The sequence below is a fragment of the Leptosomus discolor genome, chromosome 6 (assembly GCF_034619465.1).
Source record: "Leptosomus discolor isolate bLepDis1 chromosome 6, bLepDis1.hap2, whole genome shotgun sequence".
Lineage (NCBI taxonomy): Eukaryota > Metazoa > Chordata > Aves > Leptosomiformes > Leptosomidae > Leptosomus > Leptosomus discolor.
Window position 1 is genome coordinate 73,489 of NC_141396.1, and position 576,716 is coordinate 650,204.

The following is a 576,716-nucleotide window of genomic DNA, read 5'->3' on the forward strand; positions in this document are numbered from 1 at the left end:
TCATTTCTAAATTACAAGAATCATAAAATCATCAGATTGGAAAGACTTTCAAGATCATCGAGTCCAACCACAAAACCCAGAACTGCCAAGTCCCACTAAACCACATCCCTCAGTGCCACATTTACACGTCTGCTAAATACCTCCAGGGATGGTGACTCCACCACTTCCCTGGGCAGACTATTCCAATGCTTGAGAGCCCTTTCAGTGAAGAAATTGTTTCTCATGTCCAATCTAAACCTCCCCTGGTGCAACTTGAGGCCGTTTCCTCTCATCCTATCACTTGTTCGTTGGGAGAAGAGACCAACACCCAACTCACTACAGTCTCCTTTTGGGTAGTTGTAGAGAGGTGTATTTTAGGGTTTGTGTTGGAAGTATTCAGAATTTCAGCTGAAGAAAACTTCGTGTTATAGTGAATTCACTTTTGGCAGTTGCAAGGTAGAACACAGCTACAATTTGTTACTGTTTAAAGAATTAGGAGGCTTTTTGATGAGTCTCATACGAGGCACAGTTTCTTAAAGTACTTGCTTTTGATCAGTCTTCCATAATTACTCGTGCTGAATAGTGCCACACTTTTCCTGTGATCCTGTTGGTTACCAGGCTATTCAAGATGACTAGAGGTGGTATCGAAAGGTTTTTACCCTGTATTTTCAAAACAGTGAGTTGTAGTCTTCCCTGTTTGATTACCACAACTATCATTTGTAACTCCTGTAAAGAGCTTTCTTAAAGGACTATGATGTACTTCCCCATTTAGCTTGGCACAACTTGAGGCCATTTAGTCTCGTCCTGTCACTTGTTCCTTGGGAGCAAAGATTGACCCCACCTCACTCCAACCCCCTCTCAGGCAGCTGCAGAGAGCGATGAGGTCTCCCCTCAGCCTCCTCTTCTCCAGACTGAACACCCCAGTTCCCTCAGCCGCTCCTCACCAGACCTGTGCTCCAGACCCTTCACCAGCTTCGCTGCCCTTCTCTGGACACGCTCAAGCGCCTCAATGTCCTTCTTGCAGTGAGGGGCCCAAAACTGCACCCAGCATTCGAGGTGTGGCCTCACCAGTGCCAAGCACAGGGGCACAATCACCTCCCTGCTCCTGCTGGCCACACCATGGCTGACACAGGCCAGGATGCTGTTGGCCTTCTTGCCCACCTGGACACATTGCTGGCTCACGTTCAACCGGCTGTCGACCAGCACCCCCAGGGCTTTTCCCGCCGGGCACTTTCCAGCCACTCCTCCCCAAGCCTGTAGCGCTGCGGGGGGTTGGTGTGACCCAAGGGCAGGACCCGGCGCTTGGCCTTGTTGACCCTCATGGCATTGGCCCCAGCCCATCGATCCAGCCTGTCCAGATCCCTCTGTAGAGCCGTCCTGCCCTCCAGCAGATCAACACTCCCACCCAACTTGGTGTCGTCTGCAAGCACTCTTATCACTGCAATTAGTAGAAAGCATAAATCTACAGTTTCTCATCTCCAAAGACACTACAAAATTCATAGTAGTTCCTCAGTTCAACTCAGATACTAGTTAAACTGTCTTTCGTCTATACCTATTTTACCATTGTTATATTCCTGTATTCCTATTAGAATTCAAACAAATTCCAACAGCACTAACTTTCATGTTGTTACAAGACAGTATTTGGGGTTTTGTTTCATTTGCAGGATACTTTTGTTTGTTTGGGGGTTTGCTTATTTTGTGGTTTTGTTTCAGTTTTGGTTGGTTGTTTGTTGGGGTTTTTTTAATCTTTAATGCATCACCTTCTGGGATCAGGAAACAATCTCCTCTGAAAGTCTCACGACCATGGAGAAAACCTCATGAAGAGTGAACAATATTCAAGTGGTGGCAGTAGAGTTCAAGACACTTGCAAAAACCTCCATGTCTCAAGAATTAATAGAAGACCCATGTCACAATTATCTGACATTAAGATTTCACTGTCTTCACATAGGGGAAAACAAACCAACACCCCAAAAAACCCAAAATAAACATAAGGTCATCACTTTCTTAGAAGACTATCTGGAGATCTCCAGCAGAAGTGGAATTTGTTTTAATCATCATAGCACACGTAAGCCCTGCTCTCCCCTCTTCCCCACTCCAATCATTAGCACAGACAAACCTGGTGTGTGTAATTGCAGACTAAAGACAACATCAACACTAGAATGTTGGTCATTCACTCACAAAAAAAAGACAGAACAGTGATTAAAGATCACAACAGCTGATTTTTTATGCTAAGCCAAGCCTTCATTTTGATTTTTAAACAGCTAACAAGAAACAGGAATGCCCCTACTTTAGGCTCACCTGGCCAATTTTTAGCAATTGCAACTTCTTTGAACTGTGCTTCCAAATAAAAAGCAACATGTTCCCTTCAAGCTGTGCAGACACTGATGATCTGCTTTTCTTTTTCAGACACTGAAATAGAGGAAGAATTGGTAAGAGAAAATAAACAGAAACTAAATCAGTACTGTCATTTGCCACAGGAAACCAGTAGTTTTTATGGAAGGATGCTTGTTAGTGGCAAGGAATCCTAGATTTCCTACCTTGTCAGCAGTTATTTACCTCAGTGTCCAACAAGCATAGTAGGAACTGAGCAATGGAGAACTGTGGTTTCAGATAGTTATGGGTAGTGAACATCTTGAGTAATCTTAAAGAGTTCCATCTTTGAGAAAAACAGATGGAACCATCCTGACGGTATTAACAATCTCTGTAGGCAGACATGCTACAGCCCACCTTCAGTCCCAGACACAATGGCAACAAACACAGGTGTATTTCTATGCAAAGACTTTTTTCCTCACCTAATTAAAAAAAAGAATTCAAAAAAATAAATCACACAGAGTAGCTGCTTTAATCAAGCTTATTAAGTGAGGAACATAACGACACAGGTTAATTTAAGTACTAGTCCTCACTAAGAAACCTCAGGATAGGGTTAATTAATATCTTTCAAGCATTTCCATCCTCCTAACATCCTAACATCAATCTCTCTACTCCTGCCTGGATCAAATCCGGCTGCTTTCTCCTACTACCTGTTTTCAGCACTGAGCAGCAAAACATCAGGTTCCACCAGCTGTCAAGGATAAAGATGATAGAACTATCATTCCAGTTCTGTTCCAGTTTCCCTACAGCCATGATGGTTGTACAAGTGCCAAAGATCATTCAGGAAAAGCAATGAAGTCTGAATTTTGTAATAAGTAGGGTTAGTAGAGTGACAATAGTACCGCTAAGAGACAAGATGCAGATCAAGTACCCAGACGCATGTTCGTATCCAGGAGAAACTGCAGCCAGAGAAATGCAATGATAGATTGAAAAGGAGTCTGAAAAATGCAGACTGCAGTCAGCACTCTTGTTTAATATTTCAGGAGAAAGACTGACTTCTGCATTTAGTAGCCTGGGTGTCAGCCTCTCTTCCAGAACCTTCAGTTGCATTTTTTCACCCTACTAATTTTTTTTTATTCATACCTTCCATATCCAAAACCCCGTTGTGGAACCTCTTCAACAACTGCCTTCTGGCAATGGTTAAGCCAGCCAGCCACAACTTCCTAAGGAAAACTAGGGAATATTCAGCAAGTGTAGGATTTATTTCTAAGCCCCTGTCTTATCATTTCTCCAAGAAGAGCACCACTCAAAACAGCATTCATTAGCATCTCAACCTTGGAACTGTGCATACTCAGCTCAGCATTCCTTCCAGTTCCTTACTTTTTAGCCATTTCCCTTTACCTACCTTTCCTTTTTTATTCTCTGCCCTGACAATGCATTTCCCTCTTCTTTTGGGGCTGGGAAGAAAGAAGATGACATTCAGTTTCTATAAAGGATAAGCTGACATCCAAATCCTAATGGGGAAAATAAGAAAGAAAATAAGAAAAAACCCAAAACATACACAGGCAGGACAAGAAAGCAATTAAAACTACCTCAATACTCCCCTGCTCTCCAGCTTTGTGTGGCTCTGGAGCTATCCATCTTCTCCACACCACTCATGATTTTACAGACTTGTAGTGCACCCACCCTCTCGCCCCTTCTTCTGCTATGATGCTCAAGTTGTCCCTAAACAATTCTAGCACCAGAAGAACACCGGTATTGCCACCCCCCTGCTCAAAGCTGCAGTTCCTTCCCAACCCCCCTCCAAAAAACAGCTTGATCATGGTAATATTCTGGTCAGAGACCAACTGATCCACCTGTCTGTACAATCACGTGAGTATTAGCACCAGCAAGAGAGCAGCACAGCAACTCCTTAGACTACACTGCCACTAATAAATCACTATAGGATGCTCTCCTTATATTAAGGCTATTTCATATATACAATCATCTCCATTGCTCTTCCTCCACCTCCCCAATTATCCTAAACAGAGTACAGCATACTGCCCAGAGGACAGTCCAGAACTACACTCAAGCTTGGGCAAAGCAAGAATTTATACAGTGGCTTGATATGGTCTTTTATTCTGCACTTTGTTCCTTACCTGATAATTTCTACCATTCTATTTACTTTTTGACTTTCGCTACACCTTGAACTGACTTTTCAGAGTATCATCCACAGTGACTCCCAGATGTTGTCTTCCCTGGATGCTGCAGAAAAACATAAAAATATCGCTGCTTTCATATCCCTACTGATAAAACATGCAACAAGAGCAGCTGAAGCTGAGCATGAAAGATGCTCACTCTGCTATTGAACACACTTATAACAACCCTGGCAAAGGGTGTCTTAGAAGAAGGTAGTACAGCAAACAAACAAATAAACCAGTAAAGCAGTTAACACGACAAAAATTCTCTGACACAAATAGAGAAGAGGTAATGTACTTTCAAAAGTGACTAAATATGAATACTTTACTATGGAACAGGGAAGAAGAAAACTTTAACCCTTCATAAATGGCTTCTCAGTATCATCAAGAGAAAAATCTAAGAAAGAAGGTAAACACTTCCAAGTATCCATCTTTTTTTTTAGGGTAGAGAGTCAGCACAGGTATAAGCCTTTATGGAAGCATTTCAGTTATTTTTCATTTGAGAAAATAAAACTGTTCTTGACTTCCTAGTAGATAACACTTGCCAAAGGCTTTTGGAAAACTCTGTAAGCTTTGCTCATTAAGTCTCCTTTATCTACAGTTTTATTACTTCTTTCAGAGAGCTATCAGGTTTCTTAAAAAAGCCTCTGGTCTGGTCCTGTTACATCTCCTGTGAAGAAACACTAAGTGAACAACACAGGCTTATCACCAAGAGTCAGGTCAAAACCCAGGTAATCTTTTTTGTGTCACGCAAGTGTCAAGAAGGTTTAAATGTTTTCTTTGGGCATGGGGAAATCTTGTAAGTAGACACAAGAGACAAACAAGGAAAAGAAATCTCGAGAGGGGCAACAGCTCAGCTCTCACAAAGCTCCAGAAGAATGAGGCTAATGCAGCTCTTGTCAATTAGTCTGGTGCTTCCAGGGGCCCAAACTGTAGTTTCACTCTGCCAGTAACTCCAAGCAGGAGCATCGCTCTGTAGCCGTCAAGCAAACTTGAACCAAAGCCGACAAAGGCCCTGGAAAGCTTGGGAGGGCCAAAAGAACAGGGAGCATCCGGACGCAGGCAGCATTGCAGCGACTGTGCACGCAGCACCGCCACTTTCACGGCTTCGCTCACTTTTTTTTTTTCCTCCCCGCGGAGTCCTCGTTCCTCCGCTGCAAACAGCACAGCAACCGCCCCGACCCCCTGCCGCCGGAGGGGACGGGCAGCAGCCGCTGACTTACGGCGGAGCGCCGGCGGAGGCACAGCCCAGCGCTGCCGCACCGCGGGTCGCCCCTCCGCGAAGGGGCCGTCCGGCGCAGCCACGGGCGGGCGCGGCAGCACGCCCCGCCTCTGCGACCTCCCCAGGCGGCAGGACCGGTCGCGACCCCACGGGCGCAGACCCGGCCGCTCACCCGCCCCGGCCGCAGATCGCCACGGCGGGGAGCGGTTGCCCCACCTGCGGCCGCGGCCGCAGCCACCCGCCGCGTCACATTACTTCCGGCGTCGCCCCAGCGCTGGTAGCGCGGAGCACGTGAACTTCGCCGGGGCGGGCGGCGTTACCGGCGCTTCCGCGGTCGCCCGGCGGCGGAGAGGTGTTCGGGCGAGCGGGCGAGCTGTGGGCCGCGCCGGCAGGGCGGTGGCTTAGGGAGCGTTCCGGTACGACAGGGCGCGATCGCGGGACGCCAGGTCCGCCAGCGGCGACCTCTGCCGAGTTCCGGCTCCGGGCAGGGCCGGGCGGTGGCTTATCTTGTGGTCGAGCTGCTGCAGCGGGCTCGGGGCAGCGCGCCCGCCCGCTCCCCGCCGCCCCCGGCCGGGGCTGCCGCTCGCTCCCCCTTTCCCCTCAGCGGCAGTCGCCCTTTTTCAGCTGAGGGCGCAGTTACCTTTTTTTGTTCCCCTGTGGACCGTTTCGCTGTTCGCTTTGCTGAAGTGAGTGTTCAGGGATTCTCCTGCATTAGCTGTTTTTTCCCGTTACCGCCGGCCTGCGCCCTCGCAGTGCGAGCGCTGCCGCAGCGGCCTCTCCCCTTTCCCCCCCGCGCAGCCGGCCGCGCTCGGTGCTGGCGGCGTTACCCCGCGGCCGGCTGTGGCGGCCTGGCGCTGAAACCGGTGGGGCTCCTCGGGCTCTGCCTGCTGGAGGTGAAGCCGCGCTGGAGGGAAATACGCTGTCGAGGGAAACGTGCAGGTGCGAGGCTGCTCGGGTGTGAGGCGTTAGTGACGCTGCGTGCTGTGCCACGTGGGTCCCGTACGTCAGCTTGTAGAGAAGACTGGAAATGTGTTGCAGGATCACGTTTATGCGTTCTTACAACAATTGATTCTTAAGGTACATGGGCACGCAGTGGCACACTGGAAAAGTAAGTTGAGCCAGGCGAAAAAGGCAAATATTGGGAGCACAGCATGTGTCTCACGACTAACCATACAGTGGTAAACAGTGTCTGAAACTTGGCAAACAAATTCAGCAGTGGCTCATGTTAGTGCCTGAAGAAAATAGAATCACACTAAGGAGCTTATAGTCATTTTTAAGATTTCTCCTAAAGCTTTTTCTTTGCATTTTGTGCGTATTCTTACACTATAGAAGGGGAGAATGATCTTGGAATATTTCATTTCAGAAACTCACATTCTCACTGTTTCTCTTTGGTGGAGGTGGGGAATCTAATCTTGAAAGCAAGTACCAAAGTGGTACTCTTCGAAGACAGCAAGAAGGCAAACATTCACTGCCATTCACTTCCAGCATGCCAACAATCTGACAACCCCACAGAGCGACCTTAAGAGCTGGGTGGGCAGCCTGATTCGCATCACTGCTAACAATGCACTTTATAAGCCTTTTGTAAGTCTGCTCCTACATTGTAATCCAGAATCGCATCTTTCGCTCCGATGATAGTGTAAAAAAGAATTACTGCCTCAAAACAAGACACATTGGAAAGATGGTTCTAGATAGGATGCTGGCAGCAGAGGAATTATGCAGCATTTTCTCAGCCCTTTGACATGGGTATAAATACCCTGTTCTGGCATATGAGTCTCTCTCGTGTGTGATGTTGTCACACTGTAGCCCAATGCTCAATTGCAACAGAAACCATTTAAGTTCAGACAGTGAGGAAAAACATGACATGACGAAGTAGACACTGAAATAAACTGTCATAGGAAACTGCAGACTCTAAACCCACATCCACGTGGACTGGTATGGCTAGAATTGAACATGCGTTGGGTCAGGCCAGACCAAGTCATGGACAAGGCTCTTTCCAGCTCCTCTTCCTGCAATGAGGAAATATAAGAGGAGCCAAATGTGTGCTAGAAAATATGACATGTTGGAGGTTGGGGATATGACAAAGAATTACAATAGTAAGGTGATGAATTACAGCACTTCCGTGGATTTGCAGCTCATAGAATAAAAGGAATCTGTTGAATTACCTCAATAACGTGGAAAACAGAGATGCCGGGTCCTTTTCGTTCAAGCTGTATCCTGACACACTTGGCAACATGACATCCAGCAAGTTTCTCCAGCTAACCCGTTGTTCAATCCAGTTACTGTCACCTCTAAATTAATCTCCTGGATTCCACAAATTAGGAGCATGACAGAACATGTGACATACGCTACAACTGTGTTTTGCTGAGAAGCCATGTCTATCTAAAATCAAAGGTTGTTGCTGGCCTGGCACCACCAGCCCTATGTAACACTAGAGCGCACGTGTTCAGACTGGCTTTCGTGGGCTGCCCCAGAATTGGAAGCAACGGAAGTAGCAAACACTTGCATGGAATTCTTTCCAAGCTAATAAACCATGCAAACAGACAGAGAGTTAAATGTGAAGTTGCCTCATCATCTGCATGTTACAGATGAACCATGGTTTTATTTTATTCAGGTTCTCGCCTTTGATATCCTAATTACAAGTTTTTCAGTTTATTTTTGCACTGTTCTCTGTAAGTTTGTAATGAGGAAGAGCAACAATGTTGCTATAACACAGTATACGTACAAAAGCAACAACTAGATTCTGCTAAAGGTAGGCCAGATTTCCCTGATTTTCTTGCCCATTATTGATTCCATTTGAGTATTGCTGTTAGACAGGGCAGATTTTTCAATCATCTGAAGAATTTAAAATAAATAATAAATCCTCTGCTATAAAAATATACTGCCATGCATCAGCTTCATGGAATGATTTAGCAGTGGCCAGCAGGTGGAGGGAGGTGATTCTGCCCCTCTTGTCTGCCCTCGTGAGACCCCACCTGGAATACTGCCTCCAGCTCTGGAGCCCCCAACACAAGACAGACATGGAGCTGCTGGAGAGTCCAGAGGGCTACTAAGATGGTCAGAGGGTTGGAATACCTTTCCTACGAGGACAGGCTGAGAGAGCTGGGCTTGTTCAGCCTGGAAAAGAGAAGGCTCTGCGGAGACCTTATAGTGGCCTTCCAGTCCCTGAAGGGGGCTACTAGAAGGCTGGGAGGAAATTTTTTCAAGGGCCTGCAGTGACAGGACATGGGGTAATGGCTGGGAGCTGGGAGGGCAGGTTTAGACTAAACACAAGGAAGTAGTCCTTCACCCTGGGGGTGGTGAGACACTGGAACAGGTTGCCTAAGGAAGCTGTGGATGCTCCATCCCTGGAAGTGTTCAAGACCAGGATGGATGGAGCCTTGAGCAACCTGGTCTGGTGGGAGGTGGCCCTGCCATGCCAGGGGGATTGGAACTAGATGGATCTTTGAGGTCCCTTCCAACCCAAACCATTTTATGATTCTATGATTTCCTTAGCCTGTGTGATGCAGTGGAGCAGACTAGTTAATCAGAAGATCACCTTCAACTTCAAAAACAACAAACTTTTATTATTGTGGTGGGTTGACCCTGGCTGGACACCAGCTGCCCACCAAAGCCATTCTATCACCCCCCTCCTCAGCTGGGCAGGGGAAAGAAAGTACAATGAAAGGCTCATGGGTTGAGATAAGGACAAAGCAATCACTCAGCAGGTACTGTCATGGGCAAAACAGGCTCAACTTGGGGAAATTAATTTAGTTTATTACCAATCAAATCAGAGAAGGGTAATAAATAAACCCAAATCTTAAAACCACCTTGCCCCTCCAACCCTCCCTTTTTCCCGGGCTCAGCTCTGCTCCCAATTTCTCTACCTGCTCCCCGCACTGAGCGGCGCAGAGGGATGGGGAATGGGGGTTGGGGTCAGTTCATCACACTGTTGGTTCTGCTGCTCCTCCCTCCTCAGGGGGAGGACTCCTCACACTGTTCCCCTGCTCCAGCGTGGGTCCCTTCTACGGGGTGCAGCCCCTCAGGAACAGACTGCTCCAGCGTGGGTCCCCCACTGGGTCACAAGTCCCGCCAGCAAACCTGCTCCAGCTGGGGCTCCTCTCTCCACGGGGCCACAGGTCCTGCCAGGAGCCTGCTCTAGCGTGGGCTTCCCGTGGGGTCACAGCCTCCTTTGGGTGCATCCACCTGCTGCAGCGTGGGGTCCTCCATGGGCTGCAGGGGTACAGCCTGCCTCACCGTGGTCTTCAGTAGGGGCTGCAGGGGAATCTCTGCTCTGGTGCCTGGAGCACCTCCTGCCCCTGCTCCTTCACTGACCTTGGTGTCTGCAGGGCTGTTCCTCTCACAGATTCTCACTCCTCTCTGGCTGCTATTTCTCCTGCGCAGGAAATTATTCCCCCTCTTAAATCTGTTATCCCAGAGGCGCTGCTGCCGTCGCTGGTGGGCTCAGCCTTGGCCAGCGGCGGGTCCGTCCAGGAGCCAGCTGCATTGGCTGTATCAGACATAGGGGAAACTTCCAGCAGCTTCTCACAGAACCCACCCCTGTAGCCCCTCCAGCTACCAAAACCTTGCCATGCAAATGCATTACAATTATGGTCCCAGAGACTGAGCCAGAGGTAAGGTATTGCAGTAAGCTTCAGTCTCATAATACATCTACAAATTCTTCCTAAAATAATTGAATTTTTTTCTTTAGGACTGTTCACAACTGCCTCTGATCTGCCACCTAGAATTTTAGTGGCTATTGTTATCAGTCTAATTCCTATGGAGCCACAAGAGAATGTTTCTTATCTAGGAAAAACCATATTCAGGCCTGTTTCTTCAAGGAAAAAAAAAAGAAAAAAAAAAATCAGTAAGGAAGCTGTCTTGACAAACAACTAAAATTCAATTATATTTCAGAGGATGGGACATTTACAATTACTTTTCTTTGTGTAACACTATTACTAATGTAAACAGTGATTAAAACACAAAAATTTCAACTGAATATCTGTATTTGAAAAGACAGAAAAATATGAGTCAAAAACTGTCACAGAGGCATGGCTGTCATGTAACAAGGACAGGTTAAAGGTGGCTGTCAGACCTGCCTACTCAAAAAAATAATTCAGGCCACCTGGGAGGACTCCTGTATTTTATATGTTCAGTTAGTCCCATGTAAAAAAAAAAAAAAAAAAAATCAGGTGCTTCTCCGACAGGGAGATGACTAAATGCAGCTCCAAAATGCTTGGACTGAACTTTGCTCCTCTCTCTGTACTCCCTGGTTTAGAAAGCACTCCTGGTTTCTGGAAATATGGAACATTCATTTTAACGTCCTCCTTGCTCCTCAATGCAGCGTGTCTTGATCCCTCCATCTCTCAAGTGTTTCGGTGCACTGAGGTTCACAGATGGTGCATATGGAGAATAGGGGCATGAGAGGACACAGGACAGAAGTTATTCCTGTGGCTTAATCCCAGAAGGCACATAGATATCACAGGCACAGTATAAGAACCCGAGGAGAAAAGTCTATGATCTGGATCATATTCTGAATGTATCAATTCACTTACCAAACTTTTAAGTACAGGCCCCGTCTATTTGACTGTTCAAAAGCAGAGAATACTAGTCATGATTAGAATCAGCAGAAAACAGCCAGCCAGATCACCTCTATAACTTCTTTCCAAATTCAGTGCCGCCTTGAATGGGAAAAAAATGTCAAATGGGAGTTTCCAGTGCATTTGGGGCTGGCCTCGTGGAGGTTCTGGCCATTCCGTCAAGTCAGTGAAGGTAACGACAGTTGTCAAAGGTACCGTGCTCGTGCTTGGAAACTGCAACAAGAAGGAAAGCACAGAGTTTAGCAAGCTTAGTCCAGAAGATTCATCCCTCCTTGATTTGCAAGTGGAGAACCACTGTAGATGACTGGCAAGCAAGAGGTCTTTAGGATGGCAGGAGTTAAGTGTTCCAGATATATTTTTCAGTGGAGTAACTCCTCTTTCACAAAATTGATACTTACCAGGTAAATATAGGGCACAGCTCTCCGGAAAGATCAGTAGCTACTGTGTGTCGTATGTTACAGACCTCCAGAATGGAAGCAGTGACTCAAGCTTACTCTCTTAGAGTAAGCCTTCTATTCAGAGGAAAGACATACCAACTAATTGGTCATAAGGACAGAAGCAAAGCTAGCTTTATTTTTTATAAAATTATGTGTTTTATGTAAGGTAAGATCACCTGGCCCTTAGAACAGGTGATTGCTGGCAGAAACTGAGGACTGCCACAAGATTCGATCCTTTCAATAAAATATCAACAAAATAAAGGAGGGACCAAATACAACAATTAATTTATTTCTCACATTTTAGGATATTGTTTCAGAAAGGAGACATTGGTAGGTCAGTTGGTAAAGATGGAACTGGGGACTGAAGGCCCCAGTTCCTTTCTGTTTCAACAGAGTGCTGTAAGACAACTTGCCCCTTGGGCTACGTGGTGTTTCACGGCTAGCTTAGGCTGATTTAAGACCACGGTGCTGCCAAAAGAACAACCTCACTCCCTGCCCTGGCTTCCCAGCTCTGCATGTTAATCTCAAGAGAGGGAAGCTACTGGCAGCATCCCTTCTGTGCTTGCACTGGCTTAAGCCAATCTGTGAAATCACCACCTCATTCACTTCCCTGGAAACACTTTGAAAGATTGCCTTTAGAGCAAAGTTGTGCAGGAAGCATTTGAAAAAGCTCCAAGACAGAATTCATGACTCTTGAGAGAAAAGTACCGAGACTCTTCTTGGGGAATTTTTGTGGTACCTCTCGAGGCAAATTAAAAACACTTTTGTGCTTAAATATAAAAGAAAACTGTAATGAACGATGCACTGGGCAGAGTCCTACCACAATACACAGTTCTACACAGAGCCTGCAAAGATGCAGTCATGCGCAGATTCCTTATACACACTTGCACCAGCACCAATCCCGAGCGAGCATGGGGCACCTCAGCCCAGCTGTGGGTCCATCCCCCAGCCCAGTTCTGCTGCCCAAAGGTGGCCCCTGAGCTTGGGCACTTGAGCGTTCCCATTCCAGGATGGCTACAAGACAATGCTGAGGCTGTTTCTTATCACCAATGGAAACTTCACTGCCTTGCAAGGAGTCTGTCTCTGCCATTCCTGCTTCCAGCCAGTTTAACCCCTCCTTGCAATTAGGCCCTCCACACCATATCATTCCCCAGTCACAAAATACCACTGCTGAGCAGTTACAATTAGAACTTCCCCTTCACTCCTGATGGATATAAGTTCTCCTATCAATGAGCAAACACACAGTAGGCACAATCACCTTAGTCAACATGAAGCCTCAAAATGATTCTGGCTTTGTGTCTGGACCTTCAAAATCTGCCTTAAAATCAGAGATCAGTGGGGAAAAAACCCCATACACAACCCCTCCTCAACAGCTGAGAGAAGGCAGCCACAAGCAACTTCCAGCATGCTCCTGTATAGCTCTACATCATTTAAGACTGTCTTGTATTTTCAGGACGTCCAAATACTGTGGATGAGTGTAGAAAATGGCACGTCTTTCCCAGGTTGTATGTTTTCTGGTTAGTCACTAAGCAGCTCTCCAGTGACACAGTGTGGTCTAAAGGAAAAGGTTTTCTCTAAAGAATGCATAGGTCTCAGATAGAGAATCTGCAGGTTAGAACTGGGAGGTGACATAATTTAAAAGTAAAGCAGTATACAGCACGCATTGGTGATGCCACTGCTATGCTTATGAACGGCTGCAATTCTTAACTGCTGGATATGGTACCGACTGGCACCTTTGCTAAAATGTCTTTACTAACCCTGATTTGTGGATTGCCACTGATGAAGTTGGCGCTGATTTTAATGGTGTGGTTTTTTCCTTGCTGCCAGGAACTTGCTTTCTTATAATTTGCTTTGCAATGTACCTTACAGCTCCAAAGGAATTAGCATCGGTTGCTCAAGCAGATGAAATCTGAATCTCATAGTCCTTGACTGGCTAGTCCTTAGTGAGGTATATGCGCCCTATGCTTTTACTGGTAATGCAAGTCTCCCTCCTCAGACAGAAGTTTTGTTAATGGAGCCGCATTTACATGGTTCAGATTCAGAAAGTACCTTCATCGGGCAGGAGTGTCAGTTTGCCTCAGGGCAACACGTGTTTTACAAGGTATTTTCCTGGCATGTTCTGTTCATGTATGTTGCAAGGAGGGGTACCATGAGACACATCCAAACATGTGATATAAAATCTCACTTAGACTGAGTCTGAAGTTTAAAGAGTAGTAACAGGTAAGACAGACACTTGCCATGTCACACTCCACCGCCATAAGAACACCATGGGCAGGTGTCAGCTGCTCCTCATAAAGCCCTTGCAGAGAAGTATAAGCCTTGAAATATATGTGCTGCCCAAAAGACTTTGTGATGTCAGGAATCCAGCCTTGCACCAAAACGGAATCCACTGATGCACATTTAAAAAAAAAAGACTATTCTCCTTTGCAGACCTGTTAGGTCTGCCTTCCTGCTGGCGTCAGAATCATAGAACAGTTTGGGTTGGAAGGGACCTTTACAGGCCATCTAGTCCAACCCCCCTGCTGTAAGCAGGGACATCTTCAACTAGATCAGGTTGCTAGGAGCCCCGTCCAACCTGAGCTTGAATGTTTCCATTATGTAACCTTCTCTTAGAAACCTGCTTTCTGGCTTACAACCTTTCCCCCTAATTCTTCAAATCTGCTACCGTCAGCATTAGCCTCTTCCTCAGCTACCTGTTGGTGATTTCAGAACTCCTAGAGGAAGAGAAATACCTTCTTGCACAGATTATCAGCATGTTGTGGAGCCTGTGAAATATAAATCAACTCAAATTCCATATCAAGGCTTTAAGAGACAACTAGATAAACATGTCGTTATTGAATGTTTGTAACTACAACTTTATACTGAGCATGATCAAAAGTTTAAAGTTTGAGTCCTTAAGTGGTAGAAAGTGGTATATGGTCGGAAAAAAGGTACCTTTTCAGTTGTACAACTGATTGAGGACAGTACAGATAAGACCATAAAACCACCTTCCTCTATGGAGCTGTTAAATACAAACTCTTGCCATTGCAGCAGACCACTGCTAAAGTTCAGTAAATGTCAACTCAGTAATATCAAGATCATTTGATCCCTTGGTTCTTAAATAACCTGTAAATCCCATTTAATTACCTCTGTGTGTGAGGGAGGGGTTTTAAATTCCATACCTTCAGAGGGTGACACTGATAAAAGTACCGTGCGCTCAGTATTTGAGCTTGCGGGTTGGACAGGAGGCCCACCTTAGTCCACAATATCTGTATCTCCAGTGTCACAGGAACCATGCAACAGGAAGTGCAATTCGCAGCCTGAAAATAAAATATATCCCAAACATCTTAATATAGTATTTTAAAGGTGAAAAAGGACCATTATGGTCAAAAGTCTAATATTTTGGATAGCATAGGTCACAGAACCTCAATCAGTCACTTCAGCACTAACCCCATAACTTCTGGTCAGGTCAAACCACCTGTTTTACAGCTATATCCATCTCGTTGTCATCTCATTTCCAAATAGAATTTGTCTCAGCTCTACCACTTTGACTTTGCATTCTATGAGGCCACCTCCTGACAGATTAATAATTATTAAAATAGAATTTCCCTCCTCCTCAAGTACTTGGATCACAAACTTTTACCCTTACTAGGTAATATATGAATATCCCTAGGAAATGGAAAATCAGAAAGGATGATAATAATAAAAACACCAAATTAATAGGAAGTAACCAGGTAGTATAAGTTCTAAAAGGCTGTCAGAAAACTGGGTAATACAACATTGGATTCAGTATTAAACTCTTTTTGCCCATTTAAATGGCATGAACAGGATTCAAGAGATATTAAATCTGTCAGGGTTTTTTGTTTGTTTGTTTAATAATATGAACCATAATAAGAATAACTGCTTATAGGTATTAAGACTCCTGAGAGTCAGTGAATCATCACACAAAGAAAGTAAGCCCAGATGAACAAGCTGGTTCTTTTTTTCCCATGCCCACACTTCCCCAGTGCGATACAAAGATATGAAAGGAAAAATATTCACAGCTGGTCTTTTTGCATTCATATTACCTGCACACTGCAGTTCTGAACCAGAATGGTCATCCACTCTTCTGCCTGGGTTGAACGAGCACTGCCAGTTATAGCAAGGTTCTCTACTCCATTCATCCCCTGAAGAGCCCTGTACAACTTCCGCTGGATGTCACTACAGTTACTTTCTTCCAGTATTGGGGACAGGCTGGAAATGAGAAAATAACAGCTTTGACAAAGTGATTTCCAGGACAGAAAAAAATGCAAAACAAACCTATCAACATCCTTCCTTTGTAATGAGTATTCTGCTCTTGTAACGAGCCAACAGAATCATTACGGAAGTAACGGTGTTAAACGGATGCAGTTTCAATCCTCTCCGCAATGCGAAGGAAGAAGAACATGTCAGAGTAACGCACGATAAGGAAAAGACAGCTTTAGCCACCTTATCACATCAGTGGTTGTATACCTGCCCTGTCAGCAACAAAAAATTATCTGAATCATCAAAACAAACACTTTTTAAGGTTCCATTATAATTCACTCCTCAAATACAAACTCTACTCTTGCTCAAGACATGTTGCCAAACTACAGACTCAAAATGTCCCAGAAGACCTTCACAATGTTCAGATTGTTCTAGAGGTCCACCATCTCTCTAACATTCAAGCCCTCTTAGGAGCATATGAAAGATCTGTAGAGACCCATTGGTGACTTCAGGGAAGGACCTAGGCTCCGCAGCAGTGCGTGATAGACTATGGAAAAATGTGCTAAGTGACACCTTCCAAATAAGTCAGGAAGGGTGACTGCAGAGTGTGTTGTAACCTGAGGTTGCAGCCCGTCCTCATATTTCTTCCAAATTGTACTGTGTGTCTGAGGAACTGTGAGCAACTTCCATCACCTTCGCTCCGTAAAATGCTCATCTGACAGACTGCACGTCAAGAAGCCAAACAAAAGCATAAACAGACAATGTAGGACACCCAACTTCTATTTAACAATCCTCTTGCCAAAAGGCCTGCTGGTGGCTGCAATGTAATACTGAGGTATGCCCTCACAGGTAAAGGCAGACTCTCAAAAGGCCAGAGAGTACAAGTCAATAAACGCAGCGATAAATAAAACTTGATAGCAGAAAAAGGATACATGCTGCACAGCACCACTGTTTGCAATCAACAGTGGTGCTCCGGTGATATAGCCAGGGTTTCCACTTCTAGGCAACACATGAGAAAGAGTCTTGGTCTACAAAGAGGCAAAGCGAAGGAAGGAAGGCAGAGGAAAACATTAGCACCAATGAGATCCATTCATCTCAGAAGATCAAATTCACATTCTCAAAAATGTAAATGTAACCCATTTTTCCAATGACTGAATATTATGCACTCCTAAAACCTCCATTATTTGTTTCCAAATCCTCTTTCTTACCTGGCAAGTTCATCTGCAGTCTACAAGGTAAAAAACTAAATGTCAGTACCCTGAAATGCAGATACTACCAGGGCAGTTCTTGAGACAATGAATTCCTATTGCTCAGCACTTGTCTCTAAGGAAGTGAACATATCAGTCTGGGCAATTCTACAGATGATCTGCAGAACAAACCCTGCCTTGACCCTGATTCTGAGTGGCAGATTCCACTTCTAAATTGTTTTATGGGGAAAGCCTCGGTGGATAACTTCAGCAAGGTTGCACTGCACACTTATCAACCCCTGAGGTCACCACTTACCCCACTTCATATTGCCTCTATAGGACAAGGTTTATACTAACTTCCAAGACACTAGTATTTCCCAGATTTCCACCCTCTCCAAAGTAACTGTTTTTCCAGCTGCACAGGCAAAGCTAAGTACGTACCTGGAATACATTTAGCAACTTTGTTCACGAGCACTGAACACCTCAGACACACCACCTGCTCCAACCCTTTCCTTCACAAGACCATGCTGGTGACCCTGATCTCATCCTCTCTCCTTCTCCCCCCACCGAAAAAAAAAATCCCCAAATCAAAACAACAGCAGAACACAGTCAGATAAAAATAATCAGCCCCTTCAAACTTGTGCAGTGCAAGACTGCATGCTTGTACTGAGCCTGAATTTTTCTACTAATATGGTTTACTTGACACCAGAGCAGCATACTCTCCCTCCTTCAACCATCAGCTGTGCCAGGGTTCTGGTACTACCGTACCACAGTGACACCGCTCTAATCTTTTCACATCTCATCTGTACAAAACTGGGTCACAAGCTACAGACTTGGTAAGAGCCTAGGGAGAATGGGGGCACTGACCCAGAAGTGCAAAGTGAAGTGCTGCTGCAGAGAGGATCCTGAGTTCACAGAGATGTTGCTCACTTTGAACCGGACAGAAACACTCTGAATCCCACGTGTGCCACTGCATTCTATCTCATAGATCACCTGAAAGTCCAATTCAGAGAAGAATCAGAGGTTACAGGGCAATGACTTTAAGCTGATGTTGAACTGCCTAAAGGAAAAAAAAAAAAATCAGATACCTCAGAAACAACATTGTTACATGTGTTCTCTTTCATGTGGGGAGCTTCAGGTGGTGCCACTGCAGTGACCCTTACCTGGAGACAGTAAGCATATAACAATTAGCAATTGTTTAAAAGGAGTAGGCCTTTTTTACTATTTTCCAATGCTTTTCCATCCAAGCGCAATTTACCTTCCTCTTGTATCTGTGATCTGTGGGCACATCACCCTGCTCCAGACCCCAAATTTTTTCTAAGAAAACAAGCTACCTCCCCGACTCCAGCCCTATCTCTATGCCCATTCATTTAAGAGTACATCTTCCTTTATATGTCTATTTTTTTCCATGTTGCATTTTTGTCCAAAAAATCTTGTGTCAGAACATTCCCAGTCTCCCACGTTCCCAACCCACAGACACTACTGTGAATGCCTAAGATTCCAGATACGTTTTATTTCAGAAGCAGAAATCATTCCCATTGGCAATAGAGACTGACCTTCATGGACTGCACAACGGCGTCACTAATTGGGACCTGGGGAAAACAAACAAACCAACATACAGCACCAAAAACCCAACTGATTTTCTGGGTTCGCAAGTGCCGAAAGTCATGAAACCATCACTAAATAAAGCCTACATATTACATTGACAAAAATTACTTTGTTTATTCCGGATGTGTAAGACTTAACATCAATTTGTGATCTCGAAATCATAGACATGATCCACAGAAAGTATTTTTCGAACATCAGAAGGTAAGTTTTATTCTTGGCCCTGCTAACAACCTGCAGAATGCAGATAATTTAAAATACCAGCATCTTTGACCGTTCCTGGAGCTCCCCCTTCTGGAATAAAGTAATTACTTCAGCTTCCATTTAAGGAAAAATTACATTTTGGTCACAGTGACAAAGAAAGCCCTGAAAACATGAGTTAAATTTGATCAACAGAAGGCTCTCTGCTACACTTATGTAGCTTTAGATTTCCAATATAAAGGTAAACCGAGTCATTAGCCCTAATACGTTGTTAATATTTACACTGCCATTTTGTCTTGGGAGCACCAGAGAAACTAGAAGGCGAGCGGAGATATTTTCATGTTAACATTCAATAAGACCAGCATGATGAACCCAGAACAATAAAGCGGTTATTTTTAAATTATTGTCAGGATAAACAATGGAGAAATTGATATGGAATTCAACCTATGAATGTAAATAAAGCTAATGTTGATAACTGGCCTTCAGTATCGTTTTAGAGATAACATGGTGCAAAACAAATCCTTATTCTTTACTAAGAACATGCATTGCTTGGTTGATCAAGTTGATGGAACAGATCAAAATGCTTTGATAAACACTGTTTAAAATGCGAGAGAGTTCTAGTTAAACCATTAAAACTATGAAGTATCAATGAAGCATCTGTTAAATGCATGAAGAATTTGCTAATAAATATAATTTATTGGAAAGTAGTTTGAATTGAGGGATTATCACCAACCATGACATTCTTAACAGGATTTCCAGCAAGAAGGCCTTAACAATCGGGAGATCAGGCATGACATACCAGATGACCTTTAGTTTTCCAGTTAGCTGACGTTGCAATAGAAGGCAACAGACAGCCAAGCAAATAAGACGTTGAGCAAAAGGAAGAAATATGACACACACCTTTAGCACAGTGAAGTCACGGTAGTAGGAGGCCGCATCTAGGGAAGGGTCAGTAGTGCAGCTCTTGCTCAAGTTGGCAAAAATACGAGTACAGCTTGTGCTTTTACTGTCCAGGAAGCCTGAGTTAAGACACGACAACAGATAAAACAGAAGCAAACCACCCTAAGAAATTCTTCCCCCTTTACTAACCAGCAGGATTTCCATCAACACAAAGTCCATTGGCTCCCATTTTTACTGGCTGTCTAAGCGTGCTCAGTGCAGATGATGAATCAAAGTAGATTAGGATTGGATCACCAGCCTGAAAAGATAATTTGGAAAAATCACAGACAAAGTGATTGTGGAATACTAAGGCCAAGTGCAAGGTTATGATGTCATCAGGGCAGAGGGGCAAATTTATACTTCTTACCGTACATCCATTTTTTCCTAAAGGGTTCCAAGCTTTTAAATACAGGAAAGCTAACCAGAAACTTTTTACACAATAAGGAATGAAAAGAACTGAGAGATAATATGGATTATAGGTAAAAAAATAAGAATCTTTCAAATTGTTCTCATTAGATCTCATTACAGACAGCTTTAGTAAAAGTGTATCTGTAAACTGATGGCCATTTTCTTTCAACTCACCCTGTAAAAGGCAGAGAATGATGGCTGGACTTGTGACGGTGCTAAGAAAGAGTATCTGCCATACTTCTCTACGAACTTCAAAAAATCAGATTCTTTGATGTCCTGTGGCTGTTGGAAATAGTTCAGCTTTGCTAAAGGTTGAAAAGAGAAAAAAAAATTCCACAAGATGTCAAATTACTAGAAGAGACAGATCTAAGAAACAGTAAATATTGTGCCAATATTTTTAAAGGAACAACTTCAGTAATTATAAGCTAGATAGTGCCTTATATTAATTAATCCATAGTAACACTGCTAACAGGCCAATATAAGCTATGAACAGGATGATATCCTGAGTGCTAGTTTGTACTGGTTCATGGGAAACAGGTGTTAACACACAAACGTGACTTTCTAAAGGCAGACAACTTTCTTCATATGTACTCTGATTTCTGTAAGATGCTCAAATTAGACACATGTGACACTTTAATGACAAAACACTACCAATATGTGAGTTCACTAAAAGCAACATTAAATGGATTCAAAATAATTAAGGTTGTAAAACCCAAAGTAAGTGTGAATAAAGAATAGGTATCCTAAAAACCCCAGACTGTCTATCCGTACCCCACAGGGACACCCTCCTGACCCAGTATTCAGTACGGTTACAGTCTTATATCGTATTGAATTATTACTGCTAAAACACTAAGTCATAAAATGGCAAATTATTAAGGACATACTATGTAGACTTATCCTAATAGACCTGTTTGAACAATAAATTTTTCCATACATCCAAACAAAAGGTTTTACAAGGTTCGAGGACTACAGACCATGCTGACAACAGGAGTGAGTGGCAGTATCCTCGATTACAGGAGCACCAAAAATCATTCAGATAGTCGGGGTGGCAGGAAGAGCTTAAGCTCCTAACGTAATTTTGCTATTTGAGGGCAGAGCAGATCCTCAAAGGTACAGAGCAGCAAGAAAATAAAAGCTTTTTTATGTCCACCTACAGCATTAGTCAAGGAGTCAACTAAATCTTTTAAGGAGATAAAGGCTGAAGGAGTATTATAAGCTCCTACAAGGTTCACAAAAATAGGTGCAGCTCTCTAATTCACTTGAGGGTATAATCATTTCATTGAAAAAGAAAAACCTTGGTAGTTGTGCTACTCAACCATTTCTTTTCTTTGGGATGCAGTTCTTTATGCACTCTTCTACGATCAAAGCTGAACACTTGCTAACACAGATTAGCAACATTACACAGTGCAAACTGAAGGAAAAGCCTTGTGCAGCAAAATTTAAGATATTCAAATTGCTTAAGTTTTCAGAGAAAAGACATATATTACATGTTCATAGGGTATTTTGCTCAAGAAAGCACACGAGCCAGTAAAGGCTATTTAATCCTGTAGAAAAAGGCAAAAAAGAATTTCAGACAATTTAATGTGTCTCAAACCAGACAAACTTTAAAGAAAAACAAAACAAAACAAACAGGAGTCAGACTTGTGAATAATGGTTCTTGTAACTTTAAAATGCACTCATATTAGTTCTTCTACTGATTTAGAAGTGGAAATAGCAGCAATGTTCTCCTAACACCTGCAAAGACTAAAGACAACGTTGTTATCTTGAGGAGCTAGTATGTGAAACAGGAATGCTTTTAAAAGTACTTTAAGTATTTTGAAAATATCCAGTACTTCCAACTGTCCCCGAGAACTGATCTCTTCTGCTTAATGAATGAATTGTCAATTGGATCAACAAGACTGCCTGACTCAGCCAGCTACATGATCATTAGGCAGAAGGAACTGTTAGGGATGTGGTAAGCAGTCACACTGCTCATTTAGTATCTAAAATCACTTTTAAGACATATGTGAAACTCCGCCCTTAGCATGACACAGCGAAAAGGCAGTACCGGGAAAAATTGCAACAGGAAGAAAAGGCCACAAGGCACAAAAGAAAGAGAAGATTGGGTGCGATGAGCTGTCAGGGTTAGCGGAGTGCCAGAGTTGTGAACAGCTGTCAGAGAACAACAGTACCAAAAAGTAGGAAAATAAAGCAATTAAAGGATGGCAATAGTCGGAAAAACAGGCAAGAAAGATGACTCGTGAGACGAAGGATGTTTTACACTTCTGGAAAGACAACTGAAATAGAGTACTGCAGTCAAGAAAGAATGAGAGTCATGGAAAGAGCCATTAGTGACAAGCAGAGGAAGAAAAACCATGCGTCTTTCAGAAATATCGTAAAGAAGTACTAGTAAAACCTGAGCACTACTCTGGTATCTGCTAGCAATGGTTTCCATGAGGTGAAGTCAACTTGTGCATGACAATCCCATTGTTACTGACCATGATAATTCATTAGGTTCACAGCCTGTTCCCAGTTGCCCTTTTCCAGGAGGCCCTCTGGAGCAGGCTTGATTATATTCCTGGCAGCGGTAGCTCATGTCACCATCCAGCCTGGAAAGGCTTCTTCCACATTCAGTTGATGAGAACGTATGTGTTTCTGTATTTCCTTGGCAAAGGCCAAAAGGGAGAAGGCTGTTTCTACCTGAAAACTTTATCATCCTTCAGGTGATCCCAAATAAAATCTTTCCCAGGTGTTCTTCCAACAACAAGCACAGAAAAGGAAAAAGCCATGTGAGCAGTGTATTCTGCTGTTCCCAGGTGTGCTACACCTAACACATACATGCAATCAAGTGTCTAGGGCTTGTTCAGTGAGCCTAATCATGTGCTTGATATAGGGCCCAAATACTAAATGGCCAGAAAAATCTGGTGCCATCAGTCTGGACACAGATGATCCCTCCTTTGGATGAGATTACAAATTCAGAATCCTTCTAATCCTACTTTTCTGATACTACAGGCACTCTGGGAAAGGGATAAAATTTAGCTGCTTCCAAGTTACAGGCTGGAACACCTACGAGCCTGATGGCACTTTCAGCTGTGGTTAAACCCTCAAAGTTCATCTTTACTCTGAGATCTACTGAAAATTGGAATGGGTGAAGTTCTAGCACTACTAGCCATCATACTATGTACTGTGAGGCTCTCGCTGTTTCTTTAGTCTTCCCTGAATGTATGCAAAACATTCAGGCAACATCTGTGAAGAGCTGAAAGCAGGACTAGATAACAGGAAGCTAACCCTGTTTTGACTAGTTGTTGGACCAGTTAACCTCCTGAGCCCCTTCCAACCTAAAATACTCTATGATTTAGGTCAGAAGTAGATGGGGCTGTGTTTCAAAATCCCCAGGCAAAAGACTCAGAAAACGGTAAGTGTTCAAATCTGAGACCCCAGTGAATTGCAATGAATGCCAGAGAGTTGGACATGAAATCAGTCAAATAAAGTACAATATGGAAATCAGAAAGAGAAACAGGTGTTAACAGCACACCTGCAAGGATATATGATCACCAGAGAAAATTCATTGCCAGCAGAGCAGGAAGTATGAAAATAACCACATGAAACAAAGAATCCAAGATATAAGGAATCACATTCTGAAAAGGAGGCCAGTAGTCTATTTCAAACATCAACCCTTATTTGCTGCCAACGAAGTAAGATACCTCAGATACAGAAACAATTGATAAAGGCTGAACCTACCCTTAAACTGAGTGCAATGATCCTTTTTTTTGTTTGTCTTTGGTGACTGGACCCTGATTCACTATAGTCTCTCTGGAACTACAACGGCCCAAATAATTAGTAACAATTATAGCATGTAGGTTTTAAAAAAGATACTCGAAGCAGAGGCAATCTACGAGTTAAAAGTGTGGAAAGAAACGTTACTTACAGTCATCCAGCTGCACACAGAACAGTAGATCATGTCCACCAGGGACAGCAATGGTATCAGTAGGATAAGGGGTGTTACTTCTGAACATGAGTGATTTTTCCACACACACTTGACTTACATACCTGCAAAGACAAGCCCCCCGCCCGTAAACTGTTAAAGAGGCTATTCTTGCATAATTTTGTATTTTATGTTACTAAATGCCATCCACACAACACAGTATCACTCTTCATCAGCATACACGAGTTACTGTACAATTTGCACTGATAATCAAATACAGACAGCCTCTCTTGTTATCGTAGTAACTTTCTGGATACTCTTATCTATTTGTATATTGAGAAATCACTCTGAAATTCCCTGGAACAAAAAGTGCCTGCGTGTTACAGCTCCTCTCGGTCCTCCTCACAAGGGCAATCTGCAAAGACAGGGTTCACCCACAGGTTTTACTCTCCAAGTAGCTGAAACCGTCTTCCTCATTGACGGCCTATCGCAGTCTGTAATCGCTTTACTGTCTCCCAGTTGCACATTAAGGCTCTTTTTTCCCGAGATAAGACTTCCTCGCTCCCACCGCCAATAGCCTCACCGTCGAGTAACCAAGCCGCGCTTTACCTCGGCCGGTAAAGTGTCGGCCACGGGAAGCCTTTCCAGGCCCTCGACTCCGGATTAAGCTGTGGCCCGGAGGCGCGGCGAGCACGACAGCGAAACTAGCGCGGCCGAACCGTGGTTCCTGCCGGGTTCCCGGTGCCCGCCCCCGGCGGCGCCAACAGCGCTGGAGCCCGGCCCCTGCCCACCTGCTGCCGCCGGAGCGGCGGGACGAGCCGGCGGCCCCGGGGTCGTGCAGGCCGCAGGCGCCGGAGGGCGAGTGGCGGGCGGAGAAGCCGCCGCCGGCGGAGCGGTGGCGCGCGGCGCGGGCTGCCCGAGGGGCGCGGCGGTGGAGCGGAGGGGCAGAGCCGCCACGGCCGGGCCCGACGGCCGCGGTCTGGACGCCGTCCCGGGCCGCGCGGGCAGCGGCGGCTCGGTGGGAGGCCGCTTCCTCGCTTCGGGGAGCAGCCCGGTGCGCGGGCCCTGCGGCGAGCTCGGCGGCGGCTCCAGGCACGGCGCCGCGGCCCCGGGCGACCAGCCACGCCAGCAGCAGCGCCAGCAGGAACGGCCGCGCCGCGTGCATGGCGCCGCCGGGTCGCTAGGAAACGCGGGCTGCCGCCCCTCCACACGAGTGGGGAGGCGAGGCGCGTGCGCGGCCGGCGTCTGTGCCCGCCTCCAGGCCAGCGGCGTCCGGCGGGGCGAGCTGCGGGGCGGGGCGAGCTGCGGGGCGGGGCGGGGCGAGCTGCGGGGCGGGGCGGCCCCCCCCTCTCGTGCTACGCGCTGCTGCTTCCGCCTGGCGCTCCGCGGGCCTCGGGGGAGGGGCTCGGGGCCGGGCGGTCTCTACTACGGGGATCCCGCGGGAGAGGGGCGTGCGCGGCGGGGCCGCTGGGAGGCGGTGTTCCTCTGGCGGGCGAACGGCGCTCCCTCCCACAGGTGGGACGGACTGGCCCCGGGCTGGGGGAGGGCGCGGGGTTCGCGCCGCTGGTCGAGGCCGTTTGGCGGTTGGACTCGACGATCGCGGCGGCCTTCCCCAGCCTTAACGGCTCCACGTTCCGTAGTCCGCGCTCTTGCGGGTGACTTCTGCCTCGAGTTTCCTGGCGGCTCCGGGTGCTGCGCCCGCCTCCCGACGCGCCGTGATCGGCAGCGGGCGCGGTGTCGTCGCCCCCGGCTGGCAGGGCCGTGCCGTGGGGCTGGCGCTCTGCAGGCGGGGCCGGCAGCGGGTGTAGGGAAGCGGGTCCGGAGGGGTCTGTTAGGCGGTGGGCGAGCGGTGGTGCAGCCTTGCGGTGCCAGCCGCGTGCACGCGCAGCTTCGGGCGTTAAATGGCGTGCTTGCTGTACGCTTCGTGTTTTAAAGGGGCTGTTTCATAGCAGATCTTGGTACGTTATTTCTCTGCTAGAATTAAATATTCTGTCATGGTTATACAGTGCTTAATTTGTTGGGTTTTGTTTTTCTAAAGCAGCGTGTTTAAAAGAGTTAATTTCAGATAACTGTAGGTACTATATGTTAAAAGAGACTACAAATTGTCACCTGTTACTGTATTCATGTGGTGGCATAATGATTGTCTTAGAGCAGTTGTGTGTAACGTTCAGCTGAGAGATCCTATTCTGCTATCGTTCACACAATATAAATTGAGTCACTAGGTAATTTTTTTTTTACACTGTGTTACAGTGCATCATTCGGTTTGCAGACCTGTCTAGAGAGAGACATAGTATTTCAGTAATTCTAGACTTTTCCTGACAAGTATTTCCATATGGTGGTTCAGACAGAAGATTCTTAATTTCAACATCGTGAAAATTCTTCTCAAACAAATGCCAGAGCTTAGTTAAAACCACACAGCTGATTCCTGGCAGAGTTTGGCTTGTAAAGCTACATTTTTTGATAGAAAATATTTTTGGAGGTACGTTTTGTGGGGTCCTTTGTCACACAATATTCAGTTAAAGACTGAAACTCGCTAGCACAACATAATACAGATAATGAAAGTCTGCGTATGTTTGAGGAGTCAAATAAGGCAAGTTCATGACAGAAGGCACGTCAAAGATGTTTTAAAACGCAGGTCCTGTAACAGGGCCAGGTGCTCGCGGTTGCTGGTCATGAGCTGTTGGAAGCTTGGGGGATTCCTTGCTGAGGAAATACTGTAATAGCCTGTTCTAAATTCTTCTTTAGCCTTGCACTGTTCATCTCTGTCAAAGGAAAGCTAACTGGCTAGACTTTTGGTCTGATCTAGTTGCATTCTCATGCTGTTTAGTGAGTACGAGACTTTCATCAGAAGCAGAGATGGAGAAGAGATATGTAGCCATCATTTTTGCTTTTTTAATCCAAGCTATCTGTTCATGATTAAATTGTAAACTAGAAGAATAAGGTGTGTAGTGTCTATAGACAACACTCCCAGTTTGTCTAAATCTCTTTGCTGCCTAGAAATGTCGTTTCTCCCCGTTGTTGCTACTCTTGGTATGTCAGTAGGCGGCTGGGGAATGAATGGAAGGGTGTGTCGGGTCTCCTGAGGGTCACACGTGAATTCCCGGTGCCTCACGAGACGGGCCAGCCTCCGCGGTACCGGCAGAGCAGTTGGCCTCGAGCTCCCCTGAGGCACTCGGCTGCCTCGGCCGTTCCCCGAGGGCACGGGCCCCGGCCGCTGCGGCAGCCCCGCTCCCCGCCCCGCGGACTCCGAGCCGGCCCTTCCCCCCCGCGGGGGGCCGGGCCGGGCCGTCGCGTCGTTGTGGCGGCGCTGCCGGGAGACGCGCGGCGGCGGGGTAACGGCAGCGACGGGCGGCGGCGGAGGGCCCAGGCCGGGGCCCGGGGCGGCGGCGGCAGCAGCGGCAGCAGCTCCTCCAGCTCGCGTCTCGAGGCGGGCGGCGCCACGGCGCAGCCGGTTCCCTCGGCTGGCTGTTCGGGGAACTTTTCGGAGGCCTCCGCGGAAAGAGCCGCCCGGGAAAGGGCCTGCCCGAAGCCCCCTGCTCGTTCCGCAGAGCTGCCCCGTCTCTGGGGCGGGGCCGGCATGGACGTGGCGGTCGGGGCGCTGCTGCTGGCGGCGGAGAGCCGCCGAGGTGAGGGGGTGGCGAGAGCAACCACGCGGGAAAACCGCGCTTTACACACGAAAACTGGCCGATCTGAATTGCTTCGTTTCTAAATACATAGAAAACGTGTTCTTCCTCAGGATGGTGCTTTAAACGTGCTTCTTAGTTACGGAAAGAAGTCACTTGTGCAATGTTCTTAGTTTAATCTAGTTTTCTTCCAGTCCAGTTCATGTCACATAGCAGCTTTGGGGCTCTAACCTCTTATTTTTGAGTCGGCAGGAGTGCTGTCGAGTTCAGGGAACTGCGAATGAGTGGGGCCTTCACAATAGTTCACCTTCTTGGGCGCTGACGTTAGTGAGTCTAAAATGCACGAGAGTTGCTAATACTTCATCTTAGAACCGTGTCTGGCTCTGAACAACATTTGTTTGACATTATTTTCCTTAAACATTCATAATTTATTTCTGTAAAGGAGAAACAGGATGCTCTATAGTTAAATTGAAATAATGCAGTCGTGTCTGTCAGTCTGCCTTGAAGCATAAATTATCTTGTACATTCTTTATTCCTTTTTTATTTCAGATGTTCAGGCCTTGAAGAGTGCTTATGAGTTGATCAAATCATCCAGTCAAGGAAAGTCTGCACTTGACTCATCAGATAACTTCAGCACTGACTTATATGTTTTGTGCGCTGAACAAGCATTTCAGGTTTGTAATTTAGGCAGTTTATCTGTATTGAATAAAAACATTTATATGACATATGGTATTTACAGTTGTTAAAGTTACTACTTAAAAATATTCCCGGAAGCACTTGTGAAAAATATTACACTCTTGTGGTTTTGGAGAACAATTGTTTAAACGTGCATTTTCAGTTAAAACTTGGTCTCTAAATTATGCCTTCTTTATAATCGGTCAGCGTACTGTGGTTTGTGAAGTTTGTAATTAGACCAAAATGTGCAAGCTATACCATAGAACTGTAAAATAGTTTGCCGTGCCAGTTTTTTCTTGTCACAGAAATTGCGTTAGCAATTTGGTTATGACTGAAGAAAATGTGTTTGTGAACAGTCCCTACTGGGCAGAAGAAGAAAAGGTGACATTCTAGTCATGAAAGATCTGATTGATCTGACTTCTATAAAATGTGATAGAGGTTCTTCATTTTGAAGCATTTTTAAATTATCAGTCCATGGGTATAAGTGATTGATTGGATTTCAAGCAGACAGAGTTTCTAATAAAACGCTGTTTTTTTTTTTCAAAGCTGCAGGCTAATCAGATTCTGTCATCTGAAAATAGAGGTGCAGCACTGACATGCATACAAAATCCTGTGGGCTAAATCCATCCTTTAAAAAAAAAAATCTACTAAGAATTTTGCCTTTATCTTAACGATTCTGTTAATGACTTTTAAAAAAGGAAACATTTTCTGTGTACTGTAAGAGCTTCTTCTCTACTAAATAAAGGAGCTATTTTTCTATACCTTTGGAATGACAAAAGTCCAGCTATAAATTTTAATAAATCTTAATGGGTTCGTACCAGATCTGCTATGCAGCTTTATAGAATAGTGTTTGCATACTGGTATGCAGTTAGATGTCACACTTTGAGTAGGCATGCGTTTTTAAAAACTAACAATTCTTAATTAAGTATTTATTGCATTTTTTAAATATTAAAATGCTTTTTTGGTCTTAGCTGGGATATCTGGAAATGAGCAGTGACTGTCTACAGATGTATTTTAAAGGAAGATACCCTGTGAACCAGTTTCTTGGCAGAGCATATCTGTGCCAAGGCCAGTTGCACACTCCACTCTCTACAGATAATTTGGTGAGAAATTACAAAGGTTGCATTATATTAAGCCTTTTTTTTTTTTTTTTCTTCCTAGGCTTTTACATATTGCTTTCAGTCATTTAAAATACAAGGGTAATCAAGACTGTGGGAAAAATCAAAGGAAAAGATAGTAATGGGTAGTTTGGGGGTAAACAAAGCTTACCAGCTGAATTAGACTAATATTGCAGACACTTGGGGGAGGAAAAAAAAAAGAATGCTTGCAAAATTTTTCAGGCAGTCGATTGTTTTAAAGTCAACATTTTCACTTTTTACATAAATGTGATACTTTCAGACCAACTTTAGCTGTAACTGGCAAAACAACTACCATTTTTACTCAGGATCACACTAAACTTTTCATAGAATCATGGGGAATGGAGGAATAAAGGGGCCCTCAGAGAGGTTGTACAGTTAATTTCTGTGGTAGTTGTTTCCACCACTGATCAGTAACCTTTCCATGTAGTACTTTGGATGTGGCTTTATGAAATGAGAGATAAAGCTTTCTGGTAGCAACTCAGCAGAATACTACTGCTTCTAAAAGCTTCTGTGTGTTACTATTTGGTGATACTGTGTCTGTACATGATGAACAGTTTTTACCTCCTGCTGAGTTTAAAGTAGAGTGGAATCTGTTTTCTGTCCTTAGTATTTCGCTTGTCCTCGTCTGTAGTCAGTCAGCTTTGACAATTTATCAATGATATCTGACCCCTTAAAATGGCCTTAACAGATGTTTGTGTTATTTGTGTTCACAGATTTCCCTGACAGATGTTGCTGTAGTTTCTTTGGATAAACTTTCAAGCTACAATCTTTGCCCTATTACATTATCTGTACTTTCTCTGCCTTCTCTGGTCGCACGTGTGTAACCACTGATCATTTGACCTTTAAAACTTCATACATATTTGAAAACTATTTTCTAACGTCCAGTTAGCCTTTTGTGTTTCTAAACTACAATTTGTTTATATTCTGTTTTCTAAATCTCAGCCAAATTTTGCTGTTTTCTTCTTGACTCTTGCTAACTTCTTAAAAGTAACTGTCCCAATATGTGCAATCCTAAAGTGGTTTCTTGTGCTGTGTGTCATAATGTGCTTTTAAGATACATTTTTGTATCAGTTGTAAAATTTTTTCACTGCTGTGTTCCTAGATCATTTATGAAAAGAGGAGTGGCACATCTCATGCTGTAGGACTGGTAATCATCATTCACTTAGAACAGAAAAATTTGTCCTTATTTTGGTTTCCATCCTAAGGAATCCTTGTTAGCTGGTTAAGCTACTTATGTTCTGAAGGGCCGAGTGCAACTTTTCAACTTTAGTATCTAATACTTCTCAGGCTCTTAGTCCTGGTTTTCTCTTTATCTAGGCAGTTCCTGTTCATTGCTCAGTAGCTGCCTTATGCCAGTCCCAGAGTCCAGTAAATCAGTCCCAACTCTCTTGGCGTTTTTAGTTATTCTGTTCTGTCTCACTATAGAGAGCCCTCTGGTGTCATACCCTTCCTGCCCGTCCAGTTCCACCTCCACTTTGCCATTTCTACTGCATCTTTCTCTTAGGCTTTCAAAAAACCCTTTTTATGATCCCATGCATCGTCTTTACACCCTTCCTTCAGGTATTTGTACATACTGATGAGGTTCCCCGCCCCCCCCCCCGAGCCTTCTTCTCCAGGCTAAACATTCCCAGCTCTGTCAGCCTTTCCTCATAGGAGAGATGCTTCAGTCCTTCGTCATCTTTGTGATCTTGCGCTGGGCTCTCTTCAGTATGTCCATGTCTCTCTTGTACTGGGGAGCCCAGAACTGGGCACAGCTCTCCAGGTGTGGCCTCAGCAGTGCTGAGCAGAGGGGAGGGATCACCTCCCTTGACCTGCTGGCAGTGCTTCTCCTGAGGCAGCCTGGGCCACTGTTGGCTGCCTTTGCAGCAAGGGCGTGCTGCTGGCTAGCGTTCAGCTTGGTGTCCACCAGGACCCCCGGGTCTTCCTCTGAAAAGCTGCTTCCCAGCTGGTTTGATGATAAAAAGAGCATGCCTGACACACCATTCAGTTGGCAAATTCTTGTTGGAGCTTTTCTGAAGAAAATAATACCTGAAGTTTTTTAATGGGACAAACCAACATTTTTTTGTTGTTGGTTTGTTTTTTTTGTTGTTGTTTTTTTTTTTTCCCTGTCTTTGCTCTTGGATGTTTATTTGCTTTCTTTGCTGAAAGCTTAAAAAGTACTCAGCTTTACGGTTTTGGAAAATTTCAGTCCTGATAATTAAAGTTTGGCAGAAATGAAAGAAACTGAAAATATAATCTTAAAATTTAACATCAGGAAAACATAGTGATAGGCAATGCTACCAGTTTTCAGTTATTTTGTTTCTGTGGCAGCAACTTCTTATGGCAGCATGTTTTATTTCAGATTGGTCTGAAAATAAAAATTATGAGATGTGAACATATTGAAATAGGAAAATAATGTACTGATTTGTAAAAGCCATATTCAAATTGCATTAACACTTTTTTTTTTTGTTCTGTTTCAGGAAGAGTTTGAGAAGTTTGTGCTGTTTTTTATGAAGGCAGTAGATTTTGCCACCCATGATCGAAGGTAGGCCCTACTGAGGATTAACTCTGTAATCTCAGGAAATGTTACTGAGCTATGTTTTCATAGTTGTTTGTCTCAGATTTTCACTAGGTAGTCTGGAGTTGTGTTGTTTGGCTTTTTTTTGCTTTTGTGGATTTTCCTTCCGTTTTGTTACTGCGCTTCTGTAACTGCTGTGTATGCTGCAACAATATAAGAGCACTGAACAGTCTTAAATAGGAGGGATGAATTAGCCTGTTTGAGGCTGGTAGATATCTCTGAGCATTTCTTCCCTTTTTATATTTATGCTTTGTGGGAGGAGAGCACCATGTTAGCTAATTGTAAGTGGTTAATTACTGGGTAGAGTGTAGTTGCAAGAGTTACCGTATTCTTCTTGTGCTGTACTTGTGCTCTCAGTTCTTAGTCGGGATTGATTCTTATCTAAACACATAGGAAAAGTTAACGCTTTTTGCTTCTTAGGGGTGCCTTAAAATACTTTGTAAGTTTATGTTTATCAAAGTCCATGAAATACTAAATTATTGATTCTTGTTTTTCAGATACTATTTTTTGATATATAATGCCTCAGTTCTTTATTGGCAACTTGTGAGGCCATATCTTAAGCCTGGGTTCCGCTACTGTCTTATTCCCAGCCTTTCTCAGATTGTTAAAGCGTTAAACCAAACTGAAGAGCGAGACAATGAATGGAGAGCAGAACTCATGATGTGAGTTTAATTGTATTTTTTCGTGTGGGCATTCTGTAGTCCTCTTGTACATGTGGCTGCCACCTCAGGTAGTCTTCAATAATGTATATTTCGTTGGTAACATTGCAGATACATTTGTTGTGGAAAGCTTAATTCATAACTTTTTAAAGATACATGAATGTACACTTAACATAAAAGGTGCTTCATTTTAATATTTGCTTTGAGGTTAAAATTTTAGTGGCAGAGGCAGTTAGGCCCTGGGTCCTATCTGAAGTATCGCAGTTGTTTTGGGTGTAGTGTTTGAATCATTGCTTATGTGCAGTCCTTTTAAGCAAGGACAAAGACGAACTCCTGTTTTCTTTAAGAACTATTTCCTTCAGGTAAAGAAACATAACCTTTAAGTAGATAAACAAAGATCTCTTCTGCCCTCTGATCCCTGAAGAGAAAGAAACAGCCTAGTAAGGTTGTGAGTACGTCTTCAGGATACCTTCTGATTTCCTTACAGAATGGTAGGGGTTGGAAGGGACCTGGAGATCATCTAGTCCAACCCCCCTGCTAAAGCAGGTTCACCTAGACCAGGTTGCACAGGACCGTGTCCAGGTGGGTTTTGAATATCTCCAGGGAAGGAGACTCCACAACCTCCTTGGGCAGTCTGTTCCAGTGCTCTGCCACCCTCAATGTAAAGTTTTTCCTCATATTGAGGCGGAACTTCCTGTGCTCCAGTTTGTGCCCATTGCCCCTTGTCCTGGCACTGGGCACCACTGAAAAGAGCGTGGCCCCATCCTCTTGACACCGGCCCTTTAGATATTTATGAGCGTTGAGAAGGTCCCCTGTCAGCCTTCTCGATGCTAAAGAGCCTCAGGTCTCTCAGCCTTTCCTCATAAGAGAGATGCTGCAGTCCCCTCATCATCTTTTAGCTCTCCCTTGGACTCTCTCCCGTAGTTCCATGTCTCTCTTGAACTGGTGAGCCCAGAACTGGACACAGTGCTCCAGATGTGGCCTCACCAGGGCAGAGTACAGGGGGACGGTTGCTTCCCTAGTTCTGCTGGCCACACTGTTTCTGTTTTGTATGTTAAGTTTCTTTGGTCTATGACTGATGGTTTATTGCTATGCAGCATTTTCTTCATAAGCTGAAACCGGAGGGAAATAAAAAGTTAACAAAACATTCCAAAGGGTATGCTAAAGGTTGTCTAGAATACCGTGGATGCAGGTTTTCTGTACCAAACATACTCTTGCTGAGGTATGACGAGAACTATCAAGTGCACACAATGTGTTTGTGTCATAAAACTAATGGTAGTGTTTATTTTTTCTTACATGCGTATTTTTAAAATATTTTTTATTATTAATGTTGTTGTTGTTAGTTTATTTTATGGAATCCCAGGCTCTTTTTCAGTTAAATCAGATAAAGCATTGAAAAGGCAGTGGATGTGTTGCAGTTCCTAACATGAGTAGTCTTCTATTGCTAGATGGCTTTGAAATACTAGCCTTTCCAGTAGTTAAGGGAGTATCTTACAATACATCTCCTAGAAATGTTTTTCTTATATGACTTTAACTAATTAATTGTTTTAATTCCAGGTGTCCTGTTGAGAAAAATTTTCACAAAAATCTCCTTTTCCAGGATTATTTTTGTGATCTGTAATAAATGCATGTTGACAGCTGTTTATCTCCAGAAGAAAGATGCACAAGTTAGAGGATCTCTTTCATGTTGAGTCAATGCTTTATGGCACTGATCACTTGTACTGCATTTAGGAGTGTTACCTTGAATATAGAAAGTCTCTTGAAAAAATATAAATAAGAATTATTTCAGAAGGCGTTAATATGTATTTAATACAAATATTTATTTGATCTGCAGAAATTTACTTGAGTGCTTCCTCGATGCTTCAAAACTGAAAGAAGCAAAAGAATTTTCATCTACTGCAGCAGTCTTTATTAAGGAACGTGTTCCAGATAAATACTCTCAAATATTTTCTCTGATGGTAATTCTGTAAAATATTTTAAACTGTCAGTAAGACGGGAGCGTTCTCTATGTTATTCATAAGATCGTAGTTAAAATTGTTGGATATGTTGTTTCCTTCATTTAAATTTTGTGAGCTACCAAACGATAGAGTCAGTATCCAGAGGTTTTTACAGTTTGTATATTTTTGATACTAGAAGCTAAAGAGCTCCCTACTGCTCCATGTTATTTTAATACAACATAATATCATCAGAATAACTATTACTGACCCTAAAGATTCTGTTTGGGAATAATTACTATTAATGCAGAAGGGTAATGGGTGCAACTTAACCTGCCTTATGCTATTGAGGGCATATTTAGCATCTGTTGACTTTTCCCATGCTGATAAATACTTAAATGACCCAACTTGAACCCTGTAAATAGTTCTGGGAATTGGGGTGTATGACAATAGTTCGCATTTCTTGCATGCCCTTAATTTGGGAAATAAGAGAGTGAAGACAAATGAGGCAAAAGCAGAAATAGGCAAACAAAATTGGAAGTTGCATGCAGTCATATTTTCTTTCATTCTGCTACACTTTCTGTTGTCTTTTTCTGTCCACTCCTAGTCACTGCGTTTCAAGAGCGTATATTTATAATACGAAGTTCTTTAACATTTGAATTAGGGAAACCAATATATAACCTTCTGGAGGTGTCATATTAGTGAAGCGATAACGTTTAGGCAACCTCGAAATGAGTTTTGTATTTTTTAGAGGCAGTGTTGAGTGAAGCTATTTGACAGTGGCCTTAAACGGAAGAATAAAGTAGTTCTAAAATTGTACTTGTGCTATGTGTCTCAGCAGCTCTATAGACATATGACCCACACAATTGAGTGCTTCAGTAGCGGCATACCTAAGTCCTATAAAACTTACCATGCTAGTACAGCTTAAGTAATCAGCATGGATTGCTATGGGCAGTCCGTGTGAGAAAGTCAGAAGAAATGATGTTCATGTGTTTAATGTGTAACTCTACAGTTAAAGCAAACTACAGGTTATTGCCATTTCTTCGTAATATTTTTTGTTATATATAATTTATAATTACAGATAAATTTGAATAGGGCTTATTTCTCGTAGCTGGATGAGTTGATTTCAGAATGTGTGCTATCAAAATTGTTATTAAAAATGCATTGGTTAGAATTCTAACTCAGATGTTAATTCTACATTTAGATTTCTGCTAATACTTCTGACCCTCACTATGTGAAGATTAGTACAGCTCTGCTAGGTTCATCTTTGTGGTATCTATGTAGAATAAGATAGGTTATCGTAGTAGCCTCACTGCCCTTAAAGTCCACGAAAAAGCCTACAGGCAACACACCTGAATTATTTTAGCCCTGTTGAATGTCTGCCCTTTGTTTGCTTATCTAGTCAATTAATAATTAAATTGATATTTTATAGGTGTATCACAAACTAATGGATATTTCCCAGGTGGAGAAGGAAATAGAGAATTCCATCCATTTTTCAATTATTTATAAAATGCAGATGTTAAAATTGTAAGTATGAAAATGTATCCTTCTACTTGTACTTTGATGCTTGATATTAATTTCTCAAAAGGAAATCTGTAATGGCAGTTTGGGTGGTAACTGTCAGACCTGTCTAGGGAACAGCCTCAGCCAAAAAGTGAGATAGTTCTTTGGGAATGGAGGGAAGGATGTGTTGTACAGATATTCTCAGGTGAAAGAATTTAAGAGATTGAAAGTCATTTTTGTACTCAACAGGTTGCAGTTCAGTACACAAGTCACATATGAGAGAGTAAAGATGAATCACGCTTAAACTAAAATGTGTGAATCGCAATGATGGGAAGCATAAGACTTTTTAAACTAATTAAATTTAAAAGGCATAAAACAATTTTGAAAATTAGATTTCATAACAAAATCTCTTCCTCTTTTTTTTTTTTTCCCCCAATGTCTCAATACTTCCCCATTTTAAAAGCATACGTTCTTTTCTTAGTAACAGTGGATTAATTTATGTTGACATTATAGGAAAGGAGTTTTGCACACCATTTTTCTTTGCTTCTGGAATAAAATTTACTGTCTGAAATACTAAGTTTTATGCTGTAATGTTCTTTGTGCTTTGTATCTGACTGTCTCCGAGTAGCTTACCTGGGATACTGAAGTAGGTTTTGTTGACTTGATTTAAAAATTTATTTTCTTTGATGTTTCAAAATCCAAGAATCCCACTCATACATCGGACCAAGAGCCATCCATTCTAAAGTTGGTAGATTTATTTCAAATTTTTAATGCAATAGTATTTCTTGTGAAAAATTATGATAAATTTCTAATATATTGCAGGCAGTGGGACACAAATGAATTTCCCAGTGATGCCACCGCAAATCTGAATTCTTTATATGAACTTCTGAAACAATACGATGTACCTCCAGCATCTGTTCTCAGTGTGAAGTGAGTTTTACTTATCATAGGCTGGTGACAGTTGATGCTGAAGCTGATCCTACTTCCACTGAAGTCTGTCAAAATTCCTGTTGATCTTGAAGAGGGTGAACTCGTACTTGGTTATCATAGTTTGTGTTGTGTTAACACTTAGGTCATCTTAAAAAAAGAGAAGGTCCTTTTGGGCTTTATTGAAGAACCAAAGATTAAATATCTTCTTCTGTATAGCTGTTTGTCTAATGTGATTGAATCTTTCCATAACCATTTCTTGTTGATAAAATGAGATTTTGAAAAGGTCTTAGAATTGACAAGTGCTTCCAGACTTTAGTTCATTTTTAGCTTTTCTTGGGGTCCTTCCAGATTCTTCCGGCATAATTTTGAAATGCAGACTAAACTGAATTCTCTGCTCCAGTAGTTGTATCACAGCTGTTAGATATGGAAGTAATACTATATTTTTACTTGTTAAGGTCAACCTTCTTTGATGATACTTACGTGTATCATTACTTCTCCTATCCCCAGACAGCACACTATGCTGATTCGGTTATTCACGGAGATACAAACATTCAGAACACAGTCTCCTACTGGGTGTGTTCTGTGTTCTTAGGTCCTAAATAATTGACCCATGGATTTGACTGTTTTAAGTTGTGTGCCAGTTGACTGCCTTGTATTTACAGAATTACCTGCAATCTTAAATTTGCTCTTTTACAATCTTTGTGCTGCATACATTCAATTCTATATTTTTTATTTTCTTCAGGAACAGTTTATGCAAGACTACAGTAGAAGTATACCAATTATTTTCCATGAACAGATGAACTTTTGTATTTTTCGTGTAGCCAACTTTGTTATTTTATTTTTTGCTTGTTAACTGTGAGCATTACTAGTATAATCATGTGTCCTCTAATATTCAGATGACTTCAGCGTTTTCAGATACGTTGCACAAAGTTACTTTCATATAGTGTTTTTCTAGTTCTGTAAAAGAGCAATATCAGATTCTCTGAAGGGACATTTTTCTGTTTTTGAAGGATTCCTTTGATTCTGGAATTAGCTCGCTTTTCTATGAAAGTAAACTGCATTAAGCTTGCCTGTGATTGTATTCTTGATTTGAAGACAGCTGGGATTACTGTAAGTATTAATTATGGTTGATTTCCACACCCCCCCCCCCCCCCCCACTTCCTCATCACCTTGTGATTATACTTTAAAAATAATACTGATGGTTCTAGGATCTTCTTTCCATCTCTGTATTGTTTACAAATTCATTCATATAAATAGTTACTTGGATAAGCGATCTATTCTTAAACTAGAGGGAAGATGTAAGGTCAGAAGGTGGGATAGGGCGGTAAGCAGTGCAGTTAGTTTTGGCAAATAAACTTTAACTGTAAATTTTTGCCTATTTTTTAAAATGTTATCTGTGGAACAGTTTGATTGGAAGTTAAATACTGCCTGCAGGTTCTGAAGATTTAACCAATTTACCTTTTGAGATTGAAATTGGTCACCAAGATGTAAGCTCTAAAAGCAATTAATGTTGCATACGTTCACTTTAGTCTTTATGAGTACAATATCAGCCTTGCAGAACAGCATATGAATTCTAATTTTGATGAGGAGAAAACAGCATTTGTCTGGAGCATGATTAGGGGACTGATGGAAGGAGGAGTTCAAAAAAGCTTGGAAAAAAAAAAAAGGCCCCAAAGTTGTTACCTTTTCTGGAAAGTAGGATTTAAGCAGCATAGTTCTGTGGTTGGAGCAAGAAATCCAGAGACATTGTGCCACAAACTGCACTCCCTAATCCTTTCCTTTGGGTGGAACTTTTCTGACGGTGTTTGTTCCTATACATTTCCCAATTTCCTTTAGTAGGACTGATTCATTTTCCAGCAAACTCTTATTGGATTTGTTGACATTTAATTTTTACTCTTCTGTAGTACTTTTATTATAATGTTACTGTAGGGCTATTCTTAGATCAAATTTTTGAGTGATCTCCCTAATAACTTGTCTTTCAATATGTATGCCCTTTTTGATTCTCATGTCCAGCTGGCTCTGCGATTTGTTTTTTCTGTTCCTTCCTCATTGTTCCGTTCCCCCCTGGTGGGATGGGGGAGAGAATTGGAAGGGTAAAAGTGAGAAAACTCATGGGTTGAGATAAAAACAGTTTAATAATTAAAAAATTATTATTATTAATAAATTGTAAGGAAAATATGAGGGGAAAAATAACAGAGAGAAAAATAAAACGCAAGAAGAGACAAGTGATGCAAATGAAAACATCTGCTCGCCACCAACTGACTGATGCCCAGCCAGTCCCTGAGCAGTGGTCCCCCTGCTAACCTCCTCCCCCTGTTTTATTACTAAGCGTAACGTCATATGGTCTGGAATATCCCTTTGGCCCATTGGGGTCAGCTGTCCTGGCTGTGTCCCCTCCCAGCTCCTTGTGCACCTCCAGCCTGCTCGCTGGTGGGGCGGGGTGAGGAGCAGAGCAGCCCTGATGCTGTGCAAGCACTGCTCAGCACTAACAGATCCGTCTCTTATCAATGCTGTTTTCAGCACAAATCCCAACCCTAGTCCTGTACAAGCTACTGTGAAGACAGCTGACTATATCCCAGGCAAAACAAGTACATCCCTTGAGAAACAGACCTGTTCATCACTGTATTCAGACAATCAGTACGTTTTTCAGACACAAAAATGTGTGAAAAAGTGCCTTGTTGTGTTGTGATCCCCATAAGTTTCTAGTTACAAGAAATATGCATATAAGGAAATAAAAGTGGCAAATACTGCCAAACGGATTTCAAAACTTACTTCCAAATTTCTATTATAATGATCCTACTTTGAGTTACTTGTAATGTAAATTTTACTTTTCCTCACTGAAATTTTTTTTATTCCAGGTGTCTGCTCCAGGCCCATTTTTTCTGAAAATGTCCCGCAAGTCTAAAATCTTACACAATTCCATATAATTCCACTGGAAGATCTGTTTAAATACTCTAGGTCAAAGATTCACAAGGATTTAGTTTGAGTATTTGTATAGATAGTGATAGCAAGTACCTATACGGCAGCGGTAGAGAAGCCTTGCTTCTATCTCAACCTTCTCTTCTCCTGTAGGGTTAGTGAGTGTTTAAGTGACCATCTTCAGATTGCCCGACATCATTTTGATAGTGAGCTCTTTATGGTGGAGTGCCAGAAGTCTGTATCAAGTTCCAGTTCTTTGGCTTTTTCCAAATACTGACAAATTTCTCAGCCATTACATGAATTCTATCTCTCTGTGTATTTGTCATTGCATGATAGTGGCAGGTTTACATTCATCTAAGTTTCTCAAGATCTTATCTGTTTTCCAGACATGAGGATGTTAAATTAACAAAGGCTATGCTGAGGGGTTTGATAATAGTTCATAATAAACGATGAATGGAGAAGCTATCTGGCTTTCCTCCTGTACCATATGAAACCAAATACAAAATATGTTAGGTGATCTGTACTTATAATTTGTTTGATTTAATAGCCAGATGTTTCCTGAGTTGTTAAAAATCTAACCTTTTCTTTCACTTAAAAGTTGCACTTCCCATCAAGATGAATCCTTTCTGTCTTGACTAGCTCATGTTCATTCCAAGCATGTAACATTTTAGTAACATTAGTCAGCAAGAATCTATTGGAACTGAAATCAAATTATGGTACAGGAAACATCAAGTGTACACTGGTTTTCTTATTGCAAAGTCTAGCAATGAACAGCTTTAAAAATCCTGGTAACGTTATTCTGCAGCTTCAGCTTAGTAAGAAGTGACTGCTGTTCAAACAACAAATTCTACTCCCTTTACGTTGCTTCAGTTAATTGGCTAGTGTAGTGGGGTTTTCAGTAAGAAAGTACAGTGCTGTATTAGTGTAATTGCATGGGTTTAATCTTCATTGTGTTCCTTTTAAATTATTAAAATTAGCATTTTGTGTATTAATAATTCATAGGAGCAAGGGAAACTTATTGAAATAGAATGCCTGGAATGTGAATATGAAATTAAAAAAAATGGCACTAAAATTGTGACTTATACCAAAGGAGTTGTTGAGGTATGTTCTTTAATAGTAACTTTGAGAGAAAAGTAAAAGTTTTAATTTGTGAAATGTGGAAAATTGCATTGGATTTGTGTGTCTTACTTACATTACACTGATCAGAAGTTCTTTTAAACTTTCTGTTCTTTCTAATTGGGCTGCCAAGAGGAAAACAGGGAAAAATAATACTTCTGTATTCCTCCCTTAAGTCTTCTGTCTGACTATAAAGGTTCATAATATATTACTTTCCAAGAGTAAAGATAGTAGCATTGAGGCATGCAAAGGCAACAGTTGTCACAACTTTGTTGTCTCGTTTTTGTATTTTAGTTTATGGGAGGTATTTCCATAGACTATCTCAAGTTGGAAGGGACCCATAAGGATCATTGAGTCCAACTCAACTATTATTGCATGTTATGGGTGATCTCATACAAATTCTTATGTCAGAGAAATGCAGATTATTCCTGATAAAATTGTCACACTGGGGAGGATTTTCTTAGACTTCTGTAGTCAGTTGACTCAGTTGTAGTTCAGACCATCAAAAGTAAAAGCCTAAATTAACAGTATTATCAATGGGATTAGACAGATGCTTACAATGAGCAATTTAGAACAGCTATTAAGAGGCACCTAAGGTTCCTAAAATGGAAAGTATGGGTACGTCATGGAAATCAATAGTGTTAGTGCGTAAACTTACTCCTATCTGTGACTGTTCTCATTTTGAAGTTCAGAAATTCCATTCACTTTTTGAAAGAAAATTTTCAGTAATTCCTCATCATATGAAACACTACTAATACTGCTTAAATAAAGTATAGGGTATTTAGAGATTTAGGAATTCCTAAATATTCCTACCAAAGTGTATGCAGTTGGAGACGATTTTTGTTTGATTTTTTTTTCTTTTTTTATTGCATAACCTCTAAAAAGAACGTAATCATTAGCAAGTGTCTGTTACTGAAGGTAAGGATTTGCTTTTAGATTTAATAGGAACCGAGTTTAATTGACAGTATGGAAAATCCCATTCATAATATTTTATTTTTTCCTCTCATACACTTCATTTGCGGCTTAGTGGAAAAAAAAAAAAAAAAAAGTTAAGCATTCTGAATTCACAAATATTTCACAATTATCAAATTCTGTTTATCATAAGAAAGGGAAATAGCCGACAGACTTCTGCCTGAAATATGTAGTAGCAGCATGGAGTACCTGAAAGAAATACTCCTTAATTATCAATGCGTATTAAAAAAAAAGTTATTATTAAAGAAATTATTTTTTTAAAAAATATTTTTAAAAAAGTTTCCAAAGTCTGCTGGCTGAAGGAATGCTTTCTGTTGGAAACAATCCTGAGATTAAAATTTGGAGTAACATGTAAGAAGTTGTGTTCATTTAATGCAATATATGCTAATTAATTTTTTATTTGTGTAGGCTCAGCTGGAATTGATAAAAAACCTTGATTTAACCTTAAAACATGCAGTTCAGTTGGGAGATCCGGATGTGATTCAGGTTGTTTGTACAACCCAGTGGAATCTGTGCTTACCGCTACTACAACACAATTTGCATCAACATGTGCAAAAGCCGTTGATAGCAGTTGCTGATGTCCTTGAAGAGATTGACAGGTAACTTTCTATGCTGTGTGCTTTTTTTATTGGTTACATTGAAAGTGAGCAATGATCATTGATGACTAAGCATCACACTCATTTAAAAGCTCAAGCTCTAGGATGTGTGTCTTTGACAATTTTCCTCTAGCTTGTAATAAGTTAATGTCTCTGTATTGCTTACATTTCGTCATTAATCATTTAAATATATGTTTCTTTCAGGCAAAATCTCACACTTGTTAATGGCCTATAGCAAATATTTAATTTTGTTAGGATCTGAAAAATACTATAGTTAATCAAAATTATGTGGGAAAATTTCTAAGCTGCAGTATGAGTGAATGTGTTGGAATGTGGTTTAGAATCGTGTATTAACATCACTTTTGTTGGTTAAAAATGTACAATTAAAAATATTTTTAAAAAACATTATGGCTTTTGTATTACATATCAATTAAGACACTTCTTGCAAGATACTATTTTTGTATCTTCGGTGATACTTTTTAATTGAAAAACCTGCTGTATTAAGAAAATTTAATTTTTTTTTTTTAAGATTTATTCTTCTGTTTGCTGTTGCACTGTACTTAACTTTAAGCACCTAAATAGATGCACCGTTTTCGTTAATTTGAGTGGAACAAGTAAACCTTAGTGTGTGGTACTTAGTTAAGTTTGGACCTATACATAGGCTGGCTACTAAGAACAAAGATCGTAACTTTTGCAGTAGAGCTAGTTACAATCGACATAATCTGTCACTTGAGCAGAACAGTAGCTGGTTTCTGATAAAAGTATTACAGAGGAAGGTGAGGAGTACGTTTTCAGTGGTTTTAAAATGTAATTTTTTAGTTGCATAAAGAGGAAATGGAAGCCTGAAGAAGCAGATATACACATGTATAAAAACACTACATTGTATTACTATACTGTTATTCAGGCATTTCGTATGCTTTCCATATAAAGAGTGCAATTATCAGCATATGTGTCCTTGATATATATACTAAATGTCAGTAATGACAATTTTTCTCTAAAAGCTTGCAGGTTAGGGTTTTTGGGGATTAGGGTTTTGGCTTTTATTATCCGTATATTCCTAACAGTCTGGTAGACTGAAATCCAGTAGACTCAACCTCAGCTCTGAGGTGGTACCATCACTAGAGATTGAATGAAGTCGCTTGTCCCTATTAATTTACCTGTCTTCGTTTTTGTTTTGATTGTAGCATTAATTGTAGCTACTTTGGCCTGCAGGAAAAAGGCGACGTTTGCTCAGTCAGGTTATTTGGTTTTCTTCCTGGAAATAATCTAAAGTAGCATGCAGAGCTCACAGCTACCATGAGCAGCATCCTGGGGCAGGTGATGGATAGGGAGCATAGTGTACCTGAGACTGGAGGATGTGCAGTCTTCACTGAAAACATGCTGACTTCATAGAGTGGTTTCAGCAACATTGGGACAAAGACACTGCCTGCAGTGAGTGTGTATGCCTGTGGTGAGCCAGATCTTTAAAGGTGGTGAGCTCGTACAATCAGGCTACATATTTAGAAGTATTGCCTTCTACTTAAATGTTATGAAGACAGTGAACTTCTATCAAAAGTGGCCGTTATACAGTACATCATGCTGTCTTTGAGAGTTAATAAATACTTTTGAAAATCTGTTCACTTGATTTGTGTACCTAAGTGGTATCTTCAGTGTGGTAGGGAAAAAGAGTTCTGCTAATACACTAAGATCAGTTAGTCTACAAGATAGATTGCTTCCTCATGGCTGTGTCTTCTTACTTAGTGTTAATGGAAGTAAAATGCAGTTAAATTTTCTAAGTAATTTCATTAAAGAGGCATGATAGTGAAAATGAGAGGCAAGTAAATTAAAAAAGGAATATCTGTTTTCATACTGGGGTCACTTTTAATTATTGAGTTTAACTTTTGGGTGGTAGTATTTAGGTCTAAGTATTTTAGTTTGCCACACTTTAACAGTTTACATCTAAATTCATATTCCTTAGCATGTTGGTTTTGTTGCGTTGCCAAGTTCATATGGAAATAGCTCGTATTGAAGAAGATGGAGATAGAATAGAGGCTGCTGTGGAACATTTGCAAAAAGCTATACGTCTAAACAACAGTGGGCAGTATCAAGAACATCTAAGACTGACTTTTAACCGTCTTCGTTTGTGCACTACGCTGTATAAGTCACCTAAGCGTCTAGAGGATCAGGCAGTAATGATGATTGAACAGGTAATCATGAAGAATAAGGTCAGTAGCTGAAATAGGTTTGCTTATTAAATTCTGGCAGAGGAAAGCCAGCTGTTTAGTAGAACTGCCTAGTAGAAGAGCCAGCATCAGCTTGCTTTCAGCAAATTGACAGTGGTTGGTTGCCTTGAAAAACTCTGAATTCTCTCTGTGGTGGTCATGCTGCTTCAGACTGTGAAGATTGTGATAGAGGATTTTTTTCCAGTTATGTTCAAAGCTTACTTCATGGGGAGTAGGGTAAGTTATTCATTAGCAAAAACATCAGCAAAAAAGAAGCCTATTCATAGTTGTCAACAATTAAGATTTTGTTGCATGGAAGAGTGTTTTAATTAATGAGGGAAGCAGTGGCCAAATAGGTAAAGCAGCTTGAGAAGTGGGCCTGTGTGAACATCATGAGGTTCAAGGCCAAGTGCAGGATCTTGCACCTGGGTCAGAGCAACCTCTGGTATCAGTACTGGCTGGGGGATGAGAGCAGCCCTGCTAAGAAGGACTTGGGGGTGCTGGTGGGTGAAAGACTGGACACGACCCAACAATGTGCGCTCACAGCCCAGAAAGCCAATCGCATCCTGGGCTGCACCAAGAGCAGCGTGGCAGCAGGTCGAGGGAGGGGATTCTGCCCCTCTGCTCTGCCCTGGTGAGACCCCCCCTGCAGGGCTGCGTCCAGCTCTGGGGACCCCAGCACAAGACAGACATGGACCTGCTCGAGCGGGTCCAGAGGAGGGACATGAAGATGCTCAGGGGCTGGAGCAGCTCCCCTGTGAGGACAGGCTGAGAGAGGTGGAGGTGTTCAGCCTGGAGAAGAGAAGGCTCCAGGGAGACCTTAGAGCGGCCTTCAGTGCTGAAAGGGGGCTACAGGAAAGGTGGGGAGTGACTCTTGATCAGGGGGTGTAGCGATAGGATGAGGGGCAATGGTTTTAAACTAAAAGAGTGTAAATTTAGACTAGATATATGGAAAAAAAGTTTTACAATGAGCTACTGGCATAGGTTGCCCAGAGAGGTGATAGATGCCCCATCCCTGGAAAGATTCAAGGTCAGGTTCGATGAGGGGCCCTCAGCAACCTGATCCAGCTAAAGATGTCCTTGCTTACTGCGGGAGGGTTGGACTTGATGGCCTTTAGAGGTCCCTTCCAACCTAAAGTATTCTATGATTCTAAACATCATAGCTGACTTTGAGATAAATCACTATTGAGTCACACTTATAAATGACACTAAAGTCACATCACACTAAAATGACATCTAAAGTCATAGTGTAGTCATTGACAAGAGTTACTGCATCTAATTCTGGTGTGGTGCCTCAGCACTTGAAGAAAAATCTTATTGGCAGCTGATTGTTATTGGCTAAAAGAAATTTCAGCTGTACACTGTTCTGGGATATTCACAGAAATGAAGATGTATTCACTCAACCTAGAATCAGTACTGGAAAGCTGCTAGTGAGTGAAAGAAGAATGAAGATTTTTTTTTTTTGTCTAGTTTTAATGCTTTTCCATGCAAGCTTACTCTGTTTAAATATTATTTTTAAAAAGCACTTACACCTCCTCTGACTTTGGCTAATTCTGAGTGGACTAGGATTTTTTTTATACTTTGTAGCAATTCCTAGTTATTGCACAAAGGTCGGTTTCTAAATAGTGTTCTTTGTTTAAGAAAGTGTAACAATGACAGGTTATACACTGAGGAATATAATGTAGAGATCCATGAGGACCATGAGTAGTACTTGGTATTGTTATCTTTGATGTATTCATGTCAAGATCAACCAAAGTTCTATAGTCACTTTCAACAACAGTAATACTCCAGAATAATGTGTAACATACATGAAGAAACACAATTCCTATAGGTATTTTGTTGGTGGTACCAAGTTAGATGATCGGTGTTCTGTTCTGTTTAGTAAAAAAAAGATGTATAAATAGGAATATAATAAAAATGAAACTTATAATAATTAGTTCTTTTCTTTACTTAGGCTAAAAGGGGAAAGCAGAAGGATAATGTGAGGAAAATGAGGTCCTTTCTGGTAAATGCAGGTCTTGCACTAGCTCCTGGTTCATTTCAAGTGGTCCTTGACAGTGAAAATGACGCTAAAGGTAATGTACATATGGGTGACTAAAAGTCACTACGCTTGACTTTGACTGCTTTGCACAGTCCTAAGGGCTGGACATAACATCTAGTGGCAACACGTAGAGAATATTGCAATACAGGTGAAATGACAGTTCTGCTGAATTCTGTGGCAAAACTCCTGTTGATTTCGTTAGGGATCTAATATTTATCTTGTGATACTGGAAGAAGAAATGTTGTTGTTTTCCTTTCTGGATTCATCTGAATCTTGTTGTTTTGCTGTAGCGTGCTGTAAGTTGTGCTGTAGTTTTATTTTCACTGTGTGCAACTCCTGAATGTACTTATCCAAGATCAATTTTAAGTGGTATTTTCAGAAGTTTCTGCATTATGATAGGGATCATCACTTAGATTTGAGTGAATGTACAAACTCATCAGTTTTCCTAGTCACATCAAGTTGTATTCCAATGCAAAGCATCACTTCTATGTCATTACACTGCAAAAAAAAATATCTCTTTTTGATGCATCTGTATCACTGAAGTAATTTTCTGCCTCAGGGGGCCAGCTTGTCCCTTGCATCCTTTTTCTGTGTTGGTTATTTCTTTGTTTAATATTTTTGCCCAATATCTGGTTGACTAAATAAACCAAAAGTCAGTATTCTCAAATTAAAACAAAACAATAGAACTTTAATATTGATTGAAAATCTGTTTGGTTAGATAAGTGTTCTTAAAATTCAGCACAAATCTGAAATTTACATATTACTTCATCCATTTACTTTTGAGTGAGGCTAATTAGAGCAGTGCATGTCCTGCCAGAAAAGAGGTGTACTGAGCTATTTGGGGGCCAAACAATCATAGATCAGGTTTTGGGACAACTATATCTGAACATAGAGGAAAGCCAGAATAGTTTCTGGTGGGGTGTGGGTTTTTTCATGTTGGTTAGTTGGTTTGGAGAAAGCTTGAGGAACTGAAAAAAAGGGCTGTATTTCAAGTGTTTCAGAAAATAGTTATGAATCAAATTATGTATCCTTCATGTGGATTTTTTCATCTGTAATACTTAAAAATTACCTTAAATTCTTTTTTCTTTGCTAAGTTGCCTCAGGTAAAGGTAGGAGTCAAATAAGCTACCTCTGTGCAAAAGCACAACATCATATTAAAAGCATGGAGAAAGCTGATGAACATTTGAAACACTTAAGAAATGAAGATGACAGAGAGAGGTAATTACTATAGACAGGAAGCATCTGTTTCATCCTGTGTGGAAGTCTCTAATGGGGAAGTTTCTTATTGCAGCTGCTAAGTTACTTGATGGTACCTTGGAAGAGGCTGAATACTTCAGTCAGACCTGGCAGAGCATTTAAGCATGTGTTTAACTTTGTCTGAAAAGTTCCATTTCACATGCTATGCATAAGTGTACTCTTTTGCTGTTCCTAGTCTGCTCGCTCACATGCACACATAAGCTAACCCATTCTTTTGATATGAACTGGACACACGGAAGAATGAGTAGATTAAGGCTGGAAGACTGAAAAACTTGATGTACTATTGAAACGTTGTTGAAGTGTCTTTTTAGGTCCTTGTACCACATTGCATACTACAACTTTTTTGATAAAGACGTGAGGTAGTCCATTCAGAGGGTCAGAAAGATTAATCTGTAGGAAAATCACAGGTTTTGTTTTGACTGTTTATATTTCATTTTGTCATACTTTATTTAAAAGGAGGTGTTTCCTTTTTTTTGCTGCACTAAAAACTCCTGTGATGAAATTTGAACTAAATCGTTTTCTAAAAATTCTAAATCCAAACTTGTTTTCAAGACCTATTTTGAAATCCTCAACATCAGTTTTGAAATATTTATCTTAGTTTATTTTATAAGATAGATAATTAGGGGTGTCTCACACATTTTGAAATTTCTGTATAGTTACTATCCAAACCAAGAATTTTGTATGCTGAGGGGATATTTTTTTAAAATTAATAAGTAATAGTGCTATCTTTGCTACTGATAATTCTTCCATTTATTAATTTTTATTAGTTTTAAAATTTCCTTTATGGTGGCCATCATTATTGATGTGATTTTTTTTTGTTGTTGATCCTGAAGATAATCCTGCTTATGAAGTGATTTTTACATATGCTTTTTCTTTGGTAGGATTATACTTTGGGCAGATTTGGCAAAAGTTGCACGTAAACGAGAAGTGTGGGATGTCTGCCGTGCAGCATGCAGATTTTGTCTCTTGTATGATGATACTTTGTTTAGGAAGGTAAAAAAACCTAACAAAAGTAAGTGAACAATTTATTTTGAATGTTGTAAGAGGAACTTTTCCCTCATTTATTAGAGTTACTTGAAGAGTCAACCAATATTATTATTTTCTTCCCTCCGATTCCCAAAGTTTCCTGAGACTCTTGTGTGTCGCTGCTTGTTGACGTACATGGAATATTCTTTCTACCTCTGATTCTAGAAATCAGTCAATACTTTTTTCTGTGGAAACATACTCTGCCTTCAGAAGTGTTTCATGAGTGGTAAAGAAAAGTACTTAATGAAATGTATCTACCCATCTAAGAAAATAGGTTCATTCCCTGATGGTAATCTAGGCCCATATTATCCATCTCTGTCATACTTGATTACCTGAGGAAGCTGAAGAAAAATAGATTATCAGTCACTTTGTGTGAGGCTCGTATGGTAACATTTTTTTACCCTTTTTTCCCTTATTACTGGTTCCTCTGAGATATCCAACATTGTGCTTTGTTCCTTGAGGGTCTGCTGAAAACCCACCACACATGTTAAACGAGTTTTCAACTCAGGGAAAGAGCACTTTCAAACCACTGGCTGCTTGCTGATTTTTACGTATATCTGTTACAGGTTTTTTTTCTCTGGGATTTCATAAAACTCATCTTTAAGAATAGATTAAATTCTAGTACACACTCTGTTGTCTGTTGTGTTTTTTTTTTTTTCTCTAGCCAATGTTAAATGAACCTATTCCACTTTTTTCTCTACATTGTTTCCATGGTCCACTTAAAATGGCACAATAATTTACCTGTTTTCTTTCACAAGTTGGGCATCTCCAGACTAGCCGTGTTTCATCTTTCATGTCTTTTCCAAACTAAAGGGAAAAAAGAAGTATTTGGCAGAAACTTAGGGCAACCATGCGCTAAAAGGATCATTAATAGGAACTGGTGTATTCTTTTCTTCTTTCACAAGTTTTGTATCTCCAAGGTCAAGGTGTCTTTCTTATACTCTGAATGTTTACAGGGCTTTATAATTCTGTCTGTGTCAGTCTAAACACTGTTTCTGGTTAGGCAGGAGATCAAGACACTTCTCATCTCTGTTCAGAAGTGTTTAAAATGGTTCGATCAAAGTTTGTTACGAGGTTGCTGAAGTTGGTCAATGCTTTCAGAGGTAGATCTTCACTAGGAATTAAACAATAACTATGACCTCACTGAAGGTCTTCACTCTCAAGAACTGTAAAGTGGCCTCCTGGAAACCCTTCATTGAGCGCTGCATGTTTCTGCAATGCAAAGGAAACAATGCTGTGTTTGGCAGAGCAGTTGAGGTAATCTATTCCAGGCAGTTTCTAACTGGAAATACTACTTGTAGTTAGATGAAATGTGAATAAGCTTGTAGATACTCAAGGCAGGATGAGAAATTTATGTTCGAGTGGAGTTCTCTGAGAATTGTTGGCCCCATTCATTTTCATGTTCCGCTTCGTATTTTTTTGCTGCTACTAATTCTAGGATTAGTAGGTGAGAAAAATGAAAGGTTACCTTTAATATATATCATATTGAGGATAGGGCAAAGATAATTGTTGTGGTGTGAAGACCATCTGCAGAGGCTTGCTGAGTTGTCAGGACTGATTAAAGGCAAATAATCGAAGATGTTCTAGAGTTACAGAAAAAGAACATACCAGTTCTTATTAATGATGCTTTTGGTGCATAGTTGCCCTGAGTTTCTGGTAAGTGTTTCTTTTTCCCTTTAGTTTGGAAGAGAGATGAAAGATGAAACACGCCTAGTCTGGAGAAAGTAGATACACGCGATTGGTCTAGGAACCAGGAGCAATCCAGTCAAATTATCAGACTGTAGGTTTTAAGAAAACAAAAACATTACTTTTAACAGAAATTAAAAGGTTATTTTGGAATATCATAGAATCATTTAGGTTGGAAAAGACCTTTAAGATAATAGAGTCCAACTATTAACCCAGCACTGCCAAGTCCACCGCTAAACCGTGTCCCTCAGTGCCACATCTGCACATCTTTTAAGTACCTCCAGGGATGGAGACACCACTACTGCCATGGGCAGCCTGTATAGTTTAAAAAAAATTAGATGAAGACTAATAAGTTAGATTTGTCAAAGAGTATTGAACTTGATGGATTGAACAGAATGTCTCGTTCAGGAGGTTGCTTGGATGCAGATTCTGAAAAACTGTGAAGATAGGCCAGGTAGAAAAGTGGCTTTGTGTATCCTACTTTTTATGCCTTCCCTCAAACAATTGGCCAACAATGTAGAGGGAACCCATTCTGACAGCTTTTATGCTCTTACTTTGTGTTTGTATTAAAATAATCTTGGTCCTTCATTATTAAACCAGAGAAAAACAATGCTGTTTTCCTCTTCGTTGATGTGTATGTTGCTGCGAAGTCAAACCCATTCACGATTTAAATGCACTGAGATTTTAGCTACTACATAGTGTCCAGCGCTCCGCTTCCATTGAAGCAATAAAACTGAACTACAGGCTTTGGGTTATATTCATATTAATATAATTTCAGTATGCATGTTATGACTGGAGCAAGTTATTTGCTGCAAATATTGAAGTTTATGCACAAATGCAGCAAAATCACGGGTAACCAATACTTAAGCAGTGCTTGAGAAGAACAGGTTTTGAGTGCAATAAATTGTACTGATGAAAAAAAGTTAAGTGAAATAATTTTAAATCTGTCCTTGCTAACTCTTTCTTGTGGAGTTAAGAATATGTAGGGATTTTTAAATTTTAAAATGAAGGTGATTTTTTTTCTAATTTGCATGGTAATAATGAAGGATTTATTTAGTTATTTATATATTTATTTTTAGCACAGAAGAACAAAGATAGTACAACTACAGTGGATGATGATCAAGGTGACAGCGTATCAGGAGAATCATTACTGCCTGCTAAGTCCTCTTTTGAAAGGGATTTACTCAGAATATTAGCAGAAATAAGGTTCATTAATGCAGAGGTAAATAAATTACACAGCTGTCATTCATATTTGTTTCCTTTAGCATTGTTTTATGTATAACTTTATGGATAAATCTTAAAGCACTGGAATTTTTAGTTTAATTATTGTCTATCTCCACAGGAACTAAAGGAAGAAGTAGTTTCATGAAGCATCTTTATCAAAATACTGTATGAAAGTTACTATAGCAATAGTTTAACTGCAGGTCGTGATAGCACTTTTTTTACAAGGGATTGCACTGTAGATGTTTGACTGACATGTGACATTATGTTTCTGGATCCTTAAAGTTCCAGCATGATTTTTTTTTTTTAAAATATATATTTAGAGAGAGAGGTATGTGTATATATAAAAAATTTCTTTGTTGTTTTCTTCTCAATGAAATTATTTAGTAAAACTAGCTGTAGAAATTTGGAAGATGAAGTGTTTTGCGTTGTTATGTATAGTTGTAATGCCTGTACAACGTCTGGAAAAGCATTTTGTATTTTTAAATTTTTGAGGAGGTAACAACACTGAGTCACAGTCTATTTTCACAATGATAACCTGGGTAGAAAATTTATTTCTTTCTATCCTTCCAGGCAACTGTTCATTTATTAAGATTGCAGGGAATTGAACTGAATGATCATGCTGTACCTCCAGAAGATAGAAGCCAGTATTGTCCAGGATATGCTTCATGTCTTCCTGAAAGTGATCCAGAATGGAAAACATACAGGTGCTTTCTTTAACGTACAGCAAGGCCTTGGCACTCTAACAGATTGGTATTATCACACACAGATGATAATTGGAAAAGTTATTTCTTAGTAAAATTCATTGTCACCAGATGCTTCATATTCATAGGTAGTCATGGTAATGGGAAAATAATCTAAAAAAATAGTTTGAAATAATTTTTCTTTAGTTTGCTTTCATTCTGAACTGTGCATTTTATTTTTCATTTAACATTTATTTCTCTGAAACTAGAAGCTAGTAGCCCAGTCTTAAAAACTATTAAATCTGTGTTATATTGACATTTAGACCATGAAATTCTATATTTAAAAATGTATTTCCCCAAATCAAAAAACTCTTTGTCTTGCTTTATACTCCTGTGACTATAATGTAGTCTGAGTACCCGAATACATACAATTGATTACTTCAGTTTGCAAAACTAATCCGTTCCATCAAATCAACTTAAATGAATAAGGGAGAGTAGAACACAGCAAGTATTGTTTTTTCTCTGGCTTCACACGATTATTTCTTGTGAAGGAGGAGAGCGGGGAGAATTCTGAAGGTCATATTTATACTCTCTTCTGTTCACATTCATACTAATATTAGCCTTACTGTGATAGTGGTCATCTCCTGGAAGAGCAGTATGTCAGAGTTGTGTCCCTAAGTCTGTTCATTAAGTCTGAAGATTAAGTAAAGTTTCTCACACTGCCTGCTTGCAAATGTTCAGTAAAACAGGGAAAAGTATAAACTGATCAGAACCAAGGGACAAAGATGAGGATTCTGTTCCAAAATTTGCTACTAAACTGTTTTTGAGTTCACCCAATTGGATTAAAGACTCATAGGAAAAAATACTTTGGTCTACTGTGTCCTGTACCGTTGTTGACACAGTAATACCCTGTGTCAGTTTGTGCTTTTGGTGTGTGACTTAACCATGGCCATTCTGTATGGTCATTCCAGACTGTATTTTTAATATTGCTTTTTCTAAGTAATGGTACATCTCGACAATTAAGAAAAAAAGAAGAAAAGAAACAAAGTTATTGAAAGAAAGTTATTGCATAGACTATGAAAGAGATGTTATTCTATCAAAAATGAATTTAGCATTTCAGAACATCTAAAGATATCTTTGAGTGCAAGAACACGTGCAGTTTTTAAGTGAAAAAGCCTCCTTAGCACTTGAGTGGAATGCCTTACTTGTATCTGTGTTCAAGTAGAGCCCTGCCATGAATACTTAATGATTTCTAGCACTGAGTGTGGATTCACACATGCATTTTAAAAAGCCATGTGGATGAACCATGAGCTATAGCCACTATTTTTTAAGCTAATAGCATTTGCGTGTCAGAGACTTCATTTTGTGTTGATACTAATTCCTTTCCTGAGTCGTCTTCTCATCCAAGTAAAATGTAAGTTAATGAATGAAGACTTAATAAATGCAACTGAAAAATAATTTTTTGTTGTCATTGACTGAGATGTACCACTGCATATTTAACCTTACAATGTAATTCCTTCTAGTGTTAAAGTTTTGGAATAACAGCTTCTTTATACTAATTTTCTAGTTTGTGGATAGACTACTTATCTCAGTATGCTATGGAAAACTTTCAACGTGCAGCCGAAATAGGAGAAGAATTGAATGAAGCCTGGATTGTTCACAATGCCGTGGTGTATGTCTTAAACTACAATAGACATCTTATCTCTTCAGGAAGACAGAGGAAAATTATTAAGTATCTGCAGACTCTTCTTGGAGCCATCAAGACTGTTGGGCACAATGGGTAATTTTAGATGTTTGATTATGAACGTGGTCTTTTTTTCTAAAACTGAAAAAACATTTTTACAAACATTGTAAATCACTTTGTGCTGTGAAAGACTCTTACTGCTGGCTTTCATTTGTAGTAGAAAGACTTTGATGTATACAGAGTAGTTCAGAAGATAAATTTGGGTTTGTGGTGTGAAAATTACTTTTTATTCCTTTCTGTTTGTTCTTTGTTACTATTCTCTGTAAGCCGTATTAACTTTAGACTAGGCAACATTAATGTCTTGTCATTGTGGGATAGAAGCACACACATGTGAAATAGCATTTTGTTAAGCTAGTCAGAAAGAATTGTGAAAATTTTCTTAGCCTGTGAGTTTGCAGGACAGCTTGAAGTGTGTTTGCTTGCTGTCAGTTACTCTGAAGTTGAATTATATTGTAAATATCATATTGTAAATACAATTCATTGGAAGTATTTCTAATCAGAGTAAGGTGGTTACTACTGGTTCTGAAACATAAGAGAAAAGAAAAAAAAAAAAAAGGGATTGTGCACATTAATAGACCATGAAAACAGGAAAGTAGATTCCACGGTGGTTTAGAGAAATTCTGTTCTGTAGTAAATGCAATGGGAGAATGATTGACTATGACAGAGGAGATGCTCAAGTCAAAGTCAGACTGTGGGACAAAATCCTAGAATTTTTAGCACATTATTGACAGTGTTCTCGGCACTAGGCAAACTGATAGGACCAGCAGCAAAGAAGGGTCTTTTAACACTATCGGAGAACAAAGCCTAAAGTACGGTTTGTGCAGAGATTCAGATTGGTAATACTTGGTTATGAATTCTGATATTTATATTAGCACATATCAGCAATAATCTCTTAGTCATACTTCAGTTTGTGTTTTCTCAAAAAAAAAAAAAAAAGGCGATTCCAGCTCAGCAGTTGATTGGCATGAAGAGTAATACAGTGTAATAAAGAAATAAATGGTGAGGGGCTTGGCTTAGGTTAATTTTCTGGGAAGTAGTTTCTATTTTCATGCATAGCAGCCCACTAATAAAAAAATTTTATTTTAAATGTGTTCATCTGACATAATTTTTTTCTTTTTTTTTTGTCCTATGAGGAAGTAGACGCTTCAATTATAGAAATTATAGAAACCATATGATGTGAACTATGAAAGTTGGTTGTAGTTTTTTGTACATTTAACCATTTTAACTTTCTAAGAAAAATCTAGATTTTCAAGTAATGTTTATTACTTGAAAGTGATAAAATGTATTACTTCCTCTTACTTTGATCTGATGCAGTATGCACTTCTGATTTTTGTTTTCTGCTACAGAAGTACTGTGATTTTATTGATGTTATGTAATGCTTTGGCTCGGGGCTTAATTCTTTGTTGGATTCCAAAGCCAAAACTGGCTGAGAAGAAAAAAAAAGATGCAGCAACAGACAGAAGCAGAAAACCTGCAGCAAAGAAACACAAAAAAGCGAATGTCATCGAGTCTCTTTCAGTAGATCCCAGTGGACTTCCTGATATTAAAGCTGCCTTAGAGGTACAAAGCCCACGGGTTTTTTTGTAGTCTTTTTTGGTCTGCTGTCATGTATTACAATTCATATAAATTAAATTGTAGACATTTTTGCAAAAAATAAGCTACCATCTTTTAAAATTCCTGCCGCTGCAGGTCCTCCCCAAATGCACACCGAAGTTCCTTACCAACAGGGGCTGAGGACCATAACTTCGTATTTGCTAGATGGGTTGACTTAATGGAGATATTGTTAGGCTTAGAGATGCATGTGCACTAATTTTAAAATAACTGAAGGATGGCATGTTCCGTACAAAGAGCTTTCCCCCATGTTGTAGTCTTTGTTGTTTTTTTTTCTTCTTGGTGTTTAGATTTGTGAATTTGCCTTCCGTGCAACAGCTGGAACCATCCCTAGTGAAACAGTACCTATTGCTGCACTGCAACAGATCATTGCTACGTGGGTGAAGGCAAAACAGTTAAATCAGCAGCAGATCAGACATAAAGTTGGGACTGAGGAGGAGGTATTATTTATCTGAAATCCTGCGTGATGTTGAAACTTTTCTTTGAAAAATTAAATAGTGTTTACTTGCAAAAAAATAAAATCTCTTAATCTGGATTTTTTTATTTCTGTTTAGAATAACGATGAAGCACAAAATCCTATGACAAGAATTCTCGTTGGTCTGGAGATGTATTCATGTAATGGCTTGGGTCTCGTGGATTTCACTCTTCCTAGCTTATCTCAGGTATTTAGTTTTGTTTTATTAGCTCTCGTGTTTTAAGAAATTGCATAGTATAAATGTGATTTCACTTTCAGTTTTGGATGGAGGCAAAATTAATTTTGAAACTTTTATTGTACCATTGTTTCCTTTAAAACTTTCCAAGAGATGGAATAGTTGTGACAGGTAGACAATTTTTGTAACTGAATATTTTTGTTTATCCAAAAAACAGATAGCATTAGAATACTGGTATTAATAGAATTAGAATAATCAGCATTATTCCCATGTTGCTCTAACTGATTATTTCCGTAACCATCAGATGAGTATAATGGGTTCATATGAATTCTGTACAGACCCATACCTCTGACCTTTCATTTTTTGTGGAGAAAACTTTATAGAATCATAGAATCATTTAGGTTCCTTTTAAGATCATGGAGTCCAAGTGTAAACCTAACATGCCAAGTCCACCACTAAACCATGTCTCTCAGTGCCACATCTACACGTCTTCTAAATACCTCCAGGGATGGTGACTCCACCACTTCCCTGGGCAGACTATTCCAATGCTTGAGAGCCCTTTCAGTGAAGAAATTGTTTCTCATGTCCAATCTAAACCTCCCCTGGTGCAACTTGAGGCCGTTTCCTCTCATCCTATCGCTTGTTCGTTGGGAGAAGAGACCAACACCCACCTCACTACAGTCTCCTTTTGGGTAGTTGTAGAAAGTTGTATTTTAGGGTTTGTATTGGAAGTATTCAGAATTTCAGCTGAAGAAAACTTCATGTTATAGTGAATTCACTTTTGGCGGTTGCAAGGTAGAACACAACTACTATTTGTTACTGTTTAAAGAATTAGGAGGCTTTTTGATGAGTCTCATACAAGGCACAGTTTCTTAAAGTACTTGCTTTTGATCAGTCTTCCATAATTACTCGTGCTGAATAGTGCCACACTTTTCCTGTGATCCTGTTGGTTACCAGACTATTCAAGACGACTAGAGGTGGTATCAAAAGACTTTTACCCTGTATTTTCAAAACAGTGAGTTGTAGTCTTCCCTGTTTGATTACCACAACTATCATTTGTAACTCCTGTAAAGAGCTTTCTTAAAAGACTATGATGTACTTCCCCATTTAGCTAGGAATCATTGTCTTAACACTTTTGTAGAAGTCCTTCTTTCTAAAGACTAGGATCTGAGTCCTTATAAATATACAGGTATCTAATTCCAGATTGTCTACAGATTTATGCAAATTATTATGAGTTAGCTTTAGCTATTACTTCAGTGGCTTCGTTTTGGAGAGCAGTATTGTAGTATCCTTATTTTGACCAATTCATTAGCAATTCCCAGTATCTTAGAGATAGAACTTCCTGACTGATGCGTGCAAAAGCAAGGAAGACATTTAGATCCTATAATGAATCTATATATGAAACACTGTTGCTGTAAAAACAGTTCTCTCTCCCATTCTTACCTTTGGCTTAACTAAAATGGGCTCTGAAATTTGGAAGCCCTGTTCCACTGATTTTCAGACAAGGACAGAGAATGTCTAAGTCCTGGCAGATACTGCTGGTCAAAAGGGATGTGCACTTACAGCTGGATTTACATACACTATTACAATACTTACTACAAGGTGTATGATGCTTCTCTGTTCTGTATCTTGATGGTTCTTGTAACTCTTTGGGTTTCTAGATTGTTTCATCACGTGCTTGTTCCATGTCCAGGTACAGCTGTAAGCATGTAAGTGCTATAGAAGAGAGCATGATAAAAACCTGAGATTTAAACTCTCTTAACTCTCTTTTATTTCCTGGTATTTTTGTTTGTTTGTATGTTTGTTTGGTTTTTTCCAGTTAGTGAAATTGGCTTTAGAATGCAGTTGGTCAGATTCCTTAGTGGAATTGCAGACACTGACACGACTTACATATTTTGCATATGTATCAAATGACTATGAAACAGTGATGACTTGCTCCAAAAGGATCTTGCAATCAGCTGAGAATTTTTTCCACAATAGAGATACTAAGAAATATGAAATGTAAGTACATGGAATTTTGCATGATACTGTGGTATAACCAAACTAAGTCTTGAAGAAAGAGTATATAGGGTAAATGCATCTGATCACATAACCAAAAGTGAAACAATCTTTTTTTACAGTTAGAGGTGAAAGTGAAGTTTTCCTCCTTCTGCTGACTCTGTCATTGCCAGTTACTTAAGTGCTGCAGATGATGTTTAACTCTGTGGTGTAGCCTGAGTAAAAGGCAGTGTGAGATCCTGATTGTGGTTCTGGACCCAGTTCTGGAAGATACATGAATTTTGTTATCCAAGTGAGTCAACAGGTCATACATACATGCATTTGAGTGTCTTTCTGGGGAGCATTGCTTTCCTGAAATGGTCTCTGGCAATCATAGTCTTTTCACAGTTTTATAATTTTCAAGCAGAAAGTAGCTTATTCTACTTCTTTTGCTGATACAAATTGCTTCCAATGCTGAGCTGGCTCTAGTACACAAAGGGTCTACAGAGTTCATGGTAGACCTGACACCAGAGCTGTGATCACCTGTTAGCACTCATACCTCCATCTTATTCTGTGAACTGTGTCAGGTCGTCTATATGGTCTTTATTACCACCTATGCATATGGGTGCAATAGGAATGTAACTAATTTCTTTAAAAGCCCAGTGTCTTACTTAACTGGTAATTTAAAACTTTAATCTCAAAGGAAAAAAAAAGAAAAAAAGTTACGTATACAAATGGATCTGTTGGTGGAGTCCTTTATTATAAAAAGGTGATATCCTTCAGTCCTTCTATTTTTTTTATATTATTTCCTCCAAAAACAGAACGTAATTTTATCAAAAGAGGAATGAATTGACTCCATTTAGTAAAAATTTGTTAGAATGTAGTAAGTTTGAAATGAACATGTGAAACACTTCAGATGTAATTTATTGTTCATTTTTCTCACTGAAAATAATTTCTCTTTTAAAAAAAAAATCTGCTCTTTGAAATTCATGGTTGTTTGCTACATGGAGAATAACACATAAAATCAAATTAAGGTATCTTAGTATGAAATATATAGTTTCAGAACATTACAGAAATTGAGAAAATATTTGTTGTATATCTAGCAATCTGCAAACTAGCGAATGATAAAATGTTAGATTCTTTGACAAAGAAATGTAGTCATGTATTGCCAGTGCTGTTTCCAGAGAAACAGAAGATAAACTTAGTCTTCTCCTGATAAAGCACAGCTTAAGGACAAAGAAGGGTTAAATATTTATTTTTAACTTCTTGTTGTTGTTGTTGTTGTTGTTAACTTGTGCTGTAGAGCACTGGTGTCCTCTGGTGGACACAATCCATAACTGCATGATAGCTCTCACCACAGGGTAGGAACTAGGTTAACTAGTACGTCTACGTTTCAGTGTATGGTTTTACATTGTAATAAGATGTTAAAAAAAATCTTGCAAATTATATTACTTCTTTTCTTATAAAATCACGATTAAGCAAAGGTATCAAGTTTGTTTACTTATTTATTTTTAACTGTTTAACTGCTGGAATAGAAATCTACGTTCTTCTCTTTTAAATGTGGTAGATACGATCCAAATCAATTTCTCCAGAGCCCTGTACATACTTTACCAGACATAACTGAGATCAATTCTGAAAGAATCAAAAATTGTCTGATTTTCCCTATTTCTGTTTTTAATTGCTTGCCATGTAGTTTTGACTTTGGGCTAATATTTTGATGTACAATAGTGAATAATGGGGAGAAAATGCCAAATTTATTTTCTCCCCTTGCTAAATGTAGATAATAATTTTTTAAATCTGATTTCAGTTATTTTCATCAGGGCTGTGGAAAATATGTTTTATTTCTGGTATCTTTTCACAAAATGGTTAATTTTTCGAAGATTTCCTGATTTCAAAAGAAAAGTCAGTAGAAGCATTTGTAACTTCCAAAGCTAGGGACGTTTGTTTAGTAAAAACTTGAAAGCAGCATTAATAAAAACTGATACGTTCTTAGACTGTAAGACTAGCACTTCTTGAATTATTTGCCTTTATTCAGGCCTGGTAACGGAGTGAGACAAGAAATGTTAAGTGTTACTGCCTGTATACAAGGAAAGAGTATAATGGAAAATTTGTCTGGAAGAAAACATTTGCGTGTAGCAGCATCAAAGGCCTTTGTTCAGGGTGCCAGGTATGTTTTATTTTGAGAGAAGACTAATATAAAACAGACATAAAATTTGATTTATAGATTTGGGGATCAACATATTCTCTCCTAAGACTGATAAAAATCAAAATAGTTGTGAACTGAAATGCCTGACAGAGGATTTGACAGATTTTTACAGTTTAGTAAGTTTATGAAGTACCTTCCACATAGCTGATCTTGTAATGTTGTAGGATCATAGAAAAATCTGATCAGAAAGGACCTCAGAAGGGCTGTAGTCCAAACTCCTGGTCAAAGCAGGGCCAGGCCAGGGCTTTATCCAGGCTGGTCTTGAAAACCTCCGGGAATGGAGGCTGCACAACCTCTGTGAGTAACCTGCTCTGCTGCTTGGCTGTACTCATGGGGGAAATGTTTCTGCTTATATCCACTCTGAACCTTTCTTATTTCTACTTACGCCCGTGCTTGCTTGTCCTGCCATCCACTGTGAAGAGCCTGGCTGCAGCTTCTTGGTAACATTGTTAGGTTATTAAGAAACTTCTTGTTAGGTTCCCCCAAAGCCAACTCTTTTCTATGCTGAACTAGCCCTGTACTCTCAGCCTCTGTTCTCAAGGCAAGTGCTTCAGTCCCTGGGTCATCTTGGTGGCCCTCCACTGAGCTAGTTGCAGTTTGTCCATGTCAGGCATGTGTTGAGTGGCCTGGAACTGGATGCAGTAGTCTACATGTGGTCTAAAGAGTGCTGACTAGAGGGTGATAATTCCCTCAATCTGTTGTCTGTTCCTGTTAATACAGCCAGGATGTGGTCGGCTGTTGTTGCCAGAGCACACCGCTGGCTGGTTTTCAGCTTGCTGTCTGCCAAGACCCCCACGTCCTTTTCAGCAGAACTACTCCCTAGCCAGTCAGTCCTCAGCCTCTGCTGTGGCAGATCATCGTATTGTGAACTGTATGTCATGAACTCAAAGTGGAAAGGTTGCTTTAAATAATGAATAGGCAGGTGAAGGTGGTACATGGGTGATGCATGACTTTGGTATGAATTCTCTGCTATTTGGAAGAAATAAATTAATGAGCAAAAGTAGGTAATTAGAACTCTTAGAAGATGAACATATGATGGCTGATGTGAGGCTGTTAACGTGGTAATACTTTCATCTTTCCATTGATACTTAGAGAGTGATGAATGAAGCTAGACTAGCCAGTGTAACAGAACTCTAACATGAAGTCATGTTGCAGATGAATCTGCATGTTTTTTAAATTTGCGTGTTACGGTAAGCACTTTTTCAGGAAGGACTGAGCATATATATGTAGCTCAACACATTCCAAAAGGGAGGCAAAACCTGGTGAGCAAAAACTAGGCCTTAATAAGTCTAGTGTTGAAACATAAGGTATGTGAGCATATGGACTCTAAAAATCATGAAACTGCGGGAGAAAATACAAAGATCACCAGATTCAAAAACTATTTTTTTGAAAATAGCAAAACTGTACAATGAGTGATTGTTTAATACCAACCTGTAATTTTTAGCTAAATTCTAAAGCTTTTGCTCACTCATACAAATACTGTGTTGTATCACAATCTGGAAAATTCTTAGATTTTATTAATTCAAAGTAACATTTGCATGGAATATGCTCAAAACAATTTAAATGCAGCTAGAGGCATTCAGGGTATGTTGTGTTACGGTGGTACTGTACTATGCAAAATCCATAGCATTTCCATAATTGTTTTGTTCTATTTTTTAGTGTTTTTAGAATGAGAAATAGGAAGCCAAAAAAGTAGATTATTCCAGTGAGTACGTCTCAAGTAGATGTCTACTATTTTTTTAATGAAGGCTCTTGAACTAAGATTACGTATAAATACAGTTAAATCATCAATATGGTACTTGTTTATTGCTACTTCTGCTGAATGCATGAAGGTGTTTTGTATACAAAAATGGAAAATGTCTTTTGTATGAAGGTCATATGCTAACCCCTCATTGCTGAGATTATATATGGTGGTGCCTAGATCAGGTAAACCTGGATGTTTATACAAGTAAAATCCTTTATTTTGGCTAGACTGTGATTGTTTTCCTTCATTAAGCTGTACTTCACTTTCTTCAGGTATGCAGGTGAAGCCGGAAATTACTCCCTTGTAATGCTTGCAGCTAGACACTTTTGGAATACATGTTTACCTTTGCTAGGTTCGCCACAAGACAGAGAAGAGTTTAAAGAACCTACTGAAATAATTCTTAAGAACATAATTAAAGCAGAATCTAAAAGTAAACAGGTAAGAATATCTAGGAGGTATTGTTAATTGTGTTTGTGTTTAGTGATTGTTACTGATGATTAAGAAAAATTTTGGTTTACTCTGAAACTCTGGCTTAATGCGCCAAGATACCTTTCCTAAGAGGGGAAAGTGACTTATTTTCATAAACACATTCTTACCTGCATTCACATAGCACACATTCACACGTATAGGAAATTACGTACTTTTTTTTTTTCCCCCCATTTGGTGGCGGTTCTGGTTTTAGGCAATTGGCAAACTTGCAACAGTTTTCTCCAAAATAATTTGCTGTCTGAAGGGCTGTAGTGTTTCACTTGGTGAAGCTTACAAAAAGGAATGTTTAGAAAATATGCAACAGAAAATCTAGAAAAAAATCTTTCACTTCCAGAAGGGATGAGAATAGATCTTAAAACACAAACTCAGGGGAAAAAGAAAAGGTAACTAAATTAAGGTTCTCCACACGTGCAGATTCAAACTTCTCTTCTACCTGCAAAAAGGAATTTTTACTTTGCATATCTTCAGTTTTTTAACAGACTATTTAGCACTTTGGTAGTAGGAAGGAGTTATAATTTAAACTGTACTGGGAGTCAGTGAAGAAATTAAACACTTGTTGATTATGGAGAACATGTGTAAACTGAAGACATCATGCCTTTGAAACAATATGTAGGTGATGTGTATCGTATGCCACATCTTGCCATATGAAATTTCTTCTGCACACTGAAACGTCTGCACACATTTACAATTTTTCTTACTTCAAAATTGCCTGGAGCCAATCCATTTCTCTTTCTGGATTTCATTCAAATGCTAGTGAAGATGATGTGAGTTTTCCCGTGCTTCTCCATGGGCACAATTTCAGTTAGAGCTCAAAGGGTTTATCAATAACTCTTGCACTCAAGTTCAGTGGTACCAATGTGAGTCTGTACCTCAAATCATCAAGCAGTGTACTACAGGAATAGAAAACTTAATTTTGGTTTCTCCTCCAGCCATGTATAAATCATAATCAGCGATGGTAACTGGTCTGCTTGATTCTGGGTGTGTAGGAGATAGAACTGATGAGTACACTGTGTAACATGGAAGCACAGTGAAGACTGTAAATTTAATGGAACTTTGACAGTGTTTGGATATATAACAGTAATTGCCCATTGGCACAGTTCCAAAGGTTTAGTTGTTTGCAGAGATGGTACATTTAAAGCCAATAAAAAGGAATACTTCATTATATATATATATATAGTTAACTCACTACCACAGCCTGTTTTCAGAGTGAACCGTTAATAAGTTGTATTACAAAGCAAGATGCTAATGTAGATAATGAAAGTATTCAGTTATACATAGCATAGACTTTTATGTCTGAAATTGTTAGTAGTTCTTGTGGGTTAGACTACATAGTTAAACTTCTGATACTAGTTATAAACAGAGCATTCTGTATTTGATTGTTTCTGAAGATACTGATTAATTTTTTTTGTATACTGTAGTAACCGTTCTAAGAGGCAGGAACTGGTCTCCAGTGACCCTTGATCAGGCTAACTCTAGACAATTTTTAAATGCAATCACATCTGGAGAAGCATATACCAGAAGATAATTTTAGTTTAGTTCAGCAAGGCAATGATTCACTTACTTGAGATACGTACAGCTGAAAACTAAAAATGGGTTTAAAAAAATTAAATAAAAGCAAGTACTACAAAAGCTTTACTGCTGCTATTACTAGCTTTCTTAGAACAAGATTAGAGGTTGGTTTTTCTCTGTTTGCTGTGCTCAGTACTGAAGCTGTTCTTACCCTCATGTTACTGCCACAGAAGCCTAAACTCATAGAATGGTTTGGGTTGGAAGGGACCTTTAAAAATATCTAGTCAAACACCACCACCACCACCCACCACACCCTCCGCCATGAGCAGGGGCATCTTTTAAAAATGATTTGAAAATACTCTGAAAAAATGAGCTGTTACTCGTTTTTCACCAGAGCGGTTGTGGAGTGCCTGCTTGGAGTACTCAAAAGATGACTGAACAAGGCCCAGAGCAACCTGCTGTATTTCAGCCTGCTTTGAGCAGGGGTGTGGACAAGAGAGCTCCATAGGGTCCTGCCATCCTCAACTGTTCTGTGATTACCTGACAGAGTACTTTCAGGTTTCATGTTATTTAATCAGTGTAACTGATTGAATATTACTGAGTCTGGTTATTGCTGTATTGGTTTAGTATTATAGAACTCGTTCTGGAGAAATGGCTGTGGTTTTCACCTCCTGCACAAGTAGCTATTTAAGTTACAGGTTAATAGTTCATCTTAACTGTATTAATTGGTTTAGAAATGAAACAGAAGTACACTAAGACATATGTTAACCGAAAGATAAAGAGCTTTTTTTTTGCCCCCCCCTTTTTTTTTTTTGGTCTTTTCAGGAGAAGAAAGATACGTTGCCTTTGCATCAGTGGGTTACAAAGGATTTTCAAAATATCGGGGTATCAGCTGGATGCTTCCTTCCAGGCATGTTCTTCCTTCTTTTGATCTGATAATAATAAAAACCCCAGTATTTTGTAATATCATTATTCCAATTCTGCAGTATATTAATAAATCATTTGAATATACTTCAAAGGTGCTGAGGAAGATCTGACTTTAAGAACCTCCTTATGTGGGTTATTATTCCACATATATGCTGATAAAGCCGATTGGGAGACAGCACTGAAAGTCCTGGATGAAGCTATTCAAGTGTTGCCTCAGACAAGACACAGGCTGTAAGTTGGTTGACTTACTTTTATTAAAATAAGCATCCTGATTCTTGACAAGTATAAAACTCTGAGTATTTTTTTTATTTTTCATTGGGTAAGTGTTATGATTACTTTTTGTGAGCTGTCTGTTCTTGTAACAGAAAGTGTGTCTTTTTGATGAAAAAGACATATGTTGGCAGTGCTTCTTATAATTAATCTGTTCATAATATTTGTAAAATTTGTTTTTTGAGAACTTGTATATAAGTAGTATCTTACTTTCCAAGAAAATAGGTGCATGGAATGTGGCTATATAGCAGAAACTTTAATTTTCCTAGCTGTAAACACATTTGCATTAAATGGAAACTAAATTATCTAGGGTATTGTTTACAAACGTAGTCTTACCAGAGTTCAAAGGTTTGTGCCCTTTGTGTCAGTTTATAAACTTTACGTCTCTATGCTATACTGATACAAACTAGTATACCTATCCTACTCACAAAGTTACTTTACAGGTACAGAGGCAAATAATTTGCAATTTGTTTTGTCTTTTTCTAGCCTGATTTTTAAACATATGGCTACAGTGAAGGCAGGATTGGGGTGCAATTTTATGATGGACATTCAGAAATTCAGAGATGAAAGTGAAGATTATTTGTCACATATGTGGCATCATTTGGTAACAGTCTCCAGAAGTATTGTTGGACAGTTAAGCTGTTTTCAAAATGCAATCGTTGCTTTACAGGTTTGTCAGTTTTTGCTATATGTTCAGAAGCTGATAGAATGAAGTTTCTCAAGTGATTCATGGGATTGCAGGTTCTATGAAGTATATAACTGAAGTGGTGGGAAGGCCATATATACTTGACCATTACTTTTTACAACTTTGAAATTTCTTTTGCAAAACTGTGTATGGTTGAATCTTAGTATCCAGTAAAAGTTCAACTGAGTCCTGCCAAAGAAAAATGTCGTAAGCCAATTGCAAGAAGTTTTGGTAAAGCAGAGTTAACTGGTAGAGTTTTCTGTTACATTCCATTTAGCATAACTCTGATTATGTGATGCAAATAAAACTGCTCACTGTCAAATTACTATTCTTTGTTTCTGTTAAGACTATATTGAACTTCTAAATAATGTTTAGATGGTTTACATCACCAAATATAAAAAAACTCTTCCTTTATTACATTTATAGAAAAAAGAAAATGAATGGCAGAAAGCTGATTATCTGATGGAATTTGCTGTATGGTTATATTGTAACCAGTTCCCCCTCAATGATGTTACTAAACCTCTGGACTGGGTGGTAGATATCTTGCTACGTATGAAATTTTCTATGCAATCCTCACAAGAAGAAGGTATGTAAAAGTTGTATATCCTTCACAGGGTTTTTCTCAGCAGCAAATGCAAGGGGCATTTTTAATTTACAACTTAGTTACCACAAAGAATGGCACCAGCTTGGCGGTATTTTCTGCAATATTCACTGTCATTTGTTCAATGCTAGCTTAAATATGTCTGTGAATTCTGTGTCATGCTGTGGAGACCTAACTTCAGTCTTTTGATATAGTAAGCTACACCTCCTATCTGATGTAGGGGTTCCTGAGTTGTGAGATGCTGCCAGAAGGCAGTGCTAGGCAGTTTGTTTCAAGTTCATCCTCATGGAGGGCTGAATGGGACTGTAGGAAATGGTTTCTGTGTCAGGGTTTGGTACCTGTGTCCATTGCTTTTTCCTTGGCTTTATCTGTTGTTTTAGGATTGGATTTTCAAAAATGACTTTCAAAGGGATGTACACTTTCAAGTACTTAGGTAACTGTAAAAATTCTTTGGTCCTTTAACTTTGTGTCTGCTTGCATTGATATGGACTTGGTGACCTATTTTGATAGGATACCCCATTATTTAATTGGAAAAAAAAAAGTATCTGATTTCTGGAACAATACTGTGTGGCATTAACCAACATCTGCTCTGCTCTTTTTTTCATGTGGATAGATGAGATAGGTCAGACAAGTACTTCTGGTACTTGCATTGAAAAAGATTAATGTTCAGTGTCTCTAGTATCACGCATTTGGTTAAAGTCACAGCAGCAATATGCTGTTTGAATTTTTATTAGTGCTTTTGTTGGGGTTTTTTACATCCCTATGGCAATTTAAAGTTTGTACTTGTTCTTTAATGATCCTCCCACACAGTTTCACATGGTTGCTTATGATTACTGGACTTCTTACACCACCTATATTTCAAGAGATTTTTTACAAAACTTTTAATGGAAACTGAAAAATAAAAAAAATTAGATTCAAATATAAAGCAGCCCAGGTTGGAGGGGACCTCAAAAGATCAACTGGTCCCACCTGTTGTGGAAAAGAGAGCCTCGATGAGATTTTCTATCACCCTGTCAAGCGGTGTCTTGAAAACCTCCAGTCATGGGGACCCCACCACGTCCCTGGGGAGGTTGTTCCACTGATAGGTTGTTCTCGCTGTAAAAAATTTCTTTCTTATATTAGGATGAAACCTCTCCTGGTGCAACTTGTACCTGTGTGGCTTCTTGTGAAGAGAGAGCCTCTGTTGTCTTTGTAGCTGCCCTTTTACTGGAAAAATGTTATGATGTCTCCATGAGCCTTCTCTTCTCTGTGGTGAAAAGACCTTAGCTCCTTAAGACTTTCTTCATAGGGCAGGTTCTCCAGCGCTTTGATCATCTTTGTGGCCCTCCTTTGAGCCCTCTCTGGTCTGTCTATGTCTTTTTTGATTTGTGCGGACCAGAACTGGACACAGTACTCCAGGTGTGGCCCTACAAGCACTGAGCACAGTGGGTGGGATGGTCACATCTCCGTCTCTCCTAGTAATGCCCGGCTGATGCAGACCATGATCTGATGATGCAGACCATGATCTGACTTTGTCTTCATTGCTGTAGCAGCACACTGCTGACTCATGTTCAGCTAGTTGTCCACCAGGACCCAGGTCCTTTTCAGCAAGGCTGCTCCCCAGCCACACAGATCCTAGTCTGTACTGCGCTCTTTGGTTACGTTGTCCCAGGTGCAGGACCTTGCCCTTGCCTTTGTTAAATCTCATACAGTTCTTTCTAGCCCACTTCTCCAGCCTGTCCTGGTCTCTCTATAAGAAGGCACTCCCTTCTGACGTGTCCACCTCATCACCCAGTTTGGTATCATCAGCAAACTTGGTGAGGGTGGTTTCAATCCCATTGTCCAGATCATTTATGGAGATGTTGGACAGCATGGGTAGTGATCGCTGGGGGACCCCACTTTTGACAGGCTGGCAGCCTGAGCAAAAAGCATTGATCACCACCATCTGAGTGCAGCCTTAAGCCAATTCCTACACATCTTGCAGACCGCCTACCCTATCTGTATCTTGCCATCTGTATCTTTTATTATGAAAGAATAAAATTAATCTGCTGAACTGTACCCTTCCCTGACTTTATACTGTGCTAGTCATGCTCAGAATCCTCTCAGTTCGCCTGTTACTTTAATAACTTGGTCTGTGACAGTCATTGAATTATGTGGTAGGTGCTTTGGTACTGCACTTTGCTTTATGTTGTGGAGCATCAATTTGACGTTGAAAGAGAACTGTGTCTTTATGGTACTTCACTTTAAGCTGAAAATCTGCTGAATGACTTGGTTTTGAGCTGAATTTCAAGCAGAGTTGGAATTTCTATAAAACATTAGTGTTTACTGAAAAATTACTAGAATTACATATCACGAAATAGGATTGAGTAGCAAAGTATCTTCTGTAGTTGCCATCAGGAGCCATTAAGACATCTCATTACAGACACAGGGATGAGCTTTAAGCTATGTTCTAGACTTAGTTGACATTGATCCATCTGTAATTGGTTTATTGCCCATTTCTGTTTTGGAAATGAATGCTGGACAAATACACTTCTTGCCTCCTAGGCTACTGGTAGTTAGAACATGGTCTTTGGTCACCATAGAAACCACTATGTCAGGATGAAGAGGATTTTTGATTTGACTGCAACACTACTTAAGTGGCTGAAATAGATAAGTTAGACCATCTTTCCCACAGATTTATTTTTCAAGAAGACATAGTTAAAGTAAGTTTGCAATGGATTTCATTTCTGTCAGGCTTACGTCATTTGATGTACATAACTGTTATGTTGTTCATTGAAAACATGGTGCAAGTAGCATTGCATCACCATAAGAACAACATCTTCAGTAGATGGATTTCCATTTTTCTGATTTTTTTTTTTCCATAAATATTTTCGTTTTCAATTCAGCAATTTTAACTTCTGAATACATTTTTTAAAATAGTGTCACTGTCAGCATGTTGTTTGTTTTTTAACAGAAAAAAGTACTCTACCAAAATTTTCGCCTACAGAAAATTTGAAGATAGACATTGGAGCAAATGATACTATGCCCCAAATTAATTTGGAAGATTTGAGTAATATTAAACAATTGGAAGCTTTGTTTAGAGCACAGACATTAATGGCTTTAACTTCTGGTCATAGTTCTCCTTTTCATCAGCAGCATTGTTTGATGGCGTATGGTTGTATCATCCGTATCTGGCAGGTAAGGTTGTATGAGATTATCGTATAGTGTAGTATAGTATAGTGTATTGTGGCCAGTATATTTCAACTTATCTTGTGTAATTATGGTGCTGACTATTCATTTGATCTTTTATCTATGTCTTTAGAATTTCCAGTGTTGTAGTATAGTTCATATATTTTCTCAGGTTTAATGATTAAACAAGAAAATTGTTTCTCTCAGGAAAAGAGAGAAGAGATATTAAGGATAAAAGCAGTGACCTGTTGTTTCTCTGGAGTATGTTCATGTATTTCATGCAAAAGATTCTAAAATATGGTATTTTTAGTTTGTTAAGAGTCTTAGTAGTGGCAGAATACATGCTGAAGAATTGCTGACAGTTTTGAGGAACAGTGATTACAGGTGGACCTTCACTTAGATTGGATCGAAGGGGCTGTGATTTGACTAAAATTAATTGTTTGACATAGTTAAATTAAATTCAGATGTTGAGTCATTTGTTAGGTTTTCAGAAAAAGTATAGACAGGCAGTATTCACCAATTATTATTCTCTAATCGCTTTTTCATTGTTACAGCATTTCAAATCAAACAAATCTTTATTTCTCATTGATATGAATGCCTAATTTAAAAGAGTTGATGCAGCTGACAGTGCCAGTTGTAGGACAATGACAGTAATTGTAAGAACTCATTTACAGCTGAACAGTACTGTAAGAAAAAGAATAACCATTGGCATTAAAGGAATGAAAGTATTACAGGGCAGCTGAACCTTGTTTTGGAGTACAAAGTAAAGCAGACTTGACTGCAGATATCCTTTTCTAAAGCAGACTCTCAAATGATAGGACTCCATAAATAACTCAGTAGAAGATGTTAAAATGGTCTCTGAAAACCAAGATAGCTGGCCAATATTCAAGGATGAACCTTCTCCAAGCTCAGGAATGTTGCATCCCAATGAAGAGGAAGTCGGTCAAAAATGCCAGAGGGTCTGCATGGATGAATAAGGAGCTCCTGGACAAAGAAAAAAAGGAAGCCTACAGAGGGTGGAAACAAGGACAGGTAACCTGGGAGGAATACAGAGAAATTGTCCGAGTAGCCAGGGATCAGGTTAGGAAAACCAAAGCCCTGAGAGAATTAAATCTGCCCGGAGTCATCAAGGGCACAAGAAAAACTGCTATAGAAACGCTGGTGACGAAAATAAGACTAGGGAAAATGTGGGCCCTCTACAGAATGAAACAGGAGACCCGGTTACCCAGGACATGGAGGAAGCTCAGGTGCTCAGCAACTTCTTTGCCTCAGTCTTCACCGGCAAGTGATCCTGCCACGCCGCCCAAGATGCAGAAGGCCAAGGTAGGGACTGACAGAAGGAAGAACCTCTCATTGTAGGAGATCAGGTTTGAGACCAAATGAACAAGTCCATGGGACCTGATGAGATGCATCTGCAGATCCTGAGGTAACTGACAGATGAAGTTGCTAAGCCACTATCTGTCATATTTGAGAAGTCATGGCAGTTCAATGAAGTTCCCACTGACTGGAAGAGGGGAAATGTGACCCCCATTTTTAAAAAGGGAAAAAAGGAAGACTGTGGAACTACAGGCCAGTCAGTCTCACCTCTGTGCCTGGCAAGATCATGGAGTAGATCCTCCTGGAAAATATGCTAATGCACATGGAAAATAAGGAGGTGATTGGTGACAGCTGACATGGCTTCACTAAGGGCAAACCGTGCCTGGCAAATTTGATGACCACCTGCAATGGGGTTACAGCATTGGTGGATAAGGGAAGAACATCTGACATCATCTACCTGGACTTGTGCAAAGCATTCAACGCTGTCCTGCATGACATACTTGTCTCTAAATTGGAGACACGTGGATTTGACGGATGGCCCACTCAGTGGATAAGAAATTGGCTGGATGGTTGCACTGAAAGAGTCGTGGTCAATGGCTCGATGTCAGAGTGGAGGCCAGTGATGAGTGGCACTCCTCAAGAGTTGCTATTTGGATTTGTGCTCTTTGACAGCTTTGTTGGCAATATGAACAGTGGGAGTGAGTGCCCCCTTGGAAAGTTTGCAAATGACACCCAGCTGTGTGGTGCAGCTGACACGCTGGAAGGAAGGGAGGCCATCCAGAGGGATCTTGACAGGCTTGAGAGGTGGGCCCGTGCAAACATCATGAAGTTCAAGGAGGCCAGGTGCAAGGTCTTGCACCTGGGTTGGGGCAATCCCAAGCACAGATACGGACTGGGCGATGAGTGCATTGACAGCAGCCCTGCAGAGAAGGACTGGGGGGTGTTGGTGGATGAAAAACTGAATGTGAGCTAGCAATGTGCGCTCGCAGGCAAGAAATCCTGGGCTGCAGCAAAATCAGTGTGGCTAGCAGGTCGAGGGAGGTGATTCTCCCCCTCTACTCTGCTCTTGTGAGACTCTACCTGCAGTACTGTGTCCAGCTGTGGAGTCCTCAGTGTAAGAAAGACCTGAATCTGCTCGAGTGCGTCTAGAGGAGGGTCACGTAGATGATCAGGGGCCTGGAGCACCTCCCCTGTGAGGACAGGCTGAGAGAGTTGGGGTTATTTAGCCTGGAGAAGAGAAGGCTCTGGGGAGACCTTAGAGCAGCCTTCAGTACTGAAAGGGGGCTACAGGAAAGGTGGGGAGGGACTCTTGATCAGGGAGGATAGTGATAGGGTGAGGGGCAATGGTTTCAAACCCAGAGAGGATAGATTTAGATTAGATACTGGGAAGAAATTCTCACCAGTGAGGGTGGTGAGAAACTGGAACAGGCTGCCCAGAGAAGCTGTGGCTGCCCCCTCCCTGGCAGTGCTCAAGGCCAGGCTGGATGGGGCTGGGAGCAGCCTGGTCTGGTGGAAGGTGTCCCTGCCCCTGGCAGGGGGGTTGGAACTGGATGATCCAACCCAACCCATTCTATGATTCTATGAAACCTGAATAATCCAAACCAAATCAGCTGCCTCTGACTTTTAAAAATATATGTATTACCTTTAATTTGAATTTTTCACAAGTTGTGCAGCATCCAGGGTTATTTTTTGTTCATATTTTGTATTTAATCTTGATCTCTCCAGCAATACATATTCGTCTTCTCAAATTACTGGGGTTTGTTTTTTTTGTTGTAGGTAATATCAGAAACTATGCTATTGCATGCGCAGAGAAATTTTCAATGGATGCTTTCATATGCTTAAATATTTGGAAATTTCTTTTATATAACATTCATTAGTAGCATTATAGAAAACTAATGTAGGAGAACAGAGCGGCTCTTTGCAATCTTCCAGATTACTTTGATGTGAAATGCGTGCCTTGTAGAAGATTAAGCAGCCTAGACTAGTGGAATTTGCAACCATATAGGTTAAAAAATAGCAATATAGTATTTATCACAGGGGTAATGTCATCTTTTGGCAGTTCAGCTCCTTAACTGCATTGTCATGCTCATCCTCAATGCTTGTCAAACAATGCAAGCATCTAGAAGTCTTTGAAATTTTAGTTTTCTGAGGAAAGCTCTTACACAAGCATAACATGGTATGTGACAACTGTTAACAGCTGTAGATAGCAGCTTACAGAGAACAATCATTATTACTAGAAATTGACATTATTGTTGAAAATTAAAAAGAATTAACTGTAATTATTTGATTATATAGGTATCTTTGTCAGCATCAGGACCTATTAGAAAAGTATTATCAAAGTCTTCACAACGTACAGCTCCTCAAAAGGTACAGTCAGTAATTACTTCTAAAAAAGAGAAGGACAAAAAAACCTGTGTAAGAACCCCTGTCCTGTGGAATTAGAACAATCATCTCTTTCTGAGAAATGTTTCTCTGGGATCATTTGTTAAATAGTTTACATGCTTTCCTGTAAAGACTCTCATAACATGTGAAGAATTTCTCTGTGAGTCTGTATATCTTACCTTCACTCCTGATCATGTGGACTTGACAGGTCAAAAATTTACAGATCCTTTTTTTCCCTCCTCTTTTTTTCCCTCCTCTTTTTTTCCCTCCTCTTTTTTTCCCTCCTCTTTTTTCCCTCCTCTTTTTTTCCCTCCTCTTTTTTCCCTCCTCTTTTTTCCCTCCTCTTTTCTCCCTCCTCTTTTCTCCCTCCTCTTTTCTCCCTCCTCTTTTCTCCCTCCTCTTTTCTCCCTCCTCTTTTCTCCCTCCTCTTTTCTCCCTCCTCTTTTCTCCCTCCTCTTTTCTCCCTCCTCTTTTCTCCCTCCTCTTTTCTCCCTCCTCTTTTCTCCCTCCTCTTTTCTCCCTCCTCTTTTCTCCCTCCTCTTTTCTCCCTCCTCTTTTCTCCCTCCTCTTTTCTCCCTCCTCTTTTCTCCCTCCTCTTTTCTCCCTCCTCTTTTCTCCCTCCTCTTTTCTCCCTCCTCTTTTCTCCCTCCTCTTTTCTCCCTCCTCTTTTCTCCCTCCTCTTTTCTCCCTCCTCTTTTCTCCCTCCTCTTTTCTCCCTCCTCTTTTCTCCCTCCTCTTTTCTCCCTCCTCTTTTCTCCCTCCTCTTTTCTCCCTCCTCTTTTCTCCCTCCTCTTTTCTCCCTCCTCTTTTCTCCCTCCTCTTTTCTCCCTCCTCTTTTCTCCCTCCTCTTTTCTCCCTCCTCTTTTCTCCCTCCTCTTTTCTCCCTCCTCTTTTCTCCCTCCTCTTTTCTCCCTCCTCTTTTCTCCCTCCTCTTTTCTCCCTCCTCTTTTCTCCCTCCTCTTTTCTCCCTCCTCTTTTCTCCCTCCTCTTTTCTCCCTCCTCTTTTCTCCCTCCTCTTTTCTCCCTCCTCTTTTCTCCCTCCTCTTTTCTCCCTCCTCTTTTCTCCCTCCTCTTTTCTCCCTCCTCTTTTCTCCCTCCTCTTTTCTCCCTCCTCTTTTCTCCCTCCTCTTTTCTCCCTCCTCTTTTCTCCCTCCTCTTTTCTCCCTCCTCTTTTCTCCCTCCTCTTTTCTCCCTCCTCTTCTTTTCTCCCTCCTCTTTTCTCCCTCCTCTTTTCTCCCTCCTCTTTTCTCCCTCCTCTTTTCTCCCTCCTCTCTTTTCTCCCTCTTCTTTTCTCCCTCCTCTTTTCTCCCTCCTCTTTTCTCCCTCCTCTTTTCTCCCTCCTCTTTTCTCCCTCCTCTTTTCTCCCTCCTCTTTTCTCCCTCCTCTTTTCTCCCTCCTCTTTTCTCCCTCCTCTTTTCTCCCTCCTCTTTTCTCCCTCCTCTTTTCTCCCTCCTCTTTTCTCCCTCCTCTTTTCTCCCTCCTCTTTTCTCCCTCCTCTTTTCTCCCTCCTCTTTTCTCCCTCCTCTTTTCTCCCTCCTCTTTTCTCCCTCCTCTTTTCTCCCTCCTCTTTTCTCCCTCCTCTTTTCTCCCTCCTCTTTTCTCCCTCCTCTTTTCTCCCTCCTCTTTTCTCCCTCCTCTTTTCTCCCTCCTCTTTTCTCCCTCCTCTTTTCTCCCTCCTCTTTTCTCCCTCCTCTTTTCTCCCTCCTCTTTTCTCCCTCCTCTTTTCTCCCTCCTCTTTTCTCCCTCCTCTTTTCTCCCTCCTCTTTTCTCCCTCCTCTTTTCTCCCTCCTCTTTTCTCCCTCCTCTTTTCTCCCTCCTCTTTTCTCCCTCCTCTTTTCTCCCTCCTCTTTTCTCCCTCCTCTTTTCTCCCTCCTCTTTTCTCCCTCCTCTTTTCTCCCTCCTCTTTTCTCCCTCCTCTTTTCTCCCTCCTCTTTTCTCCCTCCTCTTTTCTCCCTCCTCTTTTCTCCCTCCTCTTTTCTCCCTCCTCTTTTCTCCCTCCTCTTTTCTCCCTCCTCTTTTCTCCCTCCTCTTTTCTCCCTCCTCTTTTCTCCCTCCTCTTTTCTCCCTCCTCTTTTCTCCCTCCTCTTCTTTTCTCCCTCCTCTTCTTTTCTCCCTCCTCTTCTTTTCTCCCTCCTCTTTTCTCCCTCCTCTTTTCTCCCTCCTCTTCTTTTCTCCCTCCTCTTCTTTTCTCCCTCCTCTTCTTTTCTCCCTCCTCTTCTTTTCTCCCTCCTCTTCTTTTCTCCCTCCTCTTCTTTTCTCCCTCCTCTTCTTTTCTCCCTCCTCTTTTCTCCCTCCTCTTTTCTCCCTCCTCTTTTCTCCCTCCTCTTTTCTCCCTCCTCTTTTCTCCCTCCTCTTTTCTCCCTCCTCTTTTCTCCCTCCTCTTTTCTCCCTTTGTCAAAATACTGCTGTTTTGTAAAACCCACAGTCTGAAGGTCAAAAAAAAAAAAAAAGACAGAACTTCAAAGGATGTTAAGCAGATACATTTGGGGTTTTTTTTTCTGATGTTAGCTAAATATTTGTTACCAACGGGAATGTCAATTTAAACTCATAAATGTCTGTATTTTTTATCATAGGTTGAAGTTCCTGTTGTGAAAGAGAAGCCTAAAGGGAAAGGATCAGTTGATACCTTACCAGCAAATGTGGAAGAATGGGCTCATTATGACTGTCCCAATGAAATCAGAGATACTTTTAAACAGAAGACAAATAGTTACGGTATTAACTGGGATAATTTCCCAAAACCTGTAAGTATAATCCTCAAAATTCTAAAGCATTTATTATTTAGGGAAAAAGTGAGCAGCAGAGAACTAGGTTGCGTTTTAGTTTTCCTGTCTGTGCAATAAAAGAGTATGTTCAGACAGATGTCAGAAATACTTCCTTGTCATAGTATTCATTAATACTTCAGAAAGCGCTAGTCTATCCTCTGCATTCTGAAATGAACTTAACTTACAGGATAAATGTACTAGCGTTTTGTGTACCTAGCTGCTTTTTCAACTTGAAAGTTTGTTTACTTTATTTTTTTTTTAGTAAAGTTTGGAACTGAAGTTGTAATCGTTAATTTAAAATGTATTCTCTGCAAAACGATATTTATACTAATTAAATTTAAAAATATTCTTTTCAGACTTGCACTTTGTATTTTATGGACCTTTTATCTAAAGAACTACAGAAAATTTTTTGCTCCCACTTGATTCTTCCCATCTTTCAGCTAGCTGAAGTTATTGCTAATGAAGTTCTGGAATGTAGAAGTCTGTCTGATCTCTATCACCTTCGGTTTGTATCCTTTATTTATTTTAGACAGAAGAGAAAATGAATAGAGTGGAGCATCCATTAATATTTTGCTAAATAGTAACAAGGCTTTTTGTGACTTACTGTTTTATATTTGTAATGTTTTTTCTTTCTTTTCATTCCTATTTTATACATTTTAGTAGAATTCGGATGAGTTGGTTTGCTTGTGGAATTAAAGCCACTAAGTTTATCTGTTACTAAGCATGATCTCCACAAGTAAAAGTGTACAACGTTACGAACTCAAGCCACTTCCATTGAATAGATTTTGAAATACCTTATTGTTACCTAACTGAAAAGAGCAAAGTACCAAAAAATTTCAATAAAAGTATTAACTTTTAAGTATTCAAAAGGCAGACTCCTATCTTGCATCAAAAATGTATTGTCTTTAGCTTAAGAACCCGAATAAGTATCCCAAATAAGCACATTCTCTTTTACATTTGTGACCAATATTCTGATATTTTTATGGATGATTAGCCCTAAAAGTTTCGATTCAAAAATATTTAATATGCGTGTAATGGCAAATTACTGCTGTTTTAGTTAAAACGTTTCATCATGCTTTTTTGAAATGTATTGCATAGTGTTTGCTTAGTAATTAACAGTTATAAGCAATAATTGTTTGCTTAATTCCTGATAGTTTGTGAAATGCCACATAAGGTATCCTTAAAATGCCTGGAACTGATCCTACATGACAGAACAGATAGTCGTGTATACAAATGTATGTGTGTTTATCTGGATTGCCAATTGATTACTGAGTTACTGTCTTACAAGACTAAAAGTGATTTACTAATAGGAAATTGATCGGCAGCCAAGCTTTGTCAGGCAAATTTTTTCGTTGACTGCTCAAGATTGGTTTTTATTTCATGGTATTTTGTTTATATCTGTGACTGATTTTTATATATAATCAGATAGGTATACATGAATATATTCCTCTCTGCTCAATACAGAAAAGTAGGTTAGCACATACATATTTATGGCATGTTTTGCATGCTGTAGCGAGACCATATTATAAATATTTTTGTACTTTTACCACATCATTTTTGCTGCTAAATTGGAGAGATATGGGTAATGGATGGACTGGAGATACTGATGGATGCCTCATCATTGGAAGTGTTCAAGGTCGGTTGGACAGGGCTTTGGGCAACCTGATCTAATGAAAAATGGCTCTGCCCATGGTAGGGGGGTTGGGCTGGATGATCTCCAAAATGTGCCTTCCAACCCAACCCATTCAGTTATTCTATGACCTCTATCAATGGGTAATTTCAGCTACCACATTTCCCGCTTTTTTATTTAAAATTTTTGTTATTGCCAATATTAATTAAGACATAAGAAAGTAGGATTGACAAATTTGGTATGTATGATCTTTATCTATAATCTGTTTATATGAAGCAACATATGAAAGATTCTGATTGTTTCTTAAACATTTCTTTTTATTTTTAGAATTGCCCTGATATGTTCAGACCTGAAACTGAGTCAGGCATCTTTGTATCATGAGAAAGCTGCTGGAGATACATACATTAGTGAACTGGAACAAGCGATGTATGTATGTTCACTACAGATGCTGTATTTAGTTGTGATTTTTTCCCTACGGTTGATAAGTGTTGTTGGGGGAAAAAGTATTAAAACCATGATCTCTTAACACAAATTTGGTATATTAGCTGTGCCCTAAAATTCTGTGCGTGATTGTTTTGTGTCTGTCCACAGAGTGAGTGTATAGTGAAGGTGCCTAACACACTAACACTTTTAAAATATAAAAATATAAAATACTTTAAAAATATACTTGAATTTACTTTTCCTTTCTTGTGATCTAGGTGTAGGCAAGAGATTGCACTGAAAAAGGAACAAAAAGTACATACTAAGACAGAAGAAAGAAAAACATTTTTTGAAAATGCGCAGTTGAATGGTGTTAGGGATGAGAATATCCTTACTTCAAGTGAAAAGGTTTTATTTCTATTCCAGTTTATTTAATAAATTACTCATCACTTTTTATTTTAGTATACTTGCTAGTTTCTTTTTAGATATTTTTATACTTGAGAAATACATGAACACAAAAAATTGTTAAAAGTGCCTACTACTTAATTTCAGCTGAATGTGAGCTGAGTTTGCCTGGCATTTTGTTCGTATTGTGGAAGAACAAGAACCGAATCTGTATTGTGGGAGAAGAAGAATAGAATCTGGTTTTGTATGGAGTAAAACTACTTTTCTACAAATGGAATTTGGGACTAGTGCAAATCGGTGGAAAAGACTGAGAAGCAAAAAAACCATTGTATTCATTCTTGGGCCCAGTTTTCTCTTCTTCCTCCCTCCATCACATCACTGCATGTTGTTTTGCTCCCTCTCATACATTGTTTTAAAGGCATGCAAATATTTGAGCTCTGTCCTTTCTGTCTCTTTTTAGGAAGATAATTGGCTTACTGATACTGTTAAAGCTTACCTCCACTTACCTCTTCATTATGGCAGTTCTGTCCTTGTTTTCATTAATTCATTTTACTGTCTTTGTATACTTTTCTGTTCTTGTGCATGTAAAATTCCTTTTTTCTAATTATTAATCCCTCTCAAGTCACCTCTTTTAGCTCTTGCAAATAGTTTGTCTCTTTAATTGTTTTAGTTACAACGAAGAATCAATTGCTTCACAACAGAGGCAGATCTGAAGTAGTTAATCTGTTCTGAAATTAGTTTTAGTACTATATACTTATTAGTTGAGTGCCTTTTGAGGATTATAAAATCCAGATCTCACAGTGAACCTCTGTTTCCTGTAATAAAATTTGAAGTTAGAAAATAAAGCTGGACTGTGGGATGTATCAAGAATTGCATATGATAGTTATTAACAGTTCATTTTGAAATTTATGAAGGTGTAATACCTTGCTATTTTTCAGGTTTTTAAGTTAAATGCGGTAACAGGAAGAGGACTGAGTGCACTTTCTTTCCCTTACTTGTGGATAGAAAAAGCTGAAGTACTAATTCAGCTAGGTTTGTATCAGCCAGCAAGACTTCTGCTTTCGGAGGCCCATGCTGCAACTCAGGTACATCAGAAATAAAATAGAAAAAGAAACAATAAAATGTGTAGGAAAAATGTTCTTTTTGATGCAGTTGTTCCTCGTATTAATAGTCAAATTGCAAAACCAAACCTTTCCCCCCACCCCGCCCCAAACCTGTATTGTTTGAGTTTCAACATATATAAGGCGTACATTTAAATATATAACGCTGTAGTCCAGTTTTATGGGAATTGTCTGAAGATCATTTCAACTTGTGAAGTAGTGTTGGCATCTCTGTCTGCTTTGCAATGACCTTGGAAGATGTATGTATATCCAAACCTTGTTTGTTAAAATACTTTAGGGACATTCAAGGTTTGTTCATAGAAGAGAGAGAGCATATAGGTTCATCCTCTTCGTCATTTGAAAGTCTAGTTATATGGTTTTTAATGCTGTAATGGTTTTACTGCTAACTGTATTTTGATAAACAGCCACCTACACTGAAGTTATGAATTAGAATTCTGGCAGATCTGAAATAGTTGTCCATATGTTCCACCAAACAAATCCACATCGTCTCATTTTTATGAAGAGTTCACATTGAAGATATTCTTCCTATATCTACCGTTCTCCACTGTAGCTCTTTTGTTGGTTATACGGGTTACTGAAACATTATTATTGCAATAAATCCTTTACTTCTTAAAAAGTGTAGTTATTATCCTGTTATTCCACATAATATTTTTTTCTCATGTAAGTAAAAACTGCCTATGTATATTCAGCATGAATCATTAACTCTTTGAATAATAATATATTCATTAATCAGTATATATTTCTTACTAAAGCATTAATTTAGTATTGTACATTGAGAGAAGTTCAGAAGACATTAGGGAGGACAATATTTTTAGTGATATAATTTCTTACTAGTATCCTGTATGTCTGTATGCTAGCATACTATCTATACTGTACACTATATTTGTCTCATGTATTACTCATATAACTAGCATAAAGTAGCACTGTAAATTTGCTGGAGCTCTAGTGTATCTAGATCCCAATTCACTAAAAAATTATTTATCACCACATTTCTTCATCAGATGCTGACAAATGACAGCAGATATATGCATACTAAATAATAGCAGAAAAATAGCTTATTTGACTTGTGGGGCCGAAGATATGGGAACATAAAGAAATACAAAGTATATTTGAAGATTTGAAGTTCTTGATACAAAGTAGACACTTCATGTTTTTGAAAAAAAATGAATATAGGGAGTAACTAAGAAATTCTACAGCTACTTGAGGAAATACCATTTGCTTCTTATTTCTGTGCCTGTTCATAAGTACAGTCTAAAATACAAGTAGAAGAAGTAAATACGGATAGCAGTAGTGGATCTCTTGTACATAGGTCACATCTTTCTTCCTAGGAATTGAGGGCCCCGTATGATGTGTCAAGGTGCTTGTACTTACTTGCCGTATTGGCTAACCTGGAAAGAAACCATGTACAAGCTAAAGCACTCCTTGAGAAAGCACAGTTTCTAGGAGGAAATGAACAGTTTTGGTACAGCAGTACTCTTACTCTAATAGAAGCAATTCTGGAGGAAGAGGGGGAAGGAAAACAAACCATGGTAAGGAAGTTTGTTGGTTTTGGTGTTTTGGAGGGTTTTTTTTCAGCAATGGTGCCTTTCTTGCAGTGCCTTTGCATGTCAATGAAAGCAAAAGTAGGTGTTAAATGCAGTTAGTGTTGTTTTTTCTGTTATGCATTCAACAAATATTAATTACAGATTCCAAACACATGCAGCCCAGTAGGAATAAGTTTTACCCACGTTTAGGGGGTTTTATGATAAACTGTATATCCTTCTATTGAAATAAGAGCAATTGTACCTAGTAGGTGTAACTAAATCCCAGAGATCTGATTCTCTTGCTTAGAATGCTTTTGTACTCAGACAGTTCTGTTAACATTGATCTGTTTATTTTCCATAATTACTAAAGAATATAACTTTCAATATGATTTCCTAGTACACACTTACTCTTCAAATATTTCAAATAGTTTTACAAATATTATTTCTAGATTCTGAAAGATACTACTAGAAATATGATGTATATATTTATTGAAAACCTTTTCCTATTTGACCCTTAATATTAAAATATCCATTTACTCTTCAACCCATAGCTTTTATGAGTTACAGTGTAAATATAATCTTGTCTGTGATGATCTGTTCTTTACTGATAATCTGTGTGAATCTGTTTTGTATGGAGGGATTATTTTGATTTGGGCTGGACTCACATTCGCAGTCACTGAAGAACAAAATACCTAGTTACCAGTGAGAGCATTTACTGAGGTTTTACCAGTATAGCTGTTAATGAAATGTGTGAGGTGATTTGATTTTTTTTTTTTTTTTCCCCTCCATGTGTCTGACCAACATGACTGCAGCAGCAAAATTTTTTAGTAAGGACAAATCTGTAGATGAGGTTTTGAGCATCATCTAAGGCCTTTTTCATTCAAAACTATTTGTTTGGGACTTCTTTTACATTCCCAGGTGGCAAAACTATGGTAGTGTAAGGTTTACTTGTGGATTAATACGCTAGTCAGTGTAAGTAAGGATGCAGGAATCTGTCCCTAAGAGGATGCCTGTGGAATATAGAATGAAATGACTAGGTTAGAGGTCATCTGGTCTAACCCCAGGCAAAGCAGGGGCAATTTTGACGGGAAATCTGACCTTATACTTGAATCAAGTTGCTCTGGGCCATATGTGGCCACTTTTCAAATATCTCCAGGAATGGAGTTTCCACAACCTTTCTGGGCCCTTGTTACCCCCCACACCCCAAAAGTGACTATGAAGGTGGCCAAACACTGGAATATCTGCTTAGAATTCCCCTTTTTCCAAGTTAGGTCTGTTGCCCATCATTCTTTTGCTATGTACCTCTAAGATGAGTCTGGTTCCATCGTCTCTCCTTGTGTCTGTGTGCTCCATGGACTTAATCATATCAACATGTGTAAATATGATCATAACTCATACTTTCTAGAGTTATATAGAGTTGTCAAGAATCAGTCATCTCGGGGAATATTAGGAAAAGATACTTAACATGTTCTGCACAAAATTTAAACTTTCTAAATGAATGTTTAGTATTATACACAGGCATTTAAAATAGAATTATGACATTTCTGATGTTACCTGCAGGCTTGTGAGATACTGGAACACACTGTAAATGTGCTTAGGTCTATTTTACCGAAGAGACCTAACAGACAATCAGAGTTGGGTTTTATAATTGCATCCCTTGAAGCCAGGTAACTGTCTTTTCATTAAAATACGCCCAGTATCTACTATGCAGTTATATTGCAAATGTATGATGATTTTTACTGGTTGTCTTTATTTTAGTATGGTGCAATCTGTGGATTCTCAAATATTTTTCTTCTAAGTAATTTATGGTGTTGGTTTTTTTCTCTTTAAATTTAAATTTCTTTCCAATTTCTTCCTTCTTGGATGTAGCCCTACTACGTGTTAAGTTAGTAAGCTAGTTCAGATACCACAAGCTATTGTGCATAGTTTGTAGAGTAGGTTACCCAAAGGAGCAAGATGCATCGGTCTATGCAGAGGTATCTGTTTGAGCACGGACATTCTGACAACACTATTGCAGTCTGCAGTATTGACCTACTTCTCTCCTCACCATGATCCAGGAGGTCTTTTTACAGTGAAACTAAACAGTGATTTTGGTTACGTTGAAATCCAAGCACAGAGAGCTTAAAATGTGTTGGTAAAAGGAGAGAAGTGTATGACATTTACACTTCCTTCTCTTTCCAGAAATGTGGAACTTCTGAATTAGGAAGGGAAGACTAATAGTCTCAGTTCAGCTGTATTTAGATGACTGATTAGGCCTAGGCAGTTTGAATGATTAGATACATGAAACAAGTGACACTTCAATTCTAATCTGAAAATATAATACTTTCATTTTTTTCAGAACCTACTATAGTTTGTAGACCACAGATTTAAAGAATGAAGAGGCTTTTTCTAGATTTTCTATAATTTAAAGGAGAGCAGAGAGAAGTATGTCAGTTTTCAAATACAGCCTGTACTTTCTGACTGCTATCTTGTACTTAATTTTTATTCCTAGGAAAATACTCATTCAGATAAATTTTGTGCAAGATTGTATGACAATTAATGCTGAGTCTTATCGGTTGCCGCATATGCTGCAGGAATCTTACAATACATTAGTTCAAATTGAGAAGGACTTCTTTCGTTATGGGCATAAAAACTGCAGTGCTGAGATACTGCTAGAATGTGCAAGTATTCACAGGTAAGATTATACCTCTGATGAAAAATTTTATTTAACTAGTCCACGAAGTGTATAGTTTCCATTTTTATAGTCTAATTAAAGATGGAAAAGAGCAGATAATATTGTCAGGTTTTAGTCAGGTTTTATATCTTGGTGTTACACATCTATTTGTATTCTTAATGTGTCCTGTATTCAGAACAATACAAATTAGTCTAATTGTTTTATTGTATATGTTCGATAGTGTTGATAACCATAAAAATAAACACTTTCTTATGTTAGTTCCTTGGGGTTTTTATTGTGATGGTGTTTTTTTTTTTTTTTTCCAGGATGATTGCAAAGCAGGAAAGAAACAAAGAAGAAAAACATAGTCACTATCTAGATGCTTATAAGTTAGCTCAGAGGGCAGTATCCGAAACAGAGGAATTGTTTTGTAATGTTTGTAGCTTATTTGCAGTTAATGAGGTATGGATGGGGTTTTTTTTCCTACTCGTGGAGAAGAAATTAATTTAGTTGTACTATTCACTCTTCTTGGATAATTCCTGGAAATGCCAAATGAGATTATCTTCCTGTAATGATAGGCATTGTTTGAATATAGAAGGAAACATTCTATGCCAAAAGAATTTACAGTTTAAAAAGGGAAGAGGAGAAGCAGAAATGAGAGGACTTGATTGGTCTTTGTCAATTTTATTTAATTCTAAAATTTATCTAATAGCTACGGAAGAAAAAGTCTAAATGTGGGGATCTTTCTCATTCTCTAAATACCTCACAAGTTTAAAATTCTCCACAATAAAGTGTTTATTTCTCAGGAGAAAAAATAAGGTTACACAGAACATTATGTAAAGAAAGCCTGTCTTCAAAATAGTGTATTTTGGGTAATGAAAGCCTGCAGCCTAGTTCGCTGGTGTGTACCATGACTATACTCGAGCATCCACTTTTTTTTCTGGTTTGCCTTTTTTAAAGAGCAAGTATTTTTGTGCAGCTACCAAAACCATCAATATTAAAATTCTGGTTTTATGTACACATTTGTAACTCCTTTGGAATTAGATATTTGTACCAGGTGTATAAAATGTAAAAAGCAAAAACCCAGCTGCTCTTTTACAATGCAGCTGCTTTGATTGCTTTGTAATATATTTGACATCAAAGTTTATCTTTTAAATTACCTAAATATCTTCACTGCAATATCTCTGACCTGTTGAGTTAAATTGATACTTGATCTATTTAACAAATCTTGTTAAAATATTTGCTTCTTTAGTTAAAAGAAATACAACATTCTCACTTCATATCAGGTAAAATTGCAAAAATATTTGAAATTAGAATTCTACTTTCCTATCTTTTGTATTTCAGACCACAAATGTTAGTACCCCATTAATGAGGCAACTAGCTAACAGGAAAATAAAGCTTATAGAAATACTTTTAGATATTTTTCATCTTGTTATTACTGAGAAAAAGCTTAAAAAAGTAGGAGAAGCATCAGCTCATAAAATTGTGGAGGCATTCATCAGGGGAGCTATTGAAGATGATGCAACAGAACAGGTAATATAAAATATTTAGTCCTATGATTTGCATATAAAAGGTATAACAAAGTTTCCCAGGTGTGTTTTTCATAGCAGAACTGCTTCCAGTGCTGAGGAAAGGGGTCCCTAGACCATTCATGTAGTTTTGCAGCAAAGTTCAAGTGTGTGATTTTTGACTTGGGGATGGTTGATTGTTTTGTTTTGTTTTGTTTTCTTGGAAAGATTTTGTTTCTCAAGTGCAGAGACTTAAAAACTACTAAGAGTAGTAGGGAAATTACTTGAGGCTTTATAATTGATGGGGGGGTGTTTTGCATTATTGCCTCTTCTTTTTAAAACAGTTGGTTTTAAGCAGAACTGCCTAACTGAATGAGAACATAAGACGTGCCCCACTGGAACAGAGCAGTAGTTCTTGCCCGTTGTTCTGTCTCTGACAATGACAATAGGAAACTGTTACAGGAAAGCACAGTGTCCCTACCAATCTCCACGGTACCCTCCCTTTAATCTCATGTTTTCCTCAGCACTGATTGTTGTCTGCTTATGGATGTTACACTGTACTTTTTTAATCAGCTGTTAATGAATTTGTATATCTATTAAAGACAGCTCGTTTGTAGTTGAAAGTATAGTCACATTTAACAAATGTGTTTGTATGTAAATACACGTTACATTTTTTTTAAATTTTAAATAGAAATGTTACATTTTTTTTAAAAAGTGCATTTCTGTATGTGTGGGTATATATGAGCAAATAAGCATAAATATGTGTTTTACCAGGATTGGAAGCATATGGAATGCACTGTCAGTCATATTATGCTGGCTCAGTTAGCAAATGTACAGAATCTTTGTAAAGGCTGTCCTGACATCAAATCCAAATGCCTGTATCTCACTGGAAAAACTCTTCATTTACTTGCCATTAACGTAGATCCTGTGCATTCAGATATTTACTGGAAGCCAAATGTTATGGTATGCATTCTTTTCTGTGTTTAAATTAGTTCCTATATGTAAAGTTTGTCTGTCACATATTTTTTTCTGTATACACTTGTATAACACTACTCTTTGCCTAGAGGTTTTACATATTGCATGCAAGCCATAACAAAAATGTATACCGAACCAAGTAATTTCAGAATGATTCTGCCTACGTGCCATCCTCATGTAGATATTTTTTTAATTATTCATTGCTGAGATATGCTAATTACAGTGTTTTCGAAAGACAGAGGGAAAAAAATCCTTGAATGCCATAAAGGGCTAGGTAGGTTGGTCTCTGAATCCATGCACACAAGAAGTAACAACTTGTACATTAAAACTCAGGTTCCTAAGTTCCTTTTGGGTTGTAGTAAGCATACCATGTAAGAAAAGGGAAGTTGATTGAGTCATTATAAATTCAGTGATGAACTAACGTGTTCAGAAGAAATTAACTGAGGACAAATATCAGAAAATAAAAATCTTAGAGGTTGTATGGAGGGCCTTTTTAGTTTCTATTAGTCGTATTGTCATCATAACATATGAAGAAATTTTGATGCCTCTTAATATTGCAAAATCTCTCACCATCAAGGGATACATGTAGTTAGATGATTTCCTTTAAGATGAGTTCCATTTTCACCTAGACTTGCACAAAAGAAAATAAGCCAGCCATACTTAATGGAATGATTAATTATTCTTTTTTTATACCGTGATGAGTAGGAAGAAGCTAAATCAGATATCGCAAAAACTTTCCTGACTTCAACAGAATACAGTGAACAGGAAGTGACAGACAGCAGTTTACCAACTAATAAATGTCAATATGAAAAATATAGGAGGAAAATACAGGAATTAAAGGTATATTAGCATATGTGCTTGCATTAGAATTTGAGTGCTTCCTTTTATGGAATAATAGTCACCTTGCCTTATCAGTTCTGTTTGAACTGCTAATGGAAATGTTTGCAACTTAAATTTGATCTTACAAAAGAAAAAATATCCACAACACCCCCAAAAAGCCAGCTTTCTGTCACTACTCTGCTGTGTATCTCCTTCCTCAGTACACGCTGTGGGAGCTCCTGATGGAGCTTTCCCAGTGTCCCACTGATCGAGCATGTCGCATCGAGGACAAGATGAACAGGCAGCTTTCTCTCTGCTTCACAGACGTGCCTTTCTAAGGGACTGTAACATTTTGCAGACTAGGAACCAAAACAGAAATATCTTCTATCACAAAACATTTGTAAAATTCTTACAAAATGTAAGTTGTATTGTATGGTGAGCTGTTAACTACTGCAGTTCAAAGCACACTGAGAACTGGGAATGTACAGTTTGTGTTGCTAGGATAATCAATAAATACCTGAGATAAGAGATTTGTGGGTTTATTTGTATTAAGTGTAGTTAACTGTCAGTGGAAACAGCTGTACTGAGAATTGACACAGAATTCCTTTGTTCTGAATGGATCATATTGCCTGGAGTTTAAATACTGTTCTGCTAGGTAGACATATTAAAAAAAGTATCTTCTTAAAACATTTGTCTTTTAATGTTATATGACAGATGCTGGTGTCTGCTAAATAATCTGTATTTGCATATTTTGATTGTACATTAAATAAATGCCTTAAAAAGGAGAAAAAGCATTGAAATTGGTCTTGGAAAAGTGATACTTATCTTAACACACTAGCAATCTGTATAACAAATATTTAATATTAATACATATTTTAATATAAACATTTTTATCTTCTAGAAGGAACATCGGTTGGCTCAGGAGTATCTTTCTCAATCCAGTGAAGCTTTGCTACAGTGTATGGGTATTGCATTCAGTCACGATATTACTGATGTACTGTCTCCTGCTAGTTTTGAGATGGTTGAATGCTTTCAACAATTTGATCCAGTTTCAACTAGCCAGTTTTTGGCACTTCATCAGGTAATGCAGCTGATGTATTGTGCTTCCTTCCAGTATAAAAAGGATGGTTTAAATTAGATAAGCAAAAGTATCTATTCATATAGCCTGAAGAATTGTTATACAGAAAACAATGTGTGGATACGTATAAGAACTAGTGAGTAATACAGGTAATCAAATATATGATGTGTTTGCCGAGTTCAAAATGTTTGATCAGTGGCTTTTTAACAATTCTAGTATCTGTTGTGTTTGACTTGATGTTTTCATGGATGATTGCATACATGAAAAGATTTTAATATGAATAGATTACTATAATATGATAACTAAGATAAGATATTACCACAAAACAGTTTCATCCTTCCCTAACATATAATTTTAGAAAGTTTTCTCTGGACTTGTTCATTCATTATTTTGAAGTAGATGGGAAAGGTTAGGGTAGGATAGGAAAGGCTACATTCAGTTTGTCAAATCAACACCTACATAGCATGCTCGCATGGATAACTCGAAGGTGTATGAATCATTCTTGTGAGTATGTGCCTTCATCACAGAGAAGATGAGGAGTGGCTGTGAGGCTTAATTCCCTACATCAGGAACAAACACTACGTTCTTCCTACACCATCATCTCCCTTGTAGAAATACAGAAATGCACCTTCTATTAATTTCCTTCCTGCTACATCAAGACAACCGCAGGAAATTGTGACAGACAGTAAGCACTGGACTCTGTGTCAACACTTAGATTTGCAAATATCTCCACCCATGGGGCAATGGACTAGGTAGGTCTTTTGATAAATAGGAAGACAGATAATGCTGGGTTTTGTGGTTCAGTCCGTTATTCACGTACTCCTGCAGCGCACCATATTATTTATGGTTTGCTGTCATACTTGTTAGTGAACAAGCTAAGCAGAATGCATACCAGGGCACCAAACCCATAAGTAGTCATGTCTTTCACTGCACAAAAAATTCTGCTAATTCAGTTACTATCCTGCCCAGAAAGATTTGTATTTTTGTAAAAAAAAAAAGTTTAAAATGTTGCTCCATGTCAACATTAAGCCTCCCCTTGGAATTTTTTATTAGGTCAACCTGAATTACTTTTTTTTTTTTTTTTTTTGTGTAACAGCTACTTTAAAAGAAATAAAAAATGCTTTAGCTCTTAGCAAGCATTGGTTCAAAGGGCAGCATTGCTGTGTTTGATGAAAGAAAAGGATATAAGTTCTTATGTTTTATATTGCTCTTCGTAGGAAGTCTGTTAAAATGTGTGATGTGATGGATATACAGTAGAAGGCACAGAAACACAGAAAAGACTCAGCTTACTTGAAAGGCTAAGTTCAGAACACAGGTGTTTACCTTTCTATGTAGACCTTAGATGACTAAATGAAGGAGCACAGATGATAAATGTGGACAAAGAAGTTAGTTCTAGCTATTCATATTTAAGAAATCTTCGCAAGTTAGTGCCAGACTGTTTACATTAGATTGTAAACACAAATAGCAGACAGGCTTTTGATAATCCATCTCACCTTTCAAGCAAGAGACCTTTTCTTTGACATATATATCTTATAACAAACATAGAGTATATATGTATTTATATTAGTTTTGGGAGGGGAAAATAAATAGATATAAAAATTTTACAGAGCTGTTCAGCATCTATGATGATGAAGAGTATCCTTCTAACAGCTACATCTAACACCAGCAGCTCTCAGCTGGCAGCATTACTGCATCTTCAGAAGAGTTTAAAACAAAACAGAAACACAAGTGATCTTCTAAAAAATGTGGAACAGCAACTGGCTGCTGCTTCAATGGTAACTTTTTGAGATGTGCTACTTCTTAGGGGTTTATATGTGTGTTATATAAATACACACAGAGACATGTATTTGTACATATACGTACATACAAACACACATACACAGATATATAGTGTTTCAGTTATTCCTGCAATTAAATAATATTTCATCTGTTTTCTTTAAACTCTATTAAACTTTTTTGTTTTCTTAATTTGAGTCATGGGTTGACTTGGTCATGAATCGAAATACACTTTTATTAGTATGGTATGTACTTTCCTGTGGTTTTGTTTATGCTAGGCTATCTGTGTGGCATGAGCTGGGTAATTTGAGTCAGAAGTGAGATTTTAAGGGTTCAATTCCGATTTGTCATATAGTTACAATTTGGTGGGGCAATGGATGTCAGAGTTGTGCTGTCTGCACACTTAAATCATTAATTCCATGTGAGTCATGTTGTTGTGAAGACTAGAATAAAGTTATGGTATTTGTAATTTGCTTTAAATAATATTTGTAAGTTGTTCTGTACTGCACAAAAATCACGCAATCACAGAATGGTTGAGGTTAGACGAGACCTTTGAACGTCCAGCCCCTTGCTCGAGTAGAGTCATCTAGAGCCAGTTGCCCATGGCCCGATGACTTATGAATATCTCCAAGAATGAAAACTCCACAACATCCCTCGGCAACCTGTGCCAGTGCTCGATCGTTCTCCCAGTGAAAAAGTGTTTCCTGTTGTTTGGACAGAGCCTCCTGTTCTGGCACATCTGTTGAATGTTTGTTTTGGCTTTTTTTTTTTTTTTTTTTTTATATTAGCACCTTCTTTCCTAAAATTATTATCAATTTTCTGATGAAAGACCTGAGATTGGGGTTTATAAAATCTGTTAAAATAATGCTACTTTTGAATTATTGTACAGGCATGGAGAAATCTCTGTATTCCTGTTGAACATTTTAATATAATAGATGAATTGCCATCTAATTTCTACATAATTATTCTCCAGCATTCAGAAGACAGGTATAAGATTTCATCATTTTGGTTTAGCATTCTGTTTGTTACAAATGTCATCTTTCTTTACCTGTAAATAATCACTATTTTGGTTGTTTATTGCCTCTTACTTCTAATTTTGCTCGACTTGAATTTTAGTATAATGAACAAATTAATACAGAAATAAAGCTGCCTGCAGCTCAAAGCTGTACGTTTCTGTGTTCTTTTGATTTCCCTAATTACCTCTTAAATCTCTAGAGGTCCCTTGAAAGGTTTCAGGCCATTCTTGGTATCCTCCTAAATTCTGTTACTAGTTTCCAGCTGTTATTGCTTATGCTCTTGAAAATGTTAGGAGGAGTCATATTTAGCTTTATAAAGCCACAAATGATCTCATTACTGCAGCCGAATTAGCAGCTACTCATAAATTGAGCTATAGCAACTGGCTATGAGTACCTTCACCAATTGTGAAGTCTTAAACAATTGTCATGGAACAAATAGAAGTCTACTAGATATATGTCAATGAAAGAACTTTCCTTACAGCTCAGTTTGTTCCAGTCAGATTTTGCAGATTTTTGCACCCCAAGGTGGGGGTGAATACTGCATCTAGAGAATATTTGTGAGTACATTAAATTAGAGGGTAATAATTACTCATCTAATGAATTTGCTTTGTATAAGCAAGGCTGAACAGTCAAATAATCTACTCAGCAGTTTTCTGTTTTCCATAGATCAAATTTGTACAGTTCATTGATTAAGATACCAATCTCAAAAGTGAGTACTGCACAGCAAAAAGGAAAACCTGCTCGGCCAATGGGTAAATGCCTCTTACATTTAAGAGATAAAAATCATTGCACTGATGTTACGAGAAGGCTTGTATCTTTCACTGTTGCAGTCAGTAAAATTTTAAAAGAATTTAAAAAATAATCGTAACTCTTATTAATACCAGAGGAAGATAAATACCTAAATCCATGTGTTTCATTATCAGCTGTAATGTGTCTAGTCACAATTTACAGAGTTTTTGTTTCTGTTTGAAGGCTAAACTTGTTATAGATAAGTAATGGTAGAGATCACAGAAAACTGTGGTACATTTCTGTATATACTTTGTGATAAATATATTTAAACAGTTACTACATTTTCGAAGAATACCATGGCTTTAGAAACTGATTATCTCTGTACAATCATTTCTTGAAGTGCAAATATGTTGTCTCAAAGAGTCTTAAGATGGTGTTATCCTTTTTTTAATAGTGCAAGCTAAAGTTTCTCGTTTTCCTGTGGATCCTGATACATTTTGTGTTTTGTTGGAAAAAGTGCATCTTTACAAGCAGGAAAAGATGAAGGGTCATCTTAAACAGACTGCCATTCAAAACTCCCAAGAGTGTGTCTCCAGAACAGATGTGGTAATACATTTGATTACCTTCTATTTAAAACAGGGTGGAAAACATGTACTAAAAAGCTATTACAAACACTTTTCATGCAGAATTTTCAGTTTATTCCAAGTGTAACATCCCTAGTCTTCAAAGTTGCTAAATGCTTTGTGCTCTGCTTCAAAATTTGATCTTACTATGTTGTTCTGTTACTGTTTTCAATGTCATTCAGCAGCTTTGAAATGTTCGGTAGTTTGTCAGAATAGAAAATTGATGCAATTGAGATCAATTTACTTGAAAATGTGCTGTACCTCCAAGATTTGTATTTGCAAATGTGCATTGCCTTTCATATCACATGGAAGCCCCAGGTGTCCCAAGAAAAATAACGGGGTCATAGATCTCAACGCATTAATCAAAATAAAGCTATCTTAGCTGGGGATGTATTACTGATTTCCAACACAGGAAAGTTTCTTTCTAGGGCACACGATATATTTTGGACTATAGCTGTTTATTTGGATCCAAGTTGATCTAAGTCTCTTAGTCACAACATTTTACTTCAGGGACACATCTCATTGGAATTCCAAGTTTGTAGCTATGAACACTCTTAAATTCTAGGTGATAAAAGTTTTCTGTTACTGCAGTAAGGCTTAGTTCTATAAGGACATTGTTTTTCATAGTCAGTGAACACAAGTTGTATAGGTACACTGGAAAAGCCTGCAAATTTCACATAAGCTTTTAAGCTGCAAGGTGACGAAGTTTTCTTCACGACTCTGCATCTTGGCATTCTAATTTACTTTTATTTTGGCTCCATTAGATAAAATCCTGGTTTTTCAATATCAATCAAAATTCTCTGTTAAATATAGAGTATTAAGAAAAGCTAGTATAGACCTATTTCCACCATTAATACAAAGGTAAAAAATATAAATCATACTGAATTTCCTGTACAAGTTTTCATTGTTTTAATCACACAACTTTGACACATCTGGTTCTTGAATTATAATTCTGTTTTATTCATCGTATTAGCTTCTTCCAGTTAAAATACCGATTATTGCAGATGGCCAGCTGTTCTTGTAATGGCAAATTATGTAAAGATTGCTGTAGTTGCATAAGTAAAGAAAAAGGTGATAAGATGTTGGGTAGAACAGGAAAGAAAAAAAAAATGGCTTGGGTTTTCAAAATGCATGTGCTTACACATGTCAGTGATTATGCATGCAACCTGCGCAGAGCCACACAAACAGAGCCTTGGGTGAAAAGTCCGTTCGTTAACACCAACACTCTTTGCTGTTTAGCTGAGCTCGTTTTTCCAGTTAGTGTTTTTATGTCCATCTATATTGGCCTTTAGAAGCTTCAGTTTTTAGTGTCATCTTCTCCTACATGATTCTATTCTCTACTTATCTATTTTCTTCATTCTGATTAGTTTTTTTCCTAAGTTGGCTCCACTGATGTCTCCATAGACTTCCATTTGCTGCTTCTACACTCACCTTGCAGTTTCTATTTACTTCTTAAAGTTGTCCTTTCACAATTTCTTCGTGTTATTGGGAGCACCACTTTATTTTTTCTTTCTGCTGGACTTACGTGCCATTCCCCATTGAAATTGCAGAAGTATATTAATCGCTTAAATAACAAATATTGACATTTTGTACTGGTTGCTATGTCAGAATATTTTGCAAAATGCTGATAGGAGTCCTGTTTTGAAATAAAGTAGTTTTGAAACTGACTTTCTAGATTTATATTTTTCATTTTATGATTTTTGAAATGATTTGATTTAGCCTCTGATTTCACATATTACACCCTCCATCCTTGTTAAATAGCGTTTTGTAAGTATTCTGTTTTTTGTTGCAATGTGTGTGACAGACTCCAACAGAGATAATAGATGATACTGGACATGATTTGACATCAGATTTCTCTGAAATATTAGAAATTATGGAAGAATATCTGAAACCAGTGCTGTCACAGTTTGATTTTTCTGATACTAGGTAAGACATTTAGACTTGTTTTATCATCATTTGTGAAAAGAGAATGGTGACTCAAGTCCTACAAATACAGTAATGGTTTTAGCAAGAATAGACCCTGCTGAATGTACTTTTTACATCTTGAAAGACAGTACATGCAGGATATGCAAGGCTGAGAGGATTGAACCTCAGGATAGACTAATGGCCATTTTGAACAACCACTCTTCTCTAGCTTAATTTATACACTATTGAGTTCAGGATGAAACATTATAATCTAACTAGTTAAGGATGGGATTTCAAAGGCCAGGAACTCCAAAGGGAGTAATACCTTTGTAAAATTTCATTGAGATTGAAGCAGTTTTGTCTTTGTGTTTCCTGTGAAAACTTTTACTTATGTAAGTATTAGTGCTGGTAATATTTACACTGTAATTCCTTTTCCCAGGGAACAGAGCACATCGGTTTCAGCAGCTGAATCAGAAAAAATAAAAGTGAAAGATAAGGACACCAAGCACACTAGAATGTGGGGTATGTGCTCTCATCTCTGTGTGTGTGTGTATATAGACAGATATCAAAATCCTGTCATTTTAGTTTCAGGTTTTTTTGAAGATACGGAGAAGAAAAAGGCTTTAGCAATGGTTTTGTCTGTTTATTTTCTGTATCAAGTCAAGTATTTTAGTCTAATTCCAAAGAGATTATTTACATGCTGGATGGAGCTATCCTTCTGCGTGTCTTTACAGTTTTCCAACCTATATGGGCTTTAGACAGCTAAATAGAATGGCTTTATTACAAACCAATCTCTTCAGGAGAAAGGCCAAAAGAAAGAACTTTCTTAGGTCTGTTGGTCTCTCTTTGTTTTATCTTTTCCTGCTTTTTACTATAGGGACTCTCACAGGTTGTTTGCTTTAATGCAAGCCTAACGCTGGAATGTGTCCCTAAACACATTCCAAGAGGCGAGGCGATCAAGTCCATGGCCTGCTTTGGGGATGAGTTTTTTGCTTTATGGTGGGGAGCAGTGATTTATTTCTCAATTAAAAATTACTAAAAAAATATATACATTTCCCTTTGCTTTTACCTGCAAGAGTGTCTTTCTGCTGTCTGGCAGCTGGCTGCTTCTGTCATTCTCCAAAGACTGAATAACTTGTCTTCTATCTATTTGTGGTTTCTGTGTAGAACAGGAAAATGTTGTCATAATGATATGCAGTACTTTTTTTTTTTTCCTAAATAACATAAACAAAAAGTTTCCTACACAAAGACGCAGTTATTATTGGATAAGAGCTCCTTCTGTTTTTTTAGCCAAACAGTGCTAAGGCAATTTTGCATTTCCAAACATAATTTTCTTGAATACATTGCATACACCTGGACTTCAATCTGATGTGGCTGGCTATTAATACAGAGATATTTTTCCTCTGAAGAATCAGTGCTCACAAGTGCATATGCATAGAAGTTTGACAACACTTTAGGAGTAAAGGTACCAAAAGAAATATTTTTGCATAATGCGCTTAATCCACAGTAAAATGGAGTTTGGGTGTCATACAATAGGGGAAATTTAGGGGTTTACATCTAACTTCAATTATTTATATACATGCTGAGAACTACTAAATCTCAGTTATGTTCTATCACATTTCTTCAGGTACGCCTATGGACTTAGGATTGTGTGTGGTATTACTAGCAGATGCGTTGTTTATGGAATTGCCTTTGGAAGCTCTGACTGTCTTTAAAGAAGAAGGAATAAGTTCTGTATCCAGAGATTTTTCGCTGCAGATTCTCTACAATCGAGTACATCTGGCTAAGTCAGGTGCTATTAAATAAACATTCTTTGTATTAGCATAATGATGAAGCTAACAAGATACTTAAAACTTGAATAATATGAATGATGTCTTATATTTTACTGGAAGACTGCCACATACAATAGGTTTCCAGTATTTTAGGTGGAATGGATAGTACAGTAGACTTATTTCAGTAATGTACAGGCTAATTATAGTTGCAGTGCTAGCTAATTTAAAATAACTTCTACATATTAAAGACTTATGTAAAACTCAGTGCAGTCTAAAATGACTTGCAAAGTTTCAGTGATACGAGTATGGTCTTAAACTCTTTAAAGGTGTTTTAAGCCACCCTGAAAAAAAATGAAGAAAGAATTCAGACTTCTGTTAATTTTCTTTAACTTTAGTGTAAGACATTGTTCAAAATACCAAATGTAAAAAGCTTTCAATCATTAAGCGTTTTTCTCCGTATAGGTAAGATCACATGAAGGGCTCAGGTTAATCCAGCAATTCTTGTGCTATGCATGAACAAAATCAGATCCCACAGGCTGTATGGGCTTCTTGCATTACTGCTGACACTTGCACCCTATGTAAACTGTTCAGTGAAATCAGTTTGTTAAGTGAGGTAGCTGGAGAGTTGGTAGACTTGTCCTTATGGCATCTTAAAAGTCGTTTCTTATTTATTCTAAAAGTGAGTAATAAATGCAGGCACTAAGCCGTTTTTTGTATAAATCAAAGATACCTTCTATTACTGAAGTTAGAATTTGAAGTCACATTTTGCTCATACATAGATAAAAACATGTTTTAACTCAAATTAAATTATTAAAACTACCAGGCCTCAGATAAAAAAATAGGCTAAGTTTAGAAAAATCTCACTCTGTAGCATGAAAGAATTCTGTTCCAGAGAGGTAGTTGCAGCAGACTCCAGTGATAACTGGTTGCGACATGTAATTTGGGTCATAGTCATATATACAGTGAGAAATGGAAGTCAGTTTTCTGTGCTTTTTAAAAATCCCTTGAAGACATAAAAAATCAAATTAAAATATGAAACTTTCTTTTTCCTTTCGATCTCTGCATGTCCCACAGAAGCTTCGGTTATTCCAGTAACATCAACAATGAACAGATACAGCAATAGGCTTAGAAAGTGCTTTGGTAATCACTCTTCAACTCTGTCCTAAATCTGCAATGTAATGAAGCATTTACATGTCTAAGGGATCACATCTCATGCTTGTTTTCCACATTCAAGCCATTATTTTTAGGCAAAAGGGTTTGGGGAATATCCTTGCCTTGCTGTGGTGAGAAATTAATTTTTATCTTTCTAGTTTATTAGGACAGGCTGAGAGCGTTGAGGTTGCTCAGCCTGGAGAAGAGAAGGCTCGGGGAGACCTTAGAGCAGCCTTCAGTGCTGAAAGGGGGCTACAGGAAAGGTGGGGAGGGGCTCTTGATCAGGGAGGGGAGTGATAGGATGAGGGGTAACAATTTCAAAATGAAAGAGGGGAGATTTAGACTAGATATTGGGAAGAAATTCTTTACTGTGAGGGCAGTGAGGCACTGGCATAGATTGCCCAGAGCAATCTTTTCTAAAGCTGCCTGTATCTTAAAAAAAAAAAAAAAATCTGTTCTTTTCAATTCCACAGAGACTGAAATTAAAACAGATGTTGAAATATCTAAGAAAACAAAACTGAAAGCTCATCCAAAGAAGAACATCAAAATGGTGAACTTTCCACATTTTAAAAATAATCTCAGTAGGAGTAGCTCTACTTTTTGTGTGAAAAATGAACTAAAAGTGAAAAGAACTAAAAGTGGTTTGCATAGAAGCTCATTATGTATGCTAGAATTCTGACTTAGAATAAATATCACATAAGTCTGTAAGAAGTTTGCTTCTTGTTGATTTTGCAATAATGACGAGAGTTGTTTCTTCAAAAAATCATGCTCTCTGTGTAAATGTGACATATTTAACAACCCACCAAGGGAGTGCATAAAGTTACTAAAACACTTCCCCAAAAATACAGTGTATTTTATATAGTGTATGCACTAATTTTTATAAATACATAGGTGTGTATGCATATATATCTATGTGCACATGTGTGTATATATATAATGTATGTGTATGCATTGTAGATAATGCAGAATAGCTTATGCTTTTAATTTCCATTGATAATTGAGTATTATGCTGCTTTTAATCCTAGCTTCAAAACTTTAGAACATCTTTTTGTTAGTTGTTTGACATAAAGAATGCAATACTGTTGGTACTTGATTGAGACTTCTGCATGTAATAGAATATGTATTCTTTCTAATTATAGGCACCAGTTAATTGTGATTTACCCTCTAATTGCTTGCCTGTTGATACTCATAATTTTAAATGTATCCTTTCACAAACTATTAGCTGAGTGTATTTTTTGTTGTTTACATTGCATTGTTTACACTTAACTGTTTATTAGATATTGTGGACCCCTATAATGAAGGAAGAGGGGCAGGTAATATATATTAAATAATATTTTCTCCTCAAACTATCTATGGAATTTAGAAATTTTTGTAACATAAAATGAAGTCATTGAAGCAAGATGTTGACAAAAACACTTAGCTTTCATCAGGACAGTACTGCCTGTCAAATGGTGCATCAGTGAAAACATAACCTGTTTCGGGTTGAGGAAAGAAATGAGATTGTCTTATTATTTCTTTCACATCACCAAATATTGACCAAATACTGCTAAGAAAATAATTACTTGAGTAATATTTCGTACTGTATAATCCAATTAAAAAGACACGATTACTTTCAAGAACTTTTTACAGCATTTTTAATTTTTCAAATGTGTGCCGTTAAGATACAGTATCAGTAGTGCGGGGAAGGATATAGGTTGATTGAAAGGATATGGTGCTTTCTATGGTCTTCTTTGTTATACAAGAAATTTGCTTGAAAGCCATGAATGGGCTTGGAACAAACAGTACTGAGTGGAAATGAACTGGGACAGGAGCAGTTGGACTCACCGCACCTATGCAGCAGTTCTCAAGCTAAAGACTAAAAATAAAGCGTGTGTAATACATAGAGTTTTTGCAGTCCTTTGAAAGGTGGAGAGTACTATGATAGACACAAATAGTCCTATATTTGAGATGGTCATTAGTTCCTTTTGGAATGTATATATCAAGGTAGTAGGCATGTACTGTATTAGGATAGAACCAAATAGAAAATAGAACAGAACAGAATAGAATAGAATATTTTCAGTTGGAAGGGACCTACAATGATCATCTAGTCCAACTGCCTGGCCACTCCAGGGCTGGCCAAAAGTTAAAGCGTGTTATTAAGGGCATTGTCCAAAAGCCTCTCAAACCCTGACAGGCTCGAGGCATCGACCACCCCTCCAGGAAGCCTGTTCCGGTGTTTGAACACCCTCTCGGTAAAGAAATGCTTCCCAATGTCCAACCTGAACCTCCCCTGACAGAGCTTTGAGCCATTCCCAGGCATCCTGTCCCTGGATCCCAGGGAGAAGAGACCAGCACCTCCCTCTCCGCATCCCCTCCTTGGGAAGCTGTAGAGAGCAATAAGGTCGCCCCTCAGCCTCCTTCTCTCCAGACTAGACAAACCCCAAGTTCTTCGCTGCTCCCAGGACGACATGCCTCCCAGCCCTGCCAACCAGCTTTGTTGCCCTTCTCTGGACGTACTAATTCAGTCTGACATAAGCAGTTGAAGAATACAATTTTACCTCACTTCTCCCAGTGTGTGCAATAGTTCAACTGATTCACGTTCATTAACCAACTCACATGTATATCAAATGCCAAAAAATGATTTTATGGAGGTTTTTGATTGAGATAGTTAGTAAACCTAAACTCCACACAAAAGAAGCTACTGAACAATCATAATAGACTATACCTCCATACATTTGCAGTTTCACCTTCACAGTTTACCACGTGCTCAGTATTTGTCTCTAGAGTGTATCTTTAATTTACAGTAGTATGAAAATGTAGTCAAAAAAGAGAAGATGAATTATCATTAAATATGCAATGTCCTTGGAGAGCAGAGGTGGGTTTGGAGTCTTGCTTTTGGAAATCAGGGGTCTGAAAACTCATTTTCTCCATCTACATAAGTCCTCTCTGAGCTTCTGGAAGAGAACTGTATGAGCAGTGCTGGTGTTTTCAACTGAGTGTATGCTTTATGCTTTCCTCAGGGTATCTAGAATTTTTTCTATGTGCTTTTAAAGCCTTTAACCTGTGTACCAAATAATCCTTGTCAGTTATAAAATATACCTTTCAAATGGGAATTATGAAGAATTTTACTTCAAAAATGTCACAGTTGCTACAGTTTAAAAAGCCAGATTTAGGTTTCAGAAAACTTAAAATGTGATGACGGCCTAACCCCCCATAAATATTATGTTTTCATTTTCAAATGATTGAAATTAAGATTGCCTACTGTTGTTTGTAGCATGTGAAGCTCACAATGGTGAAATTCTATTGTTACAGAAGCTTTAAGTCCTTCCCAAAAACTAAAGGAAATCCTAGAAAAATACCGTGACCTATTTACTCTACAGTGGGAAGGAGTTATTTGCGACATGCATGTTCCAAGGTTTGTAATGTTCTGTCTGCTTTCATGTTTTATCTGTATTTCTTTTTTTAAATTTTGCCTATTCCTTGAGGCTTCAGTCATAAAATAGGGTCATGTTTTGCTGAGCTGGTAAACACATAGCTAACCATTGTCTTTGTTTCAAATGCACATTTAGATTTGTAGACAGAATATTTTAGGGATCTGAAATACAGTACCACAAAGCAATTTAGATAGGTTGGTTGCATCAGAGTTGCTGTATATGTAGATAATCCAATTTTGACAAAAAGTCTCCTGGTAACTCCAAGTATTAAAAACTATAGCATCTCCATGCACATTGAGTCATCTGTGAAATTTGTGCACAGATTTCAGAAGCAAAGTAGTGAAGGTACATCTCACAGTTTACAATTTCAAATGTCTGATCATGAAACTAATACCATTTTATGGAGTGTATTCATAAACACACTTTGTTCTTTATAGAAGTACTTTACTTTTAGATCATAGCAATAGAGGGCCAAAAGGGATCTCATGAGTTTAAGCATGGCAAGTCCTATAAGTGAGTCAACACAGTCATCACTGGACCTTCCTTTATAACTGATAGTTTCATTGGTCCTTTGAAATCTTCTCTACTTGGGTAAAATCACTGTGTAGGCAGTCTAGTGTGTCTTCGTAACAATTACAAAGATTGTTACCTGTTAGCAAATTGCATAGTTTTTGCTGCCAGCTAGGCTGATTATTCGCCTCTCTTTTCAAAATCTTAATTTCTTTGTATCCTGATGGGTGCATGCATGCACCCTCCCATTGAATGTTAGACTAAATACTGTTATTTTGAAGCTGTACAATGCATACATTGACGGGTTTTTTTGGGTTTTGTTTGTTTTTTTGGTAGGAGAGCCTGATATTTATCGAAAAATACACTATGATGTTGTTTACTATGAGATGTTACTAAACTAAGTATACCTTTGTATTAAAATAGTAATTATTAATAGTCCATATGAGTTATTACACTTTCCATAGAATTCTGCAGTCTTTCTTGTCTCCTTGCTTTGTCTGCTGACTTTTCTTGTAAATATTTTTGAAGTAAATAACACTGAAGCATCTGCTATGCATAATTCCTGAAAAATATTCTTGTAAAATACTAAACCAAAAGTAACTCACTTCCTTTCTTCTTCATTCCTTTCAGCCAAGCTGAATGGGAGCAGCTGCTGACAAACTGCAGTGCATTTCTGTTCTATGGGATGGAGAGATTCATGTCTCATATTTTACTCAACAGACTGGTTGCTATGAATATACCAAGTGAGATAAGCAAACTGATTTTTTTTTTTTTTTAATTACACCACCTTTTGTTCCCAGTTGTGTTTGTTTATACTGTATCATTAGCACAGTATCAATGTTAGCAGTTAAGGGCTTTTTTCAAGATCCAGAGTTTTAATAGGAAAAAACTTTGCATTGTGTAGATTTTTATTCTGTTGCACAGCTTTCTTGTTATTTCTCACAAATAAGTGTAGTCCTTCTCCACTTCCAAATGTTGGAATTTCTTAAGTTCCAAAAATGGAGTCATTGTGGGATGGGTTTCCCGGTAACTCGTCTCCTTTTCTATGGAATTTAGTGTTTGATAGCAAAGTATTTTTTGTTGTTAAGAACAACCTCTGCAGTACCACTTCTCCAAATTTCTCAGTCTCCACTCAGGCAAAGCAGAATTGTCTTTCAAGGCTGGATTAATGCTGAATGATTACTCTGGTATTATGGAACATTTGTAGACTCTGAGAAGGTGGGGGTTTTTCTCTGCTTCTGCACAACTAATTAGTCTTCCTGGTGTTGTAGTGTAAGGCTTAGGTTCAGGTCTGGTTTTTTTGGATTCACAATCTTCCTTTCTTCTCCTGTTCCTCTTGCACATCTGGCAGAAGCTCAGCTTTGGAGTGGTGCTGAATTTGTCAGGGTAGCTGAACTGCTATATTGCTATATTGTGTTGAGATGTAAAATTGAGAAGGAAGTACACATCAGATTGTGAAGTCCTGAAAAGCAACAGGAAGCTTCTTCAGGAGTTGGGAGGTGATCGTTCCCCTGTCTCTGCATTGGTGAGGCCACACCTTGAGTGCTGTGTTCGGTTTTGGGCACCTCAATACAAGAAAGACATCGAGGTGCTGAAGAGAGTGCAGGGAAGGGCAAGAAAGCTGGTGAAAGGCCTAGAGAATAAATCTTATGAAGAGAGATTGAGGGAACTGGGGCTATTTAGTCTTAAGAAAAGGAGGCTGAGGGGAGATCTTATTGCTCTCTACAGCTACCTGAGAGGAATTGCAGAGGGGTAGGTGCTGGGCTCTTCTCACAGATAATTAATGATAGAGCAAGAGGGAACGGACTCAAGCTGCACCACAGTAGGTTTCGGCTAGACATTAGGAAAAATTTGTTCACTGGAAGAGTTGTCAGGCATTGGAATAGGCTGCCCAGGGAGGTGGTTGTGTCACCATCCCTTAATGTGTGTAAAGGTCGTTCACATGTGGTGCTTGGCGATATGGTTTAGGGGTGTATGTGGTAGAGAAGGTTTGATGGTTGGACTTGATGATCTCGGAGGTCTTTTCCGACCTGAGTGATTCTGTGATTCTATGAAGCGTTGATTTTCAAAGTGATTTAAACATATATATGTAAATATTACTGAAAATGAGGAAAATATGTCTTCCTATATACATTGGTCACTCTTGAATATGAGGTTTCAGATGTCCGTATGCCAGATATTTACAGGTCTGGCAACTGTTGGAAAGTTACTGAGCACCTCGTTAACCCTTACCCTGTCTGTGTCCTGCTCATAAAATATGCCAGGATTAGTTCTCCAGTGCATCTTCTTTCCTTTAATGGAGAACAGACTAATTTCAAATGTATTGATTTTAGTCCTCAAAGGATTGTTCTGTTTTCTGACCACCTACACAACTTTTACTTGTTAGCTGGTAAAATTACTGTTGTCTTGCAGACTGAGTTTAAATCTATTGTAGAGCCAATCTTCATGTTAAGAGTACTTTTATTAATAACTATTAACTATGAGGTTTCTAAGGGCTCTAACCTGGACCAAATATTATTAAATATTGTTGTTGATCATTTACATGATGAAATAGAATATATCATTGCTGAACCTAGGTATGAGACCAGGCTGAGAAAGACAATGAGGTGGTTCAGCAGCTCCTGAAATGCAGGATTAGAATGCAAATTAACCTTGCTTTATAGGGATAATTAATAGGGGGTAAATCAGGAGAGGCTAGAGGGAGGAGTTCTGCTTAAGCAGAGATAATCAGTTAAATGTAAGAGGCAGAACTACAGAACAGAGTCAAGAGGTGGTTCACAAATTAAATGTCATCTTGCTAGGGGGAAAAAAAACTAAGTTCAGTATAGGTGTAATTATAGAGGAGTGTCATTCACAAGGTATATACAATAATTCCCCACACTACTTAGTTTGCGAAGGTCTCTACTGAAGAAGAATAGTGAGAACATTAAGAGTGGTCAGACGGCCATACCACAGATTTGTGTGCAGTTTTATTAATAAACATGTATGTGCATTCACACGTATATACACATATGAAACATACTTTAGGAGGAAAGATTGACAGATCGAGGGGAGACATGACAATAGTTCTCAAGTATGTCAAAAGCTTTCCGAGCAGAAAGGTGATTTACTTCTCATCTGCTTGGGTTAGAAGAAGCAGCAACAGATTTAAGCAGCAAACCAAACAGTAGGGAAAGCTTTTTAATTCTAAAAATAATCTTATTTCACTGGAGGCCTTTAAGGAAAATAAGCAATGTTTGAGATGTAACTTGGTCCTAACTTGTGGACAGGAGCTGCAGTAGATAACATTTCCATACCCCCGTCTTAGAAGAATTTATGACTGCGGAATTGAGTCATACAGATCATTAGCCTGTAATGAGATGATATGTGGACTTCATTATTAGTTATACTAAGGTGGCACAAGAGAAAAACCTGCAAAATACTGTGGAAAAGTTATATCAAATAGTGTTAGGATGACTTTATTAATCTTCTATTACTTAATACTTGACAATTTTGGCTGAAATACATAAAATTAATATTAGTTGTTCTGTGTTCAAGAAAGTCAATGATTTAAGAAAGGCCTGATTTACATATATTTATTATGTTGGGCATTATTATTAGTGCAAATACCATTGCTGTAATATACTTTTTTCCAGAGTGCCATTTGATGATACTTCTAGATCTGGTGCGATCAAAGCAAAGTTATCAAAGAATTACAAGCTCTGATACCCACAAAAGGTAGGATAAAGTTTATTTCAGTAAAGTCCACAAGAAGACAGAGTATTTTTATTTCAGAGCAAAGTTAAAATTTTGGGTTATAAATATTCTCATTTACTTCTGCAAGTAGAAGGGCTCATATCTACACTTAAGGGAGAAGTTAGTCTCTTTATCTTGTAGATTCGTTCTTTACATAGGGCTAAATGGGATAAAAGCTCTGTTACAAGGCAATGATCAAGAAAATACGACACGGAAACATTGCTATATTACACATACCTCCCAATTCTGAGTTCAAGATTCTCGAAATGTTCTAATTAAATATATAAAACTTTAACAGAGTCCATCTGAGGTTTCATACACTGAACAGTTTAACAACTAAACAGTTTTTTATTTAAATAAATTATTGTGGCATGTTAAATAACCAGTTCAGAATCTTTAATATTTTTAATTAGAGCTTTTTTAGCCCTAAAAAGGTCTCAGTATTTTCCTTGCTTTCAAGTTGACAGGTGGCAGAGGTTATATACTTTTATTGTATGTCCATTATGAATTCTTGGCAGATGGCATGCGACAAATAAATAACTTTTAAGGCATTAAAAGCAAGAAGAATAGTTTCAATGTCCTAATTTTATTAATGAGTTATTTAGATAGATAACCCAGTTATACTCTCAAGGGACAAAAGACCTTGCAGAGAGATGTAGGTAGATTGGAGCGCTGGGCATGAAATTTTAACAATTTAACAATTCCTAATGCCTGATTCTGCACCGGGGACAGAGTAACAGTGGGCACAAGTATAAATTGGGACACGAGTGGCTGCAGAGCAGCCCCGCGGAAAGGGACCTGGGGGTACTGGTTGGCAGCAGCTCAGTAGGAGCCAGTAGCGTGCCCTGGCACCAAGAGGGCAAACGGCATCCTGGAGCGTGTCAAACACAGCATGACCAGATGGCTGAAAGACTTGATTGTCCCGATGTATTTATCGTTGGTGTGGCCTCACCTGGAATACTGTGTGCAGCGCTGGGCCCCACCATTTCAGAAGGATGTTAAGGTCCTTGAATGCGTCCAGAGGAGGGCAACAAAGCTGGTGACAGGGCTGGGAGGCATGTCATCCTGGGAGCAGCTAAGAACTCAGGGTTTGTCTAGTCTGGAGAGAAGGAGGCTGAGGGGCGACCTGATTGCTCTCTACAGCTTCCCAAGGAGGGGATGCGGAGAGGGAGGTGCTGGTCTCTTCTCCCTGGGATCCAGGGACAGGATGCCTGGGAATGGCTCAAAGCTCTGTCAGGGGAGGTTCAGGCTGGACATTGGGAAGCATTTCTTTACCGAGAGGGTGTTCAAACACCGGAACAGGCTTCCTGGAGGGGTGGTCGATGCCTCGAGCCTGTCAGGGTTTGAGAGGCTTTTGGACAATGCCCTTAATAACACGCTTTAACTTTTGGCCAGCCCTGGAGTGGTCTAGATGATCATTGTAGGTCCCTTCCAACTGAAAATACTCTGTTCGGTTCTTTTCTCTTAACACAGACTATATCAAAATGTATGTACTTTTATTATGTCATTTTTGGGGCTGCTGTAGTTCTGCAGCCAACTGAATTTTATATCCAATCCTGTTAGGGCTGTATAAATACCTCTCAACTTTTTTGATTATTTGTTCCATGAAAAAGAAATAGAAAAAAGTCTTCTCTTCTGTTTAATCAAAGCAACAATATGTAAGTTAAAATGAATTGTGTGTAAGATAGGTTATACACACGTCTACATATGTAAATATGCAGATTTCTGAGTGTTTAATCAACCTCCTGGTGTTTTCATTTTTAATATCCTTTTTCACCTCCCCCAAACAGCCATGTCTTAAAACAAAACAAAAGAGGATTCCTTAAGCTAGATTTCCAACCCTGAACTTCTGAGGTCTCACTTTAATGGACTGGTGAATTTATCAATAGGACTTATATGTTTAAGCCTGACAGCTTCAAGAAAGTTAAGAACAACATTCAGTTAGAACTAAATCAGAGAACTCCATAGACAATAGAGCATTTCCCCAAAAGATTACAGAAAACTTTAATTATCATCTTCTGATAAAGTTACCATGAAAAGCAGAGGCTAATAAAAACAAAATTTAGCCTTCAATTTACTGCAGTTCTAACCCTACAGAGTGTCACTCCCCTCCCCTAACTAAAACAATAATACCAAAGATACTCAGTTAAATACGCAGCAATTAAAAAATCTAATCACACTTCACAGGTGATTTGCTTTTAAGCCTCCAAATTAATGCCACATTTATGGCAGAGTGAGCTTTCAGTTCCTACAAAATTTTGTGTTTCCTTTAGCAGCTTAAGCAGAACTAAACAAGTTTTTTCACCTGATTGCCAACATTTTGACTATCTTATAAAGGGTATTCTGCAGTATTTTGTAAAAGTTAGTGTGTTACTCCTCCTTTCACATTTCCAGAGATGCCCAGAACAATAATATGACAGGGAGCAATCCGCATGGTAAAATTACCTCATGAAAAGATGTAGAAAGTAAGTTACCTAAATTTTTTGTATTCAAGTTAAGGTGCTGTGTGAATCTTAGAAAACACTTTATGCTCAGCATACAAGAAAATGCAGTCTGTCATTCTCTTTCCCCTTCTGTTAAGAAGCGTTGTATATTTAGTTATATTTTTTGATTTATTGTGTGCATTTTTAGATTATTGATCTCATACTTTTGATTTTCTTTAGTTGTCTACATATTGCTATAGAGAGACCAACAGAGACAGCAATGCTTCTAAGCCTTACTGGTGTTCGTTCTATAATAGCCAACCAGTGGTACACTACCTCGCACGAGAATGCAGAAAGACTAGATATTTTGTGCGAGAGTAAGTATTTGTATTCGTCTTCGTTTGCATGTATTTCGGATGTTTGTATGGAGTGTGTGTATCTACTTGTCTCCCATCTCTCCTCTTTCTTTGCTCCTCACCAAATTTTGCCTGGAGTTTCCATAGGAGGTAAACTGCATTCAGGAGCCACTGTGTTGTTGATGGGTTGATCTTTCAAACAGAACAGTAAACTACTAAAATCACTTTTAGTGGGGGAGTTGTTTATCATCACATGGTAAGAGCAGGATTTCTGTGTTGAGGAGCAGAGCCCCAGGACTTGGCAGTCTGTCGTTACATAAACTATGGGGAGAGCAAAAGCTGGAGATAATTCACATCTTCAGAGACAGAAAACTAAATCTGTGAAGATATCCTTTTTCATTCAGTTTTAAATGTGAAGACACCAGGCTGTATGTTTGATAATTCCTTGTTTTTCTAAACTTTCTTTAAAAACTCACAGAAACTAACATTTCTTTCCAGATTTGTTGAACATTGGTAGAACAGCTGGGCAGACAGTCCGTGTTCTTCAAAAGAGTAAGATTCACAGGGAAAAGGATTCCACTGAAAGTAAGAATTAAAAAGCTTAGTGCAAAAGCTGGCAGTGCATGTTGACTAGAACCTGGTAGACCTATGGGTAGTTCACAGGTGTAAGTGAAATCTTTCAGATGAGCTATGACAAATTTTTGTGACACTTCTTACAAGAATTGAGAGTGGGAAGACCACTGATACAATATTATAATTGGAGTAGCTGTATTTTGCATATGTAAAATTTGGGGGGAGACTTTGTCATAGCTGTCCAAAAGCTAAAATTTACGCTCCACTGAACCATTACAAAATGAAGTAGTGTGACTGAAAAATGACATCAGGGGCATGACACGAACAATATAAATGGTATGGATTATAGACTGCAAAAAAGTAAGTTGAACCTGCAGTGATTAGACAGTCTGCATTGTAAAGGGCACACTATATAGATGAAATTCCACCTGGCATCTTGTTGGAGAGCGGAGGAGGATATTTGAGTAAAAACTTTTAATAAAGTGTTTATAAAATTATATAGATATTTTTCGTTGTATGGGACTTACGTCTTAAAATGAGTAAATAAAATAAATTTTTATTATAACTTACACTGTCAGAGAATTGAAGAGGGAGAAAGAGTTCAGATCATAAATGTTGCCTAGTAGCCTGTTTTTTCAGAAAACGCTTCTTGGATATAGTGGCAGTTATTAATATTATAAAAAGAATGTAAAAGAACCACAAATATTCATCAAAGAGAAGGTGTGATAAAATACTGCACTTAAAGCATTCTTATATTCAGTCGTGTTCAGAAATAATACTGTTTTTAAAATATTTTTATAGTGGAAGAGGATTCTCACAGCAATCCTGGAGACAGAGCAGAAGAACAGACCATTCACACTTCCTCAAATCTTTCTGCAACTCATCCATCGTTTTTTAATTGTGTGCTATATGGTTTACCCAACATAATTATGATGTAATTTGCGTCAGACTTTTTATGCTAGGAATGCCACTGCACTGTGCATAAGGCACACTTTGCATTTAAAGGTGTGGCAGATACTCACTTCTGTATGGCCCAAGGAGAGGTGAGTTTTTTGTATGTTTTGCTGACAGACTGATTTCTGTTTCAGATGTAAACAGTTTCCTATTAGAGTAAGTGTCAGGAAAATATCGAAGAGCATTTATTTTAGAGATTTCAGTTAGTACTCTAAGGTTTTCTGAACTCAGTGAATCCCTTAAATGAATTTGGTGAATATCAACACATCTTAAAGGAAATTAGGCTAGTATTTTGGGGCGTTTATGCATGAGTAGAATTGGAATGTGTAATTGTCAATACTTCCATTTGGAAAATGGAGGGTTTTCCTTGATGTATTTTATTTTTACATGGAAGATTTATCAGGAGCATAGCTGAAAAATTTGCCAAGTCACCTTTTTCTGAGTGAATTGATTTTTAACTTTTTATATAGCAGTAGTTGTAGTTTAATTAGAAAACAAGGTAGTATTAAATAAAATGTTTAATAAGTTTTGCTTTCTTTATTTCCCTGTAGTTTTCCTGAATAACATATGAAGATACATTGAATTATTCCAAAATCCCAAATAGGATTATTATATGTATAGATTTTGTAAAATGCTCTGTTAATCAGCAATGCATTTTTAAAATACATACTTTAAAACTTCTTTTTTTTCGTGATAACAGTAGAAATAAATATAAAATAATTTAGCACTTATGGAAAATACAAAGCTTTGATCATTGTTGCAACTAAAACCATTTTAAGAGTCTCTTTTTTTTCCCAATAAAATAGTGATGTTTGTTTCCTGTGATACAGTTGTTTTGTGTTCCTATAGAGCACTAAAATGGCACTGAAAAGATACTGTTCTTGGCTACCTGCTGTGCTGTAGTTAATTAGAACCTGGTAAGAGTTACAGGGCTATACACAAAATCATGACGTGCAAAATACTTTTTTAGGCACACAACAGAATATAAATTTGTGCTTCCTTCGCCCTTGCTCTCACAATTTAATTAGAGGACCTTATATGAACTGCAGCTTCACTGTCAAAATGTGTTCCAGAACATGCGTAATTTTCTCTTTATTTAGACATAGAACACACTTTTTTTTTTTATGATATGTATCTGGACATTTGGTAATAACGCAAGTTAAGTAAAGAAGAGATCATAGACTGTACTTAAGTTATCCAGCCTGAAAACTAAGGATTCAGTGTAAGGTATTCTCAAGTCTCTGAACATGTTTCACCACATACTGGTGTGAGTCCCTTTCCCTGGGGTTCTAGCATTTATTTGTTTGTTTATTTTTAGGTCTTACCAGGTACCTTTTCATTTGATCACTATTATGCAGCTGCTTTTTTAAAATCCTGTGCATGGTATTTGGGAAGCTCAAGTATTTCTGAGTTTGAAGAAGCAATTTCTCTTGAATGAAGAAGCAAATAGCCACACTTATTCAGTATAGTGAATGTTCACTATATTGTTATTTCTTTAGTTATTTTCTACATTAATTTGAACATTATTCTCCTACACATTCATTGCTATGAAATTGTATTTCCCTATCGCTAATGGAAGTTTTTACCTTGAATGCCATCTTTCTAGTGCTGTCTCTTTATCTGTAACATAAAAGGCTTTGAAAAAGAAGTGTTTTCAGTGGGGAATCATGAAGCTTTGTCTGCCTTGCTACATAAGTTTTCATTAATTTGTTTTAACTTCCACCTTCTTGAAACAAGAAATTTCACAGATAGTGAAGTCCAGAAAAGTTTCAGTGCTTCAGAAATGACAGTGTTTTTCTTTGGGAATAATCCAGGACAAAAACTGCAAGATTGCAAAGGCTGGAAACAAACATTGATATCCAGGTACAGTGGGCTTATTCAATAGTTTACTACTGTGGTTTTACTTATGAAATAATGGAAATAATCTACCAGAGTGGTTTTCTCCAAAAATATTCCCACTAGTATTTGATACTTTAGCCCTAACTACATTGCAAGAACCTCTGTCAGAAAGATGAGTGAGTACGACCAAAAATTCCTTTACAGTCTGACAGCACTACTTTATCAGAAAGCATTGATAAAGAGTAATGGCCTTATCCAGGAAACTTCAGACCTGTAAGCTTTACTTGTTGATAGAAAGATATTGGAAATACCCATCAGAGAAACTGTGGCAGAATACCTACAAATGGGCAGTGTATGCTGGGTAAGCGCACTGCAAGTGGATGACATGCATAATTACATAATATGTCTGATTGGCATTTCTAAGGCATTAAAAAATAATTGACTTGGGGCCATGAAGTGTAGTCATAACCAAATTGCCTGGGGTATTAGGAGAGTATTCACTGTATTACTGTGCTAAATACCAGCCAGTAAAGTCATTAATAGTAGTAAGACTACATTAGCAGACAATAAACTGTACTTTAAGTGATAGTAGATATGCATTCAGTGACATGAGGAGACGCCTAGATCTATTCCTTCAGGAATTAGGACTGGAAATAATACGTCTTCTTTTCCATTATGTGGTTTGTAGCAATGTTCAGTGACATGATTGTACAAAAGTAAAGAGTCACTTCAGGAAAAGATACATAGTAGAATTTGGAATTATTCAAAAGAAAAAGAGCACAGATGAATTAACATCCTTTATTTTTCTTTTAAATTTACAATAGCAATTTAACAAAGGAGAAGAACCTGCTGCCTATGCAAAGGGAGGATTCAACAGCTCAGCTGATACAGTTTTAGAGTTCAGAATGCGTATTGTTAAAGAGTAAAACTGAATGAAACTGAGCAAAGAAAGGTTGAGAAGGAATGCTGTAGATTCTGTTACAGAACCTGACTTGAATAAGCAACTAAAAGCTTAAAATTTTCTGATACTCTCCAGATTGTGATTGAAAGTTCAGGCAGAAGGACTCCCCTGTGAAGGCAAAATGAGTTTTAATTAGGAAACACTAAAAGGCCCCACTTACAGTTAATGGTATGTGCACTGTTATATACCTAATGAGTCTCAGCATTTAAGAAGCTAGATAAGTCCTAAATTTACATCACAGGCACACAAACATTTTCTACAATTTAGAAGCTTTTGCAGAAATGTAATAGTTCTCCCTTAAGAATTTTAGGGTCCTCCAACTCTGTTCCAAGAAATGGGGCCAGACAGATAGTTTAGGGCATGTGCACCAGACCGAAGTGAAATGTTCCTGTTTATTGTTGAGTCATTTGGCCATCAGCTGAGAATTGTAAGTCAGCGCCTACTCTGGAGTCTAGAATTGGGGGAGAGAGTGGGAGTGAAAAAACGGAAGAAAAATAGAGGAGTTCTCAGATGTCTTCTGTGATCATGGAAAGAAAACCTTGTCAGGTTTCAAATGGACTGCAAAGATCTGGATAAATGTAATCTCTGTTGAAGTCGGGGTTCAAAAAAAGTGAGGTGCTGTCATAGCAAATTATCTGGACTAAAGATAGTAAGCTTTCTCCCCACAGAGCGAGCGAAGAGATAGTGGCAATGAAAGCAAAACAAATCTGTGTGCAGCACAAGGAACAGACAGGGGTATCTTTATCTTGTAGCAGCCTAATATAAGAGACCTCCGAGAGGATCCTTGGCTTCAGATTATTTGGAGAACTAAATAGTAGCATTGTCATACAAGGTGCCATACTGAAAGTCTTAATTCTTTAACATTGGCTATGAAAGGAGTGGACCAAAATTTCCAGCTGCAGATACAAAAATAGAATTAAGACTGTTGATTTCGTGTAAGATTTTGCGTAGAAGAGTACTCCCTGGTAACTGCAATGGAAATAGTCGTGCTGAAAGGCTGATGTGATTATTTAAACCACTCATTAAGTACATATGAATAGAAAATTCAAAAAGGAAAGTCCTAGTATTAATGTTGTATAAATGGAGTCATAGAATCACAGAATGGTTTGGGTTGGAAAGGACCTTTAAAGACCATCCAGTGCCAACCCCCTGCCATGGGCAGGGACACCTCCTACCAGACCAGGCTCCTCCAAGCCCCATCGAACCTGGCCTTGGACACTGCCAGGGAGGGGGCAGCCACAGCTTCTCTGGGCAGCCTGTGCCAGGGCCTCACCACCCTCATCGTAAAAAATCTCCTTATGTCCAACCCCTCTTTCAGTTTAAACCCATTGCCCTTCATCCTGTCACTACAGGCCTTTGTAAAAGTCTTTCTTCATCTTTCTTGTAAGACCCCTTTCTACACTGAAAGGCTGCAGTAAGGTCTACCCCGAGCCTTCTGTTCTCCAGGCTGAACAACCCCGGCTCTCTGGGCCTGTCTGTATAGGAGAGGTGTTCCAGCCCTTGGACTGTTTTTGTGGCCCTCCTCTGGACCCGCTCTAGCAGGTCTATGTCCTTCTTGTACTGGGGACCCCTGAACTGGATGCAGTAACTGGGGTCTTACAAGAGTGAGAAATTCTTTTTATTATAGTAAGCAAGACATTATTTTTAATAAATAAAAAATAAAAATAATTTAAAATATTGTTATTCAACAAAAAAAGACTTTTCTACTTTTTGAAGTATTCTAGAGAATGCTCTCCATTTATTTGACTGTGAGATCTTAATTTTTAAAACACTATATATTGTTCAGCAACTTGGACGAAAAAGTCCTACCAACTAATGACCAAGGAATAAATTACAGAAGATACAGCTTAGGACGTATGAGCGGTCTGCTAGAAAGACATTGGCACAAGCCCAAACAACAAGAATAAAAGCTTCTGAAAATATTTCATCCACGTGGCACCACATCATTCCCTTGTCCTGTACCCATTCATACAAGAAATATTAAACAGTTAGTGCTATTCCATGTATCAACGGCTTTAAAATAACTTTCTGAATTATGTCTCAGCAACATAACAAATCACAATATCAATTAGCTTTTATAACAGAAATGACATTTCATAATATATTTCAGCATGAAAAGAATTGGTCAGCTAAAATTTATGTAATCTAAAAAATGTGAGGAGAAAAAAGTAGTGGTGAATTTATTGATAATATTCTAGGACAAGAACATAATTTGAGTAGTAGGTAGCTATCCAAGAAAAGTGTGTAGTTCTGAATGATCTGCAGGGAAGAACTGCAGCAAGTTTGCTACAGAAAGACAGAACAATCAAAAAAAAGAGAAGCTCTGTCATTATTCCCTGGTGTAGCGGCTCTAAAACTGCCGTAAGTAATCATTCAGGGATTTCTCATCACACGTACTACTCTCTCCAAAGCTAGGGTAGCTGGTCCTCAGTAAGTTTGTCTCCCCACTTTGCAAAGGGATGTTGTAGAACAGATGCCAAAACTTAGCAGCTGATGGCTATGGGTGTTTGTAGGCAGGGAAGTTAGAGCAAATCCGAGATTGTTGTAAAGATACGTTCCCATGACTATTTAAGCCCCTTCGACTGTGTTTGAACACTAATTTAATGACTTTACAACTTGCTAAGCCTTCTGACCCCTGCCTGGGCACCCTATCTGACCGAAAGGCTATCCAGGAATAGGATGTCAGAGGGAAGCCAACCATCCTATGTGAATACAAATCCCTTCCTCTGTATATTGTGGATGAAAGACCAGCTCAATGGCTGTAAAGCCACAAGGAAGAGCTTTTTAAAGTACGTCTCAGGTATTAATTCATGCCTCCAGCTGAAGTGACTTTCTGTGGATACAATAACAGGCTGTTACTAGCATGAATTTTAAGAATGTGGTCAAGTTAAAACTGAAGGCATGTTTATGTGCCCTGAAGTATTTACCAGTCTGTGGAAGACCTGAGTCTCAGATAAGAGTGTTTCTCTGACAGTGAGAGCAGGACATGGGTGGTCTTCCATGAACCTAGTAAGCACCGTTTTCAAAAGCAGTAGTCACATCTTTACTTAAGAAGAGAGGAAACGATTTTAATAAATCACAGCCTTCCAGAGGGTTGCCTAAGTCTTACGGAATAAGGAATAATTTTAGATCACTTAATCCCGTTTTTAGAAAAACTCAGTATGATATGTTAACAATGTTGCCAGTATGTAAAACACCAATTATAATATTCCCTGAAATCTGAATCTTTCCATCTGTTATTATATATATGTATATTTTTAAAGATAATAAAATAAACATTATAAAAACAGTAGTACATCTACCGTGGAAGTATTCTTCCACTGTCAACAGAGTGTACGTATACTACGTCAGTGTTAAGTTCACCACAGTTGAAGCTAACAAAATAAAGACCCCTTTCAGAAGTAAAGGCCTATATCTTGGGCTAAGAAGATACAAGAAATTAAAAGGGAAATGATCTTCAGTAATCATAATCTTAAGCCTTAGTGTTTTGTGTCACCATCAGCAAATGAAGATGTCCTTAATAGAAAGTTTTCGAACATAACATCCTCCTCTTTTCTCTTAGCTTTTCAGTTCAGTGCCAATGTCTATTCCTATGGGAAATATTTAGGGAGATATTTATCACTGTATACTACTGTGATTTAGTTTTCCTTTATTTCATGCACTGTTTCAGCCTGGCACATGGTGCAGAAGATGTGAAAACTAGCAAGATGAAACGGAAAGCGAGATCAGTACTGAGCTTTAGTACCACACTCTTTCCTATAACTGAATGTTTGTGACCTATCACTTTTCTTGATGGTCTCACACTTGACATTGACCATTTGAAATTGTTAGGAGAAAGCAGATGTCCACAAAGATGAACAGCTTTTCCAGAAGTCTCCAACAGGGCTGCACTAATTAGGAATTTGTGTTGATTTTCTGAATATACATCTGAAAATACTTTTTGTAATGTTCTATACTTCCCTTTTCGATGACTTTTTTAAAGGAAGTAAAGTTACTGTCACAAGACAAGTTTCTTACCAGAATGTATGGTTCAAATTTCTGGGTTTTGTGGGCCTACTGTACCCATATTCAACAATTCAATAATTCAAGAGTTGACATAGCAGCTTTCCCATGCTATAGGTACACTGAGCTATGCTACAGATAAGAACACTGAAGTAAACTGAATCAGATCCATTACTGTCTAAAATTTTTTAAATGTTGGTTTGGCTTTTTTTCCTTAATTTTGCACAAGCACGTCAGTTGTGAAAGAAGACAATTGTAGCTACACTGCAGGGAGAGCTGCAGCAAAAACCCCACCAAAACTGGGTTTTCAAAATTGCAGCTAGTAGTTTTCCTGGACAGTCGTAAGCTGTACTGACTTCCTTATGAAAATATTATATATTACAGGTGTTTTATTATTTGACTCAGTACTGGGTGCTAGATCATACTTACTAATCATGTCACAGTGACAGTGTCCACGCTGCTATTCTCTGTCTTCTTTTTCTGTTCAATGCCAAGATTTTAAGAGACAGATCACTGCTCACAGCTTGTTTTCATGAGCACAATGAAGGCATGATCACAATCAGTAAGTAAGGGAAAATTGTTTCATACTGTAGGCCAGAAGTGTTTGTTTGGAAAACTGCTAGGGCTGGCATGGAGAACAAGCTCCTAAGTACCAAGTGAAATTGATGAGAGAACAGTGACAATGGAATTACAGGTAGAGCTGTATTCTGCAATATCCAGGAAGAGAAGAGGAATGAGGGGGGAAAGAAGTTTGTGATGAAAACATTTAGTCTGCTCAGAGCAGACATCTTGACCCTTATTCTGGTATTAATGAGGTTATCTGCTGAAATTCTCAGCATTCTTGGAGCAGCCAGAACAGTCTGTTCTTCTGCTGATACGACAGGTAACTTATTAATTACCTGTCAATACACTGTCAGAGAATTAACTAAGAGTTTCTGTTGGAAGAAAAGAATGGGTTTCCGAAAATATTTGCAGTTCTGTCATGCCCTCAGAATTTACCTATACTTGTAACTCTTGAAGTAGTTTACAAAATATAAGATTAATGAGAATGAATTATGCTGCATCTGAGGTATGTAGATGACTATCTGTAATCATTTGGTTAATCCTGATGGTGAGGTAGCAGATAAATTGCATATAGCAATAGGCATGATATTGGCATGATATTTAAGAGAGGAAAAACTTCCTGTAGGTGGTCACTAAATCAGGACCCCAATGTCACTTAGAAGTCGTAAGAAATATCTAAACATATTGTCTTCATCATTGACTATTAATTAATAACGCAAGCAAGCAGATTCAGTTTTTCCTACCTGCTAGAGCATCAGTCGCAATTTCTCAGAAATGTGAACTGGTATTCTCATTTTCATACGCAGCAGCCACTACTTTTAAAAGTCTTGCAAAAGTAAATGGAAATGTTTTCTTCTTTCATTTTACTTTAGCTAAGTAATGTTGAGTCTTGCTTTTGAATTCTATTTACACATTCTCGCCTGGTCTCTGCCTCCTAGCTGTTTGTGCTGGTGAGCTTATCCTTGGAACCCAGAAATGTGAGTCAGCTCAAGGCTCAGTTACACTTTCTCAGCCTATGCAGTGTGTAATCTCCCCAGCTGCCAAACATACAAGCCTTGGATGTTCATGGCCCTACTTCAGCTGCAGGTACTCAGACTTCTTATCCTGCTCACTGGCTGCTCACTAGCTCTTCTTAGCAAATGGAAGTTTGCTCCTGTTCACACATGCCCACTCAGAACAGAGCACACACCCACACAGAGTATTGTTAGAAGTAAGATTAATGATAAGACAGGGTAGATTGTGGTGATCAAGCGCAGGTCTCAGTCAGACAACATGCTGACTAGCAGCTTGTTTACAGGCAGCTGACCCTCTTTAGCCCCTTTCCCCTCTATTTCCCTGCACCTGATACACCTTGAGCCCTCCTTTTCCCTACATTTGGTCCTTCTGCTAAACATCCTGTGAGTCCCATCAATTCCCATAAACCGCTTAAAACATCTTTTGCTAGATTTTAACACTCCAAAACTCTTTTTTCCCTGCTGTAGGCACTAACCCCCTTCAGTCTGTAAGGTATGCAGGAAGGGAGTTTCATCCCAAGGCAACGGGCTGAGTGTCCTCCTTTGATAGCCCTGAGAGTAGCAGTCTGCTTGGCTCCTTGCACTGTTCAGGTTACCAGAGTTCCTTCCTTGTCATTGTTCATCTGATCCTCCCTGGGCCATTGTGTTTATGATGACTAGCCTGTAATCTTACAACCTAATATCACAGTTGCATGCTTTCTCCTGCACTGCTGCTCAAGATCAAATACTAGCTAAGATGCACATGGATAACGATTTGATGGGGCAGAGTGGGAAAGGACGTCTTCAGCTAAGGAGGACCATGCCATGGAGATACACTGTCAGTACACTTTGCCTATATTGTGTCTGTTCTAGCAAAACGTGAACAACTTAACCGTGTTCTGAATTTTATCATACATGGAACAAAAACTGTTTTCAGCTTTTAAGTTATAACAGCATAGCTTTAGCTTTTGATTACATCTGGTCTGCATGGTGTCCCATCCCAGTCAGTGGGTTTCGGGGTAGATGAATCTTTTGTATCGTCCCTTTTAAAGGAGCTTTCCTCTGAACAGCAGAGACCCTTTGCTTGGCAAAGGTAGCGAGTTAATAACTCTGTTTGGTCAGTAGATAGGCAGCAATAACGCACTTTAATAGTAGTATTTCACAGATCAGGTGAAGGTATGGCTTTCCTTAATTTTATGTAATAATATAGGGAGAAGAAGAAAAAAAAAAAAGTAAGAGGAGGGAAGGGAAGGGAAGGGAAAGGGAAAGGGAAAAAGGGAAAGGGAAAAAGGGAAAGGGAAAAAAGGGAAAGGTCACCACTCCAGGGGTCCGGCGGATGTCTCACAGGTCCAGTCTGATCATTGGTTCTTCAGTGGTGTGTGCATACCTGTGTCGATTATTGTATTTTAAATTGTCCCTTCCATTAATATTCATGAGTCCTGTTCAAGTTATCCCCTTGTCTTCTCGCTTTCCATGCTAATTAGGCCAGAAGTGCAGTATACAACATTCTGAGGGTTCCAAAGGGGTTATGACCACTATAGATAAGGGAGCGGACCTCCTCAAGTCCAATGTACACCTGGAGATAATGGAGTGGGCCTCCCCAAGTCCAGAAAGCCCCCTCTTCTGCAGGGTTTGTCCATTTGGATAGGGGAGCTTGGATAGCTTTCTCCAACTGAAGCCCCATTTATCGATCACCCCAACTAAAGTTTTTGAAGGAGAACACTGCTCCATCCTTCTGTCTCCAAGGAGGGAGCACTGCTCCACCTTTGCAGGGCTTGTTCCCTCCCTGGAGCAGGCTGGTTTTTACAAAGCAGGCTGGTTTTAGGGCTGATACATAAAACTTGCACTGTAAAACAGGTTTGTTCAAGACACATACATAAAATCTGCAAAACAGGTTGTTTAAGGCAAAAAAAATCACTGTCCTTCACACATGGACAGCAGATGGTTGAGAGGTATTTTATCTGTAAGGACTTGTGCTTTCTTGTGCGTTCCATGACAGGCCTTCACATGCAACTGGGTGCGCACATGGTACATGCAGAAAAAGGGAAGTCCGTGGTCTTAACGAGTTCCAAAATGTCATAGCAGGCAACACTGACACGTTTGTAACCAGATATCTCTATGAAGTGTTTATAGACTGGTGGTTTTCCTGACACAAAAGTATGTGTTATATTTTCTGGTCCAGGCAGAGACAGAATTTAAGCAGTACTATTCCCATAAGTAAGATGTTCATTTTGCTCCTTTGGTGTAGTCACACCTGTTCAATGGAGCGGTGTCTATATTGTACTGACATACTGGCTTCTGTGCTATTTTTATAGGTATTATTTTTCTCCTCCAACAGAGTTCATTAGTATTTGTCCTGAATGACATTGACTTTTATTCCATCTGAAAATACCTATGTAGCATTTTTTGGTTATTAGTAGAACAAGTACTGACATTAGAAACCTAAATGGTACGTGTATTGAAATAAATTTGCACTGGAGTTCTACAAGCCTTTCTGCTTCTTCATCACTATGATTCAAGGGACACGGCCTACATCTGTACTCAATCAAACAGGGCTATGTTGGCCGATATAATCTAATTGTTTTGACATTTTTATAGCAATTCATTGAGACTAAAGAGAGATGACTACATTAATATCTTGATGCAGCTAGATAATAGCTGAGCTAAAACTGGTGTGCCAAATTACTGAAAGGCTCTTAAATTCTCTTACAGATTTTAACTCTTTGTGACAAAAAAAAGGGAAGAGGCTTCAATATAAATGTAATAAAGAGAAAGAATAGTACAATTTATAATACGAAGTATTATAGTAAAGAACATTATCATAAATTTCCTAAGAATCTTCTCTTCACTAATCATTTACAAATTATATTTCTCAATAATTGAGATGAGAATTATTGGTAATGTTCATGACTCCGTTTTCTTGGATAATCATTTTCACTGAGGTCAAAATTAAACAGAAAATACTTTAGCCGATGAATATGTATTTTATTCCTCTAGCTAGACTGCGAACAAACTTGTCTGCCCTGCATACATCTAGGGGAACTGTCAGGTTGGAATGGTGGTAGAGGACTATCATGGACACTCAAAGCATATGTGGATGCTGGACCTACTTAGGCTTAGGCAAGTCACCTCATCTCATGGAAGGATCCCACCAAAACCCTCTCTCCTTTCTAAGTGTATTTGTTGTGAGAAAAGGTCTCCTCTGAGTGGGGTCACAGATCTGCAGGTAGGAGCAAGCTGAAGAACATCAGAAGTGTTTTACTTCAGGTGTTTTGGTCTGAGCCTAGAGAAGAAGTGAATGGAAAAGAGGAAACGAAGAAAAAGCAGGAATTAATATTGCAGCTAAAGCCAGAAATGCAGATAAATGTCTTTGCCAAACTTGACTTAACTGCTAGTTGTTTTTTTGCTTTCAGAGCCCTTGGCAATAGAGACTCAGTGTGGGCAAGGACAAGGTCTCATTACACAAAAGTGGAAACTGACATGTGATTAAGTGCATTTTTACCAAAAAACAAGGTGAAAAATCTTTGCAAAAGGAGCAACCTGATTATCTTGAGATGCAAATGGATGAATTAGAGGTTAATCTCTGTCTCCCCTACTTCAGAGCTATGCTGGAATGATACTGCTTATGATGAACTTTTGGTAGAGCTGGGCCTTAATAAGAATCTCTGCCCTTCTCCATGCCCTTTCACTTTGAGCAGGTAGTATCTCCTCTAGCAGTGCTCTGCAGTTACATGTGATTTTAGGAGAAATTAAATCTGCATATTAAGACACTTGTATCTTCAAAGAGAGGTAGTGGATCCCTAGAGAAGCTGTGTGGTCTGTTGCCAGAGCAAGAACAGGAAAACTTTACTTGAAGTGCAGCAGAACATCGTTCAGTGGCTAAGCCCTCACCTTCTTCCCCGCTAGTGGGTGGTGAGGTGAGCTGATCTTATGACATTTTAAAACATACTCTTCCTCTAGATTTAAGGCTATGGAAAATAGCTTGGATAGCCTACTTTTCAACATCAGCATTTTATATCTTTCTTACTGAAAGAAATAATTTTGAAAGCTATTTTCAATTTTTAAATTTTTTTTTCCTCATGGCAAAATTCATCCAGGAACTTGTTTTAATTTCTCAAGAATATACAGCCTTGAGAAGAGATTTTTTTTTTTTCTTCCACAAGAAGGTGCTGGCAACTATAAATGCAGGGCAGCTGTGTTGGGCCACTGCAGAAGACATTGTACCTAGGAGACAGTGATTTCAAGCAGAAGCCGGGCAGAGTTTAACCATAGGCCTTGGCTCCAGAGACCCGTGTGTTAGGATGAGTGACCTGCTATATAACTTGAGCACATGCTGTGATGATAGTACACACTGCCCTTAACAATACCACCTTGATGTGCTGCTTGTAAGAGCTCGTTCCTACAACTATGTGCAAAGGTGTGATGCTTTCAGTGACCCTTGGTGTGACAACTGGAAAGTTTGCATTGTACAGATAGAAGATACATAACATTGTTCACTTGGAAGAATACCGTAAAGACCTGAAGAACAAGGTCAGAATACCTCACCACGGATGGGATCTGGGCAGCTCACTGTGTTCTACAAGGAGGGACTCGTTCCATGCTGAAACAGGTGCAGTTCCCAGCATCAGAGGGGTCTAGAATTGCTACTACCTTTTCCGTAGTCTCAGTTTTTACTCAGTAAACAATTTAGCTAGCCTTGAGCATCTGTGCCTTTCCTACTGTTATCCCAAAGGAACCAACATGACTTAATAGTACTCTTATAGCATATACCTCATAGCTCTTATGGCAACCATAATTTATATATAAAAAACCGCCATGCTATTTCCATTATAAACAAGTAAATTGATGGATTATTGCTGGTGTTTTTAAGCAAAAACATGAAGTAATTATCCCCCAATGTCATGGAAAATTTATAGAAAGGCAGTTACTTTGTCTAGGTTGCGCCATTAAAATGTAATAAATGATCAGAAAGCAGAAGAATGGTGTAGTGTTACGTTGCTAATTTTGCAAACCATAGATAATGCTATAAAACATTTTTCTAGAAAAGGGGTGTGATTTCTAGACATACTCTTGGTGTCGAAACAAAAATTCAAGGACACAAGAAGCTGTTTATTAGTCCTCAATCAAGTGTGAGCACATTGACTTTCATAGCACTAAAAAGTCATGAAATCTTAGGCTCTTTAGCACCATCCATTGCATAACTTACTTTTTGTGCATGCTAAACTGTTCATGCCATGCTCTTACCGCATAGTGCGTGTCTCTTCAGTCGCTGTGTGCAACTCTCAAAAAAGAAGTGCCTGCTTCCCCTCACACCCCCCCCCCCTTTTTTGCTTGTAATGCTAAAAATTTTCTATTCTGTTACATTAAAAGACTTAACAATCAACTTCTGGGAACTCTGTATCACTTTGTGTCAGGGCTAATATTGTTTGGTTGGACTACTACCAAGGTGTGCATGCATTTTAAAAAGTACTCTCTGACTGACAGGCAGGAAAAAGGGTATCCTCCTCCTGAAAAGCATTACTGAAGACATTTTAACATGAAAACTCTCACTGTTTCTATTATTCCTTGTTTGTATCAAAGATGGGAACATCTCATAGAGACAACATCTCACTAGATACAGGGAATGTTAATGCTGGAGAACTGATAAGCATGTGCAAAAAAACCATTTGCTCATTTGTGCAGAAGGTAAGAACCAGTGCCTTGTTTAAGAAAACGACTTTTCCCACAGTTGTGGAAGTACTCATATTAATAAACCAAACAAAATCTGACCCTTAACAGAAAATACTTGTGAGGACCTGAAAAATAATAGTGTTAAGGACAGTGAGAAATATTGCTGACACCCTGTGTTTCATTAGAATGATTGATTAATTGTTGTTCAATGTAGGCTTTGCTTGATAGAAAGAAAGCATTTGTGATGCCTCTGTGGTCCTATTAAGACTAATTAATTCCTTCTCCAAATGAAATGAAGACTAATTAGACTCTAATATTAATTTCCTATTTGTCCGGAACCACTAATTTTCATATCACCCTGTTGCAGCCTACATTTTTTTCTCTGTGCTTGCTGCATGTCAGAGTGTTTGTCTAACAGGGTGGCAAAATGATAGAAGGCAACCATAAATATAATCTATTAAAGTGTGCTAGAGAGGCAGTGCAAAAGGAGTACAATTCAAATCCTAACAGTGGTACTTAGGCCATGAGCTACATGTGGAATTAGGCATGAACTGTTTTTCTGTAAACTCTCAAGATAGAGCTTTACACTAGGAACACAGGTTTAGATGATGAACCCTTGTGTGTCACTTAGATCCTGCTCAGGTGTTTTCCGGTACATTTAATTAAATTATGAACTTTGTTGAAAATAAACTACCATATCTTCATGCTAAACCCACTGCTCCTAACAGACTGTGAATGAATGCTTGCTTATCCCTATTTCTCTCATATGCTTTCTTTTCCTCTTCAATTTCTCCTGCTTCTCTGCTTACTTCCCTTGACAATGCAAACATTGTTCTCTCCAGAAAGCTGCTGGGCGCAGTGCACCATCCCCAGGTATCACCTTGTGTCTGACACTCTTGAAAGGCAGTAGCACCTCACCTACCATGTTCTACTTCTGTGGCTCATAGTACACTCCCCTCTCGCAGGCTTTCAATATTTCACCCTGATAAATTGCTTCTCAATAAACGTCTGTTAACATCTCTAAGCCTAGCTCTCCAGATTAAATTTCTCACTTGGTTTTCTGGTACTGATTACATCCTCCATCCTAACGACCTGCACTGCATCTCACACTGTTAAACATTGTTTTCCTTATAATATAACTACTTGACTGGTCACTCAGGACATGAGACTTTCTCCTTTATCTTGCTATCCTGTAAGTTCAATCCACTTTTTCCTGCATAACCTAGGCAATTGCCTCCACTCCTGTGGATTCCTCTACTATACTTACTAACAGCATGCAAAATCTCGCTCTTTATTTCTAATGTGTCTCCATCCCTCCTAGTCCTGTGTTTTAACCTGACCTGGGGAGAAAATCTTGCCTTCTTTTTCTAGCACTTGCTTATGACTAGGCAAAAGGAAGCAGGGCTTAATGTCCTGGCTTTTCAATGTATTCCTATACCTTCTCTCATTCTGAGGATTCCTGTTTGGTTCCTATTGTGCTGTAGTTCTCCCCTTTCCTCATAAAAAAAGGCGAGGTTATTTGTCTGCTCTGTGGCTGAAATTGTGCATGGCCCTAAAGCTCCTCTAAGACTGCCCTTCCTTATAACGTTTTGAGTGCAGTAATTCAAAGCCTGATGTCAGACTATCCACCCCTCCGCGCACAATGGTAATGTGACCTACAGCCAACCCTGCACTGGCTATCAGTGCATTAAGTGGGTGTGTCTCCATTTTTGTTAGTTGGAGACACTGTCTTTGACTATCTTTACAAACTGGTGTCAATTAATTTATAGATGCAAACCAAGTTTCCCTTGGTGAAATAGTCTAAAAGGCTCATCAGTATCACTTCATCATGAGTGACTTGCATTGAGGATGATGTAGCCTGTTATCAAATAGCAAAATCTCTTTTTAACCTGCAATTTTTTAAGGCTTTTCCATGCATTTTTACATTGTGTTTTTCTTTGCCATCATTACTTAAGTTTTGATGCTTTATTTTGTACCACAGAGCTCGTGGTGTATCCTCACCTTCTCAGGAGATAAAATAGTTCTGTTGCTTTTAATTAAACACTAACACTTCTGCCAATTCTTTATGATTTAATGCATCCAATACCATTAACATGTGATTAACCTAGGTCAACATCTCCTTGAAAGAGAAAATCTGAGTCTTAAATGCAAGAATTTTTGCTTTCAAATCATATCTCAGTGTTTTAACAGGCTAAATAGCACAAAAAATATGCATACAAATAATAATTTAATACCTTACCTTCCTGTCTCACAATATTTCCAAAACATTTAAATGTGTATCTATTCACTTTTCTGCTCTAGAGCACACAGGATTTGTGGTAAAGAATGTGAGTAAGGACGTGGCTGTCAGAATGAGGTTCATCATTTCGGTTTAAGATTGAGCACTGCAAAAATTCAATCCCACTGACACCAAAATTATACCATAAAAGACAATCACCTCAGGAAATTTTGTGAGACGAATACAAAGACCATAGATGTCTTGCGGGGAATTCTCAAATGTGCTCATGATGTTATTTGTAGAGTAACTCCCTTCTCTGGATCTTATCATTCTAAAATGAAATCAGGGCACTTGAATCTGAACAATCCTTCTACTCAGAAAATATAAAAAGGCTGAAATTCAGATTGACTTTGAGTCCAGGATGAGTTAAGAGGAAGACTATAGTGTATAAAAATTTCTTATTAAAAATTAGGGTTTTTTAAAATGTTACAAATTACTTATCTTGCAACTACATTTATCGAACAAGGGACATTGTCAAATAGCTACGCAGCTTGACACCTCCAGGTGTAGTAGGGCCTGGATGGCATAGTCATGGCTACCCTTTGTGGGAAATGTATTCCAACAAGAGACTCCTACAGCACCCACTGGCTCGCACCATTAAAGGTAGGATGGTAGTGTTAACCAGACTCCTAAAGAAAGGGAGCCCTGGGACGCTCCCAGGTATTACTTGTTGAGCAGTACCTTCTTCCTGATGCCTTTGCCCTGACTTGTGGAAAATGGACTCTCCAATCTGTGAGACTGTAAAGTAAGTATGTTCATTCAGCACTGGGCAGCACGGGGGTAGCCCCACCAAAGTCATGTGCGCCCCAACGCGGCAACTTGTCTTAGATTTATACAGTTAAGTGTTACATATACATAAGGTTTCCCAATACATCTATACATATGTATGACCTGTCCCTGCTTCATATTAAAATTAGTCCCAAGAAGTCATTTCTGTAAACTTCTCCCATCTGCGCTTGCGCAGTGCCTCCTTGTGGTGGTTGTAGGAGGTCATAAAGATGAAGGCTGATGGCTCCTCTTCATCACCTCTGGTAACCCCTTGTCCTTGTGCAGCCTCTGTTGCTCCTCAGCTCTTGCCCAAACTTCATGGTCGATTTCAGCTGGTTCTTAAGACAGGTTCATAATTCTTATTTGGGACTGTCTGTTGTAGGGGGGGCACAGGACTCTTGCTTCAACTAATTTGTACAATGGCTAACAGAAGCATTAAGCAACATCTATATATTCGATCCCCTGGACTATTCAGCAATCTAGGTAATCATTAAGCAATGCCTTACCTACTAAGATTTCCTTTACTCCTTCTCTCAGCCCCTTGCTGGAGACCATGTCCATGCCTTGTGGTATCTGGCGTGGCAGCAGCTATCACTGGGCAAGGAAAACCCACCATGATGCAGATACCTCTTCTGTAGCAGTGGTATAGGTACCTATCCTGCCCTCCCCACATTTGCTCATTCACTCCTGTGAGTAACTTCAGTAGCTCAGCTTCTTGTCAGTCATGCCCTTCAGCCTTGCAGTCATCATGCTTGGTCTCCAACCGCAGGAGCTACCCAGCACTTCATGTGCGCTTCACACCTTGCATGGTCAACCACCACTGCTTCCTAACTTCTCCTTTTCTTCTGCAAAGGACATATGTTATAGAAAAGGTCTGAAGAGCCATTTCATGCTTTTATGATGCAAAACAAAGAGCATGACTGTGTCCTTTGCACCCATAGCTGTCCTATGAGAACAGTGGGAAGGTGGGTAAAGGGGTATCCTGGTTTAGGCTAAACCAGAACTAATTCTGTTTTAGTGCTTTGACTTTTCAGTTAAGTCCCTTCTGAGTAAACTGCACTTTCTGAAGCAGCACGTTTTCCCAGACAGTGACTGCTCCCATCGGTGATAAGGCCTGATGTTTACAGCTAACACCAAGGCATGGTGTGCAGAGAGGCCCTTGCTTGTACCTGTTCTTACAGCAACCAAGGTCACTGCTGAATCTTGTACTCTGTGTTGAGGTGCTGTAAGTGAAAAGGATCGCAAGGACAAAAAAGGTCGCACCTGCAGGGAGGAGCGAACTGGACAGGTGACCCAAAACTGACCAACAGAGTGTTCCATCCCATGTACATCATATCCAGTAGAAAGCTGAGGGATCACAAGGGTCAATCTCTTCTTCAGTGGCAGACATCTGAGGAGGACTCTCTCCGTTCTACCTCCAATCCTGATCTGTCCACCCCTGAATCCAGTGCCTGAGTCCAGCTCCTGCACCTGGCTCCATCTGCTGCCGAGTCCAGCCTGGGACTGCCCCAGTGCCAGCCCTGCAGCGTGGTGGTGACGTGTAGTCATCAGGGTGGGGGGATTTGGGTTCGGTATTGGGTTTGTATCTATTTATATCTATTTGTATATATGTCATTATATTCCCATTTTTATTATTATCTCTTCTTTTATTGTTATTGTTTCATTAGAGCTGTTTTAGTTTTCTTTTCCAAACTGTAAAGTCTGCCTCCCTTGTCCTCTCTCCCTTCCCCTTCTGGGAGGCGAGGGGGGGTTGACAGAGAGCCTGTCATTTGTTAGTGGCCAGCCCAGCCTCAGCCCTTGACAAGGGGAAAAAGAGTAGGGCCAAAGAAATTTGACTGCTTAGAGCATTAAGGGAAAGCTTTACAGAAATACACTTGATGAACGGGTCACATTTTACTGATGCACCTAAGAAAGATCTTACTGAATAATTCTTACATATTTGATGGAAAAAAAAAAAAATATCAGCAGCAGTTACCTAAAGCAGGCATGTACAGTTACCTATTACAACGTTTGTCTCAGATATCAGGCACACTAGTGCCTGAAGCAGGCTGCCCTTCCTCCCCCTGCCAAGCTCCACTTTGCCTTCAGAAGTGAGGGCTGCAGATGGTGGGACCCCCGCCAAACACATCCCCACGAGAAGGCTGGTGACAGGGAGGAGCGAGGAGCTCATGCTTTCTCCCACGTGTTACTGTCATTGCTGCTCACCATTTAGATTGCCTTCACAGAGCTAAAGCAAAATGCATCAGAAAGCCAGGGCTGTGCAGAAACATGGGGGCTGAATTATTCTGTATGTCTACTGGTGTGAATGCTGCAAGGGGCCACAAGCAGGGACGCATGGCCAAACAGTCCATGTGAGCAGGCTGAGGCCAGAGCAGCTGCAAGGCCACGGTGCCTGTGCATGTCCCACGCCTGGCCCCAAAAGCTGCAGCTTTTATCTCATCTTGAGCATGAGAATTACAAAGAAGTCAGCCTTTGCAAGATATCAGGATTTCAGGATGTGTTTTGTACTCTGTTCTGTGTAGTCCTTCCCTGAGCCACCAACATCCCCATCCACTGCAGGAATGGTTCTTGACTTCCAACTTAGCAAGGTTCTGCTGTAGGACTAGGTTTGACCATAGGTATCTCAGGTAGCCTATCATTCCTTTTCAGGGCAACATAGTTTTTCAAACTGTAGCTTAACAAAATTAAAAGAGAAGAAAAAAAAACTGGTAGAAATAAAATGTCTTTATTCTGTATAAAGAAATTGTAATTTTGAGTAAAAGTGAACACTGAATAATCCATTCCATATCACATTTCTACTGCTAAGGCCTGTACAGTACATAGCTAGTGTAGCTTCTCTTGCTAGCAACATTTGTTTTGACTAGCACTGTATTAATGTCTTATCTAGAAATTATGGTTTTCCATACTAAAGCATTTAGTCGGCCATTGCCTTTTCCTCTAAAAAGCATTCAATAAATTATAGAACTTACAAAGGATACAAAATCTGATGCGCCATGTCTTAGCAACATTTCACATGGTGTTCACCAAAGGCTGCTTAAAACAGAAGTCTGTCTTCATTACACTCATGGCCTAGTTTGGTTTCACATGTGCATAAGCGACATTCCGCTAAAGCTATATGTATTGCTGCATGTCATTGTGAGAAAGGAATACATAAGATGGAATACAGCTACGGAAAGCTGTCACTTTCAGTTCTTTTTCACTGTTTACAGAACGTGCATTTATGTTGCAGTCCTCACTTCTGATATCAAAGGTGTAATAACAAGTTAACGATTTATGCCAGGATCAGTTGCTCAGTTAAAAGTAATGAGGAATTTAAGGACTGAAGGGACAGAGTTACAACTGCTCCTTAAAGGAGAACAGCAATGTGGAGCCATTGGCTGCTGCAAGTTCCCTACTGGGTTGGATGTTGCTTATGCTTTCTGGAGAGGCATGCCCTAGCTCAGAAGTGAGAAAAGTAAAAATGTGCAAATGGAAGTACAGACGTCCACCATGCTCCAACGTGATGTGGCCCAGCACATACATAATAGTTGTATTCTCTAACCACTAATTTCTGAAAATTGTAATTGTTAAGAAACAGAAATAATAGTTGTCACCTGGAGATACATGGTCTCAAGAACATGACAAATCTTAGCTCTGCACAGTGCAGGCACACATGGGGAAAAACTTCTGTCCCACAAAGCTCAGCTTCACAACTCTAAGCTGTGCTACTGGCCCTTTCTCCAGCATTGCTGCACAGTTGTACTTTCCTATACCCTACTAACTCCTCTTATAAAGTTGAGTGAATAGAATAGTTCAGTTAGAAGGGACCTACAATGATCATCTAGCCCAAATTAATTTACTTCAAAAGTTACCATGAGCACAGAAGATTTTCTTGACAAAGAGGGAATGCAGAGAGAGGATATGAACAGCTCTTGATAGGGCATGTTTTAATAAAATAGTGCTTGGGAGTCTGGATAGCTTGTCCAAGCTCCTGGAGATTTTAGTGACCCAGATGAGGTTCTCATCAACAACAGACATAAGTGCAGAAGCCTCTGGCTTTCTCTGCTTTTTTAGAAAAAAATACCCAAACAAACCAAAAAATCACCTCCGTTGGTTGAAACTGGGTCAGCTGTGTGATAGGTGTTATTTTTTTGTCCATTAGCATATTGACGCCATGTGCCACTTCATGTTTTTGCCCAGCTGACCAAGGAGCTGTCATCAGCGTGAAACTCCTAACCTTACTGTGTTGCATGCCAGTATAGCAACACTGGGCTTGCCTGATGTTGTTTTCGGGAGCCAGCAGGCTGTGGACTGGGAAGAGAAATGCAGTGGAGGAAGGGACTCACCTTATGGCTGGGTGTTTGCAACTGCAGAGCCAAGAAACTCTTACATGCACTCAGGATCCTGGAATCTCAAAAGCCAGAGCCCACAGAAGCATAATGTCTCCAGTGACAATATTTTTTGCACTAAGTGGTTGTAACAAGGAAATATGCTGTAGCACTGCATTAATGATCATATCTCACACCCTACATGGGACAGATTTAGTTTTCTGAAGCTGCCAACTGAGTAAAAGATTGCCAATTTCTGTGTTCATCTCTGGTTTTCCTCTTAGAAATGGTGCTATGTACTGCCATGGTGGACATCTCACTGCCTCTTTTGTCCTGGGTCAGCATTGCTCTCTCTGAAGTTGGGTTCATGTTGGACTCTGCAGTTTCTATGGCACTGCAGCTGAACATTTGAATCAGACACTTCCTGAACTAGAAAGTTGAAAAAAAGGAGATCAATCAAAACACATTAGGAATTTTTAAATATCTCTCTAAAGCAGTTTATGTCTTAGCTAAAACTTTTGGAAATTCTCTCATGAGTCAGTCAGGAATATAAAGAAATAGCCCCATAAAATATATTTGCCTGTGCCACCATTAAGAATTCTAAAAAGACCCAGACTGCTGGAAAACCTTATTCTAAAACTTAGTTTTCCTCTTGTGCTTGTTACTAACCACATCTAATGGACAGAATTGGTCATTTCTCCAGGCTCATGAGTTGCTTTCATATGCTAATACCCATCTATTTACAGACGGTTTCCATGTTGTTCATATCCATGAGCAGGGTAAGATCAGCATACATCTGCCATGCATTGGGAGACTGGGATACTGCCCATAGGATGCGAGACAAGCAATAGCTCTCTCTGCAGGACTGAATAAATAAATGTATTCATCACTTATCCAACAGTCACTTTCCTTCTTTTCACTTATATGCTTATACTCTGCTTGATGCCACCACTGTTAGTAGCTACATTCATTGATAAATCTATTCAGGCTTTTTATCGTGCCTGTTAGTACAGTGAACACATCTTGCTGGTTCATCCCCTTGTCAATTCTTCCTCTCTGCATCCAATCCACTGCCCCCATTCCAGGGGTGAAAGCTCCCTATCCCATAGACATATGCAATGTTTCTACCCTCCCTGTATGTACAACTACAAACGCAGCATTTCCCCAACACAAATTTCAGCTATTGAAATCTTCCAGCCCACCTCAAAATCAACTCACTGGTGTTGCATTCCTAAAGAATTATAAAAATGTACTGGGACAGTCTTGAAAATAGAATTTTCATATAGAAAACTAGCTGATATTCACTAAGGGCTGCTTTTCCTTTATAATATCTAAACCTAGTAATTATTAACATTCATCTTTTAATAATGCACAGAGGCTTGCGCTATCTTCCAGTAGGTAGATATACATTGATTTATTTTTTTTTACTTCTTAATGCTGGATATTGCAATGCTAGTTAACCAACAGTAAGTAGGTAGAAATAATTCATTATAAAGCACAATGAAATAACAAAATATGACTGTTAAAGACACTTTGAGAGCATACAGTACCTGTTTGTTCATAAAGACATAAATAATCGGATTATAAACAGTAGCCGTTTTGGAAAAGAAAGCTGGAATTGCTGCCAGACAAGGATCCAGCTCAATGGAGGGGTATGCAGTGACTAGAATAGAAAAGGCAGCGTATGGCATCCAGCAGATGAGAAAGGCAATGATCATAACAACAATCATTCTAGTCACTTGTCTTTCAGGTTTCCTGGTAGTTCCCAGCCTGCCTTGCGTATCTGAGACCTTTAAAGAAAAGACAGAAGATTCTAGAAAACAAACAACAAGGCCTCCAGCCAGTGAATTCAGTCAGCAGACTAATAATCTGGCATGCAAGAAGGAAAGACCTAAGACCTACTCTTCTTGGGTGTGACAACACATCAGGATGCTGCTACCAGACCACACGGTGTCAATGTTACTGCTGAGGGGCCTGAATTACTGTATACTGTCATGATTAAGTTTTCCTCTGCTTTATATTACCTTTATATTTTTATTGTCACCATGAGAGCAAAAAGCATGTGGTGCTTTATGGCCTTCACCAGAAGAGCATCTATGAGTCTAATGACACCAGAATTAAAGTGGGACTGGGCCATTTAGCAGGAATGCTCCCACTCTTCCCCTCACTGGTCATGCAAGCAGTTTAGAGAATTTATGGTGACTATGTGATGTCAAACAATGTCTTTCTGGGAAACATCCTTGTTTTGTTTCTGATGACTTAGTGAAACAAGGCACTGTTACATAATGCTGGCTTACATGGGAAGTAACTAATGATAACTCCGTATATCTCTAGAAAAACTTAATGCCAGGTCTTGCAATAATACGTACTAATAAAGTAAGAATTTTTGGTGTAATATGGCCTTTTTTTTTCCATGGTAACGTTAGAACTGAATGGAGACGTTTTCCCTAATAACTCTTGCATTGTACTCAGATAATTTTACATATTTAGTACTTACAGAGGTATTGAAGCACTTCCTGGGAAGGGGGGGTGTGTGTCTGTGTGACCTTACCTCTGTAGAAAGTTGTAATTCATGTCATTTTTTTAACAAACAATAAATACAACAGCAACAACAATAATAATGAATTGTCATAATACCTACAAGTCCTTAGGCGTCAAGGAAGGCTGTGTTAGGTGCTGAACGAAATTAAGATATTCCCTGCCAATATATGACATTTCTGTAGCATTTTTTTATATACACTGTACCTACATAGAGAGCAGCCCAGCCTCCCCTTCAGAAGAAGTGCAGTCACCTTGGGGAAGGAACACAATGTCCTGGATTGTGCTTTTGACTGTTTTGTCTTTCTCTCATATCAGCCTGGCCTTTTTCTCAGCTATGGCTTTTTATGAATGGCAGTAGATTCCCTCTCAATCTGAGAAAATGAAACTGATAAGGAATCATGTGGTGCTTTATCTTATAAACAAAGGAATATTGCCATAATTTAACTCCATTGTGAACTGCTGTTTAGATCTTCTCCTAAAGATTTATTTCTTTCATTAGTTTTGCAGTTGCAGTGAAAGCTACTATTGGCGTTGTAAAAGCTGGTTTCACAGGGACTGAAAGACTAGCAGACTTTACTAAGACAAAACAATGCCACTCAGGACCAAGTCTGCACTGTGGCAAGCATGGGACAGGGCAGTCAAAATCAGGGAGGAGAGTCTGTTGGGAACATCAGACCCCAGCTCTAGGGCCTGGGTGTCTCTGTTCACCGCAGCCAGATTTTTAAAAGTTAGCTTAGTTGTGAGATATAGCCTTGTGACAATTCATTGCAGTTACAGAATACATTGCAGGCAGTTAGCTTTTCTACACCAGACTGTGCTTTAAGCTGTTTTAAGTAACAGAGGCCAACTCAGAGAGTTACATCTCTCTGTAAAAGCCAACAAAAGTGAAAGGCAAGGACTGGCACAAGCCAGGCTGCTGAGGCTAAATCACTTGTGACGAGGTGCCCTGAGGTTACCCAGCATTGCCTGGCTGTGCAGTCTGGCAGGTCACTGAGCTGCCAGGGGAGTGTGAAACACATAACTTACAGAGAACAGCGATTTTTTTTTTTTTTTAATTACTGCTGTTCTTTCTGGATAATGCACAAAGGAGACAGACAGCCTAGCAAGAACACACCACAGTGGCTCCAGGCCATCGCTAGGACCCATTACATGGCACGGATCAGTCTTCCAGAAGGCATCCTGACCTGACCGGAATGGCAAGATGGGCCATTCACTGGCTTCTGCTGTGACTGATGGTGACATTTTCCTTCATTGCCTCCCTTGCTCCTCATCTCACCTGCTTTGTTTTTAACTTGCAGCCTCTTAAGTGGCTGTCCCAGGGGAAGGAAGTGGCCCTTTTTGGGCAACACCTGAAGCATCTGAGCAGCACCTTAGCCACTGCTCTGGCAAACCCATCACAGTGCTGGATGCTTGGCAAGGGGTCTCGTTTCCTTCACAGCCCCTGTGTTGGGTTAATGTCCCTCCCTTTCATACCAGGCCACCGCATGGCCTCTCCCTCCCAGGGCAGCCTCCTGGAGGTGACCCTTTTCCACCCCTGCAATGCAGGCCCATGCAGTGACCTCCAGTCCACGGGGAGGGACATCTGCACCCACTGCGCACACCGCAGGCAGGGGTGCCCCTGGCAGGAGCAGGAGCCCCATGAGGTAGCTGATCTGGGGTGGCCGTCCGCCCCCTCCCAAGCTGAGGGGCAGAGCTCCTTCCCTAAGGAGAGCATTGTCCTCCTGGGCAGCAGTGAGGGGGCTGCATCAGCAGCGGGGAGGTCTGGCCTCCTGCTCGCTCCCTTCGTTCCATTTCTTCTACAGGCAGGTTACGACAGGGAAAAATAAAATACTAGTAAAAGTTCCGGATATTCAGAGTAACAAAATCATAGTTTCACAAGTTATCTTAGGGGAGTCTGAGTGATCAACAAGTACTTCCTTCAAGCATTTCCATATCTTCTGATTCATGTTCCCCACCTCTGCAGTGACAGCCAGCCACTGTGCTACCTCACCATGAGTGCGGGGAGCAGCAGTGCGCCTGTGCTGCAGTTCACATTCAGATTGGGAAAATTCTTGTTTAATACTGAAATCTACCTCTCCCAGCCACTTAACCTTCTCTCCCCTAAACACATCCTGGAGAAAAATCAAGAAAAATCTGTTTAGAGGAATCACGATGTCACCTGAAGTACGCATGTTCCAATCTGTTTTTTCTAATGAGGAAATACAATATTTTTTGCATTTTCCTTCTGTTTTCCTTTACTTAGAGAACACAACTCTCAGAATAAACACAAGCATTTGACTACCCCAAATACTTTAAAAACATCAGTAAATTGAAGAAATTTACTGAATGTATTACTGAAGCAATAAGACAAGGCAGCTTTGCAGTAAATAGAAATAACAATATTGTCCCAAAATTTTTTCCCAAAATCCTGTCCCAAACAGAGTTTTCCTGTTCTATTTTCTTCTTTTTCACTTTTTTGCAGATTCTCTTTTGGATCAGGTCAACATAACCATTACATAAAACTCAAAAACATTTCTCAAGTCTTTTAATTGTTCCTGGACAATCTAATATTTTATTTACTGAACAGCAATACGTTGTTTACAAATGCTACATCTCATTCTGCATGTAAGTGTTATAGAGTATTAGCCAGTACTCTTAAAATTTACAAATGCAGTCATTTTAAGCTAAATTCTGATTTACCTGGTTCAAGTCTTAAGAAACATCACTGAAGTACAACTGTAAATAAATTTATACTAGGTCATTCAGTTTCTCTATCTATGAGGCAGAGATTCTTTCGTTTGCATGATGTTTGGCTAGTGAGTGCACTGATAAATGATGCAAACTGCACGCTTTGAAAAACAATTTCTAACCATAGTCTGAATTCCTGTGCGTAGGATAATTATCTAACAGGGCAAGGAAACTGAGTGCATTTTCTGCCTGGAAATTCAATCTGCTTATGCCTGATCTTTATAGAAAATCGAACACAAAAAAAATTCCAAGTGTTTGCATGCATACACATTCAAAAGGTTTACTTGTAAGTGCTTCTTCTTACCTTTCTTAGCTTCTGCATCAGTTTTCCGTAGGATACCAAAATTACCAATAAAGGCACTATAAAACAGGTGGTGAAGAGTGCAATAATGTATGTATGGTCAATATAAGCTCCTGAGTACCTGTATAAAACACAAAATACATATGTCGTCTTACTATTTTCTTGAGTATTAATTTTGCTCTTCAAAGCTGTCACTGCTATTTTTGTCAACTGTTTTTATTCGAAGTGCCCCTTTACCACTCTAGTCATGTCACCAGATGGAGCCCTGGGCCATCTCCCTGACTGTGGGCTAGGACAGGATCTTGTGACCATAGGCACAGTGTCATAGAACTTCAGGACAGTTCAGGTGGGAAGGGACATGTAGTCCAAAATCCTGCTCAACGTGGAGTCAGCTATGGGGTAAGACCAGGTTGCCTAGGGCTTTGTCTAGTCTTCTGAAAAAACTGTCTCTTTGTCCTTTCTGAATCCTGACAAAAAGCACAAAGTATAAGTCAGTTATTTTTGTTATAGATGGAATCTGGTCCCTTTAGAAATTTTTTTTTATAATCTGTTCTTGGCAAATTTTGCTCAGTTTTGTTACAACTTTCTTTACATCCATTTTTGCAGAGATGTACATCGTCTTTAACCCTTTCCTTTAAATTCCTGCCTCTGAGATATCCTGAGCTGCAAGTTTCCATTTCTTTACTGCCCTGCAAGAGTAGCCTTACCAGTTAGGCTCACAAGTAGTTCCAATCTTACTGGTGGTGTAACTGCTCCAACCAATTGTTGGTGGAATGGTCCAAATGAAGGAAAAGGTCCACACAAAGGCAATACCTAGGGCTGCATGCTTCTCCCTCAAGCGCCTATTTCCCAATGGGCGGCAGATCACAACGTACCGCTCAAAAGCCAACAGAGCAAGAGACCAGAGAGCAACAATGCCTACAGTAAAAAAACACAGTCAGCATCAAAAACTGGGTAAAGTCACTGAAGAGCAAACACAATCCCACATCACAGAATCACAGAATTGTTTAGGTTGAGAGGCGTCTCTGGAGGTCATCTGCTTCAACACCCCCCACGCACTCAAGCACGGGTTCATGCAGCAGGTTGTCCAGGACCAAGTCCTGTTGGGTTTTGAATATCTCCACAGATGGAGACTCTACAACCACTCTGGGCAACCTACTCCACTGTTTGACCAGCCACCACATCAGGCACCTTTTCCATCAACCCACATTATGAAGGATGTGTAATTTATGGTCATTATTCTAATATTTATTAAAAGCACAAGATTTTCATATTTTAGTTTGTCAGTCTACAGTATGACTGCAAAACCAATCAGCTAATTAAATGGTTAACTGACAATGATTTTTTTTCATTTGGTTCTACTCTGAAAAGCTGCAAATTTTGTGCAGTTTCTGAAATGACAAATTAAGGTATATCTTCAAAACGTCATCTTCACAAGAAATGTCATATTTCAGACTGTCATAAAACTCTAACCTACAGACAGCTGCCCACAACATCATGATATTAGGCACATATCATCTGGTTGGCCACCAAAATCTTGAAACAGCCTGATCTTTCTCCATGGGACATAGCTTGGTAGCATTGTCCCTCACTGACAATCACTCTGTGTAGCTTAACCAGGCTGAGAGCAATTGTGGGATTCCTTTTCAGGCTGAGGATCACACATGAGCCATGTGTTTGATTTAGAGCAGTGGCAAGCATTAAAAGGCTGTCTTTACTATGCAGCTTCAGAAACAGGAACAGGGAGGCAGGAATGAATGCCTGTCTCAAGTAAGAAGATGTCCCATTTTAAATTAATTTGCCATTTATTCTGTAGGGGTGTATTTACACAGGGAAGTATGTGGTGAGGATTTTAACTTTTAGAGTAGTTCTAATACTTTTTGTGTAGTTACTAAAACAAAGCCAAGAAAAAGAATCACAAAAAGATGTAGGTGTGTGGAGTGGCTGTTACAGGTGTGTCATGGCTTCTCAGAACAAATGCAGGGGAGCTAACATAAGACATTTCCATGCCCTGATACTTTCCACAGTTTAAGAGCAGACACTCTTTTTCTCTCTGTCATTTATCTGTATATGCACATACCTAAGTACAAGCCTGGAAAATAGTTACACGTAGCGATTGTTTCCTGACATTGTTTTACCAAAAACCCCACAGTGCTGTTATTCTATTAGCAAGCTTTTTCTCATCATATTAAACATACTCGATCAGTATACATGTGACAAGCTACTGATATATGACAGAGATGGTGATATATGTTTTTCACTCACACATGAGAGCCACTACAGAATATATGTAACTGGGGAAAGAACCAGCGAGTCCAAAGGCATGCGAAGTCAGTGATTTGGGAAGCTGCAGGATAGCTAGTAGAACACACTGAAGGAAGTTGAAGGAAAAGAACATACAACTACAAACAAAATGAAGCTTACCAAAAAATGTGACAGCAAATCCTTCCAGTACACAAGCCCAGTATCCCATATAAAAATAACCTTTTAGATTTGTTAAAAAGCTGATGGTGCCACCAGTCAGTGAGACCAGGAAATCAGCCACAGACAAATTGACTATAACATAATTGACAGGTTGTCTCAATTGCTTGAACTTAAAAGTTACCAGGATTACAGCCAGGTTCTCAGCAAGCGACAGGGAGGTCACCACCAACATCACTGCTGCCAGAAGCCTGAAGTGCCAGGGCTGGATGGAGTCCAAGGGGCGACGGAAAGGATCCCATCTGGCAGGACCAGAGGAACTGGACAACAGTGACTCATTTTCAAGTGGTCTGAATGCATCCATTTTTCCTCTCTCACTAGCAAAAATAATATTTTGTGATACTGGAGTTTCTAATCTGTGAATAATATTTAGGATTAAAAGGAGAAATTTGTTGTCTTCAACAGAATGTGAACAAACTCTCCACGCTTCTGCTTTGCAGTAATAGTCCAGGAAAAAAGTTTGGGTCAGAGGAAAGTTTAGTGCTGTGCAGTGAATGTGGGAACGAGCGAGAAAATCTTGGAGAAACTTCTGCCCCTCTCTGCCAGTAGCCTCCTGCCTCTCTCCTGACGAAGCTGTGTCTTTATCTGTAAGAAAACCCAGCTACAGAAGCTGCAGGTTTCCTCCTTCTGCAGCAGCCAACAGCAGTGCTGAAATATCCCTTAGATCATCCATACTCTGGCGGGGAGTGGGGAATGAAGCATTTTCTTGGAACCCTCCCTGACTTTTAGCACTGTAAAAATGAAGTTTTCCTTTTGTTAATAGTGAGGGTGGAGTGATCTTCCTCATGCCCTGCGCTGCTGGGAGCACAGCAAGCGGGAGGCTACCACCTGACTTGTTTTCTTGAAAGAGAGCAGCCCTGGAAAGATTAACACTGGACGACCACAGCGGCTGCAAACCGGGCAGTAAGACTGCACCATAGACCCCTGCCCACATCTCAGGCTAGCTTATGGCCTCAGAACCAAAGCTCCAAGTTAAATACATTTTCTATGTTATTCAGTTGAATTTCAGCTTCTATCAGAGACAGTATAGACGTTATCCCTGATGAAAGCGTAACGATTGTATCTGCAGCTTTAGTACTAACAACTCAAAGATGTACAGTAATATTTTAAAGACAGAGTTTGTAAATACATGAAAAGAAATAAAATCAGTGCAGTATGACAATAGACAGTAGGAAAATCAATAGCTACTCATATTTTTGATAAAAATGACTGGATGTGAACTCTTTAATAATCATTAGCAGTTAGGGTTACTTGTGTTTGTTTCCCACGATGAGTAGCTCAGCCACCTCTGCACCCCAGTGAGGCACAATATGTGACACATATTCCAGTACTCCCATTCTAAAGAGGCTGACAGTAGTTATGCCACAAATTAAGCTAAATACCCCAAGAATATGGAAATCATTCAGCTGTGTTGTAAGATAATTCTTGGGGATTGTAACTGTCAATCAGAGCCTCGGAGTATTAGTCACAATCAGAAATACAAAAGCAATCCAGTTACCCTCTTGGAGGGTTCACACTTTGGACACACACCATATACAACACATGAATAAACCAACAGGAGCTGGAATGTGAGTGAAAATGAGTAGCACTACCTGTCCATACATTCCCTTGAGTTTATATATGCTTTGGTTCGTACATGAAACATTTTGTTAACACAGGTTATAATTCTTTTGGTGTGCAGGAATGGAATCAAAAGGGTTTCTGGACACTGGCAAAATGAGTTATGCATCAGAAAATTTCAGCATATTTTTAACTACCCCCCCCCCCCCCCCCCAGCTCCCACTTACCATAACCAAAATAACAATAATATTTTGAAATGGTTAATATACACTCAACTGAAAAGGAAAGAGACAGTCCTTAAGCAGATCAAATCTATTAACAAAAATACTCACAAACCAATACTTATTCAACAGGAATATTAAAAAATTACAAGGATCATAAATAAAAGAAGGATCAACCCATAGCAACATTAAAATGCCTCCATCTGGCCCTTGTATGGCACGATTAAGCATAGTTCCACTGCCTGCATACTGCAGCAGAAGATCCGGACCACAACTCTAAAATCAAGTTTAAATACTACGTTGTTTGAAATTATACATGATTTTAAATTCTTGTGAGTGTCAGAATGAAATTAGAACTCTACATTTGCTAGCCCTTTTGCACTACAGGCCCTTTTTTTGTGCAAATAATACAGGCATGGATTTTTTTTTTTTGCAATTTTGTTGTGAGACTTTTTTCTGAAAGCAGTATCAGATAAATTTAGAAAGACAAAGCATTGCCTTATAAGCACAGGAAGAACAGGAGCTTCTCAGGTCTGTAGCTTCCATTTAAAGTGTCAGCTGTATTCCAGCATTACATCACAAGATCTTTAGCTCCTTTTATTAAGGTCTTGTTTTCCACTAGTGCCAAATTAATTTTCCTGGTCTTCCGTACACTGAAAGTTTGTTGAAAAACTTAGAGCACATGTAAACTGAGGAGTCCCTGGTCGTCATGTCTCACACATCTGACCTACTGCAGTCTTCATTTTCTTGGCCAGAATTGAAGCACGACTTGCCTCCTTAGCAAAAGTGTTCCTGTCTAACACTTCATATGAAGAGGTAAGTTAGTAGACAATAAACAGGCTCAGGCTATGATTAAGCCGCTGCGGGTTGGAGAGGAGCACCTACAGTCAGTGAGCTGAAAAGGATATGCAACTAACAGCGCTTGTGTAATATGTCTACAGAAATTCTAGCTGTAAGACAAAAATCAGGATGACAACAATTGTGCTAAATGAGATCAAATCTGGTGCCTGAAATTGTATGTGGCAGTTAGCAAATTAGCCCTGGTAATTTTCCAAAGTAATTCTCTGATAAAACAAAATCAGTAAGAGCCACTCCTCAGCCAATGGTATCTCATTAGTGTGATGTAAATCAAACATAGTATGACCTTGCCTTCTACTCAGATTTATTTATACTTGTTTTGGGCCAAGTCTGTTATTCTTTCATTTCATTATATGAGACTGATGGATTTATAAGTGTTAGCACCCACCCCAGAGATTCCTGAGGAAAAAGGAAAAAACACTAAATACCCATCTGCCATTTGACAAAACATCACATCTATGTATCTGCCTATCATGGAGCATCATTGGTTGTGGGTGTCTTACAGACTTTATCCTCAGAACCAAGAAGTTCCTCACACTTCTTTTTCAATGTAAACATAACTTTTCACTCACTGGAATTGTTTTTAAAGTTGATTATCATGGGCAAAATGCTAATAAAACGTGATGTAAGAGGCCAGACAAAAGGTCTTATGAAAGTAATCCCTTGTTAGGAAGCAATCTCAAAGGAAATATAGGAGAGCAGAAGAAAAGCTTGGAGAAGGCCCTGCAGAGTGTAACCTTGAAACAGTTAAGACACCAGTCGGGTCCCATGAAGATCAACAGAGGCCTTCCACTGACTATCACTGACTAGTGGATTTTCTGTCAGGAGTCTTATTAATCAAACTGAGTAGCACTGTTAGTGCTGAGGTAAGCAACTTACTGACATAGGCATGTGCATCCTTCACCCACACTGCTTTCATGGCCTAGTGTTCCCATACTGCATTCTGCAGCCCTGTCACCATCATTACTCAGTCTGCAGTGGATAAATACTTCAAATCTCTCCACCTTTCAGCTTGTTGGAAATTACTGTTTTCCTTGGGTATTTCTGAGGGACATAGTCCACAGAGATTCTCAGTAGCCAAATATGTTTTGGAGGAACGTACAAGGCAGAGAAGACCTAACCTATCTTCCATGTGGTAAACATACAGGCCGGTTTTGTACATTGTGAACCCGTTCTGTCACCAAAAATCACATAATAAATTTTTGAATTCAAACACAACAGGTTGTGACACAACCCTGAACCATCACCAGGTGCAGGTCCCACAGCCTAAAAATAACTGCTTATTACTTTACCTATTTGGAGGTAACACATATCTCAGTATGGAGAATGGGCAAGAAAATGTTCGACGTATGCACTAAACTAAGCATGACCTAAACCAGAGGAAAATTATGGAAACAAAAAATTTTGCAACTAGCCACAGTAATTCAGCAAAACATACAAAAAGAAAACATTATGAAAGCCAAAGAAACTGTGTTTATTCAAATGACACAGTATACTTACCTGCAGGAGTTTCAAACAGATCATTAGTTACACAGCAAGAAAAGAAGCTTTCATCCAGAGACACAAAATTCCTAAGACTGCTGAACTTTTATCAAAGGCTCAACACTGCATATCTCCATCTGAGTTTTAAGCCTTTACTGAGCAGCAGTGGTACACATGACACTCTGTTCCCTTGCCTTCCTGAGTTTGGCTGACTTGCTCTAAAGTAGTCACATGGGCTGACAAACACAGAAGGAAGTCCATTTGAGTCAGTTCACTTTCTCCCCAAATATACCATGTTTAGATATAACTCACTGGAGCCACACAAAAGGCAGCCAGTAATTTCTATCAGTGTATCATGACAAAGTGTCCCTGAGAAGGGTCTGACAGCATAGGAGCCAGAACAAGAGAGAACCAAGATGCAGCCATGCAGGTGAGACCATGGAGATGGAGCCTGGTGGCATGGTGCTCAGCTGCAGGTAGTGCATAGACAGGAGAGATGGGCAAGCATGAGATTCCTGTACGCTTGATGTAAACCCTAGGCACGAGGAACAAAATAAGAATTTTATTCTCCTCTGTACTTCAGATTTAATGTATAATTAGGAAAAATACCTCCCCTCTGCATATCAGGCCTTTAACAGTACAAAAGGCTTGATTAAAAGTCCTCAGCACTAATTAATTTTCAAACATGAAAGAGTGGTCCTTAATTTTATGCTTATTCCCAATGCAGATAAATAACATTACCACAAAATGCTCTAAGCAAAGGATATCATAATGCTGTGAATACATTTAGTGTCATAAATAATCTTAAGCAAAGTCTTCACTTTTGGGTTCACAGCAATGTTTTCTTACAAGCTGCAATGAATAATGATCATGAGAGCTTTTGAAAATGAGTTATGCACGCATTGACTGAAAAACCCCCCTGCTCTCTGATGAAGTACAGCGGAGCCGGCCATTTATTTTATTGTGTCAAAATTTCTTTCTGAAACAACCGTAATGGAACGCTTTTACATTAAAAAAAATACATGCATAGTGATGCAAAGCACTGAGATTCAGCCAGGATGTGGTGCGCTCGCTCAGCTCCCGTGGAAGACAACTGTACCTCCATTCAGTATCTTTTTGTGTCTGGTCAGAGCCACTCTGGGCTTCTCAGCAGCAGAGAATTCTGCCACCCTCAGGATGGACACAAATTTGTGTTCTTGTCCTTTCCAAGGACTAGCTGTCAATTAAATACCTCCATCCCCACACACCCAGCAGAAATCTTGTTCCCCAGATGGGAAGGAGGGCAAATTTCCTTCCTACTGTCTCCTCCCCTCTCACCATACTCCCCCTATGCTTTCAACAGAGGCTCAGAGAAACAGGTGGTGGCTGCAGCAGGCAAGGACAGCTGAGCCACAGCACTGCTGCCTTGCAGGACCTCTGCCCCGCTCAGGCTTGCTCTCCTCGAGAGCAGCTGCACTGCTGATACTATGGTTGAAGCCAGTCCTAGGTTTTTGGCCTCATTGCTGTAGGAAATAGAACATTGGGCTTGCATAACACTGGGGCTTAGTTCCGGCATCTTTTGTATTGCTGCACAGCACTATAATATTTTCTAAAATGTATTTTTTACAGGAAAGCTTTGTTAAGTGTTAAATGAGAGATGGCACAAAGGCAAGGAGGAAGAGTAGGTCCTCTAGCAAGAAGGAAAGAACCAGAAGACAGCAAAAATATTTGACAGTCATCAAACAATTCAGTACAACTAGGAGAGTTCTCCCCCTTATTTTCTCAACTGAGGGACTATTAATTAGGGAAAAATCTGGAAAAAAAAAATCTCAGAAAGGTGAAATGGAAAGACGTATCAGGCACCAAAAGTCTTGGCCCAGTCACAAAAAGTTCCCTGCCAGCAGTGTACTGGCTGGGTGTACTGATAACATCCACCCGAGGCGAGCATGTAAGCATTGTGCTGAGTGCTGCTGTACCCCACTCCCTGTCACTGTGGCTGTGAAATTTGTACCTCACCTTTGGAGCTGAAAATTCAAAGGTAGCTGGGTGTGATGCTAGCTCTACTGCTGCCTTGTATCCTGACGCTACAACACGTGGCAGGCTTTCATCACACAAACCTGATGTGTTGTTTGGGCTCTTCCTTGCAACTTTCTTTTTCTCATTTTATGCACTGTATATTCCTCCTGACTTTGCTCTCTCATAAACATGCCTCTACTTCTTGCTCCAGTTAACCCACCTCTTTCATGATAGTGAGACTGCAAGTGAACAGTGGACCTTCAAAGGACAATCCCTCACTTCAGATTTTCCCCGGTGAAGGGCAAGCAGATGGGTTTTTCCTTCAGCCACCTTCCTCTGTCTTCACTTGTGTTCATAGGTAGGACCCTGAAGCAGCAAATCTTTTTACATCAAGACACTTCAGTTTACTGACAACTCTTTAAAGACACCTCCCCAAGCCTTTTTTAGTTATTAGTCACCTTTTGTAAATCTATGGCTTTGTCTTTTTTTGTAAGGTTTACATGCAGCAACCTGTACACTGCAAGGGAGATTTTCAAAGGCATGAAGAGCAGTTAGGCAAAGGTCCCACTGAAAGTCAGTGTCAACTGCATCTACTCCTTAAGCCTATATCTAGAGCCTTTAAAGTGTTTTTGTTGAGCACTCACAGTATAGAAAGCCTGGAGAGCTTTAGTAGCAAAACCTTCTTGGTTACCTCACATTTTGTTACAGTCCCATCAACAAACATCCTCTGGAAGAGGGAGCTATCACAGGGATTTGAATTCAGAGAAAAATAACAAGACTACAGCTAAGAAGTGTGTAGGATAGTTCCATTATTAAAGCATTTCAGTTAATCTCACCCAGTGTTGGTCTTTGTGCAAGTTTTAAAGCTCCTGTGTGACAGTGGCTGGACGCACAGCTCTTGAGGTCTCAGACTGACAGCAGAGTATTGCATGTGCCTGCTCATTTTCTGGAATGAGTGAGTTGAACTGCATAAGTACATCAGATAGCTTCTGGTGTCCGTATACAACTACACACAAATTATACACATTCAAATTAATCAATTATACAGTTTCAGCCTTACATTGGCTTGCATCCGTTATTTTGAATTATATCCTCCTGATATCCATTAAAGATTTGGGGATGCTGACTTGATATTGCACAGAATATGATGCAACTCACACACAAATATTTCTTACTCTTTTAGAGCCATGTCACATTTCTAGCAAGGTTTTGCTGCATTATAAGATGCATTTAACTGATATTGCCCTAAGAACTGAGGGCTCCGTTTCCAGGACTGAAAGGCAGCTATCCCGGTGCAGACATCTGTTTGGTAATGGAGAGAGAGCCCTCATTAGGAGGCTGGCTGAAACCCACCCTAAAATTCCACCATTTGCTTACCTTCTCCCTTACTGTAATCCCCCAACAGCTGAAAAGTAAGTACTTCTGTGGAGAATATAAGATGCAGTTATCTTAGGCGAACATACGCACTGTGTCCTGGGCTTCTGTCCCATCAGGCTGTTGTCACTGAGAGGTTCAGGCCAGCAAGTGGGACATCAGTTTCTTTCTATGCAGTGGAAAGGAAGGGTTATCCAACGAGAGTGTGATGCCTGTAGCTAGCCAGTGTCCTTACAGGAACTTGGACAAAGGACCTGTAACTGTTGGAATCAAAATAATATGATGTTTGGTATTACACAGGCCGTTCTCACCCTGAGGCTCCAAGAAAATGCTCTGGGGGTGGATTTTCCCCTACATACCTCAAGAAACCAACAAATAAGGTGACATATGGACTCAGCAGGGAGCAAACACCAGACCCCAGGACTCCTTTCCTACAGCTATAGAAAACTAGATCACACTCTGTCTTTGCAAAGGAGTTATGTTTTTTGCTTCTGAATAAATGCAACTCAGATGATCTAGAAATGAAAATAAACATTCTAAACATTTTACCCGTTCAGAAGCATTTATAATGACTGCTGTAAAGATAACTTCAAAACCTATATATGGCTGCAGTAATATGTGTAAAACACATTGATCTTAAGTCTAACAGAGGAGTCTGGATTGGCACACAGAGATATGCTTGTTAGCTCAGGGACTAACAACAGCGGCACTGTTTTCAACGGCTTACACTTAACTGGGCCCTGGATATTTTCATGATAACTGAAATCTTGCACTCTGATTGCACTTCAAACACCTAGTTTAAAGCTAATTCAGGTATGTATACACAAACCACAGTAAGGACTGGAGACTGCTTTCTCACAAAAGAAGCAGAGATGAGTTTACCACAGAGAAATCTGTGACCATAGAATTCTAATGCAGAATAATGAAAAACCCTTTTCCCCCAAGTCTTTTCCCCATTTGCCTTTATAGTTTAGACTGACCCTCACAGGTCTTCCAAAGTTTTGCCCTGGGACCCACCGAGAGCCCTATCATTCTGAAATGCACTTTATGGGAAGGGAAGGAGTTCAGGAATAACACCTGTCCTGTTACTACCAATAGCAGAGTGAACTAAGCTGTAGTGAAAGGGGAGCACTCTCAGTGTTTATAAGATTTCATGGATGGACAGTGACAGAGACTGCTGGCTTCTGATGCTTGAAGAATACAAAATTTCTTTGTGTGAGCAACAGACAACTTTTGGCACTATGTAGGTGGCTGTAAAGCCCACAGGAGCTCAGCCTTAGGGGTCTACTTCTAGGATACCATTGTGTTACTCTGGAAGAACCTCTTGCTATAGTTTAGCCTCCTGTAAATCGGTATAACAAGTCTGATCTCTCTTATAAAGTGCCTTAGATCACTGACAGAAAGCACTGAGCAACAGTTAGATATTGTTATAAACCAGTGCTCATGAACATATAGGTAATCAGATCTAAAACATATACAGAACTAACCACCAGGCTGTTCAACATTTCTGCCTTCAAAGCTGCTCCAAAGCCACAGACAGGAACGGTGTCAGCCTGGTTTGTGCATCACTGCTCACAGCAGGCTAGAGTTGGCAAAGAGGCATGAAGATCTACATGACCAAGTCCCATACTTTTTCCCATTGGCAATGCTGACAAAAGAAAGTGAGCTTCTAAGTGAGAGGAGAAGCTGCAGGGCTTACACCGGGCAGTGAGGTAAGCTACTTCTGTGGCAAGTGCAAGGCTTAGCCAAGAAGCCAGTTAAGCCCCAGCAGATGCTGCGACATGAAGGAGCCCAAGTGGGAACTCACTGCATTGGAAAAATCTGCCCAAAGTATCCCTACCACCAAACAGCTGTTCTGCAGGTTGAATGAGCTGAGTCAGGACCCAGTCACAATAGCCTGACTGAAGCCAGGCAGGCAAATCATAATCATCTATTAAATACATTTTCTGTTCAACAGAGAAGCAAGTTTCATGCCTGAGGCACCAACTTATGGCTAACATTATGTTATTTTGTTCAACACAACAACCTTTTACCAAGTTATTCTCTAACTAAGGTTTTCTCCAGTTACACTTATATAAATATATAGCACAGAAGTATTGTACTGAGCCATTAATACATCTCTTTTCTGTTCTCCACACAAATAGAAAATAAGAAATTTTTTTTCATTTAAAGGAGAGTCATTAGGAGAAATATCTGGCAGTTGATGATCAGGGACTCATATTAAGTATTAAATTCAAAGTAAAGAAGAAAATTAAGTCTTGATGTGAAAACGGAGTAGTAAAGCAAGCCACTGATTATAGTGTAAGAACTGGGTCCCTTGTATAATGGCATTGCTTGCTAAAATACAATGAAAATTAAAGGTTTTCATGTTTATCAGGCAGTTTTGGCTCTGTGTCAAAGTTAACCTCGTCCCAATTTGCTATTTTTCTCTTGGCTGCAATTTGTCTTCTGGTTCACGTTCAGCACTATCTGCAGAAATATTTATATCTCAGGTAACATTCACCACTTCAGTGGCTAAGGAGGAACTTGATGTCTGCTTTGATGGTATATTAGGTTCAGCAGTCATCTATATGAATTTGTCTGCCAGCGCAAGAGCTTTTATTTTGCCATTTGTTATTAATTTTCCTTATCTAACTTAACACACGGAGCTAGCACTATACTATCAGTTGTAGAAACAGTCCAGCACTTTTGGAAGTAGCAACAATCCAGCCCACCTAGCTTGAGAATGAAATGCAGACTCTGACTATGCATAATGTACTCCTTACACGTTGTAAGGACTTGTGTGGTGCATATTCAGACATACAGATCTCCGTCTCCATGGTTTATAGCATGTTAGTATTAATTAAAACTCAAGAAATAGGGATGACCACTACCAACAGTATTCACGTCTGCATTAAGACACCATGGACTCACCACACACAGTGCAGCTATGTATTCCAGACCACTGTTCATTGCACAGCAGTACTGAGATGCATAACTGGAACACACTGGTGCTATTGCAACGTACCTAGTAAATAAAAATAACATGTAAATTCTAAGGAGTCCATAAGGGAACCAAGTGCTTTGGAAAATTCTTTTCCAATTATTGCTACCAGACAGTTATTCTGTGTCTTATGTAAAGCAAAATGGGATCTCCAAGCATTTTTGCAGAAAGATAGAATCATAGAATCATTAGGTTGGAAGAGACCTCTGAGATCATCAAGTCCAACCCTTGACCTAACACCACTGTGGCCACTAAACCATGCCCTGAAGTGCCACACCTACATGATTTCTACATGATTTTTGAACACCTTCAGGGATGGTGACACCACCACCTCCCCAGGCAGCCTGTTCCAATGTTGGACCGCTCTTTTCAGTAAAGAGGTTTTTCCTCATGTCCAACCTAAACCTCCCGTGGTGCAACTTGAGGCCGTTTCCTCTAGTCCTGTCGCTTTTTACTAAGGAGCGGAGACCGACCCCCACCTCACTCCAACCTCCTTTCAGGCAGTTGCAGAAAGCGATGAGGTCTCCCCTCAGCCTCCTCTTCTCCAGGCCCCCAGTTCCCTCAGCCGCTCCTCACCAGACCTGTGCTCCAGACCCTTCACCAGCTTCGCTGCCCTTCTCTGGACACGCTCCAGCACCTCAGTGTCCTTGTTGCAGCGAGGGGCCCAAAACTGCACCCAGCATTCGAGGGGCGGCCTCACCAGTGCCCAGTACAGGGACACGATCTCCTCCCTGCTCCTGCTGGCCACACCATGGCTGACACAGGCCAGGATGCTGTTGGCCTTCTTGCCCACCTGGACACATTGCTGGCTCATGTTCAGCCGGCTGTCGACCAGCACCCCCAGGGCTTTTCCCGCCGGGCACTTTCCAGCCACTCATCCCCAAGCCTGTAGTGCTGCGGGGGGTTGGTGTGACCCAAGGGCAGGACCCGGCACTTGGCCTTGTTGACCCTCATGGCATTGGCCTCGGCCCATTGATCCAGCCTGTCCAGGTCCCTCTGCAGAGCCTTCCTGCCCTCCAGCAGATCAACACTCCCACCCAACTTGGTGTCATCTGCAAGACACAGGTATCACACAACAATGTCAGTTTCTGAAAAGTCCTTTGAGAAGCCTGAACAATGAAAATTAATAATCTCCATAGAGAGGTGGGCCTTTTAGTGAGGCCCAGTATTTTCTGTTTTAAACGCTCATTATAACACCATGCTGTATTTTATACAGATTTTCTTCATTTACTTTTAGATTTATTGCTGAATAAAACAATTTACTACTGAAATACACTATAGAACTTACCTTTTTTATTGATTAAAGATTACCTTTATTTTTAAAAAATTACTTTTTATGCATCTTTGTAATAAAGAATTTTTGCTTTTTCTACCTGATTACATATTTCTAAATGTCTTAATTAACAAATCATTTTATTTAACCACTAAGAAATTTGTTGCAAGTGGAACAATAAAGGCAAATAAATTGCATTTATTTCTAGTAAGATACTAAAATGAAGTGTTACAGCCTCTGAATGAAGGATTGAGGCAAATCCACCAAAAGACCATGAAAAATAGGTGCTTCATAAGATAAAGCTACAAATGTGGTTTCCTCTTAAGTAATTTCCCATATTTTTGAAGATCAAGTAAGAAATTTCACCAAGACTGTCTTTTAACCATCCCTAATTCACACTGTAGAGATACTGGTGCTTTACAGGGCCAGTCATCTTGCTATTGTTTGCACAGCACATCTTCCTACCATGAAAACAGTGACTGCTGCCTTCAGAAAATATAGGCAAACACAACTTTTGTTGTGTGTAATGAATCAGCACAGGCAGGGATTTGAAAAGGAAATTAATGCTTAACTGCTAGTACCTGAAAAGTAATCATTCCTTTTCTAAAAATATTAGCACTTTTTGGTTGAAAATGCAGTGAAGTGACCTATAATAGATCACTACTTAGGGCATACTGTGAACGTTAACATATTTAGGGACATCACTGAGCAACAGGATTTGTCATGCCATGGAGCTGCTGATGGGAAAAGCTTTATAGGGAAAAGAAGCCTAAGAATAAGACAAAATAATGTGTAAAAAGAAAATCTGAGGATAAAGGCAGAATCTCCAGATGTGGTCTGATGTGCTGTGCTGGTCACCTCTGGTCTTTGGGAATAAGAAGTTAATCATTACCCTTTCAGTCAAAGTTGCCTTTCCCTTTCCAATTCACAGACATACCTGAGCATACAACTGCTTTTGCACAAGCCTCCTTCAAAATGTCCAGATTTGCATAAATCACCTTAGTGAGTTTCCAAAGAACTGGACTGTTTTGGCAGAAGGAAGCTATGGAGCAGTGCTCTCCACAGAGGTGCCAGTGGATCTTACAGGGGCATGCGGCAAAGGCCGGGTGCAGCTGGTGGCAGGCACCACTGCTGCTGCCAGTGCTCGCCAAAAGAGATCACACGGTGGAGACTGCACCACTACATGTGCCGAACATTGCCTGATTACACCAGAATGGCTCCTGTTCTGCAGAGTTAATTACACCAGCCTGAAACAAAAGTGATCTTAAATTCGCTACAAGTCCTCCCTTTTAGATCAGAGCCTACTGGTCTGATCCTGCAACCACTTGGGCAAAGGCTTGTATCAATTATGGCGAGCCAGCCTCTTTACTGCACTGAGGCTCTGGAAGTTGCATATGTGAACAAAAGGACACCGTTTTGAGTCTGAAATACATGTTTTATCTTCTAGTTGATGTGAACCATGTGACATTTATCAGAGATGTGAATCTCAGAGGTCTGCCTCAAAGGAGTCCACTTCTTCCTGCATGCTTTTACTAAAAGTGAGCATGGACAGCTACCATGGAGTAATGACACCATGAGCAACCATTTTTCTTGCAGTCTGCTCCTTATACTGCAGAAATTAAGTTTAAACATTACTTTTCATGTGGCAAAGATTGCCAAATTGAGGACAAATCACACACACACACAAATACTCCAGCTGTCAACTCCATAAGGCAGCAGGACTGAGTCACAGGGTAACAGGAATGCTCAGGGGGGGTCTTGCTGGCCATGCTGTAGTTTCCATTCTTTGCAGCTTCAGCAGGAGTTCGACTCTCAGGAAACTGAAGTCCCATATCCATCCATGAGTACAACTTCTGAATTGTTGGAAAAATATTCTTTTCATACCGCATGAAGTAGCTACAAACTTTAAAAAGTATTTGATAGTATTACAGAAGTGGGAGCGAATTATGTGAGAAAACGTTTTGCTTGCCTGGTTTATCTGATCATTTTTTAATGTGACACGGTATGCATACCATTAACGATCAACAGCTCTTGCAGGCCAGATAAAGCTACATAAGTGTCTGTCATCTTGTTCTTCAATCCTGTGCATTTGTATTTTTAAGTGAAAAATTACTGAGCAGTGCTGGCAGTTCATAGTTCTAACAAACTGCTCTCTCACACACATCTTAGAATATTCTACCAGACTGAAATTTGTAACACAAAACTAATGCGACCTGTTTGTCAAGCCTTCCGCTTTGTGTAAGTTTCCAAAAGTCAAAATATAGCTGTGCATACCATTACCCTTTACAAAGGTATATAAGACTCAGGTTGCAAGCGAGTGAAAACAAAGCTCATTATGTTCGAAAAGGAAGGGCACAGAGCAGAAGCTGCTTTTAACCTTCAACACTGATTTTTTTAAAAAAAGAAAAACCACTTTTTTCTAAACAACTATGTCAATTTTAACTATCCTCTTTAAGAATATTCCAACAGTGCGACATGACATATGGGAAAATACTGACTCCATGCTTGCTTTTGTTAGCACCTTAGGCCTACCTACATGAACACACCTGCTAGTAAATATTGATGCACCTCTTGATACTAGGACTCATTACACTTTGTACTAGCAGTTTAGTAGCAGGTTTGCTAGCAGTTGCCTAACAAAATTCCTACTTGTTGAAGACCATGTTGTACATTTTTTTCCCCTCTTTCCTGTCTCTTTAGATCCAAATCAACATGCAGGTTTGATATATGCTGTATGAGGATCTGATTGTGCAATGTCCTGACTGTTCCTAGGTTCCTCATAGAGACTACTTTCGGTCCAGAAAAGCCTTAACTCACTCACATTTGCTATTTTGCTTTCCTCATTTATACACTGCAGAAGCACCCAATCAAAATTCCTATTCAGTTTGTGAGACTAAGGGTGCCTTTGTATCACCATTTTCCTCTTAGTTTTAGGTGATGGACTTCACCAAGTAGTCTGCTGTGCCTGTTCTTTCCTGCACAAGATCTTCCTGGTTTGCTTCAGTGAGGCTGTTGCCAAAGTTCAGAGTTCCAAGCTGTTTCTATTCAGACTTCCTGAGAAAGTTCTGTATGCCTGCATTAGGCTTTCATAAAGCATATCCATGTCTGCAAAAATGTGAAATTTTAAATTCATTATAAACAAGAAAATAAAGTATCTCATATGAGGATTAAAGACTATGTATAAGTCAATACTTTCTTATTTCTGACCTCAGCTAAATAGGACTGCTCAAGACCCAACAAGGTAAATAGTCTCACAACAACAAAAACTTGAATATATTCAGATAGTTGGAAGATATAATAATATTTTCCAAGTTAGAGAAATAAAAGCCTCATTAATGATTACAATGTTAGAACTTGATTTGGTTACACAGGTCTCAAAATTATATACATGTTATACTCAGAGTTCTGCTAATTCCTAGCACCAAAATGCATTATTTTTAGCTCAGCTTTGGGTAATTAATTTTGCCTACTTAAGAGACTGAAAAATGTTCTGAAAGCCTAAACATCACTACAATACTAATAACTGAATTTCAGCACCAACAGAAACAAAAGCAGCCAAGCTTTCCGCTTCACAGCAACAGCTGCATGTACCCTTAACCAAAACAATTCCTGTACAGCCCCTGTAGCTTGTGAAAAGGTTTGACTGCAGATTACTGACATTAAGACCTGTGTGTGCTGTATCATTATGCTGCAAGAATTTGTCAGTTCATTGCTTAAATACCTCATCCAACCTCTGATTAAATTGATGGAATTTAACAGAATAAGAACTAAGGCATTACTGAAAGTTAATTGCAAATATGGACTTCAAGAGCTGACCCTGACTTGATCCTACATGACTTAATATGTGGTTCTGCTCTAAATAGTAATATGGGATATTATTAAGAGTATTAAGGGGCTACATAAGCCATCTCTATCCCTTCCTGCCCACTTCGAAAAAATCAGTCTGAAATGCAAAAAAAAAAAATTGAAGCGTTTTCTCAATTTCTCCTGCACTATCAGTAAATATTCAATTGCAGCTCTTTCACTGCAAAGCTTCACTGTCTTCGCTAGGTTTCCCCAACTAGGGCTGATATGAACATAAGTTCCACTTAGGCAAACTGAATATACTTGTGGATGTTTTCATGCACATGGAGATATCGCTAGAGCATCTCCTTCTGAGATGCAACAGAAGTTGTTATCCAAATGTCCAGTGTCTATCCCTAGTGTCACCGGACAGCAGCTTGAGCAGACAGCCAGAATGCTAGAGACTGATTTCAAGCCCCTGCACAAACCAGAAAACTTCATGCTGAATCCAATAAACAGTGTCAGAGGCTAAAAGTTATGTTTTATACATCCATTTCCTGGAACAGCAGCTGCTTTGAGGACTCCAAGTTAGACATGTGTACTCCTATGCAGCGAAAGCAGCATGTCCAGCCTGTCAGAGTGACTTCCAGGATAGCCAGCATACAGAGGCAATGCTTCAAAGCTGTGGGAAAACACCTCCGGCCTCTTCCAGGTCTACAGATTCTCCTTTTGAGGATGGATGTCTATCAGAATTCTTGAAAATAAATGAACAAGGCTCATTCTCTACTTTGAAAAGATAAAAATAGGACTAAGACCCCAAATCTTAAGCAAAATTAGGCTGTTGCGCATAGGGTAGGTAGAAGGCGCTACATCTCAGAAGGCAACAGTGTCAAGCTCCCAGCTTGCAAAGGGATGCTCACTCACAGGCAGGATGCACTGAGTCAACATGCCAAAGCTCACAGGGACTCTGTCTCAGCCCAGTGTGTGAATCCTGATGGGGCTGGGAAGCAGCAGTGCTGCTGAGCTGCCCAAAGTGGAGCAGCAGGAATCGGTCCCCAGGCAAGGGCAGTCAGTCAAAAGGTAAGGTAGATAGTGAGTTCTGAAAGGAGCTCTTTTTTCAAGGTTTCAGATTACAGATTCGAGCTTTGGCTCAAAAAACTTTTAGGTTTTCTTTCAGTGGGAAAACATTGCTCCAGCTTTATTTTTCAGTCTGGCTTTCTTTACGCTCTCATTCAACACCCCCTGTACTCCCTACCTTTTTTTTTCCTAACATATGTCCAGGATTTCTTTTTCTATTTTAGTCTTGTGTTTTATATCTGACAAACATCTGGTTTTGTTTTACAAAACCTAAAGATGACCTCCTACATATGGAACTTGTAGTAATAGTTGTAATTTGTGCTTGGAGAAAGGGGAGATTAATTTATCAAGAAGGGAGGGGCAGAAAATGTTGAGGGAGAAAAACATTGGAAATACACCCAATGTGGATTAAATGTGTTTTCTTTAAGGACTGTCCTTGCCCAAATTTCATCAGCTTTTGCAGGCAACAGCTCAAGGCAGACATTCTATAGCTAAAGAAACCCTACATTCAGGTGATTACTTCCTGAATAAAAATTCATATTAACTTGCAGAATCATAGAATCACTCAGGTTGGAAAAGATCTCCAAGATCAAGTCCAACCATCAATCCTTCTCTACCACATACACCCCTAAACCATACGCCAAAGACCACATGTGAACGACCTTTACACACATTAAGGGATGGTGACTCAACCACCTCCCTGGGCAGCCTATTCCAATGCCTGACAACTCTTCCAGTGAAGAAATTTTTCCTAATGTCTAGCTGAAACCTACTGTGTTGCAGCTTCCCTCAAGTCCGTTCCCTCTTGCTCTATCATTAATTACCTGTGAGAAGAGCCCAGCACCTACCCCTCTGCAATTCCTCTCAGGTAGCTGTAGAGAGCAATAAGATCTCCTCTCGGCCACCTCTTCTCCAGACTGAACACCCCAGTTCCCTCAGCCACTCCTCACCAGACCTGTGCTCCAGACCCTTCACCAGCTCCGCTGCCCTTCTCTGGACACGCTCCAGCACCTCCATGTCCTTCTTGCAGTGAGGGGCCCAAAACTGCACCCAGCGTTCGAGGTGCGGCCTCACCAGTGCCGAGCACAGGGGCACAATCACCTCCCTGCTCCTGCTGGCCACACCATGGCTGACACAGGCCAGGATGCTGTTGGCCTTCTTGGCCACCTGGACACACTTCCGGCTCGTGTTCAGCCGGCTGCCGGCCAGCACCCCCTATAAGGCAAAGCTCTACAGCTTCTCAGTTGTAATATATTTTCACCTTCAAGTCAGAATCTGATCATTTTAGCTGGAATAGTTAAAAAAGGCAAGAGACACCTGAAGTGAAATCACCATTCTGAGTGATTAGGCATTAGAAGTTATGCACTTATGCCAAGAACAGAGCAACTTTTAAGTATGGGCTGTCAGTTTCTATCAACACTACTATGATACTATTTTAATTATTATATACATAAAGTAGCTCCATATGGATGAAGTCATTAAAATAGGCTTTACTCAGAATGGAATGGGGATTATCCCTATACCTCAATTTTATTATTTGAAATCACTGATCCATGCATTGTATTACAATTAAGCTGCAGCAGGTATTTCCAGAGAATTAGCCAATCACAATTCATTTTCCTGTCTTCCATCTAGCTTATAATTGCTTATGATTGGAGTGTTCTGATGGCATAGCATCTTTTATATACTCTCTTGTCCATCTGAATTAGGTTTTAGGTAATAAATTTTATTTTTGTTGTTGTACTGGAATAGAAAGAGCATTTATTGCTGAGAACTTATGAGAAGTTGGTGAAGTGTTCTGAGATACCACTTTAAGAGAAAACCATAAGCTGCTTTGCTGAGTTTAAGGCACTATATAAACCAGCCTGTCCCACTTGTAGATCATAAAGCTCTGTGAAAGAACAGTCACTTCTCAGTTCACTGACTTTTTCCCAGCATGAATGTCTCCCCAGATATATATTCCTGCATGCATCAGATTGTTCAGGGTTAATTTTTTTAAACCACAGCCTTTTTATTGCATTCCTAAATAAAAAGCAGGCATCTCTTGCAGCTCCTAAAAAGGAAGGCTCAGTGTGATCCAAGTGCCATTAAATTCTTTCACCAAAATTGAGTCCCATTAAGTCAGGGCTTTCGCAGAGAAAATGAGATGCAGGGAATTGGTAAGAATACACCAAATAACCACTGCCACAACCTCTTTCTTTTGCTGTGGGAACAACACAGATTGCAACCTCGCTACTGGCCCTGGCACCCAGCAGACAGTCAGAAGAATGCTGTTTGGAGCATGACTGCCTGCAGCTCTTAAAGCTGATCACCAACCTAGAAGAGTCAGGTACTGTGGAACTGTAGATGGAAGTCTGCTAAGCAGCCCTTCAGGTTCAAAACAGCAATAATTGCAAGGACAGCTTCAGAATGTACATAGAAATCTTGCAGACAAACTTAGATTGCCTGGGACACTGTGCATGAAATCCCACCACACCTCTCTTAATGGGTGCTTTGGGAAGAAAAGCAAAGAGAACGTGTGTTGAGAGAGAAGATTAGGCTTTCTTATGCAAGGATGCAGGGTGAGCTAACAATGAATTTGCTGTAGAAAAAGGCAGGGCACAAAGATAACCGCCCTACTCTTGTTGACTTTCCTATCGGAAGTATTGTACCCCAGCACATCAGCTTCATGTATGGTCATGGGGAGATGCAAAGAGCACAGGCTGCCATGAACACAGATAAACGTCCACTCAGAACAGTCAGGGTAAGACTGAGCTCCAGCACAAAGTAAGCTCCTTAACTCACAGAAAAAAACTCACCACATTATGCAACTTGATAAATGACTAGTAAGCAGATCTCACTAATCTGATTTAGCATTAACACAGTTATGTGACTTCTAGCTTGGAACTGGCCTGGGTAGACTGGCAGGCTTGAGGATAGCATAAGTTTGTCTCCTACATTATGCTGGGTATGCATATAAGACATTTTGTTTTCTATGTTAACAGCACTAATAGGCATGCACTAAGAAGAGTTAACTGTCACCTTCCACTTGATACTATTCTGTGGATAAGTTAGGGTATTATCTCGTGTATGTTAAGAGAAATACTGTCTTTACAGAAAAAAGCTTTTTTCTTCAAACGCGTGAAGTTTTTTTTGCCTTCCTCACATTTACAGATGTCTAATTTGCCATGCTAATTAACTTGCCTACTGAAGTAACCATTTTCTAAACATCAGTGTTCAGGAAAAAAATACGTAAAAATCTTTCCACAATCTTTTCTTCCTTTGAGAAGTTCCTTCTGAACCCTCCTTTCCGTATCTTCTTAGTCTTTTAACCCCTGCTCTAGTGACAGATTTTATCAGTCATTTCATTCCTTCCAAATTTGAGTTTATAGAGTTTTTTTCTATATCGTTGACAATTAAAGAGTCCTTAGGTTCTACATAAGCTGTTACAAGATACATTTAAGATCTGCAATTCTGTTTATCTGAACTTAAATGAATGTAAAACTATTGAGAATTATTTTAATCTGTATAAATAAATCAAATCTTTCATCTTTATACAACACAAAACAAGGGGCAGTGGGGAGGAGGAATGACCTTAGAAAACCTGAATACAATAGTGTGGAATAAGGGGAAGTAACAGTACAGAAAAAAGGATTACTGTCACCACTTGTTTGGCAAATTGGACATCAAATAAGCAAAAATTAATGACAGCAAGAAAAAAATCAAGTATTGGTCATTTGGCATGAGAGAGGATAGAAAGTGCACATTAGATGGTGTCAAAGTGAAGTTAAGTCTCATGATTTTACATACAGAGTGTACACATGGGGAAAAAGTTATGTTCCACGCTGGTACAGTATCACAAGACAAGTGTTTGCTATTATCACATATGGAAAAAACTGCTAGGAATAAAACTGCACTAACATTTACTTCATTCAATAAATACTTGCTATGGAGCACAGAGTGTTTCCTCCTAAAAGCTTTTTTTTGGAGCTGAGAAATAAGATTAAAGGGTACAGGACCCTTATACCACCGCATCTTTACCTTCATATTTCCTATTCTCAACTCCCATTCTCCAGATTTTTATGACAGGGTTTGTGCGTCTCATCTCTATCCACACCTGCCACTATATCAACACACATTTGCTTATGAAAAGCTGAGGTTTTATTTTTAGCAAGCATTGAAGAATGTCTCTGGCTATTGTCTTCCTGCTGTAAGGACTTAAATCTTGGTTCCCTGCCTTGCTTTTGTGATTACATTCTCTCCACATTTTCCATGGAATTTTTATGAATAAGTCATCCTTGGCTCATTGTTTTAGTTCATTTCTGTATTTAACCCCATAAATGATACTATAATGTGATTTCCAGCTACACTGAGGCAAAACTAAAAACTGAAGCATGGAAACCTCAAACCTAAAAATTAAAAAACTAAAGCCACTGAACTACTTACTAGCAAACTTTATGCCAAGGGAGTTCTCACGCATAAGTTCCATCTCAGGCCCCTGAGATAAAATGCACAACTTTTTAGAAGGTGGAGATCCTCAAAACATTCACCTTCTCAGCCTTTCAGCTTTTAAAGTTATCTACAGACCAGCATTTTAGAAGAACTGAGGCTGCAATACATTATTTTCTCACATTAATCTCGTCCCACTGCCTCAAGACACTTAAGTATCTACAAAGATAACTTTAAGCATACAAACCAACAGGACTACTTATACAAGATATTCATGTATTTTTCTGGTTTATTGGAATTGCTTTATTGGAAGAGCTTAGATCTGTTAAATAACTACATATCTGTTCTTGTCCCTAGTACAGGGCTCATACCATGACTGTTTAAACATGCAACTTTTAAAATCCTTAAATTACTTCATTTTTCTTTACTACAGGATAATTCCTCAATATGAGTCATTCCAGTGCCTTTTTAGAATTACTTTATCTGATACCACTTTTTGTTTTCCACTGGTACTACCAAGAAATCCTGCTATGGAAGAAACAATCAAGCTTATTCACTTCTGGCCTCAAGTGTTAAAAAACCACCGTAGCATTCCTTTGTCAATCCAATTAGCATGCACAAATCAAGTGTATTATTTGGGTCAGTCTACTTGGTTCATCAAAGAATACGTTATCTAGAGAACTACTCCTGAAGGTACTGCTGGATCAATAAAACAACCCCACTGAAAAAATAGTGTTGCTAACAGTGTTAACATGGGACTATGTTAACTGCTTGGGCAGTCCCTAGGAGAATGCAACTAATTCCCTGAACACTGTACTTTGATGACTCACTCTTAAATGAACACTTAGCATTGCTACACTCTAAAACAGTGTAAATGCACAAAAATCACAGCAACATTTTCCATCATAGAACTGGACACATGTTTTAGAAAGCCAGTGTGGCAAGGAACACATTTGATGGCCTTTTTCCTCATAAGAATCAGAGTCACAATGGTTTGGATTAGAAGGGACCCTAAAGACCATCTGGTACCACCCCCCTGCCATGGGCAGGGACACCTCCCACCAGACCAGGTTGCTCCCAGCCCCATCCAGCCTGGCCTTGAGCACTGCCAGGGAGGGGGCTATGGAATGCTCCTGCATAAGTTCAACAGACAATCTTGAGGGTTTTTTTTTTCCTGGTGGGAGCACACTTCGTTACTATTCTAACAAAATTAGAAATACTATGTAGTTTCTGACATGAAGGTTTCACTGTGTTTCATGTTGTACATGCCGTGTTCCATGCTGTTCTGTTGAATACAAAGGCTCCAGGATGTGCTTCTAAGTGGACCTATATGAGAAGAGTTCAGCCACTACCCAGTCAGAAGAGGAGTTCACTGGCCAGCACTTGAGGCTGCATGGTCTGGAAACCCATCTGCCTCCTGGCAGAAAGACTCTTGTCCTGCACAGAGCCCTTATTTGAACTATGCTTGGTGACCTTCCCCACGCATTAGGGAGTAGGGAAAACAACGGGATGGCAAAATCAATCGACTAGAGAGGAGACAGAAAAACAGTAAAGCATAATGAAAGAGAGAGATGGCAATGTAGGAAGAGAGGAGAGAAAGAAGGTAAACCTGGCAAGACCAAGAAAGTAAGCCAAATCAGGAGTGTCCATGTAGGGAGCTTTTTACTTCTTTCGTTTCTCATTTTGTCACCTTCTAGTTAAGCGGTCTAAGTCCATGAATGCAGCATCATCATTTTGTGCTTTTACATCAGCCCCACGCTTTTCTGGATACACACAAGAGGCAGCAAATGTACACAGCTAGACCTGCAGCACAACCAGGCATACAGCAATCACTGCGACACTAGTAACACATCATTTAAAATAGTTATATTTAAAGTTACCATCATCCTACAGTAAGCATGAGGAAACAATATTAGTGACATGACAGAAGGATGACCTTGTTCCAAGATAGCTGCCTACAGCAACATATCTATTTTTAAAAAAATTATTTTCATTCATTTCAGTGGTACATTTGTTCTAGAAGTTGATAGTAATCGTAAGACAAAGAAAAATGGGGACCATTTCAAACACTATTTTGAAGAAAAATACAAAAGGGTAAAGTGAAATAGTATTACAGTGCCCTCAGGTGGTACAAATTCAGTTTTGTCCTTTTGTCTCTTCTAGAAAGACAGCTCTGTAAATACTACTAATTTTCAGCAAGCTGGATGAATATGGAAGAAAGTTACACAAGAAGGCAAAGCACAGCATAAGCAGTTTTGTTTCCAAGGACAGCTCTTTTCTTGGGTGCTTTCATAACTCCTGATCTTTAAAAAGCATTTTTTGCTAATTTTTAAATATCTGTGGAAGGAATCTAACAAATCTCCCAAAGAAACATCATCACTGATTATAGGAAAAGATGGATGGAAGGAGAGAGATTTAGAAAAGAACATAAAACCAGAAGGGAGAAGAGATAACGAATTCTGTAAGAGCTTTTCAGAACAAAGCTGAGATACGTGGGGTTTTTTTAAAAAAAAACACAAAACAACAATGTATAATTTCTTAAATATGTTCACATGCAATCTGGCTTAATGGTGAGGAAAAATGCACAAATAAAATAGTACGTGATAAATTTGTCATATAACCTGAAACTGCCTCAATTCATACTGTCATTTTTAATGAGCCTTCCAAAGACTATCATTGCCAGAAATATATTCCTGGTGTTCAATCTTCGGTGATTAATTGCATTTCCACCCTTACAGAAGAAATTTAGTCTGAAGAAATCAGTTTCCTGAAGAAATAGGACATCTTTAGCGTAAAATCTTTTTGTTACTAAAAGTAGCCATGTAAAATGAATTTTATTTGGCTGCTCTGCTTCTCCACATCCAGGGTAATTCCGGTACTGTGTATCACATAACTCAACAGTTGGTGTATGCCCAGCATTTATCATTGGTTTATGTCTCCTTTAAATAAATGTGAGGAAGATCAGCATATCACCAGGAGAATCCTCTAATCAACCACAATTAAAAGGTTTGCCAAAGATTCTATAAGATTATAATCACTGTTCTACCAAGATACTCTTAAAGAAATGGCCTGTCAGCTTACAAATATCAGTTATGCCACAAAATATAGGTACTGAAGATGATGGGAATCATCTGAGTGTGGTTTCAGCAGAGAATACCACTGCAGCATAGCTTTGTCTTATTGTCCATCCAGTTCTGTCCTACTGTTTTCTTCTAGAAAGACAGCTCTTTAAATATTACTAATTCTCAGCAAGCTGGATGAATATGGAAGAAACATATAGATAGAGCAAGCACGATGGTTGTAGTAGCCATGGACCTGACTAATCTACTATTCTCCCAGCTCCTGTTGGAAGGGCTCCTCTGTCCTTCAGCTTATAACTACACTCCAGTCCTCTCCATACCTGCTCCTGAATTGGCTCCCAATGTCTGGCCAGCAGAACACACTAAAGCATTTCCCAAACAGTTCAGAAAGGTAATTTCCAGACTGTTCCAAAACCCAAACAGGACAAAAACGCATTTGAATCCCACCAACCTTTCATTTCCTGTGCAAATGACACTTCTGTTCCTCTCATGGCGAGCTGGGAAACTCTCCTACCTCTCTGAAGTTATGTTATAGGAAATGTTGTGCTGATCCTTCAGTTTTCTAATGACCACCTCCGGGATTTCTGAGGGTGGCCAGAAGAATTGCTCTTACATTTTTAGCAGCTATCTTTACAAACCGAACTAGTCTAAGAAAAACCATGTAAGCTTCTCACCCAAAGCCATACCCCACTCCCCTTGCCCTGCTTTCAGTAATCACCAATTACTTTTTTTTAATCTCACTTGCACATTCAGGAAGAGTTTTACTAACAAAACACTTCTCTGTGGCTCAGAAAGAATCAATAGTGCTTACAAGAACGCTCTTTATTTATTGGCAATTTACTCCTGAATTCCCCCATCTAGGCTATCAATAGGAAGGCAATCTCTTTATAGCATTAATGACTTGCGGTAAAGTATATACATCTGTTTAATACAAATAAGGGCAAACGATTTCCCAGTCTTGGTTAGATAAAATAGAGCTCACAATGGCTTATCTCACTTAGAAAGAATAACTTGTAGCCTTCTCTCATTAAAAGAATAGACTATTAGAGTCAAGACAAGTAGGAAAAAAACAACATTGGTGGAACAAGGGAAGGAGGAGAGGGTTGGTGGACACTCAGGTCTGACTTGACCTAACAAAGCAATGCTCTTAATCCTAACAACAACGTAAGCCATTGGCAGAAGAAAAGCAACGGGTAAAACAGGGTTTCCAGATGTGGCGGGGGGGGAACCCAAACTTATAATTGAAGGCCTGGGAACTGATCTGCTGGAAGCCACAGTGGCAATTCAGTCAACCACAAACTGACTCCTGGCTCCACAGGGAGAGGAAAAGCTCTTCGTTTTGAAAAGGACATTAAGCCAAGAAAATGCTGCCCACCTTGTCATCGTTAAGAGTGCCTCTCATGAGGCACAAGAGACAGAACAAAACTAATGATGATAACTGCTCATCTTAAATCTCTCAGAAGTTTCACCTGCAAAAATACTTTTTCATTTTTTGTCCTAAAAAAGTACATATATAATTATGTCCATGCTATTTTCCACCAGTGACCTTATTTACAGTAATGGTTAGTGATTTCAACATGTCAAATACTTTCCTTAAACCTAATTCAGGTTTTCCAGAGCTTCCAAAACTTGTTACTTAAAATCCAAAGCAGACCAATGAATTCACACAGAGGTGTTTAAAACTTCCTGAAAATACCTTAAAAAACCCCACACATACTAGTCTTCAGCAGAAATAAGTTATTTTGAAAGGATTTATGTATATAGCTCCCTCCACCCCAATAATTCTCCAAAATGAGATTCAAGCCTTAAAAAGAAACTAAACCCAAAGGCACAAGGTTGCAATACATGCCGAGCCTTTTGCTTTTGTTCTTTCTAGAAAGCACTAAAGGTGGTCTCACCTATGTGCTTGATAGCTGAAGTTAACTGGCTTCCCAGGAAGGCATGGGTTAGGAACAGAAAAGGTAGATCCAACTTTTAGGCCAAAATGTGCCTAGAGGATCCTGGGAAAAAAAAAAGTCTGGTTTGACAGCTTTATATTAAGCTCTTTTGTTAAGCTCTGAAAACTTAGAAAGCCAAGTAACTTCTTCACACAGCCACAACCATTTATTTGCAATAGGCAAACCATAAAAGCCTCTGAAACTTGTTAGGAATAGGGAAGCAGTACAACAAGAAATTATTGCTTGTGATTTCAGGAATTAATCTCTCTTATTTGGTGTATTGGGTTTGTGTGGTGAGGTTTTGGTAGTGGGGGGCTACAGGGGTGGGTTCTGTGAGAAGAACCTTCCCCCATGTCTGACAGAGACAATGCAGCCGGCTCCTGGACAGACCCACTGCTGGCCCAGGCTGAGCCCATCAGCGATGGTGGCAGCGCCTCTGGGATAACAGATTTAAGAGGGAAAAAAAAAAACCCGCGCAACTGCAGCAGTTGCAAGAGAGGAGTGAGAATGTGTGAGAGAGACAGCCCTGCAGACACCAGAATCTCTGCACCAGAGCAGAGATTCCCATGCAGCCCCTACTGAAGACCACGGTGAGGCAGGCTGTGCCCCTGCAGCCCGTGGAGGACCCCACGCTGCAGCAGGTGGATGCACCGAAAGGAGGCTGTGACCCCATGGGAAGCCCACGCTGGAGCAGGCTCCTGGCAGGACCTGTGGCCCCGTGGAGAGAGGAGCCCTGGCTGGAGCAGGTTTTCTGCTGGGACTTGTGACCCGGCGGGGGACCCACGCTGGAGCAGTCTGGTCCTGAGGGGCTGCACTGCGTGGAAGGGACCCACGCTGGAGCAGGGGAACAGTGTGAGGAGTCCTCCCCCTGAGGAGGGAGGAGCGGCAGAACCGACAGCGTGATGAACTGACCCCAACCCCCATTCCCCATCCCTCTGCGCCGCTCAGTGTGGGGAGCAGGTAGAGAAATTGGGAGCAGAGCTGAGCCCGGGAAAAAGGGAGGGGTAGGGGGAAGGTGTTTTTAAGATTTGGGTTTATTTATTACCCTTCCCTGATTTGATTGGTAATAATCTAAATTAATTTTCCCAAGTTGAGCCTGTTTTGCCCATGACAGTACCTGCTGGGTGATTGCTCTGTCCTTATCTCAACCCATGAGCCTTTCATTGTATTTTCTCTCCCCTGCCCAGCTGAGGCAGGTGGTGGGCACCCAGCATCCAGCCAGGGTCAACCCACCACATTTGGGAAAGGCAAGCCACAGAAGGTACAGACAAGTTGCCCTTCTCCATGGCATTGTGCTCCCTCGCCCAGCTTTTGTGCACAGACAGCTTCCAGACTATCATCATCCTGAATTCTGCTTTGTACCAGCAACCTGCCTGCCATATTTCACAGACAGCCCTGAAAGAAACCTAAGGTTTCCAACAGAGGCAATTCAACGACTACGTTAACTATGCTATAATCACAGTAGTGCTAGAGCAACCTAGCTTAGTTTACTTTGCTAAGGCAACAACCTAGAGAAAACAGCATGGCATTTAGTCCAACTCCGGTTGCTGCATACCTCAGGTGATGTCTCGTCCTGTATCTGCCCTTAGCTCAGTGCTGCTGTGGGTAGACCCCTGCCAGCCCTGTCTAGCTGCTGCCTCTGCTCCAACTGCAGAAAATGCACACCTTTCAGAAGACGGATGATACTCTAAAGAGACAGAAGGTATGTGAATTTCTTGGCTATCTGGAAGCATCATAAAACTCACATGCTTAGATGGCAAAATAATGAAACATGCTGCCCACTTCAAACACACTGCAGACAGAATAACCCACAGGAAAGCTTTTCATCCTCCCACAGGTTTGTTTTATGAAAACACCACTTCACTTTCAGCCACCACATCCTTTGTTTGGAGCTAAGCAAATCTCACATAGCCTTGCAACCAAGCTTCTGCTCCATGTGCTGACAGGTATGAACTACCACAACAGCAACCTCTTCAGCACACCAGGGGCCTTTGCAGTCTCCATCTGGCACGAGCACATGCCAAGGGATGCTGGGCTCAAAGCTGAGCTGAGATGCACTGGGAGCCAACGGTGGCTACGTGAGCAACATCCCCGCTGACCAGGCGCAGTCCCACAGCGCCCAAACCAGGCAGCAGGAGCAAAGGGCCAGGGCTGAGCTTAGCAAGGGCTCCCAGCCAGGGCAGAGGGTGCACAGGACAGAGGTCCCAGGTGTGGCTGAAAAGGGCCAGTGTGGCCTTCGGTGCATCTGGGGCCCACCAGAGAAATGGCTGAGCAGTGGCAAGAGCTTGACTGTAACACAGAAGTATTTTCTAATTCTGTAACAGCTTAGAATCACAGAATGGTAGGAGTTGGGAGGGACCTCTGGAGATCACCCAGTCCAACTCGCCCACCAAAGCAGCTCAGTCTAGAGCAGGTTGCACAGGACCACGTCCAGGCGGGTTTTGAATATCTCCAGGGAAGGAGACTCCACAGCCTTTCTGGGCAGCCTGTTCCAGTGCTCTGCCACCCTCCCAGTAAAGAAGTTCCTCCTCATGTTCAAGCAGAACTTTGGTTGGTAGCAAAATATAAAACCTCCATTACAGAGTGTTTTTTCATTTTTACAGCACAGGACATGTCTCATCCCACTCAGTGTGCTAGGGGAATGCAATCTTTCTAAACACTCTGTGCAGTAATGCAGAACAACAACAGTTATTCCAAAAGCTCATTCACAATGTACTTGCAATGAGGAAGAATTGTAAGAAACAAAACAACTCACCAAAAGAGTTTTCCTGAACAAAACAAAACAAGTTCAGCAAAAAGAGCTTGATTAAAATGATTCACATACATATACATACAGTGCCTGAAAATAAAAGGAGAGAGAGAGATCAATTGATCACCAGTCCAGGTTCCAGCACTGGTCCTGCCAAGGGGGTATGCTTCTGGCCCCTAGGAGCACTCTTCTGTATGTTCCCCTTGACCTTCTCCCCCTTCTACATCCCTTCTCTCCCCCTTTTATATTCTCTGTATCAGTCTGACCCACCCCACTACCTAGTTTCAAGTTTCCCCTGCTACCCAGGTGATGTGTAGCACGATTTGGGTGGAGGCACAAGTGCTAATCCTCATTAGCATGTGGTAAAGGCAACTCATCAGCTACGATGGCCCTGAGAACAAAACAAGCTGGGCCAGAGCAGAACTGCCCCATCCCCACAGGGCTCCCTCCTCCAGCCCATCCTTCGCGCCAGAGATGAGCAAGTGTTGGCCTCGTGTCTCTCTTGAGCACAAGGCTGCGTTATCCCCATTCCATGTCACCCAGCCCGTGACTACAGGTTTTGTCTTCTGGGTACTTTGCGAGTGTTTGAGACATTTTCTCCCCTCCCTCTCCCTTATCTTCTTCCCTCGGGCCGCTTTTGTTTCTGGGGAATTACAGGTCGGCTCCTACGGGACAGAGACTGAATTCTGTGGAGGGGGAACTGCATCCCTCAGCTGTAAGACAGTTTGCAAACGAGTTTCCTAATGCAATATAATTAATTCTCAAATATCGCTGGCGAAGGACACAGGACTACAAACTTTGCAACTAGGAATTCCAGGCTTGAACACCACTGGAGATAACTACCTTTTGGTGTTGAGGCTCTGCAATTGTCAAGCAGAGGAATGATACAAGATTTAGGAAAAGCTTCCTTCCAGCCTTACAAAAATAAACGTAGTGTTGGAACAAATTGAAGTCTACACACAAATGAGCGCTCCGTTGGCTTTATTTATACAACCTTGTAACACAATACTCCAACTTAAAGATATCATTAGGAGCATTGTATTAGAAAGCTATAAAAATACGGACTACCAGAGAGTTGTTAAAAGAGATAGTACTGCTTTGTTCATAATGACAGATTGCAAACAACCCATGCAGTTTAAGCACAAACTGTCGAATGAAGACACGTTGTTGCTGTTTTTTTCTTTCCATATCTTTCGAGAATTAATTTTCACACAATCATGGAAAGTTACTTTATTTATTAGACATTTTTGTGTGTACAAACAGAATGACTCAGCCGGCCATCACAAAAAAAAAAAAGAAAAAAAGTATTTCCTCTGCAAATATGTTCCCCCTTTAATGGCAAAGTACAGTATCCATGAACTTTACTGGTCAGCTGACGTTTCGCTATGTATTCCTTCTCACTGTGGCATGCAAGGATGTCCTGACCAGCAGCACTACGATGCTTTCTGGTCTTCACCATGGTTACTCTGTCAGTGGATTCAGTTTTCAGTAAATGCCCTTGTGGGCATAAAGATGCCAGGTTGTGCCAGAGAGGCAGAGCAAGCTGGGAAGGTTTCAGACTCCTCCTGGCCCTGGGACTCTTTCAGTTCTTCCTGCTGCGTGCTCGCCTCCCTGTTCAGGGGACAGAGCTAACATCAGCAGTAGGTAACCTGTGCAGGCACTGGTCTGCCTTACGCCTACATGCAGCCCCATCATGAGCCTTTGCCCTGAAATGTTCAAAGAAAAAGCCAAAACTACTGGGTACATACGACTCAACAGCAGACACACTGGAAGCCCTCAGATACTCGAATGGGTAGAGCATTTCCACCCGTGGATATCCCCCGTCAGGGGCTGATGTCCACCACGGCTGCTCTCTGCTCCTCTGCTGTCCTGGGCTCTGCGGTGCCTCTCCAAAGCAGGAAGAACGGATAGAGTAACAAGGGGAAACAGAAAATGGGAGTTTGAGACAGAAACGGATTTCCCAGATTGTTAAATTTGATCCCTTGTTACACAACTGATTTTCTTCAACTGTCCTGAACTTCACCCCAGTCTGCAATCTCAAGCAGAGAGAGGATAAGCACCTGCAAGTCTCTGCCGAGATGGCTGGGCATGCACCATCACAGAATTTTTACTCTCTGCATTATCGAGCCCATGGGGAAAAAAAAAAACCCTGAAAATCTCTCACCTAAATGTGCGAGTCTGAATTCTGCCACAGCTGTATGAAATGTTTTGTATTTTGCCCTAAGTACAATACTATAATAATACCGCACTCTAAGGCAGTAACTTCATTTCTGCACTTTTGTGTTTCTTCATATTTCTCTTAGACTCTTCTCAAGGTCATCCAGTTTCCTTTGTGTGCTGCTCTATACTGATAAGGACTCTCAGCTCTGCACTATTAGCATATTCCTACTTTTTGTGCCAAGGATCATAATGAAAAATATTAAATACGGCCTTTCTTAGAACATACATCATCCTGTGACAATGCTTCAACAGAGATCATCTAGTCCAAAATGACTTTGTTTTCTAGTGGCTGCATTATTAGCCCAAAACACCCCTCATTTTTAAACACAAGGATCTCTTTTAGATGTGCTGTGACAAAGCAGCATCCGTACTGTCAGGAACACAGGCACACAGTGTGATTACAGGGCCTCAACTTGGATTTTCCTGCTCTCCTGTCACTAATGCTCTAAGTAACTCCATGCAACAATACCGTTTTCCCTCCCCTACCTAGCTTCACTCTTACCTTTGCCAGCAGCAGAATAACTCGGAAAAGGAAGCCTGTCTGAAGAGCTGCCCTGAGTTCGCCCTTCCCCAGTCACTCTGTTTTCACACCAACATTTACAGCTGCGCTTTGAAATAACGTACAACACGGAGGGGGGTGCTTTCATGTACTGCGCATCTGCCTTCTCTGTAGTCTATAAAGTGAGACAGAAAGCACAGCATTTAAATGCGAGAAATGTAAAACAGATTATTCTTACTCGTGGTTTCTTTTCTTTAAGTTTTGAATTATTTTCTTCAAGTGCATAGCCTTTCAGACATTTGCAGCTGCCTGAAAGCCAGAAGAAAAGGTACTTTGGCCGTATGCATGACAAAAAGAGGTACGGGAAGGTTACACAGAACTTACCTGAAGTTATTTGCACTGTAGCATTTAATACTGGAGAGGGCACTGCAAGACTCCATTCCGAATACGTCGGGGTGCGTAAGGCTCGGCCGAAGCCGATGTTACTAATCTCAGCTTTGCTTCCATGTCCTGTGGAAGAACGGTTACTCGTGTCAGGGGCAAACCCAAACGCTCGCTAATTTTAAACAGTGGAAATTAACCCTCTGCCCGACCTGGAGCCAAGTACGTTCAGGAAACGCTGCCCCCGTTACCAACCGCAGCCCAGTTAAACCCCATCCCGACCCGGCAGCCGAAGGCGAGGCGCGCTGCCCCCCCGCAGCCTCGTTCTGCGGGCGCGAACGGCCCCAGGGGACAGCCGGGGCACCGCGCACGTCCCCTGAGCCCCGGTGCTGGTGTTCGTCCGGACCCCTTCGCGCCGAGGGACCGGCGCCCGCCACAACGCGCCCGCTGCCGGAGACAAGCGGCAACGGGGTCGAGAGCGGCGGCGCGATGTGCCCGCCCCCCCCCTCCCCCGCCTAGCCGCCCGAGAGCGGCGCGGCCCCGGACCGGCGAGAATGGCCGAGGGCGGCGGGCACAGGCGCCCCCGGGGGGAGCGGAGGGCGGGGCACGACGGGCCGCTCCGCGCACCGGCCCCGCCGGCCGCCGCCGCCGGAGGCCGCCAGGGGGCGCCGCCAGCCCGCGACGGGGAGGCGGAGGCGGCGGGCGGAGGCCGGGGCGGGCGGCGGAGGCGGCTCGGCAGGTGGCCTGGCGGTGCCCGCCGCGCGTTTGCCTCCGCAAAATTCACCTCCGGGAAGCGGCGTCTTGTCAAGCGACCTCGGCGCGTCCGCCCGCCAGCGCGGGCTTTGGCGCTCCCAGACTGGCCCGGCCGAGGGCCCCGGTCAGCACTGGAGCGTACGTGCAACCAGAAACATTTCCCACGCTATTTCCCGTCCGGCAGGTCCTCTGCCAAACCGGTCTCGGCCGCAGGCAACGGGCCCGGCGGGCAGCGATGGCCGCCAGCACCGGCGGTAGTGAGCGGGCTCCTCGGGACGGCCCGTTTCCCAGGCGGCGAACCCCGGCTTGCCGTACCGCGGTCACCCAGGGCGGGAGCCAGCGACTGCCGGGCGCGGACAGCCCGGCCGGGGCTGGGGGAGCGCACAGTGCAGCCGCCCCGGGGGCTGCCCTGGTGCTGCACTGTCCCCGAGCGGCACCGCCTCTGCGGCCCAAACGGGGTTCGCTTGAGACTCAGGGAGTGCTTGGACCCTGAGCAGCCTGGGGCACCCCTGCTGGAGGGGCAGTGCGGCTGAGAGGAGGGGGCACGGCGGCACCGGGGAGAGGAAGCGGCGGGGCGGGAGGGGACGCGCCACCGGCCCGTGGGCGGGGAACCGGGGCCGGCGGCTGGGCCGCACGGGCGATGCCTGCTCGTAGTTCCGCGCGAGGCGGGACGCCTCCTCCGGTGCTCCGCCTCGCCGGAGGGCCAGAAGAAAAAACAGAAAAGCCATTTTATCACGCCGCGGGGGCTACAGAGATAACCCCCCCATATTTCCACCTGGAAAAATGGGGGTATTAAATTGCAGGAGAGTCAATGAACAGGACAAACGTACCATTAATGTGCAACGAGCATCACTGGCGACAGATACAAATTATCAGAACGCTGTTTTAGTGCGAGCTTTAACGCGGAATGGTCGCGGGAGCCGGGCTTCGGATCTGCCACCCGGAACTCGCACGGCCGCGCCGCCGGTACGGAGGCCGCGCTGCTGGACGCCCGCTGCTGGCCGGCCCGGCGGGCGGGCAGGGCTGCGGGGCAGCGGGCCCCCGCGGAGCCACGCAGCCGCCACGGGTGCCGGAGGCAGCCCGATACCGGGCGTCGGGTCCTGCGCGCTCCTGGCCGCGGCCGGTGCCGGAGCCGCAGAGCGTCCCGCGGGATCGGGGCGGAGGCGGGACGCGCACACGCTCCGGTGTGCGCAAGGGAGCAGGGCGCTCCCCGCCGGGGCGTGCCGCGGGGGTCAGCGCTGCCCCGCCGACGCGGGGTGGCGAGGCCGCGCTCTTACCCTGCTCCATCGGGGCCCGCTCCTCGGAACGGCTGCTGGCTGCCCGGCCCCCGCCGAGCGGGGCGGAGAGGCTTCCCTCTCGCAGGCCGAGCCGAAACGGTCATAGCTGCGGGGCCGCATTCAGAAGCGGAGAACCCGCGGGCGGTGCGGCGTCCTCGGCGGGAGGGCGCTCGGCTGGCCCGGCGTGCGCCCCACCGCCCCGAGCGCCGCCACCCGGGGCGGGGAGGGCGGCGGGACGCGGGAAGACCGCGGGCTGCCTCGGCGGAATCCCGGCGGTGTGCGACCGTGAGGGGCACCGGCAGGCAGAGACCGAGACAGCCCCCGGGCGGGGCGGCGCGCCGGCCCCTCCGCCTGCCCGGGACGTGCCGCCCCCGCGCCCCGGGAGCGCCGGGCGCGTCCGCCGTCCTCCCGGGGGCCGGCGTTCAACACCTTCCCGCGGCTCCGTGAGCCTGAGCCGCGCCGCAGGAGGGGGGAGCCCACGGCACCCGCCGGCCCCTTCCCGACATAGGCAGGCGTTGCAGAAACGAGACCGGACAGAGCCGCCGGGGCTCGTCCACGGGAGCCTGACAAACCCCTGGCTGGCGGCTTTGCTGCCGCCGTTTGCCACAGGTAGAGGAAAAAGCACTGAAGTCGTTTGTTAAACCTTCTTTAGGGCAGCGTCGGTTTCGATCTCAGGTTTCTACGTTGAGCTGTTTACGAGGATGCCTGTAACGAGATACAGAGACTGTTCCATCATGTCTAACTTCGGCGACTGAAAATGAAGCCCTGACCGGGAAGCGGCTTCCCGGACCGACACTGACATTGGGGCGCTCGCGTCGGGTCAACCCAAACCCTGTTCGCCTGCGACCGGTTCTGACGATGGACATAACGACATCGAAGGCCACGCGTTTCAGTAATGGTTCAGGTGTGATGAAGGCGGTTCATATTTACTTTGCGAACGCTTTGAAAGGTTTTAGTTGCCCGCTTGTGGTGGGGAATATTTTCCTTGGCTAACGATGCGTCAAAACGCAGAAGGAGGTCGTGAAGCGAAGAGCGAACAAACCCCCTTTCCGGAATCATTTTATATATAAAAAAAAACCAAAAACAAAAACCACAAATCCGAATTCTTCTTGTCTTGACAAGCAGGCACGTTTTCGATCTTAATCGAAGAGTACCGGTGGTAATTTTATTTGTGCGAACGAGCTTCGTTCCGCGATGATGTAACAGCCGTTTTCCCCTTAAAGACAAGGGGTTCCCCCCCCTCCGCCGGGTCCCGGTGTGTCTGAGAACCGACAGCGGGCAGCTGAGCCGGACGGTTGTTCCCGGGACACAAGACCGTCCTGAGAGCCCCGCTGTAAACGGTCGACTTTAACGAGAGGGTGGCGGCTGCCGCGAGCTGAAGACGGAACCGATCACCCAGCAGAAGGGGCCGGGGGCAGCTGGCAGCTCCCCCCGCCCAGCAGCCCCGCGGCGGCGGAGCCGCCATCCCCCCGCAGCGCGACGGGCCCCTGCCCGGCCCCGCCGCCGGCGCGGGTGGGTCTCCCAGATCCGAGCCCTTTCGGGCTCAGTGGAGGTCCTGCAACCGGCGGGAAGGGCCCGACGCGGCGGCCGGGATGGGCGGCCCCCCCCGGAGAGCCGGCCGCCTGCCGCGCCGCGGGCCGACGAGCAGGGGCCGCAGGCGGCGGGGGCGGGCCGGGAGCGGAGCGGTGAGCGGGGAGCGGAGCGGGGCCGTCCCGGCGGGTGCCGCGGCGGGCGGGGCCGGGGCCCGCGCGGGGGTCCCGTCGGCCGTGGCGCGGCCACGTGCAGCTCCGCGCGCTCCCACGGCGCCCGGGGGCCGCCCGGCCCGGCGGTGACGTGTTGGGGTGGGGGCGCTCGCCGCCCGCCGATTGGGCCGTGGCGGCGGCGCGGGGAGGCGGCCGCCCAATGGGCGCGGAGCTCGCAGGTGCCCGCGCGGTTATCTGCGCCCCGGGGCGCGGCGCGGAGGGTCCCCGCTGCCGCCGCCGGGACGCGCGGCTGAGGCGAGGCGCGGAGCCCAGCCCAGCCCAGCGGCGCCCACCCCGCCGTCCCGTCCCATCCCGTCCCGGGCCTCCTCCCGCTGGATCCCGCGCGGAGAGCAGGAGCCGCAGCCTGGCAGGGACGCTCCGCCGGGAGGGTTCTTCTCCCTAGGACCGCCGCTTCGCCGTGCTGCCCCGGCTTGGCTGTCACCGCTCCGCTCCAGCCTGGAAGTTCGCGGTGCGCGTCGCCGAGCTGTGGAGGCGGGCGGAGGAGAGCTGGCGTTTTCCTGCTCCCGGCAAACTTCGGTACTTGCTGTCGCTTTGAAGCTGCGAGCAGCGAAGGGGCCGTCCCGCCCGCGACCAGCGCTCCTGGCGCGGGGTTGCGGCAGAGCAGCTGCCGGCGTGGTTGGAGAAAGACCCGCGCTCGTTGATGACCGCAAATGTTAGCGGTGGGGCAGATGGATGCTAATCGCCAGAGCGCGTTCGTCCTCAGCAGTACGCCACTGGCCGCGCTGCACAACATGGCCGAGATGAAGACCTCCCTCTTCCCCTACACCCTGCAGAACCCCTCCGGCTTCAAGGCGCCGGCCCTGGGCGGACTCAACACGCAGCTCCCCTTGGGGACGCCGCACGGAATAAGCGACATCCTGGGGCGGCCCGTGGGCACCGCCAGCAACCTGCTGGGCGGGCTGCCCCGCATCAACGGACTGGCGGCCTCGGCCGGCGTCTATTTCAACCCCGCGGCCGTCTCCCGCTACCCGAAGCCACTGGCGGAGCTGCCGGGGCGGCCGCCCATTTTCTGGCCGGGAGTGGTGCAGGGCTCTCCCTGGAGAGACCCGCGGCTCGCCTGTCCCGGTAAGTGCGGCCGGTTGCGGGGGGGCGCGGCCCGGGGTGCCTCCCCGGCAGGCGGCCTGCGCTCCGGCCCGGCTCCCCCCCGCCGCGGGCCGCCGTGCGACGCGCCGGCAGCCAGGCCGGGCGCGGGCGGGCGAGCGCGGTGGACGGGGCGGCCGGACCGGCGGAGGCCGCGGGCGCGGCACCCCGAAGGCAGGCCCGAGGGGGCCGGTGCGGCTGACCTCGGCCCGCCGCGGCGCCCCGGGATGTCTCGGGACCGAGTCCTGCGCTAGAACCGGCGGCGGACACTCGGAGCGTCCCCGCCGCGGCCCGCTCCCCGCTTCGCGCCGGGCGGAGCCCCGGCCCCGGGCCGGGACCAGTGCGGACCGCGGCTCTGACGGAGCTGTTTCTACTCCGCTTTCAGCTCAGGCGGGGATGGTTTTGGACAAGGACGGCAAGAAGAAACACTCGCGGCCGACTTTCTCTGGGCAGCAGATTTTTGCTTTGGAGAAAACCTTCGAACAGACGAAATACTTGGCAGGACCGGAGAGAGCCCGTCTCGCCTATTCCCTCGGGATGACCGAGAGCCAAGTGAAGGTGGGTCCCCGCGGGCGCGGTCTGGGCACGGGCTCTCACGGCCGCCGCGCGCTGCCCCGGCAGCTCCGTCACCGTTTGCTTTTGCAGTAATTATCGGTGACCGTGAAAACTATACAACCGTACAGCCCTTTTTTAAAAGTCAGTTGTGATTTAAATTGCATTTGGATACTCGATAGATTTGAGGCCAGTTTCTACAGAAGTTATTTTGTGCTTAGAATTGCAAACGACTCAAGAAAAATAGATATAATATATATATTTAAAAACAAACAAACAAACCAAAACAAAACCCCGAAAATCCCCCGGCATATAATTGCTTTCAACGGGTCAGGTTTCAGCGGAGATCGTGTCCGGTAACTGGCACCATTTTACCCTGCATAACCCCGCAGATTTCTTAGCAAAGACTTTAGGTGCACCGATGCGTTGAAGCGCACGGGGAGTCCCTAGTCCCGAATTATTTCTCTGGCCACCGTACCCCGTTTTCAACAGATGGTTGTTCCGCGAAACCGCTGCGTATTTCACTGTCGCACGGCTCCGGCTGGCGACATCCCCGGAGGAGCCGGGCGGGCGGCCCCGGCGTGTCACCGCCAGCCCCTCCCCGGCGCTGGCCGGGCCCGCGGCTTCCCGGAGCCCCGCGCTGGCGGGACGGGGCGGCCCAGCCCGGCGCCGCCGCCGGAGGGGATGGAGGGGGGGGGCGGGGGGGCGGGGGCGGCGCGGCGCGGCGGGCGCGGGGCTGATCCGGTGCCGGTGCCCAGGTCTGGTTCCAGAACAGACGGACCAAGTGGCGGAAGCGGCACGCGGCGGAGATGGCCTCGGCCAAGAAGAAGCACGACTCGGAGACAGAGAAGCTGAAGGAGAGCTCGGACAATGAGGACGACGACGAATACAATAAGCCCCTGGATCCCAACTCAGACGACGAAAAAATCACGAGGCTATTGAAAAAGCACAAATCCACGAACCTATCCCTCGTCAGCCCCTGCAGCACCAGCTCAGACACCTTGTGAGGGCGGGCACTGACGGCCGCTCCGGGGCCGGCACCGCGGCAGAGACGAATTGTAACTGGATGTTTAAAGTAGTGTGTTGTACAGCCCGAGATGTATGTGAATTGTATATATTTTTTACAGAATAAGTTATGAAATTATTTTCCTTCTCATCGATGTAAATTTCAGAGGAATTTTTCCAACTTTTTGGTTTTTGTTTCGTGTCCCTTTAAGGTTTGCCCCTCTTCCTTTTAGTCTTCTTGCCAATTTCCTGCTCCTAACAATCAGATTTTGTTACGTTTTGTATGGGTCGCCAAATCCAAGCTCAGCCACTTTGTATATAGTAAATTTCAGATTTTGTGATGTATATTTCTAGTGTAAAAACGGCTGTTTTCTTTCGCTCCCTCTACTCAGTGTTTTGGCGGTTTGATTTCTCCTGCTTCCGGATTTTATGCTTAATAATATCAAAAGAGAAAACAACCCCAGGATTTTATGCTTAATAATACCAAAAGAGAAAACAACCCAAAAAAGCACGAGAGAAAAATGGACACTTGATTCAAATTGGGTTCAAATAATGTCTCCACATGGGTTGGAAAGACTTTGTATAAATCAATAAATTATTTAACAAGCTTCTCCTTGAGCGAGTTTCTTCCCGCGTTACCCGTTTTCAGTCCCCGTCCTGCCCAGCGGCCGCGGCGCCTCTGCCGAGCTGGGGGCGGATTCGCCTCCGCTCCGCGGGGTTTGGCCGGGGAGCGCGGAGTCCCGTACCTGTTGCAGGGTAATTTCTTCTTTCCGCTTCGCTGGTCCGGGCGCCCCGATTTTTTAGGGGCGCTCTCGCCCGGCGGGGACGGTCGGCCGGCGTCTGCCCTCGCCTCACCCCGGCGCTTCCCCGGCTCCTCGGCCGCGGCGGAGCCCGTGGGGTCGCGGCAGAGGCGGCCGCGGCCCGGCCCTCCCGGGCGCTGCCGCGTCCCCGGTCCGGCCGCCCGGGCCTGCCCGCCCCGCCGACCCCCGCCAGTTCCATCCCGCAGCCGGGTGCCTGCGGCCCGGGGCCGGCGGGCTGAGCCGGGAGAGCCCCGGGCCCCAGGTGCGGGCGGACGACGGCTGCCCGGGGGCAGCACCGGGAGCCGGGCTCGGTGCCGCACCGAGACCCGCGAGCCGGGACCCCCCGGCCCCGGAGGGGAGAGGTACGCGGCGCTGAACGTGCAGCCTCGAACCTGCCGTGGGCGGGGGGCGACACCGCGCCGGCTCCTGGCACCGGTCGCGTTTTGGTGACCGCCGGCAGGTGATGTGGTCTGCTCCGGGGAGGGGGGAGGCAGGGGCTGGGACACATCCCGCTGCGCTGCGCAGACACCGGCCGGTGAAAAAAAAACCGAAGGCGAACGCGCTGAACTTCGCCGGGGGTCTGCAAGCATCTGCCTCCCTCCCGCGCCTTCCTGCCGAGCTCCCGGGAACGCGAGCCCCGGCCCGCGCACGGAGCAGCAGCGTCCCCGCACCTGCAGGTTGTGTTTACGACCTGCCCGTAACGAGACCGAGGTAATTAAACAGCCGTCGGGGTGCCTCGCAGCTGCCCAAGGCTCTGCTTTTCTCCTCTCGGGCATATTCGAGGCCTGACGGGTACAAGCCAGCTTCGTTCTCAGGGTGCCTTTTCCCTCCCTTTTTTTTTCGTGTTTAATGAATAAGACATCCTTTTCTTTCCGTGGCTTAGCTGCTGCTTCGCAGCCTGAGCGAACGCCGCGGCCGCACGGCGGGCCGGCCCTGCTTCACTTGCCGCGGGACGGGGCGGTTACGGCAGCCCGGGCAGCTGCGGGGCTCGGTGCCCCCCGTGCGGCCTCCGTCAGCCGGCCCGAGGGGGCCAGGCCCTGAGGAGCGGCGCGGCGGTCCCCGGCCGGCCCCTCTGCGCGGCCCGCGCAGCGCTCCAGGCCCGCGGGGTCGCCCGCCGAGGGCGCCCCGGCCCAGCGCTGGGACGCCGGGGCCTGCCGCCGCTCGGCCCGCAGCCGGTGACGCTGCTGCCCGTGGCCGTGCCGGGGGCCCTTCGCCCTCCGGGCAGCGGGTGCGCCACCCGCTGCGGGGAAGGGCCGCGGCGTCGCCGGGCCGGGTCCGGTTCCGGCCCTGACTCCGTTCGGCCGGGGCCTCCCCGCCGCGGAGCCGCACCGGGCTGGCTCTGCCGCCGAGCGCCGCTTCCCGCCGGGCTCCAGGTGCTGCCGCTGCGGGCCCTGCGCTCCGCCCGCTGTGATTGATCCCGCTCGGACCCGGGCGGCTCCTCGCCCCGGGGAGGGGAGCGGGGCCGCACATTCCTGCTCCCTGCGAGCGGTGGGTTGGCGGGGCCTCGCTCGGGCTGTACCGCGGTTACAGACCGAGTAAATCAAGTTTAGAAATTAATCTTCGCCTCGGCTTTGGACGTACGGAGGCAGACGCCGGCAGTGCAGCGACGAACCGGAGCCGGTTTCCCGGCTCCTGAGGGAAAACGACAGCGTAAAAAAACACCTGCCCTTGAAAGTCGGGTTATTCACACCTCCTGCCTCCCGTCCGTCCGTCCGTCCGTGAAACGTGCCCCCGGGAACGCGTCGCTCACGAGGGGTCTCTGCGGAACGCGGTGGCTTCGTAACGGCTCCGCACGGCGACTGCCCGCGGCCGCCGCACAGCCCGGCGGGGCCGGGCCCTTCCCGGCGGCAGGACCCGCTCGTCGGCCTTGCGGCCGCCTCGCTCCCCCCCAGCCCCGCTCTCCCCTTCAGCCCCTCTTCCCCCGCACCCCACCCCACTCTCCCGCTCCCCCCGCACTTCCCCGGACGACGCCTCCGGGTTTTGGTTAAACGCCGAAGTTGCGTTTTCCGCCTTTCGGAGGGTGAAGCCCGGGTCTCCCAGCGCGCTGCTTCGGCAGGTCACCCCCGTGACCGACGCCTCCGCACGGACCGGGGCTGTTCGCGGCCCCGGAGCTGACACCTCCGGCGAGTTTCTCCGCAAAGAGGCTTCAGTCCCAGTTGCAAAGGCAGCGTTTTTTTTTCTGAACCCAGATAACCACGAAGCAGTTTATGGGGGCATATTTATGGAACGGCTAGGGACCGGCATCTCCTGAACAGCTCGTAAAGTCGCGTTGCTCCCTGTACATCAGCACTCTGTACAAACCCCTCAATGCCTTCGCCTCAGTTTGCATTGTGCTTCGATTAACACTAGAACTGCACTCTGTCATACAGGTTTTCACGTGAAAAATAACCCTGTTAATTGGCAGGAGATTAAAAGGCAACTCATTAATAAGAAATGTGACAATTTAATAATTTCCCTGTAATCCCCAATGCTTCGATTAAAGGGACAGACACAGCCACATTCACCATGATTAGTTTTATTGCTTGAGAACCAGAGTACTCATTTCTAAAGGCCTTCGAAGTTATCATGAGTTGAGTTCGCTTAAATAGAATTACTGTGTGGTTATAATGCAACATGGCACAATAACAATACAGAGCTGCAGACACCCTTTGGGCAACAGCACTTGATATAAACCCGGATCGTACTGTTGAGAAAACGCTCTGCAAGCGGACATCAAATCATTTTCAATGGTAGTGATTTATACCAAAATCAAGCATCAATCTAATGCCATCACGCAGTCCATGAACTCTGTAGTGTTCTAAATTAAATCAATAAAACATACATTTGTGTTTCATCAACAGACTCCCTAATCACCTTTTAATGTTGTATTTAGTGGTGGGAGAAAAACGTTGGTAACACGATTATACGTAGGCTGCCCGGAGCTACCAACCAGGAGAATTTACAGTCCTCTCTGTTTTTTTTTTCTTTAACAATGTACAAATACAGTCTGTGTCCAATACAGTTGCTACCTGAAGCAGACTATTATTTTCTTCTCCCATGTTGTTATTGTTTCAATATAGAATACTTGGCACCATAAAACAGTAACAAAAGACGGACAAAAACAGTTTACAAAATTCTGGAAAGTTAACACCCAAACCTAGCTAAGAACTTCACATTCAATCCTTAATATTACATAGAAAGAAGGGATTATAGGAGTAACAAAGTGAAACTGCTAATACCTGTGCTATATAGTATGCTATATATCTGTATCCAGGATGGCACTGATCTATATTATTTGTTATATAAATGTTGGTTGTTGATGTACACTTAACTAAACCTGCTAAGACTCCAACACTAACTGCTGATATGGCACTCTCAAGCATTCATACTGGAAAGTATATTTAGCGTAAGTTTTGGTCAGGTTTATAAATTATTTATATATCTGTGTATATATACACATACATACATATATATACACACACATATATATATGTATGTATAGAAAGCAGCTGCTGTGTGATTCAAAAACCATGTAACATGGCAGTATAGTAAATAACATGAGAAAAAATATAAAAATGAAAAACAAAATCCAAAAACTACAACACAAACCGTAAGCCTTGGTCAACAAAGAAAATACCATTTAAAACCATCAATATCTCTATCTATACAATCCAATGTACAAAACCCCGAAGTGGTAAAGATACATAATGTTAGGCATGACACCTTTAAAAGTCTGTAATATGCTGAAGTAGCTTTTCCACATTGACAAACACTTATTAAAAGTGGAAGGCTGTGAAATCTAAAATACGTAACATCTCTGCTGTCTGTTTAGAGTTTTGGCAACAGAATTGTGACATATATATAAAAAATAATTCCACATTTCTACTCGATGTCACATGAACATACAAGACAGTGAGGTATGTGAGGCTTCTCCCGAACAGAGTCCAGATGCTGAAGCATGGTGTATGATCAGCAGTCTAAAAATGTGGCACTCGGAACTCGATTTATCAATGCAGTTGTTACGATTATGTATTTCAGTACACTGCGTCCTCCTTTCCCTCCTTGCTACAGCGTGGTTTCACGGAAAATCTTCTCATTTCGTAGGCATCTTTTTCCTGTTGCAGAATTGGCATTTTTTTAAAAAGAAAAATAAACACAGGGGAAATGATGTAGAAAATATAAACGTAAAGGAAAAAAAATGATATTTACCACCACATCACTGCACGACACAACACTTGTGCACATTTGCAATAGGTTTACCTGCCCCAGCAGCTATTCGAAAGGACAGGAACACAGGCTGCAGCAAGGCAGGGAAAAATAGAAGTTACACATTTGAAATAGAAACTTTTTATTTACAGTCAGTAGTAAACACAACAAAAATTCCTCTCTGACTGGAAATGAAACAATGCAATAATTTTTTGGACTAACCTAACCACAAAATGCACCAGAGAACTACTTCATCTTCTTACAGGTCTCTGCTCCTGTTGAAAGCTACAGGAAAATTTGCCACTGATTTCGGCGGGGAGGGGACTGGGTCCTGTACACAACTCCCTGTCACCACAAAACCAGCCCCACCGGAAGTGCCACGCTAAAAAAAACGATGCGACAAAGGAAGCCGAGGTCACTGTTCCTGAGCAGGCTGTCCTTCGCTGCCCACACTGACCTGCTCGCTGCCCTGGAGAGGCTGGTAAACGCCCGTGTTTTACATCAGACCTCGGTGGCTCTGACCAAATACCTTGAGCGATTCTTCCTTAGAAAAATCTGTCTCACAAGAGCTCTGACCGAGGAAGGAAATACAGGCACACACCTGTGAATGAGGGTTTGGGTGCACGCCCGCACCCACACATGGCACCCCCGTTACCCTGACCTACCACCCAAGAGCCTGGCACTGTCCCCGGGGCTGGTACGTTACCCCTGTTGTGCAATTTACAAGTTTTTGTGAGTTTCTAGTTGAGCTTTTCTGTAGGTTTTCTGTAGATTTCCTACAGGTGCTCAGAGGTTACCTCCTACTCCTCAAACAGGTTTTTTCAAAGGAGGCGAGTGCTCAGCTCTGCTGTGTTTCTAACTTGAGTTTCCATCTGGCGACTTCAGCAGGGAAGGCTGTTTGTACAACTCATGTCTTTTTCTTCACTTTAACGCCCGGTGCGTCCGGAATTCTACACCCTTTTTAGCACCTGTTGCTTAAATATGGAACTGCCTATATGCGGTTTTACTAACGAGCAGCTTGGCACCGACTTCACTGACGCTGTGTTTTGGAAGCAGTTTTGACAGCCCCAATGAAAATAATTTTGGTCTACAAGAATAGCTGTAAGTGGCAGACAGTTGCTTCCCTTTGTTCGACACTGTGCCACGCTTTCATTCTAGCACATGCCACCCTGTTCTTCACTGGATTTCAGACAAGCACCTACTCTAGCACACTGGCTGATTTCAGCTGAATTCAACTTTGAATCATTTTCAAGGCTTTAAATTAAAAACAGGACAGAGATACAGCTGACTAAACCATAAAATTAACAGACACTAGTGCATACACTCTCCTTCCTAATAAAAAAAGACTTAGAAGATCAATACTAAAACGTTTGTGTAATTACCTTGTGATCCCCCATGCAGACATTTGGCCCGATGTGGTCATATACGACTATCTTCTCGTCGTTTTCTGACTAGTGAAAAAAACCACAGAACACAACGAAACACTGGTCAGTTCAAGTGTTCTCCAGGTTACAGAAAGGAGCACGAGAATCGTACACGTGAAGAGTTCACAGCAGTTTCTGAAGGAAGTGCCATTAGCACGTCTCTGCTGGGCTGCTCCAGCCAGAGCCCGCGCAGCGTGGCTGCTTCCGCGCGCGCTGCTTGCAGTAACTCGCGCAGTTTGTCCACGTGAAGTAACCCATGAAATCACTGCACCTACTCCTTCTTCTGGGACCTCACACAATTTTAGGGAGTGACACCTGGACAGATGAAGCGAACGCTCGGTTACGACTGCATTCCAGCCTTTTGCCAGTGAAACGCAGCTGGCACACTTGGCTGGTCCTTCGTTAAGAATAACACACCACTTTTATTGAATTACGTGCGATATCGGCTGTTCTTCCAATTAAATGCAATCCACGTTGTGTTATAGGAGCATTTGATTTCATCACACAGGTGATCTTAAATGTTCAGAGAGATGAGTGGGTTATTTACAGTTCCTGAGTATAATCTTTAACCATTTCTATGAGACACATTTATTCATCTGAAAAAAAAGCATTAAATGATTTTAAGAAAATCGGCAAATCAAAGACGACGTTCCTCCAGTCTCCATTACGAATTGCTTTCATTTTGTTCCGCGTCGAACTTTATCCTTATACACTGACTTTTAGCATTTGTAGCTTAATGAATAGTAAAATGTACTCCTCTTTCTGCCGTTTGCAGTAAATGTGATTTTGAGGATCGGTTTTGATTCACTTGTGCAGTACTTCAGGAACAAACACAAATACATCGCCATACAAGACCATCTCTTATTATGCTAAACAATTCCTGTAAGCTAATTAAATCTGCAGTCTGCATGCTCTCAGTCCCTAACGCAATCATAGATGCGCTTTAAACTAGTTGGCAATACTAATTTATTTTGTATGAAAGAGTCAAGACTTTCTCATCTGTAATCAGTCAAGTTTGACTGGGCAATAACTTTATATAAACAGTAGCATTTAGGACCATAAAGTTAAAACTGAATTATCTTTAATGCAGTAAGGAAGCTTAAGGTCAGATTTACTTTATAGCACGGTTGTCTGCCAAAAATATAAAAACATAACCTTCTGCATTGTATGCATGAGCACTTTCCAATATTTCAAGATCATAATGCCACTAGCATCGGAAGTGGGGATACATTCATCAAAAGCGACTTGATAATTTACAAAGGCAGCATAAAATTGTGGATTTTCAACTGCATAATCTTTAGACAGATAAACAAATTACAGTGGTGCACAAGCAGAAACACTATACACTTGGCTGAGCATTCATTACTTCATGCTATCAGGCATCAACACAACTCCCTAGCAGTGGGCAACCTTTGGTGTTTTAGGGCTCAGGAAGCATAAAATAACATGATGGTGAGGTAACCGACCATAGCATGATAGATGATGTTGCATGAAAGCTGTTTACAGCCCATGTCTGTACAATCTGTAATGCCTACTGTGCAGCCGAACACACTGTACAGGCTGGCAATTTGTGCGTACTACCTTCTCTTTACATAGGACTAAAATGCAGATTTACTACGGGTTTTGTTTGAAATCAGATACAGAATTGCTAAGACGGAAAAATAAATTCTTTATTTGCCTATAAGCAAAATAATTACCTGCATAAGAATGTTCAATAGCTAGTTACAACCCAAAATTCTTTAAAAATTCATGTACGTTTATATTTTAAGGGTTTGTTACAATATAAGCAGTTAATGAAAATGTGCTTTTACTTTCTTCACGATTCCTTTTAAAGCTTCAAAGCGTAAGTCTTTGCAATGGGATAAATTCTCCATGGTGAGGCAAACACTGCCTGCTGCGTAGAACCACAAAAACTTGTTAGGTCATTTTGCCCTTTCCTCTATCAGTTCAGCATTCTTTTCCACTGAGTGTTTTCATTCAGTTTTATGGGCCAGAATTATGGTTTGGTTTTGAGTGGGGTGAGCTAACTCCTTTACTGGCGCAGGCTCACTGAATTAAACCACCATGCCAGTTTGGCCTCATCCACAGCTGTAATTTTGCATGCTCCTTTCTGGAGATGTCCCAGACTGCATGCTTGTAATTCACAAATGCAAACCTGCAGCGACAAGATTTATATACATTTCTCAAATGTAACCCTCGAACGATCCAACTGACTGGGCTTCTGTTCTGTGGAGGCAAAGAACTGGGCTGAGTGACCTCACAGTTACCAATTTCTTGAATGCCCTAACTTTATTTTCCTTTGTTTAATTTTCTCCCATTATATCCAAGTTATACCCCTCTAGATAATCTGAAAAAATTCCTTTCCCTCTGTACTGTTTACACTCTTCAAGCCTTTGTGTACACTTCTATCTCCTTATTCATAGCTTTAAAAAAAAAAATCTTCCCTCATTGGCCACTATTTCCACGGTTTCAATCCTTTGTTCTTTAGGAATTTAATGGGTGCCAAGTACTATCTTCAATATTTTGGGTAAAATCTCACTTTTTCATATGATATTTCTGTATAAGAGGGTCAAATAACACTGATTTTGACATTACTACTTTATTACTATAAAGCCTGTATTCCTCTTTGCGTCACAATTTTTTGTATTAAATACTGCAGTACCTGCATTGTCTAAAACTCTGGGTAAACTTCAACATATCATGCAGACACTTCGTACACTTTAAATGTGAGGAAGTACGTTGAATTGAAATTTGAGCAGCTATGGAAAAAAATGTTCTCAGCCTTTCAGTGAGTTATATACTGCAAAGTAAACAGTCAGATCATGAGATAAATAACCCTGATGAGAGAGAGAAACAGAACGTCACAAACTTCAGGAGAGCAATATTCAAGGGTTTCATTAATTTAAACAGAAAAAAAAGCGCCATGAAGCCGTGGAATATGGATTTATTTGCAAAGATTATTTTCTGCAATTCACTCCCATTAAAATGCATCAGTTACACAGGAGCATGCAGACAGGCACGCGACTTTGGGCAATTTGGGTTTGGCACATCTGTCACGCCTGAGGCAGTCATACAGCTTGGTCAGCGAGGCAACCTCGATGCAACGGCGCTGGAAGGGCACAGCACGTCCATCCTCACATCATGCTCATGGCCGCGGCCCGCACAGCAGGAAAAAGGTAGCTCGGAGCAAAAAGGCAGGGGTGAGAGCTCCCTGTAGCACACACTGATTTCCTGACCTGTTCCTGGCCCTTTAGAACCACTGATAGCCAGCGTCAACAGGACTGGTCTCCAGTTGCCATGAACAAGCACACAGGAAATAACAGAGGCAGTGTGAGCTGGCGTACGGAACCGGCTGACCAGGTTCAGCACTTCCAAGGAAAGCAGGAGAGACTGGAAGTGAGAGAAGAGGAAAGCTGGAAGGCTCCTGAACTATGTTTATGTCATTTGACCTTGGATAAAGCCTCACCAAGCTTACCTTGCCTCTATACACTAAAACCCCAAGAGGAGCTGTATGTTCTAAAAACGTTGCACCATTGCATTTTGAAAGCTCTAACAGAATGTCTGAATTTATCTGGTGTACCGAAGTCAGGAGCCTCCCTGCTGGAGACTCTGCCTTCAATCAGGGGACAGTGTCAGGAGATCTGGCCCATCTGGGGTCCGAGATACTCTTGGGAAATCCAGTTCTCACCATCAGCAACAGAGGGAACCTAAATCTACCCTGCTCGTGACTTGGGTACCTCGAACTGTTGCTAGTCAGGTTTTTCTTTCCATAGCATTACTCCTCGGTCAGCAGCTGCTCCTTCTGTCTGCATCCATGCTGAATCCTTAGCAAGGGCAGTACTGTCACTGATGTCACTGTAGAGTGGACTGGACTGGGGCACTGATAGAGGTTTTTATTTTTTGTTACTCTTTTTTAAAGCAGGCACAGCTGCCCAGTGCGTTACCTCCCAGTAGAGCACTGACAAGTACAGAAGCAACACAGGATGGGTAACAGGCAGCCAGTGTTGGCAGCTCAGATACCAAAAGAAGCGTTGGAGAAAGCTCGTGCTTTGGTAACTGCCAACGAGTTAACTGGGACAAATCCATACTCTCGGGTGGAAAGCACTGGGGGCATAACGGTTTATTATAGCCACGGCATCTGTCTCCAGCTTGGCGAGCGTTTGCTACAGGCAATGGAAAGTTCTTGGAGAAGCAGAAGCGTATCAGCCCTACCTACCTTTGCTGGAGACAAACCCAACGCGGAGGCAGCGGGGTGGCTGCAGGTCTGTACTTACTTTCAGAATGAGCTCCTTGGCTGAGTGGGACATCAGGATTCTGTCGCACCAGGCTGGACATCTCGTGTTCATGTACTGCTTTCCCTGGCTAGAGTCCTCGCTGTACGGGTAACTGCAAACACATCACAATCACGGCCATCAATGACTTTTTGCGAAGCAGCCTGAAACCTCTGGCTCAAATGACCACACTAATTAAAAGAATTAACTGGCAAAAAGCAACTCTTGTAGACACCTCTCATACTTACTTATCTTTCTTTTCTCCTCCCCCTTTCTTCCCCATGTGCTCTTTCTCTATTTCTCTTCTCATACGTACAATCCTACTTTAGGCCAACACGTTGAGACAGATACAGTTTCAAAACTCACACCTCCTACCTAGCATTTTTGCATGTGAGAGTGTTTTAAAGACAGCAGATTATTTATCTATGGGAAAGTATGAAAATCAGTTCAACAACAACTCAAGTACAGAGCAGGCTGTTGGCTATGGAAAATGGATAGGCAGAAGATGGAAAAGGAAACCTAGGGAAAAAAAAGGTTAATCTCATGGGTTTTCTTTGCAGGATTCTCTCAAGGAGAGCTATCCAGGAATAATTTAACAGAAAATAGCATTCAGAGCGCTGGGATCTCTGCAGCTGTACCTGAACGGATTCTCTAGGGCTGATAAGAAGGAAGATATGACAGGAAAGCAGGCTTTTCAGGGGTTTTCTTCAGAACCAAGGAATCAGAAATGTGGTTTAAGGAAAATGATGCTGACTACGTAAGATTCTGTACCTTTATATGAAATTGTGTTAACCAAAGGTAACTTATTTTGTGAAGACATCTGGAATAGAAGCTGATTAAATGGTAGTTATGCTGCGAGGGGACACATTATAAATGTGCTATGGGATGTCAAGTGCATTCTAACTTAGCTTTAAAAGGCAACAGAAAGTGTTTAAGCTACAAGATGGCCCAACATAAGTTACCTCAACAGGCCTGTGTGAGCCCATGGGCCGAAATTGTCTCAGGCACCTGAAATGGCAACTTGTGGTTCAACTGTCAGGAGGCTGAGGCCTGTTTTCCTCATTTCATCTAAATGTTCTCACTAGCTTAATATGACTGAACTTTGAATTTGATGGTGGCTCATCAGGCTGTAAGGCCCAATGTTTTCCCAGACTGTTTCCCAAATGGCATGGGTAAGTAGCCAAAGAGGGGTTTTGGAGAAATCCAGAGCGCCTGACAGGCTCAATTTCCTGAATACTGGGCCTGAATGAATTGAAGTTTGTCCTCGATAAATGTCTTTAAACAAAAGCCATAAGGCTGGTGCGTATTATCTACATATGTATGTGTGGGTGTGCTTAAAATGACATTTGCACTTTATTCTGCTCATCACTGAATTCATCAAGGAAACAGTGAGGTTTTCCTGATATGTGTGTTAAAATAAAATTTCTGGTGCTGTAACAAAAGGGTTTGCATGCTTGAAGAGAAACTTATTTACCACCCTACGTGGTGAGATGCTCTGAAACTGAGATGTATAGCTTTCTACCAAATGGGTTTACAAGCTACACTGCCATTAAAAAGATTAGCCATGGCAAACATCCAAGGAAAGTGCACTGAACCTACTGGAACAAACCAGTGATCTCAGTACCTTTTCCACCTCATCAAACCTAACAAGACTCATTTTCAAAACATATTATGAGAATTCAATTTGCTGCTTCACTGACACACAGAAGTACAGCTTATTTCTGAGTGTCTGTGAAATATTTTGATGATGTAATACTATTGGTAGTAGAAGCTCTTTGTCTGCAATTTAAGGGTTGACTTTTTCTGGTAACCTCTTACTTTAGTTACTCAAGAAGCCCACATAACTGAACTACTTTTTATGACACAAGGAATGAAAATCAATCACATTTCATGTAGTCCTTCCTTTTACAGCATTAACTGTATGGCTTTTAAAGTACGATGCTCCGTACCTGGAGTGATCTGTTACTGCTGTGTGTCAGAGCACTTCATCCGAGTGCCTATATTCTGTGAAACGGTGTTTATCAATTTGCTTTATTGATCTTAACGTTTTCACAGGCTGAAAACTTCTGCCAATTTTTCAAGGTCTGTAGTGCTCATCACCCAGTCAAGAAGTTACCGTAGTTTACAAATCTTTGACAAATCAGCTTTCTAATGGCTGGGACAGAGATGAAAATAAATGATGCAAAAGTTATCCAGACAAAATGATCTGTAGGTAGTAATTTATACAATGAAGTGGGGCAAGCTCTTCTTTTTATAAAGCAGCATCCTTCCTTCAGGCCAGAAGTTCGGAGCATTCTGTCTCACTGCACTCTAATGAATAAGGCTTCTCCCTCCCCACCACCGCCTCTTCAGCTTGTGCGCCTCGCTCTCAGTGAAATGTTGACATAGACATAATAAAAAGCCCTAACTAGATATACCCTCAAAAAATAAGGAAAACTATTTGCTCTCCTCCTTCATGCTCTAGAAGGGCCACAAATACTTAGGAATAAGCACGCTCCTTTTGCAGATGGGCTCAAAAGGTGATCGTACCTCAACAGGACTCAAAATTGCTGGGAGAGATTTTTTTTTGTGACTGAACAGGTTTTGGGGACAGGTTATTTTATTTTATTTTATGCCATTTATCTTAAATAGATTTTTGCAAGTAAAAGCTCCATTAGAGGTTTGTGGAATAAGGCTGTCACTGAAGAAATTTTCATGAAACATACTGTGAATGCCTACTATTGCAGAATAAAACTTCTCAAACAATGTACATTCCAGTTGTCCTCATCACCCTGTTTCGTAGTTAAACAAACAACGGAGTGAAAACAGGGTGACTGCTTCCAGAATTAAATCATCTTCTTGTGAACTCTGAAGCTTTTACTTGCTTGGAGCACTTATACTGTCTTTCTCCCCTGTGGATACTCTGGTGTCTTACATGATGTTACCTCATTCAGATGCCTTCCCACCCTCTGATGGGATTTAAAACCAGTCAAAAGAAGCAACCATAAGAGGAGACAGACACATGCCTTTCAGAAAGCCAGGCTGATGATTCTGGTGCTGCCATAACAGAAAGATGGTGCAAAACCCAAAGACACAAGGAAAACACCCACAGCCTCAGTACTGCCACACACAACAGCACTCCATTTCAGTCTCGTACACAAAACCTGGCACCAGAAAGCAGCCTTTGGGCGTGCTCCTGCACTCCCTGCAAACACACGTCTCCTGAAGCTGGGAAACTTGGCCCCACAACCATGAAGGCTGCAGTGCCCAACAGGATACCCAACAGGAGAGCATGTATTCCAGAGAAGGCAGGACACAAACACGTGACACTCATTTTGCTTCTTCCAATACAGCAACTGCCCAGAGAGCACAGACTCAAGATGGCACTTGGGAAACTGCAAAGTATTTCCAGCGACTTCAGTGGACTAACCAAGATACAAGTGTGCCAACACACGCTTCTATTTGACCATTAACTTTTTGTTCCCTCGAGGGTGACTTCATGATTTACCTCCTCTTTTCCTTCCTTTCAAGCCCACCTCTCACCTTCCTCTTTGAAAGAAAGCATAAATAGTCTCTTTTAAAGAATAATGTAAATTTAAATGTGCGCATGCAAGAAGCAGAACTATTCTTGTAATACACAACTTCCAAAAGACATTAAGCACAAGATTGTCTACTACCAAGTGCATTAAAATACCTTTGTTTTGCTGACATCTCCAGCCTCTTTTAACACACACTTCCCAGGCAAGTAAGGAACATAAAGTTCTTAATTCAAAATGCAGTTAACAATTCTAGTTAACAGATTTTCTGATCTATGAATTGCACAAACAATTACAGGCTTGATAAAAACGATTTTAAGGACTCTGCACCAAACCATCAAAAGTTAAAAATTCCAGTATCACTCTCCCAGAGGGCAAGCATCATGCCACCTTTCTGTGCATGTATTCTTAGCCTTGACCACCAGAACCGTGACTGTGGCAGAGAAAAAGGGAGAATCAGCTCTCTTGGTCCCATGACTAGATGGGAAAGAATGTCTTTTTTTTTTTTTTCTTTCAGTAGCATTCTGCCTCAATCACAATCTATCTTGTGCAATGTACAGAAAACAGTGAACTCGAGAATGAATAGTGAGTGCTCATGTAAAAACGATGATACAACAGATAAAGGACCCTAGGTACCACTGAAATACAAACGATAAATAGATATGATGCTAACACATACAGGTGCTATAGATAAGACTGTACATACTTCCTAACTCCAGTATTCAGTATGGTTACTGACATTTTTTACACACACTCTATTATGTATCTTTAAAAATACAAATGGAGAAATGAGGAATTCCATGTGGAACAACTTTTCTGCCCTGTTTAAAACAGTGGTGGAGTTGAAATTTAGGCCCTTAACCACTTACGTTAGCTGAACAGCAAAATTAGTCTGTTATTCTCTGTGTATGCCAGCCAGTAGTTATGCAAAATATACTTTGCATATGCATCTGGATGATGGACAGTTCTGGAGCTGGAGCATCCATGCGAGAGGCTTGTGCAGTTTATCTCCAGTTGTTCAGGGTTTACTCTTCCCCAAGATGCTCCCTCCTTCTAACTGCTTTTCCACCTTATTTCACAAACTTTTGTTTCAGTTACACTCATTTTATTTAACCAGAATCACTGTTAGGTGGGTTTTCTGAATGAAACTTCCAAAATTTACGCATTAAAGCAACATCAGTAATATAATGCTCAATATTGTCAAAATTTAACCAAACACTTTGAGGAATTGTTAACTAACTCAGTCGGTAAGGAGCAGGCTGACCAATGAGCTACTAGTATTACCGTTAATAAGGATGAGAGCTGCTTGGCAATTGTTTGGGGAAAATAAACCATTAAGAGTGTCAGTAATACTACTGCACTACTGCTGTTGACAGGTATTGTCAAAGATGATTGGACACCTTTACAAAAATACTTACTGCAGGGTGAAAAGTCTTCTGACATCATAAACCATCCTGTCAGCAGTGTCTTACCTCAAAACACAAGCCAACAATACTGTGTATATAAATGTCTCCTTAACTGGCATTTCCAGTCAGGAAAAATGCTCCTCATGAACTCTTCTCTAAGAACGGCTAAAATGTGTTACTGAGATGGGTGAAATGTACTTTCTAACAGGAAACAATTAATTCACTTTGGAGTGCTATTACCTTTAAAAGCTGTCTGCCACACACAGTTCTGCTTTCCAGCTCATTTTTGCACCTAGTGAACACAGTGACTGTGCCCTGCTGCTGCTGATGTGTTTTGGTGTTGCTTTAGGGATTCCGCTTTCTATGGTCAAGACATTTCCAGTACTGTTGTAGGAAGTGTGACAACATCCACTGGGCAGCAGTGGGGAAAAAGTAAGCCATGTAACCTTTTCCAGTACAGTAAAGGTCATTCTGAAAAACTGTGCATCCTATGTCTAGACTCATATGCAGATGTTTAGGCAAACTTCATCATGTTTCAGGGAGTGGAAATACCTCCTAGTCAAAGCCCGCTTGTTCTCATCTCCTCATTGTCCCCACATTTTATATTACTGAATTGTTTCTAATACAAAATATTTGAGATGGGATGGAATGATAAAGCATTGATGAAAAGTGACCTCCTTATGGGAAAAGCTGTTTTGATTTGGTCTGCTTTATTTCTGAACTCGGGTATGAGTCCTTGCATTTACTAAACCTTCTCTGACTTTTAAGTCTTTCTATTTACATATGATCTTGAGAGACAACTTCAGAAGGGGAAAAATCCCAACCACTTTTCATCAGAATATTATTTACAATTTTCATATTTTGTAAGAAAATGTTGGACCAATTTACCTTTAGCTCTGACACACTCTCAGATTGTCTAACATGCTTTTACTAGAAGCAAGGACGGTGAATGTTGGCTGCCAGTTCAAGCTCTGGGTGCTTCGAAAGTTGTAAGGTCGAAGATAAGAACATGAGCCGGCAGTGTGCCCAGGTGGGCAAGAAGGCCAACGGCATCCTGGCCTGTGTCAGCCATGGTGTGGCCAGCAGGAGCAGGGAGGTGATCGTGCCCCTGTGCTCAGCACTGGTGAGGCCGCACCTCGAATGCTGGGTGCAGTTTTGGGCCCCTCGCTGCAACAAGGACACTGAGGTGCTGGAGTGTGTCCAGAGAAGGGCAGCGAAGCTGGTGAAGGGCCTGGAGTACGGGTCTGGTGAGGAGCGGCTGAGGGAACTGGGGTGTTCAGTCTGGAAAAGAGGAGGCTGAGGGGAGACCTCATCGCTCTCTGCAGCTGCCTGAGAGGGGGTTGGAGTGAGGTAGGGGTCGGTCTCTGCTCTCATGTAACAAGCGATAGGATGAGAGGAAATGGCCTCAAGTTGTGCCAGGGGAGGTTTAGGTTGGACATGAGGAAAAATTTCTTTACTGAAAGAGCGGTCCAACATTGGAACAGGCTGCCCAGGGAGGTGGTGGCATCACCATCCCTGGAGGTGTTCAAAAAATATGTAGATGTGGCACTTCGGGGCATGGTTTAGTGGCCACAGTGGTGTTAGGTCAAGGGTTGGACTTGATGATCTCAGAGGTCTCTTCTGACCTAATGATTCTATGATTCTATGTAAATACAAATATTTTGGTATTTTTAATTGACAAGGCCCCAACTCAGTATTAGTGTGAGCCAGCACACAAGTGTGATTTCACTAAAACGTCATTCAACCAATCGAAGTATGACATCTAATTTTTGTCAGCTTCCAGATCATTAGTTTCTTCCGCCGAATTGAATCACCATTTTATATTTCCCTGAATCTGAAAGGGAGATTTGGGTTCTCTAGTTCTCTTCCTAGCAAATGACCCCATGTAATTTATCTTCATATGCTCACCTTAGGCAGCAGATAGTTAAAGCTCAGCAATAAGACCCATTGCTGTTTGAATTAAATTAGCTGCTTCATATGTACCAAAACACTAATAAGCCCTCATGATGCTCTCCGGAGCTAACTGGCCATGATATGCATCTCACTTAAGCCAAATCAGGAGGGTAAACACAGCCCTGCAAACACAGTAGTTAAAGTACAATGCCTTAACCAGCTGCTGCTTGCAAAGTCTACACTAACACCATGGTGATCACAGCAACAATCGGAGTCAAAGGTGACAATAAAAAGGGGGGGTCATCCGGGCAGTCCAGCAGCAAAGGGTAAGAAGGGTAAATGGGACCAAGCCATAACTCTGGGCACGATACAAGCCAGGAGGGCTAACGACACGATGTTTTTCTTGGAATCTTTTTTATGGATTTATGTCGGGCATATTGCTTTCTCGCTTAACATACTTCTTTGGAAAGTACACGTCTACAACACACTTCAGTTAACATTTCTGTACCACCAGTGTAACTCTGGACCTTTTTCAGCTAGAAAACAAGAAACCCAGAGCCCCCTTCTTTTTGCAGCACGTAACACCTGGCCCCTTCCTTTCTGCCCAGAATGCTGCCCACCGACAATAGCGACTGGTAGGCTCTGCTCTGCTGCCCAGCCCGAGTGTCGGGGAGAGGGCAGCTCACCAAAATGGATTATTCAGCAAGACTAATGCCTCAGTGAGCGGACTACGAGTGACACGCTCTATTGCTTCAATAACAATAATGCTGTACTCCACCAAATGTATGTAACACTGCTACTATTACAAGTGGATAAATGTAATTATGAATAATGCTGGCTCCTTGGGAAGGACCCGGTGCTGGCTTGTTTCAGCAAAGCCGTCTGATGTTACTTTATGTGACTGTGATTGAGCTAAACGTCTTTTCTGGGAATGTGCCTGGCTTAGACTAAGTTACTTTTGGGCTACCATTTACAAATTCTCATACTGGAAAAAAAATAAGGCAAAGCTGAGGCAGCAAGTGGGTTTCAAACCACCAGGCTTTCCAACAGCCCTTTCAGACCAGAATACAATAAACGGCCTGGGACCATAGTCTGTTTAGAATTTGCTTTACCTTCTGCTGGCAGCACAGTCTGTAATCCCCACCTTACACATGGCGTACAGTAATGCTCAGTCCTTGAAACTTTCTCCCTTCATTGATTTCCCTCTGTTTTTTCCCTTTGCCACAATTCCTTAAAACAAACAGAACTGCTTACTTGGGTAATTCTATCCAGTTCCTCACAAACTAAAGAAACACCCCAGTTTAATTTGGAAATTAATTGAGAATGATGGTGAGAGCGGTACTGGTTTAATGTGAGAGGAGAAATAGGGATGAGATCTGTCTGAAAACCATTTTCATGATTAAATTCTTATTGTTTTGAGGAAATGACAGCTGTCTTCTCTGCTTCGAGCTGGGAAGCTGTTTCTGTGCTCCAGCCTTAGATGCTGGAAGAACTCAGACAAGTACACAATGTCCTGTGAGAATTTGTTCCTGGGGGGGGCTCAGGGATCCACTGGTGATTCACAATACGTCACTGATACATGGAAGGTATTTTACAGTGCATGAATGAGTATGAAGTATTTCTATTCCGTGGAAAATACTTCTTAATTGGCAGAAAAATCACGTGTTATAAAAGTAACTGATAAAGCAAGCATAAAAATAACCTTGGGCTTTAACGATTTTTAAGTTATTCGAGTGCCTAACCTCCCCTTTTGTGAGGCAAGAAGATCCAGAAGCATTACTGAGGTAATGTTCTGAGAAATGGGAACACTGTTTGCTTCAGGACTACTGCACCAGTCCTGGCAGCAGATGGTTTGTATACTCTGAGAACATGCTGGGGTAGCTGGTGAGGACACTGGTAGCTAAAGGCAGCCCATCAAAACCTAAACCATCCTCTTGGCTTCCCATTTCACACCCAAGGGCGACAACTGGGCTATGTACAATGGCACCCCCACGGCTGGGTACAAACGGCAGAGCTGACGGTCTCTGCAGAAGGAAAGGAACAAGTGAGCACATTTGAAAATGGCTTTGCTTCGTGCAGAGCAGACTGGCTCACTCTGTAGTGCAAATTAGACCAGAAAAAAATACATGTATCATTGTGCAACCTACTAGAATAAAAAAGGTCATGGGACAAAATACAAGGGTAGAGAATAAACAGATTATAGACTGAACAGGATTCTGGCAGAATAAGGGATGAGAGCCAGAGAGAATTCCAAAGGACAAACACTCTTCTGAGAGTAAATGAGATTCAACCTGTCTCCTGGTGAGAGGTGTCAAAGCCAAGATACTGCCAGTGCAGAGGGTCTGCTTGAGAAAAATATCACACAGAGGAAATGTAAGACACAAACATATGTCCAACCAGTAAATTACATGACAGCCTAATGCAACAACAAACAAGAATAGGTCACTTTAAGAGAATGATTAATACATGAGATTACTGTGCATGCAGACTTATCTGAAAGCAAACCTTGTAGGTGGGCGTGAACTCTTGCTAAAGTCAGCTCCTATCTTTGCTATACAACAGCTACAAGAATAATTATAATAATTAATGGAGACCAGTGATAAAGGCAACAATTGCCCACCTGTATATCGACTGACCACAATGTCGTTACTTCTTTTTTCACACCTACCGCCTTTTGCAATGATTGCTGACTACCACAAGCTCTTTTCCAGCCTCACACTGGGCTTGCTGTTTGCTCACGGCCAGGCTGTTCAGCCCGTGACTGACAGAGCTTATAGAGTTTAAAATTCTGAATTGTATTTAGTCTCCAATGGCTAAGGTTGCTATGGGCTACAGTAGATTACAAAGGGTGAGATGAAAACATGAATATTCACAATATAAAGTAAAAGGCCTCAAAATATAGGTGTATAGGAACGGGTGAATGATGTCTGAAAGATACTCCGTTAGCAGGGGTCTTTATATGCTGTGTAAGACAGCAGAGTTGTAAGGCAGCCTGTGATTTCTTAGTGAGCCGTGATTCCCCTTCCAGCCTGCCTTCGCTTTTGGCAAATTTCAAGAGGATGGAGGAAGGATTTGCCGTGGCTGAAGGCAGCGTGTTTGTTTCCTCTCCTATTGTCAGCCCGAGGGAAGACAAATGAGGAGAGGGGTGAGCTTTGGAGAGGCTAACCTCTTGACTGGGGAGAGGAACAACCCACCCTGCCTGCTGTCCCCACTGCCTGGGAGGGATGGCTGCGTGTTCCGCAGACATCTCTCCCTTGGCAGGTTTCTGGCCGTCCGGATGGTGAAGTGCAAGACTGTGCCGGGGAACCCCGGCGGGCAGAGGCTGCTGACAGGGGTGAAACGGCTTCAGCACGTGCTGGCTGAGGGCTAGCAGGGCGAGGCTTTTTTCCTGGAAGCTCACTCACTGCATCAGTAGCGTGCTCCCCTGTGCCGCACGGGTCACACAGGATGGTGAGCTGACACAACTGAAGAACACGCTTGAAGAACTAAAAGGATCTCAGAACTGAAGAGGATTGTAGGACAATGCACAGATACTAAGTGCCCTGAGGAGGCACATTAGGAGAGGAGACACCTGACAGCCTTGCAAGTTAAGCAGATGCTGTATGTGCTATGCCCAGGCAAAGCTTTGTTCTGAATGTTTCTGAGGGGTGACTGCCCGACCACCACTCCCTCTGTGCTGCGGCAAGATGGTCAGGCAGGGTATGATGAAGAATTCATGTGAGATCAAGCAGACATGTGGTCTCAAACTAAATTACAGTTTTGCACTGGAGAAGAACAATAGTTTCGTTCTGAGTTCCATCAGTATGCCTCCAGAAATGCTATTTTTAGGTGTGGCTGGTAGGGGAGTTCCGAAGTGGCTTTGGAATCCTTCCCACATACAAAGTTGACTGGAAAGAGTCCTGAAGCTAACATTCACTAACACAGAGTCTGTCAAGACCTTGCTGAAACCACTTGCATATACATGAACATGAATTTACTGCGTTGCCTTAACACCATTCCACTTACAGCTGCAAATTCAATTTGTAACTATAATACACTATAACCACGCATTCTCATAGAACTATTATTACATATATAATTATGACCTACACCTACCAAAATTAATGTATGATTAAAAATATTAACATATTTATGTACAATCCAACAAATGCCATTTGCATACTGCTTAGTAGTTCGAAAACTTAAAAGTGAACCGCTGTTTCGAAAGAGCAGGAAGAAAGCCAAATTGCAGATTAAGAAAAGAAAAACAAAGAACTTCAATTTAATTTATACCCAACTAAGGCCAAAGTGGTAATTCTGAAAATACTCATTCACCTTCCCATCTTATCAACCATGCCAAGGCTCTGGTCCTCACTCCTAGAATTATTTTTCGTATTTTGCCCAGTTGCAGAAGCAACCCTGGGAGGAGCACAGCTCATCTCTGCTCCTCCACTCACAAGTAGATGGCTGGCCATGGGGTAACAGCATCCTGTACTTTTGTACTTTGTCTTTTTGGCCTCGTGCCTGCTGTATTCAAAATGAATAATCCCAAGCAGATATGCTATGTGGGTAGGAAAACACTCACGCAACAGCCTGACAGGGTGCTTTTCTTCTGAAATCTTGCTGTGAACCAAAACCCCATTTTACTTCTTGTTTTGAAACCTCTCATGTCAAGTTTCAACTCACAATAAATTCTAATGGTCATTACAGAGTTATGAAGACTTGAAAAATAGCGGTTTTAGATATAGAATTGACTGTCCTGGCTTTTAGTGATTTAAGCCAGGACTACAAGGTTCTATCAATTTAGCTACACTGTGGGCTTATGCAGCCTTTCACAAGGGGTACTCAACACACCTTCCCACAGAGGGTTTAAACACTGGTCGGTCCTCCCTCGAAGGATCAAAAAGCATGGAAGATTTGCATTAACTTGTTATGGAGGGCATCAGCTTAGTCTCAGTTCTCCTTTAAGCACCAAATGGTGAAAGGACAGCTGTGCAGCAATCTTCATACTTTCTCCATGGCTGCCTTGACTTGGCAAATAGAGCAGTGCAGGAGAGAGGCCTCTGGTCTTTCATTTTCTTTACAGAACTATCTGTACTACTGCTTAGAGCCAAGAAGTCAGTGGTTTAAAAAAAAATTAAAGTATTCTTGACTCCCCTTGCAGGGAAGCAAGGTAAAACATGGGCAATAACAGTGCGGTGTGTTCCTACCTTTCCATGTTTATACGGATATATAATTCCATATCTATATCACGGTGTGATGCTGCTCTAGGAGTGGCATGAAAGCAAACCCACGAAAACCGCTCAGGGTGAAATTGTGGCACCACTGAAGTTAACCACAAAAATACCACTGACTCAAAGAAGTAAAGCTTTCAACCCCAGGCCAGCTGTGGTAGCATATCAGTAAGATTTCATTATAAAGTCCAGAGAATAAACAGTTTATGCTGAGAAAAAATGAATTTATAAGTAACTTAGTCTGCTGCAATTCAAAGGGATGTGACCTTTTCCATGTATCTCAAGAGTATACTGAATCTCAAGCATGCTTTTTGAGAGGAAAAAGTAAGACAGGAATGCAACTGCTATTGATTTGTAGAACTCTGTGTGCAAATCAGGCAATTAATTATATGCACAAACGATGAAGCAAATGAAAGAAAGAGAAAACTGTCCTAATTGGTCTTTCATTTTTTGAGAGATGTGAAATGTAGTACTAGATGTATTCAATACCATTTTAACTGAGATTATGTCTTCAATTGTTGGCCAGCATCCCGTGATGCAAGACTGTAACACCATGGATCAAGAACAGAAGTGGAGAGTAATTCACAGACTGAATCGATGGACTATAATTAAAATATCACGTACAAAACAAATTCTGAAATACTACTTCAAGGCTACCATTACAATTGCTTACAACTTCCTTCTAAATTCAAATGCTCACTACTTAAACCAGTAAGCCTGACACAAAAAGTGACTAGAGCTTTCTCTGTCTCTACCTCCCGTGAAAAAGGCTTTGTTTAATGCACTGGCAGAACAAACGGATGCATCGTACACTTTCCAGCTAAGAATACCAAGAAGCTGAAAGAAGTAGTTTCTAAACATACAGGACTGATCATATCCTCCTTTTGTTAAAAGTACAAAATCTAGTATGACTGGATACATGACAAATATAGATTAAGTTCACATTTACAAACAATATCTAAAAGCAGCTAAGTCATGACAAGCTACAGATTTTTTTTCTTCCCAGAAGAAAAGAAAAATAGGGGAAAATGGAGGAAAAAACTACTAGGAAGTGAAACCAAGACATTTAGGCTACACATTTAATTTCTTTCTTGCATGAGTGAAAACGTTCTAAGTTAACAAGAAAATGTCCTGCATTAAACCCACTGTTTTTTGCCTATTCAAAACACTTGGTTTTGCAGTTAATAGCACATTGCGGTCATTATTTCAATACAAAGAAAAATAAATATTATTATTTGCTCCAGGAAAATCAATGTGCTCAGTTTCACAAACAAAAGCAGGACACTGCCCTGCAGTAACTCGAACAACTGTGAATCCAGTTCTGCAGAACCTCACTTAGGCAAGGCTTCTGACAGAGCTTGGTGCCTATGCCAGAGCTACAGAACGGAAAGCAGGGTTCCCTTGCCATACGACCCAGGACACGAGGAGGGATGGGTGAAAAAAAGCACCCTAACGTAAAGCCAATTTGCTCTTTGTATATGCATGAGTTTAGCTTGTTGGTTTAACATCTTGTATTTTTAGCAATATTCTCATATTCAATTCAAATTAATATTGAATTAAGTTCAAAGACATTTCATGTGACACGAACTTGGCATTAGCATCCCTTCCATGCCACAAAGGAAGTGCCACCTTTCAGCATATAAAAATTTGTTACTGTTTATTACTATTACTATTACTTAGCTGCAAGAAGGAAACAGCAAGTAGCAGGCAAAGCTGCACCTTCATCCCCTGCGCTGCTCCCTTTCTGTAGGTGAGAACCGCAGCCGCAGGGCCGGTTCTCTGCAGGCCTTTGGAGGCCGAGGAAGGGTTTGCCATGTTACGCTGCGCCCCGCTTCCCGCTCCCCAGACTGCTTGCAAAGCCCCAAAGTTGGGAACCGAGTGGGAACAGAGCTGAATGCATGGAGCTGGAAACAACCCTCCACGGCCGTTTCCCAAGATCTGGACAGGGTCCCTGGTCAGAAGCATCTGCTTCCACCTTGGTGGTGCAGATCCTTTTTTGCAGGCGTCTGAGTGAGTTCAAAGCTGTGGTCAGTGGACAACTGCTGACTTCAGCGTCCCTTAGCGCTGCGATGCAGCAGCAACCAGGGCGGCACCAGCACGTGGCACAGCAGTTTGGGGCAGAAAGTGCAGAATACCACCAGATTCAATTGAAGTAAGAGTGCGTTTGAGGAGGCAGAATCTGATTACCAGGACTTTGGCCAGAACAGCTGTCTAGATGTCTACGCTCTTGCAGAAATGTTATGGGATCTTTGGTGGCAAGAAGTGGTGAGGATCTTGGTTTTTCATCTTATTTGAAAGACAACAGAAGCAAGAGTGATGTGACTGCTGGCTGCTGCCCCAGGCAGGATTCAGCAGCAGCTCTGGAGACAGGGTGCCGCCTCCGCAGAGCCACACTGAAATGCCCATGGGAGGCGTCCTGCCGAGAGCAAGTGTAGGACCCCCCCTTGTGAGGGGGCTGCATGCAGGACCTGAGTCCGCCATACCCTGTAATGCAGATCAACGGCACCGAGGGCTCAGCTGCATGGACTTTAACTTTGCAAGCCAAAATTGTACTTAATGAAATATCTCATCTCTAGTATTGGTGGTATGTACAAAACAAAACAAGGATATGAGCTAGATTTGGCTTTATTTTTACAAGGAAACAAAAACAAGCAATAAAATTGAGAAAGAAGGAGCTGGCAGTGGTAAGTTCCCATCAGAAGCTGGTGACTGCCCTCCTTGATGACAGCACTGCCCTCCTTGATGACAGAACTGCTCCTGTAGTTTCCTAGCCAAGTCTGCAAGCACGTGGGCAGGGGAGGGCAGATTATACTTAGCTCATATTACAGGGTATTTCTTTCATTTCACTCATTACATCAATTAGATGAAGTCAAAACCTGTGTTTCATCCACTGGGATTTCTGGGATGGAACATTTTCACCTGGTCTTGCTTTTTTTTACCAGGGGTCCATCTCCGGTGTAGCACTTTATTTAGTATTTCTGTTCTAGACAATAACAGACTCGTACAGTGGATACAGTAGCTTAAAATGTTAATGATATTGAAATACTTCATTTGGATGTTAATGCTCTGTGTCAGAGTATTCAGATACTGAGGCAGCAGAGAGTACAAATGCAGTTGACTAATACTTAAACTTATCTCCTCTTGCTCCTTTTCAGATGGTTCTCCCCATCCATCCCCCCAAAGCTCGCTGCTGGTTTTATATGAATGTCAGCAGTTCTCGGCCACAACTCTCACAAGCCCTCCTATTTACTCCCAGTTTAACTTCTAATTCTTTTGACAAATGTCTTCTATTTTGCCCCAAGGCTTCTTTATCTCTTTACACAGTCTTACATTACACCACTTTCAAGCTGCTTGCTGGCTGTACCTCAAGGAGAAGTGTTGTCACCTCTGCCTGGCAGGGGTCCCTAGCTATCCAGCATCTGACACCTGACAGCAGCAGTCTGTCACTCTCTCTGGGGATCAGTGCTAGGAAGGGACACAGAAAATCTTTTTCCCAGGTACCCGTTTTCCCCTGGGAAGGGCAAGACCAACTCACTGTCATGTCCCACGGGCATGTGGTCCTGTGACCACCTTGCTCTTCCTGCGGTTTTCACCACTCTACCCCAGTACTCCAGATCATCCTTGCCCGGTCCTCCTCCCTCCTCTGCAGCCCTGTCTCATTGTCCTACTCTCTCATCAGCTAACTTGCTAGAGCTTTCCTCTTCTGTCTGCTTCTGCCCGTCTTCATCTCCTTGTCTGGAGACCCTGTGTTGGCCCGAGGCTTCACCCGTCTCAGTCCTAGCTATGCCCTTCCCTGCATGGCTACCAGGTGGCTCCTGTAGTTTCAGTTCTGGCTTTTGTTCCACCTGTACTTCGCTCACGGAGGTCTCCCACCGCTACTTGCTCCAGCGGGGTGCAAAGGAGAGGAAGGCTGATTCATTACTTGCCCACAACCTCACAGGCCATGGCCCTGGGTAGCTGTGAGGCTGTACCCAGTCTAGCTGTCACTTGCAAGAAACTTAACCACTAAAACAGTAAGAGGAATCCCTACTGAGATTTGGACATATCTGTGAAAAGAAATTTTTCAAGGGTTTAGGCCTTGGCCAGATGTTCACATGGCTTCACAGACAGATCAAAAGCACAACTTAGATACCACGACTACTCACACCAAATTTCTGATCTTCGCTTGAAAGCAGATGACACCAAACTGTATTGACAAAAAGGTTCGAAGAACCTGCAGCCATTCAGGCAACAATGCTGTTATTGACAAAACTTGGTCTGGCTTAAAGCACTGATGTTGGTGAAATCAAGTAGAAGAGTATTTCTGCTAAAATCTAATTCCCCTCACCTCCTTTTACCCTGACCAGGTACACAACTAATGAAATACACTTGGAGATGTACACACTGCTGGTCTTCTGTTATCATACTCAATCAATAAGAACAATTTAGAGGAGCGGTAACCTCTCCATGCATACTTCCATTGTCCCAAGGGATCAATATAATCAGTATCGCAGCTGGCTGGTGAGAAATAATGAGATGATGATAACAAAAAGGCAAGCTTTCCAAATTTTTTCTTAGTGTATGCCAAAACATCATACTTTTCTATCTGTCCATAAAGGACAAAATAGTAATATTTAAGAATATTGTATCTATTAAAAAGAAGTATGTAAGAAGTATGTTTTTAGCTATGATTTCTTGACCTTTATTGTAACTTTCTTGTGAATGCAGTATTTCTTTCCCTTAAAAGCAACTGTGAGATTTGACTTCTTCATTCTCAGAAAGGGGCCATACATGTTTAAAACTGTACTAAATTTCCACAGATTTCTCCTGAGCAGGACTGCCACTTGCAAAAACCTTGGTTTTGTACAATAGCAATACTTGTGTGTCCATGGCTAAAATTCACCTAAGGGATGCAGCTGACTAAAATCATGCATGTGTATCAAAAAGGCCAAATTATTCTAATAGTCTTAGCAGTTGTATAATGTATTTACTGAAAGTGGAAAAGCAGAATCTAAGCTCCTGTCCTCTTTCCTGATACTCCTCTTGGACCCCGCCTTGAGCAATGGCATTAGGCTCTGCACCCCAACTCTGCGTCTGCTCCCAGCGAGTGCCACTGCTAGCCAGACTTCAACAGCTTGAGGAAAGACTGCCTTTACGGCTGCAATACAGTATTTTAACAGGTTATCAGGGTCCAGTGCTCACAAGTAGCCACACATCTCTCAGCAGGCAGTCACGGCAGGACTACTTTAACAGCAGCTGCAAAAGACTGGATCAGCTGAACCCAAACGAGGAGCTCCAGAGCACTACCGGCATGCGGGCTGCACTGTCACTGTTCACGTACCAATGGAGGGACGAGGGAAGGCTCAACGTTTATGAAAGCAACCAAGATCATCGTAGTTTCTACAGTAGGTATGGGAACACTCACGATTTTTCTACAGTGCTAGTAACAATTATGTTTTAGCTAGCTAGTGAAATAAATAAATATATGAATCTTACCTGGGAGGAAATGAGATGTCCAGTTCATACAATCTGTCTTTAAAGACTGCCAGCTCTCTGTCAAATTCTAAAAGCTAAAAAAGATAGAAATAAATATATTCAATCTCTAATACTGAACTGAAGCAATCTAAAAATACCGTATTATATAAAAGGAAATAAGCAAAGACTTCGGTTACGCAGCTTGAGGTAAATCCCTCATATAACAGTTTTAAAAACACAGTGCAAAACACTCAATGCTATTTTGATGCATAAACAGTTCATTGAGAAAAGTCTTCAGAATGTTCCTTTTCATCTCAGTGAAACACGTAGCACTGGCTCTTTACAGCAGTAACCTATATGTATACTTACTATTTCAAGATGGCTGATTTTTTCCAAACTTTATTAGCAATCTTTTCAAAGATAAACCAGAATAGCATTTAAAAAGTACAGCAAACTGACATGCTAATCAGCCCACAAAAATGTCAGCAAAAAGTATCATATTACTTTATATTATCTTTAGCTCAGATAAGCAGGTACAATAAACACAAGGATGTGCACATCACTCTTCCTGAGCAAAGACAAGCTGTGTTTTCATACACCTCTTTTGGGTGGTGCACGTCAGATAGCAGAAAGAGGGATACGTGACAATAGGTAAAATGTGTTCTCCGGCAGCAGCCAAGATACTGTACTAGAAACAGATATTTAACGCAGATGTTCATAAGTCTAGATTTAACGTCCTCTATAAATATCAGTCCTTGCCAAATTTGTTTTCCCCCAGACCTCTACAGAGAAAATAAATATCTGCAGTCTTTTGTTCATAAACACAAGCCCGCTCATAACAAGTCAATGATAATCGTCCACATTAAACCAATAATTGTTCTGATGGACATAAACGACCTTATTTCAGAACCATGGCTGCTGTTCAGCCTGACGTCCGAGTGAATTAGCGAGTTAAAAGACAAAAAGCTCATAATCTGCACTGTTACTGGCCGTCACTCCAAGTGCCACTTTCCGTTTTGACAAGCCTGTCATCCCAACAGCGTCCCATAGGATGGTGGCGTGTTTGCCCGCTGTTCATTAATCATGTCCCATCTCACAGCTGTGCTGATACCATTGTACGAACGGCAGAGGTTCCCAAAGAAATTAGATTGTGTCCCTCTCTCCCCCCTGCCACCTCATAAATCATTCCTGAAATGTGCAATTAGCAGCTACTTGTACACATTAATTATCTGTGTGAAAAGCAGCTACCTGAACCACCTGCACTGCTGATTAGCTCCCTTGCTCAGGCCCACCCGGCGTTCTTCAGCTCCTGGTTGCCATGTCTCTCTGTGTACGGACTTTTGCACGAAGATGCCCAATAATGGGCAGCTTTCCCTATTCTAGTGCATCTGACACCAAACTCTGTGATGGTACGCTGGAAAAGATTCTGCAATACAAGTAACTGCAGATCAATTGTACCGGTTTTAACATCAAAAGCCCCGGTACCCAAGATGTTTGGATAAACGTTTATAAACATCTGTGTGGAAACTTACGGTATGTATCGGGCGATAAGAGCAATCATAAAAATGGTGGGACGGTTCAGCCACTGTTCTCACTGAAGTGATCTCAACATACTTCAGGAAAAAAGGATTTAACATGCATGCTTCCAGACTGTGAGCCTAAACTTAAGTATGCATAGATAGATGTGTAGTCACAACACACACATACAAACTGGCTATGAAAGCAAATGTTACCATCCCTTTCCTGCTCCACGTGTCTCCACCTTAAAGATATTATCTGCCCAAAATGCATCCCGCATATGAAAAAAGATCTACCATCCAGTTAAAACTTTTCTTTGAAATACGTGTCTATTAATACAGTGCAAATACATTTTTCCTACTGTTGCCAAATAAACAGATCAGAGCAGGAAAGTGGAAGCATCAGGAGAAAGAGGGCTATTTCTGAAGTATGAAAACTGCAAGGACTGAATAAAAGGACAATGCTCCCCAGAACACAATGGTATAAATTACTCATGGCATTCCAAGGGCTGGTGATGTTAAATAGACGCATTGTCCTCTCACACCGATTCACACTTTCAAAATTTCATACATTCAGATTGTTCCTGCTATTATGGTATCTGCAAACTAAATGAAGGCCAGGGTTTAGAGAACTAAGCATTCAGACGTGCATTATTATCCAAAGAAGCTTCCGATGTGTTTGGCTGCTGCAGTTGCTTGTTTAGTGGTGTCTGTGTATGCAGATGAGCTGCTGACACTGGTGACAGAGAGGACAGATAATAGGAACAAGACTGTATTGTATGCTGTGCTCTCTGCCAGTTCCCCAAGTTTCCCCAGGTAGAGGGAGATCTTTAACCTGAAATGACAAAGCCAAAAACTCACAATGACCCAGCTGGATGTCAAAGCCCAACTAAGTGCCCAAAAGAAGCATTTAGGGACCGCTCACTGCAGACAATTCATCCTCATACGTAGAATAGCTAAATATTTTCACTGGATTATCTGCACAAACTTTTATTTTCTGCCGTATTTTAAACAGTTATTTTAACAAATCATTTCTTTTTGTCCCAGATAATGAGTGACTATGTTGCAGTATCTGTAACCTTCCCTTCAAATGTGTCTGCAAACTACACCAACAGACACCTGCTCGTTCTTACGAAGGGCAACAAGTTACTTGTGTGTTCAGGACTGCGTCCTGCGAACCCCCCAACAGCTTTTCTTTATTCACCTGGCAGCACTGCAGACAGTGGGGGAGAAATGACAGAAACCAGAACTGCGTTTTGAGAAAACTCCAATTAATTTTTCAGTAGAAGAGCATGTTTGAACTATTCCCTTTTTTTGGTATTAAAAACATTTGGGTTCTCATTTAAGCCTGTAATCTCAAAATGCAAGGCTATTGGTGAAAAACCAAGGCATTCACTAGGTCTTGTCACAAACAGCTGTAAATGTCACCTTCCCTCAACACAACTTAGTAAGGGAAGGAACGGGACCTGACACCGGCATCATTTAACTGCATTGGCTCTATGACAGGTACATGGGTGTCTGGAGCACCCCACACTACAGAAAATGAAAGAAAATACAGGCCAGATGACACTGAGGAGCAGTCAGAATCTCACAGGGTCATGTCTGTGTTTTCAAAGCAAGTAACACTGTATTTAAAAAAACCTACCCGGAACATACTCTATTCATGGCAATTTTCAGCACAAACTGCTCGCTTATTTCCATAATGTACACTAAACAGCATTGTGGATAGCGCCATTGCTGTAACAACAAACATGAGTATGCCTGTCACTCTAAATGCCTTGAAAATGACAATGAAGTTAAGTTCAAAGCCTAAAAATCAATACATTGTTCTATTTAATTTACTCATTATAAGATCATCCTTTGGAACCAAATCTTTAAGGTGTTGCACAACGTGCAGGGGTAGTTTGAGCAATTACACAGAGATTTTAAAATGCTGTGTCTGGAAGTTAATTCCAGAACTGAATGTCATAGACAGTTCAGGAGACACTTTTTTCCCCCCAATTCAATTTCACCGATGTCTTTATACCTAAGTGATAGCAACGGTGATGCAGGACTTACGTTTTATCTGCTGTAACCATTGAGTTGCTGATGTTACGTCAAGATATTTGCTCTACAACATCCAGTGACCAGCCCAACGTGAACGTTTGATTAAATCTTCCAAATAAAAATGAGCAATGTATGTGTCGTTAGCTAATCCCCCATGAGACACAGAGGTAGTGTGCCTCGGGGAATACAGCCATGCAGGATGTGTAGGAAGGCACGCAGCACGCATCCACCAGCCTGTGACTGTGAGAAAAAACTCACAGGGCAGGATATGATTTCTAAAAACAGGTTAAATTTATTGACAGGATTTTGCAGTCTGAAGTTTAGCAAACTGCAGGAGCCAAATGCTTCCAATAGTTTGTACATTCAAGCTCCTATTGACCTGAATGGGAATTGGCTTGATATCAATGAAGTTCCCTGCATGGAAGTAAAGAATGACTGCATTTGCAGTAAAGGATCTTCCTTATTTAATTTGAGCAGAATTAGAAGCAGTTAGGGCTGTTGCCTGTGTCAGCTGCAGCGGCCATCACCTCCCAGGGGAACTGCCAAAACAGGCAACCGTATCGCCTGTAAAAGCTGCTGGAGAGCTGGCTTTTTCCTCCCTCTTTGCTGCCAGCACCACGATGTACAGGTGTACTTATGTACACGGGTGAGGGAGAAGGTAAGGCGTGACACGAGGGCAGGCAGCCCTGCGCAGCACTGTCTGCAGAACCCATGCGCCACTTGCCATGAAAAAGCTGAGCAGGGCAGGACGGGTGGTCTCGGTACGAGCAGTCCTCCCGATGGGGACTCCAGCGAGCTCCCTCGCACCAGGTCTGGGTTACGGGCTGCGGTTCAGCCTCCCTGTAGCTCATGGGCCCTGTGTGGTTAAGCGGTGTGTGCTTTGGCCAAAGAAGACAATTATTTGGAACACTATATTTTGATATTATGTAGCTCGACAGTGATCAAAGGATGATAACAGAGTTTAGCCAGTTGTAGACATCAAGGTAATTTTGCTTGCTTCAGTTTAAAGCGATGAGGTACCCTTAGAAGGTCGCTGTCCATCGGTTTGCTGCAATGGGCCACCTTGGCTAAAACCACACGTGTGTGAACCCTTTAAAACAGGGCAACTTAATTCAGTCATTGGAGTAGAACAACGGCAATTACTCATCAAGACCTACAGACCAAAGTCAGAGCATCAGTAGATCACAAGGTGATATTAGCAGCATTTATCAAATCCATCTGCAGGGTCCACCAGAGAATTCACAGCTGTGAAAAAGAAATGAAGTTTCAGACCTAAAAGAGGAGATAAGCATACAGAATTGACCTTAGAGAATTAAAAGACGTGGACACTGGTCACTGTAACCCCCTTTGCCAGTCTCTATAGCACATGATTTTTTTCAAGAGACTTTGGAAATACAGCAATTTTATCCAGCTTTCCAGTCAAAGAAAAATATTTAGAAACTGATTCAGCAGTCTGCTGACTGCAAATAGAGGTCTGTGGAAACGCTGAACCCTCCCCCACGAAATGCAATACACAGCTCTCTCTGGCCTTATTCTAAAGCTACTGTTTTCTCTAGCTAACGCTTTGTAAAATGATCCACTACCATATATTTTGAATCTGAATTTTCTTTCTCTCATGAAGACATTCTTTAAAATCTTGTTTCACAGGGACCCAAAACTATTGAAATGTACCACTTCCACTGCTTTTGTGTATTATTATATTATTATATTTCCGCATATTTCTGAGAACATGTGTATACATCCTGAATGGCAGTGTTGTCAAATCATAAACTCCTTCATAAATGTGGACATAGAGCACACAGAGAAACTTCACCAAATATGCTTCTCTTAGCATTATAAGAGTTAGGCACAGACAGCCAGACTGTCAGCGCTCAAGGCTCCTTCTGCCCGTAGAAATTCAGAAAATCTTTGAGTTCAGTGGAAGCTCCCCCAGGAAAATGCTGTTTTGTTCTTGTTTTGACAATATGCCTCTCCCTCTCAGGAGGCATTCCAATGGTTCAAAAGACACGAACATTTTCTAGTCCTTTTTCAGAAACTTTTTCAGAAAAGTGCTGGAAAATGCAGTTAAAATATTCCTGTTTGGAAATATTTAGATTGCTTAAAATGTCTAGAAAGCACCACGCTTTCCCTTGATGTCTACTGATCACCACAGTAATTCCTGGAGACTACTACTGGCTCTGTCTCATCACAGCTCCCTTTCTGGCCCCTTGCCTGCCTCCTCGCATCCCACATTTCTCATCCTCCTCACACCCCCTGTGCCCGGTCTGTGCTGCAGGGCCCGGGCAGGGGTGGAGGCGGCTGCAGCTGCCCAGCCCGAGTGAGGACCACACGGCACAGGTCCCTTCCCGGTGGAGAAATGGCACTGCGGTGCCAGACGCAGAGGTGGCACGGACGTTCCGAAGCAGTGAAGTGTTCAGCTGATGGGCAGGGCAGGGGGAGCGCCCAGCAGACTGCAGAGGGACGTGCTCGAGGCCCGGGGCTTCCAGCTAGCGGCAGGGGCTGACACAAACATCCTCAGAGTTCACCGCTGCTGCGTTTCTCGTTCTGACAGACTCAGTGCCTTATGGTGTCTGCTGGTCCTGTAATACACCCCCCTGGACGCCGATTCGGACACAACAGTGCTGTCAAGCTTTTCCACTTATGTGCCCCTTACATTTTTCCAGTGGAGGCTGTAGCCCTTTTAGACATTTCACATGCTTAGGTTTTGCATATAGTCTTGGGTTCCCCAGTTGCCCTGTGTGGACCATTTCAATCCAAGTCTGTGGACTTCAGGCTGAAACTACTAATGTGGATAAGCTGGAAGTTAAACACTCTGCTGGCAGCTCCCCAGGGCTCAGTCACCCACCGCTCTTTGATCTGCAGCATGCAGCACAGAATCCAGACCTTAACCCAGGATATTTTTGTTACTTGGAAAAAAAAAAAATCAGGATCCTGTTGTGCTATGCAGGTAATTAGTTCTCAATAAGGACACTAAACTTAAGTATACATGAAGAATAAACTAGTTAGTTAAGAAGTTAAAAGCACTGGATCAGGTTGAGGGCAGGCTCTCACTCACGCAGCAGCAGTTGCCCACATTAACATTCTGCTGACCACAAAAGCGCCTTTCACATCCCAAGGGCTCCCTGCCAAAACGCTGCTCTGCAGAAGCAAACCACGTCCCATCCCTCCCGCCTCACAGCGCTCGACGAAGAGCCCCAACGACTGCTCACAGCCCTCACACCCAGAGACTGCGGCTCCCATCATCCCATGCTCCAGCCTGACTTCTCCAACAAACTTCTCCTCGTACCTCGATGCAAGGTGAAAGCTATGCGGACCTCTTGGCGAGCGCCAGTTCCCAGTGACTTTACCAGCTGGCCAAAGTCTGAATGCATGCTTCCCGTTTGCTAAGGGCAGAAAGTGGGTTTGTCACCCTCCTGCAATTCCTGTGCTTGCCTCCAGTTAGAGAAATTGACTTCGCAAAACTGCGCTCTTGCAAATTGCCTTTCTCAGAACTTTACAGGAACACACTTTAACGTTCTTGTAATTAATTCATAAACTGTGCACAACAGCTTCTAATATAACCCATTCAGAATGGCAAGAATGACTCAGTGGATGCTAACTTCAAACCCAAAAGATTTTAATTAGGACTATCCTGCTTGCAAATGTGACAGGTTCAGTCTGAATTCAGACAATTCAGCAAATTGTTAGGTTTGTGGGCTACAATTTGACAAAAGCATAATCATATGTAGAATACAGTTTTAGTACTACTTGTAGAGGGACAAAAAAATGGAATTTCTTCAAGAAAGACTATGAACCATGTTTCTTACTTGGGCAAAACTCCCACTGCAGTTGAAACCTCCCCTGAGCAAGGGCTATGAGGCAGGCTTGGCTGACGTGAGTTTTTTGGGGAAGGGGCAGGACCCCAGAGGCACCTGAACACCAGGCATCCCACTGTGTGTGTGGGGTGGTTTGGGGAGCTCCGGGCATCCACTTTGTCTCCCACACATACAATCGGGCATCTTGAAAGGTCATCTAAAACTTCCAAACACCTACAATTTGAGGTGCTTCTTTCCCAGAGGGGTTCCAAATTTATACCCCGCCTTCTCTGGAGCTGCCAGGCGCCTGCAGGCGGGGCGCCCGGGAGGCGAAGGCAAGGCAGGGCACACCTCCTGGCCTGGGCCCAGGCACGCAGGTGCCCGAAGCAGCAGGGCAGCGAGGGATGATGGAGGCCACTCTCGGGATCAGACGAGAGGAGGCTTCCACCGTTGCTTCCTGCACTGTTTTTCTTTCGACACCCATGTAATGTGAAGTACACCAACGATCCTAACACAGGGATCAGAACCCACGTCTCTGCATCCTTGCAAGTAAGCACCTCACTCTCATCTCTCGCTGTACTTTTGGTATGAAAGTGTCCTTAAGCATTACATTTCACGTTCAACTTACAGTTTGCTAGTCTATATGTCTGTGTGCATGCCTATGTGCATGCAGGCATCCAGCTGTGAGGTTATGAGGGGTCGGGGGGACTGGACAAAAGACCATATCAGGGGGACAAAAGGCCATGAAATAGCATGTGTAACTTTGTGATAGGGGCAAATTCTACACAAGAATAACCCACTTATTTGGAACACGAAGCTGGCAGTAAATAGCTAACCCAGCACATCTGGATTGACTTCCGCTTGCAGTCTGGCTTTACATTTCTGTTTGCTCGTGACAACTTACTGATAACACTTCCTATCTCTGTCATTACTCGTTTTGCAGTTTAACCAATGGCACATCAACTAACCACTAACTTAGGCAAACGCAATTCCAAGCATGAGGATACTGTTTTTGGGTAAAGGAATAGAGCATGAAGTCATTTTCCTACTAGGACTTGACGAAGATCAGGCATCTCGGATGACTGCCTTAAACAAAAGAGGCAGTTTCAGGACGTGTAGGATTTCCTTATGACCAGTCCCATGTAACAACGGTCCTAAGCAATCAATTTCCTTCCTCTATCCTAATTTGCCCTTATACATCATATTCAAGATTTTATCTGGACAGGGGCTGGTTGGCTCAGTGGATAAACCTCTGCCTTTTCACCTCTGGGATCATGGTTCAAGTCAAACCCTGATGAAATGCACTTGATCGTCCTAATCTAGTTCTTAGTGGACAGTATTCCCATTATCTTTAAAAGGGTCAGAGCCAAGGCCATTGGGAAGAGTGCATTGTGCTATATCTTGTCTGTTGATTAATACATTTTCAGTGACGCCAGATCCTTAACCTTCATGAGCACACATATTCTCACAAAAAGCTTAATAAAGGTCCCTCATGGACTAAACCTTTCTCCTCAATTTGCATATAATTTCAGGCTTTCCTGGGAATATTAAAAAAACCCACAAATAAATTACTCAGAATCTAAAAGTATGTTTGCCTGAACTCTTTGTAATAACACCTCTAAGTTAATTAGCATGATAACAGATCACTTTAAATCATTACTTGGCATAGGGAGAACAAGACCTTTACAACTCAATCCATTTTTACAGCACATTATAATTTGCTTCTCACACCATACCAGCTGAAGCTAAACAGAGACACAGAATAAAGGGAATCCACCCTTGAAGGGTGATTTCACTGTTCAAAACATAGAAATCAAGTGAGAAATGTGCTCTCTGTAGAAGTCTACTGTTTGTTCTCTGCAGCAAGGGGACTGCTGAAGGACCACCAACAGCAACATGAAGCTCTTTGCTTATTTTTTTTCCTTATATTAACAATTAACTAAGAAATGGAACCACTTCCATTTAGCGAATATCTAGGCTGGAGATCACTGGGCTCTTCCGCGTAACTGTCTCAAGCCTGTTTTGGAATTCATGCCGGCAACAACAGTGTCCTCTGACCTGTCTGATTATCCAGGAGCTGCTGGGCAGCTGGCACCCTCGGTCTAACCTCTCCTGCCTCCCAGCAGCAGAGGCCAGGGGACCGGCCGAGAGCAGGATTGCTAAGGTACGTGTCCCTGCGAGAGTGGGGCCGGCGCCGCCCCAGGGCTGCAGAGGATGACGAGGGTAAGCATGGCTATATCGCTGGTCACCAGTTTCCATGAACATCAACAGACAAAAGAGATTTTGATTTTAGTAGGAGTAACATCAGGTTCAAGACTTAAGACAATTAATTCACCGACTACTTTTATTACACACTTGTGGTCAAAGTCTTTAGGGCAGGACATTACTTTCTATCTGGACTGATTCTTTAATATGGTTCATATTAAAGATAGGAATGTGTGCACCATTTCTCATTTATGATTGTGGTTAAAGATTATAAAATGATTCCTGATAGTTAAATCATTCCTCTGTAGTCATCAAGAGTTTTTACATTCTCACTCTATATATTTTTAACTGACTACTACAGAAATAGCATTTAGCTTGTAGTTCTTTTGTACAAATCAATAACACAATTATAATTCCTTCATTAAATAATTAGCCCTGGCTTGCTTTTCTTTTGATTGTATTGAAATTAACACGGAACTCCCAAACACAAGGTGTTTTGAAAAAAGCCACTTATAGCCTGACTTATCATAAATGATTAAGGAATTTGAAAAAAAAAAGGTGTAGCATTATTGAAGAACTCCCTGCACACTGCTACTCTCCTGAAAGCACGGGCATGCTAATTCTTATCGCTCGAGAGCCGGCAAATCCAAAGCGACAACCAAGTTTTGTGTGAGGAACGTACTGGTGAGTTCGCGCAGGGCCAGGAAGAGGGGACAGCACTGCAGACCCACTCAGGAAGCCTGCGCCGAAGCCCTGGGCGTTCCCCAAGTGCCCCCTTGCGCGGGGACTCCTGGTGCTCTTTGGGTGGGCGAGGAGCAGCAGTGGAAAGGGGGGTGGCTGGGAGATGGATGCGGTGCCCAGCTGGGGGCTGCCGCCTCTTGAAGGATGCAGGCAACCAGTCCAGACTAGAGCAGCCTCACTGGTTCTTTGCCCAGTGTTCACGGGCCAGTCTCTGGCGCAGGCGGACACGAGGGCGCTGTACAGCACAGCCTGGCTACATCCCGCTGCCACGGTCAGAGGCGTTAAGCTTCTTCTAATTCAAAAGCACCAACTTGAACTGGAACCTGCCTGACACGAAGGTGGAACTGCACACGCCGCACCTGCTCTTGTCCCACCTTTCTCGTTGCCGCTCTGTAACTCCCCTCCCCGTGGCACCTAGACATGGCAGTTCTGTGGCAGTCACACCCTGGTCCCTCGGAGGTACTCCAACTTGGATGTACAATTCAGAACATGTGAACTAAATATTAAGACAGTTTCGCATTATTGCTACAGCTATTTTCAAATAGGTTTTCCTTTTTTTCTATCACTACACAGCTGGATAAATCTGGATGTTCCTTTCTGAAATAAAATGACACAGAATGGTCATTACACTTCAAGGTAATAAATATAGGTAATTGCGAAGCTAACTTTAGAATAAGCTCCAGGTAAGTCTGGATAAGCTACAGATAAGTTTGGAAAAATTAGACCTGACAGATTACTGTATGCATTTCAAACCGAATTTCTGTTGAACAGATAATTCGTATCTATATCAGATTTTTCATAAAAAATACTCATTTTTATAAATATATCTTAAGATTCTTTTTGTTGATTACAATGTAAAAAAGAAGGAATAACTGTGTATGGACAATGATAAAGTAGCCTGTTGATAATAAATATTTTTCAGGTCTTGTCACATCTGTACACATTCCAATGTTACTGAAGAGACACCACACTGATAAAAAAAAATACCCTCTGAAAAATCAATGGATTTTGAGCTAAAGCAGTTGCTAAACACACAGAAAACAACTTTATCCAACAGCCATAGTGCTGTGAAAATTCCCAAGCCTTGCATTGGTACAGCTAAGGAAAATTTAATCTTCCCAAATACTCATCAGGGCACTCCATCCTGCAGACCTGACAGCCCCACTTATAATTAATTATACAATTTCGATGGGAATATCGACTAAACAAAGCTATAAATCATAGAAAAAGTCAATAGGCATGGACACATTCAATCATGTCCCGACCAATGATTACTACTCTTAAAATACAATAATTATTTTCAGGAGCCAGCTTGAATTAAATTTCTGTCAGGCTGGTACAAGACCGGCGGTTGATGAAGGATGCGATGGATTTTTTGGGTTGAATTCGGCACAGAGACATTTATCCTTTTAGATAGGTAGTTTGTTTTTAGTGATCATGGTGCTGCGTGTTTAACTAGACCATGAAGATTAGATTATCTCCAATGGCTCATTATATCGTTTATCTTTTCCTTCCATGTTTGATCTGGAAGATTTCCCGCTTCTTGATGCATGAATGAAATGACTGCTGATTTTGAAATGGAATGTGCTTAAGTGGGATTCTGCTATGCCTTCACACACCATGTCCATAATATGTAAAATCAACCAGCAGTCATCCGAAATACCACTAGGATGTGGTAAACAGCAGCAACAAGAAGGGCTTTGCACAGCTTCAGAAATGTACTGGGAAAAAATATGAATGACAAACATTTGAGTTGCTTTAAAAAAAGCTAAAAAAATTATTCTAATAATACACGTAGAGGAAAATCTGGAGAGGAATGGGATTAGTATGGAAACAGGAACTGGGATTAGTTATCACTTTGAATTAAAATTTCCCCCAAACCGCAAAACGTCAGTGAAAGAAACATTACGTATTTCCTATGGATGCATTCACCATGTAAATTCAAAAAAAACCCAACCCCCAAAACAACTTATCTCACAGCAATTGTGTTTTTAAGATAGGTTGCCTACACAGATATTTCTCGTGGTGAGCATACACGCCCCACATGAAAGATGTGCTGTGAGAAGGGACAGCAGTCCCAATGAACAGGATGGATGCCAACAGTGCTCAAAGGAGAAACAGATCTTCTCCTTCCTCATGAGTCTGACTTGTCAAACTCTCCTGACCTCAAGAGATGAGGGAGATCTCAGATTCTCATGTGGAATTAACCTCCTAGGTGTAAGCCAATTTAAGAACAGAGAGAGTAACAGGGCTTCAGCTGTCCTCCTTGCCCTGGATCCTGGCAGACAGCCCTCCGGACAGCCCAGCTCTCCATGAACAGCAAGAGAGTAAGCTGTAGGTAGGCGAGAAGAAGAGAGAGAGGGGAGAGTCGTGGATCCTGTAGACATCTCACCTCTATGCAAAAGTAGCAACACACTGCGGGAGCAGTACACTGTGTCATTGGCACAGAGCACAGCAAAACCGAGAGCTGGGGACTAGGGTAAATGTGAAGGGGTTCTCAAGTCCTGAGACACAGCAGATGAATCCCTTGTCTTCTTTCATTTTGGGTATGAGGAAGGATGGCAAAATTCAGTCCCTGAGAAAGGACTGAAGAAAGAAGGGGAAGAAAGAAGGGGAACCTCGGGTAGCTTCTCAGCCTGCACAAACAACCTTGACACATGGAGCTTCTGCACACACGGAGCTTCTGCAGAACACAAAAAGTTTTCTGAAGGTTTTCTTTGTCTAGTGTACCCTGCCCTATTTACATGGCCGAGAACATTCAACATATGAATGCCGTTAGTTTATGTGCATGTAGGCAGGTCAACAGCTGATGCAAGCTAGTGTAGCTCTTCTGATGTCAGTCAAGTTGGGCCAGCCTGGCCCACAACACCCACAATAAGGCTCCCACATGCAATATGCACATTCCTGATTTTTATCTGTGTGTAACCAGGTTTTTTTTTTTGACGATTCATGTTTTTCCTTTGGATATGTAACTCCTAGGAACCTTAGATGAAATTGAGAAAGCTGCAAGCAGGGATATAGATTTTCCACAACGAAGTGGCTACACTTTGAAATAAAATCACCTTAAAGAAAATATAAAGTCATTCTCCAGAAAAATTGTAGTCCTCATTACAAATCAGAATGTTAGTGTTCCATGTCTGCTTTTTCCTCCTAGGAAGCCCTGTATGATTGCCCAAATAGATACCCCCAAATGCAGGGTTTGAGCTTTCTGCTTTATTTATTCATGTGTTTCTATTATTCTTTGTACACTCAGAAGACGCAGACATTTTCAGAACAGCTTTGCATTAAGGGCTTTCCGTAAGTTACTATGGTGCACAATGAAGAGCTAGTAAAGAAACAGGATGCTTGAAGAAACACAGACCAGAGGACATAGAAGCAAAGTGTCACATATGTTTAACTTACAATTTTTTCTATGAAAAAGAAGATAAACAGAAGCCAAAGCTAAGAAACTGTACACAAAATAACCAGCTAAGTGAGGAGAAAACTTGAAGCAGTTACTGTGTTAGATTAATCATCTCTTCTCATTCTGTAGACAGGAGGGCTGATAAGGATAAAGGGCTGGTAGAGAAACAACAATTTGTATGTGAGTTTCCCACTGACTCCTTCAAAAGCGTTTAGCAATGAACTTACCGCAGTGCCGTTGTTATCTCTAAATACATCTTGATTAAAATAGTCAAAGAGCTTCTTTTCTAATTGTAGCATAACCTAAAAAAAAAATAGAGGAGAAAGGTCAGCAAAGCTCTTGGACTCAGCTACCTAATACACAGCTGTTGGAAGTGACCCTTTGAGAGACAGGCAACCCTTTAAAACTACATGACATTTCTACATGTCTAAAGCTCCTTGTCAGCTTGCCCGTTTCGTTGACTGGCAATCACTTAAAAAGATCCAATTAACTGAGCATTAGGTGTGACAATCTATATCCCTCCCCTCCCTTTAAATTATCAGTTTGAAACAACTATATTCGTTCTTTGTAGAAAGGAGCGTGAACATTCAACAGCGTTTCTGTTTACCCAGGGGGTACAGAGGGCATTAAGTTGTTTACCTTTCGGTCATTATCAGATTCACGAAATATTAGCTTGACTACTTCATTTGTGTCAGCTGCCCGGATAGTCTGCATTGTAGCCTTTGCACATAGTGTCTAATAAAAAATACAAAAGGAGAAAGGGAAACCAGTTTATAAGGCCACATTTAACTGAACTTTATCAATCTATGTATCTTCAATGCCCGTCTGGAAATACGATTTCATGTAGGACAAAATACAAAGCATTGCTAATTTAAGTCACTTCCACTCATGATGGATTTAAAACAATAAACTGAATTACTGTTTGGAGAGAAACAGGCAATATTAAGAAAATATAAATCAGACAAGGCAAACACTCATTTACCTTACTACCATGCACGCGGGTTCTTTCACAGGTGCGACGCTGTATCACACTTGTAAACATCCTCAAAAGCCACTTCCTACAGCTAATGGCTCCACAGCCCTACCGGTTTCTGCATTGCGTTCTTAAATGCTGATAACTACATTGGTTCTGCGGGTTAACTCTTGTTTGCAAAAACTTCTGCCTTGTAAATGTATGATTTACAAGTCCGAGCAACACCTACACAATCTGACAGCAAGTTTCACAGTTTACTTGGGACAGCAAATTCCCCACACACCATCCTTTTAAATAAGGGACAACGTCACATCTCAAGATATTTTGAGGACTGGGTGTCTAAAACATATTATAAACCCACACTTTATCAGGCACAGAGGTATATATTTCCAGGGAAGTGTTAGGCCTCGATTCATTTGCCATTCGCCTGGCTGGGGCCCAGCTTCAATGGCAACCGCAGCTGACCCAGAGACTAACACAGAACAGGCTGTTTCAAGAGCCTCTGCTGCATTGTAACAGGTGAAAACCTGGAGCTTTTAGCAAAGCAGTTAGGCATGTATTTATCTTAAAACCACACTTCAGATTCACTGAACCCGGACTTTTAGTGAAGCTTTAAGTATGCTAAGTGCTTTGAACTGCAGAAATCGACTACATCCTACCTGTGGGGCAGGCAGGCTGCTCTGTGGTTATCCAGCTTGGGCAGAGCTGCTGGGCGGTGCGTAACGCCACACCCCAGCCCCTCTGCCTGGGTCGCTGGAAACCACAAGGCAGAAGGTGGAAAGGGAAATTGAGAAAACCTCAGCATTACTCAAAAGCAGAGAGAAAACAGCCAAGATGTGCACCCACACCTGCGAGGCGGTTCAGCATCCTTCGCTGCAGCCGAGGTACCAGCTGCTGACAGAATCTGTGCACAGCCCTGGACAGGGACATTGGCAAAGACTATCCTTCTGAATAAAAGCTTATTTTGCTAGAGGTTCTCAGCAAAAGCGCAATGAAGCAAATCAAGAAGAGGCAAAGAGGTGACGTCCCTGCTCTGCCTGTTCCGTTCCTTTTCATAATGGCCAGATAACAGGTTTTAATTTTGCGTAATATTGACTTATAAAATAAATGCATTCTGTGGTAACACAGTAACAGAATTTCACATCCTACTATGCTTCTTTCTCTCACAAAGAGAAATACTTATATCGGGATTCATTACTAGAAGCGCAGTATCTACCGGACACAGTGCCATGAAACTACAACTTGCTCCTCAGTTCCCCATTCGGAATTTCTTCCGCAGGAAGAAATACATGCCAAATGTGTTTAAATGAAAATCCACCTGCTTCCAAATATTTTAGATCTCAGCTGAGGTTACCAGTGCTAGCATGGAAACAATCTGTCAATGGCCTTTTTGCCCCCATTCGATAGGAAGACACTAAAAAATGATCCTTGATAAAGGCCCCTGTGTGTTGCCATAGTACAAACAAACACCAACAAGCTAAGCAAGTTCATTTTTAAAGGATAACTTGAGTGCGATTCAGTAAAAATAAAACACAAGTCTGATTTTTTTCTTCAAGTCTGTGAACTGAACAGGTGCCGATTCCCCATCTTACTGAACAAACCATGTCCTTTCCTGCCAATTTTTTCTCGATTGTTTCCTCCCCGCCAAAGCAGGGCCATGTCTATGGATTGTAAACACCGAACTGGGCTTTACCCTACAAAACCTGGCATGCTCATGGCACCAACGTGGCCACAGCTGCCTGTGAAATCGGTTTTCCCTGGAGAAAGGAGTACTGGTCCCACGGACACAGATGTAGGCTGCCCTTTGAGAACTTCATCTGTCCTGTAGAACTTTGAGTCTGTTTGAAAGGCTTGGGAGGGGAGAAGGAAGACGCCGGCAGTAGTTAGTTAACCCCAGCTCTGCCTGGGAGGGAGGAGGAAAGGCATGTCAGACATCAGGGAAGCTGCAGTTTTGGTACCGCTTATTTTAGGCACAGACCTACCAACTTTTCCCTTGCACCCCCATGTACCGTTGGGTCCCTTTTGTCCCTTCGGACACGTAATTACTGTTCTGCCATCTGGGCCTGTACGCGGACACCGGTGAGGTAATCCACCAGCAAGCCAGTCCCAAAGTGCGCTCCCTCCGATACCAGCTATTGAAATTCAAAGCACAGATTAGCTAATCGGGTCAAGCCCAAAAAAAATAGCGCTTTGGGCTCATGTGTCACAAATCAGTCTGGTCGCCTTTAAACAGCGCACCAGATTAGAACAAGCACCCGAACAAACCAAAGCGGAAAACCCGCCGCTCTCTAAAGCTGGTTTCTAAAGCCCTAACAAATCGCTCCATCTTTCACTCATTTAAACTTTCCAAATGAGGGTCAATACGGTCCCGAGCATCCAAATGCTAATGCGCTTAAGTGCGCTTAAGCAGCTTTCCAGAGTGAATGGGCCAAAGAAGGGCTCGAAAAGACAAGGCAGAGTTACTGTCACTGTCAAAAAGTCATTGTAGCCACCCCCAGAGTGGTTGCAATTCAAGAAATTCATGATTTCTGTCTCTTAAAGGCATCTGCTTGAGAACATTTTTTTTTCTGAGCTGCTTTATCTCACAACTTCAGGCCCGCTCTAAAAGAAAAAACCCCGCGATCGACTCTTGAGAACCAATACAGAGAAAGGACCCACATACCTTATTGCTTTCAAATTTCACACACACAAAAAGTTACCTTATTCACAGACAAAAAGTGATTGGGCAAAGGTTCATTTCTTATACAAGCTGGAGCACTCCTTTTTTCCTCCTCCTTTCAATTCCTACAAAGTCGTAGTCACCCAAGCAGAAAACTTTCAGGAACATGTGCCTTTTTAGACAAGTCTACTTATGAAGGGATTTTTTGTTGCTGGTAAAGAAAATCAAAACGCTATGAAAACACACTGTTTCTTTTTGCGTATTCCCTCAAAGGTACTTTTACAAAGTCAGAACTGGGGAAATCAGTTACCAAAACTCTACCCAAGCTATCTTTTTAAAAAATCTTTTTTTCTTTGGAAACAAGATTTGGTTAAAAAGTTTTCAGGAGAGCTGTGGTCAGAGCTGAGAGAGAATTGGGTATTCAGCCTTTGCTTAGCGAAAACAGACGTGTCTTATTCCCATTTTCACATGCGCTGTCCACTCAGGTAGAAGCTTCATAATATTTTTTAAATAATCCTTTGTGATAATTTATGTGTGTCAAACTGTAAAACATAGCAATAGCTCCTCTGGTAATTGCCTTGGAATGTAATAAAAACGTACTGCTAGGCAAAGCTAGGAGTGAAAGTTTTTTACATTGACAAGAAACAAATCTGTTATTTCTTCTAAACTCTGCATTCTTCAGAAACTGAAAGCCTTTTGATTCACAGCATAAATGCAACCCTCAAAATACATCTGCTCCTATATATACCCAACACATTGAAATGTTTTAGACTGCATTTCTGCATTTTCTTACAGTAAAAAAGGGATAAAGACATTAAAACAATTGTGTTATATACATAAAACATATATGCACAGTATTCTATAATATATATTATAGAATTGCTTTTTATATTGTGTTTATACGGAAGAACTCTGGACAGCTGTGAACTGTCCTGCTGTTTCCTGCTAGCACTGCTGTTGAAAATGGCAGCTGATTTTTCATCGATTTTGCTCTTCTGCTTTCTGAATGTCCTTTACACTCCTGAGTTCACCTCTCAATGTGCAAGCTGAATTATTGCATGCTTGTAACTACTTCAACAATTTTTTTGAAAAAAATTGGTATCCAGGCACATACAGACTCAAACTTTCATACTACCTCTGTCTACTGATTCTAAAGATGTGTGTTATTTTTCCCAATGATTTAAATACTCTTCTCAGGACTTATTATCACTCTGAATTCTTCTAAAAAAAAAAAAGAAAGTAGAATATATTAATTGCTTTCTTATAATTAAAAAAGTTCAGCAATAGTTGCAATTGCAATTTCCAGTAAGCCACATGGATTGAAACAGAAGTGTTTCTTGCTAAAAGTGACAGAAGCGAAGTGCAGAGTCTGAAGAAAGCTAACATGAGCCGGTTGAAATAAGGTCTCGAGCACAGGAGCAACAAAATCAATTAAAATCAAGAGATCTCATTTTATTCCAGTTACATACTCTGTGGATTCTGGCAGGACAGAAAAGGCAGAGGTACAGTTATGACAGTGAAATACTTCTGAAATGCTGCTCAAAACCCAAAATCAATCTGACACTTATTAAATTAGGATAATCAAATGCTTTTTTATTATTATCTGGATGCAAATTGGATTTGAAACAATCAGCGAGGTAAAAGGCTTGCTACTTCAGGAATAACAGGAAGATCTGTCTTGTTTGGGCTCCTCCTTACCTCTGAGGAGCTGCTAAGATTTCCTGGGTATTGGGAATATACTAACAGTAAATTCACCAAATCATGTGATGTGAGGGAAATAAAATTTGCAAGTACGAAAAACAAAGTTAAATGCAATTTTCTGAGTCAAAGGAAGTTGTGCATTTAGCTACTGGATAGGTAACACTGCACTTCTAAACTGTTATCTGCCATTAAATGGAGACTTATTTTAGCGAATTCTTCACAGCCATGCAGAGGTATTCGGCCATACAGCTGCTGCAAACAATTAGGGAAAATACAGAGCTAAATTCTCCAATGTAAAGCACACACTTTTACTTGAAAAAATATCCCTTGGACTATATATTAACTTGTGTTAACTTCAACTGTGTGGAAATAGCAATAATGTCTCAGAGAAGTTACTATGCTTTTAATAGTAATAAGCTTCCAGGAGCAGGAATTGAACTCAGCAGTGAGATAAATGTTAGTTGAATAAAGAACAAATTTTAAAAATTATTAATGAGAAGCGACTTAAATACATGAAATTACTTTCTCTTTGAATATTCCCAGAGGAGAAAGCTCATGCCCAGGGGAGCGGGAGCAGAGATGGTGGAGGTGCTGGGTGGGACAGAGAGTGACAGCCTCCTGCCCTGCTGCTTACGTAGCACGTGTTCGGTCCCTGTCCCGATGGCAAATCAAAGCAACCTACGTGGCACTGCTGCCTGTGCTCGTTTCAGGTCTGGCTGAACTTCATGGGCAGTTTACAGCAGCCCCAGTTCTATCCCCTGGGAAAGCTTGGCCCAGAAGCTGCCCCAGACCTGTAGTAGTGCTCTGGTCTCCACCACACGACCCTTTAGCCGATTTGTGGCAAAGGGACAGTTTGGTTTTCAAATAACTCTTTGGGTAGCGTCCGTGACAAACCAAGCTCAGCACTAAGACCCGATCTTCACGCTCACGTTCTCCCGAAGATCTCCTGCTGGAAACAGCTTGCATTTCTTTGGGCTCGATTTCACATCAGATGAGCTAAGCTCACCATGAAACGCATTTTCCTGTCCAGAAACTGAGATCACTCATGACAACGTTATCGAAGGGTAACACTAGGCAATGCAAAACCGTTTCCATGAGTTTTTCAGGTACGCACCGAGCCAACTGGGCCAGGGTAACGGCGCAGCCTCTGCCCGGCAGTACGCGTGACGGCCTGCGCTGCTGGCGACGCTCCTGCTGCTCTACCAGGGCTGAAAACAATGCCCAGCTCTTATGGAGCTCCCTTTGCAGGAGCGGGTGAGGTTCCACCGGCCTGGGCAGCAGCAGCCGCGGTCCTGGCCGCGCTCAGCCCCAGCCCACCCTCGGCCCAGCAGGGACGGGCGCGGGGGTGGCCAGCTCGGGCCGTGCGCCGCAGAACAGCCTGCCCAGCCCCAGGCCTGCAGAGACCTCCGAGGCCGCTGACCATGCCCCCCTGCCTCGGCAGCTTTCCTCTGTGCCAACAGCTGGTGGCAATGACGGCTCTCTTTTTAATTCCCCTCTTCAGAAAAGCATCTGAATTAAGTCCAAAGGGCCTCTGCCTCTCAGATTCTCTGAGGTTACATACCTAGAAGAAAGTGTCAAATGCCCAACCTTACGTTCTTGGAAAGAACGTGCTATTACAGCTCTGTCCCAGGAGACAGGACCACCAGATTGCAGCTATCAGCTGCCTCTCAGCATCTTTTTCACCCAGAACATCTACTTCTGATGGCAATTGAAAGAAATCCCTCTTGGCATTTGTTACGTGTTTAGCAGCAATAAAACTCAATCTGTTTATTAGATGCTCTGCGTAACCTAACTCAGCTACTTAGATGCTGTGCTTAATTTATAAACCTCTGATGTTTCAATCCGACTTGCCTGATTTTGGCTAACTATCCTAAACATTGTTTTCTGATGAAACCAAGCAGTTTGTCCAGTCAGCTGTTATCTGTACGTGTACCTTTACTCTCCCCAGCCGTTCCCAGGAGTGCCCTTGCTGCTCCAGCCTGCTGGGGACCGTGAGAGCGGCGCTGCCGGACTGCAGCCGCTGGACGCTCTGCCCAGCGCAGCACTTCCACGCTGCCTTGCTCACAACAAACAGCACGCCTCAGAAACACTCCCATGCAGTAACTGGTTCCACCAACTAGCACTGCCAAACAGAGTAAATGTGGGAGTCTGCCCTTTAGATTAATGGGGAGGTTTGTAAAAATCAGCAGTGGGACATGGCTCAAGGTCAAGGCTCAGCCTCTGAAGAGTGTGAACCTTCACCTTCCACAAAGCAGACTTGCAATGGCAGTTATGATCTATGCAATATACGAGGCACACTCCATACACTGCTCAAAAGTACTTTTGCACTGGACTTCTACTAGCTCACCCTCAGAAACGAAAACTGGAGCTGACTTTTACAACATGAAGTGCTGGGCAATTCTGAAATCTAATCTCTTATCTACCTGAAATCTATATGCCTTTGGGCAGACACTAGCTACTTATAATCACAAAGTGAGAAATATAGAACAAAACGTTTTTTTCCCTTCCTATCACGCCTTAAGCAAAGAGGGAATTTGAGACCTGGAACAGGAAAGCAAGTTGCATGAGGCAAGAGTGCGTTCTGGGCTGCCAGCCCCTTGGGCCTGAGCTCTTGCTAAGCCTAAGCACAACTGTGAGATGGATGTGTGCCCTCCATCTCGTCAAATGACCACACGTATGTACAGCAAAGTGGGAGAGATGTCAACATTCTTCCACTGTTTCCTATCTATGGGAAAAGAACATCCTTCCTCTAAGTTAACTTTACTTTTTAAGGGAGCAAACGTGTCAGGAAAATAATTTCCAGTTCACTGTATCTGTTCTTCTGACCTGAACAAGTTGGGAATTGACATTTGCTGTGTTAATAACAGGAATGGGCTGTACAGTGTTATGGTGAGTCTAAAACTTGGCGCATCAGGTGATGCCTTGTGGATGCAACATGTGGACAATTTCCTTACTGTATCTGGCCCCCTTCTCTGTTTGTCCAGCCTCCCTGACTTGACTTGTTTTCATCCTGCCGTATCTTATTAATTTCTCATCAATGTACTCCCTGTGTGGTTCCACATCATTTGCTCCTTTATTCACTTTTGAAATGGAATATGAGTCCAGCAGCCTCTAAGTTCAAATAATCTTTTTTAGCTGGTTATGTTCAAACAGCTCAGAGAACCCTGAGGCAGGATTGCTGAATTGTCCTCCTCTCCCATCACTGCCTCCACTGTCATGCAGCCTCCAAGCAGTTGGCTGCGCCAGCACCTTGACCCTGAAGCTGGGCTGTGGGGCTGTGGCAGGTTCCCCAGCCAGCACGCTGTTGACTGGCAGGCCTATGCAAACCATCACGGAGTTCACCTATTTCCAGGAGCACTTATTCACACATTAAAACAAATGCTTTTCAGATAAAATGAATGAAGGGTATCTTTGTAAAATACTGTGCAAGGTGTGGACCCAAGGTTTACTATTCTCCCTGACAAACGGTAAGATGGGTTGACAGACCAGTATGTGTGCGACACATACACCACACCAAATAAGAAGGGCGGCAACACATGAAAAACAGCTGTGGGGTAAAGGAGTCAACGTGGAGAGCGGGAAACAGGGTGGCACGTTCTACTACTGCCTCTCTTCAGCATCCCCGGTAAGGTAGCCTTGCGTCCTCTTTGGTGTGGTTTCTGATGGTGTAAGAACGACGGGTTTGTGCATTACAGCAATACTCAGAATTCCCTCCAGGACACTGCCTCCACTGAACGGGTCCAAAGCCCAGCTGCTGACCGAGAATGGATTGCGATGCAGCCCTCGACCAACTATAGCGATCTGGCTGATCAGAGAGGAGAATTTGGAGGAACAGCACTGCCTGCGGATCCAGAGGGATTTAATCCAGCAGCAAATGCTGACCTTCGGCTCATTTGACACTACGGGGTGTTACGGAGCACCAGTGAGAGAGGGCAGAAAGCTCTGCCAGAAACGCAGCTTCCATGGTCCTCCTGCTCTTATGGACGACGATCCATCTGCAGGGGATGGGGGCCCAACTGGGCAAACAACCAGAATGCCTATTCTACGGCGTTTCTGAGACACGGACGAAAATTTTTTCCTTAAAGCAAACCAGGATTCAAGCATGCTGAGAAATGGAGAGAGCTCCCAATTATGCAGAGAGGGAAAAATGCAAGTTTAAAAGTGTTAACGCAACATCATTTTAAAGCTAACATCTGTGGACTAGTTTGTGAAGTGCTATTCTTTTCGCTGTATCTTTAAGTGCTGTTAAATTCATTTGTCACTAGATCGAAAGCCAACAGGCTACAAATCTCCCAAGCCTCTCTCGCACTGAATAGTGACAGGAGTATTCTGTTCCGCCGTAGAAAACATTTGTGTGCGTCTCTGTCCAGAGTCATACATGCTACTTTAACTCATCTGCCTCCCCATTCTCTCCAGCCCAGGAGGACAAATTGCTCACTGTGGCTCCCTTTCAGAGGCAGTACAGCGCGCAAAGAATCATGACTGAGCAGAAACACAAGAAACAGGCACATAAAAATTCATCACTTTGGCCTCCTGACCTCTTGCCACTGGGTTTGGCAAACCTCGTCTCAAAAAGTAGCACCAAGGGAGAGCTAAGCAGACCGGCTGAGTGAAATTACTGACAAAAAATATCTTGGACACAGGAAAACCCCACCAGATGCTTCATTGTCTTTGCAGAGAAGTGGTGCTGAAAAAGGGGGTGATCTACCACATGGCATATTGGGTGGAATAAGTAGTGCCATTGTTTCAGAGCAGCTCTGTCACTTTACTGACTGCAATACAAAGAGGTGTAAAGCAAGATTTAATCCTGACTTTTTAGTCAGCAGATTAAAACCAATCATGCCAGATGTCCACAAGACTGTTTAACATACAGAAAGCTTTTTCATACTCTACAAAAAAGTGAAAGCTGTAATAACTTCTTCTTTATTTCCTCTAGAGAGGCCTTTTTCACTCACTTTTAGTCAGAAAAAAGGGAGATGTTGTAATGGATTTTAAGATGTGCTATTAATTTTTACTCTAGCCTTTGCTCTTTTCCCTTTTGAGACAAAGCTAAACAAAGTAAATTCTTTTACCCACCCAAAATCAGACAGGTATGCCAAAGAAAACTGCTGGTATAAAGAAAGATGTGATTTCAAAAAGAATTTATACTCGTACGACCAGAAATGGTTATCATCAGCAATATTCACCACAGAAGTTAAAACTCCTCTCCATAACACTCGATGCGATGCAAGATACGGCAGTGTGGTGGTCAGCAGGCTGATAAATGAAATTATCACCGTTTCCCCCCCAAACGGAACCTCTGCTTGTGTGCCTTTCTGCAGAGGTGCCCCCTCGCATGGCACGTTCCCCCTCGGAGGACGCTCTGCTGCCCGCCTTAAACAAGGGCAGACGGACGCGCAGCAGGTTGGGGGCCGAGGGGCCCGGCACAACCCTCGGGGCAGCCCTTGCTGGACGCAACAGAGACCTCGCAGGGACCAGGGGGCAGCGCCGATCCCGGCCCCGCAGCCCTGCGGGCAGGTCCGCACGCAACCCCGCTGCCAGGGGACATCGCCGCCACAGTGGCTCCTGCAGCAGGACCCAGAAACCTGGCCGAGGTCAGCGGAACCTGCGACAGGCTCTGCGACAGAAGTGCCAATACGTGATATTCTCACCTGAAAATACTTGGCGCTCTTACATAAACTCACCTACAGAACTAACTGTTAAACACTTCGCAGTGTGCTGCTTTCTTCCTTTTCTGCGTATGAACAAATTAATCTCTAAAAATATCACCACAAAGGATATAAATTCAATAATCACTCTACTTTTAAAACATGTTTATATTTTTTTCCTGCTATATTAGAAAACTGCAAAAATTTCTGCATATTAGTGTTTGCCCCCTGAATTTCCATAGCCAAAAATGTTGCTAAATTCAACAAACCCCAAAATGTATATCAGTTTCTCATATTAAATTGCAACTCATTTACGCATTTAAGAAAAAGAATTGACTTAATCTTTGCAAAAAAGCTGTAGAAAAGAATACATTCCCTTAAAATTCCGGTATTGGACTGATTTGTATGACATACACCATGGACTAGCTCAGAAGCGATATGGCAGCAAGATAACGCCTTGCTTGGTATACCTTATCTATCAATTGCCTACGGAAGAAAAATACAACTTACACATCTGATTTCTTTTCTTGTCACACACTTTAACAGAATCCTCATCACAAGCTCCTAAAATAAAAGTAACCATCTCATTGAATCGCTGACCTAAAACAGTACTATTAAAACCGTTCTCTTAATTTTAGATGCTTAATTTTAGATCTAGTCAGGATCTAAATGAAAACAGTGAAGACCACGTTAAGATCACGAACTAGCAAGACATTGCTTTAGTTGTACTGATGCCACGTTAAGGACTGACAGAACTTTTTGCTGGCTTTTTTATACTTTCAGAGAAACACACGTAACCTCCTACTACTGCGTTAATGCAGGCGCAAGAGGACGCTCTATTAAACCACCTGACCCAGCTGCATGTGTAACTGCAGATGTTCTTCCCTCCTGCCACCAACTGAACCGTTCTGCACCCTTTAAAACTAGGGTGCCACTTCTGGAATTCACAGGAGACAAGAGCGTCAGTAGGGTTTGGTTAGTGATGGTTTACAGATCTATAAACCACGGCCACAGTTACAAGCCTCGTACCATGCTTCCTTCCTGGAAAATGTATCTCATTAAGTTAATTAAGGTGCACTACTTGTCCTTCTACCATTACCATCCTTGTTGTATTCTTTGCAGGTCTCGTATACCACTGGTCATTTTGGACAGGCAGACACCTTCACTAACGTTTCTCTTTTCCCCAGCATGTTACGATGACTGAAAGGTGGAACACACTTGCTTTAAATCTTCTGGCACCTCGTTCTCGTACTGAGGCGATACGGGCAGGCACCGTAATGAAGATGATGGTATTTTCTTTCTAACAAAGTCCAACTGAAGGCTCTCAAGCTACCTAAGAGGAATAAGTCAACTAAGTGTAAATCCGACTAAGAGATTTCTGCCAGTTAAACTCTTACTTCACCAGCACTTATTCCACTTCAGAATTTGCACAATTTTGAAATTATAATTCCACTCCCTACTTCTGAGTTTCTTCAAGCAAGTCTTGTGGGTGGCCCTCAAGATACATTTTACCAATTTTTCATGCCCATCCCTCGAAATGTGACCCTGCTCCTGTGCTTTTATCTCTCTGACAACTTCACACAGGAAAACATGCAGCCCCTCTGATAGCATGAAATCGGAAACAATAGCCTCTGGAAACAAAAGGGAGTAGGGAGGCAGGATACAATCCAGGTCCTGGCTGATTTTAGGCACAAACAGATGTTCATAGGACCCGATACCCTGAGCAAGCTGAAAGGAAAACCTTGTAAAAGAAATGGACCTTAAAAACAATGTATTGAAGAGCTTTAAATAAAGGGAAAGGGAAAGCAATATGGCTTTCAATGATAAATCTCAGCAAAGAAAACCGAAGTGGCACCATGAATTTCAATGACGCATTTTTCTTTTTCAATGAAGTCTACAGCTCATTTTGAAATCTACAAATTGCTCAAATCTCGACTTAGTTTACAAGTCTCCCATATCCATTAAAAGGTTACAATACACACATTTCTCGTTCCTTGTAACTAATCACCATAGCTGGGAACACCCAGTGAAGTCCTGAAATATAGGCTAATGCTATTATTTTAAAAGCTGCTTATAGCTCAACAAAGAGGAATATGCTGAGAGAATCTTGATTGGAAAAAATCTTAGACTAGCTGTTGGAACAAATTACGTTCAATCTCCTTCTCTTTTCATGTGCACTATTTCAGACTCAAAGAGCCCCACGTAAAGAATCTATGAAGCGCTGTCCTGAATTGGACCCGGGTTCTGTTTCACAAAAGCCAATACGCACCATTTACAAATGAAACAAAGTGTAGAATCACTTATCTGACTGAAGTTTCTGCTTTTGTGATTAAAACTCTCTTCCTCTTTCTTGAAGAGCCTGCCATCCAAAAGGCCCTGTGCCATGCTCCAATGCACAAAATACATGTATTCATTACAGGAGAAAAAAAAACCCTGAAAAATTTGGCACAAAAGCGGGTGCATAGCTTAAGTCCTGTTCAGGATAGCCCTCACTTGAACTCTGCACATTTGCATAGATTTTACCTACTGATTGTCTCTATCAGGAATATAGTGGGTAACTAAAAGAAATGTTTCATCAGCCGTTTGTGGTCAGGTGCAGATTTAACTTGTTAATTATTAGCATCAATGAGACACACATGGTAAAGAAAGAAAGAAGTGTCATCTTTCTTCACCAGCATGAAACCCTGTAGAAACAATTTCAACAAAAAGATCTGAGGCAGAAGGTACTTAAGGCTGCTTAGGAAGCTTTAAGAACTTAAGTCAAAACTCGAGCCAAAAGAGGCCATGCATTTGTCTCATCTAATCATACATATCACAGACCACTACGTTGCGCTAATTTCCTCCTGAACTGAAGCAAATGGCACCTCTTCTACTAAAACAAATCTTCAGAAAGACATTAGCTCTGGATGAGACATGGGACGTTCACGAATTCCCCTGGCAGTCGCTCCAAGAACAGAACCCCTTATTAATCACTCTTGTGGCTAATTTCTCATGCATGATTTTTCATTTGAAATTGTCTGCTAGTAGTTTCTAAATATCATTTAGACATGAAAGGAATGGGAACGTTGCTGTAAACATGCTGTAAAGAAGCAGAATGTGGAGACCACAGCCTTCTAACTACAAACTCCTGGGAAACCCTCTCTGAACTACCAGCCAGGGCTGTTCAAGTTAAATTTAATGGAGGTCTAAGGAAGCCTGGTTCAGCAAACCTGATACCTCTGCCTGTGAAAGTAATTCCTCTTTGGTGTCCAGGTCTGGCCTAGGGTCTCGGTAAGAAGACAGAGTACCTTACACTCCTGTCATGCCAAATCATGCTTTTTCCACAGATGGAGTGAAGATGATTGACGGATTTCAATATACCAGCTCTGCAGCCACACGCTTCACAACTTAAAAAAAACAGACCTGAAGACGCATTGATGACTTGTGCCATGGCATTGCCATGGGAGCTGAGGCTGAGCTGTTTATCTTCCACGTCTCCTACTGTTCTGACTGCTGACGACTCCTCAGTGCTCCTACTCATGTGAACACGGCCAAACGCAGAGTGAAACCAGGATGTGTTTTCAATGAACTTGTTTTGCCATATGATCACTTGATTACTATTTTCATCCAAGTTGTTAATCTCATGACAAACTCCCTTGTTCAACCATATTTTGTGATTGCATTGTATCTTTCCGTTATTTTCTCACTAGCAACTTTTCCATTAGTTTGCCTGAAATAAATGTCAAGCTAATGAGAACCTTCCTCTGTGCTTCCCCCCTTAACTACAGGCACAAATCTATCCCTCTTTTAGCATTCTGCAACATTCCAGGTACTCAAATCTGTTCTAAACTAACATTAAAGATTGTTTGCTACAGATGGACAATTAGAACTGGCCAGTCCCACTAGTCAGAACCTTCCGCCATTACTAATAGGCTATTGTATGCTTTGTCATCTTCACATAATGAACATTCTCTGTTTCTTTTAGCATGTAGAGCAGAAATACATACAGAAGACCTCTGCTATTTCTGAAACAGCATTTTCAATTTTATTAAGTGTATGAAATAAAAGATGTAGATTTTTTTGTCCTACTTTCTACATGGAAACCTGGTCAGATACAGTAAAATACTGATCCTGCTCCAAATGTCTAAAAGTAATGAACATAGCAAATGACCCTCTTAACTAAAAAGGAAAGAAATGACAGAATAATGAAGGAACAACAAAACTGCTGGAGTGATGATCCAGGAGAAATCCAACACCCTACTGATCAAGACCACCCTGTTCTGCAGAACATCCACCTCCTGTCTACAGCCCCTTCAGGCACCTCTCTGCCTAAATCCCACAAAAGCTTTGGCTCGGCAAACAGGCTGCGAGCACATTTGCGCACGCTGCTAGTGCTGCAGTCGCAGCCACGGTGAAAGTGGACAAAGAGCAGAAGGCAAGATTGCCACCCAACTGCCACTTACTGATTTAATGGTCAGGACACATCACCCAGGCACAGGCGGCTCAAAGCTCTCCTTCTTTTTTAAAGTACATAGAAATACGTCACGTTAAACAGATTTTCAGCACATTCAAGAAGAACATTAACTGAATTTTCTACTATCAGATGTGAACAGAGCTCTCAAATGTTTCACTTGGCTCCAATACTGACATCCTCATGAAACTCGGCACTTGTTAAAACTGCAAAAATGAAAGAGAGAAATGAAACATAAATCTTGCTGGTTTATTCAATGACATTTACAAGTGGGGTAATACTTGAAAGAGTTGTAAGTGATAAGCCTCCAACACCTACTGAAAAGAAATTCTCACAGCTACATAGGGGATACTCACTAATTATCTAGACTTTTGGACTGTCTTCAGATATTTCAGAGTGAGAGAATCAAAACAGACTAGGGTTTTGATTGGCATTTAAAAGATATTTCTTCTGGATGGATGTTAATAACGTAGTATGTTGCAGTACTGAACTATCGGTAACAATTTGGTTTCAGAACCATATCAACTAAGCAACCAGTATGATTTGCACTAACTGTAACACGTTCTACTCCATAAAAGACATCCTTCAACTTCTTGGAACTATATTCAACGTGCAGGAAATTCAGCTGCTAGTATTAAAGGCTTTTAAAATTACCATTACAAAAGCACAATAAATTAGCACACAGAGTGCTCAGTTTAAATATTGTAACGTTACAGGCTTTGATTTAAGTTTTATTTACTTCTAGGGAAATTATCAAAGGTGGGAACAATGTTGATGGTAACAGCCTACACATACCCTTCTGTATCTTCCCAGTGCACACTTGTGGCTGAAAAAAAATCTGTGCAAGTTATTGGCAAAAAGTGAAACAGCCAACTGTACAGAAATCATGAGCAAAAATAGCCTTGCATTTCAATGGTCACAGGTTTTCAACCAGAAATTCTGACAGCAAGGGGTCAACGCAAGCTACTTGCTAAAGCACATAAAATATGCAATGTCAGGCAACTGTTTGAGACTTCTGTGGAGCCTAACTACAATAGAATTACAGCCTTAATTTTGTCTATCCCTGCTTTTATTGTTTGACATTGTTTCTTGGAGTTATTCTGCTGTCAATATTTGAAGAACAGAACCCTGTCTTGATATTGATTTCCTAAAGACTTTGAATCACTGTCTTCATAAGGCATACATTTTAAGGCAAGTGCATGCAAGAGGTGGAGGTGAAGCTGCTTATTGAATTAAATCAATACGAGACACCAGACCGGCAATTATCATCTAGTATTCATTTTATATAATGTGAAATATCCGGCAGACAAGAAAAACAACTTTCCAACCCACTTCGGCAATCTCAAATTTAAATCTCTTGTATATGCTGGACCTTTGGCTTGCTGAAGTTCAGTTGTTGCCACTCAAGCATTTAGCACGTACTTTACTCCAAAGCTGCAAATCACAGGGTTGCACAGTGCCACCTTCTGTGATGCTTCTATGGCTCACCCTGAAGGGCAGAGAAAGAGAGCAGTGGAAGCCACGGTCTGGAGGTGTTTGTTTCTCAGAGGGGAGCTTAGGGACCGTGCTGCAGGGAATTCATGACTCAAGAAACCCCAAACAACAGTGAGGGGGAAATACAGGATCTATATAAAAGTCCAACTCTATCCAGGTTAAGTTTGTGCTTCTGCAGACGTAATGACAGTGCTGCTGCTACAGTGTGTTCTGCTGAAAACGTACAAAGGATTGAAACTGGTCAGCAGTTTCAGGACAGCATTAGTTATATGAACAAAAGTAATCTAGAAACAGCATTATAGAAACACAAACTGATTCCATACCCAGTATATGCCTTTCTTTACTGCCTCTATGGAAGCAAGGTGATCCGAGTGCCACACACAGGCAGTAAGGACAGGAGTTTATGCGCCTAGCAGCAGTGGTACTGTAACCTATACTGGACTTTTTGAGGTTGGAGAGTAAATTAACCACTTTTGACTGTCTGAAGGCTATTTGCTGGTACCACTCCAGAGTACGCGGGCTGGGTATCAGAGGGCTCAATGGCAGATGATGGAAATCTTCCTACAGCCACTTAGCAGCCTCCCTGCGCTTACCCATGCGGGCAGGGCTGAGCTCTGCGGCCTCGGTCTGCATTCGTGGCAAGGTCTGCGTGGCAGATGCTGAGAAGCTGTGCTGCATTAAGAGCTCAGGAAGGCATTTTTCCTCCAGGAAGCTGATTTTCCCCCTTTTCTGGCAGGAAAGTTGGAGAGGCCGAGCGCATTGTTCTGTGTCATCATGGTGCACCAGCCCGCTCAGTCCTGCCCCTCAGCGCTGCCTCTGCACCCACGGGGAGCCCCTAGGGATGGTGGAGCACCAGCTCTGCACAGCACGTGCCAGGAGGGCGACCCTCCATACCTGGAGGCATTATGTGCATCTTGCATGAACCCTGGTCCATCCTACAGACTTTTTTCCACATCCGAGGAACAGTTCCCAAGGAGCACAAAGGGGGTGACCCTTCACGTACATCTGGTATGCTATCTACGGGACTCTAGAGTGCCATAATGGAGCCTGAACTCAGAATCTGATCCTGCCAGGATGCCATTTCATGTATACAATTCTGTTTCCAAGCTGTACTAGAAAGTGCTATTTAACTGTTAGTGTTTATTTATCCACTGCAACAGCAAGTTACAGAAGTGTTTGGGAGGTCAGCCACAAAGAAGTGGTCCTCTAACTACCCAATAGTATGTGAAAAAAAATCCAAGGAAAAAACAAAAGCCAGTAGGAGCCAGATGAAAGATCTGAATGACTTTGCAGAAATGACCACGTGGGTAATATACCTTGTTCTTCCAGAGCAAGACACCATAAAGGAATATGATAATTTTCAAGGATTTTATTGGCATACTCTTCAGTCATTAAAGGAAAAAAAAAATCTATTCTATGATTGTTCAGAATAACATCAGACTGTATAGGTCAAAAATTGACTGACATCACTCTGGACAAGCATTATTGAGACACACAAAGAAGCTGTTGTGCCTTTAAGCTTATGGTACATTGCAATGCAGTAAATGAAAAGCCACTATTATGAGGGGATGTTTATGTCAGTATCTGAAACAAATCTTCTTTTTACTAGGATAATACTGTCTTAAATTGTTAACTGTTGATCAGATAAACAACATGTGATAAAGATCCTATAATCTCTTTTCATAAAATTCATTTTAACCCCTTAATGGCTTTACCTATTAAATTCTTACACACTATTGATCCTTGTGAAAGCTTGTAACAGCTGTAAATAACATCCTAACATTTCCTGTGTAAGCAGTAATGCAAGAGTTCAGGATTAGATTTTAAATAATGTAGAGATGAGATGCTAAGATTTTCACAGGAGGCAATGTATCAGTCACTACCAGGAACTGGAATCCCGCCCCATTCACTAAGAAAGCCTTTTGAGCTTTGTGTAAGAAGAAAATAATTTGATCTCCGTCGTCAGGCTGTAGATTTGAGAGATGTTTTATGCAGTGCAGGATATAGAGAACCTCTGTGGCAATGTATTACCAAGACAAAGGTGATGCCACTTCAAAGACAAAGCACGCACAAGGCGTGCTCCTGGTGGTCCTTCAGTCCTTAGGCTGGATTAGAGAGCAGCAGGAGAACAGTCCCAACACCATCACTTCATCCCCTCCACCTTTTCAGCAGATAGCTGAAACAAATGGCCTTTGGGAAAGGGGAACATTTAAAATAACACCACCTGTCTCCTCTGCTATGCCTCAGAGACATATAGCTTAAAATAAAGCAACTTACTACGTATTGATTATGTGAATCTAGTTGACAGGGTGACATGGGTTGTGTTTCTGAAGTCGTTACGGGTGGGTGAGGAGTCCTTCCCTCACACCCCACGGGCACAATCCCTGCCGTGCTCTCCAGAACCAGCGCCTCCTTGGACAGCCGCGACGGCTGCTCGTTGGGACAACGCTGTACTTTGGCTGACTGACGCAGTTCCTGTGACAACTCATCTCCTTTACGTGACACGGGTGTTTGAGCAGACTGGAAGGAGACGGCCCACGCCCGTCCTTGCGAGTGCAGGCCCCGGGCCCGTCGGGGCGGGTGCCCGTGCCGCAGGAGGCGCTCCCTGCTCAGAAGCGGAGGACGCCCCAACTCCTCTGTCTTCGGGCAACTTATCCCCGGGGCTGCCGCCCTCACGGCCCACACCGAGAAGGGTGGGTGGCCCGCCATCGCACCGAACATGTTACGGACATCAGGCCCCGGAGCCCCAGTCTGCTACCACGGGCACACGGTGACACCCTCTGCGGGCGACACGGCTGTCGCGCACTCTCCTCCGCCCTGGGAGAAAGAAGGGGCGGCTGGGACGGCCGTCTGCAGGCCGAGGGCCGGAGCGTGGCCACGCTCGGCCGACAGCTCTCGCCCGAGCAGGCGCTCGCGTCCCCGCAGCACTGCCCAACACGCCTGGCCCGGCCGGCGCTTCTCTGAGCGCCATTCCCCGCCTCGCTGCTCACAGTTCCCGCACCAACTGCGAAGTGAATTTTAAACGATTTATTATTTGCTGTTCAGACTAATTCTTAAATCCGACTCTCCATCCCTAAATCCTAAGAAACCCCCCGATTACGAATTATCTACATTAGCTTAAAATTCTCGGTAAAGATCAGAAGGAGCACAGCTGGAAGGGGCATGGGGAGGGGTGCGACTGCTCCAGAGCCACCTGGGGCTCTTTACGGACGGCTGGAGCACTTTTGCCCGACCTTGAAACACCCACATTAGAAAGAATGGGATTTCAAAGTATTAGCCCCTCTGTTCAATTTCTGGTTCACTCACAAGAGGAAAATAAAATCTTGAAAGGTCTCAACTTCAAAAACCTGCATTATCACATAAGTGGCCAGGAAGCTTTTCATAATGTAAAAGAAACCAGTAAAATTTTTTTTTTTTTTTGAGGAGGAGCAACTTAAAAATTATAACAACTATTATAACTGATTTGATATTCCTGGATTGTCATTTTGCCTATTTTGCTTTGAAATGTCAAAATCTCATCTCAAATTGGGACTGGGAAAAATGACACGTTATGGGAAATCCTATTCTGAGAAAGGTAAAATTGCTGTCTGAATTATCAATATTAATAAAGGTAGATTTGTGGATACATCATGTGGATTGGAAAATCGACGTTTCCTTTAATAATGCACAAAATGATAAAATACAGTGGAGACTTGCATCCAATCAAAATCTTTTAGAAATTATGTTCTCCACTACCACCACTGTGCGAGTCTTTCTCAGAAAGACTGATGAACAGAAGCTGCTTGCCTATTTATTATCTCTTTGCTACAGAAAAAACACAGAAAGTACCATGAGTGAGACAAAAGTGTAACAAGCTGCACGTGCTTATTTCAAGTCACTGAGTAGTTAAGGGTGTGTTTCCTGGACCCTCTTAATTAATACTGATGTCTATGCTAATTTGAAGTGGAACGGGGATCTTCAAAACAGATCCATTCTCTTGTTAGGTGACCTTAATGCAGAGCGGCCCGAAGAAGCCAGAAGAAAGAGAAAGAAATGAAAAATCTAAGTCTGCCAAAGAGCTTTACATGTGTGCCTACATGATCAGCTTACAATCCACCACAAAGTGTGCTGACTTTATGGCAGAGGTCCCATTAACAGCCAAGCTCAGAAGAACCTACACTCCTCTTGCAAAGGGCAACTCAATAACTCACTGATGAGTCAGTATTCAACTGTGGAAATACATAACCACGTTTTTTATTTCTGTAATTTTTATGCATGTCTGAGTGGGAAGGAATCAAATATAAATAATCTCAAAATGGATTTATTGAGTGATAATTACATATTCAGAAAAAGGAATGTGTTAAAAAAAGGAAACAAGTGCCACGGGCACAGGCAGGAAAATGAGGGCTACAAAGTACATTGAAGTTAGTGGGAGTTTTCTGCGTTAATGGAATTCGTTTCACGTACTAAATACAGTTGAAAAATTTAGTCTGGAAAGAGACTTTATTCTGGTATGTGTTTTTTTTTTAAAAACTCAAATTGGAGGATTTCTTTGCCTAAAGACTGCATATTTTAGTTACTCTTTGTCAAGCCACTGAGTTTATTTCCATTAAATATTACTAGCATCTTGTTTTATTTAAGGCAACTTCACCTGGATCTTGAAAAGCAAGAACGAATAAAGTTTGTAACAGGTCAAAAAGTTGAAACTCTTGAGATACTCAGGTGCCTTTTTGTCAAATACTATACTATCAAGGCATGATGGGGTCCTGGGGCCATTGATAAAGCAGTGCTGCCTAAACTACTTACCAGCGGAGTCAATAAACACCTTTTTTACCCTAAAACTCTGAAGGAAAGCTCTTCCTCTCCACTAGAAAAGCAGGACATCGAGTATCTGGTGCTGAACAAAGGAGAGTAGCTTTCCAGCCGCTGCAAGCCCATAAAGCAGCATTGTGCTGTGACGACGGATGCGGAGCGATGCCGTGTCTTACAGCTCACACACAAACCAGTCTGTCCTGTGGGAAGATGCTGCATCAACTGTGCCTCTATGAAAGGAGATGCAGTAGCCGTCTTTTACTCAGAAAGCTCTTGTACCATTGTCACATATAAAAACCCAAGCCCTAAGAATCTGGAGGCTTTTATCTGTCACCACACCACAGTTTAGATAAGGTGGCCTTAACTATAAATGCAACAGAAGCGATCAGGACTATATGCCAAACGATTCAATGCAACAGCAAACTAGTGTCTCTACACAAAGGTGTTTGCTACCTAAGTCGTATAAATGGCCTAGCACAAATAAGCTTTATGTATTTGAAGCACTGCAGTTTGCCCATCCTCCACAAGTACTACTCCATTTACCACTGGTCAGTGGTAAGGAGGTGCCAGCGTAAACTTCATAGCAACGGCAGAGCTTTTCTTCCACCAACACCAAATGTGTGTCCAAATCTACACAAAAATAAGGTTTTTCTTTTTTTTCACAAAATATCTATCTTGGTTCCTTAGTGTACTTTTCCCCCACTTTTGAGAATGACTTTTTCAGGTAAAAATTTGTTAGACACATTTTTAAAATACACAGCTGCACACTTACACAGAGATTTTGTGTATTCAGTTCAACTCTTACTGCATTTCTGACTCCAACTCAAGAACAAAACTCACCATTGCAACAGGAGTTCCTGTGTATAGGACAGAGGCAGATATGATCCTGTTCCTTGATCTTCATATGGATACCAAATTCTTCTCAATTTTGTTTTTGATAAGAAAACAAAATATTATGCTATCCCACATGGTGTACTTTTGAAAAGACTCCTTCTAGGCTTCCATTTATGAGACTGAAAACACGTATACATATGCTTCTGATATACTGCACAAACATGCACAGTGCAAGCGTCCCCCCGCCCCCTTCTTTTGTTTTATACCATCAATGGGTGCCTTCCAAACACTAGTGCATAATTTGTCCATAGATGTTAACATTTTGAATCATGGTAACAACCGGGAATAAACCAAAGTGTAAAAAAGAACACATTTTTTTCCAGGTACATCTATTTCTTCTAAAATGATACAATAGGTGGAGAAAAACATATTTTATAGCATCTATACAGGTGATATTTTGCCTCAATTGAGTTGATGAGTTTCTATACTAGATATAACCAGAAAAAAAAAAAAAAGTGGCTTTAGTTAAATATTTATTACAGACTTTCGCTATGCATGACAACACTCCATTTAATTATTTGAATTACACCTGTTTTTATAAAAATAATTTTCAAGTCAGAATATTATTAATGGTTAGTTATACGTGTGTTTTTCTAGCTGCAGTCCCTGCAACACGATGAGCCCTCTTGCCCTGACTTAAACCAATGGATTGCTAACACCTAGAGATGCGAGTGCAATGAAGTGCCTCCCGTATTCCGACTGAAACTCTCCACATTACTGCTGCAAGGCCCTGGCACTGTCAAAAGGTCTGGTAAACAAATCTTGGGATCTGCTTCCCAATGAGTACGTCATCGAGCAGAACTTAACCTGCACCGCTATGAGACAGACGAGCACTGTTAAACCCGGGCAGGCTGCAGGGGTACCTGGGACCTGGCATTAGCACCTCGATAGCCGTAAGCCACTGACAAGACAATTTTTCCGTGTGTGTATGAATAAACCCTCAGCCTCCTGAACCAGCCCACTTGAGGAAAGCTGCAAGGTCTCCCTCAGCTGACGTTGGCTGCTTTGTCAGGAGCACTGCCCCTTGTGCTAACGGGTACCCCTCAGCCCTGGGGAAGACGCACGCCCTCCGGGAGCTCCCTTCTCCCCCGCCATTTGCTGTGCAGGGCTCAGCTCTGAAGCGGAGCCGCTCGGAAATGCAGTCTGTCCTCAGAGCCGGCCCGCGGGCCAGCAGGTGTATCCCCCGCAGCACCCAGCCACCGGTGGGGAGAGCAGGGCTCAGCCCCGCGGTGCTGCCCCGCACCACCGCTGCCGGCTAGGTGATGGATGGCAGGTGTGGCAGCAGCCAGCCCGGCTGGGCCGGCGTGGAGACGGGCGCTGCTGGCACCGCTGTCACCCGCCGAGAGCCGGTGCCAGCTGAGCCTCCCAGCTGCCACTCGCTGCCACGCAAGGCATAAAACATACACTCCGAACAATCGCAGCAGCAGAGCCGAGCTGATAGACTGCATTATTAATTAGTTTAATGACGCCCAGCCCTATTAGAAAGCACGAGATAATTGCATTTAATTTGTGTACGTTTTAATTACGGCCCACGCAGTGCCAAATTTGATCAATGTATCATCTTTTCTGTTCTGCTCTGTAACCGTGTTTGTATTAATTTGCATCTGAAACAGGAGGAGCCGCTGAGCCCCACTGGGAATAGAGTTCTTTCTAGTTCTTAAACAGTGTCATCTTTCACATCGTGATGCCGTGCGAGACCTCTGCCTGCTGATAACAGTGTCGTCTTTTCCTGTAGCCACAAATTAAAAGCAGGTTTATGACCACATGCTACTAGACCCTCCAGGGCCCCAGAGGAGGCAGCCAGAGAACAATTCATTCACTCATCTCTCCCCTTATCCGTGATGGAAGCAGAAACAATTGCATCATTTAATTTACTATTGCAACGAGGATATGGCTCATTGGCCCCTCGTTGTTTTGAAGATGGATTTAATTAACCTCCTATGAATCTTGCCAATAAGTGTGGCAGCATCAGCATGGAACGGAAGATGTCAAAAAATCAGCTGCAGGGACGGGTAATCAGTATTTCTCAAGCTGGCTCTGCTGAGAGGACGTATGACTACAGAGTTTTGGCCCCAGCAGAAAGCCAAGGAACACACTGAGTTAATACACTGCTGACTTACCTTGGGGAATCTGAGCTCAGGTTTGACTTAGACTACTGAGAAAAAGAGAGGTAATTGAATAATTCCTAATAGCCACATATATCTTTAATGCAGAAGCCATTTGCAATCACTGGAAAATAAATAATTGCAATTAACTGCACTGTTAAGTAAATATACAGTCCCTTGAGGAAGCAATCTGCATGCTTTTATAAGTCTGGCTACAATATGAAACTCATCACGATGTCTATGAGAGTAATTTATAATGAACATTTAGCAGGTGCCTCAGATGGGTTGCTGCAATTTACATTCATTAATAAAACTGTCCTTATTAGACCTGAAGTTTTATTCATTTTAATTTAATAAATCTTTATTACATTTTCATTTTATGCAGGATTTTGTTTCCAACTTTTCCTAGAATCAGTTTAGCTTGTAAAGAAAGTTAAAATCTTCGAGATAATGTTATTTACAATGAACCATTTGAGAAGATGAAACCAATCCAGGATCTTACACACATTTCTAACTGGAACGAAAACATGATCTGAAGCTCGTAAGCTATCAAGAATAATTTATTCCATGATATGCAGGTTTACCTCGGAAATAAAGCGATGTAATTTTTCTTCTATAAAGATGGCTTAACATCACTTTACTGAAGGAAGAAGGGAACCCTATTACAGTTTTAAACTACCAGCCACTATAGAGACAAAGAACACGTTAACTGAAGAACATGAGAAAGAAAGAACAATTCCTTTCATACATGCGAAAAGCAGCTCTCTTGCGTGATTTGTAGCACTGCATTAGAAGCTTTCCTTCCTAACTACTTAAAGATTTAATAGGAGACGACGAGGTTTCGATAGTCCTGGTTCAGTCAACGTTTAGTCAAGCTTAAGTTCATTTGCTACTTTTGTAAGAGGGGGTCTGCTTGGGGTAGCACTTGCATTCCTGTGCCTCTTTGTTTTGTCCTGCTGCTGTAAAAGCTACAGGAAGAGGGTTCCTTTCTCACTCACTACAACTAACTACCCTTCAATGCAGCAACCAGCCAAAAGACTCACATCAGAAATACCTAAAGAGGCTTTTTTTTTGGTCTGTGAGTCAGATTTTGAGCAGCTTATGGGCATAATTGCAATGTTAAAACATCGCGTGTGAAATGGCACTTTCGCTGATCTAAAAAGATGCGTTAATCAGCTTCAGTTCTTGCAGAACAGGAAAGACAGAAGATTAGACTTACACACGTCGATTAAGCCTAGAACAGGTACAAGTAAGTTTCTGGGCTCTTGACGGTTTTCATTGTGTCAGTATTTCCAACCCTTCCAACTGTATTCAACAACTCATGACTATAGAGCAATAGGATTTGAGATCAGACTCAAACCATGCACAAATCACCTGAAAATGTCTATTTATTGCTATGCTATATTCAGTATCTACTCTGGCATCACACAATAGACTATGAAATGTGTACAAGACAGGAGTTTCACCTCTTGAAGAATCTGCGTCTCTAAGGAGAATAAAATAATATAATTATATGCCCAAACACCAAAGACTGGTATATAAGTGTTGAAGTTACACTTTGTAATCCAAACTATTAGTAATTTCCTGTCAGCAATTCTTGACCACATTCTTTCTCATACTGTCATCATTTGGAAAAAGATTACTTTTCCATATACTTTTTCTTTCTTGTTTTAAGACATAATTTCAATATTTGTTAAAGAAGAATGGGAGAAAAGAAGAGTTGTAGACACTTCTGTTCTCCATATCCCAACCAGCAAACGGAGAGACGGGTGGAGATGTGGAACTGGGCATAGAACCTTTAGAGGGATGGAAAGGGAACGAGCGAGTTAGAGAAAAGATTGGGCGAACACACCCACAGGTAAGATAAATGTTTTAAAGAGAAAGGAAAGGTATTTTTTGATGGCCCCAAAGGCAGAAACCAGATACCGGTTCAGGACTGGGATAACACAGCACCTAGGCACACAGTGATGGCTGAGAGCTGAGACAAGGAATCCTTACCCAGGGCAGTAAATCCAACATCCAGGTGTTTGCAGGCTTCTGCTTCACCAGTTGTGAGCTCACTGCCACGTCTGATTGAGTGGCTGCAAAGATTCCTTCCTTCTTCAACTACTGCCACTCCATGTCATTCCACAAGCCTGTCATGCACTGGTGCTTGGGATGTTACCTGTTCACCTTCTTTCTTAAAACACACCTCTGCTTTCTGTCAGCAATTGCCCATGTCTTGTCTGAGCCAAGACTTCTGCAATTTCAGCACCAAATCACTATGCAGTTACTAATTTTCTCATTCTGCTCCATTTGCAGAAGGAGATATCAGAATTAAAGCAGTGAAAAGAAAGACTGCCATCTTTTTCATGTTTTGAAGCTAAAGATTTTTTTTGATAAAGGGGCTTCTTCATGCCTCAAAACGGTTTTACTGATGCCTAGAACCAGACAGCTGTGATGCCCATTACACACTTGAGACTTCTTTTCATTTTACTAGTGAGAAAGGATCCAACTCAAAAGTTTTCAGCAGCCTCAGTTGTGCATATAAACCAGATGTGCAGCTACTATAGTGTGTAGGTCGATACCCTGCTATGCAGAAATTATTCGGTACATGAAGAGCACGCTGGGCTGCGTTAGAGCTGCCAGCAGGTCGAGGGAGGTGATCCCTCCCCTCTGCTCAGCACTGCTGAGGCCACACCTGGAGAGCTGTGCCCAGTTCTGGGCTCCCCAGTACAAGAGAGACATGGACATACTGGAGAGAGCCCAGAGCAAGATCACAAAGATGACGAAGGACTGGAGCATCTCTCATACGAGGAGGGGCTGAGAAAGCTGGGACTGTTCAGCTTGGAGAAGGCTCTGGGGGATCTTATGCATGTATATACGCACCTGATGGGAGGGAATGGGGAAGACAGAGCCAGGGTCTTTCAGTGGTGCCCAGTGACCAGCCAAGAGGCAATGGGCACAAATGGAAATGCAGGAGGTTCCCTTCGAACATGAGAAAACACTTTTCTACCCCAAGGATGACCGAGCGCTGGCACAAGTTGCCCAAAGAGGTTGTGGAGTCTCCAGCTTCAGGGATATTCTACACCGAACCAGACACGGTCCAATACAACCCGCTCCAGGTGACCCTGCTTCAGCAGGGGATGGGACTAGCTCTCAAGAGGCTCTTTCTAAATGAAATTACCTTATTCTATGATTAGGTCTGTTTGAAGATCAGGTCTGTTTGAAGATGCAAGTAAGGTACGAACCAGCATCAGCAGACAGGTTCATAGTCTAGTTTGAAGAGTAAAATCAGCTTGGTGACTTCCAACCATTCAAGACTCATGAACTTGAAAAATCACATGTCCTAAAGCACAGGTGTCCAATACATATGATTTTCTGTTTCTGAAAATGCCTTCTAGTTCTCCCTTTACAGAGTTGAAACATCAGCTATTTCATAAATACTGTGGCCAACACAGTCCCTGTGTCATCTCTGTGGTCATTAATGCTACATTTTCTTTTAGCAGCGTTTCTCTGCAAGTGTATTACCATGCTGAAATGGTTTCAAAGAACACAATTTGCATAATCCCCACTTTAAACATTTCCCAATTTAATAATTTTCCAATTGTAATCGCATTTTCTGCCATACTAAATGGAATGGTATTTGTGGTCACAAACATCCAAATTGCCAGATTATTTCAAATCACTGAAATAGATTATGTTTACAAAGAAGCAAACATGAAATCTGTAGCTATGGGAATTATAAAATGCTTAAAATAGTAAGTATCATTATCATACCGCTTTACTAAAGAAAAATGTTTCTAAATTTTTGTTTTAATTTATGAAATTGCTGAGGAAAACATACAGTCATAGCTAGAAGAAATGTCACATGCAAAGTTTGTTTTCTGAAAATACTCTTAAAATAACTGTTTAAAAGTAAACAATACTCCAAAGATACAGAACATGATTTAAAAACAGTTCTTCAGATGCCATACTATGCTGCCTAGAACTACCGCCGTGCAGCAGATGGCTCACTTATCCTCCGCTCAGGAATTCTGCAGGACCTACAAGGGCTTACCACTCAGCTGCGAATTAAATGGATGCAGCTGAGATCTTGAATGTATATGTACAGACATCTGCACATCATCACTGCCTGGAAAAGGTAACAATGTCTGGTTTGATTTTGGATAGGGAGGCAGAATTGCATACGCCCACGACTACATACACTTCTTTATGCTGTGTCAGTATTTTAAATACAAATTAAACATTATTAGTTCCTCCTGAATCCTCACTTGTCAAAGCAAAAGAATTCAGAATTGTAAAAACAAGAAATGACTGTGGTGTTTGTAACAACAAGAATGTGCAATTCTTACACGTACTTTTCCTGAGGTATTCAAAGCATCTTCTGCAAATAACACTTAGTTGAAACACACACACACACTTGTGCCTGGCAAGACAGCCAGACGATCACTGATGACTCCAATACTGCAAGAAGACGGCAAGAGCCTCATGCTGACAGATGACCTGTTCTTGTCCAGGGAAGCACTCCCACGAAGATGAGAAGGTAATCAAGTCTCCACATCCACCCACGGCTTGACCACCTCACTGAGAATCAGGTTTCCAAATCAGTGCTAACTGCCTAATTAGCTATTAATCTTTTTGCTGACAATTACTAATGGGTCATTTGTTGGCTGGAGTTTGCAAAGATCCTAGCTACTGCACAAAACACGCGACTCCATAATGAAACCAGTTAAACTTAAAATATTCCTTCTGATTTGAGTAAGATCTAAATTGATTACTTAGACATACAAAGCTGTGTATCAGCTTTTTTTTGAAGGAAAGATGTTTGTTCAAAAGAGAGAGAGATGTCCTACAGGAGGAGGTCCACGTTTTGCAGACGAACACATCCCAGCAGTAACAGGGAGTGCTCCTTGAACTTTTGCTGGCACAAGCACACCAGATAAAAAGATGATGCCACCACTGTATTTTTCACAACAAAGACCATATTGTGCCAAGACTGTACGACCAAATCAAAATTATGTGATTCACTGTAGCATCAGGAATATGGTAGGAGCTAAAAAGTCATGCTAGAATGAAGTCGTTCTGATTTAACCAGATAATATAAAGTCAAATGGTCACAGGTGGCAGAGGGGCTAGATGTGCAACTTCTTTACGAGCGGTTATTATCTTTTAAAAAACATTTAATCAGCAATTCCAGTTATGGCTTATCGAATGGCTGCTTGGCAGAAGTCTCGAAAGGGACTGTTTTGGCTGAACGTAACCCATTAAATGGATGAGGTAGGTGTACAAGCATGAATTCCTAGTTTCAAGAGGAGGACTTTGGTTCTTATTCTGCAGATAGAGCTTGAAAGCTTTTTGTAGGCCAAAATGGCTGGAATCCTGAAACAGCATTTCTGTTGCTCCCTTTATAAATGTTCATGTATGATGCACTTTCTCTCCCTCCAGCTTATCAAGTTATGATCAACCCTAACAAAATGTCCTTCAGTGAGGGAAAAATGAAAATTGTTTCTGGGTACAAGTGAAGGTCATGGTTTATCTTGAGCAAATGGATTTGTCATTAATATGACTTTCTCCTAAAGACCTATGATTTGCATATTGAATTTTATATTCCTGAGTTGCAGTTTGTGGAACTGAGGAGCTCACAGCTATCCTTCTTCTTTTCTTGGAAGTACAGGGAACTTTAATAAGAGACTTTTGAATCAGCAGTCTGAGCCAGAAACAGGTTTTTATTCCAAAACAGTCAAAATAAGCCCAGTTTATTTACCCTGAATGTACTTATCCTAAGATGGACAAATAGGATTAGGAAGATATATAGCTAAGAGTTTCAGCAGATAACTGATTTTTTTCTAAACTATGAAAATACAGTAATTCTCAAAGACTAATATAGGCCGTGACTATGGCCAGCTGACAGCAAAAATACTCTTTTTTGGTCTAGACCCACCTAACACTTGAACGGTGATTTAAATAAAGCAAGACTGGTGAACTGGCTCACTGAGACACGACGAACAGAGGGAGAGATGTTTCTCCCGACAACCACAGCTGATGCCGTGAGCTGTGACGCGCCGGGCTGCTGCAGGGCAGCAGTGAGAGGAGGCAGCTCTGCTCGAGGCGCTGCACCAGCCGCCAAGTTCCAGCAGAGTGCCTGGGCCAACCGAATGGGAACGCTCTCTTCTTGTAAACGCCTGCTCTAGCAAACGAAGGGGAAAGGGCACCTCTGCATGTTACAGACAGAAAACGACAGCCCGCGCGGGACGCCGGTGCGCAGGCAGCCCTACAGATTTCCTGGCGCGGTCACGACCCTCGCACTTCCACAGATCCACATGAATGAGGAGGCAAGGAGAGATTTATGGGACTGATCCTGCTTCCACATTTACACTAGCAGGTGTTCGTGGAGCTTACAGAAAATATTAGCGCTAATAAGCTGTTTCCATTAAAAAAAGTTACATATATAGATAACGGTAAAAGTGGAGATTAGAACAGCCTTGGACTCATCACAGCATGAAACCCTGTGTGGTCTGCAGCAGCCGCAGAGGTGATAACCTGCTTGCTCTTAGAATCAACTTACTTCTTCCATGAGTCACCCACAGTAACTTCATTTCTTTAATTTCTCGTATCAAACAAACAGAACCTGTCCTCCTCTGTTCTTTGTAATAAACCCCCTCATTTATCCCCGCCGCCCCCCCCCAGTTCCCTTCAGTTACCTTCTCACCCTTAAACACTTCAGAGATTTTCAAATCCACAGTTTTACTAAGTTGATAGCCAACTAGTCTTGCTTAACTTCAGAACCTCCAAGCATTTACACGATTACCTTCTTCTGAAGAACTAAAATGCTAACTCATAATAATTTTTATATTTCTGGAATATTCTCCAACTTCAGCCTACCCTATACCTCACTGCTGCTGCAGATTTCTTTAAAGTCACCTCATCAAATCTCTTTTCAATTCACTTTTAGAAGATAATTTTCCAGAAACAGAAAAACTACCTTTGTCACACACACTACTATAAAATCGCAAGGTATTTCTGATAACTGCAAAGATTTCGGTGACGTCTCTGTATTATCTTTAAAACACAGGGAAAGCAGAGGTTCTAGAAAAATTATAGGAGAATCACCTTCTACACAAAGAAACATCACAAATTCACATCTCTACGAAATGCTGTGACAATACCTGTGTTAGAGACATTGCAGAGAAGCTGATACATACTAGAATTCATAGTCAAACTAATACAAAAGTTTATAGCAATTCTGTGTATGTTGTAAACATTTCCATAAAATGCTGGGAATAGATGTACTGGAAGATATCTGGAAGCAGTGGGCAAATAATTAGAATGCTGTACCATCCAAAAAATCAAGCTTTTAAAAAAAATATTCAGTAGGCAAATCTTTGAATTTAAACAGCAGAAAAATAGCCAACTTTGCATACGTAGGATTAACTGAACTTGGCTGACCATTAGAAAAAAAATTAGGGTCTTAGAGCATACCTTAAAATGATCAAACCCTGAGGAAATATAAATCCTTCTTTTGTATGTATTACCCTACCAAAGACATTTCCTACTTAACAAGATTTCTTTTTGGAAACCCTTCTAGCACGAAGGATGATGAACTGAAGATGTTTAGCACTAAACGAACGCAACGCCAGCAAGACACAGCACAAGCAGCAGTGCAAAAGTGTCTGTAATTTGCCAGCCTGGATGGGTCTACAACAGATCTTCAAAAAGGTGGTGCCTTCTAGGAGGCCAGACTGCAAACACAAGATTTCCTGGATGTTTTGCAGTAACAGAGCAGTGGCGTTTACCTCCTTTACGGAGAGAGACAGACCACACAGCTCAGCTACGCAGTCCCAGCAGGATGTGTCAGGATCAGGCCCCCGATGATAGAATCACAGGATCATTAATGTTTGAAGAGACCTCTGAGATCATCAAGTCCAACCCTTGACCTAACACCACCGTGGCCACTAAACCACGACCCCAAGTGTCACATCTACACGTTTTTTGAACACCTCCAGGGATGGTGACGCCACCACCTCCCCAGGCAGCCTGTTCCAATGTTGGACCGCTCTTTCAGTAAAGAAATCTTTCCTCATGTCCAACCTAAACCTCCCCTGGCACAACTTGAGGTCATTTCCTCTCATCCTATCGCTTGTTACTTGGGAGCAGAGACGGACCCCACCTCACTCCAACCCCCTCTCAGGCAGCTGCAGAGAGCGATGAGGTCTCCCCTCAGCCTCCTCTTCTCCAGACTGAACACCCCAGTTCCCTCAGCCGCTCCTCACCAGACCCGTGCTCCAGGCCCTTCACCAGCTTCGCTGCCCTTCTCTGGACACACTCCAGCACCTCAGTGTCCTTGTTGCAGCGAGGGGCCCAAAACTGCACCCAGCATTTGAGGATACCCCCAGCGAGATCAGGATCTACTCCCGCACATGCATTAGGAAGACTCACTCCTGCCACCCCAGCAATAGCACTTGGCCTTTACTATTTTGCCAGTGCGCTGGCCCAGAGTCGTGCTGCTCGGGACGAAAGGCATCTCCCACCAGAGTCAGGGAGGTGTTCGAGCTGAATGCAGTGGACAGACAGACCAGAGCATTCCCCATTTCTTGCCACGTGCCTGCACCTGCTCGAGAAAACCCGACAGAAAACCTCCAAGTAATTTCAAATGTGCCTTGCCAGGAGCAAGGCAGGTCAGAGCGCTAGACCCAGAACAGGGCCCCCTCCAGCTGGCCCAGGGGGAGCTCGGCCAGGCCGGGGCTGGCAGCCCAGGCCCCTCTGCGGCCCTGCATCCCCGTGGCGGCAGCCTGCCGGGGAGCACAGCCGGGGAGCACAGCCAGGGCAGCTGTCGTCGTGGGACAACAGCAAAACCTGCTCCTATAGCGGGTACTGGCAGAGAGATACCAGCTGAGAGATGCTGGATCGAGCCGCTGATGAGCTGCACGGGCAGTGAAGCGACGAGGCGACGCGTGTTTTTCAGCCTGTTGATGCAGTGAGCCAGAGTGGTGATTTGCCAGGGATTTAGCTACAAGACAAACTTCTGAGGCTTATTACTACAGCAATACTGAACCTTTATATTAACACCCAGCAGCGTTTGCAGTTCTGCAAGTTTATTTTCAGGTAGGCAGTGGCGGGGGCCTTGAGCAGATCCCGCAGCCAGAGCCAGGATGGGGTGTCCCTGGCCAAGACCTGGCAAAGAGACCCCGACATCCTTGGTGCCTGGCACACACCTGGAGCACACAAACAGCTGAGACTTCAGGAAAAAACTTGTCGTTCCAGGTCCTCTTGTGCTCCCTGAAATTTGAATTGCACATCGGCCCAAGAAAACTAGACTAAAATGGAACCTGATCACTGGCCCTTTCCAGGTTGACGACATCTCTGAAATGCTTTAAACAGTTGAGGTGCAGGTATTTCTCTGAACATCATCATGCCAAGCTGCAAATCATGCTCAAACTGTAATTTGAATCCACCGTAAAACAAGTGTATTTGCTATGCTCGTTATGCTACAAACGTCCTATTTCGTTCTTGTCAGTTTATCCCCCCCGGACAACGCACTTGCTAATGCACACATGGATCTCGGAATTGCCAGAAGCCTTTACCCATTTCATTGATTCCCGCCCCGGACTACTCCAACAACAGTGAAGCAGATTTTCCTAGCAAGGAAATCAATATGGCTGTAGATTAAGGTTTCCATAAAATGTTTAACAGATTATATATTAATGATTTATTGCCTATTAATTACAAATTAATAAGCACAACATTTTTGGCATCTGATTTAGCACACTGCACTTCAGCGTCTGGACTCTGCATTTGAAACAGCTCTCAGATTCTCCCTTTCAATGGCTTAATTGGGAAATCCTTCAGAAATACACTTTATTCTTTGTGTTTGGTATAACCACAGTCTACATTTCTACAGCACACGTACTGATGTGGCATCTTAGCGTCCAAGCATTCAGCATACCCTGGTCTCAAGAGGGAATTCAAAAGGTCAGTAAGAAAAGCAGAGATAAATTTAGTAATATATACAAACACAACCGGGATTAACCCTTAAAACTCCTAGTATTAACTGCACTGCTGAACAGTTGAAAGAACGGTTAATACCAGTTTGCACAGGCACACGTTTAAAATGCCAGAAGGGACCAGGACATTTTTTGGGGGGTTAGGCTAACACTTTGGCTGTCACTGAGCATTAGATAAGCAACCACCTTTGCCCATTTTTGCTCTTGCCCTGCCGCTGCCAGTTGTGCACAGCCTTGGTCAAGGCACTCTGCCAGCTTTGGAAAAACAGTTGAGAAACACCACTTACGAACTAGCTTGTGAAGTGATTTGGGACTGGATCTCATGCATCTTATATTCAGTTAAACCATTAGGTCCTATCTAGAGTAACTCCTGACAGAGGTGGCCTGTAACTCTGCCCTTCCAAATTACAAACTGATCTGTCTCCTAGGAGCCTTGACTTCATTGTCAGAACAGAGTGCTGTATGCTCACTATTGATTCACTCATGACTGTTCTGGCGTCAGGATGCTGCCAAAGACACATTGCCTGTACTAGCACTTCTGTGTAGCACCTGCATGAGAGAGCTGTTTCTTAAACCTTTTGGATCTCCTGACATACCAGTTTATAAACGGTACCAAATGCAGAAGACCACAAAACAAACTTAGTATGACTCCAACTGTGCATACGTAAATTACAACTAGAAGTTTCTAGATCGACTTTAATTATGTTTAATTAACATTGCAAAGTAGCGAGTGAAGTTGTGGTTAATGGGGTATGCTACTTCTCAAACAAAGCAACAGAAAATATCTGTTGTTCTCACGCTTTTTACACTCACACATGCATGCCCCTTATCTAGGAAGAATGGGTAAATGAGTTTGATTCATCTTCAAATACACCTCGTGCGCTCACGTGCAACAACATTAATTGACATTGGCAAAGCATTCGTAAGGTGAGAAGTGCTCTGCCAGGACCAGGAACCACCCGTAACTCTTCCCACCTGCGGTGCAGCTCGCTCAGTATGCACTGTCCATGGCTCGTGACATTATTTTGTTAGAAATGGATCACTTTGAAACTCTCAGATATAAATGTAAGAATCTTAACCTACTGGTAATAAAGAAAGCATTCTCTGCAGTTTCAATCCTGCAGACTGCTAGGCAGTTAGTAAGCTAGGAACAACTTATAGGGCCCTTCATCAATAGTGGGTGTAGGAGATAATGCTGCTGCAGGACGATTGGGGAGAGGTGTTCTCAGACAGGAGCATTCTGAATAATACTATTGCACCACTAGTGAACAAAACCCAAACATGCACAATATTTCAAAAACAAGTAATCTATAAACATTGATGATAACTATGGTAACTGCAGTGTAGCAGAGTAGGATTTAGTCCTTAACGTTTGTGGTACCAAGCTGCATATTCTGAATCATAGACTTGAATTTCACTTCAATTATGCTTTAAGTTTGTTGGTTAAATGACTGCAATGTATAAAGGATTCCACGAAGGAAGTTATTAGCTACACACGCAGTGCTGTAATGTCAAACTCCTATTTTTCAACAGATGAAGGACTAGCCATCACGTACGGAAGGACTGTACGAGGGGTAGCCAGCCTTTGAGACAACAGGCCACTTCCCGCTGCTTGATTTACAAAATAAAAGCTTTTGGTTTAGAAGATACATGCCTATCCTCAAGGACACCAAAAAGACACTGGGAATTAAAGTGGAAAAACTATGAGATTAAATTGGTCCTCAACCTGGATATTATTTCTGACCCCATGTTACCTGAGCTAAGCTTCAGCAGTCAAGTCAGGGTAATCTCAACTCAGGATGAAAAAGGTTTACTGCATTCTTTTTGGCTTCACATAAATCTTCCAGGCTTCCTTCTACACGGAGATGCTACTGGCACCAAGGTTTGCACAAATGTCTGCTTGTATTTTCAAAGTGTGGTTTCTCTCACAGACACTGAGGAAACGTCTCTCTCCCCCCACCCCGAGCCGCACTATAAACCCACGCTTACTCCGCTTGTAGGAAATGACTGTGAGATGCACCATGAGCGGTGACCGTATGGCCTGAGTCACAAACACACAACGTGGCATCCTGTGCTGAAGCCCGAAGAGATTTCAAACCAGGCATCTCCACGCCTGCCGCAGGAAGAGACTCCTGCACGCGTCACAGAGACTCCGCGTCTCCTCTTCGAGGGGCACCCTCATTCTCTCCTCTCCATACGCGGGACCACACCCAGCTGGCACAGCCTGCAGCCCACTGGCACCTACAGCCGATACTCACTTCACACACCAGTGCTGAGAAGAAACACAGCACGACAGCTGTGCTTTTCTTAATTGCTTCAGCAGATTCACACCAGTGATTTTTAGTTACCTGTCAGATGCTCCTGTTAAAAGTATCCTTGGACAAGCCTGATTTCAATATTAAGATTAGTGTGTTAAGTCACTTTTAGCTTTTCCACATTTATTTGAAATAAAACCTGGTAGGGTCTACAACAGAAGAAAAATAGAAGTCTTACCTCTACTACTGCTTTGGCATCCAGTCTAAAGTTGAAATCTCCAAAGACAAAATACGAAACTTTCTCAAACCGCTGATCTATAATTCTGGAAAAAAACAAAAGGAAACAAAAAGGCCTGTCGTTCAGCTTTACATATATGCGAGGATACACAAATACACATATCTTCTAAGTACCATCTCAGAAATAATTACTGGAATGATCAAACTACCAGTTTATAGTGGAACAATATATTAACCATGTTTTGGGGCTGATTTTCTTTGCTTAGGCAACTCTACCTCCAGCCTCGGTAAAATAACGCATCTGCTTTCCCCTGTCTGGCTGAATGAGCAGTTTGGAGGAAAGCAAGGTTGAAGCAGCTAGTACAGATAACACAGAACCGGCACTTGGGCATCACATAAATCTTGATGACATTATGGAGGTACTCCACACCTTTGGAAGTTTAAGTACATGGCTTTGGGCTCGGCAGCCAAGAATTAGGAACCCTAAATGAGTGGCGAGTTCGGAGTACGCCTACATTTGAGTTTACTTATCTGTAAGGCTGTGATCAGAACGTTCACCAGCATCTGTTAGTACTCCAAGAACTATATGAAAAGTGACACGTTAGGGGTAAACATTAATCATCCCAGCTGACAGAGAGTGACCTATGAGGTTCTTCCTGGCTCAGTTACAGTTCTCTGAAAGACAGCTGTCTTTTTTGTTCAAAGCAGATTTTCACTGAGGTTCAACACCTAAAAGCTGACCATTCCAGATGGGACGTAAAGACTGACTTTTTTCTGAAGCCTTTGCTCAGTACTAAACAGGGACACGAGGCATTACTGTTCATCTTTCAAATCCTGTATTAAAAATTGTTATTATATTATTAGCTTATCTATTATTAACGACAATTGTCTAGTACTCCTAACAACGTGCAATTTTACATCACAGAATCACAGAATGCTAGGGATTGGAAGGGATCATGTGTCCAGAAATCCTGGCATTTGGAAAGCCACTGATTCATGCTTAATTTCAAACAGGAATCAATACAATTCATTTCCTATCAGTAGTTGAGGAAGGTATGAAACACCTGAAATGTGACTGCTGCTATAAAGAACACAGACAGACAAAACGCACAAAACCACAACGGTATAATGGATGAATAATAGGTAAGAAATAAGAAACAAATGCAAGGCAATACACTATGTACATTCTGGAAATATACAAATAAGTAAACATATAAATATTTCTGGCGTTACGATGTCAGAAACCCCAACTGAGCCAGAGGCAGGGACCTGTATAGCTAGGTAAAGGATTATAAAGTAACGCACAGTAAGTAGGCTTCCTGGAACAACGCTGCCCAGCCAAGAGGCATTCATTTCACATGACTTTAAAAGTTTTAATACATTACATCCATTTAGACCTTTCACAGCCATAGAGACAGACACAACACTGGACTTACAGTGAGGTACATGCTTCTCCTCTGAAAAACAGCTCACATTTTTAGTCAACTGCAATCTATTAGGTAAGGAATATTATTCTACTGAACAATTAATGTGCATTGGACCTAAGGTAGTGTATTGGGTTTGTGTGGTAAGGTTTTGGTAGTGCGGGGCTACAGGGGTGGCTTCTGTGAGAAGAACCTTCCCCCACATCTGACAGCACCAATGCAGCCGGCTCCTGGACGGACCCGCCGCTGGCCAAGGCCGAGCCCAGCAGCGACAGCAGCAGCACCTCTGGGATAACAGATTTAAGAGGGGGAAAAAGTTCCTGCGCAGGAGAAATTGCAGCCAGAGAGGAGTGAGAATCTGTGAGAGGAACAGCCCTGCAGACACCAAGGTCAGTGAAGGAGCAGGGGCAGGAGGTGCTCCAGGCACCAGAGCAGAGATTCCCCTGCAGCCCCTACTGAAGACCACGGTGAGGCAGGCTGTGCCCCTGCAGCCTGTGGAGGACCCCACGCTGCAGCAGGTGGATGCACCCAAAGGAGGCTGTGACCCCACGGGAAGCCCACGCTGGAGCAGGCTCCTGGCAGGACCTGTGGCCCCGTGGAGAGAGGAGCCCTGGCTGGAGCAGGTTTTCTGCTGGGACTTGTGACCCGGCAGGGGACCCACGCTGGAGCAGTCTGGTCCTGAGGGGCTGCACTGCGTGGAAGGGACCCACGCTGGAGCAGGGGAACAGTGTGAGGAGTCCTCCCCCTGAGGAGGGAGGAGCGGCAAAACCAGTGTGATGAACTGACCCCAACCCCCATTGCCCATCCCTCTGTGCCGCTCAGTGCGGGGAGCAGGTAGAGAAATTGGGAATAAAGTTAAGAACGAAAGAAGGGGGTGAGGGTGGGGGGAGAAGGTGTTTTAAGACTCTGATTTTCCCATTATCTGTCTCTGATTTGATTGGTAATAAATTAAACCGATTTCCCCAAGTCAGGTCTGTTTTGCCTGTGACGGTAACCGCGGAGTGATCTCCCTGTCCTTATCTTGACCCACCAGCCTTTCGTTGTATGTTCACCCAGCTGAAGAGGGGGGTGATAGAGTGGCTTTGGTGGGCACCGAGCATCCAGCCAGGGTCAACAGGTAGTGATCGTTTGATGCAGAATCTTATCCTTTTCTGATACGAAAATTTCCAAATCCTCCATTCAGCTGACAAATTATTGCAGGTACTGTTAATAAATACTGCCTGCTGTCAGCTCCCAGCAAGCACTGAGAAAAACCTGTCACTCTTGACCTGCACATAACATTAGTTTGATTAGTGTCCTCGTGGCATGTTAAAGGAAAATGAGAACTTAAAAGTTAAACCATTTACATTACCACAATTTGCTAACACTATCACTGCAAAATCTGATATGCAACTTATACATAAGAAAAACCGATTTTGCTTTGCCAACTTCCCTGATTCATATCTTAGTTTTGGCTTTGCTCATTGCCATTTACTGCTGACAAAGAAATGACAGATATTGCAGGAATGACATCAAGGTCTAGAGAAGGCCTCTTAAAACAAATTGGTATTATGAGAATGATGCCTGTGATTGTATTATGCAAAGATGGATTTTCCAAATAAACAGACTATTCCAAAAATAGCCAGTTAAAATGTCTCCTAACTGATGAACACAACAGCTGATTAGTCTGCTTCTGATCAATTAATTAAAATTCAGTCATTTCATAGTCTTGAACATTACCCGATTTAAACATGATTTGCATAGAAATCAATGCCAGCTTGAAAATGGATAATTTTAACCAGTTGCACCCCTTGTAGTTTGTCTTACTGGACATTTTAGAAAGAGTGTCTCACAGCAGACTGAAGCAACATAGTCCAAATGTTACTTCTCAAGAACGATGCTTTAAGTGGCTTCTGACATATCTCCTTTTCAGAGGTGGAGAAATGTAGGTGTACAGTAAAATTACCAACAGTGGCACAGCAAGGGATACACACATTTATGTGCTTATTAAGTGATCTGGGATACCTAACAATAAAATATGCTTTAAACGACTCAACTTAAGACATGTATGTAACCTACCGTCCTTGCCATTGGAACTTATTATTAGTTCAAGAGTTCCCAAATCTTAGAATTATTTCAGCAATTTGGTACTCTGATGGCTCTATTTTGAAACACTTGCTGGTGCCTACAACTGCACTGAATCATGGCACAGGAAGTAATCTTCTTGATGGTGTTTTTAGAATCAGACTCCAAGTTAGCAAAGGAGATGTCCGTAAGGAAGAGTACAGCAACACTTCCTCCCCCAGGGGCACGCAGGAAAAACATCCAGTCCTGGAGGGACTCGGACAGAAACCAAGTACTGCAAACCACAGCGAGTCTCGCCAGGACCAAGGGGACACAGTGGAGGTGTTAGGCCTGGAGCAAGAGGTAAACAAAAGTGTTCCACTCCTCTTGTTTCCATGCTGTAAGGCACAAATCTATATAGTTCATCATGCATACAGGTAAATGAGAACTCAGAAGGCAATTTTGTCTTCAACAAGGACAAGCGCTTGCAAATGAACTAGGAAGGCCTCGACATGCGCGTTATTCCACTTAGCTATTTGTTTCTACAATAATACCCTTCCTTTAACCATGAATCAAATAATCCTTTAAAATTGTTGCCGTGAATCAGTCAACAGAGTGATAAATCTGAATCATATAAAAAGAGAGCAGTCAACCTACGTCCTCAGCATTAATCTTACATTTTTAGCGAGAAGACCTACTGCCATTTCCTTTAACTTGCACTTGCTGACTACCAGGTTATCCCCAAGGACTTCAACATTCTTCAAGACTCTGTTCTTTCCTGTACAATTTTCTAAAGAGCTTGTGACAAAACAGGTGACTCAGATAAAAATTTCATGACTGTAGAGAAGCTACAAACATTTCACTTCCACAACTCTACATGCAAGAGCAAACAAAAGATCACCAATGCCTTAACTAGCTGTGCTGCTCGTTGTGACCTACACAGGGCCATCAAGAGACGATAGGCAATCAGGATGCACCCACACCTTGGACACCAATAAACCAGAAAACTTTTCAAACAGATTACAGCCCTTCCTTTCCAGAAAGAGAAGTCCTCCATTCAAAAAGGGAACATTCACTCTTCTAATCCTTTTTCTTGCTCCAGTAAGTATTGCTTATGAGAAAAAAGTTTATTTGCACTTAGAACATACCAAAGAAATATCTTTTACTTCTGCACATTTTGGAAATCAAAATAACAAATTCAATACAGCAAATAAGAACCACTGGAAAAAACGCAGGCTTATGACTGGGTTTATTGATGACCTTGCTAAAGTTTAAAGCACACAAATATAAATGCCATAGATGATTTCTCTCCTACTTGTTCCACAATCACAAGTACTAGATTCTTCACACTTGGAACACTTTACCTTCATTATTTTGCCAGTTTCAAACTAATTCTACATTTTTAACTGATGGCTCTGCACTGAAAGTCTTCTGGACTGGTCAGGTTATTCTCTGGTTCTTTTCAAATTTTGTTGTATTTTGAGAAGAGGCAGACCCCAAATACTCTCTGAAATAGATCTGAACAGCTTTTTAGGCATGACAGGACAGTAGAAGGAGGACACACGCAAGCAATTGTAACCTTCAAGTAAAGTTTACAGTGAAACTTAGTCACACGCTTAAACGTTGTGATGAGTCAGATCCATGGTTCACACTTTTTTTAAGGGGTAAACTTGTAAGAGTGCAAATTCATGTTGAATTACTATAGCAATTTCTTTCCTACAAAATAAATACACTTAATTCTTATTTTGGTCTTATGACTGCAGGTTGCCTCCCAGTGGATAGCAGCAACTGCTCTACAAACCCAGAAAGAAGTTACTGTGTCTGCACTGGAAGTGTCCTTGCTCTGCTGTGTCGGTAAGATTTCTAGCAAAACGACCTCCACTCACCAGTGCTTTTCAGCATGGCAGCCCCCTGACACATTTTCCAAAGACCTGTGACAAAAACTCTCTGTTATTCTAATAATATCAGGAGAATTATGAGACCTCTGAAACCCTCTGAGCTATGACACCAAATAGCTTGAGCTAGACCAGCCTGCCTGTGACGAAACACTACCCACAGCCCAGAGCAGGGGCTGGCCAGACCTGTGTGACAGCCAAATCTAAAGAGAAGTCAAACAAATGCCACAGTTGAAGCAAATGCTCAGGGTTTGGTCTTGGAGCCTTGGATATGTCAAATTGCTTTGACGTAAAGACAGACCTCTCAGTCTGGGTGGCAGTGTCAGCTCAACGGATGGTGAAAGGTAAGTTTTTTAAAAGCCAGCTGGGGGATCTGGATGCCACATTCCTACCAAGACTAAATGAGTAAGAGGCAGAGGTTCCTCTTCTCGATACTGCTGGAAATCTGGGAGTAGTTATTAATTTTAGTCTCTACACAGAACACCAAGAGGAATCGCTTAGTACAATCTTAAAATGAACAATTCCATGTTATTGGAATCGCTGAAATCCCTTCATAATTTACTTTAAAGTACTCGTTACAGTAGTTACAATTAAAGATGCTATATGAAATGCACCCTCTTTTATAAAAGCTACATGGTGTACTGTATATACATCTCAAAGCACTGAAATTCAGGCAGAAAATAATAGGGCAATCAGAAACCTGACTGACTTTCCCTTGCTTTCATACTTATCCCCCTCCCATACTGCCGCAAGAAAGGAGAAGACAAGGAAGTGGCTAAATATCAGCAATTTGGTCATGGAAGAGAGCAGCTGAACATGATTCAGTGTGACAAGAGGCACTGCGATTTGGCTAAACCATTTCTCAGGGCACTTTGTAAGGAGGATCAGCAGCATTATTCCTTTAATAGCCATGTCTAATGCAATAGCCAGCTGGGTTTTGTCCCAGACCAAGGTATCAGCATCAGGTCAGAAGGTAACATTCTGTTTACACGATTATTTCCTAAAGCACTTATCTTCTCCTCGGTGTGAAAGTTGACTTTTCTGTTTGTAAGGAGGCCTAAAGAATTGAGGGAATGGGAAAAATTAGCTACACTGAGCTGGAGCTGAATGGCATTAAGTGGGAGGTCTGAGAAAGGCTGCTGCAGTGCCCAGCAGGACACCTTATTAGCCGCGTCATCGCAGTTCATTCAGGCAAGCCATACCAGTGTCACCAGCATTCCCACACAAAGACAAAGTTCTTCACACAGTCTATAAACATGCCTCCTTGGCCAATTCATCCTAACTTGACACCGCTGAAAAGAGGGGCTTGAGGGTTTTTTTGTTGTTTTTTTTTCCAACACAACAATAACATAACAAAACAAAACAAAAAACTTGCAGCTCTGCCAAGCAGGCTGAATGGAGGAGAAGGAGGGACACTGTCACGTTTCTTGGGAAGAAACAATCCAGAGGTCAAGCCATATTTTATTCAGTGAACAAATTTTTATAATAACTAAATGTGTTTAAGTTAATACTAGCTAATATGAGCACTTCCGTATTCCTCACACAACTTCTGGGGTAAGATGTCACCTTCCCAGGCTCTGTTTTTGCACATTATCCGTGCAGAGGAATTGAAGGTACAAAAGCTGCTCTCACAGAGAACGCGACTGCCTGTATGGAATGTCCTCTCCTAAGGAAAGGCACAGGAAAACCACCATGACCGAGGCAGAGAGGAGAGGACAGCTCCGGCTCGGTGTGGCAGTCGTTCCTCCGGTTGAACTGCTGACCGTGTTCACTGTTGACCTGAGCAGAGCTCTGAACCCAGGCTCTGTTCTGATCTGAACTCAGCATGAGCAAGGCTGGCCTGCTCTCTGCGCAGGATGGTAAAACCTTTCCGCGTCTCCGGCGACCAGGGAAGTGTTCAGGAGCGCCCTCCGGACAGAGCCGGCAGGGCCCGGGCACCCTTGCTCAAGGCACGCCTCCTCGTCCAGAGAGAACCTTACCCCAAAGAGGAATGTTTAGCAAGGGGTAAAAAAATTAAAAGCTAGAAAGTGACTTGATCATCCCACCAGTGGGACCCAAGAGCTAGCAGGGCGGCAGCAGGCGACCTACGGGTAGGTAAGAGGGTTGGACGCACCTTCCTTTCCCCAGGTCCATAATGCCGGAGGTAATAACAACTCCTGCAGTGACTTCTGGTGGAAAGTCAAGGAACGACGACAGCAAAACCTGCCTTCTACCACAGCCATCTCAAGGAACTTAAGATCAACGGAATGGAAATGTTGGGTCCTGGCTCATGCAAAACTAACACAGGATTGCCGTGTGGCCTTTCAGATTTCTGCTGTTCCTATCCTCGTTACCTTTTCCTTTACAAGTTTTAGTCAAAGAGATCAGCTTGCACACCTGCACCTCAAGAACTGGTCTGCGGGGTATCCACCTCCTGCAGAGGTTTTAGAGACAGCTTTGGAACAGAACCCTGCCATCTCTTCTGCGTATCGCCTCCCTTCTGCAGCACCGTCAGAGCTCAGCTCGTGCCACTCTGCATTCTCGGATATACAGTTAGAGACAAATTCCAGAAAAATCCCCATCAATTCTGAACGAAAGTTACCTGGTGACTGTCTAAGTGTGCCTCAAAAGACATGATGTAAATGCCTTCATTGGCATGCCTAAGGTGCTGTGGCGCTGTCATTAAAGAGATAAAGTTCATCATATTTTTGTGCCTTGTTCTTTCTGATATAATAGCTAAAACCTATTAATAACACCAAAACATCTCAAAAGGTCAAGCAGCACACAGCAAGATGAAGGGAATTGTCAAGAAGCTTAGGCAATCATCTTAGCACTCAAGACATTTGCCAGGGCTGTTTAACTAATATGTGATGTTCACTTTTAATTTCAATATAGTGCCATTTGGGCAAAAATGTTGTATTTTTAAATTAATTACCATGTCAGCAGCTATTAAGATTAAAAGAAAGACCACATCAATAATAAATACTTAATCCAAAGAAAGGATTACAAGAAGAGCAATAAAAATCAATTTTTAGAGCTGGAAAATTGTGACTTTTTCCTCACTTGACTGGTATTTTCATTATATTGACAAAACCATGATCTTACCTGACACTGACATTCGCCTAATGAAATAGCAGCCATGTATAATGATGTAAGTACTTGTCAATTTTGCTACAGGAGAATACAATGCTATGCCACCGCTGTTATGTTACAAAGAAATTTTCCTGCTCTTCATCTGATGTAAGAGAAAACAATAAGAACAAACCAGAGAAATTGCACGTCTTTTTGAACCTTCCTTTACTTTATTGTGGAAGATGAAAATTCTCCCATGAAACTTCTGGAACTCCTCTCTGTTGGTAACACTTGGTCACAAGCAGCAGCAGGTACCTGCCATATCTCCATCTGCCTGAAGACTGAGACATTGCACTTCTTGCTCACTGTTCTGCAGGGCTTCGGTGTGGGGGAGCCAAGCAAAAATCCTGTGTTCCCTTAGTGTCAAAGTGCAAACTGCAAGCCACAAAATAACCAGGACATGCGGCACGAGGACACTGATCCATTAACTCATTAAGGCTGGGAAAAGTATTTTTTGTGACAAATCTAGAAAAACTCAGAGCAGAAGCACTGTATGTCAGAGCAGAGGCACTGCATGTCCGCACCAGCTCACCAGTGGGAACAGTGGCAGGACGCTAACACACCCTGCCAGACTCCTCTCTTGCCAGGATGGCGACAAACGCCCTTCCCAGCCCGACCTCCTGCCTACGGCCGCGTGGGCCAAGGCGACAGCGAAGGTGACAGGACACTGGCCATGTCACGCCACAGTGCGCTGCTAGCCATGGAAACCCGCACGCCTCTGTCGCCTTGCTGGGGACACAGCAGGCTCAGGGGGGCTGAGGATTACACATAAACCCAACCACTTCGAGAAAAGGGTAGTGCAAATTACTAGACACACAGAAAGACTTTGCTTGCAAAGGACTAAAAAATGCTCGATGCTGAGGAAAGCTAACTAGCCACAAATTTTACATACTTGTTAGCTTGGGCATTTATCCCTTTGAAAATCGCACTACAGCGGACTACCGAGCTAAGAGAGGGAACAAACGAGGGGTGACGTGACAGAAACATTTGAAGTGCTAAAGAGAAGGGAAAAAGCCCTCTCTTTCCAAAGAGCACACAGATTAAAAAAATCAGAGCTGTCAACATTAGGTTTGAACAAAGCAAATTCTGGTGGATACAGAGACAGCAGGACCACTTTCCTTGTTGGAGTGAGAAACTGGACCAGCCTAGCTGCTTTTTAAACCCCACACTGATGGAAGACAGATAAAGAAGCTTTCACAAAAGGTGAGGCAGTTACAGCCATTTACCCGCCAGTCCATGAAGAACGTCTGCCAAGCCTGCCTACAACTACTTCAGCGCTTTCACAGACAGACAAGGGGCTAGAAATGCTGTCACTTGCCCCTGCTTATGCTCCTGCTAGGGACAACGTGTGTCTTTCCAGGACACTGACTGCAAGACTCAAAGACAACAACCTCCTCGCACAGCGATCCTGCCCTCCTACGGGAGTGAAAACGTTGAAAGACAGTTATTCACTGAGAGCCCACAGACTCAAACAGCAGCAGAATGGAGCTCTTCCAACCATTTCTCCGTTTTATAACGACCAGCTCATGGCATCATCTTACAGTGAGCACTGTAAATGAAATCACAATAGCAATTTATTTTCATTTCTCTGCAAATGAATAGAAATTGGATCAACAGCCCATATAGATTCTTTTTAATTGAATCATGGCTGTCCTGGAAGATTATATGGCTATACGATAGAACATTTCAAAAGACACAAACCACAATGAATGCTGATGTGAGTGTCACCTTTAGCTGGACATTAATGACTGCTCTTTATCTAGCTCCAGACTCTCTAAGGAACAAAATACAGTAAAAAGATAAATATAATTCCACGAGAATGTGATGCACTCTGCACATTCTCATACAAAGCCATTTTCAGGCAAAACCAAGCAGGCAACAAGTTATTTGCCGCCCTTTCTTTTTTAAGAGGCATTCTCTCTGTTCTTCAGCTGTCTGTGTTTAACTACACCAATGTGCCCGGGGGCAGTGTTTTTGTACAAGACGTCCAACCTAGCCTGCAGCTACCTCAGTTACACACCGCCAGAAAGAGGCGGTAGCCATCTGGGGCAGCTCCGGGAGAACCTACTGCCGGAACGTCAGTTAAAAGGAGCAAAGCCCTTATGGAAGGTGAGGTGGACGCTTGGGGAGTGCTGCTAGAAGCGGCCCCAGCTCACAAGCAGGGGCAGCGATCCCTTCCTGCGCCCACGCCACGGGACGGCGGGGCGGCTTTGTGAGCACTGCCGAAAGCCCCTCCAGGAAACCTCAGAGCTTCTTCCGAGCGCACCACAATCCTGTTCGCGCCGGGCAGACAAAGGGAAGAGTGACTTTGTGTATCCACATGATTATTTTCTTAAGTGACACCTTTCTGTGAGACGCCTGCAAGTCCTTAAAGGTCTGGATTTTGGATTGCTGATTCTCCAGCCAGACCTTGGCCTCCCAACCCGCTATTGTTTATAAGTTTTCTTTTTATCATGAGAGAAAAAACATCTTTAATTTACAATTTCAATAATAAATGCTGCAAATTTATTAGTAACTTGTTCAGCTACTAACTAATGCCAAAAAGAAAAAAAAAAAAAAAAAAAAGAGCCCCAAATGGTGAAAAAAAAAGAGTAAGGGCAGAATTACTGACTAGGGCTATCAGCAGTCGTCATCCACTTGGTGTGGAAATGCATTTATTGTTCCTTAAAATTATAATAATGTATATTTTCCATGACAATGCATACAAGTACAAAATTATTTTTCTGCTAAAAATATAACCTAAATAAAATCCAAAAGGTGTTTGTGTGAACAGGAAGGACGTACAATTACATTTTTGACAACTGCACCAAACATGCAAAAGCTCGAGCCGGCAGAAAAACAAGAAGCAAGGAAAAAGTGTCTGACTGTATTTGACAGGCTGAAAGTAACAAGACAATTTTGCTGGATTTACTCTTTAAAGAGCATATTATACAAACACGCTAATTTTGAGAGCACTTAACCTCAGTTTAAAGGGGGAGATGGCTGAATATTAATGAGATGAGCCTCAGGGTGTTTAATGAAAAGCTGTCTTTTGGAATGTGATCTAGGGTTTTAAACCTTTGTTAGAAGACATTTGGATGGAAGGTTTATTTGCCCTGGGAATGCATTCTATCCAAATACACAGAAATTTCGCAAAACTTTTGAAGGCACATGATCACAGAGAGTTTTCACTTGACGTTAAAATCACTGTTGCAAAAAATAAATAAAATAAAATAAAATACACCACCACCCCACCACCCCCCCGCCAAAAGCGAGCTACTCCTAGGATCTTCTCAAATGACCCAGATCTTTAGAGCGAAGTTTGCCTTTGCCTAGAAACTAAGTGGCTTTTCTTTTGCTCATTCAGCTGCTAGTTCTGGGAAAAGCCCAAAGAGAAACATTTAGATTGGAGGGGTCTTTGAGAAGATGTGACAGTTGACTGATGAGCATCCATAAAATGACAAAGAATAGTTGTGTGGAGCCGGTGCATCACATCGCCTCTCCCTGGGAAACTAATTGCTCTGAATTGTTAATAGTAACATTATTTTTCTGGCAATCATTTCTTTTGAATACCCAAAATGAGCATGAAACAGCTCCTTTGACCGGACATAAAAGTTAAATGTCCCAATGTTGATCAAATTAACTTCAGCTATGTGACAATGGACTATATTTGTGAGAAAATAATGAAGGGCACAAAGGGGAGCTTTATGCCAAGATTTCACAGTTGTAATGTAAAAATGTTTCTGTTGAACTAGGCCAGGGAACATTTCAATAGGAAAACAGAAGAGCACTGTCACTTCCTTCAAAAAAAAAACCACATTCATTTTATGGATCTGAATGCTCTAGATAATTTCAGGAAGTTTAAATGCCTCGCACACCAAGAACCACAGTATCAGGCTAACATCTCACGTCCTTCTCCTTCGCATACTCTCTTCTAACACTTTTAAAGGACCCCGTCCTACAGCTTCTACCCATTCCCTAGCCGGGCTGTTAAATTCAGTAGACATGTTTCCCCAGCAAGTGTCTAAAGGACAGGACTAATACGCCAATATGACTAATTAGTAGGATATATGCACAAGCATTAATTACAGCAGATGTACGAAAGGCTAAACTAAAATGTAAACTACATTTCCTTTCTTACTGTCATGCACAGCTTAAACCCTCCAACTTTGGAAAAAACCAAAATGCAAGTATTATGCAAAGATGGCTAATTGTACATGGGATTTATCCAAAATGGGCCTGGAAGAATTTTTTTTATCTCACAAAATATAAAGCACGTGTTCTTAGTCTCATTTATAAAGCAAATTCAGTTTTGACTGTGTCTGCATCTATCTGGAACAACGTAATCGACTTCTGGAAACTGAGTTTGGGTTTACATCAGCGCTGACAAAGACTCACTACATACCCCAATTTTCTACACCTACACTGTGTATATATTTGTAAATATACAAGCAAATACTAACACCAGTGCAATTCCAACTTTCTTAGTCTTTAAAGAGTTTGTCTCAAGCCCTATCTGAAAAGCCACATTTGCTTCACGCTGGCTACATGGCAAATGCTAAAAACAATCTGGCTTAGCATACACCAGCTAGCTGTCTTTAGAAGCATCCTCCTTGCTATATAATTAATTTTTAATATTATTAAAGGTAAATCACTTCAGAACACCACTGTAAGATCAAACCTTTCTACCTCCAGAACAGGTTATTACGATTATTAACAGATTCCCTCAGCAGAAAACTTTTAGCAGCAACTTTAAATAATTTGCCTGACACTTTTTCCTTTGTTTTTTCCCCTCAACCCCTCCCCTCCTCACTGATTTAGAGTTCTTGTGCAGCTTCGTGCCTCTGTGTAAAACCTTGGAGTTAAAACAGCTTTGGGGAAAACAACTTCCCCGATGATTTTAACAGTTAAACTAATTCATTTGAGCTTTATTTGCAAACTCTTTTCTGTTTCGAACTCCTGTGATAGCTTTTACCTTACATGAAAAGGCTGTCCTTAACTCATGTTTATGAAGATGCAGCGGGAACAGAACTGTGCTTTCACTTACTCCCACAGTGACCTAAATCAACTGTGAGAAGGTGTTTCTGTTTCATTCAGTGAAGGTTTAGCTCATTAAACTGTTTTCCTTCTCAGCATTGTTCACTAGGTTTGAACTGCATTGCTGTTAAATGCTCTTTAGCAGTTTAAAGGCTTTAAAGGAAAAGACTTATCAGTCTCTGTTTTTAACACCACTAAATCTGCATTATTAGTTCATGCAGATAAGGGGATTTAAAAGCTCAGCTTGAAACCTCTCTCTTCTGTATTTATCTGACACTGCATAGTTCCAGTAGCTCAGCTGGAAATGTAGATCTATGAAGCTTTAAAGAGAGATTAAAGCCAAGAAAAGAAGTACTTTTCCCCCTATAGACGCTCTCACTTTCCCTTTTCCTACTGTCTGAAGGAGTGATGGCAGACAATGGTCAAAGATGGTTCCCAAAACCCTCTGAATAGGGACACTGTTGGTGGTAGCATTCATTCAAAGTGAGCTTCAGTGTATTGTCCTCCCCAATCAGCAGATCAGAATAGAGTTTGCTGGTGGCTGCCAAAAGGTTAGCAATGCCGATGAAAGGGGTTTCCCATTATTCACTGCTCTTACAGAACTCCCCTTTTGTGCGAGTCAGCCCATCATTTCACTATGGAGGTCCGGATCTGCGGCTGGCTGCTCTCTCAAAATGAACAATTCATCTGAATGCAAGCTCACAGGAGTAGTGTGCAACCTAAAATCGAAGGTTTTCTTTTCTGAGGACAGGGGAGTTGGGGCAGGTTTTGGCAGTGTCACATTTTAATGATATACCATCATGACATCTCTGACCCACGGCTGACACTAATACTACAGTCTTATTACCTTACCCCTGCCAGAGCATCGTGGGAGGTCCAAAGCCAAAATTAGCTAATGAAGCACACTGTATGCTGTAAACAAGTGTGCAATAAATAATGCAAAAGGTTTATACAGGTTTGCTAAAGTTCCCTCATGCAAAGCGTAAGAAAAGGAGAGGAGATGAACGGAGTCAAGAAAAAACTAAATAAAAACAGGCCTTTCCCACACTGCTCTATGTAACACAACTCAGAGATCTGTGTCTCATACTGCGCTGTGAGTAGATCCTGATCTTACTGCGTCTCTGTCCCCTAAATAAGGGATCTGTTATAGACCACTGCATGCTACCTATCTGCAAACCTTCCAAGTGCCTCCAGTGTCTTCCAACGATTTGAAGAGGTTTTACAAGCTCTACAAAAAGTGAAGACATATTGGCTTTTTCCCCTTCATCCTTGTATCAGTCCCAAAAGTGAAAATAAATGCCTATTTTGAAGAAATTCCTACTTAGCCCTCTGCTGGGGTGCACAGGAAAAGCACTTCTTTATACGTAGTGGAAAAAGCAGTCTCTTTTGTTAAAATATCTGCCTGTCTTTAAATAAGATGAAACTTACAGAAAGAATTAAAACTTTGGATAGAATGTGATTGAAAAGGTGTTTATACTCCACATTTCAGAGCCTTTTTCAGTGAAAATCTACACAGGCAAAAATGACAGCACTGCACACGCAAAGGTATTTTTCAACACGTAACTTAATCTGGCCCAGGAGTGTCTTTAACTTCTAGGCTGCTGCCAGAGAGTCACGAGAGTCAACAGTTACGTGTTGGTGGGGAATTCCTCACCTGCGCTTGCTGAACACAGGGAGGGCTGCAAGCAAATGCCAGAAGCAAGAGACACCTCGGACCCCGTCCTTCCTCCCAGCCCCCTCAACATGGTCTAAGCTGTGTTGAGCAAAGCCTCCCCGCGAGCCCCAGGCACTTGCTCTCCCACCCTCAGTGCGCCGCAACGCGTCAGCCCTGGTCACCGACGTGGCACCCACCGCTGGCCTGTGCTGGGCGCTGGGACGGGGTTCAGCGCCCGCCGCAGAGTGCGGTGCCCCACAGCAAGGACCAGCTGAGCGACCCCCGCCCAGGCTTCGCTGTGCGGAAGGGCAGCGGCAGCCCCGCGCCTGGCTGCAGAGAGCTCCTGGAGCCTGGCGGGCGCCGGCAGCCTCGGCACACTGCAGCCTCTGCCGGACGCCAGGGACCGGGGCAGGGAACATCACACGAAGGACTCTGCTTTCATTGTTTCCAGCCTAAGCAGTTTGTCTCGAGCACCATCTTACTCCACAGATCACAGTGTAAGCCACAGCTGCTCTGAAGAGACACTTCAAAACTCTATTTCTCAGGCAAACACGAAGTCAAGCAGTACCTCATCAGAGAAATACCTGTTCGCTTTGCCAGTACGCGTATGCCCATGCACAAATAATCTTTTCTTACTCAAGAAAAAGCGGCCTTTTTTTCTGACTGTAACTGCTAATTAGGGCAGCTGTAAATTGTTGGGTATTTTGGGGACTATCCCCCGTATTGTACCACTGATCAGATCAATCTGTAACACCCTCATAAACCATGACGTTATAAATAACAGTGATGACTGCCCTCAAATGCTGTGTGCTGCTTGGAAAAGACTAGCTGCCTGCTGCACTCAGCCGCTACTGAGATTAAAACACCACAGGGTTTAACGCTGAGGGGGCTGGAGCGTGTGACTCGCGAGGAAAGGCTCAAAGAGCTGGGTTTTCTCAGTTTACAGAAAAGATGGCTATGGGAGGATTTGGTGGCTGGCTTTATCGATTTGGTAGTTACAGGAAAGACAGAGCCAGACTGTTCTCAGAATGCACACCAAAAGTTGAGGGGTGATGGGCACAAACTGCTTTGAGGGAAATTCTGACCCGATATCAGGGAGGAAAAGTTTCACAGTGAGGGCAGTCAAACCCAATAATGGGTGGCCCAGAGAAGCTGTGAATCACCGTGTGTGGAGCTTTTTGAAGCTCAACTGGATAAGCCTTGAACAACCCAATCTGATGTCGAAGTCAGCCCTGCTCTGAGCAGGAGGAGGAATAAGAGACTTCCACTTGGATTTATTCTATTATTCTGTAACTGAAAACATACTTGAATGGCAGCTTTATTAGACTCCATACAGACTAAAAAGAAGCTAATCTAACTAAGACATTAAAAATAAACCTGCTTTCTACTCTAAGAGTTCCGCTGACTTCAGAGAGATTCTCCAATCTCAGTAATTTAGCTCAAAGGTGTTGTAAATGGGTCTGTAATTGGCACTGTCTGGAAAACTGGTAAGAGGTAACCATTTTCAGTTCACAGAATAAAAATCTCTACATTTCTGCGTGTGCCTTTTAAAACATCTTTTATACGCTGCTTATGAACACAGAAGATTGAAAGAGGCTAGTAAAGGCTAATACATACCTATCAAGTACATAGCCAAGAGCCTTATGCCGTATTCCTGAGTAAACCGATGGGCTTGTTTCCCAAGCAATTAAATTGGAAGCATCATGGAAAAGATGAATGTTTACCAAGTCAAAGGCACTATGACAAAAAGGAAAAAAATAAAGTGATTCAGGATAAAAGAAAAAACCATTTGTTGCATCAGCAAAGCATTCAATATAATAACACTTACTGTATTCGCTCTTACGTTACTGTAATATTTACTCACACAGACTGTGCAGATTAAGCTATCATCATCAGAAGATTGTCAAAGACTATCATCAAACTTACAATAACCCATCTACATGTAAGATTGTATCTAGGCTTTTGCTTAATGTATATATAACGTGCAAATGAAAAGCTATTTGTCAGTTACAATTCACAGAAATCAGACAGTACCCTCTCACTAAAGTATTTTTAAAACAAAGTTAAATGTGTAAACAAACAACTTCAAGTTGATATAGCTGTGGCTAAGTACCCAGTAGAACTGTGGCTGTGCAAGGAACAAAATAAAAAGCTATTGACAGGAGAATTTTACTGACATTAAGGTCTAAATCATATCACTGCAACTCCTCATCTGTCCCTGTGTGGAGAATGCCAAGATAACAGTGGTCAAACCGCCCACCACTTCCAGTCGGGAAGAAGACACAGGCTGCTCGGACTGTGCCCGTGGGATCACAGAACCAGAGAATCATTTTGGTCAGAAAAGACCTTTAAGATCATCGAGTTCAACCGTTAACCCAGAACTGACCAGTCCCACTAAACCACGTCCCCAAGCACCACCTCTACATGTCTGCTAAATACCTCCAGGGATGGAGACTCCAGCACTGCCCTGGGCAGCCTCTTCCAGTGCTTGACAGCCCTTTCAGTCAAGAAACTTTTCCTCATGTCCAACCTAAACCTCCCCTGGCACAACTTGAGGCCGTTCCCTCTTGTCCTATCGCTTGTTACCTGGGAGCAGAGACCGACCCCCACCTCACTCCAACCCCCTCTCAGGCAGCTGCAGAGAGCGATGAGGTCTCCCCTCAGCCTCCTCTTCTCCAGACTGAACACCCCAGTTCCCTCAGCTGCCCCTCACTGGGCTTGGACGAGGAGCCAGCCTCAGAAACTCAGTTAAATTTGTGAAATTTCACAGCTTTGCTGCCTAAGCTGAAAGACAGGAGTATTAACTCATCCTTTGCTACTCTGCAGTGAGGTGGGGGGTCTGACAGCAGCCATTCTCCTCGCTGCGGGCTGGCTCAGCCAAAGCCCACTGCATTGGCGTCTCCTAGTGCACCCTGGAAGGAAGCAACCCCAAGGGGTAAATGCTGTCTTGGCTTTGGGAGCTCTGTCCTCCAGGAGGAGCACGCAGGACAACATCCCAGCATCTGCCTTGTGGGATGGCCAAAGACTGACAGAAAAGATTTTTGAAAAGAATCCTATTGCTTCTATGAAAAATCTATGGATTTTGGTTTAGTTGAGGACAAGAGAAATAGGGATATTCTTGAGGTTCCTTCTTAACAAAATCAACTTCAAACCCCTGTGAAACAGAAATACCTTCTTTTCCCCTCCCTTACATAAAAGCTAAATCACAGAATCACAGACTGGTTTGGGTTGGAAAAGACCCTAAAGACCATCCAGTCCCATCGCCCTGCCATGGGCAGGGACACCTCCCACCAGACCAGGCTGCTCCCAGCCCCATCCAGCCTGGCCTTGAGCACTGCCAGGGAGGGAGCAGCCACAGCTTGTCTGCTCCAGTGCCTCACCACAAAAATACCCTCCTTATGTCCAATCTAAACCTACCCTCTTGCACCTCAAACCACTTCACGCAATCCCACTTTTCACTGTGGCAGAAAACCTTCACACAGAAGGAATTTTCTGTTACAAACACGCCAAGACAGAGGTATTTCCTATTGTCACCTACGTTAACCACATAAGAGGTGTCACTTCCAGCGGGCTGGAGTCACTGGAAGGCAGGCTGTCTTTCTGAACTCTGGCTTCCTACTGCCGACAGACAGGACACGTCTGGGTGGCAAACAGATAGCTATCCAGCTGTAACAGCCAAGCTGGCATTCTGCTTTACATTTGCTCTGCTTGTGGCTTTTTGTGCCCTAGAGCCCAGGTCTGCATTTTTAAAGACTATCGTCTCATTGCTTTGCTGTTAAGCTCTTTCGGTCATGGGACATGGCGCATCACAATGAAACCAGAAAATCTGGAATACTCTTTCCACACAGATTTAGCTACACCACCCCCCCACCATCCCTCTAACAAAACCCCCTCAAACACATCAGTCTGTGCAGGGATTCCTGCATACCGCTTTGAGGCACCGATGGAAAGTTGTCTCCTGAGAAGCTCCAAAAGGGATACTTAAGGGATAGCACTGACAATGTTGTGTTTTGGAAAGGAGGTCCCTCCATCACCTGCAGAAAGTTCTGTGCCCACTAGCTCCTACACGCATAATGCTGCTACGGGCCAAAAAAAAAGCTGTTGTACTTCACTTTGAGGGCACACTTTCAGTTAGTGTTTCAAAAATACTTTTTGGGTAGGTTCCACGAACACTAATAATCATTCTTACACTGGCACTGGACTGACAAGGGTAAAAAATTTCCTGGGTATAGTTGAATAGATTTCTTTAAACTTCTTCTAAACGACAAAGAAACAGAAATTACATACCAGAGTAGAGGTAAGTCTGCCCCAGAGAACTGTTATAAGAAACAAGGCTATTTAAAATGCTTTATTCTCACACTCAGAAAAAATGCTGGTGAAAATTGGTTGTAGCTGATCCAAAGCAGCCAGCACTTACATGAGAAAAGATGTTATGGGAAGAATGGAGGCAAAATGAAACTGCCACAGCGCTAATAAAAGTTCACTCTTGCTGACGTTTTCAGGCAGGATGGGGGTGGTCATACTAGACCTGTTTAAAGCTCTCTGCCCAAGTATGCTTCAGAACTGTTCCTGTCCTTGGCAGCTCAGGCATGCTCCATGGACAAAGGACCTCCACCAGCTCCCCTTCACAGACGTGTGGGTTCTTGGTTTTCCTGTCTGAGACTCCCTTAAAAAATGCTGATGGCCACAGAAATGCTCCTCAGCCACGCGCCACTCCTCCAGGCACTGTGTATTTCGTGGCTACTCCCCTTTCGGCAGCTCTTACCTTCACAGGCTGCAGACACAAACCGAGACTTTGTGAAGGGCTCCAAACCCGTGCGTTCTCCATTTTAGGATAAGCTAGATGCAGAGGTGCTACTAGATAAAGCAATAAAACACATGTTCTCACTGATGAACATCATTTGGGCTTAGCCCAGAGCCACCTATGGATTTCAAGCTGCCCCTTCCCAGAAAAATCCACTGAATGTCCTCTCAGTGTCTTCCCCCTCCCTTGGCCTTTTGGCTAATGAAAGGTCCATTTAGTGAGTTTTCAGAGCCCTTTATGAGGTGAACCACAGCTCAGCCCCACCACCCGACTGTACTACCTCGCCTGGGATTTCAGATTTAAAAACCAGTTTTTCCCATTTCAGAAGCCGAGCGTTTTAAATGTGAACAAACGGCTAAATCACACTGACTTTGCACTACTACTCCTGTGCACAGACACCTCTTGTACGAGAATTCAGTGTGGGGATAAAAACCTACAGAGAAGGCAAACATACCTCATGTTCAGAAAGGAGCTTGCAGCCTGCCAGTGAGAACGTGGGAACAGACTGGCAGAGAGAGGAATCAAGCAGAAACCCCCAGCTGTGCACAGGGAGATCCCCCAGGTCGTGAGGGAGTCAGGGACAGATGTGGACACAGCAAGTAACGGCAGGCAAGCCAGCGAATGCACGACAGATACCCAGGCGACCAAGCAGTCGGCATGAAGGCCTCTTCCAAAGATGCTGGTGGGTTTTTTTTGGCCCAGGGAACAGTGTATCTTGCTGAATGACCTCACAGCGATGATGAAGTAGTCCCACTAACCTTCCTATTAAGATATATGATCAGTATGTGGAGATGATGGCTTGAGAGGTCCACTCCTGCCTGTCTGAAGGATGAACAGAAAGAATCCCTGCAGGACAGTGAAACCTCATGGCACAAACTCACCTCCTGTGTCAAGGAATCTATAATCCATCCCCATCTGCCTAAAAGTTGCTTGTTCTTAACGCTTGCTAATGAAGGACCTTCCACCTACCATTTCCCTGTCCTTAAATGAAAACTTTCATCATAGTACCTGTTTTCCTCAAGTGAAACTGATTTCCTTCTGCCCTTTCTGCAGGGGAGACAGATGGCAACCAGTCTCCCAGATGTGGCGAACTGAATTTTTTCAACTCTACTCAAGTACTCCTACCATTCTGGATGAGATCTCCTGTTCTTTTTCCAGCTTACCTAAGGCACAGCACTCGGAACAAGAAGAGTACTCTATCAAAGGCCTTGGCAGCACTCAATTAAATAATTACCATACCTTCCCCCCTTCATGTCCTTCACATGATGTATCTGTTAACACATCTCAGTAAGATAATAATGAACCACATTCCATTTCTTCTCCCTTGATTCTCTTCCACAGTACGGGTAATGAGTCACTTATTCCCAACATTGTATTTGTGCTTTTGAATTCTCCTCTCGAAGTGCAATGCTTTGCACTTCCCTGACTTTAATCTTGCAATCCTACTTTCTCTAAAGTAGCAAAGCAATTTTGATTGCTGATTCTGACCTCTGATATACTTGCAAATATTCCCAGGTTGGTGCCATATCTACATTATATAAATGCATTCTCACTCCATCCTCCCTACCAAGCACAAACCATATATGCCAACTGTATTTAGGACTGTAATGCATTCAGGGACTGTCTTGCACCTGTTAACACAATAATACTAGGAACTATTGGAACAGAAATGATTACACTCCCCCCTGCCCTTATATTCAAGGTACTAAAAAAACAAAGGGAAAAAAGTGCATGTAGTTATGTAGTTACCTTTTGGTTTTTCTTAAAATGAGATCTCTGAGTGCCCCAGGATTCCTTAATTCTTCATTCACACCAAAGATAAGCTAACGAAGAATAATGGATGTGAAACATCTGGATTCACACAGGAACCCAAGGGGGGCAGATCACTGAATCACAGAGGAGGAAAAAGAGGATGGTTCACTGAAATCTTTTAAGGTCCCTTCTTTAGGTTTTTGGAAGCCCTCTGTTTTGGCATGAGGTACATTCTGTAAGGATGTTTTCCTAGGCAGGGAAAATGAATAGCTGCCTTCAAGGATTCACACAGAAGCATTAACAACTTAACAACAAGTCTCCTGGCTGTATTTTTATTGAACTATTAGCATGTAGAAACGCATAGATCAACAGTAATGATTATGAAAATGGCCAGAACTTTGTTCATATGCATAAGGCTGCATTTAAACACTTACAGATGCATTATGTGCTTAGACCTAATCAGGTGTATTTTCTAACCCTCTGTATTTTCCATAATATTTCACTTCCATTCTCCAGAAATTGTTCACAGTAACTTGCCCCTTCAACTTCTCATTAGAAACGTTTGAGATCTTCTTAGATCCTGTGGATCATAACCTCAGACTATTCCAGACATGAAACTAATACCATATCTCACCTCACTACAGATGAGAAAAAGCTGTGAGCCTCCTCACTCTCCCTTCCCACTATACTCCTAGGAAACATAAGCACAGTGTGTTATCTGATCAGCACATCCACCTACAGACTGCTCCTTCCAAGAACTATCCTTTTTTAGTATCAACCTGCAGGAAAACATTTCCTTTAAATCTACCTCTGAAGAGTATTTTTTTCTTGGAAAGGCCTGAAAATGAATTCACATTATTTTTTCTGCAAAGAGGAAATCCAAGAGGATAGGAAAGACAGAACCTGGAAAAGTCATGTTATCAGAGGAAAGGCCAGATTAGCAACTGGTGCTAAATACCCGCTTCTGCAGATCTCTACTGCTGGAATCACATGCCATGTCATATGGAGCTGGAAAAATCAACAAAAACCTCTATTATCCCATAGCTACCTGCCTGATTTCTGGGTCACGAGTCTGTAAAAGGAGAAAACCTGCTGCTTTTTCATTTTTCACAAACTTAATCTAATAAACATGCCTATGCAAACAAGCAAGAACACTGTTCAGCATTCAAGTCAGCCTGTGTGAACATTTATCAGACTTTGCAATCAAACTTAGAGTTTTAAGACATGAAACGACCACAGGAGGAAGGGAAAAAATGTTGAACCTTCACATATGTTCAGGTGATCGTAATGTAAATAAGCAGTAAAGACCAAAATTATGAATAGATGGTAAAAATGTATGGTCAGATTTCCAGGTAGGACTAGAGAAATCTGAACCCTGTGAAGTTTATTGAGCTCTCCTTGTGGGAAGACATGGAAAATTCTCAAGCTCTCTCGGGTATAGTGTTTTGCACCATCAGCTGCTCCCCCAACATACACTACTACTACTACTATTACTGTTATTAAAGACAGCATTTTCAAACACAGTCAGTAATAGCTTCAGCCATGAGATACACCTCTTGTCAGCACTAGTTGGCACTGCTTCCTCCAGAGACAGCGATCTAGCACGTAACGCCATAATGACGTTCAACCTGTTTTCATGCAGTTGTCTGCTCTCCTCAGCCCCCACTTCTTTAGGCTGCTGGATGATCCCAAAAGCAAAAAATGTTTGTTTGTGTAGATTTTCCCAACACATCTTCTGAGGAACTCTCTCTGCTTTGGTGACAGCCAGGGTACCCTGAACTTCAGCTTAAGTCTTGCTCGGTGGGACGTTTCCCCAGCAGCCTACGCGTGCACAGACGAGAGGCTGCTGCCTGCTCTTGCTGCCCCTCCATCAAACCCTACCACTGACCGCTGGGCTGCCAGGGGCTTTATTCTGCTCGAGGATGAAAACAAGCAGCCTCACAGAGAACAGGTCCATGCCTTGGGTTTAAAATGGGAATGCTGGCCTGAATATGACAAAGAAAAAGTTCTGTTCCACTAAAAGGAATACAGTAGGGGCTGTTTTTGAAAAGCTGCATTCCTTAGAAGTAGGGTCCCTCCACTGACTTCAGTGGAAACTGGACCGGGCTTACAGCCTTCCTAGGGAACAATCTCTTTCCTCGGAACCCCAGAGGTGCGGGCTGCATACACCTGGGCACAGGTAGCTGACCCAGGCGAGACACTGCAGAGCCTCGGCTGTATCAGGCGTGACGGGGAGCAGCAGTGCGGGACGCCTGTAGCCCCACACCGTGGCCTTGGTCACAGCTGCCAAGCTTTTTTGGTCATGCTTGATTCAGAGGCTGCCTATGACCTGAATTACCCCACGCTAATTGCACATACGTGTCAGTATTAACATCACATTTTGTTAGGCATCATTACAACTTACCGAGCATTACGCGTTCAACAAATAACAAAGCAAAGCAACTGTTTTGGAGCCAACCTGTTCTATGAATAGACCAATCTATACATACGAACACCTTCTCTGAAATAGCTGTTAACAAAAACATACATAATATACACATAATCAGAAACAAAGACGCAACTTACCAATCAGTAATACACCATCTTGTTCGAATGAAACCTTTTCTGGACCACTTGCACTGAAAAGTAAGCAAACAAGAATCAGTCACCGTAAGTAAGGGATTACTATGAAAGTGAAATGTACTGACACAGAGAACAAAATAAATCAAAGTTCATCCATATACTGCAACTAATAAGCACTACACACCAACTGAGGTACCTTGAAAACATACTCATTTTGTCTCTCATAAATCCTGAAACTATTTACATTTGTGGTCCTGCAGCAGTTATAAACTTACATGTAAAATTCACATAAGCCCTGGTAGTTGCTTATAGATGGAAGATAACCAATTAGGAAAGCTTTACAACTGTATTTATGCTTAGCCTAAACCAGCAAATTCTTACTGCCTATGCACGAGTGTCTTGGCTTCTTTGTAATTTTACCTGAACTGTAAAATGTCATCGGAGATTTACATCAAATTAAAATGAATGAGATCTTCTAGAAAGCTATTTCTCCTGCTGAGCCAACCCGCCCAATATTTCTATAAAAGTTAAAGGGAATTTAAATAATGGTAAAACATTACATTTATCAAAATGGCAACGTCCGCGAGAAAGCCACAAATCAGCTCATGCCAACATGTGGCACTTATGATACAGCAAAAGGATTTTTTCAGCACCACTTCTAAGCCACTGCCATAAATTACACCCTCCCACAGAAAGACATGATTCTGCATCCTATTTATTCACTGTTAACAATGAATGTGGGGCTAGGCTAATGTTCTCTGGTAATGAATATTGTACCAGACAGGCCTAAATAATGATGCCAATGATTCTGCAGCAAAAGACTGCAACTCCTTATTACAAATAAAGTGCCAGACGTAGCAGAGCACACCCCACCCCACCCCCCCCGTTCAGGGGTATAGCCCTCCGAAGGCTCTCCTAAGGCACTGCCTTCAGAAGAGACTTGCCAGATGTATTTATCCGCCTCAACCGGAACAGACAGTGCCCATGAAATTTCAGAGTCCCAAATACTGCTGAGATAGTGAAGTGCCTCGCAAAATCAAAATGGGCTGGTTCCTAATCACTCTTCAGACAACAGCTACCCATCTCCCACCTCCTCCGCTCATCAGGCACAAACACGTAACCACGGGCAAGCCCAACCAGACGTACCACCACTCCTCTACTGGGGCCCCTTTCCCATTGGGTTTCTCCTTGCATTCAAAATCTGCTCATGGGGATTTTAAAGTGTTTATTTTACTGAGTAAATACTAGCTTGCTCCTGAAAGCTTGAATGTGAAAACTATTCATTGATATGCAGATGACCTATCCAAACCCAGGAGAATTTGCAAAGTTACATGTAAATGACAACTTACTTCATCAACTGCACTCAACTTCAGAGCCTGTAATTTTGTGGGAAAAGTGTTACCTACATGCTACAAAACTAAGAAGTAAAAAATCGTCTACAAAATTTATGCACAGTTACATACTCCAGATTTTGGGAAACCTGTCAGCAGCATTTCTCACTTCAGGTGGCCATTTCAGAATGACCTTTCTGCAGGCTTGCGGGACCTTCCTACACAGACTGCTAGAGCCCAATTCCACCGCGAGAGCCGTGGGGAAACGGCAGCTCGGCTGCTGCCCTGGGGTGCGGCTGTGCCGGCCCTGCCCCAGAAGGGCTGGAGCTTTTCTTGCACAAGTTTCATCAGCTTTGCATTGTACCGCAGTGGGCAGCACACGGAAGGTGTCCCCTCGAGACCGTGGAGTCCAGGAACAGTGACTGACAGCAGTCCTTTATGCAGTCAATCAAAGTTCGTATTTTGGGACTGGGGATGCACAGTGAACAGCTTTCTTCTGCTCTTGACTTATGTCTCTACTTACAGCTGGCTTTCAGTGGCTCACAGGACATACATTAAGAGAGGAAAAAAATGAATTAACAAAACAAATGTTTAGCCAAATGTGAAATTTCCTATAGACAAAATGAGAAAATCCTCCTAAATCCAGAAGGCTTACACAGAACAAATGGACTTCTCTTCTGAGCATAGGTGGCGTTTGCAACACCCCCCGCACATCTGTCCTGTGACTCCTGGCAGCTGACTGCATCAGTTCTGTAACTACAGATGGCGGGGACAAGTGCTTCTGAGACATTTAGTAATTAATGCTTGTTGATGCTTATAGGTGCTTAAATCTTTTAAGAATTGGGGCTTTTGAGAGCAAGTAAATTTGCCTAGGTCTAATGTAGTCATATTCACAGAGGAAATCCTAACAGTTCACTACTCTGAAGCCCAGCTGATGGATACATTCCGAGGGGAACTAATTTCTCTGAATCCTTATTACTTTTGTCTTAGGAGAGCCCAACTTGTGATTTTTCTTAAATCGCAGCTCTACTGAGAAAAACTCCGTGGTGACTGTGAATAAATACCTACCTTATTGTAAATATTTTTTTTTTCAACTGAAAAATAACCTCCTCTGCAGATTCAGTAGTCAATCTGGTCAACCACGGAATGGCTGGCTGCAGGGCTAACACACCAAATGTTCCTAACTTTCCGGCTTTCATGGCTGAACTACATATCCCATCACCCAATAAGGTCTCTCCTCTTCACAGTTTCTGTGATGATCATGTCAGCACAGTTACAAGCTGAAATTTGGCAAAATGTCAACATTTATTCAAAGCAAAACAATGAAAAAAGTTAAATGCTAAAAGCATTCAAAATTGGCTTAAATCTAATCACAATCAAAAAAGGGGAGTTCTGTCACTTCATTCTTAAAAATAACTATGTAGAACTTTTAATTACTGAAGAATGATACATAGAGCTTAAAATAGCCCAAGCCTATGATGCGGCCCAAGACAATGCCTTCAATCAACCCGTAATTCTTCATGTGCCATTCTCCTCTTTGGCAACGTAAGAGGTACTTCAAAAGATGTAACATTAGAAGACGGCCAATCAGACCATGTTGCTTAGAGCCACGTCCAGTTGGGTTTTGAGCACCTCCAAGGACGGCGATTCCACAACCTGTCTGGGCCCCTCTTCTGTTGTTCACCCTCACGGTGAAATCTTTTCCCAGATTTACTCAGATTTTCCCTTGCTGCGACTGACAACTGCTGCCCCTTGTCCTGCTGCTGCACACACACCACCAGAGCCGCCTGGCCCCACCCCTCAAGAGCCACCAGTTGGCCACTTGTGCTGGTTTTGGCTGGGCAGAGTCAATTCTCTTCACAGCAGCTAGTATGGGGCTGTGGTTTGGATTTGTGCTGAAAACAGTGTTGATAATTCAGGGATGTTTTTGTGCTGACACGGCATCAAGGCCTTTTCTGCTCCTCACCCCACCCCACCAGCGAGTGGGCTGGAGCTGCACAAGGAGCTGGCAGGGAACAGAGCTCAGACAAAGGGATATTCCATACCGCATGATGTCAAAGCTGAGGGGAAGAAGCAGGAAGGGGAGGACGTTGGGAGTGACGGCGTTTGTCTCCCCAAGTCACCATTACAGGTGATGGAGCCCTGCTCTCCTGGAGATAGATGAACTCCTGCCTGCCGACGGGAAGCAGGGAATGAATTCTTTGTTCTGCTTTGCTCCCAAGCATGGCTTTCGCTTTGCCTATTAGATTGTCTTTATCTCAACCCACGAGTTTTCTTCTCACTTTTACCCTTCCAACTCTCTCCCCCATCCCACCAGGTGAGTGAGCAAGCGGCTGTGTGGGGCTCAGTTGCCGGCTGGGGTCAAACTGCAGTCAGCAGCGCGGTTCCCATCGCCTCCCTCTCCTCTCCTGGTGGCGCTGACAAGCTCTCTGGCTTCTCCTCCCACACCCCGTGCTCCAGCCTCAGCGGCGTCTCTGCTATACTCATTCCAGTTTGCCCATGTCTGTCTGGTACAGGGGTTCCCAGACAAGACACTGGAGATGTGACGTGGCCTCGGAGTGCCAAATAGATGGAGGAGTCCCTTCCTGGGACCTAACGCATCCTGGAATGCTCTTGGCCTTCTCTGCCACCAGAGTACAGTGCTGGCTCATGTTCAACTTGCTGTCTAATAAGATCCAGGTCCTCTCCTGTTTTCTGGATGGTCACCTGCAGCCTGCACCACTTCACGAGGTTATCCCATCCCAGGGACAAGGCTTGGCACTAACCTCTGCAGAACTCCATGAGGTTCCCATCAGACCACTTCTTCAGCCTGTTGAAGTCCCTCTGAACAGCAGCCCTGCCCTCCAGCCTATCGACTGCACCCCCAACTTGACATCACCTGCAAAGCTGAGCCAGCACTCCACCCTGTTGCCCAAGCTGTTAAGGAAGGTGTTGAACAGTACCAATCCCAGCATTGACCCCTGAGGAACACCACCAGCAAACAGCTGCCAGCTGGACTTTGTTCACCGCCCTGTGAGCCTGGTGGCTGGCCAGCTTTCCAGCCAACTTATACTCCACCTGCCCAGTATACATGTCACAATTGGACTTCAAGGACGTTGTGAGTGACTGCATCAAAGGCCTTGCTAGAGTCAATGCATACAACATCCAGAGCACTCCCCTTGCCCACACAACTGGTCATCCAGTAAGATTTGCTCCATCACCTTCCCGTGACTGAGGAGAGGCCTTCTGGGACCCTTCTTGAAAACGTCTGTGACATTTGTGTTTTCCCAGCCCTCAGGAACATCTCTCTTTTAAGATGGCAGTGAGAAGTCTCTCAATGACATCAGCCAGATCCCTTTCTCCCTTGGATGTGCCCTGCCTGCTGCTACAGGCTCATGCATGTACAATCAGCTCAAGGTTTTGTGCAATCGGAGCGTATGAGACCAAGAGTCCTGCTACCAATCACCATCCACTTCTCCAGCAGGCCATCCCACAGGACCTTGCTCTGATTCTGTCACCGATGACCTCACCAACACAAACAATACCAGTATAAAGTACACCCAACCCTTGACACTGCTGCCTTACGCTGTTTCATGCGAACCTACATTGATACAAGCCAATTAAAAGGTATTTGCAACACAACTTATATTTCATGACATGATAAACCACAGAATTTCTTATAGTAGCTTGGTGTTTCCTTACCTGTACACTGCAAACACTGGTTTTAAGGGCAGTAGTACGTATTAGAGGCTATTTTGCCAAAAATTCACTTTAATATGTGTAACTGAAATTCTGACACCTCTCTGTCAGAAGTCCTTAAAAAAAAAAATTAAGACAATCACAATCTGAAAACTTGTAGTTACATTCCGTCAGCCTTTTCTTTGTGAATAGAGTCTCTCAGGAGATCGTGCTGACCTTTTAAAACCCCCCAGCAACACCACCTACATAAATAACCTCTGCTACATCGGGTAAAAGGACCTCCAGACAGCATTAACATGAAGAGAGAGGTTATAGAGGGCTAATGTCAAAAAGCACTGTGAGCAATAAGTAATGCACACAAACCATGATTGATAATGACTAGCACAGAGCCTTAATTCATCTTTTCTCCATCATTTTACTGAGAGGGACCATATCAAATTAAATAGTGACCCAGCAAGGGTTTATTCAACCATACAAAGCAGGGGCATGAAGGAAAGACATATTAAAGCAGCAATGACTGCAGTGTAATTGCAGCTTCTTAAAGGAACACCACAGTTGAGAGGAAGAGGAACACCACAGCTGAGAGGAACACCACAGCTGAGAGGAAGACGGGAAATCTTGTACCTGAAGCAGCTAATACTGGCCGGCAAGAACAATCGAGGCCCAGCGATGTTCAGCATTAACAGGCTGCATCACCGCGGGGAGAGCAACTCCTCAAAGCCTCACGCAGGAACCTATTTCATGCACTTACAACATGCCCAATGTTTAACTAATCAGGAACAGGAGCATGTATCGTGACAACTTTCCATAAAAACCATGCACAACATCATTCCTGCCCCAAAATGACTTCCTTTCTTTCCTTAGATCAGTTTACAGAACTAAAGAATTTATGCTCTTGTGTTTTTAGGAGTTTCTATACAAACTGTTCAAAGCATCTTTCTAACCTCCCCGTATTTCAGAAGAATACGCAGTATATGTAAAAGCCAAGTCCAATCCAGCCCTTGAACACTATCAAGCATTGTAACAGCACTATCAGTCATACATTTACTGCTAAAGATTTTCAGAAGTCACTATATAAATCTAAGTCTGCAAATGAAAATATCTATGGCACTCATCAAAAAACATATAGTGAAAGCTTAAGAATACCAAGTCAATCTATCCAATGACAAAGGCTATTATGTAGTGTAATAATTTAATTGATAATTTGCTTTTTCACATAATGCTTTCGGTACCCTTTATTTACCAGAAAATACAGTATAAAGAATTTTAGAAAGAATATATCTATTGGAAGACCACATTTAAGTATCTGTGCATGATGTAAGCAAATATAAGAAATACATGATAAAAACTACACTTGCTCCACTTGTTTTTACACACAAAACCACAGGACATGCAAGTCACTACTGCTGTCAGCTTCTTCCTATGTGCATCACCAGCGAAGCGGCCAACCAGCGGCTATACATAATTTCTTCACTAAAAGTTACTTTTAGAAGACAGGAATATAATATAGGATGCAACATTTGAAAGAAAGGTCAAGTCAAGTATTTATTTGCAAGAAAGTTGTACGTTGCCACGTCAAGCTGGCAGAAGCCTGTGGAAGCCACGGGAAGGAGTGTACGTGTGGTGGGGCAGAGGTTCCAGGGGTCCCCTTTCATCTGCTGGACACCCTCGAAGCCCAGGTGGAAACAGGAATGCAGGAGCAGGGATGTGAAGCCAGAGGGGCCAGACCCTGCCAGCAGCTGCAGTGCAATGCTCCAGTCTCCACCCTCATCAAAACCAGCTGAAAACAGCGGTACGTGTCTGAAAGCACAACATGGACTACCAGCCTGCTCTCACACCTCAGACCCACTGTCAGAGATACGGTAGTTCTTCTGTTTTTCAAGGCACCTTCTTTTTCCCTCCTATACTTCACTAAACTCTCCAAAGAACACTGAAGTCTCTAAGAATTCCCTTCTTTGTAACAGCAGAATTTAGGGTTGATAGGAGTATGAATAATAGGCCTAAAACCTTAGACACGCAGCCCCAAATACGATGGTAATTCTGTAGCTCATTTCACTTTCTCTGAGATTGTTAAGTCATTACAAAACTTATTTTATACAACAGTCATTAAAGGTAGATAATTACAATAATAAAATTTATACTATTAAAATAATAGAAGCACGGTGACAACGTGACACAGAACTGCCAACAGCAAGGTTACATGACTTGTCCCAAAATGACAACATCAGAGCCCTGATCTCGCAGTGTTTTTGCTGCTATGGTCAGGGTGAGCCTAACTCAGCATTTGACCACACTCTCTTCCAACTAAGATTTTCTTTAGGACTGGTCTATACAGCTGAATTTTGTTATTGTTGGAGCACAGGACTTATAACAGTTACAAAAGCAACGGTGGTGGATGGAAACACGGTGGTTTGGGCCTTTTACTTGGCCCAAGTAAAAGCCAGCATGGGAGACTGGGGAGATGCTTCAGCTCATGCTGGAGAATGTTACCCAGCCTAAGCGGAATAAAGCAAGGATTCCTATGCCTCTGCATCATAAAATGACACTTGTTTTACTGTGTAACTTGTATATTCCCCAACCCCAACCTGTAAATTACCTTTAGATACGCATAACTTAACACTCTTACTTAATTCCCTCAACTTCAATACATAATTCACTTACTAATAATTTGTCTATTTAACATTAAGAATGCAAAAGTTAGCAGGCTTTGGACCTAATACAACCCACTAGTTGAACCACTGTTTAACACCTTAAACACAAAAATGTCACCCTTCACTCAGATATATACTGCAGCTGAACAACATGCCTTACGTGCTTGGGATCACCGATGTGCTTCAACATTTCCAAATACAGCATTTGGAAAGAAGAAACTTTTGGAAAGAGCATTTAAAGAAGAACTATAGCTTGGAAAGGAGGAGAGAGAAAATTGTTTCTCATTGCAGATTTTAAGGCGACAATCTTTATTTTGACTTTAACAGATAGTCGCGAGCTGATCTACCATCTGTAAGCCAGCATAAAAACAGGTAGAGATGACACAGATCATCTATACACTCTCAGGGAGGTATCTACATTTTAAAATAGGAAAAAAAATTCCTACTTCACGTCCCAGAAAGGGGATACCACATCTTTCACCTCACAGTATTAAGTCTCTTCTCAGATCCTCTGTTAATAGGATTCCTTTAGCCAGCAGATGGATTGTGAATACAGGCAGTTTCATCTACTAAAAGACAACATAAATCATCATTGAGAAAGGAGAGACTGCAGTAAGGTTATCACCATACAGCCTTCTCCATGAAAGGTTTGCATTAAAGCATTAGTGAAATTAATTCATCTTTCATAAGAGCTTTGAGCAGTATCTGTGATCTACGATAACAACCAATTTCTCACTATGGGAAAAAAAAAAATTACTCAGGCCTGATAGACTACACAAATCTCCTTTTTTTTTAAATGGCCTAACATTATCTGGAGTGTTGCTCCCAAAGGCGTCATTTGAGTCCTATGCCTAGCCAAGAAGACCCATAAATCAAGACAGAAAGTTTTGTTAGTTTTATATGCAGTGGGCTGTAATTATTTTGAATTGCATTATGCCTCAATCATTGTAATTACTTTTAGATCATCCTTAAGCAGCAGTAATAAAAAGAAAAGAAATCAGTCTTAAACCACTTCTCACACAAAACATTGTAAATGTGATATGAGAAGTCTGGCTAAAACACACAAGAGCACGTAAATGCAACATCTGGACAGACGGGCTGCTCGTGCGTTCTGCTGCATCAACTCCCATTTTCAAAATACATGTTGGTCTTTTCATGAGTGTTGTTATTACCCGCACTTGTCTAGGAAGAAAACAGGCTGAAAACAAGATTAATTTTAGCTTTAAACAGAGAAAGAGAAACATGTATATGAGGACCCAAACTATGTCACTGTTGGTTTTCTGATGTGGCTGTACTTATGTGTGCTTGAGAGACTCTTCGTTGGTCTTCAGTCCAAAATGAAAAACAGCACAGTGTAAAAATCACCAACATTATGTTCTAACTTTTCAAGTCACATGAAAAACCTGCTGACTTGGTCTATGCCAGGGTGCACACCAAATGAGCAGGAAAGTCACAGGAGTGCAAGTATCGATGCTGCTCCTATCTGCGCTATTGCACCCTGGAGCGCCCATATCACCTTCCCCTCCACCCTGCGAAGCTCTGAAACAAAACAGGTGAACGCGCCGGCCTGTTCTACGAGCCTGGCTGCAACACTCTCACGAGGAACCATGCCGTGTGCAGGGACGGAACTGAACTTCCAAGGGGCTTCAGGGATTTGTTGCTATCTCAACTGTGAGTGTCTGGACTTTCTCTTCTCCTATCTATTCCTCCTCCAGATACACAGTACCCGTGACAACACCAGAACATGGTGCCTTCTCCCTGGAAAAGTCATTTAAGGTAACGTAACAATGGGAACAGCGTCAGATCCTCAAAAGTTATTCAGCTGCTTCTTGGGTTCTGGACATAACTGCCCCGTCCCTAAAGCAGCGCAGCAGGACGTACTGGGTACAGAAGCTATTGCTCCAAATACAAACAGGGGAACAACCTACCCCTGAGCACCCACATGGAACGAACACAATCCCCAGTCCACAAAGCCGTGCGGGAAAGCCACTGGACTCAACCACTTCTCCAAGACACTATTAAGAATTGTTCATCTAAGAGGCCGTAATAAACGACGCTGAACAAGTTACAAATTTACCAGTCTCATGATGAAACAACAGCAGTGAAGTAACGAAGGAAATAATTCTTCCTGGGTATCAATGAACAATCCATAATTCGGCCTGTTGCCGTTAAGCGTGACAACAGCGCTCACACACTGCTGTTCCGTGCCCCCAGTACTACACTCAAATCGTTCAACAGCACCGTTCGTTTCCTACTTACACTGTCAATCACCCATACTGCTACCTGCTTATCGCTGATGGAGGAGAAAAATAAATATCTGAGTAACCGCTTGGAGCTCCTTCAAAATGATATAACACTTAACTTCAAAGAAGTATTCAAGATGTTTATCCACAGGAGGTAAAAGCTAGCAAAATTATGTCAAAGGCAGTCTCCCTTCCAGATATAGAATATAAAAATAAATAATCGAGTGTCAAATCCCATCAACCCCATAATTATTTATGCAATGCTCTTCCAAGAACACATACACTACAGAAATATCTCTAAGTGTGTATATTTACAAATTCTAAATTAGTTTTAAAAGTTTATTCAGTTCTTCCTTATATCAAAGTAGTAACATGCCTGTTTGATCCACAAATGTTATAGGAATTAAACAAACTCATTCACTTGACTTGTAGCAAACACTAAGCATTAAACACCCATGTTCTAGATGTTCTTAAGAAAATAAAAATGAGGAAATAAAGTAAGCATCAAAGAAGAGAACTGCAGGCAAAGGCTGCACTTGCAGGTGCACGTCCAGCTGTGCTTGTGCTTCTGGGTTTGACATGACTTTCACCTTTCAAACAGGCAGCACTCCCCGGTTCTTAAGAGAAACAAAACAAGGGAGTACAAGGGCAGCCTCAGAGGAAACCATCAATCCGTTCTCAAGTCACATGTACTCCTGCACTAGTAAGAAACTGCCTTTTCCCTCCATGCTTGCAGTGGTGGCAGGAGTACCTAGCTCGGCTGAACAGAAACCAGCACTGTGATGACAGAGCTGCGGCTGTTGAATACAAACGGAATCCAGTCAAAGCTGCGCCTCGCCCTGCCAAGGAGTAAGTCTCCCTGAAACAGACTTGCGAGTGGCACTGTGTGCTATTTCTTTGGTCTTAAATGCACAAACAAGTCCCCGTCCCTCACAAGGGTTTCCTACTATTCAAAGAACTCCATTTGAATTTGGTAAATCCATGCAGTGACTTAAAACATATACTATAGGTGACAAGAAACCGACAAACGAACAAATAAAAAACCAAGACTCGATTCTGACCTTATTTACATTACTGAGAGTAGCTACTCAAGTAATCAGAGCAAATCAGAATCAAACTTAACATTCGGGAATGCTCCATGGGATTGTACATACCTCAGGGAAATAATCCTGCGGAAACTTCTCTTTTTCCAGCATGGGCGTGCTTTCTAAAGTGTCTGAGTAGATTTCTTTCCCAGTGACCTTTTTATACTTCTTAGCTAGGAAGAGACACAAAACAAAATTAACGTACATATCTTTAACATTATAAGCAACTTACAGCACTCATTGGCAAAGCAGTGGCATCTGCTGAACAGGTGGTAGGGCCTTAGCAAAGATCTGCAAGCACCGTCCTGTTCGGGGGGAAAACCAGAGACCACTAAATCACGTCTGCATATTGAAGCAATACAGTTATGGGCACTGTTGTTTCTACATGGTCCAGAGCACCATACAGTGTTGGAGCTCTAATTATGAACCAGGTCTCTGCACACCCTCGCGCTCAAACTTTCTGGCATGGTTCTTCCAGGAGATGCCTGTTTGTGTCCTCAGCCAGCATCCAGCAAGCTACACTGGATAATTAACAGGAACATTAATGAACACAAAACACATTAAGGTGAAAAAAGTTACTTATGAGTAGTGATTACCTATATGTTTTATCTAGCAACTCTTTTTTTCAGATTTTAATTCTACCTACCTAGGTATCAACTGATGCATATCCGTTATGCATTATTAATCACATCTTTGACCCATCAAATGAAGATATAATCATTCATTTAGATCATCTCAGCTTTTTGCCTTTTGCTTTAAATCCACAATATTGACAATCATCACCGACTTAGTATTTGGCCACACTTAAATGGTCTGCTGGGCTAGCTGTGTTGGGGTGGGGGGCTGATTTTTGTCACTCTAGAACCGACACAGTAATGCTGGTGGAACTCCTAATGGAAGATGAGTTGACCACAAGCAGAGCAGCCCATTCCGTCTGTGGAACTGACCTGAGGTAGACTTGTTTTTAATTAACAGTTGTTTCTGCAAAGAAAGTGACACCCTCAAGTCATCCACTGAAGTCATTCAAATACTACCACGCCCTGAGACAAAACAAGAAACGTGAAAAAAAGTGTTCCTATGTGAACAGACTGAGTGCTTTTACCCAGGGACGTGAAAGTAGCAGGGAATACGCTGCACCAAACCCAAGTGGTTTACTGAGTGGTCTAGAACAGGAAAATTAGGAATTTGTTATGTCCCAAAACAGAAATGGGGACAGTCAATGAAATTCAGAAACTGAATGTGAAACGTGATAAAAAAGAGGAAATTCATTTTCTACTGAACGCATTATTTTGCTGGGCAACTTACTGTCCCAGACTGTCAGACTTGAGCAAGACCCTGGAAAAGACTGGGTTTTCCTAACTACTTAAATACCTAGAACTAGAACAGAAATCATATATGCATGGACAGAGCCTTAGCAAGGACAGCTATGCTTCAAGGTTGAATCAGAATAGACTCTGAGGTGCAATTGCCTCACAGCTGCCCACCAGAGGATCTCCTCTGGGTCTCTGCCACCATTATAACAGTTGCTGGACCAGAGAGAACAGTGGTCTGATGCAGCACGGCCATCCCTGTGTGCATGGGTGGAAACGACCTTCAGCTCTGCCAACAACCCCACCACCTGCATGCCAGCCTCCATCAGCCAAGGAGGCCACTAACAGAAATCGCCAAGTTGGGTGTTCCTTAATCAGAGAAGTGACTGAAAATGAGATCAGATTATTTCAAACTGGAAAAGTGAAAATCTTGCTCTGGGAATATGCAGATGAACTGGACTCAGGCCATTCCAATCCCACATCGGTTGCTCCGTGAGCCTGCAGTCACCCACCTCTTTCAGACCACCCATTTTGGGCTGGCAGTGCATCGTGTTGACACGTGAATTTGAAGATGGAATGAGTGCTGCGTTTGTGAGAGAGACTTAGCGGTAAAGCTCATCACTTTCCAAAGTCTTTACTGAACAGCTACATCACAGCCAGAAGTAGCACAGTCTTCAGCCTTAACAATCAATCTATGGATCTATACAGCCCGCGACCAAGAGGTTCTGCTTCTTGATCTGAGACGTACTCAGTCTCCTTCCTGATCAGGGCCATGTATTGGTGTGCCTAAAGACAAGAACCTGACTTAATTTGCCAAGCTCCTTCAACACAGGAATTTGGGCAGCTGTGTTACAGCTACCGTTAAGCTGGAACTACACAACTGGATCACGTTTTGACTAGGAATGCCTAAGAAAACTCCAAACCAACTACTACCTGAACCATTCAGTTCTACTGGAGATGTGGTGAAAATACCAAGCAATACAAAAACTTGTCACTTTAAGTTGTCTACATAAAGTATTTTATATAATCTGAGGAAGCATTTACTGTAATGTAGCAATGTATCTTCACAGAAAAAAAAGTGTCATTCTTTATGTGCCAATCACTTTGAGATCTGGCTCCCACAGGAAGACTAAACAAATATCCTGATAAACTAATGTGGCATCACTGTAAGTAGATCGTGGATGGATGTGTCTCTTTCAGTAAGTTTAACAGTGTCAGCAAAAAGATTCCCATGTCATTCAGGGTTCAGAAAACGTTCAGCAGAGCTGTAAAGACTGAAGGCTTCTGCTGTGAGAACCTAAATAAAAGGTGGCACTTGGCAGAAAGGAGGCACCTTACCATCAACTTACGTTAACATTGATGCTAAATACAAACCAGCAGTTCATTTACGTGGCTGCTGAGAAGCCAGCGTGGGAGGAAAGTAGCCTGCCTTCTCATGTACCTCCAGGGAAAAATACTTCTAGGCTGTATCTGATTTCACACCAGAGAAAACGAGATGCTTTCTGCACATCAAAGTGGTAGACTGAAACCGGCCTAATACCCCCACCAGCACGCTGCTCTGTCGAACGATGGCCCTTTAGTACCAACAGCTTGTCAATAGTTCAAATTGTGAGCAACCTTTGGGGCCTCTGACAGCTGTGAAACAATCCAACACCTTCTATGCTGTAGCAAGTAATGCATGATGCTGTAGGAGAAAACTGTTCTCATTTTAAAACTCAAGTATGTCTTCCTTAGAACTGAAAAACAGAGACAATCTTTTTTTTTCCAAAGAGTGTATTCAGTCACATCCAGCTGTGCAGTGAATGTTGAAAAGACACAATGATGTTACAGGAATACTGAACTGTATATAAACACCTATTTTTTGCATGCTTTTGAGTAGAACCAGAATTTCATAATGATTTTTGTGCAAAGAACATTTGTATCCATTTGGACTTTTCCTCTGATTTAAGAGCTTAATACACTGTGAAAACATCAATAGTCGTGAGAGGGGAGGCAAGTTTTACATTTCCCCTGAAAGATGGGAGTCTTCAGGGTCATACTTTACCAACCTTACACTGGGAGACTGATTCTGCTGCACATTAAGAGAGCAGCGGGTGACTTACAACACCGATCACTGTAGCACCTGCTTTCCTTGGATTTTTATTAAGTTTTTTCTTTCCAAGTGATGACTGGGCCAAACACATCTTCATGTGCATGGTTCACATCCCATCTGGCTTTGATAAGGTTTTGCTGAGCAAAACAAAGCACTGAACATTTGAAGTGTTTATTTTCTGTACAAGTATCTGCTTATTTCTTTTATATCAATGATTTCCCCCTACACTTTTTCCTTCCACTTTCTCACTGTTCTACAATTCTTACATTTTCTTTTAAAAGCCAAACAGTAGCGAATAAGCTGACAAATGATGATTAATAAACCCAGAAAGCTCCCCTTTTTAAAACAATTGTCATTTCACTCCGTGAGATGTCCCTAGAGCACGACACCTCTTGTCTGTGACCAGTGGGAGGGAACTTTAGGAGGAATTCAGAGAGAACCTGCTAGTCCTCCAGCAGTGCCACGAGGATGTTGGGGGCTCAGGAATTAGGCGCACAGATACAGTTCACACATGACTGATACACAAAGCCATTCACATGGCAAAATGGATCAACAGTCCCTAAGAGCAGACCCGCAGGCTGTTCAACCCAGCAACTGGGATAAACCCTCGGACACTCAGCCTCACGTGCAATGCCCATTTCCTTCAGTACTTCCACCCTGCACACAGTTCATCTGGTAATACTGTCATTGCTTAGTGTCTGCAAAACCGTTCCAGTGCGGGAGAAAGACTAAGTATGACCTCATCAGAAGTCCCTATATCACTACTGAGTTTTCCAGTACAGTCTCTCAGAAATAAAATCTACTCTGAACTGCCTATATTATCTCTAAAATTTTCCTTCAGCATTCAAACGAATGATGACAGGAGGACTTATGTTGGCTAAATCTTGAATTGCCATATACGTAGAAGTACTGTGCAAATATTTCAGGGAAAGAAGACCCTGTACCCTCAATTATATGAGCAGAGAGAATCTGTCTCGACTGAGAATAAAAATAATGAATCTATATAATTGAGACAATTAGCTCACTCCATAGTTACCACCATTCCAACAGTGTCTTACGTTAATGGGATGCTAGATGTAGTGCTAATGGTATTCAGCTCAGTAAGCTAAATGAAGCTCGGAAGATTTCTGTATTTAACATACAGACTGTTCCCAACTGAAATAACATAAATTTTATATAATCTTTTCTATATACACCCCAGGAAGCAGTCAATAATTTTCTATGATATTTCTAATATTTAATGTACATAGCCTGGCATTACTTTTAAACTTGTGAGATTTAGCAAGACCTCCAACCTGATGGATCAATGTGGGTTAAAAACACTGACACTCTCCTGCTGACCTGCACTGCTCCAAAGTAATTTAAGCCATAAATCTACCTCAGCTGCTTTGCAAAATGACCATCACTGTGGGACATTTAAGGTCTTGGTCCTGTATCTGCTCTACACGGAAGAACGCTGTGGCCATTCAGAGTTCTTTTGAAGTCAGGGATCTCTATGGATCCAAAGGTCCCTCTGCATGGGAATGATTAATGCCCCCGTGGCCGGTCCATTGGCTTCTTCTAAGAGGGCTATAAAAGGTAAGAAAAGTCACGCCTGTCGTCAGTGGACTTGCACGCATTACACAGCAGTCTGCGTATTACGGAAGAAAGTGCTGGGCACCGCTACTGGAAAAGATGACAGAAAAGCTGCCTTGATGTAGAAAGCCAACTGACAACAACATTTAATTCCTTCGCTTACCTTTAAAATCAAACTGGTAGATGTTTTTCAAAGATTCATGAAGAAAGTAAAAACTTCCTAGAGCCTGTAAAAAACAACAATAAAAAAAAGAAATTATAAAAATATCTACTTTGGCTAACTAAACCAAAAAAGTATAATGTTTTTCAATTTAAAAAACAGAACAAATTAAACACTAATAAATAAAATTACTGATTTTTACATTTTCTAAGATCTAGAAAATATTCATTTCCTTTGTTGCTCCTCTGAAGTTTCATAAGCCGTTACGAAGAAGTCCCTTAGCAGCTGACTAAACGCGGTAAGGGCACCATTACCAGGTGCACTTTTACACACACCGAGCGGTCGGACACAACTGGAAATACAGACGAGTACCCTTCTGAACACCGAGCACATCCCCACAGTTCTTTTATAAAAGCCTGACAATTTCTGCTTCACCTTCAGAGCAAAACAAATGCCTTTGGAGACTGCAGCACAGAAACAAGAGAAGGGCTGAGAGATTCAACAGCTTTTGAAAACCAGGCACAAGTTTTCTGTCTCCCCCACGAGTAGTGCAGCGTGAACGGCTTTGCCAGCTGCAGAGCGGGCGTAAAGCTGAGCATCTCACAGGAAGGTTGGGAACATCTGCACACGTACATCCAGCGTTCCCTGTTCGCAGGTGTTCCGACAGTAACCACAGTGACTGAGCGGGACAGCGTGCCCTGCTCTGTAGCCACACGTGGAGAGCGACTGCTGCCCCCAGCTTCGGTGTGACGCCTGCCGAGGCAAGCATTTTCTCACAGTGCACTGACCCGAAGAGAAAGACTGTGCAAACACCTAGCAGAGGGGCGTAGATGTTTGAACACACATGAAGTTTCTTGACCCTGGCAGAACTGATCTGTTTCTAAGTATCAGAGTTCAGCGCCCACAACAACCCATGAAAAATCTTGAGTTGCTACTGAAAATAAAATACTCGTGTTTGCCGTTCGCATTTAGATAGGACTGATAACTCCTTCTGCTGACCCTGAGCAACTATTCTCTTTAGTTTTTTTCAAAACAGTGACCTAGTAGAACTAAGGAATTCTGTTACAGCTTTAGTGATGAGCCCATGAGAGAGTAAAGCATGTAAACATAGAGGTAAACCCCACTGCACTCAGAAAAGCTTATAAACTCCCACCTCAGCAAACTGATTTTAAAAGCGTACTGAAGTCCACCCATACTCAGTAAAATACTAGTACCTCTTCCTCACATTTAAGTACTTTCCTGGTTTCTGAAGATTTCTGAGATCTCAATCCTCAGTCTGTTATTAAAGAAAGCATCTTTGCTCAGGATATCATCTAAGCATACCCTGTAGCTGCACAGGCACAAGCACTGTGGTCCCAACGTGGACAAGAGCTGAAATCCTATCTATCTTTGGGCTGACCACAACGCAGGGTGCGCTGCCTAGCAGGGAGAACGGCAGTCAGCCTACCGCGGATTTTGGGATCCTTTTCTCTGCCACAGAGTTCCCATGAGAGACGAGGACACCTACTCCAAGCTTCCCACGTCTAGTAACTACATATTCCTCATTTTCAGGGTACCTACTCTCAAGACTTCTGGGATCCAGTTTACAGAAGGCCTGAGTGAACACAGCTGCAAGGGGCACTAATAGCACTGTGCTCCAGATGCACACGCCACAGCAGAGTGGAAAGAAAGCTTGTTGCAACCGGAATGTCTTACCAAGTGAAATAAAGGAATGAAGATCGAAAGTGCAAAAGACGGTCTAGCCCAGAGGTGGGTCTCAAACACGGCAGGTAAAATGCCCACGGTCACACACCAGGTGTAATGAAGGCATCCTGCGTGGCTTACCATGTCAGGAGGAGCTGGCCATCCCTCATCTGGTCCAGTACCTGCCACCCAGACAGCACACAGCGCATCCCAGACCTCTGTGTTTCAGCTAGACTGCTTCTGAGACACACGGGAAGGCAACGTAGGAGACAACACCATTATCGTAGGAAGGGCTGTTCCTCCACCAGAACATTTCCCAGGGTTTGCAAGTCACACAGGCCACGCCTGACAAACAGTTTTCTAACGTGCACCTAAAACCCTCTGCAGAAGAGGCTCCCGCAGCCTCCTGACACAGCCTGACACCGTTTTTCCCTACCCTGAAACTTTCGAAGTTCCCTTAGCAGGGACAACCCTCCTGGCCCTCCTGCTCCAGCCCTTTCTTCATCCCCTCCCAGCACTATCCCCTGCTCCTGTTCCAGTAAACCTCCACGGACTGAAAGGCCGCTGCCCTGGGGTGCTCAGGCGAGACAGCCCCTTCCTGGCTCCATTTATGTCACGGGAGCTTTGCAGATTTCACCCAGACATACTGTGAGCTTGCTGCTTGCTTTTACTTCTTCACAGTCACATAACAGACTGTTTTCCTCCAGTTAACGAGAGGAAAATTACACATTAGAAGAGAGTAAAGGAAAATCGGGCGAGAAAGGAAAAAGTAGTGCAAACAGACTTCACAGTGGAATATGAAAATGGTACGAATTTTAAACGAGAACTTGATGAAACACTTCTGATGCACTCCACAGAAGTTGAGGGGGAAAAAAAGCAGCCTGCCACTAGATAAACCCTTATTGAGAAGCATAAAAGCAGCAACGCATTAAACAAAAAGGATGATTTAGTTTCATCTTGTCTTTTACTCCTATAATGACGGAGACCCTCCTGGCAGAGTAGTGTTTTGGTTCAGTGACTGCTGCATTATTTATGAGACGCTGCACATCCAGAGATTAAACATTTGCTGATTTGTCAAAAGCACAAACCTGAGGTCCTGCCCATCTCCTTGACATATTAGTCCATCCAACAGAAAACACTGTCACACATTTAATTGATGAGTACACTTCCCTGCGACCCAGTCAGCTTCCTTCAGGTCTTTGGTTTTCTTTTTTATAACATGGGGGAGTCAAATAAGAAAATGCAGGAAAGACCCTTGTAGTGGACTCAAGGTTAACTATCCTGCAACAAGGACACACAGCCAGGAAAAAACTACATCCTGATACAAGATAAAAACATTGCCACCTGATATTTAATTTCTGATTGGCAAAACCATTATTAGCAACAGAAAATGTTGCTGCCTCAAGCTAAACTTTCACTATGCTCTGTCCTTCAGATTTTAAAAACAGGATTATTCTTAAATAGCAATATGTTTTCAGAGAGGGTTTTTTTCTTTTTAGAGAAAAGTACATTTTGCCTCTCAGAGCACTAAAACTAGATAAAAATCTTAAAATCACATGCAAGCTACAGGTAAAATCCAATTGTTGTACTTGAAAATAACTTTCCTAAACTCGCTTACAAAGCCCCCAGTTAAAAGAAAGGAAGAAAGAAAATCACATGCTGTCACAGGCGGACTTTGGGGAAAGGCAGCAAAGGCTACGCTGAAGTGCCTGCTTCTTTGCATGCAGATAGGCACTGCCCAGACACTTCATCATCGAGCAAAAACACGGATGGAAGAAAGTTATTTTCAGAGTTCTCCTTGATGAAACAAAGTTACAGTGAGGCTCATCAAAACCAGGGCTCGGATGGGGTTAGAGCACGGGGCTCAGCTGGGGCACCCTTGCTTCGCGCCAGCTTGTGACGGCGGTGACAGCGACCGTGCTCGTGAGCACTGCTCGGATGAGCAGCCGCCTCACAACCTGTCCTGTATCGCAGTTTCATCTTGCGCACCAGCACATCTCGCATTCTCAACACCGATGCCTTTCATATGCCTGCCAGTCTTATCCCACTGAAACCAGAGTGATCCCTCACAAAGTAAAGTACTTCTGAGCAGAAGGACGCTACAGCTGAGCCTTTACCTGCTGATTTATTGAGAGAGCTGACCTTACAGAAAAGTTTACAACGTAAGTATTATATCAAATTTAAATAATTTGAATCTGATACGCATATATCTATATTACAAAAAAGGAAAGTATAAACAGCTGGATGAGTATTCAGTTATAAAATCTAGTTAAATATGATTACTCTGCTTCACTAGAAGCTATTATTAACCCAATAGAGTGCATGTTCTCTGGACTTGAGTCATTTTCCCCTCTCCTACTCTTACCGAATTCTTCCCAGCTGGTTCATCTCTTTCTTCAACGCTCAGGGCAAACTCTGACATATATAAAGATAACACTTTGTTTTATTACTCTTTAAGAACTCAGTAGAAGGATAGAGCTTTATTTCAGCTCCTTATATGGTCTTCAGAAGAAAAAAACCCGAGCCTTGGCAAGCACCTAGAACGTGTCATCCCAAATGCCTCAAGTCTGAAAAATTTAAAAGCAAATGAAAAAGGGATCCTGGAATGGGAAATCCCGGGCTACGTCAGTAACATGTGGTCAATTCAGCCTACCTACGACATCTAAATACTGTTTTTAAGGGAGCTTTTCTTTCTTCTCATCATCTCGGAGAGCAGAATCATGCAGGCTGGAAGGGACCTTCGGGGTCTCCAGCCCAACCCCTGTGCAAAGCAGGGCCAACAGCTGGGCTGCTCAGGGCATTGCCCAGATGATTCAAGAATCTCCAGGGTTGGAGACTGCCTCCCCTTTTGAAGCCTCTGTTCCAGTGCCTGACCACCTTTGGAGTAAACTTTTTTCCCTTTATTCTCCTTGGAATTCCCCTTGCCACAGCTGAGATGGAAACGTGAAGCTAAGTAAACAAAATATTTGGAAACAGTGACCTATCCAAGTCAAGCACAAATAGTTTTAAAGACAGGTGAAAATTTAAATCTAGGTGACAGGACTACGAATTCTGAAGCCTCCTTATGTAACAGGTCAATAAGTAAACCAAGAAGAATCAAGATGCTCTAAACCCTGTTTTATTTAGATGCCATAATTCTATTAAAACCAGTACTGCCACTTGTGCTCAAGCTACAGATTTATTTCTGAGCATCCCGATCTGTTCACTGCTTGACTTCTTACAGTTTTAATTGCATTTTTAAAAACAGATTTGAAGAATTATGTGGCAAAAGTTTAGTTTGATAGTCTACATTTGTGGCACTGAGTGTCCACTGACTGTACACAAAGGATTCTGGAGAGTGATTAGGGAACACCATACGGTGTCAGGAACTGATACTGCTGATCTGAAGATAGGCTTGACTGTGTAGTTGTAAGCACACCACTGAACAGAAGCGAAACTATAATGGAATGGGAAGTACAGCTATCACTATCTTCCGCATTGGTATAATCAAGTTTATGTACAGAAATGTTAACTCGTAAAAATGATGGAGTGCAGTCGTAATTCACTGCCCTAACACAACAAAATGGAAGTAAAAATAAACTTTCTTTCAAGGCCTGATACCTGGCCCCTTTTGTTGAGAAGATTATGCTAATTCAATGTACTTCTCATAAAATGACAGTCTTAACAATAAAGCTCAATGACACTAACTCAAAGTCTAGAACTTCTCTTTATTTTCTTATTTACGATTTTAATATTCTTTGGAAAAAGAAGCAGCGGCACATACGGCAGTGGTAGTACACAGTGTGTCTAAGAAATATAATCCAGAAACACTTGACAAATTATAAACCGCCCCAAACAGTTCAACTTTCAAAAATTTCAAATGTAAAGAAACCAGTATTTGTTCCACTTTAAGGACTGTGGAGACGGATGACTTCTGCCGTTAGCACAATCCTGCACTGTCCGAAAGCTGGTGTTTTTACAAAGTGCAACCTCGGCAGTCGTGTTATGTGCTGGACCTCACTTTCCCAGTTCCTGCTACGTCCTTTAGTGACTGCAGAACAGTGAATCAGCAAATATTTAAGCCCTCTTTACAGCAGCCCGTCTAGAGTAAAAGCCTGAAAAACAACATGCAGTGAGGGTCACCAAAGCTGGCTTTGCTGTCCAGCCGGGGAGGACGCACAGCTGCGGGCCCCCCACGGACAGCACCGTGGTTATCCCCCGAACGAATCAAGCTGTTGACTTCCACCTCAACCTCACCTCCGAGACTAAGGCTCGGACACAGCGTGACAAGCACTCGCTAGTCCCCCTGAGCCTGACCGCAGTGTATCGCACCAAGGAACGAGCAGGAGACGGCGCAGGCTCTGCCGTACGTGTGACGTTTGAAAAGACCCAAGTGCAGGCAGCAGCCACGGTCTTCTCTGCTTGGTTTTCCAAGTAGCCTAGAAACACAGGCTAGTCACAGAAACTCTATTTCAGTAGCCCTGTCGTGGCGTGATGAATGGGTCCAGCTCACAGTCAGGCTCAGATCAGGAAGCTCTTAATTTGTCAGGCCAATCTGCCGACCCTTGGGTCTGTAACGATATCAAAGCCACCTTGTATTCAGCAATACTAGAAGTTTCTAAAAGTTCAGGTGACCTCAGGTGTCACAGTGACCACACATGTAATTCTCTGGACTGATCAGCCAGGTGGCTTCCAACCCGACCAGTCAAGCCAGGAGCTGGTAAAACAGAAAGCACTTCATCAGAGGCCGAGTCGCCTCATTACTGCCTTAAGTATATACAGAATTTAAAGTAATATCCGTGGCCATGAGGAAATATGCTACCACTGTGGGTGGCTCCATTTAAATCTACTCACATTTTGCTTCATAGAGGTGTTTAAGCACTGTAAGTAGCCATGAACATCTCTGTACACTCCAACTAAAACAGCATCGAAGTGAAAAGTCAGACAGGGCAGTCACGAACAATAGCAGCTGAAATGCACATGAACGTTAAAACCGATTGCCGATCATTCTTCTGTCTCCCCTGTACGCTATTACTAAACAGCTTTGCTTTAACACTCCCAAAATCAAGTAGACAGACCTGCACACAAACTCCTCCAGCTAGACTAGGGAAAATGTCCTTTGTGGACCCCTGGAAACTCTTTCAGTATCACAGCCACTAATTGTAGAGCACACAGGCAAACACATCCTAGCTTTTGAAAGCTTTTGTTGAGAACGGCCCTTACGGAAACATTCAGAACCGGTGAAAAGGCCAGGCGATTATCTCATGGCAACACTGTTATCAACAAAACACCTTTTTTCAGAACTGACAGAAGTACCTGACTGCTATTACCACGTGTGTGTACAGAACTGTACTGCCAGCTGCAGAAACAGAGCAAAACTTTGCTTACAGTTAGGGCATCTCCCCCAAAAATGTATTACAGAGAAAAAAATACCTATCTTCTCCCTGATATGGGAGAGACGGAAGGTAAACATTTGTCGCTTTTAATTGGGTCCCAGAATGATACTCAGTACAATATTGGAAATTTCTGTCATTATTCCATGCCTAAAGACTCATCTGGGAAAACCGGGACTGATGGCAAGATAAACAAATTGGTTCTGATGGATTACACATCTGGCATTACTAAAACCACTATTCCTTAGATTATACAGAAACCTTGCCACAAAAGTCTGAAGATCTAAATAGCTATGCATTTTTTTAACAGCTAATCGGCATAATTTCTTTTTAAAGTACGCCATTTTGACCATGGAAATTTAATGCATAAAGGAAATACCTGAATAAAAGTTTAATTACTGTACAGAGTAAACATTTACTGCATTACCTCACTAAATGTGATAAAGTTAATATATAAAGATTGCTTTAAATAAATTTAAAATAAATTGCCAATGATGACACAGAAACTGTAATTCATGTAGTCATAAAATCCATAATTAGCTTTAATGAATATTTAAAGTCAAAGTTCAACCCAACTTTTTCAATGTTTAACCTACTATATCAATATAGTTCAAGGAATTCATTTATCATCGAACATGACAATGTCTGAATATTAATTAGCGCGGGGCACTGCTGACAGGAAGCCCTTATCTCTTACGAGTCTTTTTGGCTAGGCTGTATGTCAACAGTGTGTTTGTCACGCCTGATATTATTGATTACCTGCCCGCTTTGCTAACAACAATTTAAAAAATATTTTACATATTTATAAACCCGAACATCAAGAGCACGTATTAGTTTCCCATTAGTAAAATGGAGCCTATTAGCTGCCACATCTCAGTCACAGGAAACACAGCAAACGAGCAATGCAGCAGCTCCAGACAGGAAGACAATGACTTTACATAAAAGCGCTGTTATCGGGTGTGATACGGGGACATCTTATCTCGATTCGTTTGTGTCACAATGAAGTTTAAGAGACTTCAAACAGAAAAACCTGAGGTGGGAAACAGCCCAGGCCCTAACGTCTCCACAGCCGCTCCAGGGGGGCACCTGCCTCACCTCCACCTCCCCAGCCGGGCCCTGCCGCTGGCCTGCGGCCCTGCGCCTGGCCGCCAGTGGGCCAACGAGGGGCGGCGGGGCCCGGTTGGACCCACGCCCCGCGCCGGCCCAGCAGCCCCGCACCCATGGCCCTGCCCGGCTCAGTGGCCTCGCACCAGGCCCTGCCCGGGGAGGAGCTGTGGGTGAGGGGGAGTGAGCCGCTGGTCTGGCCTGGGCCACGGCAGGCTGAAGGGCCTGCTGGCGTACCTGGCCCTGGCCAAAGCCGAGGGAGCGGCTGGCTTTCCCTCGGTCACTGCTGTGCTGGCATGAGGGTTCCGCTGCCACGGGGTACGGCCACGGTCCTAGAACTCTGCTGGGGAACAAGCCACAGGCTACCCGGGATTTCTGTGGCAGTCTAGAAACACTTTGTGAAAACAGCTGCCCTCAGTTTGCCTTAAAAAAGTTCACTTCGATACAACCGTCACCTTCCAAGAAATGAAGAAAGGGCACGATGCAAGAACAGGCTGGTTCTAGCACAGCTAAATGGCCACCGACAAAGTAACTACGCACAACGAACAATGTTAAAGTATATGCTGGTCAATTCTGTTCATAGGCTATTTGATCCAGTACAGCTGAATTAACACTAAATCTCTATTATTCATTCAAGGTTAAAAACACAGGCTGGGTACACAGATCAACTCATTGTAAAATAATCTATCACTTTTTATTTGCAAACAAATTAGGTGTCCAGCAATTTATCATTTCCTGAATTAGACTTATCAGCTAAAGTACATACAATTAAACTGCTATTGAGCTTCCCCAAAAACAGGCCTCATCTACCTGACGTGCAGAGAGCTGGAGCCTGAACCAGAGCATTTCAAACAATTACGCACTACTTTTGTGGCTTCATATCTCCAACACAGGTTATCAGCTTAATTTCAACAGTATTTGAATAATTACACCTTTAATAAAGTGTAAAAGTGAGTGGGCTCCAAATACTCAGTGACAAAACACTCTCAGCGTACTGTTTGTCTGTGTTAAAAATATCTGCTTAGTTACACGTGATACTCTCATTAAAGCAAACGGAATTATTTGCTGGAGAAGAGTAAAACCACTGGCAGGATTGGTACCGAAGACTCTCTTACCCCATAAAACCTAAACCAATGTTATGTATCATAATATAAACATACCTATGTCGTAGAGAGGCAACTTGCAGTACAATTTGCTTGTAGTAAATTGCTAGTATCTTAACAGTTTCTCCAGCGACCGTTTCCCAGTTAAGTCAATGCTGCTAAAGCAGTGGATACTTCCGAGCACAGAAGCCTGCAGGTACAGCCAGTGGGGGGAAAAAAAGGGTATCTAATACTAGGTCCACCCAAATCCTGGTCATTTGTTTACTATAACTCTACTAGGCCCTCTACTATCTGCAAAGATACTTCTGCACTTCTAGATTAATTTCCACATGCTGGTTTTGATTTTAAAAGTTCTAATTTGTTTGTGATCTATTTATTTTATGGACGTGTCAATTTTTCAAGCTGACTCTCAGCCGTACCGTTGCAGCTAGGCAGTGAAGTTACACTTCTGACTACTTTGTGCCAGATGAATAACCCCACACTTTCCATGCTTCCAGCTTCAATGAGCTGTCAGAACATGCAGTGTGATTTCTAACCATCCTCAACTAGTTTTAATGCCACAACCTTTCCTGTGAGGTTGTAGTTTAGCAGCACCAGACATACTTTTAACATCTTAGCATTGTACTCTCTTCCTTATTTCTTCAGAACAGTTCTTTTAAGTGTGAGACCAATAACAACTGAACTATCAAGAGGAACTGTCACTACAAATTTATCACTACAAAATCCAAATAATTAAAAAATAAATTCTGGGGTCTTTTTTTGTTTTGTTTTTATAATACTCAAATTAAATGTAATTCAGGAAACTGATCTATGAGTGTTTATGTATAGTTTTATAGCTTGTTCTATTTATTTCTAGACTCATTACTAAGATTTAGATATTTGCAAATAGGCATATCTGTTCAGGTTTCTAAAAAGGTGGTGACCTGTCTACATGGAAGACTGGAGTAACTTTTTTAAAAATTCCAAGATATCTAAATACCAAGTCATTTAGATGCTTAATCAAGAGACCACCATAAAAAAAAAAAAAAAGTCTTGTTTGCAGTCCTGGACATTATGGATACCTCAGAGAGATCTCTGCTAACAGTTACCATCCACAATACATTTTCAGGAAAAAAACCCAAGTCCCAGGAGCTTTCATTTTCCTGTTCTGAAGACTAACAAAACAAGGGATCTTCAGCTAACATGATCCACCTCTACTCCTTCTTTTCATAATTCCTTTACTCTATCAATATAGCAAATGAAAAATTGTATTCAATTTTAAAAGATTCTTTGGAAGTAGTTAACTTCAGAAGAAAAGAAAAAATTAACAAATAAAAAAATCTGATAGTTGTATAAATGTGTCTGGTAAGTGAATGAATAATCCATATGTAACCTACCGCACTGACAAAGAATATTTAATACCGCTTTTGATACTGACATATTTCACAAAAAGATTTACCATTTTAATTACAAATAAATCCCATTTAAAAAAAGTCATAGAGGTTCTTTTTCTTAAAACCAAGATTACAGACAGACCAAGGAGCCAACATGAGTTAAGGGAGGTGTATGTACGCTGAACAGTTAAAAAAAAGGCCACTTATCAATATTCCTGAACTCGAAGTAGAACCTTCACAAAGTCATTAATCACACTGTTATTTAATATTTCTATTACACAAGCACTCTAGAGGCCCCCAATCAGGATAAGAGGCCCACAGCTTGGCTCCGCACCAATACGAGAGGGAGGTTGTCTGAATACAGGATTCAAAACCGGCATTCAGGGCCGCACTCCGAACTCTGCCCCAGACACTTTTTAATGGCCTGCCTGGAAGGAGCGTGTGTGATCCAACAGCCAAAACCTCCGCGGAGGCTCCGCTGATGGCTGCGAAGCCAGAACAAAGTGCACTGTGCTGCTCTGAATATTCACCGGCTCTTCAGTGCGAGAAGAGATAGAAATAAAATCTAATTCTATCTGTAAGCACAGCAGACAGAATATGCATAACTGTACCTAAAAACAGATATGCAGTTAAATGCTTAAATACTTAATGGTTATTTCAGTGTTAGACCTCAGGGGAGAGCCAAAAATATTCCCCAGGCAGTTGAATGTTCTTGACAAACAGAGCTCAAAATATTCTACAAAGAGCCAGATTTATCCAGCGGATATTGGTAAGAGTTCACGAACTTTGAGAAACTAGGCTTGAGTCTCAGAAGGTAACGCAAAAGTGCAGGATACTTCAGGAAGCAAGCTGTAATCTGTGTTCTATTTCACATTAATTGTTTCAGGAGTGTAACCAGCAGCAGAGAGACCAAAGCAGCACTTCACCTCTTCCAGAAACGTATTCCTTATGCCCATGTACTTCTGTCCTCCCCGTACCACAGGAGCGCGTGACCCACGCAAACTGCCGAAGGGGTGCAGCTGTGCGGCAGCAGCAGCAGCGACCTCAGCATGACGGGAGGTACAAGCGCAGTTAGAAAAGGATGGACGCGGCCACAGAGCGTGATGATGGGGCACCACCTGGCACCACCTCAACAGTTCCGATTACCCATGTAAAAGGTATGATCACACCACAAAAGGCCATCAAGATCAGCAAAGAAGATCCTGTCGTACAAGAAGCGACTAGAAGAGGCTGACTCTGCATCCCAGCAAAACGAAGGAAAGCTGCAAATAAACCACAGCTGAGAGGTACCACTGGGGAACGGTAAGAACTACTTAAGCACAGGACAAAGCAGATCCAGACTGAACAGAAATTAATCTAGACTAGTTACAGGTACCTGATAACCGTGAAGAGACCAAGCACATGGAATATCCTTCCAGGAACATTCCCCTGATCTACGAGGGCAGAAGGGAGACGCTGCAAGGGCAAAATCCTGACTAGTTCTGAAGCAGAACATGGCGGACACACGTGAGCCCAGCAGGAAACCCAGGACCATTTCCTTCAGTCTCCTGGGAATCAGTGGCTCCTTCGCTACCAGCCAAACCTTGGCGCACTGCTGGGGTCGGTCAGGAGTGGTACGCAGGAGAGCCCTGCACAGCACGCGGGGCCGGCAGGCAGGAGAAAAACGCTCTGCGGGAGTCCCCTCCTGCCTGCGCACCGGGCAAGGTGGCTGCTCGGCGCTGCGCAGTGACCAGTCCCTCCAGACTGTGCTACACGAGATACGACTTGCCTTTGGCAGTGCTACTGGCACTGCGATGCAACTTGGATGGCTTCTGGTCAGACGGGAGAGATTGCTGGATGCTTAACATTCTACCATATTTGTCTTCTATTAAAGAAAAAAAAAAGTGCTTCATGCTGCAGGGAACTGGTCAGCTGGATGACTCTCATCACATGTACTTGACTAAATAATTTTAATTTTAAAAACTTTAAAAACATTCAGCATTTCATTGATATATCCTTACATAATACACTCAAGATGGCAAATTCAATTTGTTGAGGAGGCATTAATGCCCATTTCATTTAGTATTATACAGGTCATCTCCAAATAGGGAGGTACCATGTGGTAAAAGGTTGTATTTAGTGTGTCACAGTCACTGGCGGTTGTTTTGTATCTCAAAGAACCTTTGTAACTGCCTCAAAATAAGAGATGATTGATTTACAAAGTACCAAATTTCAAATTTCATATTCTAGGACTAAACATCAAATAATTGGACAAAGCTGTCCCCCTGTATGACCCATCACAATCAAGCCCCTTTCAAGGTTGACTGCCTGCATAAGAAATATGTGCATAATTTCATTTTGTCTCCTGTCCAACATCCAATGTTAGAAGTTAATTAAATTGCTTGTCCATTGTATTCATCCACTTACAAAGTTAATGATATTCTGTTCCTGAATTAAAGAGAATTTTATAAAGCCTGCACTATGGAACCTGGCATGCTGTACAATGAGGAGATGAACTCTGTCATGGTTCCTGATTGCAGCTCTCCTAATTAGGAAACAAAATGAACGTTTCTGCGTCTGCCAATGCAGAGGACGAGTCATTCCAACAGCGAGGGTAAATGCTTTGTACAATAGCAACTTAACAATATCTCATGCTTGACCATAATAAATTCTGCAGGATTAATAAACCTGTTAAATTTTTAAATTACCGTAACAAAGATGAACTGCAGTGTGACAAGACAGCCTTGAAAGAGGGACACAGGTTTGAGGGAGAGAACAGCTTCATACAAGGGCACCAGCCTTGAGGACACTGAAATCACCGGATTCTCATTCTTGCATGAGAAGAGGAAAGAAAACATGATGATATGGCAACCTGCTGGAGCCAGAGGAGAAGCTAGGATTAGTAATTTAAACTATACCACTCCTGTGCTTGTGGCCTAGATACAAAGATCTGGTCAATGTGCAACCGCCCGTCTAAGTGGCCGCACCACCAGGAGCGTGAGGCAGTCGCATGCAAGTGCCTGTTAACGGCAAACTTCTACCGTCCGGGCAAGCTGCTGCTGGCAGCGCGGAAGCCGTCATAAGAGTCGAAGCTAGAATTAAGCACAAAGCCCACACGCCTTTCTTTGTCTTTTATCCAATGCTGTTGGTGTTAAAAATCACGAGTGTTACTTCACTGACACTGAGCAGAGAAGCCTGATCCAGTGCCACGACTCTCCAGTGCCTGCTGCGTACATTGCCATTTCGGCAAGAGACAAAGATGCAAATTTGCCTTCAACAATGAAGACGTTTTCTTCACCGAAAAGAAGAGCGGTATAGTGTACGTGCTTAGGGGTTATATGCCCTTACACCCTTTGCACCAGTTGCTGCACTGGTTCCATAAGGTATAATGATATAAAACAAAGCAGCAATAATATAATGATTTAAGCTTACTTCCGTCGAGGTTCATTAAAAACACTGAAAATTGAGTTAGGAAGAATCCTAAAAAAAATTTCAGCGTATGCAAGCTAAAGTAAGAATGCAGATGAAACATGTCCAGCATATTTGGTTTAGTGAACATAAGACAACATCAGGATTACTGAAAAGAAAATAATTGTCCTGGAATTATACACAATAGTCATACACAAAATAACAGAACGCCTGCTGCCATTGTGCATTTCTCCACGTACATTTAGGAGCAATACTTTGCGTTAATTCAGTTCAAACTACGCTCAGCATTTTCTTCAAGTGGTCTTCTTTCCAAAACAAGGCTACATTTACCAACCTAAAGGATGTATCTTGACTAATGTAACTTTTGTGAACTGAAATTCATTAAATAGTATTGGCAAATCAATGAGGACATAAAGATGTAAAGCTTTTCTTTACGAAATAAATGAAATTATGCTCTTCTAATCTAAATACTCAGTCAAGTCACTTGATAATGAAATCATGTGGAAAACCTGCCTTGTTATTAAGATCTCTTCAGAATGTCCGTGTAAGTCGGAGTATGCACATATATAATACATACTATTTCTACCTTTCAGAACTTTTCAATTTGAATTAAAATTCTGTAATTTTTATTGGGAATCTCATTACATGCACGATAGATATAAGTTAATTAAGAGACAATCAATTCCAAGAGATGGCCAACAATGAACCTAAACAGTCTACAAATTACCTACTGTCAGTCAACTGGAGCATGAAATGTCTGTGGACAATTACAGAAAAGCTTTAATTGATTTGTAAAATTTCAATAATATGGTCCATTTTGTACATTTATGAGTACTCAGTTTGTACTCAGATTTGTAGAATTAAAGTAACTGTTGGGACCACCAATGCAAGCTCCTGGCATGGTGGGGAGCCTAGGTCTAAAGTTCAAAGGAATGCTGACACCCCGCATGCACCCCAGACCAGACGTATCTACAGCTCAGACTGTACAAATACCTGGGTTACCAGGTATGGTGCTTTAAGCTAGTCGTGTTTTTAAGGGAACATGTTCCTGACTAATTACAATTAAAAAACCAGCACGCTTACTTGACGTCTGTTACAGACAGGCAGGTTCCTTTGCTCTGACAGACAAGAACTTTCTTCTCTTTAAATTCCGGCAAGGCACGGAGCAAACTGAATTAATTACTCAAGAAAAAACTAGGAACTGCCACCCTCTATTCACTGGTAACGCAGTCAGCAACAGCAGAACTGGGTAAAGCTCTTGTCTCAACACCCTAAAAAGCGTGAACAAAAAGGTTTACTATGGGCTATTCCTACTGCCTCCTCCTTGTTTTAGAACTGGGAAATCTGACAAGTCTCAGAGAACTAGTAACCAGAAGCAAAGACCCAGTGAAGGCTTGGTCTCCAGCAAAGGTATCTTCTCAACATGGAAATTCCAAAGACGTTACTTTATGCTAATAAAAGAAGTTCCAGCAGTTCTGCCAATCTAGGTAAGACGCTTGCTGATGTTCTGTCCCTGAGCAGGTCATTAATTTTGTGAGGCTACCCCTGTATCACACAGAGATCAGATAAACAGGAGGAGAAAGCAGATGCTGGCTCTCACCTTCTGATCTGCTCACACTGGTGAGAGCACTGAGGAACAAGGCATTACAATGAATGTGCCTTAATCTGCCAGCTCCCCGGCCATGCCAGCCCATGATTTATCCTGGAGCAGAAATCCAGCTTCATGGCAGGAGCAACTTGGAAGGACGCCACCCTCTCTGCTGCAAAAGTTCATTTCACAAAGAGAACACCACAAACAGTTTAGGAAGAAACTGCTAGAAATATGGTTGCCATACCTTGCTTGGAACTGTAATTCATCATTTCTATTAATGCTTTACCTTTCGAAGTCTCAAATGAACCTTCAGCTATTGACCTGCCACAAAGCAATTCATGGTGCTGTGCTGGAAACAACAAGACAACTGTGCTCAAAGGCTCACCATCCTAATCTGTGCGCTTCTTTCCTGCAAAGGCAGCATTCGACTACCCATGCCAGACAAAAAAATTTTAAAAAGAAAGACGAAACCAAGTGTCTCTATAGAACATATGAAAAGTGAGCTTAAGGTTACTTCATTTACTAGTCTGTCACCCCTGCCTGGCTCACATCCTGGTTTTGGCCTCGCTAGCATCATCGTATTACCATTATTTGCTAGCTTCGAGCTAGTAAATGGTAAAGAAAACCTGTTTAAGTGTTTCAAGAACAGCGTAGCTTTGTAAGGCACTTTGTGAAGCTGATCCATCAACAACAAAAAGACCACTGTAGAAACAAAGCTCATGGCTCTGTAACACGCTTTTTGATCAGAAGAAATTTGATAAAAGGCAGTATGGGAGATGAGAACTAAAAGCCTCCGAACTTGCAACTGAGGCCTAACTTTGCTAAAATTTTCAACTGAATTAACTGAAGATATGTTCATGCTCAGTACAAGGTCAGTGCTTGGGAATGAAAAGGCAGCTGGGGATGCTATGGCACCGAGGGGGGCACTGTGGGTTAGGAGATAGCTTTGGCAATGACTCAAAAGACCAAGGCATGTACTCAGCTACAGTGAGGCTCAAGAGCCACGCTTTGCTGCTGCAGTATCGTAAACTGTATTTTTACATCTGAATTTGAAAACAAATAAATAGAAACCAATTTCCGTTCCTAAACAGCAACACGCTTTCTTACCAAAACAGCAACAGACAAATTAAAGAGCCAAAACCCCCTAAAATTAATAAAAAAACCCACAAAAGCTTTTCCAAAGAAGTGGAAAATACCAGTCAATTGTACTGTTAGTCCACCTACAGGTAGGGTTTTTCTTCCTACAGGCTGATACCTGAATTAAAAAGAAGCCACCATCTGAAAAGAATGTGCTAGTAATAGAAGAAGCGAGAAAGAAAACCTCTATATTGATAGAAGTAGTAACTCGAATTTTATTTTAAAACTGAGAAGACAAAAATTGTCTGTATAAATCAAACAAGTTGTCTCTTCATGTCACTTTTATGATGGACATTAATCTTAGTTTCTACATGGAACTGCTGTCTGATGTAACCACGCTTATTGACTTAATGGGAAGAAATTTATATTAGCCTAGGAAGCTGTGATGAATGCAGTCTTAAAGTTCAATGACTCAAACACTTCAATAACCTGAAACGTTGACCCAGCTGGATAGAAACCTAAATCTTAGTCCTGGAACGCACGTTTATGCTTCATTCACATTTTGTTGCTAAGAAATTTCAAATGTTTGTTTATTTTTACAACTATTCATGCATGCATGTGTGTATAAACTCTATACATAGCACACATAGTTCTCCTATGGCAAGATGTCCATGGGGAAAGATCCAGAGCACATGCCTTTCATCGCAACGACTCCAGAGTGGAGAAGTCGCCGAGAGATTCTGAAGTTGATTTCTTCTCAGCAGCTGAACACGAAAAAAGAATTTGCTGAAACTTGACTTCTTTGCCACAGAATCCTGTTCAGCCTTCGCGAATGCTAGCGCAGGCGGCAGGCAATTGCGAACGTTCCCCGGCTGGGGAGGTGGAGGGGTTGCGGAGAGCGACATTCCGTCTGTGCTGTCACACTTCTCACAACTGGTGCTCTCACCCGCCCGAAAGGGTGTCCTGGCAAATCCCTCCTTCCCACCCCAGCTGCAGAGGTTAGTCTAAGGCACTGCAACGGCGATCCTGCTTGAGCCTGAGACTTGCCTCGGCAACCTGACACGCACCGCCAGCCTTGGTGGCACTGATTAAATTCTTTCACTCTTGAATCGTGAAATGACGAGTACAGATGAAGAATACTGACGAACCAACAGAATCTCAGTTTAAGTTCTTTCCTACAGGTGCTATCAGCACGTAAACACAGGTGGACCAAAAAAAATATTAAAAAAAGTCAAGCTTACTCTGTAGCCCCAGGCCATCAGTGTGGGGGTACGTGGAGCACCTGCAGCTAGCACCCACCAGTTCGTTGTAGTTAGAAGTTGGGATGATCCCAGCAGTGCCTTCAGTGAGACTCTGCACGCTGCGAGTCTGCAGAGCAGGGCAGAGGAGGCGGGTTCCACCATCGGATGCACGTGGCCCCTGCTATACTCCCATCCCCAGCTCTGGCCAAGGCAACTCCTCTGCAATGGATGTAACAGCAGAGGCGTTTCACCTCTGCTTATAACAAGGGGTCCTTCTCCCATCGGTATTTCTCACCTTCAGTTACTTTCCCTCTCCCTTATTCTGCTTTCATATCCCTTAAGCACCCCTCCCCTTAGTCCATGTCACAGCTGGAAAGGGATCTGCCTGGACTCACGGCCACACGGTAAGAGGACTTCTGAGGTGGGATTTGTTCTCTCCCTCCTTTCCCACCACCCCCACAAACGTTTTTGCAGAAATTGGTATAACTATGTCTTCAGTTTACACTCTGAGATGAGCCCGTGTGCACACGGCAAGAGTCACCTGGTACTCTTACTGCTCCTTCCTGGAGGGGAAGAATGTGTTTCACTTCATCAGGAACCTAGCGCTATAGCAGTAACTTACAATAGCGTTTTTGGACAACGAAATTACATTTAATTACACTCAGGACAAATCCGTACAGAAAGAACACCTCCCTTAGTGCTAGCTGTTATCTGTGACCCAACCAACTGCAGATTCCCCTTCGGCAGATCTGTCATTTTGGAAGGAGTATTTTTATTTTTAAGTATGTTCTATCATCCCTCCATCACTGGGATCTTTCTTTTACAGGACACTAAAGCCTACAATAAGTCATTCCTAAACAGAAGCCCACACACTTTCCTAAGTGTACAGTATGGTTTATCTGGAAATCTCTTACTTATTGCCTTGGGAACACTCATTTTTGGTCCTAGTTTCATCTCGTATTGGCCTGCACAAGGGCCAGCGACTGAACATACCCTGATGGAGGAGCGGTGAGAGGCGCCCAGGCACCGCCATCTCGGGGCACCGAGGGGCTTCGCCAGCAGCACAGCTCAGCGCGACGGGGGTCGGGGCTCACACAGCATTGTCGCTACAACAAGCCACAGGACTGCAGCTACTCACAAACGCGCGTGGAGCCATACGCCGCGTAGAAGCCGAGGAGAAGATCCATGAAGGAAACGCAGACGCTGCCTAATACGGAGGGGACAGTTTTACTGAAGCAGGTAACAAGAAGGATGCTCACAGAGCAGTAACGCATGCACACGAGAGGAAGCCAGAGGAAGACTCCTGTGAGTAAAGGAATGTTCATGAAGATAAAGGTGACTAATAACATAGATTTCTTGCTCTTCTTCCACACAAGGTGAAGAGCTCAAAATTCAGTAGACCTTTTCAAGCTGTAACACACTGAAGTACTAATTCTCCACAACTGAAAGGAAAATTTGATTAGAAGCCAAAGGGAATGCCAGGGAGAGCGGAGATTTTCCCAGTGCTAGCTACGTGAGCGTTGTTCACAAATGTGTGACTTCAGACGAAGCAGAAGAGAAACACCCATCCTGAAAGCAGCACCAACGATCATGGTGCTTGCCAAGTCAGAGAATTGCCAAAATACAGCACTCACCTTTTATCAGAACGCCAAAGATGAAATTTAACACAAAGTCTTCCTTTTACACGGCACAGAAAAGAGCCTTGAGATTTCACAGCGATTTGTTAATCCCATTACCACAAAACGCCTTTCTCTTACCGATCCCTCAGGCTCCACCAACCACTTCAACATGGCTGACAGGTGAAAATCTGATATGCATGGTCATAACTACTGGAGAATTTGAGAGCCATTATTTTTAAGGGTGTTCCAGGCTTCAGATCCTGCAGCATGTCCTGGCACTTCAGTTAAGGCCTCAACAATCTTCAAGGGCTCTAGGGAAGGCAGGGAACTGCCGGCGACCGTTCCCCCCTCTCAGGCCTGGGTCCACTTGGGTCTGAACTTCCCAAGGGACGCGGTGTTCGACACCCTGCCCTGCCGCTGCCCTTCTGCGGAGGCGAGCGGGGTGGAGTCTGGGCTCCGGCTGCTGGCCTGCTGTAAGGCGTGAAGCGCCTGAAGGCAGCCCAGAGAACGAAACGCTACAGCTGGCCGTTGCATTCAGCTGTGAAGCGGCTGGATTCTGCAGGATTCCAACGAACCGGTGAAATCCCGGGCTGCGGAGCCGCAGCAGCTACCAGACACCAAGCACCACCACGGCAGTTTGCACCCGTGCCTCTGCCGAGGACGGAGAAACGGGCTGCTGCATTGGCACTCAGACGGGCAGCATTTGCTGTTTCTGTAATCCTGCCACCTACAAACTCCCACAGCACCTCATCCTACATGGCGTCTCAGTCACAGGAATAGAACACGTGGCACTCGTACTGGTTTCTACTGCCTTAATTACTTTTTACCCAGTCTAAACATACCTAATCGAGCAGCAAATCCCTCTTTCTTGAGAAAACAGGAAGAAATGCAAGTAAGGTAAGGCAAGGAAGCAACACGGCCTTCAGTTGACAGCTTTTATCACATTATACAGATGACAGCTTCAGGCGAGATCTGCACGTATGAGCCTCAGAACTGGAACCGCAGTTTTCCCAAATGATTTCTGCAAGTGCTGTCCACAAGCCTCTCCTGAGAGGAAGGGTTTCTGTTCCTCTTTGGCCAGCCCAGGGAACGCGGCTGCTCCGAGCACAGGCAGCAAGGCACGCTTTTACCCAAGGTCTAGCCTTTGCTTTGCATGATGACTGGCCCTACCCGAGTCCTATTTTAGTTCTTCTGCACTTAACGAAACATTCGATAAACAGACCTTACTCCTAAATATCTTAAAATACGTGTGCTCAACAAAAAGAAACATTCCTGGAAACGGGATCAGTTGATATCAGTGCAACAAAACCTGCTTAGCTCTTGGGATGCCACTAATTTAATGCAGCTGACAACTGATGGATCACAAACATTACTACACAACTGAAAACTTTTAATCTTAACTCCTGAGAAGAGCAAGGCTTAGTTTTTTGTGTAATCTGGTTTGCCTCAGACAATAAAACAACAATTAAAATAAACCCTTAATGTCTTATGGCTCACGTATTCAAAACTGGGGATCCATGATGTGAAATAATACCTAAAACACCTGAAAGACTAATGCACACGGATACCAGATGCTTGACTTGTCAAAGGAACTGCAGTGAAAACACCCCACTTGCATCCCCCACTGTTTAAACTTAGAAGACAGTAGTTAATTAGCTTATAAAATACATGCAAACAGCAATACCCACTCTACGCCGTCAGGAGAGATTCAGGAATGGACGTATGCTGAAGTGCATTTACGATGACGAAACATACCGAAGGCCAATTTACATGGGGCCTTACTGAAAAGTTGGTGTATGGAGATAAGAACGTTCCAAGTCCAAAGGAACAAGGCAACCCAGTTTAATCTGGTTATTCTGAGGTTGAGGCAACATATTAATCAAGTGGACAAAACAATTCTATTAATGAAATTCAAAAGGTACAGTACAATAATCAATCTCTTACTACATTGCAAATGATAAAACAAGCATCCAGAAGGGTTATGCTAATTACATGTTTCAAGTCAAATGAACCCGTTCCATGCTTTGTCTTGTTTAGACAAACAGAGCATTCCTGCCACTTAATCATATTCCAGACGTCCAGATCAGTGTCTGCAGTGATACATTAGCCCGCTGAAGGACTGGAGATAGACTGTTACCTTCTTCCAACAGAAACACGCGATCCGCCGAGAGCACCCGGGCTGAGCAGCTCGTACGGCCAGCGCGCAGCCAGCGCGAACAAACCAAGAAACGAGGTGAGCTCTCGTCAGCGCCTCGCAGGGCCGCCTCCCCCCGCTCCTTTGCCAGCGCGTGTGCGAGGAGGTGGGTGGACTCTCCCCTCCCTGGGAGCGCTGGGGGTCTGCAGGGCTGAGGTTGGCCAGAGCCGCCCCGCCTGAGCTGGCTGCGAAGAGGTGCCGCCAAGCAAAGGTGGGAGCTTCTCTGGGGAGAGGATCCGCTCAGGGCAGCGTCGTGCAAACGCAACATGTCGCTTCTCCCGCCTGGGCTAGCTGGGCTAGCTCTGCACAGAACTCGGCAGTACCACGTACATGCTGCCTCTGTCCAAACAGAAGCACCCTCCTGCAAGAATACAATGCAAACCCAAACACCCACTTGTTCGGAAAGACCAAAATTACAGCATTACATCTTAAAGAAATAGCATTAACTGCTCTCTTTCTCCACTGCTTGCAGATAGTCAGTATAACTGAGCAAGGAGACGACAGGCACGTATGTCGCACAGAATCAACAGAGTGCACGTGGAGAAAGGAGAGGGGGGAGCCACGCTTCTCCCACAGTCCGAAGGAAAATGAGGACGTTAAGGAGAGCCCAGGAGAACAGAACAGCCGGATACACATCCTCCAAACGTGTTTGAAACAGAGCAAGTATCGGCCATGTTGTAATTTGGTGTCAGTTATTAGAAGCTGTATGATCACGGAAGATAACGGAAAGCCCAGAAAACGTCAGAAATACGATTCAAGCTATTTAATCTTTCTCTGAGGGTATCATTTTGATGTTACTCCATGTAGATGGCTCGTACTGGAAACAGAAGATAGCCTGCAACGTTTCTGTACAGGCTTGCGTGCAGGTCAGCCCTGTCTCTACTATTTACAAGGACATTTTTGTCTAGAGAAACATGGACCTTGCAAGGCTTCAACATTTTTCCTGGCTGCTTTTCCTGAAGTACATGTCCTCCTTCTTCTCCTTAGCCACACCCTGCTGCCTCCCTCCCATTGCCTTTGCTCCCACTCACGCGGACGGAATTCTTCCAGCTCTGCTACGCTTTGCCCTTGCAATCACTTCCTTGTGTGCAAGGCACGTTCCAGCATTTGGTTTTAACTGTGTTTTCTGGCGTGATTCCGTGCGCCTTCCCACCCATGCTGCGGCACTGGCTCCCAGTAACGCCTGGCCACAGGGCACGGTGTGAGCACGCCGCGCGTCACGGCGCTTTTCACAGCCCGGAGGCATTACCTACGTGCTTCAACCCCTTACGGGATTGCAAAATGAAAATAAACTCCAATATGCTAAAAAGCCCAGGAAATATGTGACCAGAAATAAAAAATCTTCATCCAAACCAGTAATATTTTTAAACAAAAACTACTAGACCTATATTAGCTGCCAAAACCGCAAGAAAATAATGACAGCAAGGAAGTATATGCCTAAGTCTGTAACTAAAAACACCTAAACCCTAAAACCTTCCCCCACAAAGACAATCAGAACATCCTTCTTGATAAGAGAAACATAATTCTTCCTTAGCTTTTAAGGAAAGCTTTCTAAAAAGAAAATCACAAATTGTTGCTATGTATTTCATAATCCTAAAACCATCCTTTTTGTATCTAGCAGTGGATTATATTTTTATTCAACGCATTTTCCTGTTTTAAGTGAAAAAAACCTTAAGTAATAAGAAAATTCAACTTCCCATGTTGCGCCATCTTCCTCACTTCTAAGGAACAGTCCCTTTGTTACAGGCAAGAGAAATGACATCCTGAGAAGTTAGACTAATAAACCCCCAGATGCTATTGACCTGAATGGATTTTCTCGGGAATTTACATATTTACCAACAGAACAGAATTTAATACCTGAAGTCAATAGGCTGTGATCTGGCCCTGCGTTCTCTCAAATGGGAAAACGTCGGTTTTCAGAAAGGAGCCACTCTGTTTTCAGTTGCAATGACTGCAAGTACTCTGACTCATTCAGTATCCTGCTTCGTTCCACTACTGTTTATACTTTTCCCTGATAAAACTAAAATGTAAGGCATAAAGGAAAACTAGCTTACTAGCTCAAAACAGGAAAAAAAAAACTTAATTGCTAGATATGAAAACACAACATTGATTTTGTACAATTTAGCACCCACATTTATTTCTGAATCTTTAAACAGTAAATTATCGAAATAGCAATACTTGTTTCCTGACCACATTTCACAGAAATTGTTAGAAGAATCCAAATCACTGAAATGAGAATTTTCACCTTAAACTATCCCATATATCTTCCTGGACTTTTAAAGTATACTTCATACAAGAGCGGTGACATTTTTAGGTGAGAGGTTTACAAGGATTAGCCATCATCTTTACTATTACACGCTGTGTAATCTCCCACGTAAACTTGCGTCGGCTTGCTTTAAATTAACTTTAATTCAGGTTTACCAAAGAAGAAAATCAGCCTGTAACTAAATGAGGTCAAGGACTTTGGAAGACCTCATCCAATCCCACAATACTTGGATCTTTTTATGAAGTCCATTTGATCATCATGAGTCGCGCAAATGGGCACGAGTATGTACGGCAGATTAAATAACTCTGTTTAATATTAGTCAGAAATAAGAAACAATAACTAATATTTGTAAAAAGTTACACCTGAAATATTTCACTCCGTCTTATGTTAAATGTACTTAGCAGAAAGGTCAGAGCTCCTGAATTTGCTAGATAAATAAATGTTGGTGAGGTGGATGAATCACTGGAGAATTGGTGCATGGCAGCGAATGAATAACCTGCAAATGCTTCCCAAACCCCATTATTTCCCTTTTTCCAGTAGGCCAAAGATTCATGTCCCTGCATGCCGCCAGTTCATTACGGAGAAATATCATTCCTCTTCTGGCACTCTCTGGGCGGCCTCTCAGCCCCACGAGGACCCTTTAATGTTTAATTCCCCATCATCTGCTCCAGTGAACAGCTTAATCTCTGCTTGTATGATCAATACTATATCAGTGTAAATTAAAATGACAATTTTAAAGTAATTAAGCCTGTTAATGCTCGATTCAAATGTCATTATTTGCACAAGGGATTGAGGAGAAATTACATCGTGTCCAGGGTGACAGGAAAATGTTTGAGCCTTCTCAATCCTGTTGCCGCTGTGCCACTGGAGGCTTTAGCAAAGCAGATTAACTTCTAGCTCCCACTGCCAGGATACCTATCCAATTTCAAAAGAGGATAACACAATTTGATAAATTTAATTCCAGCTACAAACTCAATTATTGTGATAATGGATGAAAACTGGGAGGAGACACTAAACAAGACCCACATAAAAAATACACTTAACTTCAGAATGAGATACAACAGTAATTGTTTTATTTGATTTGCTCTATCCCTTTTGAAAACCCTTTAAATAATTGTGATTGTTAGAAGAATAGCCAGCATTTATTAAATAGCATGAGCTCTAAGATCAAAGTGGCTGCAGTTTAAAGGATTTTGGTCACAATGGAAATGTTTGCTATCCTTTGCTTGTACAGCTACATTTATTAGACAAGTAAAATTACATCATTACAGTATTGGATCTCATAAATAGATCTATAAAACTCAACTACGCTCAGATGAAATCTCAGCCCATTCTATGTGCTGGCCTTTCTAGACCCTGCCGTGACAGCCTGTAGTCATTTATTATTTCAAAGGAAGATTTTAATAATAGAAAACCTGAAACTTTATGAGACGGCCATAGGACTCAGTTTGTATTTCCAGTCCGACTAGCTGAAAATACAGCCGAGCTCCCATTATTCGAGCTCATCTCTAGGACTCTGGGAGACAGAAGACCACAGCAATTTAGGGACGACACTGGACAGAGCCATCAGCATTTGGTATTTTGAAGCAGACGGCAAAAGTGAAACACCAGATGTCATGGATTTAATTCAACGATAAGGAACAGTGGAAAAATTCTTCTGCAAAGAAGTTCAAGCAGCAAGCAATTCCTACGGAAAGCGGCACCAACAGCTCAAAGCGGAGCCCTAAGAGGGGCAATCAGCATTCCTGTCACTGGATATTGTTTTAATAAATTCAGTTTATCTCACCGTTTGCATTTCCTGAAGTTCTCTGAAATAATTATATCGAGTTTTTATTAGCGTACATGAAACATTTTTGGCTTGTACTTCTTTGAATAATAAATGGCATATATTAAAGTGTCTACAGGTCTAATAACTTGCATCAGATCCGTGTAGGCCTGTCTTATTAACTTTTACTTTAAATTACAGCAGAATTCATCAATCAGTGTTTCTAAAAAGCAGATCGCGGATTGCCACAGACTCTCAAGAAAAATGTATCTCAGGACAATCAAAACATCTACCGTGTCTCAAGTATTTCCTCAGAAAACGTATCAAATCACAGATTTTCTTAGACGAACTGTGAAAAGAAGAACCCTAAAAGGGTAACCAAAGACTACTACAAATTGTTCACAATAATGAAGAAAATAAAAGTAAATAAGTAAACTTTAAATAGAAGTCTATGGTTTTAAACTAGATGCATTAACTCTAACACAAACAGAATTTTGAAATGAAAATTAAGGAAAGCTGACCAAGTCATGTACTGTAGGCTTAGTACCTCCTTGGGGTTCCTTCAACAGGAACCGCTGGCATGGCAGAGGCCACACTAAAGTCCTGGCTGCCATTTGCTTTCATTAAAAACAGCTTTCTCCTGAAAGAATAGCTGCAGATTCAAAACTCGGAAGACAATGTTCAGAAGTGGGAGACTGCACTCAATGGCTTGTTTTGGTGGGGTTTTTTGAGGTGGTTTTTTTTGTTTGGTTGGTTGGTTTTTGCTTTTTCTAAATCTGGAAACACTGACTATTACTGTGAGTTAATTACATTTTGCTCTGATTATTATGAAAACTTTAAATTACAAAGTTACTGCATCAAAACAGAACCAAACTGCTACCTTTAAAAAAAAATTTCAGAAACTAGTGAAGTCACAGTTGCTTTGGGATTCCCTGGTATTTTCAAACACTGCTTTACTCTTTCTGTTCTTGCATCAGGGACAGGCACAAAGACTTGCTTACTGCCACAGTGTATGATAAGCACGTATGTGTGAGCGAGAGATTACTCTCCTTCAAGAAACTTTACAGAGGAAATTAAACAGACATTTTGTGGGGGTTTTTTAAATTAAGTTGGGAAATATGGAGTAATGTTGTTCTCACATCGCAGCGCAATGACCGCTGCTGACAATCCCACGCAGTATATTCACTGGCATCTTACAGTATTTTCCCTGCTAAGCAGCACCAAAACTGAATTCAGAGGCGAGTGCCGACCACGCGACACTACGTGTATTCCACAGCTAACTGAACTGACAGAACACTGAAAGCGGTAAGGGAACTGAGGAAGACCGCGATGTTTTTCCCTGAGCTTCCCTCTGCTCCCTTTTCCGAGGCAGAGCAGCAGCGAGCGATCCTGCTACGGTCTAGATGATGACAGCTGCCTAACCCAAGTGGTCAAAGGGAGAGCTCAGTACCCGCTAGCTGGACAGAAAGAAAGACAGAAAGAAAGAAAGAAAGACAGAAAGACAGACAGAAAGAAAGACAGACAGAAAGAAAGACAGACAGAAAGAAAGACAGACAGAAAGAAAGACAGACAGAAAGAAAGACAGACAGAAAGAAAGACAGACAGAAAGACAGACAGACAGAAAGACAGACAGACAGAAAGACAGACAGAAAGACAGACAGAAAGAAAGACAGACAGAAAGAAAGACAGAAAGAAAGAAAGACAGAAAGAAAGAAAGACAGAAAGAAAGACAGAAAGAAAGACAGAAAGAAAGAAAGACAGAAAGAAAGAAAGACAGAAAGAAAGAAAGACAGAAAGAAAGAAAGACAGAAAGAAAGAAAGACAGAAAGAAAGAAAGAAAGAAAGAAAGAAAGAAAGAAAGAAAGAAAGAAAGAAAGAAAGAAAGAAAGAAAGAAAGAAAAACACTACTTTCAAATTAGTGTCTGAATAGATTATGAGAACACTTTCCTTGTAACCTAAAACCTGTGTACAGTCCATTACAGCTGCTCTGTTTTTCATTATTAGTAGTGCACGTTAATGGACATCAGACCATATGGAGCAACAAATTAACTGTTTCCCTGTGTACAATAATAGTTCCATTTATCATGCACACACTGACCTGTGTTTGCTTTACAAAGCTTATTAATTATCAGTGATCTTGGTGCTTTGAGAATAAAGAAAACACTGTTAGAATGTACCATAACTGACAGATCCATTCAGAATTATTAAACATATCTTTACTGGTGAAGGTAGGAAAAGTGTTTAACTTCATCTTGCTTTTTAAATTTCATTTTATAAGCTTTTAAAGAAATAATCTTGCTTGGTAGGAACAAAACCAACATTATTGGGAGTAGATTGATATTTGTTTATGCTCATGATTGCTCTGTTTGAAAGTAACTTTCCTTTTTAATACTATGTCCACTATCAGCTAATTCCTCTCTACTAGGCTTTCATTAATGTGTGAGAAGATAAGCAAACCCGAAGCGCATTAACAGATTATTAATCTCATCTGATCTTCGCACCTACTGCGCACATTTGGTTCATCTAGACCAAGCACTAAGGGGGGCTCCATCTGGATGATGTTCGGTCTTTGTCCTAAGCTGGCACCTGCACAGGAAGGTCTTCATACCAGCTACTGGTCTTGGACAAACAGACCCCTTTTGGTGAGAGAGCAGACGGTCTTGTTCGACCCAAATGCTGTGGGTTCAGCCCTTTTAGCAAAACCCATCCAAACGCCCCAGGGAAAACAGTATTTTATACAAAAATAACACATCCTGTCTCACTAAGGCTTCCCTATAGCTTTGACAAAAGGCAACTCGATAAATTCTCTGAGCACAACTGAACATCGTGTAACTGGAGTGGTTCTCAAGCCACGGAGAGAAGAGGCTCAGAGGCGTCAGCAGAAAGCCCCGTACCAGTTCCAGCACGAGGCACGAGCACCCTTACGGAGAAAGCACGCTGAATGAACAGGATCACAAATCTAAATTCTGAATCAGCCATTACAACTTTTTTGCTCTTTCTTTTCATGTTCACTGCTTCAGTGGTTTTCTGTCAAAAAATGCTAACAAGCCCTTAAGCTCTTTAAGAGCTTAACAATTTTTCAGTTTGGTCACCAATAGATTTCTTGCAGAATATTTGTTTCCCACATGTGGTGCTATGACACAGCATTCAATCATATTTGCCTTTTCCCTTGATATATGGTTCAGCCACAACACAGCTTGGTCAAACCTTTGCCAACACGTCAGTTACAGATTAGTCTTACTCTTTAAGAAAGTCTGGTGACAAGTGATTGAGTTAAAAGACATTCTGGCCAAAGCACCGATCTTAACTTAAAAGGACAAATGGAACACAACTAGTAATAGTTAAACAGCTGCTGACTACTTTTTTTTTTTTTTTAACTATCATAACCAGTAGAGGTTTGCTTAAAATAATGTGAGGTGATCAAAGGAATGACACAGCATTACAGCAGCTGCTGATGTTCTTGTACTGTCATCTCTTTAAGCCAATGAATTGGTATTATCAGGTGTCACAGTGATGAAATTCAAAGTTCTCCTTTTCACAAACGAAATAAAAAGGTTTTTGAAAATAGAGAGAAATACCCAAAACCATAGTGGGACTCTTTAATTTTGAAGATAAAAGAGAACCACAGAAGGAGAGGGATTTGGCCCTGGGAAGTCTCCCCTGCTGCCAAAGCAGGACCAACTATAAGTCATTCCCAACAGCGACTCGCATAACCTGCTCATGGAAGCTTCTGCTGTAAAATCTAAGGGGCTTCCATTTTTTTGTAAAAAATTGGGTTTATGTCTATTTCAGACAATGTGGGGAAATGCTTATTCCCTCTGCCTTCCTCAGTTTCCTCCCATCTAGACTAGCCATTCCCAGTACTGCTAATCCTTCACAGTTTCTATTTTCTCAAGCCCCAGTAGCTCTTGCTGCTCTTCTCCGAACTCCCCAAACCGCTTCCAGGCAACAGCACTGCCACCTTCCCGAAGAGGTGGCACTATTCAGATGCAAACTGCTCACACCCTGGTTGCAGCAGGGCAGCTTATCTGAGGAGGAACCAACCCAAAGACGTCAGAAGTTCTGACGTGTCATGTGTATGTTTCCTTTAAGGCACACACAAGGAAAACCGTGGATGAAACGGTGACTCTCAGAAGTCAGTGGCTAAACATAAAAAAGCAGGTAAATCCTGTTCCTACCAAGAATTTACCTATCATAAAATCATGTAATTTCACTGCACTTGGGCTTGGATCATAAATCATTCACAGTCTATTTTGCAAATTAATGGGTGAGAAAAAAAAAAGAATTGTAATTTTCCAAGAGGAGAACTACCACCTCCGTTAACAGGGAAGAGTTTGCACCTTCTTCAAAACTGGCTTTGCTGCGTGAGTTGTGAATGTACAAGCTGAAAGGGATGCCCAGTTCTAGGTGGGATCTTGGTCCTCCGCCAGGCACCAGGGCCACTGAGCCTTGGTGAGCAGGCATTATGCTGCTATCGACACCTCCAGAAGCGCAGGGCATAATGCACTCCTCTGAGAGGCCAGAAAATACCTCATACTGTTTCTTTCCATTTGGAAATACTTCTGAATAGGAAAGGCAAGAAGTCCAAGTGACTAAGACCGTGCGAACTTCATGAAGCTCAACAAGGCCAAGTGCAAGGTCCTGCACCCGTGTCAGGGCAATCCCAAGCACAGACACAGGCTGGGGGATGAGAGGATCGAGAGCAGCCCTGCGGAGAAGGACTTGCGGGTGCTGGTGGGTGAAAGGCTGGACACGACCCAGCAATGGGCGCTCACGGCCCAGAAAGCCGATCACACCCTGGGCTGCACCAAGAGCAGCGTGGGCAGCAGGTCAAGGGAGGGGATTGTCCCCTTCTGCTCCGCTCTGGTGAGACCCCTCCTGCTGGGCTGCGTCCAGCTCTGGGGACCCCAGCACAAGACAGACATGGACCTGCTCGAGCGGGTCCAGAGGAGGGACATGAAGATGCTCAGGGGCTGGAGCAGCTCCCTGTGAGGACAGGCTGAGAGAGGTGGAGGTGTTCAGCCTGGAGAAGAGAAGGCTCCGGGGAGACCTTAGAGCGGCCTTCAGTGCTGAAAGGAGCTGCAGGAAAGGTGGGGAGGGACTCTGGATCAGGGAGGGGAGTGATAGGATGAGGGGTAACGGTTTCAGACTGAAAGAGGGGAGATTAGATGAGATATTGGGAAGAAATTCTTCCCTGTGAGGGCGGTGAGGCCCTGTCACAGGCTGCCCAGAGAAGCTGTGGCTGCCCCCTCCCTGGCAGGGCTCAAGGCCAGGCTGGATGGGGCTGGGAGCAGCCTGGTCTGGTGGGAGGTGTCCCTGCCCAGGGCAGGGGGCTTGGCACTGGATGGTCTTTAGGGTCCCTTCCAACCCAAACCATTCCCTGATTCTACTGGGCTAGATACAGCTGTCAAGTATGGATAATGACTGCAAAGTTATGAAGGAAGAAGACAATGTTTTTAAGACTGTTATTCATTCTTGTTCTCCGTCTCTACGTTGCTAAGAGAGCAATCGAACCTGTGTTTTTACTATTTTGCTGTCGTCTTGGCCTACATCCTTACAGAACTGTTCCTTTTCCATTTTTATGATTACTGGAGTGGACCTTTTATGAACAAACTCTAAGAGTATCAGTTAACGCATACTCAAAAGGAGTCCCTCAAAATAAACACAGGATCTTTGCTATTTAGCACACACATAGGAAAATGTCAGGTTTACAAACTACATTTACAAGACTCACATCAGTAAAAATCCCTTTTCTTTTCTTTTTTTTTTTTTTCACTCCCCTCCTCACAAGCGATCTGAAAGCATATGAAACATACTACAGGTTACAAAATGGCTTTCCCAAGACACGGTGAACTATCAGTGAGCTGGTAATGGCCAGCAAGCAGTCTCCACATCAGAGCTCAAAACCCAGCCGTATTTTGGGCTCTGGTGCTTCATTTGCTGTTTCTGCTCCCAGACCACCAGAAACAGCATAGCTAGGCCACCACAAATTCACAACGACCCAACTGCTACGATTAAAAAAGCATACATATGCATATGCAAATGCACATCCCTGCAAATGCCAAAGGCTTTAAAATAGCAACAGGAACAGCAGACCAGCAAAAACAGTGTTAAAAGCTTCTTACCTCCTTTCCCTCTCTCCTTCTCCCTTTTTAGGAGGAAGACCACAGCTTATGCCCTAATGGTCTGGGGCATGAGAGTGACTTGACTTACACGGTGTGTAGAAATTCTTCAACAAAATTCAATCCTGTAACTTGAATCAAGCCTACAATGCTCAGCAGAGGAGATTCAAAGGCTCCATGCCAGAAATAGAAAAGGAGAGTCAGAGAGAACATCCACTACAGCGGTTTCACGGGGTCACTGTGACCCACTCCCCACCTCCCAGTTCCCCGTGCAGCCCCAGACAATTAACCCTTGGGTGCTTTCTGTTAATGCGACCCGTCCTGCCGGCCGGGAGATCCAAGCGACCCAAAGCAATGAAGCACCCCTCCTCACACAAGATTGCTAAAGCAGAGGGTGGGATCTCGAGTGCCCCGACTCCTGACACCCCAGCAAACTGCCCACTGTTAGTGCCCTAGAGCAGGAGGGTCCGGTGCAGCCCGGCGGGTCCCTGCCCGCCCAGGCGTGCTGTGCCACAGCCACATGCCTGCAGAGGCGCCCGGCCGGGGCTCGCTGCACTCCAGTCTGCTTCCAGGCAGGAAAGGAACACTCAGAGGCAAAACTCTTCAAGGGCACCCAGGTACTCTGTGCATTCAGGCAAGCTGCACGCCTAACACAAAACGTTGGTAACACGTGCTTGTCCACGCTACTGCCACACAAATATTTTCATGACAACATCCAGCCACAAAGTTCAAACTTCCACCTCACAGTGTCTGCTGAAGAACTTTCTCTTCACACTTCCTATTCTTCCTTTCTCTGTGGCAGGCTCCAGATCCCGCTGTGGGCACGGAACAGCACCTTTCCCTGGCCAGGAGCCTCCTCGCAGCCGACCAGAGCATCACCCTGCGGCAACCATCACCGTGGCCCAAGTGCCTCGGGATACCCTGGCAAGTCCAAGGTTTCATTGTTCATCTCTAAAGTCTTATTTGAAATTTTGTCCGCTATAACTGATGGCCCTCCTTACCCCTGCAGCCAGCACCTCCCGGAGAAGCGTGCTGCAGGAGCCATGGAGCTGTCAGTCTCAACAGGGAAATCCTGGGAGCAGAGACTGCAACGTCTCAGGGTCCGACCCACTGATCTGAAGCTCACTACTAATCCAAGTCTAGAAGGAGAATATACCACGTTTTGACAGTCACCCCACCCCCACTTCTTTTAGTACAGTCTACTCTAAATTATGACACTTAAAAAAATAACCTATCTATCCAAAATGCAAAGCTTGTAGAAATTGTCTTAGGTCAGTATTCACTGAACAGACGGTGACACATCATATTTTTACATATGCATGTGACAAACCTGGGAGCTTGTGTGTCAAGCCATGACACACGAACACTAGACAAACACATGCAGGGTTTAAAAAAAAAATATTTAAAAACCAGTACGAACCCCAGGAATTTTAATCAAACTCCTGCATGTGGATACATTTGAGAGAATTTAACGAAAAGTATCTGTTGGCCAAGTCCAGGGAGCCTCTGGACGTTAACAGGACGCACACGAAAAAAAACTGGCTGATGAAATGCAGCTACGCGGGAAAGCGGGCAATGACTAAACTGCGACCAACTCCATCAAGTGATTTATGGAGCTCTTTTTATTCCTCTTAATTGATCATGTCTCCTTGTATTAAACACAATAAACACACGAGCTTCACTGTATTTGAACCATCGGGCACCAGCCAGTGCCTGGGAAAGGAGCCCTGTAAAATGCCAATTCACACGCACAGAAATTTGCAAAGGTACGAGCACCAACTCGGTGAAAACTGGGGTACATTTAAGACTGCCCAGTAAAGACCTAATTGCTTAAGGGGCTTTTTAACACACTTTTTTCACACTGCCCAAACTTCTCTCTCTTATGTTAACGGAAGAAGCCACTCCGCTCTCATCGCAACTCTTCTTTCCCTACCACCTCTAAGAGCAGAGCAGGCGCTCTGCCATTTCTTGTCAAGACCTTCAAAAGCAGGTTTGTAAGAGCTGAAGAGGACAGCAACATCAATGTATCTGTTCCCGAAGAATGCTTTGATATCAAGAGATCAATGGGCTAGTTTGTAAGAGAAAACGACTTCTCTGAAAATGCGCGTTTCTGTGTTTCAGGGCTTGCGCTCCCCAGCACACCTCCGCTCCCCAGCACACCTCCGCCGCCACCACTCACCACCACGCGCAGCCCCAGCGCACGAGCGGAGCGCCAGCGCTCGTTACACTGCTGCGTACCTGCTGCTGGCTGGATGCAGAACGCAGTTAAACCAATGAAGCAAAAATAATCCATTTAATGCTTATGTGATGCGATGCCTTTATACGGGGTTTCTGTTGTTGTTACAGTGCCTCTATTCATTCTTATGCTTTAGCGGTTCAACTGCAATTTATCAGCCTGTACTGGAAAATACCTGGCACCTACTTAAAATGCATGGAGCTAGCAATAAAATTAACCTTGTGGCAATTGTTTTCCCACATGTTTGACAGACCAATGTCAGCTCATCTGTTAGAAGGAAATAAAAAAGTCAAGCCTAAATGTACAAAAAATTATGATGGAAGCCTTAAATAAAGCAAGGGTAATGCAAGTTTATTGAGTCAAAAATCAATCAATCAATGAGCGAGTGGATTAGGAGCACCTCATAAGCCCCAAAGAAATAATTTGCCCAAACACTGGGATTTAACGGTATAGAACCAAATTCCAACACTTTTAGGAAGTAAGTAATGAAAAATCAATTCAAAAGGAAAAACAGATCAAGAACCCTGGATTCTGACACGCCGACACATTTATTGCTGAATACCATTTCTTGGCTGACCCGAAAACTTCGGAAGGTGTTTATTTACTTTCAACACCTTCCAGAGATCAATATTTTTAATTTGGATCCGAGTTATTATTTTTCACATCACAGCATCGGGGAGCGGAGTAAAGTGGCTCATATTTTAGTGCTAAAAAGATCGATATGACAGTTTCACCTTCACTGCAGCCCCCCGCAGCCGCCTGGGTGCACATCATAACACCCCGCAGGGGGGTGCAAGTGCCACGGCGCGGGGAGCAGGTCATCACCCAGCCACAGAGCCAGACAGCCCATGATTTAGCTGATCATGAAGGGCCCGGTGCCCTTAGAAAACCAATCTTGTTTCTCTCACTTTATCAGGCCTGTCTTTTACCCAGTGTACGGGAAGGGGGAGGGGGCAGGAGGAGAGAGAAGAGACGAGAAAAAGAGGAAGGGAAGGAGCAGAGTAAAAGACAATCAGTTTCATAAAGCAGATTACGTCCCTCATCGTAAACGCATCCATTCGTTTTTACCTTCCTTGAACCAGGGCACATCTGTAATCGATAATTAATTTTCCATAAATTTCAAAACATTGTTCTGGTAGCTGAAAGGGAACGAGCGTGCAGGGGAGAGCAGGAGGGAGGATCTCTTGCGGTAAGAGGCACCGCTCTTGGGCTCTGGTGGCTCTATTGATCGCTGCGATTGGGGCTGATGGAGGCAGGCAGGGAGAATTATGGACCCGGCCAGCGGACCGCTGCCCTGACATCTCTCTCACTGCAGCGGCTTAAGGATGTGCTGCCTCTCCAAGAGCCAAGGAAAATGGCACATACCATGTCCTGCATTGTCACAGCCAACTTCACTCTGGTCTGGATTTAGCTACCTCATTTCCACCATCATGTACTGACTTGAAAGGCACCTTTTACCCAGCCTTAGGGCTTCAAAATGCCCTTTCTCAACAGCATTCATCCTTCCAGGGCAAGACACTCAAGATGCTACACAAACACTAATGCATCACCACAGAGAAGGAAGGCTCTTTTAAAATACCTGCAAGAGCGTTAACTTGGGTTTTACTGGACGTAAGTCAGTGACATGGAGGCTGGGGACGGGACATATGCAGCACAAGCAGACAAGCACAAGCCCAGCAGGGCTTGGGAGACTCAAGCTTACACAGGCACGCAAGCACTGCACAGGTCACTGCTTCAGGCAGACTACACTGTAATTACAGACCAAGTACTCTCATCCTCAAGGAAACACACCTCAAAAACAAGGGCTAATGGCACACCTCTGAGTCACTTCTTAGCAAAACATTCATGTCTATCCTCAGAAAGTCACTGGTGATACTATAAAATAGCTGTTATTTGCCATTTAGTGCAGTAGCCAGTTCCTTCAAAGGACAGTTCATGTGAAACTAGGGGGATACAACAAAGGAAAAGTGTCTAGAAGCAAGAAGCATTTATGGGGAAATCTCACACCTTCTTCTTAACATGTCCTAGAAAAGAAGCAGCAGAGACAGGGAGGAAATGTGATTCTGTGGACAGGCTGCTCAAAGCAACACATTCTTTTCTTAGCATAATTAATAGCTCATGCTCTTTAAAAAATTGCTTTCATGAAGTCCTATGCTTGGAAGAGTAACGAATGATAGTCATCCTCCCGGAGTATGCTCCAGAATACTAACTGAAAAGTAAATGCAGGACTATTTCTCCAAATTATGTATCTGAGCTAAAGGTCATATTAAAGGAGCAGCATTATGTAATGACATTAACTGAAAGCCAAGCAGCTTCTGGCTTACTGTCAGCAGCACTGCAAAGTCAGGATAAGGAGACTACCTCGGACTCGCGGGGACACGCAGAGCAATCAAGCACACAGTCTTCCTGATACGCCTCTTCTGTATTAAGACGCCTGCTTTTAAATTCAAGCCCTGAAGGGTAACAGTGGAGAATCGCAGCCGACTAACAAATGATCCAAATGTATGGGCGGTCACCTGTGCCTGTGTGACACCCTTCAGAAGGAACGGTCTTTGGATTTCACTGCAAAGCACACTATTTCCCAATCAAATCTCGGCGACTCAGTAAAACATTCGTGGTTTGTCGATCTCCGTCAATCAGAAACCAAAGTACCGATTACAAAAAATCCAGCTTTGGATCCAGGTCAAAGAATGCGATTTTCAACTCTTACATTAGTATTAGGAGATCAGACAAAAAATACTTTAAAACCTGGCTGAGACTAGCCTAGGATCCTGGCGCTCTCACGGTTATCTGAAAGTGTGGCAGAGCACAAGTTCCTGAGTTGGTATCTCTCACCTGTGAGAAATGCTAAAGACTGAGGACAGGTCCAAGGCCCCCTTGGAAAACATCGATCACTGGGTATGTTTCGAGGGAGACGCACACCTTGGATAGCGCTCTCCTGACTTCTCCACTCCATTATCCTTGCTAAGGAACATCACCCTCCCCTCCTCCTTTGCTCGGTCAGTACAACAACAACCGTTTTACCAGCCTGTTAACATCCACTGCAATCTCTGAAGATTTACGGACACTTTGCAAGCGCTATTTTGTTGGCTCATGGGTAAAAGGCAAAAAAAATTAAGTAGACCTTCAGAGCGCTAGAAATCGTAAGGAACGCTTGCCAAGTGTCATCGTCTCCTGCCCCACAACCTGGTTCAGGATTTGTGCAGATTCACAGTCTGGCCCTGTCAGACAGGCTGTCTGCACACACAAGGTACTGCAAGTACTGAAATCCAGTAGTAAACTTCAAAGCTCAGTGTGCCTACAAAAGCTTAGGGGTGGACGTACTTAAGACTGAAATAACGCAGCATCCTGAGATACAGCTCAGAGTCTTCTGTACCCGAAGTACCCTGTGGTTTTCTCCCGCCACCTCTCTGGGGTTTTGTTTAAACAACAGAGGATTCTCAGATGCAGATTTCTCACTGGAAGCCTGAACTTCCTCTGTGCCAGCCTGGACCACCATCGCTGTGAAGACCGCTGTGTAGCACGTGCTCAACTGCTGGCTTAGGCTCCCCTTTCATTTGTCTGAGACATGACCAAGTCATCCCAAGCAAAGACGGCAGCCTCTGCAGGAACCGAATCCCAGACGGCCATTCTCACCATCTGCTGACCTCCTGTCAGTACAGCCTTGGTCCTCCTGGAGGTTCAAGCCTATTGTGACTTCCTAAGACTACAGCCCATCATGGATAAAATACTTTCCAGATATACAAAACAAGATACCTGGCCAAAGAGGTGTTAGGAGAAGCCAACAAGTGCATCAGGCAATACACAGAAGTGGAAGTTTCCTGGAGTTGGAAAGCCCCTGGTAAACAATAAAGAGGAGAAATTCCTATCCAACTGAGGAACTGCCAAGTTCTGACCTCATGGACATCACAGGCATGGGATAAGACGTTTTGAGTCAATACCTGTTCTCAGGGTTGCTTGTAAAAGTCGCTATTTCTCCTGTTTTAACAACTCTCCTGCCCTCGTTTCTTCTTCGAATATTCAGAATGTATTTTATTTACTCCATTTCCATATACAGAAAGAACAACCACCCTTGTCTACATGGAGAAATGACTACTCAAAACGAATTTACAGCAAAGCAGCTGTTCTGCACTCAATCCTTCCATGGAAAATGGCAGCCTCCAAATTATTTTTTTCATCCCTTCCTTCCCCACACGCCTTTGAGGCGTCTGACATACACACAGTATTCTCCCACAATTGTCAAAAAGATACAGAGGTACCACCCAAAGGTGGAAGGTGGTCCTTGCTCCTCCTCTGTCTAGAGGGTGAGTCTGGGGAAAATGTACACCTCGGGTAAAAGTCTAAAGTGCGTGCAACAGATCTAGATCTAATTGAGCATTCGTGTAATAGTTCAAGTGCAGATTTGCACACTCTGTTCATAGGGAAGCAAGCGCAGGGCAGCTTGTATACTGTAAATTCACTCTCACTGATGTTACTAATGCTAATTCCAGTTTTACAGCCCTTAGCACTTCAGCAATATTTCAGTTTTGGGGTAGCCAGCTGGAAATACGGTAAAGCAACGTCTGAAATAGAGGTGCACAACCACCACCACCTTGGCCTTTATTTCTGTATTATATTAAGATTTTTCTGCTAGTTTTGGAGGGAACATCGTTTTCCAAGTCTAAAAGTATAATTACAGTGTAAGAAATACCCTATTAGGTATCCAGAACACCATAATACCTTTCAAATGTTACTCAGCACTTTATTTCCATCATGGCTTAAACCCTCCCTGCCATGCACATCGAGGTCCATCGGTGCATCATCTGTTTCCATGTACCATGTTAACTAGGGGATTAGGTTGCAGCTTTCTGTGGAAAGTGGTGTGTCAAAGAAGACGTCTGTATAATCCGATCGCGTTCGTCTCCATGCACACGTATCTCAGTGGGGGATTTGGGTGTGCTGATCCCCCCCAGCATCAACACCACAACAAAACCAAACCAAAGCACCAGGCAGGGCGTGCCACAGAAATAGATGGCTGTGATGCGCTGAGGTGGCTTTTCCTCTTTTGTAAGAGACACACACCATCAGTACCAGGACCCAAAGCTGGTACAGTTGGTTCCTTCCATGGAACTCAGTCATTTTCAAATTCTTACCTGGTAACTGGATATCAAGGAGACAGGAATCTTTAAAATATCTAGCATTACAGCAACTGTTATTTAAAAGACAGCGGTCACACAACACCCCGATGGATCTCCAGCACTCAGGAGGTGCAGTGCAGCATCTTGGCCGGAGCCAGCAGCACCCTGCCCCACTCGCTTCCGCACGGGGCACCGTCACAGCCTGAGCCCTGTGACACGGCGTCCTCTGCTTTGAGGAGCCCCACGTCAGCCCAGCGGCTGCACCGCGCCGCTCGGATCCCACCTCTGCAGTCGGACTTGCCTTCGCACCAACACCCGTAGCCCACACAGCCTACGCTCTCGCACCATTTTTCGAAAGGCACAATAGCTGCAAGTGTGCTGTGATAAAGGTGAAATAAACGGCACACAGAGGAGAACCTCTTTGGGGGCTGGGGGGTGGGGTTGGGTTGGTTGGTCTGTTTTGTTTTTTTTAATCACTTCCTCGTGCGCAGCCTTCGTTGACTGATGAAGCACTTCACAGGATGCCGATTACTACCAGAGCGCGGGTTTTTTCTACGCTTATTGTGAAGCAGGTATGAAAAGACATCTGCCGTTCTAAGAAAAGAGAAACAGTGGATGTCTCATAACCCTGGTACAAATATGACTTCTAGCAAAGAAAAAAAAAAGCATCCTCATGAGCAGAAGGGGATCCTTTTCCAAAATCTCAGGATAACGCTTCTCCACTAATCCTAAAAGACAAAAAACGCATAACCTGAACAGCCAAACTGGAAGAACACAAAGGACTAGCCACCGCACGTCTCAATACCACGGGCAAACCTATCAATAGCCAGGAACATTCAGCCCCAGCTCCAGCTCCCCCCAACAGGAAGGGGACCCTGCACAGGACCGCGGGCGACGCTGGTCTCGGGAAGGCGGGTGGGTACTCTGGGAGTAACGCCAGTCAGTTCCACAATCAACGTTGAGCGTTATTTTAGTTCATTCGATTTTATGGGGTTTTTCCCCAATGAAATCTTCTGTTTATCTGGAAAAGGCGGGACAGAACGAAACCAACTCCAAACTCCTTTATAGTTCAGTACTGCACAACCACAGGAAGGGAACTGGTGACAGTACATCCCTTCCCAACCTGGCCGTCCGCTACCCCCTCTGCACACCTGGTATTCCTCCTATTTATTCGAAAAACAAAAGCTTGAAATCTAAATAAATTTTGCTATACACTAACAAATTACCATAAAATTAGCAACCTGCATTCAGGGCGTGAAGGACAGAATTGAGACCACAAAGGTGTTCCTGATACAGTGAGCCACAAAACAGCAATATTTGAAATTATTTGGACAGAAGCAGGGGACTCTTAGCCAGACTTCATGAGCAAAAATCACTAAATTTGTCAAAACGACTAAACTCCACATTTCCATCTTTTTCTCTTTTGTTTTATAAGCTTTGCATGTCAGACAAATTATCAGGAAAATACTCCTTGTGTGACATTTCATTGCTTAATGCTTTACTGGTGCAGTAAAACAAGACAACTGCTGAAATTATAGGAAAATAAATTTGTAATTTCTTCCTCATTTAGCCATTTTTGAAGCTCGTGTATAGGAAAGTCATTAATGTTATGTCCTCCTATCGATGTTCCAAGCCTTTCAAGGGATAACTAATGTTTTTTCTATACTCTTCCATGTGGCCAGTTAAATTAGACACATTATTTCTGTGCTGTTAGAGAACACTGATCAATAGACACTTGGAAAGCCCTCTAAAACTAAGTGGAAACACTTCCTCAGTGTCAGAGGGTTCTAGTTTGGGTTTGTATGCTGCAAACGCAGCTAAATCGAACCGAGTAGCATTTTACGACCAGCACCGCGCTCTCGGAACGTCAGCCCCTCTCCGGAAGTACCGAGTGACGCTCGGTGTGCATCGACAGCGTCGTGGCGGTGTCACAAAGGAGCACCGCTGCCTCTCCGTCAGCGCCAGCCTTTTTTACCCGGCATTTCTCATCGGGAATTACTTGGCTGCACAAAGCCATCAGACCCCCCGCTCGCAGGGCCTCAGGTTCCAGCCCAGCTCAACTTCTCTGAGAATGGGGCAGGTGTTTACGCATCATTTTCCCCTTGGAAATTGGGCTGAGGCTTACTGCCTTTGCACATCAACGGCAGTATCTTGGGATTATGATTAGGTAGTGTAATACAACAAAATCCTTTTCTCCTACTCATTTGTTTTTAATTGTGAAAAATGAGGTGCGTTTCCAAGACACTAAAACACAGAGCTGGTGAGCCGTGCAGCGGAACCCGGCTGCCAGATGATATTCACAGCAAGGGAGCGAGCAGCCTCGTGCACTGCTTTCTCTCTAACTGCGAATACTGCATTATAACATGATTTCAAACACTAGTAAACCCATTAGTTTATTATCAGTAAATAGCATACGTATTATTTTTCTGCAGAGTCACGCTACTCTTATTTAGGGATTAATTCAAAGCCTCAGACAAACACATTAGCAAGTTCCTTAAACAGAGTTTCATAATTTCTTAAGCAATTATTTTCACATTTTCCAATCTAACATCTTTTCTTGAAAGCCAGAGCTGTTCCAAATCAAACATTGTTTGTACAAACAAAATTCCTCACAGCATTACTTGAAAGGAGCTGTTAATGAAAACACAGCTCTGCTAGAGCAACATAAAATGGTCCTGCCCTTAGCCCTACCGCATATAAATGCAAACAAGATACCCGATTGCCCCATACCTTAATAATTTTATTTAATTATTTTTCTTCCTGCAGAAAGACAAAACCTGGCAACCATACCCCCAAATTTCTAAAGGGGACCCATGTGGGGCTTTGCAAACTTCAAATTAAAGCATTTAGTATATTCTTTGTGCCAGATCTTCAATTATTTCAGCGGATAATACTGGTTTTCATTACTGTTCTTCCTGTTCCATTAAATATTCAACATCTTCCTGAGCACTCAGCGAGCCTTTATGCAAAATGCCCTCAAACCCTCAGCCGCTACGAGGAGCGCACTGTCCTCGCCTGAAGCGAAGGGGCAGGCATGGCATGGCCCCAGCGGGCGGCCCAGCTCTGCGGCCGGCACCTGGGCCTCGGGGACAGCGGCAGGGCTGCCGAGCAAGGCCTCCACAGTCCTGAGGGGGGGCTGGGAGGATTCCCGCGATTTAGAAGGGAAGGGTCAGGCCCGAGTAAATACACTGTACAGCATTTAAGCATTTACCAACGTATGTTCGCCAGATGTGCAGAACGCAGTCACGTACCGAAAGCCCCACAGCGCGCATCTGCCTGCAAATCAGTACGTTGGGCAGCGTCAGCCTTTGGCCGCCGATCACTTGTGGCTGAGCTGCGAACCACGGACACTCAGCAGTGCTCTGCTCTCCCTCCTGCTTTTTGGAGTGCCGCCTTGCCCCCACCCCAGCCTGGCCAGGAGGGCGCTTACAAACGAACAGGGGTAGGGAACCACGGCGTCTGCTTCCCCAGCGCCGCGCTGGGAGCCGGGCCAGCCGAGGGCCACCATGCTGGGAGCCGGGCCAGCCGAGGGCCACTGCGGCAGGCTGGTGGCAGCGGCCACAGGCAGCGAGGGGCCATCTGTGCCTCCAGCCTGGCGTGGTTTTGCTGCGCCCAGCGGCACCCCGCACGCGGAGCGGGGGCTGGGGACAGACAGGCTGGGACTGGGTGCGGTGATGTGCATCGACTTCTGCTCTGCTCGGGGAGGGGGACGGACGCCACGATCCAGGCTGCAAGCCTTGTGCCTGTACCGGGACAGCCTTACACTGCACAGACGGTTCTCGGCTCCTCTGCCGAGACTGCGTTCTTCCTTTCACCCCAAGAAGATCTGCTGTGCCCTTGGACCTCAAAGAAACTTTACTAAAATAAAATACAGAGAAAAGCCTGCAAACAGGACTTCTATTCACAGTAAGTGAGAATCTCTATTAGCCATGTTTTCCCACAGAATTCTTTACTATTTGTACGCAATAAATTTATGCATCAAACTGAATCACATTCACTCTTTAACGCAGGATTAAAAAGAATAAATTCTAAGCATTACGTACTATAAAAAAAGAAAAAAAAAACTAAATAAAACTCGAAACTGTCATGCAGTCAGCAGGCAGCAAATACTAAGCTGCGAAGGACCCCGAGCTAAAGCCTCAAGCATCTCTCCGCGGTATCGCCGAACTGTCAGAAGCAGAGCTCTCAAATACATGCACTACAACCGAGAAGGCAGCAACTGTTCGGAGGTACGCGCGGAGCCGACCAGTAACTCTTCCCGTAGACCTCAGACAAATCGCTTCAAGCTCACACAACAATTAAACACGCGCGAGGCAGCGGCAAACGAAAACGCAGCGCAGCCCCGCCGGCCCACAGGCCGCCAAGGCCACCGCGGCACCGCCCCGGCTCCCGCCGACCGAGCCCCCCGACCCGCGGCCCGAGGCCCAGGTGACCCCGGCACCCGACAGCCGCCGCCGAACGCGAAACGAGACCCGCCCGCTGCCGCCCGCCAAAGCGCCGGGAGCAGGGGCGGGGGCCCGCGGGCAGGGCCGCCGGAGGCCAACGCCGCCCGGGCCGCCCCGCTCCCGCGTCCCGGGCGAGGGCAGCGGCGGGGGCTGGGACCGGCCTCTGCCCCGGGGCCGGGGCCCGCGCGGGCGGCGCCAGGCCCGTCCGGCTGCACAGCGGGGCCGCAGCCCCCCGCAGGCCCCTCCGTGCGGTGCCCGCGGCCGCTCCGCGCCCCGAGGCCGGGCCGCTGCGAAACCCCCTGGGCCCCCGCGACACTCGCACCGACACGGCGGCAGCAGCGCCTCAGGCCCCCGCCCCGGTACCCCACGAGCAGCGCCCGTCCCGCCTCCCGGACAGCTGCAGTTTGAACAACAACAGTTCGGTTTAGCCTCACTTTGCCAACAGCAATTAGAGAAGTCTTTTTTAATTTTTAAAAGCTTAGAAATAGTCGATTTCCCCTTCTGCTCAGCTACCACAGCCTATAATTCAAGTATTTCAGCTGAGTTTTAGACGTATGGCTTTCTACAAAACCAGGTTATAATTATTCTTTACAAATAATCCCATGTTTCTTCTAAACATGTCATCTGGGGCATGACTGCAGTGTGAAATTCTGAATATCAAATCCACAGCCCACAGAAAATGCAACTCCATAAAAATGGTAAAGCCACAGCTCACACAAACGGTGTGATTTACATGAATTCCACATGTAAAGAAGCTGCTACATCATCAATTTTCTCAGCACTAGCACGTCTGTAAACAGAAATTGAGCCAAGACTGCATTATTGGGCTACTGATCTGTGAAAGTTCTCACTGTTTTGTATTGGTTCCTCCTCTTCCAATTAAACAGAAGTGTCAGAAACAGGTGGCAGATAAGCCATGGAATTCCTCACAGCAAGAACAACTCTACAGATGCCTCGTAGATTTATTTCAAAAATGCAGAGAGAAAAAGACAAGTCAAAAATGGAGGAAGGTACCACTGTGGCAACCCCCTTCAGATCCCGTTTCTCATCCAGAAGAGACTGGAAGCAACCACCTGACAGCTGACTCAGTTCCCTAAGAAATTAAGTGGGAGATTTCATTTCAGGTGGCTGTAGATACTTGTCCATGTCACAAAATGACAATACTTGTACAACCATTTGTTTCACGACTTTGTCAGAAGCAGCAGGATTAACTTCTACATGCACCAGCTCACTTCATGGCTCATTTTTTCCAATTAAAGAAAGACAAAAGCTAATGGAGAGGTCAGACTGTGACGCGGGTTTCACAAAGCTCCCAACCATGTATTTCATCAAGGACCCTCAAAATCCAGGAGGCTGTAATGGAAAGAGAGCCTGCTGGACGACAAAGACGACAAGGAAGGCGGCCACCCACAGCAGAGCTGGGTCTGGCCGGGCGCTCCACCGAGCACACAACCAGCCTGGTCGCTGTGAGCCACCACCGCCGCCGTGGGGTTTCATCCGGCCAGTGCTGCAGCCAGGCGGGGCCCAACGCCACATGTCCCCATCGCACCTTTCTGCCCTCGCCAGAAGCGCGGCTGCGCGTCCCCATCGCACCTTTCTGCCCTCGCCAGAAGCGCGGCTGCGCGTGGCTGCAGAGTTGCTCCCGGCACCTTAGGGGCATTTGTAGGGAAGGCTAACGTTTTTCAAGTGGTTTCACTCCTTTTGTTCTCACCTAGGAAGCAGTTTTTAATTGCTGCCACTTCTCAGCAAGCACTCGGGTAGCAAGTGCCAAGAGGGACTCGGGTGCCCCACGCCACAGCATCTCTCAGGGGGTGGCCGAGCAGAGGCGAGCCCGCATTTCGCGGAGGGCCCCCCCAGGCCCCCTCTCGCAGCCCCCCAGCGCTGCACGTGTTCCTGCGCCCTCGGGTACCAAGACAACAACCCCAAAGAACTCTTGCAGTAAGATTTGTTTAATAAGTTGTTATTTATTTAAAAATGTTGATGCTAACTCATTTCCTAACAACAACAAAAGAGGAGGGGGGAGAGGGAAACATTTGATTAGGAGTGATGTGCGGAGGCTGGGGATGACAAAACACTTGTGGGTTTTTGAAACGTGTTTCTTAGAAGGGAGCCTGTGGGCTTCCCTTGGCTCCAGAAGACCATTCCCTGGATGACCCTTAATTAATTAAGTTAATTTCAGGACAGGGTGGCCTCCCTGCAGCAGGACCTTCCCTGGCAGCACAGCCGGGTCCCCGCACATCCCTCCAGGTACAGCATCTCTGCCAGATGTTGCTGCTGCCGCCTTCTCAGACCAGAAATGAAGTCCTGCTTCTCTAGCTTGGCACGTTTCTCAAAGATACCGATATAAAACCAAACTCAAGTACAAAATAAAATGCCATGGAAAGGAGAGGCAGGTGGAAACAGGCCCGTGTAATTAGCAGAAGAAAATTCAAACCAAGACTCCAGTAAGGGATAAGCCTGACACGGACACACGCTCCAAAATCTCCCCCTCGGCAGAGGGCCACGCTGATATACCGCTGCAAGTGTCAGACTCTTGCCAGCATTCAAGCTGCCCAGAAGTCTTCTCTCAGCCCTCCCAGAGCGCAGAGAGCCCCGCTGGCCCTGGGGACGGACATGCGTGGTGCGTGTTTCAGCGTGTCTACGTGTGTCCCCGCAGCCACAGCGTGGGGGTCCAGCCACCCAGGGGTGCGGGGCCAGGGCCCCAGCAATGCAGGCTGGAGCTTCAGCTCCACCTCCTGGGGAAAACCTGCCTTTCTGCAGAAACGGGAAATTCCTTCAAATTGTTAATGGAGAAAAGGGCTGAGAACTAATCAAGCATGTGAATTCCCCCAATATTCAATTCAATTATGTCTCTCTTCCTAAATCATCTTTCTTATTTAACAAAACTCTAAATTGCCACAGCTAATAAGCTCAGAAGAATCAGTGTACACCATTCATTTCTGGGAACAAGCCGATATTTTCTAAGACCCATTAATAACTATGACAGGATTTATGTACAAGATAAATTCAATTCAATTTCCTTTTTCAATTAATGGCCAATTATTCGGACTCAGCTCAACCAAAAATATTACTCAAATATCATTAATCTAACAAAAATTAACTTTACTATTCTCTCAGTAATGAGCAGACATAATTTCAAGGTAAAATAACGCACTTGAATAAAATGTTGTCCATCTGTATTTTCAGGACCACAGCTCCCCACTGGAGCCCTCTCAGCCACGCTAGCTCAGGTTACTTATTAAGGATAACGCCTTGAGCAAAGGTCTTTCCTAGATCCTACTGCCGGCCACCCAATGCTTTATCTAGTGTAGTTTAAGAGCCATTTTACATCTAAAAAACTACCAGTACAGAGCCAAGTAATCAGGAAAAAAGGCACAGCCATTTCTATACATTATGGCAATGCATACACTCATTTACCCCAGCCAAGAGAGAATGTCTGTGTTACTGCAGAGTTTGAGCATTTTGTCTTTTTTTTATAGCACTTATCCTCACTTTATTGTTCCCACCTGACCAGTGCAGCCCGCCCCACACTGAGCCAGCCCTGGGCACCGTGCAGCCCAAGACCACCATGCCGGGCAGGGAGCTCGGACTGGGGTTGGATGGGGGCACCCCTGAACGCGCGGGCAGGGGGATACAGGCAGCCCGAGGAACACGCGGTTCCCCGGCACAGCACCGAGGAGCTGTGACCCGTAAAGAGGTGGTGCAATGGCAGCTCCCGCCTGGTTTCTAGAGACCTGCTCCTCAGGAGACCCCCAGGTGCTCCTGGCTGACTGATGCCTTCGTTACCTTCAGCAAGGCAACACCTCAGCCGCCACAACCACAGATTTGGCAGGGGGTGGGGGAAGAAATCCCGTCAGAAAATTGGACTGTTACCTGCTGTATCCTCCATTAGTAAACTATCTTTGTCCATTTCCTGGGTGGTTATTTAAGGGAAGCTTCATTTCAATAAATTATCTCACAAAACTTGAACTGTGGAAGAAGGCAGCCATGCAAGCACAGCATCCTCTCTCCTTTCAGCTCATTTGTATTAGCAGCTGTTTATGGTGCTGGTGTTGTTTAAACACATCTTCCTAATGTCAGAAACGCTCCTTCCGAAAAGTATCTTTCTTTTTGTTTTTTAAAACAGGTCTGCTGTGTAATGAACTAACTGCAGTGCAACACATCCTTACTAGGAGGAGCAAGCTGAAACTTCAGCACATCGGACATACAGCCCAACAGCGTTTTCACGGCAAGGTTACCTATGGGGCTGAACAAGCAGACAGGCAATGGAGGATTCTGTTTATTTTTTTACAATAAATCGATCCTGAGAAGTAAAGCAGCTACCCTACTGTGCAGATGCTTCCACAAATCAGCTAAGCGCTCTAATGACCACACAGCTCCTAACGTGCTCCCTAAAAACTCAAGGCATGAGCTGGTGGCGAGCCTGCTCTCAGAGGTCTGGTTTGCCAGGAGCCCTCAGGATTTTACTTCCTGCAGTAACAATTCTCTCTCAACCCACTGAAACCACGCGCTCAACACAGCAAGTTAAGCAGGGGTTTCTTCTGCCTTCTTTTAACAATAAAAAAAAAACAGAATAAAACCCCAAAGCATTTGCTAAGCAATACAAAACCTTAATTGAATATTCCAGAAATCAATAAATACAAGGCACCAAACAAAACTAGCTTTGATCTAATGACAATAAAAGTTCACTGATTATACTGGTATGTTTTCATATAAAAATAATTACAGCTTTGATGAAAACATCAACTTATTTCTGGCTGCTATTCAGCTTCAGTATGAATGCTCTTATTCCCAGAAAAAAGCACCTTATTCACAATTAACTTGAGCTGTTCGAGAAGTATCGACAGGTAGAACTTCATCAAACTATTTTTGCATAACTCTTCACCCAGAAAAGCATCAAGATTCATAATTTACCCCTTACATGTAATACACCAAGTACAGTAAAATGAACAGAGAATGCAAATGCTAGGATGTTGGGAAAACCAATACAGACCTGCTTTATTAAGAGCGAAGTCTATTGGGTATACTCATAAATTAATAAAACAATTGCACTGAATTACTGATTTCAGTCTTCTTCCATCTGTCTCCTCTCTTTGCTAATTACAGATTAACTAAGATCTACCTCCCAGGTTACATTTTATATGAGAAAAAAAGCATCACGGTTTTAAACAGAGATTTACAGGAGGCTGAATTTTAAAAGGCATTGTCAAGCGATTTGAGCATCTTCAAGTTGGTCTGTTGACACTCGTTTCCTACCAGTATTTCCATTCCATATTCACAACTGGAACAGCATCAGAGCTGCCTGTTTAGGTAACCTGACGCTTCTGGGAAGCCATTGTTAGGCTTGCAAAGGCTTTCACCCACAAACCTCATTCATAACTGTTGGGAGCCCTTAACTCCGACGCTGTCATCCTCCCAGAGCTGGTAAGCGTTAGCTCTAACGCAGCAGCATTCTGCCAAGAGACTCATCTTCAGACCCTTTTTCAATTCTACACCACTGCGTGTCTCTGAGGTGTGACGTGAACTGCTTCACCTGCGCGCTCCCCGCGAAGCCTCTGCTGCTCCCAGTGCCTGACCTTCAGGAAAGCCTCAGGCCAAGAGCAGCTGCCAAAACTTGACTGTCCCTCTCAGCCCTCCTCTCAGCAACCGCGAGCTGGCCACCCTCCGGCCGAGAGCTCTGGGCTGTCACAGGGCCAGTGGCATCTGACCCGCTGCCCCAGGCTGTGCGCTCGCTGCTCAGCCTCTGGGCTGGGCTCTACTTCGTGCGTGTGCTTCAGCAAGTTCTGAGCTGAACCAGTTCCCACACAGCTTCATCCCATCACCTACGGCAAAACAAAACCACCCTAGGTTGCCTTGAGCTGGAAGACAGAGGCCGCACAGCTGAAGGGACAGGCTACTGAAAACGTTTCCTCAGATCTCACGGTCAGTCCTAACGCAGCCAAGCGAGTAACTATGGGCAGCGAAATCCGATTTAGCTTTGCAGGAGCCAAGCCAAGGAAAGCCTTACAGAAGAAGTGGTGCCAAAACTGCTAGAAAAGGGGGTATGAAGGCAGCAAGGGTAAAGGTTAGCCAAACTGCAACTACTCGGGCTTCTCCATTTCTAAAGAAAATAGAACAATGCAAGTGATAAATGTTTGTATTCCAAAGATAGAGAGGTAATAATATAGTAACTACAAGGCTACCATCTGCTGCCAATTCCATGCCTTAGAAGGGATGGAAAAAAAGCCCACAGAAGTTAAAGAACTTTGCAATCAAACAACTAATGAGGAAACAGGGAGACGCATAACATCGTGAGAGCCAAACCACACTGCAGATAAGACCAGAACTTTACCCTAAATGGACACACCGCAGTGGTGAAATCCCCGCTCATGGTCACCCAGTGCATACATTACACGCAGCCTGAATCGCGGAGCTGAAGAACTGCCAGTTCAAATCACACGTGTGAAAAATCATTTATATGAACCTTTGATTCATGACAGTAGTGTCAGGAACTACGTACGGCAACTCTCAGCATTAACTGCAGAAAGCACTGTAAGAAGTCAAAAGGTTAAGAAGCAAAATATGAAGGTGCATCCTCTCTCCTTTCTAGGTTTTCTGGCTTTGGGTCAAAGCCTCTACTACTAAAAGTCTAACAAGGAAGGTGTAAAATACTCCTCCAGGACACAGTATTTTGTCCCAGTGATACTAAGATAAGACATAATTAAATCATCACTCATGTTTGGTTTTTTCCATGCTCCACACTGAGCTGATTCGACTCCAAAAGGTGCTTACAGGTTGGAAAGAACGACAGACAGAAAAAAGCATCATTCTGTGAGTCACCTCCATCTTTTTCTTAGGCTTTTAAAAATGCTGTTGCGAGAACTGGATGCCAGAACACGGGAACACTTCACTACATCTGTACACAGAGAAAAAATCCCCACCTTTCTTGTGCTCCTTCTCCACTAGCTATGCTCTCAAGGATTGCAGGGCTTTCACACTCGCTGCCAGGCTCAGGGCAGGTGAGCCTACACCTGAAAAGATCCAAGGGCTCCTCTGGGAAATGTCCTCCCTCCCGTCATCGTCGCCATTTGCGACTGGCGGAGCCACTTCCCAGCCATTCAACGCCGCTGTACTGGTACGTGCAGTGGTGTTTACGAACAGCCTGTCACGTGGGGCTACGTCAAACACCTTTACAGGCTTGTTTTATATAAATCGCTGAAGTTGCTGTTCAACAGAGTAATTTAATCAAATAATAGAAATACATGTTTGGTTAGAGTATTTTCCATAGAAAATAGTATTGATAGAAGCGATCCTTTCACTCCCCCTTTATTGACTGAATATGTTGACAGCAGTTCTTTTTCCAGGAAGGCCTGGCTTTAGTAAATACAAGATGAGAAGAAAGGTATATGCCAAAGTAGTACTTACGACAGGAAAGGGGGAATTACAAAGGTGGTTGTGGAATACTGCAAGAAAACATAGTGCCTAGAAAATAATGCTAATGTGTGAAACAAGAAACCATGTTACTTCTTGAACTAGGAACTTTGTACAATACAGAGCTCTTCACAGAGACTGAAGCAGCACCTGCTCTACGTCTAGGATTGCTGCCAACCTCTTTAAGAGTCTTTTCATCCACCATAGTGGCACCAAAAATAGATGTACTTCATGCTAAATAATAAAAAAGTTACTAATGTTTTGTTATAGGTTGCGTTAGACTTCTGTATTGCATTTCCCAAATTAAGAGTACAGACAATTATCCTTTTTTCCCAAAATCACAGAAAAGTCTCGGTCAGGAGGGACCTCTGGAGATTATCTAGTCCAACCCTCTCCTGAAAGGAGACCGCATTATGCAGAGCCCCTGAAAGCTCTTCTCACCGTAGCAGGAGGCGGTTGGGGCAGGTCTGCTACAGCCCTGTGGCAGGACCCCCCAGGGTCTTCGTTAGCGAGCAGGTTTACCTGGACAGGGTTCTGAGCTACAAGCGTCTCCAAACCACACAGTTCCCTCCTACTGCCCTTCATCTACTGGGGCTTTCTGAACGTCTGCAGCACGCAGTTTTAATAGGCCCGAGGTGAGATTTGTCCCACTAAGGCTCAGTAAAGCTGATAATCTTGCTTTTCTCCTCTTTGATGCGAAAGAGAAGAAAATCCTGATCTGTCTCCTCCAGTTCCACAGTACCTGGGCTCCTAGCCAGAGTCAGTAAAAACCAAGTAACTCAAACCTCTCCAGATTCTTATTCCCCTAGGTGATGCGCTGCCCAGCTGGGATCTGTGTGCCTGTTATGGGGTTGGTTTTTCCTTGTTTGAATGTGTCCCCCAGTTGCTGCCTTTGGCCGCCGGGCAACACCCGCTCGTGTGCAGGGAGGGCTCCTCGGAGCCACCGACTGCCACCGAGCAGTACACTCTGGGGCAGAGGGAAGCTGCTGTCCTAGAAAGAAGGGAGAGGTTGCTGATTCACCTCTAAAGGACTGTTCTCCCTTGTGCAAGCTGTCAGTCATCACCTGAACAAACAGCAGACCCGTTCGCACACTGCACAGTCCCGGCAACGACCATACGATCGCTTCTGCTCTGCACAGGAGGCAGCTCCGCACCCGTGCTTTGACATTTGCCTAAGTGGAAACTTGTGCTCTGGCTCTTCGCACCATCCCACAGGTGAGCGAGCCTGTGAATGGGCTCTGGAGGTCTGGAACACAAGCCTGGAACGCTCGCCAAACCCTGCCAGCTAATCATGCTCCAGAGCCGGCACTGCCTCCTACTGCCAGACAGCAACACGTCTTCTCGAACGGAAGGTAATTCTGATCCACCAAGGTTAGTTGTTAGAGGAAAAACAAACTTGAACAATCATTTTGAACAAAAGACAAGACTTTCTGTGTGTTCTGGTGTTCTGCTCACTTTTAAATGGATGCACTTCTGTGAAACCAGTATTTGCACCTCCTACAAAGTAAATGCTCTTAGTAAAGATGCAACCCTCGTCATGATGGAGGCAGCTCACACCTCCACGCCAGTCAAAAATCCCCAGCTTAACAGAAGAAATTCACCACCCGTTGAACATAACTTGTGAAATAAAGAAGTTTACCGTAAAATGTTCCTGTGATTTATAGTTCTCATCCAGGTAAACTCGAGCTCTGTTGTAGTCTTTCATCGCATCACTTGATAACAATTCCCTGAAAGAGAAAGAAGACGTTGAAAATGTAAAGGGAGATGCAAAGATACCACGTTGCTTTAGCATCACTCTCTGTACTATAACGCCCCCAGTATCGCCCAAAGGAACCTCATTCTGGTGTGAATTTCAGGGATGAAAGCTTCTGGCGGGACAGCCCCTGCCTGCAAGCTTTGGAGCTCACCACCTCAGCTCCGCTTTCCACGTGAATCACAAAACTCCTAAGGGCCACCTGGACAGCTGTAAAGCGCTCGATGCCCTGAAGGCCACAAAGCTCCCTAAAACTGGGTGATCAGTGCTGGAGGCCCCGTGGCCTCACCTTCAGAGCTGTACTCTGCTGAGATCCGCTAACCCGCGGGCAGGCGGTCAGCTCCCCGCAGGGTGAAGGCGGCTTTTACCTCGGTGGAGGCCGGGCTCCCTGGGAGCAGCTCAGCACCTCCGAGCGGTGACCGAGGGGCTGAGGGAGGGCGCACGTCCCGGCCCTGGGGCGTCGGAAGAACGGCGGCCCAGCGAAGGCAGCCGCGGCGTCGCCACCCCCCGAGAGACGGGCCACGCTCCTGCCGCGCCCTGCGACCCGCGGGGCCTCTGCTCCGCGCCGGCTTCTGCCTCACGCCGCCACCGAGCTCCGCCTTCGCCGCGGGCTGGCCCCGCTGCAGGCCCGGGGCAGGGCGCGCCCCTCGCTCGCATCCACGGCACCGGCCGCGCGCACCGGCGCCAGCAGAGGGCGCTGCCGCACCGCCGCCCCCCGGCCCGGGCCCCGCTCCCCCCGCGGCAGGCGGACGGCGGCCCCTGCAGAGAGGAGCACGGCCAGGCCGCGCCGCGCCGGTGGGGCCCTGCCCGGGTCCTCGGGAAGCCTCAGCCCCCCGGCCTTGCCGCCCCGGGGACGGCGCGTTATCCTCCCCGAGCTGTGTTCGGAAGAGCCGCTTGTGCTCAGGGCGCCGCGAGGGCACGATGCGGTTCGCACGGCAGCTTCTGGTGGGAGCCCACCCTGAGCACTGCGTCCAGTTTGGGGCGCCACAGCACAGGGAAGGCGGAGAGGTGCTGGAGCGGGTCCAGAGAGGGGGCCTGGAGCACGGGTCTGGTGAGGAGCGACTGAGGGAACTGGGGTGTTCAGTCTGGAGAAGAGGAGGCTGAGGGGAGACCTCATCGCTCTCTGCAGCTGTCTGAGAGGGGGTTGGAGTGAGGTAGGGGTCAGTCTGTGCTCCCAAGTAACAAGCGATAGGATGAGAGGGAACGGCCTCAAGTTGTGCCAGGGGAGGTTTAGGTTGGACATGAGGAAAAATTTCTTTACCAAAAGAACGGTCCAACATTGGAAGAGGCTGCCCAGGGAGGTGGTGGCATCACCATCCCTGGAGGTGTTCAAAAAACGTGTAGCTGTGGCGCTTTGGGGCATGGTTTAGTGGCGGGCTGGGCAGTGTTAAGATAACGGTTGGGCCTGATGACCTTAGAGGTCTTTTCCAACCAAAATTATCCTATGACTGGTGGAGACACAGCATCAGTGGCTGCGGGGAGCTGACAAGCCCCTTGCGCTCTCACCTCTAGCTTCTGCCTTGCCTCCCGCCCTGTCCAGCCCCCTCAGCTGCTTGGTGTCACGAGCTACGGCAACTGTCACCACTGTGGATCTACCACAACCGCTGCCTCGACCCACAGCCTCGCCTGTCATGTTCAGAGCCTGAACACGCTTGCCCAATACACAACCACCTCCTTACCAGACACAGGAAGCTTTTCTCAAAAGGGAGCTATACATGCCGTATCTTGCAGGATTATCGTGGCAGGACATGGCCAGAGGGGACTTTTACTACTTTTCCTAATTTTTTAAAAAATACAAAGCATGAACATTCACCTAGTCACCTCCTTCTGCAAGATCATAGGACATGCTGAAGTTGAAAAATATTTCAAGGTTTTATCTACTTTACCCATCTAGTGACTTCTGCTTAGAATTATATACCACATTATATATTACAGCTTTCCAGTTACATACTGTATTGGGTTTGTGTGGCAAGGTTTTGGTAGTGGGCGGCTACAGGGGTGGGTTCTGTGAGAAGAAGCTTCCCCCATGTCTGACAGAGCCAATGCAGCCGGCTCCTGGACGGACCCGCCGCTGGCCAAGGCCGAGCCCAGCAGCGATGGTGGCAGCGCCTCTGGGATAACAGATTTAAGAGGGGGAAAAAACCCCGCACAACTGCAGCAGTTGCAAGAGAGGAGTGAGAATCTGTGAGAGGAACAGCCCTGCAGACACCAAGGTCAGTGAAGGAGCAGGGGCAGGAGGTGCTCCAGGCACCAGAGCAGAGATTCCCCTGCAGCCCCTACTGAAGACCACGGTGAGGCAGGCTGTGCCCCTGCAGCCCGTGGAGGACCCCACGCTGCAGCAGGTGGATGCACCCAAAGGAGGCTGTGACCCCACGGGAAGCCCACGCTGGAGCAGGCTCCTGGCAGGACCTGTGGCCCCGTGGAGAGAGGAGCCCCGGCTGGAGCAGGTTTTCTGGTGGGACTCCCACGCTGGAGCAGTCTGGTCCTGAGGGGCTGCGCCCCATGGAAGGGACCCCACGCTGGAGCAGGGGAACAGTGTGAGGAGTCCTCCCCCTGAGGAGGGAGGAGCGGCAGAACCGACAGTGTGATGAACTGACCCCAACCCCCATTCCCCATCCCTCTGTGCCGCTCAGTGCGGGGAGCAGGTAGAGAAATTGGGAGCAGAGCTGAGCCCAGGAAGAAGGGAGGGGTGGGGGGAAGGCGTTTTTAAGATTTGGGTTAATTTCCCCAAGTCGAGTCTGTTTTGCCCATGACAGTACCTGCTGAGTGATCGCTCTGTCCTTATCTCAACCCATGAGCCTTTCATTATACTTTCTCCCCTGCCCAGCTGAGGAGGGGGGTGATAGAGTGGCTTTGGTGGGCACCCAGCATCCAGTCAGGGTCAACCCACCACACTTACTTAACAAACTTGTCCACGTGAGACATGGAAGCTTCATAGTTTTTCCCTCCAAACTCTTGACAGTGTAAAGCCATGAAGTGGGGCTTGTGTGCATGTACAACCTGAAACAAACAGATGAACGAGTATTAACAAAGTTGTATCCATGCTACTATCATACAACACAAAGGACATAAATCCATAGAATTACAGGATCATTCAGGTTGGAAAAGTCTTTTGAGATCATCAAGTCCAACCATCAACCCTACGCTACCAGGTACATGCTACCAAGCACACCACATCCAGATGTGTTGTTTCTGAAAGGACGACTCTGCCATTATCTGAGCAGTAACTGGCAGAACAGTAATAAGCACTAAGGGGAGCATAATTTGTTAGGCACATAATGATTGTGTATTGTGAGTGTCTTATCTCAAAAATATTTTAGCTAATATTTTCTTTTTAACTACAAATTACTTCCTAGGCATTTAAAGCAAACACATAACCTCTTCCAACTCACCTTAAAGAGGACCTAACATCATTAAGATGATCAAAACATCTCCTTGTCTGGGAGTTGGAAGAGTTCAAACACCTGAATTAATCTGTTAAGTGTTTTTTTTCCACTTTTACAAAGTATCTTGAATTAGCTCATGACAGAATGCTGATTAGCAGTCACATTTGATGTTTTTATTTATGGAGTATGTTATTTACAACAGTATTTAAACAACACACACATACGTACACAAGGATCTAATACAGGAGGCACATAAATCCATCACACTATTTCAAGTGTTAGTCTTGTATAATGCAAGTATGTTAAATACTAAGTAGTCAGCACTAGAATGCAATTATCATGCTAAAAATCCTAGAACGAATGCTTTTTTGGTCACGCACCAAATCAAATACACGGTATTTATAATTTTGCTGCTACTTTAAACACACATTCAGTGTTACTTTATCCTAATAAATTTTTAACTATATTCACCATGGCAAACAACACACCTAAAAATGTCTCTGCGTTGGTATTGTGTACAACTTGTTTTTGATGCCTTGCTACCTTGTGAATTAACGGACACAAGCTACAAGACTATTTCAGTTTTTTTAAAAGGGCGACAGTCCGAAGTAATCAAGCCCGCGCTGTGCAGGCATGCAGGGTAAACAACACATGAAAAATCTAAAATACGATTCGCTGTTGTTTTTGACTCAGTAGCACCGGGCAGTCCCAGCCAGCACAAAGGCCACGTTGTCCGCGCGGCCATTCGGGGGAAGAACAGCCTGGTTTCACCGAGCTGCTTTGAGCAGAATAATCAATTAACTCCTCTGCAGGCTTTGGCGCCGGCAGGTTCAGGGCTTTCCACCACGCAGGGGGCATGGCCCCCTGTTCTTGTACAGGGGAGGGGTGGCAGACAGAGTTGTGCAGGAACGGGACAAATACTGAAAAGACTAACTTCAACACCCCGCGGTGAAGAATAGCTGAGAAAATAACAGGGATAGCTCTCCTCTTGCACTCGTGTTTTTGCTGCTGGTACCCTGCAACTCTGAGAAGGGACAGACACAATAAACCCTTGCAGTCATGCTTCTTCCAATTATGTAAAGGAATAGTGACTAATATTGCTGTAAAAAGGTCTTTAAAGATGTTTCTTTTAAACCAGGGTAGAGAGAAATTCTCATTTGATCTGATGACAGAGCGCAAAATTCCTCATTCCTGACGATGCAAACAACCTCGTTAGAAAATCAAGCTCAAAGGCAAAGAATTAAAGACTGACAAATCTGAAGCGCAGCACTTTCCAGTGAGACAAGAGGCAAAGAGCAACGCAGCCCTGCCCCGAACCTGCTCGTGGTGGCAGCCCAGCTGGGCAGCGCGGCGGCAGGGACTGGCACCAAGTGGCTCCAGGACCCGCGAGCTCCGTGGGGACACTGCCCATCCCTGCCCAAGGGGCTCCCCCGGGAAGGCCCTTGGACACTGCTCTCCATGGGACAGGCCCCGTTCGTGGCACTGCTCCGGGGGGGACTGGTGGGACGGGGCCCAGGGCCAGTGGCCAAACAGCCAGCGAGCGCGGCACCAGCAGGGAAGCCTGGCAGCGGTTCAGGAGCACCGAAGCCCACAGGAATACCACGTACTGCTGTTCGCAGATCTCCCAGTCATGCAGTAGGTCACAGCATCTCTAGCCTCAGCTAGGTTAGACTCGCAACGAGGAGGTAACAGCCACTGGTTTCTGACTGATTTCAAACAAGTCACTTCCTCTTCTGTACCTCAGCTTCCCCATCATCGAAACAAATCTTGACACCGACCTGCTCGGTGAAGCATTTTGAGATAAGCTACTGACAAGTGTTACTATATAAAGGAAAAAAGTAAATACTCCCTCCCACATGTGTTTGTGGATCTCTGTGCGCTTTAGTTAGCTCATTAATGCTGGCTTCTGCCTAACTATAACACGCAGCAATCTCGCTTTAAAACAGGCCATCATCAGTAAGGACTGCGAGTGAGCTAGAGGAGGACCCAAGGGAAAGCTCAGCTAGGGGAAAGAAGTAGACTACAGAAGTCTAAAAAAACCCATACCTGGAACCCAAGAAATCATACCCAACTGGGACATACATGTACTTTTCCTTTGATATATATTTGATATAACTATGAAAGCTTACATTAATACTACTCGATTTTCTAGATTTACAAACAGTTAAGAGAAAGCTTTGCTGAGAAAGTTTTTCTTAAGCATCTTGTCCAACACCAAACACGGCACTGACCAGGACACATACCTAAAGTGCTTTTGAACATTTAAAAATGGGTTTTGGCTACAGCTACCAACATTCAGGAGAGAGGTTTCAGTTCCCAAAAAGCCTACATGCCTACCCAAATTTTTAGCAAGAACTGTTAAACAGAAACTAAAGAGCCACACTAAACTGTGAGAACTACAGCCCATGACAAAGCTCTCTCTGTTTAAAGGCGTTCAACTCTAATGAACCACGGGCGGTGGGACGGGTACCCGAGGGGGTTCCCTGGGTGCTCTGACCGACGGGGCACGCAGCAGGGGCTGTGGTGCAGGCCATCCTGCCCGCGGTGCGGGGTGGCTCTGCCCGTGCAGTCACGGCACGGGGACAACACCGCAGAATGGAAACAAGCGTCCCTGTACAGATGCTCCTTTCTTCCTAAGGCACTGCCTTAAGGGACCACCTCCTAGCAGGCTGTGATCACAGAGTCCACCAGCAGCAAACTAATAATCAAACATCTTTATGAAGTTTAACCGGTTGGTTCATTTTCTTCACTATCTTGGAGATAAATATTAACCAAACACAGCCTGTGAAGTCAAACTTCGTAACACCGCTCATTTGTGGTCCCTAAACAACATGTGGTCCCAAGTCTCCATGTGCTTTATTGCTCCAAATCAGTTTTGGCTTCCAAGTTCTGATCTTATCTACTTGGATAGCTCTATGAAATACCATAATTAGAAAACAGTTGTAACTATTTAATCTTGTAAAGCAGAACATATCCAACCCTTGCTGTTTCAAAGCAACACATCCAGTAATCGCCCACTGTGAACACTGCAAAGATCTGCTGGCACGTTGCACGATTCATTTTAACTGCTCAGCAGTTTGGTTCATTAAGATCTCTTCTTACACAGCTAATAAAACAAATAAACTGATAAGACAAAAGTAAAATAAATGGTTTCAAATAAGATCTAGGCATAAGCTCTCTCACATTTATGAACAATGAGTAACAGAGAGCCTTGAGAAAACACTGGAGAACAACCTCACTGTGCCACAGCAGCAGCAACAGAAAACACTTTGAGACTGAAGTGAGATGCAGGACACAGGTTTTTTGTTTGCATTCAAATCCTTGAGACCTTGAAATCACAGCTGGTATTAAAACAACAACAAAAAAATAGTATTATATGCCATTTTTTAATGAGGAAACTGCACTGGCTTAAGAGCAGCAAGAGGCCTTCGTGGCATTCCTTGCAGGTTAAAACACAAAAACATACCTGAATATTAGTTACATCCTCTCATATAATAAATACCCTCCAACTGAGAGCAAATTGGCTCTGCCTCATTACCTTTTACTAGTTTTCCACTGTTATGAAAGAACAAACAGTACATAATAATGAGTAATGAATACTTCAGAGTTGAAAACTCACAGTTGCCAGAGGTGAAAGATCATATACAAGACCACTTAAACACTGAATTTGCATCTATGGTAGCACAATGTTTTTACAAAGTTGGGCATTATTCTCAATTTCTGGATACACAAAAATAATGTACAGGAAGCCACTCTTAGAAGTTGGTTTTGGGGATACGGACAATTGAGTAAGATGTTCTAACACAAGTACAAATATAAAACTGGTGAAAAAATAGAAAGTTAACGCTTTCCATTCCTATAGGTCTTTGTCTGTCTGGACATGGTGGAGGACAGTGCCCTTGCATTTGGGGTGCCCAGGTAAAGGTCCGCTGGAGCTGTGACAGGAGCTGGGAGAGGACAGCCCTGTGCTGCACGGCCGGCTCTGCAAACGGCGAGACGAGTCTCTTAGAGGGTAATGCAGGCACAGCAGTGAGGACATCACTTTTATACTTTGACCCAAGCAAGGCAGAACAACAACTTGAGCCTTGATCTCCCATACCCAGAATTACTTTTAAAAAAAAAACAACAAAGCAACAAACAGTAATATAGTCAAAATATTAAAATATGAGCTTTAGTTTCCTTGTGAAGTCTGAAATATGTACAAGTCAATTTAGCATTTGTGGTCCTCAAGCACTCCAAGTATTTGTAATCTCTGTAAGTCTGAAGAAGAAAAAAAAAAAAAAAGAAAGAAAAAAAAGATTTTTACAAGTGCATAGCCAAGCAGCAGTAGTCCAGATAATATCAATTACAGAAATACAAGGAGCAGGCTTAACTGACATCCAACTTCTATCTCTCTTTATGTGATTCAAGGGACTTTGATGATAGCCACAGTAGGTTTTTTTTGGTTAAAGCATTCTGAATTTCCCTGTCACTGAGGTAGGGTCATCTTCTATTGAGATGAAACATCTGACATTACACCTTAGCCACCACAGAGGAATGTTGTTAAAACCTGGAAGTGTTCTTCTACCATTAAGAAATGCTGAAAATAACGTTGCCTACGGAACTTGAATTCAGTCCCCCATCTAGAAAAATGTAGTTATCCACAGTCTGCCTACGTGAACAACCCGATAGGCTCGATCTAAGTTGTTCAAAGACTTTGCAACAGCGGGTTGGGGCAAACCCTCTGCCTCGCCTATGAAGAAGCAGGGACTGGTGAAGCGCACAAGGCAGGGGACCGCAGGGAGACAGCGAGTGGAAGGGAAGGGGACTGACAGCTGCCGTGGCCAGGGCAGGTCTGCCCTCGCCCCCGCGGCAGGACAGCGCTGGGCGCTTCCCAAGGGAACCATTACTAATGGTCTTCATTTGGCAAGCGAGGCAGCCCCTGGCAGCACCTGACCTGGAGGGGAGCAGCGCTCGCCCCTGCGCCTGCAAGTCAGAGCTGTGCTTTGGGGGCACAAAGTCCTTGTCACAGAAAGAAAAACCTGTGTGAAGGGGTTACTGCTGTACGACCTCAACGCGCGTCCAAGTACCCACAGTTGCACATCGCCTCTGATGTAGACCACACCGCAGTGTGACCACAGCCCAGTCCTCATCTAGCCACCGCTACTGAAGTTTTAATGTCATTTAACGGTACGCAGTAAGCTACGGGCAGGCGGAGACTGACTTGCCGTTACTTGCCAGGTAGGCACAGCAGAGGTGACTCCATGACTGGCATTTTGAGCTCTTTACTGTTAACGATACTGCAGGGCCATTCCAAAATATTTCCTTCACAGTTTTTCCTTAAACTCTCACAAAGCAACACAGGAATACTTTACCACCAGCCGGGTGAGCAGCTTTATGCCTCCCCTGTCACTCAAGTACCTGGAGGAAGGACGCCCTCGCAGAGGGCTCTGCCATTGCCCCAGGTCAGGGCTCCCCCTGGCCCAAGACACTCGTGCTCCAGCTGCCTGGCACCCTTGCCCCCGTTGACAGGCCCCATTGCCGTTTGGGGTTTGCACCCCACTCTGCTGCCCCTCCTTCCCCAGCCTGGCCGGCATCTCCCAGGGGAGCTCCTCGGCCTGCCCATCCTGCCCCTCCGCCTCGGCTGCCTTCGAAGGACAGGCGAAACGCAGCCCTTCAAGTGTGCCACAACCAGAACCGCAGGTCCCTGCTCTGAAGCCTGAAGGTAGCACAGGTCTGTAAAGAAACTGTTACTTATTTTTTCAAAATCAGAAATGAGTATTTTTCTAAGTCTCACTTACAGAAGGAGGAAGCATTATTTCCTTGAGGTTCCCTCAAACTCAGATGAGGCACATACATGGAAAATTTCCAGCTTAAGCAGGTAACTTTTTTTAAAAGTGTACGTGACACAAAACAGTAAGAAGGGTTGAAAGTAAGGGGAAAACATGTTTCCAAACACAGGTTACATTTATGCCTAAATACACACTATAAAACAAGGAACCAACTCACGGACATGGTCAGGGATTTACAGGGCATGTACGCTGCGAAGTGCGAAAGCCCTGAAGACTCTTCCCTGCACACCCACCCGCTGTCCTGCTGCTCCCCGGGGACACGGCACCCACAGCACCTTGATGGCAGGGGCGCGGGCAGCAGGGAGCGGGCTGTGGGTGCCAGCTGCCCTTTGCCACCTCCCGCTGCCGCGGGCGAGCTGCAGAAGGGCTCTCTGCCCCGGGGACCCCCGTTCTCCCCGCTGGGCGTGGGAAGTGGCATGCCAAGGCTGCGCTCGCCGCTGCGAGGGGCAAGCAGAGGGAGGCGGCGAGCACCAGCAACCGTGTTCTGCTGGCGGCGGGCGCAGGGTGCCCCAAGTGTCCGCAATGTCAGCACCAGGCTGGCTGATGGCACCCAGCGCCAGCACGTCCCCCGGCCACCTCGGTCCTCCCTGCTGGGGCTCGCTCGCCCAAACCACCTGCAGCGAGGCTTCACCTCCCAGAACAGGCTGCAGCCTGCGCACGAGAACCTTCTGCCACACTGGCAGGGTTTCTGCCCTGTTTTCAGGTGACGGCTTCAAACACACAAAAAAACAGGATTAAAAACAGGATTAAGCCCACTAAAATAATTAAACGACCACCCTTCTGAGGGGCTGGGGTTTTTGTTTGTTTGCTTTCTTCTTCTTTCTTTAAAATGGCTAAGACACAAAGTTTCCATAAAGCAATACTGAGATGATTTTTAGTTTACAGGTAAACTTTTAACTTATGTATTACTACAAAAAAGGCTCTAAATACTCTCAAACGTATTAAACAACACGGAAAATTGCACTGGGGGGGGGGGGGGGTGGGGGTGGGCGCACCTGGACACGACACCCCTCTGCCTCCACATTTTCATCTAAAATGACCACTTGCCATGAAAGCTACACAAAAAGATCATTACTAAAATTAGTAAAAATTCTCAATAGCTCAAGCTCCTCAACTCCCACCCCAAAACACCAGGCCCAATGCAGCTGAAGAAAGTAGAAGAGATAGGGAAGCAGGGGGTGAAAACAGAAGAAAAAAAAACTCCTAAGAAATAGATCAACAAAAGTCCTTTCTATGTACCCCTACAGCCCTCCCTTGCAAACGGCTTCTTGGATATTCTTGAAACTTCTTGTTCCCCCATATTTTTTCCTGTAAAATGACATTAAGGCTGTGAGCCCAGGTACTGGGTGCTTTACAGTGGGACAATTTGTATATTCTGTCAATACTCTGTCATTTGCATAACATCTAGTTCATCAAATCATCCAATTTCTTGTTAAGCACTAAACTCTTTCCCATCACACACAAAATGCTCCAAACCACTGTTCTCACAATCTGTTTTCCCTCTCCTCCAAACAGCCCGCTCTCCCTCCCTGTTTCCAAGGTATGTTTTTGGGGTAAGAATTTGTATGGAAAAGAAAATGGGAGTCTGAACTAAAATATTTACGACCCAAGCTACCAGTAACTAGTCACAGTTCAGAGATGGGGCATAATAACCAGCATTAGGACTTCACTGAATTCTGCCTCCCTATAAGAAGGTTTTTCCCTCCGCTTGCTGCCATTTCTGATTATCAAGTGCATGGCATGACATACTTGCTTACAAGACTTTTTTCTTTCATCTTGATTCCAGTGCATTGTTTTCAACTGCAAATACTATTTTCTGCTTTGAACATTAGAAACTAGAGCAAACTCTGCGAACCCTGGGATTTTGCACCATCCTTCCCCCACAATGCCTGCTTCCCCTCCCAACAAGCGCACGCATTTCGCTGCTGGAAGTGGCACAGCATCGCACAGAGGATGAGGCATGGGAGTGCGAAGCACAAGACAGCACGCTGCTGAACCGCCCAGTTCCCTCTGCGGTGCTCGGGCTGACGGCAGGGACAGCCACGGCACAGGAGGCAGACGAGGTTCCTAGCCACGGACTGATTTTGCTGCACATCCCAACCACTAGCATGGCCTTCACAAAGCCAGGCTGGCACAGCTGCCTCAGGACACCCCTCCAAAGCCGCTGTGCAGCTTCGGTAACAATACCCTCGCCTTTACAAAACGCTTCCACGTTTCTCCAGCTCAAGCCAACCAGAGCACACCAACAACCTTGTACCCACGCGATCAATGCAAGCCCAGGTCCCAGCTGTGGCCACCTGAGAGCCAGAAGGGAACAGCTGTCACCTCTGATGGGGCCTCTGTGCACTGTGTAAGCAAAAGAAAACAACGTCCCCAGCAGAGACTCCCGACAGGCAAACTGTCTTCTCCTCTTAGTCACCTCCGCGTGATATTTAGGTGGTTTTTAGCAAAACAATTGCTTGTTGTTTGTTCTCCTCCTGCTCTAAACAGGATGCCCAGTAGGCTGGATATCTTTTCTCATAGATATTTTATCCCATTACAGCATTCCCGGTCTTCAGGGACATTTATCATCCAACCATAGCTTCTGTTCTGTCCTTTTTTTTTTTTTTTAAACTAAGGAAAAAAAAAAAGTAGAAGTCTCTTGTAAAACCACTTAGACGTAATTCCCACACCGTCCAAAAATTTTAGTGATCTAGAGCCTATTCTGACCAGCCAGTTACAGGGGCTGCCAAAAACATTCAACTGAACAAGCATCAGCTTCATCCATCTGCAAAATGTGGTTGTCTTATTACTAGGGTCTAGACCAAAACAAAACACAGCTGGAAATCCAGAGCATTTAGAATAACTGACTGTGCTACCACAGAGATCATCAAGATTCAAAGAAATTGATCATAACCATTAAGAAAGAGAAGACTCAAGGACTTTATGAATATTACTAGAAAAGAGAAGTACGCCGGAATAAAAACAGCAATTTGTTTAGTAATTATACGGGTCAGGCAGTTAATGGTTTTGAGGGAATTATTTTCACTGATAAATGCACTGACAGTCTGACTGTTGCAAATCAGACATCAATTGCATTAAAAGTCTCTGATGGCAGTCCATCTCAGAAAACCGCGCTTCCTATTTTAACACCAATTCCATCTATACACACTGAAAGTTGTTCTAAATCACCTTTTTTCTTTTGACCACATTTGAAATGAAGCAGTTGACCTATTTTGAGGTTTGAAGTCATAGGCAGCACCTAAGGTATCACTATGACATAGGACTCTGCCTTTTCAAGCATGAGCATGTCTTCTTTCAGGCAAAGATGTTTTCAACAAAATCAGCTGTGACCAACTGGAAAGGGAGTTAAGAGTAAAGCTCCGAGAGAATCATCAGCCTTGGAACAAATGGAGCTTAAATACACCTATCTAAAGGCTTTAATAATGTTTTGATACTACATGCAACCTGCCTGCAGGCTGCATGCTGAGACCAATCTTCCCTTCACCGGGACAGCATCAGAGCAAACTCCGTACCGAAAGCGAAGCGCAGGAGATCCTGTGGAAGGTGCCAAAGGCCCCACTGCGCTGCCATCCTGCGTCGGCGTCCGCTTGCCTTCCCGAGGGGTGCAGAGGAGCCAGGGTCTCACTGTCAAAGCGCCTGCTGTCACCCAAGCAAGCCTTTGGCCACCGTGGTGGCGTGGGGGGCAGCTCCGGCCAGGGCTGCCCGCTGCACCCCATGCAGCAGCACCGGCACGTACCTCGCCCAGCCGAGATGGTCCCACTTCAGGGTTTTACCTGTGCCATGGGACACCCGGCACATTTGTGGGGCTTCGCTGAGCACGGGCTTACGCTCATTGTGCTCCACTCTAGGGATAAAGATCCCTATTACAAACGGATACCTATCCGCCTATGGCCGCCGCACCGCATGCAGGAAAAAGCACATTTCTGCCATGTCTACAGCTACTGATGGGCATTTAGTAATTCTCACACTCTGAACGGCTTCCTCGCACAAAGAAGAAAGACTGCAACAGCAAGAAAAGAAATGAAGAAATAAATTGACCTGTTACAGGAAGTTCTAAACTAGCCGCCACCCCCAAATCAAAGCAAGTTTTAGGCAGCAAGTAAGCACAACTGCTCGCTGTCCCTTCCAACTCCAAGCTTAATAAGTAAAAAAGTGACTTCTCAGATGGCAGCCAGCTCATCGAGTGCTCCTTCTTCTTAAGGCAAAAAACAATGCACAGTTTGTGCCTTCTCTACGCCAGAGGTAAGGCAGAGCTGCAGAAAGCCACCACGTGGCCTTTGCCAGCCCCGTTAACACCGCTTTCCCATTCTTCACCCAAAAGGGTGGGGTTCTCCAGCACAGGAGGTCCTTGAACTTCAAAGGCTTCACTGTCCTAAAATAAGCCACGAAGGAGATGCCAGATCTGGGTTCAGCTTCCCCCAGTCCTGCCGGCCCCTTCCTGGGAGCCAGATCCTGCGGCCAGGGCAGGGGGTTCAGGAGGGGACAGCAGAGGCAGGGTGCTGCAGGTACCAGTACAGCCCAGGAGGGCTGGCAACAGGCCGGGACAGAAAACCCTAACCAGCAGCTGGCTGGAGGGAGATGACTTTCAAAGCACTACAGATCAAGGAGAGATACTCCTGGATGCCTTATTCATGTTTACTTATCTAAAATGTGGTCAGATGATGTTAAGTCAAGAGGCAATAAGATGCAAAATTTTATTATAATTATAGAAGAAAAAAAATTCGCTGGGCCAATTCTCAGATTGCTCTATTTCAAGGCAGCAAGTTCCTGAAGCTTAGCTTTTGGAGATGAATTAAACGAATTTCTCCACTTTCCTACAGGACAGGTGCTTTTCTGGCTTCACAGAGGAAAGCTGAAAACACACACCTCAGGCATTCCAGAGCCAGAGCACGCAAATCACAAATTCACTCTGCTCCTTCTGAAGAGTTATCACTGCTAGACAACACATGCTCAGAAAAGTCTACACCTTCAAACAATCACCACTTTACCCTACACCAAACCAGGGGCTGAAGGCACAGGGAGGTTAAAGCTCTCCTTTAAGTTGCCATCACACAAGCACACGTATTCCCACTACGTTCTCCGGCTACCTTTGGGAGGGAGACAGAGCACAGGCCAGAAGGAGGAACATGGCAAGAGATGACATTTGTTTCTTTCTGCTTTTCTGATATAGGCAATTTAAAACACGCTAACTTTAAAGTTAACGTTGTAATCCACAGAAGAGAAGGAACATGGCATCCCCTCAATCATCTGGTGAATGTTTTTGATGATACCGTGTTTTAGTTAGACGATGCACTTTGATCAGTTTGTTAAGCATTCATGGACAGGCAGATGAATTTTTCAGAAGCCTTTTCTTGTTCCTAAAGCGTCTCACTACTCAAGCGCTACCAGAGATGCTGACTTTCTTTTTCTACTACTTCTGTTTTGCAAAAGCTGGCTGGCTTTAAGCCTTCTTGTTCACCTACATGTAATGAGAATACAGCACCACAGCTTGTATCACAAGGAAAAGTGTTACGAAGCCCCCAAATGGATGCATATAATCACCCAGTGGATCAAACGGAAAAAGCAAAGCGGCGAGGAGGAAACGCTTCACTGTAAATTTAGCGATGGGAAACAGGGAAGTTCAAGATCCCAGCCACTCCGTCCTCGGAGGAGCCTGCTGTCAGCAGCACATCAAGTGTGCCGTCTGTCCCAGCACTACCTGACTCGCATGGAAAAGGCTCCATCACCACCTTCTCCAGGGAGCACGCCCAAAGCCAATACCTATAAATATCCGGAATGGAGTTCAGTTGAACTCTTCCTTCAGTCGGTGTTACACCTCCTTGAGGGAAAAGCAGTAAATAACAGTGAACTGGTAGAAAATTACCCAGTATCTAATAGTTAAATCAATGTCAAACTACCAAGCCAGATGCCACCCAAAAATGCAGTCTCCACTTCTTACAAGACCGGAGACAGATGAATCCAAGGAAAACAGATCAGACAAAACAACATCTCTCAGCTCTATCAACTGTGTTGTCAACAAAAGCGAGTAAGTGGCCTGCTGCTTTATGGGCTGCTACGTTGTACGCTGTCATTAAAGACATCCCTGAAAGTTTATTAAAAATATTTTTTACCATTTGAATTTCTTGGACAAACCGTTCAATTTAGCAGCATTAGATCTTCCATATTTTAAATGTTAATAATGTAGGGTATCTGTAGATCAATGGCAGAGTTTGAAAATTTTAGTATGTGACATTTGAGTACTATTTTAGTCCTCCATATGCTACCACATTCTCAGAAATGCATACAGCATATAAATCAATGATAATACATAAGTTAAGCGATTTGTATTTATCCATCACAGTAATTAAAATATTTTAATTTACTGGAACTTAAAAAACAAGCCCCCCAAATGCTCCCTCATTGGTATGTTCTTGACATTGATTCAAAGACATGTTTCTATTATGGGTTTAATTTCTAGAAACATTTTAGAGTGGTAATTGCACTTCCTTTTGTGTGGAGATTCTTTTGACTGCTTACAAAAGGACTTCATCCTCTGAAGTTACGCAAACTGATTGACACAACTGCATATGCAAATTGAATTCCTCAGAAGAATGGAAAAACATTGTGGTCTGTGGTTTAGCTGAGTTTCAACTTTACGAAGAAGTACTAAGAGTCATTTTCCAGTACTTCTGATGAACTTCAATTTGCAGAGGTTTTCAACAAAGCACGCAGAATTAAAAAGCCCAAACAAACAATTCTGAAGTTGTACATTTGCTAGGTTGCCGCGTCTCCTAATGACAGGACAGCACCGTGCTGCTTTTGGTACGAGCAGATTAGTCTCTTCCTTAAGGAGCTTTTTATGAAGCTTTATTCCACTTCCTACTGCGTTTGCAAACACGGCGTACGAGTCGCACGCTGACGGGAGGAAGAAGGGTTCAAGGCCACTGCATGGCACTGCTCCTCAAACGTGCCGAGGACCGCCTGCCTGCCTGTTACAGTGACGGGCAGGACTGGTAACCTCTTTCTTTTTTTTTGTTTTTAAATACAGCTTGCTTAGACTGCAGATGGGGAAGGCGGAGGCACAGAGAGGGAGGGTGGACACAGCAAGACCACTGCAGCTGGGGACAGGTTCAGATCTGCTTGCGCTGGTTCGGACCCTGCATTTGACTGCCCACACGGGAGCGTCGACCAATCGTTTCCTTCCTATTTTGACCTCTGTCTACACATATTCACTGGACCAAAGACAGACCATGTCCCGTTACATGTTAGTGGCCCCTGCGCTAAGATACTAGCAGCTCATTCTTTTCCCCTTCTCTTCCTGTTTTCCACAAACTACTGGGAGGTGTTTCAGTAGTGCTCTCAAGTAAACCAGTGAACATGTAAGTAGTCTCCTTTGTAAAGATGCATAAATAAGTAATGTGATGCTGAAAAATACAGTGTGATCTAAAAAAACCCAAACAAACCACAACACAAAAACAAAAGGAAAAAAACCACCAAACACTAAACAAACCCCAAATTAAAAGAGTTCTATCTATTTATATGTATTTTCCTCATAGGAAGAGTCTTTCCTGGAGATGTGGAGAGGTTTTAAATCAGAATTACCTGAGAAAGCCCACACAGTTTGAGCATCATGTCCATATAGCAGTAATCAATCAAAATGGAAGAAAAATAAACAGATGAATCTTTTGTGAAGTTGACAGATAGTGAAGAATGTAAGACTGGTTATTCCGTCTTGGATTTTTGCAAATCCATTAGACTTGCTAGAAAAGGCAAACTGCAGTATTTTACAGCATTGCAGTAGAGGTCACAGGCTGCACCAGTAACCTAAGCATACAAATAATTACAGGACATTTTCAGCTGCAAAAAAAGCAAAAGATAAAATACCACTAATAATTTTTTTCCGTATAGTTTCACTTTAAAACTTGAACAGCAGAATATTGCTGCTTTAACCATTTTTGTATAGGAGACACAAAACTGCAAAAAGGAATCTTGTGGCCTTTTGGTACTCAAAGGGGGCTTATAAGAAAGATGGGGACTAACTTTTTAGCAGGGCCCATAGCAACAGGAAGAGGCGTAAGGGTTTTAAACTGAAAGAGGGTAGATTTAGACTACATGTAAGGAAGAAATTCTTCCCTGTGAGGGCGGTGAGGCCCTGGCACAGGCTGCCCAGAGCAGCTGTGGCTGCCCCCTCCCTGGCAGGGCTCAAGGCCAGGCTGGATGGCGCTGGGAGCAACTGGTCTGGTGGGAGGTGTCCCTGCCCCTGGCAGGGGGGATGGAACTGGGTGGTCTTTAGGGTCCCTTCCAACCCAAACCAGTCTGTGATTCTGTGAATCTCAGAATCTATCAATTCCGGCAGATAGGAGACACGCTGCGGAATGCAACAGCGCCCACGGTGCTTCCTAGGGGCTGACACCTTTGTGGTCCACCAGTGCTCCTTTTCCTATTGCGGATTTACAGGTTTCTGCGTGAACTCGGCAAAGCAAACAAGTCTGTACTACAACACCAAATGTGCAAGAGTGGCTTTCATGCTTTAAAAAAACCCCCAAACAAACAAAAAACCACACCTGAAGTCCTGAAGTTTACAACACATTTCATAATATGGGTTCTGTTTCAGTATTTTCACATTGTCTAAACAAGAAAATTTTCAAGAGAGAGCACACAGCAGGATTGATCTATTGCAAACCACCATCAGAAATTGTTAGATTTCAATATAAATGTAAACTGGACTTCCCAAAAGATTTTAAAAAAATAAATTACTCTAATATACTTCTTGCTCAGGAGACTTAAAAGACCATTTCACGACAAACTAAAGTCATTTTTATAAAATGCCAAACCTTTTTTGACACAGGATTGTTACTAAGAACAAATTGTGCTTATACTCTGAATTTTTATAATCGTTACTTAGAAATGCAAAGACACATACTTTTTAGGACTGGTTTTGACTATAAAATAGTGACTTCAACTTTACAAAGCAAAAGATCGTGACATTATTAACTAAGGCACTAAGCAGGTGTGCATAGAACTCAATGAGAAGATAAGCTTTACCTCACCTGATAAAATTCCCGAAGCCAATTCTTCTGTAAATTTTCTGGCTGAAAAACAAAATACAAAAATTAATTAAGAGTAAGAGTAATACATTTTTATAATAATATTACAATACTTATTGCTTTCCTCAGTGCATTCAAGTGGGGAGTTTTTTTCCACAATCAAAGAAAAAAGTACAAACAGGAGGAGATTCCTCCACAAGCCCCAGCGGACAGACCTCTCCTTTTTGTTTCCGATTCCCCTCTTCCCAGATTTACACTAAGGAGTATGTTTTGTACACGACTTCACAACATTTGTACGCGTACAGGGCTATTAAGCAGTTAAATCAACAGACTTGATTCGTATTGAAATATGTGCTTTTAGAAGTACACATTCCTTGGCCGGATATCAAAACCTTCACGAGAAGTGCTGACAGCCAGCTCTCACAGCCCGAGCTGCGGGTTACGTGGATTCGCTTCCAACGAGCTGGCTCTAAGGGATGCCCATGCTTTTGTGGGATGCTCGAGTACATTAGAGTGTCTTTCAGAGACAAACCGAGAAGCGTTTCAAGATTGCTACAGAAGTTATGAAAACGGAAGCAGCAAAAATACAGTAAGTACCAAGTTCTGCCTTTCAGAGACACAGCCTGCCTCCCCCTCCCCCCCCCCCTCCCGAATATGATTATGGGTGGAGATAACAAAATCTCACACATTAAATGTACAGGTACAAGAGAAACATTGGTTGAGTTCAATTGTTGTTCAACAACAAGACTTCTGGGTAATTTTTGCATCATAGTGGGTAATAAAGACCCAGCTCAGACTTCTCTCTCACAGCAACAGCAAGAATGTACAGCACCTCTGGGAGGCAACAGAACAGACTGAACTGGAAAGCAGAGACATGCCTCAACATCCTCCCTTTAGTAACAGTCATGACACCGGCTGCCCAGAGGCAAATACACAGGCGTGAAACTTCTGTTCTGCTCTATTTTCCCATCAAGTGTGTTATTTTCAAACAGTTGGATACAACTTTAAACTTACTACTTTATACTGGCTGCTTGTTGCATGAAGATCTGCCTGTAAGTGCCTATAAGATTTGTAAGTAGTAAAAAAAAAAAAAAAAAAAAAAATTTTTTTTGGTCTTCAAGTCTTTAAAAGTCATCCAGTTCTGTAAGCCTACAAAGTCTACAAGTTTACAAAATTTTTTGGAAGTTGAGGGGAAAAAAGCACCACGTTTGTCCCTTGCTATCCGTCACCTCCCTTTTGTTGACCACTCCTTCTTGACAATTCTGCAAATCAGACATTATTGGTCAAGACGGTGCAGTTTTCACTCCTTACAAACAATTATTTTTCCTAGCAATGAACTTTCCCAGTGTTTCCTATGCAAGTTCCTGCTCTCGGTGTGGGGGAGCCGCCGAGGCGGGGGCACAGGGCTGGGTGTGAGCGGCTGCCCCTTGTTCTGCGCCTGAAGCTAACCGGGATGAATCCTGGCCCGAGCTCAGGGACGTCTTAAATTAATAAACACACAGAACAAAACATCCATGTCTCCCACCCATGCCCTTCCCCTCGGCCAAACAGCCTTAACTCAAAGCCAGAATAAGGAAGCTGCAGCCACAGATAAAAACTGAAGGCAGCCAGGCAGGCAGTAAAAGAGTCCCTCTAAACACCCCGTTAGCAACTTAACTCTTTTCTACTCATCCTGAACTTAACGAGGCAACCCACTGACTAACAGTAAGGAAGGATTGTTGCTTTTATAAAAGCAGCAAGAAAACAAGCAAAACAGGAACTGCTCTAACTTCAAGCTGACTTCTAACCTAAAGTTAAGAAGACAGCACGGGATTTACTGACTTCTTTAAATCACTACAAAATGGGTATGAACTGGGAACATGCTTTGTATATGCTCTGTGTCTGATCTAACCCAAAAGGCCAGATTCAAACTAGCAAGAAAGCAAGATCTTGGGGATTGTGAAATTTTTAATTAAAATTTTTGGTAGTTATGAAAACTAGATAAGCAAGTCCTGCATTAGGCCACAGCAGACTTCAGCAGCACTATGTATTTATTTTCAAAACAGAAAGTGTGGCCTTACTCAGTAGGTAATAGGCAATTTTATGTTAAAACACAAACAAACCCCACGCACTCCGCACTTCCCTTTATTTTATGCTAGCTGCAAGATGTCCTGAGGACCTCCTAAATTTTAGGAATAATCCAAAATTAACAGAAGTCAGTCATTTTTGCAAACCCACTAAAGAAAACCAAAAACTCCACTTCAGCCTGTATTTGCAGGCAGGAGCTAAATGACAGGTGACTATCCCAAAGAACGCACACCTGAATTTGAGGCAAACGCACTCCAGAGTGTGGGAAACTTCACCAAGAGTCCCTAGTTTTGGACGTAGTCTTTCTTTGTTAAGCACAATCATAAGATTTTTATTTAGCATGTTTTGAGATTTTCAGTTAAACCAGAGTGCAAATCTGTAAATAAGGACGGCGCACCAGTTCCTGTTAATTTATATTAGCTATGGCTTTTTAAGGGAGAAAAAATTGCTGCCAGTCAGGAATACTTAAAGCACGTTATTCATACTTGAGGAATCCCAGGGGAGAAAATCAAGCACAACCTTACTTTTGTTTTTAAGTATTATTGCAAGTGGTAGAAGTTCCCCCATTTGGTACATGACTAAATGAAAACATTCTCAGATTAAACAGGAAAACAACCCAGAGCATCAGAGGGAAGTTAACAAGACGGCTCCAGGGCCCTCCAGCAGCTCTGCACCTGCCGCCCATATGCCAGGTGAGATTGTTTTTGAGAGCAGACCAAACACTGAAAAATTTCCCAAATAAATCCTGAGCAGTGACAGCAGTCCCTCAGATGGGCAACCTATAGAGGCTCCTCAGTGCACAGGGACCCAAGGCTTGCCCAATTCTCCTACGACTCCCACCTCCCCCTGCCCAGCACAGCACCCAAAAGGCAATGTCTGTTACAAGGAGGAATAACGATTTCGCTCCCAGGAAGGGACGAGGATTTTATTTCCTGTGCTCCTAGCCCTTCTGCTGCCTTCGGACATTGCTTGTAGCATGTGTCAAGGGCACGTAGCTAGAGTTTACAGCCATACGACACTACCAAAATACCGTCTAACGTGGACCCACGTTGAAGCAGCAGTGTAAGGGGTCTGCCTGAGATGCAGCCCTCACTGTGCTGTGCAGTGGTAGCTAGATAACACACCAGCGTTTTGACTACTGCTGAGCCGGGCTCACACAGCACCAAGGCTGCTTCCCCAACATTTCCCCAGTAGGCTAGGGGTGGGTAAAAACTTGGGAGGGGATATAGCCAGGACAGCTGACCCAGACTGTCCAAAGGGATATTCCATACCACATGACGTCTGCTCAGCAATATAAGCTGGGGAAAACGGGAAGAAGAGGGGGACATTCGTTTCGCGTTTGTCGTCCAGAGCAACCGCTACACGTACCGGAGCCCTACTTCCCAGGAAGTGGCTGGACATCGCCTGCTGATGGGAAGTAGAGAATAAGATCTTTTGTTTTGCTTTTGCTTCTGCGTGCGCGGCTTTTGCTTCATTAAACTGTCTTTCTCTGACCCATGTGCCCGTTGTTATATTTTCTCTCCCCTGTCCAGCTGAGGGGGTGAGAGTGATAGAGTGGCTTTGGTGGGTACCTGGCATCTGGCCAGGGCCAAACCATCACAAGCAGGAAGAGGCTTACAGGAGTGCAAAACCAGATGTCCCTAGGTCTTAGCGGAAGCTCTGCCACCACGGCTCTTGGAGACGTACTGGGGATCACTGGACCTTTCTGTGTCTGGTGGCCCCACAAGAAGAGCCATGGCAGAAAGCCAACGACATGCTTGCTTGTTCTGCCTCTGCTACCCAACCTGGGACAAGATGGGAATACTATTTACTTGTCTTCGTTACAGCTTTGAGATCCTGGGATGGCAGATATTATAAATGGAGAGCATCACTGTATTGATCCATACCTCCCACTGGAGGAGATACAATACATAGAAAAAAACCTCAGAGCTCCCTAGAAAACTCAAGTTCTCAAACCAATGCAAAACAAATTACAGCAGCCACATTTTGGAAGTAGATGAGGAACACGTTTTGAACATAAGCAGGAGTCAGTGACAATTAAAATAAAAGCTGCTAATAGTGGTCCTGTTGCCACATTTAACTAACTCAGTACCTACTAACACGTGTATCTATGAAAAAGCAGGGGCAGCCTGCAGGTAGATTCTTGAGGAGGAACAGTGCTTTGGAGTTTGGTTTTTGCTTGCGTGTTTTGAAAAGAGGCTTTCTTTTCTTCTTAACAGTCACTACGTGGAGCCAATGGCAGATGTCCTCTCTGCAGCTGCTGTGCACTGTCACCAGGTGCATCAAGAACTTCAGCTCAGGAACAAAGGACACCATCCCACCAACGGCAGGACTGCCCACACTTGGCTTCCTGCAAAGCAAACTCAATGCAGCTCCATACCTGCCAATACAGCCCCTCCTGACACCCCCTGTATTTTAAATTTGCTGGCACAGGCCAGCATTCAAACAGAAGGAAGACAAATGAATTCAGGTCACTGAGTAGAGGTGCACTTAATTTTACAGCTTCGCTTGCCTGCACCCCCCTTTACACTAATTAACATCAGAGAATAAAGTCTCAGGGGGAAGGCAGGTACAGAAGTAATTGCAGAACTAAGCCAGGTACAACGAGATGAAGGAAATCATCAAAAAGCCGTAGAACCTTCCCGATTTCCTCCTTCCTTTCTCCCCACCCAAGCAGCACAATAAAGTTGCACAGCCAGGAGCGCTCACTGGGAGCTAGGGACATCGGAGAGATGTGCAATGCCAAGGGCCGGCTGCGGGGTCAGGCCCCATCCCCACTGGGGCCAAGGAGCCCTGCCTGCCGTCCTGCCCCAGAGATGGCAGCAGGGAGACGAGGCGCCAAACACAGGCCTACAGCCCAATGCCCAGTTCCACAGGGCCAGTTTTAAACAAGTTAATTCTGTAAAGGGGTGTTAATTGCACCACCGCAGGTAAGAAGCGAGGGAATGGTTGATCATCACGGTTCAGAACCGAGATTTTCTGAAATGGGTGACAGCAAGTGGCAAAGGCCCAATGCAATGCTGCAAACAGGTGCAGAATGAGGTGCTCTCGCCTGCACCTTAATTCCTTCTGGGATCCCACAGAACACAGGAAGGTTTGAAGTGCACAGCACTTCGCAGCACACTAATCTGAGCAGGAGAAAGCGCACTGGAAGGTACCAGTCACATCCCCTGGCAGGTAACTTCAGGAGATAAGGTGCTAATGAGTTGGCTGAGGCCAGGGGTTTCGGTAAGCCCCTGTGGTTGCTGCAACTTGCTCCCAGCTCGGGCTCCTGCCTGGGCCGACTGTCACTTCACCGGCTCTGCAGGACCCGACTGGTCCCGCTCCCCTCGGCTGTGAGAAGGACCCTGCCACGCTCCCGACTGCCGTGCCCTCCGCCTCCGGTCCCTCCTATGGCACACCCAGAACCTTTCTTTCCGTTTTTACCACTCTGTGGTAAAATGCTGTAATCTAGCCTTCTGCTTCAAACTCCTCCCTGGCCACCTCCGTACAAATGACATAATTTTAAGTTTTGAAGGAGTGGAGATAACAATCAAGTGGAAAGGTAATTTATCTTCCTCTTATTTTTCTGTCTAAAAATAGGCACATTATATTTCATGTCTTCCAGTGTCGTTGGCCTTCTTCCCAGCCTTTCTCTCCGCCCTTTGTCCTCCATTAAATTATCTCATTCTTTCTGTAACTGAAATTAATCTTTTCCTTGTCCCCTCCAATGCTAAATCCTTTTATACCCATTCACTGATGAACCGATCTCTCCCCATTCACTAACCCAAACTCTGCTTCACCCCCACCTCCAGGCCTGCACCCGCCGCGTTTGCTCCGGGTCCTTCTCCCCTGCCCATGCCCCAGCCTCGGCTCATGCCCTGGGGGATCCGCCAAGGAGCAATGGGCTTGAGCAGCACCAGGAGCGACAAAAGCAAAAGGCAAGGAAAAGGTGTGAGCACCCTTCCAGGAGCCATCTCTCTCCCGGGCGCCAAGCGCTTCCCCCCTCGCCCTCATGGCTCAGGGCCCCGGCCGCTCTGCCCCGCGCCATCCTTCTGCCCCGAGAGCACCAGGCCTCCTCAGTGCTGCTTCGTCAGGAGTGTTCGTCCACTTTAAACGCCACGGTCACGAGCCAGGCAGACACGCACAGGCTGCCTCTGCCAGCGCACGCAAGAGCTCGGGAAGCTCGCCGTTCTTTGGGCTGGGAGGTTGTAGTTAAGCTCAACAAATACCCCAGAGCCTCGGGGGGCATGGTTCCGGTTTTGCCTTCCATCGAACGGCACGCATTTTGACTGAACAGAGCCACAAATAGAAAATCTACCCCCTGGAACAAGCATGACTTCTTTCTAGACTGCAGAACCACATGGGATCCATGTTAAAATAACAGGACACGCATACCGCGTGCCGCTGCTCCCTTCAATTAAAAGCTGTTTTGACCTTTTCCTGGAATCCCAAATCCCACTAAACCCATCTCTTTTCATGCCGAGTTTCCATTTGAAGTCTATTTATGTCACACTGGCTACTGCATTGGTCAGGCTTATAAGAAAAAGCAGCAAGCTTGCAAACACACGGATACCACATGAGTTGGTAATACCCCAAAAACAAGCAGCTTTTCAAAATGAACATACAAATAGTCTCTCTTCTCCCCAGTGTTCCCATTTCCTGCAAAATTACTCCCAACAGCCAAAAGAAAGCTCTAAGCCTGTTGCAAAAATATATTCAGACAGGGAAGAAAAGGAGAAAGAGAAAATATATTTAGACAGGGTAAGAAGCCTTTCATTCAAAAGGAAAAAAAAAAAAAAAAAGAACGAACTAAATGAAACCAAATTAACAGCCTGGAAAATTTCTTTTTAGTTTCATTCAGAGGGAGATGGAAGAAAGTAGATGAATTATAGAAAGCAGGTTCTATTTTGTGAAGTTTATTTTTAGTGAAGAATAGGCTCATTTTTTAAGCTAAAAGAAAAAGAATTCTTGACTCGCTTTGTGAAAACTCACTGAGCTCTAACACGAACTCAGAGGAGAACTGGCTGGTTGTACCTTGCACACTGACTTGAACAGAAGGTATGACCAACCAAAATTTCTAAATGCCTGACTTCAACAGTTCTAAGAGCGCCACATGGGCTAAGGGATTCCCCGAAACCCTGAGCTCCAAAGGTCTCTTGGCATTGCACGGCAACACCCTGGCCCTGCCCAAGTCACATGTTCTAAAGATGCAGTCCCAGGCAGTACCCAGAGCCTTTTCTAATCTCTTCCCTTCAATCCACACTCCATTCTGAGAAAAATATGAAATATAAACTATTTTTCCCTGCCTTTGCTATGTCTGGTTTTCTACTTACTCAATGAAAAACAAAACCTTTAATCAGGTTGTTTGACCAGAGCTACCAGGCTTACTCAAAAACTGGTTTCAGGTCCATCAACACGACCGTTACAGCTATTTCACTAGAATTGTTTAGATTAAGATTTTAGATCAAGATTTTTGCTCTCCCTGTAGTATCTCTAGAAGCTTACTGGCAACTTCTTGACATTTATAGTCAAAGATCTATTGGATTTAAATTTTTTCTTACCTTCAAATAGACTCGTAAGTACTCCCGTTGCTATGCTCTGAATATCAAACTACGCAGATGATGCTAAAGAAAACCCGCATCAAATGGGTACTGTTATTGTGGCGTTTTCTACCAACCTTACAGTCACAGCTGACAAACTAAAAGATTACAACCTGCACGTTACGTTGATGTTATTAGTTTGCCACATTCTAAAGTCAATGTAGACAAACCAACCAGGATCAAACAGGAAAACAAGAATTACCCAAGAGTCTAAGGAAAAGTGTGGATTCTTCAAAATCTGAACTTTTACTTAAACTCTACGTTTTTATCACATACTTTTGCACAAATAACTTCCAAATGCAAAGTCACTGACTTCAGTGTTTCTGAAAGCCACAGTTTCCCAAGGAGTAGTAGAAGAAATAAGGAGAGCGCCCCATCCTGCTGCCGTTACCTACCAAGAGTGACAGTCACTAAGTTCAAGAAACAGATGCATGGGAGAAGTAATTAATATAATTAGACCAATTAAGGCAGTTGGGGGGAAAAAAAAAAGAAAAAAAAAAAAGAAAAAAAAAAAAGAGTTTTGTACACAAAAGTCTTCCATTGTAACATTTAAGGCAGTTTTACTCCTGGGCTGAGAAAAGCAGCGGCTCGCTGGATGCTGAATCGAGAGAAAAGCAGCAGCAAAGGGAGAAGGTAGTGCTGGAGTAAGCCAGCATGTTAGGGCACAGGACGAGGCAGGGACTGCTGCCCACCCTTCCGAGGACAGGGGACTGCTCGGCCGGGGCCGCCACAGGCAGACGCAATGCAGAAGGCGAGTACCGAGAAATGAACGTGGTCTATGCCCGAAGCACAACGGCTGAAGTCTCTGCAGCCAAAGCCTTCTCCTCCTCACAGGGGAGGGTGGCGGAATTCAAGAACAGTGGTACGTTACTGGGACAGACTAACGGACAGGCTAGCCTGACGCCCCACGGGACAGAGCCATGCTGGCACCAGACTCACTCAGTGTTGGGTTGGTATTTAAGGACCGAGGTTCCTGGCACAGTGGGCTCGCCAAGGGCACCGGAAACAACCATCTTGGTCTCTCCTGTCCAACCTAACTTGCACTGCTGAGGGCTGAGCAGCTACTAAAAATGCAGTAAACCCCTATTTTGTTTACCTTCTTCTCTGTTGATCTCCTTTCCTGTGAGCGGGTCTAAATCAAGACTCAATACATGGTGGGCATACAAAAAGACTGCAGCAGCTATGGCCTCCTGTGCAGTAATGCAGAAAACACGCTGCTTGCAGCCCCCGCAAGGAGAAACGCTGCAGGAACGCAGGCAAAGCAGCTCTCTAGAGAACCCAAGAGACAAATGGGCCGTGGCCCAGAGCTGTGCGCACGCTAGCACACATCTCCAGCAGAAACAGCAGGAAAACCAAAAGCCTAGGCTTCCCATCACAAAACATCACAAACTGTAAGAAAAATACTAAGCATCTACTACCTGTTTTGAAGGCTTTGTGTTTCCAAATAATTGAAGCTATCTACAAGCCACCCTGTACATGAGAAATCAGCACTTCTTGAAACAATGGCAACCACATGTACCCGGACTGTGAGGGACACCAAGAAATGGCCCTTCCCAGCCAGGGATAGTGTGTTCAAAACCCAGGTGCACTTTCTCTTAAACATAAGAAATGCAGCCTAAAACAGTAACAGCAAAGGGTAACCAGTAAATAAATGAGCTATTCTGGTCGCATCTTAGGGAAACATCAGGAATGACGTAATTGAACCGAAAGTGATTAAGCAATGATCAAGTGCCTACCTCTTCAAACAAGCTGGACATAAAGACATATATATATTACAGTTGACACCAAGACCAGAATTAGTCTCACCTCTAACAACACAAGACAGGGAAGGGGAAAGGGCCGTCCGCCTTTAACTCCTAAAAAGTACTGACAGCAGGTGCTGTCAGGACTCCAATCTGGACAAGATCTTCCAAAACCTCGGGGACCTCACTGACCTTGAAACCAACCTAACATCTTATGAGAAGACCCTAAAACAAACAAACAAAAGAAACCAAATCGATCCCCACAAAAGCAAGGCTAGCATGAGCAGCAGCTGAAACTAGTTCTAGTTCTTCAGCAGCTTCAGCTGATGAGGCGAAGCCATAATAGTGCTTAAAAAACTGAAGAAAATATTGCCACTAACACCAGACTTCGGCAACTGCATCTTGCACTGCTGAAACCAGCTATGCTCTTCCCAAATACTTTTGACAAACTTCTGGCTTCCGAACAGCCAAGACACCGACGTGACCTCAGAGGTACAAAGGCACAGCTCAACAGCGAGGCACACAGGAAGCAGACCCACAAGAAACTCTCTGGAGAACAGCGTACGGCACACCGACAAGCATCCTCACACCTATCAGAGCGCACAAATACAGCTACGTGAATAGCAAGTGGGACAGAGACCACAAAGAGACACTAAGCCTCTGTTCCGGGAAGCAGCAGGGACCAGCGTAAGCCCTTGGATTTCAGGGGAAGTTGTGAGGGACTCCTCTGCGGAGAAGGGGTTAACACATCCACAAGCAGAGGAAGTAACTGGCCCCTGGGAGTAAGCCTGGGGATTTTAAAGAGGCCTGGCCACAGTACTGCCCCGGGCAGGAGAGCACAGTGAACACTCACGCTGAGGAAGGGGTCAGGGCAACTGCCTTTCTGCACGGTGCCAGTACAAGCACCCGGCGCAGAGCATCAGGAACGGCGTGGCGCACGGCTAGCCGTGGCAGCAGCTACCAGCTGAGGGACCCGAGCACCAAAACCATGGCCTGCCAACCGCGGACGGCTGCAGCCCGTTGTTGGGGGGATCCGGCCAGACAGCCCAGTAACCAGCGACCCCAAGCAGCACTCCTGGAGACAGGCACCGGACTGTGGCATTTGCAGTGAGTTAATTTTGGGCAACACCTAACTGCCAGGATGCAAGAGTGCGGCGCTGCGCACAACTGCGAGTGTCTGCATCGTCTGCAACCAGCTGGCACGTGCACCACGGCCGAGCAGAGATCTGCTGCAGCAGCCAGGGCCGCACTCTGCCCATACCCTGCAGAGCTGGAGATGCCTCCCAGTGTGCGGCTGCCATGCAGGACCTCGGCCCAGGGGCATCGCAGAGCAGAGCAGGCTCTCGCAGGCAGCGTCAGGCAGACAGCGTGGGACGAGGCTGAACTCGGGAAGACGGGAACTTCATCATGGCAAGGATGAAAGGAGAAACCAGTGCAGTGATGTGAAAACTGGTGATCCATGCTATTGCAGCAGTGTGATGGAAATAGCTGAAAGGCCAAGTCATTGGACAGGTACAGGATAGGTCATGAGCACCCAGACACAGTCCCGTCCGGTATGACCTTATGATGAAGAGGACTCCGGGGCTGAAGCACAATGCTCGCTCCAGTGCCAAGGAGCCCTCAGAGAAGCCACTGAGTGGGAAAGAGACACAGCGTTACGCCTGCCAACACGAGCTCAGTCACTAAACAACACTGCACAGCGCCAACAGAAAGCAAACCTCATTCGGGACACAGGAGAAGATTCCAATGAAAAAATGAATTAAAACAACAAATGTTTCCTATTAAAGAACAACATCTGTTAGCAAAAGCGTGCCCAAATCCAGGTTTTTTGGGGGACTGGGACGTACAAAGTGCGGTGGCTGGCACCCTTGTGCTTTAAGGGAGGAGGAGGAACCAACCGAGTAACTGCACCTTGGTCACTTGCCTGTCCTGATCTGACAAGAATAAAGCCCATTACAAAACGTCTCTAATTTGAAAAAGCGCATCTTTTCGCTCTGCTAGGTGCAGATCTCTGTGTAACTACCACAAAACACCAGGCCACTCGACAGAGCCATGCCTGACGTCTCGGTCCACCCCCACCCAGCCCAGCGGGCTCCTGGGCCCTGCCAAAGCTGCGCCCACACAGGCGCTGGAGCAGAGGCAAGGCGCGTGTTGGCAGGGGCTGGTCAAAGCCTCCCGCAGCCTCCTGCTTCGCAGGCGCCGGAGCGGGTGCCCTGACAGTGCCAGGAGGGTGAACTGCAGCTCCCTACGGTCAGGGCACGACAGCGAGGGGGGAACAACACGAACACGCTGCATGTTAAACAGAACTGCGAATTTTCTTTCTTGCCCCAAAGAGCAGCTCTGTCTCAGGTTCTCAGTGTGGATATTCAGGAGCCCCTCCTAAACTCCATAGGCATAAGGGAACAACAAGTCCAGCCAAGAATACCATTCAAAGAAAAAAGGAAAGAGAAGAAAAAAAAAAAAAAAGAAACAAGAAAACAAAACCCACTCATTACCAATGGAAAAATTAAAATCTACGTGACAAACTTGAAATTGGTCACTTAATTCAGTACAAACAATGCTTGCATTTAATAAAGGATGAATCAAGGGCAGTGACTAAAAGCAATTTATCATTCATATGAACAATTAAATCTCAGGAAGAAGTTCGTGAATCACATACAATACACAAGTTTGTAACACAATATTTGTAACTCTCAAGTACAAAGATGAAAACTGCACTCAAAATGTATTGCAGCAATGCAGCTTTAGAGCAAACACCGAGTATTGCACACAGCAGAAGGTCAGCATGACGCCAGAACAGCCCTTCTGCAAGGTCTGCTCCTCGCTCAGCTTGTAGCTAACCATCAGTGCCATCCACACTTGAATTAGCGGAAGCCCATGGTTCGTATATGCTATTACTTTGCAAGATTCTGGTTCAGCAACCCATTTCAAACATGTTTATGCCCATCTCCGCTGAGCTGAAACATGGGTTTGAGAGCTTTGCCGAGAAGCTTGGGCCAGATGCTGTAACAGGGAGCGATGCCAGGCTGCGCTGGTACATTTTTCACCAGCATACCCGCAGTGACACCAAGTACCTCTATCCAAGCAGCTGGTGTGCAGAAACAAAGTACAGCAACGCGATGGGCTGCACCTTCCACCGCAGAAAGGCAACTGCTGCCCTTCAGGGGGTATCGGTGGCAGGGAGGCTTTGAGGCAGCTGGTCAGGGAGGCCGCCTGGCTGCTGGGGCTGGACTCCTGGGTCACAGCTGACACCGAGTGGGAGAGCAGGACACCCAGCTCCTCCCCGCAGGTGCTGGCAGCACCAGGTCTGGAAAAAACACTTCACATGAAAAAGCACTTAAAGCTTTTGTCGTCAGCGCCCAACATCCTCTGTAGGCAGCGCTGCGGATTTACACGGCTGATACCTTCTCACAGACAGTTAAAGGCTGTGCCTGCCAGACACCTGGGAAACACATTCCCAGTCGCTGAGAAGTGTAAGCGAAAACACACAGCCATGCTCGCAAACACCCAAACTCTCCTCCGGTCCTTCGTTTTTCAGGTGCGCCTTGGCTGACAGAGACTGTTAGTTAGCCAACACACAGCTTTAATAATTGATATCATGACTTCTATAAAAAATAAGTTGCTCGATAAGCTGTAATCCAACACCATGCACAGAGGTGCCCTCTTTCCTCAGCCTGTATAATTTGTACCGACTAATGTCTTAAGTGGGCAATGGTGATACAAGACTCACTCAAATCATTGGGTGTACACAAAACAAAAACAAACGAAGGAAAAGCACACATTTCTTCTTTTCCTTCAAAATGCCATACAATTCATAGGCAAGTACAAATGAAAACCTAGTAAAGCAGCACTTAGGAAAGGTGTGTGAGGATGTTTATAAGCACACACATACACACATATACATGTGTGTGTATTTACATATACACAGATATATTCCAAACAAAGTGTTAATACCTGTCCCAAGTCTATTGCTTTCTTAGTTAATCCAGTGTCAGGGAACAAAAGAAAAAGGCTTCTCTCAATACTAATGAGGCTCAGCTTTCCACTATAAAATTCGCACGCTATAATTAAAGATACACATTCTTTCACAACTATTTTTAGTAAAGTAACAGGTAGGTTTTGTAAAGATTACATTACACCGAGATGGAGCAACCAGACTTTCAGACTTTCAGAACTGTTTGCGTAGAAAATAATAATAGTCTATCTGATGGCCACAAGACCAGGTTTACGCAGGTCTAACACTCATCCAGGTACACCCTCAAAAGAAGTGAAGTAAAACCCTTTTAAACCAACAGGTTTTCTGCAGGTACAAAGCACGTGGACAGTACTTATTCTCCGCCGCACCCGCGAACCCCAGAGCAGTGCCGCAGACGCTGCGCATGGGCTGTCGGAGCACGCACCGCACGAAGAGAGGCCAGTCCCCAGCCCCCAGCCCCGAAGGGCTGGTCTCCCTCCGCACCCCACGCGCCAGGTACCTCCAGCCAGATGCAAGCACAGTACGGTAACTGCCAACTAATAATGATTCATAAGTGACTGCAAAGACCAGAATAAGAAAGAGCCATGAATCTGAAGTACCCTGATGCTAGCGAAGTCCCAATGCGTTTCAAATCTAACTTCTATTACCGACATCTTACTGGAAGATTAAAGGCTCCTGGATATTTGAATAACCAGCATGTTAAAGAGCATTAACAACAAGAGTTAATCCAACACCCGGTACTTACACCACCACACAAACCATAATCGTTAGCAAATAGCAGGGATTAACCACATTAACACACAAGTTTTCAGTCACTTTGTATCCCAATTTTAGAATGGCACGGCAAAAAGAGACTTTATGCTGAAAAAGACTGCAAACAACACTTACCTATGCATGTCCAAGAACAGATTAATTAGAGCTCTGGCAATATTCACAATCACAACCACCACCACGGTCTATCTTGTGTATTTGTGGGGTTTCTTTCTTTGTTTTAAATTCTTTGTTTGAAATCTTTAAAAACTGCCCCTAGATTGAATATGGGATAATTACTTGTTATCTACAACAACTGCGTTTTTAAAGTGCACATGGTACGAAAGCATTTGTTTTTAAGGATTCAGTTTCAAAAGTTAAATCCACAACATACTCAAGTGCCCCTCTTCCCAAATCCCACAAGAAAAAGAAACTGCTGAGCCAATGAACTCTGAAAAAGTGACAAACAACAAAACCAGAACATATTCATTAATCCCTGTTTTTACAGGGTCTTTTCTACAAAGCCTTGCTTGTGCTCCAGGTGCTTTGTAGCACAACCCATAGGGCAGAAACGTTGTCCTGACTCATGTCTCCCCACCCTGGTGGAAGGTGGGCACAGACCCACCACGTGAAGTGGCCTGATCAAGGAGTGAGCAATTAATGGGTCATCGACATGTGGACACCGGATCTGCCCACTGCAAGTAACCTCTATCAACCTTTGAGGAGCTCAGCAAGCAGAGCACTTCCTAGCAAGCAAGGTAAGCAAGAGAACTTGCACATGAACTAGATGAAAGAAAAAGAAAATCCCTGCCAGTCAGCCCCAAGAGCCCGATAAGGAATTTGGCTTTCCGAGCCAAGTCAGAGTGAGATGCAAGTTCTGTGTGCCTACCCTGTAGCTGTTGCTGCTACCACATCATCTGCATTTTTGTATGTCTGAATTGTGACAGGGACATAGCTAAGAATTCAGGAAATTTTTAGTTGCAGCGCTCCTACGAGGCAACAAAGACAGCAGGGAAAGCAGCCACTGAAGCCAATGATCAAAACAGTTCTTCCTGTAGGCTAGATTTTATGGAGGCTTGAAAACTTCCTACATACTGTATTAAACCTGTTGCCTGTGACAGTGGCAGACCTTTTCACAGACGTACTGTGCTGGTACCTTGAAGCAGCACATGCCATAGACTCCCAGTGCCTTCCATGCAAGAAACACACACACTGAAGAAAGCACCACAGATTAGCCATTCCAGGGTGTATGTACTGCACGCACCCAACTACACCTACGGCTGAGCCGAATAGCTCAGGGATAGCCAGTATAAAATATTGTCTTAAATTAATAAGGTAGAACATATTCGGGGGGGGGGGGGGGGGGGAAGTAACATTATGTAAACGCTCACTTCTGTAGACAGGAACTTTTTGCTCAAGAGCTAAACCTCACGAGCTATACGTGCTGGCGTAGAGCAGTGTGTATCAACTACTCCAAGCAATAAATGCCCTTTCCTTAAGAAGATATCCACATTTATGAGCTAAAAGCCTCTTGGTTGGGCACTGCTCTGCTGAGCATGAAAGTCCGAGGCTTTCCCAGAACTGTTGCAGAACCGATTCCAGGACTAACTCACCAACAACGTGCAAGCTGTCAGTGAGACGGCTCCAACACACCCTATTAAATCAGAAGAGAGATCTTTCATGCCAAAATATCGTAGTCCTAAGAACGGCTATCAATTTACTGCCAAGTGAAGCATGGTGGATGCCAAAATGCAGTTCATCACACTAGTAATGAAATATGTGGTGATCTAACATAAGTATTTTATAGCAGAGGAGACCATGTGAAAGTTGTTTACATCCTACTTCAGAAACAGAGAGCCAAGGAAGATAGTAGGAAATTAATTTCACTTTGATCTAGAGAGCGGGTTTTCAGTATTTTTTTTTCTCCTTACTGCTGTGCCTATTTCTGTAGTAAGTGCATCTTTGATCAACAGCCCAATAATCCACAAAGGTTATTCTCAGTTTTATTCAGAGCCACCACCTGGAAATGCCAACGTTATTTCAGCAATGACAGGAGGGAGCCTGGCAGAGAAGGTCTAGAAGGGACAGCATTTTCCTGCAGGATAACACCCTCAGCCAGCAAGGCTCCCGTAAACACAGTGTAAGACTGTGCCAAGACAATGCATCTCATGCTGCAAAGGAGCTCCTGGATAGGCAAACCAGGATCAATGGGGTAAACTCTGTGGCCTCAGAAGGATCTGAGACAAGTCACACATGCACCCCTCCCCCCGAGGGTGAGTTCACAGCACCCAAACCCACCCGTCTGCACAGCACAGGTCAGCGAGCCACACACAGGAGGGTCCTGAGGACACAGCTGATGTGCTGCAATTGCACTCAACATGCAGTTGCTCTAAGAGGAAAACTTTAAGAAGAAAAATATCTAGATAATTCTTTATGGTAAAAAAATTAAGTATACCAGGAGAAATAAGTCTTCAAAGCCCTGGACAACTGACAAGAAACAATTTAGAGAAACAAAGTGCTAAAAGGAAAACAGTTTTGCTCAATTTTATTAACATTATTGATACAATTTCTAAGCGGCCAAAGCAGCAGAACAGACATAAGCAATTGCAAATAACATCCTTTGTATTCTGTTAAGACCATAAGATGTCTTGCAGACAGCCAATCCTACATAAATTGTCAGAGACATATATACAGCCCTTTGTGAAGTGTTTTATCCAGTTCTGGCTTAAGCAGAAGCAAACTCTCAAACGAAATAAATAAATACTTTCCTGTTGCTTTTAAGATAGATGTTCATTTAAATCTGGCACTGTATCAGGCAATAGTGAAACACCAATTTTAGATGCCTAGGATTTTGATTTTTCTAGTTCTTTATTTTAGGGCATAAAACTTAGGGACTGTGTTGGGCCCCAATTACAGAAAAGAGCATAGATCTGTTAACATTATCAAGGCCCCAGGGCTTCTACACATAAAGACTGGACACACAGTCAGTTTTTCCAGTTCCAGTCAGGATACACCTTTAAATACCACACCAGGGCTCAATCCTCACGTTACAAGTGGAAAAACAAGCAAAACCCCCAAACATAGTACGTTTTGAAAGTAAAGGTTTTACCGTTCCCCCACCCTGACTCCTCAAAGAAAAAACATGCACTATGTAGTATGAAATGGAGTTTTAGCAGCTTTCATGGAAGAAGCAAATAAAGAATAAACACATGAGATAAAACCAGAAATATATTCTAAATTCCAATTTCTGTAATGCTCTCAATTCATATGAGCTTACTACAGTGTCAAAAAGGCAGCACTTACGGTCATTTTGGAATTTACATAAATACTTAATTGAAATGAGCAGAACCGGGCAGTAGTTCAGAGTTCACACAGAAGGATGAGATCAGGGCAGGCTGTACCCTCACAAAACACACCGCACACCAGTGTCTAGGTGTAATGGTAAGGGCCAACCACACACAAAAAAAGTTTTAATTCCAAAATCATACAGCTAATTGGGTACTGACAGGCAGTGCAGGAGCAGCGGCCACCTCCCATGCCCGGGCCTGTGCCCGCAGCCCCCTGCCCTCTTGCAGGCACCCACAGCAACACCTAGCTCATGCTGGTTTGCTGCCCAAGAAGGTAATAGGGACTCCTGATAAAGAAAAACCCAAATGCACACACACACACAAAAACTCTAAATGCTTTCCTTCAGAAAGGAAAGCTCTTGTTTGCTTTGAAGGAGAAAAAAGGACAATACACACTGCTTTCATCCAGACATATAAAGAAACACATCTGCGAGTCTCCATACGACCCTGATGTGAGCACCATCAGGAATCTACCTTAATAAGGTCTTCAGAGAGTCCTAAAAATATAAGCTACAGGGAAGAAGTTAATTAAGAAGCTGACTCTCTCATACACAAAGTCACATTACTTGGTCCCTCGCCTGATTCACAGTGCTTCAGGAGCAGGCCAACGAGGCCCGTCAGGCAGCACACCTGGCCCCTGCAGACCACTGCCAGGCACCAAGGGGAAAACCACCTTCTCCAGCACAGGCACAGCATGTTGGAAACAGCCCCAAAGGATCACCCACAGCGGCTGCTCTGCAGAGACAGAGCACCGTGCCACTCAGGCCTGCTCACCCAGGAACGTTCGCATCTCGGGAACTCACGAGAACTGAAACAAAACAAGTATTCTTAACTCAATTTGGGAAAGTCCAGGTGAAACAGCATGGTACTATGCTTTTTTCTGTATTTAAAGCCATCATTCCAATTTATTGAGACAGAACAAAACGTTAATCAGGACAGCAGGAACATTTTGTACAGAAACACATTACCGGAATATTCCGTTTTTTAAACATGTCCCCCAAATCAGGCAGTGATGCAAGAAGAGGCAGCTGGAAACGCCGATGTTGCAACCCTCCTTCAAACAAGCGTGAGCAGCGATGAACGCACGGATCATCTCGGGGGCACGGGGAAGGGGGAGCTGCCCCTCAGCTCTGCTGCACAGCACATCCCCGGCATGCGCCAGAGGAACAGACCGCACTGTGCATCCCACCAGGGCTTCAGCCGCACTCATGTGCATGCTCCTGCCATCCCGTGCTGCTTCATTAGCTCCTAAACGGAGCAACAGCTGCCCTGCTACCTACTGAAGAGCTCACATTTGTTTTTTTCTCCAGAACCTTTAAAGGAGCCTCAGGAGTTCAGAAAACCCCAGCTAAAAATCAAACGTGGTAGGTGCAGCAGCTGCTCCATCGTCCCAGCACACAGAACAGCATGAGGTAAGATAACACACACGCTTCCGACTTGGTAACTGGCAGCAGAGCAACCCACGGGGCACACACCCGCTGGGACCCCCGGGAGCAGGGGGATACTTTTTGAGGAAATGAGCAAAAGCAGTTTTCACCTTACGCGTAAAGTTGCGTGACCACCACCACATGCCAGCCGTAGCCTCTGTTTGTGGCTCTGCCTTTCTCTGAGAAGCCCCAGCCTTCCCTCCTCCTCCAGCCCCCACACACCAGCCTGACATCCCCACAGCATGCTCCTCCAAGCCCCTCCAGAGCGCCTGCTGAGCAGGGTGGGCTGGTACGTGCTGCGGCTGGTTTTGGACCCGACAGACACCAGCCACCCTGGGCAGACCAGAGCCCGGCCAGCCAGGCTCAGCTGGCAGCTGCCAAGCTCACACTGCGGCTGCTGCTGTGTGCTGGAGGAAGGAGGACGGCTTTGATCCAGTAACAAACCCACCAGATTCCCTGCTTTCCTCCAGTGTTGCAGAATCTCTAGGATTTCTGTCCTGCCACAAGAAGTGCCTGAAATTGGACAAAAGACTCACATGGCATCAGGAGGAAGAGCAGGTGGGCAGCGTGCTGTGGTGGGCCGAGAGGGCAGGGGACAGGCTGCGAGGGAGGCCAGCAGCTCCCTGCGTCTCTGCCCTCCCTCGGTGCCCTCCCGAACCTGCCAGGCCAGGGCCGTCCCAGGGGCGTCACTGCCCCGGCCCACGTCTTGTACCCGGGCAACAGTTGCTGCCCGCCCCGCATGCTGGGGGGGGCTCTGGCTGTACCCCGCCACGGGGGCACACACAGCTTTTGGAGTGATTAAAATCCTATGCAAAGCTTTCCGAGCTCCTGCACCGTAAACACATCCCCGTACACCTAAAGGCAGCTCCCCTCCCAGCACCGATGGGGCATGTGCCCAGGCAGCCCTCCTGAAACCGCACGGTAGCCGCCAGGGCTCCATGGCACGGACACGTGGGTCCTGTCCCCTTCACCCACACCAGGACAGGCTCGGCCTTTCAGTGACTGTATCCTGGAAGACAGGCTATTTTTAGAGCCATTAAGAGAGAGGAAAACAGATCACATTCACCAGGGAACACATCTGCTGCTCTCGGAGCTTGTCCTACCCACCGCTGCCGTTCTGCGCTAAAAAAGCTGATTTTTCCTCCTCAGCAGAGGGACTCTACAGCATTGCCCTGGCACTATGTGGCACAAAGCCGCGTTAGGATGGCTGCATGTGTGGCACACGCTACAGCTGCTACCTTCAGCACATGGACCACACACCAGTAAGTGACTGTAAAACCACGCAAATTCACTTTGTCAGTTCTGGGCAAGTGTGCTCCAAAACATGGCTTTGAAATGGTCCTGTTTCCCACCTACCAAGAAATGGCCTAGTCCAAGCTACATCAAACGTGCTGGGAAGTACAAGGGAGGTGGTTACAGGGGAGAAAAAAATCTTTTATGTTGGTGTAAGTTGTCCAGGTTTTTCACTTTGCCTTTTTCACCATTAAGTTCAAAGTAAAAGTCAGCTCTCATGTGGCTGAGTTTCCACAGGAAATCCTGCCCTTCGTTCACTCTTATCCCTAAAGAGAACCATTTCCTTTTGCTTGAAAGGCAACTGCCTTGAGTCCTATGCCACAGTGAATACTTTTTAACACTAAATATAGATTCTCAAGGAAGGAAACATCAGGCAGACAACAAAAGCAAGGAACGTTAGCGTGCACTGTCGGATGGTGCAGGCTCTCTGAAAACGCCTCACTATGAGAACACACGCTTGGTTAACACAAAGAAACTGCAGACTAAGGAAAGCAGAGATAAGAACTTCTGAGTTTGAGAAAAATCAACTGCTGCTTAAAATAAATCCTAAAAAACTCCAAAGCAACAGAAACATGCACAGAACAGAAACACACCCTATGAGCACCCCAGCCTCACAAGATCATCTGACTGTCCCTCTTCATGTTAATGTATATATGAACCTGATGCATTTTATTTTTTTAACCACACAGACTTGGTCCAGCTCTGTAAGCCTGCACCTTTCTTTAGTCTGGTAAGTCCTACATAGTGCACAAAACACCAGCACAAAATAACTGGTGCCCCCCTTCTCTGCAAATCCCACATCCCGAGCCAGATGGTCTCTCTGCCAAGCACACTCGCAGTTTCAGTTGTGAAAGCGAAACCTTGTTCATAACAAGCCACGCACAACCCAAGCGGTCTGCGTGACCGACTCCACAGGTGAACCCGCAACACGAGTGCTGCCATCTAATTTCAGTTCTGTCTTCAAACTATCACTGTCCCATGCCATGAAGGACAAACAAGCAGAAGCATAACTCAACGGGACGCCGCAGCATCTCTTGGGTTACTTCCCCTCCAACGCCAGGCTGGGAAAGGAAGCTGCCCTGGCGCTCGCCGATGCACCAGCTCCCACGCCGGGGCTGCAGCTCCCCAGCAGGTACCACAGTCCAAGGGATGCACCAGCTCCCGATTCAGGTGTCACCACCGCCGCCTTCCCCAGATCACACTTCCTCTGGCTGCAAATAGAGACGTCCCCTCTTGCACAAACTTCTTCAAGCCCATCCCTGCACAGACACCTCCTGAGCTCCTACGCGTCCAGTTGTATGCTCCGAGACCCCTCAACAAGAAAAACAAAGATAAAAGAGTGCATTTCTTGTGTAAAATAGACGCCTACTTAAACTCAAATTCAAGATCCAGTCCAGAAGTCTTTACTTTCACCCAAAGAAGTCCAATAGAAGTTATCTGAGTACAAAGCAGAGGCCACAAAATGAAGCTTAATTTATTCCCCAGTCCTACTGTCTATGGTTAAAATGAGGCATTTTTACTCAGTAATAAACTGACAGGTCAGCATGTGAGCAATACTAGAAGAGACCTCTCTGTTCAGTGGCACAGTCTCACTGCAACTGCTCCCACCCCAAACCTGGTGGCTCTGATGCTATACTCTAAGTGCCATGCTCTCCTCTTTCTGTCTTTACAGACAGTCACTTTACATATATACCTTTTTAATATTAAGTGTTGATACGTATTTATCCAATTTCCATTTGTCTCCATCAAACTCTCCAAAAACTGTTACATTAAAGTGGAGTTCAGCAGGACAGAGTACATTCCATAAACAGCCATTTTTTCCTCAGCATCACTATGGATACACCAGAGTGTTGTGACCACCACCAGAGGGAAGTAGCAAAGCTTTCATTACTCGAGCATACAGTCACAGCACCACCCGAATAAAGGTTTAATTCCAATATATTATTAACCAATTTTTCAAAAGAAGACTATCAAGCTGACTATGTATTTGCAGGTGTGGACAGATTAATTTATGAATTAAGTTATTTTCAAACAAGCATGACCAGTGGGTAGTGGTGTAGAAGGTTAATATCTACAGTGCTTGCAAAAAAAGCCTCCTGGCTGCAAAGGGGCTACCAAAAAACAAACTGGCATTTCAGAGCGAAACCATCAAAGCAAGCTTCATCAGATCTACTGCACTTCCCACAGCTTTCTGTCCTAATTTCCTGCACAGTTTTCCATTCTTTAGGCAAGAAGCTTTTTGTTTGAAGCTGACCAAAATTAATGATAGATATTAATTGCTGCAATTTTCAAAGTAACTCTGCAAAACAAAAAATGGGAATTAAGCTAAAGCATTCCTATTTTGACAGCTGACTTCACATTCATGCTTGGTAGAATTAGGGCCCAAATTACCCATCTGCAGATTTTTACCAAGTAGCAGGGCAGGATCACATTAGTCAGCAAGCAAAACAGTACAGAAGTGAATGCACATTTTTACAATACACTGGCTGAAGTTAATTGACTACCTGCAGCACAGCAGTTTATCCAGGGAACTAAGATTACTGCTGTCCAAAGCACACAACACCGTATTGGCAAGCAGTTTACAGGCATTTATTAGGCATCAAGTACAATCTGTGTTGTTAGCTCCTACAACTGCATCAATTGTCTCAGCACCCAGGAGTTTTTGCTTTGTGTTTGTGATTTATGCTTTTATTTTTTTAAAGAAAACTCCAAAGGCCAGGTGAGTCCCTCAGTCGTTATTCCTGTGAAAAAATGTAATTTCTCGCTGGTGGACGCAGAAAGAAACTTAAAAACATGACGCAAGTGCTGTCTGAAGTATAACAAGCAGCAAGCAGATGAACAAGCCCCCCAAATCTCCTGGTTTTCTGCATGTTGCAGCAGTTACAGTACTGGCTGCACCCCACTGGGCTGGGGGTTGGCAACTCCCCCTGACCCCAGCCGCCCGATGCTGCCCCTTGCCTCTCCACGGCAAGTACAGAAATGCCTCAAACTCCAGTCCCAGGTGCAAAAATAAAACTATTTTCACAGCATGAGCAGCGATTTGATAGGCTGCACAGCTGCAACGAGCTCTTAGGTGCTCGGGGGTATTACTTCTGCAAAGTTATTTTTCAAAGTGTCTTTTTTGTAAAAGGGAAAAACTGTTTATGTACCACGCTTTATAAAAACACCTTTCTGACAAATGCTTAATATAAAGTAGCACTAACTTCACACAAACAAAATCACAAAGGGTAAAGTCAGACAGTAAGCTGGATAAGGAATAAATTACAGAAGTTACATAAATGGCAGAAATGTAAAGCACCACCATGGCTGGGACAACAAAGAGCTTAGCTACCAAAGCAGAAGGTGAGAAAGTTTTGCTACCCAATGTACTGCCTCGGGCAACATCCCTTCAAGGTTTCTGTGATCTGCTTCCCATCTGATTGCACTCCTCCATCCACCTTTATTTTGACTCCGTTTCTCATGTCACATCTCCCAGGTAAACACTTGGCAACTTCACCTCCTGTTTTCATCTTCCATCAGAGGCTTCACCCAGCAACACATCACCTCAGCGCACCCATTTCATTTTTTATATATAAATATATAGATATGTATTTTTATATACATGCAAGTATATGTTTAATTATATAATAACTGCTAAAAATACAAGATGACAGGGAGAGCAGCAGGCTAGAAATCCTCATGGAAGTCTGTTTTTTCAGTATACAAGCTGTTCAACTCCTGTCAAATTTTTACAGTGTGCCCCTGAAAGTTTTTAAAGCTTTGTAGATTTTTACAAGGAGGTTTCCCAAGCATAAGAGGTATTCTGGGATAGAGCAAAAACATCTCTCTTGGCAAATCCACTGAATAAGCAATCACTTACTTTGGCTGGTCAAAGGAAACTTTGGCCAAAACAAACAAACAAGCAAACGTACCAGGAGCCAACCTCTCACAATTATTTGACAAAAAAGGTCTTAGGAAGGCTGCAGAAAGCAAGGGATTTTTACATTAAGTCAGGCAGCTTATTCTCAATAAGAGAATGTGAAATAAATGAAGAGGCAAGACAAGGGGGAAACTGTCTGTCACAGATAATTGTGACAGACTAAGAAAATCACCTGTGTGAATGCAGAGACAAGACTGCATTCACAGGTAGGGAAAAGAGTTTTTACAGTCATCGGGACTGTAAAACAACCACCTGAACAAGAGTCAGGCAGCAGGAATGACCATTAGCCTAGACTGCATGCAAAGCATTAGCAAGACTATGACTGAGCCTGAACTCGAGGAGCCAGAAAAACTGTCTGCATTAGTGCGGATAAAAGTACTCGTGTGTGACTCTAGAACAGATTCACAAGCTCATGGGAGAAGATGCTATTGGTAGAAAGCTTCACAGATAGAAAAATAAAAATGACTAGGCTTAGCAATACACAAAATCACAGATATAAGAACAAAAAATACATGCAAAAGAGCTAGACCTGTTTTCCAAATCACAAAGAGCAGAACCTCTCTTCAGATATCCTGCACAAGAACAGTCCACAGCACGTCAGCTACAAGATTCAACGCTGTAACAGTCTCGTCCTGATTCCACAATTTCTTTGCCTGTTTTGGTAGAGAGCTGTAGCCTCCTAACACTATCCCTGCCAGATCCAAATACTCGCCAGAGCAAAAGGTCTAAGCACCTGTGCTTCCTGGATGAGCTGCCCCCAGCCCCGCTCGCCGCTGCAGGAGGGGTGCTTGCAGACCCACCTCCGACGTCCCCACTGCACTCGCCCGACAGCGTGATCCAACAGGGGCCTGGGCTGCCCAGGGAGGCCGTGGGGTCTTCATCCTTGGAGATGCCCAACCTCCTGGGCAGAGACCCCTGAGCTCCTGCCAGCCACAGCCCTCCTGGGCTCTGTGATCTGTGTTCATACTCTTACAGGTATTTTCTCACCACCGTCCCCCCCCCCCCCCCCCCCCCAAAAAAAAAATTTGTGGCCTGCAGGTTGTTCAAGTGACTCAACAGGGACCCTCAAAACCACCACAGTATTCAACCGACAGTCAATGGCACAGAGAGCAATAAGCAGGAGGGCTTGGGTTGTTTCCCCCGTGCTGAACTCTAACCCTCCCTGGGGCTGGGCCAAGCTCCCTCCAGCCCCATCACTGCCCCTTCTGCAGGGGGGGGGACACAGCGCTGCCAACAGGATGACCCCCTTGCTGGGGACTCACCCGCCAGCTGCTCCCCAACATCAGTGTCAAAACAATAATTTTGGAAATAGCCAAATTTCAAAAGAATATGCTACAGACAATTGTGCCTTGTCTTCTGGCCTACCATACCCTCTGCTCAAATTTTGGCACCACTCCAGAAACGTGCCAAGATCACTAATTCACTGCCAAATTCACACATCAGGTTTTTTACCACAACTTCACCCCATTGGGCTCTTTACCACTGGGACACACGGTGGGTGGCTACACAGTTACGCGCTGACCGCAAGAGTTGGTCTTTAAAGTAGGTGACACGAGTATGAAGTATTTTCACTTTCAGCAACATCACCCACTTTAAAAAGAGGAACTGTTAGATCTCACTAATTTTTAAATATTCAACAGCACAGAAATAAGAAACCAGGGAAACTTCTCTCAGAGCATTTCCAGGATAAGAATACTTCTGGGAGTCAGAAAGAAAATGCAAAGAACTGTATTTCCTGTGCCTTTTTTTTTTTTTTTGCCAATATACAGCCAAGAAAGAGTTTTGCCTCTCAGTGACTTCATTAACTCTTTAATACTGAAGTTGGCTTAGGAGGTCAGCAAGATATTTCACAATGACAGCAAGTTTACTTAACTGTGGAAAACCCCTCACCATAAGAGCAAAAATGCCTTCTGCCCACGTGGAATCAAAAACCCCAGCCCAGGAGAGCAGATGCGATGACAGCTCTTGGGACACAGGGGAGCCACCCATTGTTCAGCCGCCAGCCCGTGGACAGCCACCGGCGAGGTGGGCAACTGGCCCTGTCCCACCGGAGCCGTGCCAGGCTTCCTCCAGCACAGGGAGCAGGCATCGCAGCCCACCACAGCCACGCAGCCAAGAGGGGCACCAGCCAGCTCTCGGGCTGCACGAACAGCAGGGCTGAGCTGGGGAGTTTCAGCCCGCTTGCAGAGCAAACTCCTGCCCTTGCACCCCCTTACCTGCCCTGGCAGGAGGGCTGCACCCTTGCATACCTTCCCCCCTTGCCCCCCCATCACACTTCCAAAACACAGGCAAAAACTATGAGGCAATTACTCCATTTCCTGATCCTCACCCTAAAAATCAGCAGCTGAAGAACACAGACTACTTTCATTCATAAAATAAAAAAGTTGAGGCAAATTTTTTGCGTGTGTGCATAAGAGAGGGAAGAGAGGTCATTTTTTCCCCCTCAACTCATTAAATAGCACTTTGCTTTCTACACTCATCTTAAGAATGATTCAGAAGACACAGACCGGAACAGGGACTTTCTACTTAGAAGTTACATCTCTGGAATGCTTTTCCTTACCATAACACATTTCTCAGATGAGAGACAAGACTACATAGAGCAAGAGAACTGATGTTACATACCTATTCCCAGAATGTCCTACTGTACATACACAGTTTGGCATCCTAGACTAGAATGAACACATGCTTGTCAATTAAACCACACACAAATCAAGTACTGCAGGAGTGTGTACTCTGGGTCTGCTTATCCTTCGTGTTCTAAAGAAAGTAATTTTGTAACACAACATTCACCATCGACTGAATTCTGTCGCTGAAAAGACTGACTTGCAGGTGGGGGGGGGGACGGGGACGGGACATGGACATCTTCAGTTTAAAACCTGATTTTCCATCTGAAAAAAACTAATAAAAAATTACAAGCAAGGGTTGTGTCCACCCCAGGGATCGATCCCCGGGAGGGGAGGACCTCCGCACCGGTGAGCGGCTCTCGCGCTCCCCCGAGGAGCCTGAAGCTCATGTGCTCGCACTGCTGCATCTAAGGTGTCAGTCAACCCTACCATATCTATAATAAAGTAACAAAAACAAATACAAAAGCCCATTTCCACAAAAACTTTGTGGACACTCTTAATGAAGCAGTAGGCTTGATTCAACAGTAAAACCCAAACGAGCAATATCACGAGGTATCTGTGGAAATCTCCTGACCGCCAGCCAGTAACAATACTGTCACAGCCAAAAGTTATCCTGTGTTCATGGCTCCAGAAATTCAAAGCCACTATGGAAAATTTTGTATATTTAAACCTAACTATTAAGAGATATCCTGTTTGCAGTGAGGTAACACCTCTATTTTTCTCTGTCACAAGGAAGTGCACTTCACCTAGTATCAACATTTCTGAACGGCGCTGGAATGTCTCTTTTCCTGTTTAGGAAAATGGGCTTCAGGCTCAAGTTAGACTCTGACAAAAAGTAAAGATTACTTTTATTGACTTTTTCCCCATGAATTTTTTTCTCACATTTTGAAACATTCCAAACCCATAACAGGTCACACTAGGGAAAAAACACCTTGAGTTTTCTCTGACACTCGAGTGAGATTAAGCTGGAATCAACTCCCTGGGTACCACGGCTCAAAGATGCACTTTAAGAGAACACTGCAAATATGAGGACACACTTAAAAGGACAGCTGTAAATGGTTTTTAAGTGTTTCTTTTGGAGAGCTCTGGAAACATATATTTGTGCTGCAATATGTGAATTGCTGTAAGAAAACCAAAACTGTCCTTATGTTTGGGATTGAGAATTACGACTACCAACATAGCTGCCATTCCCCTGGCACAGGCTGAGCCAGGAAACTGCCCCACATCCCTCAGGATCGAGCTGCTGCCTCCTGACAGCTTGCCCACGGAGTGGGCTCGCCACCGGCACGAGGGAGAAAAACAGAGGCTGCACCTCGAGAAACACCATCCTCGAGCAGCACCGTGCAGGGACACGTTTGCTGAACAGCACTGCCGAGGCAGGGGATGCACTCCTGGGACTCAGCTCCTGGATAATTAAGGAGTATTTTTTTTCTAGAGGGAAAACATTCCTGCAAATTAGCATGAACAATTCAAAATTACACAGCCATTATAGAAGAACGGTTGGAAGGCAGACATGTAAAACAAAAACCACAGGTACATTAACATTAGGTATTTTAAACTTATTCTGTTGAATCTCTCACAACAGCTGTAGACTCAGACAACTTTTACAGCAACCCCCCTAGAATAAAGCAGGTTTAAACCGATTTTATTCACCAATCTCTCACCAATCTCTCTCTCGTCTGCCCCAAAAAAACCCCAAAAAAACCCAAAAAAACCAAACACCCACAAAAAGACACAACTCCAAAAAAAAAAAAAATCACAGGTTGTAGCAGCAAAAACCTTGTGATTCCAGTTTTTAATTTCACTGAATAGTTATACCAACTGGAGCAGGGCACTGACATCGGAACAGTGGATGTCCTAAGAGAAGCCCCATGCAGTCCTGGGGGAGAGCATCCACCAGGGCCTCCCACCTCAGATGGGGCCCCTGGGGCTGAGGGGAAGGTCTCCCCTTGCACACGCACAGCTCCAGGAGCGCAGAGCTTCCCTGAGGGACACCCTTCCTTTGTGAAGCACACTTGTTTTGCTCGCCCCAAAAGCACACCCTCTCTTGGAGTGACCCCATCCTCAGGAGGCAGACAAAAGCAAAAGCCAGGAACCAGCGGAAGGGATGACACCACACAACCACTGAAAAGTGCTAGGACAGATTTTCAGGTAAGACAAATCCTAACCAGCCTGAGCCTGCACAGGGAAAATTAAACACTGAGACTATAAAAAGCCCCCCCCAGAACAGAGCATCCAACAGACGCCCCCACCTTCCTACGCCTGCAAGCAATAGCGTACCTGTCCCCAACACAGCCCATGCAGGGCAGGCCGAACCTGCGGCACAGCAGGAAAAACAATGCAGCCATGCAGGTGTCAGGACACTCGGACCATCAGGCTGGACCTCAGCCCCCAGCTGTCCACATGCTCCTTTGTGCCTGGACTTGGATCTGGTGTGAGCCAGGTGGTACCCACGGCACAGAGGTCAGGAACGATACAAATAGCCGGATTCAGGTGACAGAGCGTGGACAGAAGGCAGCCCACAGCACTGGACCGAGACATCACATCTTACTTCCAGGCACATGAAGCAGACAGTGTGAACAGCAGAAAACGTGCTGTTTCCCTGCCTTTCCTCCTGCAGAAGTTTCCCTAGAGGTAAGCATGCTGCTGGTCTGCTTGCTTGCAGCAAAAGACATAGTAGAAAATGTTTGTTTTCAGATTTCTCAAGGCCACGGCCCAATCGTCTGTTTCCAAGGTCATGCGAGTAAAACCCTTAACATCACCTTCGGCAAGCACCACAGACCGCTGTATTTGTTTGACTGCCCTTGAAGCTGGCATCCCCCAAAGAGATCACAAATATTATTTATGAATTAACACTTAAAAGATGCACACTATTTCTTGCAATATCAGATTTCATTCATTGAGAAAAGTAGCAATATCAGACTCTACATTGAGATTTTTCACTATGCAACACTTCTCTACATTGAAAGACTGTTCTCCACCTCGTAGCACCTCACAATGCACCAATATATAGTCCGTTCCACAGGGTGGGAAAAAAAAAAGTTATGTAAACTGTCAAGTCCTACAGCAAATAGTTCACAATAGTATTAATTTAGTTTACACAATAATGACTAAAATCTGTTTCCATCCTTGGAACAGATTTCAGTTCTCAGAGCAAGCTCAGCACTAAGCACTTGCTCTCTCACCAATTCAAGCCTTTCTGAAAGAGACCAGTAGCTGATGTTTCATAAACACACCCACAGCAAAAAAAACCCTTGGCAGCATCAAGGCAGGGCCGCTGGCGTGCCAGCTGTGGCCCAGCGGAGCACGGCCCTGCTTGCTGCCCTCCCAAAAAGCCACTGGCTATGCAGAAACGGAGAGAGGGGCGCAGCCTTCTGGAGACAGAGCAAAGATTTAATAGGTGACCTGAACGCCAACCCAAACTTCAGATCCTAAGGGGAAATGGAATTTCCCCCCAAGAAAGTAAGCCCTGTATTTGACCGCCAGAGTATTTTTTAACCTGTAAAGCCAAATATAAGTGAAGGTGCTACACTCGGTATTTTAAAAAACAATGGAACGAGTGAAAACTCCTTTTCCACTCTTACAGCCTTCTTACATGCCTAACTGTCCCCTGCTCCCCTCTCAAGTTCTCACTCAAAGTATTTTCTGTAGTTACACAAGATTTACTCTTAAATGCAGTTAGGAGTTAACAAAACTAACTAGAATTATTTATTAACTAATTCTTAGTTAGTATCTGGTATGTACAGGCTATCATACACCTATTTTACATCACTATTTGAAACAAAAAAGCTTTAGTATCCTGGGATTAGTTGCATCCATCCCCATACGTTGTCTGACTTCAGAGGTCACCACATTCACATCAAAACCGAAATCTCAAGTTTTCTCCCAAATTTCACAGCAGAACATCAATTTTCTTACCCTGCCTTTTCTAGGGTTAAGGAGATCAATATTCCACCCACCCAGCTAGTTCAGGCATCCTCACATGACCAATCTATCGTGAGGATGTTCGCACTAGAGCTCAGTATCAGTTCATCTGCTTTTTCACTCATTTTACTCTGAGTAGACAATTTGAAGTGAGAAGGCACTATTTAATACATTCAAAATAGATCTACTCTTGTTTTCAACCATAACTTGCCTGTAGAGACCCTTAAAAGACACCCCAAATCTCTGAACCACATTAAAACTCCAGAATTTTCCTCCCATCCTCCAATTTCCAGTCTTTAATTAATAGAAGGACATGAGCTATAATGATCATGTCACAGTATATACTGTATATAAAGCGCAAAAGATAAATGAAGAAGCTGTGACCGCTCCTGAGAGCTTAAGAGGGTTCTGGAAGCTACAGCGCTCCTTGGTTTTGAGTCTCCTCCTGCGCCTGATGCATTAAGCTGCAGTACAGTACCTCAGAGTCGACAGCAGCAGCCCCTTACTAGAAATGAGGGCAGAATGACAAGGAAATCTCACCAGGCTAGGGAAAATGAGGATATTGTTACAGAGCAGTTCGTTTCCCCCAGAGAAGTAACTTGGTTATTTCTAGCCTCTTCATCAAGGCAGCCTGATCCACCTCACACCTCCACCCCCCCGGCAGCTCTGCTGGGCTCCCGAGAGCCGCACCGCAGCCCAGACATGCTGAGGTGACCAGCAGCTGTCCATGTACTGCGTGTCAGAGCGCAGACCAGAGCTGTGTTCCAGGGGCTGCAGGGTCTGAACTGAAGAAGGGGGTTTATTTTAAGGGGTCTCATTTTAACCAAAATGGTACAGCTCTGACAGGTATCTTCAGACATGTGCAGCTTTACAGTCAGGAAATAATTCAGGACAAAACCAAAAGATTCAAAACAAAATCCCAGTTGAGGTTCCCTGATCACCCAGATCAGGCTTCTCATCAGCACAAGCCCATGCAGATCAGGCACTGACAAAGCAACTAATGAAGCCGTGTACATTATACACGCTTGACTGTTCTACAGTTCAGCTACAATTTTTAAGCAATATATTATATTTACAGCCCAATGAGAGGAGTGAATATAAGCAGGTTCTCAAAACCTAGACAGATCCATAGCACATAAAGTTAATCATGAATACTTAGCTAAAGACTGGTAGAAACGGTCCTCAGGGGAGCAATTTGATCTAACTGAGCTGAATTCCAATTATAGACTTCAAAATCACTCACACAAAAGGAATTACATGCCTATATATACATAGGGAGGGAGAAGGAATATAGAATCAATCACCTTGGTTGGAAAAGACCTTTAAGATCATCAGGTCCAACCATTACCCTAACAGCACCAAGCCCACCACTAAACCTATCTCCTACAAAGAACTGAAGTCCTTGGGCTGCAATTGTGGCCCTGGTAGAGTTCTGAATGACACTTTCTGCTCTAAGGGCAAGATCAACTGCTGCCTGGGGCTAACTACACAGCGGGGGACAGGGGGTCTGTGCAGTGGGTGCCACGCGGTGCTCTGGGCGAGGCTGGGTCAAGCACACTGGCAGCACCGAGAGACAACACTGCACGCAGCCTGCCCAACGCTCCACGTCGAAGTTCTGCAGCATTCTTTGAACGCTACCCTCGGAAAGCTTACATGGAGTAGCAGTGGAAATAAGCGTGCACTGAAACTAGCACCCAACTCTAAAGCAAAGACTCCAAAGACCTTTAAAAGGCAAGCAAGTTGATAGGGTCAAAAATTAAATCCATTTTACTTCCAATTATCTACCATTTCAGGTTGGACTTTTATACAGTTAAAGTATGAGGAGGAAGGATCCAAGAGCATTGTTCCATATTTACAAAAGGAAAGATTTTCATTTTTCATTAAAAATCTCATTTGTATTTTAAAAAAGTTGAGTTTCCTAGTAAACTTGGATAACTAAAGATTACCTTTTTTTTTTTTTTAATGCTTCATTCACAGTTGCAACAGGGACAAAAGCACTTCACTTCGTAGCCTTAAAACCCAAAGTCAAGGTTACTCGTGAAATACCCTCTAATTCCAGCAGAGGTGATTCTGGAAGCAGTCCTACACTCACAGAACAGAAGCATATTGTTAAACGCAAGAGACTGCTATTCAGCGCTCTTCAGTGGAGCTATTACACAGAACAACTATTAACAGAGAGGAGTAGTGCAGAAGAAAAGCATCACTGTTCCCACGTTGACCTAATCTTGCATATACTGTGAACATGTCAGCAAATACTTAACAACACAAGCACTAAGGAGTCAGTGTCTTTGTGTTTTCTGGAGTTAAGGAAGTGCGTCATTATGTTTTTACTTCACTTTCAGAAGGCTCTCACATACAAAACCACAGTCCTTCCTATCAATTTTTTGTCGATAAAACAACAAAATCCTGATTATTTCCATTTATTGTCAACAGGAGTGACCCTATTGGATTTTCTCTGAATGAAACTAAAAGGCAAGATGAGCTCCAGCCTTAGAACAGATATTTAGCCTACAAGACCAAACTAGAATTACTCTGAAAATTCATGCTCAAAATAAACTGATCCTTTCCAAAACCACTTCTGCTAGAACTGTTACTTGCTAATACGGTATAGAAGTGCAAAGACATAGCATTTTTAACTGAAGACTTCATAATAGCTTTTAAGTGTGACTTAATACATTAAACGTACATTGCCACTGCAAGTAATAAAGCAAATATAGAAATTAAAATAATTTTAGTAATAATAAAAGACTGAGGACTTAGGCTCCAAGTCCATTCTGGTGCTTTTGAAGTGTTTTAGCTTGCATTTTACCCTGCATTATCCAACATACATTATTTTCCACAAAGACAGAAAGCACTTAATGTAGAACTTAATGGCATCCAAGGCTAAGCTAGAACACATGCCTTGAACTTACAGGCCAGACTTTGAACTGTCTCTCGGGCATTTGCCATTCCCAAGCAAACAACTTCACCAGGCTGTGAATGAGTGGAGCGGCAACAGCACAAGAGCAGGAACAGGGAAATTCCAGCGTGCTTCAACCGCAAGGATAGAGGAACACGAGCTGTGAAAGATCCCCAGATTTGACTTCTGTTTTTCCTTCAAGAGTACCAATCCCCAAACACTTCTCTCCCTTATTTTAGATCTCACTAAGTTTTCTGAAAGCCCCACATCACACTCATTCAGCTGACACTAGGTAGTTGCCACTTTTACTTACAGCAGTCCCTCTAGGTCTTCCTTGCCCTGCACGCTGGTTCACAGCCTGGTCAGCAATGACTGCATCTTCGTTATATTTTAATTCAGATCAGGTGTGATTTGGAATCAAGTCTCCCACCTGGCCCCACTCTGCACATGTGGGCTTGCAAGCAACCCTGGAGCAAAAGGACTGCAGAGAAGTAGCCAAGTAATTTCTGCCAATTTTTACAAGTTGTCATCTATTTTGCCTCCCCTACAGTGCTTCAGCTCTGCCTCGCTTGCAGAGATGGCCCAGGCTCATGGTCCTCGTGGCTGACCACAGGCCACCCATGTGGCTTTTCAGCTGGGTGGTGGGGATGAGAGACAGATTGGGGGTCATGAGCTGAAGAGACCTGCTCTAAAATTCCCCCTGGTTTGCTGAGTGGCTTCCTCTAGAAGTCCCGTTTCTGTGATGGTACTTAAAACTAAGTTAGAAATAAAAGAGGTCCTCAACAGTGCATTAATCAACATACAGATGTATCTGAAGGAATTCTACAGGGAAAACAGGAAAATATCTGCTTGGTCTTTCTAAACTGTGGAAACACTCTGAAGTTCTCCATAGAATCATTTTATATTACTTACAAAATATTTTGATACTATACTGGTTCCCAGAAAACACCATGTATAATCAAACCAAATACAAGCCACAATGGATATGGAAAATAACACAACTTCAGCTGTAGAGCATGCAAACTTTATAGTAAGTTTTGTATTTAATGTAACAGTTCACAAAGAGACAGACCACCACTGCAAACACAAAGTAAGTATTCCATGTTTTGAACTAATTTGTCTAGGCACTATCCAGATTACCACGTGCACATCAAACTTGAGAACCATCCAGGTTTACCTCACTATTGCTGACAGAGGGATTCCCATGGAGATCTGACCCTCCCTGCGCTGCAGCGTGCACCCATCCCAGGCAGACACCCCCAGCCACAAACACCGCGCAACAACCAAAAGCCACTGTAAAGGATCGAGCAGGAAGACACCCGGCAGGAACGGCCCGCGTTACAGTGAGCAGCCCCAGCGGGCAGTTACAGAGCCAAATGCTCGCAGACCATCGGATGATCCCAGACACCTCTTGGAGAAGGCAATTTCCTCGCTTCTTTTCAAAGTCCAGCTTTCTGTCCCAGCCTTCAGTGCCGGGCTGCAGTCACACATCCTAGTGAGGGATGATTCACTTGCTTTCTGGTATGTGTAGTGGTATCTCCCTCGCTCAGCTCTGGTAGAAGAGCAAAAGCAAGACAAACTCAGTAGGTGACATATCTGGGTTCTATTACTACATTTAGAGTCTGAGCCTAAGGTTTAAGATGTCTTTTTGTCAGCTGTATTAACAGCAGAGAACCATCCCTACGATGTCAGCACCCAGCGCACAGTTTATGCCCAAATGGTTTCTGATACTGCTATACACAAGCCTTGGCTCTACAAAGGCTAAGAACAGCAAGAAGTCTGACATCCTGAGCGTGAATGCACTTGCAGAGAACTGCCCAAAGGAACTCCAGCTGCTCCAGTCTCAACATGAAGTTTCAGTTTCGCTGTCTTGATTTCCCATCTTTGCATACTGGCAGATTTAAATTGTTATCTGACATCCAGATTGCTAGCTCTTGAACACAATTTCTTTATTACAGCAGTATAAAATTAAACCCTACCGGTATCAGAAGTATTCTTTCTAAACTTATCTGCTGATGCCTAGCTTTAGCTTCTTAATGGGTTGGACACAGACTTTTTAGGTACTCTTGAGAAATAATTCTAAAAACAATCCATCAGAGTAACGAGAATAATCCCTGTGTTAGAGAGGGCCTTCCACCTTCTTGAGAACATCCCCAAGTGTAAATATTTAAGTGTTAATAAGACAAGGAGAACATGCACAGCCGACAGATTACTCTGGACACAAAGGAGCATCCCATCCTTCCCTCGTGCTGTCAGGCCCAGGCACCAGCACAGCCTGCCATCGGGCAGAGCCGATGGTGCCCCGGCCAGAGCTCTGCATGCTCCCTGGGATCCCTGTTCACGTGCTGACTCTCCTCCTTAGGAAAACAGGGAGGGGCGGTATTTACCAGAAGGAAGATCCTCGGCAGTTTGGGACCCCATTTTACCTGGGAAATGCACACACGCATTCCCACCCCTGCCCGCACTCCCGCCACAGCTCCCGCTCCCTGGGTACCTTTGTCCCCCACCCCGCTCTGCCGAGGCTGAAGGCCAGGCGCCCAGCTTTCTGCAAAGCAGCTGGTGGTACCTTCAGCCCACAGGGAGAACTCGCTTTCTCCCAACAGGCCCTTGCGGCACCCCCCAGCACGGGAAAGGATGCCCAGACCCGGAGGTCGGCAGCCAGGCTCCTTGGGGCCACACACAAACCCAGCACCTCTGGGAAGGACCTGGGAGGAGAACCGTCCTCGGCAGCCCTGCCGCACGCACCTCTCCAGGACGCCCATCACCAGAGGCACGTACCAAGCACTTGGACCCACCCGGCACCATCGGTGTGAAGCACAGCGACAACTCGAGAAGGACCCTTGGCGCCTCTGAGCTCGTGCAGAGGCACCCCCATGAGGCACGGCTGCCCAGCCGGGATGGCGCCGAACCCAGCGGGAGCATGAGCTGCCATGGGCAGCGCCGCCGCAGCGCTGCTGGGACCGGCTAGGCCCAGGAACACAGACAGAAAGTGTTTCTATTGATGCACGGGGAGGGATGGGAAGGTGCTGGCACATTTGGGAACCAGCATACTCAAATGGCAGGCAGCAACCCCTGGAAATATTTTGGTGGTGCTGTTTTGGCCCCCCAACCTTCCCAGCTGCTGCAACTCAGTTAGGGAAGCTAAAAATACTTTTCTTTCTAAAAACTACTTTTCCATATAAGGAAGAGCTGTCGTTACCACAGAGATGTTACCACGCAATCACCACAGAGAGGGAAGTCTGTCTACGTAAGGGTGACTGGATGGAGGGGGACCTTGAAATAACCTTTGCTGTGGCCGGGCTCATTCCACAGCCAGCGCCGCTGCCGGAGCCGCTCGAAGCGGGACTGGCAATTACCAGCACAAGGGGGAGGAGGGAACACTCTGCCGATGGCTGGGGGTTCACACTTTGGCGCTCCCACATCCACAGCCGGGCCCTTCCTCTTCCCTCCCGACAGCAACCCCGACGCTGCTGCTACAAACTGCCTTTGCAGAGCAGAGCCAGCCACAGGCGAGACCCCGGGGTGCAGGGCCAGAGGAGCCCCACAGCCGCCCCTGCCGGCAGCTACCCTGCCCAGCCTGGCACACGTCACACATTCCCCTAATAAACCACCAGCAAATTATTTCTTTTTTTAATCAGTACATAACAACATTCACTCTTTTTCTACAGCAACTACCCACAGAAACCATTGCTCTGTATGAGACAGTATTCCATAAAGTGACAATTCATTAATACATGATCTTACCTATAAACAATTAGTCCTGAGGGACATCCACTCAGAATCCATTCCATTTCCTATCTTACCACTGAACACAGTAATTCTTAACAGCTGGTAACACTGCAGGTACACAGCCCTCCCCACAATGCCAACAGACTCACAACAAATACAACAGGCTGTGCTGTTCCTTGCAACACAGAGCTGACCCGTTTTGAATTTTTCAAAGTTCAAGAAGAAAACGTCATTGGTGCATTTCTGGAAGATCTGTCCTATTTTAGCATGAGGGATTGAAAATTACAGTCCTATTGCTCTTTTGATACGTGAACAGCAGGAAAAGTGATAAGAGAAAGGGTGGTATAGTGTAAAAATGAGGACATCTACAATAAGAAGATCCCTAGAGAAACAGAGAAAAAAGAAAAGGAAAAAAACCAACCCACTGAATAGAAGACTTACCAAAAAATCATACAAGATTAATACATTCCCTGGGTAGCCTCACAGAAAGGTTGATATTCCAGCTATCATTAAGAGATATCAAAACACTGCATCAGAAATAGGTAATGGAATGGTTTTGAAATAATGAACCATCAGATTTCCAAAGTGCAGCATCAGTATAAAGAGCAAATGAATACAAAGTGAAACCGCCTCTCCTAAAATCTGTGACCCTAGATTGCTGAGTGCTGGATCTACTGAGTCAGATCCCTCTGCATTTCCTCACAAGACCAGGTGACAAGAGAGACATCCTTCATCTGAGCTCTGAAATGTAGAGAAGGGAGAATATTATCTCCATTTACTGGACCTGGTTTTAAAAGACCCATTGATTTCAAGTGACTTTTATCAGTCAGGTTTTAAGGAGGTAATAAGAACAGTGGCAATCATTTTAATTAGTCCTTCCAGCATAAAAAGCTCAGCATACATTTCCTCATCCAGAGGAAAAAGGAGCAGAAAAAACTACAATCGATCATATGTGATGAATTCCTGAAAGCTCTACAGGTAACATGACTGGATATTCTACACACAGGAAAAAGAGTAGTTTTCCCACCACATTTAAAAAGTCAATGTTAGCAAACACTAAATATAAGAGTGGAAATCAGGCTGGCATTTTAAAGCTAGGTCACACTCGCTTGTACATCCATTGAAATAGGTCCACTCTGCATGGAAGAAGAGTTGATAGCTTACACAGGGCGCATCTTAAAGTATTATGTCTTTGCTTAGCTTCCAAATGGTTCACTTGCTATCTGCAGCAACAGCGTCACTTATCCTGAAAGGCAGAAGCCATGGTTGTCTCAAACTGAGCATCCAGAACCATTCATTAAAATCCATACTTAATGAAAATTTCAAACCTATCCATTGTTTGGTATCATGTATGAGAAGTTTGAGTATGATAACATGAAGTTTAGGCTTCTAGATTTCCGTAGACTCTAAAAATACAGGAGCTCTGTGTCAGACACTCATTCTTCAATAATTTAAGCAGGCAGTCTCTCTTTTTTAAAAAAACCCCAGCATTTCTCATTCCTCTCAGTACATACAAAGCTTCCGTGATAGCTTTCACAAGTTCAAAAGGAACCACAAGATCACAGCTACACTATATTTCACCCACATTCTCACATATTGGCTACAGAAGAATTAATAAATTAAATATTTCTATTCTCAGCAGATTAGATTGTTGAGAGAAAACAGATGCTAGGAGTGCTGGAAGTATCATCGCTGCAGAGGGCTCTTGCAATGGCTTGGAATTAATTAGGTGAGATAAGAATGAAGATGATCGTATAAAGCAATCCACACGCTTTGCTGCAGATAAAGGGGAAAACCGGTAGAGCCCTCTGCAAAACCTACCTGATGGCACATCTGAAAACGAGCTTAACCCCAAAACATATGAATAAAACATGTTGGCCAGGCATCTGAGAAACAGGTACATCAGTGCACTGGGAATGTCTTGTAGGACAAGTCAAATCCACTCTTCCCTTAGTCAGCAGGAAGGGAGGCTTCTCAGCAGTATTTTTCATGCCTATGTGTTTGTAAAGAGCAACCAAATTGCCTGTCCATTTGCCTCTCCAGAGTCTCAGGAATAGTTCCTCTGCAATCACTGGTACCTACTATCATGGAAATCTGTGTCTTAGGATGAAGCTGGAGAAGAGCCCTGGATATCCCACTGGACCCATTTTGGTTGTGCCACTTTGATTGCCCTGTTTTGACAGTATGCAGTCTCAAGGAAAAAAAGGAAAGAATCGACTTACAAAGCCCAGCCTGGATCTGTATTTGCAAAGCTATATGGACAGGGAACAAGGGGGGAGGAAGGCTAGAAGAAAAAGCAGCAGGCTTTTACTTCCAAATTCGTGGGATGAGGAAAAAACCCAACTTTGGCTGAATGAGGTTGTTTCCTGCTCAACAAAATTGTATCAGACTAAGTGTATCTCAAACACACCACTAGCCACAAAGTTTTTATATGGAGTTCTGTTTTGCAGAATGTCACTACAGATTTCATGTGTTAAGATGCAGTATGTCCCACAGAGAGCTGCTGCTGCAACCACTTTCCAAAGAGAAGGATGTCAGAATTTCAGCAGTCACTCTGGCACAAAACAACCTTTGCAGAAGGCATAACACAAAAACCAAACAAAATCAGCCAAACAAGGAAAAAAACCACCAGCAACTTTCCATGTAAATCAGGAGCTGGGCAGAGTAACACATTGCGTTAGTCACCCCATGTGCCAGCTTCACAAACATAAAATAAAATAATGTACTCCTAGAAGGAAAGGGGAATCAGTAAAGGTTAATTTCTGGGGCTGGTGTGTTCACTCAAAATGACCTCTCAAAGCCCAAGTGAAAAAGGACTTGTGTGAGAAGATACCTTAGGAGACGGCCCTTGCTGCAGCGGCCGAGGACTGCAGGTCCCGTGGCCAGCAGCCTGCCCGTGCCAGGGCAAGCTGCAGCTGGCAGGAGTCTCCCCATTTCCTGGGAATACCAAGAAATCTGGTTTTTCCCACTTCCCATCAGCTTTGAGTTAACAGCAACAAGACTTCAAAGCTAGCTCTAAGAAACAGTATTTTAATAAAGTTAATAATGTTAATATATCTCCTCTCACAACTCATATTTTCTGGAGCAGGGAAAGCGCAAAATCCTGGAAGTAAACGTAACACAGAAACTTTTGTGATGGGGAGCAGCAGGAGAGGATGTCTGCAAGCTGGAGTTTGCTATCCTGGGAGTCTTTACACACCATCCTCAGCAAGGGAGGAGACAGCATGACAGGAAGGCCCACACTCAAGTACCCTAGTTTTATCACACCAGGTATCACCTGCACCGAAAACACTTTAATTACGTTATACAAGCTCAGGGAAACAAAGTTCCACTGTAAGTGTTAGTAAATGATGCACCCTGCCATTTAAAATCCAAGTTTCTGTTTAGTTTTTGCATCTGTTTTACCTAAAAAAGGCACATTTTATATATATATTATACACACACATACACGTACATAGGCTCACAAGGAGTGTGGGAAAGGAATGGCAGAGTTTTAAAAACACATGGCAAGTCCTTTACAACCAGTGATGCATTGTGACTGTTCTCACAGACAACTTCTCATGTAATTAGTACACTTGGAGAAAAAAAAAAAATCTTAGTTCAGTGAGCGTCTGAAAAAAGCGTATTAATCCCTAAAGGTCCTCTCAAAACCTTAAAGGATTTGCTAAGCATGATTGTTAATACTTTGCACGTCTGCTTTGATTATGTTTGACATAGTTTCCATATGGAAACTTACACTAAATTTCATCAAGAGCTTTGTTTAAAACATCAATCCACCTAATGCAATAAATATTTGCAGATATAGGAAAACATCACCTTTGTGGGTTATCCTTATACAAAAGGGTGAGAATTCACACACAACTTCACTCAAATGCTTCCTATTTCCTTCCTGAATAACATATACCTTCTTATTCTCCAACTCAACTCCGAGCTGTTTCTCTCAAAACAGCTATTTTTGGTTCACTATTAATATTTGTGGAAAATCCTGTTTGTTCTACTCACACTGAAAAGCTCAAGGGTTCACTGAAGCTACTCACATAGATAAATGTTTTAACTTATGAAATCTCATTAAATCAAAATTACTTGACAAACTAACATTGGACATAATGGCCTCATGCTAATCAGTCAAGTTACCAAAAAAAAAAATTTTCTATATATACCTATATAACAATCTCCTGCCATCTTCCTATTCCAGTCTTCCCTTGTATACAGTCACAGAGTTTCTGTGGTATTCAACGAAAAACCACCAAATTCTGTGAGAAATGGAAGCAACTACATTAAGGGCAAAACTTGGGTTAATAATTTCAAATCATTTTAATGAAAAATTATCATTACACCTTGTCTAACATGCTGGAGTGTGATCAGGAATCAGTCAAGTAAGTGCCTGGAACCACCAGACCTAAACCCAGTGCCGCTCTGCAAACAGCCTCTGCCGCCCAAGCCACGGTGCCCAGCGCCACTCGGGCTCAGGCGGGTTTGCCCCAGCGGGTCAGCCCAGTGCTCCTGCCATCTCCGGGCAGGACACCAACTAGGAACAGGGGAACACGTACATCTCTTGCCCCTCTCCCAGCCTTTGGACAAAACCAGGTATAAAATGATGAGATTCAGTAGTTTTAAAACATTGAAGACCAGGTTCAAAACATGGTGAAAATACACAAATAGACACCCTAAGTGTACTTTAAGCAGTTTGCTTACTAAACAAAAGGACACGGCACCTTCCTCACTGACAGGAAGGACTGACATCAGTATAAACAAGATCCATATTGCTGCAACATACCAACCAGCAAAATTCATTCTGAAGGATGATAATCAACAGTGACTGCGTTTGGGATTTGCACTCTTTAGCATCCCGCCAGGTTTAAAAACTAGCGAAGTATTAAACTGGTTTTAAATATTGTCTTTAAAAAAAACATTCTGTTTTACAAATTAAAAAAGGTCTATTTCCAGATATGCTAGTCCTAAATGTTTCCAAACCACCAAAATTAGCAGTTACTTGGTACAAATCCAGAAACTTACACGTTTCCATTTCCATGTTATCTCCAGCGCTCCATGACAGAGCACCACTAACGATAACAGAAATAACTGCTCTTGCAGAAACAGGGCTCCACGCAGCACGCTCCAGCTCACGGGGAACGAGCTGCTCGCAGAAGCTTTCAGCAAGTTTATCATATGGCTGCTGTCAGAAATGAAGTCACTTTTCCATAATTGCTGGGAATGTCTACACCGAGTTTAAAAAAAGAACAGCAACTTTAGAAAGAAAAAAAAAAAGAAAGAAAAAGCCGTTCACAGATGGCAAGCAGTGCTGCTCATGGCTAGAGATTTAAGGAGGCCTTGCCAAATGAAGATGGCAGACACATTTCAAAAAAATATTCAATTAAACAAAACAAGGCAGAACAGAAACAGCACATTTCCTTTTTTTTTTTTTTTTTTTTTACGGTTAACTCTGATGCTGCCAATGTTTGCGAAGGCCACTCAAATAAGATGCAGCAATAAATTCCAGTGAAAGTCTGAAGCACTACTAAAAGAAAACAGGCAATTTTTTGCCCCTCCCTTAGTTTCATCCTCTACAATTTATCAGACAGAGATGAGTAAATTTCTCCGAAATAAGGCAGCCTAGATAGAGGCCATTTCAGACATTTTTACCAGTATGCCTACTGAGCTGTTGAACTACCCGACAAGCAGTACATCATTCGGTGCCGCTAGCCAGAAACACCCCATTGCCATTTGCAGAGACCTGAAGCGTTACAGGCTTTTTACGAACTGGTTCTTGCCATTCTTAACTTTCACACCCAAACCCAACCGTATGCTGGATTTCCTCCTCAGACCATGCTCATCACTAACAGCGCCCGTATGTTGCTGGAATTAGGGCAGAAGACAGGAGGTGTTGCACTGGAAGAGGACACCGAACAGCACGGGAACTAACTGGGGGGTTTTGGCACTAGTGCAGATTACGGACACTTCACGGATGGTGCAGCTATTCACTGAGGTGATCTCACTTATACCCTCTGTCACGTTATTTAAGTAAATACCAGCATTTTATTTAAAAAAAAAAAAAAAAAAAAGAGCAAAACTGTAGAACAGGCTCTAAAAACACAAATCATATATTCCAAGCACTAGATCCCTACAGCTCTGCTAACTGAGTACACAGCAATTATTCACTCGTCAGGTGCACAGGCAATTTAAATGAGCTTTGTTAATGTCACATCTGTTGGCATTTGCTTTGCATTTTTCCACGAGGTAAAACGCTTGCTGCACTCCAGGTTCTGTATCAGGCACCGAATTTTCGGAAGGTTTTACAAACACTGTTTTTCCCATACTGAGACCTTGCCTTCTCAGTAGACACCATCATTTACAATGCATTTGTACTGCAAATTGGACTTGTCACCGGGCTCTCCAGGTGCCATGAGCCTAGATAACCACAAATACTAAGCTCAGTTCAGTTCCTGCTCCCATTTTAGATTTCTAAATAGCTAGTAGATCTTACAATACACTTCAGAAATATTTATGCAACACAGCTTCAGACAAGAGAATTTCAATTTTATCCATCTATGAAGCACAAGCAATAATAAAAGGAGGGGAAAAGGTGCCAGACAGACAGACAGAAGGGAGAGCGCTGCTCCAAGAGAGCACACTGCCACGAAGCCTAGGTTACCTTTTCAAACCCAGCTGAGGATAAAAAGGGATGAAGAGCTTTACCATCACTCTAGTAACACATATGAAATAAAGTTCACTGTGGCAGTACTTAACACCACCTGTTCACATCAGATTTTCTTGAAGTTCATTGTCAGGAGTCAGTCCCTTTCAAAACATTAAAAAAAAAACCCTCAAACAAAACAACAAAACCAACACGCACACATGCTGCACCCCTGCCAAATCACCACCACCACAAAAAAACATGCCACATTCCCGAACTCTGGAGATAAATCCCCATCACTCTGTTCACTGATGGAAACATGAACTTCTGGTACCCAGTCCTTTGGTGTAGCCAATGCACGTTGCAAAGCTGTCACTGTCGTGCCTTCGCAAAAGGCAAGGACGACACAAACTGGGTGTAAATGAAGGGAGCAGCACTGGTTGTAGGACTATTTCTACACATCTTTCAGACCACTGCAGCACGTGTCCACTGCCAGTCCCAACGCCACTCACACTGACAGGAATGCTAACCAAAAGGAGCTGCAATTCAGAGAGTTTTCTGAACTGAAAGGCCTGTAATATTTAATTGAAGCAGTGTCTTCTTAAGATATAAGCTGAGCAGCCTCCCTGGCTATTTTTTTTTTTTATGACTCCCCATAGCCTACTTGGGTTATTACTTTTTTAAAGGCAAATTTGCCTGTAGAGCGCTTGGTTCAGTGAACAGAGGGAAGATGTTAACAGGCTCACAAAACTCTGCCAGAGACAACACCACGATAAAAAAGTAGATGTATTTTCGCCCCAATATTCATTCAGCTTGCCTCCCACCTTTGAAGGAAGTGAAGCAGTGGATAAACTTTCCAGGAACAGGCAAAGCCACAGTTCTCTGAAAAGGCAAATCACTCCCGAGTACGTTAACCTGTGATGAGACCTTTTATTCAAAGGTCTCAGTACTCCAAAAACAAGCTGTCTGTATGAATGTCACATTTCATTGGGAATTCCCACATTCAAAAAAAAAAATCTTCAGAAATTTTCTCACTTCTTTATATACTCATTTAATGAGAACAATCAGCTATTTCCATTTTCTTAAAGCTTTTAAGTTTACTGATTTAATTAAGAGGTTTTGGTAGAAGTGGTGTTAAAACAAAGTAAGAACTTCAGTTCTGCCAAGATCTCCAGGTAACGTCTTCACATTTTTCAGCTAATTAAAATACCACTGAGCCTTCTGAAAATCCAGAGCTACTAGAGGAATTTCCCTCTAGGATGGTATCATGCAAGGAAACATCAGTAGCTGTGTATGTCAAGCAAAGTGCTATCTAACATACTTTCCAATTTTCAACAAAAGCTCTAAGGAAGAGATAGTTAAGTGATCCACATGTTTACAGACTCTTCAGCAAAGCCAGCTTTTAACCAACACTAAAGAAAATTCACCACAGGTTTCTTCTCGTCTTTGGAAGAAAAAGCCGTAGCAATATTCCTTCCATGTATGAGGCTATGTAACATTAACTTCTAACTTTTTGGGGACTGGAAGTTTTGGGGGTTTGGGGTTGTTTTTTCTGGGGTGGGGGGGTGGGGGTTTGCCATTTTTGGTGGCGTTTTTTTTTTTTTTCCTAACAAATGTCTCTTATCCACAGTATTCATTAAGATTTCTGTATTTGTGCGACGCACCAGTGCAATGGCTGTGATTCTAAATAGAAACACTGTCCATCCTCCTCTGCTCCAGCCCACAACCCCACTTCTGGATCCCACTGCAGGAGCTGAACCTAAACACCACAAGCTATTCAGAATGGAGCAGCACGATGGGGTCCCCCCATTGCTGCTGTCTTCAGGATACAGCCCTGCAGGGGCTTTCAGGATAAAATCATGCCTGTCAACCTCGAGCAGCAGATAAGACAGAGACTCCTCTAACAAAGAATTCATGTAGCTGCAAAAACGCTTTCTGTTTGCAGGTTGCTGACCCCTAAGGAGAAGCATGATGAATTTTCCTAATGAAGAATTCTGGGAACGCCCCCTCCTATGAAACACCCACAAGCTTCAGAATTGCTTCTGAAGGTTGAGACTATCGGTCTGCCTCCAGCATGTCCCACCACATGAACTCCACTGCTCCAGGCTCAGATGTGGGGTGAAGCACCCACTCTGCTGGTTCAGAGCCTCTGCTAACCTCAGACAGCAGGACTTGAGCTTGGACTGGGCACAATGGAGTGCTATGTGACCCTCCCAAAGCAGGGGAGGATCAGCCCCTGTGCACCCCCAACAAGCTGCTCCCTTCCACCTCTCCTCTCTGCACCACTTCATCCTGCTGCACTGGAAAGCTCCTCACACCAACAGCAGCAGATGCCTGTGACAGCAGCAAAAGCCCCGCTCCCGAGGACTGCCGAAGTATTTTGCCTCCTCTCCCTCCTCCCCTCTGCGGCAGCAGGAGACTTGCCAGGGGTGGCTGGGGGAGGATGTCAGAGGTTGCAAAATCCGCAGGAGATTCCGGCATCGAGCTCAGAGAGGGCACCGGGAGCTGGAGAGACAGCGCTGCGAATACCCGCAGCCTCAGGAGGCTCCACCGGCCTCGCCTCGCCTTCCTCGGCGACCCAGAGCATCCTCGGCGCCCGCCACATCTGCCTGCGCTGTCCCAGCTCCCGTGGAACAACTCGCTGCGGCCGAGCGCAGCCACCACGGCCTGGCTGGCACCCTGGCACCCACTGCCCCCTCCCTGGGGGTGCACGCCCCTCCCCAGCCCTCGGCCGCCCCGCAGCTCTCCGCACCAGGGAAAGCGGAGGGAGGCAGCCCTGGGGCACAGCTGCTGACTCGGTGACACCGTTGAGCCACGCAGCAGTCAAATTTGAGATCAGGTGTGGAATTTCCCTGGGCAGAAGGAAGGGCCTGAACCTGCCCTACTGCTGGAGCGAGCCCGGTCCTGCTGAGCAGGCGAGTGAGCCGAGCCAACCGCCGTGATGGGCCTCTGCGGCTTGGGACCGACACCTCCGTACGGCCCGTCGGACAGAGCGGGCACACCGCTTCTCAGAAGCGATGCGGAGATTTTCAAAATCCTGGCAGAAGCTTTACTCTCTGTGCTCTGACCATGCCAGATTACTGCAGATGTGAATGGCAGGTCATCTTGACTTACATCACCAGCTGATACCAGGTGAACAAAAATGTAGAATAGGAATATTCTTTTTTCGCTTTTTGTACTATGACAACGTATCTCAACTTAGTTCTCTGGACCAATCGTGCTTCAAGTGACAAACAGCAATCGTGCAAACAAAGTAGTAGATGAAACAAAGGCGTAAGTGAAGTAGCCATTCTGCTACCTCATCACGTTTTGCTCTTACTTTGTTTGGGGTAAATGTCATATTCATCAACCCTGCAGACCCACTGCTCTTACATCATCTCAGTCACTTGTAACTGTCTTCTGGCTCCTGTGCTTCCACCACCTTTCCAGTTCTGAAGTCATCAGGAACAGCATGTTTATTCGCTACCGAAATGTCAACAGAAAAGCAAACAAACAAAAACCAACCACAGCTGAAAGCCTGACCTAGAGACTTCAGTTTCAGCACACTCATAAAGCATACGAGGAAGCTTTCAAAGATTCTGATAAACTTTATGAGCTGACGGACAACGTGCATAGTTTTCCTCAAGTTTTCACGAAAGCAGGACACTCTTTGTTTTCAAATGCACAGGTTCCAGCTCCTGCACCAAACACTCTGCAAACCATTTGGAAATGGTCTACACCCATAACAGAAGAGAAGACAAAAAGGGAACGAGGGTTTGCCACAAGAAGATGAACTGAGAAGTAGGCAGCCATCTTCTGCAAGTGCTGGAAAGCCATGGGCAATGGCATCAGCAACCAAAAAAAAAAAAAAAAAAAAAAAAAAAAAAGAGGAAAAAACCTCAAACATATAATGTCTGGCTGCATAGAGTCACAGGCTGGCTGACTGGAAGGGACCTCTGGGGGTCCAACGCCTGGCTCAAGCAAGGCCACCCAGAGTCGCTTGCCCAGAACTGTGTCCACACAGCTTTTGAACACCTCCAAGGATGAAGCCTCCACAACCCCTCCAGGCAACCTGTGATAGCGCCCAGCCACCCTTGCAGCAGAAAGGTGCTTCCTGATGTACTTTCTTGCATTGCTCTGAACGCAACATAAAGCAAACCTGTTGTCTGTTTAATACAGATCTTCATTATACAACACTGAATATTCACACACAAATGAAAAACCAATTAGTTTGGCAAAACTTCATTGTTTTAAGCAACACAAGCAAACACGTCTTGCACCAAAATTCCACCTACTTAGTTGAGGGTATATCCCTTCACCTCGCTTACACAGCTCTGTCTTCACTGATCCTGGCATACAACAGATTTTCCACACACTCACTTCAGTAAGACTGCAACGGCATTGATAGCCTCTAAGGACAAGTAGAGCCGCACAGCATCAGTTCCTTTCCCACCTCTTCCTAAACTATATTAAAGATCTTTGCTTGCTGAGATAAGTAAAAGGTGCACAATGATAACAAATCACAAATACTTTAATATTTAGTGCAGAGAGCAGAATGGAAAAGGCTTTGCCTTTTTTTTTTTCCCCTAAAAATTGCTGTCTCAAAAGACAAATAAGAATTGGCTTCGCGTCTTGCAAGCAGCCCAGCCTGGATAAGGTCTGTCCTTCCAGCCCAGAAAAGCAACATTGCCAGTTCACGAAAACAAACTTGCTTTAGCAGAAGATTTTTGGGTCACGTCCAGTTCTCTAAAGTGAGTGGGTTGGTCCTATCACACTGTTCCACCCAGTTCTTGACTCCTTCATGTGCCTGGCAACGTTTGAAGCTAAAAAGAAATTTTAAAAAAAATAGTTCTTCCATTTCTTCCTCCAATAAAAAGTGTGATAGCAATTCTAGACCAATGCTTTCACTTTGAACAGCTGTTTTTAAAAAAATATTTTGAATGGTGAGGTCAGGGACACAAACAGCCAACACTTTTGTCAAAAGGAACCTTCTTTGTGCAAACCTGCTGTAATACGGATTCAACGACAGCTGTCTGCCCAACATTACACAAAGGTCTTCATTGCCCAGTTAGTTCAAGAAAAGTAGTAACTCCGTCCCTAAACAAACAAAAATTCCAAAGTAACTAAAGTACAGCTAATGCTGGCTGATAGTACTTAATGAATACAGAATTCCCTCAAGTGATTTTTGAACAATTTAATGTTTGATTGACATGTAAATAAACACTGTCGGAGAGAGTTCAGCACACGTTTCTGAGACGTTCCTACGGGAAAACTGGTTTTGCTTTTCCCACTGGGATTGCTAAAGCCTCTAAAATTAGGGAGTTTACCACACTAGAAAACCAAAAAACTTCTAAACAAGCTCCCACAGGATCACTTAAAAGGCGTTAACGAAAGAATTCACAATTATGTCCTGCTCACAAAGCCTGCTGCCGCTCACTGTTCATCTCCTGCAGTGCTAGGAGTCCTAACAGCAGGCGGTACGTAGTGACTCTGAAGAACCCATCCATTCATATATAGTGGCTGGCAGATACATTCAAGGGCAATTAAAAAAAAAAACCAAACACAAAACAAAACAAAACTCTCTTTTCAAGAAACAAGGGAAACTGGAAAACGAAGAGAGAACAAGTAGAGGCAGCTCCACCTCGCGCACAGTACAATTTGGATACGGCGCGTTCCCATGGTACTTAATGCCTGTGATCAGCCGCTCCTTCTGCGGTGCGCTAGGGAAGCCTTTTAACGAGACCTGAACTTCCTAGAGAAAGGCGACAGCACTTAACATGCTGTAAAACATCTTTGCAAGCCTCACCAAAACGCAGAATGAGACGGAGCATCTTCCCCTGCTTTTACTTACTCCTGTAAATAGATATATACTCTTTTTTTTTTCTTTAAAGTCTATCTAAAGAGCTAGTTTTGTCGTTCATTTGAGCTTGCATAAGCCAAAGGAACCTCTCAATAAGCAGGAGGCTCCCATTGCTTGTATTAAATAAGCCTTTGTTTAGCCAGGAACTTCTGCAGTATCAGAACGTGGTGCATGCCCATACAGGCTGCGTTGCCATCTGTACGTGTTGCTTCTCTGCCTTCCTCAAACTAAAGGTGAAAGAATGAGCCATCACCCTGGGTCTCACCCATGACCCACCCTGTCTGGTTACCCCGACAGCTCACCACTCGACTTGGGCACGCAGCCTTTTAAGAGGGAAACATCATACAGCCTGCTCCAGCTGAGAAGCTACTTTCACCTGCTGGCATACCATCACGGCTGTCCACCTTACCACCTTCAACTCCATAACCTTCAGAGCATCCTTCTAAACTCCTACAGTTTTTGGAGGAAGAACTGGGACACTATGCTCGCAGCCTGTCAGAAGCACAGGAATGCCTTCAGTGGCAGTCTGAGGTGCGATCGCTTGGGGGAATGGTGCAGGATGCTTGTGGCTGAACGCAAACTAAACCCTGATTTCCATAGCCTAGACCATCGAACCACCCTTCCTCCTGATAATGACGGGAAAATACCTTTTGCCCTGAAGCAGTTATTTTTCTCTCCAGGATGTTTTGAGGGACGGACAGTCCTGGGTGGTTGCTACACTGCTCCTCTAGAACGCAGGCATGCGGTCCCTCTGAGCTGTGTCCATTACTGGTGTCCCTGTACAGCGATCTGCAGCCATGAGTGCTGCAATCTAACTCTCTATCAGTTACAAACTTGTGCTTCATTTAACACCACATATTTTGTGTTGCAAAGAAAAACACCCAAACAACCTCATTCCAGTGCCATTCGATATACTTACTCCTACGTTCCTGAAAAGAGAAGTGCAAGGCTTCTGTATGTGCATCAGCAAATCATCGCAAATTAACATTTTTTAATTCTGGCTCCCTGAAGACCTAACAACCATGGGTTCCTCCCAGTGACTAAACACAGTGCTGCTAGCACCTCTGGAGCAGGGCGATGAACCGCAAGCAGCAGGCAATTCCAGACCATGGTTTAAACTCTTCACAAGCAGGCTCCCGCAGGATGACTGAGGGGCACCTCACCCTGTTTGGTTCTGCAGGGAACACTGGACAGTCCCTGTGCAGCCAAGCAGCACTCCCCACTCACGTGGGCGCTCCTTTGCTCGCCTCCCTGCCACATCCCCGGCCACCATCAGCGGCTGCCTCCTGACCAACACCAGGCCTGCCTCCATTCTCCCAAGAGAAGAGGCCAAGGCCGCCTCCTCCCCAGGGCTCCTGCCCCGTGACGCCTCACACGTGATGGGCCCTCTGGATCCCACAGGCCACAGCCCGACACCAGGAGCCAGACCCCTCCGCAGGCTGTTGTCATCGGCCAAGGGGGGCCAAGGCCTGGAGCCGCAGGCTTGGGGAACAGCCGGGGGACACGACAGCCAAAGCCTCTCCTGGCCCCTGAGTTGAGTGAGAGCGGGCCCAGAGGCGGGGGTGCACAGAGGTGGGCACTCGCCCCTGGCCAGGGGGTCCCGCAGGCCCAAGGTCGGGCAGGGAGGTCACCTGAAAGAGGTGCAGCCTCCCCAAAACGCGCTGGGGAAGGCTGTGGACGGCGGAGAACCAGCCTGCTGGCTGCAGCTGCAAGCACAGAGATGAGAAGTGGGCAAACAGAAAAACATGTGCTTGCCTTAGAAATGAGAGCACCCGTGTGTGAAAGATCAAGGCTTCTCCTTCTGGAGCGACACCTCACTCCTACAGCTTGGGGTGACCCGAACCTCGGCAGACTGCGGACCTCCACCTCGTGCCCAGCCCCGGCACAAGCCCCAGCCCCACCAGGCACCGCGGGCAGACCTGCGCGTTTCAGCAGAGCACCACCCTGCTGCCTACGGCCTGACAAAGCTGACCGCCTCGGGAAGACAAGTGCTTAACAACCTGAAGGCATAAATGAAAACAATCAACTATATCAGACTTCAAAATATCACACAAAAGCAATGATCACTTCTGTTTGCTGTCAATAAATGCTCTAACTTTAATACCTTTTCCAAGAACATATTAAAAGTTATTAAACAGTACATTCACATTAAAAAATTATGTACAAATAATGAAAAGAGTGTGAAAAGTGTTGAATAACCACTATACACCATTGGAAAAAAGGCAGTAAAAGAAATATTCTACTTTTAATACTCACTCTTCCCCAGTCTGATGATTATTGTGCTCAATCTGACCTTTTCCACACTATGAAATAACCTATTTCCCTGGAACTTTCATCAGGGGAAGGCTCCTTGTCACTTCAGTAATGAAGATGCAAAAGGAATGCTAAACGACTCTGTGATAGGCCATTCAAGCAGCCACCAATGGTAGAATGTCTCGTTTTTCTGTGACCACTTCCTATTCTGTACCAAGAGAGTGAAAAAAGATGGTTAGAAAATATCAAATGAAGTATTAGACTATGCTAACGTAGATATATTTTGAGAACTTCCACACACTACAAGTATACAACTGGCCTGCAGTCAGACCTGTCTGCCTTTTTCCTTTTTTTTTCCACATGAAGGTAAGAGTTTAGGGGCAGAGGACAAGGTAAAGCTACAACCACAGTGACTGGCCTTCTGGATGGGAGCAGAGAGGAGCCAACTCCCAGAGCACCTACTTAAAGCCAGTCTGTCTTCCAAAGTAGTTCTGCCATTTGATTTCCTTTTCTCACACGGATGCCAAGGAATGGTGTGTTGGCCTACCCTGGTGGAGAAGAAGCTTTGAGTTTAATCTTGTGGAATCGCCTCTTTGACAGAGAGCAAGACGCTCATGGCACTGAAGGCAGCACAATGACATTTTGAACCCTGAGATAAAGCTCCACGTGGAACAGTTTAGTTACACCAAGGGAACCACTTCACTGGAAGCACCTTGTCCTCATTCCGCCTTTAAGAGGCTGTTACCCGGCGCACCCCTGGGGCCCCCAGGACGTGCGTTTAACAAATCAGTTCCCTCTCACACGCATTCAATCCCTGCTGAGGCTGAACACCTCCTGCTTCAAGGCGCAATGAACAGTGTGTTCAGGATAACCAAACCCTCCTTCTTGATGGCTTTGGAGACACATGCAAAACTGCAAATGAAAAGGCTACTTTTCTGAGCGACAACCTCATTTTAAATAATAAACGAGGAATAAGGGGAGAGCTTTCAAGGAGAAGGTAAGTATACACAGTACGAGAAAGGGAAAGAAAGTGTTTGAGATAAAGAGGAAATACATTTCCAGGGGGTAGAAGATATAAACAGTATGATGAAATAAATAACAGAAAAAGGAAAAAGATAAAAAGTAAGCAAGCAACAGATCAGCCTTTTAGAAAAATCATGAAATCTGAGGGCTCAACTGGTATTCTATGTGCAGCTCCCTTTGAAGTCAAATTCTGTGGTAAGAAAATTTATGATGAGAACTTTGAAAAAGCAATAAAACCTTTAAAATTTGACCCTTGTGAGAGTGCTCGTACAACCTAACAAACTAACAGAGTCACACTCGAGCATTCTTCCTATGGCATTCAACTCGCATTGCATAATTTCATATTCAAATATTTTGGGAGTTAAATCCTCTTAAACCATCACACTGATACACTGCCAATTTGCAGAAACCCAGCAAGTTACAAAATACTAACTCTACTCCACCTGCTATAAAGCTACATTAACAGAAAACTGTAATTATATCATGCACTTTGCCACTATTACTTCCTCATGTAAACATGTGCTCTTGCTGTTAATGACAACACTTAATCAAAAGGAGAAGAAAGATGGTCTACAAGATAATCTGAGTTTCCTGCTTAAGAGAGGTTAAATACTGCTCCTAATTAAAACTCTTTTGCTCAGAGTACCGTAAAAATATCCACTAAAAAGAATATTTCTTATTTTTTGTTAAAGAAAAAAGTGTTTTGTTTTTTTTTAAGCACACAACTCCACCTTGGAGGAAAACACCACCCTCTGTGTCACCTGTATTATTACCAGTCCAATCACCTTCAGCAAACTAGAAAAGAGCTTTTGAATTTTGCAAGTACGTGGATGCACAATAATGTGTCACTGCTTTACTGCACAACTGCTTCGGGTCTTGATCCTCATTTATAGTTAAAAGAGGAATTTGCTCTGTAACTCACTCTGAGCTGCGGAAACACCACAGCTCAGGGGCTGAGGAGCAAGGGGCTGGCTGTGAACAGGACCTGCGCAGCTGCTGCACAAGCTTCCCCCGGGGGAAGCGCCCCTGGACCACAGCGCAGGGCTGCGCAGAGCTGGGCACAGGGATGCTCCAGGGTGGGTGCACCGGCTATGAATAACCCCACCAGCACACACTGGCGTCTGTCCTTAGCCTGAGCCAGGGATGCCAAGAGCTGAACTACTTGCAAAGCTGACACCTAGGAAGCTACAAATCAGCACAAGCATTTAGATCAATCAGGCTGTGAAGGATTTAAGATAGACCTTGTCGAAACCACATGTTTGCGAGTGACCACTCTTGCTGTACTACTTGATGCTATCGCCTACCTAAAGACTAAATGAAGAAAGAGCTACAAACTGGTACAATCCTCCCCCCAGCTATCCTACAGTATTTTCAAAGCTCAAGTGTCAACAGTGGCTAGTTGTCCCTGTATACCTGGAAAAACCACTTTAGTGACAAAGACCAGCGTGGTCATCACTGTTGGTGCAACCCCATAGAACAGCCTAAGCCACTTCAGCTGTCCACACACGTGTCCCTGAGCTTGTCCCCAGCTGCAGAAGTAAAAGGAAAGTGAAGGAGTTTCAAACCAAAACACCTTTTCACAGCAGCAGATTAAGAACTACACACGAACCGAGGGCTATTCAGCAGACACCATCATGTTGAGCCCCACTCGGTTTGTTCAGTTGCATACCTGAGCCAACAGCTGTATCCTGCTGGTAATGTGCTACCAACAGTTTCATTCTCAAGATACAACAGACCTCTCAACTATTAAATTTTTTTTTTTTTTTTTCAAATACACAAGTACTGCAAAGGGTAACAAAACAGTTTTCTCCTCCCCATCATCATCTTCACATAGCTCAAGAAGTTTTAGGTAGTACCAAGTTCTGGTCTACCTCAAAATTGCACCTCCTGCAAAGGGTTTAGAAAAACAAGAAAGTCTCTCCTAAGAAAACAGCATGACTACAGCAGAAACCATAAGAAAAACGTTGATTTTAGTTCTGCCATAGAAAAGTAAACAAGCAGAAGGCTGCAGTGATGTTTAAGAAATTACTAGTGGCACTCACAACAAAAAAGTTAAAATCAGAAAGACAACACCAAAATAACCAGAAAATAGGAAGTGAGGACTGCAGAAGTAAAGAGAAATTAGAGATTACTTATTTTTAGGGTTCTCGTAATAGAGAACACTGAAAACTACTTTTTTTGTTGGCCTTGTAGGTCACTGCTCAGGAGTATGTATTCCTAAAATGGAAGTCCTTTGTTATGAGCACACAACTCTACAACATCACAGAAAGCAAGGCGATAAGCTGGGTTTTGAGCAGTGCCCTCAGGAGCCAGCCAGAGCTGCTGATCCCCAGGCTCAGCCCCGGGACGCTACCCAGGAGGGCTTCCAGGTCTGCCAGACCGACCCTGCCGTGGCCAGGGCTCTTTCTCCAATTACTTGCAAGCTTTGGGGAGCACAGTGAAAGGAGGAGTTTGCTCCCAAGCATACAAAACCACTGGCAAAGCCAGACCAGGGCCCTCCTCACTCATCTGCCTCCTACTACATACTGAAATATTCCACAAAATTCAAATAATTATTCTGGGGGGAGGGGGGGGGGGAGAAACAGAAAAATAAAAAATAAACAAACAAACACCACCACCCCCCAAAAAAAACCAAACCCAAAAACCTTACTGTTATCACCTGATACCAGCTAAATCCAGATATCTAATAATGAAAATAAAACTACACTGTTTCAGGATCAGAAAATTAAGATCAGGTATGATAAAGAGACATCTACACTAAGATCACCACCCATCAGAAGAACAGGCTAGTTTAAAATATTATGGCAAGTATTTCTTCTTCAAATACAGTTGACAGACTTCAGCTCTTAACAGAAGTAAAGGATATTCCAAGTTCATAGTCAGAATTAAAGCAATAAGCTTACTTAGGATACCGCTACCAACAGGACTTGGAACAAGAAATCCCACCCCTGCCCGCTTCGTGTACTGTATGAGAAAGGGATTTTCACCCAAAAGTTGAGTAGGTTAAGGCCACTTGGGAATGCCAGAGCTTGCTGCCCCACTTTGGCACTGTCACAGGCAGGCGAATATTTTGTAGAGTCAAAGAAGATACAGGTAGGACAGTCACGCTGTTAGTCATTTAAAGATCTCGCGCATCAGTACCCCAGCACACACAGCAATTCCCTAACCTACTTCCTCCCCTCCTTCTTTTTTAAACTGATAAAAATGACATGTTCTGTCTAGCTTTTACCTTTCCTATCATCATCACACTTCTCTTCCAGCCTAAGTTTGTCCTGAGAATTTAAGCACTGCCATTGACCTGCCGCTGGAGATGAGCTACATACATTCAGCAGCACGGAGGCGGAAGGAAGCATTTTCAGAAGAAACTACCCGACTTAGGCTCATATATTCCAATTTCAAAGGAAACTGGAATAAATGAACTGTTTTCCAACTCAAGCAGAAACACTGGAGCTAGCATGGCTAAGTCTGCTGGGCATATTGGAAATCTTTATCCTAAAGATCTACATCCAGAGGTGCAGACAACACGGAGCATTAAAGTCACCTAAGACTGAAACAGAGTAAGACACAATTTTCAAGTGTGAGCACTCTGTGACTGCACCCAGCCAAATATACAGCAAATAGCAGCAAAACCTCTGAGACAACAGCAAAAACGGCGTTGTAAAGATCTCCGTCCGCCCCCATCCAGCAGAACAACTGAAGCTCCTCGGCTGCACGGACAACGGCACGCGCGGTGAGGACGTTTCTCCACCACACGCAGTCCCAGTCCCTCCAAGCCATCTGCCAGACGGGGGGACGGAGGCAGGGGCGGAAAGGAAGGCTGCCTGCGCTGCAGACAGGTTTGGGGACCTGCTGAACTCGGGGCAGACATGTCTCCTGCCACCGGTGCCTGTGCGTCCGCAGCCCAGCCTGCTCCGCTCCTCGGCCAGGAGCACAGCGCGCGCGGGGGCTGAACCGCCCTGCAGCGGAACCCAGACGTTCCCTCTGCTGACACACGCTCCCTTGACACGAAACGCTCCCAACCCTGCCCAAAACCCCCCTGAGCAGTCCCACAGAAGTTGCCAGGATCAGGGGAGGGTGACCCCAGAGGAGCTCTCTGCAGGTCGGCGCGAGGCATTTTGGCGCAGATGCCAGCGCAACCACGGGTCACCACAGACAGTCCTTGGGAGGGTGAGCTCGTGCTGCCCGACAGCTCTCATGGGCCCCCACTTCAGCTGCTCACACCCGACTCCCAGGTTTTCATCCCAGGAAAAACAAACAGCATTAAGCTGCTTAAAAGCGACTGAAGAGAACGAAAAGGACACAGCACCTAGGGAAAAAAAATGGCACATTAAAGTAATTAAAAAACCCTATACAGAAAGAGCAGTGAAGCACCAAGCAGATGGATTTTGTGGCCACTACAGCAGTAGGCTCACTGAAAGGTGTGAGATTTTATCAGTACAGAGAGAAGAAGCAAAGAAAGCAAGGGAACTGGGGAGGGAGAGGGAGAGGTTCCTATCATGGAATGGTTTGGGTTGGAAGGGACCTTAAAGATCATCTAGTCCAACCCCCCTGCCATGAGCAGGGGCATCAGAGGAGGGAAAAAACGACGAAAAGTGACCCACAAGCAACCTGAACTCCATCTTCTGTTGTTAGCAAGAATATAGCGTGATAAAAACAGGAAATGTTTATACATCAAGAAAAACATTAAATGCTTAAATAAACACGAATGTGCCAAAAATCATACACATTCATATTCATGAGACGCACATGTTCGTGAAATTTTGAAGAATCTCTGTAGATCTAATACTGCATTAACGTTTTAATGAAGCAGCAAAACTCACGGAATGAAACAAACCCAGCACAGTCCCTCTTCACTGTGAACATGTTTATTTTTGAGCTCCCGGGTCAGCATTGCAACAGGTTATTAGTGGATGCGGATGGCCAGCAGGAGAAACCAGTACGTTATCATAACCTGCTTCTGGCAATCGGAGAGCAACAAAAAGCAATTTTCTCCTCTTTGCAAAAGTGTAGCCAGGTCAGCAACACCAGTCATTTAGGAAAGACCATCGCACCCAGGCAAGCCTGCCTGCCCAAAGAGAATTTGAATTATTCTTCTCTAAAATGCTGGCCCCAATGACAGAGCATTTGCACATACAGCCTGTGCCGGCCAACGAACAGCCCTCACACACAACACCTCTGAAGCGCAAACCGTGCTGTTGCCACACTGTAATGTTCTGGCTACGTTAAACAAATCGGAGAAAGGGTCATCGCAGAGCTAATACGCTAAACAAGGGTTTGCTGGCGAGGAAAGGGGGAGCACAAGTCCCACCATGCGGGGTTGGAGCGAGAGCACAGCCCCAGAGGGCTGGGCAGCTCCGGCAGAGGGAGACCTCTATCAGCATAATCCCCTGCCCGGACCCAGCCCACCCACAGCAGTGCTTTATGTGGGGGCACCTGCCCCGGAGCTCCGCCTCGGGACCCTTCCCAGAGGGCTTCTGGCCACAACAGATCAGATCCCCACACAAGGGAAGGCTGGACAGTGTCAGTGCAGGATACTCAGACCTGGCCATCCTGTCCACTCGGGGCTTCTGCGCTGTGTTGTGAAAACGCACACTGTTAAACACCACCTCGAGGTCCAGTAAAATGTAGTGTTTAGTTAAAGCTATGTATCACCAACTGAAATTTGATACCAGAAATGGAAAAAATGGATTAAAGGAACTGGAAATGGTTTTCCAGCCCAGCCTAGGTGAAGTCTATCACAATGAGAGTCCTTGCTCCTAACAGAAATCACTTCAGGTCACGGCAGAGAAACTTATGAACAGGAAGAGCCCAACAAGCAGAGACAGCCCCAGACAGCTCCAATGTGTAACTCAAAAGCCAAGTCCATGAACCAAGCTCGTGTCATCTCTACTGTGCCCGAGCTGCACCAGTGTTACTCCAGAAGCCTCACCAGGCAGTCGCCAGTCCCAACTCCAACACCAACAAACCAGACGTGCAATCACGAAAGTTCAGGCCAGTCTTTCCATTCCGCACCCTGCAGTGCGGCGCATCCAAACAAGCCTGGGTTTGCTGCTGCAGAAAACTCGATTTGTCATCACAAGGGAGTCGCCTGCTAGAGCAGAAGCGTTCCCCTCCTTGGTCACAACGGACGACAAACAACAAATACGCTTCACCTCCTCCGGGAATGCCAGCAAGGCTCAAACACTAGCTAGGAACGACCAGGAAATGGTGGGGTCTGACAGCACAGGACTTCTTCAGTGACAGTGCTCCGAAGCGGCCACTTTTATCACCCTCAGCCAAAAGAGAAGGCAGGAGAGCACTTCGAATCACAGCGCTCGCCACGGGAGGTAGCGGGCTGAGGTCAGAGGGCAGGCTCGGGGCAAACGGAGCGGTCATCTTTAGGCTCTAGCGACGGCAGCAGGAACAGACAGCAGTAAGTATCTGCAGGAGTCCTGTGCAACACCACACACAAATAGGTACTGCACACGCCTAAAGCCACCGTCACGAAAACTACCATGAAATGAACAGTTTCACAGTGTCCATTTAATACGAACTGACACACTTAAGTGTAAAAAACCTGCAGTGACAGTTTGTCAAAGTTTACTCAACTCGGTGAAAAGCTGAACTGCATCCTTTGACTGCACAGGGACCGATCCTATTAAGTCAGCCTTCGAGATGACGAAAAACCAAAGCAAATGTTGAAGACTGGGGGGGGACACACGAAAAAAGCTACGCTTACCGTAGCGCACTTGGCGATTCGTGCACAGGGGTAGTGCACGAGGCCACGCCAGCCCCGACACCCACGGCAAGAGCTGCAGGCAGCAGGGGCCTGGGCCCCGCTCGATGTTCGCTGCTGGGCGAAGGGCGAGCCCCTGGAGACGCTGCCTGGGCGGCGGGGACGTGCTAGTGTTACCGAGCTCCAGGGTGCTCTGCCACCCACTTGGAGCATGCCAGACCTCGCCCGGGGCGCAGCCCGGAGGCGCGGGAGCCTGGCTGCTGCTCCTGGGACTTGCAGGGAGCTGTCTCAATTCCGGCAGGTTTACAGGAGAGCGCTCTCCTCCCCGCACCAACTGTTGCGCCCGCCTCATCCGCAGCGCCGAGACACGTCCCGGTGTTTCTCGGTCCGCGCGACAGAAACCAACAGAAACAGCACCGCGCGCTCGTGCCCCACCGCGCGCTCGTGCCCCACCGCGCGCTCGTGCCCCACCGCGCGCTCGTGCCCCACCGCGCGCTCGTGCCCCACCGCGCGCTCGTGCCCCACCGCGCGAAGCGTCTCAGGCGGAACGCCCGGGGCAGCACCCGCCTCTCCCCCGACAATGGGAGCGCCCGGTTCTCACCCTCCGGACACGCCAGGAGGGGCCACCGCGCAGGGACCTCCGCTGCCCGGGACGGCGTTACCCCGGGCGGCACTATCCGAAACGGGAACCACGGCCGGGAGCGGGCAGGCTGCCGGCACACGGCGCTGCCCCCGGGAAGCGTTTCGCTGCCGGCCGCGCTCCCCAGCGCCCTGCGCCGGGCTTCCCGAGGCGGCAGAGCCCCCGCGCCCCCCCGGCAAACACCGGGCGTACCGGCCGGCCGCCGGGCCCCCCCCGCCCCGCATCGCGCTGCGCTGCCCGCGGCCGCCCGCACCCGAGGCCGGCCGGGACCAGAGCGGGCGGGACGGGGCGGCAGCCGCGGGCAGGGGGCGGCGCGGCGGCGCTAGGACCGGCGCGGGGCGGCGGCCCGGGAGGCGGTGCGGCGGCGGCGCTGCCCGCCGAGACCCCAGCCGTGCCCTCCGTGTGTCGTTCGTCCGTCCGTCCGTGTCCCGTCCCCCCCCCCCCCGGCGGGGCGCGTGCGGCCGCGGTACTTACGTCGTCAAAGAGGGACCCGACGTTGGCCGTGACCAGGAGCACCCCGGCGCCGGCCGCGGCCCCCTTCACCGCCATGGCGCCGGCAGCGGGCGGGCGGAAGCGCGGAGCGCGGCCGGCAGCGGCGGCGGCGCTGCGGGGAGCCCGGGGGCGGGCGCGGGGCGCTGCGGGGAGCGGGGCGCCGGGCCCGCCCCGTCAGCGCGGGCGGGGGGCGCGGGCAGCGGCGAGTCCTCCCGGCGCAGGCAGCCCGCGGACATCCGCGCCGCGGCGGGCCGGCCGCCCTGCGGCTGCTGCGGGGCCGCGGCGCTCAGTGCTCGCCCGCCACCGCCGTCGCGCTGCTGCCGGGACGGCTCCCGCCGGCGGATGCTGGCGCCGGGCCGCGGCGCATGGCAGGTCGGCGGGGCGGGACGGGGCGGCCGGTGTCGGCGCGGCGGGGCTGGCCTCGGCGCTCCCCGGCGGGGCTGGGCTGGGCTAGGGCTGGGCGGGCGCTGCGCGCACCGCGCTGCTGCCGCCGCCGCCGCCGCTCCCGGCTCTGGCGGCGCGGCGGGCGGGCCGGGCTAGGGCTCTGCGCCCGCGACGTCACAGCGGCCCCGCGCGGCTCTTAAAAGGGCAACACCAGCTGCGGGAAGCGCCCCGCGGGAGGCAGCCGGCGGCGCTGGACCCCGGCCCGGCCGCCGCCCGGCACCGCGCAGAGGGCGGGGCGCTCCCCGGTGCGGGGCGGCGCTCACCTGTGCGCGGGGCTCCCACCGGCGCGGGGGCGTGGCCAGGGCCGCCGGACCGCGCCCGGGGGCCAGGGCCGCCGCCGGCGGGGAACCGGACCCGCCGCCCTCCGCCCCGGGGGCGGCTCTGCCGGCCCCCCCGGGCAGCCGAGGCGTCTCCCCCCCCGGCGTCTCCCCTGGAAGCGCCCAGCGGGGGCGGGGCGCGGCTGCTGGCCCCGTTGCCGGGCGGCACGGCAGGTTTCCCCGCTCTGCCGGGTGCTCGAGGGGCTTTGGCCGGTGGACATCGCTGCCCTCCCCGCGGAAAACCCCTCGCGTCTCAGCGAGGCTCCCTCCCCGAGGGGCGGGAGTCGGGCAGCTCGTGACGCTGGAGAAAGCGCCGTTCGCCCCAGCGGAGCCGGGACCTGCGGAGGAGCGGGTTGAAATGGCCCCTACAGAGCCTGGGGGTGCACCAAAGTCACCTTCAGCTTACCAAAATACCCTCTTGAAAGGAATATTTTCAGTACCTTTGCTTAAGGAACCGGAGAAATGACAAATCAGTCTTTGCTACACTGTGCAAAAGCTGTCTCCTCGGGTTATCTGTATTCCGTGGCTGGGTAGTGCCAGGGACTAAGTGTGCAGAAGCTTGTCTTGCAAGGCTGGCGGAGGTCTTGCTAAGCTTGATGAGACCTGGGAAGCTGCTGTCAAGAGAGCCCGTAATGGTGCGGACAGAGCACCGAGCAGAGCAGGGAAAACTGGGAACCCAAACTGGGTTTAAGAGCAGCTGCACAAATACACAAAACTGAGGGGAAAACGCCCCATGCAGGCAGCGCTGGGGGTACTGTGGCAGGCACATGGCAGCGCAGGATGTCCAACGGGTGACACACGCGGTAGCAGAGGTGACAAGGGGAATCACCAAGGACTGAAACATCTGTCAGGCCAAGTAGGAAGATGTCACACTGAACAAGAAGGCTCGGACAGAGAAAGGTGTGCGCCCCTGTCAGAGAAATGAAAAGGTTGTTACTGCTCCTCCGCTCTTGGCTGTGTCTCCCCAGGGAGAGGTGCCTGGCAGGCAGCAAACAGTTGTGTACGGCTCCAAACACAAGGCAAAGAAAACACATCTCCCAAATGGGCCTTCAGGCACGGTTTACGCAAAAATCCTTATATTTTGCATTGTCATTGGCAAAGCGTGCTTATGGTCAGTTGGCAAGTCTCTACCAAGTTAAAGACACCTCATGCAAATGAGCTTGTCTGTGCTTGCAGCAAAGGAGATTTCGCGTGCGACCGAGAAGTAGTTCTGCACCTCTTTGGCAAGCTTCATTACCCAGAAACACGCAAGCGATGTCTTCCTGGTCCCTTGTAGTTATGCTCCTCCACCCACGGTCAGGAAAGGAGACCAGACTCACCTCCATTCCCAGATAGCTGCGGGGGGGGGGGTGGCAGGGCGCAGACACCAGCAGCCAGACCTTCGGTTCGGGTTCTGCTGAGCACCGCAGCGGGCTGGCCACACAGTCACTGCCGTGCAGCCCGACCCGAGCGGTGCCTCCAGGGGCTGCCATCACGCACCTGCAGCGCAGAGAGCCTCAGACCTGCCCTGCAGGGTGTCCACTGCATTGTGGGAAGGTGTTTCAGAAATGGGGGCAAGGGAAGGGAGCAGAATAGCTGAAGTGATGGATCAGGCTGCTCAGAGAAGGGGCCTGGTGCCTGCCCTCAAGCCAGGGCAGCTAGAAACACGCACAGGATCAAACAGCTCGAAGCTGTGCAAAGAGCAAGCGACTGTGGCAAATGCCCGTGTCTGAAAAGCCACTAGTTGATAAAAGAAAGGCAAAATTATCTCTATGCAATAGCAAAAGTAAATACTGTCAAGTACCACTGACCCAGGGAAGTATCGACTTCACCGCCCCGTGATGCTGTTCCCCACATCGCGGGATTACACCAGCAGAGACACGCGTGCGTGCGCGGGCAGCCGGCCTGCGAGAGACAGCCATTGCCAGTGGTGCTGCGCTTGACGAGCCAGTCCTGTGAAGTCTCCTCTTTGTGGCAGACTTTCTCAGGTGGGGATGCAAGTGAAATGACAAAAGCTCTGCTAGATTGTGGCCACTGACCGCCTTTGTTGGAAGGTACAAATTAAATGTACAATGAAACAGAAAAGTTGAAATTGTGGAAGTCTGCCACATATGTGGGATGCTTGCTAATCTCCAGTGAGCTGTGACATAGAGGCCGACGCAGTGCAGAACATGCTCGTGCCCAGAGACACTGAACGCGGCTGGACTCCCCTGGGCAATTCATTCTGAGGTTTTGTGCAACTCCCGAGACAACTACCGCGTGACGCTGTGCTGTAGGCGCCCTGATCTTACCTGGGTGCAGCCATCAGAGGTACCGAAGGTGAGTTGATTGAACATACCATCCTGGTATAGCTTGACATGTTCACAGTCAGGAAAAAAGAAATAAAGGCAGGGGAGGGGAACATTCTCTGCTGTGTTTTTGGCAGACAGGTCTCAGAAATTTCAGCCCAGAGCGACTACATCGAAGTCAGGGTATGCTGGAGGAACCTGTGTCAGCCCAGCTGGAGAGGGATCCCGAGCCATATGCCATCCAGGTGGAGTTCGGCAATGCTCAAGAACAGGAAACTAGAGCGGGAAGTGGCTTCATACCACAAGAAGGTCCTTCTCAAGAACACAGGCAGCAATCACCGCGCGACGGTGTGGAGGTACTTTGCCAGGTGCTTTGGTAGAGGATGTACTACAGCATGAAATGTCCCAGCTGCGTAGAAGTAAAGCGATGACTGAGCTGGTGTCTGCGAACCCCATGCCTTCTTCAAGGAGTGGATAAAACCTGAGAAAACAGGAACATAAAATACAGCATCAGCTATAAAGTGTTTTCAAAAGAATTCCTGAGAGCTGACTGGCCCAGTAATGGATTGTAATAATAATAAAAAAATTTCCAAAAGCAAGAAATGCTGAATGCTAAGGGAGGCACTATGATTTCTTCGGCCCCTGGATGCGTGTGGGGAAGCGCAGGCCAAGCAGAACGCCCAGCGACCCCAGAGGAAAGCCGAGGAGATGTGACCAGCCAGGCGCCGGGTGCACGGGCCACAGCAGCGCCCGTCGGCTGCTCCAGGCAGCCCCTCAGTGGGTGCAGAACTCAAACCGCACTGTCTCAGGCTGTGGGTCCTGACCCCAGCCAGTGGTTTGCTGTTTTCTCCAGGGCCAGAATTCACTCATGCCACCAAAGGGCGACACCCAGCCAGTACTAAATGTTTCCAACTAAAAAAAGCAAGGAGTGGCTGAAGCAGTTCTTCCGTGCTGTTGCAGGAGCCCAGAACAAAACCCAACAGAAGATGCGCACGGCCAGCCACGCTGTAAAGCAGGAGAGGTGTAGAGGGGACGCGAGCTAGTTTTGCAAAGGTAAATTGTGCTGTGCTGGTAGTTGGTAAATTCAGATGAACAAGATCTGTACCTGTGATATGTGGAAAAAAAGGGGGGGGCAAATCTGTGTCCAAATATAGAAGTTTGCTGATGGCAACGGTGAAAGAGCAACGGGTAAAAACATGCTGAAGTTTGAATTACGTGACCTTTGACAGGGATGTTAAACCCAAGTGCGTACTGTGGAGCTGATCCTTAATTTTGCTGCAGATATTGCACCGGGTAAGTCGCGAGAGGAGATGTGACAGTATAATAACAGGGACATAGGAATAAGTATGAAAGTGCTGCTTCGCATCCCACTGAGCGAGCAGGAGCTGTCACTGCCTCCAGCTGTACACACGCAGCGCTGGCCCCAGCTCCAGAAGCTCACAGCTCTGACCCCTGGGCCAAGTCCTGTTGCCTGAAGGTGCAAATGCAGATCAGATCATTTCTCTTCCTCCCCTGCTCAGAGATGGAGACTGGTGGGTGCTGATCGGTGTTGTCACTGCAGGAAAAGCATGACTACTAGCTAAGGTTGCCTAACATTTTGTGTTACAGCTCCTGGTTTTCCAGTACTTATAACCCAGACAGGGTAGCCTGAATATTTTCAGTCTCAGGGCCTGCCTTGAATATTAAGTTTGAGCAAGAGGGCTCAAGAATCACTTTAGTTTTTAATAAGTAGATTTGCAACTACGAGGGAAAATATAGTCTCGAGGGTGAATCTTTCAAATAAGCCTGAGGGTCAGATAAGTGCACAACATCACCGTCCCCGTGAATTTTCATTACACAGCTCGGAAAAAACATCACCACTTACGTAGGTGAGAAGTTGTCTTGTAGGTTCAGGCTGTTGCTTTTTTGACCCAAATTCCAATATTTTCACAGCTGAAATAAAGCACAAGTGAAAGAATGAGTTACTCGACGTTGTTCATTGGCAGGTTCATAGAAAACATGTCTGAAATCAGCACGGAGGAGGGGTATGTGACATCCCAGACCCACCGAGGCGCCTTCTGAAGAGCATGGACAACCCCAGGCCAGCGAAGAACAGCACCACGTGCCGTCAGACGGGGACGGTGGAGCCCGCGTGGGCTGAGGGTGAGGCTGCAGGGGTGACGGTGGGCGGCGACGAGAGGCAGGACCGGGCACAGGCTGAGAGCCCGAAACGTTCTGGCCTCACGCCTTCCCAGCGGCGGTGGTGGGGTCTGGGCTGCAGCCGGCCGGCCTGCAGATGGGGGTGGGGGGGTGGTGGTGGTGAAGATTTTAGGACAACAGATTTCAGTGAGGGTTTGGAAGATGGATGTTGCCACCAGTGAAAATTTGTCTGGAAGCAAGTGCAGTTTTTCAGCTGAAAAAAGTACTGCAACCACCCCCAAAAGCTTTGGTCAGGCCAGCTCCCTGGGCAACAGACCCGAGGACATTAACGGAAAGCAGACTTCCATTCAGTTTTGGTAAATAACTGCATTTGGTTATTTTTGCGCTCTTGCCTTGTCCTGCTGCCCTTGCTGTGGAGGTGTGAACCCACTGTGACCTCCTGGTGCTCAGGCACTGTGGCTGCAGCCCGCGGGACGGGACGTGCTTGGTGCTGCTGCAGCCTGGCCTCGATCAGCACCAGCGCAGCCACCACACAGGGACCCCCGCACTGGGGCTCCCGCTGGCCAGTGGGCTCGGGCGAGCCTGCAGCTGGAAGTGCACATCAGCTTTGGACAGGTTCGGTTTTGGCTGGCTGGGAGGCGTATAGGGCTGGGGGCAGGATATTGGGCACATTCAACCTTAACAACGATGCAATGCTTACCTAATTTGGGTTAAAATTAGGATTTCCTCAGACTGTGGTTAAAAAAAAAAATCAACTAAATGGTGCATCTCTGTCCTGAATAAAGTAACAGGTGGTAAGTGGCACAGAGAAGTTATTTTTTTTGAAGCGGTTACTAGGTTTTTTTTTACTAGTTATTGGTCCTGCATCACTGGTCCACTGTCTCCAAAAGGTAGGACATCTGGTTCCCTGCACATCTCCCCAGGGACATGCAGAGCTGCAGCTACCAAAGCTTCACTGGGGCACAGCAGCTCAGGGGCCAGTGCTCGGTGCTCCGGCCCCATCTGAGCAGGAAGGGCTCCCTGTCCGCCACGAAGGGATAATGGAGGAAGCACTCATACACCGGTCATGCAATTCCTCTATAATCATGTTTGACTCACTTTCATCACTGTCTTTATGGCTTTACTAATTGGCTTATGCTTTTATTAGAGAGATCTTTATGAAGAGCTTTTTATACTGGCAGGAAAAACAACAAAAACCCAGAACTATATCAGATTAAAACCCTTAAATGCAATATAATATTTTGCTGCCTGAAAGCTCTTTTATAACCCTGAGGGATGGGCTCTGTTCTTCTCAGAGATGGATCTTAGTGGGCTGTGCAAGCCTATCCTAGCATTTGATTAAGTGGGACATTTTGTACTTTCTAGACTGCAAAACACAGCTTGAAGGAAATGGTCTCAGAGTTTTCGCTGTCTTTTTTTAGTTCACACTTTGGAAGTAAGGAAGGGTTGCACAAGTAGCCACTCCCTGTCTACATTTAGCCTGTATCCAGGGCTAAACTCTAACAGTCCCTCTATCACCCAACAACTCCTCAGCAGCCAGGGAGGGGAACAGGGGAAAAAGGAGAGCAGCGCCGTGGGTGGAGGTGCAACAGATTTAATGAAAACCCAACACCAACAGGGGTATGCAGAGGTATACTCAGCCAAATGACTATCCAATGGCCACAGTCAACTGGAGAGCAGTCCACAGGAGAAGGCAGAGGAAGAGCTGAAGAAGAGCCCCTCAGGAGCTCCATCCCCTCAGCAAACCTCCCCCCTTTATAACACCCACGACATTACGGGATGGGCTACACCTGGAGCTAACCCAGGTCAGCTGCCCTGGCTGACTGGAACTGCGAGCGGCTGCCAGCACGGCTGGGCTGGGATCCTGTCCCAGCCAACCAGGACACTCCCTGAATTTATTTTGTTCCTGGAGCCACAGGAACCAGAGGTGGAAAACCCCAAATCTGGTACTCGGGTGTCCAATCCCTACTTCAGACTGCAGGTTGCTGATGCCAAAGGAAAGTGTGTCGGGCTGAGCCCTGTGGATTTCACAGCATTGCTAGACACCGTGCAGGTACTGTCCCAGTATCCCCACACCTCCAGTACGATTTGTATTTAAGGTGTTTGCTGTGGTGCTGTACAGCTGCAGCTGATGCATTTTAGCACTGAAATTACGGCTGATAAACGTTCAAGCTGTTCACAGCTCAGCAAACACGTGCTGCCTGTTTTGTCTCTAGAAGATGGCACAGACAAGCCGTGTGCCCTCCAAGCAAGGAGTGAGGACAGCTCCGTGCACCACAGCTTCCCCGGACCGTTGCTAGTTCGCACCGTGCATCCCCTGCCGCTGGCGGGCTCAGCAGCTCTGCGGCTCTATGTGCAGGGAGTAACCTGCACGCAAGTCTATGTTAAATGGCACGCAGATGTTATACTTAAATCTGCTTGAGGTTAGCAAGCCAAACGTGCCGGTTGTCTGAGGAGCCAGAGTGAAGGCTGCCTTTGCAGGCTGGCTGTGCCGTTTCTCAGTCCCTCTCCACGCATGTCCCCAGCTCTGCTGCAGTCTCCCGTCGGGACAAGGAGAAAAGCTCCCTGCACCAGCGCAAACCTTGCCTCGGCGGTGCCAGGGATGGCTCACGCAACCAGCAGGAGGGTGTACCCATGCAGGCTGGCGCTTCCAGCAGTGTCCTCTCCGGGGGCTCAGAGGTGGCCTGTGCTGAACACCAGCGTGTCGGGCGTCTGGAACGGAGCAGCAGCGGCAGAGCCATCACACAGCACCCTGCTCGCAGCGCAAAGACAAGTGGGTTTCGGCGAAGGTTTGTAGCCTGGCATCAGCTTTTCCAGCCACCCAAACAACCCGTTTCTCCCAACGTTACACTTTTTGCAGAGCAGGCGAGTGGCCCCGCGGGAAGCGAGCAGGCCCTGCTGTAGCCCAGGGGGTGAGAGGTCCCTTCTGGGCCACATGCCCCGCACCGCTGAACGCACCGGCACCCTCCTCCTCCTCCTCCTCCACCCTCGGAAGACTTTCCTCCCGAAGGGGGCCTCCCGGGAGGGCCAGGGCTCCCTGTGATTCTCTGCCCCGCGCCAGCCCCGTGAAGCCAAAGTTGTGGGAACGCCACCCCTGCCCACGGCTGCTCGTCCCGGCCCTGGCGGACGCCGAGGCCTCCTTGTGCCACGGTCACGGCAGCGACTCCTCGGCATGTCACCATGGCTGACGCTCACGCTGCGACGCGACCACTCGTCTCTGCTGTGGGCTGACAGGCTCGGCAGCAGCACGAGCGTTGCTGGGGGCCTCCGCAGAGGGTGGGTAGAGGTGCAGCCAAGGGACTTAGGGTTAAGTTATGCCTGGAGATCAGAGAATAGGACGCTTGCACCCTGGTTATTATAGTCCTCCAACTTGGCCTCAAAACAGCTATTTCTGCCTACTTTTGAATCAGAACCAATTGCAAATATTTAATACCTGTCTTACTTCTGATACAGAAGCAGACAAATCTTGCTTCTGACTGGCTGTGACTATCTGCTACAGTGGCTACAAATACTGTTTCTTTTCTTTAAAATTCTGTTATGCTGCCACTTGATCAGACGTCTTCAATCTGTGACACAGATGAACGGTTTCTTTGTAATTCACAGAATGGACAGCGCTTACCCCAACAAGCACTAAATCCAGTGACTTTCAATGCTATGCTCTGAAAAAAACCCTCAAGAAATAAATAAATGAAATTTAGTTACTGAACTGGTTATTCAAGAAAATTTCCAGGTGCACCATTAGGTTTTCCAGTGTGCTTGAAACTTTTAATGTTGCTGCTCTTATGATTTTGTAGGGAGGTTGCTTTACGGAAAAGACAACGTGCACTTGTGCGATGAGTAGGACATGATTTTTTTTTGCTTAAGCGTGCAGAAGTAGGAGTAAATCAGAACAGAACAGATACTGCAGGCTAATATCTTCAGTGAAATCCTGTTTCTTTCAGCTGCTCAAGGACTGCAGAAGTTACACAGAGGTGTTTGCTTTAATGCAGCTGGCGATCATTAGAGATTTGCCCTTCCGAAGCTGGCACGTTTGGTCTTAGGACGCATGCCTATCCCGGGCACTGTGAAATTTGGAGTCCCACAGTTGCTCCCAACAGAGAAGCCTGGCAGCAGCAAAACCCTCAAAGACTGCTTCAAAGCAGCTCTTCAGGCCAAACGGTTAAAAATCTCTTTCCTTGCAGCAGGCCTCTGTAATCACTTGCTTCTGTGTTCTCCCTGTGCTTGATGTCCGCTCCAAAGGAACGAAGCTCCAGGTAGTGTGCTGGGGAATTCACGGTTCCAGCCGGAGTGTGCAGGCAGAGGCTCCGCAGTCCGGGCATCGCCGCTGCTCTGCGGGGAGCCCTCCCGCCGCCCCTGCGCTGCTCCTGCGCCGCTGCCCGCAGCCGACCTGGCTCCCTTGCAGCCTGCACGGTGCAGCACGGCGAGGCCCGCGGAGGAGCGCGTTCAGCTGCAGCCGCGGCACAGCAGCCGTGGAAAGGGCGGGCAGAGAAGTTTGCACCTTCACTGCTACCTGGAGCAGCAACGCCAGTACTTGTCACCGCGCAGTTACAAAGTCCGCAGTTACAAGGGTCTTAAAGAACAGGACTGGTGCGCGTGGAAGTAGAACTTAGTGGCTCATAAATCCCCTCCTTTAGGCACAGACAGCTGCGCTGTTTTCTCTGCAACACCTCTGCATTACTGCACGCTTCCAGTGCCCTGTGCAAAGCGTCACCAGCACCGTAAGGTGTGTGGGAACGGGACGTGTGCCACAGGAAGGTGGTAACGTAAAAAGAGACTTTAACGTTTTGTTTCACCTGTATCCTTATAGCACTCTTTGTTACGATTTAACTTGCAGAGAAGCCGGCAAATTATGTGAAGTTGCTCTTAATCCCTTTTGGCACACGAATTGCACCCGCCACTGATGCGTGAAGCTCGTCCTGGGGCGCCAGCGGTGCAGCAGTTTGGAGAGCTCCTGCACGCAGGAATCAGCTCTGCACACCACTGACCACCTGCCTCTCCCCAGCGGTGTTGCTGCCGTTGCTGGACTGAGGCACTCCACGGCTCGAGGATGCTCTCTAGGCCTTGCAACCAGCTCATATGAGAAAGGGGGACAGGGCGGACGAGTAATTTTCTTTTTCATCTTTCAAAACGTATTTCCAGCAAAGCATTCGCTGGATTAGCCCTGTCAGGATCACTGGCACAGTGGTTTGCCCACTGTAGGGGCAGTCCACAGAGTGATCTGGACCTGAGCAGTGAGACACAGGCAGTGCTGTGTCTGGTACTGTATTTCCTGGAGCCTGGTGCAAGGTCTTCCAGTCTGCTGACTAATAAAGTCTTCCATTAAAGCTTAGTTCTGCCATTATACTGCTATTTTCCCCTTTCAGGCACTCCACAAGTGTTCTCACATCAGCATTAGTGCTGCCATCAGTTTCTGGCGGGTTCTTCATCGCTGCCTGACTTTGTGGTGTTACATCACACATATTTCCAAATTAAACTTAATTGGATTCCTATAATAATTGATGTGTAACTGAACTGACACATTTTTAAGTTTGTTCTTTTAGTGTTTTCATTCACCAGATAAAGATTAGCAGAGAATTTTGTCCTATTTAAACCTGGGACAAGTATTATTGCAGAAGCTAAACAACTGCCCTCCCCCCAAATCATTTGCAACTTCTGGTTTTAGCCTCTTTGCAGAATAAAAGGGTTTTTATACAGTCCTCCACCTCTTTGTGCTTCCCATATTTATTCCCTTCCCATAGTTCTTTCACTCATGAGGATTTCGCTCTGGACAGGTCCATCTGGTCTGCGACTCCAGTGCTAAAGGCCATCCCAGTATTTTCTTTCGTCCAGCTCATAAACAGTCACACCTCGCAAGCCCTTCTTGAGAAACCCTAAAACATTGCACAGACTTCATGTTTTGGGGTATTTCATCTACAAATGACATGCGGCTGTTCCTGGAGAAGGGCATAACAACTGTTTATCGCCTGGTCTCGACCCTTTGCAAGCAGTGTCAGGAGGAGGACAGTGCCCTGGGACACCACACACGCCACTCCCAGCGTTGTTCACACTCTGGAGCAGGAAGCCACGTTCTGAACAACGGGAACTGGGAAAGGTTGGGCCTGCAGCATTGGAAAGCTGCAACATCACCTATATTCAGTTGGGGAATGGCTGGAGGGGTCCTTTATTCCAGTATGGCAATAAATGCGGCAGCTCCCATAGCAGTTTTCCATTGCCTGGAGTGCTCCGAACCCCACTCTCCTGCAGGACCGCAGGGACAGCGGTGCGTGCCGGGGGTCTTGCACCAGACCCGGGTGGGAGAGGCGGCACCAGGAGCCATCGGGCTCACGGTGTGGTCACACAGGGGCTTCGCTTCAGCACGGAGAGCGTCAGCGAGTGAACATGTGATACTCTTCTGACTCACTTGGGTTTGCTTGAAATGTCCCAGGCCTGAACCTCCTCAGACGTGAGGTCGGAGGTCATTCATTGGTGTTTGGGGCAAAGACATGTGCCCCTCGACGTGTTGCTCACAGGCTGAATCTGCCTTTGCCCATCCGTTGGTTCATTCGTGGAGCAGAAATGTACCCAAAAAAGAGGTATTGCAACGTGTGCGATTGCATATACTGCCTTTGAAAAGTTGTATTTATTGTATTGCCCATTTATGCCTGGCAGAACAAACATTTCCCTAAAAACAAAGAGAAAACCAGAAAACCACAGGGGACCTGTGAGCTGTGTGGTGGCACACTAAGAGAATTAACGACTTAGGCTAAGCAATTTCCTAATGACAGTTTTTAAAAACCTCATCCCAGAAGGCCAGCAATTTTCATCATAAGGAGGATTATCTATCCTCTGGTCACTTTAAATTATTAAATTTTTTTTGGAAGGACTGTGAAGGACTGTCAGGACTTTTAATCTTTTTTTAAAAAAATAAATTCTGCCTGGTGGTAAAGCCGGGCGGCGTTGCAGGTGCAGAGTGTGCGCTGGGTGGCTGCTCTCTGCCGGGGCTGACCTTTTTGCTGAGCGGCCACTTAACAAACGTGGGAACCGTTGGGCGATGCCACCGAGCACCAAACCGGAGCAACCGGGGTGGGAGCTGCCAGGGGTCTGGTGCCACAGAGAGGTCCCACCACCCCGGGAGGGTCCGGCCAGCTCCCACAAGCGGGGACATGGAGGGTCGTGCCCCTGCAGGTGCTGCACAGGGGCACCAGGGACACGGTTTGGCTGCTGCTGGAGGCAGAAGTGGGTCTGTCAGGAGGTCTGTAAGGGGGTCGGTAAGGAGGTCAGTCAGGAGGTCAGTCAGGAGGTCGGTAAGGGGGTTGGTAAGGAGATCGGTAAGGGGTCTGCGGGGCTGCCTCAGCCCCTTCTCCAGGTACTTTCACAGCAGGGCTTTCCCAGTTTCATAAGCAAAGAGTTCTCACTCAGATCTCACATAGGGAAGTGATTAATTTATAATTTAAGCCACTAAATGTTTCTGAGAATTTGATTTCCTTTAAACAAGGACTATGATGTAATTTGGGTGTGTGTCCATGTGATCAGGCCAATCCTGTTGTCTCCATAGGACTCCTAACCCTTCGCTGCCTGAGACAAGCTATCAGGTACCCCGACATAACAAATCCTGTTCTTTTTCTGCAGCCAGATTTGTCTAGAAAATTGGTTTTCCTCAAATCTGTGAAGCAAACCTCCAGCACTGGGTGGTAAAGCACAGCGGTGGGACACCGTGGCAGGGTGGAGGCCGGGTCCCGGGATGTGCTTCCCCACAGCTCCTGCAGAAGGAAAAGCTGGACAGTGCCACGAAGCCGGGGCCCACTGCAGGAGTGGGTTGTCCAAGTGCAAGCTATTCCTTATGACACAAATGCCATCTGTCCTGACATAGCTCAGAATGGGGAGGGTATTTGGTGTATAGCCCGTAGGTTACGCAGCCACTTGCGTTTACACCCTTTTTGCACCGTGTCGTGGGGCTGGGATGGAGAAGGTATTGAGGAGCGGAAGATTTTTTTAGCTGGATAACACAAGAAGTAATAGTGTCAATATCATTGCTGCAGAAAGGCTATTACCTAATCACCCAACATTGAAGAAATAGATTAATACAGTGTCTGTTCTCACAGGACCATAGATATTTTTGTGGGATATGGCATTATAATAAAAATTCCCTAGACTTTAGCTTAATCTAGAAAACTCATTAAATAGATTCAATACACTATGGAATTCTATATAGAAATTTTATTGTTAAATGTGTACCATATTTCTCTGCCTTCCTTGCCCAATCATTTCTATTTTGTAGCATATTTTACAGTGTGGGCGAGATAGAAGGAAGACAGAAGTGATGCAGGCTTTAAAGACCATTGACCTGTGTGCTTTACTATGTGGGAAGATGGGAGGAAGAGGGTCATAATTTATAAATTACTTCACTGCTGAAGATCTTAGCCTGAACAGAAAATCAGGACTAAGCCATAACTTGGTGAGGTTTTAGACTCTCAGTCAAAGTTGTGTTACAAAAGACAAACCTCTAACATCTAATGCTCTGCTGGTGAAACACCAACACCAGGGTAGTCCCCGATTTTGGAGCTGTCAAAGTCATTGCAGGAGCTGCTCCGTGGAATGGCCACAGACACTTTCCCCACCCGCTGCAGCTACTGGCCCACCCGAGGGGCTTTCTCCAAGGCCTTCCTGCACAAGGCAACCCCAGCACCTCCTGCCAGCCTGCAGCAGCAATCAGGGCAGTCTTCATCCCTCTCTGAGGGCTCCTCAAGGCGCGCACACAGCTCAGCTCTCGCCCTCCCACGTGTGCTCCACATCGCTCCATCACTGCATGCCCGTGCTCAGGGAAGAGGAGAGGTGGCAGCCCAGCCCTGCGTAAGGCAGCGGAGGGCACGAGGGAAGGGAAACCACTGGGAAAACATTCTCAACCCTTTTGTGTCCCCAGCTCTGTGCAGCAACGGCTGGTGGATGCAGCCTGTAGCTAAGGAGCTTTGCCGGCTCTTCACTCAGTTCACGTGTTCAGAGCGTTACTGTGCAGGGTAAGAGTCATGCCTGCTTGGTGGCCCTTGCTTCTTCTGCCACGGACAGAGAGACTTCCCCCACTCTGCGCCTGGCTGCTTCTCACCTGAGCTACAGCAACGTGAGATACCTGAGCACGGAGCCCCAGCCTGCGGGCAGTTTCAGCTGGAGGCTGACCCTGGGGTGTCTCGCCCGGGCGGCGGGAGCACGGCCCATCCACCCGGCGTGCTCCGCAGTCCCTGGGAAGCTACTGTCAAGCCAAGCCCAGGATCTCCATTCTTCTTGCAAGGCTCTCCACTGCTTAGAGCCTGCACAGCCAGCAGATTAATGCGCGCGGGGTGAAGATCACGATCAGCAGCTATGCTCCTCTGGCAGAATAGATGGTGGTGTACGTAAAGCTTTAAATTAAGAGCAGCAGGCATAACTGTGAGGACCAGCTTGAGGCTCTCAAAGAAATTCCTACAGGATCTGAGGCTCATCACAAAGCTCACTGTCGTTCTGCAGGAGGTGCATTTCGAAAGTGGAGTCTTGCTCACTTGGGTATTATTGTATCCCATATGGTTGTTAAAATGCCACACACAGGAAGAAAAAGCTTCATAATTTGTATTTTTTCTACCAGAAAGCAAATGAAATGACAGCAGTTAATCCCCTCACTAACTGCAGTTAAGCACCAACAGGGAATCAGTCCTGAAGTATTAGTGGCCAGGTAGTGGCAGCTCTTAAAAAGACGTTTTGATTCCCCTGTTTTTAAAACCACTGATGAGAACTTACCTATTTATTCAGCAGTCCAGCTTAAAGGCATTGTACATAGATAGTATGATTCAGTTAACTAAAGGTGCGTTTGTATTGGGGATGTTTTCATGCTGTACCTCAAAGTATTGCAATTACTGAAATACGTAAGTAGTAATAGCTTCAGGTTGTGGAGGTTTTTTAGGGTTGAACCCATGATTTTTCTGAAGGAAAATAAAATTGTCCTGCAAGGCAGCATCCTTACTTTCAAGAAGCATATGGAAATAATAGCGTCAAAAATGCATTAGAATAAACTCTCCTGCTTGCAGATAAACAACAGTGCGTTGTATGAAGTGACTACCCGGCTCCTTTGCTCCCTCGGACACCACTTGTGTTTGAAAGATGTTTGGTTGACGTGTCTCTGCACCACTAGTGAAAGTGAAAAACATTCTCAGCCAGAGAAGCTGGCTCCCCATGCTGACGAGGGAGGGAGGGAGGGCAAGCAGGCACCCGGGGCGCAGCGAGGGGGGAAGACGAGGGAGTTGAAAGGCTGAGGCTCCTCCTTCCGAACCAAGTAATGGAAAAACGATGTAAGAATTCCAGCGTCTGAACAAATATGTGCCCTATGACCTTAATCCCCTAGGAACCAAAACCATCCAGAGTCAGATAAAAATAGTAAACCCTTTACATTGCTGAGGGAGAGCAGCGCTGCTCGCAGCTAATTAGCTAAATCCTGTTAATGGGATGGGGGCTGGGCAGCCGTGAGGAAGCGAGCCTTGGCTGAGCCGAAGGCGCAGCAGAGGACGAGGCGGAGGACGGGCGCATGGCGAGGTGCCCACGTGCGTTAGACTGTGTGAGGCTGGCGGACGGGACGCCCGCCGAGCCAGGCCGACAGGACGCTGCTGGGAGGATTCCCCGCGCAGGAGATCCCCCCAGACGTGGCACTGCATGACCACACTTCAAAGGAGACCCGCCAGAGCGGCTCCTGGTTGAACAGCTGCTATTCTAGCCCCAAAACCTCCTCCCGACAAGATTACAGACCTCGCCTGCTGGCTAGCTTGTGCAGGAAACCTCAGCTGGGCAGCAAGGGTCCCTTAAAAAAAAAAAAAAAAAAAAAAAAAAAAAAGAAGAGAATCACAGTGATCCTGACAGCAAATGTCAATGAACTGTTCAGGTTCAGTTGTACCATGTTATTTAAAGTACTATAGCTTAACAGTGTGCCAAAGATTAAGTATTTATTCAAGCCGTAGTGGAGACAATAGCTTGCCTCAAACACGACTGTTTGTTCTGATTCTGAATGACTGTTTCATTAGTCAGCGTTGGTTTTTCCTTATTATTCCCTATGTGCAAACATTCACACCAGGCGAGTCTTACATGGCAAGTGCTTTGTTCACGCTATACCTGCACATGTATGCTGAGGTTAACGTTTGTGCACAGCCAGGAGTCCCGTGTAAATTAAATTTTCTATTTAATATTTTAGACATTTCCAGCCAAAGGATAACTCCCTTGTCAGAGAGCAGGAACGATACCAGTTGATCTCAACGGCCCGCCATGCTCCACTGGAGAGAATTCTGGAGCCGCCCCAGATGCTGAACGTTTGCTTCAAGTGTAATAATTTATAAGGTCACGAACACCACTGCCTCGCAGGCTGCCCGTGGTCAAGTGGTCGAGGTTTTCCTCAGCAGTGGGTCCCTCCAGGCAGCACGGCTGGGACGCGGCTGCCTGAGCCCACGTGCAGCAGCTCCTGCCCGTGCCAGCCCAGGCGCAGCCTCCTCGGGAGCACTCTCGCCGCAGCAGAGCAGTGCAGGGCACGGCTGCAGACCCCAGACCTGCAGGAGCAGCAGGATTCCTACTGCATCGCAGCGGCAGGCAGCGCAGCTCCATCGTTGCCATTTTCTGGTGTCTTGGGGCAGACCAGATACCCCTAAAGTGCTCTCAGCATCTTCGTCTGTCAAGCAGAATGCAGTGCGGTTTGCCAGACGCTCCCCTCCAGCAATTTGGGCTTGAATTTTAGCTTAAGTGTTTACATATTAATGTTCCAGGGTGAGAAATCAGTTTGCCATCAATTTCACTTCTGGTGCATTTACATCACATTTCTGCAAAACCACTGCAGATCCGAAATGATCTGACAAGCCATTAGAACAATCTGCTTGCTGTCAGAAGGAAAGGCTACTGTGTTCAGTGCAGGGAGTGCTCACTTTCTGCCCAATCATACCGAGTTTTGCCTGGAGCTCCAAGCCAGAGCTTTGATGGCAGCAGCCTCGCTCCAGAGACTGTGCAGGGAAATACTACAGAGCAATATGCTACAGCTCACGTCCGCAGCACCCGGCGTGTTACACAGCATTTTCCAGCCACAAAAAATGACAGTGTGCACCGCCCACTGTGCAGAACGCCCTGCTTTGCAACTGGAAGGCAGAAGGCTGAGGTATGGACGCCCCAGCCTTTTGGGGTGCCTGGATGGAGTGAGGTTTTTGGAAAATGCCAGGTTCCCTCAGCAAAAGCTGCTTTTGCACTTGCCACGGTGTGCCATGGCTGCGGGGTTCCCCACCCAGGGACCAGGAGCAATTGCTCCACCGCGTCACCACACTAAGAAGCTGGTACCCTTATTTTGTGGTTTGTTTTTTAAAGGCATGTTTGAAAGCATCACTTATCTCTGTGGCACAAAAAAAGAGAAACATGTATTTAACTGATGTTTTATATAGTGCGCTTTTTACAGCCCCAAACCTGTGACTGGCTGGTAGTTACAAAACCTGAGAATTTCTCAGATTACTGTATTTCACACTGTTACTGATTGAAGTAATGCATTTTCACTCTGCAGAAAAGCTGTCTAAGAGCAGAGCTAATTTCATGCCACCTCAAGCTTTAAAAGCTGAGTAATTCTTATCCTTGGAGGAACATAAAGATTGAGCTGTTAATAGCAGCAGACTTCCAGGCTGAGAGAGATGGCCCCGCTTACTGCTGCGCTGTGGGATGAAGCACCTGGCTGTGAGGAGCCGTGTTGTGGTAGCGTCACAGCCCAGCAGTACACGGGAGCGGCAGCAAATGCCGGGGTCTCACGGCAGGGTCGCTGTGATGGGTGCAGTGTGTGTGCCACGGCCACGCAGGGTGGCACAGCGGGGGCTGCGGGGCGCACCCGAGCTCACAGGGAGGGGGTTTCAGGAGTCCCACCCTGGCCCGACAGCTCACACAGGCGAAGGAAGGTACATGGGAAACCAAAGAACTCGGACCAGAGGCCCCAGGCACAAGGCTGTGTTGTCAGAGAGATGCTGCTTCACACCAGGCATCCGACAAACCTGCCTCCGTCCCGATAGCCACTGCCCCAGCTGGGCTCACGGGCTCACGGGCTCACGTTGGGGGTGATGCTCCTGTGCCGATGGAGGTCAGCAAACCCCACCCATGCACCTGTCTGCTGGTGGCATTCTGGTTTCCTGCCTTAAGGTGGGTGAAAATCTTGAAACATTATTTTAAACTATACGTTTTGGGTTTTTTTCCATTGTGTTTCACTGACAAATAGACAAACTGAGGCCAGGGTTAAAAACCCTGCAGAACTGATGTGAAATTATGTAACTTGGATCAAGGGCTTTGTTTGTCAGGCATTGTGGAGGCTTTTGCTGCTCTTGGCCATAGAAACGAACCTCTGGGCAACTTGGCCCATCCCCTGGCAGCTCCAGAGCTTGGGCAGCAGCCTCAGGGCTGCCGGGGGCCGTGGGCAGCACAAACCCAACCATCTGGAGACTGTGATGCCTGTTACTCACTCGTCCCTCGGCACCGCTGCCACATGCCTCTGACACTCGCGCTGTCTTGGTCTCACAGCTTGCTCATGCTCGTGAGGATGAAGAGGAGCGAGGTGGCATCACCACCTCCCAGGGCTGCATGGTAATTTGCTGTGCAGGCATGCTGTGAGGTTTCCATGGCCCACAGCTGTCTAACCAATTTTAGCACTGCTTTACCTCCCTCCTACTTTTCTTTTGTCGTTTTGCATGAAGAGCATAACTTAGCAAGGAAAAGTCGCTCTTTGCCACACGGTTTTGTATGTTAAAAGCAACATCTGAGTAGTCTGACCCTGATGAAAACATCCTTCCTGCAGGCTGCAGAGGAAGGTCAAAGCCATTGAGCTGACCTTCCTCCGCACCCAGATCCAACAAGGTGCAAGGGCTCTCACGGCAGCGCAAAGCAGAGACATGACTCCAGAGCCTTCCCGCTGCTCCTCAACACCTGGGCACATACCCTTCCCTCGGGATTAGCGTGGGCACACCACTCCCGTGTCGGTGCCAGGCTGCCCCGTGTTTGCTCTGAGGTGAGCAGGCGTGGGCAGCTGGTGCAGACGAGCAGAGGCATACCTCCTCGTAGGTCAGGGATGTTTCTCTGCGTGCGCTGAAAACAGACCAGGAGCCCTCCAGACTGGGTATGTCCTCAAACCACCCAGGAGCACACCAGCCACCTGCTGCAGGAGGTGGCACCAGCTTCATTCACCTCCTAGCTCTCCCAGTTCACCCAGCAGTTCCCTGGTGCTTCACATGCCTGGTGTGACCCTCAGCTGGGGCCCCAACTCCGGCTTTCCTGTCTGCTCTGCTTTTGCTTTGTTTTCTTGTCCTTTTCCTTCTCCCTCTCTCCCACACTCGTTTAAGCCATCTCTGCTGCCTGTCTCCTCAGGGCACCCTCCACAGCTGGGTGCCTTACAGCTGCTCCTTCATAGCACCTGGGTTAACTCCTTCTTTGCCACGTCAGCCTGCTCCACGTCTCCCAGGCATGGGGAAGCCTCCGGGACGCTGTGGGATGACAGCAGCCGTAGTGGTAGTACCGGCGAGCAGCATATCCCTTTGCAATGGGATTTTTGGGCTCCTTCAGCAGCTGAACTGAACCCAGTGTGAATGTCACAGCAATATATTCACAGTTTAGCAAGGGAGTATGAGAGTTGAGAATTCCCATCCCATGCCAGCTCCTGGTCAGGCATACAGCATGTGCTGGGTACAAGGCTTCCTATTGAGGCTTTCCATGTAGATACATAGGTAGAGGATAAGGGGACATGCCAAAGTGAAAACATATCTCTTACTGAGTGTCAGGTCCTCTGAAGGGTTAACTTTTTCCTCCTTTATCTCTCCCACTATAGAGCAGGTTTATATAGAGTAAAAGCTTCTCCCTGGAAGCAGGCACAGCAACTGGGAATCATACTGTCAGTAAGAGAAGTCCTGAAACAAAGTCTGTGATCCTTATTCACAAACACAGCGTGGCCAAAACCGTGCAATAAATGCCAAGCATAGCTGTTTGGTGAGGTGCGGGTGCAAAAGCAGCTCCCTGCCAACAGGATTTTCCACCTCAGACTACTTCAAATACGACAGCAGCAATAAAATTAACAAATACAAACCCTTGTAAATGGCTTTTAAATATTCATTCACCCTCTGAAGGAGGGGCTATGCGAAGTGCTTGCTTGCAGACTGTCCAGAGGAGACCGTGGGCAGCGGACAAGCTCATTCCAGCCTCTGAGGGCTCCCCAAGCCCAGGTAGGGACACTGCCTGCAGGGGGTACAGGCAGGAGCATGGATGGCAGGCACCGCTCTTTCCTTCCCTCTGCTCTAGGACAGGAAAGCAGGCAGCTAGGAAGAGCAAGGAACAGAGTGACTCCAAGGCAAGATACAGGTTTTTTTCAGTGACTGCTTCCTTACTCCTCTCCTCTCTCAAGAAGCTCTCAGAAGAGACAGCTCACCATGAGTTTATTTGCAGAGATGTATTTCAATTCCTTTATGAAACATTATCGCTTACTGCCCTTCTTGTAGCTGAAATTGTTTTCATTTTTAAAGAAGCAGCTGTATTTTTCTTTTTCAGTAGCTGTCAAAAGATAGATAACCAGATGAAAAATTTTCTCATGATCCTGTTTTTTCTTTTTCCAAGAAGCCTAGTAGACGAAAGTTAATCTGAGAGTAATAGCCAGCATTTCACTTCATGTAAGAAGTCTACAAGATGCTGTATTCATAGGCTAAGTGGTGGGTTGATAGCTGTGGCATCGGCCGTAAACGTGGACTAACTGTACTTGTCAATGTTCCGGTGAGTGCCAGGGAGAAGTACAGTAATGGGTAAGATCTGGGCACGATTAAGTGCAAAGTGCCCTTTTCTAAATACAGCATTCGAAAGAAAGGTTGCTTTAAGGACACAGTTCCTTAATTGTAAACACAGAGAATTATTTAGGAATCACCTTTTATCCCAAACGACACGGTTAGCTCCCCTGGGTTCACTCGGCAGGGCTGAGTGCCCAGCCTCCCCCAGACGATGTGCTCCCCCGTTTCCCTTTTCAGGCGGCGACAAAAGGTGCTGGCTCTGGGACCCTGCGCCCGCCAGGAGCCGCCTGACTGCCGAAGGCCAGAGCCCAGGGCACTTTGGTCCCGTCTTGGGGACAGAAGAATAAACCATGGATGGGCATCTACTACCTTTTTTCCCCATTACCTGTGACTTTTTGGCCTCATTTTAACTAATTTGGTTTTCCTCCTTCAGGAGCTGTTGGAAACCAAGGAAAAGACGGGAGCTAGAGACCACCCACTGGATCTCATTCTCCTCTTATGTAAGCCTGTTAAAAACAGTAATAGCCCCATTAAAGCGAATAGATTTGTATCAGGATAAAAACAGTGTGAGCAGCAAGAGAATTGGCTGCTTTGGGTATAAATTCATGAAAGTCATTTGAAGGCTCCCTGGGAGCATAATTAGAAACACAAAGTCCTGGGATGTCTTCCTTCCTTTTTAATCCAAAACTACTTTTAAAAGCTGCTCTCAGCTTGAAAAATGGTTATTAAAAGAGAAACAGCTCCAGACAGTTTGAGGAACAAGGAAGCCTACTAAGTTTCTCTGCAAACAGTAGGGTTTGGGCTATTTTTTTCTCTTTGCCCTTTTTTTTTTTTTTTTTTTTCTTTTTCCCTGTGCACGATGGCTGTGCAAAAGATCCATTTAATCAATAGGGAATAAGAGACAGGCTGATTCCGGAACACAAAGGGGTGTCAAAAGAGTGAAAGGGAAGTAGCCCTTTAATCTCTCTCATGGTAATTTCATTCAAGGCAAAAGATACTTTTGCTTTTTCGAGCAATGCTACCTGCAAAATGTTCAGATGGAGGTACGCTTTTAAAGTTCACACGATCCCATTAAGCGCCGGCCATACTTAAGAGTACATGAGAGAGCTTGGCAAGAGCTTGTTCCTGTTACATTATCTGAGGACAATAAATCGAGCATAGAGAGGAAACCTAATTCATCCAAGATGTTATTTTCAAAGGCTTCTCTGCCTTGATAAATAATATTTCCCTTTGGGAAGAGCAATAGAGAAGGAAGTACAAAGAGCAGCTACTGGTCACGCGTTAAGTCGCTGGAGGGTGCTCAGACAGCAGAGCGCTGGCCACACTGAAAGCTGTTAAAAGCTAGCTAAGATTGATATTTTTCCATGTCTGAAAGCCAACTTTTCCGTCCCCTTCTCCTGTAGAGGAGTGCACAGTGATATGTAAGTGGACCTGACCTCCTTTTGGTGCTCTCTCCAAGGGTAACACATATCTTCTCTGTTTCCTGTCCCAGAATGGCTTATGTTGATGTTTTAGACAAAAGCTCTAAGTTGGAGGGTTTTTTTTTTCAATCTTTAACTCCGAAGTTTCTCAGGACCCTAGAGATGGTGTATTTGGCTTTCAGGAACCTGGTACAGGATCAAGAATACTGCATTCATGGAGCCTACAATTCAGCAATGGTATTGGCAAAGTAAGACCAACTGTGTCCTCCTGCACGTGGCACAACGGTAAAGCTACATGCTTCAACTCTGTCAGTGGTTATTTAGGACCGGAATCAAGTTTTGGCGGTCTGTATAATGAGCATGGAGCATGGCTACAACACCACCACTTAGGAGCAGCTCTTGGCTTGTGACCTCTTACGAATCCCTGCAGCCCAAAATCAGTCACCAAGAGTAAATCATGTGTTATGCCAGCCATAATAGACAATACACAATAGGAACACACGCAAGAAGAGGAGAGGGGAAAACGTGTTGGAATGGAAGCAATTATTGGTGAAGAGCTATAATAAACTGGCTGGTCCCTTTGCAGAAAGAGAGCACGGCACCAGGCGTTCAGAAGCCTCTTCTGTAGCTGTTAGTTGCTTCTGCCACACTGCACCTTCTCAGCATGATCATCCATTCACTTTTTTCTTGGAAAATGTCTACAAAATGTATGGATAAATCTTTGAAGATTTATGGATACAAACTGTGCCTCTTTCCCTGGAAAAATAGTCTCTCTGGCATTTGGGTAACATGAAGTCTTTGGGGACAGTGGTGTTTGTTTCAGTCCCATCAAAGGCTGCCCTCCAAGAAATGAAAAACTAAAAATATGAAATGCCAGTGCAGTCAGCCACTTCATCCAAAACCAAAGGAGATGTGAGGTAGCAGTCTAAAGTGCAGACTCGGGGATCCCACAACATCCAGTGCACGAGTGGGACGGTGGGACTGCCTGCAGTGGCTGCTCACACACTGTTTCAGGGCACAGAGGGGTATGGGACATGAAGGCAGTGTGTGCCCACAATTCATCACAAAGGCGATGAGGGACAGCCTGGAGAGATGGTGGAAATTCGTTCTGGGTTCCCTGGCGAGAAAATGGGCTTCACTGTCTCGTGGCCATGGCAGGGGGCACAGCAGAGAGTGGCAGAGCAGAGCTGCACGCACTGCAAGTTTTCAACGGCAGTGACTTGAGTGAGGGAACCAGAGAATAAGGGCTTTAAAAATTAGTTTAATGTTTTTGAGTGTTTGATGATGCACAGTGTGTCCCAGAGACGTGCAGCGGTGTCGGTAGCCAAGCTGAGAGGCTTTGCAGCCTCTCCCTGGGTTGCAGAGGAAATGTCAAGCTGTCCTTAGCTTGGAAGTGAAAAGGTTAGACTGAATTAGGAAATCAGCACTGACTGAATGACTTTTTCTTTCCCTTAAGTCCAACAAAATGTCAAGAGCCTGCAGCACGAGGAGGGAGGCCCAGGGGAGCCTGGCTCCTGAGGGTGCTGAAGGTGGGGCTGGGACTGCAGGAGAGACAAAAGGGCTCTGGGGGGCAGGAGGCTGCTGGGGTGCAGGGCTGGGATGCAGACCCCCTAACGCCCAGCAGCCCCTGGCAGCAGCAGAGCGAGGTGCTGAGCACGGGCACCCTTGTGTCGTGAGCAGGAGCCACCTGCCCTCCCGGGAGGAGCGCGTGGAAACCCCATGCTTTGATGTCTGCCTCCAGCTGATAAATAGGGTAGCGTAACTGAAGGAAACAGTTAGTCAGAGAGGAAAGCCAAAGGAAATAATGACTCATGACTTGGCAGCTCAGAAAGTGCCATCCGAGCCCTCTTGTTTCCCCGTAGAACCGGTCGTGGCGGTGCAAACGTGAGCTCCTTCTCCCTGGTTCCTCCTGCCTCCCCAGGGAGCTGCAGCCTGGTGTGAGAGGCACCACCAGAAATCTGGGAGGGCTCTTCTCCTCTGAGAGGGATATGGTGGGCTGAAACATAGGCACAGTGCCACTCCGAAACACCTTCCACTCTCCCAGCGTATTGCAGACTGTTACTGTTTGCTATGACCTATGGTGATTTCAGCTTTAATAGGATTTCTAGTAAGACAGAAATTAATACCAGCCTCTGGTGACCTAGACAGGGCGGTCTGGTGTCATCTTTGTGAAACTGCCTGATTTAAGACCAGCACCAGACTATATTCCAGGGCAAAGTCTAACAAAATACTTTTTCCCGGGTGTACAAATACACCACAGAGCTTGATGATGTCAGGAAACAGACACAGGATAAACTGTCCCAAAGATGGAGTGTGAAGTGAAACCCCCTCCAAAACCATGCACTTCTTCCCACGGTAGCAGCAGCAGCAGCACTCTGTGAAGGGTCACAAATTTCAGCGAAGCTGACTGGTATCACAAGTGTCATTGCTCTTTAACGTGGACAGTCTTCAGTGCCGAATATTTTTAACTTCAGAAAAACATAAGATATTCTTAGTGTAACTATATTTTTTTTTTTCACTTTTTCTATAATTGAGGTGAATTAAGTGTAATTTGAAGCATCTGCTCCTATTTTGGCGCCCAATATAGCGTGGTATTCTGCACCTCCTGGAAGATAGTCTCCTTCAACTCCCACTAGATCCAGCTAAAAATAGTTAATCTAAATCACATTCTCTCAGGCAAAAGTGCTCTTCAGCTCTCAGGATTTGCCCCTCCGTGCTAAACAGCGGCTACCAGATTTCTTGCTTTGACAGGATCAGGGGGAGGCTCCACGGGCCCCAGGAGGGCGCAGGGGGAAGCCCCATTTTGTCCGAGCAGCTCGTGCTGTCACCAGTGCTTTGCCTGGGGTTGGGGTCGACGATTAGCAAAGCCGTGACACCAGGGACAGGTGCGTGGCCCTGGCGCGAGGCAGAGGTGTGTCCCGCATCACCCCAAACTCCTCCAGTATCACAACTGTTGCTGTGACTGCAGCCAGGGCAGTGACCGGCTCGGGGCCCAGCACAGGTTCCCCGAGCGCCGGGAGGAACGCTGCCTCCTGCCTAACAAAGGCCAGCTTGGTCTGGCTGGGTCTTCACTGCGTGGAGGAGCCGCCTCTCCTGCCATGAGGATCAGCCCGGGGCTGCGTCCCCTCCACTGCTGGCGGGGGAGCTCTGCCAGCCCCATGCAACAGCAGTCGTGTTCCTCACGTGGGTAATGACGTATTTACTTGTAGTTACCCGTCCTTGGGGTGAATACTCCAGTGTCAGGTTTTTTCCTCATTTTTAAGCTAAGTATAGGCTGAACAAGCCTGGAAAATCTCGGGAGAGAAAAGAAAGGAAACTTGAACAAAAGGATTTGCATAGATGGCTTGGCACAACTGCAGAAAGCTGTGCGAGTGTTTGCTTTGTAGCCAGAATACATTTATTATGAGGTCAGTACATTTACCAAACAGTAACATTTTGCTGGGGATAGCTTTCTTCACGCCACTTTGACTTTTCTTTACTCATAAATCCAGCTGCCACACGCAGGATCCCCTGGCCCTGGCGCCCAAGCCTCTGCCACGCAGCCGTTCACCGGGCACCCAGCTGTGTCTGCGAGCCCTGAAGTGTGCACTGCGCAGCCTTGAACACCCTGCCAGAGGGTGGCTCTGGGAAGGCCGAACGCGGTTTAGAATCGGGTCGAAAATCTGGCTCCATGTGTCCTAGCTCATGTAAATAGTAATGTCATAGGGATGTTTTCATGTGCTTAAATCTGCACCTGTAATTGCTGTTATCCAATTGCAAACGAGAGTACATTTCAGGAACAGTTTTCAGTTCTCAGTTAATCCTCTAGGTTTCAATATAACACTAAACAATACACTATATTGTGCAATGCAATTCATTGAGCCTTATTTTGTTTAAAATTTGTCATAATAGAACCAACACCTTAACTTTAATATTTTATGTAATTTTGCTTGTGATAATGTTTTCCTGGGAAGGCTTACAACCCTCAGAGCATGACTTTTAATAGACTTTATATTCCCAGGTAGGAAAAGTTACTATGACTGAATCGAGATTGAGAATACATGGAGAAATAAAAATGAATAACCGAGTAGGTATGTTGCAGTTACATTAGCCCTGCCATTGGAAACTTAGAAAATTCAATTAAACCGAAAACCAGAAAACAAATTTAAAGCTGTGAAGGAAGACAAGGTATTCACTCAGAGCTCTTTGTCTTATCCCATGCCAGTGGTCCTTGTTCATGAAAAGTGAGACTCCCAAATAGATTTCTTTCAGAAAGTGCTCCAGGGTACGAAACAGTTAAACCACAAAATGCCCAAGCCATGAAATGGCAAAGTCTGAAGACCTAAAGGATGACGGTAGCCCAAATATTAATGGGATTTTTTTCTTCTTTCTGGGAACGAAACAGCTTTAACATTTTGTCCTTCTTGCTCTGCTCAGGCTGTCCCTCCCCTGTGCGGGCAGGCCGGCGTGTGGGCCAGGGGCAGGCCGGCCAGGCCCGGGTGGGGTGTGGGAGCCTGGCTGAGGGGCCAAGGGGCGAGGGGCTGAGGGGGCCGAGGTGCTGAGGGGACCAAGGGGCTGAGGGGGCCAAGGGGCTGAAGGGCTGAGGGGGCCAAGGGGCAGAGAGGGGCCAAAGGGCCGAGGGCCACAGCTCCCCTGGCTGCTGGGCCACAGCGATTGGAGCCACCCCCTGCAGGGACCTGTCCCCCCTCCCTCCCGCCCTGCCTCCCTCCAGGCCCCCGGGGAGCGAACGCAGTATTTCCTACAGGCTGTATTTAGAAATCAGAGGGGAGAAAGGCTGGGAAACTTCTGGTTAAGGCTTCTGAATAAACAGAGGGACGTGAGATGGAGGGGTGGTATTGCTTCAGCATGTGCTCCCTGTGAGAAGCAGCAATCCTCCCCTCCGAGCCCGAGGCTGCACACCCCGCAGCCCCGCGCTCCCCATCCAGAGTTGCCCCCAGCCCCACGCACCTGACCCGACATGCCCGTGGGGCGTTCCAGGCCGTTTCCATCCCCGCCTGCCCTGCCGGGGCGCTGGCTCGGTCGGGGCAGCAGCAGCAGGGGTGCTCCAGGGACCCGTCCCCACCCTCAGGCCAGCAGTCGTGCTGGTTCTGAAGCTGCCAGCCAGCCTGGCCATCCTCCTCCTCCACCCGTTCTAGATACACTCCCTTTCCCTCTGCTTGCCTCACCCCGAGGCCACCCCGGGTGCCTGGTTCAGGCACACAAGGAGCTGCTGGATGACTCCTGTTCCTCCCGCACCGCCGCAGGCGCATCCCACCCGCAGCCAGCGCTCTGCTTCCCGGCTCCGGCTGCAGCTGCCGTAAAGGCAGAGAGGTGCAAGGAGCAACCTTCCCTCCTCCTCCGACATGGGGCTGAGGAGATGCAGCCGCTGGGCTGTACCGGGCAGTGCTTCAAGCCTTCGGGTGCCCGTGGAGGAGTTCAGGGGTGCTCTCCTCCTGTCCTTGGCAGCAACTCGCTGTGTACTTGGGGCGTGGGCCGCACAAAGGGGGACGAGTGTTCAGCCCCACGGATACAAGCACAGCTCTAGAGAGAGGCAGTTTTATGGAACTGTTTCTCTTGCGGCATTGGCTCTCACCAGCTCTGCACTGCCGGCGGGAGCCTGACCTGCCAAGCAGCTCAAGGACTTAAAAGGGGGAGAAGCCTGATAATGCTCCTGCCCCGCAAAGCACCTCTGAAATGGTTGTGGAGATCACCAAATGCTCCTGGCTGCTCAGATACTGTTCTTTCTTGACTCACATCCATCTTGCATTCATAAGGGATATAAATACATTTTGTCTTCTATACAAATAAGGCATGTGCTGAAAATATTTATGCATTGCATTGACTTGCACAGTCCTCTGGATTCCAGCCTTGACAACAGTAAAAATTATCATTACTCCACCTCATGGACAGGAGAAAATTCTAGTGTGAAAGTTAGTTTATCTTTTAGGGGGTTTGAGGAAATTGCACTTCTGCAAAGATTGCAGCACTGGCAGCTAAACCTGTCCCTTTAAGGAGATGTCCTCTAAAAGAAGGCAAGGTTTACTGGGCTTTATGCTGTTGCACTTCTAGACTGTTCAAAACTCTCCCAGGAATCCTTTTAATATTCCCATCAAATTGAAATACGAGTTACGTAATTATAATTAGAGCACCATACTCTTGATAACATTCACTTCATTTCTTTAAAGACTATTTACTTCCTAACTTGTACCTAGAAGAAATCTTGAAAAAACCAAACAAAGAGCTCCCCTCTGCCTCATTAAAGCACAAAACAAAACTAACAGCTGATTGCTCAAAAGTTATTAAAGCAGTTCTTACAATAGCTGTATTTCCATAGAGCTGCTTCTGCAGCAACCGCGACCCGATGTGAAGGTTTGTCATGGGGCATTTCGTACGTGAAGTGTCGGTGGCGCCCTTGTGGCAAGAGGAGCTAAAAGCCGTAAGGAAATGTGGCATTATGACTCTTTCTGTAAAAGCACGACACATGAAACTTGTCAAGGGCTGGCTGTAGCAACCCCCTTATACCTCAGCTGCTTTCCCTGGGTAGGTCACAAACGTCTCAAAAGTGAAAAACCTACACATACCCCCCAACACCGAACACATTGAGCAGCACTTGGTGAGGAGGCTCTGGCTCCTGCGCTGGCCATGCCCTGGCCGTGGGCTGGGGTCGGAGGCAGCCAGCCACACTGCGGGGATGCTGCCCAGTCCTGCCTGCGGCCACAGCGGCTCCCAGCCAGGAGCTATGGGGAGGCTGGGGAAGACGGAGCTGGAGCCAGGCTCCTCCTGGTGTTACAGGACAGGACGGGCGCTAATGGGCATAAACAGACAGGAGGGAGGTTCAGAGCGGTTGTAGAGAAAAACTTTCTCCCCATGAGGACAGTCAAGCAGAGCTGCTCATCTCAGAGAGGTTGTGCAGTCTCTGACCATGATGGCTTCCAGACCCGACCAGATAAAGATACCCCACTGCTGACCCGGCTTGGAGCAGGAGGCTGGGTGTCCATCTCATGAGGTCCCTTCGCACCTGAATTGCCCTGTGATCCTAGAATTGATTCAGTGTCAGTTGGGATGTTGATGGCACAACTTGGAGTTTTTCTGTTTTGTCATTTGTGGTCTTACTGCAAGACGTAAGGTGTCGGTGCTCTAATTAATGGCCCAGCACACACTGCTGGACACCTTGGCTGCCAGTACTGGGGGGAGAAACTTTAAGTCACGACCTTAAAGCAGTCTAAAAGCACAGAAGTCAAAGGGCATTTTAAAACAGGCGCTAAAAAAAGGGGTAGCATTGCAAATTGTAAACAGTTTTGCATGGTCTTCGAGGACCTGGCTGAACTGATGCTGGGTTACTGTCACGGTCCACTCTTAACAGTTACCATGAGCCACGTGTGTCACCTCATCCTGTAACAGCTGGCGGCTCCTTGGGAACAGGGGTTTGCAGTGCCAAGGTGTCCTGAGGTGTCTTATGTAACTCAGTGAAAGACATGAAATAAATGCCTAGGCAGTCTATTCCTATCCATTTCACTTTCGTTTTGAAAGTAGAAATTACACAGGTTAGCCTTTTTGTGCCGAGGTTTGACATCTGTTAGAGCCCAATAAAAGCATCACCAAGTAATTTCCCTTGCTTCACTTTTATTTTGGCACTCTTGGTACCAGTTTGTGCTGCCACCTTTAATTATTAAGCAGCAATATCCATAGTGTAATCCTCAGAATTTAAACTCTGCAGACTACAGGGAAGAACAGGTGTTGTTTCATCTAGAGGAGTTCACATATGTATTCATCCTTCACAGAAGGATGAGGTGACTGAATATGAAGAGTCCTTTGGACAGCATCTCAAAATTTCAGCATCTCATGCATTCACAGCGATTTTAGCTCAGATCTGTGTTCAGGCTGGCTGCCCTCCCACCCCTGTGAAATGCCCCCCTTTCAGCCACACTGGCTGCTGAAGGTTGGTAAAGGTCAGGCTGTTACGTGCTCATGTGCCTTTCCTAGACAGGCACGCTTGCTTCAGCTCTCCTCTCTCCCTGTTTTCTTCTCCCTCCCTGTTTTTCTCTCCTCACTTTGCATGTCTGGCTGGGATAGTAGAAACAGCTCCACTCCGAGCTGGCACCCTGGGACCCGCAGTGAGTCAGCCCGGCACTCTCCTCCAGTGTACTTATATGGGTGGGAGGCACCGCCACGGGGCACGCGCCAGCCCAGGCTGCAGGGAGGGCAACGTGAGACAGGTCGAAAACAATCTGTACGTGCCGTTGAAAGAAAACACGGGTTTATGGCTAAGGAATGCCTGTGTCCTTCCAGCAGGCGTGGGGAGAGGGTGCTCGCAGCCAGGCGCCCGGATGGCACAGATGGAGCCAACCTTTTTTTGGCACACCCGGTTACTGGATCCCGCAGCAATGCGCTGTACATCCTCCAGACTTGCCCTGGTGGCTTCGTGCTGCTCGGTGAAAATGGAGGCTCCTTTCCCCTTCCTTGTGCACACCGTCAGGCTGGGGCGGGGGCCGGGTTGGTCTGGTCACCCCCGTGCCAGGAGCTATGCCTCATCCAAAGCCCCGTCGGCACTGAAGGACTTGATGCCAAACTCCGCCGAACTCATCCTCCGCAGACAGTCCCCTGGGCTCCGCTGCCCATCCTCAGAGCACGCTGGCCAACAGCCAATGATTTTAAAGTTAAAATGTTTAACTATGCTAATTACTCTGAGCTTTTAAAATAATGTCTATCCCGAACACTTTTGTCATCCCTTCACGTATGTTCAGAAGGCTTGTGCATATCTTTGCCAATAGCTACAGTATTCAATGAAAACAACCCCTCGTATGTAAATAAAATACGAACTAAATGTAACCGGCCAATATAAACCTGTAGCGTTATGAAGCCTGCTGTGGCCAAGCTGGGACCTGTGCGGTGCCAGAGCCCTTGTCTTGGTCCCCATCTCCTGCCCTTTTCCAACCAGCCGGGAACAGCACGATAAATGTATTCTTAACCTTTGCGAGGGAAGCGAGAGCGCTGGGACTGGTATTTGCATTTCCAAGCTGGAACCAATACCGTCCTCAGAGAGAGGATAAAACAGAGGAGAAATGTGACAACTTGGCACATAAATGTTTTTGAAATCATGCAATATCAAATGAAAAGATTGTTAACATTCTGCTAGCTCTCTTGAAGCTGAATAATATTATTATGGGTAATATTATTAAAGTTCAGATAGCGTGTGTCACCCAAAGATAACAGAGTCCTGCTCGAAGAGCTTCAGAAAAGCGAGGCGGTTTTCTGCTGGCTACAGAAAGCCGGCAAAACCCTGGGCAGGGTCACAGGACGTGCCCACAGCCCTGCCGCCAGTGTGATGGCACCACAATCCGGGTTTGTGTGGCAGGGACAGGGTTTGGACATGGGGATCCCTCACGGATCTCTGCTGCCACCCCCAAACCCAGTACAGCATCCTCCCAGGCATCCCCAGTGGGTAAATCCCAGACGTGACCAGCTCAGAAGGGAAGTTGTGGGGCCAGTACCAAGCCTGTGCAGATTATCACGGTGTCTGCTGGGTGGCCAGTGTTGGCAAAGGCCACCTCCAGCCAGGGCAAGCGCCGCTCTGAGGCGGCTGATTTTGGCTGCTGAAGAGCCACGCAGGGGCCCAGCGTGTGGCAGTGCGGCTGAGGCCACATGAGAGGGATCACGGGAAAGCTGTGCTGGTGGGACCGGAGGGAGGGGAAGGGCTCCATCAGCCACCTCCTGCGGTCGCTGCAGGGAGAGAAAAGGGATGCCCTGCCTTTTTTCCCAGGGTTTACAGGTTGACTTGCAGAGCAGAACCAATTTCCTGAAAAACCCCAAAAAGGATACTGGCACTTGACATTAAAATCTAATAGAGTTAGAAAAGCAGGGGACAGATATTTTAACAAGGAGCCATTTCTGGTGGTTACTAGATAAGATTTAAAAAAATTGTTTCATCCTGAGTTGACCTAAATGGAGCGGAAAATTACCATGACTACATTTATCTGAAATCAAAAAGTGTGTTCTGATTAGACCATGATAAAAAGGATGGTATAAATTGATCCAAAGATAAAGAAAGGGCAGGGAAAATGAGATGAGATTAAGAAAAGAAGCAGACGCTAAAAAGGAAGGATAATACAGCAAGTCTCTGAAGCTGTATTAAAAATAGCTGTAGGAACTGGAACATAAATAGTTGGTGCTTCGCTTTCTGCTTGTCGGGCTGCAGCTCAGCCGCAATCCTTGGGAGTCCAAATTATCACCTCGTTAATCCCAAGCCCTTCGGCAGACCGCTCAATGAGAAGTAGGTCTAGACCAGGCAGTCCCCCTCGCCCAAGGACTGAGACTGGGCTGGTGAGCGCAGGCTGAGGCTGAGCCGCCATCTGTCCGTCCATCCGTCCGGAGGGGTGTCTGGGGTCCTGGGGTCCCTCTTGGCTGCGCTCCTCCTGGCTGGACCTCATGCTTCCCCTCCTCAGTGAAACCTGCAGTTGGTTCATATGCTTCAGTCCCTGTCAAATTACATTGAAATTGGTCAAATGATTTGAAAACTAGTACAATGGATCTGGGAAAAAAAAACAAACCAAAAAGAGCGATTAGCTGAACCTCACTTCCTAGAGATACGGTACTTGCCTCTGGCAGAAACTTTGATGGTCATGGAAACAAATTTTTCTCTGATAAAAATTCTCTTTCAATTTCCTAGAAACAAATTTTAAAAAAGTGAACCCGGATTGGGCTCGTAGCTGTCTGTCTGAGGACTTGGTGTTTGCAGCACCGCTATGACACCAAACAGGGAGGAAAACCACAAGCCACGAGGTCGCAGGAGACTTACAAGAAACACGAATAACAGCCTGTGCTGGAGGGGCTCCGCAGCCCCCGCTGACTGCGTGGCAGCGCCCCATCCCTTGCCCCACCACAGCAGACCCCGGGGGAGCCCCTCCTGGCGATGGGGGGCTCCAGCCTCCCCAGCAGCACCTGGGGGTCCTGCTGATGGGCGTGCATGTAAACTTAAATCAGCAACAACAATGTGCTCCGTCAACCACACGCCCCAGTGTTCTCTGAGGTGCCCGCCCTGAGGAACAGGGCAGTGGTGCTCGCAATGATTTGCTGTTAAGATCACCTTTCTCAGAAAATTCCTTCTTGATAGCCTGGAAATGCCTGGAAATGCCTCTGCTACTGGTTAAACATGGATCAGAAATGGATAAAGGACTGACAGAGCCTTCGTTTTTAACTGTTCTTTTTCTCTTCAGCCTAATGACTGGAACGTCCAGCCTCTCTCTAGAGCAGGAAAGCAGTTTATTTACCTAATCCCTCATGACTCTGATCTCAGTCGGTTTTATCTAAGTGCAGCACTGAAATCCTCAACGTCCTGTGAACACATGCCCGCACAGCACTCTCTCCCAGACCTTTCTTGGATGGCCAAACGCAGCTGGTTAATTTAGATAAGGCTCAGCAAACAGCACATTTGGAAAACTCTCTCCTCTTTCCATGTAGTATAAACTTCCTTTTCCACTCACTGTTTATGTTAACATAGACGTATGTAAATCCTTCCACCAGAGATTTCCTTCAAGGAGACAGTCAAGGCACGGAGTAAGAGGAAGCCCATTCCCACCATGTCATTCAGATGGTATCAGCAAGGAGGGCCTCCCTGGTGTCCCCCCTCCTGGCCCCACACAGGGGCTCTGGCATCGTGGCCAGCCACTTTCCTACGGGACTCTGGGAATGACTTGAAGCTTTTCTTCTGTTTGAGAAAAAGCCTGGTATTCATATCTGACTCCTTGCTGCCCTGGTTGGTGACACAAGTCCATGGCAACCTTTTAGTTCTCTCACTAGAGAGCTTTCTGCAATGTCATTAACCAGTGAAAGAGAATTTAATTTCCCTAGGTTTGGTATTGTTTCAATTAATGTCCAGCTAGTCAGTGGTTCCTCAGGGCATCTGCACTCTCCTCTCTCCAGCTGTGGGCATTTTGTCCTCAAAACGGGGATGCTGTGCGATGTCCAGCTGCTGCTCCTCTGCAGCCAGGCTGGCCCAGCTCTCCACGGCCGGGGCTCCCTGGGTTGGGGCTCCTGCTGAGGACCTGCCCCGCAGCCCGGGAGGAACGGCGTGGCACGGCCAACCCACAGATGTCCAACCCACGGAAAGGGCCTCAGTTGTCTGTGGGGTCTGTTTGGGGCTGTGCTGCAGCCCCAGCTGGTGGGGGCATGGTGTGGGAAGGTGCCGGGGGAAGCGGCTAGCGTCAGAGCTGGGGCAGCAGCCCTGTGCCGTCAGCAGCTTCCCCCACCTTGCTCTCCTCTGGGACACCTGGTTTCAGAGGGATGCCATTTGGTAACCATGTCTTGGGTGCTGGCGACATCCCTGGGGAATAACCAGCCCTCTGCTTCCCGAGTCCTGTGGCATTGATGTACCCCCACCCTCCCGTGGCTTCGGGCAAAACCATCATTGGACCAGCTGGGATGGAACCCGCTGGCCCCTCCTGTCCTCACTCATCCCAGCCCCGAGGGCGGTCATCCTCCGGTTACTGGGGCACTAAAACCTGACCTGGAGACTGCCCCAAATGCCTCGGGGTGTGGTACAAAGCACAAAGGATGGTGCCATTTCTCTGATACCTGCTGCAAACATGGGTCCTATAGTAAAGGTGGAATATGGAACAAGCTCAGTTGTGAATAAGAAAAAATACCTAATAAAATGAACACTATATGCAGAATTAACAGCAGCAGTGGGAAGAAAGGCTGAGCTCCATGCACCAGTAAATGCAGAAAGACAAAGGTCAGCCCTGACAGGTAGGCATGAAGGAGAAAAGGCCACTCAGCCACAAGTCAACGTCACTTCAGAAAATAATTTATTAAAAGAATTTTTCAAATGACAGTGCTATTGCTGTGATCTATTAAACAACATGATAGTGCTGCAACTTACTTTTATTCTTCAGGAACGCCAAAGCCAAGGAAACATTCAGAGCTGTGTGCTTAGACCGATCCCTTCAATCACTGTTGGTTTAAAGTCACTCTTGTCTTACAGTCTTTAGACATCGAATTCACACCAGAAGGTTTTTGTAGTTGCCAAGGACATTTCTCCTATATTAAGTCTTTACCTCCCATATTCACCAGCCAGAGGGCTATGAGGGCTGCAGAAGCAGGCTGCAATGTAAAAAGTAAGCTAGATAGCATGGTGCATAACAGCAAACTTTGTAAGCAGATGCTTATGAACATGCTGCTAAGTGTGCTGTAACAAATGTTTGATTCCCTCTTTGAGTGCAGAGATTTAGCATCACTTTGTAGTTCCAGCCACACATTAAATAGCAGCTTTATTGAGGCACAGAAGGAAATGGAGATGCTGAATTGAGGAGCACACAACGTGAGGGTTCACTTATTTCTTACACAGTTGTTGACTAAATAAACAAAGCAGGTGATTTGTATTGCTGTGGAAGCAAATCTATCTGTGCTGATCAGCAGTAGGAAGAAACATGGGAAGATGACAATAAAGCTGTCAGTCTTCTCTGACCCAGACATTGGGTCTGGGGTCCTAAGCTCAGCTTGATGGAGAAGAGCTTTGTGCCATCCCCAGGAGGTGGTCCCCGGGAGGCAGAGGGTGCCCTGCTCCCCACAGCTTTGCGGCTCGGCGACCAGCCCTTGCTGGAGGAACACACTCTCTTGGGAGCTGGTGGATCCAAGACCAACAGAGACTGCAAAACTGCCACCCAACTACTCTCCAGCCTCATCTCTGCTAACATCTATTTTCATTCATGTGAGTCTGCCATTGCTGCCATGGTGACCAACTTAGAAATTAATTATATAAAGACATTAAAGACACATTTAAATAGGAAATTTCAGCCCACAGTTCTGGCAAAAAAGATTCAAGTATTCCTAGATCACAGCCCTCCTACTTTCCCCTTGAGTCCTTCAGATACCATGACTTAACTAATGTCTTTCCTGCACTTAGTTCTGTGCTGATGTTGACAAATAAAATTAGTCTTCTGCTTCCTTTTTTTCCCCCTGACTCATATAAAACAGATATTGTTTAAACAATTTTAGATCTCACTACAAAAATTCTCTGCCACTCTTTTCAGCCAACCAATCTTGACTCCGACAGGTTCAGTATGGTTTTGCACAGCATTGACCCAAACCGTTCTGCCCTTGGCCATATCCCCATTTCTCGTCTGCATCGGGCAGTGCAGTTGCTGGCATCAGTGACTGCCCCGGGGGCTGTGGCTTCCAGGGACTCAGTACCCCTGCCTGGCTGGAGGCTTTGCATTACCTTGGAGAAATCAGGCCTGCCCCTCTTGCCCGCGGTCCGTGTCGCAGTGAGCACAAATGCAATCCTCGTATAGCATACGAGGTTCGGGGTGTAAGCTGTCGGCTTCAGAGAAGTGAAGCACCAGGACAAGTGCCCCGGGGGAGCACGGGCACACTGTCACACATCTCGGGCTCTTGCGTTTCATTTGCTGGGGTTTTTCCACTGGAGATATGCAAATATCAATAAATGTACCCGTAACCAAAACGCTTGTCATGGCAGTGGCAGGGAAGACAAGGGAAGTTTACAGGGACTGACTTGCTCTTTCATCCAACTGCCAGTCCCCTTTTCCAAGAAGGAAGGTGCGTAGTTCAGGCATGCTTGTTTTGCTGATGAAACTATTCTCTAAGTAGATGGGGCTTTTCAGTCTCTGCTGTGACCAAGCTCTTCTGCTCTCTGCGCTCTCCCTCTCCCCAGGTATGCTTTTATCTGTGTCTAATTGCTCTTCCTGCAACCTCTCCCTTGTCACATACTGCCTTTGATGTTGGCACTGTCATGGAGATTATTTGTGTGCTCTTTTCTGCAAGTGCTTTACCATTGACTCATGTTGTCTTTTTTTTTTCTGTGTTTTTTCTTTTTTTAAAGCATAAAAATATATCCACCCTTCCCCAATTCCCTTCTGTTCAGTCGTGGTGGCTTCCAGGAGGTGACCAACAGATGAGGACAAGCAAGAGGGAATTTAACTGCACCTGGGTGTCAGGGAATTTGGCTTTTCAGAACACCCAATGAAGTAAATGTAAACCCAAATCTATGTTGCAGTGAAAGTGTGCCTCTTGGCCAGGATCTGCTAAGGGAAGGGCTCACCCTTGGGATGCAGCCCTGTGCTTTCCCACCATACGAGCTCATTTGTTTTGGCACTAGTGCTCTGTAAGGGCTGGTTTACATCCCTCCGCCTCCAGCCGCTGCTGATCTGCTGCAGTATTTTCGTTCAAAGAGCTACTGGGAATGAGTCCTAAAAAAACTTTGCAGAGATGCCTTCATTAGTTCTGCTGAGCAGGGTACTAAAAAAAAGTTGTGTGGCCAATGCCTTTCTCCAAAGCAGCCTGTGGTGACTGGCGGGACCACGGCCGACGTCTGGGCGCTGCAGCTCTGCAGCCTGATGTCGGAGACAAACCAGCCCTCCCACCATTTGCGGCTCAGGGACCGATTTTCAGAATTGCCAGCCTTTGCTAGCAACAAATAACAAGCAAAGCAAACAGAACACAAAATCAAGAAGAATCAATTTGATTAAAGAAAGAAGGTAACTTCTCTATAGTTGCAGCCCTCTGGGTAAGCCTGTGACGGTGACTGTTGTATTTCACACATAGACAGCGCTTTGCAAGAGACGAGCTAAAACTGCTGACAGGGAGTAAAATGTCACAGACGTTTATTTGCAACTACCCGTGTAAGGGTTCAATCTGCTCTTCCAACACAGCCTTGCTGGGAAAGGACCATAACCGATGGAGGGAAATTGTAAAGGGTGCAAGAAGATAACAGAGGATGGTTGAAAGCAGAGAAAACGCTGCTCAAATTAGCACCTGATCAGGATTATCAAGACAGACAGATCACAGGATTTCGAAAGATCATTGCTCCACCATCTTTCAGCTAGAAGGCATCCCAGATGCTGTTTTGTAGTTATAGGGAAAGGTTTCACCTCTTGAATCACTAACATGTCCCAATTAGAAGCCTCCTTTAATGATCAGCCTGTTCAAGAAGGAGAAAGGCCTAATCCTGATTAATTCAACAGGCTCTTAAATTGACTGGTATGGCTGGAGATGCCAGAAGAGAGGACTGATGTAGGAGGCAGGCAGAGGCATCTTGTCTTGTTGGAGCAGAGATCCTGTCAGGACGGAAAGCACAGGGTGACCCATAAGGGCTGAGCATGAGCATCCTTTTGGCTTTTTGGTGAGAAACAGCTGGGTCCCCGGGAAAGCAGATGCTTGGTGGACAGAAAGGCTAGGGATAAGCAAGCCAAATCCATCCCTGGTGTGATTTTGTCAGCTTTAGGGAACACATAAAACAGCAAGAGGGTAAAATGAATGTGCAAAAGATGAGCACAGGCCAGCATCAAAGAACTAAGAAGAACTGGCCTAAGTAAAGAAAAGCCTGAAACTCAGCTCGGTACGTGCTGTCGGAGACAGGTTGGCTCTGGGATTCCTAGAGGGGACAGAGGGGAGAAGGAGCCTCGAGGGCCACCGAGGGCTGGTGAGAAGGAGCATCCCCACAGCGCATCGCGCTGGAACCCACAGGCTCCCTGCGGGGCGGGTGCCACTGGCGGGGCAGGGTCCTTCCCTTAACCTCCACGGTGGCGGTACGTGGCAGGAACCGTTCCCCATCTCCTCTCCTGACGGCGGTGGCTTGAGTCTGGGCGGGCGGGTCCCGCCAGACACCCGCAGCACCTTCCCGGCTCTGCTCGTGGTGCAGCAAGCGTGTTGTGGCAACAAGCGCGATGTCACAGCAAGCGAGCCGTCGCAGGAGGGGCGCTGCCATCGGCTTCCCAAACCTCAGTCCCGAAGCCGGGGAACAGCAGCACCAGCAGCTCACCATCAGAAAAGCACTGTCTCTCTCTATGGAGGGAGCCGAGCAGCTCGTGCAGCAGGAAGAAAACCTCTGGCAAGGCAGAGCAGGGTTACCGAAAACAGGTTGTGAAAGATCGTATCGGGTGGCTGCTCGGCTGCACGTTCAAAGCAAGGCTGTGGTCAGACCCATTTTCCATCAGAGCTGTTGGGGAGGCTGGTGAGCGCCTGCCCGGGCTTCGTGCGCGGCTGCGTGGGCAGGAGCGGGACTGTGCCCTCTGCCCCTACAGCACCCACAGCTTGACCCACTGCCTCTCCTGCCTTCAGCCGGGGGCTAAAAACGCATCTCGAGCGCCTCACTTGAAAACCTTTCACAAACATCATGCTGACATGCAAAGAGGAGAATGTGGCAAAACAATACGTGACACCCAGCTTGCTCCTCTTCTTTGAAAAACTCAGATGTTTTCTTGTCACAAAGCTGCTCATTCTTCCCTCTTACCGTAAACATCGTAATGAGAATAAAATGGTTTTCTTTGACGAAATGCTATGTGTTGATGTTTAAGCAAAATTAACATTTTGTAAAGCAAATGAAAGAGAAAGGAAGCTCTTTGACAGATTCTGTGAGCAAAGAAATGGTTGTTTTATTTTCTGAACAAATTAATTTCACTTTTCTTGGATGTCAACCCAAATGCAAAGCAGTGTCTAGGGGTACTCAAAAGGGAAACAATTAAGAAAGTGAGCAAGTGTCTTCCCTTTGGGTGTGTGTCAAGAGACAAGGGATTTTTTTGTGATGTGTTGCTAATCACTTGAGCTCCTCAAATCTTGTGCCTTCACACAGCTTCAAAAAAAGGCATACAAACATCCTGTGCTTCTCTGTACAATTGCACCGTATAAATCATTAACCCCAAATAAACTGCAGTAATCACACGTGGTGTCACTCATGCCAATAGTCTTACCGATTTTAGTGGGACTGTCAGGGTGCTCAAAGGTTGTCAGCGCCAATTTTAGCTTCAGTACAGGAACCGTGGATGTAGAAGTTAAAAGCAAATTATTGCCTGCATCTCCAGCCAACTGGTGTTCATATTGACCGTATTTAATTTTTTTTTAAACCTGAGACATTACTGTTCTTTTTTAACCACAGGAAGCCTCAAGGAATTTAGCTGGACACAAAATCAAATGTTTTTCTGCACCAGTGTAAACATGTAGAGAAATGGCAATAGGTTGCCAAGAACTTAAGAAGTAGATGGTCTACTTTTTATAAGTCATACTGTAATTCACAGATAACTCATGTTTTTTCTGGATACGGGCATCAAAATTCAGAGATTAATCTCGCATTCAGCGCACTTTCCAAAAATTCAGTGCAGCCTTGAAAGCCCCGATCCGCGCTTGGGCACCGCAGCTCCGTCCCCCCCTGAGCACCCAGCGGGGTTTGGCTGTCCTGGGGGTCAAGGCACGTCCCAGCACGGCAGCAAAGGGCCCCCTCGCCAGCAGCACCCGCACGAGACCACTCCTCGGGTGGGGAACACCATCAGGCAGGCCAGGGACTGGCTTCAGGATTTAATCATCTTCACCTCTTGGCGCATTTTCAAGGAAACATTTCACCAAAATATGATGTTCAAAGTGAAAATACTTCAGTGGGACTTACCTCTTCAAGTACTTTTTCATCATGTGAGCTGTTTGGTCCGAAGCACTCTCTTTAGAGAAAGACGGGAATACCCAAGTGGAAAAGCTGACTTTTCAGTCTGTTTGCATTTTTTTTTTTCAATACAAAATTCCATTTTCATGGAAACGTAAAGTTTGTGTCACCTCTCAGCAAAGGCAAATCTTCATTTTAATGGTCTCCATGAGACAGAACAGAACTGCTCTGGTTGGTAAAAGTGAGGAGACAAAACTGAATTTAAATTATTGTCCTCTCCTGCTGGAGATTTTTTTCTTTTAAATCAGAAAAGTGACTATACCGTCACTGAGCAGCAGTAAGGAATCTCCTGTTGAGATAAATGGGAATTACATTTTTTGGCATCAACTCCCGAGATGCTCAACGAGTTCCATTGCTTTTTGCGGCAGAGAGTGGTCAGCACAAGCCCTTACTGTTGCAGACCTTCGAGCCAGGAATGTGCATATTATGGCATTATTTTGGCTACAACCTAAAGACCTTATAGAAAACTTGAAAAAGTTCCAAGGTGCTGCCAGTGGTTTTGCTGGGGACAAGACTAATGTTTGCTGTATCCTTATAACTGCTGCTTTCCTCCTCCTTCCAGTAAATAAATCTGCCTATTAGTTAAACAAACTGACTCTGATAGAAGTCAAACATTAGCAATGTATTAACAATAATGTCCTGTTCTTAACATAGAAAGGCAATAGTAATGAGAGCCCTTGGGTTCCGTCTTGCCACTGGGTGCTGCTTGCTGGAGTGCTGTTGCTTTGAATGCCCGTGACAAAGAAACACAGGCTGCAGAAAACAGAGTTAAAGAATTGCCTGGGTTTGGGAGTGTTTTAGTTAAACGTGCATCGTTCCGTTGTGCTGATGTTACAGAGGTAGGACGGTCTCACCTCCTGCGGAGCTTATGGCCTGAATTGATGAGAGGCATAGCAAGAGAAGAGAAGACTGAAGTGATTTAGGGGATGATCTGGGCCTTGGACATGAGCTTGGTTACCTCTCAATACGGGCCTTTTCCCCCCTTTTTCTGTGTCTTGGTGGGTGCTGTGTAACACAGCAGGTACACAAGGAGCAGTCAGCACTGCAGCCGAGCTGCAGAGAGCAGTCCTGGGTGGATAGGCCACCATCATGGTCTTTTCTTAAGAAAAAGAAGGGTTTTTTTCAAAGTACCGGCTATTTGTTTCTTGGAAGCAACCAGGGAGAACTGGCAAAGGGGTGTCTGCTCAGCAGCAGGCGACCTGCTCCCATGCAACGTTTGGAGGTTGGGGACACCCTGCTCCGGGGTGGCTTTGTCCTGCACGCAGGGAGGATGTGCCTGCTGGGGCCTCGCTGCTGCCTGCGAAAGAAAAGTTAGGGAGTAGCTAGACATCGTTTTCCATGCCCAGTTTCCAACGAGCAAAAGTAAATTCTGGGAAGACTTTGGGAAACCTTCCTGCCCTCCCCGCACTGGGAGCAGGCAGCTCGGGGCTGGCAGGGCACCACGCAGCCGGGAGCAGCGGGGAGGCAAAACCACAGCCTGTGCCTGCGCCGCTGGGCTCCTCCCTGCCTCCCCCAAACCCACTTTTAGCTCTGATGATATTGCCATAACAGATGGTTTGCGCTGATTTTTACTGCTTACTTCAGATTGCAGGACCTTGCTCCGAAACACCCTCCAGAGGACATTTTGCCGACCTCGCTGCACGCTGGCAGCTGCTGCCACGGCCAGGACGCTCCCTCCATCCGCGCTCCTTTTTGGGATGCAGCAAGCCCTCGGCAATGAGTGACTTAACAGCCTCCACTTGCCTTTTTTGGCCAAGTGCTCCATTAATATTCAGCAATGTGTTGAAAAAAACCCTTAAACCCACAAGGACCCTGGGATGCCCCATCTCACTCCTTCTCCAGTTTTTAAATTGGAGTTTGAAGTTTAGACCTTGACCTCCTCTCACATTGCTGGAGAGCTCATTTTTCAGTCTGAAGGCCGGTACCTGCCCGGAGTGTCCTGGCTGGGCGTGTGGGGAGAGCAGGGGACCTGGTCTGCCCTGGGAGCTGGTTATCGCCTTTTTTGGAAGAGCTGGGACTGGCTCGGTGCGGCGACGCAGGCTTTGCAGGGCGCTGCGAAGGCGAAGCAGGGCTCCTCCGTCCCACATTCCTTGCTAATTTTAACCAGCTCCCTTGAGCGGCTCGGGAGCGGAGGCCCAGAGAAGCACGGTCTTGATTTATTAGTCTTTCCCTTCTGAAATCTTTTGTTCAAGTGTCTTGGGATGCAAGTAAAACCAGAATGGGATTCTCAGCCTGGATCCTTAGAGATGTTTCTTGACACCACAAAATATTGTTGAGTTTTTTGCCAGCTCATCAGTTTTTTCCCCAAAGACGTCCCAGCTCTGAGACGTCGGGGGAGCAGGGACCGCTGGCAGAGCTGTGTGAGGAAGGGTTGGTGGCACGGCTGGACGCTGGGCCTGGCCGTGGCTCGTGCCACCCTGCAGACACCAGTGCCCCAGCCATGGCTGGGCAGTGCGCTCACTCGGGGTTTCCGTGCTCAGCGGTGGTGCTGGACACCTTCCTGCAGAGCCGTCCCTGTGCGGCACACGCTCCCTTCGTGTCAGGAGCAAACCACCAGAGTCCACCTGGGCAGAGGACCACGCTCACTGCAGATCTGGTAGCTGTCTCTCTGTGCTGGGGAAAGGAAGGGAACTGCTCGCCACCTGGCAGGGCTGACCTCCCCGGGGCTGGCCTGGTGGATGTCGACCGGACATGGAAGGGCAGGGAAACAGAGCTCAAAGTCCTGACAACAGCATGGAGGATGACCGGAAAGCACAGCCTAGGAGGTAAGATGGAAAGACAGGTCGCTGAGCCTCTAGAGAAACCGACCGCAGGAGACACGGCCGTCCTCAAGCAGTTGACAGATGCCGTAAAGGGGCAGGGGACTGTCTACACCCTGTAGCAAACAGAACAAGCAACAGCGCGCTCATCTTGGGGCAAGAAAGGTTTGGCTTAGGCACAAGGAAACTCGTTAGCGCTGAGTTCAGCTGAGTGCTGGAGCCGACTTTCCAGGGACTCCGTAGTGTCCATACCGTTGGAGATTCCCAAGCGCAAGTTCAACAAGCACGTGCCAGGGAACACAGGCAGAGCTGGTCCTGCCTGGGGCAGGAGCACAGGCTGGAAGAGCCCCCCTTGCCTGCAACACAGTCACTGAATAACCACGCAGCAGCAGCCAGAGCCCTTGAGAGTCCCCACTGCCAGGATATCCGAACGCCAGCAGATGTAGATCCTGAAGAGCAAAAGGCTCGACCATCTCGCTGGCTATCATAGAACTTTTTTGGTACCTCAGAGTAAAAATTAGAGTTTATCAACCTCAGATTGCATCAGCAATCAAATCAGCATGAAGTTCACAAACCACAGTATTTGTGTAGAAAACATCCCAAAGGAAAGCACTAAACTTTTTCTACCAACTAGTTTCTCTCACATATTTCACATTTCTATTCTGTGTGCGTGCAGACTGTACACCTATAGACAAACTGATACAGTGCTCTTGGAGAACAGAGATTAAAGCTCTGATTATGCTTTTTCTTGTCTTGCCCTTGTCACTAATACAGAGCGAATAGGCGGTCGGTGCTCCTGCTCAGCCACCCTGCCTCGTGCCATGGGGAGCGCACCCGAGGCTCCCTGGCACTCGGTCAATGCAGCAGCTCAGGGCTGTGGACACAGCAATAACGTCCAAAAAGACTAAGACTGTAGCTTGGAAATGAAACTACTCTTGCCTCATTACTCTCCCAGAACTAATGATTTCTCCAAGGTGGTTTGTGCTTAAGGCTGAAGAATTAAGCAATGCTTTATGGTTTAAGGAGTTTTTTTGTTTGTTTGTTTTAGATTTTCCTATCCAGCTGCCAAATACTTTCTGGCTCAGCCTTCAAAACAAATTAATTCTGCTACGATCAACCAATTTAAATAAATACTAGTTGAACATCTGAGGAATGAACCAGTGAGAAAAGTGGGACTGGAAAAACTCCAGCTTCCTATTTGCTCCTGAGGTGGAGCACCCAGCCCTGCCCGGGAGCACAGCCCTAGCTGCACTCCTCGGCGGTGAGCAAGGAATGAGGAAGGGAGCGAGGTGCTAGCCAAACAGCCAGCGTCACTAAAAATAGCATTGTTCACAGCAGCCACTTCTGGCAAGTCCTTAATTTCTGCCAGTCGTCTGCAAGGTGTTTCCAGTTTCAGCACTGGGAGAGCCTGGGTGCTGCACGGTGCTTTGCTGTGTGCTCCTGAGTGGCCGCCCTGAAATTCTGCTCAACTTAAGGTCCTCTTGACAGGGCAAGTCACTGCTGCTTATTCCTGGTGGCAGTGCTGGGTGGAGCTGGTGTTCCTCTTAGCTTACCTGGGCACCTTTCCTGACCCATGCCACAACTCCCTGGTTTGCGTTATTGTAGGCTATACACGAAGCATGGAAGTTGCAGAATAGAAATTAATAGAAAAGGAAAATCCTAATTGGCCTGCACTGTTATTGGCAGTATTGTTGTTGGTTAATCAAGAGCTTGAACTTTGAGATACACAGTTAGGAGTCTGAGCAGGGGTCTAAAGTATCGCAGCATGCCAACATCTGGTACTGACCAAGTACCTCTGGAGCCTCCCAGGATGCCTGCGTGAGGGCAGTTTTTCTGCCCCTTTGCTTTATCTCTCCCTCCCTTCTTTTTCCCTGTCGACCCTGAGTGCTGCTCTCTTGGCTGATGCTCTCCATGTCTCTCACACACCCCGCCAACACTCATTCACCGTCAGGACACTGAATCCTGAATACTGCTGGCCTACAGCTTGAGTCCCCATCACCTCTTTATTTCAGGGTTTAGGAAGGATGGTCATAGTTTCTCCTGTGCTGCTCTTCGTGCTCCCAGACAATCCCTTGCAGACCCCTGCAGGAGGCCTCCTTTGAACTGGGGCAGACCCTGAGCCAGGCAGGACTGCCACAGGACGGAGCTGGGTCCGGGCAGGACATGGACACTGCACAAGATGTTTATCAGCTCCAACAGTTTTTTAGTCCAGACCCTTTTCCAGTTACCTTCGAGCAGAGGGGCTCTGCCTGAATTTTGGGTGTCCTAGCTGGAAGTGAGGGGGCAGCACTCCAGCTCTGTGGAGCTGCTGGGAAATGTTTATTTTCATACCCTGGCACGGGGCCATGGCTCTCCAGGTATTTTACTTCCTTTTCTGCAGGCACTGATTTCACTGTTGCCTCACTGCTTGTCGAGCCCTTTTGGTTCCCTCAAATGGGCACTTTAACAAATATTTCAATGCGTTTCTCCACTTTCCATATTTCTGTTGAGCTATTTCCTTGTCTCACACAGTGGGCTCCAATGCGATGCCTTCTCTTGTATTGAGAGTTGGAAAAAAGCAGAATAAGTTTGTTCTTGTGCTTATTTCACTGTGGGAAGGACTTATCTCCTTTTTAAAAGAGGCTGGGGTTTGTGTTGGTTTTTTAATTTTCCACCAGGGCTTCTGTAAGAGAACACCTTTATTCCACCTCCATTTCCCAGTTACCTCTGTTAGGCTGCACCATTGTGGTTAATATCCAACTCCACTGAGTTTATGAGCAATGTGGACTCCCAGGCAACTCTCCATGCAGGAAACAAGCTCCTGTCACCACTCAATAAAAAATGTAGTTTAGTTCTTAAAGTACCCTTGAGTCTAGCTCGAGTTTGTGCATTTTTCCCATACATTTTAATACTTTCCTAAAGTGATTTCAGTTTTCTTAAGGAATTTCCATTATCTTTAAAGCTTTAAATAGGAATAAGGTTCGTGGAAAATGCTGGCCAAGGTTTCCCCAGGACTGCAGCCCACCTGACAGACGCAGCCGCTTACAGCTCCAGTATCTGTTTACTAGAACCCAGCACAACCCCGAGCAGTCTGTAAACAGAAGTTATTTCACAAATCACCCTACCATATGTCTCTTTACATAATTTGCTTTTATCTCGTGCTCTGAATCTCCTTAAAACAGTAAAAAAATTTGTATCTGGGTAACAGCAGGAGACAAGGAAAATGGATTTAAGGAGACAAGAAGTTTAGCCTGATGTTCTTCGCATCAGCCCATTAAACTGCTCTTACAAATCTCAGAAGCATTAGCCTTTGGTACTATAAATTGAAATACCTAATCCTTCCAGATTTGCTACAGCCTTAACGCTTTAATCCACCTTGTTTTCTCCCTCAGATACTTCTCTCCTGATCCCATTGTTGCCTGATTAAAAGTAGATCAAAATAATCAAACAGGCAGGGAAGAGGGAACAAGAATGTCCTAGTGAGAGGCAATTTCAGAAAATGAGATTACATTTAAAAAGACTTCACACGTTTCACTGAAGTGATAGTCCCACAAGTCAGAGAAACGGAGAATGGATTTACTTTTCTCAGTATAAATTGATGCTGTTTCTCCACAACGTGAGTCATCATTTTCTGTTACTATGAAGATGGAACAAGGCAGTTGTGAAAAATAATACACTATATAAGCAGATCTTCACATTTATGACTTAACTATTGTTGTCAACATAGCTAACTTAGCTCAAACAGTTAAAAATACCATTGTTAAAAGTTTAATAGCGAAAGTAATTTTCCTTGGTAGCTAACTTTTTAGGTCAGCTGGAGACCCTGTGACGAGTTCGTGTTGGTGACCAGAGAAACGGCGGTTCTGGCGATGGGGGGAGGCAGCTCGACGTGGCCGCAGGCACAGGGGAGCTGATGGCAGGCGGGGGCTGTGACGGGGCGGCTGGCGCCGGGGCAGGGCTGGGAGAGGAGCAGACGCTGCGGACGGGTCTTGGATCTCTCGTTTAGACAGTCGGGTTTACCCACCCGCCGGTCTCACACAACCCGCCTGGCTGCGCTGAGTAGGGAGCACGGAAAAGACGCCTCTGCCACCCCACAGAGCCGGCAGTCCCGGGGGATGGGCCTTGGGACACCCGTGCTATTCTTCGGTGCCTCGGACCGTGTCCTTGCTGTGGCACCGTGCAAGATCTCCCTGTGCCTCCCGTTCTTCCCAGGCTATTTCCTGCGTTTCAGGCTTGGGCTTCTCGTTTGGGTACGCTTCCCGCAAGTCGAGCTTTCCACCCTGGTGTACGGAACAAGGGCGCTTGCCCGTGACTCGGCACCGTGCCCGGGGCTCCCCGAGGGGCTGCGGCGCTGCGGAGGGCCACCCCTGGGCAGAGCCAGGGCTTGGCGGGTGGATGCCACAGCTGGACCTCTCCACTGCTGCGCCCAGCTGTAAGACCACCGTGTGATCTGTCGAATTATTTATGGGCATTAGTGTTTGTTGTTCAAATCACTGCAGAACTTTGGCGCGCAATTACATCACCGCGTACCCCAGAAACGGGCAATTAGGCACCACGTGTACCGCCGAGCACTTGTTTTCTCCTCTCCATGTAGAAGAATCAATTAGAGGTTCTCATTGTGCAGTAAATGTCAATTGTGATAACATTACAAAATCAGAAACATCTGTAACTATGGAAACTCTCAGGGCAAGACTCGTTTCAAGAATAAATTATGACAAGAAGCGTTTTATGGCTGTTTTTAAACAATAAACATAAATTAAAACAGCTTAATTTCTTAGACGCAGGCTGATTTTATTTTTTAACTGTTAGTACTGTAGGTTCTCAAGGCACATTGATCAATATTGACACAGAGGAAAATGGTGTTGTATCAATGTTTGCATCTGAAGAATCAGCATCATTATTTGTATCACCAAAATTTCCTGCTGAGACAATCTGCACTGTATTTCAACGGGGAGCATACTTTTCAGATGACTAATGGCCCATCATTTTAGTTTGTCAGGGTGTGATTTACACTTTTTGCTACACTTTACAGTTATGCAAAAAACCATCAAGTGTGTGAAAGGAAAACTCAGTCAAAACTCGGTTCGAGTCACTGGGACCATAGGAAATGAACACGACTGAGCTCTGTGCTCAGGCACAGTTTTGGGGGGGAAATCTGGATCTCGTTCTTCCGCTCCGTTGGCTCCCTGTTCCCAGCTGGGATGAGACGCCGTGGGCCAGGGCTGCTCGGTTTCAGAGCGGAGGGTGCCCAGCCCTGGAGGCCAAGGATGGGGCTGCCCCAGACACAGCCCTTCCCCAGGCTGGAGGGGCCAGCACCGGCCGGGGCTGCAGGACCTTGCCCCGGTCGGCAGAGCGGCCGTCGGGCCGGGCGCTGTGACCGGGACAGTGCGCAGGGCTGTGAGTTGCCCTCGCACCGCTCCGACAGCGTCCCCAGCCCCCGCACCTCTCCGTGCACCATGCGACCACTGCAGCGACACGCAGCAACACTCAGAACACCTGTTTCAGCACCGTATTTCACATCCTGTTTCTTGTGTTAACGCACTTTAACACACTTCAAAATGAACACGAGAACAATGCGATGCTCCTTTCTTTTCCCTTTTCCCTTTTTAAACTTCATCATGCTGTAAGTTCTAGCCCGGTTCTGGTCTGAGTGCCACACTAATTAGAAGTAAGGCTCAGTACTGCACATTGTGGTGTGGCTAGATGTATTTCAGCTTTTATCAAATGAAAATTCATTTCTGTATCGCTGTCAAAGTCAGCGGATTTGTGTTAGTTTCTGTGTTCATTTGTGTGAACGGATCAGTATGAAACAGAGCGCCAAAACCTGACAGTGACATCCCGGCTATGAGGAGAGCTTGAGCCCCGTGGCTGTGAGGTGGCTGCTGCCAGCTTTGCCCGACCCAGCCAAGCACGGATGTGATGAATCCCCATGGCATGAGCAATGGGCAGAGATGGGGCTGGAGCAAACGCCGGAGCTCCTCGGGGCGGCAGGCAGCGGGCAGGCAGCGGGCAGGCAGCAGGCAGCGGGGAGGGGGCACCCACTCCGCTGGCGTCCGGAGGGCAGGCAGAAAGCAGCGTTCCTGCCTGCAGAGACCTGGCCAGCCACTGCCAGAAGAGCCGGTGCTAGGTTACCTGAGCGTTCATCATTAATTGAAACCAATCCTTTCCTTGTTGCTGAACTTGCTACAAAAAGGTGGTTCCTGAAGGAGACAAGCTGCCCATCCTGGCTCACAACACCTGGTGGGGACAAACCTCACTGGAAAACTGAGTTTTCTGGTGTGCCTGGGAGCACGGTTTTTCCTTTGAAGACTTCTTAGGAGCAAGCCCTGCTGAGCTGCTGTGCCAGGGTTAAACGCTGGGCACGTCCCCAGGCTGACCTCCCTGTCCCCTGCCAGCAGGTCCCACAGAGGCGCTGGCCCTTGCCCCGTACGGGGAGCGGGTGCTCTGGGAACACACGGAGCTGTGCCGGCTGCGGAGCCTCTCTCGGATGTTTCCCTGGGGCAGGCACCAGGTGCTGGGACAGGCTCGGATGTTTCCCCCGACGCATCTTCAGGCACGCCGGCCGGCTGGTGTGTCTGCCTCCACTGCGGCGCTGGGATGGGGGTGAATTCGGCCTGGGAGTGAGCGATTTCCCCCCTCTCCACTCCACTTTACGCCGTGCACATCCCCCGGGCCTGGAAGGAATCAAGGGAAGGTTTTGCTGTGAAAGCTGAACTGATGTGATCGGCAGCTTATTGCCGATGCCTTCTTTGTAACACATAAATCACAGCCGACACGGTTTATCTTCAGCTATTCGTGCACTTGTGTGTGCTCATAACACAATTCCTGGAAAATCTTATTTCAGAACCACATTGAAAGAGATTAGCACTTACTGCTCAAAACTTGCTGCTGGCAATTTAGCAGTGCCTGTGCTTCCTCTAAGAAAAGCCTTGGAGATAAAATTTGGATGCAGCTCCCTTCAAAAAAGAAGAAAAGCTTAAGGAAATGTTTGTTTGGCCACTTTTTCCTATGGACATGGGAATACGTGCTCGGGAAGAGAGGGTGGAGAGCCACGCTCTGTGTTTTCCAATATGTCTCTCAGCATCCTTCCGCCAGCTCCGTCCACCACAGCTCCTGACGCCCAAGGGTCGCTGGTCCCGACTCCTTTGCTGAACGATTCCTGAGGTGCAGAACCAGACCTTCCGTCGGTTCAGTGGGATTTAGTGACTCCCACTTCCAACAGTGAAAAAGCAGCACAAAAGGAGGCTGAAAAACACAGTGACAGCTGGGGTTCTGGGGAGGGGGCAGCATGGGGGGACGCAGGGGTGTGGGCGGAGGGGAAGGGGCTGGGGAAGGGACTGGTGGCCAGCAGGCAGCCCCGTGGGAGGGCAGCCACGGTCAGCACGGGCCCGTCGGGCTGGGCCTGGGGGACCCTGAGGCACAGAGAACAGCAAGGGCACCGCTGGCAGGGGAGAGGTGAGCAGTGGACGCAGCGCTTCACGTAGCCACTGCACCGGGCACTGGACCCGGCTGGAAACGAGCACACAGCATGGGGTTTTGTCTCTTCTGTTTCTGTTTTTATAAACCTCTTCTACCTCCCACAGAAGTCTTTGGAAGTCAGGGCAAAACAATGAAGCAAATGTCAGCTCAGTGAAGGCTGTGGCTGTTCAGCCTTAGACTCCCTCTGCCTGCAGAAAAGCAAACAAATTCTCATGAAAAAGACTATTTTGCCCCCTCTGCCCCTGCCCACTGCCTGTTTTCAACAGCTCTGGGACTGTTTAATGACACAGGTCAAGAAAATGCTGTCACCCTTGCAGATACCTTTGGTGAAACAGTCTCTAGAAATCAAAGCAACATGGTCTTCCAAAGCCTCCACTTGGGTCATATAAACATTATTGTAAGGTTTTGAGCTTATCCTCCAGGCTTTTAAGAGGTGAAAGGCTTGGGACACATCACACAAGTAGCAAACTTGTCATTAGCAGACTGATAAAGTTTTCTAATGGCTTAAAAACAACGATGTAAACAGGGTATGTTGGCGATTCGATCAGAAATACCCAGCACGATCACAGCAGGAGAGATGATATTTAAATACAGGCAGCAAGTGCACTTCAGCATCAGCCAGAATCTTCATGCTTTAAGGAGACGTGTCCCTGCGCAAAGCCGCTATACTTTAGCTCCGGATTTAGCCGAGCAGAGGGCGGGGGATTTTCTCCTGTGCTGTAAAGGAGGGTGATAGCTACTGCCTGCAGTCCCCCTGGGGGGCTCCTGCCCCCGGGGTGTTACAGGGTACCTCTGGCTACTGCCGGGAGTCACTTGCAGTAGCAGAAGATGCCATCAAACTGGGCGAAATCGTGAGCTCTGGATGAAATCTGTTCCCTAGTAGTGGATTCCAAATTTGCAGAGTAATGACAAGGAAGCAGCTTAATGCAGCAGCTACAGAGATTTTATGTAAAAGGGAGCCAGAATTTACAGAAATATACAGTTTTAAAATTCTAAATGAAGCAGTGGATGAGAGTAAAGAAAATTCTGTCTCAGAAAACACTACAGTTTCCGGACTAGCCAAATACTCTTTTTCTGACCAAATTAATGAGCCTGGAGCCTGCAGTCAAATGCCCTACACGCAGAAGGTGAATGCTGCACGTTTGATGTGGCGTCTCAGGTGTACCAGATGTGTTAATAAAATCCCCATAATTGGGCCTCAGCTGCATAAACAAGCAAAACCAATGTGCTTAAGCACTTGCTTGAAATCATTGTAGGAGTGGGGTGAAGATGGTCAGATCAAACCACTTTGGTGCAAATAACTACACAAGTGCAATTCAGCCCACTTCCCACACTACTCAAATTTGACCAAATTCCCCCTCCATCAGCCAGCAGGGTGCTGAGTACACTTCACACAGCGCTCCTGCCTTCCAGAGCAGTGCACAGGAGAGCAGCAGGCAGCTCGGAAAGCCGTGAGCCAGTGTTTGCCTGTTGTATGTAAAGTGCACACGCAGTCCCGCTCTTCTCTAGCCCCACATCTGCTTCCCCGCACCACGGACACCCCAGAGCACTCACCTGCCCATGTTTTGAAAGAGCTGTTCCAATAGCAAAAGACCAGCCAATTCCCATTTTATTTAATAATGGAAAGTACCGGTCTCTGCCACATAGGCAAGAGCCAAATCGACAGTGCCAGCATCCCCCAGAATTTGCCCCAGAGTGGCGCCTGCCGGGGTGGAGCTCAGCTCCCGTGCTGGAGGAAGCCACGAGCACGGACAGACCTCGCCAGGAGCTTTCCCTCTCTGTCCCAGCACTCAAACCAGGGGTCTCGGCCCTCGTAGGGCAGCACTGCTGTGGCCCGCTCCTTCCCCCAGCCCACCGAAACGCTGCTCCTGCCCCCCCACCCCGTGCCCCTTCCAAAAGCCAACAAGGATCTGGTAGTAATTCAGCTGGCAAAGGGACGCGCAGGAGCCAAGGGACGATAAACACAGCTCTTTGCTGCTCTTTTTCTCTGAGCGAACGGTCTGTGCTGGCCTCCAGTGCCACAGCGAAACTGGAGCCCGTCCTGCTGCGGGACTACGTGCTGCCCACTTGTGTTCTTGCCAGGAGGAGATTAGAAATTCAAGTGAGGAAGAGGGAGAATCTGAGCATCTCCTTGGGTTTGCAAAAAATGTAAAGTTGCATTTTAAGACAGCATTCAGAAAGATAGCCAAATAATTCTGCAGTGGAAGATTCAAGATACTAAAAAAAATCTGGGCTTTTAAAAAAGCCAGAAGGTAAAAGCTGACAGTATAATTCAGGAAGCTGGGTATAAAACCTCTAAATAATACTGCTGATTTCAGGTATTCAACAGGAACTGGTCACCAGCAGGAGAGCACAAGCAGGACATCCACTGGAGTACAGGGAAAGCACTGGGAAATAATTCAGAGTGCCTTCATCATGGCTCTGCAAGGTGACTCTTGGCTTATGTGCAGGATAAAGAGGTTGGTGGAAAGAAAGTTTCTGAGCATGAACCTAACACAGTTTTAGAAGTCCCAGAGAATAAGGTATGAAGATACGTATTAGCATGTCATGTACATCAAGGTCAGTGGAAATTAGATAAAGGAATAGTAAATACTGCTGGAGACTGGTTATGTCCACAAAAGAGCTGAATAATTTCCTTCTCATAGTTTGAATCGCAGCGTTTGTAATTAAAGAGCAACCAGCAAGGTCTGCATTGTGAGCTTGTCACCAGTCTTTTTAGAGGACTGGCTGAAGAACAGGTTCATTATAGCTCTTCTGGGATGATCCAGAGAAAATAAAAGAATCCTGTCCAGTTAGAGGTTAAATCTTTGCTCCCAGTACAATGGCATTGCATCTTGTTTTTTGCTTGATGTTGCGCTGGTGGGTTCGATCAAGCTGCTGAGACCACTTCCACGAGCGGCCACAGCCAACCCCAACCCGACGCCATGTGCAGACACCATGTCTTGGTTCCTTTAGCCCTCATGCAACCTGCCTGCCTTTTTGCCCACTTCTTTTAGCAGTAATTAGCGTCACCTCACTCTTCAGTCTTTTGCAGCGGTTTTTTCATCTGCCTTTTTTCTTCTAACACTAACCCTCTTTTCCCACAGGGAAACAGGCAGCTTAATTCATCTACAAGCGTTGGCTGGAGGACCGCTACGAAGCTGTTTGAAAATCTAAGTGCACGCTGTCAAACAGACCACCCCATCTCTCTCGCTGACTCTTTCAGAGACCCCCAGCAGACTTACAAGGAACAGTTTCCTCCTAGACCCACGCTGCCTCTTTCCCACCACATCGCCCCACCCACGTACCTGGTAGTGCCCCTTTCCGCTGGTTGGGGGGAACAGAGCCCCGCGCGGGGGGTAATTGCTCCCTCCTGAAGAGTGACATGAAGTGCTTTATAACCCCACACGCACTATTGCAGGGGATCAATATAAATACACTGCAGATTAGAAGTAGCAGTTGGATATTTCCTCACTAAGCCTGCTTTTATTTCTTTCTTGCTGTGTCCCTATTATGCTGGCAGAGAGGGTATGAACCCCGCTGGCCTTGTCCCCTTCAGAAAGGCACCTCCTTCTTGGGCTGAAAACAGAGCAAAAATGTCAAGGTCTTTTCTAAATCTAGGGCTTCCACAGGGGCCTGCCATGTACCAAGCCCTCAAATCAAAGCTAGTAAGGCACTTTTCAGAATAAAAGGAGTATTTCCATTGTAAACTGCACAACCATTACAGCTTTCAAATACAAAATCTAATTTTAAAGTGTGCTAGTGAAATTGGACAAATTATAGGTGAATGTTTACAGAATGCCCCCAAAGAAAGCGGATGCCGTGTAATCCGACAGTGTGCTGGGCACCTGCAGCAAAAACATAATCCTGGCTTGCTTGTGAGCTGTCGGCTCCGGCTAGTGCTCCCAGTCGGGGTTTGTACCCTGGGTTGCAGGGTCGCCTGCACTGCTGGTCTGGTTGCCATGCCCTGAGCAGGGCATTAAGGTTGCTGCCCACCAGGAGTAACGAGGCTGGTCTGTGACTAAACAGGTCCCAGTTAACCTCATTTCACACGGACAAATGTTCATGAAAAGCGGATAGACGGGAGAGGGGAGCTGTCGGGGCAGAGCCGCGTTTGGCAGCAGCACAGGGACGCCGAGCCGTGCACCACACCACGCTGGCAGCTGCGTCGGTTCTCCAGACCCAGGAGCGCCGTTCCCAGCCTGGCTGTTGTGCGGCAGCGTGGGCGCCCGGCGGCCGCTGGAGCCACGCACAGTGCCGACACGTACCGATGTTTGCCGTTTGCCCAGATGCAGCGTTGTTAAATAACCACTAGTGTGATGCAGTCGCTTGTTTACACCTGAGACAAAGTTGGTTTTAACGATTGAACAGCCTTAATCTTATCCGAGTGAATATGTGAGCACAGCAGGAACAGGCACAAGAGATCGTTCCATGTGTGAATCCACCCTGACCAGTTTGCTGGCCCGCTTTGTGCTGGTGTCCCTGATGCGGTGGGCAGGGGCTGCCCACCCGGGTGCCCGTGACCCTCCTCTGACAGGCTGGATGGGGGTCCCAGGGAAAAGCCTCCCCGGGCACAGCTCAGTCCTCGACTCGCTGGGCTCTTCCTGTAGAGACCTCGGGGCTCAGCCCCTTGCCAGGACCGATGCCTCGGCTCCAGCTTTGTGAGGTGCTGACCAAAGCGAGTTATTTCTCCCAGGGATGTGATGGGGAGGAGCTGCCTGGGCAAGTGACAACAGGATTTCCTCACCCCTTTTGAACAAGTAAGATCCCTCTTGGCACCTGCACATTTCCAAGCTTCCTCAAACTAGAACCACAACACAACAGCTTTTAAGACACCTAAGGAAAGTGCTCTTAGCAGAAATAAATATTTACGGAAAAGCAGAAATACTGGGACCTGTGGTGGCACCAGTGCAGGGCCGACCCGAAGCACCCCAAGGCCCCGGGTCTGGGGTGGCAGAACCGTTCCTGCAGACTCAAATGCAGGAATGGGCGAGATGGCTCCTCGCGGCCGGCATCCCGCTCAGCACCGCCTGCCTCCAGCTGCCCACGCGATCCTACACCCAAACCTGCCCCCGGGCACCCGGCAGCCTGGGTGTGAGGAGCAGACGGAGCACCAGACGAATGTTTCGCAAGCTGCCGCTGGCATCCCGGCGTCGGGGGAGCTGGTGAAGAAGAGCAGTGACCTGCTGGGAACCCCCCAGAGCCGTTTGTCAGCGATGGAAAGCCAAAGCCTGCAGTGTCTCTGCTACTTGTCCCTGTCCTACCCAAAGCAGAGGAGCTCTCTGCCAGCTCTGTGGTCGCCGCTTTTCCATCCGACAAGCATGGCTGCAGTTCTGCTGGGGCTGCCCTTTGTCTCTTTCACTGCATTCCTATCAACCGCCTCACTTTGTGAGAACTGCAGTAACGAAACGTCAGCCAAGATTTCTTTTATTTTCATCTCTGGCCAGCCTAACTGGATGCAGATCCAAATGTCCCAGGCTCATGCCCACAGGGAGGGCTCGGCCCTGGCTCCCTGCGGTGGTGCAATACAGAGGAAATACTATTCATTCCTCAAATACTGGATTAATCCAAGCTGTCAGCTGCTTCTTTTGCAGCATTTAGATGCTAGAGATTATATTACAGAATAGCTGCTCGTCATAAATGTCCCAGCCAGCACTCGCTGTTGATCGCTGCTCACACAGCGTCCGTGACGTGAACGACTGCATGACCCAGCGACCGGAGGGCTGCGATACCCCGGCCAGCACCTCTCTCCTCTTACGCACAGGGTCGGTCCCAGAGCCACACGATCCAGAAGCAGAGAGCAGAGGAGAGAACCTGCCGCTGCCGGGCAGGTGGGCGACTTCTCTCGTCTGGGGCAACGGTGTTTCTGCAATCCCACCAGCTCCTTCTGCAAAGAAAAAGGCCATATTTTAAATAAGGTCATTTATGAGACTAATGAGAGGCCTATAATCTACACTTGCACCAGACTTTTCCCAGGGAGACCGCCTGTTTCACCTCATTATATGGATTGTACCCTTTTGTACACAATTTCAATAAGAAGATTAGAATAGTCGCAGTACCAGTGCTAAATATAAAAACACATTAAGCTCCAATATCACGTACATCCATCAGGACTTCCAAATTAAACCACTCCGTATCTAATGCCCATCATGAGCATGACTTCCTAGCTCAAACCACGAATGAACCCAGAGGCACCGAGAGGTGAAGGGGACTTGAACAACGTAATGGACCAGCTGCAGAGCTGGCAGAGAAGCCCAGGGGAAACACGACTGCAGCCTACCAGTACCCACACCATACCCACACCAGCTGGGTATGTCCGGTAGGAGGAGATCTTCGGTCTTGTGAGTATCGTCAAGTGGGCAGGGGCTGAAATCAGCAACAGCTGAAGCTGAAGCCAGGGCCAGCCTTTAGGGTGACGGGCCATCAGCCCCGGTCACCCAGGAGGGTTTCATAACCCGTTCTCTCCCGTTCGTTCAGACTGCTTATCTCTGAGGGAAGGGCTCTGGCCCAGTGCTCGGTAGCCTCCGTGTGCCGGTGGGAGCACTGCCAGTCGTCACCCAACCCGTGCCGGACACAAGTCCCAAGCAAGTGCTCTCCTCCCTAAGAACGCTTCCAGAAGGGTCGTCGTGCCTAGAGCCGCAGGCACAGGGGTCTGCAACCACCAGTGCCCCTCGCAGCACCGGGGAGAGGGCACTCTTCGCCCTCGTACCACGTGCCAGAGCGACGCTGTGCTGCAGATCAACAGCCGTCTCTGCCAGCTGGCGACGCAGCGTGGTGATTCACCGCCCGTGCCGCCGGCAGCGGTGGCTGATTCCCTGCTACCCTGCAGACATGATTCTTCTCATCACGGGCGGTGCAAGCTGGCTGTAATCTTGTAAGCACCAGGGCTGCAACTTGTAGAGGGCTTGTGGTGTGAATGCGACAGAACTGGGGTCTAACAGCCGAACCTAGGGGCAGATTAACCCTTGTTTTCAGCAGTCTTGCAGTCCGCCAAGCCTGGTTGTGGAGCATAGACATGTTTACACAGCACACGCTTTCAGTGGCTCACAGTGAACGTGGCAGAGCTGAATGTAAGGACCCCGAAGTAGAGCCGGGTCCCAGACATCAGGCAGACGCCGCACGCAGCCTGTGTTACTCACCGAGGAGCTGCTCTGATGTGGTCACGCCGAGTACACCCCCACTGAACCCGGGCTGTACTGGGGCTCACGCTGACCACAGAGCCCTGGCCACTGGCCACCTCCTGGCCAGCAGCCCTGGCCTCCATCGCACCGAGTGGGCAGGGTGGGTCAAGGCACTGGAAACCCGGCTGTCCCTTAGGGCCTTCGCTCGAAACAGAGGTGAGCTGTAACAGCTGATCTTCTGAGCTGCTCCGATACCTGAAAACACCTCTATGAGACTGTAAGTCAACTCTGTTTGCAGTGCACTGTGATGATGACTTTAAAATGAAAGAGCCTTGAGAAATAAGCCTGGAATGCTGCTCCAGTAGTGTTTTAAAACATAATAAATTTGCAAACAGAAGACTTGGCAGCGGGGAGGTAAAACGGGGTTTTTTTTGGCACCTACGCCACAGCCAATGCAAATTAGGTAACTGAATACCTATAAATTGTCTAATTAGGTCAACTTCCATTGCAACCTCAGCCTGAAATGCCCCAGCAACTATGCTTTCCTCAGACAAGGTCTTTTACACTCCTTGTTCCCACGTAGTATTTCAAAATGATAATAATTCACTTAATCCTCGTAATTGACTTGAAGTTTTCCAGAAAATGCTATGACTTCAAACAAATACATTTCTCAGGAATGCGAGTCTCTAGGTATGGAAAGATTTGTTCTGGAAACCATAAAATCTCCATAACAGAGCTCTGTAATACAGTTGCATAAGGATATAAACAGTGGCTCCAAAAGGGCATTCATCTTTATTTTCTCATAAAGCTCTGAAATAACAGAATTTAATTAAGAAAAAACCAGTTTTGTGAAAATAAACCTCCCTTCTCACTTAATCAAAAATTAAGACAGAGCTGTGGGCCAGTTCAGGATTGCCTGGTGAGGCTTTTCCCTCAGCCATGAACCCCCCCGCAGCAGCTCACGCCAACACCGTCCCTCTGTGCCTGCACCCGGCACGGCCAAGCCAAGCGTCCCCTTCTCCTCAGCTGAGCACCGCTGCCCTCCTGCCGCTCACCCCCTCCATCTTGGTCCCCCACAAGCCTCCCCTGCACCTCTCCCAGGCTCATCCCACCAAGAGAATCTTTGGCTTTCGGGTGGGTGTCCCCATCCCTGCTCGTGCTGCAGTCACTGCTGTCCCCTGCTCTGCTCCCTCCACCCTGCCCAGGCTGCAGCAGCCTGCTTGGGCAGCACACGGCCGTCCCGCTGCCTGCGATCTCACTCAGCCCCGTAAGCCACTTCTTGGCGAAGCACGTTCCCGGTGGAGCACGTTCCTGGCAGAGCAGCCCGGCGGAGTGAGAGCATCCCTACACAAAGGTTTCACATCTGGGCAGCGCTCCTGTGGCAGATCCCGCCTGGCTTCATCACGATGGAGCAGAAAGCGAAAAGGCATTCACATAACAGATCGCTGCTGCTTCCCACGGTGATTTCCCACCTCCCCTCCTCGGTTCAACACGGTGAGAAATCCTCCCTGCTGCAGGGGCCATGCTGCATCCAGCACTGGTGCTGAGGCTTTTGGGGATGGTCATCACTGGTGCAGGGGCCCAGCAGAGCTCCTCCAGCCCCATCTGTGGGGGCTCGGACAGGATGGCAGCGGGTATGTGGCAGTAGGAAAAGAGATGTTGAAAAATCTCTTTGAAGGATGACGAGGAGTTTCAGCCACCTCTGAGAGCACACAGCTGCTCCCATGCGAGATTTCCATGTTGGGGTGACCAGCACCAGCCATGGCCACGTTTCCTCCCCATGGCTGGTCCAGCTGCCCCAGGCACCTCACAGGGACAATGCGCTTGGTGGCTGCTTCGGCAAGGAGGAGGATGGCAGGAAGGGGACGGCCCAAGGCAAGCAAGAGGTGCCCAAGAGGCAGGGGACAGAAGAGCCTAATGCACACAGCCAAGGAAAATACCCCCAGCAAGGGCAGCCTGGGGGGCACTGGGGGGGCACAGAGAGACAGATCGGTGTGGCAAAGCCCCTGTCAGGGAAGCAGGTTTCTGGAGCCCTGGGAAGTGGAAGGGTAATGACATCTGCCCTGAGACAGAAGCTAACTGAGCAAAAGCGTACTGAAATCAATACTCTGGAGGACATTTCTGCGTGGCTGTATGAGATAATGAGCTCTCCTGTGCAGTCTGAAATCCTGCCGCGGTCACGACCCTCTCCCCCATGTTCAGGCTCCTGCTTCTCTCTCAAAATAATGCCTTTGTAAGTGGCAATTAAAACAGCAATTAAAAGGGCCCTGGGTCACGCTGATGCACACTCACATGCAAAGGTCACTGTGGTGCCTGGACCTGCCCTCCTTTTTACAGATAATATTTGCACTGTCAAAGGCCTGTAACAGAGAGCAGCGCCCGCCAGTGCCAGCGTGGGATGGAGCCTGGCGGTGCCAGCCCCGCTCCCCCCTGCACCATCGCTGCACCTGGGAACAAGACACGTTTCCCTAGGAAGACGTAACACGGGGCGAGCCCACCGTCTGACACTGGCGTGCTGCAGGGAATGGTTACTAGCCACAGAAGCCGGGAAATGAGGGCAGACAGGAGGCCAACATGCTCATATTGAAAAATTGCGTTTTCCTCCCTGGCGCGGCCACAGGGTTCACCACTCCGGTCAACACCGGCGTATCGCACACGTTCAACACTCCAGCTCAGGCTGAAAACCAGATTTGCTCCACAATTTGAGAATGTAAAGCAGCGAGTTCATAAGTGCTAACTTGAATTAGGACCTGAGATTCTGACATTCTAATTGAGCAATCTGCAAAAGGCACAGCCGAAACCCCGGCGCCAGGAGCGTGGAGGAAGATGCTGCAGGGCACGGCAGGCTGCGCAGCAGGAGGCAGCACTCGTACAGACTCCCTGCTGTAAGGGAAATGTCTTTCAACATCGTTTTTTGTAGTGCTTGACTAATCATGATTCATTTGCACTTTTATTTATTCCATAAGCCGTTTCTCTGGATTGCTGTAATATTACCGGACACAACGTTGTTTTCTTTGTTTAAACAGCACTTGCAAGACCCACTTCAGCTAGCTATGTCACCGGGTGTGGACGTCACAAGGCCTCAGGGATGGCAGCAGAAATCACAGCCTTATTACTAGGGCAGCGAAAGTGCTGCCCAAGTGTCAATAGCACACCTAATACCTCTGCATGAGGCCCAAAGCCCACACAACGCCCTGGGGTGGTGGGAAGTGATTTTTTGCACAGGGCAAAACTTTTACTTGAAAGGTGTGAGATTGTATGTGACAGAAAAGGGCTCAGAAGTGTGGAAGTTTAAAGCAGCGGATAACTGTGAAGTTTGCAAAACTGATTACTGCAGGATGAGACTCTTGTTCTTGACATACTGGGGCAGGATCTCCGAGATTTTGGCTCTGCCCGTGGGCTCCCGAGCAGTGACGGTGGTCTCTCTGCAGCTCAGCTACCTATTGACTTAAAGAGCTGGGCAGAGGGGAGCAATATTATTGTGCTGCCTTTCTGGGGTCCGGTACAGCTAGATTGACCTTATTTTTCCCCATGAGCAGTGTGGAAAATGCAAGGAAAGACGGGGCTTGTTCTTGCAGAGAAATGCATGGTGGATTCTGGTTGGTACCTCCTCAGACACTGCTCCAGGATGTTACAGATCCAGTTTTTCAAATTGCTTGAAGTTGTTCCAGACTCATTCTTTTGGTAAGAAAGGAATCAGGTTATTACTAATAGCAATTATGAATAATACTGCTTTTGATTTCAAAGTAATTTGCAAATACTCTACCAAAAAGCGTGCAGTGTTTGGCTCTGCTCCTGTTAACGTCATGCAGATCCCACAAAGCTCCACAGCCACCAGTGCGTGATCCAGGCTTGGTCACACCGAGCCTGGAAAATAGACAGGAATGAAAATACAAACCATCATCACCCAGCATTTAGTCTTGTTTCTGCCCTGGTAAAATGTTTTAATCCTCAATTTTTGCACTACCCTCATGAGACACACACACACATACACAGCATCTCCTTTGTTTCGGCAGCCCCCATGCTGGGCAGATGCGGGGTGCTGCTGTGGGGCAGCAGCGTCCCCCAACACCGGGGTGCCTCTCCCACCCATCCGCTGCCAAACTGTGCCACCCCGGCCCTGCACGTCCAGGAGCGGGACTGGAGCAGCAAGTGGCTGAGCCTCACCACCACTGCGTGGCACCGCAGCCTGCTAACCCCCTGCCACAGGCCACCCCGGCACCGCAGCCTCCTACCCCTCTGCCACGCAGCACCCCGGCACCCCAGCCTGCTACCCCCCTGCTGCTCCACGCTCCCACGCACCCAGAGCAGCCGCCGCTGTCTGTGCTGAGGCGAAGCTGTGGGTCTGAGCAGCCCTTGGGGCAGCCACCCCCCTCCCAGGGGACCTGCTGGGCTCCGTGCAGGGCTGCGGGGCCGGCTGGGCACCCGCACTCCCCTGGGGACAGGGGACACAGCCTGGCCCTGCCGGAGCAGGTCCCGATGGAGACACAGCTCCTGCCTGCTGGCACCAGGGATGAGGTGCGGGAGAGCCAAGGCAGCACACCCACGAGCATCGGGGTCTGCCTCCTCTGCAGGCAGCTGTGCCTGCTGCCACCCGCCAAGGGCACGGGCAGGTCTGGCCCCACCAGGATGATGAAAGTGATCCCAGTACTGACAAACTGATGCAGAGATTGTTTGGTTGGGTTTTTTGGGGGTTGTTTTCGCTCTTTTTTATACTTTGTTTTCAGCACACTCCTACTTCAACTTCTATTTCCACCTCTGTCCGAGCCACATCTGCAGATGAGATTTTTTTAAGCCTTTTCCTGTCCCTGGCTGTTCTGCATCTCACTGGTGTCCTCAAGGGTGCCGAGACTTGGAGGAGTCACAAGCACCGCAGGAAGAAAAGAGCAAAACAGGCAAAGCACAGCCTGAGAGCTGAGACTGACACCCCTGATGCAGGGCGGGGGGATCACAAGTGACAAACAGATGTGTTTTCCTCGCAGCTTGCCCAACGACAGAGAAAGCTCCACTTGCCCCACAGTGTGGGGAGCTGCTGCTACACCTGCAGCCCCATGCATGGGCACAGGCAGCCCAGGGCTCGGATGACAAACAGGGTCACGGGGTGTCGGGGCAGCCCCACGGCCACACACCAAACCTTGGTTCCCACTGGCTCAGCAGGGACCCGGCTGCAGCAACTCTGCGAGCAGCAGAGGAAATAAGACCTGAGGTGGCCAAGCAGGATCGTACTTCAGGGACCCGTTAGCAAAGCAAGCAAAAGCCCAGCAGCTACTACTGCCTGCAGGCACCCAAGCTACCCAAAACCCCTCTTTTTTCCTTACTGCCCCACAGGGATAAGCACAAGAGGAGCTGCAGGGCTGGTGAGTCTGGAGACCATCCGATGTCCAGGAGATACAGCAGTTTGATTCTCATTTGGCAGAGGATGAACTTAAACCCTGCTCACTGCAGGAGCAAGTGCTGTAGTCGCCATTGCTTCCTTCACAAACTGTATTAGAGAAAGATAAGACACTCCAACCTGAGCAGAGTCCTCCCTACAGCCTGAGCACAGCCCTTGTGGGACAGTTGGAGAGCCTGGTGAGCTGAGGGTGTGTGTCATTGTGGCTGAGGGTGGGCAGCTGCTGGCCAGGGCCTGTGGGAGCTGGAGGAAGGGGCTGGGGTCTCTGTGCCCTGTGGAGGTGGCACAGGCACTGAGGGGCTGCATTTCACGTCCAAGACCCAGCACTGAAGAGCCAAACGCTGCTCTAAGGTGCACCAGCCCTTCGTTAGGTCTGTGCTTAAGTTTCTGTCAGTTTTCTAAACCATTAACGCAGGACTTTGCTTTGCTGTGAGATTCTGAGTCACAGACATCATGTCCCTCTCCAGTGCACTGCAGCTCCCCAGCAAGGAAAACCTCTTTATTGTTTATCTGCTCAAAAACAGATCACCACCTCCTAAAATAGGGCAACCATTCCATTAGTCCTTAATTAGTTTTATTTTTTTCCTGCCATTCAAACTAATTAGAGTTGCATGGCAATGTCTCGCTCGCTCATTGTAATGAGGATTTTGATGTAGGTAAGCGGCAGCAAGTGTTAGGAGCCCATCTACGTGCACGTCTGACGCACTTCCAGGGCTCCCCAGGGCTGATGGCATGGAGTGGATGTGGAGCCCCCGGTCGCCCTGCCCCACAGCGGCATGGCCTCGTGCCCCTGGCACCCCCCCAACACCGACCCCGCATGGTCCTGCCACCTCCACTTGTACCCTGGGTCACACTGGGGCAGCCTTAAATCCAGGTGATGGCAGCTGGGGGCAAGGACGGGCAGGAGGGGGCTGCCCGCAGCCTCTCCTCTGGGTGCGACAGCCGGGGTGGGTCACCCCTGAGCGCGGCCAGGGGCACCGGGACCTGCCGCTCCTGCAAGATTCACTGCCGGGATGCTGGCAGTGGGAACACCGGATCCCTTTCCCGGCTGTCCCTCCAGTGGGGGCCAAGGAGGCAGCTGGTCTGGAGGTGAGGTCCCTCAGGGTGAAACACAAAACGAGGTCAAACACAAAAGTTGTGCTTCGACGTGACGTCATCTTCACCCTGCAGACAGGGGAAGACGGTGTGCGGCCCCAGGCAGCCTGGCTGGTTTGGTTACCTGCCCCCAGTGCAGGGTAACAAGGGGCCTGAGGAACAAGACAGCAGCTGCCCTGCCCAGGCGTCGGCACCCACCTATTCCTGTGCCAAAAGCTGCCGCCTTTAAAGATTCCAGCGAGCCTTGCCTCTGACCCTCACCAGCAACTTCAGTAACTGAGCTGTTTGTCTACATTTCACTGTCTTATCCCATTGGGGAGAAAAATGGATTATTCACAGACAGGGCAGTTCTGGTGGTTGCATTTGTTCTTCATCCAAAATCAGAAATCAATGAACACCTCTCAGCGTTTCCTAAGAGCCCAGCTGCTCTGAACCCTCTCCTCCGGCCACAGCTCAGAGGTGGGCTCTGCTCTGCCTCGTTCTCTGGCTTCCAGTACCCACTCTGAACCTGCCAGATGCCTCTGGCAGACCCAAATCCAAACGAAGGAAAAAAATGTGACAAAAAATATACTTCACTCGCAGGACTCAAAAGCTGGCGGCGGTGATGGGGAGCCCGCTCGGCGCCTGCGGAGAGGCCCAGTGCAGCCTGGCCTTTCTCCTTCGCTGGGCAAATGGCCCTGGTGCAAAGCTGTTCCTACCTGCTCCGCTCCCCCCTGGTACGGGGTGAAGAAATCCCACGCTCGTTCCCTCCGGCCATCGATGTCAACAGCCCAAGCCAAGCAGCTCTGCCCCAGCGTCAGCCGTGTGACCCCAACGCTGCGCGCCAAGCCTAGCCTGGCCCCGAGCAACACCCACACCGCCTGTTTGCCCGTACCATCCGTACCATCCACACCGCCTGTACCACCCGTACCACCCGTACCACCCGTACCATCCGCACCACCTGTACCATCCGTACCATCCACACCGCCTGTACCACCTGTACCATCCACACCGCCTGTACCACCCATACCACCCGTACCATCCATGCTGCCTGTACCGCCCGTACCATCCACAATGCCCGTACCACCTGTACCGCCCGTACCGCTTGTACCACCCATACCATCCACACCGCCCACCCAGCCCCTCCTTACCTGTGCGCAGGGCACCTCAGTTTGGCAGGCTGATACCCCCCTGGCTCCCCTGACGCCTTGCAGAGCGGTTTGGTGGTGGATCTCCGCAGCTCGGGCAGGGTCCCTCAAACACCAGCCAAGAAGGACCTTCATGAAGTCAAACGCACCTTCCCCAGAGAAAGGAGGGGACGTGGCAAGCTAGAGACCCAAGGGATTTTGGGGGGGGCTCAAGTCACACAGCGCTGAAGTGGGGGCTTGGGGCCAAGCTGAGAGCTGCAGCAGGACATGCCGCTCCTCACGACGGAGCCGAGCAGCTGAGCAGGAGAAGTATGTGTCCAGCACTTGCGTTTGCCCTTCCCAACACTGGAAACATTAAATTGTACAGAAATATTTAAAAATAATGTACTCCAAACAAGGGGAGAAAGGCTGGTCATCATGTATTACACAGCGGCTGAACAGACGCAGGGACCACTCGCATTAACGTGCAAGAGAATTAGCATTTGTGATCTGCCTTTTAGAAATCCCAGTTTACCTTCACCCTCTGTCTTAATTCACTGACACCACAGTTATTAGATAGATCATTTTTATGGATTATGTCTCACAAGGGCAACATTTTAATGAATAGTAGAATTAAATGTTTGCCAGGATTTTTTTAAAAGAAATGATCCATTACCGCTGGGCACATCCATCACGTTTATTAGCTACCTTCCAGAAACATTTTTCATAACTTGCAAATTGAAATGAGGTTGAAGTTGAATTTTATATCTTCTTCATTCGCCCGCAGTAAATATCATACTTACACATAAAACACCAAGTTCAGTGGTTGTTTTTGTGTAAGTCTTTTTACAATGCTGGGTAAAATTCTGTGTGTGCAGAACAGTGAAAAACATTTTTAAAAAAAATTAGGAAAAATGTGTATTTCCTGGAGAACTGTGACCTGGCAGACAAGATTTCTTAGTCATTTTCAAGGTCACCATGAGACTACCTGATATGCATTTACTATCGATAGTGCCCAACTACAAGGTCAGACTGAATGTTGAGTTTTTGACGTCACGCATACTATCACTGCTTTAGCTTTAGCAAAATGGAGTCAGAAACACCATATGTTCCATTTGCCTAATATCAGAAAATCAGCTTTATGTGATACTAGAAATTATATGTAAAATACAAGTTGTGGTATCTTCTGTGGAGTCAAATGTAGATGAAGTTTATGGACCTCAAAATGGGCTCACGTGGGAACAGAGGCAAAGCACACCCAACCTGTCCAAGCCATCTCTTCCCAACCAGTCCGTGCACATGGACGTGCAGGTGGCGTGCGGTGTCGTTGCTGGGATGTCACGAGCTGCAGGAACGTCCGGAGATGTCCTCGTCCCAGTGACACCTTGGACCACCCCTAGAGCTTGCGGTGGCTGGTGCCAAACGTCTGCCTGGAGACCAGGCACTCTTGCCGGAGGTGACGCTGAAGCGAGAGGCGCTGGAACAGGCGAGGCCCGCTGGGCCACCAGAGGGGACAGCACACACACTGACCGAGCGCCGTGGGTGCCACCCACCCGCTCCCAGGGCCAGGGCGCCCTGTGGGGATCGGCGCTCCTGGCCGAACAATGAACGGTCTAAATTGTGGGATGACTGGTATTTAGTCATTCATCCTTTTTCCAGGAAACTGTCATGAAATTTTAGCAACGCTTAAAGCAGGATTGGGGTCTGGGCTCAGCCTCTGAAAGGCTTTCGCTTGTCGTAAGGTAAAATTAAAAAGCAAAAAGAAACCCGAGGTGGCAAGAGACCCCCAAAAATAACAATGAGTGTTTGTCGCGGTTTGGAGGCAGGTACAACAGTCACTGAGATGGAGATGGCCACCGAGCACCGGGCAGCCCCCACGCGCTGCCCCTGGGAGCCCCGGCATGCACGGCACGGGTGCACCACCGCCGGCATGCCGAGGAGGCCGTGCTTCCCCCTTGCCTGCTTGTGAGGGCAAGGAAGCTGATGCTGACGGCAGCGCGGTGGTGGTTCGCACGTGGGAAGGAGCCCGGGGGCACTTCACGTGCTGACGTGAGCAGGTTCCTGAGGGGCGGCTGCCACCCGCCCCTGGGGAGTGGGCTGAGGGGACGGGTACTGTGGTCCCTGCCCTGTCCTACTGGGGCAAGGCAACAAAGCGGCAGAAAAAACTGACAGGAACCTCCTCTTGCAGTTCCCTCTTTAATGAGTCAGGCCCGTCAGGTGCCACAGGCGGGCGAGTTTGACCCATCTCCAGCGCTGCCTTTGGGGCAGGAGCTGCAAGAAGATTGGTGAGCTGGACCAGCGCTTTCCAGTCTGATGACTGCTACATCCTTAACACCCACACAGATGGCAACACCCTTTTTCATGGCATGAGTTCATGAACATCCTTCAGATGGCATTTGTTGGTTTTTGTTTCCAACTTGAAAGTCCAAAACTACCTGAGAGTTTCACTTTCTCGCTCACTTTCTTTTAAAAATCCTTTTAGAATACCTTGGGTACATTCCAGTCTCCTTTCTATCCCCAAAAGAAAACGAAACAAAACTAAAGACATCTTTGCTCACAAGAATGAAATATCTCCCGCTGCTGCAGGTTAAGTGGGATTCCAGGACGGTGGCAGCAGCAGTGGCTGAGAGCAAGACACCGCTCCAGCGTTACGGCCGAGGGTGGCTGGGAGCTGCCCTGCTCCTTCGCTGGCAGGAGCATGTCCAGCAGCACGGCTGTGGCAAGGCTGAACAGGAAGGGCAATTTTGCTTTTCATTGAGGATTTTGGTTTTGGGGAAAACTAAATATTACAGCCACAAAGAAAAAAATGAGCGTGCAACTGGGGACGAATTCCTACTCTCAAGAACATCAGAACCAACGTGACTGTAGGAAAGAGTCTTATTACCAATTCTGATTTATTTGGGGCTGAGTTGTGCAGAACACAATAACTGCTTACTCACTTGATCTTTTTTCTGCTGAAGTCGGAGTACCAGTCCCACTTTCATATAGATTTTAGAAAACCACTGTTAAGAAGAAAACAATTTTAAATTTTCACCATTTGGAGTGGCATCTCAAGGCAGAGGCCTTTTCCAAAGTTTTGGAAATGTCCTGCTCTGATATCGGCGTACCTGTGAACATTGCTTAGTATGCACCACCACGAAATCATACCCATGTGTGTTTTAAACAATACTTTCCATGTTGAAGCACAACTTCTTCATGCTCCTAATCTTTCCTCCATCTGCATCAAAGCCTTTCCTAAAAAGCTTTGCTCTTAGTAGTGGAAAATGATGATCGGCAGTTTCAGTACCAAAGAGCAGAGGATATGACCTCAAACAGCATGCCGAGGAATCTGTCGCAACGTTACTGGAAATTTTGAAGAAAAAAATGACTCCATTGTGACTCAATGAAATAGGGTCATGGCGGGGCGCTGACCCGTGCTCGGTTCTGGCACACGCCGCCACCGGCCCCGAGCTCCGGCCCCGGCGCTGACCCAGCCGGCGCTTGGCTGCCCCTTTCCCCTCCTGCTGCGCGAGCTCCGCGCCTCGGGTAAACGGGTAAAAGGTGGAATTGAGCTGGCAGCCGACGGCTGAAGAAGGGGCCTTCTCCCTTCCCTGCCCTTCTCCCGCCGCCCCCTCCCACCGCACACCTCCGCTGTCCCTGTCCCCGCGCCCTGGTTTCACGCCCTGTGCCCCGCAGAGCTCTCGCCCCCAGCCCAGCGATGGGGCCGTCACCCTGCGCCCCCCCAGCCGCAGCCGCCTGACCCAGCAGGGCTCTCCGTAACCGTTTGCCCAGGAAACGGCTCCGTGCTCACCCAGAGAACGGGCTGTGTGGGGTCTCATTTCATGGGAGCCCCTTTTACAGCTTCCCTCACCGCCCTGCGGGCTCTGTGGCCAAGGAAATGGCTTTTGCTAGTCTGTGTCAGTAAATCACAATGGACTCTGATAGTGCTATGTATATAAACCTACATCCATCTATCTATCTCTCTATCTCTCTCACATCCCAGCTGGGGAAGCAGCTCCTTTACTCCTGATTCAGTAGGTTATTCACAGGCTCTGGCAAGTCTGTTTTTTCCAGCTGCATTCGCAGCTGTTTCAGTACATGGAGTATTAAACGTGCACCATGGTGTGGCAGCCCTGAAATGTGCACGCTGTATACATTTGTGAGAAATCTGCATTTCTGCCACCATTCTGCATCTCATCCAGAAACTGGCTTTGAATAAGGTCACTTTTCACAGAAAGATTCTGAGATTCACATCTTCTCTACCATGTGCTACTGATAAACATCTGCGTTTTGTAATCACCTAAATGAGAAACAACACGACAATGAATGGAAGAGATCACATCTACTGGAGACTGGAGGTGGTGTTTCTGAGACAGACGTTTCCAAATCAACTGTGAAAGGAGATTAAAGGAAAAGTCAACACAACAGCATGATAAATTATTTTCTAAAATGGGGGGAGTCAACAATGATGATATAAAACACGGCTTAAAAGCACGCAGATCCATCCCCAAATTATTTTCTACTGTGCAAGCAATTGCCATGTTAGCCACAAGAAAGCCTCATTTTGATGAACGGAGGGGGAGCCAAGAGCCACAGGTCCTCTGGGATCTGGTTGACTCAGGGCTGAATACTATGGTAGAGAAAGAAACTGGAGGACCTTGAAGGGTCAAGTTGCAGCTCTTTTTTTGCTGAGTATGAGCTGTATTAGTGGGAAGCTAAATTGCAATTTTGGCACCATGTTACAGAAGGGCACAGCAAATGCACCTCGGCCCCACCAAGCTCACAGCCAAAACTCCTGCAAACCCTTGGGGCTGCTGGAGCCAGGACTGCCCAGAAGCTGGGGAAATTGTCTTCTTCCCATTTTATATGTGAGAAACAGAGGTAATTAAATAAGAATGTAATCTAAAATTATAGGGGAGGGTTTTGGCAAAGCAGTTTAGTCCAGGTGCTATGAGTCCCAAGCCTAATATTTTAATACTAGGTAATTTTGTCTCGTGTGAGATGGAGCTATTTCTATCAGGAAGGTTTTGACCACGTGTAGAGCCCTTTTTAGTATTCACAATCAACACAAGCAGTGATTATTCTTCAGTTTACTTGATGAACAGATGCTGGCTTCAGGTAGCAGCTCCCGCACCCGTGGCACATCGCTGTGGGCTCTTAGGAAGCACCACGAGGGATTATTCTGGAGAAGTGAGCAGGAACTGGCGAAGGGCGATCTGCACTGCTTTACAGGGAGGGGTTTTCCACCATCAGAAACACTCCAGCTCCTGAAATATGGACACACTGGCAGGCGAGCCAGCCCCGATTTCTGCTGCTCCTCTTTCAAATCTGCTGAGCCATGGAGGGAGCCTCCCCCCATCCTTCCCCGGGAGCTCACGTTCCTCACCCCAGCTGCTCGGTTTGTTTGGCAGAAGCACTGAGTAACACGTTGGCTGTTTGTGCCTGTGGGCAGGCAGCGTGTGCGCCAATGCATCTGAATTTTTCCTTGCTATATTGGTCTCTAGTGGGCAGTGTCATTTTAATAAATTACATTTTCGTGCGAGTGGGCTTTCCTGCGAGGCTGTGCCCTGAACAGCGTGGCGCAGCTCGCTCACGGTATTGACCGTTTACATCTTTTGCATCGTTAATGGTATTACAGGAATCACTGGCATGGGTTGGGGAGTGGAGCAAAGAGCCTGCCGCAGTGAAGGAAGAAAAATCTGCCCTGACTCAGGCCCTGCAACTTGCAAACCCGCTCAGCACCTCTGGGCACGAGGTCGCTCCTGCGGTTCGAGTTGATAACATCGGCTCCGGACCTTGCACCAGGCTATCCTTCCAGCATCACCTAACAGCGGCTTGCAAAGAAGGCCTTTTGGAGACATTTGAGATACTGCTGGCAGTTGTGGGACCACTGGAGAGGGTGGGAACGGTATTTTAATCTGCACGTGATAAATAGAGTTTTATCTGTAAAAAAAAATATATTCCTCATCAAGCTAGAATGAAGGTCAGAGGCAGGAGCTGGTCCCGGGACTCCGCTGCCGAAGGACAAGGCAGCACCCGCAGCCCCCCAGGCCAAGCTCCCCGCCTGGCTCGGGCTCCCTCCAGCAGCGGTGGCCCCACATCATCCCCGGGGGGGCAGTGGCCACTGTTGGCAGCGGAAAGGAGGTGCCTGCAGGAGGGGAGGGCAGGGGCTGGGGGGCTTGGGCTGCCAAACGCCGTGCCCCAGCCAGACGGGTACTGGGCAGCTCGGTGAGCCCCAGCCGGCTGCACGTGGGGGTCCATCCGACCACTCGGGAGCTGCTGGTGCCATCGCCTGTGCTGCTGGTATGCGCAGCGAGCTCCTCTTTGAAACCAGCGTGAGTCTGACTATCAAAACGAAAGCCTGCCATTGTAGCTGGAGAAGTCCTTTGCTAAGTTCCAGACCTTGTATATAAGCATGCAGCTGCATTTCTTGTTTTCCTTTGAAATACTACGTGGAATTTCACTAAAGCTCTGTAGTCCTGCATGTCAGGGGAACATAAAATAGCACACGTGCTTTTGAAAGCAAAGGCACAGTGATCAGAAAGTGCAAAATGCACCCATGCAATAGGCAAGCCTCCTTCCCAGAGGGATCCTTGCAGCAGAAACCGCTATGGATTTAAACCTCACTATTCCTGCTCTCAAATGCTTTGAAGTTTATTTTTGTTTCTTTGGGTTTCCCAAAACAGGAGACGCCAATTATCCCCGTAGCTGTGGGCATGTGGGCAGGGAAGGGGTCTATACAGCACAGAGCAGTTGTCCTGAGCTGCTCAGCATGATTTGGCTTCAGACTGCAGGGGGGTTGCAGTGGAGATAGATAATTAGCAGGTTTTCAGTCTCCCATTCTCCTGCAGAAGCTCATTTTTAATTATCTGCCCTACCCTGTGGCTGCTAAACTCATGTCTGGAGAAAAGGAGCTCTCCTGAGGGACTTACTCCTGCTCCTACTCCACTGACCAGAGCAAACAAAACAATGGTGATGAAGACAGTCGCGTAAAACACAATTGTTCCTCTAGGCCCAGACTAGATACTCCACACTGGATGCAGCCACCAGGAGCACTGATGAATTTTTTTCATGGAGAAAGCATTGACATGGTAAATGCAGCTGTATGCATGGCTTTCAGTCTCAGCGGTTTTTTAATGCCAGCAGCCACCCTAGAGTGTTGATCAGAACAGCTCCAGGCAGAGCCAAAACAAACCCCAGCCTGGAGCTCACCGGTGCGTTGCTCTCCCCTTGCCGTGGGACCGCGAGTGGGGCGAGCACCAGCCCCTGCCCACTCCCTGCGTGGGGCCCTCGAGCATCTCTCTCCCCACACGCCGTGGGCTCATCCCGCCCCTGAGCCCCTGTGAAGGTGGCCCAGACCCCCCTCCTTCCTAGACAGAGCCCTGCATTGCACCCACGGGCCGGTGCCTGTTTATTGCAAAGCTTATGCTCTCTCTCTCTGGAAGCTTCATTAACTCCCGTCTTCAGCAAAGCATGCCAAGGGTAATTACAGTTATTAAAACCTGGTGAATGATTAACAGGCTATTGCTGCGGGCTGGTTCACCTGGAGCCCCAGCTGACCCTTGCTCTGAGCAGGTGGAGCATCTCTACGCCTTGAGCGGAGCCTTCCCGCACCGGCGAGAGTTTCCTGCGGATGCGATGGGCAGCGTGGCGCCGCTGCCTTCGCCCCCTCTCAGATCCCAGTGCTCCCCTTCCCTGCCGCCCAGTGCCCATGGCTATTCGCTATTTAAGCAGGAGGATGTTTGCTGCCTGCGGCATCACTAAATTTAGTCTGCTGGGAGACAGAGGCAGCATTTTGCTGCTCTGACTTCAGAAGCATCTTGCTTCATCACATGCTCTCTGGAGGCCAGTAGAAATAGGCTGCAGGGAACTATACTCCGATGCGATGAACCATCTCTCGTCTGGCCAGTCGCCCTCAGCTGCTGTGGAATGTGTTAACAGCACTTCAGAAATGAAAAAATACAAATAGACAGGAAAAAGATGTTGGGAGCTTTGCTTTTCTACGGGATTTAGGCATCGCTCTGCTGAAGGGGATGAACCGATCCGTAGCTCACAAACGTTCCCTTCTATACGCATCCCGCCCTGGCCCGCATTTGGGCAGAGCTGAGGTTACCGGCAGCGCACGTTTTCTTTGGGCAGACGGGGCTCGAGCCATGCTGGCAGAAGATGCCGGTGCCAGCAGCGAGGCGCAGACTGGCAGCTGGGAGAAGAGCCGGGGAGGGAAGGCAGGGGTGCAGCGGGGCCAGAGGACCCATTCGGAGCACGAGCGTGGCTGGTCCCCGCCGCAGCCCACTCTCCAGCTGGGAAGGGGTTTCCCTCTTGCCGCTCCAAGTTCCTGGTGTGCGGCTTCGGGGCTGCCTGCACCACGCTCCCGGGGGAGCGGGACCCCGGCCCCATGGGATGGACAGCACGGACCTGCTGCCGCCCTGCAAACCGCACGGGCTGAAGTCACCCTCCTCACTGCTCCCCCTCACCGCCCGCCGCGCTGCCGTGGGGATGCTCACGGCTCTCTTTTACCTGCAGCTGCTCCTCGCCGGGAGGTACCTGGGTGCCGTGAGCCCCCCATGGGACCCCCAAACATGGCAGAGACAGGGAGCCCAGCGCGGGATGGAGGCACACGGACATCCAGCAGCCAGGAACCTGTGAGTGGCCAAAGCGCAGGCCAAAATTTCAACAAAAGGGATAGAGAAGATGTGTTTGGGGACTGCGTTCATTCTTCCTCTGAAAGATGCAGCAAGAGCCCACGTAAGGGCTGGGGGAGAGGCACCAAAACCACAGCTTTTATGATCCTGGAGCACAGCAGCTCTGTAAGCACACAAAGCAAAAGAATGAAAAGTGTTGGGTTTGGTTTTTTTTCATTTTCCTTGCATCCCAGCAGCTTGATCTCTCCTCCCTCCGAGTACCATGTATTGACAGTGTTTAGACTCCAGGAACAAAATGTTTTTAACTCCAAAGCTGATGTTTTCTCTTGCTTCAGAGCGATGTGCTTCATTGTATAAACCGTTTTCTCATTTTGCAAATTCCCTTTGTATTTTTAGAAGCTTTGATTTAGTCCTCAGACAGAAATGACCCTACAGCACAATCCACGCTGCCATTTACGCTGACATGAACACTTTCAAAGCGGGCCCTGCAACGGTCCCTGCTTCCGAGGGTGGCACGCGTGTCACAGCAATGGCTCATCCCTCCGCTCCCGGGCACTGGGGTGCTGGGGGCTGGGTGGGACCGGGAGCCTGGGACACGCGGGGAGGCAACAGCTCGCCCTCGGGGAAGAGCTGCTCCTTTGGGAGGGAGCTCACTCGCCCCTGCTGGGCTGCAGCAGTGGAGATGCTCCCCACGGGTTTTGGCACCAGTGGGTGCCGGTGTGGCCCTGCACTGCTGGCCGGAGCAGTGCCGTGCTCCAGTGCCTCAGCCAGCAGAGCCGCTGCGTTCAGTCCTGCCCACTGTGCCATCGTGCAAGTCACGGGTGCCAGCGCCCTGCCCAGAATTAGCTCCAGATAAAGAGTATTTTTACATCCTGACAGTGTTTAGCACAGCACGCTCAGAAGCATTTACACTAGCAAAACACCAGCAGTAGCCATTAAAAAAAAAAAAAAAAATTTCCTACCCAATTTTTGCAGCTGTCCTGCAGCTCAGAAATTACAATCTCCATACAACAAAATCAGGAGGACAAACCTTGGCATCCCCACCATCTTCCAGTCCACAACTTAAAAGCAGGTTTCAGCTGGCCAACACCAAAGCCAAGGAAGTAAATTTGAGAGAAAAGAAAAATAAAAGCTTTTCCTTCCCAGGCTTGACTCTGTCCCTGCCGCTGACGAGACAGGGCCCAGCCTGCACAAGGACTGCATGGCATTCACAGCAACAGGCTGAGACACGACGTGAGGCCAACCCTTGCACATATTTTCTGTGTCCTTGGTGGGAAAATCTCACACGGTGAAAGGAGTAACTGTGTGGCTTGTGAACTCCCGCTTGTGAGAGATGTGCCTTGCAGAAAACCAGTCCGTCTGTGTTATACATCCCCTGGTGCTTTTCCTTTTGCTAAAAGCTTTCCTGAGCTGCTTCACCTCTGCCCAGCTCCTCCCGGCAAGCAGCCCTGGACCGGTTGCACGAGGCTCCCGACATCTGCTGTGATGCCGCTGGCCCTTGCCAAGGCAGAGAGCCCGGCACCCACGTCTGCCTCAGTTTCCCTGTAGCAGCGGGGGCCTCTGCCCAGCCCCAGGCTTTGCCGGGGTCCAGCACTGCTGAAGGGCTCAGGATTCCGGCTGCGAGGCCAGTGAACAGCGCCTCTGCCAGGACCGCAGCCCTCCTCTGCCTCGGGGCAGCAGGGCTGCCCCTTGGCTTCTCCTGGCTTCCCCTTGGCTGCCCCTCGGCTGCTTCTCACTGGAAGAAGTGTTTCCCTCGTGTGGCAAAACCTGCCGAGGGCTGGGTGCACCGCTCCCACCTTCCCTGTCAGCATCACCGCTTCTGCCACAAACGAGCAAGGATTTGCAATTTGTGGAAGCTGATTTGCAGAAGAGCAGGAGTCCGGAGTCATACCGGCTTGCAGATAAGTTGCAAGGTTCCCAGACAGCGAACTCAAAGTCTGCTGATGAGACTCCCTTTGGCTCAGGCTGGGTACCCAGGGAGAATCTTTCAGTCCCTTGTTTCTGGTTTCCACCCTCTGGTTTTGCTCTGAGAGAGGAATACGATGTTTTTAAGACCGGTGGGTGAGCCACAGTCTGGAACTTGTATTTTAAAGGTCACAAATAGCTGTGTCCTAATTTCTGAAAAGCTGTTTGGCTGAAGTGAATGCCATTGTAACTTTTCATAAAAGACTATGGTACAAATAAATCATGTTTGTATTGGCCATCGCTGTGGGATTTACCAACATTCACTTTTAAGGGGTAAATACTTGATTTACTTAGTTATTAAGAATTTATGCAGCAATCATGTTTTACCAGCCATGCCTGTTAATGAAATGATTCTGCTTGTAACATCAGTGCTCTGTGAGTAACATCAGTGGTTCATTTCAACCACAAAACACTCCTTTTCTCACAAATGCTTGATAATGAGAAAACGGCCGTGCATGTATGATAGTGCTAACTCCTGAGAAGAAGTAACTATAAATAATTATTGATGGTTACAGGTGATTTTTATGGCTCTCCGAAGACAAATCAGCAAATGAATACCAACCCAAGCAGCACTGAGAAGCACTTGCCCAGCCTGCAGGTCTTGCCTTGGTACAGCATGAGCTGCTCCGGGGCTGCTGTATGGGCAGCGACCGCTCCGAAACACTCCGCCCGCAGCATGGAAGAGCAGGCGTCACCCAGGGCGCGCTGCCCGAAAGCAAGTTTTCAGAAACTGGTTTTCGTGGTGTCCCCTGGAAAGCAGAATCTTGAAGTCAATTAACAGTAATTGAGCTGAACCTGTTCGCTATGAGGGTGTCCCTCGTCAGAGGTGTGCAATTGTGCCCAAGGTGCAGGTGAGCCCCAATATCCCGAGTCTGACATGTTGTGCACAGCAGGCTTTATCCCTCCGTGGCTCAGTTGCTTACTGCGTTCTAGGACTGGAGGAGGAAATGGATTATTTTGGGCACTGTCAAGCAATTGTTGTGTTTTATTACAAGGAAAAAGGCTATTTTTGGACTACAAAAACAGGCCTTAAAATACGAAAAGCCCGGAATACCTTGTGCTCTTCTCTCTCTCCATCTCTTTGCTGCAAGACGGACCTGCCCAGCCAGCAGAGCTGTTCGCAGCCCCAGAGGAAGCCCTGTCCCACCACCATGTGCCATGGGGAGCAGCCCCACCCTTCACGTACGTGCCCCTGTGCACAAGCAGCGGGTATGTGGGTGGAGCACAGTCTGCCCCGATGTTTAATGTGTTTTGGAGGGTGAGGAACCAGCCAGTGTGATCCCCCCTGTGCCCACAGCAAGGGCAGGCGCTTCTGGGCTGCCAGCCCGGAGGGCTCGGCGCTGCCCGCAGCAGTGGGGAGCTGATGAAAACGGGCCGCTTTGCCAGCAGCTCTAAAGGTCAAGGTGTGCTTATCTAAATAGCACGACTTCCCTCTGCGTACACGTTCTTCTGTGCTTTGAAAAGCTCTTCAGCATTTATCCTAGACCATAAAAATGTGGCACTGTACGTTGTGTGGCTGCATCCACGCAGCACGGGCGGCAGCCCTGGCAGCACCCTTTGTGCCCCTTGCTGTGCAGGGCCTCCCTGCCCATGTCCTCTATTCCCAACGTTTGCCCTCTGATGGAAAAGTTTGTTGGCTTCGCATACCAACCGCTACAGGGAGGGATGATTGCTTTTTAAAAAAACCCTATCACCTCAGTTTAGCTCGGTCCTTCTGGCGCGTCACTCACTGAACACGTACGGCTGCGGGCAGTCGGTCCTGCGTGCTGCAGAGAAGCCAGCCATTCGGAACTGCCAACGGCCGACAGGCAGAGGGCTTCCTTTTGGAACAGCGGGTCTCCAAACGACCTGTAAATGAAAGCCACGGATACAGAGCCATGGGTGAACTAGTGCTCCCATAGGTCTCTGTGGCAGAACCACTCGTGTCCCAAGCAGGCTCCGATGTTTGCCCATGATTTTTTTTTTTTTTTAATTCAATGGATTGCATATGCTGTTTGATGAGGTGTAAAAGAGCCAACCGATGTCAACAGGAGACAGCGCCGCTGCTGCCAGGCTCTGGCTGACGCGTGGGAAACCACTGCGAGTGAGCAGCTCAGGCGACGTTGCCCGACGGTTCCCTGGTGCCCCGTGTTTGGCTGCGGCGTGGCTGGCCGCTGTCTTTATGGGCACAGGCAGTATTGCCTGTTGCACTCAAATACAGCAGTTCTAACAACTGTGAGGGCAGGAGCCCTGGGACACTCACCTCTTAGGACAAGATGAGATGCAGTCTGTATTTCCTACTTGGAAACTCTCCACAGGTTAACACTTCCTTCCAAAATTTTGCCTGAACATAAAATTTCCCTTGAGCCAGCACGTGCCTTCGCCGCTTGGCGTCTGTCGCTCCAGCACACAGTGGGAGGCCCAGAGTGGATGAGGCACTCTGCGCGAGCCCACCCCGTTTGCACCATGGGTGCTCGACCCCGCTGGCTTGTGGGGTCTTTGGCCCCCATTCCTCCTGCAGGAAGCAGCACCCGGTGATGCTTGGCCTTACTTACCCTGTGGTTTGCCATCATCAGCTTCCTGGCTTTGGGCATCTCCTCCTGGGAGATGAGGCAGGGGGACAGGAGGGGGTCCCCCCATTGCCCCCTCTGTGTGCCGAGGGCAGCTGCGCGCAGAGATGGGGACGGATGTTCAGAAACACACCGTGCTGGTGAGCAAGGCGGTACATGAATCAGCCCGGTCCCTTCTACAAGGCACAATAAAATCCTCCAGACGCTTTCTTTGCCTCCATGTTTTCTGAACGAAAGCAGCTGCATTCACTAAAGGTCCTCACCTGCCATACCTGGAGGGAATACAGGGAGATCTGGGGGTGGTGGGAGCTCCCTTGGAAATACTACGGTGTGGAGATGGTCAGGAAGAAGGCGCCTCGTTCTCCACTGCAGTCGGCAGTCTGCATTCCCGCTGGCAGGGCCTCAGAACACCAGGAGCAGGCACAGTCCCTAAAACACCTGGGTTTGTTTCATGCTGAATGGGGGAACAAAAATACAATACTCGTCTTCTCCCTGCAAGCACAGCATGAGGAATGAAAAGGCCACTGTCTCGCACACAGGTGGGTAGGAGCGGGGCGGTACGTCAAAAACCAACAGGCCCCGTTTCTGCCCACCGCTACACCCACGTCTGAGACGCCCCCCCTGTGGTCCTGCTCCCCCTCCCCTGTGAGAGCCAGCGTGGGGGACAGCACCGCAGCCACTGGGCACCTTCTGCAGGTGGGCGGCAGCGGGAGCAGCCCTGGGATGGCACAGTGTGACAGCGGGCACCTGCACAGCCATCGGCTGCGTGCCACCTCCCGGCCACCGCCGCCTGCCATGTGCCCGCAGGCGACAACTCGGATGGCAGCGAAGCTGCAGCGGAAGAAGAGCACGGCGGGGCTCTGCAGCAGCACTGCTGGCGAGGCGGAGGTGCCTCGTCCCCCTCGGGACCCCAGAGCCCCTCTGGGGGGAGAGGTTTCAGTCTGGGGCTGGTTTCCCCATCACCCACTGAGTTGGGATGAGACCCGCACTCGGATTTCAGCCGCAGCCTGGTTTATTGTAAGTAATTCCCCAAACCAGGAACCACTGTGAAATGCACTGGCTGAGCTTTTCAGCTTAGAAAAGGCCAGAATGACACAGCTCCCAAGTTCTTCCTCAAAATCTGTGAGTCAGAAGATGAAGCAAAACTGCCATTTCCTCTCTGCAAAATTTCAGTTTTGAGAAACTGACATTTTCCAAAGGAATAAAATCCTGTGCAAATAAAAGGAAAAAAAAAAAAAGTGGTGTCTGTTTTCCTGCACCTTTCCTTCCTGTAGCCTTTTCCTGCACCTTTCCTTCCTGTAGCCTTTTCCTTCTGCCTTTTCCTGCAGCTTTCCTTCCTGCAGCCTCTTCCCGCAGCCTCCCTGCCCGCGCCGCTCCTGCCCGCGCCGCTCCTGCCCGCGCCGCTCCTGCCCGCGCCGCTCCTGCCCGCGCCGCTCCTGCCCGCGCCGCTCCTGCCCGCGCCGCTCCTGCCCGCGCCGCTCCTGCCCGCGCCGCTCCTGCCCGCGCCGCTCCTGCCCGCGCCGCTCCTGCCCGCGCCGCTCCTGCCTGCTGTTACGCGGCTCCGCCAGGAGATGGGACCGTGCGGCGCGGTGCGGGGCTGCGGGCGGCGGCGGGAGCTCAGTCCCCGCCCCGGGGACCCCCGGCCTGTCCCTGCCCGCAGCCTCGTGGGTCCCGGCCGGGGGGTGCCGAGCCTCAGCCTCCAGCCCCGCGGCGGGGCCTCGAGTTCGTGAGTTGGGCCGGAACCGCCGGAGGAGCGTTGGGCTCCGAACCGAGCCCGGACCCTGAGCGGCACCGGGGGCTGCAGACGCCTTGTTTGCTTGGAGGCGGTTTTGGTTATGGGGCACAGAGCAAGGGATTGTGTGCCACAGCTCTGACCAACCCTGCCCGCCCCCCTGAGAAACGCCTTTTTAAGGTTTTTAAAGAAGCTCCTCCGAGTTCCCCCATTTCCCCCTACCTTCAACAGCTTGCTGGAATCATTTCGGGTTTTATACGAAACCCCTGAGCACCACGAAGCAGCTCCTGCCCAGCAGCAGCGCTGCAGCTTCCGAGGGGCTGCACGGCCTGGGCCCCCCGGGGCTCCCCATGTCCCCACCGCCACTGCCCACCCCACTCAGGGCTCCCCGTGTCCCCACCATCACTGCCCACTGCCCCTGGGGCTCCCCACGTCCCCACCGTCACTGCCCACCACCCCCGGGGCTCCCCAACCCCCCAGGCCCCTGCTCCCAGCTTGTACTCGCAGTGCAGCCACAGATGCAAATCTGATTATCCGTGGTTGAACGACACAGCTGCCACACAGCCAGGACCGAAAATGCTCCTCTTTGCATAGATATTTAAATTTTAGAAGTGAAATACAACCCCCAAAATAGCCAGCACAGGTTGCGCTCCAAATATGGAGCAGCCATTTGGGGGAAAATGCTACCCGATTCTAAATTTTCAGCCTGCAGCTGCAATTTAATTGCTGAATACCCACAGCAAGCAGTTTTCTTGTAAATTAGTAACATGAAATATATTAGGAAATTAAAATAGCTTCTTTGGCACTTGTGTTTTTGTGCCTCCTTACCTTCCCGGTATATTTTTAGAACAGGAGATGTTATTGCTCAGAATCTCATAAAAAGGATTTACAATAGTTAATAATTAGTGTATTAATGCACCAGACTGCAGCAAAATTAATACAGGCTTTGTCTGCCTGGGCTTGATTCATCATCACGCACTGAAGCGGCCACAAAACCAGGCCCGAAAGCAGTGATGGATGTCCTGGGGAAAGTGACCTCGGGCAAGGAGAAGCCAGGGCTGACACCGAGGAAGCCTTCGCCACCCCGGCTCCATCCCCAGCCCAGAGCGGCCAGGGGCTGCAGGGAACCGGGGGCTGGGGGCGCCCGGGGAAGGCTGCTCCTGGGGATGGTTCGATAGCCCGGGCCCCGCAGGGCAGCACGGCAGCAGGCTGGGGCAGCGTGGGTTAACGAGGACAGCGGTGCTGGTGGGACTGAGGGAAAAAGTACCGAACAGTGCCAAGGTTACACAAAAATTCTTCAGGCACCTGAATTCTGCTGGAGCATGGGAGAGCCTGGCTCCTGTGGTGCGGCAAGGGCCAGGGGAAGGGGACACGGCCTCGGTGGAGCATCACCAGCACCCGTCCCCACAGGGTGTCCCACAGGGACACCCAGCCTTCTCCTGCCTGTGTGTCCAGGGGATGCTTCGTGCTGCGAGTCATTACTGGTTCAGCTAGAAAAACCACCGCAGTGATTCCTGGCCCTCCGCAGCCATCCTTGGTGCTCAGGGCAGTGGTGAGGGTGGTGCCAGCTGTCCCCCCCCGTGCCCCCCCCCGGCTGCAGGGCTTCACCCTGACCTTGGGGATCCTTGGCCTCCCCCTCGCTTTTGAGCAAAGGCCAAGAAGCTGCCCCAAGGACACATCCCCGGAGACTTTCTGGTGTCTTTTCTTTCCAGCGTATGGACTGGGTGCTGCGATTTGCCTCCATGCCTTGACCCTGCCAGCTCCTGCTTGGGACCATTGCTGTCCTGCTACAAGGTCCTACTAACACCGTTCCGAAACACTCCCCCTGTGCAAGCAGCTATCCTGGCGTTCGCAGCACAAACAGATCCCAGGAGATGTTAAGGATCCCAGGCTCACTGCAGTGCAGGATCATTTGTCCTGTCTGTGCTATTCCCCCATCCACTTCCAGCTGCACCGGCACTAAAACCATTGCAACTGGAACAGCTCTTCAGCCAAACTACATGGCATTCACATTAACTGTTGGGAGCACTTCAGTGTGTGGATTCAAGGTGTTTTATAATCACCTTGCGAGGAGCCCTGACTCTCAGAATAGCACATTTTTTAAGCACAAAGAAAAGTTTCAGACCATCAACCTCTTGCAGTTTGCTTCTAACGAGCTCTCGTAGCAGAACAGCTTTTCACCAGCTGTCAGAGGGTGCAACACAGCCCGAGCCCAACAGGGAACATAGACCCAGCACTTGTAGAGGAATCAAAGCTGAAATTTAAGGGACCACTGAGGAGTCCCCATGGGAACGACAATGCTTCTGTGGCAGACCCCTTCTTACTCAGCCCCAGGGAAAAGTGGAGTCAGACAGGTCCTCTGCAAGCCCAATGGAGCCAATTTGGCAGCCAGGCACCTGAAGTGCTTTGATTTAAGCCTTCAGGACACACCAAATTAAACCTGGAGCTGATTGGCCTCCCCCTGGCTCTAGCACTGTGGAAGAGCCAAAGCAGCATAAACCCACCTTTTCACACCCCGTCCAGCTCCCAGGCAGGCTGGAAACTCTCTCATGACTGGCCTGAAAGCAAAACCAGGATGTTTGCCTACTCCAGGAACCTCTTACTGACCCAAATCAGCTCTGGGAAATCGTGACAGTGATGGAATGGCTGATGGGGCTGAAGGAGTTTTAATGTATTTCATGATAAAGACCCTGTTTGTATCTTTAGCATTTTACTGCACCAAAATACAGAGGGGGCACATTTTGATTTAGGCTTTCACCCAAAGGGCTGACCCTTCCTTCCCCCGACAAACAGCACAGGGTATTTAGTAAGACAGGTTCTCCCTCTACAGATCTTTTTGCTAGTGGTGAAAGTCCTGTAACAATTAGCCTCATTCCTTTCCCACAGTTAGATGATTTCAGGCATCTTCCAAAGATGAATACCAGCAGAGAACCTAGTGAGGAGGCTGGGTTCCTCACACTGCTGCTGAAATACAGCCTGGTACCATTTCCTTATTCCCTTCACAGAATCCAGTGGGTAAAACACTAGCACACAGCTCCTCATAAATTTGAAGGGTTTGGGGTTTTATTTTTTTGTTGTTGTTTTGTTTTCCTCCCCGCAACATGTCTCCATAGCCTTGTGAGAGCTGAAATGCCAGGACCCCCAGCCACGGTCAGGGCTCGGGGAGATGCAGTTGGCCACTGGCGAGAAGAGGGACTATGTGCTCAGACCACCACTCTGTGCTTCAGAAAGGTGCCCCCGAAATCCTGGAAGTATTTTATCCACGGGTGGCCACTGTCACCACTTTGCAGTAAAGCGGAGTCATCCCCGCACGAAGGGGAGATGGTGTTTGCTGCTCACGAGGCGGGAGCTGAGCGGGGGACGTTGGGTCCCGTGGCTCACACAGAGGCACACGGCCACTTGCTGGGAAACTGGCCAGATCTGATCCAGTACTTTCCAGTCCATCAGCACATTTTGTTATTTTTCTCTGATGGGAAGGATGTGCCGACAGCAGCACTTCAGCCAAAGCGCTGCTGCCACACGAGCCGCACGCTGGGCAGGGGGCGCGGCGCCAGCACCGACTGCTGCGGCGCAGGGATGCTGAGGATGCGAGGGGGTGCGCACCGCCACCGCGTCCCACAGGGTATTGCCAAGGGACAGGCGACAGCAGGCGGGTTCCTCTGCTCGGGGGCTGCACGGGACGGCTTCAGAGCACCTTAGAGCACCGGCCCAGCTCTCAAAGCGCCTGCGTACGGCTTCACCGCGCCCTCGGCTGCTTCCCCAGGCGACAGGGCCAGTCCAACAGAGCAGAACGTGCCGGTCTCAGCTGGCCAGATCAGCCCCCACGGGGCGAATCCCACCCACCGAGACTTTGCAGTTTGGACTCTGACTCAACGGAGACGAGGACGAGGGATGCAGCACGGAGCTGCGCTTGTCTGCTCTAGGGGACAGGCATGACTGTACGTCACCACTGACGCGAGGGTGGCACGACGCCCAGGACAAGCTTTGTGGATCACTAACCTCTTCTTCAGCAGCTGGCATTTAGTAGATCAGCTCTCCGGCCTTGATCCCATCCGCAGGGCCCTGTGCCGTGGTCGCTCCCCGGTGCCGTGCGGCTGCTCTTGGACACCTCCCAGGGGTGTCGGTTCTGCGCGGCAGGGAGAGCCAACAAAACGGCGGCGAGGGTGCAAAAGGGAACCAGCTTGTCCTTGGAAGAGCAGACACTGAGCAGTGGCACTGAGAACCATTAAGAGTGCTTTGTTGGAATTTAGAAAAGAAAAATATTTATTAGGTAAATTCGGCCTTCCAGTGGAAAACCAGCAAGCGTAGAAACAAAGTAAAACATAATGAACCCATCCACAAAAGCTGCCTAGCCCCTATATCGAGGCCTGCCTATGCAGACGGCAGCATCCTGCCCATTTGCTCTCCTATTTTTAGGAAATAGTTTCAATTTTATTAAGCAATTTTCAGAAATCAGTACAGCCATTCATATGAAGGTTCAGTATGTTAATAAATAAGCCAGAGAGAGGAAACCCAGTAACAAGCCTTCTCCGTGTCATAAATTCATCTACAGTAGAGCTCACAAGTTACAGCATTTCATCTAAATCACAGAACACATGCACACTTTATAATTTGAGTCTGAGCCTTGTTTTAAGAGGTGGCCTCAATTACTAGGACTCCCCTGAGATGCATCCTTGGAAAGCCTTCACAATTTCTGAAACAGAAACATGCTGCACAAGGTCTCCCTTATAGTCTTAAGCCCTTACAAAAGGTACTTGATTCCATCACGTCCTGGAAGCAAAAGGAGATTTTCCTCACAAGGTCTTGCAGAACATGCAACACCTACACCTTGGTGTTTTCAGATTTGTTACTTTTATTTTTATTGTTGTTATTTAGTTAACTCAATAATAGGTAAAGGAGAATCTGCTAGCAGCCTTGCCTTCTGCAGCTCAGCCTTCTGAAAGCACTTAAAAGCGGAGTCCCAGAACTGCAGCACATGGATTCTGCAGCTCTCCGAGGGGTCTCACGTGCCGTGACCTACATTTTAGAGCAAGTAGCCGTTCTCCCAGCAGCAAAGCCTGCCTGTCTTTATGCATACAGCGGCACTGACTGCAATAGCACAGGACAAACCAGCTCAGAAACGTGTAGATCCCCAGGAGGACACGGCAGGGCAGACTGCAAACCCGCGGTTCAGCAGCGCTGTGCTCAACTCACCCAGATGCACACAGCTCCTGGCAGAAACCCCTCCGAGCCCGGAGGCTGCCAAGCTGGGTCAGTCACCTCTCCCATGACTGGAGCCCAGCACCCTGCAGGAGCCCTGGGCTGGGCTGAAATGGGCTCCTGGGAGCGGGCGGAGCGGGGGCCCAGGTGGGGCTGGTCAGTGACGTTCGGGCTGATCTGTGCCCCCCAGGCCCTGAGGAAGCCAAAACCTTTCCAGAGTCAGGCGCCTCGGACAGACTGGTTTACCCCCTGTCTACCCCTGTAAAACCAGTTGTCAGCGAGAGCTGCACCAGAGAACGAACGGGCAGGGAGATGCGGTCGCCCTGCGTGTCGCAGCAGCAGAAGGTGCCACAGCCGCTGCACGCTGGCACGGGGCACTGGAGGTGGCGCAGCCGCGTGGGCGAGGGGCAAGCGGAGCTCTGCCACCCTGCGTGCTTGCTGCATGGCTTGACCAGCAGAGCAGCGAGGGGCAGGCTGGGGAGCGTGGCAGGGGGTGTCCTGCACGGGTGCCCTGCATGGGTGCCCTGCATGGGTGCTCTGTGCAGCCTCCCCCAGCCCCACGGCCTCCTCGCTCCTCTGCTCTGTGCTGCAGCACGGGAGCTCTCGGTCTTCCTCCTCACCGGGTGGGTGCGCTGGGCTCCCCCGTTTTCACAGCCCTCCTCAGAGAATTGCTTCATTCGGAGGGTGAAAGCCCCGTTCTGCAAAACAGAAGGTTCGGGGCAATGGCACAGCTTGGCACCTTCACAGGCAGCGGCACCTTCTTCTGAGAAAATAAATGGTATAAACATACGGTCCTGCAAAACATATGAAGGTGTCTCCATTTTATGTGGGAAACCTAAAATGTAAAAGCAGCATGTTCAAGGAGCTCGATGAAATAGGATTTACATCTTCTGGTTTTAAATATTGGACGTTTCCAAACAGCTCATACGTTTCATCCAGAAAATAAAATTCTACCCAATTCTACCCACATACCAACAATGCAGCTTCAGCTTCCTGGGCATTATTTTCAGCAGATTTGTCCTTTCTTTTGTGCAGCATTCATTGTCCAGCCTGACAGCTGCTCCTCTGTCTCTGCTCGCTCCTTTTTATCAGGAATCTCTTCTTTGATTCCTGTTTGGGTTTGTTTTTTCCTGAATGTCAAAGCTTGTTTCTCAAGTCCTGAGCATGCACGAAAAGACAGGCAATGCGATGAGAATGCACGCACGGCCGGGACTTTGAAAGCCACTTCGGCGTGGGCAGCACGCTCCTACCTGCAGAAGAGCCATGCGGGTGCTGCTCGCGCTCCTGGCCCGGCTGCCCCCGCTCCCGCAGAGCCGCAGGAGAGGAAGAGCCCGGCACGGTCCCATCGCAGCGGCGGGCGGCAGGCCTGGCTGCAGAGCCAGCCCTCGGCACGTGCAGCTCGCCGGCAGGAACACGCCTCTGGCATCAGGGGTTTGACTTAAAACTCTCGGAGCTGTTAAAGCAGATGCCTCCGAGCTGGGAATGATCTCAGCCCGCCTTGTCTGGGATCGCAGGAGAAAGTGCTTCTGAGTGTCCCAGCGTTTCGGACCTTGTCGCTTCTGACAGAGCCTTGACAGCCGGGACTAGAACACAAAAGCGTAAGAGCTGGCCATCGCCCTGTCCGGCCTCCGCGTTGTGTTTTGACTCCAACACTGTGGGATGGATGGGGAATGGGAAGTGTGGGTCAGTCCCCGTCTGAAGTGAAAAAAGCTGCAGGAGAGCTGAAAACACAGCAAATGCTGCGCGGGTGTGGACTGGGGTGACACTTTCACACGGAAACCCTCCCCTGGAACAAGCAAACGCCAATACACGCAGACAAAGACGATTCTGCAACGGGACGGTGGTTTCCACCCTCGGGAGCGCTCACCTACCTGCTGCAGCGGCTGGAGGGGGGCTGGGAGCACCGTGCTGTGGGCACCGGCCCCCGGGCTCCCCCAGGGCCGCTGTGGGGTGGTGCCACGGTTAGCACAGCTGGGGGTTATTAGGGTGCGGACTGATCACTGGTCTGACCATGCCACTGTCTGCGCTGTGCGTTTGGGGCCGGAGGAGTTTGTTCCCTTGGAGGAGCCGCTGGGTGCTCAGAGGTACCCCAGGAGCACCGCCTGTCCCCTCCTGGGCGGGCAGGTAGCCGCTGCCACACGCCATCGCGACACCGTGTGGGGTTGCTGCCAGCAGCGACACGGTGCCGGACGTTGTCACTGAAGTGATCAGCTGTGATTCTTAGAAACGGGCCCTCCACAAATTGCAAGGGGCGGCCAACAGCCACTGCGGTGATGACGTTCCCAGCCCCGCAGCCCTGCGCCGTCCTCCTGCAGTCACCCTGCCGCTGGCCTGCCCGCTCCCGCCCCGCAGCCCCGCGCCCGTGAACCGTCCTTCCCTGGGCTGCAGAGCGGCGTCCTGCCCAGCTGGTTCCAGGGAAGGGACCTTTCCTTTCCCGGCAGCTTGGGCGCCCACGGAGTAAACAGCAGCATAAATCAGCCGGTCGCAGAGGAAAGTGGGAGGGAGCCTCCCGCACGCCAAGGGCTGGCAAGCCGGGTGGGCGAGGAGTTCGCCGAAGCCCTGATCCCATCTCCTTGGTGTGCCCAGGCCCTGAGCATCCTGCCCAGCTCCAGGCACAAAACTGGGGCTGCCAAAACAGCATCCAAATGCTAAAGGCCGTGCATGAACTTTGCAACATTTGATAACAACATCATGTTTTGTACGAGTCCTTTACTGGCACTTTGTCAGGGTTTGGGATCCCGTCTCAGGCTCAGTGAGCCGTTATCAGCCAAATCAGGAAGATCCACTGTTGTTGTCATCACTTTAGCTACTGCAACCACAGGTGCCGTTCTCTGCCGTGGGAAGCACTAGGGTAAGCTAAGTCTGTTTACAGTCCCATCATTATCTTCCATTTTCACGGCTAACATTAACAAGTTCGCTAATATTCTAGGGAAAAGCTCCTGCTTGCAGAGGTAGTTTAGCAGCTCCGTGTTTGACCAGAGCTAATCGGGTTGTGCATTGCAAATCCTTCACACTGCAAACAGGCTCCTTTCCACGGGCCATTCTGCAGGGCCGCCCCGTGGGGGTATAGCGTTCAGCGCCCAGGACGAAAGGAGGGCGAGGGGAAGCTTTCGCACCTCCCACGTGCCTTTGCTGGCTGCTGCTGTCGTTTGCAGCCCTGGGCTCAGCTCACTGCTGGGGCTGTGGAGGTGCCTTGCACCCGCGGCACGGGCACAGGGAGGAACCTGGGCTGTGTTTCTGCCTCTCCTGTCCCACCTTCTGTGAGACGACCCCGGTTGCGAACTGATCAGCTACTTGCAAGCCCAGGCCAGTCCCTTTGCTCGCTCCACCTTTGCTGAACAGAAAGCTGCTTTCAAAACTGGGCTCAGCGTGCCGGAGCCCTGAATCGCTCCTGGAAAAGCCTCTCCTGCCCCAGCCCCGGCGCAGAGCGAGCAGGGTGACCGTGCGCCCAACGTCAGCACCCCGCAGGCCATCGAGCCAGCCCCTGTGCAGGAGGTGCTGGAGGTGCTGGGGGCGTGGAGCGAGGGCGGGCTGCTCCTGCCTCAGTTTCCCCTCTGTGTCTGCATCAGCCCGGGAAGGATGACTGTTATTTTCTCTGCTGGCATGTGGTGACCTGCCTTCGGCACCGGCTGACGCATGGCAGGGAATGCATTCAGCCAGCCAGAGAGAGGAGCTTGCTGTGGGAAATGCTGTCGTTTTGACACTTGATTTTATCCAAAATTAGGGTGAGAAGTGGAGACACTGAGTGGTTTCACAAGATTTCGTCTCAGACAGCAGCTAAATGAGCTGTCCCGGCATTCTGAAATCTCAGTGTGAAACTCTAATTTGAAATCTTTCATTTCAAAATACCATTTTGGAAGCCAATTTAGGGAAAGCTGTACCCTCCTGCTGAAACAGTCCCAGGGAGAAATGTTTCAACCGCCTTTAATACTGAATATGTAGGAGCTAAATACGTAATAACCAATTTGCCTGTGCACAAGTGAGCTGTTCTGAAGAGCAGCTATTTCTCTTCTCTCTTCCATAAAGTCCTGCATAGCAGAAGTAAGTTTCAGGGAAATACGGATGGATGCTACTGGAGAAACCCAATCTGAAATTCAAATGAATGCTCACAAACACTGACTGTGTCCTTTTTAATCAACTCCTATTGCAAACGTAATTTGTATTGATCACGAACATCTAAAGCTGGAGATTAATATCAGCCAGCGACTGCAAACTGTGCTGCTCTTGTTTGCAAACAGCTGCTTTTCACTTACAAATTGGTGGATTTTCATGTCCTCAAGGGTAGAAAAATATTTGGGAATAAATTATTCTGATATATGGGATATTCCAGAATATTCTGCAATGAAGTGCTGGAGCAAATAGGCCATAGCCTGTTTCTGGCTTGCTTATGGCTGCGGCCGGTTCGGAAGGGCAGGGAGAGCAGCGGGGGGAGCGGCGGGCTGGCAGGGCTCTGCCTGTCCCGCAGGGTTGGCGTGCCTGCAGCGGCAGCCGGTGCGGAGGGGATGGTGCCCGCCGTGCCAGCAAAGGGCTCAGACGCAGGTACCCTTCGTGGCATCTTGATAAGCTGTTTATTGCAAATGTTAAAGCTTTTCTCCCAGGATCGCAGGAGGGCGGTGCGTTTGCGGCTCAGGCCACAGCGTTTTGCACACCCGAGCACCCAGCTCTGTGGGTGCCCGCGACGCGTCCCACCCCGGCACGAGGTCTCTGCTCTGGCTTCACTCTCCCTTCCCAGCTCAGGCTCAGATAAGCTTTCCTCTGGTTTCCAGATGAGGTTTTCTACTTGTTTTTCCTCCCTGTTGCCTGCTACTCCTGTCCTCTCTGCATCCTCTTGGCTTGATTCCTTAGCAAGTACCAAAAATGGTGTTTACTAGTGGTTTAAATTGCTATTTTTTAAAAGCTAATACAGCAAGGAAGCCGATAACCCCCTCACATAAGCTTTTCTACCATTTCATAAAAACTCTGGTGACAAAACCCCGCCTTAGGATCTTCTCCACGTCGGCCGGAGGGTGCCCAGCAGATAACATCATCCCCGGAGAGGTGAGCATTGAGGCCCCGAGCACAGCGGGGCGGGCAGGCTGCTGGGGGTGATGCCGATGGCAGGGTGTGGGGGCATGGGGCCATGGGCGCTGGCCCCTGCCCTGGCGGGGGCAGCTGCCCCCAAAAGCACCCCCGTCCCCCAGCAGCACCGCGCCGCTGCCGCCGCTCCCGGGCAAGCAGGGGCCTGGCTCTCCCCACCCGACCGGTTTGCAACCAGCACGGCAAGGTGCTAAAGTTTCCCTCCAAATGAGCTCATCCGGCGTCGCTGGGATAAACGGTATCACATGCGCTTGATGTTTCTCTTCTCAAAAACTCTATTTGCTTTCTTTATACTCAAAGCCAGAAGAAACAAGAAAATCGGAGCAAAAAGTGCCCAGACAAACCCATCTCCACAACCTGCGCCGCGCTCATAGCCGTGATCAGAGCCTGCCGCCTTCAGCTGTCTCTTCATAGGGGGAATCTCGAGGGGTTACCCTTTGCCAGACCCCGACCCCTGAGCACGTTGTTGGAACAGAACCATTTGTCCTGAGCAGGAGCGCCGTCCTCCCAGCCCCAAGCCCGCAGCGAGGTCTCAGACCTGGCACACAGCAGGGTGGAGGAGGCACAAAGCCACCTCTGTCTGACCCGTGGCTGGCGTCTCGTGTGGCCTGGGGCTGCCTCGAGCTGGTGCCACCATCCAGCGGAGGGACTTGGGGTGCTGGCACAGCCCGTGCTGTAGGCGTGCCCCGGCACGAGGGCCGCCAGCGATGTTTTATGTCTCCCAGAACAGGGCACGGGGCAAAGCTCCCCCCGCAGCGCTCTGTGCGACGGGCTGCCTCGGTGTGGTGGTATGGATAAAGTAGCATGGACATTTTAGACCAGGCCTAGACATTCTGGGGATGGAGCTGTTCATCAGTTTTCCTCCTCATTTTGCAGATTTCTGGGTTTTTTGAGGCCAGGTTTGACAAAACCATTAACGGCCGTTCCATGATTTCCAACAGAAAGCCTTTGTGCTACACTATTTTGCTTGCTGGCTATATGTCTGATAAGAAGGCATCATTTCTAGACACACAAAAGACAAATTGTCTTCTACTTGCTTGAAAAGCACCTGCAGGTTTAAACTTCTTCAAACCCCGGACACCCGGCTCCCTGCAAACCTCGTAGGCAGGGAGCACATCTCTCCCAAAGCTGCTGGAAGCTCGACCTGGCCCTGGGAGCGTTTGCTCTGTGGCTGCAGCCAGCGGGCAGCTGCTGGGCGGGCTGGGGGCCATGGCAGGGGTGGGGGGTCCCCAGGGACAGCCTCAGCTGGGGAAGGACCCTCGTCTGCAGCGCTGCTCCCTGCTCTAACAGCGACAGGTTGCATTTGCCACTCCTTTAGCTCACAGTCACTAGAGGGGAGAAATTACCCAGGCTGCTGCCCTTACGCTTATTCTCCAGTACCAGCGCGAGACTTTCCGAAGGAAAAAGGTGAAGCTTTGCTCAAGAACGACCCTGTCCCTTCCTTGGAAGGCAGAGGAGCTGCTGGGATTCAGGAGCGTGCGGGAAACGTTGCAGGAGCATCCATCGCAGGCGAGGGACCTGCATAGCACAGGCATTCAGAGGCCGATGCCGTGGGCTATGCTGGGCGCCGTGGGCAGGGGCGAAGCGGGGGCCGGTGTGCTGGGGCGGCAGGAGCTGCGCGTACCTGGGAGCTTCCCAAAACCCTTTGGGCAGCAGGGATGCAAATTCCCTGGCAAGAAAACCACTCCGAGAGCCTTCCTACCAGTGTGGGAATCCTCGTACAGGAGGTGAAGATACAAGCCAAGCAGAGATGAAAGGCCTGAAGAGGCAACTTTGATCCGGCCAGAGGCTGTGCTGTTGACTGGAGCGGAGCGAGGAACCAGCACGCCCGTGTCCGTGCCCGTGTCCGTGTCCTGCCGCACATCCTGCCGATGCCAGGGAGCGTCTGCTCTCGCCGGCCTGCACTGCACCGGTGATTTTGGGGCCTCTTCTCCTCCGTGTGTTTGTCCTCCCAAAGAAACGGAATCGCTGTTTCGCATGGGGATGGTCGTTCGTTCGCTGTGGTGTCACCTGAGGGTAGCGCCGGGCTCGTGAAGGTCAGCCAGGGGCGAGAAGGGGACCACCGGCCCCAGCTCTGCAGAGGGATGGACACAGGTGTCTCCGAGGGAAGGTGCTACAAGGTGCATTTGGGGACCCCTGCCTGGTGCTGGGAGGTCAGGACATGGCCCACGCTGCGGCAGACGCCTCGCTCCTTGCCCGGCCTCGGTCCTGGCGTATCCACCCGGCAGCGCAGCCCCCGCGGAGAGGCCGGGATCTGCGGGGAGGCTGGGCGGTTATCGCAAGTGTGGGTCCAGCCTCGGCGCTGAGCAGAGGTTGGCATCAGCTGGCGCCGCAACCAGGCTGGTGCCACGCGGCTCCCAGGGGGTGACCTCGAGCTCGCCAGGCAGGGGAACAGGGGGGTGAAAACCCCTGTGTGTGCAAGGGCAAATGTGCAGCTCATGGGAACAGGCATTCCCAAGCTCTGCCCTGAAACAGGACTTTTCTGAGGCTAAATGTGTCCCGAATTCTACGAACACCCAGGTTCTCCTGATGTATATACCAAAAGCTATTGCAAAAATAAGCAGAATGGTATAGTGAGCATAGTATCATCAGCAGAAGATTTGAGGCAGAATTAACAAAGGTACAATTTTTTTACATTTTAAGCATGAAGTCTTTAATAGCTATTTCTTGCTTGTTCGCTCCATTCAGTGGTGCCTTTCCACCCCACCGGGCAGGCTCCTGCGATCGAGGTGGCAGGAGGGTAAGCGAGACGGGAGCTGGAGCTTGGCGTCCATCTCCAGGGGGGCAGCAGGGCACCGACACCCCCCTGACGCTGTCCCCAGCCCCCGGCAGTCTGGGGTTGCTGCAGGGCGCGGGCAGCTCCCTCCGAGGGGTGACGCTGGGAGGCAATCAGCAAAAACTCCCTCTTTGCTCTTAAGGAAGCTGAGCGCTGTCTGCGCAGCAAAGCACGTCCCAGTTCGAAGCATCTGGCGGGTCTCAGTGCAGACACCGGCTTCACCCTCGGACCGCAGCACCTTGGATTAAAAAAGGCTCCACACAGGGAGAGACGAGCAGCTCCCGCTGCTGAATGGCATTTTATTGCCGTACGCAGAGCGACAGAGGGAAAATATCATCGAACACAAGGCATTTCTGCATAACACTCCACTTTGTCTTGCCATTTATTATGTCACTACATAAGTAAAAGACGGTGTTTCCCTGCAGTTTTTTGTTCTTTGGGTCAGAAATTGTCCTTGCAGTCTACCCGTGGTGGATGGCTAGCAGGCAGGAATCAAAGCTATTGGGATACACCACTATAATACTAATGAGATTTCCTCAGCCCATTAGATATACAGTCAGATGAGAACATAACCCACCTAGAAACACAGCGCTATGAGAATACTTGGGTGCTGTGTAAGAAGTCAAAACCAGCCAAAAACGGGGCCCAGGTGCCTGTACCCTCATTTTTTATTGTCTGTCACAAGGTAAACTGGAAGCAATGGTGGTGGCAGCCCTGGAGCAGCTCAGCAGTGAAGGGGGTCTGCCCAGGGGTGAGGGACAGCAGGGCTGCCTGGCGGTGACCCATGGGCAGGGTTTGCCGGAGCTCTGGGGCCACCGCTGCGATGGGCAGGGAAGAGACTGGGTCCCCAAAACAGACCAAATTACCCTCCTGAATGCACTTCTTCTGGCAAGGGATTTTTGAGTAATTCATTAACTGCCATGAATTTAAAAAAAAAACCCACCCTGAACTGGTAGCTGTCCTCATCTTGTTCAGCTGTTTCACTGCACTTTTCACCAAAAAAAAAAAATTACCATTCTTTTAATTTCAAACACAATCAATAGGAAATATTGGTCCATACAGTCCAACGTTCATTGCTTTCAGGCAACCGCTCATAAATATTCATTAGAGAATTAAAGAGCTATTAACAAGGGTAACTGTTGAGGGGCGATCATTAACTATCTTCCCCAAGAAATGAAATTTGCATTTTTCAGTGTGGAAATCCACTCTGTGAAACGGCACCTTGCACGGCAATAAAACATGAGCTAAAACCTGATGTGAAGGCACGAAACACCCCTTTCTGACACCAAGGGCGCCTTGGGTTGCGCAGCCAAGCCTGTCCCTGGAGCTGATCACAGAACACTCGTGGTGACCCTGACTCACGCCGTCCTGCCCCCAGCGCCTTTCCTGGCCCCAGCACCCCGACCCACCCCTCCCCACACCGCAGCGGCGCAGAAACTCATCTCTTTTCAGGAACCGTGATTCATCCTGATTTGCATATCATGGTCACTGCCTCCACATTTCCTCTAATTAATTCCCCAGAAAGACGCTTCACCCTGCAGTGCTGCATAATTATAAGTTTTCTTCACACTTAGTGCAGCACAAGGCTCGCATCCCCCGTCGGGACCGGGGTGCTGCGGCGTGTACCTGACGGGGTGGCTGCTCCCTGCCCCGGCGCAGGCGGCGACGAAGGGGACGGGGCACTTTGCACACACACACACACACAGAGCTTTGCACATGGGGGCTCCGTGCGTGCTCTCCTGCGCACACGGGGGCTTTTGGTATCACCTGGCACCCGGACCCCGCAGGCGCGATCACAGAAGTGCTACCTACTGCTCCCTTGAGCCATCCGTAGGAGAGGGGTAGGGGCTCCAGGATTTTAGCTAAGAAAACTGGGCAAGGTATGGTCCCGGAGGGGAGCAGGAGGAAAATGAGGGGCCAGCAACAGTGAATTAACAGGGCCGGGGCTGCTGGTGCGGGCTGCATGCCAGCCGCTGCAATCAGAGCTGCCCCTGTGTCGATCGACGTGTGCGGTGGCCGTACGGCACCGTCCAGAGCAACGGCCCCGCTGCGAAGCCGGCAATTTTCGTGCCACTGCAGCAAATGGAAGTGCATCAGGGAAATCCCAAGGGAGGATCTATTTCGTAAAGCAATTATTTCTCCGCCTGAAAGGCAAGACAGTCATCGCATCCCCTAATGCCTCTCCTAAAGGATAGCTCAATAATTAATATTTGCTATTCGGCATTTGTAAAATAATGGCATTTGAAAGCGAGGAACCCGGAGCAGCCCGAGGTTCCCCTCAGCTGGGATCATCCTAGTGCGGGAGTTTTTACCCCACAAATGAGTAGCTACTGGATTTGGGCCTGGGATTCCCAGATCCCTGCGGGTTCAAATGGTCCACAAAATACAACCCAAAAAAGCAGCACTGGTCTCAGCAGCCTGGAATTCACTTGACTCCAATGGAGGACTTCTAGGGATCTGCACAAGGAAAAAAAATACTAAAAACCAACACAAGAGGTGGTGCCTTTGCTTGGAGCGTTATTTGATGCTGCAGACTGCTGCCTTGGGAAGGGGAGAGAAATGGGGTCAGTGCAGAAGTTCCCGCTAGTGATTCCTCTTTCCCAGGTCTGAATCGTTGCAGTGGGCGATTGCCGGAGGAAGAAAAGATCCACTGAGCAATGCCTGACTGCTGGGAGTCCTGCAGAAAACTGATGTCCCATTCTGCTGCCATTAAATTGGCCATAAGTTATTACCTCAAGTCTCTGAATAGGTATATTTAAAACTGCAAACTAACCACAGCCAGAAACGTTCATATTACATTTCTCTGTAAAGCCACAGCAAACTATATATATGTAAATATACATACATATGTGCATCGCACACACACCCCTTTTCTTTTTTAACTAACGTCTGCTCCCATTGTACGGTGTGTGCTCTCTGCCGGCCTGTCACAAAACGTCCTTCATGCACAAGACACGGACAGACGGACAGGCAGCCGCCACTGCGGGTGTTCCCCTCCCTCTCGAACCACCACTGGGCCACACTGCATCCCCTCCTGGCCCGCTCACCCGTGCCAGGTTGGGGAGAGCCCCCGGCGTGCCCGGAGCTGCCGAGCACCCCAGGGCAGCCGCGGCCCGGTCCTCGCCGCAGGGAGCATGCCGGGCTCCCCGGAACAGTCCCCTCCAGCGGCAGCGGCCGGTCCCTTCCCCACCCGCGATGCCTACGCTGCCGGTGGCACCGCGTGTCCCGCGCCGGGCACGGTTAGCGACCGGCAGCAGGCTCTCGTGTGCCGGTGTGGCGGTGTCCAGCAAGTACCTGCTGCTCCGCACCGGCGCCGTAGGAACATACAGAGCCGTGCACCGGGGCCCTGGGAAACCAGTGAGAGCAGATATTCCTCCTTCTCGCAGCAGAGCGACAGAGGAGCATCGCTACACATAAACACACACATTTTGGTCAAAATTGTGTCTCTCTTTATTCAGCTTTTTCAAAGATCAGTTCCAAGCCTACATGCTTTCGGGGTAATCCTCCCTAATGGATGACTAAGTCAAAGCCCTCGAACAAAGGCCGGCAGCAAACAGGATGCTGAGAGTTTATGTGAAGTCATGAAAGTTACGGAACATTTTCTGACTTTCAGGAATGACTCATGATTTTTACATTTTTTAGTTAGTCACTGGCGTGGTTTCAACAACAGATTAACCTCTCAGAGCCTCTGGCTCTCATTGCTAAATCCAGACTTTGAAACTCCAGCCCTGAATTGCAGATATGACCTATGGAGATCCTTTTTTCTCTCTCTCTCTGAAGATGATGTTAATCTCTGTCTGGTTTTAGCCAGCAGAAAAACCTGAGACTTGGGGTGACTTTCTCATCTGCCCCCAGGCGCTGTCCATGGCCCTTGCTGGGACGCTGCTGGGATGCTTTGGCAGGCCAGAGGGGTGGCTCCTCCTGCGGACGTTGTGTGTTTCCTCCAGGCATTGCACTCGCCCGGCCTTTTTACAGCATTTAAGATCACTAGAAAAAACAAATGTAAATACTGGGATTAAATTAAATCAGAGAAAAGGTAACATTCAGAGTTAGCTTGACTGAATCTAAAGTTTTAAAGAAAAGATGTTGAAATGAAAGAGCAAGGATTTTGTAAATGTCCATCACAGTCAGCGACGGGGACTCCAGGAATCGGGGAAGACCCCGGGGCTCGCCAACCCCCACAGCGGCGTTTGAGCAGGCGGCCCCGGTGCTCAGGAACGCTGGCCACCACTCGCAACGCCCACCAGTCCCAGTCGCATCCGAAGGGTTAATTTCAGATCACAACATTTCACTAATGCTACCCCGGTGTATGTTACTTTGCCACGCAGAAATGTGGCACTGCGGTCAGATTCGGCGCTTTATGGAAAGTTGTGGCGTGGGAGTGATTCAGCCTGGTGTTTGCCTTCGCAGGGAGCAGTGCTGGGGGTAACCCGCACTTTGAAGTACAGGGTATCTGAGAAAACCGGGTTATTTGTGAGCAGAAAATTGGCAAATCCGAAGGTATAAATTAAATTATTAAAGAAAAACTCAAGGTGTCACCAGACAATGTGAGTCTCACCCCAGACCAGACATCAAGATCGATGTTAGAGTAATGAACCTAAAAGACAACACTTGCAGGCGCAGGTGTCTGTGGGGCTGTCGTCGTGTGGCCATGGTGCTACTGTACGGGACCAAAGGCCCTTGCAGGTGAGTGTTAGGTGGCCCAGGGTGCAGGGTTCAGCCACCGAAGGCTTCTTCAGGGAGCAGACCCAGCCACCTCACACAGCGCCCTGCCTGATCTAAACCTTCACGACACACAGCACAGGAGAAGGAATTCGGGGAGTATTTTAGTCGTAACTATTTAAAGGACAGAACTCATAGTCTACTTCTAATTAGGTTTTGTTATTAAACTGTTATCTGATGTGGAAAGACAGACTCATGTAACAGTGTGCTAGAATGGAAAATCTGAGAGCTGAGAACTTTCGCATGGGGCTTCAGTGAACGGCTGCCACTCAGGCGAGCGGCACTGCTGGCCCTGTCCCCATACGGGGTCTGTCCCCGCAGGGTCCGGTGACACTTGCTTTCTACCTCCTTTTCTCTCTTCTTCTACACCATCACGTACAGCAGCGTCCCGGGGCGAGGGATGGTCCCCCAGGGCGGCTGAGACGGTCCCCTGGGGCGGCCGTTGGACTCCGTGTCTCCAGAGCACCTCAACCCGCCTCTGCCGGACCCGGCCAGCACGACGCCACAAAGAGAGAGGTGCAAGCTTCAGGGATGTTTTTCTGGTGAGACAAGCCCTGGCACACAGACGAGCAGCACTTTTTGCGGCGTTGCGTTTTCCCAGGGAGCTCCCGCCGGTGCTGCAACCCACGAAGCTGCCGAAGTTGGGGTATCCCCCTGCGGGTCGCTCCTTGCTGCTGGAGAGGGATGGGGGTCCTCGCTGGGGGGGGTCTGATCGCCCCTGCTAACGCAAGCCAGCCAAGCCTACCCGCTCACAAAGAACAGCCCTGGCCTCGAGCCCCAGAGTAATCGCTGCTGCAGCATCCTCCCTCCCGGCCTCCCTGCCCTGAGCTGCCCCACACGTGGCCGAGTTCACACCAACAGGTCTCGTAAAACGCGGTGAGGACTTTCCCTTGCTGTCCCGAGGGCCACCCTGAACCTCCACCACCTCCCCGCTGCTCTCACCCTGCGCTCAGAAGCGCCGCAGGGAATCATCTCGCCGGTCAGCGCTGTTGGCCAGCGGCAGCCCGGAGGCGCGCGGCACGGCTCGCACGGCGCCAGGCGTTCCGGCAAGGCCAGCAGCAGAAATGCTCTGATGAGCCTGGCTCTGCCCTCGCCACCCCGGCTCTGCCAGCTGGGAGCCAAACGCCCCCAAGCCCCTGAGCCCGGGCGAAGGCAGCAGGCAGGTAGCGGGCAGGCAGCAGCCCCCAGAGCTGCACTGGCATCGTCCGCCAACCAGTCGCTCAAAATTCCCTAAATAAAGGTACCTCATTTCGGGGACAGAGCGGGAGCTGGTTTTGCTTTTAATAGGAATTAACGCCCAGTCTTTCCTTGGCTTTTTCCTTATTCATCACCCCGAAAGCGTACACGTAACAGACTTGTAAAGCCAGGTCAAGCCATCCACAGTGAAAAGCCAGACATTGTGGAGAATGCTGGGAGGGTTGCACACCAGGGTCAGCGAAAGCACCTCACTCTTAGCTTACAGCTCAGGCAGAATTAGATTTTACAAGTCGGAGACTATTTATACCACAAAGATCTGTAATTCCCCTTCTAGGCCGCTCACCCGAGCTGATAGCTGGTACTACGGGTATGGCATATGCATACGTCAGTGTTCTGCAGGTTAGGTGATATCTATTTTGGGTTAATTTGGGTAAATGCTTGTAGCAGAGGGCAACGATTCCACTAACACATGCTGTCTTAGACTTAGCAACCTGGAAATTCATTCAGGAAACACTTCCCTAGTTTTCCTAAGACTCGCTACATTTAAAAGTCTTCATTTCCCCAAACGTCATACGTTTTGTCCCTGAACAAACCCCTGAATGTCAATAAATACGAATAGTCTTTATTTGTGAAGCCCATATGCAAAGCCTATAGCCAAACCGATCACCTTTTTTTTCTGTAAATGAAAGTGGGAATTGGAAGCTTTTCGTGGTGACTAATGCTAAACATGGTTGACGCTGCATGTTAAATGGGACATACAGGAGTATGTGGGCTCTGTGGTTTTCTCCTTCCTTCTGCTGCTGGGATTTGCAAAAACAGTTTTTGACCTCCAGAAGCAGAGGCGGGGAGGTGCCAGCATCGAAGTGGTTAAAGTACTGGCAGTGCCGGGACACACATGCCAAGCAAATGCATTTCTATTTTCTTGAGAGAGAAGGCAATGCAAATACACCAATGCTGTTTACACAATAGAGAAGGGAGGGGAATATCTCCATTATCAACCAGTAATTTTTCCAGACAAAGAAGTCTTTTCTGTAGCGCAGTAATCCTCCTATGCACCGACTGTATATAACTGACACGTCTCAATTACACACCTACAGGAGCACAAGGTTATTTCTTGTTTAGCTAGTTTTCAAGCCAGTGTGCCAGCCTTCCACATTTTCCATTACTCCACGCCTTACGTATGGCTAATTCCTCTGATAGGAAATTACACACACTCTAATTACGGCACGCCGGGCCTGTCTGCGCGGCTCCCCCCGCCCTGCCGGGCGGCATAGGCAGCAGAGCATCAGCGAAAATTCCTCTGCGTTATTCAGGCATGACCTCCCTGTTCAGAAATCAGCTTCAGTCTCCCCGGATCTGTGATTTTCCATTTCCTCCCCGGGCAGGTCTTGCACAATGACCCGGCTCGTCTTTGCGACGGCGTTCACACCACCCAAGCCCTTCCAGGTGCTCAGAGGGAAACACAGGCAGCCCTCGGAGCAGAGCATCCTCTCCGGCTGTGCCAGCCGGTGTCCCCCGGCTGGAGCTGTTCCTGCAGGGCAGGGCACCGGCGGTGGCATCCCCAGCACGAGCTCCTGCCTCAGCCCCGGCCTCGCTGGCCAGGAAGGCAGAGAATGCAGATCAGACGCCATGAAAGCCACAACACCTGGATTTCTTATGGGTGCCAGCTCCCGAACGCCCTGCTGATAGGGGTTTGGCATCACTCTTACGTCTCTTGCATGACAGGGAGGTTAAAAACAGTTTTGCGTTTTGCCCTGCGGAATTGCCAGTGCCCCGTGTCGTCCCTGATCCGTGTGCCTGGGCGCACAGCGAGCCCTGCAGTGACGGGCCAGCAGCGTCCCGGCCGGAGCTGGGCTCCCTGCCCTGCGGAGCGGCTGCGGGAGGCTGCAGTGCGAGGCACTGCCCCACAGCCACGCAGCCCCCGACAGGAGGAACCAGGCTTCGTGTCCCTGTGACAAAGACCGAGTGCTATTTCAGAAACAAACACCAGGTTACAATTGCTTTGGCAAAGGGGGCAGCTGTGCCCCTGCCCTCCGTACGCCTGGGAGCTCACCCAGCGCCCGGCCGGGGCACCGGTGGGTTCCCCAGACACCGGCTCTGTGCATGGAGGGATTCTGCGCCTGTCGGTGTCACGGATAGTGCACTCACACACTGTGCACTTTTCCAGTTTTCCTGGTGCACTTTTGCACACCAAGAGGGGGAACCAAGCAAAGGCAAAGGTGCAAGCCCTTTTGCTCCCCGTTAAGAGGCGAAGCGTGCGGCAGGTAGGGAGGAAAGCGGGGAGCCCACCCCACCATTTGCTCAGCTGCCATTCGTGATCCTGGTCTCGTGGTTTCCCCGCACCTTCTGACCAAAGGGCCGCCCCGCGGCGCTGCCAGGCAAGGTCGCCAGCGCTCCGGAGCCCAAGGTTGCACATGGCCTTGCAGGGGGCAGCTTCTCCCCGCTCCAGCCGAGACGAACTGCTGCAAAACTGGTGACAGAGTCTGCGTCCGTCATTGCCTTAGCGGTGCTTGACGAGGTGCGCGGGGGCTGAGGCCCCCGCCGCTGGAGAAGCACGGGGAGCCGGTGGCTCGGCTGAGGCACCGCGCCGCTGCGAGCGGGCCCCTGGGTACAGCAGTTCCCGCGCTCGGCGTCGCTCTGTGTTTGGCAGTGGTTTTTGGCACCCACAGGCCGGACCAGTTCGGCTCGGCTCAGCTCAGCTCGGCTCAGCAGGCAGCTGGGGCGAGGGCTCGCTCGGCTTCTGCGAGCTCCCGGCTGTGCACAGGGCCGGCACTGCTCAGCACAGGGCTGGTGCTGGGAAAATGTGGGCTGAGACGGTAAAAATTGATTTCCCTGCCCATGTGTTCCTGGTGGTACAAAGAAATAAATGCAGTCAGTGCAGCTGAACTCAGAGATGGTCCTGACGGGTGTTCTGTGCTCTGGGAGCTGGGAAAGTTGCTCAGTCAGAACTGGTAACAGCCTCTGAAATGGCTTATTCACCCCCTTCCCCAGCCTGACACACACACAGGCACAGAGCTGGACTCTGCTTTCATCAGAGGATTTATACATGCCTCTTCTATCATCAACAGAAATCAAGGGACTCATTACTTTTAAAGGCACTGAGCTGCACTGTGTGCAACACAGCCGTGTTGGCTTAAGGAGCCCAGGGGTTATTTTTAGACCCATTTATACGTCTCTCACTTTAATCTCTCCTTGTTTAATCTGGTTTTGCACTCCGTCCTGACACGAGCGATAGGCAAAAAAATTATCAGTTTTAAAAAACCCCATCCCCAAACCCCAGCACCGCCTGTTATTGACCACAGCGAGAGCAAACGCAGACACGGAGGAAACTATTTATAGCTCAGATAAACAAGGCAGAGGTTTTGCTTAACGAAAGGAAATGGAAAAATAGCACTCAGACACAGACCTTGAACGTGTTGCCCTTGCCTGGGCTCGCAAAGGCTGGTGGGTTCCCTCTGCCCCTGCCAGCCCACGGGGATGGGGACGGTGACCTTGTCCTTGTGGCTGGGGACGGGGATGGGGACGTGGGCGCCGCAGCCACCACTGGGCACCAGCCAGGGTCTTTGCTGTTGAGGGCGTTTCTGGTTTCACACAAATGCTGAGTGGGAATTTTGTTTCTGCCCTGAAAAATGGACGGGAGAAGAAAACGGCATCCTGCCCAGCCCATGAGGATTGCTGCTGGGTGGCTCCTGGGGGCAGAAGGGCTGTCGTCCCCCCTCAGCAGGGACGAGAGGAGGATGCTTGGGGCACCGTCCGGCCAGACCAGCAGGAACAAAGGTATTCATTCAGAAAGTAAAAATACAGAGCACAGCTCTGTGTCACACTGACTTGGAACAACCCTGAACGCATTAAGTAGAACTAATCCAGCTGAGTTTTCCAGGGAGAAGGAACACACAGCAAATACGTCTCAACCAGGGGTTTCCCTCAGGTTCTCTGCCCTCGGACTTTTGGAGTTGAGGCGTTTTATTTCATCCCCAGCTTTGCATCAAAGAGGCCCAGCTGGGGCCAGCTGCCGCGGTGGAGCGGGGTCTGCCGAGCAGAGGGCCGTGGGGAGGCAGCCCCAGGCAGCCCCAGGCAACCCCACGGCATGGCACGGCACAGCATGGCACAGCATGGCATGGCATGGCACAGCACGGCGTGGCACAGTATGGGGTGGCACGGCATGGCATGGCATGGCACAGCACATCACAGCATGGCACACATGGGGTGGCACACATGGGGTGGCACACATGGGGTGGCACACACGGGGTGGCACGGCACGGCACAGCATGGCGCAGCACAGCATAGCACAGCACGGGGTGGCACGGCACAGCACGGCACCACCCCAGCAGCGGCTCCCAGGGTACCCCGTGCCGGCAGGGCCCAGGGCGGAGTGGGGTCAGGGCCAGCCGGGGGGGACGGCGGGATGCCCCGTGCCTGTCCCGCAGCCATAGCCGTGTGCGATGCTCTCCAGGCTCCCCAAAACACCGCCTGCAGCATCCGTCCCGCTCGCCCGGCTCACTCTGCTCGCCAGGAGCTCCGGGCAGGGAACGCGGCTCTGACTGGAAAGAAACCAACTGCGTTCCCATTTTCTTAGCCCCGCTTGAAGCCAGCATTAATCAAGTCAGAGGGTTAATCCCTGAATCTCAGGCCCAGGCAACAGGGCTGTGCTAATTCTTTCCTGTAGATTTGCTAATTTGATTTTTCTTTTCCTGAGACATCAAAGCAGAACCTCCAGAGGAGAACTTCCTAATCAGCAAAGAGAAAAGGAAATCACTTATTTAGTGGGAAGGATGTAGACATACCAAAGGGAAACATTTCCATATTCTTTTTATAGCTATGAAAAACAACTTTAAAGAATGAGTCCCCTAAAATCTACTTTTATTGCAAAGAAATGGAGCTTTGGGACCCTTCTGCGCAGTCGACTTGTTCTCTGTACCTCTAAGTGAGAACACCAATGAGATGAGGTGAACTGGAACATCTTTTCCTTGTTCAAAGTATTTTACGTTATTGATTAGAAGAGGAGGAAGAAAGCCAGGAAGAAACAAAGTACTTGTGAAGAGTGCAAAGCCAACCCTTAGATTAAATCTCCTGAGCACTGAGTCAGTCCTGCAGTTTCTGTGTGGCCTCTCAACAGTTTTTGGACTCCCTAACTCCAAAGAAATCCAAGTTTAGACCCCCCAGGATGCCATCGTTGTGCACAAAAGCCAGCCTGCAGTGCACGGCGAAGTGCTGGCCAGAGAAGTCTCCAGTGGAAACTGCCACTTAATTATATCAACAATGATAAAAAAGTGTATACTGCAGATCTGTACAAGAATCTTTCCCTGCTAACAAACCTCAGCCCCCTGCTATGGACACAGCAGGCCAGCTACTTGTTGCTGGTCTCCAGGGATTGCCAGAAGATTCCAGGTGTAGTCCAAAACCTGAATTTTAGCACCAACTAAAGCTCTCATCATAACCACAGGAAAGACAAAATAAAAGCCTTGGGGCCCATCCGAGGACAGGAGAAGTGAAGCCAAGCGACTCATTACTGTATTAACTCTGCACAGGAGCCAAGGAGGATGCTGTCACTCCTTCCCAAGCTGGCCATGGCACAAAGCAGTGAAATACATCAAATCTGGTTCCATTTTCATCACAACAAGCCCATTTTCCACTCTTTTCTGCAGCGTTTCGTACCCTCAGGTTTTAGCCAATCCCTTTTAAAAGCTACTGCTGCTTCAAAAGCTGGCCTGCTGACGAGACAGCCCCGGTGGCTCTGGGCACTGACAGGCACAGGCTTGTGGCCACCCGGGGGTGCCCGCCCCCAGCCCAGCCCTGTGCCGCTGGCTGCCAGGGGGCTCACCAGGCAGAGGCTGCTCCAGGGGGTGGCACGGGGACATGCCAGCCGCTGGCTGGGGAATGGCTGTGGCACCAACACTTCACCCACCCCTGTGTGCCAGGCTGCAGCCTCCAGCCCTTCCACCAGCTGCAGTTTTTCCCTTGGGATGTGTTTCGGCCGGTTGCAGGGTCCTTGGAGCAGTGGTCGATGACTTGTGGGTGCTGCAGGGGCTGCCGTGGCCGGGAAGCTGCTGGGACACGTTTTAGCCTTGCACAAATGCCTGCGACTGCCGTAGATGTAAACTGGAGTTTTAAACCGGACTTTTCCCCTAGACCCGTGCCCTCCAGGGCCACCCGGTCAGCCCCAGTGGCTGCTGGCTTTTACTGGGGGGAGGTGGCCACGCGCACCCCAAGAGAGATCTGGTGGTCCTCGGCACCGCGTGAACGCTGACGGCACATCACTCCTGACTGTGCCCAAGCGCCGTTTCGAGCCGCTTTCCCTGGGCCCGCGGCTGGTTTCCACCTTCTGCTCTGCGCAGGTTTGCACCCGGGCCCGCGTCCTCGGCACCAGCCGCTGCCTCCCCTCCTCCCGGCCCTGCACAGCCCCCGGCTCGCCCAGCGTCACCGCCCGCCGTGGGCACACGGGCAGCCCGGTCGCCGCCGGCAGGACGGAGCACTGGCCAACAGCCCCCCGCTGCGGGGACGGCCACCGGTTCCTGCCGCGGCCTCCCTGAGGCACGGCAGTGAGTTTCCAGACTAATCCAGCTACTGCACAGCACTTGGTGGCAGCACCATTACTTCCAGCCAGAGGTGTGAGGACGTAAAATTGACCTTTCCTTTTGTGACACCAATTTTCAAATATTAAATCAGGGCTGCCTAGTTTCAACCAGTGGGGAGAAAGGCGCTGTTGCCAGGGTGGCCCAAAAACGGTGCGAGCTCGGAGGTGCTGCCACAATCTGCTGGAAAGGACCGAGCTGCCTGTTGGTCATTTTAGTTTAACCGCACCCTGCCAGCAGTGCCACTTCAGCAGATGCTGCCGTTGCTTATAACCTAAAATGCAGGAGGACAAGGGGATGGTGCTTACAGGAAAGTCACACTGAATTTCATAGAGAATGAAAACATTTCCAGAGCAGGAGGTTCACTCGCATAGCACTGTGTCGTTAATGACAAAAAGGTGACATTCATTGCTGCTTATTTTACAGCAGTATCATCTCTGTTGCTTTTTATGGGCTTTGAGACCTATTTCTACAAAAATCCTAAACTTTGCCATGCTTGCTAAGCTGAATGCTTATTCCAAACACAAAATACAGCTGCATAAATTACACATTATTTAGTGACTCATAAGAAAAACTGTTAACAGCGAGGGGTGGCTAAGAAAATAATTACACAAGAAATCCTGCAAATTGGAAACATCGCAGGACACGCCCAGCGTAAAGCTGAAGGCCTAAAATGAACCTCAGCAACCCCAGGCTTTTGCTGGTGGGGGAGCAGCAGCGGGCAGGGGGTGCGGGGTGCAGGGTCGGTCCATGCGATGGGGCGAAGGCAGCAGCAGCACCAGGGTGCTGGGCCCCCGCCAGGGACTTCCACGCTCCGTCCCCTCCGCAGCCGCTGAGCGCAGGGCAGAGCTCCGGGCTGGAGGCACAAGGAGCCTTTCACTGTTTGAAGCCCAAAGTGTGTTTAGTTTAGGAGGTTCCAGGACACTCACCCCGATGTGCAGCAATTGCAGCGCTGGGGACGTTCGGGATGTCACGCAGGTGCCAGGACGCGGCGCCCAGGTGGCCGCATGAGTCTGGTCCTGCTCGGTTGAGCCCGGCAGTTAGGGCAGGGCTGCGCTGGCCGCCAGCCACACTGGGGAGGTTGCTGAATTCCCAACCCTCCCTTTTATTTACCGAAACCTCTCCGAACACTACGTGAGTGGGAACTTCCCCCGGTGTCTCCTGGGTGTCTCTCACCCATCGCACCGGGTAACAACAGCACGGTGCTAAAAAACCCCAAGAAGCCAAAGAGCTGACAGGGTGGTGCGACGCCCTTTCAAACACCCTCCTCTTAACTTGCTGTCTGTAAAAGCGAGCGTCTCCTTCGAGGCGACGAGGCTGTGCTAACGAACCCTGCCCCGCTGGGTCTCACGACGTGCCTGGGACCTCCGAGGCCGCCTCATCTTCAGCCCCTTCTGCCCTGGGAGAGTGGTCGGGGGCAAGCGCAGGGGCTGAGTGGGCAAAAGGCAGAAAAAGGAAAAAAAACCCCAAATGAATCAAAGAGAAGCCCGGAAATCATTAATTCTGGGTTTGCCATCCGTGGGCGGCTGTGCTGGTCTCACGGCGGGGCCGTGGAGGGGCCAGGCTGCGGTGGTGGGTCACCACTGCGTCCCCAGGAGCTGCAGGGAGGTTGTGCTTCCCTCCCTCCCGGCCTGCCTGGCCGAGCTCTGAGCAAGCCCTGCTGCAATTAACTGCCTGCCAGGCAGGCATTTCCCAGGGAAAGGGGAAGCCAGTTCGTTAGGGATCACCTACGCGGCTCCAAACCTCCACCCTGCCATCAGGAACAGCTTCAGAAGCTGTCGGAGCAACCAGGCCAGCCACGGCTGAGCATTGGCGCCCCTCACCAAGGGAAAGGCAATGCCACTCTCAGAAACGGGAGAAAAAGAGTGACGACAGCTGGGGGCACTGCAAAGAGGCAACACAAAGCTGGCGACCCCCTCAGCTTGGGGCAGGAGCACTCACTAAAGCAATCCTGCAGCTCAACATCTCTGCTTTAGCCTCGGGAATGCTTCGAACCAAGGTCTGCCAGCACGCCCCGGGTGCCCCCCGCCAGCGCCGCCCAGCACCCCTGCTGCGGTGCACGCCTGCAGCGAGCCCCCTCCTCTCCTCTGGGAGGTCATCCCCCTCCACGCTGGGTTAGTTAGAAGGACAGCAGCAGCACCACGGACCAGAAACACACGTTTGCTTTGGTTTCACCTCAGCCTTCTTTCCCAGAAGGTAGTTTGATGTGCCACAGAGTTTTGGACATACTAAGCTATAATTTCCTGTATACAAGTTGGAAATTTTTATAGCTGCACAGGGAATGGGATGGACTGCAGACAAAACCAGAAAGCAAATTCATTCTTTTTTTGTAACAAAACCAATTACTTCACTAAAAGTAAAATACGCCATTTTTTCTCTGTTGGGAAAGTGCCATTTAGACTCCAGCGACTTCCCGAGTGCGTGAAAATAACTGTGCCCGGCACAGAAGCCGGCTCAGGAGGGAGGGGAGGAGGGTGCTGCCTCCGGGCGGGCGCAGAAGCTGCTCCGGGATGCGCTCGGCAGTGCAGCGGTTCCCAGCTGGTAGATACCACAGAGGTGAGCGACCAGAAATAACCAAGTTGGGGTTTTTTCCTTTTTCTCCTTTCACTCACATCCAAAAGCAAGTATTTTCCCTGGTCTTTAACTTATGCCTTCACCACGGATTGGCTGCGCTTTCCAAGTGAGCCTGTGATCTGCCTGAGCGAGAGGAGTCGACCCGTTGGCCTTGGCTCTGCTGCCCGGCCTGCTCCCACCCCCTGCCCGGGCCGCTCCCACCCTGTTCGTTGCAATGAATTAAAACCAAAAAAAAGACAAAAATGCATTTAAGTGAAACTGCATTCTTCCAGAAAGCCCAGCCTCATCTTCCACAGGAAAACAATTTTTAACGAGCTCCAATTCAGCTTCCTTACCAAAAACTTGTATTTTTCACTTTGCAGTAAGAAAAAGATCGTTAGCCTTTTCAAATAGACTCTCAGCTTCGTTAACAGCTCATTATTACTACTTCCTTCTCCTACAGCTCCCAGTATGTGAGCTCACCTCCTCGCTGCTAACTCCCAAGCTCTGGGGCCAGCAGTCGAGGCAAAGCGGGGAAAGGGCGCAGCCAGCCCGGCTGCAGGGAACGCTCGCCCGGCCGCTCGGTGACTCCCGTCCAAGCGCAAACGGGCAGGGGAGGGTGGACCAAGCCTCCCGCTTCACTCGCTGCTGATGTGCGGCGCTGCCAGGGCAGTGAGATTCCACTCCAGTACGACTGGGGGCTTCTGAGAATTTTGCACTGACAGACAGGTTCTCCTGGGTACCCCAATGTCCCCCTGTGCCACCCCCAACAGCACCCACTGCTCCGGAAACCGGCCCCAAACCAGGCGCGATGCTGCCGGCTGATGTGCAGCTTCCTCTGTCCTGGCAAAGGGCGTTTGGCTGCTCAGATACAGTTGGCCAGAGCCTGCACAGCCACAGATGTTGTGAATGGACACAAAACGATCCAGCCAAAGCTTTTCTTTTTATTCTGGCCAACCTATTTGTTTGAATCTTCTGCATAAGTGAATTCCAGAGAGATACAATGCTCTGCGAGAACGTTTCTTCTATTGGTTCTAAATGTACCGACCTTTCCATTTGTACTTGGCCTCTTGAAAAACAGTGCCGTTAATTATTATTATTATTACTGGATCATAGAAAAAGTCTTGAATTGTAACCATTAATTTAGCTGAGAAAGAAGAGTAACTCAAAAGCTTGGAAAATTACATGGATCTCCAGTGTGACTCTTTGAAAGACTTATCAAGAAAATCTACTTAAAACCACATTATATTCTCTTGGTTTGTTTTGATCTTATCATTCAATTGGTTTGCCCTTGGAAATCAATAGACCACAAAGAAAATGCAGTTGTATTTTCCGCATCTAACGCGGAATATGTGAATAAAAACAATTATGTAGACCACCAGCCAGGTGGAAAATTCTGTTCATTTTATCTGTGCAGTGAAGGCTGGAGTACCAGAGACGTTCAGATACATGAGAAATTCACCTCTGCTATGTTTAATCCCCTTCAGCGCCAGAATCACATGCCAGAGAACTACCAAAGGTGTGTGGGTGTAACTGCCCCCTTGGCAGAGCAATGGCACGCTGACGTCACTGACACACAGCACATTCTTTGCCTATATCGCATTCACAGCCCGGTAACGAAACCTGCCCTCGGGATCTGTCCCCAAGGACTGTCTGACAGCACAAGTACTTCAGGTATCACTAAAAAACCAAGCGAACAAAAGCCACCAAAACCTCCCCAAATCACGCTGACTGCTCTTATCGCAAGCGAGAGCCGCGGTGCTGGGGCGGGCGTGGAGCGTGGGTCTTGTCTGGGAACGGCGAGGCCGACGGTGTCGACGTGTCCACTCCAGCCCGAGTGGAGCAATGCCGAGTGAAGACCTGAGATCCGGAGAGCTGGAAGCAGGCAAGTGACCTGGAGGCTTCCCCGAAAGAGGCCAGGGCGGCCCTCTGCCGGGCTGCTCGGGGCCAGGGACACCACGCGGCACCCTTGACTGCCGCTCTGGAGCAAAAAGAGGGAAGAAAAAGCCTCAAGGTAACGGCCCCTGGGGGAGGTGCAGCAGCGAGGAAGCTCCTTGGCGATCGCTCGGCCAGATCCCCACTCTCCGCTGTGGTCCGCACACCTGCACCGGGGTGCCGGGCGGGAAAGCTGCACAAGGCTGAGGGCTCAGGGCCGGGCGAGCACCGTGTGCGGCAGGCGGCCGTGCTGGCACCACCGGGCGGTACGGGTGGCCGTGCTGGCACAGCTGTGTGGTATGGGCAGCCGTGCTGGCACAGCCATGCCGTGTGGGGAGCTGTCCTGGCATGGGCTGCTCCTGCCACAGGAACCGAGCCTGCCCAGGCAGGAGGGTCCACCGTGGGGCAAGCACCATCCACAAACTGTAGCGCAGCCAGAGCATCGCCTGTGGGTGAGTGGGTTCAAGGCTCAAAAGCACCAACTTTCCATTATTTTTGGATTACTCTTAAATTTCGTGTATATTCATAACCCGGCAGTCAGGGGCTCCCATGCTGAGCACGCACGAACACACGTGTGCCAAACGGAGTGTGGGGGCACGATCACGTACCCTTGTAGCATACGGGACCAGGTGCCTTTCACATTTGTTTACACGTATTACCAGTATAGAAAATTGATCATAAGGAAAGCAAACACTCCAGCCTCACATTCCCTGCACTGCTGAGAGTGATGGCTACTCTGGCTTTTATTGCTAGAAAAATCTTTCTTTTGATGTCCTTTGAAAGCACGTCCTTTGAACTACGGTATTTTCGCTAACAATACTGGTCGGATCACACTCCCAACAGCTGAGATTTCATTTCAGGCTGCAAGGGAAACTTCCACAGCAAATCAACGTGCTTTAAGCACGAGATACCTGGAAACGCTCTAGTAAAAATCAAGATCTGCAGTTTTCCCTCTAAGCTTTCAATACTCTCATACATCTCAGCACATCTGCAATATTTAGAAATAGTTGTCGCTGCCACTGAAAATAAAAACCACAGCGTATTTGGCCATCACATACACGTGGCTAAATATAACACCTGATGGAAAACAGCAACAAACAAGGTGGTTATGGCATGGGATAAAACTGAGACAAATAAACATTATCCATAAATAAATAAACGAGTAAATAAAGGTAGCCACTTTCCTTTTCCATGTTCCCACAGACTATTTCAGAATAGGCATTTCTCTGTGTGACTGCAGAATTTGCAGAGAAAATAAAAAAGATTTTAAGCCACCTGTTATGCAGAGGCACAGGTAAGCCACGTCCGTGCTCTGCAGCCGTGCTTCACCGTCGCACACAGCCGCCCTCACCTCCAGCGCTTCAGGTTTATGGCAGGGAAAGCGAATGTGTAGAAAGCAGCACATGGGGCAGGTTCTGGCCTGAACCCCGCAAGCCATGCCCAGGCGTGGGGAGGACCCTGGGGTCCCCATGTCTCCACCCTTTATTTGAGAAATAAAGCGCAGTGTGTGCAGCGAGCTGGAGAGCCCCCGGGAGGGGAGACCCAGCTGGCAGCACACGTGTGCCCGGGCACTGAGCGTGCGGCTCCTTGTGCACCGTGCTCCCCAGCGTGGGCTCCCCCGGGCGTTGGGGACAGCTGGTGCCACGCTGCTGGGCAGCCTGCGGGAAGAGACGCCAGAGCCCTCGTCCCACACACGCGGCTCACCCCCCGCGCCCAGCGTGGGTTCGGACCTGCCCGGCCGTGCCCGGCGCTCGCGGTGTAGCGGCAGGGACCTCTCCATCGCTCCTCCTCGCCCAGAAGCAGAGATCTTCCTGAGCACTCAAGAGTTCAAAGTATTTTCCAGCTCTGCCACAGCCCCCAAGCAGCAGCCAAGCGCTTGACTGATGCGGCCAGCTGCGGTCAGATAATACGATTTCGGGGCCGGGAGCATAACGGCGCCCTGCTCGGCCGCAGGGGCCGGGGCAGGGACGTTAGGGCAGGGCCAGCACCCACCTCCACAGACCCCGGGGGAAGCTTTTCCTTTGGGACCTGGTTCCCAAGCAAGAGTCTAAGTGAGAGCGAGCCATAACAACAACACGTCGAGCATTAGTCCCGAGAGCAAAACTTTGCCTGTCTTCTTATGGAAGGACCATGCAGTTCATTCCTCCGCCGCCCCAGAGGCACAGTTTGCTCATCCCTGTTGCAGTGGGAGTGTTTTTCCCGTGATAGCCTTTGAACTCGGGCTGCATTGAGCACCAGAAACACTCCCCGTGCCGGAAGCAGTTGCCAGAGCTGACATTTATGCTTGCAGTCGTACCTGCACAAACACAATTCCTAACCCCAGCCTCCTGCTCCAGGGGAAACACCTGCCAGCGACCGACGGCGCAGCCTGCGAGGGGCCCGAGCCATCATGAGCGATGCCCGTCCTCCCCCGCGCAGGGCCCGAGCCAGGTTTGGGGAGGCAGCTGGCAGCCCTGCTCACGTCGCCGCCGGCCCCTCGTGTGCCGCACGCCCAGCACCCCGCACCCACGGGGGCACGTGGAGCTCAGCTGCTGCCGCACGTCGTGCTCATTGGTGACACGCACTCGCTGCCGCGGTAGAGCCTATTTTAAGCTCACCTGTTGTGGACAGTATCCGCAGCAAGCTCAAAGTCAGCATTTTTGGGTACCTATCTCCTCTGCAGTGGACGGGGCATGGAGCCCAGCACCCTCGCTCACCTGACATCACTTCCATTGTGCAGGGGGCAGCTGAGGCACGGGGACATTCAGACACTGTTGGCATTGGAAGCTAAAAGCTGTCGGTGGCACTCACAGAGTATCTGTCACCGTGTATCGCAGCACCTAGTCCCTGCCCGGAGCTCTGAGCACCAGCCAGGAAACCTACACCAACAAACCAACCATCTCCTCCTGTGTCATTAGCACTCATTAGGAGGGTTTGCAGTGGCGCGAGGGAAGCTCTGCCAGCTGGATGTGGTATTTAAATATCACAAGCATAGCGCACACGCATGCACACACATACACACATGCACAAAATAACCACAAAACTTATCATGAACAAGCATCTGCCTCCAGGAGTTCACATTCATGGAAGAAGAAACCAGCTGTGCAAAGAGTCACAGCCAAGCTTTAGTTGTCCGTGTCCCCTCAGTGCCCCCCGCAGCCCACCCTCAGCTCAGAAACACCCTCAGCTGAACAAAAAAGAAACAGAAAGGGCCCTGGCAAAGCTGTGCGTGTGTTTGGAGGCTGAAGGCTTCCCCACCGCCCTCCTCCGAATTGGCCGAGGGAATCATCTGATGGCAGTCAGATGCTGCCAGTATGTGTAGAGGGGCTATTACGCATTAGTTCAGGACTCCAGCGGTGGTAAAGCACAGGTAAGTGTTCTGAATGTCCTTTTCACTGCAAACTTTCTCCTCAGTAAATTTTCAAGCCACTTCTGTGCCATGTATGCCAGCTATATACTGTATTAACGAGGTCCTTCCCAACCCTCTGTCCGAAGTGCTTCCCTAACAAGCAGAGAAACGTTAAATTGCAGAGACAGACGGGACCTTGCAGCTCTCGCAGGCACTGCTGCTTCTTGCTCAGCTTCCCTATGGGGCATTAAGGCGTACCCCGAGGCACAAATTCAGGGGGGCTGCAAGCCTGTGCCTGGCTCTTTTCCTGCCGTCAGGATGTCTTATCAAACCCAGGTGCCAGCGTCCCTGCAACAGCCTGCCCTGAACCTGCAGCGGGGACCCCTGCCTCTGGCCTCGCTGCTGCTGCCACACCGCCGGCAGCCCCGCGGGGCTGTGCCCGCGTCTGCACGCATCTGCACACGCATCTGCACACACCCGTGCACACACATGTGCACACACCCGTGCACACACAAACAAAAATCCGCAAATGCTGCAAAATCCCGAGCGCTTCCTCGCTCCCAGAGCTGGTCCGGAGAGATTTTTGCCTGTTTTTCACAGCAACGTTTGTCACCTGAATTAGGCCATTGCGCCCCGGAAAAGGAGGGGTTTGGTTAAAAGCCTTCAGTGCTCCCCAAACCCGATTTTAACTCCCTGCAGGCCAAAGGCACCGCTGACTGCATCATGCCCCTGCCAGGCTGCGCCCGGGTTGGCCGTGCTGCGATGCCCGGCGTGGCAGTGGGGCCAGCGGGGTGGCACCAGCGCCTGCCCTTCCTGGACGCTGAGTCACTGTCGGCTGGTTCCCAACACGCAGGTGACAAACACTGCGGAGGGAGAGCAGTGGGTTTGTCTCTAAAGACCAAGGCCTGAAGTGAAGAGTCTGGCTGCCGGGAGGATGTCTCACCTCCTCGGGGAAGCAGGCGGGCTGCAGCGTGCGTCCCGCGGGACGCCATGCACCCCTGCCACGCCGCCTGGGGTGGGACAGGTGGGCATCACCGTCCCTTTGGTGGGCTTCAGCGCTCAGCCTGCACAGGCAAGTGACTCCCCAGAGGAGCAGATGGGACCAGGGTCAGGGACAAGGAGACCCAGACGCTCCAGCTACCTCGGCTCTGTCCCTCAGCCCTGTCCTTCAGCTGCCGTCCTCTGCCTGGGACCCCGCAGAGATGGACACAGGGCACACATGGTGCCCCAGTGCACAGCCTTGGGCAAAACATTTTTAGGCCAGAGATCTGAGTTTGAACAATAGGTTTTGAAAGGAAAATGTTGACCGGGCCTCACGACAATTTGTACAGGATTGGCTGTCGAACACTTAGGTTGCAGCTCTCAAAGCACAGGGGGCACAAGTCTGTGCAGGACTCAAACGGCTCCACTCAGATGGTCTTGGGTCACGTCTGGAAGGAGGTGAAGTGCCACACCACGTGTAAAGCACCTGAGGAAAATAAACCACCCCAAAACTGGTATTTGCGTATTACACACACTCAGGTGCTGCAGATGGGAACGGATGGGGGCTGGTTTTTGGAAGAAAGACAGTTTCTAAGAAGTAATTGCTTTTCCTGTCCCGGTTCCTCTCTCCTAGCCATAGGCAGGTGTGTGACGGGTGTTTGGGGGAAGAGGGGTGCACGCCAGCCGCAGCGGCTGCTGTGTGCGCAGAGGAGCTGGTCCTTCCCCGGGGATGCTGCCGTGGACAATGACCTGCTGGCAAAGAGCATCCTCCATCCCTCCCTCACCCCCTGGAGATCCGCTCCTCCTCCTCCTCCTCCAGCCCCTCTGCGCTGCCTCCAGCCTTCGCTGCTTCTTCCCCCGCTCTCAGTCCTGTCCAGCTTTTAGGCGCCTGGAAAACCCTCCAGCGCCTTGGTCCGCACCAGAAAGGCAGCTCCGGGCTTCGGCAGGCATCTCATGAGAGCAAACCATCCCACATACAAACGGGCTTCTGGGGCTTTTCGGGAGCAGGTTCGCTGTCAGACGAAGGCAGGCTGCAGGCCAAGAGGGGCCAGCCCTGCACGTCGGGGTGCAGGCAGCTCCACCGCCGCGCAGAGCAGGCAGGTCTGCTGGAGAGCGTGTGAGCGCTGGCTGTCGGAGGAGGCGAGCGGTGGGAAGGGCAGCTTTGGCCAGGCAGCTTTCTGCTTTTCCAGGGCCACCCGATAGCGCAAGGATGGAGCTATTTTCAGCTCGGACGCTCCCTACACCAGACTCTGCACAGACTCAGGCAGCCCAGAACGCAGGCCCTGCCTGCAGCATGGGCTCCGGGGCACCGAATCACGCCGTGGGATGGCCCCGCGTGCCGAGCTGTCTGGCACGGCCGAAAGCAGCCTTCCCTTGCCGGGCGGGTGCCAAGGGAACGCGTGTGCAGACCCCCATGCGCCTCTTTCCCCATCAATCCCAGGAGACCTCCCTCTGCTCGCGGTGGCTGACCCTCTTCCCCAAGAGGCAGGGCCTGCCTGCAGCAGGCAGCGAGCTCGCCAGGGCAGGGCTGGGCTTGGGTCGCGGTTTGCCAAGCACCGCGCCACCTCTTGGGCTCGGAGAAGCGCAGGCTCCCGGGGCTGCGCTGGCAGAGGAGCTGGAGCAGGACCCCCAGCCCAAGCCATAAAACAGGGGCACCCATGGCAGGGGGGCAGCATCCCTCTGCCCAGCATCACGGCCCCGCTGCCGCCGTCTGTCTGTCCAGTGCCCTGGCCCTGCCACTGCTGCTCCCGCACTCCCCACTGGAAGGAAGCAGCCCAGACGCGGAAAACGTTTATTCATTGCCAAAGGGCAAAGAAGAGATGGCACAGCCTGCTTCTGCCCCCTGGTTTTTAGACTAAAAGCATTGGGAACGGTGGCTCGCCACCCCCCTTTTCCTCAGCGAAGATCGAGCGAGCCTCGAATACAGGCGGGTTGTTTTCTCTCTGGACTGCACTTCTAGAGCTGCCAAATCTTGCACGAAATGCTTGCTCCTCCCAAATGGTTTTAAGGCACTGCAGTATAATAGGTGCTAACAAAAAGCAAAGTGTTTAAACAATCTGGCTATAAATCTCTTCTGCTTTCAATTGCTCAGCTTTCATCCCCTGTCATCATTATTTATATTTTTCTACACTGAGTTCCTGGACAGATGAAACCTCAACATCTCATGGAAAAAAACAAGCAAGGGAAAAAAAAAAAAAAAAGGCAGCGGACAAGAAAAAAATCCTTGAATTCTCGGGATGCATCATCAGAAGGAAAACAAGCATATGCCCATTTTCATCACCCTGGCAAGTCACCCTGCCCCGTCAGCGAATTGCTCAAGTCCAAGCAATGCTCTCCTCTCTGCCACTCACCGGATGGGTTTCCACCTCCTGCTTGTCCTATGTCTTTTAATTCCTTTGCCTATTTAAATGCAGCCATGAGTCAGCCCAAAGCACACACAGTGCTGTGAGACAGCCCCAAGATAAGAATCCCGGGCAAATAAATAAAAGCAGACAAGGGCTCCCTATTCCAACAGCCCACTTCATTTGTGAGAGGGTAAATCCTGGGGGCCTGGGGACCCCGGCCAGGGAGCAGCGGTCTGGCCTGGCGAGGGGAGGGCAGGCGGTGCCGGCAGCTGCTGCTTCTTTTAAGCCTGAGCAATGTGCTTGCCAGTGCTGGCAGGGAGGAGAACGTAGACATCCAGTGCATTAACTGCCAGGCACGCATCACCCACCAGATTAAGCTCCAGTAGAGACCAATCCTTACATGTGGTCCTCAGCTCTGTGAAGTACTCCTTTATTGACTCGAAGAACTAAAGAGAGTGTAACTCCCTCCCTTGGAAACGTCTTGGCCAAGGTTTCCAGATTCCCAGGGTCAGGTCCACAGCAGGAGCACAGACCTTGGCAGATAACATGTTCTCGACTACTGCTTTAAGGAAGCAATTTATGTAGTTGACTCATCAATGAATTTCACGTCAAACACAATCTATGTTTTTAAATGCTAGCCATAAATAACTGTCATATTTTTAAACATGATTTCCTTCCCTATATCAGATGTATGTCTCTACTGAACGCTGTATTAACTCACTTGCGCTGGTTTACTTCATTTACAAACTGGTAGTAAACTGCCTCCTGTTTGGAGACGACAATCTATTTCTGGCAGGTTAAGCCCAAGTGCCGCAAGCAGACTCCGATGGTGCTCCATTTGTTTCCCGTGACTTGTACTACAGAGGAAGGACAAGGGTTTCTGCTGGAGGCTAGCTCCTGCGCTGGTCAATTTGATATTAAAATATCAAATGTTTGTGTAAGGAAACACCTCTCTCCCTCTCTCCACCTCAAGCCATAAACCACCTCAGCTCCTTTAGCCGAGAAAGAAACTTTGGGCTGCTGCATGCCAGGGCTTGTGTGAGCAGCAGCCTGACTCAGACGGTGCCCGTTTTCTTCTTTATCACTAGTATGAACACAAAACATGAAATGATTAAGAAAAGCAAGATGGAGAAGGAGTTTATTAGGTCTGTCCAGTGTTCAAAATGCATTTTTAAAGCTCTGTGGTCAGGAGATTTTGTTTTCCTGGAACTGCAAATGGCTTTTTAAAACACAAGCCCCGCTAATGAAAGAAATGCTCTTTGCATGGCTTTCTAGCCGTGCAACCTTCCATCTTTATCTCCTTTTTTGTGCTAAGCGTGCTGAAGTATCAGAGCCACCTGTAACCGGCCTAAAGAGCACATTCAAGGGCAGCGGGGTTTTATCTCAAGAGCCTTCACTGGGCAGGCAGGACAGGCTCTCCCCTCTGCGTCCCTTTGCCTCCCATTCCCACCCCTGTGGAACTGCAATGCAAACAGGCGTTCACAAAACACCCCACACGGCTCCCCGCGGCGGACGGGACGCAGCGGGGGATGCCTTTTGGCTGCTGCGCCCGCCGACTGGCACAGCAGGACAGGACACAGAGCATCAGCCGTAAGCTGGATCCTGGAGGTGCCCTTGCTTTGGGATGAAACCTCTCCATGTGCACAGGCGCAGGTCACCCAGGCGGCAGCACGGGCCAGAGTTTCAGGGGATGAGGACTTGCCTCCTGACGCTGCATGGCCAGCGGCTGCCTGAACGGTCACGTCTGAACTTATCTCGGGTAAATTTTGACTCCTATTGGTTCTGGGAACTTGCTACCTAAATATTTGGTCCCTTTAACTAATAAAATGTTGGCAGAGAAAAGTTTGAGAGAAATTCCCTTGATTTAGAACTTGCTGCAGACCTTTGTCCCCCACTCAGGTGGTCGCTGCAATGGCTCGGGGCTGGGGCCAACAAGCCCTACCAACACGAGGGTGCAGGGTGTGCCACCTTGCCGGTCTCTGGACCTCTGCCTACTGTGGCCCAATATCCACAGGCTTTGCACCAAACCTGCAGCAATCCAAAGCAGGCAGCACAGGCTGGGCTGCCGGGGCTCCCCGCTACGTACAGCACCTCCCGCAGCCCCGTGCTGTCCTGCAGCCACCTGCCCCCCGAGACCCACAGCTGGGGGTCTCTGCTGCAGACCCCGGGATGCGTCTTCCCACCCAGGCTGGAGCAAGCGCCCCAATCTGCCGTTCGCAGGGGCACCACTCGGCTTCCCCCAGCCAACCACCCCTTTCCCTTCCCGTCTTGAATGTACTCGGCCTCACTCAGGTCGAGGTGACAAGACTTGTCTGCGATTTTGCAATACTCGAAGAGTTTAAAACCAGAGGGAGAGGAACTCTGCTCCATATCAGGGTGAGGTTTGATTGCTTTGGGAGGGGTGAGGTCCCAGGTGGATCCCGGTGCTGCACCTCGGCGTGACTCAGCGGAGCCTCCCCGCATCGAGCAGGAGGGCGGCTGCTCCGTCCTCACCTGCAGCCCCACACGCTGCAGGGGGTGTTCTAAAGCACGCAGACGTCCTGGGGTGCCCACCAGCCGTCGCCCCCGAGGGGCTCGGGCTAGTGGGAGACAAGAAGTGAGCCCAGAGATCCAGCTACCGGGGTGTCACACAGACACGCAGTGGGTGGGTAACTCTAGCTGATCAGAAAACACCACACTTATTTCATGAGCATTCAGGCTGAAAACCAAGACCAGTATCAGAAAACCTGGCCTCCTCCACCCTCCCGCTTGGGGGGATGGCCCCGCAGCCAGCGCACAGCAGTGCCAGCACCGTGAGCCGTGCTGAGCTGCTCGGAACTGCTCTGCTGTCACGCTGCTGCTTTGTAAGCCTCATGAATAGCTGATTTCTCAGCCCAGTGGCTATGTGCTCATTAAAGACTGCTACCAGAGCTCATCGGGGAGCGCGTGTGCCCCTGCCTGCGGCACCGAGAGCACGCGTGGCTGCAGGGTGATGCTGGCCTGTCCTGGGATGTGCTGAGCACCCCTGGACGCCACACAACAGGCATGGGGGCAGCTGCCCCACGGAGCTGCAGAGCCAGAGGGAATCCTGCCCTTGTGCCTGCTGCCTGGCTCTGCTCCCCGACTCCCTGCGCTGTGCCCGCTGCGGCTGAGAGCGGCCAGGTAACAGCATCAGCCACCCACCCCGAGGGCAGCCCCCTCGCAGCGTCTGTCCGTGCCAAAGCACGATCCAAACCACGAGAAAACGTGAAAGCACAACGCCTGCGCAGGCCAGGGGCACGCTGGGCACACGGGTGTCACCAGCAGCCCGGGAGCTGCAGCCCACGCGGGGCCGGCGCGCGAGGACGCGCGGCGGGTGCCACCGCGCTGTGTCAGCACGGGCAGCGCCACGAGCGACGGCGATCTTGCCCCACCGGCTGCCCGCACCGAACACCCCTGGCCGGGGATCGCTCTGCCTGCCCGCTCCCTCCGAGCGCGGCCGGGGTTCGGGCTGGGGATTTACCGCTGCTGCCGGCCGCGGGGGAAAGCTGCTGCTCTGAGCCGTGGAGGCCGCTTCCAGCGGACCTGCCTGCTTATTGAGTGGTTATTTTCCACTGATGACCAAGAGCAGGGACACAAAGTACTTACAGCAAGGAAAAAATAATGGAAATCTTTAAAGTAAAGCAAAGACCGAACCCCAATAAACTGCAGAGTAGCACCTGGGACCGTCCCGGGTACAAATTCCAGGCCACCCCCGTATCTTGTTTGCAGAGCTCCTTTGGTGGGTCTCAGAGGAGCCCCTGGAAGCTCGCAAAGCCAGATTACACCAGAGCAAGAGGATTTCCAGTCAAAGCACATCATGAAGGATGTCCTGCCAGCAGCTTATGTGCCTCTAATCTGCCTAGCTCGTCAGCATGCCCCACCTAATTACAGTCAGGGTGATCCTGAGGTGGGCAGGAGCTGGAAGAGCAAATGAGGCAAAGACAGAAACAGAAGCCCGGGAGGCAGGGCAGGGAACATTTTGCTGGAGGTAACAAAGTTTTCTGATTGGGACTTCTGAAAGTTTTGGGACTAAGATAAAGCTTCTGGCTGGCCTGGAGGACAGGCAGCTGCCACAGCCTGCGTTCACCTCCTGAAGCTACAGGTATGCCTACATTGTCCACGCGTATTTTCCAGGCTGCTGGAAAATCACCAAAGTCGCCATGCCATCCCTCCCGGCCAGGAGCTGCTGCCCGCGGAGGGGCCCATGAATCACCGATAACCATGTGCGAGCCTGACATTTGGGATGGCTTGGCAGCTGCCCGGCCCCAGGAAGGCGAAGGCTTCCAGCTCATTTCTTCTAGTGATTTATTGAAGACGACTGTTCTTTTCAGGAACCATGACTTAAAACCCTGTGATTTATGAAAACCCCATACATGCTTCTGCTCCCGTTACCCACGGTCGGCTTCCATCAGGGTTTCCCTGCCGCTGGCTGCCATCCCCGGCCCCACGTGAGAGCCTGCACGCTGCCAGTGGTGCAAGAGCTGCCCCGGGGAGGAACTGGGACCTGGGTGCACATGGAGCAGCAGCTTACAGCCGTACATTACCATGCTCACCGAGCAACAGCGTCTAAATTTAGTTCTCCATCTAATACCCTCTCTGGAGGAAGTGTCAATTTTCCACCAGCCGCAGGCTGCCAGCGGGCTGACTGCTCACTTGGTGACGGGCCGCGATGAACCGACCCCCCAGCGCCAGCACTCCCTGTTTTGGTGTGTCCCATCCACAGCCCCCCAGTAAGAGGGGTTTGCTGGTACAGTCGCTCAGCTATCACTATCAGAGTGCGACGAGAGCCCACCTCAGCGCTCCGAGGAACGGCTTCCCTGCACGCAGAGCAGCTTTTCCCCCAACACGCAGACAGGGATCTCTGCAGCGCAGCTTATTTCTGCACTGCCGGCGCAAGGGGGGAGCTCCCTCCCTGCTCACCCCTCCAAACAAGGCCATGAGGACAGCAGCACTGCCGTGCTGATGCTCACAATTACAACATCTTACTGTCCTGTCCCCCTCAGTCCCAGCAACCCGAGCAAAACCAACTAGTGAAAACGTCAGCCTCAAAAAGAGAAGTTAACTTTTGATCTTCATATCTGAGGAGAAGGAAAAGGGACTCAAGCCCACCAAAGAGAAACTCAATGGGCACATAAAAGCCAAATGCACATTATTTAGTCAACAAACCCCACAAGCTCGTGGTCTTTAGGCTCTCTGCTCTTTCAGAGGCACAACCGAGGATAGCCATACTGAAACAGCAGGGTCACAGCTCTGGAGAACCTTTCACCTCTCAGCAGCTCCGTGACAGACCGGTGGGGCTGGCAGCACCCTCACGCCTCGCCACTGCGAGGGGACGTTTCGTTAAGAGGCGGGACCGAGCCGCCAGCCCCTGCCACTGGGAGCGGAGCTGGGACAGGCGGCCATTGCAGCCCCAGCCGGGGCATCAGCTCTTCCATCCCCTTTAGCTTCCCAAGGCAATGAGGCTGGCAGTTCCCCGTGCGACGCTGCGAATCCTCAAATGTCTGTGGGTGCGACCCCCTAGGAAGCGGCTGCGCCCGAACCCGCTCTGCCCAGCGTTCAGCCCGAGAGCGGGCTGGGGACCTGCAGCTGCCGACCCCAGCACCAGCCACCGCAGCAGCTCCCGGCGTCCGCACCCACTGCGGAGACACCGGCCCCTGTGCCGGGGTGCTTTGCCCCTGCCCGTGGTGAGGGGCAGGTCCGGGGAGCTGGGCTGCCGGGTAAGCGGCTCACCCGTCACCGGCTTCCAGCAAAGCCTCTCCCAGCCCCGGAGAGGAGCCCTGCGCGGGGCATGTGGGGAGGGACGGAGCCCCAGGCACTGGGGACGGGCACATGCTCCCTGCCAGGCAGATCCTCCGGCTGCTGAAAGGTTAGTGACTGAGCTGTGCCCCTTCATCGCTGGTCCCACCACTGGTGGGACCTCCAGTTTTCTGCACTCAAAGGTTTTCCTGGTAAATCTCCCGGGACTATGGGACTATCCCAGCTCCCAGGTAACTCTGCCTTCAGGAAAGCTTTATAGCACTCATAGAGGTGAAATAAAACCTCAACATCTGAAATGAGTCAAGGCTCCAAGTCCACAAGACAAAGAAGCACAACCGCTTTCTTATTGTTAAATTCTGGGGAGGCTCACCGGTGCCTGATGAAGGTTTGTGGGTGGTGGTCTTGTCTCTTCTTAATGGCCTTACTGCTTTTGAAGAAGATCACTTAGTTTTTCCACAGTGGTCAAAGTTTTTCCAGCACAAAACTTTTTAACAAGTGTTTTAATTAAGGAGATTCCTGTAGCTGTTTAGGCTAGGGCTAGGCTTTGAGAGACAAGGGTTATCGGCTTTTATATTTAAGCTACTTGAAGGAACTTCGTTTTGTGCCTCTTTAAAACGGTGCAAGCTGAGAGCGACGTTTGGTGAGGTGGGTCTGAAAAAGCTTGTGCAACCATACCCCGATGTCAGCTGCCTCCTTGGGAGCGAGGGTGAGTGTCAGCTCCACGAGCCGGGGGCTTCGGCGGCAGAGCAGCCCCCCGGCCGGCTACTGCAGGACAGAGCAGCCACGTGGCTGCGCAGGAGGGTCCCGTTAGCACTACGTATGTAAAACGTAACTCAGAAAGTCGGGATTTCAGAAGAGATTAACTCTGTTCAGTACTCACTCCCACCGCTAGCAGCACGGCTAAGTTTCAAAAGCCAAAGCTGGGAACGCCTGGCAGCATCTCTCCTGTGTAGAGGAAGGCAAGCGCAGACGTAAAGCACCCCACCACCGGCTGGCGTTCCCCTTTCCTTCTCTACGTCAGCCCTGCTGCCTCCTTGACTCATCACGCGGCAGGAGGATCAGTGAACCTTTAAACTCAATTTCAGAGAAATCATTATAAATAAATTCCTGGTGATGGTCTTCTTTTTTTTAATAGGCTGGGGAAAACGAAAGAAAGCTGGGGCGGCCGTTTCTGCATGGAGCCGACCACCGTGGTTCGGGAGCTCTGGCTGTGCAGAACCCACGGGTCCCCTCCTCGGGGCCCACGGCCGCATCCCATGGGAAGAGCCACGTCTTGGCAGTGGGGGCGGTTTGGTCAGGGAGGAAGGGACCGGGAGGAGATAGGTCCGGCTTTGGGAGGCAGCACTTCACTGCAGTCAGGAAATTTCCATCATAGTTCCAGTAAACTGCACAGACGTAGCGCTTGCCACCAAGGCAACGAGCTGCTGGTGCCTACGGCAGTCATTTCCCACGCTCGGGACATTCCTGCTCTCCTCGGTGCAGTTTGCCCTGGGCGAGGGAGCGTTCAGCTGGGAGAGCTGCTGCCATGACCTGTGTGCAGCTTCCCCATTCCCCGGCTGGTTTGAGGAGCGATTTCCACTTACTAGCTCCAGTTTCTCTCATCCCCCACCTTTTTCTCCTTTTAACTTTTTCTCTGTCAGCCTTGCACTCCACAGACAATTCCGTTGGGAGGCTGTTTGCCCCCACCTCACCAGCTGGCGCTGGCCACCACCTCCCACAGCCGGCTCCCACCCGTGGCACCTCCGCATCCCTCCCTGAGCCCGTTCCTACACGGCTCCTCGGGCTCTTCTCCGCCGGTGAACACCCAGCCATCATTCCCGTGGAGACTGAATGCTGAAAGATGGGGAGTTCACGTGCAGCGGGGCTCGCTGTGCTGCTGCTTCTGTGGGCAATTAGTCACCGGGTGCAGCAGCCACCGGAGCCCTCGCTCGTGTCCTGGCCCCGTGGCCATCCCCACGCCAGCCACCCTCGGAGGCACAAATGACGTTTCACAGTCCGACTCCCACTGAGGACTTAAAAAACAAGAGCACCTTGAATCACACCCAGAGTGGCAGGTAGGAATGAAAGTGCCACCCGAGCCTCTCCCATCGCTAGAATTTAGGGCATCCATAAGCCAGGGCTCCGCACACCCCTTGGCTTCCGTTCGTGAGGACCGCAGAGAAATCCTCGTGGACATAACCCACCGCACCCGGGCAGGGCTGACCCAGAGCGACAAGAGGAGGAAAAGGCACACAAAGGCTTTACTAACGTGATCAGCGCAGCCCGATTACATCCCTGCCACTTCTGGAGTATTGGCTGTAAATATGTGCAAGGTTCTGCTGCCTGGTGTAATTAGGAGTTCATTGAGGAGTGATGTATTCCTACCGTGAATAAACGAGGTCATCACTTTGTAGGGAGCAACAGACAATTTCTTTTTCCTTTTCTGTGACCCTGGCTAACTGGATCACAGCTAGCTATCAGGCTGTCCGAGGGGTGAGGTCACCAGATTAACTCGGCAGAGGAGACGAGGAGCTTCATCTGCCAGGTATCCCGCTGGGACCAGCACTGGCCAAAGACACGGGCTCTCCTGCAGCAGCAACTGAACGGGCGTTCCACGAAAACCCAGGGGCTGCGGCAGCCGGGGGCGTTCGGTGCTCGGGGCCCAGCCAGCCGATCCCCCGGCACTCGCAGGGTCTCCTCCCGCATCGCCCGGGCTCGGTTTGCCCTTCAGCAGAAAGCTGCGGCTCCCCAGCGAGGGGTTTGCGCAGGGCCCGACAGCCATGGCCTGCCGGAGGGGTCCCGCTGGCGCACGTGGCCCCTTTGCACTTTTTAGGGTTTTGCCATAACTACAGGCATAGGGCGACCCCCCGGCCCCCGTGGACACCATGCCGGGAGGCTTCCTGCTCCATCGCAGCCTCCGAACCGCCAGCGAACGCCCCTGCGGCACAGGGGTGCCGGCCCGGCACCGATGGCGGGCAGGCTGGGCAGGGGCTCTGCCCACACCTCCCGAGCTCGGCTCCGAGCTGCAAAGGCACCGGGAGCGCGGCTGCAGGGCTTGGGGTGCCCGGGGTGCTTTCACCCACCGGCCTCGCTCCGCAGCACCGCCTGCACTGCCGCTGAAGCTACACGTTGCTGAAGGCATGGCGGAACAGAATCCAAGCAATTTCTGGCCTCCGCCTCTTAATGGCTTCACTTTTATCCAAACTGGAAAAGCAAAGGCACCAGCACCTGCCTTGTGAGCGAGGCAGCTCTTGGCACGGCCAGCCTGGCTCACTCGCCCACGGAGAGGGGGAATTGCCATCAACTTCTGAAGGCTCTTCTGAGAGGGCTGGGCCTGAGAACTTGATTTATTTTGAAAGGTCTTGAGTATAACGCATCGATTTGCTGTTCTGCCTTCAAGTCTGTTGTCTTCATTACCTAAGGAGCCTTGAGTATACAGCTGCTCAATAAACATACGTGTAATTATCAGCAGCTGAAGAACAAACCAGCAACAGTGGTGTGATCCTGGCCTGGGCTTGTATGTCAGAGGCAGCAAGGCAAACGGCTCCCCAGATCACACCGCCGTCACCCAGCCTGAGAAAAACACAGCAAAGATGCCTCCCGCCATCCTTGGGCTGCTGCATCTGCATTGCGTCAGGCACAGAAAAATCCATAAGCTCAATGAAAAGACAAAACGGCGCTTCTCCCCCGGCCGCACGCAGAATTCCAGTCCCACAGGTCGGGAGCTGAACGTCGCCATGAAAAGCATGAACCCAGCCTCCCGCCAGCCTCTGCCGGCCGAGAGCTGCCAGATCGCCCGCCGAGAGCCGCTGCCCTCTGCGCGGTGCCACCGCCGCCTCCCGCAACGCATGAGCCAGGCTCTGCAGTCGGAAAGCCCAAGGCGAGAAGGGGAGCAGAGAGCACTCTCCTGTGTGCACTTTGAGGACACCCCACGGTTTAGTCCCCCACCTGGAGAAGTGCAGACTCCTTCTTTTCCCCCCCAGCCCCTCCATCCCCCTTTTTCCCCCACTTTGCCTGCAGGGATCTCCTCTCAGGATGCTCCGTGGCTACAGGGACGTGCTGGGCGAAGCGGCAACTGCTGCGAACGCACGGGTCCTGCAAAGCCAGCCCGGCTCCTGCCGCGCACAGCCACTTGCCAGGGCAGGGTTGGCTCTCGCTGCGCTCTTCCCGCAGAGGTGCCCAGGGGCACAGGTCTGATCTGCTCTTCCATCACCCCCTGCATCTCGCCCCCATCAGACTTTTGCTGCTGAGGCTGTGGCAGCAAACGAGCAGGGCCAGAAAAGGGCAGCTTGGCACGGGCACGGCGAGGCCGATTCCCGGTGCGCCGCCTGGGAAGGCTGGTGAGAAGCGGGCGCATAGCAAAGCCCTGAGGGAAGTCGCCGTGAGGCCAACTGTGCCCCTGGGTTACAGCTGTCAAACCCAAAACGTCACACTCCCCTGCAACACGGTGGTGCGGGGGCTTCCCTGAGCAGGCCTGCCTGCAGCCCGACCCGGCTGGAGCCTTCGAGCCAGCCCCAGGGGGAACGCTCTGCCTCCGATAATTGCAAATAACAGCAATAAAGTTATTGCCAGCGCTTGCAATGGAGTGAGCAGTAATAAATGCAATTTAAAAGCCAAAACAAAATGCATGGAACCCCAAATTTCTAGTAGATGAGCAATTCATTTATCTCCTTTAAGTAGAAGATCTGAATTACTGGAATGACATGTTCCCTGTGTTCATCTGGCTTTTAAGCCCTGCTGCAAAAAAATGTTTATTGACATAAGTGGCACCTTCTTCTTCTTTAAGCATTTCTGCAGCAGTGCATTAGTGATTCGATTACTCAGTGCTACATTTTAAGTCAGTTGAGTGAGATGAGCGGTAAGCCGTTACAGCAGACATTAATATGATTTCTGCAAGACTGCAGAACCGCTTTCAAACCTCATCAGGACAAGTAATGCATCAAGAGATCCCTTACAGGGTTTGGCAGTGCTTTGCCGTAGGTGCGAGCGCGACGCAGCCCCACCGAAGCCACTCTGGACTCTCCGGTGGCAGGAGCAGAGGCGCAGAGCTGAGCTCCAGCGCTCCCCAGGAGTGCTGTGTCGAGGCGCTGTGCCAGCACGGGCACGGAGGGCACGGCTGGGACCTTCGCTGGCACCGGAGACAACGCTCCTTCCAGCCCGGATAGCGGATGTGAGCGTTAAGAACATATTTTCTAGACAGGAAAACAACACAATTGGACAGGAATGTGTTTCTTATTTTGTTCCCGCCATATGACCTCACTTCTCTTTATTTTCGATTTCTCCAGGCCACTCTGCACCTTCGGTTACCGTAGGTCAACAGCCTTCCCCCTGCTGATACAGGCGGCCGCTTCGCTTTTCAGGCCGAGCTTTGCCCCTGCAAGCCGCGTCCCTTCCTTGCTGGGCTCCCTCCATCCATCAGCCGTTATGGCTTTTTCCCCGTAACACTGGCTAGCGGGCGGCAGGGTTGGTAACGTTTATCTGAGCGAGAGGAGGGGGACGTGGACATATGTCAACTACCCTGGCAAGCCTGCCTGGGAGCACGTCCCAGCAGCACCTTCCAGGTCCAACGTCAATCGAGACCGTCAGGAACATGAGTCTGGGTGACCAATGTCAGCCTGAAACATGCCTGGATTTTTCTTCTGCAGCAGATGCAAAGAACTTCTAACATGAATGATTATTGTACCCATAAATTCCCAAAGGGTGGAAGTCCTGACTTCTGGCCACAGCCACACGTTCCCTCATGTAGAGAATTACAGCTCCCATTCTGCAGCGACAGAGGATGCGTACGGGCAGCACTGGTAAACAACCATTTTGTTTGCTGACTTGTAGCAAAGAGAAAAACCCAAAGCCCTGCACAAAAAATGCTTTTCTAAACAGAACGCTTTTCCATGCCTCCCAGAGAGACATCAGTGGTTCATAATAAAGGAAACACTAGTGACGCTACCCAAAAAAGAGCATCCGTCGCTGTTGTGCAAGCCACTGATCCTAACTGGTTGATCGTAACCAACCCCCAGTATCTGTAACGGGAGGAGGGGCAAAAACATTAATTACTGCTCACAATTAACATCTGTGATAGGAAGAACAGTTTAACCTTGAAATAAGGATGAATTAAATTTAGGTGCGAGAGCAGCAGCAGGACTCTATCACAGACCCTTCCAAGAAGGTGGGACCGGGCACAGCAAACAGCAAAGGTAACAACCTTATCAGACAGGTTTAATTAAGCCCAGCAAGCGTTAGCTTTCCTCCAAGGCCTTCTGCTGTCTGCGCAGAGGATGAGATATCATGTCAGCGAGCTTTACGTGCTCAGCATCGCGCAGGGCAGACGCTGTGCCACCAGGGCCGGCAGCTCCCAGCCCACGGGCTGAGCAGGCACAGACCGCGGGCACAGCAGGATGGCTGTCCCCTCGCAGGGACCCGGGGCACGGGGGGGGCGTTTCCCGTGTCCCACCGCCCCCCTCTACTGCGCTACACAGCCAAATTTGTCTCCTTTGGATAATGCTGTGCTGATTCTGCCTGGCACAGCAGTTTGATGCGGAGCCAGCCGAAGTCTGCAGACGGAGCAGAGGAGGGGCTGAGTCAGGCCTTTCCCCTCTGACTAACAGCCTTCTCTCGTGGGAAGTCGTGTTTTTCAAGTCTCTGAAGGTAACAAAGCTTGTGCAGCCTGGCACCAAACCCAGACTTTCCCTGGTGGTGCGGCTTTCCCCCAGTGACAGACCCCGTTCCCACCTGGGGCTCGGGTGGCCGGACGTTGGCTTGGCATACAGCTCCCTCGCATCGCCCTCGGGGGACGGCGCCCCCCTTCCTGCTCCCCAGGCTGCCAGGACACAAGCAGCTTCCCGCACAGTGCTCTACCGGACAGAGGACCTGTTCTCGCCCCATCCTGCGTTCAAACATCCCCCCTTCCCCAGCCCCATCCAGCCCCGTGGAGCTGGTGGGCACAACCTGCCCATGGCTGGGCCATCACCCGCCAGCTCTGGACGTGCTCCCACCAAAACCCCATCTCACCGCTCTGGGGGGGCTGCGGCAGTGGCCAGTGCACCCCCCCATCACCCCCGGCCGTGGCACCCATGCCCAGCTGGGATGACCGCTGGGGCACAGCCAGACGTGGAGATGGACACGTCTCACGCCGTCCTGGCCACCGCCCCGAGCTCTGCGCCACCGAACCGGGGACGGTCAGAGGGGCAATAGCCCGGCCGGTCCCTGTTCACGTGGCGCTGCCGCAGGGCCTGCCCGCAGGCTGCCGAGCGGCACCGAGCAAACGCCCTGCTTTTCCCGGAGCCTTTGTCCTGCCAGGATCAGCCGAGACCAGACGTTTGCTGCAGAAGGGCCTTCCCAGCACCCATCTTGCCTTCTACAGCACTGCCCCGGTCTAAGGTGCGGAACAGCCGCTGGCACGTGGCACTTGCTGCATACCTTGACCTTGCTCAGCGTGTGCTGGACCTGCAAACCCCCTTGCGCACCCCGTTACAGGGGCGAAAAACCAAACTGGAGGCAAAGGCAGCATCAGAGAAGAGGAAACTCAGAAAAACAGGCGTTACAAATTTGATTCTCTGGGAGGAGACGTTTGCAGGCGGAGGCCGTGGAGTTTTCTTCCCACTGGGTATCCATTTGTAAGGGTGAAGTCGCGTTAGTGGAGCTTTTACAGCCATTGGCAAGTCACTCCAGGGACTGTATTATATTGAACAATTTTTATTTTTTTTTTAATTTAAAAGATTTTTTCAGAAAGAGGTCATAGAGAGAAAGGCGAAACAGATGTTTCCAAAGGCAATTCCTGGCCAGACCCCTACTCCTATTTCTTGAAATTGCTGCAATTATCATACCAAGAAGTGTTTCATCTGTCAGCGACAAACCACCAGGGCTGAGCCAGGCAGCATTTATTAGCAGCTGACAATGTCTAGCACCAGGAAGAAAAAACGACTTGTACGTTACAATAAACTTCATTAGTTCAAGCCGCAGCGCAAACTGCCGCTTGGGAAACTCCTGATAGGATTTCAGTGCCTGCACAAGTCATAATAAAAAGGAAGATAAAAAAGCACCATACCAACAGCAACACCCCCGCTCCCCCAGGCAGTGCCCCCCACTGCCCGAAAAGCTCCCGTGGGGAGGAGACCCCGCGCTGTGGCACAGCACCGGCTGCCGGTGGCCCTCGTCCCCCCCGAGACACCTGTGGGTGGGGACGGGCCCATCACCTTCCATGGCACGGCTGCTCTGGGCACACGAGCAGGGAACCGGCAGGGCTTTGGGGGGGGGGGGTGGGGTTGGGGGGAACCCCCCAATATACCAGTGAAGCCAGGGGTAAAGGAGGAGCTGCCGACATGATTTGTATGGCAACAACATCTGACAAAGTCCCTCATGGGAGCAACTCGGGTTAGAAACGAGCCAAGAGACAAGAAAGAATGAAATAATTGTCCGTAGTGCAGAAAAATGTTAGTAATGGAAGTGCAATACCTATTTAAATACTGAAATCAGAGGAAACAAAGCCAGTAAAATGATTCTCAAAGTGGTTTAGTGTCATGGAACTCCAAATCACAAGGCATTATGTTGACAAGTCCAGTTGCAGAAAACAGAACCACCACTCCCGTGGCTAAAACCGGCACAAAACTCCTCACCGCACTCCAGACCGTGAACTACCCGTGAAGTGTTTGGGCAACCTCCTTGGTAGCCAGGCCACTTCACCGCAGCCCTTCAGGACATTTTCTGCATTCTCCTTCAGCAGCAGACGGACGCCGAGCCAAAAGCTCTCCAGCCCGACGCGGGAGGACGCTTGGCAGCACGGCCCGGCGTGGCAGCAGCGCAGCGCCTGGAGGTGCCCGGTGCGAGGGCCGGCGGCTCGGCAGCCGCCCACGGGCACTGCCCCGCGGCAGCCGGGGCTCTGGCGATGGAAACCCAGCCGTGCTGCCGGGCTGCGCTGGGGACAGGCAGGGACGCGGCCCTGGCCAGGCAGCTCTCGGGTTTGGGAGGTTCGCGGTCCCTTCGCATTTTCCAGTGGGAACACAGATGTTTCACAGACAGCACGTGGGATCTCACTTTCTCAGCCACCTTTTGAGGGACTTCAGAAGAAAAGATCTGTGGGGTAAAACCTGACAACCACCGAATTCCCCCAAAAAACCACTTTTGTGCTCCCCGTTACAGACTTCCAACACTATGCCGCTAATATAAGCCCCGTTCTCCCCAGCTCCACCACCCCAAGTACATAATCCATCTAATTCAACACGTGCATACACTGAGTTAAAAGCATCTTCACATAACTGAAATTCACACACGGATCTAACTCCAGAAAGTTAGCACGGGCTCTTCGGTTTGGCTTTATGTTTTAAGATACGCTCGAGGGGGCGGCACGCACCTACACAAGCGGCTCTGAACCCCCGCGTGCTCGCACCCTCCCCTGCCAGGGAAGAGACCCAAATTCTAAAATTATCCACTCAAAATGATCGTTTTCTCAGCCTTCTTATTATCAGCAGTCACTGAGTAATTCACAGCAGATCTAAGATTAGCTAATGAAGCGCAGTGACTCATCAGCCAAGCCTCCGCGCCGCTGGCAAAATTCAGTTTTTCTTTAGCAATGGAGCTTCAGCTGTGGAAATTATAAATAAATACGGCTTAGAAAGGCTACAGCAACACCAGGATTCTTATTTAAAACTCATCAATACAGATATTTGTGCCTATGATGCTCTTGTACCAATTGCATCACTGATCACTCGCAACAGCACGGGATTGTGTCCGGGACTTTCTGCAGCAAAGCCGCAGCTCACCGCACGGCAGACCCGCGGTGCCCAGAGGAGAGGGTTCTGCCGAGCAGGAGCACGCCGTGACGACATGCCAACCAGCAAAGCCCGATTTCAAACCACTCATTAGCTCACACCCATACGCAAATTAAAACCATGCAGAATCATTACAGGCTTCTGCAAACGACGTTGTTGAGGAAAATGACGGGGTGGAGGAAAGTCATAAACAGAACCAAAGCAGAAAGGATCCCCACCCCCACCCCAGCAGTAAGACACCAAACAAGACCAAATCTCAGTCCCAGAGCAAACACGTGCTCCGGACCCAGGTCCCATGTGCTTGGCTGGGGCCGCAGGGCTGGGACCCTTGGGCACCCCCCTCCGCCAAACGGGGGGGCATAAGCGTGTGGAAAGATTCTGCGTTTCAGTGGACTTGTCCTCAAACTGTTTCCCCGCTCCAGGCTGGGTGATGGAGACCGGCAGCCTGGCACGGGGGCATCAGCGATGTGGGGCTGAGCCCCGAGCAGCAGCCCCAGCCCCCGGCAGGGCCCTGCACCCCCATCCAGATCTGGTCCCCTGCACCCCTCAGGGCAGCGCCTCATCCCCCGACCCCTGCAGTGTGACAGCACTCACGCCAAGGGTTTTCGGCAAACAAACACCCCTTCCCCTCCCGCCAGGGGCTGCTCCGTATTCAGCTCAGCTGCACCGACGATTCTCTATTCCAACTATACTCTGTTTCAAGCCACATTCGGCTTTGGTTATGAAAGCCAAATGCTTCAGGTTTTGGTGTCTAATGAAAAACAGCTTACAATTCATCTGTTTTTCCTGAGCAATTAGTTTTAAAAACAACTTGCCCAACTTTGTGTTTTATAATGTGCACTTCAAAAAAAAAAAAAAAAAAAGGTTGAGTTTAGGGGAAAGAAAATATTTTCCATACAAGACAGAGGTTTGATTGGATTAAAGCAAGCTTCCCTTTTAATTAGGCTTGCTGGAGCACCGCTGGAGAGCCTGGCGCCCGTGGCTAATTCCCCGTGATGGCCGCGAGCTCGGACGGCCCCATCGCCTGCGCTCAGGCTGGTCCCTCTGCGCAGCCCAGAGCTCCGGCGGGAAGCGCAGGAACTCGGAGTGACACCGGGCAGGGGCTGGGCTGCTCCCTGGCCGGGGCTCGCAGCAGCCATCGGTCGCTCCTTCCCTGCTGGGATGGAGGCAGGGACGGACACGCCACAATGCGAGGAGTGGTGGCAGCCGGAGCGATGCTCTGGGCGCTCTGGCCTCGGGGGTCCCCGCCGAGGGATGGGGGGAGCCCAGGTCCCACCCAGCTACCAATGCTTAGGGTCTCTCCCCAGTCTCACAGCAGAGCCATTAATCCCTAGACACAGAAAAAATACCATATCAAGACTGCTTGGAAGTCCTCTGCTACGAGCAGTAATAAAAAAAGGATAGTAGTAATAATCTTAAGATCTAGCAAAACAGGAAAACTACTACACACCAGAACAGCAGGTATTTCTTTAGCCAGCAGAAAGCTACTTTCATCTTTAAAAGTTCAGCTTCTCCTTTTCTCCAAGGGATACTGCAGCCCCAGGAAGGATTACTGCTGTAAGGCTGCAGCCAAGCCAGGACAGATCAACATAAAACTGTCACTAAACTCAGCACGTTCGGCTGTAAGGGCCTTTTTCCCAGAGGGAGTGACTGAAAACGTCGTGAAAACCAGACTGGTGCCAACAGTGACGGAAGGGCATTAAGTGACAAACGGTGACGCTGCTGTCCCAGGCTGTGCCCGACTGCAGAAGGGGCTTTGATCGACTGCGGTGCTCTGGGACGACCTAAAGGAGCTGTTCTGCCTTTTCTTCAGCCCCCCAGCTCCGGGGCTGCTGTCCCGCCCAGCGGGGACTCGCTTTGCATCGCCCCCCTGACACAACCGGTCCGTCCTTGCACCGGCGGCAAAGGATGTGCTTCGAGGTGCACGGTTTGAGGGCAGGTCCCTTCTCCCGGCTGAAGGCCTCTTGCGAAACAGAGGCAGGGAACCCGCCGGCGAAGGCTGCGGCTCCGGGCACAAGGGGACGGGTGGCCACGCTGGCCCAGCACGGCCCCTGCTGTGCCAGAGAGACGTGACTAAGGCACGCGCGCTCGCTGCAGCCCCGAGGGATCCCGCTTGGCTCCAGAGAACTGAGAGTCCAACAAAACACTCATTTCAAGAAAAATAAAAAAAAATCATACTCGCCGCACTCCCTGTTTTTCGTTAGGCTCTCAGCTTCCTATTTCACCGGCTTGTTCCGACACTTGGCAGCCAAGACACAGGACCCGCAGGGCCCGGCTGGCTCTCCAGCCACGCGCTCCTGCACCTTCCGTGTGGGCAAGCAGCACCGCCGGTGCTTCGGGGCAGGTCTGGGTCCGGTCTCCTCCTCCCTCTGGCTCCTCCGGCAGCATTGCTAGCAGAGAGCTTGTTTATTCAGTCGCTGCTGCCGCGCCGATTAATGTTATCACAGCCTCTAAAATGCACCCCAGCATCAATAGGGTTAAAATGTATTGAGGTGTCAATATTCTTACTGGCCATAGCTTAATCAGGAGAGGAGAGGAGAGGAGAAACAGTCAAAAATGACAAGCTTAAAGACGTTGCTACCAGCTGTTGGGAATCCTCTCCCCAGTGCAGTCTCACGGGCCCATCACGAATGACAAAGTTGTTTGGGAAACGGATTTTCATCGCATTCACTTTAAAATGCCTTTCCCCCTATGCAACACTAGGTCAGGAAGAAAGTTGAAATTTCACAAAGTCAAATTATGAGGAATGTTTACTCCGGGTCGGTGGAAAAGCTTGAGAAACTCCAAAGCTGACAGCTCAGAGGCGAAGGCCAGCAGGAACTTCTGCAGGCAGCGCCGCGCAGCCGGCGCCGTTCCACCCACAGTGCTGCCTGCACGGCTGCAGAGCCAGAGCCCCCTCTTCCAGACCACTTTTTCTTAATTTTTAAGGCCGTTCTGCTGTATGAGGTGTTTTAGGAAGGCGCAGGGACTTCCTGGGCTATAGCAAGAGGCGCCGGGGTGGGGTGAGAGGAGGGGTGCCGGGGCACAGGCAGCCCTTTGCCAGGAGCCCCTCGGCAGAGCTCGGCTTTCCCTGCCCGGTCCGACAGCCCGGTGGAGGCGGGAGGACACCTGGGAAGCGCCCGAATGGAGAATGGAGCAGAGAAAAGTGTGAAACTGGAAGAGAGACAAAAGGAGAAGCTTTAGGAAAACCACACAAGCATCACCTGGGCAGGAGCAGGTGCTGCGGCGTTGTGCCACCGTCGTCCCAGGCTAGTCCCCTGCACCCCCGCCCTCACCAGTCCCACCACAAGTGCTCAGCGGGCATTTGCGTTCACAGGGGGCCGCAGCGAGCGTGGCAGGGCTGGCAGAGCACGGGTCCCGAGGCGGGCCCGGGCGGGAAGGCAGCCCCGCCACCCCCACGCATCCGGGAGCAGAGGAGAGCAGCGCGGAGGTGGCCCCGCTCCCGCCACCGGCCGGCATGGCACAGCCCCGGGGCAGCCCGTCCTGCCGGAGACGCGGCCAGGGCAGCCGTGCAGCAGCTCTGCCAGCCCTGATCGGCGTGGAACAGGCAGCACACGCTCGCCATCAGCCACAAGGCCACGGGTGAAAATCTCACCTGCGCCTTAGGGTCCCTGACGGAATCAAATCCATGTGGATTTCAACTCTGTAAGTCACCTGGATGGTCAGCCTAGAACCACAGGTTATTTGTACAGCGCATCGCTGGGTGACACCATTCCAACGTCAGCTCGGCAGAATACCCTTCCCCTCAGCTAACCCAGCCTGCCAGGGACGCTGCCCCTGGGGCAGCACGCTGCGCGCCGCTGCCACCCCCAGCGCGGCCGGGTCACCTCTGCCTACGCGGTGCTCCTTGCCGGCACGGGGGCAGCCACCGCCGTGGCACCAGCCCCGACCGTACGGCCGAACTTACCCAAGGGACCGGCAAAACAACGTAACCAAGCACGCCAGCCAAGGGGAGACGGCGGCTCCCTGCTCGCCCTCTCCTCAGTGCCACCCGGCCCCAGCCCCGAGAGAAACCACCACTTCCAAAACGATGGCCGGGTTCCCCAACGGGCATCGTCACCAGCCCCCGCAACAGCTCTTCTGAGTCAGCCCACAGCTCACGAAGCGACAGAAACTATTGAGTTAGGCCACCTACACAGCACGCTGCACAAAATTTAATCTATAGATTCAGAATATCAGCAAAATGCCTTATGACAAAAAAAAAAATACTGATAGCTCCAGTATTGGCTTGAATAATGTCAGAATAAAATACTGCCCCCCCCCCCCCCCCCCAAACCACACTCAGATTCTGCAGGGCTAGCACTTAGGAAATCAGCTGTGTGAGCTGAAGCACAGCTGGAGGGTTCGGGAGGAAACCTCCAAAACCACAGTGTGGACCAGCAGAGACTATAAGAAGCCTTTAGTGTTTTAAAGATATAAGGAGGGAAACCTTCAAAACTGAACAAAAAGTGAAATTTCACAGCACAGAGGAATCTGCTAAGGACGTTCAATGGGTTAGCACCGAACCTATTACAGGGAAGACTAAAGACCACTTACTATTCCTGAACGTTGCCATTTAGGTTTTAACGCAATGGAGCTCTTCCTCTGACAGAATAAAAGACTGAAGTAAGCCATTCAAACTTCACATTATTAAAAATGACATTTAGAAACTTCTACATTAGCTTTTTAAAATCAGTTAAGAAATGAAACACCATTGTGCTCTTGGTTTATGCTTTCGCATTTGCTGAGAAACTATTTTCATTTATCTGCATTACAGCCGAGGCAAAAAAAAGCAATTTGCTACAAGGATTTTGCTTCAAGCCTTGCCAAAACCAAGGGACCATCTCTTCACTGAGGTGAAGCGAGCCAGCTCCTTCAGCTCCCCTGTGCAGATCCAAGGTCGTGCTTTTTGTCGGGACACTGTTTAAGGCTGGTGTTCAAACCCACCTCTGGCACTGAGCCACTGATTCCGAGAATGACCCCCAGCGTGCAAGCCGCTCACATGCCTCCCAAGCGCTGTTTCCTCAGTCACCACGTCTTTGCTGAAACTCTCTGTAGCAGTTCTTAGTAAAGTGGCAAAAATCCGGTGACTCACCTGCAGTGCCCAAATTCCACTGGTCTGCTTCACTCCTTGCGCTGGTGCTAACACAGACACAGGCGTGTCAGGCCACCTGGCATCACAAGGGCAGAAGACAAAAACAGGAGTCCCAGCACATGCAACCTTCCAGTCCCCTTTGGAGGAGGGTCCCTCCCCAGCCCTCCCGGCACAAAATGGCAGCAAACCCGTCCTTCCAACCTTCCCACTCCTGACACAGGACCTGGCAAGGACGTAACACTGACATTTTTCCCTTCACCTCTGCATTGGTGAGGAGTCTCAGGCAGTAAAAGCCCACTGTTTGCTTTCTGAAGGGCCCGGCAATGTCAGGAATGCCACACATCCAGGTGCAAGGACAGCAGGAGCTGCGCCCTTGGCGACAGGGGATTGGCAGGACGCAGCACCCGGCAAGGGAAGACTGGGAAGGTTTCCCGCAGGGCTACCAGGTACTCCTCCCTCAGCACCGAGGAGCACAGCCGCTGCTCCGAGGGCACGAGGCAACAGTGACTATCAAGGCAGAAGCAGAAGGCAGACAGGTTTCCACCGTGCGGTTAAACGTCTGGCCGAGCACCGGTACGTGCACCAGGGACACCCCCTCAAACAACTCCATCCTGGGGACCACATCCAGCGTTAGAGGACGGACACTGGACTTGAGCTTACCTCCTCAATCCGTCTCATGTCCCAAGCCTAGAGAAAACCAGTGGCGCCCAGTGTGAGGCGTCGTGATTCTCTCTCACACCCAGCAGAGACTGAACGCCTGGTCTTAAGGATGCTTCTGCCTGTTGATGGGACACGGGTGACATCTGCCAGGACTCACCTGTTGCTCTTGGCATCTCCTTCAACCACGGAGCAGCCGTTCCACGCGCAGGCAGGAGCAGCCCTTCTCTAGAGATGGGAGTAGGCAAGTGCTTTTCCTGAGGGTGTGGGGGAGTGGGGGCTTGGTTATTTTTGTTTTGCCTTTTTTTTAAAATTTTGTTTTTTAAGCGAACAGAAGGCTGCTTGTAACTCCCTTCAGCTCACTGCTGTAACGCTACAGCCAAAAAGTTGGCAACGCGTTTTGGTACGGATTTTGTACAATAAAGAACTGTGTGAGCCCAAAACACAAAACCCACCTCACACAGCCATCAGCTAACCCTAGGCCTAGCTCAAGAAGATGTGAGGAAAAAAACCCACAAAGAAACTCCTGAAGCCGGACAGACAGGGGCTAAGAAAGGTAGAGCTGTTTTCGCCATGAGTGGGAGCACTCACTGCACAAGAGCCTCTCTGCCAGCCGAGCAGTCTGCCTTGGAGATGGGCAAAGCGGATGCCCAGGTAAACAACTGCCTCACAAAGGCTTTACACAAGGTGCAGGACACAGCCCTCCGCTATACACTGCTGTCCTCTTTACACCTATTTTTGGAAAACAGGAAGCTTACTGGTTTGTTTGCAGAGGTGGCCAAAATCGGTCTTGGGAGACAGATGTCCCGTTCCAGCACCGCGCTTTAGCCTGCATGTTTTACACCACAGTCTTCCAACTGTTTTAAGGGAAACATACTTGACTCCTTGTACGCTGTTACGGAGACTGAGCAGAAGGGGTTTTTTTGGTGTTGAACTCTTCTTGTTAAACAGAAAAGGGAAGCTCTGACCTCTCTCGCTGACATTCAAAAGACCACAATAAGAGCCAGGAAAACATGAGCTTGTATGTTTTCCGATCCGCTCTTTCTTCTAATTCAACAATAGTTCATCACAGGGTTTGCTGCAACAGCTCGAGAACAAACAGGAAGCAGAATCTGTGCAACGACCCTGCAGCTCGAAGGCAGTCTTCTACACGCAGACGACGTTTTACCTAGCAGGGACAACGCCGAGCTGCTTTCCCCAGCATCAGGAGCAACAGATTACCACAAATTAATGTTTCTAGACTGAGAGAATCCAAAGGGAAGCTAGACCAATTCAAAACCAAAAAAATTAACCCATAGTTTCAACAGCTTGCTCACAGGTCACTTTAGTCTGTAAACCATTTGTGCTCTAAACCTGGTACAAAAGCTGCAGGCTGCTTGTTTTCTGTCTTTCAAAGGCTGCTGATCATTTCTGGTCACGCATAGGGTTGAAGATCCTCTCTATCCAACAACATGTGTTCAAGGGGCCCTAAATTACACCCATTGACTAGGTGTGGGCACAAACGTTGGTTCGAAACGTCAGTGCGCTCTCCAGCCGGAGGCATCGGGCTAACCACCCGCTGCCAAGTGCGCAAGCCAAGGCTGTGCTGCCTGCTGTTTCGGGTGACTTAAAGCACCCGTTTAGGGCACAAACCCACCCGAGTTACCAGGTGGCTGCTTGTCCACATACCCGAGAACATCGATTCTCTCAGCCCTGCAGCAAACGACATGGAAAAGCTTTAACACATGCAATGACAGCCACATAGTTGCGTGTTGCGCATTTTCCAAGTTTTAATAGACACAAAAGTGAGTCCATTGTACTTAAGACACTACAATGATTTCATTCTATTGCATGTCCTGCTCCAATTACATTTCTCAGAGTACAGTATTGAGTAAAAGTTTGGTAGCTTTAAAATTAACAAGTGTGTGAAATCTGTAAGTAAAATAAGCAGCAGCAATAATTTTTGGGATTTTATCAAGAATAGCTAACTTTTAAGTAATAAATACATTCCAAGTTGTGGCTTTTGCTGTTCTCCTAGTTCATTGCCGTATGACTTGTCAAATTCTCATTCTAGGGTAAGATATCCTTAAGACTTTCCTGCCAGCCTCACACCAGAAGAGCCACCTAACTCCAAGTCCCGGTGCCTGTCACCTGTCCCAGATGAAAAGCAGTGCAATCTGACAAGGAAACTCGTCCTCCTGCCATGCGCACGGCAACCTCCTGGTTCTCCTGGGGAGCACGTCAGGACGTTTACAGACTTCGTGACCCTCTAGGAGAACAGCTGTGCTCTTATCTTCTGTTACCTTGAAGAAAGTGAAAGAGGGAGAGGTTACTGCAGGCAGCACGGAACGGACCAGCATTAGCGGCGAGGCACACGCTCCAGGTTCCCTCTAAATATAGCCAGGAATTCTGCTCCCAGCCGGCCCGGCAGGCAAAACCAGCAGCAGCTACAGCTTTGGAAGAAACTCGTCAAGTTAACGAACCCAACATAAGAGCGGGAATTTTCTCCAAGATAGTCATGACACGAATTTCAGTGACGATAATAAATCTTCGGTCTCTGGCTCAAAGCCTTTTGTGTCCCCTTTTGGGGTGGGTTACTGTAGGTTAATCTGCCACGAGTCCCTACAGAGCATGCCACGTGAAGAACATCTGCCTCCACTTTTCAAACACAATCTATAAAATAGGATTATTTTCCCTTGAGAGCAAGCTGTACAGAAGCTTTTCTAAGTACCGGCAACTGCTCAGGACACCGACCGTGGCACTACTTGCCAGTACTCAGAAAAGTCACATGCCAACAAAGAGGCAGAGCAGCCATGCCACCTTCTCACATCGTCTCCAGAGGCAAAAGACACCCCGCTTCCCCTCGGACCCCCCAGCTGCCACAGGCTCCCCTTCCCACCCTAGACCATTGCTGGTTTCAGGCTGCAGAAGCAAGCGCGTGCCGTGGCAGCACTGCGGAGCCCTCGGGACTGCCAGTGTCTCTTGAAGGACCACGCGCCGCTCCCCTCCCACGCAGCCACCTGAAGACGGCTGTATCGGAGTGCACCAGACCACGAGTGACCAGCCTTCAGGCAACAACAGCACGCCAGATGCCCGTTCTGAATTCAGAAGTGCAAAACCACGCGCTCCAAATCACAGCTGCCCACAGGTAACGAAGCTGCCCATGCCTGATGTGTGATGCTGCTGTCATCTGGCCTTCTCGCCACGTACCAGCCACAACAAACTCGGTGAAACAACTCAGTGAAACAGAAGGGAATGAAAAACTGGCACAGAGATCTACACTTCCACTTTTCAACTGCCAAAGCATCGCTGTGCCACGCTTCAAACACAATTCAGCTTGAGCCAGTCCAAAAGTCTGACCAGCCCTAACACACAGCCGTGCCAAATCAGCTAACGTGGCCGAGTCAGAACCACAGGACACACTGGCTCAAATCTGTGTTCCTGACAAACAGGATTAATGCTATGAAGCAAAAGATCAAAGACCTTTAAAAACCCCTCACAGCTGAGGTTTGTGACTTACAAATACGGAGCACAATAAACCAAGAACACCAACACCAAACACAGGAAGATGATCACATTTCCAGTGCTGCAGCAGCACCTCTTCTGCGGGCACAGAACCAAAAGCGACACTGGTTTACCCAGACTCAGCATCCAGAATGATCTTCAGCATTGCCCATACAATTGAGACTTCAAAGAGCTGATTCAATACACCACGAACCTCTGCCCTAAAACCTACACTCTAGAGAAGGACCGCAATCAGGTTTCACAAACTCCTTCAGCTTTTAGCAGAATCATCCCACTCCTAAGAAACTGGGATGCCTCACAAGGCTCTATTACCTACAGCTGACAGAGTATAAATTTTTATCTTGCAAGAGAATCTATTCATTTGCCTTCTGATGAACGGTGAGATTTTCAAGAGCCCACAACAAACTCACTTGCAGGCTTATTATCTTACACCTACCAAAGCCTTAGTGAAGTCCGTGGACTTGGCAGAATACCCCTCAAATGGTTTTTGCAAAAAACTGACACTTCACAGATGACAGATTGAGAATATTTGGCCTAAACAGGAAAAAATGCATTTCCTTGTTGAGGAGGTCCCAGCAAGCCCTCAGGCCGGTTTTAGTCTTTGCGATTCTCACACTTGGAGGAAGGAAGCACCACAACAGAAGCAGATGCCAAACAGCCTCCCAGGGAAGGCTTCTGCCCCTGCAAGGGCAGACCCTGCCCCTGCGTAGGGACGGCGACGAGGCCGAGCTGCAGCCGCTTGCTGAGACTACCTGGGGGTAAAGTCCGAGGATTCTCTCCTCTGGGAGCAGAAAGCTGGTGCTACTGGCAAAACTGCAGATGCTTTAAAACAGCTGATGCTCCACGTCTTGAAACCTCACCAGCCTGCTCAGCTCTGCGTGCCGGCAGACGGACAGGCGCTTGTCCCCGGCCTGGAAACACAGAGCTCCGCAGCCCAGGCTGGCAAGGGGGCAGAGGCCACCCCCTGCGAGAGCTCAGGTGTCTGTTTTAAGCAACATCCTGAGCAGACTCAGGAGGTTTCCACACGTGTTCAAGAGGTGTAACACAGTGACAGTCACTTGTACGCTTTCACTTTGTTGCCAGAAAACTTCAGAGACTTCTGTTAAAGAAAAAAGCAAATCAAAAATCTTCAAGATGGGAGCAGAAGCTTAAACACCACATTCTGGACACGGCTGCAGCCTCGATACACGCGTGAGTAACGAATGCATAACAGACCGACTGACTCAGGACAACGGCATGATCTAGCAGCCTGTGTGCTCAGCTGCATGTCAAAAAGAAAGGCACCGGTGGTCTCCTGAAGCCAAGTGCTTATTCACAATAAAAAAAATGAAGTTTTGGATCAAATAAAGCCATTCACAAATTCAGATTTAACAGCTGCAGCAGAGCGCAGAAAGCTGATTTACCTTCTGAGATTACTGCATCCCGAGCATGTTGGTGTGTGGGGACCCTGCTCACACCAGCACTGCCCGCAGCCCCGCTCGGGGGGCTCGTGCCTTGACCCTTCAGGTGAGACACGTGCAAGACACCCCCAGCACCCCCTCCACGGCACAGGGAGCACCCCAGGCCCCGCACCTTTGCCTTCGTGAGAGTACCAGGTGCAGCACTGAAGGGGTTCCTGCGTGCACCGGTGTGCTGACGGGCGTCCAGGGCTGCACCACCACCAGCAGACACTCACGGACCAGCCCCAGGTGAAGACCAAGAGACCTGCACGTGTGCCCAAGCTGGAGTTTGGAACTCACCTCCTTCAGAGGGTTTCTCTGGAAAGCCCCGGAGCGCTGTGGCACTGAAACCCTCTCCCACTGCAGCCCCGCAAGTGGCACAAGCTGCCGTTACCCTGCGCGTCCCAGCAGGTTGGGAAGCAACGGCAGCAAGAAGCCTGCTCATTTTCTCCACCCAAACAGCCTATTTTGAGGAATATTTTCTAATCCTAACACAATTAACAGCAGGCTGTAATTGAGCATCGCCAAATCAGTCTTCCTCCGGACATCTCCTCGCGGGGGGAGGGCAGCGAGGCAGCCCTGGCTCCAGCTCAGGAGGATCAAGTGGTCATATCTTCCCGCAGCCCTGAGGAGGGGGATGGGGGCCAGGGGACCTCTGACAGGCAGCTGAGTGGCTCCTGCAGGGCTTCGTTTCTAAAGACGGTACCTGCTGAACAGCCCAAGTCGCCAGGAGAAGGCGAGGGGAAGGGCAGAGGGCACTGCTGGCAGCGGTCAGGAGAAGTCCTTCCTTCCCACGGGAGGAGGGCTGGGGCGGGTGGGGGTTACTGGATCACAGCTGGGACCCCTGACCTGCTGGATGGGGTTTTGGAACAGTCTCCAACTCCCAAGGCACCAGTATCCAGCTGACTTGAATAGGCTGGCAGCTATGTTCTTCCATATTAATTAAACTCTGTCATCTGATTATCTCTATGAAAAATCATGTATTGGGTTCAAGAGTTTTCTGCTTTTAGAAAGGGTTGCTTGCTGCACGAAGGAAAGGCTCAAGTTATTGGCTTGAATCAAAACAGAGCAAGTCATCATTCAAAAGGGAAGTTAAACCAGTAATTTTGCTACAATTCATGTCTTCAGCTGCAGAGAGCACACAGGAAACACGCTTCATAAAGAAAACAAGTCTGTCTGATCCTACAATAGCAAGAATCTAATTCAGATTAAACAGGAACTGGTACGTCAGTTAAAAGCATTCACTCCTTCAGAAATTAATCAACTTACTGAAAAAAAGCCTTCATTAAAAGAATGCCCTGCTCCTCCCTGCCAGACACATGCACACCCAGTGACCAAGAGATGACTACACAACGAACGCAGGGCAGCTGATGGAGTCCATGTGGGAAAGGCTCAGGCACAGGATGCCGGAGAGCACTGGTGACCCTCTCGCTAAGGCGAGAGTCACGTTCGCTTGCACAGGCAGAGCAGCCACACGTGGACCTTCGCCCCACGCTGCATCCGTAGGGACGGGAGCACAAAGAGCCTCCTGCTGCCCATAGGCACTGGGGCAGCCTGGCGGCCTTGGGACGGGCAGGAGACGCAGCCCTTGCCATCACGCACCAGGCGGAGGTTGTCACCGGTGAGCACGGCAGGATCCCATGCTGCTCCTGCTCCGGGGCAGAGATGGCACCCGGAGAAGCGAGAGCGCACTTTCCAACCGTTGAGGGGCTGGAGATTTGGGGTGTAGGGACTGTTGATATGAAGACCACAGGCACCCAGAAGTCGAGGTACTAAGTGCTGTCTCTGTCACCATCGCCGGACACGAGAAGCCTCTTTCAGACATACGTAACCTCGGGATGTGCAAGAGTTCATAAACCGGCTAAGGCAAAGCCTGCACATTCAGTAAAGGTACATACAGAGTGCAAACAGATGTGTCAAGCAGATTTAAATAAAATAAACCAGGCACCAGCTCATCCTCATCTAGTTTGCAGGATACAGGCAAGCAGCATCCTCAAGTGTTTCACCAGGCAGAAGTCAGGGGCTGTCGTTCAGCCCGCACACTCCGTTCACCTTGATCCCAGTGGCAGCGATGGGTACTTACAGAAAAAACAAAACACCTATCAAGGCTGAAAACCAACAGTTTGCATGTTTTTCAACCTTTAAGAGTCTTCACATCGATTTTTGAGTTCAAAGTCCTACCTTCCACACCTAAGCACTAAAATGGGAAATACCTGGGTTACCCCATTGCGTCACCAGGCCTGACGAGCCAAGCAGCCGCCTGTGGCACTAACAGCGCACAGCCATCGCACGTGGATCTTGTTCATTCCTCTCCCTCAGAGTAACAAGCACCCTTCTGCACACAGAGCTGTCCCCGAGTTTCCAAAAATCCTTCCTGGCCCCAAGCAGCCTTTCTGTACGTGCAACCTGGAGGTGCTCGGTACTTTGTAAATCTCTGCCTGGCCGCAACACAAGCAGGACGAACTTTTGAGCCTTGCCTAGAGAGGCAAGAGGACTCCCTCAGCGAGGGCTTTACCCCTTTGGCTGACCGGCACTGCTCGCTCCAAACCCCAGGACAGCCAGCCCTTTGCCCAGGGTACCACCATGCTCGGTGTGAAAACGGGAATTGTAGCCCCAGTTTTAAGACGCTTCCATTCGAGTTTTCAAATGAAACGACTAAATGTATGTAATTCAGGAAAGGCTACAGAAATTTCATTTTTACATTATTTGTAGAAGTTTTCAAAGAAGGAAGTTTCCAGGCTGTGTCCAGACACCTCTCCTCACCACGCAGTCGCAGCCCATCTCTGCCAGCATGGGAAGCAGCGCTGCGGATGGGGCTGCCCTGCGGAGCCTGGCCCCCTGAGAGCACCCATCACCCCGAGCCCCCAGCACAGACCCTGCCCCTGCCGTGATCCAACCAGCCCCGAGCACGCAGCAGGCTAGCGACACCGCGGAGGGACAGCCACCCTCTCTGCTCACCGCGGGCACGCTCGGCCAGCACAACGAGCAGATGCCTAAAGCTCCAGATGGGGCTTGGAGACCCTCAGTCCAGAGAGCAGCTTGCTCTGCTTCCAAGGGAGTAGTTAAGCCCTTTGGTTGAGACAAATCTCCTTCGGCAGCTGAAGTTACAGCTCACGTAAGCAGATCGCATTCTTGGGCATCCGCGCAGCTCGTGTGCGGTTAGAAATAGCACAATGTATGGCCTGCTGGCATTTCCAAAAACTACTCCTGGGAGCAGAGAGCGGAGGGAAAGAGGGGCAACAGATGGCACGAACAGGGAGATGCAGCACGGCTCTGGAGGTCTCCAAATGCAGTTGTAGTGGTCACAAGCCAAATGTGCGAGTGCTTTCGGGAACAGGGAAATCAGCAGGACGCCATCAGACATGCAGCTCCAGACATCCAGCGCTGGGGCACACAAATATGCAATGCAATCTGTTTTAGACTTGTTCTCCTACTTTGTATTAGTATGCAGAGACGCTGACTCCAAGCTGTTTGGAGGAAGACTGAGAAACAGTAATTAACTTGGATGCTTGGTTTTAGTTGACTGAACCATCTAGAAACCACGCCAAGAAAAATCTCAAGCATCCATCTTCTGGGCTGAAATACTTCACATAACCGGGCAGGTGTTTTTAAAAATGCAGCTATCACAGCAATCACCCCCACAACTTTATATAAAGTTATATAACCTTTCTGTGCCACTGGTAGAGGAGGAGAGAAGAGGTAGAAGCAAAGAGAAAAGTGATTTATGTCGCTTCATAAACTGCTGGCAAGCAGCACTGGCTGCATGCACATACAAAGCCCTGAACATCTTTGAAGGTGAAGTCATAACCCAATGTTCCAAATTTTACGTTAGAGCTTACTATATATAGCAAGTATGCAATAAGCTTTGATTTTGCTGTACATAGTAGCAGCGTGCTTTTTGTGATGAATGGCTAAATATGCCGATACTGAGGGTCTATTAAGCTAACAGCAGTAAAATTAAAACCTTCAAAAGCCAGATTTTCACGTTTAATCGTTCCACAGCCACAGCTTGGGGGTAGAGGGGATAACGAGAGGGAGGAACAATAAAGGATTTTCCAGACTGAAAAAGCAAATGAATATACATATTGCAAACTTGTTTCGTGCAGAGATGTATATGAAAATCTACAAGCAGCTTTTATA

General features: G+C 45.9%; 5 protein-coding genes across 5 annotated transcripts; 2 read left to right on the top strand and 3 right to left on the bottom strand.

Moving 5' to 3' along the window:
* Positions 1-9,311: 9,311 nt before the first annotated feature.
* On the bottom strand, positions 9,312-25,313 carry TCTN3 (tectonic family member 3). The gene is made up of 13 exons (XM_086466735.1): positions 24,940-25,313; positions 24,152-24,273; positions 20,419-20,549; positions 19,987-20,095; positions 19,798-19,916; positions 18,648-18,683; positions 18,180-18,254; positions 17,959-18,084; positions 16,837-16,932; positions 16,522-16,619; positions 15,748-15,913; positions 14,863-15,000; positions 9,312-11,477 (listed from the first exon to the last, which is right to left on the bottom strand). The coding sequence occupies exons 1-13, from the start codon at positions 25,311-25,313 to the stop codon at positions 11,256-11,258; spliced, it is 1,812 nt and encodes a 603-aa protein (XP_086322861.1). The 3' UTR covers positions 9,312-11,255.
* A 2,412-nt stretch (positions 25,314-27,725) lies between these two features.
* CFAP46 (cilia and flagella associated protein 46) lies at positions 27,726-109,960 on the top strand. The gene is made up of 60 exons (XM_086466736.1): positions 27,726-27,774; positions 28,321-28,445; positions 29,418-29,549; positions 32,045-32,109; positions 32,640-32,804; positions 34,636-34,759; positions 36,168-36,262; positions 37,061-37,168; positions 38,179-38,278; positions 41,090-41,188; positions 42,584-42,774; positions 44,729-44,957; positions 46,927-47,047; positions 48,108-48,231; positions 49,152-49,282; positions 52,062-52,204; positions 52,777-52,910; positions 54,454-54,666; positions 55,977-56,190; positions 56,532-56,681; positions 56,796-56,903; positions 58,711-58,892; positions 60,904-61,035; positions 63,091-63,256; positions 65,642-65,726; positions 65,836-65,974; positions 66,500-66,683; positions 67,125-67,284; positions 70,232-70,455; positions 74,059-74,130; positions 76,571-76,613; positions 76,726-76,886; positions 77,264-77,412; positions 78,865-78,963; positions 79,236-79,365; positions 80,301-80,447; positions 81,812-82,012; positions 83,567-83,673; positions 84,498-84,680; positions 84,986-85,121; positions 86,004-86,192; positions 86,942-87,130; positions 87,848-87,982; positions 88,863-89,042; positions 90,647-90,814; positions 91,705-91,802; positions 92,498-92,583; positions 93,015-93,166; positions 94,988-95,109; positions 95,528-95,610; positions 96,716-96,880; positions 98,486-98,562; positions 99,152-99,212; positions 99,290-99,325; positions 101,304-101,406; positions 102,566-102,678; positions 105,571-105,652; positions 108,334-108,470; positions 108,948-109,034; positions 109,824-109,960. The coding sequence occupies exons 1-60, from the start codon at positions 27,726-27,728 to the stop codon at positions 109,958-109,960; spliced, it is 7,920 nt and encodes a 2,639-aa protein (XP_086322862.1).
* A 21,595-nt stretch (positions 109,961-131,555) lies between these two features.
* LOC104342385 (opsin-VA) lies at positions 131,556-139,711 on the bottom strand. The gene is given in 5 exon segments (XM_009945983.2): positions 131,556-131,786; positions 132,908-133,147; positions 136,930-137,047; positions 137,634-137,844; positions 139,351-139,711. Coding segments are annotated over 5 exon segments (1,161 nt in total).
* Positions 139,712-175,750: 36,039 nt separating this feature from the next.
* Positions 175,751-177,739, top strand: NKX6-2 (NK6 homeobox 2). Its single transcript, XM_086467126.1, has 3 exons — positions 175,751-176,165; positions 176,566-176,738; positions 177,491-177,739. Exons 1-3 carry the CDS (start codon positions 175,751-175,753, stop codon positions 177,737-177,739), a joined length of 837 nt encoding a protein of 278 aa, XP_086323252.1.
* Positions 177,740-182,221: 4,482 nt separating this feature from the next.
* On the bottom strand, positions 182,222-429,237 carry INPP5A (inositol polyphosphate-5-phosphatase A). The gene is given in 16 exon segments (XM_086466868.1): positions 182,222-182,561; positions 182,563-182,631; positions 184,105-184,173; positions 188,421-188,532; positions 205,920-205,993; positions 219,832-219,906; positions 220,244-220,339; positions 256,796-256,880; positions 273,555-273,674; positions 281,059-281,111; positions 292,113-292,216; positions 297,184-297,247; positions 349,946-350,033; positions 352,959-353,059; positions 368,309-368,350; positions 429,163-429,237. Coding segments are annotated over 16 exon segments (1,473 nt in total). The 3' UTR covers positions 182,222-182,315.
* Between the last annotated feature and the right edge of the window lie 147,479 nt (positions 429,238-576,716).

Coding starts and splice junctions, on each gene's coding strand:
- TCTN3 (XM_086466735.1), bottom strand. CDS start 25,313: ATGCACGCGGCGCGGCCGTTCCTGCTGGCGCTGCTGCTGGCGTGGCTG. Junction 18,255..18,647: donor CCGTTGTGCAGTCCATGAAG/GTCAGTCTCTAT, acceptor TACTGTCTCCAG/GTAAGGGTCACTGCAGTGGC. Junction 15,914..16,521: donor AGGACGGGCTGCAACCTCAG/GTTACAACACAC, acceptor TCTCATTTCCAG/CCTGTCCCCAATACTGGAAG.
- CFAP46 (XM_086466736.1), top strand. CDS start 27,726: ATGGACGTGGCGGTCGGGGCGCTGCTGCTGGCGGCGGAGAGCCGCCGA. Junction 63,257..65,641: donor CAGAATCTAAAAGTAAACAG/GTAAGAATATCT, acceptor TGGTCTTTTCAG/GAGAAGAAAGATACGTTGCC. Junction 83,674..84,497: donor ATTGCATCCCTTGAAGCCAG/GTAACTGTCTTT, acceptor TTTTATTCCTAG/GAAAATACTCATTCAGATAA.
- NKX6-2 (XM_086467126.1), top strand. CDS start 175,751: ATGTTAGCGGTGGGGCAGATGGATGCTAATCGCCAGAGCGCGTTCGTC. Junction 176,166..176,565: donor CCCGCGGCTCGCCTGTCCCG/GTAAGTGCGGCC, acceptor CTCCGCTTTCAG/CTCAGGCGGGGATGGTTTTG. Junction 176,739..177,490: donor TGACCGAGAGCCAAGTGAAG/GTGGGTCCCCGC, acceptor GCCGGTGCCCAG/GTCTGGTTCCAGAACAGACG.